The sequence below is a fragment of the Spermophilus citellus genome (assembly GCF_964194105.1).
Source record: "Spermophilus citellus genome assembly, chromosome: 13".
In the NCBI taxonomy this organism is placed as follows: domain Eukaryota; kingdom Metazoa; phylum Chordata; class Mammalia; order Rodentia; family Sciuridae; genus Spermophilus; species Spermophilus citellus.
In genome coordinates, this window is record NC_138193.1 from 53197556 (window position 1) to 53774271 (window position 576716).

Genomic DNA, 576716 nt, shown 5'->3' on the forward strand with positions numbered 1-576716 from the left:
GATGGGAGAGTGGAAGTTATTGATGAAAAAGTTCTGGAAACAGACAGTAGTGATGGTTATACAACACAGCAGAATGAAAGAATTGTTTTGTTTTTGATACTGAGGGTAGAACCCAGGCATGCTTTACTACTGAGCTGATCCCTGGATCTTTTTATTTTTTATTTTGCAATAAGCTCGCTAAATTGCTGAGATTGGTCTCAAATTTGTGATTCTACTATCTTAGACTCCTGAGTTTTTGGGATTACATGCATGCACCACCACACTGGGAAGTATAAAAGAGTTTTGCATTGTTTTTCATTCTAACAGATATTTGGTATTGTTCAACTTTTTAAATATTTGCCAATTTGAGAATGTGAGATTGAAGGTTAGATACATGAAGAGTCTGCTAAAGTAAATAAGTGCTGATGCCACATTCTAACCCTGGTTCATTTGATTCCAATCTAGTAGGCAGGATTTCACAGAAATGGAAAAATATAGGCTTTTTATAACAATGAGTAGTTATGAAAAATGTGATTTTTTTATGTTAAAATAATTTTATGTTAGCACTTCCTTTTGGAAAGTATTTCTGAAAATGTGATTTTAGATTAACTGGCTCAGAATCATCTGGTACTAGTGAGAAGGGTGTTACTTATTAGAAGTCAGCAGATTCCTGCCTGGATTCATCTCTAGTTGTACTATAGGAGTGGGATCTAAGTATGCTTACATTTTTAACCAGTTCTCCTGGTTTGGTTTTTGCTTTATAATAAACCCTGAAATTTAAAAACCTCTACTTAAATGGTTCAGCTAATTGTGTTCACAATTTAGATTTTATTACCTATTGTTTCAAAAACTTTGATTTATCAAATAATTAGAACATTTTTAATCATAAACCCTCAATTCAGCAGAAAAAAATTTTATATAACTGTTGTCCAAAAAAAAATGAAATTGACAGAATGTTAATTATCAAATACCTAGATTTTTATAGGAACCATTAATAGTTTTTTTTGAATTTTTTTTAATATTTATTTTTCAGTTTTCGGTGGTCACAACATCTTTATTTTTATGTAGTGCTGAGGATCGAACCCAGCGCCCCGCGCATGCCAGGCGAGCGCGTTACCGCTTGAGCCACATCCCCAGCCCATTAATAGTTTTCAAAATCATGCTTATTTCCAAGTTAACTTAATTTTTATAGTTTGATTATTTTGTTGCAACATTAAATGATTACATTAAGGGATCAAAGTCATACTTTGTAAAAGAGATTTAACAAAAACTGAAAATGATACATGACAGTTTGTATGTCATGCTTTCAAAACTGGGGCTTTAAATCCTCTATTATATGTAGAAGTTTTAGCTATTCCAAAGTACAATAAGAGATTATTGTTCATATCAATGTAATAAATTGATACTCCCTGATTGTACTTTTTCATTTTGCACATTGTCAGAACCTTGGACCTTAATCTTATTCTTTGATTGACAGTAGCGACCAGGGAAAGAACACTTGTATTGTTTGGGATAGTCACATCTGTTCAACTTGATTCAGTTGAGGGTATTTGCATATTCTTAAGTATTTTTTCTGAGAGGGCTTGAATCCTTCTCAAGTGCTTGATGCATATTTGAAATTCATTCATAGGGTATCTACATGCACTAATAGTTCTGTATAATATTGCTGTGCATAATCTGACAGATAAGACCACATTTTAAAACAAGGTGTTCTTTAGGGATGTTATATTGCATTTTTACTTATTCTGCTGGGCAGAAATGTCATATTTTTGAGGTCTGTTTTAATGTTTTGATTAAACTAGTATATCCTTATTTTAGGCAGATTTGTCAATCATAGGACAAATAAAGATTTATTAAATAAAATTTCAAAGATATTAATGGAAGTTCTTCTTGCCTTGGTTGGAACATTTTATAGAAAATAATTGCAGGACTTCAATGGATTTGTTTAGCTCCTCTTTATTTTTCAGGGAAGGTCACTGAGATTATGTCTTTAATCATTAATGTAGGGATGAAGACATGCAAAGTTTGGCTAGTTTGATGAGTATGAAGCAAGCTGACATTGGCAATTTGGATGACTTTGAAGAAGATAATGAAGATGATGATGAGAACCGAGTGAACCAAGAAGAAAAGGCAGCAAAAATTACAGGTTAGTTTTATTATCATTAAACTAAAAGTTTTCTCTTGTTTTGAAGAGTTGAAACATTATTTACCAGAAAAAAAAATTCCACTAAGATTTTTTTCCTTAAACCTTTTAGTTCTCTGAAAGCTTTTTATGCTTATTACAATTGAACAGATTTTTAGCAGTTTAAGATCAAGTCCAAAGATAATCAAAGAAACATAAAATTCTTTGCTGTAATTTCAGAATTATAGTATAAAGCAACTTAAATATGCTCATATTTCTTTGTCAATGTATGAATGAAACCTCTGACATAAAGATATGCCTTAAAGGGATGATAAAACAAAACAAGAAGATAAACAAGAAGCTTCTCCTAGCTCATGTTCATATAGTTACATGAATTATATGGATATTCTGTTTCAGATTTGCATATATTTATGATATATGCCATGAAGCTATCGCTTCTAGTTGGTTTGATCAAACTACTAAGATGTTAAGTAGTTAGAACCTCCTTTTTAATCATTGGTTAATAGTTATCGCTAATCTGGTTATTACACAGAGGAACTGATTTTTACTTTATTGGTGTGAAAATCAAGTACTGTTTATATATTTCTTTTAGTTAACTGCTCTAAATTTCTGGATTGATGTCCCTTCACTACTATGTGATCAATTCTTGTTTTTTTTCCAAATGAATTGATACTTTGGTATTTTTCTCTTGGCTTTGCCTCAATTCCTGCTACCACATGGGGATCAATCACATTGATCACCGTGTAAATCCTTAGCCAAAATGTTCCTAGACTTTGTTCCAGTGACTTTCACTTCTGCTCCACATCTAGAAATCTACCATGGGAAACAAATCAGACTTGTATGTAACAGTACATGTTTTGTCATGTGCAGATTTTATAAATTATTATTTTCTAAATTGTGATTGAAATTTTGATTTTTTTTTGATCCAAGATTGTTCAGGAGTGTTTATTTTGAGTTTGTTTATTTCTAGTTTATTAATTCAATAAGATTCAAAAGTTCTTTGGATTTCAAGTTTTAAAAAACATTTTATTGATGTTTTTTCTTGGTCTAGTTATGTCATGTATTTTTGTAAATTTTTCGTAAATATCTTTTTTATGTGCACATTCTTATAACTTCATTCTCATTTGTATGCTTGCCCCATTTAATGCCTCATGCCTTGAAATTTTACTTTATATTGATATTTTTAACATACTTAATTTGGGGGACATATTTATCCCTTTATTCTGAATATTTATATTTCTCTTATAAATAGCATATGGCTAATTTAACCTTATAATATTTGGCCTTTAATATTATATGTCTTGATAACTGACATACTTAATTTCATTTATATTATTTCTTTTTGTACTTTTATTTTGTGTCTTTTCTTAGTAATTTTCTCACCTGTTCCCCAAATTTTGCCTCTCTTAAGAATTTTTAATCAAATATTTTAATAGAATAATTTGGAAAATATATATTCTATTTTTATATTAGAGTAGTAGTTTATTAAAAAGCTAGATAGTTAAATGAATAAACCCATCCATCAATACTAACATAAAAAGTAAAATAGAATCTATTGACTCTTTTAAAAATTTGTTTATTCTTTTTAGATATACATGACAATAAAGTATACTTTGACATATTATACCTGGAGTATAATTTCCCATTCTTGTGGTTGTACACAATGTTGAGTTACACTGGTCTTGTATTTATATATAAACACAGGAAACTTATGTCTGATTCATTCTACTGTCTTTCCTATTTGCATCTCCCTTCCTTTCCCTTCATTCCTATTTGTCTAATCCTATGAACTTCTATTCTTTTCTTCCCCTTACCCTGTCTTATTGTGTGTTAGCATCACATATCAGAGAGAATGTTTGGCTTTTGGTTTTGGTGGGATTAGCTTATTTCACTTAGCATGATAATCTCCAGTTCATTTACCAGCAAATGCCATAATTTTATTCTTCTTTATGGCTGAGTAATATTCTATTGTGTATATAACATTTTCTTTATCCATTCTTCTATTGATGGGGCCTAGGTTTTTTTAAAAAAAATGCTGATTTTTTAAAAAAATTAGTTGTAGATAGACATAATGTATTTATTTTGTTATTTATGTTTTATGTGGTGCTGAGGATCAAACTCAGTGCCTAATACATGCAAGGCAAGCACTCTTCCACTGAGCTACAACCCTAGCCCCAGTAGTATGCTGATTTTAAGTTTTTGGGGTACATACCAAGGAGTGGGATAACTGGGTCAAATATGGTTCCATTCCAGGTTTTCTGAGGAATCTCCATACTGCTTTCCAGAGTGGCTACACCAATTTACAGTCCCACCAGCAATGTATGAGTGTACCTTTTCTCCCACATCATTGCCATCATTTATTATTACTTGTGTTCTTGATAATTGCCATTCTGACTAGAGTGAGAATCTCAGTATAGTTTTGATTTGCATTTCTCTAATTGCTAGAGATGTTGAACATTTTTTATGTTTGTTAATTGATTGTATTTCTTCTTTTGTGAAGTGTTCGTTCAGTTCCTTTCCCATTTATTGATTGAGTTGTTATTATTATTATTATTAGTGTTAAGTTTTTTGAGTTCTTTATACATTCTGGAGATTAACGCTCTATCTGAGGTACATGTGGCAAAGATTTTCTTCCATTCTGTAGGCTCTTTCTTCACATTCTTCATTATTTTCTTTGCTGTGAAGAAACTTTTTTAGTTTTATACCATCCCATTTATTAATTCTTGATTTTACTTCTTGTGCTTTAGGAGTCTTGTTGAGAAATTTGGTTCCAGAGCCAACATCATGGATTATTTGGGCATATTTTTTCTTCTAGTAAGCATAGGGTAATGCCCAGGTCCTTGGTCTACTTTTGAGTTGAGTTTTGTGCAAGGTGAGAGATAGGGGTATAAATACATTTTGCTGTATGTGGATTTCCAGTCTCCCCAGCACCATTTGCTGAAGAGAGGCTTTCCTTTCTCCAATGTATGTTTATGGCACCTTTGTCTAGTATGACATAACAGTATTTATGTGGGTTTATCTCTGTGTCTTCTATTCTGTACTATTGGTCTTCATGTCTGTTTTGGTGCAAATACCATTCAATTTTGTTGTTGTTTGTTTGTTTTTTACCAAGTTCATTTTTGTTTCTCTCTGTAGTATAATTTCATGTCTGGTATTGTGATGCCTCCATTTCATTTTTCTCACTAGGGATTGCTTTGGGTATTCTGGGCCTCTTATTTTTCTGAATGAATTTTATGACTGCCTTTTCTATTTCTATGAAGAATGTCATTGGAATATTAATAGGAATTGCATTAAATATGTACACCACTTTTGTTAGTATGGTCATTTTGACAATATTAATTCTGCCTATCCAGGAATATGGATTCATCTTCAAAGTTCTTCGATTTCTTACTTTAATGTTCTGTAGTTTTCATTTTAGAAGTCTTTGACATCTTTTTTTAGATTGAGTCTCAATTTTTTTTCCCAAGGCTATTGTGAATGGGATAGTTTTTCTAATTTCTCTTTCTATTGATTCCTCACTGTTGTATAGGAATGCAGTTGATTTGTGGGTGTTAATTTTATATCCTGCTACTTTGCTGAATTCATTTATGAGTTCTAGAAGTTTTCTGGTGGAGTTTTTTGGGTCTTCTAAATATAGAATCATGTCATCAGAAAATAAGGATAGTTTTGAGTTCTCCTTTTCAATTAGTATTTCTTTAATTTCTTCTGGCTAGAGTTTCAAGGACTAAGTTGAATAGAAGTGGTGAAAAAGGGCATGTTTCAGTTTTTAGAGAGAATGTTCTCAATTTTTCTCAATTTAGAATTATGTTAGCCTTGGGTGTATCATATACAGTTTTTACAATGTTGAGGTATATTCCTACTATCCTTAGTTTTTCTAGTGTTTTGAACATGAATGGATGCTGTATTTTCTCAAATGCTTTTTTCTGTATTTATTGAGATAATCTAGTCTTTAAATCTATTGATGGGATGAATTATGTTTATTGATTTCCATATGTTGAACCAACCTTGAATTTCTGGGATGAAGCCTACTTGGTCATGGTGCATTTTTTTTTAATATGTTTTTGTATGTAATTTGCCAGTATTTTATTAAGAATTTTTGCATCTATGATCATCAGGGATATTGTTCTGAAGTTTTGTTTTCCTTCTTTGGTGTGTCTTTGTCTGGTTTTGGTATCGGGGTGATACTGGGTTCATAGAATGAGTTTGGAAGGGTTCCCTCCTCTTCTCATTCATGGAATAATTTGAGAAAGATTGATGTTTGTTCTTCTTTGAATGTCCAGTAGAACTCAGCTGAGAATCCATCTGGTCTTGGACTTTTCTTTGTTAGTAAGCTTTTTATTTTATTTTTATTTATTTACTTTTTGTGTGTGTGGTTGTAGATGGACAGCATGCCTTTATTTATTTTTATGTGGTGCTAAGGATTGAACCCAGTACCTCACACATGCTAGGCAAGCGCTTTGCCACTGAGCTACAACCCCATCCGCATGTTTGTAGGCTTTTATTTATTTATTTTTATTTCTTAGGTTTTTTTAGGTAGACACAATACCTTTATTTTGGTATTTTTTTTTGTTTTTTTGGTTTTTGTTTTTTTATGTGGTGCCGAGAATCAAATCCAGTGCCTCACGCATGCTAGGCGAGTGCGCTATCACTTGAGCCATATCCCCAGCCCGTTAGTAGGCTTTTGTTGGTGTCTTCCATTTCATTGCTTGAAATTGATCTGTTTATGTCTTCTTTGATATAAGGAGAGCAACTAAGAACAGAGCAGGGAGGAAGAGCATGAGAAAAGACTAACATTAAACAGAGACGAGTGGTGGGAGGGAAAGGGAGAGAGAAGGGAAACCGTATGGAAATGGAAGGAGACCCTCATTGTTACACAGAATTACATATAAGAGATGGTGAGGGGAAAGGGGGAAAAAAAACAAGGGAGAGAATTGAACAACAGCTGATGGGGGGGGGTAGAGAGGGAAGATGGGAGGGAAGGGGAGGGGGGGTAGTAGGGGATAGGAAAGGTAGCAGAATACAACAGTCACTAATATGGCATTATGTAAAAATGTGGATGTGTAACCGATGTGATTCTGCAACTTGTATTTGGGCTAAAAATGGGAGTTCATAACCCACTTGAATCAAATGTATGAAAGATGATATGTCATGAGCTATGTAATGTTTTGAACAACCAATAAATTTTCTGTCCTCCTGTTTCAATTTGGGCAGGTTATACATCTCTAGAAATTTGTCAATGTCTTCAAGGTTTTCTATTTTATTATAGTATAAATTTCAAAATAGTTTCTGATTATCGTATTTCAGTAGTGTCCATTGTGATATTTCCTTTTCATCACAAATTTTAGCGATTTGAGGATTCCACCCCTTCCCCCCGTTAGCTTAGCTAAGGATTTATCAATTTTATTTATTTTTCCAAAGAACCAACTTTTTGTTTCATCGACTTTTTTGAGTTATTATTTTTTGTTTCAATTTTATTGATTTCAGCTCTGATTTTAAATATTTTCTGTCTTCTGCTTTAGGTATTGATTTGTTATTTTTTAGGGCTCTGAGTTATAATGTTAGGGTATTTATTTGGTGACTTTCTGTTCTTTTAAGGAGTGCACTCAATGCAAGGAACTTTACTCTTAGAACTGCCTTCTCTGTGGTTCAGAGATTTTGATATGTTGTATCGCTATTCTCATTTACCTCTAAGTATTATTTTATTTCATCCCTGATTTCTTCTGCTATCCATTGGTTTCAGTAGCATGTTACTTAGTCTCCAGGTGTTAGACTAGTTTCTATATTTTATTTTGTTGTTGATTTCTAATATCATTCCATTATGATCTAATAGAATGCAAGGTATTATCTCTACTTTTTTGTATTTGCTAAGAGTTGCTTTGTGGTCTAAGATATGGTCTATTTTAGAGAAGGATCCATGTGTTGCTGTGAAGAAATTGTATTCAGTCATAGAGGGATGAAATATTCTGTATATGTCTGTTAAGCCTAAGTTATTATATTTTTAGTTCTGTAGCTTCTCTATTTAATTTTTGTTTTGAGAATGTATCCAGTGGTGAGAGAGGTGTGTTAAAGTCACCCAGTATTAGTGTGTTGTGGTCTTTTTGATTCTTGAAATTGAGAAGGGTTTGTTTGAGGTATGTAGATGCTCCATTGTATGTGGGGTATAAATATTTACAATTGTTATGACTTGTTGATGTATGATTCTCTTAGGAAGTATGAGATGTTCTTCTTTTTGACTATCCTCCTAAATAATGAAAGTTGCGATATGATTCCCTTCTTTCTGTGAAAACTTTTGGCTACTATTATATTTATTTCAGTAATATTTTATTGTTTTTCCCAAAAATAAATGCTAACAGTTGCATTGTATTTTATAATGATCTCAGCAATTTTTAAATGCCATTTCCCATATTTGAGCTGTTTTTTTAAAAATCTTTTAAAGAGTTTTGATTTGTTTGAATATTTTCAGAAGGATAAATGAGTGTCCTTCCCCTGTCACCACCAATGACCTTTCACCTACCTTGTCTTAGTCCATTTACGGATTTCACACTAGGTAATTTACAAACAACAGAAACTTGTTGATGACAGTTATGGAGGGAGGCTAGGAATTTCAAGATCAAGGAGTTAGTAGATTTAATATCTAATGAGGGATCAGTTTCTAATAGATGGCATGCCAGGAGAGCAAATAATAAGAGATTCAAACTTATTCCCTCAAGTCCCTTTATCCCAATTTTTAGAAAAGTTTTTAGTTTGTTTTTTTATTGTAGTCTGTTTGCATAATGTAATTTTTTGTAAATTTTCCATAAATATCTATTTTACATGTATGTTCTATTTGTTGGATTTAGCATTAGATTAGACTTTTCATATGATCTAATCTCCTTCCAAAGGCCACATCTCTTAATACCCATCACCCTGGTGATTAAGTTCCAACATATGAATTTGGGGGTATTCAAAGCATAACATACCTATCTTTCAAAGTTTAATTCTGTTGCTGTATAACTTGGAGATGCTTTTCATACCCATTTCCTGATAATCTTGACTATTCCATCTTTATAATACTACTCTATATTTGCAAATACAGGCTTTTTCCTATAGCATGAGTTTTTATCACTCTGATAGAATATTAATATGATCATGTTTGGAGCAGGGTGTGCTCTTTTGATAACAGCAATAGAAGAAAATATAATAATATTTTATAAGTTCTATACTAGTATTGAAAGGAAAATAAAGGGTTTTTTAAGCTATATATAGATTCAGTGAAAGCATTAGTAATATTTTGCTTTTATGGTTAAACCCTCATTGCTTAAGTATGGGACATATGCCTTAAATTTTCTAAAATTCACTGGACATGGTAGTTCATGCCTGTAATCCCAGTGATTCAAGAGACTGAGACTTAACTTTTTTTAGACTGTTTAAAATTCTCTTACCCTAATTGAAGAAATTATTTTAATTCAACTTGTGATTATTCAAGATTCTTTTAGAATGCTACTGATTTGTGTTACTATTATTTTCATTTTTCCCCTGTGTCTTATAAAATAGAAACTCTCAAGGTAGAGTTTCTAATTATTTTTTCATTTCTAACTTCTAGCGCATTTTCTGGAACATATTAAAAATTGAATATGTGTTAACTAAAAGGCCATAGCAAATCATTAGGTCCTCCCTTCTCCTATTGTAGACCATTTTTGACCACTCTGGCTTATAATCCTGTTCCATTGACCTGTAAACATATACTGCCTTTTACAAGGTAAGGTTTCTATTTTATGGAAGAAACATGTTCTGGACAATACACATAATTAAAAGCTAAATAATTTAAGACTAGTTTTCCAAAAATAATAAATGTAAAATGTGAATGGAAGGGGTAGATAGGGACCATGGGTGACTAGATACATGTTCTAAGTCAGTATGTCCACATCGTACCATATTTTTTTGCTTTGATATTACATTTTCTTCTCAGCATTTTATGTTACATTTGCAGGGAATAGTGACTTAAATAACTGGCTTCTTTAGTTGCATTTTTTTAGCACATATAATTTTATTTCACCAGCCTCTTCACTTTTTAAATGTTTGAGTAAGGTAGATTTAGGATAATAAAAAAAGGACACTAAAATTTAACTATAGTACTATTCATATTCAAGAGTAAACAAAATGTATTTCATAAAAACAGTACAAGTAAAGTATGGTGGGTATTTATACTTAACAGCTAAAATCGGAAAACTTAAACACAGCTTATATTCACTCTTTTTACTAGCTTTGAAATAGTTATCAACATAATTTTTATGGATGAAGGGATGAGTATGCTAGATTTTTCCCTATTATACCTTAAGAAATATAAATGTATAAAATATTATTGCATTATATTGATAAAAATTATACTGGCTGTATTATTTCCCCAACTGAACATGAAACCTCCTCTTTAAAAAAAAATTTTTTTTTTTAGTTGTAGGTGGACACGATACCTTTATTTGTTTATTTTCTTGTGGTGCTGAGGATCAAACTTGGTACCTCACAGATGCTACGCAAACGCTCTCTGAGCCACAACTCCAGCCCCGAAACCTCTTCTTGAAGGAATAGATTGCTAGCAATTATTTTCTGTATATCTTAGATTTACACATAGAGGCTATTCATTTATCTAGTAATTTCTTATGGAAAGTTGCTATTAAATCGGCAATAATTAATAAAATAATGTCTAAAATTACAGTCTTTGCTGGAAGGTGAAAGTAAATCCAAAGTATCTATATTTGGACTGATCAAAAGTCCCTTCCCTGTTCTGTCTGAAACAGACTTTCTTAACTAGAAACATATTTTGAGACTACTTATCAGGAATCTTTTATTGATGTTACATATATTGATACATTCTATAGAGATGTAACATCAGTGAATGGGCAGGAGAATTTTTAGTTACAGTTGAATTGGAAAAATCCTTGAAATGTAGCAAGAGAAATAGACCTTGGACTTAGAAAAAACAAAGCCTTTTAATGGAAAGTTTGCTGCAGCCAAGAGTAGAAATTATATATGATTGCACATAATAAGCTTCCATGTATATGGCATCTTAGTATGCTTGAATTAATATTTGGCAGTATGCCCATCTTTGGAATTATTCTTGTATTTCTTTTTTGACATTTGTTTTTCACTTTGTTTTTTTTATTTGTTTTGTTGTGTTTTTGTGCTCTGGGGATCAAACCTATTCCCTCCTGCATTCTAGGCAAGTGATTTACCACTGAGCAACATCCCCAGTCCCTATGTTGAATTTCTGAATACACACCAACAGAGGTAAAAAAGACTCCTGCATAAATGGCAAGGTCCTCTTTAATATACCTCAAAAAAATCAGGTTCAATGGAAACAGTTTATAGCAAGCATTATTGGGGACACTCAGAAATTAGGAGACACCAGAAAGAACACTGGTATTTTTTGCTTATTGCAAAGGTCACCATGAGTGCCTAATCAAATTCAATCAGATATTCACACTTACATGACCCATGCAGGCTAAACTTAGTTAGTATTAGATTTACTTCAAAGAAAATTGCGTAAGACACAGGATATACTTTTTTTTTTTTAATTAACCAGAGTGAGTCCTTAACAGTCTAGGTGCTATTCTTTGTACTATACTACCAAATGACAATTTGGGTATATAGAGACAAGATCCACATAGTTAAGAGCAAGGATTGCCTTAGTTTGAAATCCCATGCTGCACAAGAGCTGATATCTTTTGTTATAGTTTCCTAGATATAATTTCCAAAGTCCATGGAAAGGACATGCCCAGTTAGATGAGTCTCCACATTCAGAGAAGCTCAAAGCTATGGCCTTCCACCAGATATGTAGTCCATTCAGAGTCCTATTATCCAATTATAATGCAATTTGCCAGTCAGTATTCATTTTTACTATAACACAAGGTTGCTTGGTGTTTCCTAATCCTTTCCCATAGTTGATAAAGTTAATTTGGGAGAAGGAAGGGAGAGTGACATATTGGCTACTTTCAGGGAACAAAATCTAACAGCACAGATGTGAGTAGAAAAGATACCAGTTACATATCTAAAGAACTAGAGTTGATGATGGTATGACTCAGGCATCTTAGATTAAATGTCTTGTTTCCGAGTGCTATGAATGGGGATAAGTGAGTCTCCTAATTTTGATTAGAAGATTCCTTAGAATAAACATGAAGCTGTGGTCAGTGAATACATCCAGTACTTGGGTATCTACCCTCCAGTATCCAGGACACTCATAAACAAAACTATACAATTTCTGTGAACTCGATAATTTTCTTTTAATGAGCACCTATCTAGGAGGTCTACATAGATAATAGGAATTTTTAGAAAATTGCATATTATTTAGACATTAACATTGAGAAGTAAGGAAAGAAACAGAGAGGTGGTGGGGAAGTTCTGATCCCTTGAGCTAAGAAGTTAAACAGCTACCTTTTTTAAAAGGATATTGAAACCTCAGGATGAGAGACCAAAGATAGCAGGAATATTTCTTCACAGTGTTTAGAATTCAAATGTGCCACGAATAATAAAAGTAGCAGAAATCACAGATTAGAAATTTGTCCTACTTTATGTGTTAATCTTAAACCCTAATGCCATTTTATTTAAATACTAACAAATAACAACTGTACATTATCTAACTTCCTCCCACCTCCAATTCTCTGGGAGAATTTTGCTGATATTGAGAACCTAACAGGGCTAGAATGGAAGTTAGAGCTCTAAAGAAGTTAGAACTGAACACATTTCCCCTAAAAACTGGAAACAAGACAAGAATGTTTACTCTCATTACTTCTATTCAACATTATATTAGAAATCCTAGCAAAAGAGCATGATGAACAATCAGTGTAGAAAAATCTACTGTATTTCTACATATGAACAACAAATATTTGGAAAATGAAATTAATAAAATAATTCCATTTACAGTAGCAGTTTAAAAAAAGACTACTTAGAAATAGATTAACAAAGGATATGAAAAACCTCTAACAGAAAAGTGTAATATATTACTGAATAATTAAAGATCTTAATAAATGCAGAGATATTCCATATTCATAGATTAGAAGACTCTTAATATGTCACTTCTCACCAAATCTGTATATAAATTTAACATGATGCCAATTGTAATCCTAGCAGAGTTTTTGTTGTTGTTGTTGTTTTGTTTTGTTTTGTTTGTGTTTGTGTATACACTGAAAAGCTGATTCTAAAATATACTTAGGGATACAAAGGATCTGAATAACCAAAAATGAAAACAAAACAAAAAAACACACAAGCCTGGGGTAAAAAAACAACAACCCGAATTATACATTAAGATTTACTATAAATCTACAGTCAAGATGCCATAGTATTGGCATAGAACAGATAAATAATTAGCACTATTTGCCGATGACATGATCCTATACCTAGCAGACCCAAAAAATTCAACCAAGAAACTTCTAGAACTAGTAAATGAATTCAGCAAAGTGGCAGGATATAAATTCAATACCAATAAATCAAAGGCATTCCTGTATATCAGTGACAAATTCTCTGAAATGGAAATGAGGACAACTACTCCGTTCAAAATATCCTCAAAAAAAAAAAAAAAAAAAAAACAAAAAACCTGGGAATCAACTGAACAAAAGAGGTGAAAGAGCTATACAATGAAAACTATAGAACCCTGAAGAAAGAAATAGAAGAAGACCTTAGAAGATGGAAGGATTTACCTTGCTCATGGATTGGTAGAATTAATATTATTAAGATGGCCATACTACCAAAAGCACTTTACAGATTCAATGCAATTCCCATCAAAATCCCAATGACATTCCTTGCAGAAATAGAAAAGGCAATCATGAAATTCATCTGGAAAAACAAGAGACCCAGAATAACTAAAGTAATTCTAAGCAGGAAGAGTGAAATTGGTGGTATCGCGATTCCAGATTTTAAACTGTACTATAGAGCAATAGTAACAAAAACAGCATGGTACTGGCACCAAAACAGGCTGGTAGACCAATGGTACAAAATAGAGGACACAGAGACAAATCCACAAAATTACAACTACCTTATATTAGACAAAGATGCTAAAACCATGCAATGGAGAAAGGATAGCATCTTCAACAAATGGTACTGGGAGAACTGGAAATCCATATGCAACAAAATGAAATTGAATCCCTTTCTCTCACCATGCACAAAAGTCAACTCAAAATGGATCAAGGAGCTAGGAATCAGACCAGAGACTCTGCGTCTAATAGAAGATAAAGTTGGTCCTAATCTTCATCACGTGGGGGCAGGCCCCAAATTTCTTAATAAGACACCTAAGAGTTAAAACGAAGAATCAACAAATGGGACGAATTCAAACTAAAAAGTTTTTTCTCAGCAAGAGAAATAATATTCGAGGTGAATAGGGAGCCTACATCCTGGGGACAAATTTTTACCCCTCGAACAACAGATAGAGCTCTAATCTCTAGAGTATACAAAGAACTCAAAAAGTTAAACAACAAAAAAGCAAATAACCCAATCAACAAATGAGCCAAGGACTTGAACAGAAACTTCTCAGAAGAGGATATACAATCAATTAACAAATACATGAAAAAATGCTCACCATCTCTAGCAATCAGAGAAATGCAAATTAAAACTAAGATACCATCTCACTCCAATAAGAATGGCAGCCATTATGAAGTCAAACAACAATAAGTGCTGGCGAGGATGCAGGAAAAAGGTACACTTGTTCATTGCTGGTGGGACTGCAAATTGGTGCAGCCAATTTGGAAAGCAGTATGGAGATTCCTTGGAAAGCTGGGACTGGAACCACCATTTGACCCAGCTATTCCCCTTCTCAGACTATACCCAAAAGACCTAAGAAGAGCATACTACAAGGACACAGCCACATCAATGTTTATAGCAGCACAATTTACAATAGCTAGAATGTGGAACCAACCTAGATGCCCTTCAATAGGTGAATGGATTAAAAATGTGTCATTTATACACAATGGAATATTACTCAGCACTAAAAAATAATAAAATCATGGCATTTGCAGGCAAATGGATGGCATTAGAGCAGATTATGCTAAGTGAAGTTAGCCAATCCCTAAAAAACAAATGCCGAATGTCTTCTCTGATATAAGGGGGGTGATTCAAAATGGGATAGGGAGGAAGAGCATGAGAAGAAGACTAACACTAAATAAGGAAGAGAGGTGGGAGGGAAAAAGAGGGAGAAGGGGAGTTGCACAGAAGATGGGAGGAGAACCTCATTGTTATATAGAATACATATATGATGTTGTGATGAGAAAAAGAAAAAAAAGTGTGTCACATTAGATTGCATAGAGAGAAAGAATGGGAGAGGAGGGGAGGAGTAGGAAGGATAGGAAGGACAGCAGAACAGAATAGACAAGAGGCAACATAAAGGTTTTATCATTTCTATTATCTTCTCTCTACGTGTCCCTTCATTGAAATAAGGAAATTTTCCATCCAGATTTTGTGTGTGGTCTCTCACTGAGGCAGAATACGAGAGTGCACAACTTTGTTAGAAATATTTGGGTGTGGAGTTGAAGATTCTGAGTCTTAACCATATGATAACACGTTAACATTAGGCTTGAAGAAAGAACACCAGGCATTTATTCCCTTATAAATATATATTCATACATTCTGGAGTTTCATGCTGAGACCATCTGAAAGTGTTAAAGATGGTGGTGGTCCCCAACTGTTAGTATCATTAAAGCTTTTTTAGAAATTATGGGGGCTGGGATTGTAGCTCAGTGGCAGAGCACTTGCCTAGCATATGTGAGGCACTGGGTCCAATCCTTAGCACCACATAAAAATAAACAAATAAAGGCATTCTGTCCACCTGCAACTATAAATTTTTTTAAAATTATGGACTAGAAAAGTTTAACATATAACATTTTGCCTTTGTTCATTTGGGTCTGTTTACATATGAACGGACTTGCTTCAAAAACATGTATTATTACTAACCACTTGGCAGAGTAGGCAGGGTTATATTACTTAAAAAATGGGGAAGATTTTCTCTTTTATTTCGAGATTCTTTCTCTGTATTTTATCTAGTTTTGTCTCTCAGGATTTGAGAAATTATAGTAAAGTGTATTGATGAACTTAATAATAAATGATGGCAGTTTATATTTATATTTATATGTTTTACTGTCACACAAGCTACACTTTAAAATATCTTCTTGGAAAATATATTTCTGTACTAGATTATTTTATATAATGAAAATATGTGGTAAGGTGATGTTTGCAGCTATTTGAGTTTATATGGTAAGTAGCTAAATGATTTCATTAAAAGGAAGTATTCAATTTTTCTTCTTATTGAAAAGCTTATTTTAAGGCCAACAACACAGCGTTTTTCGAAAAGATTTCTTTCCCTTATTAAGCCATAGAAATAAGTGGCTTTTTCTTGAATTGCTTGAAACTAATTGAGAGAGGCCCATCTCTTTTTTAACTTGAATATATAAGCCTGTGTGGCTAAGTGTTCCCATATTTTAGTCGTGGTGAGCTGTGAGCATATTAAGAATAATTGTCTTTACCTCATAAATCTTTCTTTAATTTTAATTTAGTTTTTTAAATCTTCTTATTAATGTCTTCTCGGTTGGGTCAGATATATATATATATATACATATATATATATATATATATATATATGCCTATAGGTGGCAATAAATTATAGTTTTGAACATATACTATATGTTTAGTATAGAGAAAAAGACCAGTACAAGGGATGTTGTTAAGGATCATATTAGGGCTTTAGTTCATAATCAGTATCCGTTCAAAAACCAAACCTTTGTACTTTTCTGTTTATTAGAACCAGGAGCTTATTTTTTGTTTATTGGAATTAGGAACTTATTTTTTTAAGTTGAATAGTTTAGTTTCATTTGACATATTTGGAGAATTAAAAGAATTGGAGAGGCCATTCTGTAAAGAAATAACCACAAAATCTAATAGTAATAATAGGGTTAGAGTACATTCTCTGAGTTACTTTATACTTCTGAAGGTAGAAGTGATAAGTAATATGAACATTCACCACTTAGTTCAGAAAAAAAAAATATGGCAGTGTAATACCAAGAATCCAGATTGTTATAATTATTAGGATGTTTAGAAAATATGGTAATAATACACATAACATAGCTTCAAAATTGGAAACTCACGTGATAAATTAAGTATTTTTAAAACATTGAAGGAATGTTCATCAGGTGTTTACAATAGCATTTTTGAATCAATGTTCCACAGTGTGTTTTGCGTTGAGTTTGGGGTGGTGACCTTTGTCTGAATAAAGCCAAGTAGGATTAAGGCAGAAATTTTCTTTCTTTTTTTCTTTTCCCTTGATGCTAGGTCTTCAACCCAGGGGCCCTTTATCACTGTGCTATGTCCTCAGCTCTTTTTATTCTTTATTTTGAGGCAGGCTCTCACTAAATGTTGAGGGTTCCCGTATGTTACTGAGGGTAGCTTAAAACTTACACTACTTGCCTCAGCCTCCCAGGTTGCTAGGATTATAGGTGTGTGCTACCACAGCCAGGCTAAGGCAAAAATTTTCAACAATGAAAAAGAGCAGTAAATGTAGCCTACTCTGAACCTGGGAGTACTGTTGACACACTGTTGACTAAAGAGAGTGTCTGAGGTGAGGGAGGGGAAGAAAAGGAAAAGAAAAGCTTCCAAAATATAAAAAAATGTGGATAGGGAGGAGTAAAATCAGTGAGAATGACCATTTTTATAGTTGTGATGAAATTATCTTTGGTTTTAAAGTCATGGTTCTTTGGGGAAAATGATTTCTTTTTTACTTTTATATTACAAAGATGTAATTTTAAAAAATACATATACTTTCAAAACTGTTGGTGATAAAGTGGATATTGTTTTTAAAAGAAGTGCTACTTAATGATATTTGTGAAAGCTACTTTTCCCCATTTATCTTATTTATTCCATTTGGGGCTTAATTGGTTAAAACTATGACATATAAAAATTTTTCTTTTAGGATCTGAATAATAAATAACAAGCAATAAGACTCCAAAATAATCATATCAGACTATACTTATACCAGTCAGAAGACTGGTGTATCTGAAACATTTTAAAACAGTTATTGCATAAAAATTACATTCTTTCATTATATTTTTCTTTGTTTCATGTAAAAATGGAGCTGATTTACATTTTAAAAAATATTAGTTTATCATGTAGATTTACTTTTTTGTTGTTATAGATGGACATAATACCTTTATTTTATTTATTAATTTTTATATGGTGCTAAGGATCAAACCTAGTGCCTCATACATGCTAGGCAAGCACTCTACCTCTGAGCCAAAACCCCAGCCCTAGATTCACTTTTTAGATGATTTAATTTAAAACCAAATCTGATCCTTGGTGTGTCTCATATGTTAAGTGTATATCCTGAAACAACGGGCTGGTTTGGCATTGATGTGTTCTGGTTCCTGATCATGTGAGTCCCCTAAGTGAGCTATTTTAGTTTGTGGTAATGAGTAATCTTTGAGCTGTAAAATGAACCAGAATGCATAAAGAAGCATTTAAAACAAAGGGACAATTTTATGCTTCAACTATTAAAACTGAGAGCCCTTTAGATGGTTTTGGTGGGAAGGTTTATGAGAAAAATAAAGAATTTAAGAATGAAATTATTCTATTTGGTTTACTAAAATTACATGCTAAATATTAGAAGGACATAATTAATATAAAAATATTTAAACTACTTAATGTAGCATTCTTATAGCAAATTCCTGTCAATATGAATCTATAATAATTAATTGCCATAATACCTATTGTTCTAGTTTAAAAATGTGTGAAGGAATGAATGTATATACATTTTGAACAAGCAAAATATTATAAGCATTCTCTCATATGAACCCTGTGCAATGCTCTTTCTCAAGCATTTATAGTTACTTTACATGTCTTCTATTCCATTTATGTATGGATTGCACTTTCTTCCTTGAGTACCCGTCATCACCACTAAGGTTTCCAGTTGACCTACCCATAAGCATCCTTTAAGATCTAACTCAAGGGCTGGGGCTGGGGCTGGGGCTGGGGCTCAGTGGCAGAGCACTTGCCTAGTATGTGTGAGGCATTGGTTTTGATCCTTAGCACTTCATTAAAAAAAAAAAAAAGATCTAACTTAAGTGTCTCCTTCTGTAGATCCCTCCTAGACTGCCAAAGCAGAGACCATCACTTCATCCTTTGTGCTGCTCATTCATTTTGCATACCTCACTTATTGCATTTCTTTTCTGTTTCTCTTCCCTGAAAAATTGAGCTACTGAATTCATACTATAGGTTCCTGAAGTTCTACTATATGCCAGGAAATGTGGATAGAGTAGTGATTAAGATCCTAATCTTGGGGAGTTTACATTCTAGACATAGATTACAAATATGTAAGCAAGTAATTAAAGATTGTAGTTTCATATTTGATGAGAAAATGAAGCCAGGTAAGAGGTAAAAGTATAACAGAAGGATGGTATTTTTACGTAAGTAGTCATCAGAGTTCTTTCTTCAAAGAAAGATTTTAAATGAGTAAATTCCTAGTTAGTATCAAAGAGTGAGCCATATAAAGATATGGGGGAAGATCTTCCCTGGCAGAAGAAATAAGTGAAGGTCTTGAGGTATAAATTTAGTTTGGGAGATCATAGAAAGCCACTCTATGAAAGTAACATTAATTCTGAGACCTGTAAATGAGTATGGATTAGCTAGTCAGATGATCTATAGATTCAATGGACACTATGGACAGTTTAACAAAATTAAGTGAATACAGAATGTCTTTTCTGTTATTTTTGTCTTCATTTAATTATTTTTTAACAGTGTTTTGTCATTTGCATGGGTACAAGTTTTTCATTTCCTTCATTAAGTTTATTCCTAAGTATTTTGTGCTGTTATAGATGAAATTGTTTTTTTAACTCCTATTTCCGATTGTTCATTGTTAATGTGTAGAAGGACAATTGATTTTTTGATTGTTGGTTTTGTATCCTGAAATTTTGCTGAATTTATTTATTAGTTGAACAACTATAAATATTAGATCTTCAGGATTTTATTCAAATGTGACATTGTATCTGTTAACAGAGATCATTTTACTTCTTTCCCTATTTGGATGCCTTTAATTATTTATTTGTATTTGACTACTCTGGCTAGTCCTTCCAGTGCTGTTTTGAAACAAATGGTGAGTGTAAGCATCTTTGTCTTGTTTCTGGTCTTAGATGGAAGGTTTTTAGTTTTTTGCCATTATAATAGCTGTGGCTTTTTCATGCTTTATAGCTTTTGTAGTTATTGCTGTATTACATTATGTATACATAACTTACCACAATTTATTGATATTTCCATTTTTAATCAATGAAGCATAGAAACCATATCTCCTTTATATCTTTTTGTACTCTCCCATTTATAATAGAATTCTGTTACATGCATTTAGAATTACCTGTTATAATTTTTTCTTCAAAAATCAGGTATAATTAATTTAGAAAACGCAAGAAGTAAATAAAGCCTATTATAAATGTTCATCATTTTGCTGGTTTTTTCCCAAGAATTATTCTTCTACTCTTGCTTTCAGTTTTTAAAACTTCCTGTAGTTTTTTTGTTTTGTTTTGTTTTGTTTTAACTTCTGTGTCATTATTCTGCTGGCAGTAAATTATCTGAGTCTTCTTTCATCTGAAGTCCTCTTGTCTTCCCTTTCATTCATGAAGGTGTTTTTGCTGGGTATCAAATTCCAGGTTGACTATTTTTTTTTAAGTCCTTAGACAATGTTGTTCCACTTCCTTGTTATCCTTTTGGCCATATAGTTTTTGATACAATATCTACTGCATTTGAACTTTTTTTCTTAATCAATGCACATATCTTTCTAGAAACTTTCAAGAATTTTTCTTCATCTTTAATTTTTAGAATTTTAACTGATGTCTCAGCATAGATTTCTTTATATTTATCTTCCTTAACAGTCACACAGCTTCTTATAGGTTTATCTCTCATCAAATGTGAGGAGTTTTTAATCATTATTTCTCCAAGTACTTTTGCGATCTTGTTGCCCTCTGTTTCATCTCCTTCCATTACTCTAGGAACACAAAGTTCAGTTCTTGTAGTCTCACAGAATCCTTAGAATCTGTTTTTGTTGTTGTTGTCTGTCTTGTTCCCCTCCCCCATGTATTTTTCTCTCTGTTCAGATTGAGCAATTTTTATTGTTCTGTCTTCGATCTCATTAATGCTTTCCATGCACCTTTTTTTTATGAGAACATTTTTTCGCTTTGTTTCAAGCATATTTACCAATGTTCACTGAAGCATTTTTATCATGGCAGATTTAATCTCTTTGTCAGATAATTCTTACATGTGTTTCTTGTTAATTTGGCATCTGTTGATTGTCTTTTCCCTTTCATTTAAGATTTTACTGGTTCTTGTTATGATGATATATTTTCTGTAGACACTTGGGCAATTTTGTATTGTTTTGAGACTCTGGATATTACCTAAACATTTAGTTCTCGGTATTTTGATTTTGTCTTTTAGATATAACTCTGTTAGGCAGATTTGAAGTACTGCCTCATTACTGCCAGGTAGACATATAAGTCCAGGTTTCTTATTTGGTTTTCATTGATTTCCAGAATGGGGAGGGGGAGGTGTTTTTTCATTATTTTTGTGCAGGTGAAGGAGTTCCTGCTCCCTTTTAGGCTACCTCTGATAGCTTCTTATCTGGCAGCTATGGGAATCCTAAGTATTACTTCCTTTATGATCTCTACTGATACTGTGGGGGATGTTTTGGTCTTATCACCACTAGGTGGTAGTGAAAGTCCTGAATTTATTTTTCTTGTAACACCACCCTAGCAGGAAGGAGAAGGGATTGCCTCATTACTGCCAGGTGAAGATGGATGTCAAAGCTTGCCAGATAATTTCTACTGACACTTTAGTGGATTTTATTACCATCTAGCAAGGGTAGAAGTTTAGGCTCCACACTGTGCCTTTCCTTGTGGGAATAAGGCCAAAATTTTTTCTGTAGTGCTTGATTGACTTCATGGTTTTGTCTATAGTTCTCTCTCTCTAGGCTACTCTTTTCCTGGTTCTGTTGTTGGAGGTTTTTTTATCTACACTTATATACATTTCTGATTTGCTGGCTTCTTTAGCTCCTACCTTCTCTCTGCTTTTTATGGTGTCCTCATGCTTTATAAATGTCCAGAGTTATTATTTTGTTGTATATAGAGGGAAGAATAGTGAAACACAATTTATTCCATCTTCCTAAAGAGGAAATAATTAATTTTTTTTAATTTCCAAATATTTGTTGGGATCATGTAGGTAATACACTGGCTTTCTGTTCGTTTTGCGGTGCTAGGAATAAATCCAGTGCCTTGCACATCCTGTAGGCAAGCATTCTGTCACTGTGTTATTCCCCAGCCCTGCAATCATATTTCTATGTGATATTTTATTCTACAAACTTACTAAACTCATTTATTGGTTCTAGTAGCATTATTGTAAATTCCATAGGATTTTATACAAGTCAGAAAAATAAAGATCATTTAACTTCTTCATCCCTGAGTGATGTTTATTTCATTTTCTTGCCTTATAGCACTGACAGGAAACAACTGTATAATGTGTAAGGGAAGTGAGATCCAACTTCCTTGTCTTGTTCCTGTTTTAATGGAAAAAAATGTGGATCTTTTGCCATTTAACATTAGGTTTTCAATAAATGTCCTTATCAGGTTGAGGAACTTTCCTTCTGTTCCTAGTTTGCTAATAATTTTTATGAAGAATGAATGTTAGAATTTGTCAGATGTTTTTTTCTACACTATTAATACATACTTTTTTTCTTTTTTAGCCTCTTTTTTTTTTTTTTTTTTTTTTTTTTTTTGAGATGAGGTCTTGCTATGTTGCCCAGGCTGTTCTCCAACCAGTGGGCTCAAGTGATCCTCCCACCTTAGCCTTACACACATGTGCCACAGCTCTTGACTCCTCTTTTTTAATCTTTAAAAACCATTAATTTCATTGATTGGTTTTCAATTGTTAAAAGATTTTAAAAGAATTTTTTTAATTTGTGGTGCTCAGAGTTAATATTTAACTTAAACCCATAGCCTTGGTCCATGTTAGACAAGCACCCTACTACTGAACTGTACTCCCAGTCCTGATATCCATAATTTGTATCTTTTCTCTATATATTGTTTTTTCCTGATATAATCTGGCAGGAGGTTTGTCATTTTTATTGATCTCAACATCCAGCAGTTAGTTTCATTTATTTTTTTCTCTATTCTTTATCTATATTCTATTTCATTGCTGATATTCATTACTTTGTCTTAATTTTTTAAGGTAGAGGCTGAGATAAATTATTTTAGACCTTTATTATTTTTCTATATAGGTATTGAGTGCTATATATATCCTGGTAGGTCTTGTTTTAACTGTATAAATTTTGACATGTTGTTTTCATTTTCATTAAGGTCCAAATACTTTTTAATTTTTTTTTGAGCTATGGATTATTTAAAATTGTTATTAAGCTCCAAATATTTGGGAGTTTTCAAAATATATTTCTCTCCTTAGTTCTAACTTAGTTTTATTGTGGTTAGAGTATTCATTTTATTTTTTTAAACTTGCTGAAAATTTTTTCCAGCCTTGAATATCATTATCTACTTGATAAATTTCATGTGCACTTGAGAAGTATGTGTTTTTTCCCCAAACAGGAATTTGCTTTTGTTCACCTGATACATCACTGATACATCTTAAGTGCCTGGAAAAGTGCCTTAAACATAGCAGTGCCATGATATATTTTTGGGGTGTGTGTGTGTGTGTGTGTGTGTGTGTGTGTGTGTACACTATATTAATTATTTAACATAAAAGCGTTGAACTTAGTGCTGTGGATCTATATTAGAGGAAATGATCTTTCAACAAATTCTTATGAATAAAGTCTTTATGAAAAAAGCTAAGAAGAATTTGTTGAAAGACTTAGGGCTACTACTGAGCAGAAATTTTGTGCCAAAGTAGAATTGCTTCTCCGGGTACTGAAAGGAAAATATATTTGGAGTCAGAAAGTGGAAATATAAACTGGCAAAAATAAACTCTGAACCACTTGCCCAACTATTTAGAACTGTTTTAACAGTCTTGTTTGTAACTTCAACTATCATATTTTTAAAGTAAAACCTAACCACTTATTAAGTTCTTAACTGATGGCAAGTGTTATAAACTCCATGTTTTGCTCACCATTAGTTTACTAATCCTCCTGTGTACTGAGTGTTCAGTTCATTTTTTTGTTCAATGAAGAAAAATATACTGACATTGATACTTGTTGTGTCTTTGGTAAAATTAAAATAGCTGAGGAGGTTTGCCAATTCCTTAAATTTCCTTATGGGACAACTCACTAAATTTCTTTGGCTTCTTTCATCCTTAAAAAGCCTACCAGGTTTTAAAGTACAAGCTAAAATAATCACAGATTCCTCTATAGGATATTAACAGGGAATATAGACTTTGGATGAGTTAAGACAATTTCTCAGCAATGCATATTGCCTTGTATTTAATAGGTGCTCCGGGCATTTTAATTGAATAAATGAATCTTAATCCAGCTCCTTTTTTTGTTGTTTTGGGGTTCTTTTTTTGGTTTTGCTTTTTAACAAATGATAAAACCAAGACCCAGAGCTGGGGCTGGAGCTCAATAGTAAAATACCTGGCTAGCATGCATGAGACCCTGGTTTTAATCCCTAGCAGCCCTATACTTCAAATAAAAATAAAACTTAGAGAGTCAGACTATACCTTTTAATAACTAGAGCAAGTTATTTAACCTCTCTGTCCATTAGAGCATTCATCTGTAAATATGGATACTAGTGGTGCCAAACTGTTTGAGAATTAAACACATTAATATATGTATTCAGAAAAGTTTTGGAAGTACTAAATGTTGCTGCTATTGATACTATTGTTGTTGTTATTGTTATTGTTATTAATGTTCTAGATTCTAGATTCTGACCAAAAGAGGCATCAGAGCATTTTCCTGGTTATGGAATTTTTTCTTTTTCTTTTCTTTCATCTTTTATTTATTTATTTTTTTAAATTTTTTCTCCCTTCCTTAGCAATTTTCAAATCCTTGGGGCATGGTATATAGGGTTAGCTATCAATAGAATTGTCTGGTTCCAGAGTACTCTTGAGTGTCTAATATGTACACATATTGGGGAAGAGAGGTGATATTTTCTTCAAACTTCTTTAAGACTTTTTCAAAATGAGAGTATGACGGGGTCCTGGTTTATAATAATTAAACTTAATGATGTTTTGATTTAGCAGAAACTACCAAGTAAAATTTTGAATTTTGATCTTTTCTTAGGCTAGTAATGTGAGGTACTGAATGAGCTATATATAGTCTCCAGTCAGCTCCATGATCATAAGGGTAAAAACCTAATAACCGTGGAGTATACCGTATTGCTCATCTGTGAAGTTTGATGGGTTAGGTGTCTTAAATGCATTTACAACTTATGATATTTTCAACTTTAAAATTTATCAGAAGGTAACCCTGTTATAAGTCAAGGATCATCTCTGCTTTTTTAAAAACAACTTCCTTAAAATTTTATCATACACATATATATAAATGTGTCTCTTGGAGGAAGGTATACGAATTTTAAAAACAGTTTTATTCTATATGACACCTAGTAATGTATGTAGTGAAATAGAAACTGCAAATTGTTGAAAACCACTAGACATACTATACATATTAAAGAAGTTGGAGAACCCCAAAACCATCTCTGTTGTAAGAATTATTTGATGTTAGATTAACTTTTACAAATACGTAGTCTTCAGAGAGTTCCATTAAATTCTGTTTTTACTTTTTCTCCTTGTCTGAGCAGAGCAGTTATTTTATCTATTGATAGGAATCTCACTGTAAATTATAAACAAATGAAGTAATTACAATTAAAAAGAGTATTTATTCTCTCCAACCATCATCTATCACATTACTTTGAAGAAATTGCTAGGTAGAAATAGAATCCTCTTCCCCACTATAGGTGGAGAACACATTCCATAATACTCCAAGCCTGCTGCTTACTGACTTGTAAACAATAAAGTGGGAAATGAGCCAGAAATGCAAATCAATTTTCTGTACTATTCAACAGCTGTTTATTGGGTAAACATTATCTACTTGCTGTACTCTCCAACTACCTAATTCATTGCAGTTTTTCAATATTTAACTTCAATCGTAAAATTAAAATCTTAGGTATAGAGTAAAAAGCTGTAAAAAGTAATTGGTAGGTATTAAATTGAAATTCATTTCTAGTAGAATTTATGATTCCATAGTGTAAAACCACAACTATCCAGATAGCTAGTTTAGATATGTATAAAATATGAATTATGGAGACTTTCTACTCTTCCCATCTATTAATTTTAGTCCTCTTCCTTTCTACTAGAAGGCCAAGACTGTTATACCACCAAATGATCCTAGTATCTAGCCCAGGGCTTAGTATCCTAAACAAAGGAAAGATATGACAGGGAGTATATGAATCTGCCCTAATGCTGGTATCTTTGCCAGCTGTTTTCAAAGCATGATCTGTGGAGGTCCACAAGACAGTTTGATGGGTTTTTTAAATAAAGATCATTTTAATAATACTAAGACATTATTTGCTTTTTTCCCTTCTTTTTCACTGAGTTAATATTTGCATAGATTGGGCAAAAGCCATCATAAATACTGAATTAGGGCAGTGGCAATAAACTGTTAGTAGTTATGTTCTTCGTGGTCATGCATTCTCTCAGTTTAGAAAAGAAGTCATTTTCACTTATGAATGTTTTAATAAAGCAGTAAAAATTGTCAACTTTAAAAAATTTTATCTTTGGAGGTACATATCCCTTTAACATTCTATGTGACAAAATATGAAGTATACATTCTTCTGTACATTGAAGCACTGCTATTATCTTGAGGCAAAGCACTTGTGTGATTGAGTTTCGAGCTCAACTTGGTGCCTTTTTCAGGGATGATCATTTTTACTTGAAATAATGACTTGACACACTATGATTATTCAGACTTGGTCATTTGGCAGATATTCTTCTTGAAATGGAACAAAATGAGCCCATCACTTCAAGGGAAACACCTGACAATATTTATTGCCAATGATAAAGTTTGAGCTTTTGAGCAGAAATCAGAATTTTGAAATTTTTCTGTCTGGTACTTTGGTCTTTATGTTTTCTCAATACTTTGACTTTTTTGAAGAGATTGCTGATGATTAAGGAAATGTGGGTTTTTTTTAAATTTATACGATTAAATGTGTCATCACTTGAAGGATCTGTATAATTCAAGGGATCATTATTTTTCAAATGACCAATTTTATGTATTATCAAAATTGTGAATAAATTATGAAAACCCTTCTATAGTATAGATAGATTTGTGGATTTTAATCTAACAGTTTGAAAAGTTCTTCAGTGTGGTTTCAAATTCCACATTGCAACAAAACTTTAAGAAACCACCACTTGTTGGACTGGGGATATAGCTCAGTTGGTAGAGTGCTTGCATTGCATGCACAAGGTCCTGGGTTAGATCCCCAACCTTGGGGGGGAAAAAAAAAGACCACTTATGAGTTTTAGTATAGTATCAACGAATGTCCACCATTGTTTAAAAAGGCTTTGAAAAGTTACTTTTTTCAACTATATTTCCATATTTCTGTGTGCTAGATTTTATTCATTTATTTCAACCAAAATAATTTATCACAGCAGATTGAAAACAGGAACACTTATGAAAATCCAGCTGTCTTCTATTAGGCCAGCCCATAAAGAGATTTGTAAGAAAGTAAAACTCTCACTCTTCATATTTCCTTTGCAAAATATGGCTGTTTTCATAGAAATGTGTTATTTATGTAACATGTTATTTGTTTTAAAATGAATTGATAACTTTTTCCAGTTATCTAAGTTTCCTTTTCAAATATAGTAAATATATTCATATAACATGTAAAGTTTATTATTATCTTAAGATGAATTAATTTCTTAATTTTATAAGTTTTAATATCTAATATAGTAAATATCAATAAGCAAACAAAAGCTCTTTGTTTTTTTTTTAAGAGTGTAAAGGTCTTGAAGCCAAAAACTTCTAGAACTTGTGTTCTCTGCCATCTATTTTTATCCTTAGACACTGATTCTAATCCCAGACCTGATACTTTTAGGAGCTTAGACTTATTTGTTTATGGTACCTTGGAAATATTCAGATTAAGCCAGACATCCATTTGTAGATGCAAAGTTTAGGGTTTTATTATGTATATATGCGTGGATTTGGAGATGACTAGGTGATCCTTTAAATGACATTTGGAAGAAGGCATTTGTTGACATCATTTTCTACTCTGTAATCCTGGAGTTCTGTGTAGGAACCTACTTTATCACCTTTATCACTTGTATCACAGTAGTTGTTTATGAATTCTTCAGTGCCAAGGACCATTTTCTTATTTACCTTTGCATATTTGATACCATTTCATAGGAAAAATATAATGAGTTTATAAAGATGTGTAGGTGACCCATTAACTAACAATTTAAGGTCGTGTTAAGAGATGGTTTTGTTCATTTAAAAAAAAATATTATAGGAATTAAAGTGACTTTTTCTAAGGTCACTGTATATTAAGTTCATTATAGTGAAGCACAGCATATAAGCATGGAGCATTATTAATCCATGAAAATTCACATATAAAGTTTTGAAGGGCTGGGGATGTGGCTCAAGCGGTAGCACGCTCGCCTGGCATGCGTGCGGCCTGGGTTCGATCCTCAGCACCACATACCAACAAAGATGTTGTGTCCGCCGAGAACTAAAAAATAAATATTAAAAATTCTCTCTCTCTCTCTCTCTCTCTCTCTCTCTCTCTCTCTCTCTCTCTCTCTCTCCTCTCTCTCCTCTCTCACTCTCTCTTTAAAAAAAAAAGTTTTGAATATTGTTTCTTTAAGCAATTAGCACAGTATAGTTTAAATATGTGTGTATGTATGTATTTAATACACATTGACAAATAGAATAAAAACACTTTTTTAAGTTATAGACATATTTTTAAGTTATTTTTATGTGGTGCTGAGGATCAAACCCAGTGCCTCACAGGTATGAGGTGAGCACACTACCACTGAGCCACAGTCCCAGTCTTAAAAACACTTTTATTCTGTAAAAATATACCCCACTTGAAACTTTATAGTGATTATAAAAATCACCTATAATCATCTTTCAGACATTGTTTATTGTCTCTAAAATACAGATAATAGTAAATCACATGATTGTCCTAAGTATTTTTATTAGACATATCTATCCCTTTGTATTATTTAAAATGGAGCCAAAGTAGAATATCTGACCCTGAAGGAGTGCTAAGGAGAATAAATTTGAAGTAGAAAGAATATAGGATTCAAACTTATATATGCATATTTTACTCTAAAATTAAGAAATAAATTAATCTTTACTAATATTTTATATGCAGTTTAACATGAGCACTTTCATTCATACTATCTGGAGGGATTTGTCAAGTAGAGAATGGAAAGTATCCTGTTAAAAAGAGGGAGGTGCTGATTTATTTGACCTTTTTAAAAAACCTTGCCCTTATATAACACCACTATTAAAGGGTAAGTGAAGACAGGAGGCTTCATAAGATCAAAATTATGTCATTTGCAGGAAAATGGATAGAACTAGATAACATCATGCTAAGTGAAATAAGCAACTCAGAAAGTCAAGGGTTGTACATAGAGCTAGAGAGGTAAAAGGAAAAGAATAGGATCTCCTGAAGATAGAAGAAGTCCAGTAGAGTAGAGTATAGAAAGCAGGAGGTATGGTGGAATGAAATAGACCAGATTATGCTATGTGTAAGTATAAATATATCACAATGAAGTCTACTATTATATATAATTATAATACAATAAAAATATTTTTAAATTTAAAAATAAAGAAGAGGAGGTCTTCACATTTATCTTTATCAGACAGTTGTCAATATTCTCCTTTGATATTAAACTCACAAGTAGTGGTATCTTTTTTAATTTATTTTTTATTCTAATTTGTTATATGTGACAGCAGAATGCATTACAATTCATATTACACATATAGAGCACAATTTTTCATATCTCTGGATGCATATAAAGTATATTCACACCATTTGTGTCTTCATAATATACTTAGGGTAATGATATTTGTCTCATTCCACCATCTTTTTACCCCCATACCCCCTCCCTTCCCCTCCCACTTCTTTGCCCTATCTAGAGTTCATCTAATCCTCCCCTTCCCAATCCCAATATGAATCAGCCTCCTTATATCAGAGAAAAACATTTGGCATTTGGTTTTTTGGGATTGTCTAACTTCACTTAACATTATAGTCTCCAACTCCATCTTAAATGTTTTGTTGCAATGTGGAATCTGAAAACATTAATAAAATTTCAAGCTCGGTTGCATTAAACATAAGCTTAAAACACAGCATCCATTTATTTGACTTTTCTAATTTGCATGAACTTCTACCCACCCTGGCTAGAACTATAGCATAAAGCTTTGCTACGCATGCTTGCCTATGAGTTAAGTCAGGAAAAGTGAATGCAGTACCTACTTCCTTAGAAGAAGCAGGCATGAAAATAAATGTTGGATTGTCTAACACATAGCATTTGCTACAGAAATATTTCCATTGTAGTATTTTCTTGCAAAAAAGTCTGTCACCTATAAGAACTCTATATCTACACACTTTAAGAACCTGAAAACAGAATCTTCTAGCCTAATTTAAAATACAAATAAAAATTATTAGTAGGTTTTTAACTCCAACGAATTGACATGGTGGAATAGAAATTTACTAGCTGAAATGTCAACAAAAATCTTCTCTGTCCTCAAACTGATAGTAAGACTAATAGATGTATGTGTTACCTAGTGAAAGTATTATTTACCTGTGCTTGTGGTTGGTAGTAATTAACCCACTTTTCTATTGGTCAATCACAAAGCCTCAAGCTGTACACTTTCTGGTGAGGAGGGGAAACGTGGCTGGATGCTGTCCTACTTCAAATGGCAAACGATGTCTGTATTTCTCTCCTCTGGAAACTCACCAGCTGTACTTCCATATTGACACTTTACCCTAATCACACCTTCCCATTTATTTTTGGCTGCATCTATTGTGATAAGGATAACAGAAAACATTTATATCTTAAGATCATTTATATCTTAAGATCAGCTATGTTTTCAAAGACAAATAACCAAAATATCCATATTCACGCATAATGGTAAGAGATTAGTCAGAGATGATCTTTTAAAGGCCCTTTCTGCTAGTGAATCTATGAAAATGATAAAATATTATATTTCATTGATGTTTTGATTTTTTTTAAAACTGAAGACTTTAAAATCTTTGGAGTTATTCAGGAATTATAAATGTATAAATTAGAGACCACCAAAAAGTGACTGCTGCTTATGTTTTGCATACCCCAAAATGTGGCTAACGCCCACCCAGGGCATGTTTAGACTTGGTTGGTAATTACAATTGAGCTGTAAAATATTTTGACAGTTTCCAACTGTTGTGTACTTGTTAGTCATTTGGTGGCAAATGCAATTTGGTGAGGTTTTTTTGGTGGGGCATATTTAATTAAGACTTTCAATTAAGTAGTATGTCACAGTAAGCATTAATACAAAATTTTGTAGCTATGAACTATTTTTATATTTTACCCAAGGCAGGAAAATGTTTTTCTTTAAAAAACATTGCAGTATAAGTGAGACTAGCCATGCTTTTATGCTTCTATTTTTCATTACAAGCTTTTACTTGTTGTGTAGTAAAGCATAACCACCCAACACTTAATTTGTAACCTGAACATTACATATGACTTTCCTAAGTAAATTATTTCAATAGCAAATAAATCAAAATTGCTCATGAGAATTACAGGACTGAAAAAAAAGAAGTGAAATAGATTTTTGTGACATGTTTTTACCCTCTTTTTACATGAAAAAAGATAATAATAATCTAATTTGGGCTATATGACAATTCCTAAAAAGAGAGTGTCAGCCCTTTTTAATCAAGATAGTTTGTTGGTATAGATAGAAGAGTGTAGCTGAAGCATTTTTAAATCTCTATTAAATAGACAGCTATTGTGTAAATTATTATTTCTGAATTATACAGTCAGTGGGAAAATATTATGCTCTTATCAATTATCTAAAGGCAAAACAATAGAAATCTCAAAATCAATTCACTTGAAAAAGTTATTATTTAAATGGTACAATTACTACAGTTGTCTCAACATTTTTAGACATTTCAATTTTTCTGAAAAACATGAAACTAAAATATTAATATATTCAAGCACAGTGGTAAGAGATTAGTCAGAGATGATCTTTCAAAGGCCCTTTCTGCCTAGTGAATCTATGAAAATGATAAATTATTACATTTCATTGATATTTTGGTTTGTAAGGGGGTATTCTTAGGGGATAAACAGGAAATATGTGAAACTAGCTTATTAGTTATTTAATTTTTCTCATTTTTTTCTTCAAAATATTGAATGTGATCCATAAAGATAAACCAAATGTTAAACTGAATTAACTTGCACTATATCAACTCAGGCTTTATTTTTAAATCTATTATCTCCTCAAAGGATCAATATTGGGAAATTCATTAGACAAATCATGTTCATTGACTATTATAATCTAAATTCATCAGCAAAAGGACTAAAATGGGGTCAGGGAAAAGGTGGAAATAAGGAGCTAATTACTAGTTCAAATTAGAGAAGTGAAGTAATTAAAATATAGTTGGTTTCATGATTGTATGTATTTGAACAATTTATTAAATTATACATATTAATTGGGTGAATAAATTATATTCTGATAAATAATCTCTTTAAAATTTAAGAACAGAATTTAACTTGAAAAGGTTACATCAGCTTCCTAATGCCATATCACCTATGATACATTGCTAACTTAGACTAGAATACATCCATAATTGAATTTGATTCAGCCTTGTCCAACAAAGGCCAAAATTTGCAGAAAAGCTGAATAAAATTGTCCCAAGTATTATCTTAGATATTATCTTAATATGTGATTTATCATATTCTATTGATAGTACCTACATCAAATATTCTCTCAGAAATATCTAAAAATATGCTTTCCCCTATGATTAACATTTCTGGTTCAGTATTTCTCTTTCATTAATATTTTTATATGGCCCATGCATGTATGGATCTTCTTAAAATCACATTGTTATTATATAAAAAGGTCATCTTGCCAGGCATGAGGGTGCAGACCTGTAATTCCAGCAGCTTGGGAGGCTGATGCAGGAGGATTACAAGTTCAAAGCTGGCCTCAGCAAAAGCAAGGCTCTAAGCAACTCAATGAGATCTTGTCTCTAAATAAAATATACAAAATAGGGCTGGGGATGTGGCTCAGTGATTAAGTGCCTCTGAGTTGAATCCCTGGTACCCTGTCCCCAAACAACAGGTCTTCTTTTTTATAAGACATCCTTTTGCTATAGTGGTTCTTTATTTTATAAACCACTTTTGATGTATACTTTTTAAAATTAATATCTGAACTCCAGTTTTATTTTATACATGCACCAGAATAGCAATCCCATGATAAAGTTGTTTTGTAAAAATGAATATCTCCATTTAATTTTACCAATTTATAAACTAGTAGCATAGGCAACACACTAAAATGCATTTAATAAATAGTATATAGAGTTATAGGTAAAACAGGTGTTAATAAAATGCATGTCATTTTACATAGATTTTGGTTTTCTCCATTTTAATTTTTACTTAACTCTAATACTTGCTTCTTTTTAAAAGAATATATTGAATAAGCACACTACCTGAGTTGTTCTTGGCATTTTATCTATATCATTTTATTTCAACAAAATTACTAAATATTGAGAAAGTCCCCATCTTCCCTACTTTACAGATTTTATGTAATTAAAAGCAGAATGCAAACAGGAATTTTGGGGGGATGGTATCAAAATGATTCAGTATTTTTTTAAAAAATAAATGTTTAGGAATAATTTTTTTTAAAATATTAAAAAAAAAGAAGATGATTAGGTTTGCTCAGCCCTACAAGCTGCTAAAATACCAGATTATAAAATAGCACTATGCTGGTAAAAAATGGTAGGTCACTGAAGAAGAATATCTAGCTCAGAAATAAGCATGATCTAAATCAGTCACATTTACACAGTTTCATAATAATTTAATGTACAAGAGAAGAATCACCACAAAACAATGAAATTCTATTCAGGAAATGATGTTGGGGTAATAATTTAGAATTTTAATTCACAACATTTCATTCACCAAAATATATTTTAGGTAGGTGAAGGCATTAAAGTATTAAATTAAAAATGAAATTAATTTTTAAAGGAAAAGAAGAGAGCTGGGCACAGTGGCACATGCATGAATCCCAGTGATTTGGAAGGCTGGGGCAGAAAGATTGCAAATTTGAGGGTAGCCTCAGCTTAGCAAGACCCTGTCTCAAAACCAGAACAAAACCAAAAAGGACTATCACTGCAGTTCAGTGGTACAGCATCCCTGGATTCAATCCCCAGTACTCCCTCCCTTCAAAAAAGGGGAAAAAAAGAAAGCATAAATTAATATTTACTAGATCTCTAGGGAGAAAATAACTTTCTAAACCAATAGAAGCAAAAGATACTACCAAAGAAAAGATGGACAAAATGAACTATAAAAGTTAAAATGACTAAAAGTTAAAAAGAAAAAATAAGAAAGATATATTTCCAGTAAATAGAAGAGTAATAGCTACTATTTGCATGAATAAAAGTAAATTAAGGTTCTAAATAATTCTGTCATTTCCCAAGTATTATTTTATTATTTTGTGATGCTTCCTATATTGCATATTAAATTATTATTCTAATTTTTAAAGGAAAACTAAGTAGCAGAGCTAGGAATAAAACTCAGATCCAATGATTCAGAGTCCACGTATGCTTTTTGGCTCAAAGCTATGTGCTTTTCTTATGCTATATTTCCACATGAACATAACTTCTCCTTCATGGCAATCTAACTGTGGCTTAGTTATACTAAATTTATAGGACAAAAATTATTTTTTATAGGAGAATTAATTTGTTTTTATTTGATTGTAACAAAGCAGCCACAAAAAGATTAGTGCATTGGCCTGCCTTGCTTCTTTCTGTAAATAGGTTGGATATTGATGAAAAAAAGTGTTGTAGAGTTTTTGAGTAAACAAATGAAGTATTGTAGAGTTTTTGAGTAAAACAAATTATCTATAAATAGAAAACCCAAATTTAGATTATGAGCTTTCTATGACTTAAAATTCATTCTCTTGAATTTTGACTTTTATGGGTTTTTGTTGTTGTTGTTGTTGTTTTGGGTTTTTTTCCTTACTGTAGTCTCAAACTTCTGGCATAACCATCTATAATTAATTAATAATTAAGTGCTTGAGATTTTGTTTATAGTAATTCTGTATTTTTCCACATACTCTTAGAAATTCACTGACAATGATTTTACAATTTATTGTAAAATCTGAAATTTATTTGTCATGGCTCACAGTCTTATTTAACTCTTAAGTAAGAAAATCCACTAAAGAATTATTTTCACAAATTAAAAACAGTCAGATTTTTCATAATTGTTTCACTCCTGTGACATGTTGACAGTATGTGATTATTTTGAATTAAATCTGTATTGGTAAGATTAACACATGGCTTTAGCATGCCATTAAACAAACTTAATCTTAAATGTGTGAATAATGACACAATGCTTTCAGATAGACATAGTGAATAAATATATCTGGTGTAGGATTTTATCCTATTTGGAAGGTAATCAGTCTATTACTATTTGATGGGTAATGGAAGACCCTTGTAATGGTCAGTTTGAATTGTCAGCTTGATTGGATTGAGAAGTTGATGATTAAGGGGCTTATGGGTGTTGAGGGCGTGTCTAGGAATGTTTGGCATGTGAGATAGCCAGTTGAAATGGAGACCCTCCTAAGCATGGGCAGCACTGTCCATCAGGATGATAGCGTAGATGGAATAAAAGTTGGAAGAACAAGGAAGCCGCAGCAGATGCAAGCTCCATTCTTCTTGAACTGGTTCTTGATGGCTACTGTAATTACTGAGGTTATCAGACTCTTGCTCTTTCTTCTTTACTCTTCGAAATCTCAGTCTTGGACTAGGATAGCACTGTTGATCCCTTGTTCTGGGGCTTCAGCCTCTTGGACTGTGCAGCTGCTGGTTCTTCTAGCTCTCCAGCCTACATATAGCCATTGTGGACTATCCAGCTCCTGGTCGTGTAAGCCAACCTAGTAAAACCCCCTTTTATAATTATACTTCCTGTTGATTCTGTTCCTTTAGAGAACCCTGACTGATACAGCCCTCTATTTCTGGAATCCCTCCCCCTCTAGCTTAAGTAATTTCCAGGAGGTTTAAAGGGCAAATATCTTTTGTTTTTCCCTTCATTTATCTTCTTTTCTTCTTTTGGGAGCCAGATATTGAAGATTAGAACATTTAAAAGAACGTACATACATAGGGAAAAATAGGCACTGCAAATGTCCAGAGGAAAGCACAAGCACAGAAAAGACCTGAGAAGATTTTACATTTACACTTCAGGATAATCCTCCACACAGATACTGTGTACAACCATTAAAACAGAACAAAACAAAACCCCAAAGAACAGAAAAATATCTGGTTGAAGGGGTAAACTCTGATTTCCAGAGGGGGGAGGGGACAATCTGATTTCCAGAATTATGATGAATTATTATATTTAATTTTTAGTTTCAGATATCCAGTTTCCAACAAAAGAAATCACAAAGCATAGAAAGAAACAGGAAAGAGTGACCCATTCAAAATAAAAAGTAAACCAAAGGAATTGTCCCTGAGAAGAATCTGATGGTGGATCAACTAGACTAAGACTTTAAAATAGCAATCTTAAATATTCACAAAGGACTAAATGAAGTATCAAGAAAATGATGTATGGGGCTAGGGCTGTAGCTCAGTGGTAGAGCACTTGCCTCGAAGGTGTGAGACCCTGATTTCGATCCTCAGCACCACATATACATACATACATACATACATACATACATACATACATACATAAATGGATTGTGTCCATCTATAACTTAAAAAAAAATTTTAATATAAAATTATATATTAACAAAGTGGAAATGTCAACAAAGAAATAGAAAACCTAAAAAGAAACTAAAGAGAAATTCTGAAACTGAAAAGGAAAATAACTGAAATTTTAAACATTACTAGAGAAAGTCAAAGGCAGATTTGAATAGACACAAGAGAGAATGAGCAAATTTGAACATAAGAAAATGAAAATTGTTGAGTTTGAGGAACAGGAAGAAAAAAGATTGGAGAAAAGTGAACAGGGATGGAAATATAGCTCAGTGTTAAAGTGCTTGCTTAGCTTGCATGAGACCCTGGGGTTAAGTCCCTAGTACCACCAAAAATAAATAAAGACAAAGGGAACCTAAGGGAATTGTGCGATACCATCAAGCTGACCAAGTACACATTGTTGAGAGGAGTCCTATAAGGAGGGGGAAAAAAAAAGAATAGAAAGAATATTTGGAGAAATAATGACCAAATCTTCTCCAATTTGATGAAAGATACAAGTATGAACATCTAATATTGAGGAACTCCAAAATGAAATCAAAGATCTGTACCAAGACTCATTACAATCAAACTTTGAAAGAAAAACACACAAAAAAATTTGAAAGCAGCAAGAGAGAAGTGGCTCTTTATAAAACTATTATCAAACAATCCTATATCCAGCAAAATTATTCTTCAAATATTAGGGAATTTGTTTCCCCTAGAATTACTTTGCAAGAAATGCTAAAGGAAATCCTAAATTTTAAAATGAATGTTACTAGATAATAACTCAAAAATGTATGAAGTAATGAAGATCTCAGAGAAGGAATAAACATGGGCAATTATAAATCTATGATTTGTAACTCTACTTTTTGTTTTCTACATAAATTAAGAGATGTTTTAATTTAAAAGATTAAGCCATATTCTAGTTAATAAAATTCTGTATAACATGTCATTAATATTATGCTGATTTGTTTGTATTTTGGATATACAATGTGTAAAGATGTATTTTTGTAACATTAATAAATGATCATAAAGCTGTTAAAGGAGGAGGATAACTTCTTTAAGTTTGGCTACTTTCAGAATGTGGAGGATAGGAAACATTCATGGGATCATTTAAGAAAGATCAAATTGTAAAGGAAAAAAACTTAATGTCAGAAGCAGATTGTGCAGCTGGTAGATTCTCAATAAAAAGCATTTTCCAATGGGAACAAAAAAATTAAAATAAAAAAACAAAAAATATCTCAAATCAGCAACCTAATTTTGTAACTTGAAGAATTAGAAAAGAAAGAGCCAATTAAACCCAGAACTTAAAAAAAAAAAAAAGATTACCAAGAGTAATCAAAATCATAGCAACAAAAGCAGGGGTTGTGAGTATATATCAATAAGTATGGTGCTTGCCTAGCATTTGCAAAGCCCTGAGTTTGATCCCCAGTGCTGCAAATAATATAATATTTTAATAATAAATAAAAAAAATTTTAAAAAAGGAGTAGGTCAGCAAACATAGTATGTTAGCATTATGGTATTAGGTACACAGGGCCATAAGTGAGTGACAAGTCCAGGTGGGTCAGTGTGCGCCACTCTGGCTTAGGAAAAAAGTGAACAGGGATGGATCAGTGAACAGGATCTAATAATACCTTGTACACATAACTATCAGATCTCCCAAGGGATGTACTTATAGTACGCCCAAGAGTTATAGTGTAAGGAATCTATAAGCTTTGTTTTTCAATAGACATTTATATTTTACTCGTAGGCCTCCAAGTCTGCATGAAGTTTACCAACCATGTGTCATTTTTATAATAAATATTGTAGACTTGTAACATAGACAACATTTTATATTTATATTAATGCAGTATATTTTTATGGAAATGATGTTGGGAGATGGTAAACTTAAGGACTTTTTAAAAAATATTTTGTAGTTGTCAGTGGACCTTTATTTTATTTATTTATTTTTATGTGGTGCTGAGAATCTAACCCAGTGCCTCACACATGCTAGGCAAGCACTCTACCACTGAGCCACAACCCCAGCCCCAAACTTGAGGGGTTTTTTTGTGTGTATGAAGAAAAGATTTAGGCCTGCTGGTAAATCTTTTCTTCCTGGGGGGAAAAATCATATCCTTATAAAATTGAGTCCATGAATATAGTATATCTCCCCATTTCTTTAGGTTTCCTTGGATTTTATAGCAGTCATGTGCTTTATTTGTAGATTTATTCCTAAGCACAGTCATGTACCACATAACATTGTTTCAGTTAACAGTGGAATCACATATACAATGGTAGTCCCATAAAATTAAAACAGAACTGAAAATTTCCTATTGGCTAGTGATATCCTAGGCATTATAATCTTATAGCCCAAATTCATGTATTTATGGTGATGCTGTTGTAAATGTGTCTGTGCTACCATTTGTATAAAATTGTAGCACATATAATTATGCACAATATATATTTGATAAACAACTGTGTTACTAGTTTGTGTATTTTCTATACTATACTTTTAATCATTATTTTAGAGTGTTTTCAATTTATTTAAAAAAAAAAGTTCCCTGTAAAATGGTATGTCTGTTATACCAGCAGTAGCCTCATACATCTTGTGGACACCACTTGTGGATACCACTTCTCTTGATTATACCATTTTCTTTTGTTCTTGATTTAATATTGTATTGCTTTCTTCATTATGGCCCCCATAAGCATACAAAATCCTCTGGTAATGTTGCCAGTAAGAGTCCCCATCAAGGGATTTTCCCGGAAACAAAATTTAAAATCATTAAGGACTGTGCAATTGGAAAATCAGTGATGGTATTTGCTCACTAATCAGGTATTGCCTGTGTCCCACGAAGGTGATAGAAATGGGGTTCCCCTTGGTGGAATGGGCTGGCTGCAAAATAAAAGCTAAGAAAAACAGAACAACAAAAAAATCATAGGACACAGAAAATATTTTCAGAAAGTGGGGGCTGGATGGGCTAGCCAATCTTATGGATCCAGCTCTGTACTAAAAAGGCAAAATGGAGCCCATACTTGCCTTATTTATATGCTTGTTTATTTATATCTGGGAACATCAGAGGCCTTCCATAGAATGTTCTTCACCAAAATAGGTTATAGGTGGGCTGTCCAGTTCCAAATGAATTACGCCCCATCTCCAGAGCTACTATGAGGGATCTTCCTAATAGAGTGTAGATAAAGGTCATGTACCTTGGGCAATCTATTGCATGGGAGAACCACAGATAGTTCCCAAGGTTAAACCTAAATTCTCCCTGGCTACCATACCAAGAGAAGACCCTCAAGTAATTCATGAGTGGCTTCCTGCAATCAGATATGTCCCATTCAACCATAACCACAATCCTGAAGAAAAAGAACAAAGTGACAAAATTATATAAGGATTTGAAACAAAACTAACAAAAATCAAGAAGGGCACAGATCATATGTACAAAAACTTCAAATGACATGGATCAAAGAGCAGATACTTTATTTTGTTTTCAGGATGACAAGATCACCTTAAAGGACTTTAGGTCAGCATACTATAGTGACACAGCCACATCAGTGTTTATAGCAGCTCAGTTCACAATACCTAAGCTATGGAACCTACTTAGGTGCCCTTCAACAGAAGAATGGATGAAGAAAATGTCGTACATATACACAATGGACTATAACTCATCCATAAAGAATAAAATGATGGCATTTGTAAACTGATGAAAATGGAAACTATAAGTGAAATAATCCAATTCCAAAAAACAAAAGACCAAATATTCTCTCTGATATGCAGATGTTAACACAAAATTAGGAAGGAGTAGGGAATAATAGAAGTTTATTGGATTAGACAAAGGGAATGAAGGGGAAAGGTGGGGAGGATGGGAGTAGGAAAGATAGTAGAATGAATCAGACATAAGTTTCCTATTCATATATGAATACATGATCATTGAACCACCACATTAAAAAAACACAAGAATGGGAAGTTACACTCCATTTATGTATAATATGTCATACACTCTACTCTCATGTATATCTAAAAAGAACAAATAAAATAAATGAAAGAAAATATCACCTTACAATGCATGATCACACTTGATTTTATTTGTATGCCTCTATGAATTGTTTTAATTAAAATTTTTTTGATATATAGGAATTTAGTTTTGTACATTGGCACCTTTACTAAATTTAATTAATTTTAATAAATTATATATATAATTTTTTGGGTTTGGGGTTTTCCTCATACTCAATTATTTACTATAAATAGAAGTATTTATTACTAATATATCTTTTTTTTTCTGACCTTAATGTACCAACTGGAATCTGAATAGAATGCTAAATAAAAGTGGTGATAGATTCCTAATCTCAAAAAGGGAAACCTTTTAATATTGAATATTTTACCATTGTGATATTTACTAGGCCTTTGCAAATTAGGGAAACTGTGCTGGCTTGCTGAGATTATTTTTAGAATATAAATGGACATTAAGTTTTGTAAATTTTTTGCATCTATTTAGATAATTTTGTTATGTTTTCCTTATAATTTGCTAATTTGTTAAATTACTTCCATAGATTTGCTAAGCCAGGTGTATATTCCTAGGGTTTCAGCAGGTATAGACTCACTATCTTAAGTCTATCTAAGTTCTTCAGTTTTTCTAAGTTTTGCAGTTTACATTACATCATGGACATAATGCTTACAGTCTTTATCTAACACACACACTAATTAATATACTCCACAGTCAATAATCCTATAACATTTTCTGGTACTTATATCTGATGTCTTGCCCCTTTTATAGATTCTAGGTGTCCTTTCTTCTAATGTCCACTCTTATCTTGCCTACAAAACCAAAAGCCTGCCCAGAGGGTACCTCTCCCTATTTTCCACCTCTGCCCAGAAAGGCTGGAAGGAAGCCACCCAGGGGGCATTCATTATCAACTCCTGGTGGTAGAACAATTAATTCCCTGGAGGCAGTTGCCAACTGGTTAGGAGGAGGGGGAAGTATTTTGAGATATTAGCATTTTATTTCTTTTTTCAATTGCCCCCCCCCACCCCAACTGTTCTTTATCTAAACTGACTACCTAACCTTTTGCCCTGGTCTCAATCCCCTCTCTGATTAAGGATACCCTTACTACTGTAAGGGAAAATGGACGATGACCACTCTGGCTTTAGCTGTGCTTTAAGTAGACTCTATAATATGATGGTAGGTCCTGAGAGGGAGAATTTAGAAGAAGGAAACCTTGTTAGGAAGATTTTCACTATTATTTAGTCAAAAGGAGATAGATTACAAAAATATAACCATAGCATCCAACCTGTCCATGTATTAACCAGTAAAAGATGACAGGTGAAAGAAAAATTCAAAGGTGATTCAAAGAATAAAAGTCTAGGCAATTGGGACAATAGCAATTTCATTTGCAAACACAATGAAAATGAGCAGGTTGCAAGGAAAGATTAAAAATATGATTTTTAACATACTGAGTTTGAATTTTATATGGCAGGAAGGACAGCCAGCTGGAAATGTCAACTTGAGATGGTTTGAACTATAAATGTACATTTGGGAATCATCTGCATGTGATAGTTGGAATCCTGAAAGTGAATCAGCTCAAAGTATGGAAAGAAAAAACTATTCAGAGAAATACCTAGAGGAATGGATAGCTGTTTAGTGGAAGACGGGGAGATAACAAAAGAGAAACTATAAAGGGGATATAGCAGAAAAGAATGGAATTGAAATTTCTCATAGCTTTTGAAATTTAGGAAATTTTTTCAGCAAGTTATTTGACTGGGTTTTCTGAAACAGATACTATTGCCATTGTTGGAAAGAATATTTTGGTGCCCTTCTTATTAACATGTAATCTGCTGTGTTAACATAAATAACATATTAAAATTAACTATATTTCAGAGTTCAGTTCTGACCCTTATGAACAGATTTTGCTGTTTTTCTTTCTATGGAAAGAAATGTATTGCAGTCATTCAGAGCTTCTTTCACCAAACACATAGGAATAGATACATTACCAACCATTACAGATGCCCTATTTTACACATAGAATATCAAGGTGCTGACATTATTTTCTAGTTAAAGCTTTGTCTGCAGAGTAAAACCTTCATTATGTTAAATTTGTGGCCTTTGATGTTCCAAAAGAGGCCCCCAAAATAGAAGTTCAGTGCTGATAATGCTTTGGTGTTAATCATAATTGTAGTTAGATTGATTAACATGAACTGAATGATCTTGCCATATATAGTGTTACTTTTTTAAATGCATTTATTTATTTAACAATGTTTACTGAGTGTCTGCTGTCGTTGGGTACTTGGGATAGGTTCATAAATAAAGCAAACAGGTTATTGACCTCATATATCTTTTATTTAGTGATGACAGGTATAATAACCAATAAAGTAAAAGATAAAGTATATGAACTGTAAAAATATGGTAAATAGTATGGCAAAAATACAGCAATATAAGGTCTATCAGGAATGCTAGTTTGGGGTTGGGTGATTGAGATAGGCTGCATTATTAAATAGCATATTTATAAATGGTGAAGGTTGCACTGGAGTTAAGCGTGCAGATCCTTAAAAGGAGAACACCAGGAAAATGGAACAATCCTTGCAAAGGTCCTAAGGTTAGACCATTTCTGGGGTATATAAGGAACAACAAAAATTCAGTGTGCTTCAAAGTGATCGAGGGAAAGAGTGTAGAGAAGATCAGAGAGAGGAAGTAGGATAGAGGAGAAAGAAAGATCTTGTTACTACAACGCTCTGAAATAGTTAACCATCATCATACTCATTCTACAGATGAAACAGACATAAAGAAGACAAGTAATCTGCTATAACATTATAACAAGAAGCAAATTATTTGATTCAATTATATACTGAAACTTTCACAGTGATTTGATTATTAATTCCTTTATGACCCTCTGCAAAATATTAGATGAAAGATCAGAAGTTCTGGAGTAGTTGTTCATTTAATACTGCCTCTAATTTCCTTTCTCTGCAAACCAATATGACCATTTATAGGGCCTGTAATTTCATTACTTTCTTCAATTTCATATGATTTCCTGTAGTCAGAAAGGTAGTCAGTGTCCTTAATATGAGGCTTTTGATGAAACAAATCTAAATTTTGGTTTAGTTTTCTAGTCTTTTTATATTGAGTTTTCTTAGAGATTTTAATAATCATATATATATATATATAAATAATATGCCATCATATATATTCTTTATTTTTACATATAGAAATTCATCCTAAATTGTAACAGTGATAATGACATTTATACATTACCTCTGTACATGTGACTGACAATTTGAATGAATCAGTACAATGATTATAGGATTATTTGGCCCATGTTCATACTAACCATGCTTGAAGTGACTCACTGCCTTAATATAATTTCTTATAGAAAAACATTATAATAAAGATAATCTTATAGCTAGTAGACAAATAAGTAAGTAATAGAAAAGTTTGAAAAAAAGTGAGTATGTGCCTAGTTTAGTGATCGCCTAGCTCATTCATAGACCACTCTCTACTTTTAGGTTAAGTGACTAGAGAGATTTAAAAGTCACAGTGGACAATTAAGTGAAAAGATAATTTAATGGTTCATTTTTATAACATTAGATTAATAGTTAAAAGAGCCATTATTTATTCTAAAGTAAATTTACTATATTGGGAATTTTATATTTACCCACTGCTTTGTATTAAATGGAACTGATTCAAATTTGTTGAATTTTTATGATCCATTTTTTTTAACATTGACTTAATGTAGGTGATCTTTGAAAGAACAGTGCTTTGCTAGATTCATGATTGTTTATATAATGATTTGTTAATCTGACAGTTAATAAAAATGAGAAATTATATCCTCGGTGTTTCTTGGTGGTCTTCCCACAGAAGTAGTAAATACATAAATCAAAATCCTGTGTGGTTGATGATTTTAATCATTTGGCACTGACATGCTTTTGTCAAGTGGGGGCATCATTGGTCTTTCTTAAATAAGCAGTATGTTAAGAATGGCTTGCTTGTTAAACGACATTAAGGGTAAATAATTGTTCTCCTTTCACCTTTCTTTAGAATGCCTCTCTTTTATGTCTGCCTTATTATCATAGCAAGCACTTTTAATTAATAGCAAGATTAAAATCCAGAAATACTTAATCAATTTCTTTATTTTTCCATTGTATCAGCCTCCAAGTTACTGTCACAAAATGTAGTTGTTCTTCAGTAAAATAAAATGACATAATTTTAAGAACAACAAAAATTTAGAATAAAAATCTTATGATGTAGTCTTAATTTTATTCCCATCATTGTAGTCTTAAATATATGAACAAGGGGGAAAGAAATGATAAAGATTTTAAAGACATGTATAACTAACTCAGCTAATATTTAAAAAAATAGCTCTCAGTGATAATTAAAATGTATTTTGAGTATATCCAAAATGAATACTATTGTGTACTGTTGCTGCCAGTAACTAGTTATTGCTAAAAACTCTAAAACTATTTTGCTGTTATTAAATTTATATGCTTGAATATGATAATCATTGTTATTTTTTAAATGCATACATATGATTACTGTATTTTAAAAACTTGCTATGATTTTGATCTCTCCTCTACTAACAATTTAGACTTTAAAATGCATTATTTTTAATCCAGTCGAAAAGGAACCATGTTTATATGTGATTGCAATTGGGGGGAATTTTTAGTGTGTGAAAATTGCGTAGGTATTTAGCATTAAGTATTTAAATACTTTAACATGATGTTTCCATCAATAAAACTCTTTGCTTATTCTTATTTATAAGTTTAAAATCTCACCTATCTACATCCTTGTCAGGCAAATGCCATGGGCTAAAACTGAAGATAATAATTTAAGATTTATGTCTCCCTCTTGGATGTTATAGTTGTCATGAATTGACAGCTTTGAAGGACCTAAACTGACATCAAAGGGTTCAAATGATCTAGTTAGGTCAATTAATGTTAATTTTCATCTTTCATTAAATTCTTTTAATGTTTTCCTCTTCTCCTTTCTTCTAGCCAAGTCCTATACCAAGTCCTATTTTGGGACGAAAGCCAAATGCTAGTCAGTCATTGCTTGTATGGTGCAAAGAAGTTACGAAAAACTACCGAGGAGTGAATATCACCAATTTTACTACATCATGGAGAAATGGTTTATCTTTTTGTGCTATATTACACCACTTTAGACCAGACTTAATGTAAGTAGAAACAGTTTCCATTCCCTATTACATTGCATAAATAATAGAATTTCTTTTCTTTTTCTTTTGGCAGAACTTGGGATTAAACCCAAGGATGCTCTTCCACTGAGCTACCTCCCCAATCCATTTTATTTTATGACACAATCTCACTAAGTTGCCCAGGCTGACCTCAAAGTTGCGATCCTCTTGCCTTATAGCAAGTAGTTGATACTACAGGCATTATGCTACTATTCCCCAGTATTTACACAGTTTTTAAAAGAACCCAAAATCATTTCATAGAACATGTCCTGAACTACTTGACTTTATATTTCTTTTTTGCTAGCCACACCTTTTGCTTTTTTGAGAGAAGTATATGCCAGGAAAACTGCTTCCTTCTCAATACCTAAAAAACATATTTTCCCTTTTAAAAAAATGATTTTTTTCTCCTTAATCTTGAACAAAAAAAACTGACTTCAAATTATTATGAAAATTGTGTTAATGTTAAAATGAGATGAGATAAAGAAGCCTGTAGCTCTTTCTACATTGACAACAGGGATTACCTCATGGTAAATTTGGTTGTCATGGCTAGTCTCTGGTCCCCTGCCTTAACTTCTCTTTTAGATGGAAAGCTTCAGGCAGTGAAACATGTAATCACTGTTTGTATTTATTTATTTATTTATTTCCTTAATTTTCCACACTATTAGTTTTGTTGATTGAATTTCTGTGAAATTGCTGGTTACTCTGGTATTATTGAATGTCAAATTTTTAGATTCAGTTTGTTTTAAAAACAGCTGTTTTTATCAAATACTTCATGTACCTACTGTGCCATTTTCTCCCTCAGTGACTACAAGTCTCTGAATCCTCAAGATATTAAAGAGAACAACAAAAAGGTAAGACATGCCAAGGGGAAAAAATACATAGCTTCAATTTTGGCTTCTCTGCAGGTTTTTTATTAATTTGGGGGAAGTGAAGGGAGTTTTGGTGAGGTCATAATTGCAGCTCTTAGAAGGTAATTTGCATTCCAAAGTTCAAAAATAAGATACTTGGTTTACTTTGGTTTATCAGGACTTTAAAAATCCAAGAGCCAGTCCGGGATCAGATTACAATATATGTATGGTCTTCATTAACTGTTAAATGTTTGTTAAAAAAAATAATGTTTTAATTCTAAGATTTAGCTTTTAAAAGTACACCCAAAACTATTGTACCATAACTTTTACATAACATGTTCTAACACATTAGAAAAATGTGTTAGAAGGAAATGAGAGCAGGAACCTGATAGGTAAACAAGACTTTTTACCTAGGTGACTAGGTTTGTAGAAGCAAAAAGATATAAACATTGGTTCTTTTCACTTTCTAGTAAACTATATATGTGTTTCCACATAACTAATTAAAATATACTGAGATCAGAGCTTCCTTGCTGGTATTTGGAGATATTGATCCTTTCAGCCTTCAGGGCAACTGCATAGGGCTGAGTTGCAAGAGCCCCAAGGGCCAGCTGACTGTGGCTAGAGGCTGATGTATCTGTTTACCCCAGTGCACAGTACAGGATTATAATTTTCTGTGTGCAAGGAAGGAAGTGCCTAACTCTGCACACATTAGATACACAAATGTTTGTACTGAATTGAATTCTTCATTTGAAAAATGAATGAAATGTTTTTTCTTGGAGTTTTTGTTGTTGTTGTAGTTCTTTATTTTACAATACTGGGATTGAACCCAGGGGAGCTTTATCACTCAACTGTATCCCCAGTCCTTTTTCTTTCTTTCTTTTTTTTTAGTTTGTTCTAATTAGTTGTATAAGACAGTAGAATGCATTTTGACACATTGTAAACAAATGGAGCATAACTTCTCCTTCCTCTGGCTGCACATGATGCAGAGTCACACCATTAGTGTAATCATACATGTTTATAGAGTAATAATGTCTATCTCATTCCACCATCCTTTCCATTCCCACATCCCATCCCATCCCCTCCCCACCCTCTGCACAATCCAAAGTTTCTTCATTCTTCCCTAATACCTCCCACGCCTGCATTATGGATCAGTGTCCACTTACCAGAGAAAATATTCAGTCTTTGTTTTGGGGGGGTTGGCTTATTTCACTTAGCATGATATTCTCCATCTCAATCCGTTTACCTGCAAGTGCCATAATAATTTCTTCTTTAAGGATGAGTAATAGTCCATTGTGTATATGTACCACATTTTCTTTATTTATACATCTGTTGAAGGGCATCTAGGTTGGATCTATACAGTTGTTTTTATTTTTTGAGACAGGGTCTCACTAAGTTGCTGAGGCTGATCTCAAACTTGAGATCCTCTTGCCTCAGCTTTTTGAGTTGTTTGGATTATAGATATGTACCACCATGCCCACCAGAAAAGGAGTTTATAACTTGTGATCTCTGGATATAATTAAAGAGGTCTTTGAAGATGTAGAGAAAAATACATTTTATTTTCAATTCTTTAAACATTAGTATTTTCTTCTATTGTAAATTTTGATTTTAAAAAATCATGGTAGTAGTAGGCATACCTTAGACTGTTACTTCAGAAATTATAGATTTATCCTATCTTACTACAGTTGTTGCAAATTTCTACAAATACCTTTTAAGTTTATCAAAATCGGTTATAAAAATGTTCTCATAAAAAGCATATACTTTATTGGTTCCCAAATTGTTTTGCAGTATTTGCTTAGTTGTATTTTCCAGTGTAATTGGTTCTTTTGATTCTTATCTATTCTATAATTGTATAACATTATTCTGAGAAGTGTCTGTGGCTAAAGGGGTTCATAGGACAAAGTGGTTAGAGGACCACTAGAGAGAAAGGTTTTTTTGTTTGTTTGTTTGGGGAATCATGGATTGAACCCAGGGGAGCTTAACCACTAAGCACATCCCCAGCCCCTTTTGTTTTTTGTTTTTGTTTTTGTTTTTTTGAGACAGGCAGGATCTTGGTAAATTTCTTAGAGTGTCACTAAGTTGCTGAGACTGGCTTTGAACTTGTGATCCTCCTGTCTCAGCCTCCTGAGCCACTGGGATTACAGGCATGTGCCACAGCACTCTGCATAGACAGTTTTTAATTTATTTTAAATTAGATCATTAAAACCACTGGTGATAAAAGTGTTGGACTAGGCATGGTGACATATGCCTATTATCCCAGCAACTTGGGAGGCTGAGGCAGGAAAATCACAAGGCTAGCTTCTACAATTTAGTAAGACCCTGTCTCAAAATCAAATAAAAAGGGCTGAGGGTGTGGTTCAGTGGTAGAGGGTCTCTGGGTTCAACTTCAGTATCACCAAAAAGAAAAAGAAAGTCTTAAAATTTTATGAAAGTTCAATTAAAAAATAAGAATTTAAAGCTGGGGACATAGCTCAGTAGTAGAGCACTTTCCTAAGTTGCACAAGGGATTGGGTTCAATCCCCATGAAGAAAAAAAAAATTATTTCCAACAAAACAAGTTTAATACTTACGTTGTTCTCTAAAACCAAAAATTTATATGCCATTGAAAAATTCTTATTTCTCTGAAAATTATTACCAGTAATAATACATTTTGAAACTGCCATTTTTAAAAATTGATATATGCCACCAAAAAGAGGCAATCCTTAAAAATTAGTATAATTTTCTCATAGAAATTAACTGTCTTGTAGGCATGCTATAAAAAGTAGATCATTCTCATGAATTATTTCCTGTGTGATTTTGTAATACTTATTTCTATTAAAGTGAAATGCCTTTTTAATTAAGTAAATTATGTTCTTATATGTGTGCATTTTTTACATATTAATAAAATGCTAAGCTAAATTAAATACAGAGATAAGCATTATAAAATAAGCCATTAATAGCTGATAGATAGCAGTGGTGCAAGCCCATAGTCTGAACTGCTCAGAAGGCTGAAGGCTGAGATTGGAGGGTGGCCATTAGCCCAGGAGTTCAAGACCAGTCTGGTAAACTAGCAACATCTCATCACGAAAATAAGTAAGTAAACAAATAAAGTTACAAGAACCAAATGGAGCTACACACACACACATATATATATATATATATATATATATATATATATACACACACACACACACACACACACACACATATTATATATATATCCTTAGCACCATATATATATATATATATGGTGCTAAGGATTGAACCCAGTGCCTTACACATGCTAGGCAAGCACTCAGCCACTGAGCTACTGCCCCAGCCCTAAAGTGGAGCTTTTAACTAACTATTCAAATCTTTGAAAAGGAAACTATTGAGTTTCCTAACATTTTTAAATAATATAGGGAATCTCATTAAGGCTTAAGTCATATTTTATATTATTTTTTAGGAACTTAATAATCATTTACATATTACTAATAGAGAAAAGTATCTCATTTAATTTTTTTCTCATACCTGAGGGTATTGTTCAGTGGTTAGAGCAAGTGCTTAATTTGTTGAGAACCTGGTTCAATCCCCAAATCTCAATTAGATTTTCTAGGACAGTTAATCGTGGCTTTTGGAAAGACTTTTAACTTTGAGGATTCTACTTATTGCACTATTCATTAAATAATTGTTAGTCTTTCCATTTCATCATTTGAAACATCTTATATCTACATTGAGTATCTCAGTTGCTACCTGAACCATTATTTCCACCTTTGTGTAGATCTTCCAATCACCCTGAGTACCTTTGAATGAATTTAAAGCAGCACAAGAGACAATGCCCATGTCTTAAGTTCCATGAAGATCTGTAATGTAACTGGCAATGACTCCTTAAGGATTTAATTATACTTAGGAATGAATAAGATAATTTCCTTTTGAAAAATCTTTTTTATTAATACACAAACAGCTAAAAAGATAGTAGGTGACCAACCAGAGCAAAAGAATTTAACCTATATGAAAAAATTTTTTATGAAGTCTTGAGCTTGCATAAAAGAAACTTGATTTGTTTCAAAATAGTGATTTTAGTATAATTAGTCTACATAAAATGAATTGCTGCATGAAGCAGAACAACAAGGTCTGCAAAAAGTGCTGAATAAAAATAATGCATTTACCTGTGGCATCTGATCTTACCCAGTATGTCAGTGTTTTAGATAATTAGGAAATGTTGAGACTACTGCCTGTGGTGCTTTTCCTGATGGCTTACAATTGATGTCTGTCAATCAAGTAGTCAAGACACACAAGGAAGAAAATGACTTTAATTTTCCTAAAACATGTAAAATATAAACAAGTCTATACACGCACACCAACTGAGTTATTCTCTCTAGTAAATATTTTGAGGTGCCTATATTATGAAGCATAGTGCTGTGAAAATTGAAGAGGTTTTAATATCACAATTTATTTTTCATTTTCTTTCTTACTTACTCCACAACATTTATTAAACTACAGGAAGAATATGAGACAAGGATTAAATTCAAAGGTAGAAATGTACTTTAACATGTAAGTGCAAAAAGACTGATTCCTTTTCAATTGTTAATAATGTCCTAATAGTTCTTTTAAAGAAGAACTTTGAATTATGCTTCTAAATCTAGGTTTTTAGAAAAATAGACATTTTAACATCCCAAAGCAAGAATATATCTAGAGAATCCTTATCTTCTCTCTGAGAGTGTGTCTAAATCTTAGCCATATTTTTAATGCTTCCTAGCAACACAGTTCTGTTTTCAAAGGTTAGTTCAGGATGGTAATAGTTGAGAAACAGCTTTGGTTCTTCAAAACTAGAAAAACCTGATATGCCACAGTCATTTAAAGGCTAACAAAGTAATACAATGCAGCTTTACATTCTCAACTAGGTTGTAGTACTCAAAACATTTAATTCTCTCCAAAATGCATAAAATAAAAATGAAGTCATTCCTCTCATTATGAAAATTAGTCTTAATTGGGTATTTTTAAATGTTTATATGTTGGCTGGGCATGGTAGCATACATCTGTAAGCTCACTAGCTCAGGAGGCTGAGGCAGGAGGATTGCCAGTTCAAAGCCAGCCTCAGTAACTTAGCAAGATCCTGTCTCAAAATAAAAATAAAAAGGGCTGGGAATGTGGATCAGTGATTAAGCACCCCTGGTTCAATCCCTGGTACCAAAAAAAAAAAAAAGTTTATGTTTCTAAGCTTAAATAGCATTTATTTGCATTTTATATCAGGTAGTCAGATAGTTCATCCTTTCAACTTATGCATCTCTGCTTTTTCTTCACAAATCACTGCAGTTACATTACTGTGGAAAAGAGGTTGATAGTAATGATAGCACTTCAGATGGATTTAGTCTAATATTTCTTTATATATCTTGGTTCCTTATCTTAAAGAATGATTCTGAGATATTTTTTTCAGTCTCATTTTTGCTTTTTATTTTTTCTGGAAAAGAATATCTCAATTGTTGGGTAGTTAACTTTTTTTTTCCTTGATTCTTCACCACTTTTAAACATTTCTGCCTTTTGGAATATCATTTATGTGACATAGTGTCAGTAATGTTTATGTATCCTATACAATAACAAAAATATTAAAATGTTGCTGTTTGAAAAAGGTATGGATTGTCTGAGTTATTCACTTTGTCTTGTGTTTTTCCTTTCTTTGAAGGCTTATGATGGATTTGCCAGCATAGGAATTTCCCGGTTATTGGAACCTTCTGATATGGTTTTATTAGCAATTCCTGACAAACTGACTGTTATGACTTATCTTTATCAAATAAGGGCACATTTTAGTGGCCAAGAATTAAATGTTGTTCAGATAGAGGAAAATAGCAGTAAAAGCACATATAAAGTTGGAAACTATGAAACAGATACAAACAGTTCTATTGATCAAGAAAAATTCTATGCAGAGCTGAGTGATCTGAAGCGGGAGCCTGATCTTCGACAGCCTACTAGTGGAGCAGTAGACTTCTTATCACAGGATGACTCTGTATTTGTAAATGATAGTGGGGTTGGAGAATCAGAAAGTGAGCATCAGACTCCTGATGATCATCTCAGTCCAAGCACAGTCTCCCCTTACTGTCGCCGAACTAAAAGTGACACAGAACCCCAAAAGTCCCAGCAGAGCTCTGGAAGGACTTCAGGATCTGATGACCCTGGAATATGTTCCAATACAGATCCAACCCAAGCACAGGTTTTGTTAGGCAAGAAGAGACTATTAAAAGCTGAGACTTTAGAATTAACTGACTTATATGTTGGTGATAAAAAGGATGTGACTCCACCCTTTATTTGTGATGAGATAGACCAGCAAAAACTTCAGACTCAAGACATCAGTAGTAACATGGAGCAAGAAAAATTAGAGAATTCTAAAAACTTAGAATGCAGAACAGATGCTGAATCACCTATCAAAAAGCCAAGTTTATCTCCTACTTCCAAACTTGGATACTCATACAATAGAGATGCAGACCTTGCAAAGAAAAAACGTACTTCCATGAGGCAGACAGAGTCTGATCCAGATGTTGATAGAACCACATTAAATCATGCAGATCATTCTGCTAAAACAGTCCAGGTAAGTGAATTAGTAGAATGAATGAGTACTTACATTTAGTAAATAGCTATTCTGTCTTTTTATTTCATTTTATGCTCATAGAACACCTCAAGATGTTATAAATAATTAACAGTGAAGTATAATTTGTCACTGTAAAAAATCTAAAATGTACCTGCTATGTATTTAAAGTTTATATTATTTCAAGATTACAAATCTCAAATTTAAGATTAAAGGATAAAGAATGTTAACTTTTCAAATCAAAATATTATCAATTATAAAAACAATATTTTATCACAATAATAAGTCAAAGATATTTTAGTTTTTTTATTTAAATAAGAATATCATTCTAGGTGCTGGGGTTGTGGCTTAACAGTAGAGCACTTGCCTCGCACGTGCGAGGCCCTGGGTTCAATCCTCATCACCACATAAAAATAAATAAATAAAACAAAGGTATTGTGTTCAACTACAATTAAAAAATAAATATTAAAAAAAAAGTATCATTCTAGGGGCTGGGGCTATAGCTCAGTGGTGGAGAGCTTGCCTTCCTTGTGTGAGGCACAGGGTTCCATCATCAGCATCACATAAAAATAAATAAATAAAGGTGTTTAAAAAAAAAGAATATCATTCTAAAATGAAATACCCAGTTAAGTATTTCCCATTTAAAGCATTTTTATTCAATACTTCACTTGCATTTTAATTGGTATTTTTAGTTCCATTATTGTTTGTGGTTTAAAATCCAGTAGCATCTATATTTCTCCCCTAAGGGAAATATAGTGCAGTTTTGGCCCCTTCCTTACTAATATTTACTGTATCGAATCTCTGGTCCCATCATCAATTATAAGATATAATATTATTTTATTTACAACAAAAAAATGCCAATAAAATTATGATAGTTTTATCGCTTAGAATTTTTATTTTATAACTATAGAAAGAACTCTTTTAGATTTAGGACACATTTTCATATCACATAAAACACTTATTTACTCAAAGACATTTTAAACAATATGAACGGATTAAGTTACTTCTAGAAGCTTTTCACATTTAGAATCCAGCTCTTCTGAATCACTTTTTGACTTAGAGTTATTGGTAGTCCTATTTTTCCACACAGTATTGTCCTCTGTGCCACCAAAATATGGTGCTATAGCAAAAATTTTCAAAGTTTGGTCTTTTCACATCTGAGGCTGTCTCAGACCCTTTCAGAGAGCCCTCAAAGATAAAACCTTCTATCATAATGCTAGAACATTATTCACTTTTATCACTCATTCTCTCAGAAATGTATGGAAGTATTTTCTGGAGATTCCATGATTCCTGGTATTCAACAGATTTAATACAAATATGGGAGAATCCAAGCTGATTTTTTTCTTATATTAAAGAGACTTACAAAAAAATGTAAAATAATGTCATTCTTACTTGGTTTTTGTTTCTTTTCAAGTAGTAAATTTAAAACATTAACATCTAATTTGTTTATGATTAAATGTGTATTTATATAACTAAATATATTTCTAAATGAAAAATTAACATTTACATTGTACTAGGTATTGTAAGTAATCTAGAGATGATTTAAAGCATACAAAAGGACATGCCTAAGTTATGCATAGTATGCCATGTTATCTAAGTGACCAGAGCATCTGCAGAAAATCCACAGGGGGTCCTGGAACTAATCTGTGGGAAGAGTATATTCAAGTGGTTTCTGACAGAAATGTCAAGGGATTGCTGTTGTGCCACCAGAAGTATCAAGCAATAAGTAGATAGACAACTATGTCTTGACTGTGAACTGAAAGACTGTGATTGTAAGGTGCCAGAAGTATTAGGAAAGAATATAGAGGCTGGGGAAATAGCTCAGAGGTAGAACATTTGCCTAACATGTGTGAGTTCCTGGGTTCAATCCCCACCACTATGGAAAGAGAGAGAGAGGAAGAGTGGGAGGGAAGAAGGAACAGAGGCAAAGAATACTTCTTAGAATCAAAGAAATATAGTAGCTATCAAAGCAAGCCTCTCTTTTCCTAATCAAAAATCTTAAAGGTCTTAAGTAGTTAAACCCGTCTGAAAGTTTTCATGATCACATAGTGTTCATAAGTAGTGGATAATACACAGCTAGTAATTGACAACTCCAGAATCTGATGAGCCTTAGATGTAATATCCAATAAATAGTTTTCATATAAGCCAGATTTTTAAGGCAAATGTTTTACTTAAAGCTAGAAACTGATTAATGGTTAAAAATTAGAAATATGCAGGACTAAGAATCAGTAAACCTAGTTTCTCATTTTGATTCTGCCAGTAATTAGCAATGTAACATTAACTGTTCATTTAAACTCTCATAATCTTATTTTCCACGTATGTTAAATGAAGTAATCTCTAAAAGCCCTTTTAGCTCTAAAATTTTTTTATGTTGTGATTCTATTCATATGATTAAAGGATGCACCATTTATTTATAGCTTCATGTTTGTTCATTGGCCATTCGTTTATGGGTTGAATTTTGCTTAAGGTGAATTAAAGGTTTGCTTGGCACTTGGTTGGCAAGAATAATGTCTTGACACCAAAAATTGTAATATGGATGCTGACATTTGGTAGGTTTTTAAGAGATTACATATGTTAACTGATAATATTCTGTTTCTCTTTTTGTGCCCTATATTTTATTAATTCTCAGATATATATCTTTCTATATTTTAACTTTTCTGAAATCAAGATATTACTTATAATAGATAGTATATTGGAATTTAATTGGTAGTGTTTTTTCTTAGTAATAGATAAAATTGTGACTTATAATTAAGCATTAAATTATAGGAAATTTTGTAGCTTATATGTTTTTATAGACTTAACAAAATTATAATGCTACTCATGTAAGTGCTTAGTACATGAATGGCAATTATTTATTTATCTTATACTTATCTTTCTTAAACTTTACAACTAATGAAGTAAGTGGTTGAGTAATACTTTATATGTGAGAAATCTGGTGTTTACAGAGTAGTCTAAGGTCATATAATATATTTTAAAGTTTGAATTCGAAACCAGCCCTGTCTGACTCCAAAGTCTTTGTGCCTAAAGTTCACAATATCTCTTTATTTTTTATCATTTAAGCATTAAATAATAATCATAGCCCAGTTGTAAAGAAGTCAGCATTACTGATAGGCAATTTTATAATGTGCATCAAGTCCTTAAAAATGTTTATATCAGCCACACATGATGGCTGTGTGTGTCAGCTACTTGGGACATTGAGATGAGAAGATCCACGATTGCAAGTCCAGCCTGGGCAGCTACTTGGCAAGGCCTCATTTCAAAACAACAAAATGTTTATCTTATTAGATCCTATTTCCAGGGATTTTTCCTAAGGAGATGATCAGAATCATATACAAAAATTTACATGTAGGAGTATTCACAAAGATATTATTTATAGGGCTGAGTATGTAGCTCAGTGTCAGAGAACTTGCATGAGCTCTGTGTTTTCTTCTCAGCAGGGCAAATAAAAACATTATTTATGATAGTGAAAAATTTTCAAACAACCAATATATCCAATAAAATAAGTTAACTAATGTCTAATGAATACATCTATATAATAGAATGTTGGGTAATCTATTAAAATCATATTTTCAAGAAGCATATATAAGGACATGAGAAAAAGCTCATGATAAAGTATTTATGGTACAGCACTTGTCTTAACATGTGTGAGGCCCTGGGTTCAATACCCACCACTGCAAAAAAAAAATAAAATGATAAAGTATTAAGTGAAAAAACTGTGATTCTACAGTGTTGATCTCTGGATACCATGATTACTAATGATTTTTTTCTTCTTTTTACTAATCTCTATAATTAGTAAAATACAATTTTGTAATTTTATATTTTATAATATAATTAGTAATTTTCTGATCAGAAAATAAAATTTGTGTCTGTGTTTTCTTAAGACCAAAGCACAGTTTTTCACAGTCTATGTGGTTGGGTTGAATTACTAAAGGACTATAGAATTTAGAGCTAATGGAGTCTTAAAGATGATCTACTCTCATTCCCCACATTTCAAAGATAAGGAAATTGAGGGATTAAGAAATAATAATAGTCGATATTTATTCAGTGCTTATCATGTGCAAGTGCTCATTGTGTTACTCTATTACTTAATCTTTACACTATCCTTATGAAAGTTGGTCTGTTTTTCTCTGAATTTTATAAATGAGAAAATGGAGGCTTAGAAAGATTGAGTAACTTGCCTACAATTAAGTGATGGAAGTGGCATTTGAACCCAAATGTCTGACTCCAAAATTCCTAATCATCATATAATGGAAGGCAGTGTAGTTTTTAAGTGACCTGCTCATGTTGCGTTGCTTATTATTAATGACAGAGGGATTGATTCAAGCCTGATATCGTGACTAAAAATTCAATGTTCATTAAACTTTTTTTCTATTTCGAGAAAGTATTGATATTATAACCAGTAGAAATGCAATGACTAATTCTGTTATATCCTAGCAACATTAACTTAGAATCTATCATTACCACTTATATATTTCATTTGTATCTATTAAGAATTTTTGTTTAATCCTTTTAAAATCTTGAGTGATGAAAAAGTTCCAGAATTAGTGGCAATAATTCATAACCTTGTGAATATACCAAAAATAATTTCTTGTACATTTTAAGGAAAATCTTAAGATTATAGAAAAAAGGTTTAAAAATAGTTACAGGTTTTTTTTTATTTTTTAATTTTTTTTTCCCCTTTGGTACTAAGGATTGAACCAGGGATGCTTAGCCACTAAGCCACATCCCCAGCCTTTTTATAATATATTATTTAGAGACAGGTCTTGCTGATTTCCTAAGGGAGCACTCAACCACTGATCTATAATGAGCTACATCCCAGATCCTTTTTTTTCCAGTTGTCAATAAACCTTTATTTTCTTTATTTATGTGCAGTGCTGAGAATTGAACCCAGTGCCTCACACATAATAGGCCAGAACTCTATCACTGACCTATGACCCCAGCCCCCAGATCTTTTAAAAGTTTTTATTTCGAGACAGGGTCTCTCTCTAAGTTGCTGATGATGACCTCAAACTTGGGATCCTCCTTCCTCAGCCTTCTAAGTTGGTGGAATTACAGGTATGTGTCATCACATCCAGCCTAGTTATAGTTGAATATATCAATCACAAAAAGGCCCCCAAAATGGTATATTAATTTTTTAAAAGAGAAAGCTTCATATAATAGTAAAGTAATAAGTTTGTTCTCTAATTTCTTTTCCTTGACCATAAAAACTATACAGTGAAAAGGATGTCAAATTAATTAAGCATCAGAGTAAAGATAATAGCCATCTTAAGCCAGAAGTTGGTTACTTCCATAGAAAAAAAGGAGTATGGTGCTAGCATAGTGGCACCTGCCTATAATCTCAGCTACTAGATAGGAGATAAATTCAAAGCCAGCCTGGACAACACATAAGAACCTCTCTCAAAATAAAATAAAAAGGATCTGGGATACATCTCAGTTATAGAACACTTGCCTAACGTGTGCGAAGCCTCATGTTCAATCCCCTGTACCATACACAAAAAAGGAATATTATGTTTTTGGATAATGCCACCATTTAAGAACTGATTTTCATTGACAGCCAATATCTGTTGTTCTCCAAAAATACATTGTAAAATTACAAATTGGAGAATATTTCTCCAATTCTGATATGATAAATTATTTTCTTATAAAGAATGTAAATAGTGGAGAAAAACAGTTTTACATATTTATTTTTTTAAAATATAGTAGCTTTGCATTTTTCTATAAATATTAATGTCAGGAATTTAAAAGATGGTTGCCACAGGTATTTAATGTCTATCTAGTACAAATTTAGAAGACACATTGTTGTTGTCACTTCTATAAGAACATAAAAAGTCTATAAGAACTTTAAAAAAATGTTTTTGGCTGACAGATTTACTATGTTTATGAGCACATATGAGGAATATGTAATTTACACACACCACTTATAAGACTATGTTCTAATGAAAGTATACTTAAATTCAATCCAATTTTATTTTTTTTATTTTTTTTATTGTTGGTCGTTCAAAACATTACATAGTTCTTAATATATCATATTTCACAGTTTGATTCAAGTGGGTTATGAACTCCCATTTTTACCCCGTATACAGATTGCTGTATCACATCAGTTACACTTCCATTGATTTACATATTGCCATTCTAGTGTCTGATGTATTCTGCTGTCTATCCTATTCTCTACTATCCCCCCTCCCCTCCCCTCCCCTCCCCTCCCCTCCCCTTTTCTCTCTCTACCCCCTCTACTGTAAATCATTTCTTCCACTTGTATTATTCTTCTCTTACCCCTCATTTCCTCTTATATGTAATTTTGTAAAACCCTGAGGATCACCTTCCATTTCCATGCGATTTCCCTTCTCTCACTCCCTTTCCCTCCCACCTCTCATCCCTGTTTAATGTTAATCTTCTTCTCAAGCTCTTCGTCCCTACCCTGTCCTTGGTTACTCCCCTTATATCAAAGCAGTCATTTGGCATTTGTTTTTTAAGGATTGGCTAGCTTCACTTAGCATAATCTGCTCTAATGCCATCCATTTCCCTCCAAATTCTATGATTTTGTCATTTTTTTAAATTTATTGTTGGTCGTTCAAAACATTAAAAAGTTCTTAATATATCATATTTCATAATTTGATTCAAGTGGGTTATGAACTCCCAATTTTTACCCCGTATACCGATTGCTGTATCCCACCAGTTACACTTCCATTGATTTACATATTGCCATTCTAATGACTGATGTATTCTGCTGTTTATCCTATTCTCTACTATCCCCCTTCCCCTTCCCTCCCCTCCCCTCCCCTTTTCTCTCTCTACCCCCTCTACTGTAAATCATTTCTTCACTTGTATTATTTTTCTCTTACCCCTCCTTTCCTCTTATATGTAATTGTGTATGACCCTGAGGCTCACCTTCCAATTCCATGCGATTTCCCTTCTCTCTCCCTTTTCCTCCCACCTATCATCCCTGTTTAATGTTAATCTTCTTCTCAAGCTCTTCATCCCTACCCTGTCCTTGGTTACTCCCCTTATATCAAAGAAGTCATTTGGCATTTGTTTTTTAAGGATTGGCTAGCTTCACTTAGCATAATCTGCTCTAATGCCATCCATTTCCCTCCAAATTCTATGATTTTGTCATTTCTTAATGCAGAGTAATACCCCATTGTGTATAAATGCCACATTTTTTTTATCCATTCATCTATTGAAGGGCATCTAGGTTGGTTCCACAATCTTGCTATCGTGAATTGTGCTGCTATGAACATCGATGTAGCAGTGTCCCTGTAGCATGCTCTTTTTAGGTCTTTAGGGAATAGACCGAGAAGGGGAATAGCTGGGTCAAATGGTGGTTCCATTCCCAGCTTTCCAAGAAATCTCCATACTGCTTTCCAAATTGGCTGCACCAATTTGCAGTCCCACCAACAATGAACAAGTGTATCCTTTTCCCCACATCCTCTCCAGCACTTGTTGTTGTTTGACTTCCTAATGGCTGCCAATCTTACTGGAGCGAGATGGTAACTTAGGGTGGTTTTGATTTGCATTTCTCTGACTGCTAGCGATGGTGAGCATTTTTTCATGTACTTATTGATTGATTGTATGTCCTCCTCTGAGAAGTGTCTGTTCAGGTCCTTGGCCCATTTGTTGATTGGGTTATTTGTTATCTTATTGTCTAATTTTTTGAGTTCTTTGTATACTCTGGATATTAGGGCTCTATCTGAAGTGTGTGGAGTAAAGATTTGTTCCCAGGATGTAGGCTCCCTGTTTACCTCTCTTATTGTTTCTTTTGCTGAGAGAAAACTTTTTAGTTTGAGTAAGTCCCATTTGTTGATTCTAGTTGTTAACTCTTGCGCTATGGGTGTCCTATTGAGGAATTTGGAGCCCGACCCCACAGTATGTAGATCATAGCCAACTTTTTCTTCTATCAGACGCCGTGTCTCTGATTTAATATCAAGCTCCTTGATCCATTTTGAGTTAACTTTTGTGCATGGCGAGAGAAAGGGATTCAGTTTCATTTTGATGCAAATGGATTTCCAGTTTTCCCAGCACCATTTGTTGAAGATGCTATCCTTCCTCCATTGCATGCTTTTAGCCCCTTTATCAAATATAAGATAGTTGTAGTTTTGTGGATTGGTTACTGTGTCCTCTATTCTGTACCATTGGTACACCCGCCTGTTTTGGTACCAGTACCATGCTGTTTTTGTTACTATTGCTCTGTAGTATAGTTTGAAGTCTGGTATCGCTATACCGCCTGATTCATACTTCCTGCTTAGCATTGTTTTTGCTATTCTGGGTCTTTTATTATTCCATATGAATTTCATGATTGTGTTATCTATTTCTACAAGAAATGCTGTTGGGATTTTGATTGGCATTGCATTGAACTTATAGAGAACTTTTGGTAATATCGCCATTTTGATGATGTTAGTTCTGCCTATCCATGAACAGGGTATATTTTTCCATCTTCTAAGGTCTTCTTCTATATCTCTCTTTAGGGTTCTGTAGTTTTCATTGTATAAGTCTTTCACCTCTTTTGTTAGGTTGATTCCCAAGTATTTTATTTTTTGGGGGGATATTGTGAATGGAGTAGTTGTCCTCATTTCCGTTTCAGAGGATTTGTCGCTGATATACAGGAATGCATTTGATTTATGCGTGTTGATTTTATATCCTGCCACTTTGCTGAATTCATTTATTAGCTCTAATAGTTTCTTTGTAGACCCTTTTGGGTCTGCTAGGTATAGAATCATGTCATCTGCAAATAGTGATAATTTAAGTTCTTCTTTTCCTATTTTTATGCCTTTAATTTCTTTCGTCTGTCTAATTGCTCTGGCCAGTGTTTCAAGGACTATGTTGAACAGAAGTGGTGAGAGAGGGCATCCCTGTCTTGTACCAGATCTTAGAGGGAATGCCTTCAATTTTTCTCCATTCAGAATGATGCTGGCCTGTGGCTTATCATAGTCAATCCAATTTTAGACAGTAAAGATATTTCCTTTATGTCAAGATTTATGTATTCATTCTAAATGTTTAGTCAACATTAATATTTTGTATAGGTAATATTAGTAAGAAAGCTAAAACCTTACTCCTGACCTTTTATTTCAACAGATTGTCTAACTTTTAATTCGTTTATAAATGTAGATTATTTGTTGGAAAATGGATTTGTTTATTTCTTTAAATTTGGCGTCTAATTCTGTTTCTTTGCTTTTTAAGCATCGAATGTTATCCAGACAAGAAGAACTTAAAGAAAGAGCAAGAGTTCTTCTTGAACAAGCAAGAAGAGATGCAGCTTTAAAGGCAGGGAATAAGCAGAATTACAGCACAGCCACACCACTCTGCAACAGGCAGCTAAATGATGTGAGAAATACTGGTTGATAAAACCATAAGTTGTTCATTATAATCATAATCAAAATCCTAATGGGTGAGAAGAGTAATTTGTTAATATTTTCGACTTTGTTCATTATGAATACCTGGTACACTTATTGAACTGAGAAATCCATGCCTATCAGACCATATTGTCATCATTTTTACATAGCAATGTTAACAACTATCAGAAAAGTAAGATCCTAGAGTACAAATTCCATGTATACATTAATAATCTGTTTTTCGTTGAATTGCATTTTGTAAGGCAAAATGCTCAGTGGTAGAGCACTTGTCTGGGTTTGTTTCCCAGTACCACCATCAAAAAAAAAATTATGATTCTACTCTTGTTTAAACTGTATTTTGTTCATGGAAGTTAATTTTGTTGCAAATAATAGTGTAACAATGATGCCTGTAATTTATTGAATGCCTACCATACATTTCAGGAACCATAATTATTATATTTAATTCCATGAATATATTCAAACTACTTATCAGATAGGAAAACTAAAGCCAATAGACAAAGTAACTTGTATAAGGTTCCAGAGTCAGTATTTAAACCTGAGCCTTATTAGATTTTCAGAAATAGTGTTTTCTCCTATTGCCATCCTTGGATTAAACCACATTTTTATACATGTTTTTATGTAGTGTTTCACAGACAATATAATGAACATATGATAATTTAAAGTCATTAAATATTAGAAAACATAAACCTCTTCATGAATTTGAAAACTGTGACAACCCTGCCTACCACATGTACATAAAACTATAGTCTTTTTTAAGGCTTTGCAGATACTAGTTTAAATATCGCTGACTTAGTTCATTGTTTTTCAAACTTCAACTCTTTTTTTTTACACAATAACTCTATTTTCTTTATTTATTTTTATGATGTGCTAAGGATTGAACCCAGCGCCTCACACATGCTAGGCAAGCACGCTACTGCTGAGCCACCCCAGCCCCAAACTTCAACTCTTTTATACATCTTGGAATATAGATAAGTTTAGTGAACTACCATAACTTATTTTTAATGTATAGGAATAGAATAGAATAGAAAATATCAAAATTCGTCACACTTTATTAGTGTAGTATTTTGTGTGTGTGTGTGTGTGTGTGCACGCGCGCGTGTGTGTGTATGTTTGTGTTTGTGTGAAATTTTTGTTTCAGTTACATGGATATGTATTTTTACTAGATCTTGAAATAAACTGTATTCTTAACTGGGGCCAGGATCAAAAAAGTTTGAGAAACACTAATCTAGAGGACCATTCCTTCTAAGGAAGAACCTGTAGCTTTAATGTTGGGTTTTTCAGTAGCTAACCATCTTTATATAATCAATTTGTTGATTCATTCACTTGCAAGATACATATTTTCTTTAAAAAGATATTTATTGGTTATATAAATCAAGTCAATTCACAGTGACTGAAAAACATTAAGCTTTTTTCCTTCATAGAGTTTACATTCTGGTGGGAAAAGGAGAGATAGTAACAAGTAAATAAACAAAATAATTATAGAGTATGAAAATTGTATGTATAGTAGAGGATAATTTGAAGGTAGAGGCTTAAATGACCTGAGGAAGATATATTTGAACTGAGATTTGGATAAGAAGAATGTAGTCAAGTGAACAACCAAAAAAAGAATATTCATTTTAAAAAGAACAATTTGTGAAATTAATATTTACATAAATCATTTAAACATCATAGTAAGTAGATAAATATTATCATCCCCATTTTATAGTTGAAAAAACTGACAGACAGCAAATCATTTAATTGCCCATGATTACACAACTAATAAGTAACAGATCTAGGAATTGTTCCTAAACACTCTGACTTGAGATATTATATTCTTAATGTACTGTGTCATAATTCTTTTTTTTTAAATATTTATTCTTAAGTTTTTTAGGTGGACACAACATCTTTATTTTACGTTTAATGTGGTGCTTATGATCGAACCCAGTGTCTTGTGCATACTAGGCGAGCATTCCACCACTGAGCCACAACCCCAGGCCCCTCATAATTCTTTCTTGTTTATTTTTCTGACATCTTTGTGAAGGAAGAGTAGATATTAAAGTAGTAATTAGCTATCTGAGTTTGGAAAAGGTGTTTAAATTTTCCTAGAGTAACAAATAATGCAAATTAAGCCTAGAATTCAAGTATATTGACTCTTAAGGCTATTTATTCTTTCGTTCAGTTTATTCATTTGTTAATTCAACCTTTTAACAAATATTTCTCAGCCATCTCTTCTGTATAAGACACCAATAATCTTACTTATACGTTTTATTTCCCAAATGAAACTTAAACTTTTAACTAAGTTAAAAGTGTGAATTCAATACTAAAAAATAATGACAGCTGGGCATGATGGTGCACCCTTGTAATATAAGCAATTCAGGTTGCTGATAAAGGAGGATTGCAAGTTCAAAGCCAGTCTTGGCAACTTAGCAAGACTCTACCTCAAAATAAAAAATACAGAGAGCTGGGAATGTAGCTTGATTGGTAGAGCACCCCTGGGTTCAAGCCCTAGCACTGAAATATAAAATTACTAAATCATCTTTTATTCCATGTCTGACATCTTACTGAATATATTTATAATTTGGATTTTTAAGAAACTATGCAGATCAGCATTTATGAAATTAGATACTCTTTTACATTGTTGGAAGCATGGAAATTGCTGTACCTTTCTGAAAAGCAGCTAGATTTCATCAAGAAATGCTTATTCTGATCATGCTAAATGAAATAAGCCAAACCAAAATATGAAAGGTTTTTTCTGATAAGTGGATGCTGATTCATAATGAGGGGGGGATAAAGGGACTTTGGATTATGTAGAGGGGAGTGAGGGGAGGGGAGGGGATTTGGGGATGAGAAGGATGGTAGAATGAGATGGACATTATTATACTATATATATGTATGATTACACTACCAGTGTGACTCTGCACAATGTTCAGCCAGAAGAAGGAATAGTTGTGCTCCATTTGTGTACAGTGTGTCAAAATGCATTATGTATAACTAATTAGAACAAATTTTAAAAGTAAAGGTTAAAAAAATGCTCATTCTAGGACTGGAGGTGGTAGAGAACTTGCCTCACATATATAAGATCCTCCTGGGTTTGATCCCTTGCACCACAAAAAATAAAAAGAAAGAAAGAAATGCTCATTCCTTTTCATAGTAATTCCACCAATAAAAATAGATTTGCAAATTTTCTTCACAATATTATCTATAGTAGCAAAAATTTCAAAGTGGCCTTATATGCTCAAATATAGGGGAATGATTAAATAAATTAATACAAATACATATATTTGTTATGTACTCATTAAAAATGATCTTCACTAATGTTTTGAAATAATATTTTAAAGACATAAGTAAATGCTCACAATGTCATTTTGTACAAAAAGATATGAAATAGTGTATTTTATATATTCTCCATTTTGAAATAATATAGGCTCTTTTATATTTACACTGAAAAATCATCAGAATGTTAACAGTGTTTATCCCTAAAGGGTAGAACATGTTTATGAGTTGTTGTTTTTTTTCCTTAGTTCTTTCTGTATTAAAAAATAAAAAAGGCATATTAATTTAGGGCTGGGGATGTAGCTCAGTTGGTAGAGTGCTTGCTTTTCATGCACAAGGCCCTGAGTTCATTCCCCAGCACCACAAAAAAGCCACATCCCACAATAAAGTTATACTACTTTAAAATAAATAAATAAAGCACTCTCTCCCCTTCTCTCCCACCCCATTCCCTTCTTTAAAAAGAAAGAATTTAAATCAATTTTTTGATACTAAAAGAAGATGTTTTAAGCAAATTGTTATCGTAGCATACCCAAACTTGACTAAAGCAGTTTTACTTAAACTGGGGTTATATTTCAGTATCTGTAAAGTGTATATATATACTTAAAGTGAGAGATATTTGGGGGCTGGGACTGTAGCTCAATGGTAGAGGGGGAAAAAGAGAGAAACAGAGCTCTTTACAGTTGATGATTTAAGTGCATGCCTAGGTATGGAACTAAGTATGGACTGAATGATTCAATAATAGATAGACTATTGTGAAATTGACAAACAACAATCATGGTATCCCACAAGATACCTCATTATTGGTTTGGTAATTTCTTGGGTCAGCTCTATTGTATTCATGTATTGGTTGTTTTTTCCCCCATCCATTTTCATAGCTGGCTAGGTACATGGCAGTTTGATCTGTTTGTTACATTCATTTCACACTTACCCAAAGGTGTGCCCTATGCTTGTGAAACTGTTTTTTGTTGTTGTCGGGGTTTTGTTTGTTTGTTTTGTTTTGTTTTTAAGTTTTAGGTGGACACATTTTACATTTATGTGGTGCTGAGGATCGAACCCAGTTCCCTGGGGGAGATATATACCCCTTTCCAATTCCCTCTTTTTGTTTTAATAAGTACATTTTAATAGTTTAATGAGCTCCTTCAACTATGCCTTGTCCCTGTGGATTGTATGGGATTCCTGTTATATGAGTAATGCCAAATGATCAGCAAAATTGTTTAAAAGAGGTAGAAGTATAACCAGGAGCATTATCTGTTTTAAACTGTTTTGGAACGCCCACAGTGGCAAAATTTTGTAACTAATGAGCTATAATATCTTTAGTTTTTTCTCCGGCATGAAGGGAGCCCATCAAAAATCCGGAAGAAGTATCAACTGTAACATGGAAATATTTTAATTTTCCAAATTCTGGCAAGTGTGTGACATCCATCTGCCAAATATGGTTAGGTATTAATCCTCTAGGATTGACTCCAAGATTAACTTGTGCTAGAAAGGTCACACAATTTTGACATTGTTTTATTATTCGTTTAGCTTGTTCCTTAGTTATTTTAAAATGCTTTTGTAAAGTATTAGCATTGACATGGAACCTTTTATGAAAATTTGTAGCTTCTTCTAGTGTAGAAAAAAATAGGTATGTCATGTGTAGTTTTATCTACTAAATCATTGCCCAAACTAAGGGCTCCAGGCAATCCTGTATGTGCCCTGATATGTCCTATAAAGAATGGATCTTTTCTGTCCCAGATTAGACTTTGTATAGTGGAAAACAAAGAGAAAAAAGTAGAGGAAGGGGAGATCCTACCAGCATCTTCAAGGGATACTATAGCATTAACTATATGCTGACTATCAGAAAATAAATTAAATACAGAATCTTTAAACATCACAAAAGCTTGTAGTACTGCATTAAACTCTACCTTTTGAGCTGATTGTTTGGGTACTAAAAATGTAAAAGTTTGATCAGGGGTAACTTCTGCTGCTGTACCATTATTTGACCCATCAGTGAATATATTTGGAGTATTCATGATAGGTGTTTTTCTTGTCATTTTTGGAAAAACTACAGGATGTGAAGACCAAAAAGACAATAAAGGATTAGATCGTAAGTGGTTATCAAATGAAACATTAGATTTACACATGATTATTGCCCAAGTATTTAACTCATTAGCTAACTCATCAATTTGATTCATAGTATATAGAATAATAATTTTATTGGGAGAAATTCCAAACACTCCCTTTGCTGCTTTTATTCCTTTGAGTATTAATTGTCCTACAGCCTCAGGATACCTAGTAAGAATAGTGTTAGGAGAATAAGATAAATGTATCCACAATAATGGACCTTCTTGCCAAAATACTCCTGTAGGAATATTTTTTGTTGGTAGTACAATAAATAATAAAGGTAAACATATCAATTCTATCCAAATGCATATTTTCCATATATGTTTTAATGATTTTTAATGCCTTTCTTTCTTCAGGCGTTAACATTTGGGGTGAATTTGGATCTGATAGATCTTTTAGGATATCAAATAAAGGTCCTAACTCTCCTGTTGATATGCCTAGATGAGGCCTTATCCAATTTATGTCTCCTAATAACTTTTGAAAGTTGTTAAGTGATTTGAGTTGATCTACTCATATTTGAATTTTTGGTGGACGGACCATGGTTGAGGATAATAGAACTCCTAAATAATTAATTGGAAAATTTAATTGTACTTTATCTATTGCTATCTCTAGATTATAATTTTTTAATATGTTTGTAAGTGTGGCATAACATTCTAGTAATTTGTTTTTATCTTTGTGTGCTAATAATACATCGTCCATATAGTGAAATATTTGTAGTTCAGGATTTTGATTTCTAAGTTGCTGGATTGCTCTGTTAACATAAATTTGACACATAGTTGGGCTGTTAGCCATCCCTTGAGGGAGTACCTTCCATTCATATCTCTAATCAGGACCTTCATGATTCAGAGCAGGGATAGTAAATGCAAAACGTGGACTATCCTCAGGATGAATTGGAATTGAGAAAAAACAATCTTTAATATCTATAGCTAAAACATACCAGGTTTTTGGCAAAGCAGACAATTGGGGAATCCCCAATTGAGCAGATCCCATAATAACCATCTCATTATTAATGGCTCTTAAATCTTGCAATAATCTCCATTTACCAGATTTCTTTTTAATGGCAAAAATGGGAGTATTATGGGAAGATATGGAAGGTTGTATATGTCCCTCCGCTAATTGTTGTTTGACCAGGTCATGGGCAACTTGTATCTTTTCTTTAGTCAGTGGCCACTGAGGAACTCATACTGGTCTTTCTGATTTCCAAGTAATTTTTATTGTCTCAGTGACCCCTTCTGAAAACCCAATCCATGTCTATCTGTTCCTTGATCTATTTGTATTGGTGCCACTATACTTTGTCCTTTTTCTCCTAATCTTTTTCCTTTCCTAAAACCTTGTCTAGCCATAATAGTGGGTGCATTTGAATTGATGTTATATGTTAATGTCAAACCTAATTGATCTAGGACATCTCGTCCCCATAAATTTATAGGAAGATGATCCAATACATATGGTCGTATAGTTCCTTCACATCCTTCAGGATCCTTCCAATCTAATACCATTGCACTTCTATGGGGATTAGTCGCCACTCCTAGGCCTCAAAGCGTTTGAGTGGCTTGTTGTAATGGCCAATGTTTTGGCCATTCTTGACTAGATATAATGCTAAGGTCTGCACCTGTATCCAGTAGCCCATTAAATTTATGTCCTTGAATATTTAGTTTCAGCATGGGGTGAGAATCTAAATTTAAAGAAAGCGTTGCCCAATCTACACCTGTGAAGCCTAATTCCCCCGGAACCTCTTTCTATAGTACGGCTGGAAAATTTATCATGCAGGCTGGGTATTATTAATAACTGTGCTATTATATCTTCTGGTGAAATTACTGATATACCCCTTAGAGAACTGGCTATAATTTTTATTTCACCTTCATAATCGGGATCAATTACCCCAGGACTTATCATAAGTCCTTTTAGAGTAGAAGAACTCTGTCCCAATAATAAGCCTACTGTTACTTGGGGAAGAGGTCCTTTTACCCCTGTGGGAATGATTTGAACTCCCGTCTCTGGAGTTAGTACTGATCTGGCGGAGGCACAGATGTCGAACCCTGCGCTCCCTCTGGTTTGTCTGATGAGGGATCTGATGGACAATGTGTCCTGGGCACTACCCTGATGGGGTTGCTGGGTTCTTCCAGTGCTCCGTATATTTGTGGTTTTGGGCCCCGGAGCATTGGGCCCCCCTGTCCATTTTTTGGCAATGGATGCCTTTCTCCATGATATCGTGGATAAACACCTGGTCCTTGTTCGTTTTTTGATAATGGAGTACCCTCTATGGTGGTTTGAGAACGGCACTCATTAGCCCAATGTCTCCCTCTACAGCATCATGGGCAAATACCCGGTATTCTACTCCTTTGATACCTAGTTTTGTTAAACCCTCCTTCTATGAGGCAATTCCTTTTAAAATGTCCTGTTTGTTCACAATTGTAGCATGTTTTTGGCCTGGCATCTAAAGCCTGTTTTACTGCAGCTGCCACAATTTGCCCTTGTTCATTAATGTCTCTGGCATTTAAGCCTTTTTACTGCAGCTGCCACAATTTGCCCTTGTTCATTAATGTCTCTGGCATCTAAAGCCTTTTTACTGCAGCTGCCACGACTTGCTCTTGTTCATTAATGTCTCTACATAATTTAATATATGTGTTTAAATCTTCATGTTTATATGGTCTAATGATATCTCTGCACCAACGATTCGCTTGGTCACAAGCCACTTGTTTTATTAATGGCATTGCTTGTTCTGTATTCCCCAAAACTCTGGTAGCTGTTTGAATAAGCCTATTTACAAATTCAGCGTAAGGTTCATTAGCTCCTTGTATTACCTTAGATAATTGACCTTGTAAACCTTCATGTCCTTGTAAAGTCTTCCATGCCCTAATCGCCTCTACAGCAATTTGTGAGTATACGCCAGGATCATATTCAATTTGTTGCTGCTGATCCTCATAAGGTCGCTTTCCTAACAACACATCTAAATTTCTCTGAGGATAACCAGCTGCTGCATTTTGCCTAGCCGTCTGCTTGCAAAATTCCTCATTGGCAACCTTCCATAACAGGTACTGACCTCCATTTAGCACAGCTTTACACATATTAGCCCAATCTGCTGGCATCATGTTCAAGTTGTTAATGGATTCGACCAAGCTTACAGTGAAGGGTTCTTGAGGACCATAGGTTGTTACAGCCTCTTTTAGCTGCTTCACTGTTTTGAAGTTTAAAGCATGGTAAATTCACTGCCTTCCTACCTCAAATACAGGGCATGTTAATACTTGAGATCCTGTCTCAGGATCCCAACTATCAACTGCGGGGGTTGGGAGCCTCCCAGCATATGGAGATGGTGCTGTTGATTGGACACTTATGCCCTCTGGTGATAGAATGGTGTTAGTAGCAGTCTCCTGTAGAGGTGGTGCTGTTGGTTGGACACTTACGCCCTCTGATAGAAAGGTGTTAGTAGCAGTCTCCTATTGTAACATTTCCCCTAATGGCTTTTTCTGCTCTAAACTTCCTTCCTCTGTCTGACTAGCTTGAAAGACCTACTCTTTTACTTGAATCTTTTCCTCTTTCTGACTAACTTGAGAGACCTTCTCTTTTACTTGAATCAATATGTCTTCTCCTTCCTCTACCTTTGTCTGAATTGAAGGCTTTGGACTAAGCAAACCAGATACGAACGTCCACAATGGCAATGTGCCAACTGGCAGAGTCCCTGGGTTGTTCTTTTCTATTCTTTTTAAATCATTAAATCTATTCATTTTAAATCATTAGATCATTAGTGAAGTGTCAGAGTGATACTGGCCTTGTGTGTGAATGTTAATCGAAGAGGTGCCTCTCTGTTGCCCTGGTGCATGACTGTTGGGTAAATGATGATTTATTCCAGGCCATGATCTGAGTGGGCCTCATACTGCTGTAGTTCACTTGGCCAAGTCTCAGGTTATCAGCTGCCCTCAGGATACCTGTGAACCCTTGCAACACCTCTGGTAGATTCCCCATGTTTTCTATTCACCTTTCCCAGCTGGGATCTTCAGTGACTCAAATATGCTGGAATATGCCATGAATCTCATTTTGTAAAATGCCTCTCAGGTAGGTCATAAGACCTAGGCCATTCTCCATGAGAGCTTTTGCTTTGATTTTTGAATTTTTTCTGGTCAACATGAACCCATCTTCTGACATCTTCGAGTTGCTTCACTTTTTATGCTTTTAAACCTACCCTCAAACTTTGTGTTTTACTACCACCATTATGCCTATTCCTGATTCTTCCAGTAAGCTCATAAATCTCTCTCTTTGTTGGATCATATTCCTTCCTCTTTCATCAATTCCTAGCCTTTACCCATGTTATCCTAGCCAAGTTTTAGTTCCTTTCTTCTCATGCAGACTGTGATCCCCACTTCTACCAAACAATACGAGAATTAGTGGCAATTCAAACTCAGAAGTCGTCTTTGTTACTTATCTATTAATCAATTCCATTACATTTCTTTATTCAATTTTATTGTTTTAAACGTATACCGGTGTAAGTTTTCATACCTCTATGTGGAAAAATATCTGATAGCTAAGTGGTAACAGAAGGCCTCTTTATTATCTGTTAACCAATTCTGTTACAATTCTTTATTCAAATTTGAATATTTATTGGAATAAATAAATTTATACCTACATAACTACATATTTAAAAATATTTTTGTCTATGCAAAACTATGCTCAAGTGGTGCCAGAAAGCCTCTTTTTTACTTACCTCTCAATTCTATTACATTTCTTCATTTAACTATATTAAGTCTTAAAAATGTATAAGTGAATAATCTTGTATCTATGTACCCTCCCCCTCTATATATATATGGAAAACTATTTTGTATTCAAATGATACCATAAGGCCTCTTTATTACTTACCTATTAATCAATCCTATAGCATTTCTTAACTTTATTACATTTTGAACTGATTCTTAATGAATGAAGTTCTATCTATCTATCTATGTATGTATGTATGTATGTGCAACACTATTTGGTACCCATTTAGTACCCAAAAGCCTCTTTAATTTTATGAATTCTCAGTGGTACCAGAAGGCCTCTTTATTATGTATTAATGAGTTATATTACATTTTAAATTTAATTTTATTAAACACTGTATGTGTATCTCTCTATCTACATACATGTGGAAAACTATTTGGTCCTTAAGTGGCACCATGGATCTTAGCAGCTCTTACATTGTGTAGCCATTGTAGCGAGAAATCTCCATGTCTCTTTCCCTCTCAATGAAGCACTGCACTCTCCCGAAAGCAGTGTACTTGGCAGCATTCTCACACTCTTGTTGAGCCTTCTTCTTCATGGCTTCCCGCTCTGGCCTCTGCTGATTGGTAATGGGAGTTGATATTACTTGCCCAGTAACATTGGGTTTTCTCCATGGAATTGGTTGTAAGGCAAAGTCTTGGAGTAGAGATTGGTTTTGAGACTTGGGCAAATGTGACTTGGGCTTGGTTTCAACAGTGGGAACAGGTTGCCACTGGAGAGAGGTGCAAGATGATGTTTTGTAGGGTGCAGGCCTAGAAGGAGCAGACTAAGGGACAGTAGGCTGGGTAGAAGCAGTCAAAACAGACTGATTGGCATGGGTCAAAACGGGCTGAGCTTGTTTGGCAGGACACATCCAAGATGGGTTGGCAGTAGCTGGTTGGGATTGGTTGACTGCTATAGGTTGAGCTAAGCTAGCAGGGCCATCCTGGGCAGGGTAAAACCCAGTGGGTCTCCCTGAGGCCAGAGACTGTGGCCTCCGTTTGATTACTTGTCAAGGTGGAGGTTTCTCCAGGGTCAGAAAAGGCAAAGGTACCAATTTTACCTTCCCAGGTGGTGGAGGCTCATAAATGGATGGAGAGGGACCCTCTCCTTCAGAACTGATATCTGGGTTTTGGGCTTTAACTTTGTGTTTTCTCAGGACCGTTAACCGTCAGCCATGGGTGGGGGTCTTGGGTACTGCCTGAGTTTCCCGGGGCCTGGGAGGAAGAGAGCCCAGTTTTCTTATCGTTCTGCTTCCCCAGTGCTTGGAAAAACTGCACCGACTCCAGCATGTGCATGCCGAGACAGCTCCGAGGCTTTTTAAAGGTCTCTTGGCAAAGCTCAGGTTGGTTCCACTTCCACTTCATCTTGGGCACGGTTGGCTTCTCTTCTGCCTTGACCTTATTGCCTGGCTTCTTCCTCTCCTTGGCTTTCCTGGGGTTGTTTACTCTGGTCCTCTTGGTCTTTTCCTGCCCATGGACCTTAGCCTTGCTGTTCCTGCTTGATGCAGCTTTCTGAGGTTTGCTGATAGAGTGCTTAGGCTGTGTGCACAAGGGCCCCTGCTACTGTCTGCATCCCTGTGAGCAACTTCTCCTTCTTATGAGCACTGTTGGTTCCTTGGCTGCATTTTGGCCTGAGGAGTTCCATGAAGACACTCTGAGGCTTTATGTTTGTTGTTCCTCACTGGATCACTAGGACTTTTTATGACACTTGTGAATTCCTGCCCCTGATTCACCATGATGTCTCTGGTGTCATTGGATTTTGTTGTTGTGGGACTTTCAAGTTGGTCAAAGTCTTTCAAGGAACTGAAAAGCTCAGGAAGGTAAATATCCCCCAGCAGTGCAGTGAGGTCTGCAAAACCACTGCTAGATTCAATCCCATTTTCAAGTGTGCCTTGGTCCTCAAGACTCAGGCTCTTCTTTCCCAGATGGATAATTTCAGAATGTGGCTTCTCCTCTTGGTCCAGAGGACCAATGGAGGCCAGAAGCTGGTGGATTTCAGGGATGTCTAAAGGGAGTAGTGGAGGATCCTGGTTCTCTGTGGCAATCTGGTAGGCATCCAGTGACTCTGAGAGCATAGTTTACTCTCACACAAATTCTTAATCTCTGTTTGTTTTTGGCTTTGATTTGGAGGCAATGCCAAGAAATCAGAACAACTCTGGACTAGAGTTATTATGGAAATGTCCCCAAGTTCAGTTTGTGAGTTTTTCTCAACTATTTGGCTTTTTCTGTTTTTGCAGGTGTACAAGAATTCCAGAGGCTGTGGCAGACAAAATGTCTGACTTGGAGATTGCAATCCCAAGGAAGCCTCCGTCTCTAGGGAAGTTTCCATCACTGCAAAGAAAGGAATCAAGGATGATGGTAAGTAAGATGCTCCTCTTGCCCAGCAATGCACTAATCAGGGAATCTGTGGACTGTGGATAAGGCATTTCTATTAGCTTTTTTTAAGGACTGCAGACTAGTCTCTGTTAGGAGGTGCCTGTTAGTTACAGGTGATCACTTGATGACACAGTTTTGTGCTTACACATCATCATGGCAGCATGGCTCACTGGTAGAGCATTGTCTGCTCTGTGTGGAAATGCACAAAAACAGTTTTATGAAGTCTCTTTCTCATATAGGGGTCTCTTAATTCTCTCTACTCTCCCCGGAGTATAAGAACACTTAGCACCATGAACTAGGAGAGCGTGGAGCTCTTGCTCATGAAATATATGTGAAAGGACAGATTTTTTGACCCCTGCTTTGGAGAGCATCACTGCATACAAAGTTTAAGTCCTGAAGCAAATTAAGGAAAAATTATATTGTCACACCCTTGTATGTTTTGCAGTATCTTTCTAAGAGATCAAATAAAATCAGGGAAATAAATTTATAATGTTGTGGTGTAGGGGGACTGATCCGCAAAAATTGTGACATGATCCGCAAAAATTGTGACAAGTAGCCTCCTTCAGTGTCCTGGAGGTCTCTTAAGTGCATCCTGGGTGGCCATTATGGTGTCCTGCATTCTTCTCTTACAGAGTCTGAAAATATGGAGTGCTAAACAAGGATGGTGGTTAAAGTTTCAGGACTTAAATACTACAGGTCTGTGGACCCACAGCTACCAGTTGCAATCTGGACCCTCAATTGAGTGCTAATCTGACCCTTCCCCTTCTTGCTGATTGTACTCACCTTGAAAAATATTTTCTGTAATAGGTTGAGCGAATACCGAGCAGTAGATCCCAGGGTTAGAGACTGATCGTAGAGCATTTGTGGGCTGAACCTTCTGCAGCACTGTCACCCTTTCTGGTTGAGGGGCAGTGGCACTACTTCCTGCATATGGCACAGAGCCATAGGATTGCAGACAGGGACCGTGTTCTCCAGAGAGCAGATTCCCCAGAGTGTTTTGATCATAGTAGTAGACCTGGCTTCCTTCTTCGTAGGAAAGTGAGAGGGTATGTCCCTGATTTGGAATCTGAGATGGTGTCTTCTGAACAAGCCTGGCATATAGTCATGGACACACAGAAACCATGACATTGGTTTCAGAAGTTTTTTCATATTGGGATGCCATAGTCATGGAGGAACCTGCTATGTCCTGGTCAGTGAGAATCAGATTAAAGTCCCTGAGTGAAGAGGAGCTCTTTTCAGCACATCCTGGGGTATACCACTCAGAAACACTTGGATAGGAGGCCGGTGCCGTGGTGATCTGTTTCTGGCTAGTAATCCCAGACACCTTGGCTGTACTAGAATGTTGATAAAGGTAGGCACTGCCCGTGAGTGGCTGGAAGGAGGTGCCACAGGTTGAGGGCAGTAACCATGCTGAAGTGGCAGCTGGAGCAGAGGCTCTGGAGAGGTTGCAGACACTTCGTATCAGGGAAGCTGCATTGGTCATCACAGGAAGAGAGAGCTGCAGAGAATGTGCAGTTCCATGTAAAGAAGAATTTTGGAAATTTTCTGTAGGAAGAAAGAGAGTGGTGAAAATGTGATGAGACTGAGAGATTCTTATGATATCTCTGGACGAATATCATCCTAAGGTTGTGGCAGTCAGGAAGCCTCCAATACCAGAAATCATTGAGATACCCCAAATCAAACCATTTAATATGGCTGCAAGTGTGGGAGCAGTTTGGTACTCTTGTGATCAGGTGTCTTTTCTGTCCAATTGGGCACAGTAGACCCAAGTGATCTGCTTCACTCATTGTTCCCTAAAAGCATCCTTCTCTCTGCCCTCTCTTTCCTTTGAGTGGGCCATAGTATTAACTTATGAACATGCCCTAAAGCTGAAGCATTTTAGGACTTTGAGTACACTTAACATTAAAAGTTTGTAAGTGAGGAAAACGGAGGCTCAGATAAGTAAGATTGATTTGTTCAGTATCAGTACCAGGTCATAGAAAATTACTCCCTTGTCTGGACTCTGTGCTCTAGACAAAGAGCACAAGACAGGGAAATAGAATTTTATTTTTCCCTCTTCATAGAAAACAGTCCTGGTATCACCACTGTTATCTTTCGCGTCTCATTTTGCTTGTGCAGCTCATCTGCCATTTTCTAGAGTTTACTTGTACCATTCAGATGGTATATTTAATGGGTCTTTCTTTACCCTGTTTAAGCCTGGCTTTTGATCCTACTTCAAAATGACTACCTGAGAGTAAGTTTCTCAAAAAATGCTTTCTGGGAGAAAAATGTTATTTAAACTCTATGAGCTTCAGGTTACTTATCTGGAGGGTGATTACAATAACACTAAGAGTGATAATTCATCCATGAATCAAAATCTTATATTACTTAAGTTTCATATAAAGGAATATGTAGCATGTTCTGGAAAGACAGAAAGGCAAAAATGAAAAACATCATATAACTAAAAATAACGCATAGATACTGATGAAAACTTGGAAATGTAGCAAATTTACTAGCAAATGAGGACCTGTTATCATGCATAAAATATTATGAAAGTGAATGTTTCTAGTCTATTTTCCTGAATACTCTTAACCAAAACACTGCCCACCGTTGAAGATGATTTTAAATGAATTTCTATGCAGTACATATAGGCAGAGAAACTCTATCAGCCAATATAAGCAGCAAAATTAAGTAAAAGTGAACATATAGGTAGCCACAATGTATGTAGCTACCTATTTCAAAAACAGTGTTATGAAGCCAGCTGCAGTGGCACATACCTGTAATCTCAGCTACTCAGGAGCCTGAGGCAGGAGGATTGCAAGTTTGAAGAAGGCCTTGGCCATTTATTGAGACACTGTATCAAAATAAAATTTTAGAAGGGCTGGGGCTGCAGCTCTGTGGTAGAGCTCTTGTCTCCTACATGTGATGCACTGGGTTCAATCCTCAGTACTACATAAAAATGAATAAATAATTATATTGTGTCAATAAAAAAGGGGGAGTGCTGGGGATGTAGCTCAGTAGTAAAGTGTCCCTAGATTCATTCCCTGGTACCGCAAAAAAGCAAAATTCAAACCATTCTCTTTCCCATCACATGCAATAAAGCAAAAACTAAAGCAAAAGCCCACTATGAATGGTGGGGTGGGCCTGTGGTCCCAGCATTCAGGAGGCTGAGGCTGCGGGGTTGTTGGAGCCCAGGAATTCAAAACCACCATGGGCAATATAGCAAGATCTTATATGAGGACCTCAACAAAATGTGCTGGGGATGTAGATTGTGGTAGCATGCCTGCCTAGCATGAATGAGACCCTGCATTTCAATTTCTGCATTCATTTCCCAGCACTGGAAAGAAGAAAGAAAGGAATGAGAGAAAGATAGGAAGGAAAGAAGGAAGGAAGGAAGGAAGGAAGGAAGGAAGGAAGGAAGGAAGGAAGGAAGGAAGGAAGGAAGGGTATTTTGGCCAAGTAGAGAATGAAATAAGAAGTGTAAATTAATTTCATCACTGTGCTTTTTCATATTCCTCTAAATATTACCCACACTAAGTTAATGATATGAATTTTACTTGAAGATATTTCAATTAATATAAAAAACATTTTTTTGATAAACATTTCAGTTAAAAAAAACAGGAAAAATGCTTGAATATGGTCATGAAATTTACATTTGTCCTCAAAATCTAGTTTATAATCATGTTTAACAGGAATATGTTGACTCTAAAGTCTGAAAAAGACACATCACCACTAGAATATCATAATACATTTAAATCTAATTTTTTTATGGTTACTGGTGCTGGGAAGTGAACCCAGGGCTTCCCACATGCTAAGCATGCACTCCGCCACTGATCTACATCCTCAGCCCATATAGAACAACCAATTAGAGGGGCTGGGGCTGGGGCTCAGTGTTAGAGAGCTCGCCTAGCACATGTGAGGCACTGGGTTCATGCCTCAGCTCCACATATAGATAAAGGAATTGTGTCCAACTGCAACTAAAAATACATATTTTAAGAGAAAGAAAACCCAAAAAGACTTCATAAAATTATTTTAGATAAATGTGGAATTCGAGATGTGGAAGTTGAATTTTTGTCCCTCTTTTGGTTTTTAGGTTTAAAAACCATTATTGTCTCTTTATAGGTATTCTTTTAGAGAGTGAACTCTTGGAAAACTACCTGTCATACAAAGGAATTCGTCCTTCTGATGCATGTTAGGGAACATCAGTTTTTCAAAATCCATGTAGCCCAGAAATCAGAGTAAAGTAGGACATGGAGAATGCAGTTGCCCCAGCCCTGTCTATACCCACTTTTATGACATGTTTGTATGAATAATCATTTCTAAAACATACTTCTAAAATGTTCATTTTCAAACTGTCAACATGATCGGTATTCAAAAAGGTCATAGAAAAACTGTAACAGCCAAGTGTGACTTTTCTGATAAACTGCTTATCCCAGTGATACCCTAATTCAAGTCTTAGTTTCCTTGCTAGTCCATTTTTTTTTTTATTACTCAGCTTTATTTTTTTATTTTTTTTTAAAGAGAGAGTGAGAGAGGAGGGAGAGAGAGAGAGAGAGAGAGAGAATTTTTAATATTTATTTTTCAGTTCTCGGCGGACACAACATCTTTGTTGGTATGTGGTGCTGAGGATCTAACCCGGGCCGCACGCATGCCAGGCGAGCGCGCTACCGCTTGAGCCACATCCCCAGCCCCTTGCTAGTCCATTAATCTAAACATTCTCTAAACCAGCCTCTATGAAGATTCACTCTATGCTGTCTGTTGGTTTAAATAAATCTTTGCTTTTCTTCCACATCCATCCCAACCAACTTCCTTTATCTTGAGAACATCATGCTCTTCGTCTCTTTTATTCTGACATTTTCTTCTCCCTTATTTTTATATTTTCTTCCTCCACCGAGTTCCTGTTGCCTTGTGCTTAAACAATCACAAACTTGCTTCCCCAAGAACATCTGCCTCCTTACATCCCTGTCCTCCTGCTCCCCTCTCCATATTTCTCTTTTCACCTAGTGTAAACAGAAAACTTTCAAATATGTGAATGTCCCTTTTATGAACAGCACTAAATTTGAAATACTGAAGTGGAAATCTTGGTGGAGGGAGACTTTTTCAGGAAACCTCTTGGTTTCCACCCTGCCTAGGATTTGTCTCTTTCAGTTGAAACAAACACAACCATGAAAGCTCACTTCATTCTCTATAAACATGTCCCTCAAGAGTCAATATTAGGAAACAAAGGGATGAGAGCATGGGTAGTCTATTATCCTTCTGTAGAAGAAAACAGATGTTGTGAGAGATTTAAAGATGGTCCAGTCCCATACCTAGTACATGTCAAAGTCAAAAGTGAAATTAGGTGTCCAGATTTCTAGTTCCATTCTTTCTTCTATTATTCTAAGTTCTTTTCACTCCGTTACTAAATTTAGGCAGGTAAAAGTGTAATGAAATGCTTTAAAAAGATTCTTTCCTTACATGTCAAGGTCAGAGAAGCGGTCACATCAATTGCAATACAAAGGATGAGGAGACCACCCCAGAGGTTGTGAGGGTGGCTGAGGCTAGAGAATGTATGTTTTCCAATACGGAGTTCACTGGACACTGTTTACTGGCCACTGGCTATTCTGATGATTGGTTACTGGTCATTGGTCACTTGCGATGATCCAAATTTGTTTACAACTAATTGTATGGCCAGCCTAAGCTTCTAGCAGATGGTAGTAGGTTTGGTGAGAGAATGATGTCACAAAACTGTCAGTTTAAAAGTATGAGGTAGCCAATAGGGCTGTCAGATTCCCACACTTAACAGCCATTCAAACTCAAAATTCCTGTTTATTTTCTATTATTAAGTTTTAAAAGTATATTGGAATGAGTACATATTCATAGGTCTATGAGGACAAATGTTTGATAGCCAAGTGCTAACACAAGGCCTCTTTATTATCTATTAACCAATTCTATGGAATTTCTTCATTCAATTTGACTAAACTTTAAAAATATATTAGAATGAATTCATTTGTATCTTTGTATCTACATATTTATAAAATTTGTATCTACACTTGTGGAAAACTATGTGATGCCCAGGCAATACCAGAAAGCATCTTTATTACTGATCTCTCAAACAATACTTTTACATTTCTTTATTCAACTGTATTAAGTCTTAAAAATATATAAGTGAACACGTTTGTATCTATGTACCTCTCTGTATATAAATGTGCAAAACTATTTGGTATTCAAATGGCAATATAAAGCCTCTTTATTACTTACCCTCTAATCAATACTATAGCATTTCTTTATTAAACTATATTACCTTTTCAAATATGAATAAATTTTCATCTATCTATCTATGTGTATATGAGAACACTATTTGGAACCCATGTGGTCCCCAAAGGCCTCTTTATTATATATTAGTGAATTATATTACATTTCTCTATGTAATTTTATTAAACTTTGAAAGCATCTGAGAATAAATAAATGTGTATCACTCTATCTATATACATGTGGAAAACTATTTGGTCCCTAAGTTGCACCACTGATCTTTGCAGCTCTTACATTATGTAGCCATAGTAGCGAGAGATCTCCATCTCTCTTTCCCTCTCAATGAAACACTGCACTCTCCCCATTGCAGTGTACTTGGCAGCATTCTCACGCTCTTGTTGAGCCTTCTTCTTCATGGCTTCCCGCTCTGGCCTCTGCTGTTTGGTGATGGGAGTTGATAGTACTTGCCCAGGAACATTGGGTTTCCTCCATGGAATTGGTTGTAAGGCAAAGTCTTGGAGGAGATATTGGTTTTGAGGCTTGGGTGGTTGTGACTGGGGCTTGGTCCCAACCCTGGGAACGGGTTGCCAATGAAGAGAAGTACAAGATGATGTTTTGTAGGGTGCAGGCCCAGAAGCAGCAGAGCAAGGGACAGTAGGCTGTTTAGAAGCGCTCACACCTGACTGAATGGCATGAGTCGAAACGGGCTGAGCTGGCTTGGCAGGACGCATCCAAGATGGGTTGGCAGTAGGTGTTTGGGATGTGTTGACTGCCATGGGTTGAGCTGAGCTAGCAGGGCCAGGCTGGGCAGGGTAAGCCCCAGTAGGTCTCTGTGAGGCCAGAGACTGTGGCCTCCTATTGATTACTGGTCGAGGTGGAGGTTTCTCCTGCGTCAGAAAAGGCAAAGGTACCAATTTAACCTTCCCAGGTGGTGGAGGCTCATAAATTAATGGAGGGGGACCCTCTCCTTCAGCACTGATATCTGGATTCTGGGCTTTGACTTGTGATTTCTCAGGACCCTTAACCACCAGCCATGGTTTCATAGCTGGGCATGGACGGGGGTCTTGGGTACTGCCTGAGTTTCCCGGGGCCCGGAAGGAAGAGAGCCCAGTTTTCTTATCATTCTTCTTCCCCAGTGCGTGGAAAACCTGCACCGACTCCAACATGTGCATGCTGAGAGAGCTCCGAGGTTTTTTAAAGGACTCTTGGCAAAGCTCAGGTTGGTTCCTCTTCCGCTTTAGTTTGGGCACAGTTGGCTTCTCTTGTGCCTTGACTTTGTTGCCTGGCTGCTTCCTCTCCTCGGCTTTCTTGGAGTTGTTTTCTCTGGTTCTCTTGGTCTTTTCCTGCCCATGGCCCTTAGCCTTGCTGTTCCTGCTGGCTGCAGCTTCCTGAGCTCTGCTGTTAGGGTGCTTGGCTGTGTGCACATTGGCCCTACTGCTGTCTGCATCCCTGGGAGCAGCTTCTCCTCCTAATGCACATTCCAGGTCCCTTAGCTGCATTTTGGCCTGAGGAGTTCCATGAGGAGACTCTGAGGCTTTATGTTTTTTGTTCCTTTCTAGAAGGATATTTTCAGAATGTGGCTTCTCCTCTTGGTCCAGAGGACCAATGGAGGCCAGAAGCTGGTGGATTTCAGGGATGTCTAAAGGGAGTAGTGGAGGATCCTGTTTCTCCATGGCAATTTGGTAGGCATCCAGTGGCTCTGAGAGCATGGTGTTAATCTCACACAAATTCTTAATCTCTGTTTGCTCCTGGCTTTGATTTGGAGGCAATGCCAAGAAATCAGTAGATCTTTGGACTGGAGTTATTGTGGAAATGTCCCCAAGTTCAGTTTGTGAGTTTTTCTCAAGTATTTGGCTTTTTCTGTTTTTGCAGATGTATGAGAATTCTGGAGGCTGTGGCAGACAAAATGTCTGACTTGGAGGTTGCAGTCCCAAGGAAGCCTCCATCCCTAGGGAAGTTTCCATCCCTGCAAAGGAATCAAGGACGATGGTAAGTAGGATGCTCCCCTTCCCAGCGACACACTATTCAGGGAAACCACCTACTTTGGAGAAAGCATTTCCATTAGCTCTTTTTAAGGACCACTGACAGATATCTGTTAAGAGTTGCGTATTAGTTACAGGTGATCCCTTGAAGTCTTACTTTTGGGCTGGTTCATCACCATGGCAGCATGGGTTTCCGGTAGAGCACTTGTCTCCTCTGTGGGAAACACAGAAAAACTCTTTCATGAAGTCTCTCGTTCTCATATAGGGGCCCCTCAATTCTCTCCACTCTCCCCAGAATGTAAGAACACTTAACACCATGAACTAGGAGAAGGTGGAGCTGTTGCTCATGAAATCAATGTGAATGGTCGGGGGTTTTGGACTCCTGCTTTGGACAGCAACTCTACATACAGAGGTTAAATCCTGCAGTCAATTAAGGAACAATTAAAGTGTCACCCCCTGATATGTGTTGATGTATTTTTCTAAACCAAAGTAAAATTAGGGAAATATATTTATAGTGTGGATGTGTAGCTGGACTGAGTGCAAAAATAGTGAACAGCCGCTTCCTTCCATGTGCTCCTAGAGGTCTCTTAAATGCATTGGTGGCCATTATGCTGTGCTGCATGCTTCTCTTACAGAGTCTGAAAATGGGGACTGCTGAACAAGATTGTGGTTAAAATCTCAGCACTTGAATTCTAGGGATGTGTGGACCCACAGTTACCAGCTGAAAACTGGACCCTCCTTTCGAATGGTAATCTTATTCCTTCCCCTTTTTGCTGTTTGTACTCACCTTGAAAATTTGTTCCTTCTCTACTTGGAGTGGACACAGAGTAGTAGGTCACAGGTGTAGGGACTGATGGTAGGACATTTGTGGGCTGAACTTCCTTCAGCACTGTCACCATTTCTGGTTGAGGGGCAGCGGCACTACTTCCTGCATATGGCACAGAGCCATAGGATTGCAGGCAGGACCAATGTTCTCCAGAGAGCAGAGTCCCCAGAGAGTTATGATCACAGTAGTAGACCTGGCTTCCTTCTTGGTGGGGTAGTGAGAGGCAATGTCCTTGATTTGGAATCTGAGATAGTGTCACCTGGACGAGCCTACCAGATAGTAGTGGATACCCAGGGATCATGACATTGGCTTCGGAAGTTTTGTCATACTGGGATGTCATAGATAGGGAAGAATCTGCTGTATTCTGGTCAGTGACAGTCAGATTAAAGTCCCTGAGTGAAGATGAGCTCTTTTCAGCACTTCCTGGGCTATACCACTCAGAAATACTTGGATAGGGGGCAGGTGCCATGGGCATCTGGTTCTGGCCAGTAACCCCAGATATCATGGCTGTGCTAGCGTGTTGATAAAGGTAGGCACTGCCCATGAGTGTCTGGAAGGAGGTGCCACAGGTTGAGGGCAGTAACCATGCTGAAGTGGCAGCTGGAGCAGAGGCTCTGGAGAGGTTGCAGACACTTCCTGTCAGGGAAGCTGCATTGGTCACCACAGGAAGAGAGAGCTGCAGAGAATGTGCAGTTCTGTGTAAAGAAGAATTTTGGAAATTTTCTGTAGGAAGAAGAGGGTGGTGAAAATATCGATGAGACAGGCAGATTCTTACAATATTCGAGGAACAATGACATCTTATTGTTGTACTAATCAGGAGGGCCCTGATTCCAATAATCATTGAGAGACCCCAAATCATTCCATTTAGGATGGCTGCAAGTACTCTTCTGATTACCTGCCTTTTCTCTCAAATTGGGCACAGAAGTCCCAAGTGGTCTGCTTCACACAGTGTTCCCTATAAGCATCCTTCTACCTGTCCTACCTTTCCTTTGAGCCTGCACTAGTGTTGACTCCTGAATTCGCCCTAGAACTGAAGTATTTTCGAACTCAGAGAAAACCCCAACATTACCAGTTAGCAAATGAGTACACCAAGGGTCAGGGAAGTGAGATTGACTAGTTCAAAATCAGCAACAGATTATGGAAACTTTCTCCCTGGCAGGACTCTTGTTCCAAAGACCAGAAATCTGGAGATACAGAAATTTGTTTTTCCCTGTTCATCAAAAATTGTACTGATATCACCATAGTGATCTTTAGTATCTCCTTTTGTTTGTCCAGGTCACATGATATTTCCTGGAGTTCAGTTTTACCATCCAAATGATAATTTAAGGGTCATTCTTTGCCCTCTTTCAGCCTAACTGCTGATCCTACATGAAAATGACTACCTGAAATTCAGTTTCTCAAGAAATGCTTCTTGAACGAAATTGAAACTTTCTGAGCTTCAGGTTACTCATCTTTAGTGTGGTTATAACAATAACAATAGTGATAATTCATCAATAAATAAAAGTGTCATATTTCATAAGATTCATGTGAGGGCTGAGGTTATGGCTCAGTGTTAGGGCGCTTGCGTAGCACATGCGAGGCCCTGGGTTCAATCCTCAGCACCACGTAAAAATAAATAAAATAAAAGGATTGTCTTTAACTACAACTGATAAATAGATATTACAAAAAGTTTCATTTGGAGGGAGTTACAGTATGTTCTGGAAAGATAGAAGCAAAAGTCAAAAACAGCTCAGAACTAAAAGAAATAACTAGATAGTAACGAACATATGGATATGAGCAAAAGTGAGTGTATATCAAATTTGCTAAGAAATGAGTTCTGTTATCATGCATACAATATTATGAAAGTGAATGTTTCTCTTTGATTTTAGTGAATACTGTTAATCAAAACAAAGCTCATAATTGAAGGTGAGTTTGAATGCATTCTCAAGCAGTACATATAGACAGAGAAGCTATACTAAAAATGTGTGTAATTTGAAGTAAAGTGAACACAAATTTGAAGTAAAGTGAACACAAATTTAAGTAAAGTGAACAGATGGGTAGCCATGTGAAGAAGCGAAAACTAAAGCCAAAACCCAGGATGAATCTGGGCATGGTGTGGTGGGCCTCTGGTCCCTGCACTCGGGAGCCTGAGGCAGTGGGATTGCAGGAAACCAGGAATTCAAAGCCACTCTGGGCAATTGAGCAAGATCCTATCTGAGAAAAGAAATAAAATATCCTGGAGATATAGCTTGTGTAACATGCTTGCCTAGCATGCATGAGACCCTGTGTTCAATCCTCAGAACTGGAAAGAAGAGAAGGAAAGAAGAAAGAAAGAATGAATGAGAGGAAGGAAGGAAGGCATAAAAGGAGCAAGGCAGGGAGGGAAGGAGAGAGAAATGGAGGGAGTGAGGGAACGAAGAAGGGAAGTAGGACAGAAGGAAGAACGAAAGAAATTTTGTACGTACTAGAGAAAAAAACAATAAGTGTAAAGTCATTATTGTTCTTGTTTCTCTTCCTCTAAGGATTACCAACAACAAATGAAAGATATTAATTCCACTAGGTAGATATTTCAATTGATATAAACACATTTTCTGATAATCCTTTTGGTTATTAAAAAAAAACAGAAAAAATGCTTTAACAAAATCATAGAAGCCTAGTTTATTGTCACATTTAGAGAAAAGTCTTGTCCCTAAAGTCTGAGAAAACAATCACAGTATAATAAAATAACAAATTTAAAACAATTTTTGTCTTTTTTTCTGACATTTTTTTCTCCCTTTTATATTAATACAAAAATGTTTGAGCTACCCTACACCCCAGCCCCAAAAAATCATTTGAAATGTAGACAAAACAAAAAATCTTCACATAACTATTTAAATAAACTCGGAATTAGAGATGTGAGCTTGAATTTTTATTCTTATATAGTTCTTTCTTTAGGTTCTTAGATTTAGAAATCATCAATGACTATTTGTATATTGTCTTTTTTAGAAAAAAAAACTGTTGTAAATATGGAAAACAGCTTCACCTTGACAGCTTATATCACACAAAGGATTGTGTCCTTCTGATGCAGGTTTGGACAAAACATTTTTTAGAAATCCCTGTAGTTTAAAAACCAGAACAAAATAGGACATGGTTTGCCATTTCCCCAGCTCTGTCTAGAACCACTTTCTTTGGCTTGTTTGGAGGAAGAATCATTTCTAAAACATATTTCTAACATGTTCATGTTCAAACTGTCAACATCATCTGTGTTGAAAGAGATCATAGGAAAACTGTAACAGCCAAGTGTGACTTTTCTGATAACCTGCTTACCCCAGTGATACCCTAATTCAAGTCTTAGTTTACTTGCTGGTCTGTTAATCTAAACATTCTCTAAACCAGCCTCTGGGAAGAGTCACTCTATGCTGTCTGTTGGTTTCAATAAAATCTTTGCTTTTCTCTCACATCCATCCCAACCAACCTCTTTTTTTCTCAAGAACATCATTCTCTTCATCTCTATTATTCTAACATTTTCTTCTCCTTTATTTTTATATTTTCTTCGTCCACCGAGTTCCTGTTGCCTTGTGCTTAAACAGTCACAAACTTGCTTCCCCAAGAACATCTGCCTCCTTACAGCCCTGTCCTCCTGCTCCTCTCTCCCTATTTCTCTTTTCACCTAGTTTAAATAGAAAACTCTCAAATATGTGAATGTCCCTTTTATGAACAGCACTAAATTTGAAATACTGAAGTAGAAATCTTTGTGAAGGGAAAGTGTTACAGAGGAAACCTCTTGGTTTCCACCCTGCCTAGGTTTTGTCTCTTTCAGTTGAAACAACACCACCATGAAATCTGATTTCATTCTCTAAAACATGCCCCTCAAGATGCAAGAAAAGTAAGGGACCAGAACATGGGCAATCTGTTATCCTCATGTAGCAAATCAGGAAACAGATTTTGTGAGAGTAAACTAGTCCAGTTCTATACCTAGTACATGTCAAATTCCCAATGAAGTTAGGTGTCCAGATTTCTAGTTCCATCCTTTCCCCTATTATTCTAAGCTCTTTTGACTCCATTAGTAAATTGAGGCAGGTAAAAGTCTAATGAAAAACTTTCAAAAGTTTCTTTACTCACCTGACATGGTCAGAGAAGAGGTCACATCAATTGTAGATACAAAGGATGAGGAGACCACCCCAGAGGATGTGTGGGTGGCTGAGGCTAGTGAATGCATGTTTCCCAGTATGGAGTTCACTGGTCACTGTTTACTGGCCACTCTAATGACTGGTTACTGGTCACTGGTCACTTGCGATGATTCAAATTTATTTACAACTACATGGCAAGCCTAAGATTCCTGCAGGTGGCAGTAGGTTTGGTGGGAGAATGATGTCACAAACCTGGCCGTTTAAAGGTATGAAGTAGCCAATAGAGTGGTCAGACTCGGAAGGAGAAGGTGGGATTGGGTGGGGAAAATGACAAGAGAGTTGATTGGGTGGAGAAAGTGACAGGAAAGTTATAATAGAAACTAAATGGCTCAGTTCTGGTAGGTGAGCCCTGCAGGAGGGACATAATGGGCTCACCCCATGGCTCCCCTCCCCCAGGCTCTTCTGTTAGGGATATCATCTCTGTGTTCCTCTTAAATGTTCATTAATATATTATGAATATGTTATAAATTATGTTTCACAGTATAAGAGGTAATAGTGATACATTATTCTGTTAACATATTCAGTTAATATCCCTGGAGATGGAAGAAAGAGACATCTAGGTTGAGCAAGTATAGTGGTTCTGGAACCACAGAAGTTGATTTGATTAGTGAAGTTACTGCAGTATTCAAGCATTCAGAAAGGGGTTAAAAACTTTTTTTTTTTCCTAGTTGTAGATGGACCCAATACTTTTATTTTATTCATGGGTCAAGCCCAGTGTCTCACGTGTGCTAGGCTAACTTTCTACCACTTAGCCACAATCCCAGCCCTAGGGGGAAGTTCCTTGAGTGCACTCTCTGGGGAATGATGTGGCCCAAGATTCTCTTTAGTTTCTCCTTGATCCCTGCTTTCTTTGGCCTGGGCTGGGCCAGGTTCGACTGGTAACTCTCTTCTGCTCTCCTTCCCCCACCCCTCTTCATTGTAGACATTTTTTCATGGACAAGCCTTGAGTCTGCATTCTTGTACACATTGATATTACTTTATTTTAACTTGCAGAAGCAGGGGTCTTTATTTCTGTGAGTTGATTCTTTGAAAAATGAACTCTGAACAATAGCAGAAACTCTAGAGAGGTGGAAGACTCAGTTGACTGTAAAATTTCCCTCTCTGGATTTTTGTTGTACTCCTTTAACTTATAATTTCCTGAGGACAGCTCCTTGGTCATGTAGACTTTCTGCCATCAGCCTCTTTCATATGTGAGAGGCACTGAGGATCCTTTCTCTCTTCTTATGTAAGAGGATCCAGTGTGGCAGTTACTGTGACTTCCTCCCCCATGCAAACAGCCACTATAGAATCTTGGGCTTCTCACATTCTTTGTCTTGCATGTTTGGGTGGAAGGCCAGGAGAAAAGTTAGAACATTAAGAGAACATAAAGAAGTATGGATAACATAAAGAAAAGAGAGGTTAACATGGACTTTTAAATTTTAACTTTTTGTTAGAAACAAGTCAACTCATTGAGGTCTCATTTTGTGTTAATAAAAGGGGCAATTGATTTTTTTTTTTTTTTGCTGGGGGGTTGGGTCCTTGGAATTTAAACCAGGGACACTTTCCCATTACCTCACATCCCCAGCCCTTTTTATTTTTTTTAGAGACAGGGTCTCACTATGTTGCTTAGGGCCTGATGGATTTGTGTAGACATGCAAAGAGAGGCTTGTGGAAAAAGCATTGTGGTTATGCTGTGCACCCAAGGAAGGGGTGTGTCTGTTCAGCCCAACTTCATCTAAATTGCTTTTGCTTTTGATCCCCTGGAGAGTGTTAGTTTCACCACTTTCTCTTGTAATGGCGATAAAGTCAGTCAGGACTGAATTGGTAATAATATATATATGAGTACTGAGCTGGTTTGGGGGAGTACAACTATGGGATTTAATCATTTTCCTTGGTGGTAAGGTTTTTTTTTTTTTTTTTTTTTGGTGGTGGGGGTTTACCAGGGATTGAACTCTACCACTGAGCCACATCACCAGCCCTATTTTATGTTTTATTAGAGACATGGTCGCACTGAGTTGCTTAGCACCTTGCCATTGCTGATGTATGCTTTGAACTTGCGATCTTCCTGCCTCAGTCTCCCAAGCTGCTGGGATTATAGACGTGTGTCACCCCACCAGAAATGTGGTAAGTTGTTTTTTAAAAAAATTTTCTGTTAGTTGTCAGTGGACCTTTATTTAATTTTTGGACTTCTTTAGAGACATGTGTAGATAGTGTGATTCACGATGTCAAGAACCCACAGGAAGACAAGCGCATATATAGAAAAAATTGCTCATAAATAAAGATAAATAGTACATTTACAGGCCTATTTTCCCATCTCTTACACTGCTAATTATGGAATATAATTTTTTTTTGATGGTTGTGTGGGATAATTCCTAGCTAAGAGGGATTGTGAAATGTTTGGTGGTATAAAGATATGGCTTGGAGTATGTCAACTTTTTCAGGGTATATTTTTTTTTCTTTTTATCTCAGTTGCACACCTCAGATAGCTTACTTCTATAATACTGGCATGTAATGTGAGACTAAGAACATACAGTGAGTATCTGTAAGCCAGATCATTCCTTATGTTCTCTTAGAAATCAAAGGTATCCACAGCTACTATAGCTTAAGGAGATGGAGATGATGGAGACGGGTGCAGTCCTCATGAATTCAGCAAAGCCTTTATTCAGCTGTGGAGTCAGGCATCAGATGGGCAGACTTTTTGGTTAGAAATGGCTGCTGATCTGGGTTTATATAGGTTATAAACTGGGAGGTAACTTACCCATTGAAGACTTTAACAGGACGTGGGCATTCAGGAAAAAGGTTGCAAAAACTAGAAATTTGTCATAATGAATAGAGGCAATGATTTCAGGTCTGGTTGCTTCTTGCTGGGAAAGGGTGAAGTAGGAGGACCCCTTGTCTCAGAGTTCTGGAAAAGAACATGGGTTCTCTGGTGGTTGAGGCTGAAGAAGAGTATATGTGGGAGTAGACTCGGGGCTCAAGCACAGTCTTCCTTTTGTGGTTTCAGAAATTTGGACTGTATTCTGGAGAGGGCTTGAGCCAGACAGGTCACCTCATTAAGAAAATGTTTTTTGTACACAGTTAAGAGTAGGGAGAAGAAAGGCTATTATGATAAAGGTGAAGATTAACAGATTTGTTAGTTCTAGGAAAACAATTTTAGCAGGTCCTATCCTTGGGGAGCCTATTTCCCTTAATCAAGGCCATTGTATCCCTTTCAAACTCAGGGTGCACTTTCCATGATCTCAGAAGTTCGGGTCCTTTGGAGCATTGCAAGCATGATTAACTTTGCAACCGTATTTTCCTGATGGTCTAATCATTTCCAACCTGTTTGAAAGACTGTGCAGAACTAGAATAGAAATTAACTGTGTAGTTATAGCTAGTAGCCCAGGTATATGTGTAGAAAAGTATTTCAAAGAGTTGAGGGAGGAAATCCCCTTAGCTAAACTGCCCCAAATTTCTTATCAAAAGTAGATGTTTTTGCATTTTCTATGGCAGAACCTGAGATTGTAATTTTAATTCAAACAAGTATTGATATGAAAAAGATCAAGTCCCATTAGGTGATTACATACATTTTGCCATTGTGTCTCAGTGTCATCAAATGGATCTCTAGTGACACAAAATTGGGTGATATTACAATGACCCTGAAGTTTCTGAGCCTATTGTAAATGTTGTACTTATTCTCCTAGTCAAATAATAGAATCTTTTAGTTGTTGAATTTTGTTTGAATTATCCGGATCCATATGTTCTTGAGTTTGCCAGGTCTCAGTGACATTCTTATGGAATTGTTGAAGGTAATGGACCTGCTGATGCAGTGTCTCCGCTGCAGTCAAAACAACAGTCCCAGCTCTCAGCCACCAGATGAGCCATTTAGCGTGGTGTTTCAGGTGCCTCAGTAGTTCCTACGTGGATGGTACTTAATGGGCCTCCTGCCATGGTACTTTTAATTTTACAAGGAGCCCTTTGAGAGTCATTATAGTTTGTGCTGAACTTTGCCATAGAGTTCAAATGTTGTTGTAGCATACACTTTACACATTTAACATAATATAGATTTTTGTGAGGCATCACAAAATTTGAATGGGTATTTGAATGGGTCTGGACCCTAAAACATAGGGATTTAATACACATACTGTGAAGGTACAATTCCTTATGAAAGAAATGTTACGATAGATAACATTTTTCAACTTATTATATTGAGAATTACCCTTCCAGATCTCCAAAGTCTCCTCAGTCAGACCTATTTTCCATATTGTGTCCTGAATTGGCAGAAAATCCATTCTCATGGCAGGTGATAATTCTCACTTAGACCAGTATCTAGTGATGTTAGAATGGAAAACAGCTCTATAAGCCAGATGTTCTAAATTGTCTCTATAAGGTAATTTTCATCCCAAAGCTCTAGATTCAGCATCAGTCAGTTCCCCAGGAGAACCCCAATCTATAACTTGTCACAACTCATGCATCCATATGGTCCACAGTGCCACAAAGCCAGAACTGGGTGTTTGGGAGGAGAGCATTCGTATTCAGGCAACCTGAACTTCATTGCTTATGTGCCTAGCCACTATAATAGATCACATTCCTGGAGCAGAAAAAAAATAGGCCTTTTTATCTCCTACTTCTTATCTCTCAGAGCCATGCCATGGAAGGATTATTCTATACAGTGCTATTATTTATGAAATTATAGCTATTTGGGTTGAATTTGAAGAATTCCCACATGTTGTCCAGGATACACAGCTTTTGCAACTTCCTATGCGGTGCCATAGCTGCTTGGTGTCTTGTCTGCTTATGCCTGTGACCCTGTGTGCCAGTGCTTCATACACCACTGTATTTAGAAGCATGGCTGGCTGTAGCCAGACTGGAAACATGGAGTAGGTTCTTCCATAATGTCTTTCCTTTGAATGCATGTCCTATGGAATTCAGCCAAATTACTTATTTTCACAATGACATTAAGAAACATCTTCCATTGTTTTCTGCAGTTTTTTTTAAAATTTATTCATTCTAATTTGTTATACATGACAACAGAATGCATTTCAAGTCATAGTACACATATAGAGCACAATTTTTCATGTCTCTGGTTGTACACAAAGTAGAATCACACCATTCATGTTTTCATATATGTACTTAGGATAATGATGTCCATCTCATTCCACCATCTTTCCCAACCCCTGTGCCTTACCTCTCCCTCCCTCCCTTTGCCCTATCTAAACTTCCTCCATTCCTCTCATGCTACCTCCCAACAACCCCATTATGGATCAGCATCCACATATCAGAGAAAACATTTGGCCTTTGGTTTTAGGGTATTGGCTTACTTCACTTAGATGGTATTCTTCAACTCCATCCGTTTACATGCAAATGCCATGATTGTATTCTCTTTTAATGCAGAGTAATATTCCATTGTGTATATTACTCTGCATTAAGAAGCCACCATTTCTTTATGCATTCGTCTATTGAGCGATACCTCGGTTGGTTCCATAGTGTAGCTATTGGGAATGGAGCTGCTGTAAACATTGATGTGGCTGCGTCACAAGAGTACACTGATTTTAAGTCCTTTGGGTATAAACAAAGAGTGGGATAGCTGAGTGAAATGGTGCTTCCATTCCCAATTTTCTAAGGAATCTCTATACTGTTTTCCATAGTGGTTGCACCAATTTGCAGTTCCACCAGCATTATATGAGTGTACCTTTTTTCACCACATTTTCTCCAACACTTTTTGTTGCCTGTATTCTTGATGATTGACATTCTGATGGGAGTGAGATGAAATCAATGACAGCAGAATGCATTCCAATTCTTATTACACATACACAGCACAAGTTTTCATATCTCTGGTTGTATATAAAGTATGTTAACACCAGTACGTGTCTTCATACATCTACTTTGGATAATGATGAATTCATCTATTTCTCCCATGCTCCCACCCCTCCCAACCCCACTGTGAGTCAGCCTCCTGATATCAGAGAAAACATTGGCCATTTGTTTTTTTGGGATTGGCTGACTTCACTTAGCATTATCTTCTGTTCAGTTCCTTAGGCCACTTATTGATTGGGCTATTTGGTTTATGTATTTATTTATTTGGTGTCTAGTTTTTTGAGTTCTTTATATTTCCTAGAGATTAATCCTTTATCTGAGGTGCATGTGGTAAAGATTTTCTCCCAATCTGAACACACTTTAGGAGTCTTGGATTTTTTTTTTTTTTTTTGGTGTTAAGCTTTTGAGTTCTTTAGATATCCTAGAGATTAATGCTCTGATTTGCATGTGATAAAAATCTGCTCCCATTCTGTAGGCTCTCTTTTCACCTCACTGATTGTTTCTTTTGCTGAAAAGAAACTTTTCAGTTTGAATCCATCCCATTTATTGATTCTTGATTTCACTTCTTGTGCTTTAGGAGTCTTGGATTTGTTTTTGTGGTGTTAAGTTTTTTGAGTTCTTTAGATATCCTAGAGATCCGTGCTCTGATTTACGTGTGATAAAAATTTGCTCCCATTCTGAAGGTTTTCTCTTCACGTCATTGGTTGTTTCTTTTGCTGAGAAAAGCTTTTCAGTTTTCATCCATCTCATTTATTGACTCTTGATTTTCATTTCTTGTGCTATAGGAGTCTGGGTAAAGGAGGTCAGGGCCTATTCCTACATGATAAAGATTTGGTCTTACTTTCTATTAGGCACAGGGACTTTGATTTCATTTCTAGGTCCTTGATCCACTTTGAGTGGAGTTTTGTGCATGGTGTGCATGATGAGAGAGATAGTGACTTAATTTCATTTTATTGCATATGGATTTCCAGTTTTTCTAGCACCATTTGTTGAAGAGGCTATCTTTTCTCCAGTATATGTTTTTGGCGCCTTTGTCTCATATGGGTTTGTCTCTGTGTCCTCTATTGTGTATCTCTGGTCTACAAGTCTGTTTTGGTGCCAATACCTTGCCATGTTTGTTACTATTGCTCTGTAGTATAGTTTAAGGTCTAGTAAAGTGATGCTACCTGCTTCAGTCTTCTTGCTAAGGATTTCTTTGCCTATTTTGGCTCTCTTATTTCTTTTTGATCTATACCCAAAGGACTTAAAAACAGCATACTCCAGGGACTCAGCCAGATCAATGTTTATAGCAGCATAATTCACAATAGCTAAAATGTGGAACCAAACTAGATGCCCTTCAGTAGATGAGTGGATAAAAAACTGTGGCATTTATACACAATACAATGTTATTCAGCAATAAAAAAGAATAAAATCATGGCATTTGCAGGTAAATGGATGGATTAGAGAAGATAATGCTAAGTGAAGTTAGCCAATCCTAAAAAACCAAATGCCAAATGTTTTCTCTGTTATAAGAAGGCTGATTCATAGTGGTGTAGAGATGGGGAGCATGAGAGAAATAGAAGAACTCTAGATAGGGCAGAGGGTTGGGAGGGGAATGGAGGAGGCATGGGATTAGAAATATGAGTGTGATGGATGGACATCATTATCCTAAAGTTCTTGTATGAAGACATGAATTGGTGTGAATATAGTTTGTATTCAACCAGAGATAGGAAAAATTGTTCTCTGTGTGTAATAAGAATTGTAATGCATTCTGCTGCCATATATAAATTTAAAAAACGTTCAAAAAATAAAATTAATTAATTTTAAAAAAGATTTCTTATACAACATGATGAGTACATAGTTCTGGTTTGGTTTTTTTTCATCTTTATTTTGAGGAATTGAATTTTTATTTGATTTGAAATATTTTAATTGATACATAATTGAAGATATTCATGGTATACAGGGTGATATTTCAATATATATGTTTACACACTATGTATAACAATAGGGTAAGTGGCCTATATATACATCTTAAGTATATATCTGTGTTAGAGAACATTCAAAAACTTTATAAGGAGTCATTTTAAAGTATGCAGTTCATTGTTGTCAAACTCAGTTTCCCTACCCTATAAAACATTACTTTTTTTTCCCCCAAGAGCACTCTTACACCTATAAACCATCCTGTCTCCAAACTGCACTCCCCAACTCTTTCCAGCCTCTGCTAATCAATGTTTGTCTCTCTCTTAGGAGATCAACTCTTTGAGCTTCTAGATACACATGAGAACATGTAGAAGTATTTCCGCCTGTGTGAAACCCTTTGGTTACCTTGCTACAGCATACCAATCTCCTGATTGTTTCATCTAGTTCAGTGGTAAGTTTTTTGTTTTTTATTTGTATTCTTTACTTCTTAATGTTGGAATTCCCCAGGGGTCAGACCTTTGCCATTTTCTCTTTTTCAGCTGCATTAAGTGATTTTTATCTAATGCCATGGTTATTCTCTAATGACTCCCAGATTAATTTTCAAGCCCTAAATTACACTGTGAGGTTTAATTTTCTATTCAACCTCTTGAACCCAACATGAACAAAATAGAACTCGAGTCCATGCTTCTCCAAATCTTCCTCCAGTTTGCCACATCTCTATCTCAGAATTCACCTAGTTGTTCAGGAAAAAAAAATGTAGGAGTCATGTGTTACTCTTCTCTTTTCTTCCTCCTAATATACAAGCCATCAAAAAATCCTAATTTAGGGCTGGGGATGTGGCTCAAGCGGTAGCGCACTCGCCTGGCATGCGTGCGGCCCGGGTTCGAACCTCAGCACCACGTACAAACAAAGATGTTGTGTCCGCCGAACACTAAAAAATAAATATTAAAAAAAAAATCCTAATTTCTCTATCTTCAAAACAGACTGAATCCAAAATGTAACCACTTGTCCGTCATCTGTGAGACTAGCCTAAGACTCTTGCCTGGAATATAGTAATAACCTAATGGGTCTCTCTGCTTTTCCCTCAGTCCTCTTCCTTCCTGCCTTCCCATTATAGCTTCGTATTTCATACAGGTAAGACAAATTGTCCCACTCTTCTTCTCAACCTCACTGGTGGCCTCATTTACATATCTGTACCAGGCTAAATGGACCTTTTATAAAATAGTCTCTGCCTTTCTTTCCGAGTTCTTATGACTCTTTTTTCTTAATCAGTATGCTGCATCCTCACCAGCCTCTGCTATTCCGTAACATGCCACATAAGTTAACATTCAGGGCCTTTTCACTGCCTTAACCTCTCTGCAGAATGTTCTTTCCTAGTGGCATGGCTTATATGCTTATGAGATTCTCTGCCTATATTGCCTCTATAGACAGACCTTCCCTAACCACCTTATGTATAATAGCAACCACCTCCACATTCTGTCCCCAATCCCTGCTTTTTCTTCTTAGCACCTGATGGTATATATTGCTTCTAATGTTATGGTCAGTCTTCTTCTCTGGGATGTAAACTCTGTAAAAGCAGGTATATTATATGAGATACAACTGTATAACCAGCACATGGAAGAATACCTGGCACATGGTAAGGAGTGCAATACATATTAATTCAGTTTATGAATGGATGAATGGGATTTCTTTTATCCAATAACATAGTTTTTGTTTGAATGAATAGGAAATTAAAGAAAGTTAAGGATGTGCCCATAAAGACAATGATAAATAAATTCATGTTCATTCCTCAAATGATACGAATTCTTTTTTTTAAGACTGGGAGAGTTATTCAGTAGTAGTAAAGAAAAAATTTATTTTTTTAAATACTATTTCAGTTGATGGTGGGCTTTATTTGTTTACTTATTTTTATTCATTTACAGTGCTGCGAATCAAACCTAGTTCCTCCCCATATGCTAGGCAAGCTCTCTGTCACGAGGTGCAACCCCAGCCCCTCAAAATTTATATTTTCAACAAGACAGTTTACTTCATATGAAATTCATAAAGTGCCTCAGTATTACTTTTGAATGGAAAGTTGCAGTTAGTGTATTTAGGCCTGAACATTTAAAAAGCAGATATATACATATTCATATACACTCGCATACAATAGTTTCATGAAAGCCTATCTGTATAAACAGAAGCATCTTCTTTCCTCAACAAATTCCTACCAGGAGGCCATCAGCTACTCAGTACTCTTAGAGTCGTATGTGGTGTATCCTATGAATTTGGTACTGTTGCTCCTGTTTAAGAAAACGGGGTAATATCTACATTGGTTTCACAGAGGCATCAAAGTATTCTGCATGATTATGTTTGTGGATTGTCTACTACTATGCAGCTCCTAGTTTACAAAAATGTGGAAAATCCCACCACAAAGCAGATGTCTCTCTTCATGTATAATTTGGTGGAAGGCAGAGCATGGTGAGGAGGTCAGTTTTTGCTAGTGAGCTGAAAATCTAAATCATGAAATATAGTTAGCCACACCAAGGCCCTCCTGAGCCATGGACAGAAGGCCATTCTGAGTATTCCTTGAAGATGGCAGTCTGTTAGCGAAATGAATAGGGAAGCACAAGTTGAGCCACTGGGCCTCTCTAGAATTCAGGAAGGATTTTAATCTGGCATGTTCAGTTTGTATGTCAACATTCATTTAACTTTTATCATGTGGTTGTGTTCTTTGATAAGGGGACAGCTGTGATCATGGGATAGAAGAATGATGGACCTTACTTCCTATAAAGACTTTGAAGCCAAGGAACCCCTCTGAGAATAAGTGCTCCCAATACCAGTTCCATTTCTTTTCCTGAAGACAGCTCATGTTTATTGTCCTTTCTTCTGTACTTTCCTGCACCAGAAAAGGAAGCAGCAAAGCTTAATAGAGAAGGGCAATAGACTAAATTTAAACTATCGTAGTACTGTACTACTAGAGGTTTTTCTAGGATTTCGAGGTCAATATATGTTCCTTTCTCAAAGGGTTTGTATGTGCACAGGCAGCCAACCATGGTTGTCAAGTAATGATAAAATTGTTCATAGATAGATCTTGCTGCTAAAAAAGGAGTCTGATTTTGCCATTTGAACCAACTCAGTTTTCTTTGCAGCAAACTTTCACGATATCTGTGCATAATTTATCAGAGCTGGTTCAGTATACTGGTATCCATGCTGAGGAGTGCAGAGTCGAAGATCCCAGGAGGAAATAGTACCACTAAAGGGCGGTCATAATTTACATATGTGTTCACATACCTTCTCATAGAAATCCCAAATGAAGGGCAACAAGAAAGTACTGCTACTCTCCAATGACATTGCAGTAGTGGACAGCCATCCTACATAGTGAATCAGTTTAGACATAGAGTTCATGAATCTACCAGGTTGTCTCTAGAGGACTGCTTATCATTGGTTTCATGCGAATGACCACAGAAAGCCACAACAGCCAATTTTGCAATGGCTCTTTCAGACTGTGAAGAACACTGCACTTGAAAGAAATGTTGATGTAAAGAAGAAGCTTCATGTCTGAGAAACTACTAAAAGGAATCCAGCTCAGGAGCTGAAGGAATTGTGACCAACAAAAGAGGCCATCCCAGAGAGGAAGGATCTTAAACAGGAACAAAGCCCTTCCTATAGGAAGCAGTGTGCCCTGATCATAGTGTCCAGGAAGTTGGTAAAGTCTTATCTCCGTGTTCATAATTTTTAATTTTATACCAAATACATTCTTCTTGTAATGTATCTTAACCAAAGATAGAGCCCCAGTAAGATCAACTCATCTCTGACACAGTTGCTATAGTGAAGTAGCACAGAGTTGTTCACACTGACCCACATCCCTAGCCCCTGAAGCTGTTCTAATGGGAGGAATCTACTGTGACTGAGACAATCAGAAAGACTCATCTCTTTTTTTCCACGTTCTTCAGCATAGCTACCAGAATGTAGCCCTGGTAAAACTGAGAATTCCATTTTTTTTTTTTTTTTTTTTTTTAAGGATGGACATTAGCTGGACCTAACAGCAGTTTTAGAGGTTCTGGAAAAGGTTGCCGATTTCTTAGTAGAAGCAGTCAGATATAGAAGAACTGTATCCAAAGGAGAGAAAAAGAATAAATTGAGTAGATATAATCCGTTCAAAGAAAGAAACAAGCAGTGTTTATAACACAAAGATAGAAGAAGTGAGGAACCCTTAGAGAGCCCAGATTTGCTTCCATGAATCCAGCCCAGTGTGGTGAGACTCTGCTGATTCTATATGAGGAAAAGTTCTTTGTTCTCCATGTTGCAGTAATCAGACCCAGCACTTTGCTTGGTTATGACAATGCGGGTAATGGTTAAATTTATTCCTTGTCTGCCAAAGGAGAAAACAGCTTGTCACAATTCTGGGGCACTCATTCAACTCCAGGCAGTGGAAAGTCAAACATCTGCACAAGTAAATGCCCTTCCCACCACAGCATGGTCTCTTTTGTGTTCCCTGAATCCCTCACAACTGTGCCTGCTACTGTGCATTTCTGGGCGGGGGGGTCTGTGAAGCAGAGAAGCTGAGACCAACCACAAGGCCCCTGTGATGCACAGCATGGGTAACTGCCACAGCCCTGTTGCAGTGCAACAGGTGGAGCACCATTCTCTTCCTTTGCTCATGCCTAAAGCAGTTTCCCTCCACTGTTAAGTCCTTCTCATTAAGATTCAGGTTAAATCTGTTGCTTTTCCTTCATGGATTTATTAGCACTTAGTAATGTATTCTTTTAAGTGCCTCCATTCTTTTATCTGTGCTTCCTCAAAATTCCTAGTGCTTGTATGGTACATCGTATCAGAATGCTATTTATCTTTTTTTGTGTGTCTTCCATCTCTCCACAGTGATTGGACACTTTTTGTGGACATATACTCTGTTCCTTACATATATTTTATATTCCTAGGGCTTACCAAGTAGGTTCTCAGAACTTGATGGTATAGGTAGTGGCTAGATCCTTCTACTAAATTTAGAGTTTGGTATTTTCTAACTCTAATATTAATCAGTTCAAGTCAAGGGACTCTGAAAGTAACTAAATACAGATTCAACAGATCCAGAGTAACTACACTATATAGTCCTTGGTTCCTTCTGTGAAGGATTTGGTACAAAGAAAAACTGATCCTGATTATTTTCTCTGAGAGTCCTGGGAGGTCAAGGAAAAAGAAACAGTCTCAGTCCAGGAAAGAGTGAGTGTGTTTGTTTATTGTTTTTTATTTATTTATTTACCAGTTTTCCACAGAGAATTCCACATGTTTCTACTCCCCAAGCAGTGTTGGCACTGGCTGACTGGAGAAACTGTGGACACAGCTTCCTGGGCACCTGTACATGGCACAATCCATGGATTGTAGGAACTGGACTGGAGAGGGGAGAGTCTGAGACCATGAGGCTGAATCATTCCAAGCAGACCTCACAGCTGCTAACACTGGGAGAGCAATGCTAAGTCACTGGAATCCCTGCAACTTCAGACATTGAGTTGGGCATTGGGCATCTTACTCTAATGGCATCAAAAACGTGTTGTAAAGTGTCTTCTGCAGCCTGTAGCCAGAGCTCATTAGGAGATGTGATTGTTAATTTTAGGTATCAGCTTTACTGCATTTAGGAATAGGAACATGGTTAGGAATTACTTCTGGGTGAGAATTTCAGGGGTGTTCTGAAGGAAATTGACATGTGGTTGTACAGAATGAGTGAGGAATATCTACCGTCAATATGGGTGGACACAATGCAGTCAGCTTCGGGTCCACATAGAAATACAAGAAAGACAGAGGTAAGTCACTCATCTTTTTCTGCCCCTGGGAAATAAAATCTGTTCATTTTAGAGGATGGATTCCAAGACTGGCACCAAGTGACTCCTGGATTCTCAGGTCTTTGGACTTGGACTGAGAATTATGCCATTAGCTTCCTTGGTTCTGAGGGTTTTGGATGTCGACTGAGCCACATGAGCAGCATTCCAGGGTCTCCATCTTGGAAAAAGGCTTCTGTGAGATTTCTCATCTTCTGTAATTATATGAGCCATGTGGTCTCTACCTAGATTTCACAGTATGTTGCAGAAAACCTAAGAGCATAGATGGAGGCATGACACAGGATCAGAGCCACCAAAGAGACTTCCCTTTGGGGCTATGACTTGGCATTGTAGGAGTAGGGCACCCCTCAAGACCCTAGAACCAAAGAGCCATCAGCCAACAATTCCAGTCTGGACAAGATGAGGGCAAACTCCTAACTTCTGAGAGCTGCTGGGTAAAGTGAGCCCAGCAAAAATATAGCAATGGGCTGTCTGAGGCCTTGGGGGATCCAACCCTTGTCTTAGTGTGCACCTGTGCAGGACATGGAACCAAAAGAGATTGTTCTCCAACTTTACGACTTAATGTTTTCCCTTTTTTGTCTGGCCTTGAACTTGGGAATCCTCCCACCTCAGCCTTTCCAGTAGTGGGATCACAGGCATGCGCTACCATGCCTGCTCCGGTCACTCCATTCTTCATTTGTTCCTCCCTTTTGGAATGGGGGACAGACCGTCGTATACCTGTTCCACCATTGTATTTTGGAAGCATGTAACTTATTCATTTCACAGGCTCACAGCTGGTGAAGGATGAATTGTGTCTTGAGTCTTACCCACATCTGATTTATCGGAACCTTTGGACTTTTGAGTTCAATACTCTTGATGCTTTAAGAAAAGGGTAGGCTTTAGTTGGTCAAGGTAAGACAAGTGTAAACTACTACTTTCCAGAGCATTTCTAAGAAACTTAGGGATTCTCTGTCAGAATCTAATCTAGGATGAAAAACTAACGTTCCCATTCAACTGAACATTTTATTTTTCTTTTCTCTTTGAACTCATAAGAATATCATGATATGAATTTCTAAGAGTCCTCAATAAGGTAGTCTTGATAATGGAAAATGACTTCAGTAGTTATTTACTTCTAAGTTGAGTCTTTAGAAGAAAGTTTAGGTGCCAAACCCTGCCCCTCTCAAAAAAAACCAGTCTGGTCCCTCTAAAAAGGCATGAACAAGTGGGTCATAAAGTACTTCAGGATACCAAGAATGGATTCAGTTTGTGAGTCCAATGGAGAAACCCCATGAGAAAGCCAGCAAGCTAAGGTTAGGGAGCAAGTTTCACAGCCATATTTTCATATTAAGAAAAAAAGTTAGAAAGTATCTTAAATTTCTGCGCATTCAACAGCAACGTCCGAACTGTTGGACAATGACAATGTTTGATTAGGAGGTGCACAGTCATTCGGCAGTCTGATGATGCCATCTAGCCATGATGAATTAAAGTTTGGCCGAATCTTTTCCTTTCAATTCAATAAATCCACTTATTCAATGTATACAAGTAGACACTGTGCTCAGCCTACACAGGGAACACAAATGTGAAGGAGACTCAAGACTCAGGTCCTACCTTGTGGGAAGTGAAAATAGTTATTGACAGATAACTCCATGATTGGGTAAATGATCTAAGTTGTGTTCCAGATGAAAAGAGCTCTGAGAGTTTTACAGAGAACAGAATCAATCTACTTGATGAGAGGAACTGGAAATCCTTCTAGAAAAGCAGGGAAGGCAGAAAGAGTAGTTAGAAGGCAAATGATAACATACCTCTTTGGGCAAGATAATGCCCTGAGAACATGAGAGTTCAATTTGCCTGAAATTAGAATGTGTACAAGGGAACAACTAATGGGAGCAAAGCTTGTCCAGGAAATGGGGTGGATGTCAAAAGGTCAGGCCTGAGAGCCCAGCCCTCCTTCCCTTCTTCCATTGTACTTGTAAATGGATTTTCAGCAAATTGACTTCTTTAAATGACTACTTGAAAGTCAGTTCCTGTCTTCCACAAATTCCTCTAATAATCAAGATATACTCACCATATTTCCCCATTATTTTCTTGATTGCAGTCATCAATGACAGGAGGAAAGATGGCCAATAGTTTTTATGGTTGAACTGAATTATCACCCACTATACATAATGTTTTTCTTGACTAAATTGCTTAAGAATCAAGAATGCATTCAGGGCAAGCACAATTCAGCAGCCTTTTTTCCCCTCAGTTGTATAGTTTCAACAAAGGCCTCTTTTACAAGATAGCCAGTGTAACAGAACAGAGTATGGCAGTCCTTATCCAAGGGGGTTCTGTTATCAAAGCCTGGTAAGTGGGATCACAGAGGCACTCCTGGGATGAATCCCCAGAATGACCCTGGCAGCAAAAAAATGGAAGAGGATAACAGCAAATGGACTCATTACTTTTAGAGTTGCTTAGTGCTCAAGGGTTCATGGACCTGTCCACCACTGGTGGCTTAGTTTGCTTTGCATTTGTGGTGTATTCTGCAGGGTGTGTGGATGATCCAGGTGAGGTGGGGAAGTATCAACGGGGTGAAATGTTTTCATTCACCTCCAGGGTACTCCCCAAATGGGACAGAGCCCTCCCCTGGCCTTCATGTGGAAGGAGCCTCCATGGTCAGATGTCAGGACCAAGAATTTCTGAGACACAAAAGAGAAAACAGATGGCATTAGAAAGAAGACCAACATCATCCCAGCCCATTCTAGTACAAAGTGTGTTTACCTCACCAAATTCTACTTGAAAATATTTAAAGAAAAAAATATGTTGTGGTTCTTATCAAATAAATTCTGTTTCCTACAAGAAGGTGGACCGCATCAAGGAAGCTCAAATCATGATGAGAGTATTGGCATATTCAAAAACCTACACTCCTTGTAGCACAATTAGATTAGTACAATGAATATAACGAGAACAGGCCAAGAGGGGTTCAGTTCTACCCTCAAGTAGTCATTCGCTATCATTAAGTTGCTCTGCCTAGAGCATCATAAAAGTAGGTACAGTACCTTGTATTTCTTCCATCGTTTTTCCTCTCGGCTACCTATTTGCATTTATCCCAGTACCTGTAAGAGCACATTCTGTTAACTTACAGGAGGATTGTTAAGTGACTTTATGTGTGGTTATTTTAATTTAATCTGAGTAACTGACATTTTCTGTGCTATACTTTTTCATATTTGTGTCCAAACTTGGTTAGGGAAACTTGTCTGGGAATGAATGTTCATAATTATTACTGCTCACTAAACCACTATTTCTTTCAGTCTAAAACATTGTGCCTCATTTTCATGGCAAGGTTATTTAATTTTTTATTCAGTAAGGATTGAACCCAGGTATGTTTTCCTACCGAGCTACATTTCAAGCCCATTTTATGTTTTATTTTTGAGATAGAATCTCTCTAAGTTTCTCAGGGCCTTGCTCAGTTGTTGAGGTTGGCCTTAAACTTGTGATTCTTTTGAGTCTCCTGGGACTTTGAGATGACAGGCACCAGGCCCAGCTGAATTTTACTTTATTTTTTTAAACCAGTTTGAGAAACATTATCTTTAGTTCTAGTTATAAGTGAAACCCATTCATATTTCTTATGCCACTGATTGATATGACCACATATCCCAGTCATCAAATGCTTTTGCCAGGTGTGGGTTGGGGGGTGGGTGGCTGGGATTTCAGGAAGGTACCACCATATCAGCTTGGAATTTAGATCTTAAAATAACAATTTATTTATATTCAAAAACTAAGCACTCATTTAATAACAGGGGCACAAAGTAGTTTTGAATGTGGGGAAGAGGCATGGTTCCCAGTCTGGAAGTTTTCTTTCCATGTGTCCTAAACTCCAGTAATTTTACAATCTTTCCAGTTAGACTGTTAGACTCCAGATTTTCTTGAGAGTTTCATTAGTTTCCATACTCTTCAAAAGAAAAGTGGGTATTTGACATGCATTAAAATGTAGTATTCCCTAGCCAGCACTCTCTAGGTTGTACCAGCTATATAATTCATCTTATAATTCAGAGCCCAAAGTCAACTGTCTCTTTCTTGTCTTTTCCATAATTCCATCTTATCTCCTCCTCCACATATTTTTTTTCTTTAGTCGGGATTACAGTGCCCCTGGGAATCCGCACCTTTTTCTTCATTTATCTAGCCACTGTTTCTGTGTTTTCTACTCCATCCCTTTCCTGGAGTTTGTCATCTCTATGCCAGTTCTCTGACGTGGTTTCCTCAATATTCAAGTCACATTTCCTTCATAGAACTTTCCCTCTAAACCCCCCTCATGGTCATGAAAAGCTGGGGAACTGCTAGAGATGCAGAGGCACTGCATCTCCCACAAAGCCTCTTGCGAATCTAAAATGTCCCCAAGTTGCCTCATTGATAAAATGTATTGTGGAGGCAGTGAAAGGAAGCGACAGGAATGAGCAGAGGGGGTGTTTACAGTAGAGAGGGATGCATCTACAAGTGCTTTGAGTGCCCTTCTTGAAGGCACTCAAGCCCAAACTGTCATTCCTGGGAAAAATCACCTAAGGTTGTAGGTCTTTCATATGAAGTAGCCAGGATAGAGCTGGACCTTGCTGGTCAGGTGACAACCCAAGGAGACCAGAGCCTTTAATGGCCTTAAATGCACAGTGGGTGGTGTAGAGGACACACAGCAGCTGCTCCTTTCAGAGTCCCATGTTCAAAATTCCTGCACACTACATCTAAGACCCTTTATCTCCTTTCCTCCAGGATGATGCCTGGTGGCACGCCCACTAACACCAATCTGTCATTTTACCAATCTGTCAATTATGCTCCCAAGGATTTATGACCAGGGGTGAGAAGCTGGTGAGTGGGGCTAGAATCAACTCCTGCAAAATCTGACCAGTGGAGGAAGCTCTACAATGCCTAGCTTTTAAAGGAAAATAGATCTGGAAGAAAGTGAACCCCAGTAGTTAAAAGAAACCAGTGATCCTGCTGACTCTGTTTTTTAAAATCATTTTGCTTTTGGGTAGGTGTTTCCCAAGAGATCTCCCCTCTGTTACACTCACATAAACCTCATATTCAAAGAGGATTTGCTGATTCAAGTAAAACAGCCGACTTCCTATACGAATCAGGGATTGAAACCCAGGACATTGAATTTGTTTTCAGCTTGTGTAATTTTCTACCCAAAATTTGTAGCCTGAGGTATTATTGATGGAGTGACTTATTACTTAGAAGAGAATGTAAGACTATAATAATACCTATAAGATGTGTTGCAAGTGTTATGTTGAATTAAGACAGAAGAGGCCGGACACCTAAGCAATTTTCAGGAAGCAGATTTATTAATTGCAGGGTTCAGAGGTGGCTCATGCCTAAGAATTCTTCCTCTGAACAAAGATGATAGAAATTCCCTTAATTTTCTACCCATGGGAGTCCAGTGGGGTCGGTAGGAGGTTCATATACCAATGGAGTTTCATTCTATCTTCTAGACAGTCACAGGTTTCACCAAGAAAACATAAAAATCTTTTTTTTTTTAAATAAGAAGCTTTCAGACTACTCTGTCACTTTTGTGTGCAAACCTGGCATTTTAAAAAAAGAGGAAAGTACCAACCTCAGTATCGTCTGCAGACATCCTGCTGATCTGACAAAGAGAAGCTTAATTATGGCAAGAGTCTTCTGGGTGGGGATCACTGACGTGCTTCAATAGTGCAAAAGCAATGGGTTCACAAAGACACCTGCATGATGAAGTTCCAGCCCCTGAAACCAGGAAAAGGTGTTTATATACCCAAGTGCAAATAGAGTGCCATGTTCTACTTGTAGGTATGCATGTGATTGAATTTGTACTCACCTTTTTTTCCAGTAAGGTGCAGCAGGCCTGCTACCCATTATGTCATAGGAGATTTTGTATGTCACCACCTTGAAAGTTTATTCTTTGGTTTTAAAGCTTATCTCTGAGGACACTTTCTGAAAAATTTATTTGGTAGCTCCCTGGAAGGTTGTTCTTTGGTAACCTATTTGTGAAAGTATAACTTAAAGATCCAGCTCAGGTATACCAGCTCCAGTGCCTTTTTTCTGCCAAACATAATTGTGTATATATCTCTTGGGGTTTCCTAAAGTGACTGTGTGGTCATTGGCTTTAAGATGACTGAAAGCACATTGTAGGTCATCCTCCCATCCCCAATAAACACTAACATGTATGCCAATGCAAGGCTTCACTATTTAACTCATGGATCCCTTGCAGAAGTATCTGGGAAGACAGTTTTACACAGCACATAGTAGATCACACCTAAGGTAAACAGTACCCCATCTACTTCTCTGTTGACTCTTTCCCTTCAGGATATGAGTGTAGTAGATTATGCCTAAAGAAATGGAGGCATTGCAGATACTGGTCAAACAGAGGGCATAGAGTATTGGTCAGGTCCTGGCAGAAGCCAATACAGGATAAAATCCAGTCAATTCAACATTTTGATAAATACTGATTGAATAGCTGGTTCTAGGTGTTAGGGATATAACAGTGAATGAGTCCAGCAGGTGGATGCTGTTATTGGGTAAGTGCTATTCTTGTGGATGTAGAGCTCCTAAGGTAGGAATCAGGCTCATCTGCTCCCATTGAGCATAATCCCCCAAGTAACTCATTTTTCCTAATGTTTTTAAAACATTTTTTTAGTTGTAGATGGACACAATGTCTTCATTTTATTTGTATGTGGTGCTGAGGACAGAACCAAGTGCCTCACATATGCTAAGCAAGCCTTCTACCACTGAGGTAAAACTCGGCCCCTCCTGAGGCTTTTTAAAGGTCTCTTGGCAAAGCTCAGGTTGGTTTCTCTTCTGCTTCATCTTGGGCACGGTTGGCTTCTCTTCTGCTTTGACTTATTTGACTGGCTGCTTATTCTCCTGGGCTTTCCTGGAGTTGTTTTCTCTGGTCTTCTTGGTCTTCTCCTGCCCATGGTCCTTAGCCTTGCCATTCCTGCTGGATGCAGCTTTCTTAGGTTTGCTGTTAGAGTGCTTGGCTGTGTGCACATGGGCCCTACTACTGTCTGCATTCCTGTGAACAACTTCTTCTAATGCACACTCTAGGTTTCTGGTTACCTTTTGGCCTGAGGAGTTCCATCAGGACACTCTTAGGCTTTATGTTTGTTGTTCCTCACTGGAGGACTAGGACCCTTTATGACACTTGAGTTTTCTTGCCCCTGATTCATCATGATGGCTCTGGTGTCATTGGATTTTGTTTTTGTGGGACTTTCAGTTTGGTCAAAGTCTTTCAAGGAACTGAAAAGCTCAGGATGGTGAATATCCTCTACCAGGGCAGTGAGATCTGCGAAACCACTCCTAGATTCAATCCCATTTTCAAGTGTGCCTTGGTCCTCAAGACTCAGGCTGTTGTTTCCCAGATGGATATTTTCAGAATGTGGCTTCTCCCCTTGGTCCAGAAGACAAATGGAGGCCAGCAGCTGGTGGATTTAAGTAATGTCTAAAGGGAATAGTGGAGGATCCTGGTTTTTCGTGGTAAACTTGTAGGCATCCAGAGGCTTTGAAAGCATGGTTTTAATCTCATTTAGTTTCTTACAATTTGTTCCTGGCTTTGAGTTGGAGGCAATGTCCAGAAAGTAGTAGAACTCTGGACTGGAGTTATTACTGAAATGTCCCCATGTTTAGTTTGTGAGTTCCTCTCAAGTATTTGGCTTTTTATATTACTGTAGTATTTGGGAATTCTGGAGGTTGTAGCAGACAAAATGGGAGGTTGCAATCCCAAGGAAGCCTCCATCCCTAGGAAAGTTTCCATCACTGCAAAGGAAGGAATGAAGAAAGATTGTAAGTTGGATGCTCCCTCTATGCAGAAACACTCTAATTAGGGAACCTTCCAACTGTGGTGAAGGCATTTCTAGTAGCAGTTTTTATGGACCATGGACGGGCTTCTGTTAGGAGGTGCCTGTTAGTTACAGATGATCACTTGATGTCTTACTTTTGGGCTGGCACATCATAATGGCACCATGGCTCAAAGGTAGAGCATTTGCCTACTCTGTGGGAAATACAGAAAAACTGTTTCATGAAGTCTCTCCTGCTCATATAGGGGCCTCTCAAATCTCGCCCCTCTCCGCAGAGTGTGAGAACACTTAACACCATGAACTAGGAGAGGGTGGAACTGTTGCTCATGAACTATATGTGAAAGGACAGAGTTTTGGACAGAATCTCTGAATACAAAGTTTAAGTCCTGCAGTAAATTAAGGAACAGTTAAACTCTTAGTACCATGGTACATTTTGAAGTATTTTCCTAGGAGACCAAAGAAAAACAAGGGAAATAAATTATAATGTGGTGATGTAGGTGGACCAATCTGCCAATGCAGTGAAAAGTAGCTTCCATCAATGTACTCCTGGAGGTCTCCTAAATGTATGGTGGGTGGCTATTATGGTGTCCTGCATTCTCATAGAGACTGAGATTGGGAGTGCTGAAGAAGGGGATAGTGGTTAAAATCTCAGGACATAATTCTAAGGATCTCTGGACCCTCAGCGACCAGCTGGAAACTGGACCCTCATTTCGAATGCTGTACTTATTTCTTCCCCGTCCTGGTGTTTGTACTCCCTTGAAAATTTGTTTCTATGATAGGTTGAACAGACAGAGAGTAGTAGATCCCATGGTAGACATTTGTGGGCTGAACCTTCTTCAGCACTGTCACCATTTCTGGTTGAGGGGCAGTGGCCCAATTTCCTGCATATGGCACAGAGCCATAGGATTGCAGGCAGGGGCCATGTTCTCCAGAGAGCAGAGTCCCCAGAGAGTTTTGATCATAGTAGTAGACCTGGCTTCCTTCTTGGTAGGGAGGTGCAAGGCTATGTCCCTGACTTGGAATCTGCGATGGTGTCACCTGGACAAACCTGGCAGACAGTGATGTATACACAGAGACCATGACATTGGTATTGGAAGTTTTGTCATATTGGACTGTGATAGAAGTGGAAGAACCTGCTGTGTCCTGTTCAGTGAGAGTCAGATTAAAATCCTCAAGTGAAGATGAGCTCTTTTCAGCACTTCTTGGGATATACCACTCAGAAATATTGGATAGGAGGCAGATGGCATGGGCATCTGGTTCTGGCCAGTAACCCCAGACACCATGTCTGTGCTAGAATGTTTATAAAGGTAGGCACTGCCCACGAGTGGCTGGAAGGAGGTGCCACAGGTTGAGGGCAGTAACCATACTGAAGTGGCAGCTGGAGCAGAGGCTCTGGAGAAGTTGCAGACACTTCCTGTAATGGAAGCTGCATTGGTTGCCACAGGAATAGAGAATTGCAGAGAATGTGCAGTTCCATGTAAAGAAAAATTTTGGAAATTTTCTGTAGGAAGCAAGAGGGAGGTGAAAATATTGACAGGAAGATTCTTACGATATTTGAGGATGAATATCATCCTGAGGTTGTGGCAGTCAGAATGCTTCCAATATTAGAAATCATTGAGATACCCCAAATGAAACCATTTAGGTTGGCTGCAAGTGTTGGAGAAGTTTGGTACTCTTCTGATCAACTTTCTTTTCTGTCCAATTGGGCACCATGGACCCAAGTGGTTTGCTTCACTCATTTGTTCACTAACAGCATCCTTCTCTCCCCCCTATCTTTCCTTTGAGTGGACAATAGTATTGACTTATGAATATACCCTAGAACTGAAGCATTTTAGAACTTTGAGAACACTTAACACTAACAGTTTGTAAGTGACAAAATAGGGTCAGAGAAATAAGATTGACTTGTTCAATATCAGTAAGGGGTCATAGAAAATTTCTCCCTTGCTGGGACTCTGTGCTCTAGACAAAGAGCACAAGTCAGGAGAAAAGAATTTTGTTTTCCCTTGTTCAGATAAAACAGTTCTGGTATCACCACTACTATTTTTAGTGTCTCAGTTTGCTTGTGCAAATCACATACCATTTTCTAGGGTTCAGTTTTACTATCCAGATGGTACATTTAATGGGTCTTTCTTTACCCTCTTTGAGCCTGGCTTCTAATTCTACATCAAAATGAATACCTGAGAGTAACTTTCTCAAGAAATGCCTCCTGGAAGAAAAAATTATTTAAACTTTCTGAGTTTTAGGTGTCCAATCTGGAAAGTGGTTACAATAATGGTAGGAGTGATAATTCATCTGTGAACCAAAGTGATATATTAGTGAAGGTTCGCATGGGGGAATACATAGTAAGTTATGGAAAGATAGAAAGGCAAAAAGTGAAAAACAGCACAGAACTACAAAGAATACAGAGGTACTAGTGAAATTTTAGATATGTAGCAAACATCAAAGCATAGCAAATTTTCTAATAAACAATGATCTATTATCATGCATACAGTATTAGGAAAGTGAATGTTTCTAGTTTATTTTCCTGAATGCTGTTAACCAAAACACTGCCCACCATTGAAGGTGGTTTTCAATAAATTTCTATGAAGTACATATAGACAGAGAAACTCCTATCAGCCAACATAAGCAGCAAAATTAAGAGAAGTGAACACATAGGGAGCCAGAATGTATTTCAATAAAAAGCATATTTCAATAAAAAGGATTATGAAACCAGCTGCAGTATCACACACCTGTAACCTCAGCTACTCAGGAGCCTGAGGTAGGAGGATTGCAAGTTTGAGGACGGTCTTGGCTATTTAGTGAGACACTATCAAAATAAAATTTTAAAAGGGCTGGGGCTGCAGCTCCATGGTAGAGAACTTGTCTTAAACATGTGAGGCACTGAGTTTGATCCACAGCACCACACAAAAATGAATAAAGATATTGTGTCCATAAAAATGGAAGGGGTGCAGGGGATGTAGCTCAGTGTTAAAATGACCCTAGGTTCATTCCCTAGAACTGTAGAAAAGCAAAATCCAAACCAACTTCTTTCCCACCACATGCAAAAGCAAAAACTGAGCAAAACTCCATTATGAATGGTGGGGTGGGCCTGTAGTCCCAGCATTTAAGGGCTGAAGCTATGGGATTGTTGGAGCCCAGGAATTCAAAACCACCATGGATAATTTAGCAAGATCCTGTCTCAGAAGCTCAACAAAATGTGATGGGGATATAGATTGTGGTAGCATTCCTGGTTAGTTTCAATCCCTGCATTCATTACCCAGGACTGGAAAGAAGAAGAAACAAAGGAAGAAAGAAATGGAAGGAAAGAACGAAGGAAAAAAGTGAATTTTTTTTTTACAAAATAGAGAACAAAACAAGAAGTGTAAAGTAATTTTATCAACTGTTCTTGTTCATCTTCCTCTATTACCCCTAAAAAGTAAAAGATATGAATTACAGTAGGTAGATATTTCAATTAATATAATGTTTTCTGATAAACATTTCAGTTATAAATAGGCAAAGAAAATTCTTCAAAATGATCATGTAATTTATATTTGTCCTGAAATTCTACTTTATAATTATTTTTAACAAGAAAATGTTATCCCTAAAGTCTGAAAAAACCACCACCAATAGAATATAATAATAAATTTAAATTTATTTTTTTTTGATGGTTACTGGTGCTGGGAAGTGGAACCAGGACTTCAGGATGTTAAGCATGACCCTCACCACGGACCTACTCCCCCAGCCTAAAATAATTCTTTGATATACAGAAAAACCAAAAAGACTTCATAATATTAGACAAATATGGAAATTAGAGATGTGGAATTGACTTTTGATTCTTCCATAGGTCTCTCTTTTGGTTCTTAGGCTTAAAAACCATTAATGACTCTTTGTATGTATTCTATTTTAGAAAGAAAACTCTTGGAAAGATGAAAAATAGGTTCTGCACCAAAACTACCTGTCACACAAAGGAATTTGTCCTTCTGATACAGGTTAGGGCACATTAGTTTTTCAAAATCCATGTAGTTCAAAAATCAAAGTAAAATAGGACATGGAGAATGCTGTTGCCCCAGCCCTGTCTACAATCACTTTCTTTATATATTTATAGAAAGAATCATTTCTAAAACATACTTTAAAAATTTTTTTCATTTGAAACTGTCAACATCATGTGTGTTCAAAGAGGTCATAGAAAAACTAACAGCCAAGTGTGACTTTTCTGATAAAGTGCTTACCCCAGTAATGCCCTAATTCAAGTCTTAGTTTCCTTGCAAGTTGGTTATTCTAAACATTCTCTAAACCAGCCTCATGTTTTGCAGATCACTCTGTGCTGTCTGTTGATTTAAAATCTTTGGTTCTCTTCCACATTCCATCCCAACCAACCTTGTTTTTCTTGAGAACATGTCCATGCTGAGGTGGCTGAGGCTGTTTCCCAGTATGGATTTCACAGGTCACTGTTCACTGGCCACCAGCCACTATGATGACTGGTTACTGGTCACTGGTCACTTGCATGCTCCAAATTTGTTTACAACTGCATGGCAAGCCTAAGATTCTAGCAGGTGGCATTAGGTTTGGTTGGAGAATGATGTCACAAAACTCGATGTTTAGTGGTATAAGGTAGCCAATATGGCGGTCAAATTCCCAACAAGAAGGTGGGATTGGGTAGAGAAAATGACAAGAGAGTTGATTGGGTGGATAAAGTGACAGGAGAGTTATAATAGAAACTAAATGGCTCAGTTCTGGAAAGGTGAAACTCTACAACAGGGACATAATGGGCTCACCCCAGGCTCATCCCTCCCCCAGGCTCTTGTGTTTGGGATATTATCTCAGTGTTCCTTCTAAATGTTCATTAAAATATTATGAATATGTTATAAATTATATTTCACAGTATAAGAGGTAATAGTGTATACATTTCTGTATTAACAGATACTGTTAATATCCCTGGAGATGGAAGAAAGAGACAACTAGGTTGAGCAAGTATAGTTATTGTGGAACCATAGAAGTTGATTTGATTTGTGAAGTTACTGCAGTTTTCAAGGATTAAGAAAGGGGTTAGTCAAAAAGTTGTTTTTTTTTGTTGTTGTTTTATTTTTTTAGTTTTAGAAGACAGAATACTTTTCTTTCATTGGTTTATTTTTATGTAATCTGTTGAGCCTATTGCCTCACAGATGCTAGGCTGATGTTCTACCATCGAGCCACAATCTCAGCCCTAGGGTGAAGTTCCTTGAGTGCGTTCTCTGGGGAATGATGTGGTCCAAGATTTCTCCTTGACTCCTACTTTCTTTGGGCTTAGCTAGGCCAGGTGGGACTGGTAACTCTCTTCTGCTCTCCTTCCCGCACCCCTCTTCATTGTAGACATTGTTTCATGGACAATCCTTGATTCTGCCTTCATATACTCATCAATATTACTTTCTTTTGAATTCAGGAGCAGGGGTCTTCTTTTCTGTGAGCTGATTCTTACAAAAATGAACTCTGAATAATAGAAGCATAATCTAGAATAGTGGAAGATCCAGCTGACTGTAAAATTTTCCTCTTCTGGAGTTTGTTGTACTGCTTTAACTTATAATTTGTTGCAGACAGCTCCCTTTGATCATGTAGACATCCTGCCATCAGCCTCTTTCATATGTGAGAGGCACTGAAGATCCTTTCTCTCTTCTTATTTAAGTAGATCCAGTGTGGCTGTTATTGTGACTTCCTCCCCCATGCAAACAGCCACTATAGAATCTTGGACTTCTCACATTCTTTGTGTTGCATGCTTGGAAGACCAGGAGAATAGTTAGAACATTAGGAAAACATAAAGAGAGGGTAAATAAAGAATGGTTAACATGGATTTTTAAAAAAATTTTATTTTTTTCAGAAACAATTCAACACATTTAGGTCTCATTCTGTGTTTATAAAAGGGGCAATTAAATTTTGAGGGGAGGTGCATTTTCTGGGAATTTAAACCAGGGAAACTTTCCCATTGCATTACATCCCCATCCCTTTTTGTTTTTCTTTTGAGAAAGGGTCTCAGTATATTGCTTAGGGGCTTTCTAAGTTGCTGAGGTTGGTCTTGAACTTGAGATCCTCCATCCTCAGCCTTTGAGTTTCTGGGATTACAGCCATGTTCCACTGAACCTAGCTTGTGCACCCTCTCTCTCTCTCTCTCTCTCTCTCTCTCTCTCTCTCTATATATATATATATATATATATGAATATCAATTTATATATATGAATATCAATTTATATACATAATTATCATATATATATATATATTTGCTTATTTTATATTAGCTAGGTAGAAAGTCCAGAATCTGTCATGAATTCTTTTTTTTTAAAGAGAGAGAGAGAGACAGAGAGAGAGAGAGAATTTTTAATATTTATTTTTTAGTTTTCAGCAGACACAACATCTTTGTTTTTGTATGTGGTGCTGAGGATCGAACCCGGGCCGCACGCATGCCAGGCGAGTGCGTTACCAGTTGAGCCACATCCCCAGCCCCATCTGTCATGAATTCTATAAGATAAAGATCTTAATTCTTATTTTGTTTTATGTCATATAACCTGATTTTGTCACCCATTAATATGTTCAAAGTGTATAGATGGCTCTTTTCGGCTCTGGGTTTTCAGCTCACTGTTTTGGGTCATAGTTTAAAGAAATCCAACATTGTTAGACATATTGCATGTTTTTCCATTGATGATTGTTTATGGTAAAGTTTTGTGAATTAACTTAACCTGATGGATTTTTGGAGAAAAGTAAAGAAAGACATTTGGAAAAATTCTTGTGGTGAGTTATGCTGTGCACCCAAGGAAGAGGTGTGTCTCTGTTCAGCCCAACTTCACCTAAAAAACTCCTTTGCTTTTGAACTTGTGGAGAGTGTTTTTTTTCACTGACTTCTCTTATGAGTGTTATAAAGTAAGTCAGGACTGAGTTGGCAAATACACACACACACACACACACTCAGCTGGTCAGCTGGTTTTGGGGAGTAAAACTATGGATTTAATCATTTTCCTTTATGGTAAGCTTTTTTTTGGTGGGGAAAGGTACTAGGGATGAACTCCACCACTGAGCCACATTCCCAACCTTACCTTTATATATTATTTAGGAGCAGGGTCTCATGAGTGGCTTAGTACCTTGCTGTTTCTGATGTTTACTTTGAACTCGGGATCCTCCTGCCTCAGCCTCCCAAGCTGCTGGAATTACACAGTAGTGCCACCATGCCCTGTTAAACCACAATGGAAAGAAAAGACTGCAATGGAAAGAAAAGAGTACAATGGAAAGAAAAGACCACGACTCCAATTATGAATCAATTAAAGTGTACATAGGAGTTGTCCAGGACTCTGTGTCCCTAAACTGCAGACTAGACCCCATCTCTCTAGCAACACAGTTTTAGAATAAAAAGTTGCAAATGGGGGTGTCTTGAGAACTTACAGATAACAGGATTTTGACAAGGAAAATACAAAGGCAGATAGTAGGTTAATGATGTACATGGCTTAACATTTCAATGTAGGGAATAAATTCAAATTCCAACATCAGAATTTATGAGACACCACTGAGGTTTCATAATAGGTTATCTGATCGGGGGGAGCCAGGAATTATGAGGAGCCACTAAGGTTTTAGAGAGGGTTGTTATCTGGCCACAGAAAGCCAGGCATGGGTGAGGTCAAGGCATGGGCAGAAATTCCAAACAAGGTTAGAAATTGTAGTAATTTATGGTAAAACAGAAATTAACTTTTCATGACTTTGTGATCTGATGGCTTCCAATCTTAAAATGAAATTAGGCTGGGTTCATCATTCCCCCCTTCTCTTTTATGTCTCTTTGAAATCTTTGGTAGGGTAGAGGAAGAGCTCTGAAGGAATTTTAATCCCTTAGGTGACAGTCCCCAACTTCCAAGACTCACCCAAAACTGGCCTCCTTGATCCAACCTGACTGGATTTACCTATCTATATTGACTGTCTATTTCTGGCTTCATTGTTGTAAGAAAAAAGGAGTGACAACTGTTGTGGCTTCTTTGGAGCTAAGAGGGGGCGTGATGTGGGATGGGGCAAACAGCTTTGGAGTTCTAGTCAGATTGAAGTCTGGTTGCGGAAGAACAGGTTGTAAAGTCTTCTGGGAATGGGTGGTTCTATGAAGGAGAAACCAAAAACATGAGTACTGAACAAATATTGCAGTCTCTGGAACATGTCAATGAATATGAAGACAACAGAAGTTAATATTTCTCACTACGAGGTGTGAAGACTTGAGAAGATGTCCCCATGATAAGGCCAGAGTAGACAAGGCCTTTATATAGGAATGTAAATCTTCAACATCTGTAGAGTTATCAGGAATGTAAACACAACATTTAACTTTTAATGTTGCAGATGTCCATCCCCATGAGATGTAGTTATGCTACTCAGTTTCATCTGATCTTGTAAAATTTTTACTGGTACAGCCTTCATGTCTCGTAGAGAACCCTTTATTTCTGGTACTTAGGGCTGGATAATCATACTAGCAAACATCTAGCCTACCTGTATAGGTTAGGAATATCTGTTGGCCTTAAATTAACTAAAAACTTCTGACTCTGGCAGTTCCTCTTGATAGTTTGTTTTGATAATTATCAAGCATTCCTGCTTAAGAATCTCTCTTTGTATCCTCCAGTCTTAGTTAGTGCATATATAGAAAAAAATTGCTCATATATAAAAATACATATTGCAGTTATAAACCTATTTTCCCCATCTCTTTCAGTGCTAATTATGGAATATAATTTTTTTGTGTGCCTGAGTGGGGTAATGCTTAGCTGAGAAGGAATTGTGGAATGTTTGGCAGTATAAAGATATGGCTTGGGCTATGTAAACTTTTTTAAAGATTTTTTTTTCTTTTTTAGCTCAGTTACATACCTCAGATAGCTTACTTATTTAATACTTGTGTGTAATATGAGACTAAGAACATACAGTGAGTATCTGCAAGCCAGATCATTCCATAAGTTCTCTGGGACATCACAGCTACTATAGGTTAAGGGTATAAGCACAAAATGGTGGAGACAGGTGCAGACCTTATGAATTCATCAAAACCTTTATTCAGCTGTGTAGTCAGGTATCAGATGGGCAAACTTTCTGGTTAGAAAATGGCCACCCATTACAGGAGCAGTCTGGGTAACACCCTGGGAGGTGACTTAGCCTTTGAAGACTTTAACAAGATGTGGGCATTCAGGAAAAAGGTTGCAAAATTTTTTTTACTAAGCAGTGGTTTTACAGGACAATAATGGAGGGTCTAATGTACTGCCACTGAGAAAGGATATATTGGGAAAGGATCAATGCTTGCCCTTTTCCGGGTTTGTCTTGTCATTGAGTGATGTTTGTTTCCTTTCCAGGGATTGTCTTGTCTCTGGGAAAGGATGTATTGGGGAATGATCATTGTTATTAAGGTGGTGCCTTCTTCCCCCCACCCCCGCCATCTTCTTCAAAGGCCACACTGTTTTTGAGCTTTGTCATTTTCATGTCCTTCAAAGGCAGTAGGTATAAGACCAGGAGGAATGTGGAGTATTGTCAGCTTTTTGTTACTGTAACAAACACCTGAGATATTCACCTTTAAAGAGAAAAGGTTTGTTTTGTTTCACAGCTTTGGAGGTTTCAGTCCTTAGTCAGATGGCAAAGCAGCACATGATGGAAGGGTGCGTATGGTGGAAGAAGCTGCTTACCTCATGACCTGGATGAATGAGCGAGAGAAAGGGAGGGAAGTGGAGGTATTGGGCCCCATTGTCCACTTCAAGCCCATGCACTCAGTGACCAGAAGTTATCCCACTAGGCACCCTCTTTATTTCCCAGTACTGGGGTTTGAACCCTGGATCATTACCAGCACTTTGAAAATTTTATTTTGAGACAGAATCTTGCTCTAGTGCTCAGGGGGCCTGGAACTTGAGATCATTCTGCTTCAGCCTCCCAGGTAGCTAGGATTATGGACATAAAACATTGTGCCGGGTTTAGGCCCCACCTCTTAAAAGTTCCACCTTTTCCCTATAGTACCATGGTGAAAACTAAGTCATGAACATGTGTGCCTTTAGGGAAATTCAAGGTCAAACTTTATAGCAGGCAGTAAGATGATTTTTGATAGCAATATAATTTGTACATAGTAAAATATTCAGATCCAACATTCAGTTATAATCAGGCAAATGCTGTTTCCCTCTCCTATTCTCAGGATTCCTAGCAATATTTTTTTTCATAATTCCATCCATTGAATTGTAGCTTGCAGTCTCAGCATCATCGTACATGCTAAAACTAGTCTAAAATGTGGTCAGAAGGACCCAGAGAGCCTTGATCCAAAACTCTGGAACGTAGCATCAAGTCCTCCCCTGACCGAAACCCTCAGTTTTTGTACTGAGAATATCATCCAAAGGACAACTCCATCCCTATATTTTGTACTGAGCAGAATAACTAGGACTCATCTTGGTTCAGTGTACTATACTATCTGTCACTGAGTTCCTTCCATATTCTCTTCTTGGTTTTATTAAAGATAGGAAACCCTCAATCCTCCATACACTACATTGGTTCTACCAAAAATTGTCACATTTTATTAGTGTCAGCTACTTCACAGTTGCTGCAAATAGCCCTTACTCCTGTCTCTGTTTTCTTCTTCATGTATTAGGTATCTGGAAAAGATACCTAAAATCCTCCAATGACCTCCCATGAGGCTTGGGATTAGGATTCATACTCTTTACCTAGATTCAACCACTGTCGCCTCTCTGACCTCATCTCCCACTTTCCTTGTTCCTTGCTACTCTCCAGCCACACCCTCAGGACATCTGCAGTTCCATTCCAGACCTTTGCCCAGCTGATTACTCTCATGAAGTTCTTTTGTAGTGCTCTTAACTTGGCTGGTTCCATCTTATCATTCATGTCACCTCCTCAGAGAGAACTTCCCTGTCCATCCATTCTAAGGAGCTACCCAGTTACTCTGTATCAGTTGGTCTTGTTTCAGTTTTCTTGATAGTCCTTACCTCTCTCTGAGATGGTTTGGTTGGTGTATTGTCTTTCATTGTCCACTAGAATATGATGTCCAGAAAGACAGGAGATTTTCTGACTTGCTTACAGCTCCCTTCTCAGCACCTACATTCTTTTGGGACTCCAGTGGATATTCAATACATCTTCCTGGTCATTCAAGTATATCTGATATAAATGTTGTCTCACTGTGCCCAAAATCAGTTATATGGATGGGCTAGCCAAGTATGGTGATAACCAAGATATACAATGAGAAACCAACTGGTAGGTTCTTGGGGCCAAGTCTTCTGCACAAAGCAGTCAGAGGTAGAAGCATAAAGCCTCAAGGCTAGATGCCTTAATTAGCTATCATGGTCATGAATCCATGTTAGCCAATGGATCTACAATGAAAAAGTACAGTTCCTGTTGTTTTATGGCTTTAATCAATGAGGGCTTAGAGCCCTCAGAAGGACAAATAACTTTAAAGTTGAGGAAATTCCTCCCGAGGATGCTAGGTGAGTTGCATGCATTGCAATGCTACAGCAGCCTATGTGGAACATTACTAGGGAATGGGGGTGCTCTGAAAGCAGAAATGGAATGAAATTGTTCACAAATTGTTCACCCTGGTAAAATGTTTGCTGCGAACCTATTGGGAATACAAAATGATAGAAGTTGAAAAGTAAATACATGGGAGGAAAAAGTTGGGATGAGCTACTTTATAGGGAAGTGTCTCAAACGCATTGGATTTTAAAGCTGTACATTATTATAGAATGCAAATTATGTCTTTTTACTTGAAGGTGGAATTACCTGATGAAGTTGTCCCTTAAGAAGTAGGCATGTGACTGCATGATCAATTTGATTCTATAACATGTACACTCAGAAAAATGAGAAATTATATCTCATCTCTGTATGATATATCAAAGTGCATCAATGCATTCTACTGTCATGTATAACTAAATAAAACTTAAAAAAAAAGAAAAAGCTACAGTGAAACCATAACATGGAGATTAATCTATGCTTTGGAGCACCACCTATAGTTTCTTTAAAGTCTGTATCTCATCAAGAAAAATGACAAGTTTGGAAAACATATTCTTATGCATGCTTGGAAAGATATTTAATATGTGTGTCTGTTAATATTAATGATTAAATGTGTACATGAGAAATATGTTGTATTTTAGACATATTTTGTTCCTTTGTTTCTGGCTAGTTAGCTATGAGTTATACAATTTATTTCCTAAAAATTCAAGATCTTTGTTTTAGGTAAAGTTCCATTCTCAAGGTTGAGAATGTCAAAAGTATTTAAATGACATAAGAAAATTTAGGGTCCTTTGGTGCACTTCAGGTTAGGGATTTACGATTTTATATTTAGTTTACACATTTATTTTATAAACTTGCTTAAATGCAGACACTATAACTTTTTTGTATTTCTAATTACTTTTTTAAAAAAAACTTTATTTCTTCTTTTTATTTATATATTATAATAGAATATAATTTTTTGGAGCTGGGTACAAGAAATTGAAGTCAGGGGCACTTGACCACTGAGCCATATCCTCATCCCATTTTTGTATTTTATTTAGAGACAGGGTCTCACTGAGTTGCTGAGTGCAGTTCCATGTAAAGAAGAATTTTGGAAATTTTCTGTAGGAAGAAAGAGGGTGGTGAAAATGTGATGAGACTGAGAGATTCTTATGATATCTCTGGACGAATATCATCCTAAGGTTGTGGCAGTCAGGAAGCCTCCAATACCGGAAATCATTGAGATACCCCAAATCAAACCATTTAAGATGGCTGCAAGTGTGGGAGCAGTTTGGTACTCTTGTGATCAGGTGTCTTTTCTGTCCAATTGGGCACAGTAGACCCAAGTGATCTGCTTCACTCATTGTTCCCTAAAAGCATCCTTCTCTCTGCCCTCTCTTTCCTTTGAGTGGGCCATAGTATTAACTTATGAACATGCCCTAAAGCTGAAGCATTTTAGGACTTTGAGTACACTTAACATTAAAAGTTTGTAAGTGAGGAAAACGGAGGCTCAGATAAGTAAAATTGATTTGTTCAGTATCAGTACCAGGTCATAGAAAATTACTCCCTTGTCTGGACTCTGTGCTCTAGACAAAGAGCACAAGACAGGGAAATAGAATTTTATTTTTCCCTCTTCATAGAAAACAGTCCTGGTATCACCACTGTTATCTTTCGCGTCTCATTTTGCTTGTGCAGCTCATCTGCCATTTTCTAGAGTTTACTTGTACCATTCAGATAATGGGTCTTTCTTTACCCTGTTTAAGCCTGGCTTTTGATCCTACTTCAAAATGACTACCTGAGAGTAAGTTTCTCAAAAAATGCTTTCTGGAAGAAAAATGTTATTTAAACTCTATGAGCTTCAGGTTACTTATCTGGAGGGTGATTACAATAACACTAAGAGTGATAATTCATCCATGAATCAAAATCTTATATTACTTAAGTTTCATATAAAGGAATATGTAGCATGTTCTGGAAAGACAGAAAGGCAAAAATGAAAAACATCATATAACTAAAAATAACGCATAGATACTGATGAAAACTTGGAAATGTAGCAAATTCACTAGCAAATGAAGATCTGTTATCATGCATAAAATATTATGAAAGTGAATGTTTCTAGTCTATTTTCCTGAATACTGTTAACCAAAACACTGCCCACCGTTGAAGATGATTTTAAATGAATTTCTATGCAGTACGTATAGGCAGAGAAACTCTATCAGCCAATATAAGCAGCAAAATTAAGTAAAAGTGAACATATAGGTAGCCACAATGTATGTAGCTACCTATTTCAAAAACAGTGTTATGAAGCCAGCTGCAGTGGCACATACCTGTAATCTCAGCTACTCAGGAGCCTGAGGCAGGAGGATTGCAAGTTTGAAGAAGGCCTTGGCCATTTATTGAGACACTGTATCAAAATAAAATTTTAGAAGGGCTGGGGCTGCAGCTCTGTGGTAGAGCTCTTGTCTCCTACATGTGATGCACTGGGTTCAATCCTCAGTACTACATAAAAATGAATAAATAATTATATTGTGTCAATAAAAAAGGGGGAGTGCTGGGGATGTAGCTCAGTAGTAAAGTGTCCCTAGATTCATTCCCTGGTACCGCAAAAAAGCAAAATTCAAACCATTCTCTTTCCCATCACATGCAATAAAGCAAAAACCAAAGCAAAAGCCCACTATGAATGGTGGGGTGTGCCTGTGGTCCCAGCATTCAGGAGGCTGAGGCTGCGGGGTTGTTGGAGCCCAGGAATTCAAAACCACCATGGGCAATATAGCAAGATCTTATATGAGGACCTCAACAAAATGTGCTGGGGATGTAGATTGTGGTAGCATGCCTGCCTAGCATGAATGAGACCCTGCATTTCAATTTCTGCATTCATTTCCCAGCACTGGAAAGAAGAAAGAAAGGAATGAGAGAAAGAAAGGAAGGAAAGAAGGAAGGAAGGAAGGAAGGAAGGAAGGAAGGAAGGAAGGGTATTTTGGCCAAGTAGAGAATGAAATAAGAAGTGTAAATTAATTTCATCACTGTGCTTTTTCATATTCCTCTAAATATTACCCACACTAAGTTAATGATATGAATTTCACTTGAAGATATTTCAATTAATATATAAAACATTTTTTTGATAAACATTTCAGTTAAAAAAAACAGGAAAAATGCTTGAATATGGTCATGAAATTTACATTTGTCCTCAAAATCTAGTTTATAATCATGTTTAACAGGAATATGTTGACTCTAAAGTCTGAAAAAGACACATCACCACTAGAATATCATAATACATTTAAATCTAATTTTTTTAGGGTTACTGGTGCTGGGAAGTGAACCCAGGGCTTCCCACATGCTAAGCATGCACTCCGCCACTGATCTTCACCCTCAGCCCATATAGAACAACCAATTAGAGGGGCTGGGGCTGGGGCTCAGTGTTAGAGAGCTCGCCTAGCACATGTGAGGCACTGGGTTCATGCCTCAGCTCCACATATAGATAAAGGAATTGTGTCCAACTGCAACTAAAAATACATATTTTAAGAGAAAGAAAACCCAAAAAGACTTCATAAAATTATTTTAGATAAATGTGGAATTCGAGATGTGGAAGTTGAATTTTTGTCCCTCTGTAGGTCTCTCTTTTGGTTTTTAGGTTTAAAAACCATTATTGTCTCTGTATAGGTATTCTATTTTAGAGAGTGAACTCTTTGAAAACTACCTGTCATACAAAGGAATTCGTCCTTCTGATGCATGTTAGGGAACATCAGTTTTTCAAAATCCATGTAGCCCAGAAATCAGAGTAAAGTAGGACATGGAGAATGCAGTTGCCCCAGCCCTGTCTATACCCACTTTTATGACATGTTTGTATGAATAATCATTTCTAAAACATACTTCTAAAATGTTCATTTTCAAACTGTCAACATCATCGGTATTCAAAAAGGTCATAGAAAAACTGTAACAGCCAAGTGTGACTTTTCTGATAAACTGCTTATCCCAGTGATACCCTAATTCAAGTCTTAGTTTCCTTGCTAGTCCATTTTTTTTTTATTACTCAGCTTTATTTTTTTATTTTTTTTTAAAGAGAGAGTGAGAGAGGAGGGAGAGAGAGAGAGAGAGAGAGAGAAAGAGAATTTTTAATATTTATTTTTTAGTTCTTGGCAGACACAACATCTTTGTTGGTATGTGGTGCTGAGGATCGAACCCGGGCCGCACGCATGCCAGGCGAGCGCGCTACCGCTTGAGCCACATCCCCAGCCCCTTGCTAGTCTATTAATCTAAACATTCTCTAAACCAGCCTCTATGAAGATTCACTCTATGCTGTCTGTTGGTTTAAATAAATCTTTGCTTTTCTTCCACATCCATCCCAACCAACTTCCTTTATCTTGAGAACATCATGCTCTTCGTCTCTTTTATTCTGACATTTTCTTCTCCCTTATTTTTATATTTTCTTCCTCCACAGAGTTCCTGTTGCCTTGTGCTTAAACAATCACAAACTTGCTTCCCCAAGAACATCTGCCTCCTTACAGCCCTGTCCTCCTGCTCCCCTCTCCATATTTCTCTTTTCACCTAGTGTAAACAGAAAACTCTCAAATATGTGAATGTCCCTTTTATGAACAGCACTAAATTTGAAATACTGAAGTGGAAATATTGGTGGAGGGAGACTTTTTCAGGAAACCTCTTGGTTTCCACCCTGCCTAGGATTTGTCTCTTTCAGTTGAAACAAACACAACCATGAAAGCTCACTTCATTCTCTATAAACATGTCCCTCAAGAGTCAATATTAGGAAACAAAGGGATGAGAGCATGGGTAGTCTATTATCCTTCTGTAGAAGGAAACAGATGTTGTGAGAGATTTAAAGATGGTCCAGTCCCATACCTAGTACATGTCAAAGTCAAAAGTGAAATTAGGTGTCCAGATTTCTAGTTCCATTCTTTCTTCTATTATTCTAAGTTCTTTTCACTCCGTTACTAAATTTAGGCAGGTAAAAGTGTAATGAAATGCTTTAAAAAGATTCTTTCCTTACATGTCAAGGTCAGAGAAGAGGTCACATCAATTGCAATACAAAGGATGAGGAGACCACCCCAGAGGATGTGAGGGTGGCTGAGGCTAGAGAATGCATGTTTTCCAGTACGGAGTTCACTGGACACTGTTTACTGGCCACTGGCTATTCTGATGATTGGTTACTGGTCATTGGTCACTTGCGATGATCCAAATTTGTTTACAACTAATTGTATGGCCAGCCTAAGCTTCTAGCAGATGGTAGTAGGTTTGGTGAGAGAATGATGTCACAAAACTGTCAGTTTAAAAGTATGAGGTAGCCAATAGGGCTGTCAGATTCCCACACTTAACAGCCATTCAAACTCAAAATTCCTGTTTATTTTCTATTAATCAATTCCATTACATTTCTTTATTCAATTTTATTAAGTTTTAAAAGTATATTGGAATGAGTACATATTCATAGGTCTATGAGGACAAATGTTTGATAGCCAAGTGGTAACACAAGGCCTCTTTATTATCTATTAACCAATTCTATGGAATTTCTTCATTCAATTTGACTAAACTTTAAAAATATATTAGAATGAATACATTTGTATCTTTGTATCTACATAGTTATAAAATTTGTATCTACACTTGTGGAAAACTATGTGACGCCCAGGCAATACCAGAAAGCATCTTTATTACTTATCTCTCAAACAATACTATTACATTTCTTTATTCAACTGTATTAAGTCTTGAAAATATATAAGTGAACACTTTTGTATCTATGTACCTGTCTGTATATATATGTGCAAAACTATTTGGTATTCAAATGGCAATATAAAGCCTCTTTATTACTTACCCTCTAATCAATACTATAGCATTTCTTTATTAAACTATATTACCTTTTCAAATATGAATAAATTCTCATCTATCTATCTATGTGTATATGAGAACACTATTTGGTACCCATGTAGTACCCAAAGGCCTCTTTATTTTCTAACAATTCTCAGTGGTACCAGAAGGCCTCTTTATTATATATTAGTGAATTATATTACATTTCTCTATGTAATTTTATTAAACTTTGAAAGCATCTGAGAATAAATAAATGTGTATCACTCTACCTATATACATGTGGAAAACTATTTGGTCCCTAAGTGGCACCACTGATCTTTGCAGCTCTTACATTATGTAGCCATAGTAGCGAGAGATCTCCATCTCTCTTTCCCTCTCAATGAAACACTGCACTCTCCCCATTGCAGTGTACTTGGCAGCATTCTCACGCTCTTGTTGAGCCTTCTTCTTCATGGCTTCCCGCTCTGGCCTCTGCTGTTTGGTGATGGGAGTTGATAGTACTTGCCCAGGAACATTGGGTTTCCTCCATGGAATTGGTTGTAAGGCAAAGTCTTGGAGGAGATATTGGTTTTGAGGCTTGGGTGGTTGTGACTGGGGCTTGGTCCCAACCCTGGGAACGGGTTGCCAATGAAGAGAAGTACAAGATGATGTTTTGTAGGGTGCAGGCCCAGAAGCAGCAGAGCAAGGGACAGTAGGCTGTTTAGAAGCGCTCACACCTGACTGAATGGCATGAGTCGAAACGGGCTGAGCTGGCTTGGCAGGACGCATCCAAGATGGGTTGGCAGTAGGTGTTTGGGATGTGTTGACTGCCATGGGTTGAGCTGAGCTAGCAGGGCCAGGCTGGGCAGGGTAAGCCCCAGTAGGTCTCTGTGAGGCCAGAGACTGTGGCCTCCTATTGATTACTGGTCGAGGTGGAGGTTTCTCCTGCGTCAGAAAAGGCAAAGGTACCAATTTAACCTTCCCAGGTGGTGGAGGCTCATAAATTAATGGAGGGGGACCCTCTCCTTCAGCACTGATATCTGGATTCTGGGCTTTGACTTGTGATTTCTCAGGACCCTTAACCACCAGCCATGGTTTCATAGCTGGGCATGGACGGGGGTCTTGGGTACTGCCTGAGTTTCCCGGGGCCCGGAAGGAAGAGAGCCCAGTTTTCTTATCATTCTTCTTCCCCAGTGCGTGGAAAACCTGCACCGACTCCAACATGTGCATGCTGAGAGAGCTCCGAGGTTTTTTAAAGGACTCTTGGCAAAGCTCAGGTTGGTTCCTCTTCCGCTTTAGTTTGGGCACAGTTGGCTTCTCTTGTGCCTTGACTTTGTTGCCTGGCTGCTTCCTCTCCTCGGCTTTCTTGGAGTTGTTTTCTCTGGTTCTCTTGGTCTTTTCCTGCCCATGGCCCTTAGCCTTGCTGTTCCTGCTGGCTGCAGCTTCCTGAGCTCTGCTGTTAGGGTGCTTGGCTGTGTGCACATTGGCCCTACTGCTGTCTGCATCCCTGGGAGCAGCTTCTCCTCCTAATGCACATTCCAGGTCCCTTAGCTGCATTTTGGCCTGAGGAGTTCCATGAGGAGACTCTGAGGCTTTATGTTTTTTGTTCCTTTCTAGAAGGATATTTTCAGAATGTGGCTTCTCCTCTTTGTCCAGAGGACCAATGGAGGCCAGAAGCTGGTGGATTTCAGGGATGTCTAAAGGGAGTAGTGGAGGATCCTGTTTCTCCATGGCAATTTGGTAGGCATCCAGTGGCTCTGAGAGCATGGTGTTAATCTCACACAAATTCTTAATCTCTGTTTGCTCCTGGCTTTGATTTGGAGGCAATGCCAAGAAATCAGTAGATGTTTGGACTGGAGTTATTGTGGAAATGTCCCCAAGTTCAGTTTGTGAGTTTTTCTCAAGTATTTGGCTTTTTCTGTTTTTGCAGATGTATGAGAATTCTGGAGGCTGTGGCAGACAAAATGTCTGACTTGGAGGTTGCAGTCCCAAGGAAGCCTCCATCCCTAGGGAAGTTTCCATCCCTGCAAAGGAATCAAGGACGATGGTAAGTAGGATGCTCCCCTTCCCAGCGACACACTATTCAGGGAAACCACCTACTTTGGAGAAAGCATTTCCATTAGCTCTTTTTAAGGACCACTGACAGATATCTGTTAAGAGTTGCGTATTAGTTACAGGTGATCCCTTGAAGTCTTACTTTTGGGCTGGTTCATCACCATGGCAGCATGGGTTTCCGGTAGAGCACTTGTCTCCTCTGTGGGAAACACAGAAAAACTCTTTCATGAAGTCTCTCGTTCTCATATAGGGGCCCCTCAATTCTCTCCACTCTCCCCAGAATGTAAGAACACTTAACACCATGAACTAGGAGAAGGTGGAGCTGTTGCTCATGAAATCAATGTGAATGGTAGGGGGTTTTGGACTCCTGCTTTGGACAGCAACTCTACATACAGAGGTTAAATCCTGCAGTCAATTAAGGAACAATTAAAGTGTCACCCCCTGATATGTGTTGATGTATTTTTCTAAACCAAAGTAAAATTAGGGAAATATATTTATAGTGTGGATGTGTAGCTGGACTGAGTGCAAAAATACTGAACAGCCGCTTCCTTCCATGTGCTCCTAGAGGTCTCTTAAATGCATGGGTGGCCATTATGCTGTGCTGCATGCTTCTCTTACAGAGTCTGAAAATGGGGACTGCTGAACAAGATTGTGGTTAAAATCTCAGCACTTGAATTCTAGGGATGTGTGGACCCACAGTTACCAGCTGAAAACTGGACCCTCCTTTCGAATGGTAATCTTATTCCTTCCCCTTTTTGCTGTTTGTACTCACCTTGAAAATTTGTTCCTTCTCTACTTGGAGTGGACACAGAGTAGTAGGTCACAGGTGTAGGGACTGATGGTAGGACATTTGTGGGCTGAACTTCCTTCAGCACTGTCACCATTTCTGGTTGAGGGGCAGCGGCACTACTTCCTGCATATGGCACAGAGCCATAGGATTGCAGGCAGGACCAATGTTCTCCAGAGAGCAGAGTCCCCAGAGAGTTATGATCACAGTAGTAGACCTGGCTTCCTTCTTGGTGGGGTAGTGAGAGGCAATGTCCTTGATTTGGAATCTGAGATAGTGTCACCTGGACGAGCCTACCAGATAGTAGTGGATACCCAGGGATCATGACATTGGCTTCGGAAGTTTTGTCATACTGGGATGTCATAGATAGGGAAGAATCTGCTGTATTCTGGTCAGTGACAGTCAGATTAAAGTCCCTGAGTGAAGATGAGCTCTTTTCAGCACTTCCTGGGCTATACCACTCAGAAATACTTGGATAGGGGGCAGGTGCCATGGGCATCTGGTTCTGGCCAGTAACCCCAGACACCATGGCTGTGCTAGCATGTTGATAAAGGTAGGCACTGCCCATGAGTGTCTGGAAGGAGGTGCCACAGGTTGAGGGCAGTAACCATGCTGAAGTGGCAGCTGGAGCAGAGGCTCTGGAGAGGTTGCAGACACTTCCTGTCAGGGAAGCTGCATTGGTCACCACAGGAAGAGAGAGCTGCAGAGAATGTGCAGTTCCGTGTAAAGAAGAATTTTGGAAATTTTCTGTAGGAAGAAGAGGATGGTGAAAATATCGATGAGACAGGCAGATTCTTACAATATTCGAGGAACAATGACATCTTATTGTTGTACTAATCAGGAGGGCCCTGATTCCGATAATCATTGAGAGACCCCAAATCATTCCATTTAGGATGGCTGCAAGTACTCTTCTGATTACCTGCCTTTTCTCTCAAATTGGGCACAGAAGTCCCAAGTGGTCTGCTTCACACATTGCTCCCTATAAGCATCCTTCTACCTGTCCTACCTTTCCTTTGAGCCTGCACTAGTGTTGACTCCTGAATTCGCCCTAGAACTGAAGTATTTTCGAACTCAGAGAAAACCCCAACATTACCAGTTAGCAAATGAGTACACCAAGGGTCAGGGAAGTGAGATTGACTAGTTCAAAATCAGCAACAGATTATGGAAACTTTCTCCCTGGCAGGACTCTTGTTCCAAAGACCAGAAATCTGGAGATACAGAAATTTGTTTTTCCCTGTTCATCAAAAATTGTACTGATATCACCATAGTGATCTTTTTTTTTTTTTTTTTTTTTTTTTTTTTTTTTTTTTTTAAAGAGAGAGTGAGAGAGGAGAGAGAGAGAGAGAGAGAGAATTTTTAATATTTATTTTTTTAGTTCTCGGCGGACACAACATCTTTGTTGGTATGTGGTGCTGAGGATCGAACCCGGGCCGCACGCATGCCAGGCGAGCGCGCTACCGCTTGAGCCACATCCCCAGCCCACCATAGTGATCTTTAGTATCTCCTTTTGTTTGTCCAGGTCACATGATATTTCCTGGAGTTCAGTTTTACCATCCAAATGATAATTTAAGGGTCATTCTTTGCCCTCTTTCAGCCTAACTGCTGATCCTACATGAAAATGACTACCTGAAATTCAGTTTCTCAAGAAATGCTTCTTGAAAGAAATTGAAACTTTCTGAGCTTCAGGTTACTCACCTTTAGTGTGGTTATAACAATAACAATAGTGATAATTCATCCATCAGTAAAAGTGTCATATTTCATAAGATTCATGTGAGGGCTGAGGTTATGGCTCAGTGTTAGGGCGCTTGCGTAGCACATGCGAGGCCCTGGGTTCAATCCTCAGCACCATGTAAAAATAAATAAAATAAAAGTATTGTCTTTAACTACAACTGATAAATAGATATTACAAAAAGTTTCATTTGGAGGGAGTTACAGTATGTTCTGGAAAGATAGAAGCAAAAGTCAAAAACAGGTCAGAACTAAAAGAAATGACTAGATAGTAATGAACATATGGATATGAGCAAAAGTGAGTGTATATCAAATTTGCTAAGAAATGAGTTCTGTTATCATGCATACAATATTATGAAAGTGAATGTTTCTCTTTGATTTTAGTGAATACTGTTAATCAAAACAAAGCTCATAATTGAAGGTGAGTTTGAATGCATTCTCAAGCAGTACCTATAGACAGAGAAGCTATACTAAAAATGTGTGTAATTTGAAGTAAAGTGAACACAAATTTGAAGTAAAGTGAACACAAATTTAAGTAAAGTGAACAGTTGGGTAGCCATGTGGAGAAGCGAAAACTAAAGCCAAAACCCAGGATGAATCTGGGCATGGTGTGGTGGGCCTCTGGTCCCAGCACTCGGGAGCCTGAGGCAGTGGGATTGCAGGAAACCAGGAATTCAAAGCCACTCTGGGCAATTGAGCAAGATCCTATCTGAGAAAAGAAATAAAATATCCTGGAGATATAGCTTGTGTAACATGCTTGCCTAGCATGCATGAGACCCTGTGTTCAATCCTCAGAACTGGAAAGAAGAGAAGAAAAGAAGAAAGAAAGAATGAATGAGAGGAAGGAAGGAAGGCATAAGGAGCAAGGCAGGGAGGGAAGGAGAGAGAAATGGAGGGAGTGAGGGAAAGAAGAAGGGAAGTAGGACAGAAGGAAGGACAGAAGAAATTTTGTACGTACTAGAGAAAAAAACAATAAGTGTAAAGTCATTATTGTTCTTGTTTCTCTTCCTCTAAGGATTACCAACAACAAATGAAAGACATTAATTCCACTAGTTAGATATTTCAATTGATATAAACACATTTTCTGATAATCCTTTTGGTTATTAAAAAAAACAGAAAAAATGCTTTAACAAAATCATAGAAGCCTAGTTTATTGTCACATTTAGAGAAAAGTCTTGTCCCTAAAGTCTGAGAAAACAATCACAGTATAATAAAATAACAAATTTAAAACAATTTTTGTCTTTTTTTCTGACATTTTTTCTCCCTTTTATATTAATACAAAAATGTTTGAGCTACCCTACACCCCAGCCCCAAACAATCATTTGAAATGTAGACAAAACAAAAAGTCTTCACATAATTATTTAAATAAACTCGGAATTAGAGATGTGAGCTTGAATTTTTATTCTTATATAGTTCTTTCGTTAGGTTCTTAGATTTAGAAATCATCAATGACTGTTTTTATATTGTCTTTTTTAGAAAAAAAAAACTGTTGTAAATATGGAAAACAGCTTCACCTTGACAGCTTATATCACACAAAGGATTGTGTCCTTCTGATGCAGGTTTGGACAAAACATTTTTTAGAAATCCCTGTAGTTTAAAAACCAGAACAAAATAGGACATGGAAAATGCCATTTCCCCAGCTCTGTCTAGAACCACTTTCTTTGGCTTGTTTGGAGGAAGAATCATTTCTAAAACATACTTCTAACATATTCATGTTCAAACTGTCAACATCATCTGTGTTGAAAGAGATCATAGGAAAACTGTAACAGCCAAGTGTGGCTTTTCTGATAACCTGCTTACCCCAGTGATACCCTACTTCAAGTCTTAGTTTACTTGCTGGTCTGTTAATCTAAACATTCTCTAAACCAGCCTCTGGGAAGAGTCACTCTGTGCTGTCTGTTGGTTTCAATAAAATCTTTGCTTTTCTTTCACATCCATCCCAACCAACCTCTTTTTTTCTCGAGAACATCATTCTCTTCATCTCTATTATTCTAACATTTTCTTCTCCTTTATTTTTATATTTTCTTCGTCCACCGAGTTCCTGTTGCCTTGTGCTTAAACAGTCACAAACTTGCTTCCCCAAGAACATCTGCCTCCTTACAGCCCTGCCTCCTGCTCCTCTCTCCCTATTTCTCTTTTCACCTAGTTTAAATAGAAAACTCTCAAATATGTGAATGTCCCTTTTATGAACAGCACTAAATTTGAAATACTGAAGTAGAAATCTTTGTGAAGGGAAACTGTTACAGAGGAAACCTCTTGGTTTCCACCCTGCCTAGGTTTTGTCTCTTTCAGTTGAAACAACACCACCATGAAATCTGATTTCATTCTCTAAACCATGCCCCTCAAGATGCAAGAAAAGTAAGGGACCAGAACATGGGCAATCTGTTATCCTCATGTAGCAAATCAGGAAACAGATTTTGTGAGAGTAAACTAGTCCAGTTCTATACCTAGTACATGTCAAATTCCCAATGAAGTTAGGTGTCCAGATTTCTAGTTCCATCCTTTCCCCTATTATTCTAAGCTCTTTTGACTCCATTAGTAAATTGAGGCAGGTAAAAGTCTAATGAAAAACTTTCAAAAGTTTCTTTACTCACCTGACATGGTCAGAGAAGAGGTCACATCAATTGTAGATACAAAGGATGAGGAGACCACCCCAGAGGATGTGTGGGTGGCTGAGGCTAGTGAATGCATGTTTCCCAGTATGGAGTTCACTGGTCACTGTTTACTGGCCACTCTAATGACTGGTTACTGGTCACTGGTCACTTGCGATGATTCAAATTTGTTTACAACTACATGGCAAGCCTAAGATTCCTGCAGGTGGCAGTAGGTTTGGTGGGAGAATGATGTCACAAACCTGGCCGTTTAAAGGTATGAAGTAGCCAATAGAGTGGTCAGACTCCCAAGGAGAAGGTGGGATTGGGTGGGGAAAATGACAAGAGAGTTGATTGGGTGGAGAAAGTGACAGGAAAGTTATAATAGAAACTAAATGGCTCAGTTCTGGTAGGTGAGCCCTGCAGGAGGGACATAATGGGCTCACCCCATGGCTCCCCTCCCCCAGGCTCTTGTGTTAGGGATATCATCTCTGTGTTCCTCTTAAATGTTCATTAATATATTATGAATATGTTATAAATTATGTTTCACAGTATAAGAGGTAATAGTGATACATTATTCTATTAACATATTCAGTTAACATCCCTGGAGATGGAAGAAAGAGACATCTAGGTTGAGCAAGTATAGTGGTTCTGGAACCACAGAAGTTGATTTGATTAGTGAAGTTACTGCAGTATTCAAGCATTCAGAAAGGGGTTAAAAACTTTTTTTTTTCCTAGTTGTAGATGGACCCAATACTTTTATTTTATTCATGGGTCAAGCCCAGTGTCTCACGTGTGCTAGGCTAACTTTCTACCACTGAGCCACAATCCCAGCCCTAGGGGGAAGTTCCTTGAGTGCATTCTCTGGGGAATGATGTGGCCCAAGATTCTCTTTAGTTTCTCCTTGATCCCTGCTTTCTTTGGCCTGGGCTGGGCCAGGTTCGACTGGTAACTCTCTTCTGCTCTCCTTCCCCCACCCCTCTTCATTGTAGACATTTTTTCATGGACAAGCCTTGAGTCTGCATTCTTGTACACATTGATATTACTTTATTTTAACTTGCAGAAGCAGGGGTCTTTTTTTCTGTGAGTTGATTCTTTGAAAAATGAACTCTGAACAATAGCAGAAACTCTAGAGAGGTGGAAGACTTAGTTGACTGTAAAATTTCCCTCTCTGGATTTTTGTTGTACTCCTTTAACTTATAATTTCCTGAGGACAGCTCCTTGGTCATGTAGACTTTCTGCCATCAGCCTCTTTCATATGTGAGAGGCACTGAGGATCCTTTCTCTCTTCTTATGTAAGAGGATCCAGTGTGGCAGTTACTGTGACTTCCTCCCCCATGCAAACAGCCACTATAGAATCTTGGGCTTCTCACATTCTTTGTCTTGCATGTTTGGGTGGAAGGCCAGGAGAAAAGTTAGAACATTAAGAGAACATAAAGAAGTATGGATAACATAAAGAAAAGAGAGGTTAACGTGGACTTTTAAATTTTAACTTTTTGTTAGAAACAAGTCAACTCATTGAGGTCTCATTTTGTGTTAATAAAAGGGGGAATTGATTTTTTTTTTTTTTTTTTTTTTTTTTTTTTTGCTGGGGGGTCGGGTCCTTGGAATTTAAACCAGGGACACTTTCCCATTACCTCACATCCCCAGCCTTTTTTATTTTTTTTAGAGACAGGGTCTCACTATGTTGCTTAGGGCCTGATGGATTTGTGTAGACATGCAAAGAGAGGCTTGTGGAAAAAGCATTGTGGTTATGCTGTGCACCCAAGGAAGGGGTGTGTCTGTTCAGCCCAACTTCATCTAAATTGCTTTTGCTTTTGATCCCCTGGAGAGTGTTAGTTTCACCACTTTCTCTTGTAATGCGATAAAGTCAGTCAGGACTGAATTGGTAATAATATATATATGAGTACTGAGCTGGTTGTGGGGGAATACAACTATGGGATTTAATCATTTTCCTTGGTGGTAAGGTTTTTTTTTTTTTTTTTTTTTTTTTTTTTGTGGTGGTGGGGGTTTACCAGGGATTGAACTCTACCACTGAGCCACATCACCAGCCCTATTTTATGTTTTATTAGAGACATGGTCGCACTGAGTTGCTTAGCACCTTGCCATTGCTGATGTATGCTTTGAACTTGCGATCTTCCTGCCTCAGTCTCCCAAGCTGCTGGGATTATAGACGTGTGTCACCCCACCAGAAATGTGGTAAGTTGTTTTTTTAAAAAATTTTCTGTTAGTTGTCAGTGGACCTTTATTTAATTTTTGGACTTCTTCAGAGACATGTGTAGATAGTGTGATTCACGATGTCAAGAACCCACAGGAAGACAAGCGCATATATAGAAAAAATTGCTCATAAATAAAGATAAATAGTACATTTACAGGCCTATTTTCCCATCTCTTACACTGCTAATTATGGAATATAATTTATTTTTTGCTGGTTGTGTGTGGGATAATTCTTAGCTAGGAGGGATTGTGAAATGTTTGGTGGTATAAAGATATGGCTTGGAGTATGTCACCTTTTTCAGGGTATATTTTTTTTTTCTTTTTATCTCAGTCGCATACCTCAGATAGCTTACTTCTATAATACTGGCATGTAATGTAAGACTAAGAACATACAGTGAGTATCTGTAAGCCAGATCATTCCTTGTGTTCTCTTAGAAATCAAGGGTATCCCCAGCTACTATAGGTTAAGGAGATGGAGATGATGGAGACGGGTGCAGACCTCATGAATTCAGCAAAGCCTTTATTCAGCTATGGAGTCAGGCATCAGATGGGCAGACTTTTTGTTTAGAAATGGCTGCTGATCTGGGTTTATATAGGTTACAAACTGGGAGGTAACTTACCCATTGAAGACTTTAACAGGACGTGGGCATTCAGGAAAAAGGTTGCAAAAACTAGAAATTTGTTTTTATTGGCAGTGTTTTCATAGGGCAGAAATGGAGGGTGCATTGTCCTATCCCTGAGAATGGATATATTGGGAAAGGACCAATTCTTGCCCTTTTCCAGGGATGTTTTGTCACTGAGTGATGTTTGCTTCCTTCCCAGGGATTTTTATGTCACTGGGAAAGGAAGTATTGGGAAAGGATCAATGTTATCAATGTTCTGCTTTTCCCTCCCTCCCTCTTCCTAGGCCACACTGTTTTTGGGTTGTCATTTGCATATCTTTTATTTCAGACTCTGAGAAGTCATAATGAATAGTGGCAATGATTTCAGATCTGGTTGCTTCTTGGTGAGAAACGGTGAAGTAGGAGGACCCCTGATCTCAGAGTTCTGGAAAAGAACATGGGTTCTCTGGTGGTTGAGGCTGAAGAAGAGTATATGTGGGAGTAGACTTGGGGCTCAGGCACAGTCTTCCTTTTGTGGTTTCAGAAATTTGGACTGTATTCTGGAGAGGGCTTGAGCCAGACAGGTCACCTCATTAAGAAAATGTTTTTTGTACACAGTTAAGAATAGGGAGAAGAAAGGCTATTATGATAAAGGTGAAGATTAACAGATTTGTTAGTTCTCGGAAAACAATTTTAGCAGGTCCTATCCTTGGGGAGCCTATTTCCCTTAATCAAGGCCATTGTATCTCTTTCAAACTCAGGGTTCACTTTCCATGATCTCAGGAGTTCGGGTCCTTTGGAGCATTGCAAGCATGATTAACTTTGGAACCATATTTTCCTGATGGTCTAATCATTTCCAACCTGTTTGAAAGACTGTGCAGAACTAGAATAGAAATTAACTGTGTAGTTATAGCTAGTAGCCTAGGTATATGTGTAGAAAAGTATTTCAAAGAGTTGAGGGAGGAAATCCCCTTAGCTAAACTGCCCCAAATTTCTTATCAAAAGTAGATGTTTTTGCATTTTCTATGGCAGAACCTGAGATTGTAATTTTAATTCAAACAAGTATTGATATGAAAAAGATCAAGTCCCATTAGGTGATTACATACATTTTGCCATTGTGTCTCAGTGTCATCATATGGATCTCTAGTGACACAAAATTGGGTGATATTACAATGACCCTGAAGTTTCTGAGCCCATTGTAAATGTGGTACTTATTCTCCTAGTCAAATAATAGAATCTTTTAGTTGTTGAATTTTGTTTGAATTATCCGGATCCATATGTTCTTGAGTTTGCCAGGTCTCAGTAACATTCTTATGGAATTGTTGAAGGTAATGGACCTGCTGATGCAATGTCTCCGCTGCAGTCAAAACAACAGTCCCAGCTCTCAGCCACCAGATGAGCCATTTAGTGTGGTGTTTCAGGTGCCTCAGTAGTTCCTACGTGGATGGTACTTAATGGGCCTCCTGCCATGGTACTTTTAATTTTACAAGGATCCCTTTGAGAGTCATTATAGTTTGTGCTGAACTTTGCCATAGAGTTCAAATGTTGTTGTAGCATACACTTTACACATTTAACATAATATAGATTTTTGTGAGGCATCACAAAATTTGAATGGGTATTTGAATGGGTCTGGACCCTAAAACATAGGGATTTAATACACATACTGTGAAGGTACAATTCCTTATGAAAGGAAATGTTACGATAGATAACATTTTTCAACTTATTATATTGAGAATTACCCTTCCAGATCCCCAAAGTCTCCTCAGTCAGACCTATTTTCCATATTGTGTCCTGAATTGGCAGAAAATCCATTCTCATGGCAGGTGATAATTCTCACTTAGACCAGTATCTAGTGATGTTAGAATGGAAAACAGCTCTATAAGCCAGATGTTCTAAATTGTCTCTATGAGGTAATTTTCATCCCAGAGTTCTAGATTCAGCATCAAGTCAGTTCCCCAGGAGAACCCCAATCTATAACTTGTTTTCCTACAACAGAAAGATTCGATGATAGGGTTATCACCTTCAGACCATTGTAAAACTTTTGGTGAATGATTTCTGTGCGAATGGTAAGAGCATATGGGTCTGCTTAATGAGTAATTAACATTAACTTCCTGGCATGCAGGTGAGCCTCTGCCAGTGAGGAAAATAAGCCTGGCCTCTTGATCCTGTTATTTTGGGACATATGTAAGCCGAGTTTCGAGGCCCAGTGTGGTAACAATATGAGTTTCTGAGAGAAACACAAAGAGCGGATCAGGAGGACAGTCCTGAATAATTGAACAAGATTGTTGGGAGGACCTGGTTGTCAAGAAAGGACCAGGCAAGAAGGCCTTGGAATTAAGATAGATTGAAGGGGGAGGATCAAACCATGTTACTGGGTGAGCAGAGACAGGCTGTAGAATGTGGGCCCTATAAGCCTCTGTGTCTCTAGCCATGCTGGCAGTTGTGCATATTATGAAGACCAGCATGAGGAACATGCTAATAGGAATAATGAACTGACCTGTTTTCCTCCATTGCCCCCAGTTATCTCTCTTAACCTATCCCCATGGCGTGGGGTTTGTCTTCCAGGCTCAAGACATTAACATTTTTGCCTGTAGAGAGAGGATTCTCACTGAATACATCAGCCACTTCTTGTCTCTGCTGTTTCTGGTCTGGTGTGGCAGTTTGTGAAGTTAAAGATGATATGTGGAAAACACAAAGAGAGGAAATTAATTTGGGTGGGGTCAGGACAATGAATGTTCCTTGAAGGCAGGAACATTCTCCTCTTCTAATGTTTGAAGAGTTGAAAGATGAAGGGGGAGTAAATATGATGAATTTAATTTCACTCTTGAGTGCTATTAAGAAAAGGAAGTAGAGGCTGGGGTCGTGGGTCCACAGTAGAGCACTCGCCTAGTACATGTGAGGCACTAGGTTCGGTCCTCAGCACCCCATATAAATAAACAAATAAAATACAGGTATTGTGCCCAATATAACTAAAAAAATATTTTAAAAGGTAGAAGGATATCTGAGACAGAAACCCTAAGAGTTCTAGGAATGAGGGTCAGCGGTTTCCTCAGGAATGGCTGGGAGGTAGGTCATGTGTAGTCCAGTGAGGCCTGTGAGAACAGAATGATTAGTGGCATTAGCAGGAACGGATTTGAAATTGCTTAAATGTATCTGGGATGGGTGGCCTTGAATTTTAGCTGTGGTGGGTGTGGTCAGAATCACCTCAAAAAGGCCTTTTTTGAGATTCTGTAAATCTGAAGAGGACAGGTTTAGTGAATTCTTCAGGCATCATTGGAGGGAGTGCATATCAGGGTAAGATAATAGGACTTTAGTTTCATGAGGGAGAAACTGGAGATTTGTGGACATAGAGGCTTGTGAAGATGAGGGTGATCGTGAGAGAGAGCAGCCTGCTTCTCTAGCCAGTCTCCTGTATTATTTCCTAAGGAAATGTATCCCTTGCCAGCCTGATGTCCTTTACAGTGCAATGCTCCCATCTTGTGGAATAACGGAGCAGCTTCAAGCAGATTTCTTATGTAATTAGCATTAAAAATTCCTGCCTGAGGAACAAAACCTCTTTCCCTGCAGATTAGGATGTTAGAATGAATTATGTTATAAGTATATTTGGAATCAGTAAAAATATTGACTGATTTGTTCAATCAAATCTTTAGTGAGATCAGCAACTTCAGCCTGTTGAGATGTGGTGCCTGAGGGGAGGGGAGCAGCCTGAATTAAATGGCTGAGGACAAAAGAAGAATCTGCTGTAATCTTTCCTTGAAGTATATAGCATAGCCTCCAAAGATTGGGGACTGTTAGCACAAAAGGACCAGGCTGGATACAAACTTCATGGATCAGCACAGCTTTTAATGAAGAACAGAGTGCTGCCTCTGATGGACCCACTTCTCAGAAGGTGGAAAATGAGCCATGGGCCCAACGGGGAATCAATGCTTATATAGGTTGCAGAGAGGTGACTTAATAATGAGTACTCGGGAAATAGGTTTGGGAGAATTTGAAAATTTGTTTTTACTGTACAGTGTTTTTACTTGGAGAAGAATGGAGGGTCTGGGGTCAGCATTCAGTGTTTAACTCTTTCCCTTCAGGGTTCCATTGTAGTGTTACTGGGAAAAGATTTATTTGGGAAAGGATCAATGCTCTGGCTTCCTTTCTAGGGGTTTTCCTGTCACTGGGAAAGAATGCAGTAGGAAATGTTCAATGCCATCAACATGCTGCTTTCTTCTTTACCCCCTCTTGCCAAGCCACAGTATTTTGGAGTTTGTCAGTTTCCATATCCAACATGGACTCTTTGTGGGAGCTTCCAATTATGAACCAGTCTGGGCAGTCAGGGAGTGGCTGATCAGCTATATGTAAAAAGGGGTTCTTTAAGAAATCAAGGGTGGGGCTGGGATTGTGGCTCAGAGGTAGAGTGCTCACCTCACAAGGGCAGGGCCCTGGGTTTGATCCTCAGCATCAAATAAAAATAATGAAATAGAGGTATTGTGTCCAACTACGAATAAGAAATAAATATTTTTAAAAATGGAGGGTGTCAGGACTCGAGTGAGAAATCACATGGGCAGATTTTTTTTTTTTTTTTTTTTTTTTTTTGGCAAAGAGTGGCAGGGTTTAATAGGGAGTCTTGCTGCTAGGTAGTTAGGGGATCCAGGAGTTGTGCGTGCAGTCATTGGACTCTGTTTGGGGGAAGGTTGAGGGAATGGAGAGAAATGACCACCAACTGAGAAGTTTTGAAAGGGAGTGTGTGGTAAGAATAGTAAAAGTTTGACATAATCCAAATTTTCTGGCCTCCAGGATCAATAGTGCTGCAGTCTCTCATTGGGGCCAGCCTTGATAAACTAAGTCTAATTGTTTGGATAACAATGCAGTGGGGTGGGGGATTTTCCCTGACTTGGGGTAAAGAAGTCCCAAGGACTCCTTTGTCTTCTTTGCCAGAGTGGAGTGACAGGAAGAAAGGCTTATTAGGGATAGGTCAATAAAGAGTTAAGGATTCCAGAAGAGAATTCTGGAGAGTAGAAAAGGTGGAAGAAAAGGAATGGGGAGATGGAAGATCTAAAAGATTCCCTTTTGAGGCTTCATAAAAGGGTTTGGCAATGAGAGAGAATTTGGGTATCCCGATGTGAAAATAATGAAAAAGGCCTAAGAGGGAAAGCCTATCTCTTTTAGTGGAAGGTAGGGGGATGTTCTTTAAGGCCTGGTGTCATTCTGGCGTATTGTATACCTAACTATTGCACCTGAGCTAGCAGAGCAGGGTCTTTGATTGAGAGACCTGGTACCTTAGGAGGCCAGTGCATTAAGTAGTTTGGTGGTGATGTTTGGAGAATTTGGGGGATGGGCTACCGAGCAGGAGATCATCTACATGTTGCATGAGATGGCTGGGGGATAAATTTAATGTGGCCAGGTCTTTTTGGAGAGCCTGGCCAAAGTAGTATGGGCTATTGCAGATTCCCTGTGGGAGAAGAGCCCAGGTGAGCTGCTGAGAAAAATTAGTGCCTGGGTCAGTCCCGGTAAACACATAAGTGAACACAAGGCAGGATGAAGGGGAATAGTGAACAAGGTAGATTTCAGGTGAAGCACTGAGAAACGTGTGGTGGAGGCTAGGATATGAGATAAGGGTATAGGGATTCGTTACTGCAGGATATGTGGGAACACTTGCCGCATCGATTTTTCTGACCTTCTGTACTAGCCAGAATTGGCCATTGGGTTTCTTTACTCTGAGTATGGGGAAGGTGTGAGGAAATTTGGTATGAGGAGATGGAACTGCAATAAATGGGAGATGATTGATGTGCTTTAAACTTCTGAGAGTCAGGGAGTTAATGGTTATTGGGGAAGGGAATATAGTGAGTGGTATCTTTTAGTGGGATATGAACAGGGGAGTGGTGTTTAGCTATTTTAGGTTGAGAAGTATCCCAGAATGTAGGGTTGATTCCAATGGGCAAAGAACAATCAGGACGCTTAGGGGGCTCAGGGACTAATCTGGGCCAGAATGTATTAAGAAGATGGTTGTGGAGTTTAAAGGGGGGATGATGATTGAGGCTTTTACTTTGTGGAGAGGATACTGTCCCAGTAGGGAGCAGGGCAACTTTGCATAACTATAAAAGAATGGATAATGAGAGGGATCGAATTGTGCAAAAAATAGGAGTGTCTATAGTGGATATATAGGGGTTCCTTAGACTCCCATAATAGGGATGTCTGCCTTAAAAAGTGGGTCCATGGCATTGGGTGAAAAGTGAAAGGCTTGTCCCTGTGTCAATCAAAAATGAAACTACATGGCTGTTCACTCACCCTGTAAACTGGGGCTCCTCACATGTAGAAGCTGAGGTGGTAGGGGCAGTGGAGCCCGAGCCCCCTCATTCTAGACACTCAGTGAATGGGACATGGGAAGCAGGTAGCATCACCAAGGGCAATGGTGTCCTTGTCTGGGGACATTTCACTTTCCACTGTCCCCGTTGCCCACAGTTGGGACAGGGCTTGGCTGGAGGCCTTGGGTTAAGGCAAGATTTTCCCAATGTCCAGTCCACCCACATCGGAATTAGGGTTCCGGAGGTGTATTAGGTGGGACCACGAGTGGCAGGGATACTTTTTTTTTCTTTCTTTTTTTTTTTCTTTGTGTTGGGGATTCAACCCAGGGCTTGGTGCATGTGAGGCAGGCACTCTACCAACTGAGCTATATCCCCAGCCTGGCAGGGGCATTGTTAGGGCTCTGGATGTCTGAGGCCAGGAGCTGATGGCTCTGGATATCTGAGGCCAGGAGCTGATATTTAGTTTAAAGAAATTTATCTCTCTTATTTTTGGCTTTGTCTTTCCTATTGTTAAAAAACCGTGGAAATATTATGTAGAAGACGCTGTAGTAGAGTCTCGGGACCATTTTCTAACTAAGTGCTTTATGGATATCAGGTGAAGACCCCCTAATAAAGTTAAAATGGAGAAAGAGAGTGCCACCAGGAGTATCCAGATCTAGGTTGGTATATTTGGCAACAGCCTCAGTAAGCCAGGCTAAAAAGAGGGTGGGGTTTTATCAGGTCCCTGGATAATTTCCTTTACCTTGTTCCAATTAACCCGGGTATGAGAATTTTTGTCATGCCTTAAAGGAAGCAAGTAATCATGTGCTGGAGTCTGATGACCCCAGTGTCTTGAGGCTGATATGTCCAATCAGGTTCAACTGTAGGGATGGCAGTCTCTGCTGCAGGATGGATAAGGGGACTTTGGGCATGGAGGAGATTGGCATGGATTATCCACCTGTAAACTGTAAGCATGTTCATCAGGAGTCAGGGTGGAAGGTTGGATGTGATAAACATCTGCCCAAGTAAGGTGGTAAGCCTGAGTCAGATGCATGAACTCCTTCCTGTACTTAGTAGAGAAAATGAGCCTACTCTGCCTCTGTTTGTGACAAAGCTGTCATAGAGAAGGTGACATGAACTTGGACCATCCCTTCAGCCCCTGCCACCTCTCTGAGAGGGAACACATGTTCCACTCTAAGGACTTTGGATCATGTAGAGGAGGTGGTGGCAGGGGGGAAGGTAGAGTATGAGTGTGGGGTTTGAGGTGTGGGGTTAGACTGGGAGTAGTGGGACTTTGAGGAGAGGAGTCTGATATGGGGCCATGAGACCCCAGAATCTGTAAGGATTGGGTTCCTCTGCTATTTCTTGATCAGTGAATGAGGAGGAGAAGCGTGAGTCTGTGTGGATTCATTGTAAAGCAGAGCAGGGCTGACTTAAAGGGGGCTTTGAGCTGAGGAAAAACAAAGCTTAGAGATAAGCTATTTTAGGCCCTTTGCCATTCCTCTATTGTTGGAGGTAACTTGTGAAATCCTGGAGAGTTTCTTTATCAAAGGTCCTGTTACTTGGGCCATTCATGCAAATTTAAAGTAATTTAAATTAGGGCTATATTTGAGTGCAGAGACTAATGAGACATTCGATATTACGGTCAGTTTGGGAGTAAACATTCTTAAAATTACTAATAATACTCCCTGATGGGGAGTTCTGAGGAATAACTGCATAGTTCACATATTGGAGAGGTTTGGTTGAGGTGATGGTTTGAGATGAGGGAATCCCCTGAAATCTCATGTCACTGGACTGGACTGTTACACTGGAGAAGAGGAGAATGTCCTCACTCCAGTCTCAATGGTGGGGAACTCCAGGGTCCTGGCTAGTCAAAAGGTGGTGTCCCTAGGCAGGGTATCTCTCTGCTGGGGACCGGACGGGGCCTTTCCTCTCTGTAGTACGAGAAAGCCAGTGTTGGCTCTGGGAACCAAATGGCAAAGAGGTCTCTGATCCAGAGGGCTGTAGGGTGTTGGGGAGGGGAGGGGTTGGGAAGAGGATGGCAAGGGTGAGGGGAGGAGTTCAGAAAGAAGATGCCTTCAAAGCCAATAGACAATCTGATGCAGATCCTTGCACTGGTGACATAAGGCCACAAGAACCTAGCCCAGGGCTGGGGTTGTTTTGGGGTCACATGCTGTCATTGAGAGTCAAAGTGGAGTTAGGGGGCCTCAAGAGTCTCTTTTTGTAGGGTGTGGAGGGAGGTAGGGTTGCAGTCATTTTAAAGATTCAGCAGTAGCTGTGTGAGCTGTGGCTGGGGGTTCCCCTGTTCTCAAAGGGCCAAAGGAGTGACAGGTGTTCAATGATCACTTCCCAGCTTGTATGGTTCATTTCATGTGACTGAGAAAAGGAGCAAGTTGGGCGGGGATGGGGAGAAGTGCAGATCTCATGAATTCAGCAGCTTTTATTCAGCTGAGGAGTCAGGCATCAAGTGGACACACTTTCTGGTTAGAAAATGGCCACCCATAACAGGAGCAGTCTGGATTTATGTAGGTTACACCCTGGCAGGTGACTTGAGTTTGAAGACTGTAATAGGACATGGACATTCAGGGAAAAGGTTGGAAAATTAGAATTTTTTTTAACTAAGCAGTGTTTTTACAGGGCAATAGTGGAGGGTCTATTGCACTGCCACAGGGAAGGATATATTGGGAAAGGATCAATGCTTGCCCTTTCCAGGGATTGTCCTATCATTGGGTGATGTTTGCTTTCTTCCCAGGGATTGTCTTGTCACTAGGAAAGAGGATGTATTGGGACAGATCAGTGTTATTAATATTCTTCCTTCTTCCCCCTGATCTTCTTCAAAGGCCGCCCTGTTTTGGAGGTTTGTCATATCCACATCATTCAAAAGCAGTAAGTGTAAAACCAGGAGGAATGTGGTGTATTGTTAGCTTTCTGTTACTGTAACAAACACCTGAGATAATCACCCTATAAAAGAGAAAGGATTTCTTTTGTTTCACAGCTTTGGATGATTCAGTCCATAGTCAGTTGGCAAGGCAGCAGCACATGATGAAAGGGATTTCATGGTGGAACAAGCTTCTTACCTCACGACCTGGATGGAAAAGAGAGAGAAGGGTGGTGAAGAGGAGGTATTGGGCCCTATTGTCCCCTTCAATACTGGAAACCCTCAAACCTCAATGACCAGAAGATATCCTACTAGGCACCCCCCACCCTTTTTTCCAGTACTAGGGATTATGAGCTATCACCAGCTCCTCTTTTAAATAAATCTTATTATGAGACAGGGTCTTGCTCAGGTGCTCAGACCAGCCTGGAACCTGAGATCATTCTGCTCAGCCTCCCAGGAAGCTGGGATTATAGACATACAACATTGTGCTTGGTTTAAGACCCACCTCTTAAAGGTTCCACCTTTCCCACTAGTGCCAAGCTGGAGGCTAAATGTTTATGGGACATTCCAGATCCACCTTTATAGCATGTGGTAAGATCATCTATTGAGAGCAATATAATTTGTACATACTGAAATATACAGGTTCAACTGCTGTTTGCCTCTCGTGTTCCCAGACTTCATAACAATTTGTTTTCATAATTCCTTCCACTTAATTCTATCTTGCAGTCTCAGCATCATCATACACTCTAAAACTAGTCTAAAATGTGGTCTGAAGAACCAAAAGAGCCTTGGTATAACATAGCATCAAGTCATCCCCGCCCTAAACCATCTGTTTTAATACTGAGATTATTGTCCTAAGGGACAACCCCATCCCTACATTTTGTAATGATCAGGATGACTGAGACCTATCTTGGTTCACCATACCATACTATCTATCACTGAGGTCCTTCCATATTCTCTTCTCAGTTTGATTAAAGATTGTAAACCCTCAAGCATCCATATGGTACATAGGTCCTACAAAAAACTGTCACATTTTATTAGTGTCAACTACTTCATAGTTGCTCCAGATAGCTTTTACTTCTGTTTCTATTTTCCTCTCCATGTATTAGGTATCTGGAAAAAATACTAAAATCCTCCAATGACCTCTCATGAGGCTTGGGATTAGGATTCATACTCTTTACCTAGATTGCAGAGTGATTCAGCCACTGTGGCCTCTCTGACCTCATCTCCCACTTTCCTTTTTCCTTGCTACTCTCCAGCCACAGCCTCAGAACTTCTGCAGTTCCATTCCAGACCTTTGCCCAGCTGATTACTCTCATGAGGTGCTTTTGTAGTTCTCTTCACTTGGCTGGTTCCATCTTATCATTCCTGTCACTTCCTCAGAGAGAACTTCCTTGTCCATCCATTCTAAGGAGCTACCCAGTTACCCTATCAGTTGGTCTTGTTTCAGTTTTCTTGATAGTCCTTACCTCTCTCTGATATGGTTTGGTTGGTGCATTGTCTTTCGTTGCCCACTAGAATATGATGTCCAGAAAGACAGGAGATTTTCTGACTTGCTTACAGCTCCCTTTTCAATGCCGACATTGTTTTGGGACCCCAGTAATATCCAATATATATTCCCGGTTGCTCACATATTACTGAGGTCAATGTTGTCTCCTTGTGCCCAAAATCAGTTCCATGGATGGTCTAGCCAATTATGGTGATAACCCCGATGTGCAAAGCTAAACCAACCATTATGTACCTGGGACCAAGAATTCTTCAAAAGGCAGTCCTTGGTAGAAGCATAAAGCCTCAAGGTTTGATGCCTTCATTAGCTATCATGTTTGGGAATCTATACTTGCCAATGGATCTACAATGAAAACAAACACATTCTGTTTTGATAGATTTCATAGATGTTGGCTTAGAGCCATCAGAAGGACAAATAATTTTAAAAGATGAGCATGGGGGCTGAGGTTGTGGCTCAGTGGTAGAGTGCTCACTAGCATGCATGAGGCACTGGGTTTGATCCTCAGAACCACACAAAAATAAAATAAAGTTACTGTGTCCACTTAGGCTCAAATATAAATATTTTTTAAAAATTCAGCGAGATCTTTTGGAGGATTTAGGTGGGTTGCATGCATTGAAACACTACAGCAGCCTATGTGGAACATTGCTAGGGAACGGAGGTTATCAGAAAGCAGAAATGGAATGTGTATTAAAGAAAATTGTTCACACTGGTAAGATGTTTGCTGTGAACCCATTGGGAATATAAAAAGAATTTGAAAAGTAGATACTTGGGAAGACAAAGATGGGATGAACTGGTTCAAATATAGGTAAATACACAAATGCATTGCAATTTTTAAAATTGTACATTATTATTGTAGGTAAATTATCTTGTTTTTCACATGGAATTGGGATTACCTGATGATGTTGTCCCTTAAGAAGGGAGGTGATTTATCCTTTGAAGAGGTGGGCATTAAGCCCACAAAATGTGGGCATTCCAGAAAAAGGTGGCAGTAAAACCATACATGTAAAACCATAACATGAAGAGTAATCTGTGGTTTGGAGCACCACGTATAGTTTCTTTAAAGACTGGTATCTCCTGTCAGCAAGGAAATGACAGATTTGGAAAACATGTTTTTCCTCATGCATGGAAAGATCTTTAATATGTGTGTCTGTTAAAATTAATGATTAAATGTGTACCTGATGGATTGGTTGTATTTTATAAATACTCTGTTCCTTTTTTATGGCTAGTTAGCTATGTGCTATATAATTTATATTAAGTAATTCAAAATCTTTGTTTCAGCTAAAAGTTTCATCTCAAGGTTGAGAATTTCTAAAAGAGTTAAATGCCATAAGACACTTTAGGGTTCTTTGGTGTACTTCAGGTCAGGGATTTTATCATTTTCTATTTGGTTTACACATTTACTTTATAAAGTGGGTAGTAAGCAGACACTGTAACTGTTTTGTATGTATAATTTTAAGTTTTTTAAATTTATTTGTTCTTTTTGTTTATACATGATATTAGAGTGTATTTTGACATATTAGTCTTACATGGAGTACGACTTTCCATTCTTTTGTGTTTGTTTGGTTTGGGGGAGGAGTTTAGAGGAACATCCTTTAATGGTGTATACCTCAGCACATTCCCACACTCAGATTGGAGTGGAGGCAAAGAAGCAGGGATGAGTGGGTGACCCCACAGAGCCTCACATGGCAAAGAGGAAGAGGAAGGTGACCATCAAACAGAAGAGCCGATGGCCTTCAAAGGCATAGGAGAAGAGCTGTTGCTTGAGAGATGGGTTCCTACCAGGGACAGAGATCAATGCCAACCCAGGGAGAGGAGAAAATGAGAGTGGGGGAGGGTGGAGGGCACAGGAAGGTGAGGGGAAGGTGACTGTGAGGGTCTAAGCTACACATACCCTGGAGATCTGATAGATAACAATTTGGCAAGGTGAAGTGAACCTGGCCAGACACATATTTAGATTCTGGTTTAGATGTCACTGGCATACCAGTGGTCAAGCTGGCTTTATAAAGTGGCTAATAAGCAACCACTGTAACATTTTTGTATTTCTAATTTTAAAAGTTTTTTTTTAAAATTATTGATCATTTTGTTTATACATGATAGTAGAGTGTATTTTGACATATTAGGCATACATGGAGTATAACTTTCCATTCTTTTGTGTTTGTTTGGATTTTGGGGAGGAGTTTAGAGAAACATCATTTCTCTAAACACAGTTCCAAACCAGTCTCTGATCTCATCACACCAACAGTGGCAGCCCTGCCACCAATGAACTTGTCTGCTGAGTCAGTGTCTCAGGAGACAGTTTTGTTCTGGAACTTCTGTCTGGCCACCTGGAGAGGAGCTGGTGTAGGAAGGCTGTTTAGATGAGTCCTGTGGTCTACTCAGGAGGGAGACAGAGGCCTGATTAGACCCCTGGTACAACAGCGGGTCAGAGCTAGAGAAATAAGCAGTGCCTGGGAGGTCTGCATTTTTTCAGTCTCTCACCTTTAGCCCTTGGTCCCAGTGTTCGGCTGCCCAACCCACATATCCCTAACTTCCCATTCTTGTGGTTGTTTGTGGGGTGAAGTTAACTGGTCTTGTATTCACACATGAACACAGAAAACCTACGACCAATTCATTCTGCTGCCTTTCCTATTCCCACCTTCTTCCATTTCTACATTCCTCTTTCTCTAATCCAATGAACTTCTTCTCTTCCCTCCCCCATTCCCCAACATTCTGTGTTAGCATCTATGCATATCACAGAAAATTCAGCCTTTGGCTTTTGGGGGATTGGCCTATTTCTCTTAGCATGACAGTCTCCAGTTCCATCCATCGACTGGCAAATGCCATGATTTCATTCTTCTTTATCACTGAGTAATGTTCCATTGTATATAGATACCACATTTTCTTTATCCATTCATCTGTTAAAGGGCTCTGTTGGTCCCATCGTTTAGCTATTATGAATTGAGCTGCTGTAAACATGAATGTGTCAGGATTAGTATAGTATGCTGATTTTAAGCCCTTTGGGTATATGCCATTCAACAAACCTGTACTGATCAGCTCTTATTTTTGAGACACTGTTTAAGACATGGGACACATGGAAATGAACAACATATGAGACAATTTTGTGCCCTCAAGGGTCTTACATTTTAGGAATTGACGGGCAAGGGAGTGATGGAAAGTCTAAACCATAAAGACAACAAAGAATTAACTTACAAAATGTATTGAAAGGTTCACAACACTGCAGGAGATGTGGTCCCTGGTGAAGGGAATCAGATGGAAGGAAGGGAGAACCCTGAGAGGTGATTGCAGTTTCAAAGAGTGTAGTCAGACAAAGCCTCATTGAAAGGTACAATTTGAGAAGAGGCTTGAAGGAGGTGAGGAGTGTTTTCTAGCCTTGGAACAGCAAGTGGGCTCAGCTGGTCTGGGGTGGAGTGATTGAAAGGGAGCATAGCAGTGGATCAGGCAGAGCCAGAGTCTGTGAAGCAGTACAGCCTGTTTTTGTGAATAAAGTTTTATTAAAGCAGAGCTAATGTCCATGTGTTCTCCTATTTTGCATGGCCACGTTCATTCTACAAGTGCAGAGTGGAGCTGTGGAGACAGAGACAATCTGGCTCACAAACAGTTATGTATTTACCATCTATGGGTCTTTTTATGGAAAATGTGTATGTCCCCTATCATGGATAGAGAAAGGCAGTAAATGGTTAGGGATTATTATGTTAGAGCAGAAATGGGGGAATGGAGTTAGAAGTGGGTAGGTTCTAGATGTGATGTGAAGAGAGGGCAGATGAAATTTACTAAAATTCCAAGTGTGTAATTGGGAGAGAGAGAAAGGAGTCAAAGAATGTCAAAGGTTTCTGGCCTGGACAACTGGAAAGATGACCCTAAGGAAGACAAAGAAACTGTGTATAGACCCGACACCCCACCCCCACCCACAGGGGAAGGAGAGCAAATAGGAGATTCCTTCTCCAATGTGTTCAGAAAGAAGATACAAAGAAAAGAAAAAGACAACATTTGGACTAGAGGCCATGTCCCCATTCTCCACCTGTCCCGCAGACTACTCCCTCTTCCTGTGGCCAGATGTCCCTCCCCCATGAACCTTGAGATTGCTTCTCACTGAAACACCAACATAGCACGCAAAGACACCAGGTGCCATGGTCGTTACAGGGGACTCACAGTCTGCCTCAGTTTGGGGGAAATGAAGCTCTGCTTCAGGGAACTGAAACCTGCAACGTTCTCAATTTAAAATAATTGTGTTATCCATCAAGATTTCAGAAAGATGCAGGCAGCAGTGCAGTTTGGAGTCTCCCAAAACAAAGAGAAGAAAAAGACACGTTTGGCCTAGAGGCCATGGAAATAGATGAAAGAATGCCAAACCCTGGAGTAGCATTTACCACACAAGTAGAGAACACAGTGTTCCCTAGGAACCTCAGAACAAGAGGATAGGGCAAACCACCAGCAGGAGGCACCAGACCTGCCTGGCAGCAGCACTTGCAGCAGAGGAAATGGGAGACAGGAGGCTTTCAAAGCTCCAGCAGGCATTCCTGCAAAGCACTGTGGGCCAGCAGGAGAAGAGCAGCTGAAACTGAGAAGGGTTCTGGCCAACCCCAAAGTGAGTGCAGTAGGTCTCTTACAATATGTACTATATGTTGTGTAATCAATATGGTACAACAGCCATTTACATAGCACTTACATTGTAGTTATGATAAGTAATTAGAGATGATTTAGATAATTTGAATGTGTGGAGTCTCTCTTCAACTCTGTGGAATTTGGTGTCTTTGCGGGGTCCTTGGTGGAATTCTCTGTGGAAACTGAGGAGCAGCTGTAAGTACAAATGTCCCACATTCAAATCGGAAGGGCTGATGCTGTCCAGCCCCTAAACTCTCTTGAAAAAATGAACAGCCAATGCTCCTTTTCAGGACAAGGCCTCACCCAGAGGAGAAATCGCTGGGAGGAACGATAGACACAAAGGATGAACCTCCCTGTGGAAACAGCCAGAAAATTTTAGAAAATAAGTCGACATGTTTTTAATACTTCAAGAAGGAAGAGGAGGAGGAGGAGGAGGAGAGCAAAGGGAGAATGGAGAGGGACAGAACTGGAGGGAAGAAGAGGTGGAGGAAGGAGAGGTGGAAGTTTCCGTTCCATCACATAAGAAACTCTATCCTCAACCATACTTTTACAAGGAAAACGAATTTTGCATAAAAGTGCATAGCAAGAAAAGAAGGAAACCAAATCCCAAATAAAGGTATTCTAAGAAAAAGGAGAATCCATCCTCTCAGACGACGAAAACAAGTCAGAAAAGAACCCCCCAAGCACATCAGATGGTAGCCCACTCTATCAAAACTAGCTAAAAAACAGAAGGCCAAACAATGCAAAATAGGACAGAACCTGAGAGGGGAAAGGAAAATTATATCATGGATATAGCTTTCTGTTTGGGATGGTGAAAAGTTTTGGATTTGGATAGTGAATAATGCTTGAACAACATGGTGCATCTACTTAATGCTATAGAGTTATCCACATAAAAATGGTTGAAATGTTGAGTTTTATGTTTCATAATAAAAAAGAACAACATAAATGGAAATTAGATGAGATATGGTAGAAATCAACATAACTAATCTAAAAGGGAAAACACGAATGAACATAATAGATAATGTCTAAAAAGAAAGAATAATGAATTAAAAAAAATGAAACACATGATAAAAAATATCCCAGAGAGCTGGTAAACAGGAAAAGCAAGAAAGCCAGGCAAATTCTACAAAGGAGAATGCAAATACACATAGGAATTTAATATGTCATAAAGGTTACATTTCAAATCTGTAGGTCATATAATTTAACAAATTGTGATACATACATTTTGGGGTGAAATATCTCTGGAAGTTTCCAAAATGTGGGAAAAGGTGATGTCTCCTGTGGGAAGAGTGGTGAAGATGGTGACTGGCAATTTTGAGGGAATGGGTAAAAGTTGTTGGGGCTGCTGGATCCTGCAGATGTTGGCAGGTTGCTCCTTGCGCATGCGCACTCTGCTTGCGTTGGGTGGAGATGGAAGCCAAGGAGTGATGTTTTTCTTGTGAGCTTCGTTTCAGGGCAATGGTCCCTGAAGACAGCGCTTGCCAGAACCAATGGAAGAGGACCTGACAGGCTTCTCAGTTCAGTATTTAACCCCCTTTCAAGTGTGATCTCTGTCCTTCACCCTCTACCCCAACGTCTCTCTGCTGTGCTCTGAAAGCCAGGTTGTCTGCCTGCAGGGGCCCTTGCCAACACTGAGGACTTGAGGACACAAGCCTCAGATGGAGGCCTTGCTTCTCGAGAATTAGTAAAGTGTCAGAGTGATACTGGCCTTGTGTGTGCAGGTTAATTCAAGTAGTGCCTCTCTGCTGCCCTGGTGCATGGGTGTTGAGTCAGTGGTGATTTATTCCAGGCCATGTTCTGGGTGGGCCTCATGCTGCTGAGTTCACTTGGCCAAGTCCCAGGTTATCAGCTTCCCTCAGGGTAACTGTGAACCCTCTAACACCCCTGGTAGATTCCCCGTGTTTTGTATTCACCTTTCCCATCTAGGATCTTAAGTGACCCAAATATGGTGGAGATGTGCCCTGAATCTTCTTTTGTAAAATGCCTTTCAGGTAGACGAAAAACTAGGCCATTCTCCATGAGAGTTTTTTGTTTGATTTTTTTATTTCTTCTGGTCAACCTGAACCCGTCTCCTATCATTTTGAACTTGCTTGACATTTTATCATTTTAACCCTAGTTTCAAACATTGTGTTATCGGTCAGCCATTTTGCCAATTCCTGATTCTTCCAGTAAAACCATACATCTCTCTTCTTTTTGCCTTCCTAGTGCTGGATTACATGCCTTCCTCTTTCCCCCATTCCTAGCCTTTACTTCTATTATCCTGGCCAAATTTGAGTTCCTTTCTTCTCATGCAGGCTGTGATCCCCATCGCTACCAAACTAAACCACACTTAACAGCCATTCAAACTCAAAATTCCTGTTTATTTTCTGTTAATCAATTCCATTACATTTCTTTATTCAATTTTATTAAGTTTTAAAAGTATATTGGCATGAGTACATATTCATAGGTCTATGAGGACAAATGTTTGATAGCCAAGTGCTAACACAAGGCCTCTTTATTATCTATTAACCAATTCTATGGAATTTCTTCATTCAATTTGACTAAACTTTAAAAATATATTAGAATGAATTCATTTGTATCTTTGTATCTACATATTTATAAAATTTGTATCTACACTTGTGGAAAACTATGTGACGCCCAGGCAATACCAGAAAGCATCTTTATTACTTATCTCTCAAACAATACTATTACATTTCTTTATTCAACTATATTAAGTCTTGAAAATATATATATATATAAGTGAACACTTTTGTATCTATGTACCTGTCTGTATATATATGTGGAAAACTATTTGGTATTCAAATGGCAATATAAAGCCTCTTTATTACTTACCCTCTAATCAATACTATAGCATTTCTTTATTAAACTATATTACCTTTTCAAATATGAATAAATTTTCATCTATCTATCTATGTGTATATGAGAACACTATTTGGAACCCATGTGGTACCCAAAGGCCTCTTTATTTTCTAACAATTCTCAGTGGTACCAGAAGGCCTCTTTATTATATATTAGTGAATTATATTACATTTCTCTATGTAATTTTATTAAACTTTGAAAGCATCTGAGAATAAATAAATGTGTATCACTCTATCTATATACATGTGGAAAACTATTTGGTCCCTAAGTGGCACCACTGATCTTTGCAGCTCTTACATTATGTAGCCATAGTAGCGAGAAATCTCCATCTCTCTTTCCCTCTCAATGAAACACTGCACTCTCCCCATTGCAGTGTACTTGGCAGCATTCTCACGCTCTTGTTGAGCCTTCTTCTTCATGGCTTCCCGCTCTGGCCTCTGCTGTTTGGTGATGGGAGTTGATAGTACTTGCCCAGGAACATTGGGTTTCCTCCATGGAATTGGCTGTGAGGCAAAGTCTTGGAGGAGATATTGGTTTTGAGGCTTGGGTGGTTGTGACTGGGGCTTGGTCCCAACCCTGGGAACGGGTTGCCAATGAAGAGAAGTACAAGATGATGTTTTGTAGGGTGCAGGCCCAGAAGCAGCAGAGCAAGGGACACTAGGCTGTTTAGAAGCGCTCACACCTGACTGAATGGCATGAGTCAAAACGGGCTGAGCTGGCTTGGCAGGACGCATCCAAGATGGGTTGGCAGAAGGTGTTTGGGATGTGTTGACTGCCATGGGTTGAGCTGAGCTAGCAGGGCCAGGCTGGGCAGGGTAAGCCCCAGTAGGTCTCTGTGAGGCCAGAGACTGTGGCCTCCTATTGATTACTGGTCGAGGTGGAGGTTTCTCCTGCGTCAGAAAAGGCAAAGGTACCAATTTAACCTTCCCAGGTGGTGGAGGCTCATAAATTAATGGAGGGGGACCCTCTCCTTCAGCACTGATATCTGGATTCTGGGCTTTGACTTGTGATTTCTCAGGACCCTTAACCACCTGCCATGGTTTCATAGCTGGGCATGGACGGGGGTCTTGGGTACTGCCTGAGTTTCCCGGGGCCCGGAAGGAAGAGAGCCCAGTTTTCTTATCATTCTTCTTCCCCAGTGCGTGGAAAACCTGCACCGACTCCAACATGTGCATGCTGAGACAGCTCCGAGGTTTTTTAAAGGACTCTTGGCAAAGCTCAGGTTGGTTCCTCTTCCGCTTTAGTTTGGGCACAGTTGGCTTCTCTTGTGCCTTGACTTTGTTGCCTGGCTGCTTCCTCTCCTCGGCTTTCTTGGAGTTGTTTTCTCTGGTTCTCTTGGTCTTTTCCTGCCCATGGCCCTTAGCCTTGCTGTTCCTGCTGGATGCAGCTTCCTGAGCTCTGCTGTTAGGGTGCTTGGCTGTGTGCACATTGGCCCTACTGCTGCCTGCATCCCTGTGAGCAACTTCTCCTCCTAATGCACATTCCAGGTCCCTTAGCTGCATTTTGGCCTGAGGAGTTCCATGAGGAGACTCTGAGGCTTTATGTTTTTTGTTCCTTTCTAGAAGGATATTTTCAGAATGTGGCTTCTCCTCTTGGTCCAGAGGACCAATGGAGGCCAGAAGCTGGTGGATTTCAGGGATGTCTAAAGGGAGTAGTGGAGGATCCTGTTTCTCCATGGCAATTTGGTAGGCATCCAGTGGCTCTGAGAGCATGGTGTTAATCTCACACAAATTCTTAATCTCTGTTTGTTCCTGGCTTTGATTTGGAGGCAATGCCAAGAAATCAGTAGATCTTTGGCCTGGAGTTATGGTGGAAACGTCCCCAAGTTCAGTTTGTGAGCTTTTCTCAAGTATTTGGCTTTTTCTGTTATTGCAGATGTATGAGAATTCTGGAGGCTGTGGCAGACAAAATGTCTGACTTGGAGGTTGCAATCCCAAGGAAGCCTCCGTCCCTAGGGAAGTTTCCATCCCTGCAAAGGAATCAAGGACGATGGTAAGTAGGATGCTCCCCTTCCCAGCGACACACTATTCAGGGAAACCACCTACTTTGGAGAAAGCATTTCCATTAGCTCTTTTTAAGGACCACTGACAGATATCTGTTAAGAGTTGCATATTAGTTACAGGTGATCCCTTGAAGTCTTACTTTTGGGCTGGTTCATCACCATGGCAGCATGGGTTTCCGGTAGAGCACTTGTCTCCTCAGTGGGAAACACAGAAAAACTCTTTCATGAAGTCTCTCGTTCTCATATAGGGGCCCCTCAATTCTCTCCACTCTCCCCAGAATGTAAGAACACTTAACACCATGAACTAGGAGAAGGTGGAGCTGTTGCTCATGAAATCAATGTGAATGGTCGGGGGTTTTGGACTCCTGCTTTGGACAGCATCTCTACATACAGAGGTTAAATCCTGCAGTCAATTAAGGAACAATTAAAGTGTCACACCCTGATATGTGTTGATGTATTTTTCTAAACCAAAGTAAAATTAGGGAAATATATTTATAGTGTGGATGTGTAGCTGGACTGAGTGCAAAAATAGTGAACAGCCGCTTCCTTCCATGTGCTCCTAGAGGTCTCTTAAATGCATGGGTGGCCATTATGCTGTGCTGCATGCTTCTCTTACAGAGTCTGAAAATGGGGACTGCTGAACAAGATTGTGGTTAAAATCTCAGCACTTGAATTCTAGGGATGTGTGGACCCACAGTTACCAGCTGAAAACTGGACCCTCCTTTCGAATGGTAATCTTATTCCTTCCCCTTTTTGCTGTTTGTACTCACCTTGAAAATTTGTTCCTTCTCTACTTGGAGTGGACACAGAGTAGTAGGTCACAGGTGTAGGGACTGATGGTAGGACATTTGTGGGCTGAACTTCCTTCAGCACTGTCACCATTTCTGGTTGAGGGGCAGCGGCACTACTTCCTGCATATGGCACAGAGCCATAGGATTGCAGGCAGGACCAATGTTCTCCAGAGAGCAGAGTCCCCAGAGAGTTATGATCACAGTAGTAGACCTGGCTTCCTTCTTGGTGGGGTAGTGAGAGGCAACGTCCTTGCTTTGGAATCTGAGATAGTGTCACCTGGACGAGCCTACCAGATAGTAGTGGATACCCAGGGATCATGACATTGGCTTCGGAAGTTTTGTCATACTGGGATGTCATAGATAGGGAAGAATCTGCTGTATTCTGGTCAGTGACAGTCAGATTAAAGTCCCTGAGTGAAGATGAGCTCTTTTCAGCACTTCCTGGGATATACCACTCCGAAAAACTTGGATAGGAGGCAGGTGCCATGGGAGTCTGGTTCTGGCCAGTAACCCCAGACACCATGGCTGTGCTAGCATGTTGATAAAGGTAGGCACTGCCCGTGAGTGTCTGGAAGGAGGTGCCACAGGTTGAGGGCAGTAACCATGCTGAAGTGGCAGCTGGAGCAGAGACTCTGGAGAGGTTGCACACACTTCCTGTCAGGGACGTTGCATTGGTCACCACAGGAAGAGAGAGCTGCAGAGAATGTGCATTTCCGTGTAAAGAAGAATTTTGGAAATTTTCTGTAGGAAGAAGAGGGTGGTGAAAATATTGATGAGACAGGCAGATTCTTAACAATATTCGAGGAACAATGACATCTTAATGTTGTACTAATCAGGAGGGCCCTGATTCCAATAATCATTGAGAGACCCCAAATCACTCCATTTAGGATGGCTGCAAGTACTCTTCTGATTACCTGCCTTTTCTCTCAAATTGGGCACAGAAGTCCCAAGTGGTCTGCTTCACACATTGTTCCCTATAAGCATCCTTCTACCTGTCCTACCTTTCCTTTGAGCCTGCACTAGTGTTGACTCCTGAATTCGCCCTAGAACTGAAGCCTTTACGAACTCAGAGAAAACACCAACATTACCAGTTAGCAAATGAGTACACCAAGGGTCAGGGAAGTGAGATTGACTAGTTCAAAATCAGCAACAGATTATGGAAACTTTCTCCCTGGCAGGACTCTTGTTCCAAAGACCAGAAATCTGGAGATACAGAAATTTGTTTTTCCCTGTTCATCGAAAATTGTACTGATATCACCATAGTGATCTTTAGTATCTCTTTTTTGTTTGCCCAGGTCACATGATATTTCCTGGAGATCAGTTTTACCATCCAAATGATAATTTAAGGGTCATTCTTTGCCCTGTTTCAGCCTAACTGCTGATCCTACATGAAAATGACTACCTGAAATTCAGTTTCTCAAGAAATGCTTCTTGAAAGAAATTGAAACTTTCTGAGCTTCAGGTTACTCATCTTTAGTGTGGTTATAACAATAACAATAGTGATAATTCATCCATAAATAAAAGTGTCATATTTCATAAGATTCATGTGAGGGCTGAGGTTATGGCTCAGTGTTAGGGCGCTTGCGTAGCACATGCGAGGCCCTGGGTTCAATCCTCAGCACCACGTAAAAATAAATAAAATAAAAGGATTGTCTTTAACTACAACTGATAAATAGATATTACAAAAAGTTTCATTTGGAGGGAGTTACAGTATGTTCTGGAAAGATAGAAGCAAAAGTCAAAAACAGCTCAGAACTAAAAGAAATGACTAGATAGTAACGAACATATGGATATGAGCAAAAGTGAGTGTATATCAAATTTGCTAAGAAATGAGTTCTGTTATCATGCATACAATATTATGAAAGTGAATGTTTCTCTTTGATTTTAGTGAATACTGTTAATCAAAACAAAGCTCATAATTGAAGGTGAGTTTGAATGCATTCTCAAGCAGTACATATAGACAGAGAAGCTATACTAAAAATGTGTGTAATTTGAAGTAAAGTGAACACAAATTTGAAGTAAAGTGAACACAAATTTAAGTAAAGTGAACAGATGGGTAGCCATGTGAAGAAGCGAAAACTAAAGCCAAAACCCAGGATGAATCTGGGCATGGTGTGGTGGGCCTCTGGTCCCAGCACTCGGGAGCCTGAGGCAGTGGGATTGCAGGAAACCAGGAATTCAAAGCCACTCTGGGCAATTGAGCAAGATCCTATCTGAGAAAAGAAATAAAATATCCTGGAGATATAGCTCGTGTAACATGCTTGCCTAGCATGCATGAGACCCTGTGTTCAATCCTCAGAACTGGAAAGAAGAGAAGAAGAAAGAAAGAATGAATGAGAGGAAGGAAGGAAGGCATAAGGAGCAAGGCAGGGAGGGAAGGAGAGAGAAATGGAGGGAGTGAGGGAAAGAAGAAGGGAAGTAGGACAGAAGGAAGGACGAAAGAAATTTTGTACGTACTAGAGAAAAAAACAATAAGTGTAAAGTCATTATTGTTCTTGTTTCTCTTCCTCTAAGGATTACCAGCAACAAAAGAAAGACATTAATTCCACTAGGTAGATATTTCAATTGATATAAACACATTTTCTGATAATCCTTTTGGTTATTTAAAAAAAAAAACAGAAAAAATGCTTTAACAAAATCATAGAAGCCTAGTTTATTATCACATTTAGAGAAAAGTCTTGTCCCTAAAGTCTGAGAAAACAATCACAGTATAATAAAATAACAAATTTAAAACAATTTTTGTCTTTTTTTCTGACATTTTTTTCTCCCTTTTATATTAATACAAAAATGTTTGAGCTACCCTACACCCCAGCCCCAAACAATTATTTGAAATGTAGACAAAACAAAAAGTCTTCACATAATTATTTAAATAAACTCGGAATTAGAGATGTGAGCTTGAATTTTTATTCTTATATAGTTCTTTCTTTAGGTTCTTAGATTTGGAAATCATCAATGACTATTTGTATATTGTCTTTTTTAGAAAAAAAAACTGTTGTAAATATGGAAAACAGCTTCACCTTGACAGCTTATATCACACAAAGGAATGTGTCCTTCTGATGCAGGTTTGGACAAAACATTTTTTAGAAATCCCTGTAGTTTAAAAATCAGAACAAAATAGGACATGGTTTGCCATTTCCCCAGCTCTGTCTAGAACCACTTTCTTTGGCTTGTTTGGAGGAAGAATCATTTCTAAAACATACTTCTAACATGTTCATGTTCAAACTGTCAACATCATCTGTGTTGAAAGAGATCATAGGAAAACTGTAACAGCCAAGTGTGGCTTTTCTGATAACCTGCTTACCCCAGTGATACCCTAATTCAAGTCTTAGTTTACTTGCTGGTCTGTTAATCTAAACATTCTCTAAACCAGCCTCTGGGAAGAGTCACTCTATGCTGTCTGTTGGTTTCAATAAAATCTTTGCTTTTCTTTCACATCCATCCCAACCAACCTCTTTTTTTCTGGAGAACATCATTCTCTTCATCTCTATTATTCTAACATTTTCTTCTCCTTTATTTTTATATTTTCTTCGTCCACCGAGTTCCTGTTGCCTTGTGCTTAAACAGTCACAAACTTTCTTCCCCAAGAACATCTGCCTCCTTACAGCCCTGTCCTCCTGCTCCTCTCTCCCTATTTCTCTTTTCACCTAGTTTAAATAGAAAACTCTCAAGTATGTGAATGTCCCTTTTATGAACAGCACTAAATTTGAAATACTGAAGTAGAAATCTTTGTGAAGGGAAACTGTTACAGAGGAAACCTCTTGGTTTCCACCCTGCCTAGGTTTTGTCTCTTTCAGTTGAAACAACACCACCATGAAATCTGATTTCATTCTCTAAAACATGCCCCTCAAGATGCAAGAAAAGTAAGGGACCAAAACATGGGCAATCTGTTATCCTCAAGTAGCAAATCAGGAAACAGATTTTGTGAGAGTAAACTAGTCCAGTTCTATACCTAGTACATGTCAAATTCCCAATGAAATTAGGTGTCCAGATTTCTAGTTCCATCCTTTCCCCTATTATTCTAAGCTCTTTTGACTCCATTAGTAAATTGAGGCAGGTAAAAGTCTAATGAAAAACTTTCAAAAGTTTCTTTACTCACCTGACATGGTCAGAGAAGAGGTCACATCAATTGTAGATACAAAGGATGAGGAGATCACCCCAGAGGATGTGTGGGTGGCTGAGGCTAGTGAATGCATGTTTCCCAGTATGGAGTTCACTGGTCACTGTTTACTGGCCACTCTAATGACTGGTTACTGGTCACTGGTCACTTGCGATGATTCAAATTTGTTTACAACTACATGGCAAGCCTAAGATTCCTGCAGGTGGCAGTAGGTTTGGTGGGAGAATGATGTCACAAACCTGGCCGTTTAAAGGTATGAAGTAGCCAATAGAGTGGTCAGACTCCCAAGGAGAAGGTGGGATTGGGTGGGGAAAATGACAAGAGAGTTGATTGGGTGGAGAAAGTGACAGGAAAGTTATAATAGAAACTAAATGGCTCAGTTCTGGTAGGTGAGCCCTGCAGGAGGGACATAATGGGCTCACCCCATGGCTCCCCTCCCCCAGGCTCTTGTGTTAGGGATATCATCTCTGTGATCCTCTTAAATGTTCATTAATATATTATGAATATGTTATAAATTATGTTTCACAGTATAAGAAGTAATAGTGATACATTATTCTATTAACATATTCAGTTAACATCCCTGGAGATGGAAGAAAGAGACATCTAGGTTGAGCAAGTATAGTGGTTCTGGGACCACAGAAGTGGATTTGATTAGTGAAGTTACTGCAGTATTCAAGCATTCAGAAAGGGGTTAAAAACTTTTTTTTTTTCCTAGTTGTAGATGGACCCAATACTTTTATTTTATTCATGGGTCAAGCCCAGTGTCTCACGTGTGCTAGGCTAACGTTCTACCACTGAGCCACAATCCCAGCCCTAGGGGGAAGTTCCTTGAGTGCATTCTCTGGGGAATGATGTGGCCCAAGATTCTCTTTAGTTTCTCCTTGATCCCTGCTTTCTTTGGCCTGGGCTGGGCCAGGTTCGACTGGTAACTCTCTTCTGCTCTCCTTCCCCCACCCCTCTTCATTGTAGACATTTTTTCATGGACAAGCCTTGAGTCTGCATTCTTGTACACATTGATATTACTTTATTTTAACTTGCAGAAGCAGGGGTCTTTTTTTCTGTGAGTTGATTCTTTGAAAAATGAACTCTGAACAATAGCAGAAACTCTAGAGAGGTGGAAGACTTAGTTGACTGTAAAATTTCCCTCTCTGGATTTTTGTTGTACTCCTTTAACTTATAATTTCCTGAGGACAGCTCCTTGGTCATGTAGACTTTCTGCCATCAGCCTCTTTCATATGTGAGAGGCACTGAGGATCCTTTCTCTCTTCTTATGTAAGAGGATCCAGTGTGGCAGTTACTGTGACTTCCTCCCCCATGCAAACAGCCACTATAGAATCTTGGGCTTCTCACATTCTTTGTCTTGCATGTTTGGGTGGAAGGCCAGGAGAAAAGTTAGAACATTAAGAGAACATAAAGAAGTATGGATAACATAAAGAAAAGAGAGGTTAACGTGGACTTTTAAATTTTAACTTTTTGTTAGAAACAAGTCAACTCATTGAGGTCTCATTTTGTGTTAACAAAAGGGGCAATTGATTTTTTTTTTTTTTTTTTTTTTTTTTTTTTTTTTTTTTGCTGGGGGGTCGGGTCCTTGGAATTTAAACCAGGGACACTTTCCCATTACCTCACATCCCCAGCCCTTTTTATTTTTTTTAGAGACAGGGTCTCACTATGTTGCTTAGGGCCTGATGGATTTGTGTAGACATGCAAAGAGAGGCTTGTGGAAAAAGCATTGTGGTTATGCTGTGCACCCAAGGAAGGGGTGTGTCTGTTCAGCCCAACTTCATCTAAATTGCTTTTGCTTTTGATCCCCTGGAGAGTGTTAGTTTCACCACTTTCTCTTGTAATGCGATAAAGTCAGTCAGGACTGAATTGGTAATAATATATATATGAGTACTGAGCTGGTTGTGGGGGAATACAACTATGGGATTTAATCATTTTCCTTGGTGGTAAGGTTTTTTTTTTTTTTTTTTTTTTTTTTGGGGTGGTGGGGGTTTACCAGGGATTGAACTCTACCACTGAGCCACATCACCAGCCCTATTTTATGTTTTATTAGAGACATGGTCGCACTGAGTTGCTTAGCACCTTGCCATTGCTGATGTATCCTTTGAACTTGCAATCTTCCTGCCTCAGTCTCCCAAGCTGCTGGGATTAGAGTCATGTGTCACCCACCCAGAAATGTGGTAAGTTGTTTTTTAAAAAAATATTCTGTTAGTTGTCAATGGACCTTTATTTAATTTTTGGACTTCTTTAGAGAAGAAGTGAATAGATAGTGTGATTCACAATGTCAAGAACCCACAGGAAGTTAAGCGCATATATAGAGAAAATTGCTCATAAATAAAGATAAATATTGCATTTACAGGCCTATTTTCCCATCTCTTACACTGCTAATTATGGAATATAATTTATTTTTTGCTGGTTGTGTGTGGGATAATTCTTAGCTAGGAGGGATTGTGAAATGTTTGGTGGTATAAAGATATGGCTTGGAGTATGTCAACTTTTTCAGGGTATATTTTTTTTTTCTTTTTATCTCAGTCGCATACCTCAGATAGCTTACTTCTATAATACTGGCATGTAATGTAAGACTAAGAACATACAGTGAGTATCTGTAAGCCAGATCATTCCTTGTGTTCTCTTAGAAATCAAGGGTATCCCCAGCTACTATAGGTTAAGGAGATGGAGATGATGGAGACGGGTGCAGACCTCATGAATTCAGCAAAGCCTTTATTCAGCTATGGAGTCAGGCATCAGATGGGCAGACTTTTTGTTTAGAAATGGCTGCTGATCTGGGTTTATATAGGTTACAAACTGGGAGGTAACTTACCCATTGAAGACTTTAACAGGACGTGGGCATTCAGGAAAAAGGTTGCAAAAACTAGAAATTTGTTTTTATTGGCAGTGTTTTCATAGGGCAGAAATGGAGGGTGCATTGTCCTATCCCTGAGAATGGATATATTGGGAAAGGACCAATTCTTGCCCTTTTCCAGGGATGTTTTGTCACTGAGTGATGTTTGCTTCCTTCCCAGGGATTTTTATGTCACTGGGAAAGGAAGTATTGGGAAAGGATCAATGTTATCAATGTTCTGCTTTTCCCTCCCTCCCTCTTCCTAGGCCACACTGTTTTTGGGTTGTCATTTGCATATCTTTTATTTCAGACTCTGAGAAGTCATAATGAATAGTGGCAATGATTTCAGATCTGGTTGCTTCTTGGTGAGAAACGGTGAAGTAGGAGGACCCCTGATCTCAGAGTTCTGGAAAAGAACATGGGTTCTCTGGTGGTTGAGGCTGAAGAAGAGTATATGTGGGAGTAGACTTGGGGCTCAGGCACAGTCTTCCTTTTGTGGTTTCAGAAATTTGGACTGTATTCTGGAGAGGGCTTGAGCCAGACAGGTCACCTCATTAAGAAAATGTTTTTTGTACACAGTTAAGAATAGGGAGAAGAAAGGCTATTATGATAAAGGTGAAGATTAACAGATTTGTTAGTTCTCGGAAAACAATTTTAGCAGGTCCTATCCTTGGGGAGCCTATTTCCCTTAATCAAGGCCATTGTATCCCTTTCAAACTCAGGGTGCACTTTCCATGATCTCAGGAGTTCGGGTCCTTTGGAGCATTGCAAGCATGATTAACTTTGGAACCATATTTTCCTGATGGTCTAATCATTTCCAACCTGTTTGAAAGACTGTGCAGAACTAGAATAGAAATTAACTGTGTAGTTATAGCTAGTAGCCCAGGTATATGTGTAGAAAAGTATTTCAGAGAGTTGAGGGAGGAAATCCCCTTAGCTAAACTGCCCCAAATTTCTTATCAAAAGTAGATGTTTTTGCATTTTCTATGGCAGAACCTGAGATTGTAATTTTAATTCAAACAAGTATTGATATGAAAAAGATCAAGTCCCATTAGGTGATTACATACATTTTGCCATTGTGTCTCAGTGTCATCATATGGATCTCTAGTGACACAAAATTGGGTGATATTACAATGACCCTGAAGTTTCTGAGCCCATTGTCAATGTGGTACTTATTCTCCTAGTCAAATAATCCTTTAGTTGTTGAATTTTGTTTGAATTATCCGGATCCATATGTTCTTGAGTTTGCCAGGTCTCAGTAACATTCTTATGGAATTGTTGAAGGTAATGGACCTGCTGATGCAGTGTCTCCGCTGCAGTCAAAACAACAGTCCCAGCTCTCAGCCACCAGATGAGCCATTTAGTGTGGTGTTTCAGGTGCCTCAGTAGTTCCTACGTGGATGGTACTTAATGGGCCTCCTGCCATGGTACTTTTAATTTTACAAGGATCCCTTTGAGAGTCATTATAGTTTGTGCTGAACTTTGCCATAGAGTTCAAATGTTGTTGTAGCATACACTTTACACATTTAACATAATATAGATTTTTGTGAGGCATCACAAAATTTGAATGGGTATTTGAATGGGTCTGGACCCTAAAACATAGGGATTTAATACACATACTGTGAAGGTACAATTCCTTATGAAAGGAAATGTTACGATAGATAACATTTTTCAACTTATTATATTGAGAATTACCCTTTTAGATCTCCAAAGTCTCCTCAGTCAGACCTATTTTCCATATTGTGTCCTGAATTGGCAGAAAATCCATTCTCATGGCAGGTGATAATTCTCACTTAGACCAGTATCTAGTGATGTTAGAATGGAAAACAGCTCTATAAGCCAGATGTTCTAAATTGTCTCTATGAGGTAATTTTCATCCCAAAGCTCTAGATTCAGCATCAGTCAGTTCCCCAGGAGAACCCCAATGTATAACTTGTCACAACTCATGCATCCATATGGTCCACAGTGCCACAAAGCCAGAACTGGGTGTTTGGGAGGAGAGCATTCGTATTCAGGCAACCTGAACTTCATTGCTTATGTGCCTAGCCACTATAATAGATCACATTCCTGGAGCAGAAAAAAAATAGGCCTTTTTATCTCCTACTTCTTATCTCTCAGAGCCATGCCATGGAAGGATTATTCTATACAGTGCTATTATTTATGAAATGATAGCTATTTGGGTTGAATTTGAAGAATTCCCACATGTTGTCCAGGATACACAGCTTTTGCAACTTCCTATGCGGTGCCATAGCTTCTTGGTGTCTTGTCTGCTTATGCCTGTGACCCTGTGTGCCAGTTCTTCATACACCACTGTATTTAGAAGCATGGCTGGCTGTAGCCAGACTGGAAACATGGAGTAGGTTCTTCCATAATGTCTTTCCTTTGAATGCATGTCCTATGGAATTCAGCCAAATTACTTATTTTCACAATGACATTAAGAAACATCTTCCGGGCTGGGGATGTGGCTCAAGCGGTAGCGCGCTCGCCTGGCATGCGTGCGGCCCGGGTTCGATCCTCAGCACCACATACCAACAAAGATGTTGTGTCTGCCGAGAACTAAAAAAAATAAATATTAAAAATTCTCTCTCTCTCTCTCTCCCTCCTCTCTCACTCTCTCTTTAAAAAAAAAAAAAAAAAAGAAACATCTTCCATTGTTTTCTGCAGTTTTTTTTAAAATTTATTCATTCTAATTTGTTATACATGACAACAGAATGCATTTCAAGTCATAGTACACATATAGAGCACAATTTTTCATGTCTCTGGTTGTACACAAAGTAGAATCACACCATTCATGTTTTCATATATGTACTTAGGATAATGATGTCCATCTCATTCCACCATCTTTCCCAACCCCTGTGCCTTACCTCTCCCTCCCTCCCTTTGCCCTATCTAAACTTCCTCCATTCCTCTCATGCTACCTCCCAACAACCCCATTATGGATCAGCATCCACATATCAGAGAAAACATTTGGCCTTTGGTTTTAGGGTATTGGCTTACTTCACTTATATGGTATTCTTCAACTCCATCCGTTTACATGCAAATGCCATGATTGTATTCTCTTTTAATGCAGAGTAATATTCCATTGTGTATATTACTCTGCATTAAGAAGCCACCATTTCTTTATGCATTCGTCTATTGAGCGATACCTCGGTTGGTTCCATAGTGTAGCTATTGGGAATGGAGCTGCTGTAAACATTGATGTGGCTGCGTCACAAGAGTACACTGATTTTAAGTCCTTTGGGTATAAACAAAGAGTGGGATAGCTGAGTGAAATGGTGCTTCCATTCCCAATTTTCTAAGGAATCTCTATACTGTTTTCCATAGTGGTTGCACCAATTTGCAGTTCCACCAGCATTATATGAGTGTACCTTTTTTCACCACATTTTCTCCAACACTTTTTGTTGCCTGTATTCTTGATGATTGACATTCTGATGGGAGTGAGATGAAATCAATGACAGCAGAATGCATTACAATTCTTATTACACATACACAGCACAAGTTTTCATATCTCTGGTTGTATATAAAGTATGTTAACACCAATACGTGTCTTCATACATCTACTTTGGATAATGATGAATTCATCTATTTCTCCCATGCTCCCACCCCTCCCAACCCCACTGTGAGTCAGCCTCCTGATATCAGAGAAAACATTGGCCATTTGTTTTTTGGGGATTGGCTGACTTCACTTAGCATTATCTTCTGTTCAGTTCCTTAGGCCACTTATTGATTGGGCTATTTGGTTTATGTATTTATTTATTTGGTGTCTAGTTTTTTGAGTTCTTTATATTTCCTAGAGATTAATCCTTTATCTGAGGTGCATGTGGTAAAGATTTTCTCCCAATCTGAACACACTTTAGGAGTCTTGGATTTTTTTTTTTTTTTTTTTTTTGGTGTTAAGCTTTTGAGTTCTTTAGATATCCTAGAGATTAATGCTCTGATTTGCATGTGATAAAAATCTGCTCCCATTCTGTAGGCTCTCTTTTCACCTCACTGATTGTTTCTTTTGCTGAAAAGAAACTTTTCAGTTTGAATCCATCCCATTTATTGATTCTTGATTTCACTTCTTGTGCTTTAGGAGTCTTGGATTTGTTTTTGTGGTGTTAAGTTTTTTGAGTTCTTTAGATATCCTAGAGATCCGTGCTCTGATTTACGTGTGATAAAAATTTGCTCCCATTCTGAAGGTTTTCTCTTCACGTCATTGGTTGTTTCTTTTGCTGAGAAAAGCTTTTCAGTTTTCATCCATCTCATTTATTGACTCTTGATTTTCATTTCTTGTGCTATAGGAGTCTGGGTAAAGGAGGTCAGGGCCTATTCCTACATGATAAAGATTTGGTCTTACTTTCTATTAGGCACAGGGACTTTGATTTCATTTCTAGGTCCTTGATCCACTTTGAGTGGAGTTTTGTGCATGGTGTGCATGATGAGAGAGATAGGGACTTAATTTCATTTTATTGCATATGGATTTCCAGTTTTTCTAGCACCATTTGTTGAAGAGGCTATCTTTTCTCCAGTATATGTTTTTGGCACCTTTGTCTCATATGGGTTTGTCTCTGTGTCCTCTATTGTGTATCTCTGGTCTACAAGTCTGTTTTGGTGCCAATACCTTGCCATGTTTGTTACTATTGCTCTGTAGTATAGTTTAAGGTCTAGTAAAGTGATGCTACCTGCTTCAGTCTTCTTGCTAAGGATTTCTTTGCCTATTTTGGCTCTCTTATTTCTTTTTGATCTATACCCAAAGGACTTAAAAACAGCATACTCCAGGGACTCAGCCAGATCAATGTTTATAGCAGCATAATTCACAATAGCTAAAATGTGGAACCAAACTAGATGCCCTTCAGTAGATGAGTGGATAAAAAACTGTGGCATTTATACACAATACAATGTTATTCAGCAATAAAAAAGAATAAAATCATGGCATTTGCAGGTAAATGGATGGATTAGAGAAGATAATGCTAAGTGAAGTTAGCCAAACCTAAAAAACCAAATGCCAAATGTTTTCTCTGTTATAAGAAGGCTGATTCATAGTGGTGTAGAGATGGGGAGCATGAGAGAAATAGAAGAACTCTAGATAGGGCAGAGGGTTGGGAGGGGAATGGAGGAGGCATGGGATTAGAAATATGAGTGTGATGGATGGACATCATTATCCTAAAGTTCTTGTATGAAGACATGAATTGGTGTGAATATAGTTTGTATTCAACCAGAGATAGGAAAAATTGTTCTCTGTGTGTAATAAGAATTGTAATGCATTCTGCTGCCATATATAAATTTAAAAAACGTTCAAAAAATAAAATTAATTAATTTTAAAAAAGATTTCTTATACAACATGATGAGTACATAGTTCTGGTTTGGTTTTTTTTCATCTTTATTTTGAGGAATTGAATTTTTATTTGATTTGAAATATTTTAATTGATACATAATTGAAGATATTCATGGTATACAAGGTGATATTTCAATATATATGTTTACACACTATGTATAACAATAGGGTAAGTGGCCTATATATACATCTTAAGTATATATCTGTGTTAGAGAACATTCAAAAACTTTATAAGGAGTCATTTTAAAGTATGCAGTTCATTGTTGTCAAACTCAGTTTCCCTACCCTATAAAACATTACTTTTTTTTCCCCCAAGAGCACTCTTACACCTATAAACCATCCTGTCTCCAAACTGCACTCCCCAACTCTTTCCAGCCTCTGCTAATCAATGTTTGTCTCTCTCTTAGGAGATCAACTCTTTGAGCTTCTAGATACACATGAGAACATGTAGAAGTATTTCCGCCTGTGTGAAACCCTTTGGTTACCTTGCTACAGCATACCAATCTCCTGATTGTTTCATCTAGTTCAGTGGTAAGTTTTTTGTTTTTTATTTGTATTCTTTACTTCTTAATGTTGGAATTCCCCAGGGGTCAGACCTTTGCCATTTTCTCTTTTTCAGCTGCATTAAGTGATTTTTATCTAATGCCATGGTTATTCTCTAATGACTCCCAGATTAATTTTCAAGCCCTAAATTACACTGTGAGGTTTAATTTTCTATTCAACCTCTTGAACCCAACATGAACAAAATAGAACTCGAGTCCATGCTTCTCCAAATCTTCCTCCAGTTTGCCACATCTCTATCTCAGAATTCACCTAGTTGTTCAGGAAAAAAAAATGTAGGAGTCATGTGTTACTCTTCTCTTTTCTTCCTCCTAATATACAAGCCATCAAAAAATCCTAATTTAGGGCTGGGGATGTGGCTCAAGCGGTAGCGCACTCGCCTGGCATGCGTGCGGCCCGGGTTCGAACCTCAGCACCACGTACAAACAAAGATGTTGTGTCCGCCGAACACTAAAAAATAAATATTAAAAAAAAAATCCTAATTTCTCTATCTTCAAAACAGACTGAATCCAAAATGTAACCACTTGTCCGTCATCTGTGAGACTAGCCTAAGACTCTTGCCTGGAATATAGTAATAACCTAATGGGTCTCTCTGCTTTTCCCTCAGTCCTCTTCATTCCTGCCTTCCCATTATAGCTTCGTATTTCATACAGGTAAGACAAATTGTCCCACTCTTCTTCTCAACCTCACTGGTGGCCTCATTTACATATCTGTACCAGGCTAAATGGACCTTTTATAAAATAGTCTCTGCCTTTCTTTCCGAGTTCTTATGACTCTTTTTTCTTAATCAGTATGCTGCATCCTCACCAGCCTCTGCTATTCCGTAACATGCCACATAAGTTAACATTCAGGGCCTTTTCACTGCCTTAACCTCTCTGCAGAATGTTCTTTCCTAGTGGCATGGCTTATATGCTTATGAGATTCTCTGCCTATATTGCCTCTATAGACAGACCTTCCCTAACCACCTTATGTATAATAGCAACCACCTCCACATTCTGTCCCCAATCCCTGCTTTTTCTTCTTAGCACCTGATGGTATATATTGCTTCTAATGTTATGGTCAGTCTTCTTCTCTGGGATGTAAACTCTGTAAAAGCAGGTATATTATATGAGATACAACTGTATAACCAGCACATGGAAGAATACCTGGCACATGGTAAGGAGTGCAATACATATTAATTCAGTTTATGAATGGATGAATGGGATTTCTTTTATCCAATAACATAGTTTTTGTTTGAATGAATAGGAAATTAAAGAAAGTTAAGGATGTGCCCATAAAGACAATGATAAATAAATTCATGTTCATTCCTCAAATGATACGAATTCTTTTTTTTAAGACTGGGAGAGTTATTCAGTAGTAGTAAAGAAAAAATTTATTTTTTTAAATACTATTTCAGTTGATGGTGGGCTTTATTTGTTTACTTATTTTTATTCATTTACACTGCTGCAAATCAAACCTAGTTCCTCCCCATATGCTAGGCAAGCTCTCTGTCACGAGGTACAACCCCAGCCCCTCAAAATTTATATTTTCAACAAGACAGTTTACTTCATATGAAATTCATAAAGTGCCTCAGTATTACTTTTGAATGGAAAGTTGCAGTTAGTGTATTTAGGCCTGAACATTTAAAAAGCAGATATATACATATTCATATACACTCGCATACAATAGTTTCATGAAAGCCTATCTGTATAAACAGAAGCATCTTCTTTCCTCAACAAATTCCTACCAGGAGGCCATCAGCTACTCAGTACTCTTAGAGTCGTATGTGGTGTATCCTATGAATTTGGTACTGTTGCTCCTGTTTAAGAAAACGGGGTAATATCTACATTGGTTTCACAGAGGCATCAAAGTATTCTGCATGATTATGTTTGTGGATTGTCTACTACTATGCAGCTCCTAGTTTACAAAAATGTGGAAAATCCCACCACAAAGCAGATGTCTCTCTTCATGTATAATTTGGTGGAAGGCAGAGCATGGTGAGGAGGTCAGTTTTTACTAGTGAGCTGAAAATCTAAATCATGAAATATAGTTAGCCACACCAAGGCCCTCCTGAGCCATGGACAGAAGGCCATTCTGAGTATTCCTTGAAGATGGCAGTCTGTTAGCGAAATGAATAGGGAAGCACAAGTTGAGCCACTGGGCCTCTCTAGAATTCAGGAAGGATTTTAATCTGGCATGTTCAGTTTGTATGTCAACATTCATTTAACTTTTATCATGTGGTTGTGTTCTTTGATAAGGGGACAGCTGTGATCATGGGATAGAAGAATGATGGACCTTACTTCCTATAAAGACTTTGAAGCCAAGGAACCCCTCTGAGAATAAGTGCTCCCAATACCAGTTCCATTTCTTTTCCTGAAGACAGCTCATGTTTATTGTCCTTTCTTCTGTACTTTCCTGCACCAGAAAAGGAAGCAGCAAAGCTTAATAGAGAAGGGCAATAGACTAAATTTAAACTATCGTAGTAATGTACTACTAGAGGTTTTTCTAGGATTTCGAGGTCAATATATGTTCCTTTCTCAAAGGGTTTGTATGTGCACAGGCAGCCAACCATGGTTGTCAAGTAATGATAAAATTGTTCATAGATAGATCTTGCTGCTAAAAAAGGAGTCTGATTTTGCCATTTGAACCAACTCAGTTTTCTTTGCAGCAAACTTTCACGATATCTGTGCATAATTTATCAGAGCTGGTTCAGTATACTGGTATCCATGCTGAGGAGTGCAGAGTCGAAGATCCCAGGAGGAAATAGTACCACTAAAGGGCGGTCATAATTTACATATGTGTTCACATACCTTCTCATAGAAATCCCAAATGAAGAGCAACAAGAAAGTACTGCTACTCTCCAATGACATTGCAGTAGTGGACAGCCATCCTACATAGTGAATCAGTTTAGACATAGAGTTCATGAATCTACCAGGTTGTCTCTAGAGGACTGCTCATCATTGGTTTCATGCGAATGACCACAGAAAGCCACAACAGCCAATTTTGCAATGGCTCTTTCAGACTGTGAAGAACACTGCACTTGAAAGAAATGTTGATGTAAAGAAGAAGCTTCATGTCTGAGAAACTACTAAAAGGAATCCAGCTCAGGAGCTGAAGGAATTGTGACCAACAAAAGAGGCCATCCCAGAGAGGAAGGATCTTAAACAGGAACAAAACCCTTCCTATAGGAAGCAGTGTGCCCTGATCATAGTGTCCAGGAAGTTGGTAAAGTCTTATCTCCGTGTTCATAATTTTTAATTTTATACCAAATACATTCTTCTTGTAATGTATCTTAACCAAAGATAGAGCCCCAGTAAGATCAACTCATCTCTGACACAGTTGCTATAGTGAAGTAGCACAGAGTTGTTCACACTGACCCACATCCCTAGCCCCTGAAGCTGTTCTAATGGGAGGAATCTACTGTGACTGAGACAATCAGAAAGACTCATCTCTTTTTTTCCACGTTCTTCAGCATAGCTACCAGAATGTAGCCCTGGTAAAACTGAGAATTCCATTTTTTTTTTTTTTTTTTAAGGATGGACATTAGCTGGACCTAACAGCAGTTTTAGAGGTTCTGGAAAAGGTTGCCGATTTCTTAGTAGAAGCAGTCAGATATAGAAGAACTGTATCCAAAGGAGAGAAAAAGAATAAATTGAGTAGATATAATCCATTCAAAGAAAGAAACAAGCAGTGTTTATAACACAAAGATAGAAGAAGTGAGGAACCCGTAGAGAGCCCAGATTTGCTTCCATGAATCCAGCCCAGTGTGGTGAGACTCTGCTGATTCTATATGAGGAAAAGTTCTTTGTTCTCCATGTTGCAGTAATCAGACCCAGCACTTTGCTTGGTTATGACAATGCGGGTAATGGTTAAATTTATTCCTTGTCTGCCAAAGGAGAAAACAGCTTGTCACAATTCTGGGGCACTCATTCAACTCCAGGCAGTGGAAAGTCAAACATCTGCACAAGTAAATGCCCTTCCCACCACAGCATGGTCTCTTTTGTGTTCCCTGAATCCCTCACAACTGTGCCTGCTACTGTGCATTTCTGGGGGGGGGGGGGTCTGTGAAGCAGAGATGCTGAGACCAACCACAAGGCCCCTGTGATGCACAGCATGGGTAACTGCCACAGCCCTGTTGCAGTGCAACAGGTGGAGCACCATTCTCTTCCTTTGCTCATGCCTAAAGCAGTTTCCCTCCACTGTTAAGTCCTTCTCATTAAGATTCAGGTTAAATCTGTTGCTTTTCCTTCATGGATTTATTAGCACTTAGTAATGTATTCTTTTAAGTGCCTCCATTCTTTTATCTGTGCTTCCTCAAAATTCCTAGTGCTTGTATGGTACATCGTATCAGAATGCTATTTATCTTTTTTTGTGTGTCTTCCATCTCTCCACAGTGATTGGACACTTTTTGTGGACATATACTCTGTTCCTTACATATATTTTATATTCCTAGGGCTTACCAAAGTAGGTTCTCAGAACTTGATGGTATAGGTAGTGGCTAGATCCTTCTACTAAATTTAGAGTTTGGTATTTTCTAACTCTAATATTAATCAGTTCAAGTCAAGGGACTCTGAAAGTAACTAAATACAGATTCAACAGATCCAGAGTAACTACACTATATAGTCCTTGGTTCCTTCTGTGAAGGATTTGGTACAAAGAAAAACTGATCCTGATTATTTTCTCTGAGAGTCCTGGGAGGTCAAGGAAAAAGAAACAGTCTCAGTCCAGGAAAGAGTGAGTGTGTTTGTTTATTGTTTTTTATTTATTTATTTACCAGTTTTCCACAGAGAATTCCACGTGTTTCTACTCCCCAAGCAGTGTTGGCACTGGCTGACTGGAGAAACTGTGGACACAGCTTCCTGGGCACCTGCACATGGCACAATCCATGGATTGTAGGAACTGGACTGGAGAGGGGAGAGTCTGAGACCATGAGGCTGAATCATTCCAAGCAGACCTCACAGCTGCTAACACTGGGAGAGCAATGCTAAGTCACTGGAATGCCTGCAACTTCAGACATTGAGTTGGGCATTGGGCATCTCACTCTAATGGCATCAAAAACGTGTTGTAAAGTGTCTTCTGCAGCCTGTAGCCAGAGCTCATTAGGAGATGTGATTGTTAATTTTAGGTATCAGCTTTACTGCATTTAGGAATAGGAACATGGTTAGGAATTACTTCTGGGTGAGAATTTCAGGGGTGTTCTGAAGGAAATTGACATGTGGTTGTACAGAATGAGTGGGGAATATCTACCGTCAATATGGGTGGACACAATGCAGTCAGCTTCGGGTCCACATAGAAATACAAGAAAGACAGAGGTAAGTCACTCATCTTTTTCTGCCCCTGGGAAATAAAATCTGTTCATTTTAGAGGATGGATTCCAAGACTGGCACCAAGTGACTCCTGGATTCTCAGGTCTTTGGACTTGGACTGAGAATTATGCCATTAGCTTCCTTGGTTCTGAGGGTTTTGGATGTCGACTGAGCCACATGAGCAGCATTCCAGGGTCTCCATCTTGGAAAAAGGCTTCTGTGAGATTTCTCATCTTCTGTAATTATATGAGCCATGTGGTCTCTACCTAGATTTCACAGTATGTTGCAGAAAACCTAAGAGCATAGATGGAGGCATGACACAGGATCAGAGCCACCAAAGAGACTTCCCTTTGGGGCAATGACTTGGCATTGTAGGAGTAGGGCACCCCTCAAGACCCTAGAACCAAAGAGCCATCAGCCAACAATTCCAGTCTGGACAAGATGAGGGAAACTCCTAACTTCTGAGAGCTGCTGGGTAAAGTGAGCCCCTCAAAAATATAGCAATGGGCTGTCTGAGGCCTTGGGGGATCCAACCCTTGTCTTAGTGTGCACCTGTGCAGGACATGGAACCAAAAGAGATTGTTCTCCAACTTTACGACTTAATGTTTTCCCTTTTTTGTCTGGCCTTGAACTTGGGAATCCTCCCACCTCAGCCTTTCCAGTAGTGGGATCACAGGCATGCGCTACCATGCCTGCTCCGGTCACTCCATTCTTCATTTGTTCCTCCCTTTTGGAATGGGGGACAGACCGTCGTATACCTGTTCCACCATTGTATTTTGGAAGCATGTAACTTATTCATTTCACAGGCTCACAGCTGGTGAAGGATGAATTGTGTCTTGAGTCTTACCCACATCTGATTTATCGGAACCTTTGGACTTTTGAGTTCAATACTCTTGATGCTTTAAGAAAAGGGTAGGCTTTAGTTGGTCAAGGTAAGACAAGTGTAAACTACTACTTTCCAGAGCATTTCTAAGAAATTTAGGGATTCTCTGTCAGAATCTAAGAAGAAGGATGAAAAACTAACCTTCCCATTCAACTGAACATTTTATTTTTCTTTTCTCTTTGAACTCATAAGAATATCATGATATGAATTTCTAAGAGTCCTCAATAAGGTAGTCTTGATAATGGAAAATGACTTCAGTAGTTATTTACTTCTAAATTGAGTCTTTAGAAGAAAGTTTAGGTGCCAAACCCTGCCCCTCTCAAAAAAAACCAGTCTGGTCCCTCTAAAAAGGCATGAACAAGTGGGTCATAAAGTACTTCAGGATACCAAGAATGGATTCAGTTTGTGAGTCCAATGGAGAAACCCCATGAGAAAGCCAGCAAGCTAAGGTTAGGGAGCAAGTTTCACAGCCATATTTTCATATTAAGAAAAAAAGTTAGAAAGTATATTAAATTTCTGCGCATTCAACAGCAACGTCCGAACTGTTGGACAATGACAATGTTTGATTAGGAGGTGCACAGTCATTCGGCAGTCTGATGATGCCATCTAGCCATGATGAATTAAAGTTTGGCCGAATCTTTTCCTTTCAATTCAATAAATCCACTTATTCAATGTATACAAGTAGACACTGTGCTCAGCCTACACAGGGAACACAAATGTGAAGGAGACTCAAGACTCAGGTCCTACCTTGTGGGAAGTGAAAATAGTTATTGACAGATAACTCCATGATTGGGTAAATGATCTAAGTTGTGTTCCAGATGAAAAGAGCTCTGAGAGTTTTACAGAGAACAGAATCGATCTACTTGAAGAGAGGAACTGGAAATCCTTCTAGAAAAGCAGGGAAGGCAGAAAGAGTAGTTAGAAGGCAAATGATAACATACCTCTTTGGGCAAGATAATGCCCTGAGAACATGAGAGTTCAATTTGCCTGAAATTAGAATGTGTACAAGGGAACAACTAATGGGAGCAAAGCTTGTCCAGGAAATGGGGTGGATGTCAAAAGGTCAGGCCTGAGAGCCCAGCCCTCCTTCCCTTCTTCTATTGTACTTGTAAATGGATTTTCAGCAAATTGACTTCTTTAAATGACTACTTGAAAGTCAGTTCCTGTCTTCCACAAATTTCTCTAATAATCAAGATATACTCACCATATTTCCCCATTATTTTCTTGATTGCAGTCATCAATGACAGGAGGAAAGATGGCCAATAGTTTTTATGGTTGAACTGAATTATCACCCACTATACATAATGTTTTTCTTGACTAAATTGCTTAAGAATCAAGAATGCATTCAGGGCAAGCACAATTCAGCAGCCTTTTTTTTTTCCTCAGTTGTAGTTTCAACAAAGGCCTCTTTTACAAGATAGCCAGTGTAACAGAACAGAGTATGGCAGTCCTTATCCAAGGGGGTTCTGTTATCAAAGCCTGGTAAGTGGGATCACAGAGGCACTCCTGGGATGAATCCCCAGAATGACCCTGGCAGCAAAAAAATGGAAGAGGATAACAGCAAATGGACTCATTACTTTTAGAGTTGCTTAGTGCTCAAGGGTTCATGGACCTGTCCACCACTGGTGGCTTAGTTTGCTTCGCATTTGTGGTGTATTCTGCAGGGTGTGTGGATGATCCAGGTGAGGTGGGGAAGTATCAACGGGGTGAAATGTTTTCATTCACCTCCAGGGTACTCCCCAAATGGGACAGAGCCCTCCCCTGGCCTTCATGTGGAAGGAGCCTCCATGGTCAGATGTCAGGACCAAGAATTTCTGAGACACAAAAGAGAAAACAGATGGCATTAGAAAGAAGACCAACATCATCCCAGCCCATTCTAGTACAAAGTGTGTTTACCTCACCAAATTCTACTTGAAAATATTTAAAGAAAAAAATATGTTGTGGTTCTTATCAAATAAATTCTGTTTCCTACAAGAAGGTGGACCGCATCAAGGAAGCTCAAATCATGATGAGAGTATTGGCATATTCAAAAACCTACACTCCTTGTAGCACAATTAGATTAGTACAATGAATATAACGAGAACAGGCCAAGAGGGGTTCAGTTCTACCCTCAAGTAGTCATTCGCTATCATTAAGTTGCTCTGCCTAGAGCATCATAAAAGTAGGTACAGTACCTTGTATTTCTTCCATCGTTTTTCCTCTCGGCTACCTATTTGCATTTATCCCAGTACCTGTAAGAGCACATTCTGTTAACTTACAGGAGGATTGTTAAGTGACTTTATGTGTGGTTATTTTAATTTAATCTGAGTAACTGACATTTTCTGTGCTATACTTTTTCATATTTGTGTCCAAACTTGGTTAGGGAAACTTGTCTGGGAATGAATGTTCATAATTATTACTGCTCACTAAACCACTATTTCTTTCAGTCTAAAACATTGTGCCTCATTTTCATGGCAAGGTTATTTAATTTTTTATTCAGTAAGGATTGAACCCAGGTATGTTTTCCTACCGAGCTACATTTCAAGCCCATTTTATGTTTTATTTTTGAGATAGAATCTCTCTAAGTTTCTCAGGGCCTTGCTCAGTTGTTGAGGTCGGCCTTAAACTTGTGATTCTTCTGAGTCTCCTGGGACTTTGAGATGACAGGCACCAGGCCCAGCTGAATTTTACTTTATTTTTTTAAACCAGTTTGAGAAACATTATCTTTAGTTCTAGTTATAAGTGAAACCCATTCATATTTCTTATGCCACTGATTGATATGACCACATATCCCAGTCATCAAATGCTTTTGCCAGGTGTGGGTTGGGGGGTGGGTGGCTGGGATTTCAGGAAGGTACCACCATATCAGCTTGGAATTTAGATCTTAAAATAACAATTTATTTATATTCAAAAACTAAGCACTCATTTAATAACAGGGGCACAAAGTAGTTTTGAATGTGGGGAAGAGGCATGGTTCCCAGTCTGGAAGTTTTCTTTCCATGTGTCCTAAACTCCAGTAATTTTACAATCTTTCCAGTTAGACTGTTAGACTCCAGATTTTCTTGAGAGTTTCATTAGTTTCCATAATCTTCAAAAGAAAAGTGGGTATTTGACATGCATTAAAATGTAGTATTCCCTAGCCAGCACTCTCTAGGTTGTACCAGCTATATAATTCATCTTATAATTCAGAGCCCAAAGTCAACTGTCTCTTTCTTGTCTTTTCCATAATTCCATCTTATCTCCTCCTCCACATATTTTTTTCTTTAGTCGGGATTACAGTGCCCCTGGGAATCCGCACCTTTTTCTTCATTTATCTAGCCACTGTTTCTGTGTTTTCTACTCCATCCCTTTCCTAGAGTTTGTCATCTCTATGCCAGTTCTCTGACGTGGTTTCCTCAATATTCAAGTCACATTTCCTTCATAGAACTTTCCCTCTAAACCCCCCTCATGGTCATGAAAAGCTGGGGAACTGCTAGAGATGCAGAGGCACTGCATCTCCCACAAAGCCTCTTGCGAATCTAAAATGTCCCCAAGTTGCCTCATTGATAAAATGTATTGTGGAGGCAGTGAAAGGAAGCGACAGGAATGAGCAGAGGGGGCGTTTACAGTAGAGAGGGATGCATCTACAAGTGCTTGGAGTGCCCTTCTTGAAGGCACTCAAGCCCAAACTGTCATTCCTGGGAAAAATCACCTAAGGTTGTAGGTCTTTCATATGAAGTAGCCAGGATAGAGCTGGACCTTGCTGGTCAGGTGACAACCCAAGGAGACCAGAGCCTTAAATGGCCTCATGCACAGTGGGTGGTGTAGAGGACACACAGCAGCTGCTCCTTTCAGAGTCCCATGTTCAAAATTCCTGCACACTACATCTAAGACCCTTTATCTCCTTTCTTCCAGGATGATGCCTGGTGGCACGCCCACTAACACCAATCTGTCATTTTACCAATCTGTCAATTATGCTCCCAAGGATTTATGACCAGGGGTGAGAAGCTGGTGAGTGGGGCTAGAATCAACTCCTGCAAAATCTGACCAGTGGAGGAAGCTCTACAATGCCTAGCTTTTAAAGGAAAATAGATCTGGAAGAAAGTGAACCCCAGTAGTTAAAAGAAACCAGTGATCCTGCTGACTCTGTTTTTTAAAATCATTTTGCTTTTGGGTAGGTGTTTCCCAAGAGATCTCCCCTCTGTTACACTCACATAAACCTCATATTCAAAGAGGATTTGCTGATTCAAGTAAAACAGCCGACTTCCTATACGAATCAGGGATTGAAACCCAGGACATTGCATTTGTTTTCAGCTTGTGTAATTTTCTACCCCAAATTTGTAGCCTGAGGTATTATTGATGGAGTGACTTATTACTTAGAAGAGAATGTAAGACTATAATAATACTTATAAGATGTGTTGAAAGTGTTATGTTGAATTAAGACAGAAGAGGCCGGACACCTAAGCAATTTTCAGGAAGCAGATTTATTAATTGCAGGGTTCAGAAGTGGCTCATGCCTAAGAATTCTTCCTCTGAACACAGATGATAGAAATTCCCTTAATTTTCTACCCATTGGAGTCCAGTGGGGTCGGTAGGAGGTTCATATACCAATGGAGTTTCATTCTATCTTCTAGACAGTCACAGGTTTCACAGTTTTTACCAAGAAAACATAAAAATCTTTTTTTTTTAAATAAGAAGCTTTCAGACTACTCTGTCACACCTTTTGTGTGCAAACCTGGCATTTTAAAAAAAAGAGGAAAGTACCAACCTCAGTATCCTCTGCAGACATCCTGCTGATCTGACAAAGAGAAGCTTAATTATGGCAGGAGTCTTCTGGGTGGGGATCACTGACGTGCTTCAATAGTGCAAAAGCAATGGGTTCACAAAGACACCTGCATGATGAAGTTCCAGCCCCTGAAACCAGGAAAAGGTGTTTATATACCCAAGTGCAAATAGAGTGCCATGTTCTACTTGTAGGTATGCATGTGATTGAATTTGTACTCACCTTTTTTTCCAGTAAGGTGCAGCAGGCCTGCTACCCATTATGTCATAGGAGATTTTGTATGTCACCACCTTGAAAGTTTATTCTTTGGTTTTAAAGCTTATCTCTGAGGACACTTTCTGAAAAATTTATTTGGTAGCTCCCTGGAAGGTTGTTCTATGGTAACCTATTTGTGAAAGTATAACTTAAAGATCCAGCTCAGGTGTACCAGCTCCAGTGCCTTTTTCCTGCCAAACATAATTGTGTATATATCTCTTGGGGTTTCCTAAAGTGACTGTGTGGTCATTGGCTTTAAGATGACTGAAAGCACATTGTAGGTCACCCTCCCATCCCCAATAAACACTAACATGTATGCCAATGCAAGGCTTCACTATTTAACTCATGGATCCCTTGCAGAAGTATCTGGGAAGACAGTTTTACACAGCACATAGTAGATCACACCTAAGGTAAACAGTACCCCATCTACTTCTCTGTTGACTCTTTCCCTTCAGGATATGAGTGTGGTAGATTATGCCTAAAGAAATGGAGGCATTGCAGATACTGGTCAAACAGAGGGCATAGAGTATTGGTCAGGTCCTGGCAGGAGCCAATACAGGACAAAATCCAGTCAATTCAACATTTTGATAAATACTGATTGAACAGCTGGTTCTAGGTGTTAGGGATATAACAGTGAATGAGTCCAGCAGGTGGATGCTGTTATTGGGTAAGTGCTATTCTTGTGGATGTAGAGCTCCTAAGGTAGGAATCAGGCTCATCTGCTCCCATTGAGCATAATCCCCCAAGTAACTCATTTTTCCTAATGTTTTTAAAACATTTTTTTAGTTGTAGATGGACACAATGTCTTCATTTTATTTGTATGTGGTGCTGAGGACAGAACCAAGTGCCTCACATATGCTAAGCAAGCCTTCTACCACTGAGGTAAAACTCGGCCCCTCCTGAGGCTTTTTAAAGGTCTCTTGGCAAAGCTCAGGTTGGTTTCTCTTCTGCTTCATCTTGGGCACGGTTGGCTTCTCTTCTGCTTTGACTTATTTGACTGGCTGCTTATTCTCCTGGGCTTTCCTGGAGTTGTTTTCTCTGGTCTTCTTGGTCTTCTCCTGCCCATGGTCCTTAGCCTTGCCATTCCTGCTGGATGCAGCTTTCTTAGGTTTGCTGTTAGAGTGCTTGGCTGTGTGCACATGGGCCCTACTACTGTCTGCATTCCTGTGAACAACTTCTTCTAATGCACACTCTAGGTTTCTGGTTACCTTTTGGCCTGAGGAGTTCCATCAGGACACTCTTAGGCTTTATGTTTGTTGTTCCTCACTGGAGGACTAGGACCCTTTATGACACTTGAATTTTCTTGCCCCTGATTCACCATGATGGCTCTGGTGTCATTGGATTTTTTTTTTGTGGGACTTTCAGTTTGGTCAAAGTCTTTCAAGGAACTGAAAAGCTCAGGATGGTGAATATCCTCTACCAGGGCAGTGAGATCTGCGAAACCACTGCTAGATTCAATCCCATTTTCAAGTGTGCCTTGGTCCTCAAGACTCAGGCTGTTGTTTCCCAGATGGATATTTTCAGAATGTGGCTTCTCCCCTTGGTCCAGAAGACAAATGGAGGCCAGCAGCTGGTGGATTTAAGTAATGTCTAAAGGGAATAGTGGAGGATCCTGGTTTTTCGTGGTAAACTTGTAGGCATCCAGAGGCTTTGAAAGCATGGTTTTAATCTCATTTAGTTTCTTACAATTTGTTCCTGGCTTTGAGTTGGAGGCAATGTCCAGAAAGTAGTAGAACTCTGGACTGGAGTTATTACTGAAATGTCCCCATGTTTAGTTTGTGAGTTCCTCTCAAGTATTTGGCTTTTTATATTACTGTAGGATTTGGGAATTCTGGAGGTTGTAGCAGACAAAATGTCTGGGAGGTTGCAATCCCAAGGAAGCCTCCATCCCTAGGAAAGTTTCCATCACTGCAAAGGAAGGAATGAAGAAAGATTGTAAGTTGGATGCTCCCTCTATGCAGAAACACTCTAATTAGGGAACCTTCCAACTGTGGTGAAGGCATTTCTAGTAGCAGTTTTTATGGACCATGGACGGGCTTCTGTTAGGAGGTGCCTGTTAGTTACAGATGATCACTTGATGTCTTACTTTTGGGCTGGCACATCATAATGGCACCATGGCTCAAAGGTAGAGCATTTGCCTACTCTGTGGGAAATACAGAAAAACTGTTTCATGAAGTCTCTCCTGCTCATATAGGGGCCTCTCAAATCTCGCCCCTCTCCGCAGAGTGTGAGAACACTTAACACCATGAACTAGGAGAGGGTGGAACTGTTGCTCATGAACTATATGTGAAAGGACAGAGTTTTGGACAGAATCTCTGAATACAAAGTTTAAGTCCTGCAGTAAATTAAGGAACAGTTAAACTCTTAGTACCATGGTACATTTTGAAGTATTTTCCTAGGAGACCAAAGAAAAACAAGGGAAATAAATTATAATGTGGTGATGTAGGTGGACCAATCTGCCAATGCAGTGAAAAGTAGCTTCCATCAATGTACTCCTGGAGGTCTCCTAAATGTATGGTAGGTGGCTATTATGGTGTCCTGCATTCTCATAGAGACTGAGATTGGGAGTGCTGAAGAAGGGGATAGTGGTTAAAATCTCAGGACATAATTCTAAGGATCTCTGGACCCTCAGCGACCAGCTGGAAACTGGACCCTCATTTCGAATGCTGTACTTATTTCTTCCCCGTCCTGGTGTTTGTACTCCCTTGAAAATTTGTTTCTATGATAGGTTGAACAGAGAGAGAGTAGTAGATCCCATGGTAGACATTTGTGGGCTGAACCTTCTTCAGCACTGTCACCATTTCTGGTTGAGGGGCAGTGGCCCAATTTCCTGCATATGGCACAGAGCCATAGGATTGCAGGCAGGGGCCATGTTCTCCAGAGAGCAGAGTCCCCAGAGAGTTTTGATCATAGTAGTAGACCTGGCTTCCTTCTTGGTAGGGAGGTGCAAGGCTATGTCCCTGACTTGGAATCTGCGATGGTGTCACCTGGACAAACCTGGCAGACAGTGATGTATACACAGAGACCATGACATTGGTATTGGAAGTTTTGTCATATTGGACTGTGATAGAAGTGGAAGAACCTGCTGTGTCCTGTTCAGTGAGAGTCAGATTAAAATCCTCAAGTGAAGATGAGCTCTTTTCAGCACTTCTTGGGATATACCACTCAGAAATATTGGATAGGAGGCAGATGGCATGGGCATCTGGTTCTGGCCAGTAACCCCAGACACCATGTCTGTGCTAGAATGTTTATAAAGGTAGGCACTGCCCACGAGTGGCTGGAAGGAGGTGCCACAGGTTGAGGGCAGTAACCATACTGAAGTGGCAGCTGGAGCAGAGGCTCTGGAGAAGTTGCAGACACTTCCTGTAATGGAAGCTGCATTGGTTGCCACAGGAATAGAGAATTGCAGAGAATGTGCAGTTCCATGTAAAGAAAAATTTTGGAAATTTTCTGTAGGAAGCAAGAGGGAGGTGAAAATATTGACAGGAAGATTCTTACGATATTTGAGGATGAATATCATCCTGAGGTTGTGGCAGTCAGAATGCTTCCAATATTAGAAATCATTGAGATACCCCAAATGAAACCATTTAGGTTGGCTGCAAGTGTTGGAGAAGTTTGGTACTCTTCTGATCAACTTTCTTTTCTGTCCAATTGGGCACCATGGACCCAAGTGGTTTGCTTCACTCATTTGTTCACTAACAGCATCCTTCTCTCCCCCCTATCTTTCCTTTGAGTGGACAATAGTATTGACTTATGAATATACCCTAGAACTGAAGCATTTTAGAACTTTGAGAACACTTAACACTAACAGTTTGTAAGTGACAAAATAGGGTCAGAGAAATAAGATTGACTTGTTCAATATCAGTAAGGGGTCATAGAAAATTTCTCCCTTGCTGGGACTCTGTGCTCTAGACAAAGAGCACAAGTCAGGAGAAAAGAATTTTGTTTTCCCCTGTTCAGATAAAACAGTTCTGGTATCACCACTACTATTTTTAGTGTCTCAGTTTGCTTGTGCAAATCACATACCATTTTCTAGGGTTCAGTTTTACTATCCAGATGGTACATTTAATGGGTCTTTCTTTACCCTCTTTGAGCCTGGCTTCTAATTCTACATCAAAATGAATACCTGAGAGTAACTTTCTCAAGAAATGCCTCCTGGAAGAAAAAATTATTTAAACTTTCTGAGTTTTAGGTGTCCAATCTGGAAAGTGGTTACAATAATGGTAGGAGTGATAATTCATCTGTGAACCAAAGTGATATATTAGTGAAGGTTCGCATGGGGGAATACATAGTAAGTTATGGAAAGATAGAAAGGCAAAAAGTGAAAAACAGCACAGAACTACAAAGAATACAGAGGTACTAGTGAAATTTTAGATATGTAGCAAACATCAAAGCATAGCAGATTTTCTAATAAACAATGATCTATTATCATGCATACAGTATTAGGAAAGTGAATGTTTCTAGTTTATTTTCCTGAATGCTGTTAACCAAAACACTGCCCACCATTGAAGGTGGTTTTCAATAAATTTCTATGAAGTACATATAGACAGAGAAACTCCTATCAGCCAACATAAGCAGCAAAATTAAGAGAAGTGAACACATAGGGAGCCAGAATGTATTTCAATAAAAAGCATATTTCAATAAAAAGGATTATGAAACCAGCTGCAGTATCACACACCTGTAACCTCAGCTACTCAGGAGCCTGAGGTAGGAGGATTGCAAGTTTGAGGACGGTCTTGGCTATTTAGTGAGACACTATCAAAATAAAATTTTAAAAGGGCTGGGGCTGCAGCTCCATGGTAGAGAACTTGTCTTACACATGTGAGGCACTGGGTTTGATCCACAGCACCACACAAAAATGAATAAAGATATTGTGTCCATAAAAATGGAAGGGGTGCAGGGGATGTAGCTCAGTATTAAAATGACTCTAGGTTCATTCCCTAGAACTGTAGAAAAGCAAAATCCAAACCAACTTCTTTCCCACCACATGCAAAAGCAAAAACTGAAGCAAAACTCCATTATGAATGGTGGGGTGGGCCTGTAGTCCCAGCATTCAAGGGCTGAAGCTATGGGATTGTTGGAACCCAGGAATTCAAAACCACCATGGGTAATTTAGCAAGATCCTGTCTCAGAAGCTCAACAAAATGTGATGGGGATATAGATTGTGGTAGCATTTCTGGTTAGTTTCAATCCCTGCATTCATTACCCAGGACTGGAAAGAAGAAGAAACAAAGGAAGAAAGAAACGGAAGGAAAGAACGAAGGAAAAAAGTGAATTTTTTTTTTACAAAATAGAGAACAAAACAAGAAGTGTAAAGTAATTTTATCAACTGTTCTTGTTCATCTTCCTCTATTACCCCTAAAAAGTAAAAGATATGAATGCCAGTAGGTAGATATTTCAATTAATATAATGTTTTCTGATAAACATTTCAGTTATAAATAGGCAAAGAAAATTCTTCAAAATGATCATGTAATTTATATTTGTCCTGAAATTCTACTTTATAATTATTTTTAACAAGAAAATGTTATCCCTAAAGTCTGAAAAAACCACCACCAATAGAATATAATAATAAATTTAAATTTATTTTTTTTTGATGGTTACTGGTGCTGGGAAGTGGAACCAGGACTTTAGGATGTTAAGCATGACCCTCACCACGGACCTACTCCCCCAGCCTAAAATAATTCTTTGATATACAGAAAAACCAAAAAGACTTCATAATATTAGACAAATATGGAAATTAGAGATGTGGAATTGACTTTTGATTCTTCCATAGTTCTCTCTTTTGGTTCTTAGGTTTAAAAACCATTAATGACTCTTTGTATGTATTCTATTTTAGAAAGAAAACTCTTGGAAAGATGAAAAATAGGTTCTGCTCGAAAACTACCTGTCACACAAAGGAATTTGTCCTTCTGATACAGGTTAGGGCACATTAGTTTTTCAAAATCCATGTAGTTCAAAAATCAAAGTAAAATAGGACATGGAGAATGCTGTTGCCCCAGCCCTGTCTACAATCACTTTCTTTATATATTTATAGAAAGAATCATTTCTAAAACATACTTTAAAAATTTTTTTCATTTGAAACTGTCAACATCATGTGTGTTCAAAGAGGTCATAGAAAAACTAACAGCCAAGTGTGACTTTTCTGATAAAGTGCTTACCCCAGTAATGCCCTAATTCAAGTCTTAGTTTCCTTGCAAGTTGGTTATTCTAAACATTCTCTAAACCAGCCTCATGTTTTGCAGATCACTCTGTGCTGTCTGTTGATTTAAAATCTTTGGTTCTCTTCCACATTCCATCCCAACCAACCTTGTTTTTCTTGAGAACATGTCCATGCTGAGGTGGCTGAGGCTGTTTCCCAGTATGGATTTCACAGGTCACTGTTCACTGGCCACCAGCCACTATGATGACTGGTTACTGGTCACTGGTCACTTGCATGCTCCAAATTTGTTTACAACTGCATGGCAAACCTAAGATTCTAGCAGGTGGCATTAGGTTTGGTTGGAGAATGATGTCACAAAACTCGATGTTTAGTGGTATAAGGTAGCCAATATGGCGGTCAAATTCCCAACAAGAAGGTGGGATTGGGTAGAGAAAATGACAAGAGAGTTGATTGGGTGGATAAAGTGACAGGAGAGTAGTAATAGAAACTAAATGGCTCAGTTCTGGAAAGGTGAAACTCTACAACAGGGACATAATGGGCTCACCCCAGGCTCATCCCTCCCCCAGGCTCTTGTGTTTGGGATATTATCTCAGTGTTCCTTCTAAATGTTCATTAAAATATTATGAATATGTTATAAATTATATTTCACAGTATAAGAGGTAATAGTGTATACATTTCTGTATTAACAGATACTGTTAATATCCCTGGAGATGGAAGAAAGAGACAACTAGGTTGAGCAAGTATAGTTATTGTGGAACCATAGAAGTTGATTTGATTTGTGAAGTTACTGCAGTTTTCAAGGATTAAGAAAGGGGTTAGTCAAAAAGTTGGTTTTTTTTGTTGTTGTTTTATTTTTTTAGTTTTAGAAGACAGAATACTTTTCTTTCATTGGTTTATTTTTATGTAATCTGTTGAGCCTATTGCCTCACAGATGCTAGGCTGATGTTCTACCATCGAGCCACAATCTCAGCCCTAGGGTGAAGTTCCTTGAGTGCGTTCTCTGGGGAATGATGTGGTCCAAGATTTCTCCTTGACTCCTACTTTCTTTGGGCTTAGCTAGGCCAGGTGGGACTGGTAACTCTCTTCTGCTCTCCTTCCCGCACCCCTCTTCATTGTAGACATTGTTTCATGGACAATCCTTGATTCTGCCTTCATATACTCATCAATATTACTTTCTTTTGAATTCAGGAGCAGGGGTCTTCTTTTCTGTGAGCTGATTCTTACAAAAATGAACTCTGAATAATAGAAGCATAATCTAGAATAGTGGAAGATCCAGCTGACTGTAAAGTTTTCCTCTTCTGGAGTTTGTTGTACTGCTTTAACTTATAATTTGTTGCAGACAGCTCCCTTTGATCATGTAGACATCCTGCCATCAGCCTCTTTCATATGTGAGAGGCACTGAAGATCCTTTCTCTCTTCTTATTTAAGTAGATCCAGTGTGGCTGTTATTGTGACTTCCTCCCCCATGCAAACAGCCACTATAGAATCTTGGGCTTCTCACATTCTTTGTGTTGCATGCTTGGAAGACCAGGAGAATAGTTAGAACATTAGGAAAACATAAAGAGAGGGTAAATAAAGAATGGTTAACATGAGCTATGTAATGCTTTAAATAATCAATAAAAAAATTAAAAAAAAAAGAATGGTTAACATGGATTTTTAAAAAAATTTTATTTTTTTCAGAAACAATTCAACACATTTAGGTCTCATTCTGTGTTTATAAAAGGGGCAATTAAATTTTGAGGGGAGGTGCATTTTCTGGGAATTTAAACCAGGGAAACTTTCCCATTGCATTACATCCCCATCCCTTTTTGTTTTTCTTTTGAGAAAGGGTCTCAGTATATTGCTTAGGGGCTTTCTAAGTTGCTGAGGTTGGTCTTGAACTTGAGATCCTCCATCCTCAGCCTTTGAGTTTCTGGGATTACAGCCATGTTCCACTGAACCTAGCTTGTGCACCCTCTCTCTCTCTCTCTCTCTCTCTCTCTCTCTCTCTCTATATATATATATATATATATATATATGTATATGTATATATATGAATATCAATTTATATACATAATTATCATATATATATATATATATATATATATATATATATATTGCTTATTTTATATTAGCTAGGTAGAAAGTCCAGAATCTGTCATGAATTCTTTTTTTTTAAAGAGAGAGAGAGAGAGAGAGAGAGAGAGAGAATTTTTAATATTTATTTTTTAGTTTTCAGCAGACACAACATCTTTGTTTTTGTATGTGGTGCTGAGGATCGAACCCGGGCCGCACGCATGCCAAGCGAGTGCGTTACCAGTTGAGCCACATCCCCAGCCCCATCTGTCATGAATTCTATAAGATAAAGATCTTAATTCTGATTTTGTTTTATGTCATATAACCTGATTTTGTCACCCATTAATATGTTCAAAGTGTATAGATGGCTCTTTTCGGCTCTGGGTTTTCAGCTCACTGTTTTGGGTCATAGTTTAAAGAAATCCAACATTGTTAGACATATTGCATGTTTTTCCATTGATGATTGTTTATGGTAAAGTTTTGTGAATTAACTTAACCTGATGGATTTTTGGAGAAAAGTAAAGAAAGGCATTTGGAAAAATTCTTGTGGTGAGTTATGCTGTGCACCCAAGGAAGAGGTGTGTCTCTGTTCAGCTCAACTTCACCTAAAAAACTCCTTTGCTTTTGAACTTGTGGAGAGTGTTTTTTTTCACTGACTTCTCTTATGAGTGTTATAAAGTAAGTCAGGACTGAGTTGGCAAATACACACACACACACACTCAGCTGGTCAGCTGGTTTTGGGGAGTAAAACTATGGATTTAATCATTTTCCTTTATGGTAAGCTTTTTTTTGGTGGGGAAAGGTACTAGGGATGAACTCCACCACTGAGCCACATTCCCAACCTTACCTTTATATATTATTTAGGAGCAGGGTCTCATGAGTGGCTTAGCACCTTGCTGTTTCTGATGTTTACTTTGAACTCGGGATCCTCCTGCCTCAGCCTCCCAAGCTGCTGGAATTACACAGTAGTGCCACCATGCCCTGTTAAACCACAATGGAAAGAAAAGACTGCAATGGAAAGAAAAGAGTACAATGGAAAGAAAAGACCACGACTCCAATTATGAATCAATTAAAGTGTACATAGGAGTTGTCCAGGACTCTATGTCCCTAAACTGCAGACTAGACCCCATCTCTCTAGCAACACAGTTTTAGAATAAAAAGTTGCAAATGGGGGTGTCTTGAGAACTTACAGATAACAGGATTTTGACAAGGAAAATACAAAGGCAGATAGTAGGTTAATGATGTACATGGCTTAACATTTCAATGTAGGGAATAAATTCAAATTCCAACATCAGAATTTATGAGACACCACTGAGGTTTCATAATAGGTTATCTGATCGGGGGGAGCCAGGAATTATGAGGAGCCACTAAGGTTTTAGAGAGGGTTGTTATCTGGCCACAGAAAGCCAGGCATGGGTGAGGTCAAGGCATGGGCAGAAATTCCAAACAAGGTTAGAAATTGTAGTAATTTATGGTAAAACAGAAATTAACTTTTCATGACTTTGTGATCTGATGGCTTCCAATCTTAAAATGAAATTAGGCTGGGTTCATCATTCCCCCCTTCTCTTTTATGTCTCTTTGAAATCTTTGGTAGGGTAGAGGAAGAGCTCTGAAGGAATTTTAATCCCTTAGGTGACAGTCCCCAACTTCCAAGACTCACCCAAAACTGGCCTCCTTGATCCAACCTGACTGGATTTACCTATCTATATTGACTGTCTATTTCTGGCTTCATTGTTGTAAGAAAAAAGGAGTGACAACTGTTGTGGCTTCTTTGGAGCTAAGAGGGGGCGTGATGTGGGATGGGGCAAACAGCTTTGGAGTTCTAGTCAGATTGAAGTCTGGTTGCGGAAGAACAGGTTGTAAAGTCTTCTGGGAATGGGTGGTTCTATGAAGGAGAAACCAAAAACATGAGTACTGAACAAATATTGCAGTCTCTGGAACATGTCAATGAATATGAAGACAACAGAAGTTAATATTTCTCACTACGAGGTGTGAAGACTTGAGAAGATGTCCCCATGATAAGGCCAGAGTAGACAAGGCCTTTATATAGGAATGTAAATCTTCAACATCTGTAGAGTTATCAGGAATGTAAACACAACATTTAACTTTTAATGTTGCAGATGTCCATCCCCATGAGATGTAGTTATGCTACTCAGTTTCATCTGATCTTGTAAAATTTTTACTGGTACAGCCTTCATGTCTCGTAGAGAACCCTTTATTTCTGGTACTTAGGGCTGGATAATCATACTAGCAAACATCTAGCCTACCTGTATAGGTTAGGAATATCTGTTGGCCTTAAATTAACTAAAAACTTCTGACTCTGGCAGTTCCTCTTGATAGTTTGTTTTGATAATTATCAAGCATTCCTGCTTAAGAATCTCTCTTTGTATCCTCCAGTCTTAGTTAGTGCATATATAGAAAAAAATTGCTCATATATAAAAATACATATTGCAGTTATAAACCTATTTTCCCCATCTCTTTCAGTGCTAATTATGGAATATAATTTTTTTGTGTGCCTGAGTGGGGTAATGCTTAGCTGAGAAGGAATTGTGGAATGTTTGGCAGTATAAAGATATGGCTTGGGCTATGTAAACTTTTTTAAAGATTTTTTTTTCTTTTTTAGCTCAGTTACATACCTCAGATAGCTTACTTATTTAATACTTGTGTGTAATATGAGACTAAGAACATACAGTGAGTATCTGCAAGCCAGATCATTCCATAAGTTCTCTGGGACATCACAGCTACTATAGGTTAAGGGTATAAGCACAAAATGGTGGAGACAGGTGCAGACCTTATGAATTCATCAAAACCTTTATTCAGCTGTGTAGTCAGGTATCAGATGGGCAAACTTTCTGGTTAGAAAATGGCCACCCATTACAGGAGCAGTCTGGGTAACACCCTGGGAGGTGACTTAGCCTTTGAAGACTTTAACAAGATGTGGGCATTCAGGAAAAAGGTTGCAAAATTTTTTTTACTAAGCAGTGGTTTTACAGGACAATAATGGAGGGTCTAATGTACTGCCACTGAGAAAGGATATATTGGGAAAGGATCAATGCTTGCCCTTTTCCGGGTTTGTCTTGTCATTGAGTGATGTTTGTTTCCTTTCCAGGGATTGTCTTGTCTCTGGGAAAGGATGTATTGGGGAATGATCATTGTTATTAAGGTGGTGCCTTCTTCCCCCCACCCCCGCCATCTTCTTCAAAGGCCTCACTGTTTTTGAGCTTTGTCATTTTCATGTCCTTCAAAGGCAGTAGGTATAAGACCAGGAGGAATGTGGAGTATTGTCAGCTTTTTGTTACTGTAACAAACACCTGAGATATTCACCTTTAAAGAGAAAAGGTTTGTTTTGTTTCACAGCTTTGGAGGTTTCAGTCCTTAGTCAGATGGCAAAGCAGCACATGATGGAAGGGTGCGTATGGTGGAAGAAGCTGCTTACCTCATGACCTGGATGAATGAGCGAGAGAAAGGGAGGGAAGTGGAGGTATTGGGCCCCATTGTCCACTTCAAGCCCATGCACTCAGTGACCAGAAGTTATCCCACTAGGCACCCTCTTTATTTCCCAGTACTGGGGTTTGAACCCTGGATCATTACCAGCACTTTGAAAATTTTATTTTGAGACAGAATCTTGCTCTAGTGCTCAGGGGGCCTGGAACTTGAGATCATTCTGCTTCAGCCTCCCAGGTAGCTAGGATTATGGACATAAAACATTGTGCCGGGTTTAGGCCCCACCTCTTAAAAGTTCCACCTTTTCCCTATAGTACCATGGTGAAAACTAAGTCATGAACATGTGTGCCTTTAGGGAAATTCAAGGTCAAACTTTATAGCAGGCAGTAAGATGATTTTTGATAGCAATATAATTTGTACATAGTAAAATATTCAGATCCAACATTCAGTTATAATCAGGCAAATGCTGTTTCCCTCTCCTATTCTCAGGATTCCTAGCAATATTTTTTTTCATAATTCCATCCATTGAATTGTAGCTTGCAGTGTCAGCATCATCGTACATGCTAAAACTAGTCTAAAATGTGGTCAGAAGGACCCAGAGAGCCTTGATCCAAAACTCTGGAACGTAGCATCAAGTCCTCCCCTGACCGAAACCCTCAGTTTTTGTACTGAGAATATCATCCAAAGGACAACTCCATCCCTATATTTTGTACTGAGCAGAATAACTAGGACTCATCTTGGTTCAGTGTACTATACTATCTGTCACTGAGTTCCTTCCATATTCTCTTCTTGGTTTTATTAAAGATAGGAAACCCTCAATCCTCCATACACTACATTGGTTCTACCAAAAATTGTCACATTTTATTAGTGTCAGCTACTTCACAGTTGCTGCAAATAGCCCTTACTCCTGTCTCTGTTTTCTTCTTCATGTATTAGGTATCTGGAAAAGATACCTAAAATCCTCCAATGACCTCCCATGAGGCTTGGGATTAGGATTCATACTCTTTACCTAGATTCAACCACTGTCGCCTCTCTGACCTCATCTCCCACTTTCCTTGTTCCTTGCTACTCTCCAGCCACACCCTCAGGACATCTGCAGTTCCATTCCAGACCTTTGCCCAGCTGATTACTCTCATGAAGTTCTTTTGTAGTGCTCTTAACTTGGCTGGTTCCATCTTATCATTCATGTCACCTCCTCAGAGAGAACTTCCCTGTCCATCCATTCTAAGGAGCTACCCAGTTACTCTGTATCAGTTGGTCTTGTTTCAGTTTTCTTGATAGTCCTTACCTCTCTCTGATATGGTTTGGTTGGTGTATTGTCTTTCATTGTCCACTAGAATATGATGTCCAGAAAGACAGGAGATTTTCTGACTTGCTTACAGCTCCCTTCTCAGCACCTACATTCTTTTGGGACTCCAGTGGATATTCAATACATCTTCCTGGTCATTCAAGTATATCTGATATAAATGTTGTCTCACTGTGCCCAAAATCAGTTATATGGATGGGCTAGCCAAGTATGGTGATAACCAAGATATACAATGAGAAACCAACTGGTAGGTTCTTGGGGCCAAGTCTTCTGCACAAAGCAGTCAGAGGTGGAAGCATAAAGCCTCAAGGCTAGATGCCTTAATTAGCTATCATGGTCATGAATCCATGTTAGCCAATGGATCTGCAATGAAAAAGTACAGTTCCTGTTGTTTTATGGCTTTAATCAATGAGGGCTTAGAGCCCTCAGAAGGACAAATAACTTTAACGTTGAGGAAATTCCTCCAGAGGATGCTAGGTGAGTTGCATGCATTGCAATGCTACAGCAGCCTATGTGGAACATTACTAGGGAATGGGGGTGCTCTGAAAGGAGAAATGGAATGAAATTGTTCACAAATTGTTCACCCTGGTAAAACGTTTGCTGCAAACCTATTGGGAATACAAAATGATAGAAGTTGAAAAGTAAATACATGGGAAGAAAAAGTTGGGATGAGCTACTTTATAGGGAAGTGTCTCAAACGCATTGGATTTTAAAGCTGTACATTATTATAGAATGCAAATTATGTCTTTTTACTTGGAGGTGGAATTACCTGATGAAGTTGTCCCTTAAGAAGTAGGCATGTGACTGCATGATCAATTTGATTCTATAACATGTACACTCAGAAAAATGAGAAATTATATCTCATCTCTGTATGATATATCAAAGTGCATCAATGCATTCTACTGTCATGTATAACTAAATAAAACTTAAAAAAAAGAAAAAGCTACAGTGAAACCATAACATGGAGATTAATCTATGCTTTGGAGCACCACCTATAGTTTCTTTAAAGTCTGTATCTCATCAAGAAAAATGACAAGTTTGGAAAACATATTCTTATGCATGCTTGGAAAGATATTTAATATGTGTGTCTGTTAATATTAATGATTAAATGTGTACATGAGAAATATGTTGTATTTTAGACATATTTTGTTCCTTTGTTTCTGGCTAGTTAGCTATGAGTTATACAATTTATTTCTTAAAAATTCAAGATCTTTGTTTTAGGTAAAAGTTCCATTCTCAAGGTTGAGAATGTCAAAAGTAGTTAAATGACATAAGAAAATTTAGGGTCCTTTGGTGCACTTCAGGTTAGGGATTTATGATTTTATATTTAGTTTACACATTTATTTTATAAACTTGCTTAAATGCAGACACTATAACTTTTTTGTATTTCTAATTACTTTTTTAAAAAAAACTTTATTTCTTTTTATTTCTATATTATAGTAGAATATAATTTTTTTGGAGCTGGGTACAAGAAATTGAAGTCAGGGGCACTTGACCACTGAGCCATATCCTCATCCCATTTTTGTATTTTATTTAGAGACAGGGTCTCACTGAGTTGCTTAGCATCTCGCCATTTCTGGGTCTGGCTTTGAACTCTTGCTCCTCTTGTCTCAGCCTCTTGAGTCACTGGGATTACAGGTGTGTGCCACTGTGTTCAGCATAGTAGAATGTATTTTGACATATATACATGGAGCATAACTTCTTATTCTTGTGGTTGTACATGGAGTTACACTGGTTTTGTATTCACATATGAAAATAGAAAATTTATTGGATACAAAAACACATCAAAAAAATTGTGCACCATGATCAAGTAGGATTCATCCCTGGGATGCAATGATGGTTCAATATACGGAAATCAATGTTATTCACCACATGATAAGAACCATATGATCATCTCGATAGATGCAGAAAAAGCATTCGACAAAGTACAGCATCCCTTTATGTTCAAAACATTAGAAAAACTAGGGATAACAGGAACTTACCTCAACATTGTAAAAGCTATCTATGCTAAGCCTCAGGCTAGCATCATTCTGAATGGAGAAAAATTGAAGGCATTCCCTCTAAAATCTGGAACAAGACAGGGATGCCTTCTATCACCACTTCTATTCAATATAGTTCTTGAAACACTGGCCAGGGCAATTAGACGAAAGAAATTAAAGGCATAAAAATAGGAAAAGAAGAACTTAAATTATCACTATTTGCGGACTACATGATTCTATACCTAGAAGACCCAAAAGGGTCTACAAAGAAACTACTAGAACTAATAAATGAATTCAGCAAAGTGGCAGGATATAAAATCAGCACGCATAAATCAAAGGCATTTCTGTATATCAGCGAGAAAACTTCTGAAACGGAAATGAGGAAAAACACCCCATTCACTATATCCTCAAAAAAAAAAAAAATACTTGGGAATCAACCTAACAAAAGACGTGAAAGATTTATACAATGAAAACTACAGAACCCTAAAGAGAGAAATAGAAGAAGATCTTAGAAGATGGAAAAATATACCCTGTTCATGGATAGGCAGAACTAACATCATCAAAATGGCGATATTACTAAAAGTTCTCTATACGTTTAATGCAATGCCAATCAAAATCCCAATGGCATTTCTTGTAGAAATAGATAAAGCAATCATGAAATTCATATGGAAAAATAAAAGACCTAGAATAGCAAAAGCAACTCTAAGCAGGAAGTGTGAATCAGGCAGCATAGCGATAGCAGATTTCAAACTATACTACAGAGCAATAGTAACAAAAACAGCATTGTACTGGTACCAAAACAGGCGGGTGGACCAATGGTACAGAATAGGGGACACAGAGACTAATCCACAAAGTTACAACTATCTTATATTTGATAAAGGGGCTAAAAGCATGCAATGGAGGAAGGATAGCATCTTCAACAAATGGTGCTGGGAAAACTGGAAATCCATATGCAACAAAATGAAACTGAATCCCTTTCTCTCGCTATGCACAAAAGTTAACTCAAAATGGATCAAGGAGCTTGATATCAAATCAAGAAAAAGTTGGTTCTGATCTACATATTGTGGGGTCAGGCTCCAAATTTTTTAATAGGACACCCATAGCACAAGAGTTAATAACAAGAATCAACAAATGGGACTTACTTAAACTAAAAAGTTTTTTCTCAGCAAGAGAAACAATAAGAGAGGTAAATAGGGAGCCTACATCCTGGGAACAAATTTTTACTCCTCACACTTCAGATAGAGCCCTAATATCAAGAGTATACAAAGAACTCAAAAAATTAAACAATAAGAAAATAAATAACCCATTCAACAAATGGGCCAAGGATCTGAACAGACACTTCTCAGAGGAGGACATACAATCAATCAACAAGTACATGAAAAAATGCTCACCATCTCTAGCAGTCAGAGAAATGCAAATCAAAACCACCCTAAGATACCATCTCACTCCAGTAAGATTGGCAGCCATTATGAAGTCAAACAACAACAAGTGCTGGCGAGGATGTGGGGAAAAGGGTACTCTTGTCCATTGCTGGTGGGACTGCAAATTGGTGCGGCCAATTTGGAAAGCAGTTTGGAGATTCCTGGGAAAGCTGGGAATGGAACCACCATTTGACCCAGCTATTACCCTTCTCGGACTATTGCCTGAAGACCTTAAAAGAGCGTACTACAGGGATACTGCCACATTGATGTTCATAGCAGCACCATTCACAATAGCTAGACTTTGGAACCAACCCAGATGCCCTTCAATAGATGAATGGATAAAAAAATGTGGCATTTATACACCATGGAGTATTACTCAGCACTAAAAAATGACAAAATCATGGAATTTGCAGGGAAATGGATGGCATTAGAGCAGATTATGCTAAGTGAAGCTAGCCAATCCCTAAAAAACCAATGCCAAATGTCTTCTTTGATATAATGAGAGCAACTAAGAACAGAGCAGGGGGAAAAGATTAACATTAAACCAGAGACATGAGGTGGGAGGGAAAGGGAGAGAAAAGGGAAATTGCATGGAAATGGAAGGAGACCCTCATTGTTATGCAAAATTACATATAAGAGATTGTGAGGGGAATGGGAAAAAAACAAGGAGAGAAATGAATTACTGTAGATGGGGTAGAGAGAGAAGATGGGAGGGGAGGGGAGGGGGGATGGTAGAGGATAGGAAAGGTAGGAGAATATAACAGTTACTAATATGGCATTATGTAAAAATGTGGATGTGTAACCGAAGTGATTCTGCAATCTGTATTTGGGTTAAAAATGGGAGTTCATAACCCACTTGAATCTAATGTGTGAAATATGATATGTCAAGAGCTTTGTAATGTTTTGAACAACCAATAAAAAAAGAAAAAAGAAAATAGAAAATTTATGTCTGATTCATTCTACTGCCTTTCCTATTCCCACCTTCTCCCTTTCCTTAATCCCCTTTGTCTAATCCATATAAACTTCTTTTCTTCCCTCTCCTACCCGACATTGTGTTTTGGGATCTGCATATCAGAGAGAACATTGGACTTTGGTTTGGGGAGATTGGCTTACTTCACTTAGCATGATAGTCTCCAGTTCCATCCAATTACTGGCATATGCCATAATTTCATTCTTCTCCATGGCTGAGTTATATGCCATTGTGAGTAATATGCCATAATATACCACACTTTCTTTACCCAGTCATTTGTTGAAGGGCACCTAGGTTGGTTACATAACTTGGTTATTGTGAATTGAACTGCTATAAATATTGATGTAGCCATGACACTATAGTGTGCTGATATTACATCCTTTGGATATATGCCAAGGAGTGGGATAAAACTATAACTTTCAGTGAGACAGAAGGAATTGCATGCCACTCTATTTATACTCTTTTAAAAATTCTTTTATTCAGTCATTCAACAAACTTATCTTGATTACCTCTATGTTCTAGACACCGTTTAAGTCAAGGGGCGCATTGAAGTGAACAACACAGACAAGAAAATTTCTTGCCTTTGAGTATGTTACATTTTAGTGATGGGCAAGGGAGTGATGGAGAGTATAAGCTATAAAGATAACAAAGAAGTAAATTACATAGTGTATTTAAAGTTTAGAGCACTATAGGAGAAGTGGGCTCTAGGGAATCAGACACAAGTCATGGAGAAAAAGTATGAGGTGATTGCAGTTTCAAATAGAATAGTCAGAGAAATCCTCATTGAAAAGATTCCATTTGAGAAAAGTCTTAAAGGATGAGAAGAGCGATCCAGCCATGGAACAGTAAGTGGGCTCAGTAGGTCTAGAGTGCAGTGAGTGAAGGGATCATAGCAGTCGATCAGGCAGAGCCAGAGTCAGTGAAGCAGTGCAACCTGTTTTTGTGAATAAAGTTTTATTAGAACACAACTAATGTCCATGTGATTACCTATTTTGCATGGCCACATTCATTCTACAAGTGCAAAGTGGAGTTGTAGAGACAGAGAAAATCTGGCTCACAAACACTGACATCTACCCAGCATTTTATACAAAATGGTTGTGACCCCTAACATGGGTAGAGACAGGCAGGAAATTGTTAGGGGTTATGCGAGAGTAGAAATGAAGGGATGTACTCAGAAATAGATAGGTTCTAGATGCAATTTGAAGAGAGGGCAGATGGTATTTGGAATTTGCTAATATTCTGAGTGTGCAGTTGGGAGAGAAAGATAGGAGTCAAATGATGTCAAAGGATTCTGGCCTGGGCAACTGGAAAGATGACATTAACTAAAGGAAATTTTGCATAGACCAGATCACCCTCCCTGACTCCCCTCCACCAGTGGAAGGAGAACATATTGGAGATTGCTTTCATACATGTTTAGAAAGTAGATACAAAGAAAAGAAAAACACACATTTGGACTAGAGGACATGTCTCCATTCTCCACCTGTCCAGCAGACTACTCCCTCTTCCTGTGGCCAGATGTCCCTCCCCGTGAACCCTGAGATTGTTGTTGTAACTTCTCATTCAAAACATGAACGGAAAGCACAAACATGAGGTGCCATGTTAGAAGGGACTCACAGTCTGCCTCAGAGTCTTAACTAGTTTGGGGGAAATGGAGCTTTTCTTTAGGGAACTGAAAACTACAGTGTACTAAATTTAACATATTTAAAATATGTTAAAAGATTATTCAGTATTTCAGAAAGATGCAGGCAGCAGTGCAGTTTTGAGTGTCCCCAAACAAAGAAAAGAGAAAGACACATTTGGCCTAGAGGCCATGGAAATAGGTGAAAGGAAGCCAAACCCTGGAATAGCATTTACCACAAAAGTAGAGAACCCAGTTTTCCCTAGGAACCTCAGAACAAGAGGATAGGGCAAACCACCAGCAGGAGGCACTAGACCTGCCTGGCAGCAGCACTTGCAGCAGAGGAAATGGGAGACAGGAGTCTTTCAAAGCTCCAGCAGGCATTCCTGCAAAGCACTGTGGGCCAGCAGGAGAAGAGCAGCTGTAACTGAGAGGGGTTCGCCAACCTGGACGTTAGTACATTTGATCTCATATATCCATAGGTTCTGCATCTGTGAATTTAAGCAACTTCAGGTCAACAATTTGCAAAAGAAAAATCGAATCTGTACTAACTATGTACAGATTGTTTCTTGTTATTATTCCCTAATCAATATAGTACAACAAATATTTACAAATCATTGACATTTTACTAAGTATGATAAATAAAGAAGAAAGACTGTTTTAGAAAGATGATAAAAAATATTGTAGAGACAATGGTAAATATAAAAGGAAAAAAGCCAGGCAAGTTCTACGAAGAAAAATGCAAACACACATAGGAATTTAGTATGCCATAAAGGTGACATTTCAAATCAGTAGGACAGATTATTCAAAAAATTGTGATACGTATATTTTGGGGTTAAATAAATATCTCTGGAAGGATCCAAAAAGTGGGAAAAGGCAATGTCTCCTGTGGGAAGTGTGGTGAAGATGGGGGCTGGAAAATTGGAGGGAATGGGTGGATTTCCAATGAGTACTCTTTTGTATCTTTTTAAGTGCTCTCTTGTGTGAATATATTACTTCCAAATATTGAATGCCAGAGTTCAAATCCCACATTCCCAGTTAAATGGTAGTTCTTAATCTTGAGCAAATTATTGACATTATCTCTTAAATATCAAGAGAGTGAGCATAACTTTCAGCCCCAAATTCTCAATGAATGAAATTACTAGTGAAAACAACCCAATGCCCACAGGGGATGTGTGGATAAACAAAGATGGTGTATCCACACAATATGGTATCAGGCAGTCTTAACTGGGGAGGAAAGACTCACACTTTACAGCATGGATGATGATCCTTGAAAACAGTCTTGTAAGTGGGAGCAGCCATATATAAAAGGTCACATATTGTATGATTCCTCTTATATGCAATGTCCAGAAAAGGCAATACCAGAGGGATTAATGGTTGCCTGGGGCCTCGGGGTGGTGGGCGTGGGAGTGACCCCTAACAGGCACGCACAGTGTTTCTTTCTGGGATTATGAAAATATTATGAATTAGAGAGTGGCTATGGTTACACAAACTTGTGAAAGTCCTTAATGCCCCTGAACTGCACGTTTTTAATGAAGAATTTTATTTTAAGAAATAATTTAAAAATATAAGGTACAAATCTTTCAATGGTGATGGTCTCCTGCCTCCATCATCCTCTTGCCCCACTCCATTTCTTCCCTTTTCTCCCGCCAGCTCCCTCACTGGGCATCTGCGCCCCAGGACTCTTGCCTTGCAGAGAGCCTGCGCAACTAACTCAACCCTTGGGCTGCTGGGACCTGCAGCTGTTGGCGGGCGGGTTCCTGCGCATGCGCCCTTTACTCCTGTTGGCTGGAGATGATTTTTTTCTTGTGAGGTTCGGTTGATGGCAATGGTCTCTGAAGGGGCACGTGCCGGAATCAGTGGAGGAGGACCTGACAGCCAAATAGTTCAGTATTTATCCCCCTTTTGAAGTGTGATCTCTCTACTGGTGACCTCTGGAAGCTGTGCTCTGAAAGCCAGATTGGCTGCCTGCTGAGCACTTGCCAACCCTGAGGACTTGAGGCCACAGGCCTCAGGTTGAGGCCTTGCTTCTCTGCATACAATTTGATCCTAGAGCAGTAGATCATTAGTGAAGTGTCAGAGTGATACTGGCCTTGTGTGTGAATGTTAATCGAAGAGGTGCCTCTCTGTTGCCCTGGTGTATGAGTGTTGGGTAAATGATGATTTATTGCAGGCCATGTTCTGGGTGGGCCTCATACTGCTGTAGTTCACTTGGCCAAGTCTCAGGTTATCAGCTGCCCTCAGGATACCTGTGAACCCTTGGGACACCCCTGGTAGATTCCCCATGTTTTCTATTCACCTTTCCCAGCTGGGATCTTCAGTGACTCAAATATGCTGGAATATGCCATGAATCTTATTTTGTAAAATGCCTCTCAGGTAGGTCATAAGACCTAGGCCATTCTCCATGAGAGCTTGTGCTTTGATTTTTGAATTTTTTCTGGTCAACATGAACCCATCTTCTGACATCTTCAAGTTGCTTCACTTTTTATGCTTTTAAACCTACCCTCAAACTTTGTGTTTTACTACCACCATTATGCCTATTCCTGATTCTTCCAGTAAGCTCATAAATCTCTCTCTTTGTTGGATCATATTCCTTCCTCTTTCATCAATTCCTAGCCTTTACCCATGTTATCCTAGCCAAGTTTTAGTTCCTTTCTTCTCATGCAGAGTGTGATCCCCACTTCTACCAAACAATACTAGAATTAGTGGCAATTCAAACTCAAAAGTCGTCTTTGTTACTTATCTATTAATCAATTCCATTACATTTCTTTATTCAATTTTATTGTTTTAAACGTATACCGGTGTAAGTTTTCATACCTCTATGTGGAAAAATATCTGATAGCTAAGTGGTAACAGAAGGCCTCTTTATTATCTGTTAACCAATTCTGTTACAATTCTTTATTCAAATTTGAATATTTATTGAAATAAATAAATTTATACCTACATAACTACATATTTAAAAATACTTTTGTCTATGCAAAACTATGTATTGCTCAAGTGGTGCCAGAAAGCCTCGTTTTTACTTACCTCTCAATTCTATTACATTTTTTCATTTAACTATATTAAGTCTTAAAAATGTATAAGTGAATAATCTTGTATCTATGTACCCCCCCCTATATATATATATGGAAAACTATTTTGTATTCAAATGATACCATAAGGCCTCTTTATTACTTACCTATTAATCAATCCTATAGCATTTCTTAACTTTATTACATTTTGAACTGTGTCTTAATGAATGAAGTTCTATGTATGTATGTATGTATGTATGTATATATGTGCAACACTATTTGGTACCCATTTAGTACCCAAAAGCCTCTTTAATTTTATGAATTCTCAGTGGTACCAGAAGGCCTCTTTATTATGTATTAATGAATTATATTACATTTTAAATTTAATTTTATTAAACATTGTATGTGTATCTCTCTATCTACATACATGTGGAAAACTATTTGGTCCTTAAGTGGCACCATGGATCTTAGCAGCTCTTACATTGTGTAGCCATTGTAGCGAGAAATCTCCATGTCTCTTTCCCTCTCAATGAAGCACTGCACTCTCCCGAAAGCAGTGTACTTGGCAGCATTCTCACACTCTTGTTGAGCCTTCTTCTTCATGGCTTCCCGCTCTGGCCTCTACTGATTGGTAATGGGAGTTGATATTACTTGCCCAGTAACATTGGGTTTTCTCCATGGAATTGGTTGTAAGGCAAAGTCTTGGAGTAGAGATTGGTTTTGAGACTTGGGCAAATGTGACTTGGGCTTGGTTTCAACAGTGGGAACAGGTTGCCACTGGAGAGAGGTGCAAGATGATGTTTTGTAGGGTGCAGGCCTAGAAGCAGCAGACCAAGGGACAGTAGGCTGGGTAGAAGCAGTCAAAACAGACTGATTGGCATGGGTCAAAATGGGCTGAGCTTGTTTGGCAGGACACATCCAAGATGGGTTGGCAGTAGCTGGTTGGGATTGGTTGACTGCTATAGGCTGAGCTAAGCTAGCAGGGCCATCCTGGGCAGGGTAAAACCCAGTGGGTCTCCCTGAGGCCAGAGACTGTGGCCTCCGTTTGATTACTTGTCAAGGTGGAGGTTTCTCCAGGGTCAGAAAAGGCAAAGGTACCAATTTTACCTTCCCAGGTGGTGGAGGCTCATAAATGGATGGAGAGGGACCCTCTCCTTCAGAACTGATATCTGGGTTTTGGGCTTTAACTTTGTGTTTTCTCAGGACCGTTAACCGTCAGCCATGGGTGGGGATCTTGGGTACTGCCTGAGTTTCCCGGGGTCTGGGAGGAAGAGAGCCCAGTTTTCTTATCGTTCTGCTTCCCAAGTGCTTGGAAAAACTGCACCGACTCCAGCATGTGCATGCCGAGACAGCTCCGAGGCTTTTTAAAGGTCTCTTGGCAAAGCTCAGGTTGGTTCCACTTCCACTTCATCTTGGGCACGGTTGGCTTCTCTTCTGCCTTGACCTTATTGCCTGGCTGCTTCCTCTCCTTGGCTTTCCTGGAGTTGTTTACTCTGGTCCTCTTGGTCTTTTCCTGCCCATGGACCTTAGCCTTGCTGTTCCTGCTGGATGCAGCTTTCTGAGGTTTGCTGATAGAGTGCTTAGGCTGTGTGCACAAGGGCCCCTGCTACTGTCTGCATCCCTGTGAGCAACTTCTCCTTCTTATGAGCACTGTTGGTTCCTTGGCTGCATTTTGGCCTGAGGAGTTCCATGAAGACACTCTGAGGCTTTATGTTTGTTGTTCCTCACGGGATCACTAGGACTCTTTATGACACTTGTGAATTCCTGCCCCTGATTCATTATGATGGCTCTGGTGTTATTGGATTTTCTTGTGTGGGACTTTCAAGTTGGTCAAAGTCTTTCAAGGAACTGAAAAGCTCAGGAAGGTAAATATCCCCCAGCAGTGCAGTGAGGTCTGCAAAACCACTGCTAGATTCAATCCCATTTTCAAGTGTGCCTTGGTCCTCAAGACTCAGGCTATTCTTTCCCAGATGGATAATTTCAGAATGTGGCTTCTCCTCTTGGTCCAGAGGACCAATGGAGGCCAGAAGGTAGTGGATTTCAGGTATGTAAAGGGAGTAGTGGAGGATCCTGGTTCTCTGTGGCAATCTGGTAGGCATCCAGTGACTCTGAGAGCATAGTTTACTCTCACACAAATTCTTAATCTCTGTTTGCTTTTGGCTTTGATTTGGAGGCAATGCCAAGAAATCAGAACAACTCTGGAATAGAGTTATTATGGAAATGTCCCCAAGTTCAGTTTGTGAGGTTTTCTCAACTATTTGGCTTTTTCTGTTTTTGCAGGTGTACAAGAATTCCAGAGGCTGTGGCAGACAAAATGTCTGACTTGGAGATTGCAATCCCAAGGAAGCCTCCGTCTCTAGGGAAGTTTCCATCACTGCAAAGAAAGGAATCAAGGATGATGGTAAGTAGGATGCTCCTCTTGCCCAGCAATGCACTAATCAGGGAATCTGTGGACTGTGGATAAGGCATTTCTATTAGCTTTTTTTAAGGACTGCAGACTAGTCTCTGTTAGGAGGTGCCTGTTAGTTACAGGTGATCACTTGATGACACAGTTTTGTGCTTACACATCATCATGGCAGCATGGCTCACTGGTAGAGCATTGTCTGCTCTGTGTGGAAATGCACAAAAACAGTTTTATGAAGTCTCTTTCTCATATAGGGGTCTCTTAATTCTCTCTACTCTCCCCGGAGTATAAGAACACTTAGCACCATGAACTAGGAGAGCGTGGAGCTCTTGCTCATGAAATCTATGTGAAAGGACAGATTTTTAGACCCCTGCTTTGGAGAGCATCACTGCATACAAAGTTTAAGTCCTGAAGCAAATTAAGGAAAAATTATATTGTCACACCCTTGTATGTTTTGCAGTATCTTTCTAAGAGATCAAATAAAATCAGGGAAATAAATTTATAATGTTGTGGTGTAGGGGGACTGATCCGCAAAAATTGTGACATGATCTGCAAAAATTGTGACAAGTAGCCTCCTTCAGTGTCCTGGAGGTCTCTTAAGTGCATCCTGGGTGGCCATTATGGTGTCCTGCATTCTTCTCTTATAGAGTCTGAAAATATGTAGTGCTAAACAAGGATGGTGGTTAAAGTTTCAGGACTTAAATACTACAGGTCTGTGGACCCACAGCTACCAGTTGCAATCTGGACCCTCAATTGAGTGCTAATCTTATCCTTCCCCTTCTTGCTGATTGTACTCACCTTGAAAAATATTTTCTGTAATAGGTTGAGCGAATACCGAGCAGTAGATCCCAGGGTTAGAGACTGATCGTAGAGCATTTGTGGGCTGAACCTTCTGCAGCACTGTCACCCTTTCTGGTTGAGGGGCAGCGGCACTACTTCCTGCATATGGCACACAGTCATAGGATTGCAGACAGGGACCGTGTTCTCCAGAGAGCAGATTCCCCAGAGTGTTTTGATCATAGTAGTAGACCTGGCTTCCTTCTTCGTAGGAAAGTGAGAGGGTATGTCCCTGATTTGGAATCTGAGATGGTGTCTTCTGAACAAGCCTGGCATATAGTCATGGACACACAGAAACCATGACATTGGTTTCAGAAGTTTTTTCATATTGGGATGCCATAGTCATGGAGGAACCTGCTATGTCCTGGTCAGTGAGAATCAGATTAAAGTCCCTGAGTGAAGAGGAGCTCTTTTCAGCACATCCTGGGGTATACCACTCAGAAACACTTGGATAGGAGGCCGGTGCCGTGGTGATCTGTTTCTGGCTAGTAATCCCAGACACCTTGGCTGTACTAGGATGTTGATAAAGGTAGGCACTGCCCGTGAGTGGCTGGAAGGAGGTGCCACAGTTGAGGGCAGTAACCATGCTGAAGTGGCAGCTGGAGCAGAGGCTCTGGAGAGGTTGCACACACTTCCTGTCAGGGAAGCTGCATTGGTCATCACAGGAAGAGAGAGCTGCAGAGAATGTGCAGTTCCATGTAAAGAAGAATTTTGGAAATTTTCTGTAGGAAGAAAGAGAGTGGTGAAAATGTGATGAGACTGAGAGATTCTTATGATATCTCTGGACGAATATCATCCTAAGGTTGTGGCAGTCAGGAAGCCTCCAATACCAGAAATCATTGAGATACCCCAAATCAAACCATTTAATATGGCTGCAAGTGTGGGAGCAGTTTGGTACTCTTGTGATCAGGTGTCTTTTCTGTCCAATTGGGCACAGTAGACCCAAGTGATCTGCTTTACTCATTGTTCCCTAAAAGCATCCTTCTCTCTGCCCTCTCTTTCCTTTGAGTGGGCCATAGTATTAACTTATGAACATGCCCTAAAGCTGAAGCATTTTAGGACTTTGAGTACACTTAACATTAAAAGTTTGTAAGTGAGGAAAACGGAGGCTCAGATAAGTAAAATTGATTTGTTCAGTATCAGTACCAGGTCATAGAAAATTACTCCCTTGTCTGGACTCTGTGCTCTAGACAAAGAGCACAAGACAGGGAAATAGAATTTTATTTTTCCCTCTTCATAGAAAACAGTCCTGGTATCACCACTGTTATCTTTCGCGTCTCATTTTGCTTGTGCAGCTCATCTGCCATTTTCTAGAGTTTACTTGTACCATTCAGATGGTATATTTAATGGGTCTTTCTTTACCCTGTTTAAGCCTGGCTTTTGATCCTACTTCAAAATGACTACCTGAGAGTAAGTTTCTCAAAAAATGCTTTCTGGAAGAAAAATGTTATTTAAACTCTATGAGCTTCAGGTTACTTATCTGGAGGGTGATTACAATAACACTAAGAGTGATAATTCATCCATGAATCAAAATCTTATTCTACTTAAGTTTCATATAAAGGAATATGTAGCATGTTCTGGAAAGACAGAAAGGCAAAAATGAAAAACATCATATAACTAAAAATAACGCATAGATACTGATGAAAACTTGGAAATGTAGCAAATTTACTAGCAAATGAAGATCTGTTATCATGCATAAAATATTATGAAAGTGAATGTTTCTAGTCTATTTTCCTGAATACTGTTAACCAAAACACTGCCCACCGTTGAAGATGATTTTAAATTAATTTCTATGCAGTACATATAGGCAGAGAAACTGTATCAGCCAATATAAGAAGCAAAATTAAGTAAAAGTGAACATATAGGTAGCCACAATGTATGTAGCTACCTATTTCAAAAACAGTGTTATGAAGCCAGCTGCAGTGGCACATACCTGTAATCTCAGCTACTCAGGAGCCTGAGGCAGGAGGATTGCAAGTTTGAAGAAGGCCTTGGCCATTTATTGAGACACTGTATCAAAATAAAATTTTAGAAGGGCTGGGGCTGCAGCTCTGTGGTAGAGCTCTTGTCTCCTACATGTGATGCACTGGGTTCAATCCTCAGTACTACATAAAAATGAATAAATAATTATATTGTGTCAATAAAAAAGGGGGAGTGCTGGGGATGTAACTCAGTAGTAAAGTGTCCCTAGATTCATTCCCTGGTACTGCAAAAAAGCAAAATTCAAACCATTCTCTTTCCCATCACATGCAATAAAGCAAAAACCAAAGCAAAAGCCCACTATGAATGGTGGGGTGTGCCTGTGGTCCCAGCATTCAGGAGGCTGAGGCTGCGGGGTTGTTGGAGCCCAGGAATTGAAAACCACCATGGGCAATATAGCAAGATCTTATATGAGGACCTCAACAAAATGTGCTGGGGATGTAGATTGTGGTAGCATGCCTGCCTAGCATGAATGAGACCCTGCATTTCAATTTCTGCATTCATTTCCCAGCACTGGAAAGAAGAAAGAAAGGAATGAGAAAAAGAAAGGAAGGAAAGAAGGAAGGAAGGAAGGAAGGATATTTTGGCCAAGTAGAGAATGAAATAAGAAGTGTAAATTAATTTCATCACTGTGCTTTTTCATATTCCTCTAAATATTACCCACACTAAGTTAATGATATGAATTTTACTTGAAGATATTTCAATTAATATAAAAACATTTTTTTGATAAACATTTCAGTTAAAAAAACCAGGAAAAATGCTTGAATATGGTCATGAAATTTACATTTGTCCTCAAAATCTAGTTTATAATCATGTTTAACAGGAATATGTTGACTCTAAAGTTTGAAAAAGACACATCACCACTAGAATATCATAATACATTTAAATCTAATTTTTTTTGATGGATACTGGTGCTGGGAAGTGAACCCAGGGCTTCCCACATGCTAAGCATGCACTCCGCCACTGATCTACACCCTCAGCCCATATAGGACAACCAAATAGAGGGGCTGGGGCTGGGGCTCAGTGTTAGAGAGCTCACCTAGCACATGTGAGGCACTGGGTTCATACCTCAGCACCACATATAGATAAAGGTATTGTGTCCAACTACAACTAAAAATACACATTTTAAGAGAAAGAAAACCCAAAAAGACTTCATAAAATTATTTTAGATAAATGTGGAATTCGAGATGTGGAAGTTGAATTTTTGTTCCTCTGTAGGTCTCTCTTTGGTTTTTAGGTTTAAAAACCATTATTGTCTCTTTATAGGTATTCTGTTTTAGAGAGTGAACTCTTTGAAAACTACCTGTCATACAAAGGAATTCGTCCTTCTGATGCATGTTAGGGAACATCAGTTTTTCAAAATCCATGTAGCCCAGAAATTTCTCACTTAAAAATTTCTCACTTAAAAACTTCCAGTGACTTTTTATTTGGTGCAAAGTACAAACCTATATCTTTGTAATGGCTTACGAGGGGTTTATGTGATTGGGCCCTCCATTTCTTTTCTGGCCTCATCTCCTGCTTCTCTCCTCTTGACCACTCTGCTCCAACCACATTGTCCTTGTTTTTTATTAAGTGCCTCAGTGCTAGTTGCTTTTTTTTTCCCCCTAGAAAACTCTTCTCACGTCCAGTTTCTTACCGGCTTACCTCAAGTGTTACCATCTCAGTGAAACCGGCTACTGCTGTTGAAGTATTACGTCTCTTCCTCTCCTCTATCCTTCTTTGCTACTGTGTTTTCTCCTTACCACTTAACTTCCACCTAATATACTGTATATTTTACTTGTCCATCTCTTCCCATTTATACCATAAACTCCACCAAGGCAGATGCTTTTTCACTACACCTGTGCCTAGAACAGTGCTTGGCAAATAGTATCAATTGGCAAATAGTATCAAGTGAATGAATGAATCAATAGTAGCTATCTCATAGCCACTATTAATTTAATTATGTTAAACTCATTGTCAGAACATGCACTAAAACATAGAAAGTATTCTGTGTTACCCTTTATTACCTTCATAATATACTCATGGATGGTCCTGCAGCCCATAGAGATGAAGACTTGGTTGAGATATCTTGGCTTGCCATCTTCTATCAGCTCACCTTTACCACAAAGGAAGAACTATGGTGATGAACTCACCTGAAAGTTTGGGGGGTTGGAGGTTCCTTAGGATACCTTGGTAATCAAGACTTATAAGGGGGAAAATAATCCCCTAAATTTTAAGTATTAGAATATTAGAAATATTGCCTGGAAAAATCGCTGTTTTCCTTTACTTGCCCCAATGGAGAAACATTGTAGTTTAGTGGAAAATGAACTTAAATACAAAGCACACAGCTATGTTTTTCCATTTTTCTTTTTCTTTCAATACAGATTCTCACTGTGTTGCCCACACTGGTATTGAACTTTTGGGCTCAAGTAATCCTCCACCTCAGCCCTGCTGAGTAGTTGGGACTATCAGTATGCACCACTACACCTGATTAGTATTTGTTCTTTCAAAGAATGTCTTAAAGTTCTTAGTCAAAAAATATTTTTCCTAATAAAAGTTCTATCTAATTAGAAATGATAGCTTTTGAATATATGAGAGCTGGGTGCTGTGGCACATGCCTGTAATCCCAGCTACTAAGGAGGCTGAGGCAGGAAAATTGTATGTTTGAGGCCTGCCTCAGCAATTTAGTGAGACCCTGTTTCAAAATAATAAAATAAAATAAAATAAAATAAAATAAAATAAAATAAAATAAGGCCTGGAAGTGTTGCTCAGTGGTAAAGTTCTCCTGGGTTTAATCCCCAGTATGAAGGATTTTTACATCTTTGTTTTTTCAGTGTGTGTGTATATGGGGATGAAGTTTTCTTTATAGATAGTAATCTATAACTCTCATGTGATATGACTTGTTCTGGCCCAGCTTTATGCTTGAAAGTTTTTATTTTACTAATCATGTTTACTAATCATATTTCAGAGAGACTACAGATCTAATGGATAACTAAATAAAGTCAATAAACTCATGTAAATTATTAACATTGTATTTTCTGTACCTCATATTGATAGGCTCATAGCTGGCAACCTGGAATAAAGAATCCATACCGTGGTGTTGTTGTATGGCCTGTTCCTGAAAACATTGAAATCACTGTAACACTTTTTAAGGTAAGTTCTATTATTATAAGTTATAAAATGTATTAAATACCCATGGTTCTAAATGAGAGAACATTTCATTATTTATTGTTTTATACATTTATATCCAATCTGGTATCTAATGTACACTATTTTTAGGAGTATAGGAATTTACTATGATGTAAAGCATCACAGTATTTTACAGTCTATGAAGTCTGAATAATTCAGGGATAATTTTGAAGTTACTGTTAATATTAGCTGAGATACTTCTTTTACCACTTCCTACATTCAATCCACAGGAATCTTTAAAGCACTTTTCCTGTGAAAAGCTAAAGTTTATAGAATACTTAGATTTGTCCCTTATTTCATTAGTCTCTTTTAAAAAAATATTTATTTTTCAGTTGTAGTTGGACACAATACCTTTATTTTATTTTATGTGGTGTTGAGGATCGAACCCAGGGCCTCTCAAGTGCTAGGGAAGCACTCTACCACTGAACCCCAGCCCCAGCCCTTGTTAGTCTTTTTTAATAATGAGTTGTTTAAAATTAGTTTTCAGTAAGTATTTTACTAATGTCAATGTAATAAGACATGTTTATAATCAATATTTGGCAAATGTTAATTGATATTAATATTTATGAGTGTAATACCAGCAAATTCTGGTTATATATTCAGATCACATATTAAAAAATGTAACTGTTCATGTACATTTCTTCTTGTTTTGTATGTATTTTTTCTTGAAAATCTTCCATATTTTTTGAAACTTTATAATTCTCTTCACACATATGTTAATCAAGCACTGAAGTATTTACTTTTCTAACCAGCTCTTTACCAGCTCCTAAAAAATGGTGGGACAAGTATGTTCAAATTTTAGCTTTTTTGGAGGATGGTGGAATTAGAAAATAAAAGCTTTATTTCCTCTCTGAATGATTCAGATTAGGAAGTTACTTTTCCAGAAGGACAAGAGAGAAGAGGGCATCTCATTAAGTGTAATTTAGTATTATGAAGTTTGTGAAAATCCATTAAGTATTTTAGGACATGAAATTAAAGTAAAGCAAAGTGAAATTAGAACTGAGTGTGAAATCACTGTGTTTTAAAAAGTGCTTTTGTTTTTGTGATCCAAAATATTAATTCACTTCAGTATTCAGAAAGTACTGTTGAGATCAATAGGAAAAAATCCAGTAAGATGAATGTTAATGCATTGGTCCATAGATGAAGTATTATTTTTTAAAAAACATTTTTATTTGCAGATGGACCTAACAACTTTATTTTATTTATTTATTTTTTTATGTGGTGTTGAGGATTGAACCCAGTGTTGAACTTGCTAGGTAGGCACTCTACCACGAGCCACAAACCAAGCCCTAAAGTATTATTTTTAAATGCTCTGTATTTCATACTGTTTTATAAAAGATTCTTTACATATGTATTTTTTAATTTTGATGTTACTATTACTGACATCGAAACGTTAGTTGATTGTACTTGTCATCTCTCTCTTTCACAAACACGCGCGTGCGCACTCACTTAACACACCTTCTCTCTGATTTGCTCAGGCATAAATAAGGAATGAAACACAGTAGCAGCTCTTCTTTTCCAGGATGGTCAGTCTACCCTATTGCCCTTTTACCAGATACCCTATAAGCCTGTTTATTAAACCCTCTTCTGCATAATTCTTCTATGGGAATTAATGTGCTAAGCTGGTTGGTTAAGAGCAGTACGTTCAGAGTTTCTACATGTATTATTTAATTCTCAAAGCAACCCTAAGATTTTATCATTATTACCATTTTAATGATAAGGAAACAGACTAGAAAGGAAGGTAACTTGCTCAAATATCCCATTAGTCCTATTCTTTCCTCTTTGCTTACTTTTTTTCACAAGTTATGAATATTGACTAGACAGCAAGATGTGACATTCTTAAAGAAGACTTTTGAGTACCTTCTTAAATATGTTAATTTAGTCTTTTTTTCATATTGGTAAGGCAAATGAGTGGACTTAGTTTTATAACTTTTAAAAAGTGGTGATAAAAGAACAAGGGGTTAGAATGGAGCTGGTAAATAGCTGACGGCCATATGTTTGGGATAAAAATATACACTGACTGATTTTGAGCTGAAAATGACTGTTGAAATGGCTGTTGCTTGGAGTATTGGGAGTTAGTGTAGTTTTTGAGTAGTGATGAGAATGTTCCCTATGTCCTTGAGATCACTAAACTGAAGCCTTTGGTGTTAGAATATAGGAGGAAAAACAAAACATCTCTTCCTTTCCAGTTTGCTGTATTCAGCATTTCTTGTCACTTGTACTAATGGAGCAACCTTGTGACCGTTTTCAATATTTAAATGAATTTTCAACTGAATTTTTATCTTCCTGACTCTCCCATGGCCTCAGAAATTCTAATAGAAAAGTGAAAAGTACAGAGCAAAATGAAACAACTTCAATCTTTCATGGCAACTTTTGGATCTTGTTTTTGAGCAGTATTTAAAAATAATTCAAGTGAAAAAAATTCTTTATATTTTTTCCTTTCTTATACTAAATAATGTAGTTTATTCAGTCTTGAAATTTGCAATTAGCTTCAGTCCATATATTTCATTTTTTGGTGACTTATCCCCCTTTTTTTTTTTTTTTTGCTGCTGGGTTTTGAACCCAGGACCTCATGCATGATAGACGAGTGCTTTATCAACCCAATAACTTTTCTGATTTAACTAGAAGTTAATTTCTTTAGACTAGTACCTGTTTTTGAAATTTGAATTAAGTTGAAAATAGCTGTTTCTAGTAAATTTTTAAAAAATGCCTTTTAGGATTTTAAGAAGGAAAATGGCAACTCTTCAAGTCATTTCAGTTTTTCTCTTTAGAGTACTAGGAAACAATAGAGAAAGAATAGGATATAAATCTTCATTGATTCAAACCAGAAGTCATTCTCATTTATGTTTTTGTCTGGTCAGTAATACAAAGAGTTAATTATATAAAAATGCCATTTTTAAGTCCCTTAAAAATGAACATTATTGTTCTTTCTTTCACATCTTTTTACTAACTACCCTATCAGATGTTTCTTGGTCTATTGAAATTATTCCTTAGTAAAAATTCTTTTAGAGGCAATACATCATCTGTGTTTTAGAAACAATGTTTATCCACTTTAAGAAGTTAAGTATTCCTTAGAATATATAGGGTACTGTTAAATCTTTGTTAAATTTTGAGACATACATCTATTAATTCATATATCAAGTATTCTTGAGAGCCTGCTGTGTGCCAGATAACTTTCTTGGTCCTGGGGACACAGTGGTTAAACTGAAAGTAGATTAAAGTCAGACAGACTTGGTATTGCATCATAATGCTTCAGTGTTTACTTGTGTACTATGAGAAATTTTCTCTTAGATTTCAGTTTTCTATTCTGTTAAGTGGGAGTGAAAATAGTATGTATGTCAAAACTTACTGTGATGAGTAAGGCACTTAACACAATGACTAGAATATGGTGAGCACTCAATACATATTTTGTATTACTATTATTTTGATACTAATTATGCTGGAGCTATGCTGTTTTCCTTAAAAAAATAAGACAGGTTGGGAGGATAATAGGCTGTTCTCTAAATTAGCATTATTTATGTCTTAAATCCATTATGAAAAACTCCTTCAATCTTTATTTATAGTCATTGTTCTCCATAAACCTAGTTCATGGGCAGAAGCAGCTAGGGAAACCAGTATCAATTGTTCAGTTTCCTTTCTCTTCTACACTGTCCTGATCTTCCCTTGTCTAGCACCACCAAAGAAATTTCTTGTGTCAGGTTTTTAACCTACCTGGGTGGATTTATTTCATTCATCATATATAAGTATTTAGATTAAAGTTATTGTGTTTGTGTTTGGAAGCAAGAACAATTATGTTTAAACCCATGTAACACCTTTACAAACTCTTAGGTAATAAGTACTTAATAAATGTTTGTCAAATAAATGCCTGCAAAAGTGTGCTGTATTAAAAAAAAAAAGATTGCATTTCTCATGTTTCTGTGGCATTTCCAGGGTTAATGGGGAGAAATGGTAGGAGGGTATCAATATCCCATGCTGATTCACCATTTTGTCTGGATTATGAATTGCGTGTAATGCTTAGGAGTTCTAGATATGTATAAAACCTCTACACTGAAGAACACCTTGTTTGGAGTGGTACTTTGATTTAAAGTACTTTATGGATAAAACTGAGGGCAGAGGTTTGTATGAGCATTTAATAACCCTAATGAATTATCTGTCTCCAATCAGGTTTCTTTTTGTCTTGCCATAGATGAAATGATGGAAAATAGTGATATGTATCAATAAAAGTAAAATATAGAATTTCATAATATAAAACAGTGGACTTAAACTTAGAGTAATTATGAAAGTATCATAAGGGTAAGAGGCTATATTTTGCTTCTTCCTTTTTAAAATTTTTTTTTTTTTAGTTATGGACACAGTATCTTTATTTTGTTTATTTATTTTTATGTGGTGCTGAGGATTGAACCCAGTGCCTCACATGTACGAGGCAAGTGCTCTGCCACTGAGCCACAATCCCAACCCTTTACTTCTCCCTTTTAGTAAAAGTTAAAAACAAAGTTGTATGTAATTTCTTAATTGAATTGATTTGACTAAAGACATGTATTTCAATTTCATATTTTGCCTTTATTACAGGATCCTCATGCAGAGGAATTTGAAGACAAAGAGTGGACATTTGTCATAGAAAATGTAAGCTAATAGCAAATTCCTTCACCTTTCATGGTTTTTACTTTATATATACATTATTCAGGTCCATGAATGTTTTGACAGTAGGAGAAATGTTTCCTTATGAAAATTAACTAGCAATTTTTGGACTTTAGAAGTTTTTAATGAAATGATAATAGCAGAATTATTTGAAAGAAATGCTTTTGTTAAAGCTTAAATTATGTGTGTAATATTTTATGTATTTTGTTTGAGACTTGATGGCAAAACTATGTCTCAGTTATTTATCTTTTTGTCTGTTTAACATTATAGCAGGTACTCAATATAAACATTTATTGAATGAAATCATCAATTACCTTTGAAATATTTCAAGGAAGTGTGTATCCAGTATGATAGTGCACACATGTAATCTCATTGATTTGGGATACCGAGGTAGGAGGATTGCAAATTCAAGGCCAGGGCCTCAGCAACTTACTGAGACCCTGTCTCAAAATAAAAAATAAAAAGGACCGGCGTTATAGCTCAGTGATAAAGCACCCCAGGTTTAATTCCCAATAACAACTCCCCTCCAAAAAAAGTACATGCTTTAACTCTTGGGATTGAAAAACTCAAATAAATCAGTACTTTAATAATCATCTGAAATTAATTTACATATTCCAGAGTCCCAAGTAGGTATAGTAAGTATTCAATAAATGCTTATTGACTAAGATTAAAGACAGGTAATGAAAATACAGTGTTTAAGAATAAAGGCTCTGAAGTCAGGGAGACATGATTTCAAATTTTAGTTCTTCCAGTGACAAACTCTGTGATAATGGGCAAGTTTTCTCAACCAGAAAATAATAGGGTTTTTATGAGAATTAAATAATTCTCCACAAATATTAGTTTTTACCATTGTTGTCACCATCATCTAAAATATATTTATAATAAACTTATAACATGCTTTGCATTATATTCTTCCTGTTTTTATCTAATTTTGTTTTTTATTTCAGTGGTAAAGGAATCTTGTACTTTTGGAACAGTGCCTGTGCCATTTTTAAGCCTAAAGAGCAGGGAAGATTAGGGGCCCAATAGGTCCAAATACACTAGGGGAGTTCTGATGACTGTATTCCAAGCCACTGTCAATCATGTTAAGGTTTCACATCTTAACAATTTTGACTTTTTTTCTAAAAAAAATATTTTTAGTTGCAGGTGGACCCAAGAAATCTAGTTATTTATTTATTTTTATGTGGTTCTGAGGATTGAACCCAGTGCCTCATGTGTGCTAGGCAAGTGCTCTACCACTGAGCCACTACCCCAGCCCAATTTGGTCTTTTTCATACTGATAGATTTGAGCATCATACTTGAAGTATTTTTGTTAATTCTATGTATTAAAGGAAGTCTTAAAAGGGCTTGGGATGTAGCTGGGTTGTAACGCATAGTAGTAGAGAGCTTGTGTGAGGTCCTGCGTTCAGTCCTCAGTACCACCACTACCACAATAACAAAAATTAGCAGTTAAATTTGACTTGTAATTAATGACAAAGATATTAAAAAACTAATTTTGTATTTGTTTAGAATGGTGTTCTTATTACACAATTAATCACATTAAAGACACAGTTGTTCCAAATTTTTGAATAACAGGTTGTAATTAGTTAATGTACAAAAGATATAAAAAAAGTTCTTTGATATATATTAGATTTGACTGCAAAAGAAATTCAAGTCTGGAATTTTGGGAAAATAACCTTCATAAATTCTGTATTATGCATTTTATAAAGGTATGTTAAAGATCAATATGGACATATTAAGCTTAAAGTAAAATGGTGAAATTTAAATGGGTTTAAGATAAAGAAGTATATTTTGGATTATCCTTTCCATATTGGAGTTATGTGGTTTGGAAGTAAAAGAGCAATGAAAAGTCAGAAACTTATTTTGCACATTTGCCTACTTATTACTCAAATGGTTGAAGTTGCTAGGATCAGACATTGGGTAAGGAAATAAACATAGGAGGAAAACGAAAAAGAAAATGTTAGAATTCCTTCTCTATAAATATTTGTTAATACATTGATTCACAAAAATATAATAATATAAATGGCTTTTAACTATATAGTTCACTTTATAAAACCAATGTTTTAATTGAGATATTACAAGAAATTAAGTTTTACTGCATAATGAGATAACTATGAAAACTTTACTGGGAATGATGTGGTTGAGAGAACACTGTGTTTCTAGTTTCCCAGCTGTCATTCTGCTTTTCAATATTTCTGCTTCCTTGTTTTCTTTTTGCTTTCACATATTCTTGTTTTTTTTTCTTTTTGCAGGGGTGGGGGTAGGGAGCATTTTTTCTTTTTCTCATTTCGTAGTTTAGTGAAAGAAGGAGCTTTGAATTGGTTTAGAATTTAGTATAGACCCTGATTGTTGTATCCTCAAAACTGGTGACCTTGAGTATGTTATTCTTTAGAATTTAATTTCTTCATCTATAAAACTAAGGATTTCTACTAGATAATCTTAGATGGCTTTTCTAGATCTATGACTTTGTTTTAATTGATAGAAATATTTTTATAAACTATTTGAAAATTAAATTTTGGAGGTCAAAATTTTGATGTTCAAGTTTATGGAGAATGAAATATCTAGGATAGCATTTTTGAACCAATTAATAACTTCCTAATTTTAATCTTTAAATAGTCCATATCAGCATTTATTTTTTCTATGTATTTTTATTTCTGAAGTAGATTTGAGTATTGCTGAAAACTTCTTCTTTTGAATTCTTTGACATAACAATTATTTTTCTATACCTTGTTTCTGTAATAGTTATTTCCTGTGCCAGATTGGAAAAGAAGAAAAAAGAAAATTGAATTTTGATTTAAATTAGTTTTTCATTTAAAGGAAGTTATTAGACTTTGTAGTAGAAACTTTATTTCTCAATTATGAGTATCAAAGAAAATAATATCTATCTTTTAAGATCTTCTTGTGATCCAAACCCATGGGAATTTAAATACATAATGAGAAACTATTAACTATAAGGTACTATGATAAAACAATGATGATGATGATGATGACTTTATTAAAAAGTAAAATTAATGAATATGGGTGGGGCAGGTGATTCCTCAGCCTTTTAATAATGATGACAACACCAGTGTTTAGTAGGAGCCTCATATAAGAAGATAGTTTTATTAGGTAGCTTTCTTATAATTTTATTTTTTTTTTGGTTATACTTATTTTTAAGCAGGGTAAATATACAGCAGGTTTTTTAAAATTTTGCTTTAATTCTTTAAACATTATAGGATTTGACTATTTTATCAACAGAACAAGCTTGTTTTTTTCCAATGTTAAATAGAAAAAGGTGAGAGTAGTAAGTGCATCCATTATTCGATTTACTTTCATTATGTAAAGTTACCAGAATTTAGAAGTACTATGAAATTACTGAACTCTCTATATATGAGAAAAAGCATGAATGTACATGTGTCTGAAGTATTTTAAATATATTAACTCAAGAGAATACACTAATTTACATGCCCTAAATTAGAATTACTGTCATAATTGTGAACACTCTAATGTCAAAGGATGAATTTGTGTAACTGAACTAAAACAAAACAAAATAAGGGAAGTGTACTGTATTCTTACCTGGAAGATAGGCTAGAATTAGGCAAATCTCTTCCTTTCGTTTTCAGGAGGACCTTAATTTCTTTGTGCTGGGACCAACTCCTCTACAGCGAGAAGCATATGTGGATTTTGAGAATTTATGTTTTTCTTTACCTATCAAAGTGTCTTTAAATCAAAATCTAGGTCATTTTCTGAGATGCTGATAGGACTCCTGCCTGGATAAGTAAACCTAGCATTGGAAAAGTTTTACCATTTGTCTCTGTATCATCATTATCATCACCATCATCATCATCATTGTTTTATCATAGTACCTTATAGTTAATAGTTTCTCATTATGTATTTGTTGGAGTAAGGAAATGAATGATTTATAGTTAAACCTTTTGAGTTAGAAGTCCTGTAAGTATTCTTCTGTTTAAGAATTAAAATAGTAGCATCTATAAGCTATATTGAAGAAAATTTGAAAAGTAGACCCTAGAGACAGTGAGGTATATATATATAGCATGTAAGGGATCCATATGCCAGTATAGTCAAAGTTCTTCTGATGTACTGCTGGTTAATTTACATGGGGGTTTCGTACTTGACATTCTGCCGAAAACATATGGTTTTAAGCCCACATGTGTCAATGTTGTTAGTAGGCTACTCTCTGACACATTGGTATACAATTCTGTCTTCATAAGTAGGTTGTAAGTTGGATTTGACCACTTAGAACCTCACCATGCTATTGATCAGTTATTGTAATTATTATAATTTAAGTAGATTTTCATAGAGCAATGAAACAATCGGTTTGAAGGAATATTTCATGAACTGTTAAATGCTTTAGAAAGAGTTGATAAAAGTGAGTTTTTAAAAACTGCTGCCAGAAGAAGGGGTGGGGGGCTGTCTCATAAAAATCAGAGATCAGTAGAGGAGAGGAAAGGGACCAGGGGGTTCGAGGTAGAGAGGGAGGTGGGAAAGTGCTGGGGAGTGATATTGGTCGAATTACATGTCTGCATGTACAAGTATGTAACAAATCCTATCATTTTGTACAACTGTATTGCACCAATATAAAATGTGAAAAGAGAACAAGAATAGAGCTAAAATTTAAATGGGAAAAAAAAACTGCTGTGAAATCTGGTATGGATAAAAACCTATAAAAGAATATGAACTTTTATAAAAACCTGGAAAGATTTGGCATTCCTGTTGTATCTTTGTTGCCTTTAAATATTTATTTCATTTAAAAGAAATTAAAGTTCTCAAAGGTATATTTATGATTCTTGATTATGTGAGAAAATTACAAATCAACAAAATTATCCTCAAAGAAGAGGACATAAAATTGTTGAATGATGGGGCTGGGGTTGTGGCTCAGAGGTAGAGCACTTGCCTAGCACATGTGAGGCACTGGTTCGATCCTCAGCACCACATAAAAATAAATAAGTAAAATAAAGGTATAAAAAAAACCTGTTGAATGAAATACACTAATAGGTATTGAAGCAAATTTAAATTTTTTGGCATCAATATTTATTTCTTCCCTGAATTACCCAGCTCTTTCCCCAAAATCAGATTATTTAAAAGGGGTTTCTACTATAAATAAATATATATATATATATATATATATATATATATATATATATATATATATATTAACTAAGTCAGTTTCTTCAGGTCTGTCTTTATAACCACCAATGGGGTTGAAAAATTACTGTTAGACATTTCCTTTTAAACAAAAATTTGTTATAAGTAGACAATTTCTTTTTCAGTATATTCAGACATTCCATCTTCATTATCAGGTAAAAGCAGTTTGCTTTCCTTTGTATCATCTAATGAGGTATTTTTACAAATATTTTCAAACAGATGAACCAATATTCATTTATTCATTCATTCATTACTAAGCATTCACTGAGTATCCTGGGCATTGAGAATATAAAACAGAGAACAAATCCTCAAGAAGTTTATATTCCTGTATATATGTGTGTGTGTGTGTGTGTGTGTGTGTGTGTGTGTGAGAGAGAGAGAGAGAGAGAGAGAGAGATAGGGGGGAGAAATAGAAATTAATGTATGAAATATATAATATGTTAGATAAAATAAACATGATAAAAACATAGTGCAAATAGTGCATTAGGTGTTATGGAGAAAAATAAAGGAGGGTAAAAATCCTCTGGCTTTACTCTTATGTAGACATAATTAGCCACCTTATTTCTTACAAGGTCTCCAAAAGAGAATTGGGGTATGCTGGTCAAATTAATTTAAAGAATATTTTAGTAAGAGAGCTGAATATTATAAGATTGTATGTAGGGAAATTTAACCTTGGGATGCCTATGTAAACCTTTTCCTTGGTTACAGCTCCCCTCAGTGGTGAATGGTGGAATCGACTCTTGCCTGGTGAAGGTGCTATTCCTGTAGATTATCATGTAGCAATAACATGTTACAATGTAATTTTCTTCCTTACATTTCAAATGTGCTTCCGTATTTCATACAGAAGAGTCGGCAATTTTGAAGGGCCATAGTCCATTTCTTGCTCTTGTAAAATCTTGATTTTGTTTGAAAGTTTGATTGTTTTGGCATGGAAAAAAGGCATGCTCTTTGAATGAAATTTTAATGCCTTTCTTTCAATCAAGAAATTCTGAGTCTTTATGTCGAATATCTCACAGTAGTAATAGTAATAAAGAGTAAAGTTTCGTTTACCATTAAATATTCCATTAAACAAAGAAGTCTCCAAAATATGTCACTTTTACAAATTTATTGGGCCCTTTCTCTCTGTACCAGGTGCTATGTGGAATGCTTTATACATATATATTAGGACATTTGTTGATTGCAACAACTACGCATCAGATACATAACCCTATTTCACAGATAAAATGAGGCTTAGAGAGTTTCAGCAACTTACTCAAGGTTATATAGCTAAAAAGTATGGATTTTATCCAATCTTGTTTTTCTCCAGGACTTTTGCCTTTAACTCCTAATGCAACAATTGCCTCCTTAATGACAAAGATGCAAAGAAATAATTTGAAATTGTAGAACCATAAAGAAGTTTTAAATTAATGTTAAACCTTGAGGAAAATATGTGTTAGATTAGTAGTCTTTAATTATTATTTATATTCAGTCTAAAAGTTATTTTGTATTAATTACTTGGCTTCTCTTAGACATTATAAAATGGAATTTTAGAATTTTAGTCACCAAAATTATGAATATTTTTTTTCTCGAGACAACTTTTTTTTTGTCTTTTTGTGTAAAATGCAATAATTTTTGTTTCTGGTCACAAAGAATTTTGTCTGATCAGAGGATATAGTGCAGTGGTAGAGTGCTTATTTAAGATGCCCAAGGCTCTGACCTTTCTTCTTTGAAATGTAAAACTGTTTATATATAAGTTGAAATTTTGGTGGTGATTCCACCACTTACAAGCTGTGTGATCTTAGACAAGTTAGTCAATCTTTTATAGTCTCTGTATATTCAGGTATAAAATGGTGATATTAATATCTACTCCATAGATTACTGAAGATTATAGATAATATATGGAAAGCATCTAGCCTGCTAAAGAGTGCTTATTTTTTTATAACATTCCCTTCTAGAGGACATAGAAAAATATAAAGGAAAAGAAGCTAGATTTCTAAATTTATTGTTTCAGGATTTTAATTTTTTTCTTTTTGTACTCCTTTATAATTCTTATACCTCTGAATAGTTTCTAGATTTAACCTTTAAAATATGACAAGAGGGCTAGGGTTGAGGCTCAGCGGCAGAGCACTTGCCTCGCACATTTCAGGCACTGGGTCCGATCCTCAGCACCATATAAAAATAAACAAACAAAATAAAGATATTGTGGCCATATATAATTTAAAATTTTTTAAAATGACAAGACAGCTTGTAAATACTTACTCATAGAGGAGAAAAGCATTTGCATATTTTTTTCTCTGAAAGAAAAAGTAGAGGTAATTTATCTGACTATAATTTTGTAAAACCAATAGATTGACTTTGGAAGAGGATTTAAACTTAAAATTAATAAGATTGAAAATTTTGTTACTTTTATGTTTATATTATTTGAGCTACTATACCATCTCTAAGAATAAGGTGAGGTGATTAGGCTCACAAACCAACTTGATCCAACAAAAGAAACAGAACAGAGGATTTGTAGTACTGCCTTAGACTTAACATAATTAGTATCACATCCCATCCATCTAAAAGGCTCAGATAATATCAAATAAACATCACCAAGAAAGCACTGAGGATCCAAATTGCTCATTTCACTAGTTACAGTTAGAAATAGTGGGACACTAACCCTGAGAAGACACATTTTGATACCCAACTGGTTTCCTCCAAAGAAGACATAGAAACTCAGGTTAATCACATGTTGATCATTACATTCTTCGGATCAATAGTTTAAAAAAAGAAAAGTAGCTGTTTGTTGATTTTTAATGGGGAAGTGTGTGTGTGTGTGTGTGTGTGTGTGTGTATGTGTGTGTGTTTTAATATTTTTCTTCTCACTCTTATTTATCTTTTATTCCTCTTAACTCACCATTGTCTTTCTTGCCTTTATCTTTTGTTCTTTCTTGACATTTCCTTCTTCTTCTTAGAATGCCTTTTTTTTCTTCTTCTAACTTTTCTTTTATCTTGAAAGCTAAATTTTGTAGCCACTCCCAGGAACTCTTCTCTGACTCTGCTTTACTCTCCTCTAGTACATCATTTCAGACAAAGGGCCTCACTCTGATGTCTGAGGAAAGCCTGGATATCTTTGTCAATAATTGTAAGTTTCTTCCATGTTAGCAGGTAGGTGTAGCTTCTTTAGTGCCTTTCATGAATACTACTTTCGTGAAGGTATAAAGGGTGAATAGTACCACTACCCACCTCACAAAAACTAGAAGCATCCCTTACCCACTATTTAAGCAGTACAATTTATAATCTTAGTACCAATCAGAAATACCCATCCTTTTTAGAGTAGGGCAACATTTACTTTAGTGTAGTACTGTTTATAGCCTTCCTATTAATGTTCTACCTCCATAGAAATGTGGTCCATTTGATTTACTTGAACCTGATGAAAATTCTAATGAGCAGCATACTCAACCTTTATTCTTCTGTTAATCCAGTAACCAAAGTGTAGTTTACTCAGTAATGTCATATATCTGTATTTGTTGGTATTGTATACTATATATATGTATAATTTATTCAACTTTGCATGTGGGAAACCAGTCCTTTTTCTATGCCTTTCATGGCAGTTGGTCAAGAAGGAGGTAGATTCTATCTTGCTGAATGGCAAGAAAATTCATGTGCTTAACCATAGTGGCTGCTTATTGAGAGTGTGAAACATTGTCTATACAGCACTCAACATAATATATTTGAAGAATGACAAATTGAAAATACCTGTATTGGTATGTCTCTCTTAAACTGTTCTGGTCTCAACTTCTGAGCCATGTTCTTTTCTTATAGAGTCCTAGGTCCTTTTGGATTTCTAAATATTTCAGAAATTTGAAACCAGTGAATAGAAGACCTCTGCAGCTTTTAATGTGGCTATGTATACCCCTAGAGTTATGTGGCAATTTCTGTCTTTCTGGAGTGTAAATTTTCTACTCTGATAATATGTAATTTAAGGTATTTTATAATAAAATTCACAGAATCTTTTCAGAATTAGAGGCAAAAGAAAGAGTAAGAAAATTTAAAAGTAAGAATTTTAAAGATGAAACATTAATTCAATGAAATGACATGTTTTGATTGAGCTATTATCCTCCTTATACTTATACTTCCCATGTCTTCAGAGGTATGTGTATGCCTCGTCTGTTGTTAAGAGTAATTGAGAAGCATTGGATACCGGGAAAGCAAGACTTTGGGGGTTCAGACCTTCATTTGAATCATACTAGAGTGTAAACTAGATTTTATACTTATTTATCCTCTTGGAACCTCTTTTTTCTCATCTATAAAACAAAATGATAGCTGGAATTAAAAATATTAAAGGTACAAAAATCATCTAGCAAAATACTTGGTATATAGTAAGAATCCAATACAGGATAATAATAAGTGGCTGAGAGAGACTTTACAAATGAAGGAAAAATTATAAACTTAGAAAGAAAACTTTGAAGAGGGAATAGGGAATTACTATTATAAAGTTGGAAAGAAAACTTTGAAGAGGGAATGGGTAATTACTAAATTATTAGGTTAAAAAATGTGACTAGGTCATGGAAATTGTTAGATATAAGATTTGGAATTGAATACCTTTGACCAAAGTAGAGGTCTTTATAAGCACAGGTTTCAGAAAGGATACATATTGGAGTCATTTACCCAATCATTTAGCTCTGTGAAATCATCCTTCACTCCAGGCAATAACCTGTACTGGTGCACTGATGCTATAGCCAGCTTGCTTTCATAACAGCATCAGTTGTGAACACCTAGCCTTGAATCTTGGGACCATTAAGGGTTCCATGCATGGATGGACTTCAGAGTATTGAATCTTTTTTAAACATGAGTAAAAGTTTGTGTATGAAGGTACTTCTTTAAATTCACAATGAAATCTTTGCCTAAAACACTTTAAGAACCACTGAGTATGGGCTGGGGTCATGGATTAGTGGTAGAGCGCTCACCTAGCCTTGTATGAGGCATTGGGTTCGATTCTCAGCACCACATTATAAATAAATTAAATAAAGGTCCAATGACAACTAAAAAAATATATTTAAAAAAGAACCACTGAGTACTGATGTAATTTTTGTAAAGTAGGTAAGTGACATGACAAGAAGGCCACTTCTCATATGACTAACCTAGACAGCAAATGGAAGGTACTAGCATCTAACTCAAGTAATGTTTTTGAGTACTATTTAAAAGTATAAATTGTTTGAGGTTTAAATTAACATATACTTTCATCAAAAAAGACCTTTACCCCAACACTACAAAAAACCAAAATCAATAATAATTAAAAAAAATTTTTTTTAAAGTAGAACAGGAGCACAGTATTTACTTCCGTTATATTAGACATTTTAAAATTGATGATAAAGTAGAAAATAATTTAGTGGATGTTTAGTGCATCTCCTTAAAGATCAAAATAAAACAGACTTCAGGGAGTTAAGGAAAGTACTAAAGCCTTAGGCATTGTAGTTTCTAGCAACTAAATAATAGCCAAAACTTTTAGCATTTACACTGAAATGAATTTGATGGCTTATAATTTGTGTGGCCATTATTGAATCACCATTGTTAAACCATTAGTTTATTCTTCTTACTTTCTGCTAGCTATTTTCAAATGTCTTTCACACAGTGAGTGGAAAGAGAAAACCAAAGTGCTTTCAATTCTGTTTTTTACCAACTGGAGGGAGAAAGCTGATAAACAAGACAGTCAGCTCTCAAAACAAACCTTTTTAATACTACCTTAGATATGTTTTAAATTTGAAATACATTTGAGCAATTTTTAACATTTATTTATAGAAATTCAGCAGTAAAAGATAACTAGATGTTATAAATCTGCATGCAGCCTCTTTCTTCCCCTGATGAAAGGCATTAGAACCGAGACTTGGTTATTGTTTTATAGTAGGGTTCTAATAACACACCATACTTTTAATAGAAAAACATTTGTTTTAAGATTTTTTTCAATTTGTTTCTTTCATTTGTCCCTTTTTTGTATTTTCTCAGTAATAATGTAAATAAAACTTCCATAGCCTTATAACTTATAGATTTGTTTTTAAATAAAATATTTTTGGAGGAACTCTGAGCAAAACATATAGTATATTTTTAAATGTTTTGATGAGTCTAGTTTATTTGGCTGAAAATACCACAAGATAATTCAAATAACCAGAATCTGAAAGATAATAACTCCAGAAAGAATGTTATTCAGTAAAATAATGAGAAACTACCCCTCCCCTGTATGACCACAGTATCAAAGTGACTTTTAATTAGATCATTAGAATACAGAGGACTGAAATACTTTATATTAAACCTCTCCAACCACTATATTTAGCAACAAATATCTTCCTACTCTTGATAGTTTTCAAATTACATTTTTTTTTTACTGTGGACTTTCTTCTTAAAAAAAAGGGTAGAATTAAACTATTCATAAAAGAGACCATTGTGTTCTAGTTAATTAAAGTCACAAAATGACTCTTTTGGTTTTTATTTTACTGGGTACCATGAGATTGATTATGATTTACTTGCTAGACATTGGAGAATCTGTAAATAAGACAAAATTTTGGTCTTCAAGTAGTTTTGTCTAGTCAAGGGGGCTAGATCCATAAGCCAATTATGGGAATACAGTGATGATGTTAGAAAAGAGGCAGGTGGAATTCCATTGAGACTGACAAGGATTGTTCATCTTTATCAGAGGCAAAGGGGAAAGCTTTAGAGAGACTGTGGCTCCAAAGACTTTTTAAATAGTTCACCCACCAGATAGAGAATTGTATGAGGAGTGTGCAGTCGAGGTAAGAACAGAGGGAACAGCCTTGTTAAAGGAGCAGAGATAAAATGGCTGTAGCTTTATACATTTTGAAGGAATTAGGATGAGCAGGGGACAAATGTTAGATGGGCTGTATATTATACTAAGGAATTTGAATTTTACTTGAGAGGCCTGTAGGTCGCAAACTCCTGGCTACCTATCAGAATTATCTATGAAGACAGTTTTGCCTGGGCCTTTTGTGATTCTTACTCATGATTTCAGTAAGCTTATAACGAGTCATGGAAAAGTTTGAATAGAGAGATAATGATCAGACTTGTATTTTGAAAGATGAAGTTTTAGCTTTCTGCCTGTTTTGACTGTGGCAGTCAGAAATACATTTTTACCTTATGATTTTGTATACACACATATTTATATCCAATTAAAACAAGTTTCATAAAATACATCTTACTCTAACTAGTTTTGTGGGATGTACTCTGTATTTCTTGTTCTGTCAATTGCAAGCCAATAAATTGACTTCATAATCCACTAATGGGGCATAGCACACAATTTGAAAAATTCTATCGAGAAATGAATTGGGGTATACAAACTGAGGGGCTGGAAATCAGATAGGTAATTAATTTAGTTATCTGGGTAATAGATGATGTGGACTGGAACAAGGACAGTGGCCCGAGGAGGTACAGACAGAGAAGGGAGAGAGATTCAAAGATATTTAGAATGTGGTGGAGTCACTTCTTAATGACTAATTAGATTGAGGGTTAAGAGAGAGGTCAGGTGGTCTAGGATAGTTTCCAAAATTAACAATTTGCATGTTTGGATGCTTATGTCTATAAGCAATAGAAAACACCAGGGGAGAATTGGTGGGAGTGGTTGTGGAGTGGGGTGGGAATATATCCAAGAGGCAGTTGGATATATGTACGTCAATAATTTTTTTCCAAGTCAAATTCCTTGTTAAAGAAATTTTATTTCCCTCTCTTTCTTATTAGAATACATATCTCAAAGCTGTGTCATCTTTTACATTTCTGAAGCAACCTACTTTCTCTGGCATTGATTTCTAGTATTTGTATGTGGACTGCCTGATAAGTTCCTTCTTTTCTCAGACATATGGCTCTTTGCCAAAATAAAACATAAGAATTAAAGGTCCCCCCCCCCGCTTTTTTTTAAAACAAATCACACTATCCTTTCCTCATTCGTAAGAGACGGCTGACTCCTCTGCTTGTTGTTATCATTCTCTATTCCACAGATTATTAGGTTGTTTGTGTCTGTTGTTACATTCCCCTGTATAACCAAGTGGTATTATAAGCAGTGTAGCAGTGCAATTTGAAGTTTGCAATCAGTGGAACTTGATAATTTTCTACCACCTGTGACTTGGTGTGATAGATCAGGTTGTATTCCCAGAGCAAGTTATTCAGTTTCTTGGGTCAGGTATTTGAAAGTAGCTTGGCTGGGCAGTTCTACCTTGGAATCTCTTTTATGGTTGTAATCTGAGGTGGTTAGGATAGAACAAGAGGTCTTAAGACCTTTCCATTTCATCTCTCTGGGTGGGTTAGTTTGGAATTTTTAAATTTTTTTTTCTCGGTAGTTTGACTGCTTTTGTGGCAGCTGAAAACTTCAAGAGTGACTATTCCAAGTCTCCCAGTGGAAATTGTAGTACTTTTTGAAATCTGATCTCACCATGGTATTACTTCCCCACTTTCTGTTAGCTACAAGATAGTCAAAACTGCCCAGATTCAAGGGGGAGGGAAATTACACTTCATCTCTTGATGGCAGAGTGTCAAGGCCACTAGAAGAAAATATGGAATAAAAAATGTTTTGAGCCAGGTGTAGTGACTCATACCTATAATCCCAGAGACTCAGGAGGTTGAGGCAGGAGGATAGCAAGTTTTAGACCAGACCAGCCTCTGCCACTTAGTGAGATCCTGTCTCAAAAAAAAAAAAAAAAAAAAAAAAAAAGGCTTCAATCCCTGGTACCAAAACCTAAACCCAAACAAACAAAAGAAACGTTTTTGTAGACAATCTGCCGCAGCTAATTAGAAAAAAAATAATCTCATCCTATAGACTTTTAGTTTTCCAGAAATTTATTACCATGTTGGCCCTGTTCCCTAAATCTTCTAAAGATCAAATTAGCTTTTAGCTTTTATGATTTAGTTTTCATTTCCTATATTTTATTTGATCTCTAAACTTGGGTAGTTTGATTTCTCTGCAGCAGAATTAAGTGTATAGTTATGATATGCTTTAAACTTATGTGTTAGATTTTCTTGGTGCAAGACAGTTCCAGGCAGTAGCAGTTTAGCCAGTTGTGCAGAATGGTTCATTTTGAATTGCATGGTATCTTCTGTGTGTGTGTGTATGTGTGTGTGTGTGTGTGTGTGTGTGTGTTAAGAGCAGTTCTAGATTTCTATCTTCAAAACTTTAAATGATCCTTATAGCTTGTTGAATAAACTGTTGAAAGTTTTCTAAGTATGTGAAAAAAATATAGTCTCACTTTTCCTGCTAGCTTCTTTGTTATACCTTAGGCACAACTGCATGGAATGGATCAAATAATGCTGGCTCTATTTCATAGCCTTGTAATTTTTCATTAGAAATAGGAAATGAGTCTGACAAACATTGTCTTTAAGAATGTGCAATATTACTTATTTAAAAAAAATAAGCTCCTATCAACCTAGTCTTGAATTTTTTATTGATAAGCTTGTTTAGTTCTCAAATGATAAATTTGGTTCTGCCATGCTTGGATTGTGCCTAATATCATTTGATAATCTGCTGACATAAATATTAATCCTAACATGACTCTAAAATTGTACTTTATAAATGTAAGATGCAGAAAAGCAATCTCTGAAGGATAGAAAATAAAGAGCAAAAATTATACGGATAGCTCCCCCCATCCCTCACCCCCATTAATGTGTTCTTTCATTGCAGAGTGGCACAGTTTGTATTGAAGAAAGTCTATCTGAAATAGTCATTTAGTGTAATGCTGTTTAGAGTATTATAACCACTTGATGGCACCCTTTGATTTGGTACAAACCTCATTAGCCATAGCACAGAGCAGGACAGTATTTGTAATGAAATAACACGAAAGAACTAAAGAGACTGCAAGGTATCTAGTTAATGTAGAGGTGAAATGAATGCAACAGCAAGGCTAAGCTTGCCTGACCCTTCATGAGAGAATAGATGAAAAAAGGAAGAATAGGCTATTGTGCCAAAGGGAGACGATGAAATTCAAGATCCACACACATAATCTCTGGCTCAGCCTCTGAAATGTTAATCCCTGGATAGAATTATTTGAGCTATAGATTGCAATTTATTTTCAAAATGGCACTTTGTCAAACAATACTTTTTATACATTTGATGTTTAGAACTATCCAATTTTAGTATAAAATGGTTCACAGAGCACTAGCTAATATTTAAGTAGCAACTCTTTAAGGTTGTGATTGGGAGGATGGAGTGGGGTTGTTTCTTCACATTAAAATACTAATTGTATTTTAGATGGAGAACTTTTGCTTTCCTTTTAGTGACAGTTTAGTTTTGGTACCAGGAATAAAGATTTTTAAAGAATGCTTTCTGTTAAAATAAGTGGTTTAGAACAGTTTTCTTTCATGTGCTAAGAATATTTTTCATAGTTATAGAACAGTTCTATCATAGTCTTCTGATATTGCTTAAAAATACTCTAGTCAGTGAAATTGTATATTTTGGGCTGGGGATGTAGCTCATTGGTAGAGCACTTGCCCAGCAGGCACAAGGCCCTGGGTTTAACACTCAGTGACATTAAAAAAATTGATAAATTGTATTTCTCTTTTAGAATTTATGAACTTTTCTATTCTAATAATATGTTAAGTATTTGTATATTTCCCCTTATTTAAATTACCCTACTTCTGCCCACTAGGAAATGTTTTCATAGTTAGTTTGTGATGTTTTCTTCTTTAAAACTTAATTCCCACATTTTAGAAAACCAAATTTTATTAGTGTAGGTGGAAGGAGGAAGGTGTTGCATATGTCTGTTGATTTCTGTCATTCAGTAATGATCACATTATAGACTTTTCCATACCATAAAAAAAGTAACTTTTTAAATCAGGAAGCTTATAAGAATTGTTTCTAGTTTCTAGAAACTTGAAATTCCAGTTTAACTATATACTGTTCCTTTCAACTTTTTCATGCTTATTTGTCAGAGGCTTCATTTTTCCCCTTTTCTTTAATTAAGAAAAGCAATTGTCCTCTATTTTATTATTAAGTAATTATTTTACTTTGTTTTTAGATTTTTTTGTACCTATCAAATCTGAAGGCCTACCAACAGGTTTGATCTGTAACAAAAACCTGTATTTGATCTCCAGCTAATCATACCATTTCAATTCCAAATTGCAAATGTTGAAGGCATGCTTTGATCCTGTTAAAAGTATTAGATAATATAGCACAGATCTGTGAAACAACATTTACCTGTTCATTTATAAGTCAGTCTTACCATATGTTAGATTTGGTAGGAAAAATATTTGTGTAGTGATAGAGAAAGTGGCCTTTGTGAAAAGCATGTCCTATGAAAATGGCTTGCGTTTGGCAACTGTTATCTGTAAGTGAAACTGAAGAGTTAAGATTGAGAGCCAGGGACACACCTTTAGAGACTAGAAGTTACCTATGTTTTAGGCACCTCCCATCCTTTATAACATCAGGTTGTCAGGAACAGATGGTATAAAGTAGTTCTTTGCTGCTGCTAATAAAAATTCTCTGAGAACCGAGTAGCCATTCCAAATTACTTTTGGAGACAAAGGGTTCAGAAAATACATTGGAAAGATAGCAACATATAGATAGTAGACAAAGACCTGGAGGCTCTAATATTCATGCTTAAGTATTACAAAGTCGCTTCATCATTTCCGTAATTACATTTACTGATATTTTAATTTAAATGCCACCATGAAAGTGGATAGAGTTTCAAGTCAGAGTTTTAAAATGCAACTTTCTCAACTATATAATCTCTTCCCACCCAAAGGACTACTCTGTGCTTTCTGTTTCTCAGAACTTAATGTTATAAAAGACAGGCACCACTTCTGGTATTCCTAGCTGTGACTCTGGATCTCACTCTTAACTTTTTATGATTATTTAAGAAGATAGCTGCCAAAGTCAAGCCTGCTGTAACCTTTTAAGTGCCAGTGCATAGATCTGTGACTTCCATACAGTGCCAGTGCATAGATCTTCCAACCCACTGCACTGGCAATCTCATACCCAATACCAAATATAGTGTTCCAGCTTGGTGTCTTTCAGCATACACAAACTGGTCAATGTCCAGCTTTATCCAACCACCCACACTAAATCTGAAACCTTATGATACTGTCAGAAATGCCTGCAGGGTAGCACTGTAAATTTGAAAACTATTAGATTGTTAAAGCTACTAGGAAAAGACCCTATCTAAAGCTTATTTGTTTTCTTCATGCTGTCTTGCATTTTCTTTATGATATTAGTGAACATAGTTGGGTGGGAAAAAGGCATTTTATACTTACTTGTCTTATCATGTTCTCCTACTTGTATAGGTTATAGATTTCAGTGGACCAGTCTTTGAAAGTCCCAGTTGAACATTTATATTTCCATGGCAGCAATAGCATGCATTATTGATGTTGACCTTTACCCCGACATAGTGTAGTCTTGGGACATGAAAGGAAATAAATGAAGAAACTGCTCCTTGGCTTGATTTGTATTGGCAGAAGAAAGCAAACAGAGTGGTTTGTCAGGTTGTTAAAAATGTCAAAATACGATTCTGGGACAATTCATAGCACAAAGGTTTGGGTTTTGTTTTGTTTTAAAAATAATAGAGGGTGGTTGAATGTTTCTTTGAAAAAGTACATCTTTAAAAGAGAATTGAATTTCAGTAATACCTATGATAGATTGATAATAAGAAATATGTTTTTCCTCTTTAAGTTGCATGTTATTAGTCATCTACTTGTTTGCATGTTTGAATTTTAAGATTTAGAATTTTACAAGAAAATGATGTTAATTCATATGAATATTATGTGTCTGGTAAGGTGTTATTAAAAGAAATAAGGCTTTATCCCTATACACTTTGATAATGTTGCTGTGTTAGTAATCATATACTTTAAAAACTTGTCATTTCTACATTTAAGTTATGCAGGATACAACAGAACTCTATTTCAAAGTAAGGTCTGAAATATTTTGGTATAATTCTCTTTTTACTTCGGTATAGTGTTTGGCTTTGCAGGTAAAGCAACTATTTTTAAAAGATATAAATAAAGCATCCTATTGCATAGAAGTTAGTGTTCATACCATGATTGAGCATAGCTATGTGCTGGCTCCTATGTTTTGTCTTGAACACATAGCTTTCAGACAGCTAATATATTTCAAATTAATGCTTTGATATTTCTGTTGTTTTTGTTAAGTTATAACTCACTGTTATACTGTAACCTTATACCTAGTTTCCTTATGCAGTTATGGGTTTCTTGATTAGGACTATCAAATGAGAAATTTAGGACCTTTTTTAAAGGGGGCTTCGAAATTATCAAATTCTACTTACTCTTTTTACAGATAATGAAAGAAGGATGTTATGATGTAAAAACTTACTCACCATCGTATGCTAATCAGTGGCAAACTACTTACTTTCTTTTATTTCTTTACTTCAAGTCCAAGGTTTCTACCAATTTTTAAGTATTCACATGTATGTGATAACACGATATTAAATGTTTGCATTTGTATCTCTTCAAATAGAAAACAATTCAACTGATTTAGAAAAATAGAATTTGATTTTAGGGAGAAAAGAAATTTTAGTCAAAGTCTTTTTAGATAAAAGCTCAATTTTACTAAGGTGGCTTATTTGATAATATTTAAACAAAACAGTACTGTAATACCCAGTAACTATGCCTTGATTATCCATTTGGATTTCCTGCACAAGATCACCTGCTTCGGTTCATGTGGATATAGAAGTTACATTCTAAAATTTAAAAACCTGGTTAATTGTGAGCTTTGCTAATATTATTTAAAAAATAGACTTATTGAATAATGTAAGCTATGAATGCTTTAGTTTTATTTTAAAGATGGTTTTTATACAATTCTTAATTTTATAATCTTGTGGGAATATGAGTGTAAATGTTTAAAAAATAACTATGTTTGTTAGATAAAAAGTTGTTTTAATTAAACTATCAAATAGATTAATTGAAAAAAATTTTAGTTGTATATGATCACAATGCCTTCATTTTATTTTATTTATTTTATGTAGTGTTGAGGATCAAACCCAGTGCCTCACATGTGCTAGGTGAGTGCTCTACCACTGAGCTACAACCCCAGCCTGAGATGAATTTTTTAATGAAGTTTTTTGTATGTACACATGACCATTTTAAGGTTTCATGATTGCAATATATAGATTTATATTAGCAAATATTAAAATAAGGAAGTATAGAAATATTATTTGGTCAAGAATAGTGAAAAAAAGTCAAAAAGAATAGTGATCAAATATTCTTAGTTCTAGTAGTTTTTTTTTTTGTAGACCCTTTTGGGTCTTCTAGGTATAGAATCATGTCATCCGCAAATAGTGATAATTTAAGTTCTTCTTTTCCTATTTTTATGCCTTTAATTTCTTTCGTCTAATTGCTCTGGCCAGTGTTTCGAGAACTATATTGAATAGAAGTGGTGATAGGGGGCATCCCTGTCTTGTTCCAGATTTTAGAGGGAATGCCTTCAATTTTTCTCCATTCAGAATGATGCTAGCCTGAGGCTTAGCATAGATAGCTTTTACAATGTCGAGGTAAGTTCCTGTTATCCCTCGTTTTTCTAATGTTTTGAACATAAAGGGATGCTGTACTTTGTCAAATGCTTTTTCTGAGTCTATCGAGATGATCATATGGTTCTTATCTTTAAGTCTATTGATGTGGTGAATAACATTTATTGATTTCCATATATTGAACCATCCTTGCATCCCAGGGATGAATCCTACTTGATCATGGTGCACAATTTTTTTGATGTGCCTTTGTATCCGATTCGCCAGAATTTTATTGAGGATTTTTGCATCTAGGTTCATCAGAGATATTGGTCTGTAGTTTTCTTTCTTTGAGGTGTCTTTGTCTGGTTTCGGAATCAGGGTGATGTTGGCCTCATAGAATGAATTTGGCAGAGCTCCCTCTTTTTCTATTTCCTGAAATAACTTGAAAAGTATTGGTATTAATTCTTCTTTAAAGGTTTTGTAAAACTCCGCTGTATACCCATCCGGTCCTGGGCTTTTCTTGGTTGGAAATCTTTTGATTGCTTCTTCTATTTCATCTATTGATATTGGTCTGTTTAAGTTGTGAGTATCCTCCTGACTCAGTCTGGGCAAATCATATGACTTAAGGAATTTATCGATGTCTTCACTATCTTCTATTTTATTGGAATATAGGTTTTCAAAATAATTTCTAATTGTCTTCTGTATTTCTGAAGCGTCTGTTGTAATATTGCCTTTTTCATCCCGTATGTTAGTAATTTGAGTTCTCTCTCTTCTTCTCTTCGTTAGTATGGCTAGGGGTCTGTCGATCTTATTTATTTTTTCAAAGAACCAACTTTTTGTTTTGTTAATTTTTTCAATAGTTTCTTTTGTTTCAGTTTTATTGATTTTGCTCTGATTTTAATTAATTCTTGCCTTCTGCTACATTTGCTGTTGTTTTGCTCTTCTTTTTCTAGGGCTTTGAGATGAAGTGTGAGCTCATTTATTTGTTGGTTTTTCCTTTTTTTGAGGAATGACCTCCAGGCCATGAATTTCCCTCTTAAAACTGCTTTCATTGTGTCCCATAGATTCCGATATGTTGTGTCTGTATTTTCATTTATCTCTAAGAATTTTTTGATTTTCTCCTTTATGTCTTCTGTAACCCATTGATCATTCAGTAACGTGTTGTTCATTGTCCATGTGATGTAGGATTTTTCCTTCCTTCTTTTATCATTGATCTCCAGTTTCATTCCATTATGATCTGATAAAGTGCATGGTATTATCTCTACCCCTTTATATTTACTGAGGGTTGCCCTATGGCATAATATAGGATCTATTTTTGAGAAGGATCCATGTGCTGCTGAGAAAAAAGTATATCCACTTGATGATGGTTGATATATTCTATATATGTCAGTTAAGTCTAGGCTACTGATTGTGATATTGAGGTCAATAGTTTCTTTATTCAACTTTTGTTTGGAGGATCTGTCCAATGGTGAGAGAGGTGTGTTGAAGTCACCCATGATTATTGTGTTGTGGTCTATTTGATTCTTGAACTTGAGGAGAGTTTGTTTTATGAATGTCGCAGGGCCATTATTTGGTGCATAAATATTGATAATTGTTATGTCTTGTTGGTGAATGGTTCCTTTTAACAGTATATAATGTCCTTCCTTATAGAATTGTTTTTGCTATTCTGGGTCTTTTATTTTTCCATATGAATTTCACGATTGCTTTATCTATTTTTACAAGAAATGCCATTGGGATTTTGATTGGCATTGCATCAAACCTATAGAGAACTTTTGGTAATATCGCCATTTTGATGATGTTAGTTCTGCCTATCCATGAACAAGGTATATTTTTCCATCTTCTAAGATCCTCTTCTATTTCTCTCTTTAGGGTTCTGTAGTTTTCATTGTATAGGTCTTTCACCTCTTTTGTTAGGTTGATTCCCAAGTATTTTATTTTATTTTTTTGAGGATATTGTGAATGGAGTGTTTTTCCTCATTTCCGTTTCAGAAGTTTTCTCGCTGATATACAGAAATGCCTTTGATTTATGTGTGTTGATTTTATATCCTGCCACTTTGCTGAATTCATTTATTAGTTCTAGTAGTTTTTTTGTAGACCCTTTTGGGTCTTCTAGGTATAGAATCATGTCATCCGCAAATAGTGATAATTTAAGTTCTTCTTTTCCTGTTTTTATGCCTTTAATTTCTTTCGTCTGTCTAATTGCTCTGGCCAGTGTTTCAATTATTCTTTAATAATGTTTTGATGGTACTTTAGTCTGTAGTCTAAACTGGAGATTACTTTAAAATAGGGTTGTTTTGAATGCTAATTTGTAAATTTGTGTCCTGCCATTAAAAAAAATAACACTCAGTAACAATGCTTATTCTCTGCACATTGTTAAAAAATTATAACTTTGCTGGTAAAGCATTTTTGTTTCATTATTTCTGAAGGTGGTATTATACTCAACCATCTCTTTGCACTCTAACTATAACATTGGATACTTTGTTATATATAGGTTAAACTTGAATTAGTATTTCAAGCATTACTTATGGCACATTATTTCATATCTCTGCATCTACTATTTTTTTTTTAAGAATAGCATTCTTCTTTTTTAAAACTTTCTTTTATTTATTTATTTTTATGTGGTGCTGAGGATCGAACCCAGTGCCTCACACATGCTAGGCAAGCACTCTACCACTGAGCCACAACATCATCTACATTTAAGATATGTCAATTACTATAGTTAATTAAAGTATTGCATAGGCTGCTCTCTAAGCCAATTTACAGAGTAGGGCATGTATTTCCAGTTCTATGAGCTACAGAATGATTGTACCTAAACATGAGATCTGCCCCTGTAAGCCAGTAATGTCCTCAAGTCCAGCAATAGTAATGATTCATATTCCTTTCTCCTTTCCAAAATATCTCATATTTTTGCTGCTTTTTGGAGTGACAGAATTTAATCAAGCATAATTAATTTGTGCACTTAGAATAAAGCTTTGCAAATAATAGACCCTCAATGAGTGTTTGAAAAATGAATTTGTCATTTATTCATGTACTAAACTTGTGGATTTTCTTTTAATTTGATTTTATCCAGTTTTTTAATTTTTCATGTGGTAGTCTTGTATTTCCCTGCTAATTTTAAGCAGTTAAGAATTGGAAATTTTTTTTAGACCAAAAAAAAAAAGCCCAACAAAATTCTATGAATTTATAAATGTCCAGTAAGTGGGTGAGTTGAGTATACAATAGACTTTATTCTCAGTAAACTTAGAATGAGATATTTAAGTTCTGCTGCTTACAGTATTCTTACTTTCATGCCTGAAGAAGTCATCTGCTGTTATAGATTCTGTGAATCAGATATGCCCTAGGAATAGTGTGGAAATAAAATTTATAGGTATAATTTTTTCTTTTTTAGATTTTGTTAGCACGTGGTGTATCTTTAAACATTTTAGTGTTTATTACACAACCAACATAATGAGTAATATTGGAAATATTAAAAAGAAAAATTATTATTAATTTTATATTAATAAATTGGCTGGTTTTAATTTAGCATTTTTTTGTTTTGCATGTGGTACAATTTTTAAGTTGCTATTCTTTGCATTTAGACTAGATTAAATTTATAATAAGCATTACTGCATTCCTTATTTTAAAATATGCGTTATGCCTATGTCATTTTCAGACTTTTATTTAAGTGTTTATAAAACTAATGTTTTTGCATTAGTATAAAAAGCCAGTGTGTTTATTAGCTTAAATTTTCCACAGTGATTGAATTCTCAGCCACTCTTAGAACTGCTTCACAGGTGAGAGCTAGAAGGGGACTTCCATTTCCGCTGCAGTGACTCTAATTTTGGAATTTACTATAGTAACAGCTTGACCAGTGAAAATCTATAGGGCATCAGATTATTATACAAAACCCATCATTCACTTAGGCTTTTGGAATGGTCTTGTTTATCCAGGGACAGTTTTTGTGAGTAGGTTCAGAGTTGAGTTGAAAAGTAGATTTCAATGCATACATGTCAACAAGTGGATCATATAAAATGAAAGCAATGACTGGGATTGTGTGTGGCAAAAATGAAATAAAATTAGCAGGAACCATCTGAGATTGCTCGATTTAATTTGGTAGAAAGGTCTTATTACGTTTCAGGAGACTGAAAGAGTAGATCAAAATTGACAGTGATACTTATTTTATAAATAATGGCTTTATGCTGCATATGATCTACTAAAGAAAGAAAGAAAACATAGAAAAGATTTAAGTTTCTTTATTCTCCAGTGGGGGAAAAAAGTAGAAGATGAGTATAATTTAGCCTGGCTTGAAAGAAATAGTAGTTGTCAAACATGTGAAAAAAGCAGGAAATATGAGAGGAAAAGGAATCTGTATATGTCAGAGGAACTGTCTTGTGAGGTTACATCCTGAATTTGGAATCTTGCTTACTATAAATTTTTACACAAGTTCTAGAATGTCCAAATCATTTGCCATGAGCATTTCTTATCCTTGCTGCACTGTTAATTTCCATTCCAAGTATAATTCTTTCTTTATAAGTTGCTGTTATTAGCAATTTAGGAATAAAATGGAGATCAGAGAACTGACTTCAAATCTAGATTCTCTTCCTTGTTCTTTAGTTGCTGTTTTCTAAATAATCCACCACATTTTTTTCCCCTACATTTAATTTTCTTTACTCCACCCTATGTAGGGGGACCTGATTAATGAAAATCTGCTCGTCAGTCAGTCACAATATGGCTTAGATCATATTACTGGTTTTGACTACCTTCGCTCTAAACAGGTAGTACAAGAAATTATATTGCTGCAAGTAGCATTTCTTGTTAGCTGGATAAAGTAGTTTTATTTAGAAAATGATTTTACAAAAATTCTGAAGGGATAGTTAGTATCTTACATTTCTCACTCTTCCCATGGTGTTCATATATTAAGAAACTTTTCTTCCAAGTGAATATTGTTTTTTTAAACACTGTGCATGTGAAAAATAAGACATTTTAAGTGATTATCAGGCTAAATTTGGGTACTTGTTTTCCGATACCCTAATCTCGGGGAACTTCTTTTGTAATATAGTTAGTTTTGTTTTACCCTGTTAACATTTTATTTTTTAAAAGTCTCTGCATATATAAAATTTTAAAAATCATGATTGGTTTTGTCATATTTAGTATTAAATCTTCCTTAGTAACCTTTTTATTATCCCAATGAAATTAAATGCTAAGCAGATAAGTTCACAAGTCTGTTTTAGATTAAGACATAAAAAAGTACATAGCATTTTCCTAGTTTCTTATTTGGACAAACTCTGCACTTCCACCTACTTAAATATTTTTATTGTTTGTGAGCCTAAAACAAGTATAAACTCTTCCTTTTACCATATGTGTATTTAAATAAGCAACACTTCACGTCTTCTCCATATAAAGTGAAGTATTTCCTTAACACTAACGCAAGTCATTTCTCAGCCAAAGCAAATGAAACAATGAATGGTTTATTAATCATCCATAACTAATGTGGGTATACACAGAAAAAAAATCAAATCTGTTTTTGACAAGAACCTTTTGATGGAATTAGCAAAAGGAAAAAAAAGGGACTTTTAGCACAGGTTAGGCCTCTTCTAATTTATTAGCTTCAAAGTTGATTTTATTTTTAAGCAATGCAGGCACATGGTAACAAGTCAAACAGTGGAAGAACTTTTAATGAAAATCTTCATTTTCCTACTTCTCCCTTCCTACCTTCTTCTCACTCCACAGAGGTGGCCTCTTTTAACTGCTTCTTTTCCAGTTCTTCTAGTGGTTTTCTTTATGATTCTAGTTTTATGGAATACTTTTACACTATTTCATGATTTATCAAGTTTAGACAATATTTATTGGAATCTCCAGTTCAGATTGCACATGCTTGCTTGGAAGCATTTCAAAAATAAAAATTGGTATTCCCTGTAGATTTTTTTTAGTTCCCCTCCTTTCTTCATAAGTTTCCTCAAGAAATCAGTATAGTTCCACCACTGTGTTCATCATTGATCCTACTTCTCCTACTCTCTTATTTCTTTCTATTTATTTTCCTTATTAAAATGTATTTTTGCCTCTTTGATATTAAAATATGAAGAAATTATAGATTCAGATTTGGGAAGCTTTACATTTTTCCTTTTTAAAAAATACACAAAATATATTTCAAAAGTATCTCCATATAGGCCCAAGTACTAGCTTCTGTTTTGTCTTGATTTTTCCCCTTTGGGTCAATGGGACTTTGATAAAATGTAGGCTTCTTCCCCTTCCTTAATAGATAGTAGCTTGATATAAGAATTTTGACTTTAAAAAGCTGAAAGAGAATATAAACTTGATCTGATTTTATGGACTTATATTTTTAAGTTGCTCTCAAAGGACATTTAAAAGTAATATAACAAATTCTATAATGTCAGTCTTTTCTACCCTTCTTCCTAGCTCAGCCAATCCTTTCTACTTTTTTCAACAAACCTCTTGGACATAGTTCATCTCTACCCTCCATCTTTTCTTGGGAGATAATTCTAATTTAAAATGGTTATCAGGATAAAAATGGAGTTCAATATTTAATTTTAGGACTTAACTTTTACTAGAACATATGAATTACTTCTAGAGATTCCTTTACTGACTTTCGTCCATTTTAAACATCTTGTTTGGGACTCTGCCTGGCAGTATGCTTGAAACTGTGTCTCTGCCTAAATCTTCTTTCCAGCATTTTATGAATTACCTTTGCCTACCTTCTGTTACCCTACAAAATCAATCGTATATCTATTGTTAAGTCAGAGCTCCTGCCTTCAAAATGGAATTATTAGGTCAAGATTTACCAGGTTATCATTGAAAACAATTATTTTTGATTGTTATAAGATTAGTAAATGAAAGGCTTTTCAGAATGTGAAAGGCTTTGCCCTTCAAGGTAGTCTATCCATGCTTTGAGGATCTGACATCTTCCTTCCTTGAAGGGTAAATCAGTAGAGTCAAAAATAAACATGCTATATATTTATTTCCCCATTCAGTCCCTATACTTGCTTTTCCTTTTTTACAGAATGTATGATACAATGTATTGATTATTTCCTTTTTTATTTTCACTTTATCAAGTAATATTCATAAAATATATTTTTCATGTATTTTATTTTCCAAAAGAATTGATATTATTCCTGATTTTCAGTGAAGAAATAAAAATTTTATTTTCTATTTTTCTCAATTTTTAGGCTATCATTAAATTATTAACATTTAAACAATAAAACTGATACCTAATAAGAATATTGAGTTTTTGCTGTTGAAATGTCATGACCATACCATGTTTTCTTTTTCTGTGTTTTTCAGATATAGGGATTTTTCATTTTCCTTTTAAGATAAGATGAATGAGCCACTTCTAAAACAGCAAAATAAGAATTATTTCTAGAAATTTTAAAGCCTACATTTAACTTTGTCTCAGAAACTTGGAGTTGTTTTAAAAAAACCCAGAAGGCAGTATATTTATGCAAATGAATATAAAAATTGAATTATAATACTAAAGCTACTGCCATTACTATGAACTAAAAAAACATATACCCAGGACTAAGAGAAGGATGATAAGGTTCAGGGAAACTAACTAACTAAATAAATAAATAGATAGCTAGATGTTAAGTTTCTATCTTATTTTTTTAAGTATTGTTCTTAGATAATAAATTATCTTTTAAAATATTTTATAAAGACTGAATTTTTCTTAAAATTATTTCTTAAATTTCATTAAGCTTTTTGTAGTAAAACAAGAAAATGAAAAATTTCCCCATTTTATAATTTCATTATTAATTTTAAAAACTGTTTTATAATTGAAAAAGTAACAGGTGGCAAGTTTTACTTTAAAGAACTAATACAAAAAAGTAAAAGTAGTTCTATTTCTCTATTTGTCCGTTTTCCTCAGGGAACTTACTATTAGGTTTCCTATGTCTTGCTCCAGAAATACACAGTACACTTTTAATACACAGTAAGAGTAGAATAATAATGTTTTGTACCCTGCTTTTTTCACTTAACAATATACATTGATAGTTTTTTTAAAAAAATATTTTTTAGTTGTAGATGGGACACAATACCTTTATTTTATTTATTTTTACGTGGTGCTGAGGATCGAACCTAGGGCTTCCCGTGTGCTAAGCAAGCGCTCTACTGCTGAGCCATAACCCCAGCCCTGAGCCATAACTCCAGTCGATTGATAGTTGTAAGTATAAAAGAAGCACTATAAAAGTTTCACTGTCTTATTTTCCCCAATATAAAACTTATAATTTTTATTGTTACAGTTTTTTTTAATTGTAGATGGACACAATACCGTCATTTTATTTATTTAGTTTTATGTAATGCTAAGGATTGAACCCAGTGCCTCACAGGTGCTAAGCAAGTGCTTTACCACTGAGCTACAAGCCAGGCCCCCATTGTTATAGTTTTTAAGATGAAGCTTTAATTATGAACAAATCTTGGTTTATTTAGAGTTCCAATGCAGTTTAATACTTTGACTTCTATAGTATATACCATATACAAAACACTTTTGTGTATTTTTTTTAACTGAATCCTCCAAAAGCTCTAAAAATAAAACCTAAGGATATCATATTGTTATGGGTTTAGTGAAGTTTAAATTTATATCTTTCTTCAACACCTCCATCCTTGACTTGAACCTTTTTTTTTTTTTTACATTTTAAAGAACAGGCAGAGGCAGATCTTTTTATCTTCTAAGTTCTCCCTTCTCTGGAAATACACACACTTAAAAACAAAAAACAAAAAGAAAAAACCTAACAAATAGAGGTACACTGGTTTTATATTCCCTTGTTCCTTCAACATTTGGGAGCCTGTGAAGGGATCCTGTTCTCTCTTTTAAAAAAGACAAGCGCGTATGTAGGAAAACCTTACTAAATAATCATTAATTTTTTTTGTCTTGTGCTTGTGAACTTATTCTGACTGCTAAAATATGAGCACATAAACAGCAAATACAAATTTGTTTGTTTTTAAAGGAAGTACTCAAATACTGCTTATACTTCTTTTGACTCAGCTATGCATGGTTCTTGTGTCATATAACTTTGCGTGCAGTAATCTTGTAGTAATTGTTGTTGCTTGAATTATAATTTGAACACTGACAGTGTCCTGGGTGCCACACTAGGCACATCCCAACCCCACAGGCACAATTTGGAAGAAAGATTTTGCCATAGAATGATACTAGTTGCATAAAAGCAAAACAACAAAATGGAAAATTTTATCTATGGTTAGTTTGAAATAACTCTGTGTAGATAATGTTCCTCTGGTAAAAGTCTATTTAAGGCTTTAGTTTTCAAAAATACTATCTTTTAGGATACTTACCTTTGCTACTATGTTAATAAAATAAATGGATATATGCCTGCCAATTATGCTTTGCTGCTTTAGTATTGAAAAGGCTAAATTATTTTTTTTAAGAAAAAGTAAAAAAGAAGGTTTATTGTTTTGCTGGCAAAGGAAAAACACGGGACTGCTGTCCCAAAGGCTGTGATTCTTCCATCAGCAGGAACAAGGGGCTTTTAAAGAGGTGACTCAGTCTCCAAGTGTTTTCTGTTTGTAGTTGTAATTCACTTGTTAATTTGGGAGATGGTAATTTCTGAGATCTTTTGGTACCATCCCCCAAATCTGGATTATTTCATTCTTGTTGTGGGTGTGTACTCAGGGACAGATAACTGCCTCCAATGGGGAAGAAAGGTAATCCTATTTCCCCTGATATTAGAGAGGGAGAGAAATTAGGGAGGAGCAGAGAAAGAGGAAGAGAAAGAAACATGTCCATTTTAAAAATAAGCTGTAGTGGCAGAACAGTAAGGGTTATATCCGAAGCATAAAGTAGACCATGGTTACATTTCCTCACTGTCAGTTTCTACATTCCATTTCTATGGAAAAATGGGCAATGACATTTTCAAACTGCTTCCTGCTGAAAGGAGGCAAAGTTGGGGGAAGTAATAAGTACTTGTTCTCTATCAGGTGGGACAAGGACAATTAAGGGCATTCAGCATCAGAGCAGTCCAGATGTCCATAGTGGCAGCGCAGGTGACTGGTCAAGGCATACATAGGGCAGGGATCTTGCTGACAACAATAAATACAGGAAAGCATTACTTTTTTTGTGAGTAATTAGCACAAAAACAATTTCAGCCAGTCTCTGAAAATCATGAGGACAGTAACTCATAATCTTATCAGTGAAAAACAGACCAAGTTCATCCACGTAGGAGGTTAGGAAGATTTGTAGGTCTCTGAAATCAGACTCAAATTAACTCAGGACAAAATTGCAACTCTTGTGATCATTATTATTGGGCTTTCTCACACAAAAACACTTCTTTTATAGCTTTCAGCTTTACTTACTTTTTGGTAGAGCTGACACAGTATATATCTGAAGTTACATTTTTTAAAAAAGATTGTTTTCCTTTTAAATGTCCATGTAGGACTGTGCTTTTAGACTATACTCTACTGCCAGGTGTTTAAGACCAAGTTGATCAAAACTGATGTTGTTCCTATCTACTCTTAAAAGTCAGCTGAGATTTCTCAGAGATCACTCTTGGGGACATGTGCAAAACCTCCTGGCTCCTTTAGCTTTCCTCTTCCAGTGGTGCTACTTGCCAGGGTAAGTCAGGGTTTGGCTGACCATATGTGGCTTCTCTTGGAAGCATCAGGGACATTTCCATCTCCAGTGACCCTCCTCTTTGCAGACTGTGCGCTGCTTGGCTTCCTGCTCATTTCACTTATTTCAACATAACTCCTTTGCCTGTCAATAAAAATGGAGAACGTCTAGACATGAATTTTCTTTTTGTATAATTAAAAAATAAACTGGGCTGGGGATGTGGCTCAAGCGGTAGTGCTCTCGTCTGGCATGCGCGGGGTGCTGGGTTCCATTCTCAGCACCACGTAAAAATAAAATAAAGATGTTGTGTCCACCGAAAACTAAAAAATAAATATTAAAAAATTCTCTCTCTCTCTCTGTCTCTCTTTCTCTATTTCTATCTCTATCTATATCTCTCTCTTTCTCTTTAAAAAATAAAATAAAATAAACAGCCAGGCATGGTAGTATATACCCATAATACTAGCAGCTCAGGAGGCTGAGACAGAAGGATCACAAATTCAAAGCCAGCAACTTAGTGAGGTGCTAAGCAACTTCTTGCTAAGCAACCTCCATACCCTGTCTAAAAATATAAAGAGTAGGGGAATGTGGCTCAGTGGTTAAGTGCCCCTTGGTTTAATGCCTGGTACAAACAAACAAACCAGAAAAGTGTCAGTGGAACTGATAATAAGATTTAACCTCTTATAGACACACCTTGATAAACTTAGAACAAATTTAAAATTTATGGGCCTAAGTTTCCTTCTTTATCTGGAAATTGGGGTGATAGTACTGGCCTTACCTATTTAACAATTGTTAATGCAGATCAAGTTAATAATTAGAGTAGGTACCAAATGATTAAAATGGCCATAAATTTTCTAAGTGTGATCAAATGATGGGAAAACAGGTTTTGTTTTGTTTTTCCAGAAAGGTGTCAGAATATCTGGAAATAGGGAAAGAGATGTTAAGTGGAATTGAAAGGTAATTTTTGTTTTATAGAAAACAATATCTCTTAAAAATATCAACTCTTCTTTCTGTGCAGATTACCAGGTAAAATCCATGGTCTGCCTCTTCAGAGATACTTTAGTATAGTGGTTGTATAAGAGTATGGGCCCTGGATACATCCTAGCTGTGATCCTGGGAAAGTCATTGAACTTCTCTATACCTTAGTTTACTTATCTTAAAATGAGAATAACATGCCTATTTCATAGTAATATTGTGCATTAACATATGCACTTAGGACGATGCTTATAATTGATAATTATAGTTGGTTGTATTGTTTTTTAATCTGTCTTAAGTAGCAATTAAAGTTATAGAAATCTGTGGTAATAAGAAATGTTACCATTATTGACATTACTGGAAAAAGTGCAAAGAGGTATGTTGTCATATGGTCTCTTTCGTCTCTTTAATAGGAAAGTATTCTATGTATGATTAGGATAAGTAAGATTATACAACTCTCCTCCCTACCTTAGGTGCTGGGGAATGAACCCAGGGTCTTACCACATGCTAAGCATGTACTCTACCACTGAGCTATACTCCCAGCCAGATTACACAACTCTTATACAGGGAGCTGTGCAATAGACAGACAAACTGTATTACCTGTATTGCTTATTGGAAAAGTTTCCAATAACCAGTTAAATTACTTTTTGAAACTGTAGTAATTTGAAGTGTTGAATCTTTAATTTTAACCTTATTTTTGCTGATTTTTAGTTGCTCTTTATATTACCCCATTTTTTTGTGCAAAACATAGTTCAATTTTAAATTTTAGTGGTTAATTATGCCTTTTCAACTTGAGAAAGTTTAAGATATTTTTATCACCCTGGAGCTGAAAAATACTTTTAAGAAATCACCTGCCTTTCTTCTTGCTCTCAGGCAAGACTGTACCTAAAACATCACAGAAAGCTGATAATTATATGATTTTTTAAAAATCTAAAGCAAGAAGATTCTACAAATTGCCCCGAAGCAAGCTCAATACTATAAAAAATATTTATTTAAGTATTTAATTACACTAGAAGCTACGAAGTTGGGGCATTAGTATGAAGACCTGGATACCTCCTTCTCACCTTTCATACTCTTTGTATATAAGGAAAACAACTTTTTAAAGAACCACTTATTTCAAAAGCGAGTAAATGTTTGTGAAAACTGTGTTTGTGGCACCAGAATATAGAAGTTCACTAAAGGAAGTATGCATCCTAAAAACAGTACTTTACCTATACTTTTCAGGTAGATTTGGACTTGACCCTCCAAATGGCTAAAACAGCTACCTATGGGAGGAGATGAAGCTTCTTTAAAAACACCCACCTTCAAATTCAAGCATTGTATTCTCCCATCAAGAGTGTGTGGTATTAAGAGTGTGTGACTGCAAAGGTGCTGTTTCATTACACTAAGGTGTAACTGGGCTACTGTAACTTAGAAAAACTCAGATAGTCTATAGATTTATTGTGCAGTCATGTTCAGCCCACAGTTGACCTTTTCATCTATTCTCTGTTTCTTTGCAAAAATCGTCCCTTGTGCTTTTCGTAGTGATGGCAGTGTGATGATGCTTGGATTTTGTATTATGTGTAACGTTCTAATTCTAGATTGTCCTCTTGTATTCTGGCATCTGAAAAATTTTATCTACCTGAGGATTTTAACTGATACAGTATGTTTTTACTGTAGATAACCTTTTTTCTCTTTCTTTAATATTATTTATGATGCCAAAACTATTGTGAATGTTTAAGAAAACATTTCTATTTTGGGTGAGAATGGGTTTTTTTGTTGTTGTTGTTTTAGCTGCATAGGATGTAAACATTTATAACCGTATCCTAAGATTTGTTGGTTAAGAAATTTTACAGACTATTGGAATAAGTTCTGTCCTTGGCAGTTGCCCAAAGACTGTGTAAACTATTATCACTGGAGGAAAAATATGGATGTAGTTATTGTGTGTGAAATGTCCTAAACCAATTGGATCATTTATAAATGTTAGGGATTTTTTTGTTTTGTTTTTGGCAAACAATGATTTTCACCAAAATATTTAAAGATATTCCTCTGTAGCAATACTATGAGATTATGAAGAAATTACCATAAATATAGATATTTTTAAAGGAATCATCATTAGCACACAGACACAAAGCAATTTATTACAACCTATTTATAAGGTCTAGGAAGGAAACTTTGAGCTTTCTTTCATTTAGCCCTTCCAACCATCACCTTGCATTAAAGTTTCAATTGAACTAGATTACATAACAGCATTCACAAGGCAAGATTTAGTTATCATTTTAATCAACACCAGGCAACCAGAAATGCCCCCAAATGACTAGGTACAGAACTGTCAGGGTATCAACCCTGAGCACACCATCTCTAAAAGTAAAAGTTGTAAGACCTTGTTGGATTTTTATATCCTGTTTATTGAAAGGTACAATAGAGAATAACTATAAAATATTTTATTTAGTTCACAATTCTTTGATATTTTAATTTTAGAAGCAAAAGCTCATTTCTGACATTCATCTTATTAACCAATAAGCTATTTATTTTACAGTGAGCTCCATTTGATATTCACTGTGCTAATTACTAATGCCTCAAGTGTTGATCGTGACATGAATATAAGAAGTACTTTAGTTACTGCCTCTGGAACATACACTACTCTCTCCAACTAGCTCTTCAGATAGGACTCTGATAGCCCCTGGGGTTGAAGTTTAACTAACACATTCATATCAATCACACCATCCATACACAAATGTTTAAAGTATATGGTATTACAGACATCATAACAGGATTGTTGTTAATCTTTTGAAATGTGCAAATATATTACCTACCATCTTTCAGGTGGCTGTATAGTCAAATTTTTTTCCAAAATATATGATCAATTAACTCATTTCCTGATGCGTTTTTCTTATCAGAGAATTGAGGGACTAGATCTGATTTTTCATTTTTTATACAACTCATAAAAATTTTGTTACTAGTACTTAGAATCATTTTTTTCATGTCTGTTATTAAGTAGCATAAATACTCAAGCTAAATTTTACATATAGCCCTTTCTGTCTCATAGAATTCATATATTTGAATTTCTCAAGCAAACTGGTTAGTTGTATTTCTGTTAATTGGAGATCAGTTTCACTTACCTTTATACAACCATTCAACAATTCTTAAGCACTTACTATGTGCTGGGAAGTACTAAAAGACAAAGAAATGTATAAATAAAAAATGAACATTCTCTACCATATGCACAGTTCTTTTAACTTTTGTATATGAAATTACACACATATTTAAGGTTGTTAGGGTTCTGTTTTTTTCTTAAATCAGATCATACATTACATGTTGTTTTCTTACATTATAATGTAAATTACTGCACAGTTTTCCATAGTACAGATGGATGCACCATAATGATTTAACCATTCTTCTGCTAATAGATGTTAAGACTGCTAGATTCCTAGAAATGGAACTGTTCATTCAAAAGGGACATTTATTTTGATAGTTTTAATGCTAAAAGAATATCCATGTAATAACCTGTAACTGTTTATATTTCTACCAACAGTAATTGAAAGGCCTATTTTCCACATTCTTACCAATGCTGATTACTAGGCTGATTATTGTCACTCTGATGGATGAAAATGCTATCTCATTATTATTACCATTTGCATTTCCCTGAACTAGTGCATCTTATTGTTGTTCTTCTATAGGTAATGTGACTAGGTGTCTTTTCCTCCTTCTAGCTTCTTTCAGGATTTATTTAATTTTTGATTTGTTTTTCTTGATACTGAGCATTGAACCAGGGTCTTGTGCATGTTAAGCACTCACTTTGCTTCTGAGATATACCCCCAGCCCCCTACCTTTAATTTTCAGGAGTTTGAAAATAATAGGCCCAGGTATAGATTTTTTGGCTTTTATCTTGCTAAGTATTCTGGGCTTTTGAATCTACGGTTTAGTATCTGACATATTGTTTCAATTATTTCTTCTTTTCCTGGATTTGTTTGTTTGTTTCTTCTGGTATTTCTTGAGCCCATAGTGCTGGACTATTCTATTATGGTTTTTCATTTTTAACTTTATTCTCTTTGTTTCCAGTTTTGGTTTTTATTGTGATATCCTCAAGCCCAGAGGTTTTCTCCTCAGCTGTGATCAGTCTACTAAGAGGCCTATCAAAGGCATTCATTTGTTACAGCAATGTTCTTATTACATTAGTAATGAGACCCTAACATTTCTCATTGGCTCTTAGAATTACTATTTCACTGCTTATAATGTTCTTTCTGTGTTGTATACTCTATCTGTTGGAACCCTCAGCATGTTAATTGTAGTTTGTTTTTTTTAAAATTCTAGTCTGAGAATTCTAACATCCCTCCTTATCTGAGTCTTATTCTGATGCTTGCTGTATCTCTTCAGTTTGTGGTTTTGCCTTTTAGTTTGCCTTGTAACTTTTACTTCAGAGTGGGACATGATGTACAGGGTAAAAGGAAACGCTATAAGTAAATCTTGAGTAATATGGTAGAAAGGTGTGGGCAAATATAGATGAAACATTCTATATTCCTGTGATTAGGTCACAGTCTCGTAGAGAACCTGTTCCTCTGAATTGTGAACGTAAGTATTTCTCATTTTTTTCCCTTCCTTTCTTAGGTGGGACAGGATTGCTAGAGTAGACTGGGGTGGATATTTCTTTTTCTTGAGGCCAATTAGGCTCATATAAAATCTTAGCATGTTAGACTTCAGTTAAACAATTTCTTTTGAAAACAGACCTTGATAAGAAGAGCAGAGTACTACAATGATGCATTTCACAATACTTTCTTTTCCCCTTCTGCTGCTGGAAGCACAGGTCATTTTTCTTTGGTAGTTATTTTGAGAACCTGATCAAGCACCTCGGAGTAAAACTAAAAACCACAGGAGACCCCTTTGACCAGGTTCCCTTAAGTTTTAATTCTCAGATTGGTCCATACCTAGCCTCCAGCAATTTCTTAGTTATAGTGTAGACTTTCCTACCTCAGCACTGGTTTTTATGGAGTCTTCTGCTCTAGCCTGTTATACTTCTCTTTATTTGCCTGACTCCCCATCAGTTTGCTCAGTGACTTCACTGTGTTAACTTTTGTCTCTGTGACTAAAACATCTGATAAAAACAACTTAGAGAAGATTTATTTGGAGCTCACATTTCAGAGGTTCAGTTCATGGTTGGCCAGCTCCACTGCTTTGGGCCTGAGGTAAGGTGGAACATCATGCAGTGTAGCAAAGCTACTCAGTTCATTGCAGCCAGAAAGCAGAGAGAGAAAAAGAGAGGAACCAGGCACAAGATATAGCCCCCAAAGGTCCCCAGTGACCTATCTTCCTCCAGCCATGCCCCACCTCCCTATAGTTACCAGCCAGTAATCCATTCAAATTATAAATTCATCAAATGGATTAATCCACCGATGAGGTTATAGCTCTCATAATCCAATCTTTTCACCCCTGAACATTGCTATGTTGCGTAACACATGAGCCCTTTGAGCGACTTTTTTATCTTTGTTTTATTGATTTATTTTGGTACTGAAGATCGAACCCAGGAGGCACTTGCCACTGAGCCATATCCCCTGTCTTCCCTCCTCCCCCTCCAAGACAAGGGTCTTCCTAAATTGCTGAGGCTGACTGACCTCAAATTTATGATCCTCCTGCCTCAACCTCCTGAATCCCTGGGATTACAGGCATGTGCTGCTGTGTCTGGCTTTGGGGAACATTTTAAAATCCAAACCATAATACTCATTTTTCTTACAGATTTTAGAATAGTTGTTTATTTTCAATTTGTTCAGTTTTTTACCTGTTTTTAGGGCAGAGCACTGACTTTAAAGCTCCTTAAATGTGCAACCAGAAACTGAAACTTCCATTACTTGTATCATAAGAAAAATAAAAATAGTTTTAGAAATCATGAAAGTAAAGGACAAAGCAGGAAAATGTTAAATATATTTGCAACAAAAGTGGCAGACAGAGAAAGCTTAATATTTTTCTTAGAGTTCTAGAAGAGTTTTTTTTTTTTTAAAGAGAAATTAGGATTCAATTAGATAAATGAACAAAGGGTATGATCTATTTTATAAAAAAGAAAGAGGGTGATAAGCATGAAAATATATTCAAAGGTCATAAAATAAATGCAAAGTAAATCAATGAGACTTGGTTTTCTTAAAACTTTGCAAAGCTTTAAAAATATATAGTAGTGCTATTGTGGGTGTGGTGGATGAGAATAGCATTGCTAGTACACTTATAAGTTGTAAGTTGATATGTTTGGAAAAGCAATCTGTCAATATCTATAAAATCTTAAAAATGTTCAAATACTTTACTAGAAATCCTTCCTAAGAAAGAGAAATGCCAAAAATACTTTGAACAAAAAATATGTTTACTGCAGCATCATTTCTAAGAATAGCAAATTTGAAAGTGACTTACACATACAATAATAGGAAATAGTTCTATAAATTTTTGGTGTCATCATAGTATAGAATGACTTGGAATTTCTAAAATTGAGGTTTATAAATTTATAATGCTAAGTTTAAAAAATATAAGATTTTATAAATAGCATTAACTATTTTCAAAGATTAGAGAAAATATATCAAAATTTTAACCATGATTTTAGCTATCTGATGAAGGTTTGAGTGCTTCTCTATGTATTTGTACTTTTCTGTTGTGAATTTGTTCATACCATTGGGAAAAAAATACAGCATTTATAAAACATGATAACCTTCATACAATCAACCCTAGAATATGAAATCTAGCTGCATATGAAACTAGAGAAAGGGAAATTATTCAGAGGCTTTAGCAGTCATCTGCTCATAGATAAGGGTTGAATTTAGGAGGAAGTGGCCATCAATTTGGAAAGAAGAATCCTGATTCTGGAAAGATTTAGCAGTTAGAGACAATTTAGTTTGGTGCGTCTTGTGATTAAGAGGCTTGACATATGCTGGTATAATTAAATGAGATGAGCATGAGAGGAATAGATGAACTGTAAATAGGGCAGAGAGGTTGGAAGGGAAGGGAGGGTTAGAAATAATGGTGGAATGTGATAGTCATTATTATCCAAAGTACATGTATGAAGACATGAATTGGTGTGAATATACTAATTGTAAAGCATCCCACTGTCATATATAAATTAAAAAATTAATTTAAAAAACTAAGGGAAGAAACACTTAAGGGGTAGAGATGAGTTCAGTTTGGCTATGTTTCTGTTGAACCCCGACACAAAGAAAAGACCACTGACTCTAATTTTAAATCAAATTAAAGCAAGCTTCTATTTGTGTATACCGGAGCTGGCCAGGACTTACTCTCCCCAAAACCCTGGGCTAGAGATCAGTACCCCAGGGGGGTGTCTTGAGAACTTAAAGATAACGGGATTTTGACAAGCATGATACAAAGGCAGATATCTGCATAGCATGATATTTCAAGGTAGGGAGTAAATTCAGATCCCAACATCAGAATTTATAAGGCACCACTGAGGTTTTAGAGAGGGTTGTTATCTGGGCAGGGAAAGCCAGGCATGGGTGAGTTCAAGGCACAGGCAGGAATTCCATACAACTTTAGAAATTGCAGTAATTTATAGTAAAACAGAAATAAACTTTTCATGACTTTGTGACGAGATGGCTCCCAGTCTTAAGATTGAATTAGGCTGGGTTCATCAGTTGCATTATAATGCAATGAGAATCAATGATGGGAACTTGAGTGTTTAGATCTGGACCACAAGAATAAGTCTATTTATAAAATTGGGAGTTATTTTTAGTGGACATTTGAGTCTTGGACATGAAAGACAAGTCCTTGGGTGCCAGTTCCTTTGTAAACAAATATGATTATATTTCTCTTAGTACATCTAATGGAAACTAATTTTAAAAACTGCTAATTTAGTTTCTCATTTAAGATTACATGACTGCAAAAAAAAAGTAAACTTTTTCTTGTGTTCTTTAGAGTTACAGGAGAAAGGGTTGATATAAACTGCCAGTTTTGTACTGGAATTGACATCAGATTTACTCCCTGCTTACCCGACCCTGAGCTTGGACAACCTACACCCTATTCAAATTTTTGAACCTATTTAGACTTGTGTTTTTATGTATACCTGGAGTTTCCCTCTGAGAAGGCTGAAGGTTTTTATTTGGATATTTTTTAAAACAGGAAAGTTAGATTTTTATTCTTAATGAGTAAATATCTAAACAGATTTTTAAATGTTGATTCTTTCTGTTTACATTTGTGCTACCAAACTCCTCCATCCCAACTATCTAAGTTGGTTATTTTAGCTGCTATGTTTTCCAATGAAGTCTTTGTGGTTGAGAGAGTTTCCTGTGACCTGTCTACTTTTGCATTTAATTGCTCCATGAATCCCAAATTAAGTTCTGTAAGTATTTCATTTTGGTCTGCTGATGAAGCAAAGATCTTTTCAGCACGACTCAAGAAATGTTGCACTTATGACAATTCAAAGGACCAGCATCACAATTTTGAAAAAGTTAGAACTGTTTGACTTCCAGTTTGGTTTTTATCACTTGGAAATAAAATTTAAAATGCTATCAAAGAGCTAAATGAGAGAATGCCAAGGCCCATAATACGTGTCATAAATATTTGTTGAATACATAAAGCAAAATTGTTGGTCTTCATATTATAGTGTACAAAATTATTTGTTTCAGAAAGAGCAAAGTCTTGGGAGATTTTAGATAGAATTTGAATGAAAAGTACCAAGAAACAACCCTCTACTAAATATTCTTACATTGGAATAATAGGTTGAATTAAGAAACTTCTAAGGTGTTTTCAAACTCCACATTATCTCAGGTGATGATTTAGTTTCTTCGGTCAGTAAATGGGTGTTGACACAGATATTGGGGTTAGTTCTTTACACTGTGAAATAATTTGTGTAACCATGAGACAGAGGATAAAGATTGAATAACTTTTAAGGCCAACATTAATCTAGTCACATTTTCTTAGGATGCTCTCAGAAATCTAGTTGCCTGTGACTTTTTTTTCCTTGCTGTAATAGTCAGAACAAGTCAGAGTTCATAAACAAGATCAGGCATTACAGTATAAGAGTATGAGACTATAGAAAGGGGTAAGCCACAAACATCAGGTACTTGCTGCTTATGGTGATTATAAGGCGTGGCATCTAAACAGACAAAAACAACAAAATCATGACAGGATTGTATTGCTTCACTGGTCCACATCTACTGAATTCCAATAAAGTAAATCTCAACTCTGACAAGTCTTAAGAATTACTAATTGAAGAACTTATTGTAAGATAGGAAAACTTAATTGTGATGGTTGTTTATCAAGATACTCGGTTCTGTTTTTGTAAAATTCAAATGAAGTATACTGCTTCTGGCAATGAGACAGATAGCATGAGTAACCCCTATCAGAAAATAGCTAAAAACATAGGTAAAATATGACACATAAAAAAAGTTTTTTTTAAATGACACTTGATAGAATCTAAAAGATAAAACAGTAATGGTAATAATTGAAAGCAGGTAGTCTTGATCACAGCTTTCCCACGGAGGGTTTCTATTGAACCCATGATTTACTACTTTTATCTCTGCATGGAGATTCAGGGAAAGTCTAGTACTTCCCATTCTCTCAAGGTAGAAAGTATAATAAAATTCCTTTATTGCATGAGGTTAAGACTCCAGAATTGTATCATCAATGTAAGGATTAAATTCAACCCTTGAGTACTAGTTTTTTGAATATATTCTTTGACAAAATGGAAAGTTTGTATAAAGCACTAATGTTGCATTACAAAGGACAAAGTTTTTCAAGAAAAAGCACTTGGGCTATCATTTGAGTTGTAAATTAAAGTAAACTTGTTTCCTGGAACTCTACTTTTACTTGAAAAAAATGACTAACAGACTGCAGTTATTCAGCATTGAGTATTTGGCAAATTATTTCTGAAACTGAGCAGTAGAGTGAACATATCATGTACAAGTAAGCAAATGAAATTATGTGTTGTCTCTGATACAATTCAAGCTTTCAATGGGAAATTCAGATTTGGAAAAACTGTGCTCACCACCTTTAGCTTGATAGTTTCCCAATGCTTAAATATTTTTCTGATGGAATGTAATTTTTTTGGTATTGAATAATGTAATGTGTCAACATCTGCATAATTCAGATAATTGTTATTTTAAAATGATCAAGGTATAATGTTAGAAAATTATGCATGTGTAAAAGATTCATTCAGTTGCATGCTAGGTTAATGTATGTTAATTTAACAGTTTAAAAGCTCATTGATAAAGTTTCATATTCTTCATTACCATTAACCTTTCAGAAATTACTACTTGTAGAGTTTGGTATAATATATTAGATACAAAGATCCAAAATTACCTGAAAAGGTTATTAAAATATTTCTGTCTTTTTCAGTTACATGCTTTTGTGAGACCTGATTTTCTTGATGTTGTATGAATACTTCAACCAAAACAATATATGATACAGATATGAGAGTAGAATCATCTGTTAAAGCAGACATTAAGGGATGGGGGATATGGCTCAGTGATATAGCATTTGCTTATCATACATTAGACCCTGAGCTCAATCCCCAGTACTGCCAAATATTGATTAATTAATTAATTAATTAATCTTAAAAAGCCAAACAACAGCAGCAAAACTCAGATATTAAGGAGATATTAGAGATATGGAAGAAATATAAAACAGAAATGTTTCTCATTAAGCTGTTTTGTATAGAAAGTGTATGTATTCTTCATGAAAATATATTAACATTAGTTTTTAAATTATTTCATTTCTTATTTTTAATTTTTAATAGAATAAATGTTGATATATATATAAGCAAAAGCTCATTGGAAGTCTCAATGAAAACATGTAAAAGAGCCAATCTCCAAAAACAAAAGGCCAAATGTTTTCTCTGATAAGTGGATGCTGATCCATAATGCTGGGGGAGAGCATGGGAGCAATGGAGGAACTTTGGACAGGGAAAAGGGAACGGAGGGGAAGGGAGTGGGTAGAGGGGAGGGGTAGGAAAGATGACGGAATGAGGAGACATCATTACCCTAGGTACATGTATGAAGACATGAATGAGGTGACTCTACTTTGTGTACAACCAGAGAAATGAAAAATTGTGCTCAGTTTGTGTGCTATGAATTGAAGTGCATTCTGCTTTTATATGTACAAATTAAACATTAATTAATTAACTTTAAAAAATGAAAAGAATAAAAAAAACATGTGAAAGGATCTTGAGACAAAAACACTTGAGAACTGTTGGCTTAAACTGTCCAGGCAAAAGTCAGTGATTATCAGACTACTGGGTTAACAAGTTTTTCTGGCAATATGCTATTTATTCATAGAGACAGTCCTAAAAGAAGAGCAAGTTAAATGTCAGAAGGAGAAAGAGGAGCCTGTAAAGAAGTCTGTGGCTTCTGGTTGGTGAGCAGTCTGCATGGAGTTTAGTCATGGATCTTTCTACTTTCAGACAGGACCTATTTGCTCCTAACTCTCACAGTGCTTGTGGAATAAGTTTCCCAGGATGTACTGATATTGCTTACCACTTTCACTTCCCTTCCCATCATATAAACCACATGAAGGAATTCCTAATCTGCCCCATTCCTCTTTACATCTAGGGTCTCCTTTACCTGTTAGTGCCCTGTTTGGCTTGGAGACACCTCTACCCAGCTCAACAAATGGAAATAGACTATATAGTTCTTGTCACTAAATTACAAGTCATTCCACTCCACTGAAAGCTCACATCACTATTTCTCCTGTTTATGAGAGGGATAGGAAAAAAATCTTGAACAGAAGAAACTAATGATGTAAAGGTAATTCAAAGTGTTTTGATAATAAGTCATACAATTATGATTTATTCATTTACTGAATAAATATTTACTGAACAATGGTTTCTTGAAGTGGGGCACAGTAGTGAACAAAATAGACAAAATTTTCTGCCTTCCTTGAACTTACAATAGGGAAGAGACAAATTAATGCATAACTTGCATATTTGATAGTATGAGATAAGGAAGAGGGGCAGCATAAAGAATGAGGAGATGAAATACATATATTGGGAAAATGGTTGAAATTTCAGGTAGAGTGGTCAGAGAAAGCCTGTTTGGTAAAGTCAGGTGGGTCTGATCTCCCTCCCTCTCTCCCTCTTTTCCTTCTGATTGAACCCAGAGGTACATAACCACCAAGCTATGTCCTCAGCCCTTTTTGTTTTTTGAGACAGGGTTTCACTAAGTTGCTTCGGGCCCCATTTAGTTGTTGAGACTGGCTTCGAACTCATAATCCTCCTGCCTCAGCTTCCTGAGTTGCTAGGATTTTGGGCATGTGCCACCGTGCCCAGCAGGTAAAGTATATTTTAAGAAAAGATTTGAAGGAATTGGAGAGCTGGCCGTATAATGCCTATGAGAAGAACATTCCTAGTAAGAGAAATAACAAGGCAGGACTGTAAGGAATATGCTTACCTGGTGTATGGGTAGGCAGAAACAGTGAGTGCCTTCAATCAAACATTTGGAACAGATAATTCCAAGTCTTTCTGGAAAAGGAAAATGGCTCAGTTTATCAGGTTGAGATAAATAATCAAGCAGCATGCTCAAAAATAAAATCATAGACCTATCTTCCCCATGAAAAATTTTCTTGCAAAATATTAGGCATCAATTTTAGTCCATTTTGTGTTGCTTAACAAAAATCTGAGGCTGGGTCATATATAGATATGTAAAAAGAAAAGAGGTTTATTTGGCTCACAATTCTAGTCGATGAAAACTCCAAACTGTTTCATGCAGTATCTGGTGAGGGTCCCCTGGCTATATCACAACATGGCTGGGAAGGGGAAAGGGAAACACTCAAATACAGAAAAGACATGAGTGTGACAAAAGAAGGCAGAGAGCAGGGAGGGCTCATGATGCCTCTTTTATTACAATGCTCTCTGGCAGGAACTAATCCACATCTACAGAATGATGAAATAGCATTAATCCATTCATGACGGTGGAGCCTTTGTGACCTAATTTCCTTCCCCAAGGCCTCATCCCTTAATGGTTCTACCACCTTCACACCACCACCCTGGGGACTAAGCTTCCAGGACATGAACCTTTAAGAGACAAATTGCATCCAAACCATCGCAGCATCCAAAGCCATAAATATATTTTAATATACAAAAGACAGTACATACTACAGCATGACTTCATTGGGTGTATCCCAGGAATGTGGGGTTTCCATAACTTTAGAAAATTATTAATTTGCCACCTATTAAGAATAAAAAGTAAGAAAACTTTACATTCTCCAGAAATATAGAGGAAAAAACATTTGATAAACATTTATATAAATTTAATTAGAAATAAAATTAAAACTTCAAAACAAACAGTAATAAAAGGTTGCTTCCTTAATTATATAAAGGAAAATGTAATTTTAAAGAGGTAAAAACTCTAGTAAACAACTAACTTAACAATAAAAAATCAAAAGCATTTCCTTGCAAGGTCAAGAATAAATAAAGAATGGCCCCTTCACTATACCTGGTCAACATCATACTGAAAAATCCAGCCATTAGTGTACCATCAAAAACAAAAAACACGCACACACACACACACACAAAAAAGAAAAAGAATAAAGATTGGAAACATGGAGTGAATAGCTGGCTTTGTGGGTGATATAATAAAAATAGAAACCCAAAAGGAATGTAGTAAAATTAATATAGGAATATATCGTAAATTAATATGTAGGACTATGTAGTCAAATTAATACAAGAATATTAGAAAGATTGCTTAGATGCAAATTCTCCTCTCATATTCAATTGCTTTTCTATATGCCAGAAATAATTCAACAATATAATTTAAAAGACAATATTATTTGTTACAAGAACAACATGCTGAGGAATAAATCCAGGAAAAAATGTACAAGATCTGTGGAGGGGGGAATGATAAAACTTTAAGAGACATTAATGTTCTAAATAGGTAGAGAGAAATACCCTATTTTATAATAATGAAGTTCAGTTGCGAAGATGTCCAGGGACCCATATTGATCTGCATATTGAATTCAGTTCCAATCAAAATCCTAATTGGATTTTTTTTATAGAATTAAAACATTATGCTAAGTGAAATAAGCCAAACACAAAAGGACACATACTGTGTGATTCCACTTATTTAAGAAACAGGTAGATTTATGGAGATAGAAAAAATAGAAGTTACCAGGTGCTGGGATGGGAGAGTGGAAGTTATTGATGAAAAAGTTCTGGAAACAGACAGTAGTGATGGTTATACAACACAGCAGAATGAAAGAATTGTTTTGTTTTTGATACTGAGGGTAGAACCCAGGCATGCTTTACTACTGAGCTGAGCTACATCCCTGGATCTTTTTATTTTTTATTTTGCAATAAGCTCGCTAAATCGCTGAGATTGGTCTCAAATTTGTGATTCTACTATCTTAGACTCCTGAGTTTTTGGGATTACATGCATGCACCACCACACTGGGAAGTATAAAAGAGTTTTGCATTGTTTTTCATTCTAACAGATATTTGGTATTGTTCAACTTTTTAAATATTTGCCAATTTGAGAATGTGAGATTGAAGGTTAGATACATGAAGAGTCTGCTAAAGTAAATAAGTGCTGATGCCACATTCTAACCCTGGTTCATTTGATTCCAATCTAGTAGGCAGGATTTCACAGAAATGGAAAAATATAGGCTTTTTATAACAATGAGTAGTTATGAAAAATGTGATTTTTTATGTTAAAATAATTTTATGTTAGCACTTCCTTTTGGAAAGTATTTCTGAAAATGTGATTTTAGATTAACTGGCTCAGAATCATCTGGTACTAGTGAGAAGGGTGTTACTTATTAGAAGTCAGCAGATTCCTGCCTGGATTCATCTCTAGTTGTACTATAGGAGTGGGATCTAAGTATGCTTACATTTTTAACCAGTTCTCCTGGTTTGGTTTTTGCTTTTTAATAAACCCTGAAATTTAAAAACCTCTACTTAAATGGTTCAGCTAATTGTGTTCACAATTTAGATTTTATTACCTATTGTTTCAAAAACTTTGATTTATCAAATAATTAGAACATTTTTAATCATAAAACCTGAATTCAGCAGAAAAAAATTTTATATAATTGTTGTCCAAAAAAAAATGAAATTGACAGAATGTTAATTATCAAATACCTAGATTTTTATAGGAACCATTAATAGTTTTTTTTGAATTTTTTTTAATATTTATTTTTCAGTTTTCGGTGGTCACAACATCTTTATTTTTATGTAATGCTGAGGATCGAACCCAGCGCCCCGCGCATGCCAGGCGAGCGCGTTACCGCTTGAGCCACATCCCCAGCCCATTAATAGTTTTCAAAATCATGTTTATTTCCAAGTTAACTTAATTTTTATAGTTTGATTATTTTGTTGCAACATTAAATGATTACATTAAGGGATCAAAGTCATACTTTGTAAAAGAGATTTAACAAAAACTGAAAATGATACGTGACAGTTTGTATGTCATGCTTTCAAAACTGGGGCTTTAAATCCTCTATTATATGTAGAAGTTTTAGCTATTCCAAAGTACAATAAGAGATTATTGTTCATATCAATGTAATAAATTGATACTCCCTGATTGTGCATTTTCATTTTGCACATTGTCAGAACCTTGGACCTTAATCTTATTCTTTGATTGACAGTAGCGACCAGGGAAAGAACACTTGTATTGTTTGGGATAGTCACATCTGTTCAACTTGATTCAGTTGAGGGTATTTGCATATTCTTAAGTATTTTTTCTGAGAGGGCTTGAATCCTTCTCAAGTGCTTGATGCATATTTGAAATTCATTCATAGGGTATCTACATGCACTAATAGTTCTGTATAATATTGCTGTGCATAATCTGACAGATAAGACCACATTTTAAAACAAGGTGTTCTTTAGGGATGTTATATTGCATTTTTACTTATTCTGCTGGGCAGAAATGTCATATTTTTGAGGTCTGTTTTAATGTTTTGATTAAACTAGTATATCCTTATTTTAGGCAGATTTGTCAATCATAGGACAAATAAAGATTTATTAAATAAAATTTCAAAGATATTAATGGAAGTTCTTCTTGCCTTGGTTGGAACATTTTATAGAAAATAATTGCAGGACTTCAATGGATTTGTTTAGCTCCTCTTTATTTTTCAGGGAAGGTCACTGAGATTCAAGTGTCCTGACTTGTTCAAGGTCACCCAACTTAGACATTCAGCCTTAAATGTTGCTCTCAACTGCCAGATCAGTAAATGTTAAGAAATAATAGTGTGTATATATATATATATAACCTCTGATTGATGTCATTAAAAAATTATCCATAAAATGTTTTCCTTTCCATTAGAAACACACTCAAGAATTATGTGTTATTCATCATCATATCCCTTCAGAATTTACAGTGCTTTACATGTAATTAATGCCTAGTCATTATTTTGCTGTTTTGTTTCAATTAGGAAATATGATGGCTTAAACACCTTCAGTAGCAGACAGGTTTCATTTTGTGTTTCATTTCTGATGAATTGGCAATAGCAATGTCGAGAAGAATTTTGAAATTTGCTGGGGTTAGTTAGCAGTGCTGCCATGAACCTGAGATCAGAGACCTGTTTCTTCCTTTAAATGTGTGATCTTATGGAAGTGAGAGAGAATTACAAACTGGAATGATCAGAAAAGTTCTTTGGAAAGAAATAAGGATCAAATGACATTATAGATAGAATTTAGATAATATAGGCAAAAAAGAGGAAGAATGCCACCTAGGGTAGAAGTTCTTTTTTTTTTAATTGTTGGTCGTTCAAAACATTACCTAGTTCTTAATATATCATATTTCACAGTTTGATTCAAGTGGGTTATGAACTCCCATTTTTACCCCGTATACAGATTGCTGTATCACATCAGTTACACTTCCATTGATTTACATATTGCCATTCTAGTGTCTGATGTATTCTGCTGTCTATCCTATTCTCTACTATCGCCCCTCCCCTCTCCTCCCCTCCCCTCCCCTTTTCTCTCTCTACTAGGGTAGAAGTTCTGTAAAAAATTTTGAGTGTTAGAAAGGAGAAATACTAGTAGGTTACCTTGTATCATTAAGTACAGTGAAAGGAAGGAAAACCATTATTGACTACTTGTTGGTGCCTAGCCCAGTGTTAGAGCCTTTTTTCACAGTAAATCTGGAGACACTTTGTCCTTGTTTTTATTCCTTGTTTTTCCTTTCCCAAGATATTTAGAGTTTTCTAGTCTTTCCTTTTTTCCACCTGTACTTTCTTTCTAATTTCTTATCTGCCTTACTCAGATATAAAAGCTATAGTGAAACCTCATCATGATTTTATTTATTACTATGTTATAGGAGTTAATTGGAGAAGGAAGTTCTCAGCTGTTATTAACTTTTATTATTTGGGGGCTGGGGTTTTGGCTCAGTGGTAGAGCGCTTGCCGAGCATGCATGAGGCACTGGGTTCGATCCTCAGCACCACATGAAAAGGAAATTTGTGTGTCCACTTAAAAGTAAAAAATAAATTTTTATTTAAATTTATTGTTTGGCTATCAAATAATTTCAAAATATATAATCTTTAAACATGTATTTATTTATTCATTTGTTTGTTTGTTTATTTATTTATGTGTGTGTGTGTGTTTGTGTCTTCTAGGAATCCCCTTCTGGTCGAAGGAAAGCTCTTGCTACTAGCAGCATCAATATGAAACAGTATGCAAGCCCTATGCCAACTCAGACAGATGTCAAGTTAAAATTTAAGCCATTGTCTAAAAAAGTTGTATCTGCCACTCTCCAGTTTTCATTATCTTGCATTTTCCTTCGGGAAGGAAAAGCCACGTAAGTTTCTTTTGTCAAATAAGCTGCTTCATTCACAGTGTGTTTCAAGACACCACAAGAAAAGAACTTTTGGCTCAGCAGACTAGTATTAGTTGAACATCATATAACATAGCCATCATTCTTTATTTCATAGACTGAGTTAAATAAACTCCTTGTTATTTATAAATAGCCTCTTTTGATTCCAAAAAATGAAGTATAGTATAAAACTATATATAATAACTGATTTCAAATTTTGAATTGGATATTATAGGGTATCATAAGTGTTTATCTTCATTGTAGCAGCCTGTAGTCTAAAGTGCAAACAGATAAATTTGTAGAGCTACTTGATGCAACTAAGAAGTGAGAGGAACCCTAAATAAAAAGTTTAGGATAAAAGGGATGAAAGAATTAAGGAAACTTTTTGCCAATTCATGTTTCTTGGCTCAACCTTCCAAAAATTGCTTAGAAAAGTATATGCAGATAAACAATTTACCATGATTATTATCCTTTTCAAAAATCACTTCTGTGTAAAGCAGTGGTGTGCACCTGTATCCCCATTACTGAGGATGCTGAGGTGGGAGGATTGCTTAGCCTAGGATTTCAAGACCAACCCAGGCAACAAAAGCAAGACCTTGTCTCAAAAAATAAAAACCAAAAATTACTTTTTAAACACTGATTAAGCATTGCACAGATTTCTAGACTTGAGTCTAGTCTCTTAAAAGAGTAAAATTCTGATTAGATTAAAACAGAACAGGAGGGAAAAAGTATTAGTTCACTCTGGTTATTGCATACAGTTAGAGTAAATGCATGCTATTGGTTTAATGAAAGAGTTTGTACCTCCTTGAAGTAAAAGATGAAGGAATGAGATAAATGGAAAAGCTATTCTTAGAATTTCCTATTAAAGGTGAGGGGAAAAGGTAGCTATGAACGTTTCAATCCAATCCAAATCACAGTTCTGAACATATCTGACCTAGTGGAATGTGGTTTAGTAACCACAATTATAGTTAATTGGCCATGTCTACTTGAATGATAAGAATGGATTCTGTTTACTGCTCAAAATGAGATGATTGACACTTGTCTACATGGTAGCAAATAACTTGGCAGATAACAACAATAAGCCTCCTCTCAGAGAAGTTAGGTTCTAAGTGAGTGTGGTTAGTCCAGAATGAAAATATCTTAGTCTTTCATCTCAGGACCTTAAACTGTAGTCGAAAATACAGAGATTAAAAATATCTTATCCTGAAGTTTAAGCCAAAAAGAAAGGAAAGGAAACATAGAAAGAAGAGAGAAACAAATTCAGAGCAGATCCTTTGAGGGTGGTCTTCCTTCCATTGGAAGGAATCAAACCCATTCACAGTAATCTGAGTGAGAAGAAATTCAGCTATATCAAATGTCTCAATTTGAATTGAATGGAGACTCTCAGAAATCCCTGAATTTCTTCTCTACCTACTTCTTTTTTTTAAAGATTATTTCCATTAAATTTAATGACTATGTTTTATGATTCAGATTATAAAGATCTTAATCATTCCAATAATATTTGTAATAATATACAATGTAACTTATTTTCTCTTCCCAATTTCATTTATCACCCTTATATTTCTAATGACTGCATGCCCTTTAATATCTAAAGGATTCTTTTTTTTTAGAAATTTATTGGTTGCTCAAAACATTACATTGATCTTGACACATCATATATCGTATATTTATTTCAAATGGGGTATGAATTCTTATTATTCCCCCGTGTACAGATTGCAGAATCACGTTGATTATACAACCACGTTTATACTGCCAAACAAGTGTCTGTTGTATTCTGCTGCCCTTCTTATCCCCTTCTTATCCGCTCCCCTCCCCTTCCCTCCCCTCTCCTCCCCTCCCTCTACCCCAACTACCATAACTCACTTCTCTCACTCTCTCTTATTTTTATATTTTTTTTCCTCCCCTTCGCCTCACATCCTCTTATATGTATTTTTGTATAACAATGCGGGTCTCCTTCCCTCTTCCGTGAAATTCCCCCTCTCTCTCCCATTCCCTCCCACCTCTTGTCCCTGTTTGATGGTAATAATCTTTCTATCTACTTCTTCCAAACTTACTTACCTTCCCCAACGAAAAATGTTCAGGGTTAAAATATAAGTAAATTAAAGTGAAAATATTAAGCAAATTAACATTTTAGGAATGATATCTTTTGAAATTAAAAATTTTTAATATTTTTGAGTCTATATGTCATGTGATATGCAGCTATACTATTGATTGATTGGTTGATTTTTGATGCTGGAGATTGAACTCAGGGGTTCTTTACCACTGATCTATATCCCAGTCCCTTCAATTTTTTATTTTGAGACAGGGTTTTAAGTTGCTGAATGCCTCACTAAATTGCTGAGGCTGCTCTGAAACTTGCAATCTTCCTGTCTCAGCCTCCCAAATTGCTGGGATTATAGTTGTGCACCACTGCACCTGGCTTATCCTATTGCTTTATGAATAGCATACAGATTTAAATTAACTCCTAATTGGTTAGTTTTTAATTTTCCTCTCTTTTTACTTATTAAACATGCTATTTAAAAATTAATGAATAGGACTACTTAGATTATTCAATTTTCTTATACAACTGTTTAAAAAGACTTATTTGCAGATTTACAGAAATAAAGAATATATTACTATTATAGATTGATATCCCTTATCCAAAATGCTTAGGACCAGAAGTGTTTCAGATTTCAGATTTTTTTAGATATTGGAATATTTACATGTACACAATGAGGCATCTTGGGGATGGGACCAAGTCTAAACACTAAATTTGTTTGTTTCATAGACACCTTATACACCTTATATGCCTGAAGGTAATTTTATACAGTTTTTTAGTGCACCTGAAGTTTCACTACAACCTATCATGTGAACTTGGGTATGCAATTTTTCTCTTGTGTCGTTATTTCAGTGGCTTAAAAAGTTTGGGACTTGGAAACATTTAGATTTTCAACTTTCAGATAAAGGATACTCAGCCTGTATGTCTTAAGAAATAATACTTTTTCAAGCAATGTCATTTAAATTAACTATTATAATTTGATTATGTCTTTTTTTTGATGACCAAAATTAATTTGTGACATGTGTTTTTATTTGCTAAATCTGGGAAAACCCACTGGGTTTCCCCGTCTCTGTTGCCATTGATTATGTCTTTAATCATTAATGTAGGGATGAAGACATGCAAAGTTTGGCTAGTTTGATGAGTATGAAGCAAGCTGACATTGGCAATTTGGATGACTTTGAAGAAGATAATGAAGATGATGATGAGAACCGAGTGAACCAAGAAGAAAAGGCAGCAAAAATTACAGGTTAGTTTTATTATCATTAAACTAAAAGTTTTCTCTTGTTTTGAAGAGTTGAAACATTATTTACCAGAAAAAAAAATTCCACTAAGATTTTTTTCCTTAAACCTTTTAGTTCTCTGAAAGCTTTTTATGCTTATTACAATTGAACAGATTTTTAGCAGTTTAAGATCAAGTCCAAAGATAATCAAAGAAACATAAAATTCTTTGCTGTAATTTCAGAATTATAGTATAAAGCAACTTAAATATGCTCATATTTCTTTGTCAATGTATGAATGAAACCTCTGACATAAAGATATGCCTTAAAGGGATGATAAAACAAAACAAGAAGATAAACAAGAAGCTTCTCCTAGCTCATGTTCATATAGTTACATGAATTATATGGATATTCTGTTTCAGATTTGCATATATTTATGATATATGCCATGAAGCTATCGCTTCTAGTTGGTTTGATCAAACTACTAAGATGTTAAGTAGTTAGAACCTCCTTTTTAATCGTTGGTTAATAGTTATCGCTAATCTGGTTATTACACAGAGGAACTGATTTTTACTTTATTGGTGTGAAAATCAAGTACTGTTTATATATTTCTTTTAGTTAACTGCTCTAAATTTCTGGATTGATGTCCCTTCACTACTATGTGATCAATTCTTGTTTTTTTTCCAAATGAATTGATACTTTGGTATTTTTCTCTTGGCTTTGCCTCAATTCCTGCTACCACATGGGGATCAATCACATTGATCACCGTGTAAATCCTTAGCCAAAATGTTCCTAGACTTTGTTCCAGTGACTTTCACTTCTGCTCCACATCTAGAAATCTACCATGGGAAACAAATCAGACTTGTATGTAACAGTACATGTTTTGTCATGTGCAGATTTTATAAATTATTATTTTCTAATTTGTGATTGAAATTTTGATTTTTTTTTGATCCAAGATTGTTCAGGAGTGTTTATTTTGAGTTTGTTTATTTCTAGTTTATTAATTCAATAAGATTCAAAAGTTCTTTGGATTTCAAGTTTTAAAAAACATTTTATTGATGTTTTTTCTTGGTCTAGTTATGTCATGTATTTTTGTAAATTTTTCGTAAATATCTTTTTTATATGCACATTCTTATAACTTCATTCTCATTTGTATGCTTGCCCCACTTAATGCCTCATGCCTTGAAATTTTACTTTATATTGATATTTTTAACATACTTAATTTGGGGGACATATTTATCCCTTTATTCTGAATATTTATATTTCTCTTATAAATAGCATATGGCTAATCTAACCTTATAATATTTGGCCTTTAATATTATATGTCTTGATAACTGACATACTTAATTTCATTTATAGTATTTCTTTTTGTACTTTTATTTTGTGTCTTTTCTTAGTAATTTTCTCACCTGTTCCCCAAATTTTGCCTCTCTTAAGAATTTTTAATCAAATATTTTAATAGAATAATTTGGAAAATATATATTCTATTTTTATATTAGAGTAGTAGTTTATTAAAAAGCTAGATAGTTAAATGAATAAAGCCATCCATCAATACTAACATAAAAAGTAAAATAGAATCTATTGACTCTTTTAAAAATTTGTTTATTCTTTTTAGATATACATGACAATAAAGTATATTTTGACATATTATACCTGGAGTATAATTTCCCATTCTTGTGGTTGTACACAATGTTGAGTTACACTGGTCTTGTATTTATATATAAACACAGGAAACTTATGTCTGATTCATTCTACTGTCTTTCCTATTTGCATCTCCCTTCCTTTCCCTTCATTCCCATTTGTCTAATCCTATGAACTTCTATTCTTTTCTTCCCCTTACCCTGTCTTATTGTGTGTTAGCATCACATATCAGAGAGAATGTTTGGCTTTTGGTTTTGGTGGGATTGGCTTATTTCACTTAGCATGATAATCTCCAGTTCATTTACCAGCAAATGCCATAATTTTATTCTTCTTTATGGCTGAGTAATATTCTATTGTGTATATAAAAATTTCTTTATCCATTCATCTATTGATGGGGCCTAGGTTTTTTTAAAAAATGCTGATTTTTTTAAAAAAATTAGTTGTAGATAGACATAATGTATTTATTTTGTTATTTATGTTTTATGTGGTGCTGAGGATCAAACTCGGTGCCTAATACATGCAAGGCAAGCACTCTTCCACTGAGCTACAACCCTAGCCCCAGTAGTATGCTGATTTTAAGTTTTTGGGGTACATATCAAGGAGTGGGATAACTGGGTCAAATATGGTTCCATTCCAGGTTTTCTGAGGAATCTCCATACTGCTTTCCAGAGTGGTTACACCAATTTACAGTCCCACCAGCAATGTATGAGTGTACCTTTTCTCCCACATCATTGCCATCATTTATTATTACTTGTGTTCTTGATAATTGCCATTCTGACTAGAGTGAGAATCTCAGTATAGTTTTGATTTGCATTTCTCTAATTGCTAGAGATGTTGAACATTTTTTATGTTTGTTAATTGATTGTATTTCTTCTTTTGTGAAGTGTTCGTTCAGTTCTTTTCCCATTTATTGAGTTGTTATTATTATTATTATTATTAGTGTTAAGTTTTTTGAGTTCTTTATATATTCTGGAGATTAACGCTCTATCTGAGGTACATGTGGCAAAGATTTTCTTTTATTCTGTAGGCTCTTTCTTCACATTCTTCATTATTTTCTTTGCTGTGAAGAAACTTTTTAGTTTTATACCATCCCATTTATTAATTCTTGATTTTACTTCTTGTGCTTTAGGAGTCTTGTTGAGAAATTTGGTTCCAGAGCCAACATCATGGATTATTTGGGCATATTTTTTCTTCTAGTAAGCATAGGGTAATGCCCAGGTCCTTGGTCTACTTTTGAGTTGAGTTTTGTGCAAGGTGAGAGATAGGGGTATAAATACATTTTGCTGCATGTGGATTTCTAGTCTCCCCAGCACCATTTGCTGAAGAGAGGCTTTCCTTTCTCCAATGTATGTTTATGGCACCTTTGTCTAGTATGACATAACAGTATTTATGTGGGTTTATCTCTGTGTCTTCTATTCTGTACTATTGGTCTTCATGTCTGTTTTGGTGCAAATACCATTCAATTTTGTTGTTTGTTTGTTTTTTACCAAGTTGTTCATTTTTGTTTCTCTCTGTAGTATAATTTCATGTCTGGTATTGTGATGCCTCCATTTCATTTTTCTCACTAGGGATTGCTTTGGGTATTCTGGGCCTCTTATTTTTCTAAATGAATTTTATGACTGTCTTTTCTATTTCTATGAAGAATGTCATTGGAATATTAATAGGAATTGCATTAAATATGTACACCACTTTTGTTAGTATGGTCATTTTGACAATATTAATTCTGCCTATCCAGGAATATGGATTCATCTTCAAAGTTCTTCGATTTCTTACTTTAATGTTCTGTAGTTTTCATTTTAGAAGTCTTTACATCTTTTTTTAGATTGAGTCTCAATTTTTTTTCCCAAGGCTATTGTGAATGGGATAGTTTTTTTAATTTCTCTTTCTATTGATTCCTCACTGTTGTATAGGAATGCAGTTGATTTGTGGGTGTTAATTTTATATCCTGCTACTTTACTGAATTCATTTATGAGTTCTAGAAGTTTTCTGGTGGAGTTTTTTGGGTCTTCTAAATATAGAATCATGTCATCAGAAAATAAGGATAGTTTTGAGTTCTCCTTTTCAATTAGTATTTCTTTAATTTCTTCTGGCTAGAGTTTCAAGGACTAAGTTGAATAGAAGTGGTGAAAAAGGGCATGTTTCAGTTTTTAGAGAGAATGTTCTCAATTTTTCTCAATTTAGAATTATGTTAGCCTTGGGTTTAGCATATACAGTTTTTACAATGTTGAGGTATATTCCTACTATCCTTAGTTTTTCTGGTGTTTTGAACATGAATGGATGCTGTATTTTCTCAAATGCTTTTTTCTGTATTTATTGAGATAATCTAGTCTTTAAATCTATTGATGGGATGAATTATGTTTATTGATTTCCATATGTTGAACCAACCTTGAATTTCTGGGATGAAGCCTACTTGGTCATGGTGCACTATTTTTTAATATGTTTTTGTATGTAATTTGCCAGTATTTTATTAAGAATTTTTGCATCTATGATCATCAGGGATATTGTTCTGAAGTTTTGTTTTCCTTCTTTGGTGTGTCTTTGTCTGGTTTTGGTATCGGGGTGATACTGAGTTCATAGAATGAGTTTGGAAGGGTTCCCTCCTCTTCTCATTCATGGAATAATTTGAGAAAGATTGATGTTTGTTCTTCCTTGAATGTCCAGTAGAACTCAGCTGAGAATCCATCTGGTCTTGGACTTTTCTTTGTTAGTAAGCTTTTTATTTTATTTTTATTTATTTACTTTTTGTGTGTGTGGTTGTAGATGGACAGCATGCCTTTATTTATTTTTATGTGGTGCTAAGGATTGAACCCAGTACCTCACACATGCTAGACAAGCGCTTTGCCACTGAGCTACCACCCCATCCGCATGTTTGTAGGCTTTTATTTATTTATTTTTATTTCTTAGGTTTTTTTAGGTAGACACAATACCTTTATTTTGGTATTTTTTTTTTGTTTTTTTGGTTTTTGTTTTTTTATGTGGTGCCCAGAATCAAATCCAGTGCCTCACGCATGCTAGGCGAGTGCGCTACCACTTGAGCCATATCCCCAGCCCGTTAGTAGGCTTTTGTTGGTGTCTTCCATTTCATTGCTTGAAATTGATCTGTTTATGTCTTCTTTGATATAAGGAGAGCAACTAAGAACAGAGCAGGGAGGAAGAGCATGAGGAAAAGACTAACATTAAACAGAGACGAGTGGTGGGAGGGAAAGGGAGAGAGAAGGGAAACCGTATGAAAATGGAAGGAGACCCTCATTGTTACACAGAATTACATATAAGAGATGGTGAGGGGAAAGGGGGAAAAAAAACAAGGGAGAGAATTGAACAACAGCTGATGGGGAGGTAGAGAGGGAAGATGGGAGGGAAGAGGAGTGGGGGATAGTAGGGGATAGGAAAGGTAGCAGAATACAACAGTCACTAATATGGCATTATGTAAAAATGTGGGTGTGTAACCGATGTGATTCTGCAACTTGTATTTGGGCTAAAAATGGGAGTTCATAACCCACTTGAATCAAATGTATGAAAGATGATATGTCATGAGCTATGTAATGTTTTGAACAACCAATAAATTTTCTGTCCTCCTGTTTCAATTTGGGCAGGTTATACATCTCTAGAAATTTGTCAATGTCTTCAAGGTTTTCTATTTTATTATAGTATAAATTTCAAAATAGTTTCTGATTATCGTATTTCAGTAGTGTCCATTGTGATATTTCCTTTTCATCACAAATTTTAGCAATTTGAGGATTCCACCCCTTCCCCCCGTTAGCTTAGCTAAGGATTTATCAATTTTATTTATTTTTCCAAAGAACCAACTTTTTGTTTCATCGACTTTTTTTTTATAATATTTTATTGTTGGTTGTTCAAAACATTACATAGTTCTTAATATACCATATTTCACAGATTGATTCAAGTGACTTTTTTGAGTTATTATTTTTTGTTTCAATTTTATTGATTTCAGCTCTGATTTTAAATATTTTCTGTCTTCTGCTTTAAGTATTGATTTGTTATTTTTCTAGGGCTCTGAGATATAATGTTAGGGTATTTATTTGGTGACTTTCTGTTCTTTTAAGGAGTGCACTCAATGCAAGGAACTTTACTCTTAGAACTGCCTTCTCTGTGTTTCAGAGATTTTGATATGTTGTATCGCTATTCTCATTTACCTCTAAGTATTATTTTGTTTCATCCCTGATTTCTTCTGCTATCCATTGGTTTCAGTAGCATGTTACTTAGTCTCCAGGTGTTAGACTAGTTTCTATATTTTATTTTATTGTTGATTTCTAATATCATTCCATTATGATCTAATAGAATGCAAGGTATTATCTCTACTTTTTTGTATTTGCTAAGAGTTGCTTTGTGGTCTAAGATATGGTCTATTTTAGAGAAGGATCCATGTGTTGCTGTGAAGAAATTGTATTCAGTCATAGAGGGATGAAATATTCTGTATATGTCTGTTAAGCCTAAGTTATTATATTTTTAGTTCTGTAGCTTCTCTATTTAATTTTTGTTTTGAGAATGTATCCAGTGGTGAGAGAGGTGTGTTAAAGTCACCCAGTATTAGTGTGTTGTGGTCTTTTTGATTCTTGAAATTGAGAAGGGTTTGTTTGAGGTATGTAGATGCTCCATTGTATGTGGGGTATAAATATTTACAATTGTTATGACTTGTTGATGTATGATTCTCTTAGGAAGTATGAGATGTTCTTCTTTTTGACTATCCTCCTAAATGATGAAAGTTGCGATATGATTCCCTTCTTTCTGTGAAAACTTTTGGCTACTATTATATTTATTTCAGTAATATTGTATTGTTTTTCCCAAAAATAAATGCTAACAGTTGCATTGTATTTTATAATGATCTCAGCAATTTTTAAATGCCATTTCCCATATTTGAGCTGTTTGTTTAAAATCTTTTAAAGAGTTTTGATTTGTTTGAATATTTTCAGAAGGATAAATGAGTGTCCTTCCCCTGTCACCACCAATGACCTTTCACCTACCTTGTCTTAGTCCATTTACGGATTTCACACTAGGTAATTTACAAACAACAGAAACTTGTTGATGACAGTTATGGAGGGAGGCTAGGAATTTCAAGATCAAGGAGTTAGTAGATTTAATATCTAATGAGGGATCAGTTTCTAATAGATGGCATGCCAGGAGAGCAAATAATAAGAGATTCAAACTTATTCCCTCAAGTCCCTTTATCCCAATTTTTAGAACAGTTTTCAGTTTGTTTTTTTATTGTAGTCTGTTTGCATAATGTAATTTTTTGTAAATTTTCCATAAATATCTATTTTACATGTATGTTCTATTTGTTGGATTTAGCATTAGATTAGACTTTTCATATGATCTAATCTCCTTCCAAAGGCCACATCTCTTAATACCCATCACCCTGGTGATTAAGTTCCAACATATGAATTTGGGGGTATTCAAAGCATAACATACCTATCTTTCAAAGTTTAATTCTGTTGCTGTATAACTTGGAGATGCTTTTCATACCCATTTCCTGATAATCTTGACTATTCCATCTTTATAATACTACTCTATATTTGCAAATACAGGCCTTTTCCTATAGCATGAGTTTTTATCACTCTGATAGAATATTAATATGATCATGTTTGGAGCAGGGTATGCTCTTTTGATAACAGCAATAGAAGAAAATATAATAATATTTTATAAGTTCTATACTAGTATTGAAAGGAAAATAAAGGGTTTTTTAAGCTATATATAGATTCAGTGAAAGCATTAGTAATATTTTGCTTTTATGGTTAAACCCTCATTGCTTAAGTATGGGACATATGCCTTAAATTTTCTAAAATTCACTGGACATGGTAGTTCATGCCTGTAATCCCAGTGATTCAAGAGACTGAGACTTAACTTTTTTTAGACTGTTTAAAATTCTCTTACCCTAATTGAAGAAATTATTTTAATTCAACTTGTGATTATTCAAGATTCCTTTAGAATGCTACTGATTTGTGTTACTATTATTTTCATTTTTCCCCTGTGTCTTATAAAATAGAAACTCTCAAGGTAGAGTTTCTAATTATTTTTTCATTTCTAACTTCTAGCGCATTTTCTGGAACATATTAAAAATTGAATATGTGTTAACTAAAAGACCATAGCAAATCATTAGGTCCTCCCTTCTCCTATTGTAGACCATTTTTGACCACTCTGGCTTATAATCCTGTTCCATTGACCTGTAAACATATACTGCCTTTTACAAGGTAAGGTTTCTATTTTATGGAAGAAACATGTTCTGGACAATACACATAATTAAAAGCTAAATAATTTAAGACTAGTTTTCCAAAAGTAATAAATGTAAAATGTGAATGGAAGGGGTAGATAGGGACCATGGGTGACTAGATACATGTTCTAAGTCAGTATGTCCACATCGTACCATATTTTTTTGCTTTGATATTACATTTTCTTCTCAGCATTTTACGTTACATTTGCAGGGAATAGTGACTTAAATAACTGGCTTCTTTAGTTGCATTTTTTTTAGCACATATAATTTTATTTCACCAGCCTCTTCACTTTTTAAATGTTTGAGTAAGGTAGATTTAGGATAATAAAAAAAAGGACACTAAAATTTAACTATAGTACTATTCATATTCAAGAGTAAACAAAATGTATTTCATAAAAACAGTACAAGTAAAGTATGGTGGGTATTTATACTTAACAGCTAAAATCGGAAAACTTAAACACAGCTTATATTCACTCTTTTTACTAGCTTTGAAATAGTTATCAACATAATTTTTATGGATGAAGGGATGAGTATGCTAGATTTTTCCCTATTATACCTTAAGAAATATAAATGTATAAAATATTATTGCATTATATTGATAAAAATTATACTGGCTGTATTATTTCTCCAACTGAACATGAAATCTCCTCTTTAAAAAAAATTTTTTTTTTAGTTGTAGGTGGACACGATACCTTTATTTGTTTATTTTCTTGTGGTGCTGAGATCAAACTTGGTACCTCACAGATGCTACGCAAACGCTCTCTGAGCCACAACTCCAGCCCCGAAACCTCTTCTTGAAGGAATAGATTGCTAGCAATTATTTTCTGTATATCTTAGATTTACACATAGAGGCTATTCATTTATCTAGTAATTTCTTATGTAAAGTTGCTATTAAATCGGCAATAATTAATAAAATAATGTCTAAAATTACAGTCTTTGCTGGAAGGTGAAAGTAAATCCAAAGTATCTATATTTGGACTGATCAAAAGTCCCTTCCCTGTTCTGTCTGAAACAGACTTTCTTAACTAGAAACATATTTTGAGACTACTTCTCAGGAATTTTTTATTGATGTTACATATATTGATACATTCTATAGAGATGTAACACCAGTGAATGGGCAGGAGAATTTTTAGTTACAGTTGAATTGGAAAAATCCTTGAAATGTACCAAGAGAAATAGACCTTGGACTTAGAAAAAACAAAGCCTTTTAATGGAAAGTTTGCTGCAGCCAAGAGTAGAAATTATATATGATTGCACATAATAAGCTTCCATCTATATGGCATCTTAGTATGCTTGAATTAATATTTGGCAGTATGCCCATCTTTGGAATTATTCTTGTATTTCTTTTTTGACATTTGTTTTTCACTTTGGTTTTTTTATTTGTTTTGTTGTGTTTTTGTGCTCTGGGGATCAAACCTATTCCCTCCTGCATTCTAGGCAAGTGATTTACCACTGAGCAACATCCCCAGTCCCTATGTTGAATTTCTGAATACACACCAACAGAGGTAAAAAAGACTCCTGCATAAATGGCAAGGTCCTCTTTAATATACCTCAAAAAAATCAGGTTCAATGGAAACAGTTTATAGCAAGCATTATTGGGGACACTCAGAAATTAGGAGACACCAGAAAGAACACTGGTATTTTTTGCTTATTGCAAAGGTCACCATGAGTGCCTAATCAAATTCAATCAGATATTCACACTTACATGACCCATGCAGGCTAAACTTAGTTAGTATTAGATTTACTTCAAAGAATATTGCGTAAGACACAGGATATACTTTTTTTTTTTAATTAACCAGAGTGAGTCCTTAACAGTCTAGGTGCTATTCTTTGTACTATACTACCAAATGAGAATTTGGGTATAGAGAGACAAGATCCACATAGTTAAGAGCAAGGATTGCCTTAGTTTGAAATCCCATGCTGCACAAGAGCTGATGTCTTTTGTTATAGTTTCCTAGATATAATTTCCAAAGTCCATGGAAAGGACATGCCCAGTTAGATGAGTCTCCACATTCAGAGAAGCTCAAAGCTATGGCCTTCCACCAGATATGTAGTCCATTCAGAGTCCTATTATCCAATTATAATGCAATTTGCCAGTCAGTATTCATTTTTACTATAACACAAGGTTGCTTGGTGTTTCCTAATCCTTTCCCATAGTTGATAAAGTTAATTTGGGAGAAGGAAGGGAGAGTGACATATTGGCTACTTTCAGGGAACAAAATCTAACAGCACAGATGTGAGTAGAAAAGATACCAGTTACATATCTGAAGAACTAGAGTTGATGATGGTATGACTCAGGCATCTTAGATTAAATGTCTTGTTTCCGAGTGCTATGAATGGGGATAAGTGAGTCTCCTAATTTTGATTAGAAGATTCCTTAGAATAAACATGAAGCTGTGGTCAGTGAATACATCCATTACTTGGGTATCTACCCTCCAGTATCCAGGACACTCATAAACAAAACTATACAATTTCTGTGAACTCGATAATTTTCTTTTAATGAGCACCTATCTAGGAGGTCTACATAGATAATAGGAATTTTTAGAAAATTGCATATTATTTAGACATTAACATTGAGAAGTAAGGAAAGAAACAGAGAGGTGGTGGGGAAGTTCTGATCCCTTGAGCTAAGAAGTTTAACAGCTACCTTTTTTAAAAGGATATTGAAACCTCAGGATGAGAGACCAAAGATAGCAGGAATATTTCTTCACAGTGTTTAGAATTCAAATGTGCCACGAATAATAAAAGTAGCAGAAATCACAGATTAGAAATTTATCCTACTTTATGTGTTAATCTTAAACTCTAATGCTATTTTATTTAAATACTAACAAATAACAACTGTACATTATCTAACTTCCTCCCACCTCCAATTCTCTGGGAGAATTTTGCTGATATTGAGAACCTAACAGGGCTAGAATGGAAGTTAGAGCTCTAAAGAAGTTAGAACTGAACACATTTCCCCTAAAAACTGGGAACAAGACAAGAATGTTTACTCTCATTACTTCTGTTCAACATTATATTAGAAATCCTAGCAAAAGAGCATGATGAACAATCAGTGTAGAAAAATCTACTGTATTTCTACATATGAACAACAAATATTTGGAAAATGAAATTAATAAAATAATTCCATTTACAGTAGCAGTTTAAAAAAAGACTACTTAGAAATAGATTAACAAAGGATATGAAAAACCTCTAACAGAAAAGTGTAATATATTACTGAATAATTAAAGAAGATCTTAATAAATGCAGAGATATTCCATATTCATAGATTAGAAGACTCTTAATATGTCACTTCTCACCAAATCTGTATATAAATTTAACTTGATGCCAATTGTAATCCTAGCAGAGTTTTTGTTGTTGTTGTTGTTTTGTTTTGTTTTGTTTGTGTTTGTGTATACACTGAAAAGCTGATTCTAAAATATACTTAGGGATACAAAGGATCTGAATAACCAAAAATCAAAACAAAATAAAACAAAACAAAAACACACACACACAAGCCTGGGGTAAAAAAACAACAACCCAAATTATACATTAAGATTTACTATAAATCTACAATCAAGATACCATAGTATTGGCATAGAACAGATAAATAAATGAACAGATCAGGCACTCAATAAGCCAACTACTGAGAGTTGTAGTTTCCAGTTAGCTATGTTATCTTGAGGGAAAATAGCTGATAATCTACAATAGTGTGTTGCTTAACTATGGTATTTGGTAAGTTAGATGTGTTAAAATTATTTTCAATTTACAATGGTTTATGGGGATACATCCGTAATAAGTATGAGATTAAAATTTGGCAAATTAGACTTCATCAAAATTTAAAACTTACACTCATCAAAATAGAACATTAAGAAAATATATGAGTAAAGCACAGACTAGAAAACAAAAATAGTAACAAAGTATATATATGACACAGGTCTTATTTCTGAGAATAGATTTTTAAAAAAATTTTTTAGTTGTAGATGGACACAATGCCTTAATTTTATTTACTTTTATGTGGTGCTGAGGATCACACACAGTGCAAGGCAAGTGCTCTACCACTGAGCCATAACCCCAGCCTGAATAGATTTTTTTAAACCCCTAGAACTCAATAATAAAAATACAAAAAAAGACTATTCTTTTTTAAATGGGCAAAGATTTGAACATATGGTTCATGAACAAAAATATACCACTAGCCAATAAACACATGAAAAAGTTCTCAGCATCACTTGTCATTAGGGAAACAAATGAAAATCACAATGAGATACAACTTCACACCCACAAGAATAGTTAAAATTTATGAGACCAACAATACTAAATGTTAGCAAGGATATAGACCAACTGAAATTCTCATTCATTATTCATTAAGTATAATAGTACAATCACTTTGGAATTTATTTCAACACTAGCTATATACTTCCCTCTTGATCCATCAATTCTACTCTTTGATATTTATCCAAATGAAATGAAAACTGTATCCACACTAAGATTTGCAAAAAGGCATTTATAGCAATTTTATTCATAGTATCCCAAATAGGAACATCAGGTATACATCAACAGGAGAATGGCTAAACAAGCTAAAGTTTATTCATGTGTGGAATATTCTACAATTAAAAAAAAACTATATGGACAACCTTCAGCCTTTGGTTAACACAGAAAGGGAGGGAAGGGAAGTATAGAAGTTTAGTGTATTATACAAAGGGGAATGAAAGAAAGGGGTAGGGATGGGAATAGGAAAGACAGTAGAATGAATCAGACATAACTTTCCTTTGTTCATATATGAATACATGACTAGTGAAACTCATGTACGACCACAAGAATGGGATCCTAATTAGAATAATGTATACTATGTTCAAATACATTCTACTGTCATGTGTTTCTAAAAAAAAACTATATTGATATGCTCAACAACATAGTGTTTCTCAAAACAATTATGCTAAGTGAAAGAGGACTTACATAAAAGAATATATAGTGTATACTATATAATTCCATTTATACCATGTTCGAGAAAAGGCAAAAGTAATGATATCTGAAAAAGATAGAACAATGATAGCCTTTGGGGCTGAGGATTGACACCCATCCCCCCCAAAAAAAGGCATGAGAAAATATTGGGAGATGAGTAAATGTTCTGAATCTTGGGTCACATTTGTCAAAAATTCATTGAATTGTACATTTTGGTTTATACCTTTTCCATGTATGTATAAGTAAAATACTAGAGGATAACATGTAAAAATTATAGTATATAGATTAGTAAAAAAATGATATCCAACTTTCTGTTTTATTGATCTACTGTTTAGTATAGCTAGTCTCCAAAGATTATCTACTAATGAACCATTCCTCCCAATATTCATGCTCCTTTGTAGTCTCCTCCCTTGTCTCTGAGCTAGCCCTGTAAATCTATGAATAGAATATTGTAAAAATGACTTTGTATGACTTCTAAAGCTAGGTTATAGATGCCTTATAGCTTCTGCCTGGGCCTCTTATAATACATACTCTAGGAGAAACTAGCTGCCATGTAAAAAACCTACCTACCCTGAGACAAATGTGCTAAAAAGACCCCCAAACTAGTCATGTGGACATTTAACTTAGAAAAGAATGCCTACACCTGTTTTTCTAGTCTTCCCAACTGAAATACCAAACATGTAAGTGAAGATATAATTTTAGATCTTTAGCCCTGTCAAGCTTTACAGCCACCACCTAACTTCAATGAACTACCCATCTAAGTCCAGGCAACTCATAGAACTGTCAAAGACAAAAATTTATTTTAAACCACCATATTTGGGAGTGATGGCTTAAACCATAACATTTCTAGAGTTAAATAAAATATTATAAATAGATACATATACACATATGTAGGCGCAGAGATAAATACATAAATAAAAACATCTGTTACTATAAATAAATAAATATCTTCTGTCTTTCTGCCCTCAAAACCATGATGTTAAGTATTGTAACTCAGTTTATTCACGTATTCATTTACAACATACATTAAGTACTAGATATATGATAAAAACTACTAGTTTTTAGAAATACAAGGTGAAATTGTGCTCTATATGTATAATAAGAATTTTAATGAATTCCTTTGTTGTCATGTATTTAAAATAATAATAATAATAATAATAATAGGGAAAAAAAGAATTGGCCCAAAGAGAAATTAGTTAAAAGAGAAATGTACAATCAGAGAAATGAAAAGTTGTGCTGCAATTGTGTACAATGAATCAAAATGCATTCTGCTGTCATATATACCTAATTAAATTAATTAATTATTTTTTAAAAAGATATGCAATGTGAACATTACATAGATACATAGTTACTGAATTTTTTAATGTTCAGTATATAAAGGGATTGTCTAGGATTGTTATGTGAAGATGCCCATGAGGAAGTAGAAATTCAAGCCTAGTATTTAGACCTATATAAGAATTATCTCTACTTTTGTGTGGGGTTAAAGCAAGAGAATAGATTGATCCTTCCAATAAGAAAAGATTGAGGGGGGAAAAAAGGATGAAACCTATCATGAGATGATCCTGGGAAATAACAATACCTAAGAGGCAAAGAGAAGAGTATTTATTATAAAAGAGGCCAAGATAGAAGAAGGAGATACTAATGTCCTGGGTGGGGCAGAGGAATTTCAAGGAGGGAATGGTTAATTATTTTTATTCACTCAGAAACAAAATATGATAAGAACTAAAAATTATCTAGAATTATTGCCATTTAGAATAGACATTGTTGACCTTCTAAAAGTACTCTTCCCCCCGCCCCATACTGGGGATTGAATGCTCAGGCACTTTACCACTGAACCACATCCCTAACTCTATTTTATTTTTTATTTTGAGACAGGGTCTTGCTAAGTTGCTTAGGATTCACTAAGTTGCTGAGGCTGTTGTGAACTTGTGATACTCCTGCCTCAGCCTCCCAAGTTGCTGGTAGTATGGGCACATTCCACAACTCTTAAAAGTACTCTTTTAGAACTGCTTCAGTTAGGAGAATAGTAAAGTTGGGGATAAAAGCAGATTTCAGTGCTGGGCACAGTGGCACATGCCTATAATCCCAGTGGCTCTGAAGGCTAAAATAGGAGGATTGCAAGTTCAAAGCCAGCAAAAAGTGAGGAGCTAAACAACTCAGTGAGACCCTGTCTCTAAATAAAAACTACAAAATGGGGCTGGGAATGTGTCTCGGTGGCCAAGTGCTCCTGAGTTTAATCCCCAGTACCAAAAACAACAACAAAAAAAAAACCCCACCATCAACAAAAAAGCAGATTGCAGTGAGCTGAAAGATTAATGGTAGGTGAGAAATTATAGACTACTATGTTTTTAAGATGCTTTCTTATATAAGCTTAAGAGAGATTGGTCAAACAGAGGAAAAAGATTGAGGGACTTTGGTGGGTAGTTACCAACTTGATCATATTAATAAGCCCTTGGGAAGGAACAATTGGAGAGGTTGAAGATGGAGGGAGAGAGAACACTTGGTGTCCACTTGCCTATCTGAAGCAGCCCCTCTCTTCTCCTTTATGATTTGCTATGAGATGGAAACCTGTTAGCTGTATACACAAATCAAATATTTATGGGCTTAAGCCTGTAAGGAAAGTGACATGTACTGACCTTGATCCTTGCCAGTAAATTGAAATGTTACTAGTTTAGACTGTCTTAAAATGAGATTTTACCTCTACTAAATTTAGTTACATTTTAGAGAAGAATGAGGATGTGGCAAGATTTGCAGGTATGTTCTAGCTCTAAACAGTTTAACTTTTAACTTTTACTCAACCTACCCACTTTCTTAAAAGGAAAAAAGCTACCTACTCTTCATTCCACCTCCCACCCCCATCCCCTTTTTGTTCAATGTGATAATCTCTGTTGGTCAATTTCTATCTTCCTTTGCTTTTCTAACAGTAAAAAGAGTCTCAAATTACTTGACCCAGTGCTTCGATTGCCTGCCCCTAATTTGGTTTCCTTTTTTATTCTCACCAATGGGAAGCAAGTACAGACTGACACACTGTTACAATAAATGTTCTGCTCTGTGGGTTCATTGCTCCACTTGAGCAGTAGTGAAATAGAAATTTGTTTGTGCTATTTATTTTATAGCATTATTAGCATTTTCCAAGTGTGTAAATTTTTAGTGAAGCAAGGCTTTAATAAGTAACAAAGTATTACATATAAATATGGTTAGGGAGTATGTTTATGGGAAGGTTTCCCGTTTTTAAAAAATTCCAGTAATAAATTTTTGTTATAAATTTTCTTTTTTGAGTTTTTAATATTTTCTAATTATAAAAGTAAAACATACTAACTGTAGGAAATTTGAAATACACAGAAAAGCACTTTTTTAAAAGGAGAAGTACATAACAAAATTATATAGTTTAAGACCCACGTAGCAACTGCCAGTTGAAGTATTTTCATACAAAATTTCACAGGTTGTCCCCGACTGAGTAGAACACATCACTGTGCTAAAACTACTTTCTACATAGTCATCCAACCTGACACTTATCCTAAATTCCTTTCTTCATCCTCCATATCATGTTAACCATTAAATCTTCTTAATTTATTCTTGAACAAATACTTATTGAATGCCTTATCATGGAGAAGTGATGCTTTGTATTGCTTCCTGTCCTATTATTTTTCAAATGTTGTTGCCATGTTCCTGCTGAAATGATGCTTCTAAAATATACATTTGATATTTCAATATATTCCCAAAGCTTTCAGAGTAAAGTTCACATTTTTTAGTTCCATCCTAATAACCTTTATGAGAGGACACTTGCCCACCTCATCTCATTGCATTCCCTATCCCTGGCATCTTAAGCCCAAACAACTGCAGTTCTTCAAATATGTTATATTCTCTTTGTTTCCCTTTTGTCCTTATGGAATGCTTTCCATTTTCTCTTATTATTTCAGTAATAAGAATATTGTATATTTTGTCTTGTGTTAGCTCAAGTGCAGCCAAAAATCACACAGCCTTTAATGCTATCTCCATCATAATATTTTGTCATATACTTCATGTTGTTTTGTCTGTCCCACTGAACTGTAAAGCCATGAAAGCAGGAACTAGCTCAGGCATATAATAGGTATTTGATAAATGTTTACTAAATAGATAGATGGTATTTCTTTGGAGGTTGTGTTTTTATTATTTGGATTAGCATTTATTTGCATATCATATATAGGGAATTGATGTAACTAATCAAAATTACCTTTTTTTATTTTGTTAATATGAACAAAAGTTCTAGAAGCAAAAGTTCTAGTAATGAAGTGAAGATTTACCTAAGCTAAGGACAAATCTATAAGGATAGAAAGAATAATATGTCACAAGTGAAGAGAATAGAAACTATTATTTGGGATTCTTAATGAGGAAGTGGTCATCCTTGGTTTAGATATCACTAAAAGCATGATGAGAAGGGGCAAATATTGAAAACATTCAGAAAAATTACAGTGTAAATAATTTAGCCATGTGATTGGCCCATTTTGATAATATTTGTTTGTTCTTTTTAGATATTCATGACAGTGTATTTTGAAATGTAATATATACATGAAGTATAACTTCCCATTCTTGTGGTTATTATATGATGTGAAATTACACTGGTCATGTATTTATATATATGAACTCATTTTGATAATATTTAAATGAATGCTGACATTGTACCTAAGCCTGCATGAAACAATATCGATATTCTGAAAAGAAGGTCTAATATTTTCACAAGGCATATCATATAATATTTTTAATAAAAACCTCTTAATTTATTTGATTTTAATAATTATCTCTTAGGCTATTTGTAAGAATTAACAACTGCAAACTCATTTCTACTTTTAAAACTCCTTTCTAGCTGCTATTGTTAATATTTTGTTTGTTTTCAAAGTTAAAAATAAATCATTTGCAAATTTAAAAAATAACCAATAATGAATAAAAAATCTGTCATGAGACTAGTAATCACTTAATCTTAGTCCTCTACTCTGTTATATTTTTCTAAAAATTATGTCATTACAATGATTAATAGTAGAAAGTAGAAGATCTATTTTATGAGTGAATTCTGCCTACTGAGAAATTTGCTAAGGTTAGCTTGAATCAAAGTGGAGTTTAAGAAATATTGGCAGAATAAAATGGAAGAAGACACTTTTATTCATAACAAAAGTCTGACAGGCCTTAGCTGATTTTACTACTCTTCAAATGATAGAGTTTATTTGGGTTTAATTATTTTCCATGCTTTACTATGACTATCTGAAGCATTTTTACTAATGCAAAATACATTTTCTCATTCAGACAGGAAAAATTAATAAATTTATCAACCTTTTATATATATTTTTGCTTAAATATCTAGAACATATTTCTGACAGTCTAATAGTCTTGGAGTCATTTACTAAAGTCTGTTTCAATATTGTCTCTTTATAGAATGTAAATTCTTTGAGGATAATAGCATGTTTGGTTTTTTTTTTTTTTTCATCCTTATGTTCCAAGCAGAAAGCTTGGCACAAACTGATAAATAAATATTTGTTCAACAAGTGAATACATGAAGGCAGTATATTACAAACGTATATTCTTTGATTTGGTTCAAATAAAGTTTAACATGTGTACTTAGATCTACAATGTTAGAGAACCGTAGTGTTAATGTCAAATTTACAAGTGTTTTCTATTTCTAATCGTTTTCTTTCTTTCCCACTGAATGATCTGGATCTGTTTGGTTTATCCTCATATCTAAGTTACTTCTATACTAGTAGTTAACTTTGGAAGCATCAAGGATTAACTAATGTATTCTAAGTATGCTATCTAGAATACTAAGGCATTTATTCTTTTGTTTACAAGTTATCTAATTTTTACCCAGTGAATGATAGTTTCACATAGTCAGAGTTATTCAAAATATATATGACTCATTTAAAACATTTTTATACACAAAATGAATTGTTTTATTTAAATTTGTTCTCTATCTTTGTCTTTTTGTTCTCTTATTGACTAAATTATAAAATTCTTAAATCAGATACTTAGAATTGACTTAAAAGAACAAATTCTCTACAAAACAGGAGTAGAAACAGTAACTATTGCTTGCTTTTATTGTTTTAGTGCTGATTTTTCAATTCTAGAGCAAGAATGATTGCATATTATATACATGACTCATGTATATATATATTCTTTAAACCTTTAAGTTTAAATTTAGAATATCTGAAGCAAATGGTGAATATCAGGATGTTTAAAATTTTTTGTTTCTGATGTATATGTTTAGAGCAGAATGTTTTTACAAATACAAAAATATGATTGCTGAAAGTCAATGTCAACTCTTGGGTTATTTATTTTTGTGTCTGTTAACATAGTTAATATATTACTAATACAAATTTTAACAATAAAATGCTTTGTATTTTAAAATGTGAGTACAATGTAACATTCAATTGATTATATCTGTTATAGTTCATCAAAATAACATCTCTGAATGTATTCTATTGATTAACCAAACATCTCCTCTGTCTTTTTGAGTAACAGCATGCTTCTACTGCTGTTTAATTAAATGACCTTACCTTACATTTGTCTTGACTGGCTTCTGTTTACAGAAATTGTAAACCAGTTGAATGCTCTGAGCAGCTTAGATGAAGATCAAGATGACTGCATAAAGCAAGCAAATATGCCTTCAGCTAAATCAGCCAGTTCCTCTGAAGGTCTAAGAGCTTTCCTCCTTTCTTTCTGCTTCTGATTGCCTATATTTACTGTGACTTGCTACATCTTGACTTCTGTCTGAACTTAGCTGTCAGTTTTGTCTTTTTGCTTTTTTTTTTTTAATGTTTTCTTTGGTAATTTGTAGTGTATCAACAGCCAACAAGATAACAAAATTTATCATCTTTAGCAAAGAATTATATCAGAATGCTTAATAATGCAATGCAAGCAATGCAAAATAGGACAGAACCTGAGAGGGGAAAGGAAAATTATATCATGGATATAGCTTTCTGTTTGGGATGGTGACAAGTTTGGGATTTGGATAGTGGATAATGCATGAACAACATCTTGCATCTACTTAATGCTATAGAGTTATCCACATAAAAATGGTTGAAATGTTGAGTTTTATGTTTCATAATAAAAAAGAACAACATAAATGGAAATTAGATGAGATATGGTAGAAATCAACATAACTAATCTAAAAGGGAAAACACGAATGAACATAATAGATAATGTCTAAAAAGAAAGAATAATGAATTAAAAAAAATGAAACACATGATAAAAAATATCCCAGAGAGCTGGTAAACAGGAAAAGCAAGAAAGCCAGGCAAATTCTACAAAGGAGAATGCAAATACACATAGGAATTTAATATGTCATAAAGGTTACATTTCAAATCTGTAGGTCATATAATTTAACAAATTGTGATACATACATTTTGGGGTGAAATATCTCTGGAAGTTTCCAAAATGTGGGAAAAGGTGATGTCTCCTGTGGGAAGAGTGGTGAAGATGGTGACTGGCAATTTTGAGGGAATGGGTAAAAGTTGTTGGGGCTGCTGGATCCTGCAGATGTTGGCAGGTTGCTCCTTGCGCATGCGCACTCTGCTTGCGTTGGGTGGAGATGGAAGCCAAGGAGTGATGTTTTTCTTGTGAGCTTCGTTTCAGGGCAATGGTCCCTGAAGACAGCGCTTGCCAGAACCAATGGAAGAGGACCTGACAGGCTTCTCAGTTCAGTATTTAACCCCCTTTCAAGTGTGATCTCTGTCCTTCACCCTCTACCCCAACGTCTCTCTGCTGTGCTCTGAAAGCCAGGTTGGCTGCCTGCAGGGGCCCTTGCCAACACTGAGGACTTGAGGACACAAGCCTCAGATGGAGGCCTTGCTTCTCGAGAATTAGTAAAGTGTCAGAGTGATACTGGCCTTGTGTGTGCAGGTTAATTCAAGTAGTGCCTCTCTGCTGCCCTGGTGCATGGGTGTTGAGTCAGTGGTGATTTATTCCAGGCCATGTTCTGGGTGGGCCTCATGCTGCTGAGTTCACTTGGCCAAGTCCCAGGTTATCAGCTTCCCTCAGGGTAACTGTGAACCCTCTAACACCCCTGGTAGATTCCCCGTGTTTTGTATTCACCTTTCCCATCTAGGATCTTAAGTGACCCAAATATGGTGGAGATGTGCCCTGAATCTTCTTTTGTAAAATGCCTTTCAGGTAGACGAAAAACTAGGCCATTCTCCATGAGAGTTTTTTGTTTGATTTTTGTATTTCTTCTGGTCAACCTGAACCCGTCTCCTATCATTTTCAACTTGCTTGACATTTTATCATTTTAACCCTAGTTTCAAACATTGTGTTATCGGTCAGCCATTTTGCCAATTCCTGATTCTTCCAGTAAAACCATACATCTCTCTTCTTTTTGCCTTCCTAGTGCTGGATTACATGCCTTCCTCTTTCCCCCATTCCTAGCCTTTACTTCTATTATCCTGGCCAAATTTGAGTTCCTTTCTTCTCATGCAGGCTGTGATCCCCATCGCTACCAAACTAAACCACACTTAACAGCCATTCAAACTCAAAATTCCTGTTTATTTTCTGTTAATCAATTCCATTACATTTCTTTATTCAATTTTATTAAGTTTTAAAAGTATATTGGCATGAGTACATATTCATAGGTCTATGAGGACAAATGTTTGATAGCCAAGTGCTAACACAAGGCCTCTTTATTATCTATTAACCAATTCTATGGAATTTCTTCATTCAATTTGACTAAACTTTAAAAATATATTAGAATGAATTCATTTGTATCTTTGTATCTACATATTTATAAAATTTGTATCTACACTTGTGGAAAACTATGTGACGCCCAGGCAATACCAGAAAGCATCTTTATTACTTATCTCTCAAACAATACTATTACATTTCTTTATTCAACTATATTAAGTCTTGAAAATATATATATATATAAGTGAACACTTTTGTATCTATGTACCTGTCTGTATATATATGTGGAAAACTATTTGGTATTCAAATGGCAATATAAAGCCTCTTTATTACTTACCCTCTAATCAATACTATAGCATTTCTTTATTAAACTATATTACCTTTTCAAATATGAATAAATTTTCATCTATCTATCTATGTGTATATGAGAACACTATTTGGAACCCATGTGGTACCCAAAGGCCTCTTTATTTTCTAACAATTCTCAGTGGTACCAGAAGGCCTCTTTATTATATATTAGTGAATTATATTACATTTCTCTATGTAATTTTATTAAACTTTGAAAGCATCTGAGAATAAATAAATGTGTATCACTCTATCTATATACATGTGGAAAACTATTTGGTCCCTAAGTGGCACCACTGATCTTTGCAGCTCTTACATTATGTAGCCATAGTAGCGAGAGATCTCCATCTCTCTTTCCCTCTCAATGAAACACTGCACTCTCCCCATTGCAGTGTACTTGGCAGCATTCTCACGCTCTTGTTGAGCCTTCTTCTTCATGGCTTCCCGCTCTGGCCTCTGCTGTTTGGTGATGGGAGTTGATAGTACTTGCCCAGGAACATTGGGTTTCCTCCATGGAATTGGCTGTGAGGCAAAGTCTTGGAGGAGATATTGGTTTTGAGGCTTGGGTGGTTGTGACTGGGGCTTGGTCCCAACCCTGGGAACGGGTTGCCAATGAAGAGAAGTACAAGATGATGTTTTGTAGGGTGCAGGCCCAGAAGCAGCAGAGCAAGGGACACTAGGCTGTTTAGAAGCGCTCACACCTGACTGAATGGCATGAGTCAAAACGGGCTGAGCTGGCTTGGCAGGACGCATCCAAGATGGGTTGGCAGAAGGTGTTTGGGATGTGTTGACTGCCATGGGTTGAGCTGAGCTAGCAGGGCCAGGCTGGGCAGGGTAAGCCCCAGTAGGTCTCTGTGAGGCCAGAGACTGTGGCCTCCTATTGATTACTGGTCGAGGTGGAGGTTTCTCCTGCGTCAGAAAAGGCAAAGGTACCAATTTAACCTTCCCAGGTGGTGGAGGCTCATAAATTAATGGAGGGGGACCCTCTCCTTCAGCACTGATATCTGGATTCTGGGCTTTGACTTGTGATTTCTCAGGACCCTTAACCACCTGCCATGGTTTCATAGCTGGGCATGGACGGGGGTCTTGGGTACTGCCTGAGTTTCCCGGGGCCCGGAAGGAAGAGAGCCCAGTTTTCTTATCATTCTTCTTCCCCAGTGCGTGGAAAACCTGCACCGACTCCAACATGTGCATGCTGAGACAGCTCCGAGGTTTTTTAAAGGACTCTTGGCAAAGCTCAGGTTGGTTCCTCTTCCGCTTTAGTTTGGGCACAGTTGGCTTCTCTTGTGCCTTGACTTTGTTGCCTGGCTGCTTCCTCTCCTCGGCTTTCTTGGAGTTGTTTTCTCTGGTTCTCTTGGTCTTTTCCTGCCCATGGCCCTTAGCCTTGCTGTTCCTGCTGGATGCAGCTTCCTGAGCTCTGCTGTTAGGGTGCTTGGCTGTGTGCACATTGGCCCTACTGCTGCCTGCATCCCTGTGAGCAACTTCTCCTCCTAATGCACATTCCAGGTCCCTTAGCTGCATTTTGGCCTGAGGAGTTCCATGAGGAGACTCTGAGGCTTTATGTTTTTTGTTCCTTTCTAGAAGGATATTTTCAGAATGTGGCTTCTCCTCTTGGTCCAGAGGACCAATGGAGGCCAGAAGCTGGTGGATTTCAGGGATGTCTAAAGGGAGTAGTGGAGGATCCTGTTTCTCCATGGCAATTTGGTAGGCATCCAGTGGCTCTGAGAGCATGGTGTTAATCTCACACAAATTCTTAATCTCTGTTTGTTCCTGGCTTTGATTTGGAGGCAATGCCAAGAAATCAGTAGATCTTTGGCCTGGAGTTATGGTGGAAACGTCCCCAAGTTCAGTTTGTGAGCTTTTCTCAAGTATTTGGCTTTTTCTGTTATTGCAGATGTATGAGAATTCTGGAGGCTGTGGCAGACAAAATGTCTGACTTGGAGGTTGCAATCCCAAGGAAGCCTCCGTCCCTAGGGAAGTTTCCATCCCTGCAAAGGAATCAAGGACGATGGTAAGTAGGATGCTCCCCTTCCCAGCGACACACTATTCAGGGAAACCACCTACTTTGGAGAAAGCATTTCCATTAGCTCTTTTTAAGGACCACTGACAGATATCTGTTAAGAGTTGCATATTAGTTACAGGTGATCCCTTGAAGTCTTACTTTTGGGCTGGTTCATCACCATGGCAGCATGGGTTTCCGGTAGAGCACTTGTCTCCTCAGTGGGAAACACAGAAAAACTCTTTCATGAAGTCTCTCGTTCTCATATAGGGGCCCCTCAATTCTCTCCACTCTCCCCAGAATGTAAGAACACTTAACACCATGAACTAGGAGAAGGTGGAGCTGTTGCTCATGAAATCAATGTGAATGGTCGGGGGTTTTGGACTCCTGCTTTGGACAGCATCTCTACATACAGAGGTTAAATCCTGCAGTCAATTAAGGAACAATTAAAGTGTCACACCCTGATATGTGTTGATGTATTTTTCTAAACCAAAGTAAAATTAGGGAAATATATTTATAGTGTGGATGTGTAGCTGGACTGAGTGCAAAAATAGTGAACAGCCGCTTCCTTCCATGTGCTCCTAGAGGTCTCTTAAATGCATGGGTGGCCATTATGCTGTGCTGCATGCTTCTCTTACAGAGTCTGAAAATGGGGACTGCTGAACAAGATTGTGGTTAAAATCTCAGCACTTGAATTCTAGGGATGTGTGGACCCACAGTTACCAGCTGAAAACTGGACCCTCCTTTCGAATGGTAATCTTATTCCTTCCCCTTTTTGCTGTTTGTACTCACCTTGAAAATTTGTTCCTTCTCTACTTGGAGTGGACACAGAGTAGTAGGTCACAGGTGTAGGGACTGATGGTAGGACATTTGTGGGCTGAACTTCCTTCAGCACTGTCACCATTTCTGGTTGAGGGGCAGCGGCACTACTTCTTGCATATGGCACAGAGCCATAGGATTGCAGGCAGGACCAATGTTCTCCAGAGAGCAGAGTCCCCAGAGAGTTATGATCACAGTAGTAGACCTGGCTTCCTTCTTGGTGGGGTAGTGAGAGGCAACGTCCTTGATTTGGAATCTGAGATAGTGTCACCTGGACGAGCCTACCAGATAGTAGTGGATACCCAGGGATCATGACATTGGCTTCGGAAGTTTTGTCATACTGGGATGTCATAGATAGGGAAGAATCTGCTGTATTCTGGTCAGTGACAGTCAGATTAAAGTCCCTGAGTGAAGATGAGCTCTTTTCAGCACTTCCTGGGATATACCACTCCGAAAAACTTGGATAGGAGGCAGGTGCCATGGGAGTCTGGTTCTGGCCAGTAACCCCAGACACCATGGCTGTGCTAGCATGTTGATAAAGGTAGGCACTGCCCGTGAGTGTCTGGAAGGAGGTGCCACAGGTTGAGGGCAGTAACCATGCTGAAGTGGCAGCTGGAGCAGAGACTCTGGAGAGGTTGCACACACTTCCTGTCAGGGACGTTGCATTGGTCACCACAGGAAGAGAGAGCTGCAGAGAATGTGCATTTCCATGTAAAGAAGAATTTTGGAAATTTTCTGTAGGAAGAAGAGGGTGGTGAAAATATTGATGAGACAGGCAGATTCTTAACAATATTCGAGGAACAATGACATCTTAATGTTGTACTAATCAGGAGGGCCCTGATTCCAATAATCATTGAGAGACCCCAAATCACTCCATTTAGGATGGCTGCAAGTACTCTTCTGATTACCTGCCTTTTCTCTCAAATTGGGCACAGAAGTCCCAAGTGGTCTGCTTCACACATTGTTCCCTATAAGCATCCTTCTACCTGTCCTACCTTTCCTTTGAGCCTGCACTAGTGTTGACTCCTGAATTCGCCCTAGAACTGAAGCCTTTTCGAACTCAGAGAAAACCCCAACATTACCAGTTAGCAAATGAGTACACCAAGGGTCAGGGAAGTGAGATTGACTAGTTCAAAATCAGCAACAGATTATGGAAACTTTCTCCCTGGCAGGACTCTTGTTCCAAAGACCAGAAATCTGGAGATACAGAAATTTGTTTTTCCCTGTTCATCGAAAATTGTACTGATATCACCATAGTGATCTTTAGTATCTCTTTTTTGTTTGTCCAGGTCACATGATATTTCCTGGAGTTCAGTTTTACCATCCAAATGATAATTTAAGGGTCATTCTTTGCCCTGTTTCAGCCTAACTGCTGATCCTACATGAAAATGACTACCTGAAATTCAGTTTCTCAAGAAATGCTTCTTGAAAGAAATTGAAACTTTCTGAGCTTCAGGTTACTCATCTTTAGTGTGGTTATAACAATAACAATAGTGATAATTCATCCATAAATAAAAGTGTCATATTTCATAAGATTCATGTGAGGGCTGAGGTTATGGCTCAGTGTTAGGGCGCTTGCGTAGCACATGCGAGGCCCTGGGTTCAATCCTCAGCACCACGTAAAAATAAATAAAATAAAAGGATTGTCTTTAACTACAACTGATAAATAGATATTACAAAAAGTTTCATTTGGAGGGAGTTACAGTATGTTCTGGAAAGATAGAAGCAAAAGTCAAAAACAGCTCAGAACTAAAAGAAATGACTAGATAGTAACGAACATATGGATATGAGCAAAAGTGAGTGTATATCAAATTTGCTAAGAAATGAGTTCTGTTATCATGCATACAATATTATGAAAGTGAATGTTTCTCTTTGATTTTAGTGAATACTGTTAATCAAAACAAAGCTCATAATTGAAGGTGAGTTTGAATGCATTCTCAAGCAGTACATATAGACAGAGAAGCTATACTAAAAATGTGTGTAATTTGAAGTAAAGTGAACACAAATTTGAAGTAAAGTGAACACAAATTTAAGTAAAGTGAACAGATGGGTAGCCATGTGAAGAAGCGAAAACTAAAGCCAAAACCCAGGATGAATCTGGGCATGGTGTGGTGGGCCTCTGGTCCCAGCACTCGGGAGCCTGAGGCAGTGGGATTGCAGGAAACCAGGAATTCAAAGCCACTCTGGGCAATTGAGCAAGATCCTATCTGAGAAAAGAAATAAAATATCCTGGAGATATAGCTTGTGTAACATGCTTGCCTAGCATGCATGAGACCCTGTGTTCAATCCTCAGAACTGGAAAGAAGAGAAGAAAGAAAGAAAGAATGAATGAGAGGAAGGAAGGAAGGCATAAGGAGCAAGGCAGGGAGGGAAGGAGAGAGAAATGGAGGGAGTGAGGGAAAGAAGAAGGGAAGTAGGACAGAAGGAAGGACGAAAGAAATTTTGTACGTACTAGAGAAAAAAACAATAAGTGTAAAGTCATTATTGTTCTTGTTTCTCTTCCTCTAAGGATTACCAGCAACAAAAGAAAGACATTAATTCCACTAGGTAGATATTTCAATTGATATAAACACATTTTCTGATAATCCTTTTGGTTATTTAAAAAAAAAACAGAAAAAATGCTTTAACAAAATCATAGAAGCCTAGTTTATTATCACATTTAGAGAAAAGTCTTGTCCCTAAAGTCTGAGAAAACAATCACAGTATAATAAAATAACAAATTTAAAACAATTTTTGTCTTTTTTTCTGACATTTTTTTCTCCCTTTTATATTAATACAAAAATGTTTGAGCTACCCTACACCCCAGCCCCAAACAATTATTTGAAATGTAGACAAAACAAAAAGTCTTCACATAATTATTTAAATAAACTCGGAATTAGAGATGTGAGCTTGAATTTTTATTCTTATATAGTTCTTTCTTTAGGTTCTTAGATTTGGAAATCATCAATGACTATTTGTATATTGTCTTTTTTAGAAAAAAAAACTGTTGTAAATATGGAAAACAGCTTCACCTTGACAGCTTATATCACACAAAGGAATGTGTCCTTCTGATGCAGGTTTGGACAAAACATTTTTTAGAAATCCCTGTAGTTTAAAAATCAGAACAAAATAGGACATGGTTTGCCATTTCCCCAGCTCTGTCTAGAACCACTTTCTTTGGCTTGTTTGGAGGAAGAATCATTTCTAAAACATACTTCTAACATGTTCATGTTCAAACTGTCAACATCATCTGTGTTGAAAGAGATCATAGGAAAACTGTAACAGCCAAGTGTGGCTTTTCTGATAACCTGCTTACCCCAGTGATACCCTAATTCAAGTCTTAGTTTACTTGCTGGTCTGTTAATCTAAACATTCTCTAAACCAGCCTCTGGGAAGAGTCACTCTATGCTGTCTGTTGGTTTCAATAAAATCTTTGCTTTTCTTTCACATCCATCCCAACCAACCTCTTTTTTTCTGGAGAACATCATTCTCTTCATCTCTATTATTCTAACATTTTCTTCTCCTTTATTTTTATATTTTCTTCGTCCACCGAGTTCCTGTTGCCTTGTGCTTAAACAGTCACAAACTTTCTTCCCCAAGAACATCTGCCTCCTTACAGCCCTGTCCTCCTGCTCCTCTCTCCCTATTTCTCTTTTCACCTAGTTTAAATAGAAAACTCTCAAGTATGTGAATGTCCCTTTTATGAACAGCACTAAATTTGAAATACTGAAGTAGAAATCTTTGTGAAGGGAAACTGTTACAGAGGAAACCTCTTGGTTTCCACCCTGCCTAGGTTTTGTCTCTTTCAGTTGAAACAACACCACCATGAAATCTGATTTCATTCTCTAAAACATGCCCCTCAAGATGCAAGAAAAGTAAGGGACCAAAACATGGGCAATCTGTTATCCTCAAGTAGCAAATCAGGAAACAGATTTTGTGAGAGTAAACTAGTCCAGTTCTATACCTAGTACATGTCAAATTCCCAATGAAATTAGGTGTCCAGATTTCTAGTTCCATCCTTTCCCCTATTATTCTAAGCTCTTTTGACTCCATTAGTAAATTGAGGCAGGTAAAAGTCTAATGAAAAACTTTCAAAAGTTTCTTTACTCACCTGACATGGTCAGAGAAGAGGTCACATCAATTGTAGATACAAAGGATGAGGAGATCACCCCAGAGGATGTGTGGGTGGCTGAGGCTAGTGAATGCATGTTTCCCAGTATGGAGTTCACTGGTCACTGTTTACTGGCCACTCTAATGACTGGTTACTGGTCACTGGTCACTTGCGATGATTCAAATTTGTTTACAACTACATGGCAAGCCTAAGATTCCTGCAGGTGGCAGTAGGTTTGGTGGGAGAATGATGTCACAAACCTGGCCGTTTAAAGGTATGAAGTAGCCAATAGAGTGGTCAGACTCCCAAGGAGAAGGTGGGATTGGGTGGGGAAAATGACAAGAGAGTTGATTGGGTGGAGAAAGTGACAGGAAAGTTATAATAGAAACTAAATGGCTCAGTTCTGGTAGGTGAGCCCTGCAGGAGGGACATAATGGGCTCACCCCATGGCTCCCCTCCCCCAGGCTCTTGTGTTAGGGATATCATCTCTGTGATCCTCTTAAATGTTCATTAATATATTATGAATATGTTATAAATTATGTTTCACAGTATAAGAAGTAATAGTGATACATTATTCTATTAACATATTCAGTTAACATCCCTGGAGATGGAAGAAAGAGACATCTAGGTTGAGCAAGTATAGTGGTTCTGGGACCACAGAAGTGGATTTGATTAGTGAAGTTACTGCAGTATTCAAGCATTCAGAAAGGGGTTAAAAACTTTTTTTTTTTCCTAGTTGTAGATGGACCCAATACTTTTATTTTATTCATGGGTCAAGCCCAGTGTCTCACGTGTGCTAGGCTAACGTTCTACCACTGAGCCACAATCCCAGCCCTAGGGGGAAGTTCCTTGAGTGCATTCTCTGGGGAATGATGTGGCCCAAGATTCTCTTTAGTTTCTCCTTGATCCCTGCTTTCTTTGGCCTGGGCTGGGCCAGGTTCGACTGGTAACTCTCTTCTGCTCTCCTTCCCCCACCCCTCTTCATTGTAGACATTTTTTCATGGACAAGCCTTGAGTCTGCATTCTTGTACACATTGATATTACTTTATTTTAACTTGCAGAAGCAGGGGTCTTTTTTTCTGTGAGTTGATTCTTTGAAAAATGAACTCTGAACAATAGCAGAAACTCTAGAGAGGTGGAAGACCTAGCTGACTGTAAAATTTCCCTCTCTGGATTTTTGTTGTAGTTCTGTAAGTTATAATTTCCTGAGGACAGCTCCTTGGTCATGTAGACTTTCTGCCATCAGCCTCTTTCATATGTGAGAGGCACTGAGGATCCTTTCTCTCTTCTTATGTAAGAGGATCCAGTGTGGCAGTTACTGTGACTTCCTCCCCCAGGCAAACAGCCACTATAGAATCTTGGGCTTCTCACATTCTTTGTCTTGCATGTTTGGGTGGAAGGCCAGGAGAAAAGTTAGAACATTAAGAGAACATAAAGAAGTATGGATAACATAAAGAAAAGAGAGGTTAACATGGACTTTTAAATTTTAACTTTTTGTTAGAAACAAGTCAACTCATTGAGGTCTCATTTTGTGTTAATAAAAGGGGCAATTGATTTTTTTTTTTTTTTTTTTTTTTTTTTTTTTTTTTTTTTTGCTGGGGGGTCGGGTCCTTGGAATTTAAACCAGGGACACTTTCCCATTACCTCACATCCCCAGCCCTTTTTATTTTTTTTAGAGACAGGGTCTCACTATGTTGCTTAGGGCCTGATGGATTTGTGTAGACATGCAAAGAGAGGCTTGTGGAGAAAGCATTGTGGTTATGCTGTGCACCCAAGGAGGGGGTGTGTCTGTTCAGCCCAACTTCATCTAAATTGCTTTTGCTTTTGATCCCCTGGAGAGTGTTAGTTTCTCCACTTTCTCTTGTAATGGCGATAAAGTCAGTCAGGACTGAATTGGTAATAATATATATATGAGTACTGAGCTGGTTTGGGGGAGTACAACTATGGGATTTAATCATTTTCCTTGGTGGTAAGGTTTTTTTTTTTTTTTTTTTTTTTTTGTTTTTTTTTTGTTTTTTGTTTTTGGTGGTGGGGGTTTACCAGGGATTGAACTCTACCACTGAGCCACATCACCAGCCCTATTTTATGTTTTATTAGAGACATGGTCGCACTGAGTTGCTTAGCACCTTGCCATTGCTGATGTATGCTTTGAACTTGCGATCTTCCTGCCTCAGTCTCCCAAGCTGCTGGGATTATAGACGTGTGTCACCCCACCAGAAATGTGGTAAGTTGTTTTTTTAAAAAATTTTCTGTTAGTTGTCAGTGGACCTTTATTTAATTTTTGGACTTCTTTAGAGACATGTGTAGATAGTGTGATTCACGATGTCAAGAACCCACAGGAAGACAAGCGCATATATAGAAAAAATTGCTCATAAATAAAGATAAATAGTACATTTACAGGCCTATTTTCCCATCTCTTACACTGCTAATTATGGAATATAATTTTTTTTTTGCTGGTTGTGTGTGGGATAATTCTTAGCTAAGAGGGATTGTGAAATGTTTGGTGGTATAAAGATATGGCTTGGAGTATGTCAACTTTTTCAGGGTATATTTTTTTTTCTTTTTATCTCAGTTGCACACCTCAGATAGCTTACTTCTATAATACTGGCATGTAATGTGAGACTAAGAACATACAGTGAGTATCTGTAAGCCAGATCATTCCTTATGTTCTCTTAGAAATCAAAGGTATCCACAGCTACTATAGGTTAAGGAGATAGAGATGATGGAGATGGGTGCAGTCCTCATGAATTCAGCAAAGCCTTTATTCAGCTGTGGAGTCAGGCATCAGATGGGCAGACTTTTTGGTTAGAAATGGCTGCTGATCTGGGTTTATATAGGTTACAAACTGGGAGGTAACTTACCCATTGAAGACTTTAACAGGACGTGGGCATTCAGGAAAAAGGTTGCAAAAAGTAGAAATTTGTCATAATGAATAGAGGCAATGATTTCAGGTCTGGTTGCTTCTTGCTGGGAAAGGGTGAAGTAGGAGGACCCCTTGTCTCAGAGTTCTGGAAAAGAACATGGGTTCTCTGGTGGTTGAGGCTGAAGAAGAGTATATGTGGGAGTAGACTCGGGGCTCAGGCACAGTCTTCCTTTTGTGGTTTCAGAAATTTGGACTGTATTCTGGAGAGGGCTTGAGCCAGACAGGTCACCTCATTAAGAAAATGTTTTTTGTACACAGTTAAGAGTAGGGAGAAGAAAGGCTGTTATGATAAAGGTGAAGATTAACAGATTTGTTAGTTCTCGGAAAACAATTTTAGCAGGTCCTATCCTTGGGGAGCCTATTTCCCTTAATCAAGGCCATTGTATCCCTTTCAAACTCAGGGTGCACTTTCCATGATCTCATGATCTCAGGAGTTCGGGTCCTTTGGAGCATTGCAAGCATGATTAACTTTGGAACCGTATTTTCCTGATGGTCTAATCATTTCCAACCTGTTTGAAAGACTGTGCAGAACTAGAATAGAAATTAACTGTGTAGTTATAGCTAGTAGCCCAGGTATATGTGTAGAAAAGTATTTCAAAGAGTTGAGGGAGGAAATCCCCTTAGCTAAACTGCCCCAAATTTCTTATCAAAAGTAGATGTTTTTGCATTTTCTATGGCAGAACCTGAGATTGTAATTTTAATTCAAACAAGTATTGATATGAAAAAGATCAAGTCCCATTAGGTGATTACATACATTTTGCCATTGTGTCTCAGTGTCATCAAATGGATCTCTAGTGACACAAAATTGGGTGATATTACAATGACCCTGAAGTTTCTGAGCCCATTGTAAATGTTGTACTTATTCTCCTAGTCAAATAATAGAATCTTTTAGTTGTTGAATTTTGTTTGAATTATCCGGATCCATATGTTCTTGAGTTTGCCAGGTCTCAGTGACATTCTTATGGAATTGTTGAAGGTAATGGACCTGCTGATGCAGTGTCTCCGCTGCAGTCAAAACAACAGTCCCAGCTCTCAGCCACCAGATGAGCCATTTAGCGTGGTGTTTCAGGTGCCTCAGTAGTTCCTACGTGGATGGTACTTAATGGGCCTCCTGCCATGGTACTTTTAATTTTACAAGGATCCCTTTGAGAGTCATTATAGTTTGTGCTGAACTTTGCCATAGAGTTCAAATGTTGTTGTAGCATACACTTTACACATTTAACATAATATAGATTTTTGTGAGGCATCACAAAATTTGAATGGGTATTTGAATGGGTCTGGACCCTAAAACATAGGGATTTAATACACATACTGTGAAAGTACAATCCCTTATGAAAGGAAATGTTACGATAGATAACGTTTTTCAACTTATTATATTGAGAATTATCCTTCCAGATCCCCAAAGTCTCCTCAGTCAGACCTATTTTCCATATTGTGTCCTGAATTGGCAGAAAATCCATTCTCATGGCAGGTGATAATTCTCACTTAGACCAGTATCTAGTGATGTTAGAATGGAAAACAGCTCTATGAGCCAGATGTTCTAAATTGTCTCTATGAGGTAATTTTCATCCCAGAGTTCTAGATTCAGCATCAAGTCAGTTCCCCAGGAGAACCCCAATCTATAACTTGTTTTCCTACAACAGAAAGATTCGATGATAGGGTTATCACCTTCAGACCATTGTAAAACTTTTGGTGAATGATCTCTGTGCGAATGGTAAGAGCATATGGGTCTGCTTAATGAGTAATTAACATTAACTTCCTGGCATGCAGGTGAGCCTCTGCCAGTGAGGAAAATAAGCCTGGCCTCTTGATCCTGTTATTTTGGGACATATGTAAGCCGAGTTTCGAGGCCCAGTGTGGTAACAATATGAGTTTCTGAGAGAAACACAAAGAGCGGATCAGGAGGACAGTCCTGCATAATTGAACAAGATTGTTGGGAGGACCTGGTTGTCAAGAAAGGACCAGGCAAGAAGGCCTTGGAATTAAGATAGATTGAAGGGGGAGGATCAAACCATGTTACTGGGTGAACAGTGAAGACCCACTAATAAAGTTAAAATGGAGAAAGAGAGTGCCACCAGGAGTATCCAGATCTAGGTTGGTATATTTGGCAACAGCCTCAGTAAGCCAGGCCAAAAAGAGGGTGGGGTTTTATCAGGTCCCTGGATAATTTCCTTTACCTTGTTCCAATTAACCCGGGTATGAGAATTTTTGTCATGCCTTAAAGGAAGCAAGTAATCATGTGCTGGAGTCTGATGACCCCAGTGTCTTGAGGCTGATATGTCCAATCAGGTTCAACTGTAGGGATGGCAGTCTCTGCTGCAGGATGGATAAGGGGACTTTGGGCATGGAGGAGATTGGCATGGATTATCCACCTGTAAACTGTAAGCATGTTCATCAGGAGTCAGGGTGGAAGGTTGGATGTGATAAACATCTGCCCAAGTAAGGTGGTAAGCCTGAGTCAGATGCATGAACTCCTTCCTGTACTTAGTAGAGAAAATGGGCCTACTCTGCCTCTGTTTGTGACAAAGCTGTCATAGAGAAGGTGACATGAACTTGGACCATCCCTTCAGCCCCTGCCACCTCTCTGAGAGGGAACACATGTTCCACTCTAAGGACTTTGGATCATGTAGAGGAGGTGATGGCAGGGGGGAAGGTAGAGTATGAGTGTGGGGTTTGAGGTGTGGGGTTAGACTGGGAGTAGTGGGACTTTGAGGAGAGGAGTCTGATATGGGGCCATGAGACCCCAGAATCTGTAAGGATTGGGTTTATCTGCTATTTATGGGTCAGTGAATGAGGAGGAGAGGCGTGAGTCTGTGTGGATTCACTGTAAAGCAGAGCAGGGCTGACTTAAAGGGGGCTTTGAGCTGAGGAAAAACAAAGCTTAGAGATAAGCTATTTTAGGCCCTTTGCCATTCCTCTATTGTTGGAGGTAACTTGTGAAATCCTGGAGAATGTCTTTATCAAAGGTCCTGTTACTTGGGCCATTCATGCAAATTTAAAGTAATTTAAATTAGGGCTATATTTGAGTGCAGAGACTAATGAGACATTCGATATTACGGTCAGTTTGGGAGTAAACATTCTTGAAATTACTAATAAGACTCCCTGATGGGGAGTTCTGAGGAATAACTGCATAGTTCACATATTGGAGAGGTTTGGTTGAGGTGATGGTTTGAGATGAGGGAATCCCCTGAAATCTCATGTCACTGGACTGGACTGTTACACTGGAGAAGAGGAGAATGTCCTCACTCCAGTCTCAATGGTGGGGAACTCCAGGGTCCTGGCTAGTCAAAAGGTGGTGTCCCTAGGCAGGGTATCTCTCTGCTGGGGACCGGACGGGGCCTTTCCTCTCTGTAGTACGAGAAAGCCAGTGTTGGCTCTGGGAACCAAATGGCAAAGAGGTCTCTGATCCAGAGGGCTGTAGGGTGTTGGGGAGGGGAGGGATTGGGAAGAGGATGGCAAGGGTGAGGGGAGGAGTTCAGAAAGAAGATGCCTTCAAAGCCAGTAGACAATCTGATGCAGATCCTTGCACTGGTGACATAAGGCCACAAGAACCTAGCCCAGGGCTGGGGTTGTTTTGGGGTCACATGCTGTCATTGAGAGTCAAAGTGGAGTTAGGGGGCCTCAAGAGTCTCTTTTTGTAGGGTGTGGAGGGAGGTAGGGTTGCAGTCATTTTAAAGATTCAGCAGTAGCTGTGTGAGCTGTGGCTGGGGGTTCCCCTGTCCTCAAAGGGCCAAAGGAGTGACAGGTGTTCAATGATCACTTCCCAGCTTGTATGGTTCATTTCATGTGACTGAGAAAAGGAGCAAGTTGGGCGGGGATGGGGAGAAGTGCAGATCTCATGAATTCAGCAGCTTTTATTCAGCTGAGGAGTCAGGCATCAAGTGGACACACTTTCTGGTTAGAAAATGGCCACCCATAACAGGAGCAGTCTGGATTTATGTAGGTTACACCCTGGGAGGTGACTTGAGTTTGAAGACTGTAATAGGACACGGACATTCAGGGAAAAGGTTGGAAAATTAGAATTTTTTTTAACTAAGCAGTGTTTTTACAGGGCAATAGTGGAGGGTCTATTGCACTGCCACAGGGAAGGATATATTGGGAAAGGATCAATGCTTGCCCTTTCCAGGGATTGTCCTATCATTGGGTGATGTTTGCTTTCTTCCCAGGGATTGTCTTGTCACTAGGAAAGAGGATGTATTGGGACAGATCAGTGTTATTAATATTCTTCCTTCTTCCCCCTGATCTTCTTCAAAGGCCGCCCTGTTTTGGAGGTTTGTCATATCCACATCATTCAAAAGCAGTAAGTGTAAAACCAGGAGGAATGTGGTGTATTGTTAGCTTTCTGTTACTGTAACAAACACCTGAGATAATCACCCTATAAAAGAGAAAGGATTTCTTTTGTTTCACAGCTTTGGATGATTCAGTCCATAGTCAGTTGGCAAGGCAGCAGCACATGATGAAAGGGATTTCATGGTGGAACAAGCTTCTTACCTCACGACCTGGATGGAAAAGAGAGAGAAGGGTGGTGAAGAGGAGGTATTGGGCCCTATTGTCCCCTTCAATACTGGAAACCCTCAAACCTCAATGACCAGAAGATATCCTACTAGGCACCCCCACCCTTTTTTCCAGTACTAGGGATTATGAGCTATCACCAGCTCCTCTTTTAAATAAATCTTATTATGAGACAGGCTCTTGCTCAGGTGCTCAGACCAGCCTGGAACCTGAGATCATTCTGCTCAGCCTCCCAGGAAGCTGGGATTATAGACATACAACATTATGCTTGGTTTAAGACCCACCTCTTAAAGGTTCCACCTTTCCCACTAGTGCCAAGCTGGAGGCTAAATGTTTATGGGACATTCCAGATCCACCTTTATAGCATGTGGTAAGATCATCTATTGAGAGCAATATAATTTGTACATACTGAAATATACAGGTTCAACTGCTGTTTGCCTCTCGTGTTCCCAGACTTCATAACAATTTGTTTTCATAATTCCTTCCACTTAATTCTATCTTGCAGTCTCAGCATCATCATACACTCTAAAACTAGTCTAAAATGTGGTCTGAAGAACCAAAAGAGCCTTGGTATAACGTAGCATCAAGTCATCCCCGCCCTAAACCATCTGTTTTAATACTGAGGTTATTGTCCTAAGGGACAACCCCATCCCTACATTTTGTAATGATCAGGATGACTGAGACTCATCTTGGTTCACCATACCATAGGATCTATCACTGAGGTCCTTCCATATTCTCTTCTCAGTTTGATTAAAGATTGTAAACCCTCAAGCATCCATATGGTACATAGGTCCTACAAAAAACTGTCACATTTTATTAGTGTCAGCTACTTCATAGTTGCTCCAAATAGCTTTTACTCCTGTTTCTATTTTCCTCTCCATGTATTAGGTATCTGGAAAAAATACTAAAATCCTCCAATGACCTCTCATGAGGCTTGGGATTAGGATTCATACTCTTTACCTAGATTGCAGAGTGATTCAGCCACTGTCACCTCTCTGACCTCATCTCCCACTTTCCTTTTTCCTTGCTACTCTCCAGCCACACCCTCAGACCTTCTGCAGTTCCATTCCAGACCTTTGCCCAGCTGATTACTCTCATGAGGTGCTTTTGTAGTTCTCTTCACTTGGCTGGTTCCATCTTATCATTCATGTCACTCCCTCAGAGAGAACTTCCCTGTCCATCCATTCTAAGGAGCTACCCAGTTACCCTGTATCAGTTGGTCTTGTTTCAGTTTTCTTAATAGTCCTTACCTCTCTCTGATATGGTTTGGTTGGTGTATTGTCTTTCGTTGCCCACTAGAATATGATGTCCAGAAAGACGGGAGATTTTCTGACTTGCTTACAGCTCCCTTTTCAATGCCGACATTGTTTTGGGACCCCAGTAATAGTCAATATATATTCCCGGTTGCTCACATATTACTGAGGTCAATGTTGTCTCCTTGTGCCCAAAATCAGTTCCATGGATGGTCTAGCCATTTATGGTGATAACCCCGATGTGCAAAGCTAAACCAACCATTATGTACCTGGGACCAAGAATTCTTCAAAAGGCAGTCCTTGGTAGAAGCATAAAGCCTCAAGGGTAGATGCCTTCATTAGCTATCATGTTTGGGAATCTATACTTGCCAGTGGATCTACAATGAAAACGAACACATTCTGTTTTGATAGATTTCATAGATGTTGGCTTAGAGCCATCAGAAGGACAAATAATTTTAAAAGATGAGCATGGGGGCTGAGGTTGTGGCTCAGTGGTAGAGTGCTCACTAGCATGCATGAGGCACTGGGTTTGATCCTCAGAACCACACAAAAATAAAATAAAGATACTGTGTCCACTTAGGCTCAAATATAAATATTTTTTTAAAAATTCAGCGAGATCTTTTGGAGGATTTAGGTGGGTTGCATGCATTGAAACACTACAGCAGCCTATGTGGAACATTGCTAGGGAACGGAGGTTATCAGAAAGCAGAAATGGAGTGTGTATTAAAGAAAATTGTTCACACTGGTAAGATGTTTGCTGTGAACCCATTGGGAATATAAAAAGAATTTGAAAAGTAGATACTTGGGAAGACAAAGATGGGATGAACTGGTTCAAATATAGGTAAATACACAAATGCATTGCAATTTTTAAAATTGTACATTATTATTGTAGGTAAATTATCTTCTTTTTCACATGGAATTGGGATTACCTGATGATGTTGTCCCTTAAAGCAGGGAGGTGATTTATCCTTTGAAGAGGTGGGCATTAAGCCCACAAAATGTGGGCATTCCAGAAAAAGGTGGCAGTAAAACCATACATGTAAAACCATAACATGAAGAGTAATCTGTGGTTTGGAGCACCACGTATAGTTTCTTTAAAGACTGGTATCTCCTGTCAGCAAGGAAATGACAGATTTGGAAAACATTGTTTTTCCTCATGCATGGAAAGATCTTTAATATGTGTGTCTGTTAAAATTAATGATTAAATGTGTACCTGATGGATTGGTTGTATTTTATAAATACTCTGTTCCTTTTTTATGGCTAGTTAGCTATGTGCTATATAATTTATATTAAGTAATTCAAAATCTTTGTTTCAGTTAAAAGTTTCATGTCAAGGTTGAGAATTTCTAAAAGAGTTAAATGCCATAAGACACTTTAGGGTTCTTTGGTGTACTTCAGGTCAGGGATTTTATCATTTTCTATTTGGTTTACACATTTACTTTATAAAGTGGGTAGTAAGCAGACACTGTAACTGTTTTGTATGTATAATTTTAAGTTTTTTAAATTTATTTGTTCTTTTTGTTTATACATGATATTAGAGTGTATTTTGACATATTAGTCTTACATGGAGTACGACTTTCCATTCTTTTGTGTTTGTTTGGTTTGGGGGGAGGAGTTTAGAGGAACATCCTTTAATGGTGTATACCTCAGCACATTCCCACACTCAGATTGGAGTGGAGGCAAAGAAGCAGGGATGAGTGGGTGACCCCACAGAGCCTCACATGGCAAAGAGGAAGAGGAAGGTGACCATCAAACAGAAGAGCCGATGGCCTTCAAAGGCATAGGAGAAGAGCTGTTGCTTGAGAGATGGGTTCCTACCAGGGACAGAGATCAATGCCCACCCAGGGAGAGGAGAAAATGAGAGTGGGGGAGGGTGGAGGGCACAGGAAGGTGAGGGGAAGGTGACTGTGAGGGTCTAAGCTACACATACCCTGGAGATCTGATAGATAACAATTTGGCAAGGTGAAGTGAACCTGGCCAGACACATATTTAGATTCTGGTTTAGATGTCACTGGCATACCAGTGGTCAAGCTGGCTTTATAAAGTGGCTAATAAGCAACCACTGTAACATTTTTGTATTTCTAATTTTAAAAGTTTTTTTTTTAATTATTGATCATTTTGTTTATACATGATAGTAGAGTGTATTTTGACATATTAGGCATACATGGAGTATAACTTTCCATTCTTTTGTGTTTGTTTGGATTTTGGGGAGGAGTTTAGAGAAACATCATTTCTCTAAACACAGTTCCAAACCAGTCTCTGATCTCATCACACCAACAGTGGCAGCCCTGCCACCAATGAACTTGTCTGCTGAGTCAGTGTCTCAGGAGACAGTTTTGTTCTGGAACTTCTGTCTGGCCACCTGGAGAGGAGCTGGTGTAGGAAGGCTGTTTAGATGAGTCCTGTGGTCTACTCAGGAGGGAGACAGAGGCCTGATTAGACCCCTGGTACAACAGCGGGTCAGAGCTAGAGAAATAAGCGGTGCCTGGGAGGTCTGCATTTTTTCAGTCTCTCACCTTTAGCCCTTGGTCCCAGTGTTCGGCTGCCCAACCCACATATCCCTAACTTCCCATTCTTGTGGTTGTTTGTGGGGTGAAGTTAACTGGTCTTGTATTCACACATGAACACAGAAAACCTACGACCAATTCATTCTGCTGCCTTTCCTATTCCCACCTTCTTCCATTTCTACATTCCTCTTTCTCTAATCCAATGAACTTCTTCTCTTCCCTCCCCCATTCCCCAACATTCTGTGTTAGCATCTATGCATATCACAGAAAATTCAGCCTTTGGCTTTTGGGGGATTGGCCTATTTCTCTTAGCATGACAGTCTCCAGTTCCATCCATCGACTGGCAAATGCCATGATTTCATTCTTCTTTATCACTGAGTAATGTTCCATTGTATATAGATACCACATTTTCTTTATCCATTCATCTGTTAAAGGGCTCTGTTGGTCCCATCGTTTAGCTATTATGAATTGAGCTGCTGTAAACATGAATGTGTCAGGATTAGTATAGTATGCTGATTTTAAGCCCTTTGGGTATATGCCATTCAACAAACCTGTACTGATCAGCTCTTATTTTTGAGACACTGTTTAAGACATGGGACACATGGAAATGAACAACATATGAGACAATTTTGTGCCCTCAAGGGTCTTACATTTTAGGAATTGACGGGCAAGGGAGTGATGGAAAGTCTAAACCATAAAGACAACAAAGAATTAACTTACAAAATGTATTGAAAGGTTCACAACACTGCAGGAGATGTGGTCCCTGGTGAAGGGAATCAGATGGAAGGAAGGGAGAACCCTGAGAGGTGATTGCAGTTTCAAAGAGTGTAGTCAGACAAAGCCTCATTGAAAGGTACAATTTGAGAAGAGGCTTGAAGGAGGTGAGGAGTGTTTTTTAGGCTTGGAACAGCAAGTGGGCTCAGTCGGTCTGGGGTGGAGTGATTGAAAGGGAGCATAGCAGTGGATCAGGCAGAGCCAGAGTCTGTGAAGCAGTACAGCCTGTTTTTGTGAATAAAGTTTTATTAAAGCAGAGCTAATGTCCATGTGTTCTCCTATTTTGCATGGCCACGTTCATTCTACAAGTGCAGAGTGGAGCTGTGGAGACAGAGACAATCTGGCTCACAAACAGTTATGTATTTACCATCTATGGGTCTTTTTATGGAAAATGTGTATGTCCCCTATCATGGATAGAGAAAGGCAGTAAATGGTTAGGGATTATTATGTTAGAGCAGAAATGGGGGAATGGAGTTAGAAGTGGGTAGGTTCTAGATGTGATGTGAAGAGAGGGCAGATGAAATTTACTAAAATTCCAAGTGTGTAATTGGGAGAGAGAGAAAGGAGTCAAAGAATGTCAAAGGTTTCTGGCCTGGACAACTGGAAAGATGACCCTAAGGAAGACAAAGAAACTGTGTATAGACCCGACACCCCACCCCCACCCACAGGGGAAGGAGAGCAAATAGGAGATTCCTTCTCCAATGTGTTCAGAAAGAAGATACAAAGAAAAGAAAAAGACAACATTTGGACTAGAGGCCATGTCCCCATTCTCCACCTGTCCCGCAGACTACTCCCTCTTCCTGTGGCCAGATGTCCCTCCCCCATGAACCTTGAGATTGCTTCTCACTGAAACACCAACATAGCAAGCAAAGACACCAGGTGCCATGGTCGTTACAGGGGACTCACAGTCTGCCTCAGTTTGGGGGAAATGAAGCTCTGCTTCAGGGAACTGAAACCTGCAACGTTCTCAATTTAAAATAATTGTGTTATCCATCAAGATTTCAGAAAGATGCAGGCAGCAGTGCAGTTTGGAGTCTCCCAAAACAAAGAGAAGAAAAAGACACGTTTGGCCTAGAGGCCATGGAAATAGATGAAAGAATGCCAAACCCTGGAGTAGCATTTACCACACAAGTAGAGAACACAGTGTTCCCTAGGAACCTCAGAACAAGAGGATAGGGCAAACCACCAGCAGGAGGCACCAGACCTGCCTGGCAGCAGCACTTGCAGCAGAGGAAATGGGAGACAGGAGGCTTTCAAAGCTCCAGCAGGCATTCCTGCAAAGCACTGTGGGCCAGCAGGAGAAGAGCAGCTGAAACTGAGAAGGGTTCTGGCCAACCCCAAAGTGAGTGCAGTAGGTCTCTTACAATATGTACTATATGTTGTGTAATCAATATGGTACAACAGCCATTTACATAGCACTTACATTGTAGTTATGATAAGTAATTAGAGATGATTTAGATAATTTGAATGTGTGGAGTCTCTCTTCAACTCTGTGGAATTTGGTGTCTTTGCGGGGTCCTTGGTGGAATTCTCTGTGGAAACTGAGGAGCAGCTGTAAGTACAAATGTCCCACATTCAAATCGGAAGGGCTGATGCTGTCCAGCCCCTAAACTCTCTTGAAAAAATGAACAGCCAATGCTCCTTTTCAGGACAAGGCCTCACCCAGAGGAGAAATCGCTGGGAGGAACGATAGACACAAAGGATGAACCTCCCTGTGGAAACAGCCAGAAAATTTTAGAAAATAAGTCGACATGTTTTTAATACTTCAAGAAGGAAGAGGAGGAGGAGGAGGAGGAGAGCAAAGGGAGAATGGAGAGGGACAGAACTGGAGGGAAGAAGAGGTGGAGGAAGGAGAGGTGGAAGTTTCCGTTCCATCACATAAGAAACTCTATCCTCAACCATACTTTTACAAGGAAAACGAATTTTGCATAAAAGTGCATAGCAAGAAAAGAAGGAAACCAAATCCCAAATAAAGGTATTCTAAGAAAAAGGAGAATCCATCCTCTCAGACGACGAAAACAAGTCAGAAAAGAACCCCCCAAGCACATCAGATGGTAGCCCACTCTATCAAAACTAGCTAAAAAACAGAAGGCCAAACAATGCAAAATAGGACAGAACCTGAGAGGGGAAAGGAAAATTATATCATGGATATAGCTTTCTGTTTGGGATGGTGAAAAGTTTTGGATTTGGATAGTGAATAATGCTTGAACAACATGGTGCATCTACTTAATGCTATAGAGTTATCCACATAAAAATGGTTGAAATGTTGAGTTTTATGTTTCATAATAAAAAAGAACAACATAAATGGAAATTAGATGAGATATGGTAGAAATCAACATAACTAATCTAAAAGGGAAAACACGAATGAACATAATAGATAATGTCTAAAAAGAAAGAATAATGAATTAAAAAAAATGAAACACATGATAAAAAATATCCCAGAGAGCTGGTAAACAGGAAAAGCAAGAAAGCCAGGCAAATTCTACAAAGGAGAATGCAAATACACATAGGAATTTAATATGTCATAAAGGTTACATTTCAAATCTGTAGGTCATATAATTTAACAAATTGTGATACATACATTTTGGGGTGAAATATCTCTGGAAGTTTCCAAAATGTGGGAAAAGGTGATGTCTCCTGTGGGAAGAGTGGTGAAGATGGTGACTGGCAATTTTGAGGGAATGGGTAAAAGTTGTTGGGGCTGCTGGATCCTGCAGATGTTGGCAGGTTGCTCCTTGCGCATGCGCACTCTGCTTGCGTTGGGTGGAGATGGAAGCCAAGGAGTGATGTTTTTCTTGTGAGCTTCGTTTCAGGGCAATGGTCCCTGAAGACAGCGCTTGCCAGAACCAATGGAAGAGGACCTGACAGGCTTCTCAGTTCAGTATTTAACCCCCTTTCAAGTGTGATCTCTGTCCTTCACCCTCTACCCCAACGTCTCTCTGCTGTGCTCTGAAAGCCAGGTTGGCTGCCTGCAGGGGCCCTTGCCAACACTGAGGACTTGAGGACACAAGCCTCAGATGGAGGCCTTGCTTCTCGAGAATTAGTAAAGTGTCAGAGTGATACTGGCCTTGTGTGTGCAGGTTAATTCAAGTAGTGCCTCTCTGCTGCCCTGGTGCATGGGTGTTGAGTCAGTGGTGATTTATTCCAGGCCATGTTCTGGGTGGGCCTCATGCTGCTGAGTTCACTTGGCCAAGTCCCAGGTTATCAGCTTCCCTCAGGGTAACTGTGAACCCTCTAACACCCCTGGTAGATTCCCCGTGTTTTGTATTCACCTTTCCCATCTAGGATCTTAAGTGACCCAAATATGGTGGAGATGTGCCCTGAATCTTCTTTTGTAAAATGCCTTTCAGGTAGACGAAAAACTAGGCCATTCTCCATGAGAGTTTTTTGTTTGATTTTTGTATTTCTTCTGGTCAACCTGAACCCGTCTCCTATCATTTTCAACTTGCTTGACATTTTATCATTTTAACCCTAGTTTCAAACATTGTGTTATCGGTCAGCCATTTTGCCAATTCCTGATTCTTCCAGTAAAACCATACATCTCTCTTCTTTTTGCCTTCCTAGTGCTGGATTACATGCCTTCCTCTTTCCCCCATTCCTAGCCTTTACTTCTATTATCCTGGCCAAATTTGAGTTCCTTTCTTCTCATGCAGGCTGTGATCCCCATCGCTACCAAACTAAACCACACTTAACAGCCATTCAAACTCAAAATTCCTGTTTATTTTCTGTTAATCAATTCCATTACATTTCTTTATTCAATTTTATTAAGTTTTAAAAGTATATTGGCATGAGTACATATTCATAGGTCTATGAGGACAAATGTTTGATAGCCAAGTGCTAACACAAGGCCTCTTTATTATCTATTAACCAATTCTATGGAATTTCTTCATTCAATTTGACTAAACTTTAAAAATATATTAGAATGAATTCATTTGTATCTTTGTATCTACATATTTATAAAATTTGTATCTACACTTGTGGAAAACTATGTGACGCCCAGGCAATACCAGAAAGCATCTTTATTACTTATCTCTCAAACAATACTATTACATTTCTTTATTCAACTATATTAAGTCTTGAAAATATATATATATATAAGTGAACACTTTTGTATCTATGTACCTGTCTGTATATATATGTGGAAAACTATTTGGTATTCAAATGGCAATATAAAGCCTCTTTATTACTTACCCTCTAATCAATACTATAGCATTTCTTTATTAAACTATATTACCTTTTCAAATATGAATAAATTTTCATCTATCTATCTATGTGTATATGAGAACACTATTTGGAACCCATGTGGTACCCAAAGGCCTCTTTATTTTCTAACAATTCTCAGTGGTACCAGAAGGCCTCTTTATTATATATTAGTGAATTATATTACATTTCTCTATGTAATTTTATTAAACTTTGAAAGCATCTGAGAATAAATAAATGTGTATCACTCTATCTATATACATGTGGAAAACTATTTGGTCCCTAAGTGGCACCACTGATCTTTGCAGCTCTTACATTATGTAGCCATAGTAGCGAGAGATCTCCATCTCTCTTTCCCTCTCAATGAAACACTGCACTCTCCCCATTGCAGTGTACTTGGCAGCATTCTCACGCTCTTGTTGAGCCTTCTTCTTCATGGCTTCCCGCTCTGGCCTCTGCTGTTTGGTGATGGGAGTTGATAGTACTTGCCCAGGAACATTGGGTTTCCTCCATGGAATTGGCTGTGAGGCAAAGTCTTGGAGGAGATATTGGTTTTGAGGCTTGGGTGGTTGTGACTGGGGCTTGGTCCCAACCCTGGGAACGGGTTGCCAATGAAGAGAAGTACAAGATGATGTTTTGTAGGGTGCAGGCCCAGAAGCAGCAGAGCAAGGGACACTAGGCTGTTTAGAAGCGCTCACACCTGACTGAATGGCATGAGTCAAAACGGGCTGAGCTGGCTTGGCAGGACGCATCCAAGATGGGTTGGCAGAAGGTGTTTGGGATGTGTTGACTGCCATGGGTTGAGCTGAGCTAGCAGGGCCAGGCTGGGCAGGGTAAGCCCCAGTAGGTCTCTGTGAGGCCAGAGACTGTGGCCTCCTATTGATTACTGGTCGAGGTGGAGGTTTCTCCTGCGTCAGAAAAGGCAAAGGTACCAATTTAACCTTCCCAGGTGGTGGAGGCTCATAAATTAATGGAGGGGGACCCTCTCCTTCAGCACTGATATCTGGATTCTGGGCTTTGACTTGTGATTTCTCAGGACCCTTAACCACCTGCCATGGTTTCATAGCTGGGCATGGACGGGGGTCTTGGGTACTGCCTGAGTTTCCCGGGGCCCGGAAGGAAGAGAGCCCAGTTTTCTTATCATTCTTCTTCCCCAGTGCGTGGAAAACCTGCACCGACTCCAACATGTGCATGCTGAGACAGCTCCGAGGTTTTTTAAAGGACTCTTGGCAAAGCTCAGGATGGTTCCTCTTCCGCTTTAGTTTGGGCACAGTTGGCTTCTCTTGTGCCTTGACTTTGTTGCCTGGCTGCTTCCTCTCCTCGGCTTTCTTGGAGTTGTTTTCTCTGGTTCTCTTGTTCTTTTCCTGCCCATGGCCCTTAGCCTTGCTGTTCCTGCTGGATGCAGCTTCCTGAGCTCTGCTGTTAGGGTGCTTGGCTGTGTGCACATTGGCCCTACTGCTGCCTGCATCCCTGTGAGCAACTTCTCCTCCTAATGCACATTCCAGGTCCCTTAGCTGCATTTTGGCCTGAGGAGTTCCATGAGGAGACTCTGAGGCTTTATGTTTTTTGTTCCTTTCTAGAAGGATATTTTCAGAATGTGGCTTCTCCTCTTGGTCCAGAGGACCAATGGAGGCCAGAAGCTGGTGGATTTCAGGGATGTCTAAAGGGAGTAGTGGAGGATCCTGTTTCTCCATGGCAATTTGGTAGGCATCCAGTGGCTCTGAGAGCATGGTGTTAATCTCACACAAATTCTTAATCTCTGTTTGTTCCTGGCTTTGATTTGGAGGCAATGCCAAGAAATCAGTAGATCTTTGGCCTGGAGTTATGGTGGAAACGTCCCCAAGTTCAGTTTGTGAGCTTTTCTCAAGTATTTGGCTTTTTCTGTTATTGCAGATGTATGAGAATTCTGGAGGCTGTGGCAGACAAAATGTCTGACTTGGAGGTTGCAATCCCAAGGAAGCCTCCGTCCCTAGGGAAGTTTCCATCCCTGCAAAGGAAACAAGGACGATGGTAAGTAGGATGCTCCCCTTCCCAGCGACACACTATTCAGGGAAACCACCTACTTTGGAGAAAGCATTTCCATTAGCTCTTTTTAAGGACCACTGACAGATATCTGTTAAGAGTTGCATATTAGTTACAGGTGATCCCTTGAAGTCTTACTTTTGGGCTGGTTCATCACCATGGCAGCATGGGTTTCCGGTAGAGCACTTGTCTCCTCAGTGGGAAACACAGAAAAACTCTTTCATGAAGTCTCTCGTTCTCATATAGGGGCCCCTCAATTCTCTCCACTCTCCCCAGAATGTAAGAACACTTAACACCATGAACTAGGAGAAGGTGGAGCTGTTGCTCATGAAATCAATGTGAATGGTCGGGGGTTTTGGACTCCTGCTTTGGACAGCATCTCTACATACAGAGGTTAAATCCTGCAGTCAATTAAGGAACAATTAAAGTGTCACACCCTGATATGTGTTGATGTATTTTTCTAAACCAAAGTAAAATTAGGGAAATATATTTATAGTGTGGATGTGTAGCTGGACTGAGTGCAAAAATAGTGAACAGCCGCTTCCTTCCATGTGCTCCTAGAGGTCTCTTAAATGCATGGGTGGCCATTATGCTGTGCTGCATGCTTCTCTTACAGAGTCTGAAAATGGGGACTGCTGAACAAGATTGTGGTTAAAATCTCAGCACTTGAATTCTAGGGATGTGTGGACCCACAGTTACCAGCTGAAAACTGGACCCTCCTTTCGAATGGTAATCTTATTCCTTCCCCTTTTTTGTTGTTTGTACTCACCTTGAAAATTTGTTCCTTCTCTACTTGGAGTGGACACAGAGTAGTAGGTCACAGGTGTAGGGACTGATGGTAGGACATTTGTGGGCTGAACTTCCTTCAGCACTGTCACCATTTCTGGTTGAGGGGCAGCGGCACTACTTCCTGCATATGGCACAGAGCCATAGGATTGCAGGCAGGACCAATGTTCTCCAGAGAGCAGAGTCCCCAGAGAGTTATGATCACAGTAGTAGACCTGGCTTCCTTCTTGGTGGGGTAGTGAGAGGCAACGTCCTTGATTTGGAATCTGAGATAGTGTCACCTGGACGAGCCTACCAGATAGTAGTGGATACCCAGGGATCATGACATTGGCTTCGGAAGTTTTGTCATACTGGGATGTCATAGATAGGGAAGAATCTGCTGTATTCTGGTCAGTGACAGTCAGATTAAAGTCCCTGAGTGAAGATGAGCTCTTTTCAGCACTTCCTGGGATATACCACTCCGAAAAACTTGGATAGGAGGCAGGTGCCATGGGAGTCTGGTTCTGGCCAGTAACCCCAGACACCATGGCTGTGCTAGCATGTTGATAAAGGTAGGCACTGCCCGTGAGTGTCTGGAAGGAGGTGCCACAGGTTGAGGGCAGTAACCATGCTGAAGTGGCAGCTGGAGCAGAGACTCTGGAGAGGTTGCACACACTTCCTGTCAGGGACGTTGCATTGGTCACCACAGGAAGAGAGAGCTGCAGAGAATGTGCATTTCCATGTAAAGAAGAATTTTGGAAATTTTCTGTAGGAAGAAGAGGGTGGTGAAAATATTGATGAGACAGGCAGATTCTTAACAATATTCGAGGAACAATGACATCTTAATGTTGTACTAATCAGGAGGGCCCTGATTCCAATAATCATTGAGAGACCCCAAATCACTCCATTTAGGATGGCTGCAAGTACTCTTCTGATTACCTGCCTTTTCTCTCAAATTGGGCACAGAAGTCCCAAGTGGTCTGCTTCACACATTGTTCCCTATAAGCATCCTTCTACCTGTCCTACCTTTCCTTTGAGCCTGCACTAGTGTTGACTCCTGAATTCGCCCTAGAACTGAAGCCTTTTCGAACTCAGAGAAAACCCCAACATTACCAGTTAGCAAATGAGTACACCAAGGGTCAGGGAAGTGAGATTGACTAGTTCAAAATCAGCAACAGATTATGGAAACTTTCTCCCTGGCAGGACTCTTGTTCCAAAGACCAGAAATCTGGAGATACAGAAATTTGTTTTTCCCTGTTCATCGAAAATTGTACTGATATCACCATAGTGATCTTTAGTATCTCTTTTTTGTTTGTCCAGGTCACATGATATTTCCTGGAGTTCAGTTTTACCATCCAAATGATAATTTAAGGGTCATTCTTTGCCCTGTTTCAGCCTAACTGCTGATCCTACATGAAAATGACTACCTGAAATTCAGTTTCTCAAGAAATGCTTCTTGAAAGAAATTGAAACTTTCTGAGCTTCAGGTTACTCATCTTTAGTGTGGTTATAACAATAACAATAGTGATAATTCATCCATAAATAAAAGTGTCATATTTCATAAGATTCATGTGAGGGCTGAGGTTATGGCTCAGTGTTAGGGCGCTTGCGTAGCACATGCGAGGCCCTGGGTTCAATCCTCAGCACCACGTAAAAATAAATAAAATAAAAGGATTGTCTTTAACTACAACTGATAAATAGATATTACAAAAAGTTTCATTTGGAGGGAGTTACAGTATGTTCTGGAAAGATAGAAGCAAAAGTCAAAAACAGCTCAGAACTAAAAGAAATGACTAGATAGTAACGAACATATGGATATGAGCAAAAGTGAGTGTATATCAAATTTGCTAAGAAATGAGTTCTGTTATCATGCATACAATATTATGAAAGTGAATGTTTCTCTTTGATTTTAGTGAATACTGTTAATCAAAACAAAGCTCATAATTGAAGGTGAGTTTGAATGCATTCTCAAGCAGTACATATAGACAGAGAAGCTATACTAAAAATGTGTGTAATTTGAAGTAAAGTGAACACAAATTTGAAGTAAAGTGAACACAAATTTAAGTAAAGTGAACAGATGGGTAGCCATGTGAAGAAGCGAAAACTAAAGCCAAAACCCAGGATGAATCTGGGCATGGTGTGGTGGGCCTCTGGTCCCAGCACTCGGGAGCCTGAGGCAGTGGGATTGCAGGAAACCAGGAATTCAAAGCCACTCTGGGCAATTGAGCAAGATCCTATCTGAGAAAAGAAATAAAATATCCTGGAGATATAGCTTGTGTAACATGCTTGCCTAGCATGCATGAGACCCTGTGTTCAATCCTCAGAACTGGAAAGAAGAGAAGAAAGAAAGAAAGAATGAATGAGAGGAAGGAAGGAAGGCATAAGGAGCAAGGCAGGGAGGGAAGGAGAGAGAAATGGAGGGAGTGAGGGAAAGAAGAAGGGAAGTAGGACAGAAGGAAGGACGAAAGAAATTTTGTACGTACTAGAGAAAAAAACAATAAGTGTAAAGTCATTATTGTTCTTGTTTCTCTTCCTCTAAGGATTACCAGCAACAAAAGAAAGACATTAATTCCACTAGGTAGATATTTCAATTGATATAAACACATTTTCTGATAATCCTTTTGGTTATTTAAAAAAAAAACAGAAAAAATGCTTTAACAAAATCATAGAAGCCTAGTTTATTATCACATTTAGAGAAAAGTCTTGTCCCTAAAGTCTGAGAAAACAATCACAGTATAATAAAATAACAAATTTAAAACAATTTTTGTCTTTTTTTCTGACATTTTTTTCTCCCTTTTATATTAATACAAAAATGTTTGAGCTACCCTACACCCCAGCCCCAAACAATTATTTGAAATGTAGACAAAACAAAAAGTCTTCACATAATTATTTAAATAAACTCGGAATTAGAGATGTGAGCTTGAATTTTTATTCTTATATAGTTCTTTCTTTAGGTTCTTAGATTTGGAAATCATCAATGACTATTTGTATATTGTCTTTTTTAGAAAAAAAAACTGTTGTAAATATGGAAAACAGCTTCACCTTGACAGCTTATATCACACAAAGGAATGTGTCCTTCTGATGCAGGTTTGGACAAAACATTTTTTAGAAATCCCTGTAGTTTAAAAATCAGAACAAAATAGGACATGGTTTGCCATTTCCCCAGCTCTGTCTAGAACCACTTTCTTTGGCTTGTTTGGAGGAAGAATCATTTCTAAAACATACTTCTAACATGTTCATGTTCAAACTGTCAACATCATCTGTGTTGAAAGAGATCATAGGAAAACTGTAACAGCCAAGTGTGGCTTTTCTGATAACCTGCTTACCCCAGTGATACCCTAATTCAAGTCTTAGTTTACTTGCTGGTCTGTTAATCTAAACATTCTCTAAACCAGCCTCTGGGAAGAGTCACTCTATGCTGTCTGTTGGTTTCAATAAAATCTTTGCTTTTCTTTCACATCCATCCCAACCAACCTCTTTTTTTCTGGAGAACATCATTCTCTTCATCTCTATTATTCTAACATTTTCTTCTCCTTTATTTTTATATTTTCTTCGTCCACCGAGTTCCTGTTGCCTTGTGCTTAAACAGTCACAAACTTTCTTCCCCAAGAACATCTGCCTCCTTACAGCCCTGTCCTCCTGCTCCTCTCTCCCTATTTCTCTTTTCACCTAGTTTAAATAGAAAACTCTCAAGTATGTGAATGTCCCTTTTATGAACAGCACTAAATTTGAAATACTGAAGTAGAAATCTTTGTGAAGGGAAACTGTTACAGAGGAAACCTCTTGGTTTCCACCCTGCCTAGGTTTTGTCTCTTTCAGTTGAAACAACACCACCATGAAATCTGATTTCATTCTCTAAAACATGCCCCTCAAGATGCAAGAAAAGTAAGGGACCAAAACATGGGCAATCTGTTATCCTCAAGTAGCAAATCAGGAAACAGATTTTGTGAGAGTAAACTAGTCCAGTTCTATACCTAGTACATGTCAAATTCCCAATGAAATTAGGTGTCCAGATTTCTAGTTCCATCCTTTCCCCTATTATTCTAAGCTCTTTTGACTCCATTAGTAAATTGAGGCAGGTAAAAGTCTAATGAAAAACTTTCAAAAGTTTCTTTACTCACCTGACATGGTCAGAGAAGAGGTCACATCAATTGTAGATACAAAGGATGAGGAGATCACCCCAGAGGATGTGTGGGTGGCTGAGGCTAGTGAATGCATGTTTCCCAGTATGGAGTTCACTGGTCACTGTTTACTGGCCACTCTAATGACTGGTTACTGGTCACTGGTCACTTGCGATGATTCAAATTTGTTTACAACTACATGGCAAGCCTAAGATTCCTGCAGGTGGCAGTAGGTTTGGTGGGAGAATGATGTCACAAACCTGGCCGTTTAAAGGTATGAAGTAGCCAATAGAGTGGTCAGACTCCCAAGGAGAAGGTGGGATTGGGTGGGGAAAATGACAAGAGAGTTGATTGGGTGGAGAAAGTGACAGGAAAGTTATAATAGAAACTAAATGGCTCAGTTCTGGTAGGTGAGCCCTGCAGGAGGGACATAATGGGCTCACCCCATGGCTCCCCTCCCCCAGGCTCTTGTGTTAGGGATATCATCTCTGTGATCCTCTTAAATGTTCATTAATATATTATGAATATGTTATAAATTATGTTTCACAGTATAAGAGGTAATAGTGATACATTATTCTATTAACATATTCAGTTAACATCCCTGGAGATGGAAGAAAGAGACATCTAGGTTGAGCAAGTATAGTGGTTCTGGGACCACAGAAGTGGATTTGATTAGTGAAGTTACTGCAGTATTCAAGCATTCAGAAAGGGGTTAAAAACTTTTTTTTTTCCTAGTTGTAGATGGACCCAATACTTTTATTTTATTCATGGGTCAAGCCCAGTGTCTCACGTGTGCTAGGCTAACGTTCTACCACTGAGCCACAATCCCAGCCCTAGGGGGAAGTTCCTTGAGTGCATTCTCTGGGGAATGATGTGGCCCAAGATTCTCTTTAGTTTCTCCTTGATCCCTGCTTTCTTTGGCCTGGGCTGGGCCAGGTTCGACTGGTAACTCTCTTCTGCTCTCCTTCCCCCACCCCTCTTCATTGTAGACATTTTTTCATGGACAAGCCTTGAGTCTGCATTCTTGTACACATTGATATTACTTTATTTTAACTTGCAGAAGCAGGGGTCTTTTTTTCTGTGAGTTGATTCTTTGAAAAATGAACTCTGAACAATAGCAGAAACTCTAGAGAGGTGGAAGACCTAGCTGACTGTAAAATTTCCCTCTCTGGATTTTTGTTGTAGTTCTGTAAGTTATAATTTCCTGAGGACAGCTCCTTGGTCATGTAGACTTTCTGCCATCAGCCTCTTTCATATGTGAGAGGCACTGAGGATCCTTTCTCTCTTCTTATGTAAGAGGATCCAGTGTGGCAGTTACTGTGACTTCCTCCCCCAGGCAAACAGCCACTATAGAATCTTGGGCTTCTCACATTCTTTGTCTTGCATGTTTGGGTGGAAGGCCAGGAGAAAAGTTAGAACATTAAGAGAACATAAAGAAGTATGGATAACATAAAGAAAAGAGAGGTTAACATGGACTTTTAAATTTTAACTTTTTGTTAGAAACAAGTCAACTCATTGAGGTCTCATTTTGTGTTAATAAAAGGGGCAATTGATTTTTTTTTTTTTTTTTTTTTTTTTTTTTGCTGGGGGGTCGGGTCCTTGGAATTTAAACCAGGGACACTTTCCCATTACCTCACATCCCCAGCCCTTTTTATTTTTTTTAGAGACAGGGTCTCACTATGTTGCTTAGGGCCTGATGGATTTGTGTAGACATGCAAAGAGAGGCTTGTGGAGAAAGCATTGTGGTTATGCTGTGCACCCAAGGAGGGGGTGTGTCTGTTCAGCCCAACTTCATCTAAATTGCTTTTGCTTTTGATCCCCTGGAGAGTGTTAGTTTCTCCACTTTCTCTTGTAATGGCGATAAAGTCAGTCAGGACTGAATTGGTAATAATATATATATGAGTACTGAGCTGGTTTGGGGGAGTACAACTATGGGATTTAATCATTTTCCTTGGTGGTAAGGTTTTTTTTTTTTTTTTTTTTTTTTTTGTTTTTTTTTTGTTTTTTGTTTTTGGTGGTGGGGGTTTACCAGGGATTGAACTCTACCACTGAGCCACATCACCAGCCCTATTTTATGTTTTATTAGAGACATGGTCGCACTGAGTTGCTTAGCACCTTGCCATTGCTGATGTATGCTTTGAACTTGCGATCTTCCTGCCTCAGTCTCCCAAGCTGCTGGGATTATAGACGTGTGTCACCCCACCAGAAATGTGGTAAGTTGTTTTTTTAAAAAATTTTCTGTTAGTTGTCAGTGGACCTTTATTTAATTTTTGGACTTCTTTAGAGACATGTGTAGATAGTGTGATTCACGATGTCAAGAACCCACAGGAAGACAAGCGCATATATAGAAAAAATTGCTCATAAATAAAGATAAATAGTACATTTACAGGCCTATTTTCCCATCTCTTACACTGCTAATTATGGAATATAATTTTTTTTTGATGGTTGTGTGGGATAATTCCTAGCTAAGAGGGATTGTGAAATGTTTGGTGGTATAAAGATATGGCTTGGAGTATGTCAACTTTTTCAGGGTATATTTTTTTTTCTTTTTATCTCAGTTGCACACCTCAGATAGCTTACTTCTATAATACTGGCATGTAATGTGAGACTAAGAACATACAGTGAGTATCTGTAAGCCAGATCATTCCTTATGTTCTCTTAGAAATCAAAGGTATCCACAGCTACTATAGGTTAAGGAGATAGAGATGATGGAGATGGGTGCAGTCCTCATGAATTCAGCAAAGCCTTTATTCAGCTGTGGAGTCAGGCATCAGATGGGCAGACTTTTTGGTTAGAAATGGCTGCTGATCTGGGTTTATATAGGTTATAAACTGGGAGGTAACTTACCCATTGAAGACTTTAACAGGACGTGGGCATTCAGGAAAAAGGTTGCAAAAAGTAGAAATTTGTCATAATGAATAGAGGCAATGATTTCAGGTCTGGTTGCTTCTTGCTGGGAAAGGGTGAAGTAGGAGGACCCCTTGTCTCAGAGTTCTGGAAAAGAACATGGGTTCTCTGGTGGTTGAGGCTGAAGAAGAGTATATGTGGGAGTAGACTCGGGGCTCAGGCACAGTCTTCCTTTTGTGGTTTCAGAAATTTGGACTGTATTCTGGAGAGGGCTTGAGCCAGACAGGTCACCTCATTAAGAAAATGTTTTTTGTACACAGTTAAGAGTAGGGAGAAGAAAGGCTGTTATGATAAAGGTGAAGATTAACAGATTTGTTAGTTCTAGGAAAACAATTTTAGCAGGTCCTATCCTTGGGGAGCCTATTTCCCTTAATCAAGGCCATTGTATCCCTTTCAAACTCAGGGTTCACTTTCCGTGATCTCAGGAGTTCGGGTCCTTTGGAGCATTGCAAGCATGATTAACTTTGGAACCGTATTTTCCTGATGGTCTAATCATTTCCAACCTGTTTGAAAGACTGTGCAGAACTAGAATAGAAATTAACTGTGTAGTTATAGCTAGTAGCCCAGGTATATGTGTAGAAAAGTATTTCAAAGAGTTGAGGGAGGAAATCCCCTTAGCTAAACTGCCCCAAATTTCTTATCAAAAGTAGATGTTTTTGCATTTTCTATGGCAGAACCTGAGATTGTAATTTTAATTCAAACAAGTATTGATATGAAAAAGATCAAGTCCCATTAGGTGATTACATACATTTTGCCATTGTGTCTCAGTGTCATCAAATGGATCTCTAGTGACACAAAATTGGGTGATATTACAATGACCCTGAAGTTTCTGAGCCCATTGTAAATGTTGTACTTATTCTCCTAGTCAAATAATAGAATCTTTTAGTTGTTGAATTTTGTTTGAATTATCCGGATCCATATGTTCTTGAGTTTGCCAGGTCTCAGTGACATTCTTATGGAATTGTTGAAGGTAATGGACCTGCTGATGCAGTGTCTCCGCTGCAGTCAAAACAACAGTCCCAGCTCTCAGCCACCAGATGAGCCATTTAGCGTGGTGTTTCAGGTGCCTCAGTAGTTCCTACGTGGATGGTACTTAATGGGCCTCCTGCCATGGTACTTTTAATTTTACAAGGATCCCTTTGAGAGTCATTATAGTTTGTGCTGAACTTTGCCATAGAGTTCAAATGTTGTTGTAGCATACACTTTACACATTTAACATAATATAGATTTTTGTGAGGCATCACAAAATTTGAATGGGTATTTGAATGGGTCTGGACCCTAAAACATAGGGATTTAATACACATACTGTGAAAGTACAATCCCTTATGAAAGGAAATGTTACGATAGATAACGTTTTTCAACTTATTATATTGAGAATTATCCTTCCAGATCCCCAAAGTCTCCTCAGTCAGACCTATTTTCCATATTGTGTCCTGAATTGGCAGAAAATCCATTCTCATGGCAGGTGATAATTCTCACTTAGACCAGTATCTAGTGATGTTAGAATGGAAAACAGCTCTATGAGCCAGATGTTCTAAATTGTCTCTATGAGGTAATTTTCATCCCAGAGTTCTAGATTCAGCATCAAGTCAGTTCCCCAGGAGAACCCCAATCTATAACTTGTTTTCCTACAACAGAAAGATTCGATGATAGGGTTATCACCTTCAGACCATTGTAAAACTTTTGGTGAATGATCTCTGTGCGAATGGTAAGAGCATATGGGTCTGCTTAATGAGTAATTAACATTAACTTCCTGGCATGCAGGTGAGCCTCTGCCAGTGAGGAAAATAAGCCTGGCCTCTTGATCCTGTTATTTTGGGACATATGTAAGCCGAGTTTCGAGGCCCAGTGTGGTAACAATATGAGTTTCTGAGAGAAACACAAAGAGCGGATCAGGAGGACAGTCCTGCATAATTGAACAAGATTGTTGGGAGGACCTGGTTGTCAAGAAAGGACCAGGCAAGAAGGCCTTGGAATTAAGATAGATTGAAGGGGGAGGATCAAACCATGTTACTGGGTGAACAGTGAAGACCCACTAATAAAGTTAAAATGGAGAAAGAGAGTGCCACCAGGAGTATCCAGATCTAGGTTGGTATATTTGGCAACAGCCTCAGTAAGCCAGGCCAAAAAGAGGGTGGGGTTTTATCAGGTCCCTGGATAATTTCCTTTACCTTGTTCCAATTAACCCGGGTATGAGAATTTTTGTCATGCCTTAAAGGAAGCAAGTAATCATGTGCTGGAGTCTGATGACCCCAGTGTCTTGAGGCTGATATGTCCAATCAGGTTCAACTGTAGGGATGGCAGTCTCTGCTGCAGGATGGATAAGGGGACTTTGGGCATGGAGGAGATTGGCATGGATTATCCACCTGTAAACTGTAAGCATGTTCATCAGGAGTCAGGGTGGAAGGTTGGATGTGATAAACATCTGCCCAAGTAAGGTGGTAAGCCTGAGTCAGATGCATGAACTCCTTCCTGTACTTAGTAGAGAAAATGGGCCTACTCTGCCTCTGTTTGTGACAAAGCTGTCATAGAGAAGGTGACATGAACTTGGACCATCCCTTCAGCCCCTGCCACCTCTCTGAGAGGGAACACATGTTCCACTCTAAGGACTTTGGATCATGTAGAGGAGGTGATGGCAGGGGGGAAGGTAGAGTATGAGTGTGGGGTTTGAGGTGTGGGGTTAGACTGGGAGTAGTGGGACTTTGAGGAGAGGAGTCTGATATGGGGCCATGAGACCCCAGAATCTGTAAGGATTGGGTTTATCTGCTATTTATGGGTCAGTGAATGAGGAGGAGAGGCGTGAGTCTGTGTGGATTCACTGTAAAGCAGAGCAGGGCTGACTTAAAGGGGGCTTTGAGCTGAGGAAAAACAAAGCTTAGAGATAAGCTATTTTAGGCCCTTTGCCATTCCTCTATTGTTGGAGGTAACTTGTGAAATCCTGGAGAATGTCTTTATCAAAGGTCCTGTTACTTGGGCCATTCATGCAAATTTAAAGTAATTTAAATTAGGGCTATATTTGAGTGCAGAGACTAATGAGACATTCGATATTACGGTCAGTTTGGGAGTAAACATTCTTGAAATTACTAATAAGACTCCCTGATGGGGAGTTCTGAGGAATAACTGCATAGTTCACATATTGGAGAGGTTTGGTTGAGGTGATGGTTTGAGATGAGGGAATCCCCTGAAATCTCATGTCACTGGACTGGACTGTTACACTGGAGAAGAGGAGAATGTCCTCACTCCAGTCTCAATGGTGGGGAACTCCAGGGTCCTGGCTAGTCAAAAGGTGGTGTCCCTAGGCAGGGTATCTCTCTGCTGGGGACCGGACGGGGCCTTTCCTCTCTGTAGTACGAGAAAGCCAGTGTTGGCTCTGGGAACCAAATGGCAAAGAGGTCTCTGATCCAGAGGGCTGTAGGGTGTTGGGGAGGGGAGGGATTGGGAAGAGGATGGCAAGGGTGAGGGGAGGAGTTCAGAAAGAAGATGCCTTCAAAGCCAGTAGACAATCTGATGCAGATCCTTGCACTGGTGACATAAGGCCACAAGAACCTAGCCCAGGGCTGGGGTTGTTTTGGGGTCACATGCTGTCATTGAGAGTCAAAGTGGAGTTAGGGGGCCTCAAGAGTCTCTTTTTGTAGGGTGTGGAGGGAGGTAGGGTTGCAGTCATTTTAAAGATTCAGCAGTAGCTGTGTGAGCTGTGGCTGGGGGTTCCCCTGTCCTCAAAGGGCCAAAGGAGTGACAGGTGTTCAATGATCACTTCCCAGCTTGTATGGTTCATTTCATGTGACTGAGAAAAGGAGCAAGTTGGGCGGGGATGGGGAGAAGTGCAGATCTCATGAATTCAGCAGCTTTTATTCAGCTGAGGAGTCAGGCATCAAGTGGACACACTTTCTGGTTAGAAAATGGCCACCCATAACAGGAGCAGTCTGGATTTATGTAGGTTACACCCTGGGAGGTGACTTGAGTTTGAAGACTGTAATAGGACACGGACATTCAGGGAAAAGGTTGGAAAATTAGAATTTTTTTTAACTAAGCAGTGTTTTTACAGGGCAATAGTGGAGGGTCTATTGCACTGCCACAGGGAAGGATATATTGGGAAAGGATCAATTCTTGCCCTTTCCAGGGATTGTCCTATCATTGGGTGATGTTTGCTTTCTTCCCAGGGATTGTCTTGTCACTAGGAAAGAGGATGTATTGGGACAGATCAGTGTTATTAATATTCTTCCTTCTTCCCCCTGATCTTCTTCAAAGGCCGCCCTGTTTTGGAGGTTTGTCATATCCACATCATTCAAAAGCAGTAAGTGTAAAACCAGGAGGAATGTGGTGTATTGTTAGCTTTCTGTTACTGTAACAAACACCTGAGATAATCACCCTATAAAAGAGAAAGGATTTCTTTTGTTTCACAGCTTTGGATGATTCAGTCCATAGTCAGTTGGCAAGGCAGCAGCACATGATGAAAGGGATTTCATGGTGGAACAAGCTTCTTACCTCACGACCTGGATGGAAAAGAGAGAGAAGGGTGGTGAAGAGGAGGTATTGGGCCCTATTGTCCCCTTCAATACTGGAAACCCTCAAACCTCAATGACCAGAAGATATCCTACTAGGCACCCCCACCCTTTTTTCCAGTACTAGGGATTATGAGCTATCACCAGCTCCTCTTTTAAATAAATCTTATTATGAGACAGGCTCTTGCTCAGGTGCTCAGACCAGCCTGGAACCTGAGATCATTCTGCTCAGCCTCCCAGGAAGCTGGGATTATAGACATACAACATTATGCTTGGTTTAAGACCCACCTCTTAAAGGTTCCACCTTTCCCACTAGTGCCAAGCTGGAGGCTAAATGTTTATGGGACATTCCAGATCCACCTTTATAGCATGTGGTAAGATCATCTATTGAGAGCAATATAATTTGTACATACTGAAATATACAGGTTCAACTGCTGTTTGCCTCTCGTGTTCCCAGACTTCATAACAATTTGTTTTCATAATTCCTTCCACTTAATTCTATCTTGCAGTCTCAGCATCATCATACACTCTAAAACTAGTCTAAAATGTGGTCTGAAGAACCAAAAGAGCCTTGGTATAACGTAGCATCAAGTCATCCCCGCCCTAAACCATCTGTTTTAATACTGAGGTTATTGTCCTAAGGGACAACCCCATCCCTACATTTTGTAATGATCAGGATGACTGAGACTCATCTTGGTTCACCATACCATAGGATCTATCACTGAGGTCCTTCCATATTCTCTTCTCAGTTTGATTAAAGATTGTAAACCCTCAAGCATCCATATGGTACATAGGTCCTACAAAAAACTGTCACATTTTATTAGTGTCAGCTACTTCATAGTTGCTCCAAATAGCTTTTACTCCTGTTTCTATTTTCCTCTCCATGTATTAGGTATCTGGAAAAAATACTAAAATCCTCCAATGACCTCTCATGAGGCTTGGGATTAGGATTCATACTCTTTACCTAGATTGCAGAGTGATTCAGCCACTGTCACCTCTCTGACCTCATCTCCCACTTTCCTTTTTCCTTGCTACTCTCCAGCCACACCCTCAGACCTTCTGCAGTTCCATTCCAGACCTTTGCCCAGCTGATTACTCTCATGAGGTGCTTTTGTAGTTCTCTTCACTTGGCTGGTTCCATCTTATCATTCATGTCACTCCCTCAGAGAGAACTTCCCTGTCCATCCATTCTAAGGAGCTACCCAGTTACCCTGTATCAGTTGGTCTTGTTTCAGTTTTCTTAATAGTCCTTACCTCTCTCTGATATGGTTTGGTTGGTGTATTGTCTTTCGTTGCCCACTAGAATATGATGTCCAGAAAGACGGGAGATTTTCTGACTTGCTTACAGCTCCCTTTTCAATGCCGACATTGTTTTGGGACCCCAGTAATAGTCAATATATATTCCCGGTTGCTCACATATTACTGAGGTCAATGTTGTCTCCTTGTGCCCAAAATCAGTTCCATGGATGGTCTAGCCATTTATGGTGATAACCCCGATGTGCAAAGCTAAACCAACCATTATGTACCTGGGACCAAGAATTCTTCAAAAGGCAGTCCTTGGTAGAAGCATAAAGCCTCAAGGGTAGATGCCTTCATTAGCTATCATGTTTGGGAATCTATACTTGCCAGTGGATCTACAATGAAAACGAACACATTCTGTTTTGATAGATTTCATAGATGTTGGCTTAGAGCCATCAGAAGGACAAATAATTTTAAAAGATGAGCATGGGGGCTGAGGTTGTGGCTCAGTGGTAGAGTGCTCACTAGCATGCATGAGGCACTGGGTTTGATCCTCAGAACCACACAAAAATAAAATAAAGATACTGTGTCCACTTAGGCTCAAATATAAATATTTTTTTAAAAATTCAGCGAGATCTTTTGGAGGATTTAGGTGGGTTGCATGCATTGAAACACTACAGCAGCCTATGTGGAACATTGCTAGGGAACGGAGGTTATCAGAAAGCAGAAATGGAGTGTGTATTAAAGAAAATTGTTCACACTGGTAAGATGTTTGCTGTGAACCCATTGGGAATATAAAAAGAATTTGAAAAGTAGATACTTGGGAAGACAAAGATGGGATGAACTGGTTCAAATATAGGTAAATACACAAATGCATTGCAATTTTTAAAATTGTACATTATTATTGTAGGTAAATTATCTTCTTTTTCACATGGAATTGGGATTACCTGATGATGTTGTCCCTTAAAGCAGGGAGGTGATTTATCCTTTGAAGAGGTGGGCATTAAGCCCACAAAATGTGGGCATTCCAGAAAAAGGTGGCAGTAAAACCATACATGTAAAACCATAACATGAAGAGTAATCTGTGGTTTGGAGCACCACGTATAGTTTCTTTAAAGACTGGTATCTCCTGTCAGCAAGGAAATGACAGATTTGGAAAACATTGTTTTTCCTCATGCATGGAAAGATCTTTAATATGTGTGTCTGTTAAAATTAATGATTAAATGTGTACCTGATGGATTGGTTGTATTTTATAAATACTCTGTTCCTTTTTTATGGCTAGTTAGCTATGTGCTATATAATTTATATTAAGTAATTCAAAATCTTTGTTTCAGTTAAAAGTTTCATGTCAAGGTTGAGAATTTCTAAAAGAGTTAAATGCCATAAGACACTTTAGGGTTCTTTGGTGTACTTCAGGTCAGGGATTTTATCATTTTCTATTTGGTTTACACATTTACTTTATAAAGTGGGTAGTAAGCAGACACTGTAACTGTTTTGTATGTATAATTTTAAGTTTTTTAAATTTATTTGTTCTTTTTGTTTATACATGATATTAGAGTGTATTTTGACATATTAGTCTTACATGGAGTACGACTTTCCATTCTTTTGTGTTTGTTTGGTTTGGGGGGAGGAGTTTAGAGGAACATCCTTTAATGGTGTATACCTCAGCACATTCCCACACTCAGATTGGAGTGGAGGCAAAGAAGCAGGGATGAGTGGGTGACCCCACAGAGCCTCACATGGCAAAGAGGAAGAGGAAGGTGACCATCAAACAGAAGAGCCGATGGCCTTCAAAGGCATAGGAGAAGAGCTGTTGCTTGAGAGATGGGTTCCTACCAGGGACAGAGATCAATGCCCACCCAGGGAGAGGAGAAAATGAGAGTGGGGGAGGGTGGAGGGCACAGGAAGGTGAGGGGAAGGTGACTGTGAGGGTCTAAGCTACACATACCCTGGAGATCTGATAGATAACAATTTGGCAAGGTGAAGTGAACCTGGCCAGACACATATTTAGATTCTGGTTTAGATGTCACTGGCATACCAGTGGTCAAGCTGGCTTTATAAAGTGGCTAATAAGCAACCACTGTAACATTTTTGTATTTCTAATTTTAAAAGTTTTTTTTTAATTATTGATCATTTTGTTTATACATGATAGTAGAGTGTATTTTGACATATTAGGCATACATGGAGTATAACTTTCCATTCTTTTGTGTTTGTTTGGATTTTGGGGAGGAGTTTAGAGAAACATCATTTCTCTAAACACAGTTCCAAACCAGTCTCTGATCTCATCACACCAACAGTGGCAGCCCTGCCACCAATGAACTTGTCTGCTGAGTCAGTGTCTCAGGAGACAGTTTTGTTCTGGAACTTCTGTCTGGCCACCTGGAGAGGAGCTGGTGTAGGAAGGCTGTTTAGATGAGTCCTGTGGTCTACTCAGGAGGGAGACAGAGGCCTGATTAGACCCCTGGTACAACAGCGGGTCAGAGCTAGAGAAATAAGCGGTGCCTGGGAGGTCTGCATTTTTTCAGTCTCTCACCTTTAGCCCTTGGTCCCAGTGTTCGGCTGCCCAACCCACATATCCCTAACTTCCCATTCTTGTGGTTGTTTGTGGGGTGAAGTTAACTGGTCATGTATTCACACATGAACACAGAAAACCTACGACCAATTCATTCTGCTGCCTTTCCTATTCCCACCTTCTTCCATTTCTACGTTCCTCTTTCTCTAATCCAATGAACTTCTTCTCTTCCCTCCCCCATTCCCCAACATTCTGTGTTAGCATCTATGCATATCACAGAAAATTCAGCCTTTGGCTTTTGGGGGATTGGCCTATTTCTCTTAGCATGACAGTCTCCAGTTCCATCCATCGACTGGCAAATGCCATGATTTCATTCTTCTTTATCACTGAGTAATGTTCCATTGTATATAGATACCACATTTTCTTTATCCATTCATCTGTTAAAGGGCTCTGTTGGTCCCATCGTTTAGCTATTATGAATTGAGCTGCTGTAAACATGAATGTGTCAGGATTAGTATAGTATGCTGATTTTAAGCCCTTTGGGTATATGCCATTCAACAAACCTGTACTGATCAGCTCTTATTTTTGAGACACTGTTTAAGACATGGGACACATGGAAATGAACAACATATGAGACAATTTTGTGCCCTCAAGGGTCTTACATTTTAGGAATTGACGGGCAAGGGAGTGATGGAAAGTCTAAACCATAAAGACAACAAAGAATTAACTTACAAAATGTATTGAAAGGTTCACAACACTGCAGGAGATGTGGTCCCTGGTGAAGGGAATCAGATGGAAGGAAGGGAGAACCCTGAGAGGTGATTGCAGTTTCAAAGAGTGTAGTCAGACAAAGCCTCATTGAAAGGTACAATTTGAGAAGAGGCTTGAAGGAGGTGAGGAGTGTTTTCTAGCCTTGGAACAGCAAGTGGGCTCAGCTGGTCTGGGGTGGAGTGATTGAAAGGGAGCATAGCAGTGGATCAGGCAGAGCCAGAGTCTGTGAAGCAGTACAGCCTGTTTTTGTGAATAAAGTTTTATTAAAGCAGAGCTAATGTCCATGTGTTCTCCTATTTTGCATGGCCACGTTCATTCTACAAGTGCAGAGTGGAGCTGTGGAGACAGAGACAATCTGGCTCACAAACAGTTATGTATTTACCATCTATGGGTCTTTTTATGGAAAATGTGTATGTCCCCTATCATGGATAGAGAAAGGCAGTAAATGGTTAGGGATTATTATGTTAGAGCAGAAATGGGGGAATGGAGTTAGAAGTGGGTAGGTTCTAGATGTGATGTGAAGAGAGGGCAGATGAAATTTACTAAAATTCCAAGTGTGTAATTGGGAGAGAGAGAAAGGAGTCAAAGAATGTCAAAGGTTTCTGGCCTGGACAACTGGAAAGATGACCCTAAGGAAGACAAAGAAACTGTGTATAGACCCGACACCCCACCCCCACCCACAGGGGAAGGAGAGCAAATAGGAGATTCCTTCTCCAATGTGTTCAGAAAGAAGATACAAAGAAAAGAAAAAGACAACATTTGGACTAGAGGCCATGTCCCCATTCTCCACCTGTCCCGCAGACTACTCCCTCTTCCTGTGGCCAGATGTCCCTCCCCCATGAACCTTGAGATTGCTTCTCACTGAAACACCAACATAGCAAGCAAAGACACCAGGTGCCATGGTCGTTACAGGGGACTCACAGTCTGCCTCAGTTTGGGGGAAATGAAGCTCTGCTTCAGGGAACTGAAACCTGCAACGTTCTCAATTTAAAATAATTGTGTTATCCATCAAGATTTCAGAAAGATGCAGGCAGCAGTGCAGTTTGGAGTCTCCCAAAACAAAGAGAAGAAAAAGACACGTTTGGCCTAGAGGCCATGGAAATAGATGAAAGAAAGCCAAACCCTGGAGTAGCATTTACCACACAAGTAGAGAACACAGTGTTCCCTAGGAACCTCAGAACAAGAGGATAGGGCAAACCACCAGCAGGAGGCACCAGACCTGCCTGGCAGCAGCACTTGCAGCAGAGGAAATGGGAGACAGGAGGCTTTCAAAGCTCCAGCAGGCATTCCTGCAAAGCACTGTGGGCCAGCAGGAGAAGAGCAGCTGAAACTGAGAAGGGTTCTGGCCAACCCCAAAGTGAGTGCAGTAGGTCTCTTACAATATGTACTATATGTTGTGTAATCAATATGGTACAACAGCCATTTACATAGCACTTACATTGTAGTTATGATAAGTAATTAGAGATGATTTAGATAATTTGAATGTGTGGAGTCTCTCTTCAACTCTGTGGAATTTGGTGTCTTTGCGGGGTCCTTGGTGGAATTCTCTGTGGAAACTGAGGAGCAGCTGTAAGTACAAATGTCCCACATTCAAATCGGAAGGGCTGATGCTGTCCAGCCCCTAAACTCTCTTGAAAAAATGAACAGCCAATGCTCCTTTTCAGGACAAGGCCTCACCCAGAGGAGAAATCGCTGGGAGGAACGATAGACACAAAGGATGAACCTCCCTGTGGAAACAGCCAGAAAATTTTAGAAAATAAGTCGACATGTTTTTAATACTTCAAGAAGGAAGAGGAGGAGGAGGAGGAGGAGAGCAAAGGGAGAATGGAGAGGGACAGAACTGGAGGGAAGAAGAGGTGGAGGAAGGAGAGGTGGAAGTTTCCGTTCCATCACATAAGAAACTCTATCCTCAACCATACTTTTACAAGGAAAACGAATTTTGCATAAAAGTGCATAGCAAGAAAAGAAGGAAACCAAATCCCAAATAAAGGTATTCTAAGAAAAAGGAGAATCCATCCTCTCAGACGACGAAAACAAGTCAGAAAAGAACCCCCCAAGCACATCAGATGGTAGCCCACTCTATCAAAACTAGCTAAAAAACAGAAGGCCAAACAATGCAAAATAGGACAGAACCTGAGAGGGGAAAGGAAAATTATATCATGGATATAGCTTTCTGTTTGGGATGGTGAAAAGTTTTGGATTTGGATAGTGAATAATGCTTGAACAACATGGTGCATCTACTTAATGCTATAGAGTTATCCACATAAAAATGGTTGAAATGTTGAGTTTTATGTTTCATAATAAAAAAGAACAACATAAATGGAAATTAGATGAGATATGGTAGAAATCAACATAACTAATCTAAAAGGGAAAACACGAATGAACATAATAGATAATGTCTAAAAAGAAAGAATAATGAATTAAAAAAAATGAAACACATGATAAAAAATATCCCAGAGAGCTGGTAAACAGGAAAAGCAAGAAAGCCAGGCAAATTCTACAAAGGAGAATGCAAATACACATAGGAATTTAATATGTCATAAAGGTTACATTTCAAATCTGTAGGTCATATAATTTAACAAATTGTGATACATACATTTTGGGGTGAAATATCTCTGGAAGTTTCCAAAATGTGGGAAAAGGTGATGTCTCCTGTGGGAAGAGTGGTGAAGATGGTGACTGGCAATTTTGAGGGAATGGGTAAAAGTTGTTGGGGCTGCTGGATCCTGCAGATGTTGGCAGGTTGCTCCTTGCGCATGCGCACTCTGCTTGCGTTGGGTGGAGATGGAAACCAAGGAGTGATGTTTTTCTTGTGAGCTTCGTTTCAGGGCAATGGTCCCTGAAGACAGCGCTTGCCAGAACCAATGGAAGAGGACCTGACAGGCTTCTCAGTTCAGTATTTAACCCCCTTTCAAGTGTGATCTCTGTCCTTCACCCTCTACCCCAACGTCTCTCTGCTGTGCTCTGAAAGCCAGGTTGGCTGCCTGCAGGGGCCCTTGCCAACACTGAGGACTTGAGGACACAAGCCTCAGATGGAGGCCTTGCTTCTCGAGAATTAGTAAAGTGTCAGAGTGATACTGGCCTTGTGTGTGCAGGTTAATTCAAGTAGTGCCTCTCTGCTGCCCTGGTGCATGGGTGTTGAGTCAGTGGTGATTTATTCCAGGCCATGTTCTGGGTGGGCCTCATGCTGCTGAGTTCACTTGGCCAAGTCCCAGGTTATCAGCTTCCCTCAGGGTAACTGTGAACCCTCTAACACCCCTGGTAGATTCCCCGTGTTTTGTATTCACCTTTCCCATCTAGGATCTTAAGTGACCCAAATATGGTGGAGATGTGCCCTGAATCTTCTTTTGTAAAATGCCTTTCAGGTAGACGAAAAACTAGGCCATTCTCCATGAGAGTTTTTTGTTTGATTTTTGTATTTCTTCTGGTCAACCTGAACCCGTCTCCTATCATTTTGAACTTGCTTGACATTTTATCATTTTAACCCTAGTTTCAAACATTGTGTTATCGGTCAGCCATTTTGCCAATTCCTGATTCTTCCAGTAAAACCATACATCTCTCTTCTTTTTGCCTTCCTAGTGCTGGATTACATGCCTTCCTCTTTCCCCCATTCCTAGCCTTTACTTCTATTATCCTGGCCAAATTTGAGTTCCTTTCTTCTCATGCAGGCTGTGATCCCCATCGCTACCAAACTAAACCACACTTAACAGCCATTCAAACTCAAAATTCCTGTTTATTTTCTGTTAATCAATTCCATTACATTTCTTTATTCAATTTTATTAAGTTTTAAAAGTATATTGGCATGAGTACATATTCATAGGTCTATGAGGACAAATGTTTGATAGCCAAGTGCTAACACAAGGCCTCTTTATTATCTATTAACCGATTCTATGGAATTTCTTCATTCAATTTGACTAAACTTTAAAAATATATTAGAATGAATTCATTTGTATCTTTGTATCTACATATTTATAAAATTTGTATCTACACTTGTGGAAAACTATGTGACGCCCAGGCAATACCAGAAAGCATCTTTATTACTTATCTCTCAAACAATACTATTACATTTCTTTATTCAACTATATTAAGTCTTGAAAATATATATATATATAAGTGAACACTTTTGTATCTATGTACCTGTCTGTATATATATGTGGAAAACTATTTGGTATTCAAATGGCAATATAAAGCCTCTTTATTACTTACCCTCTAATCAATACTATAGCATTTCTTTATTAAACTATATTACCTTTTCAAATATGAATAAATTTTCATCTATCTATCTATGTGTATATGAGAACACTATTTGGAACCCATGTGGTACCCAAAGGCCTCTTTATTTTCTAACAATTCTCAGTGGTACCAGAAGGCCTCTTTATTATATATTAGTGAATTATATTACATTTCTCTATGTAATTTTATTAAACTTTGAAAGCATCTGAGAATAAATAAATGTGTATCACTCTATCTATATACATGTGGAAAACTATTTGGTCCCTAAGTGGCACCACTGATCTTTGCAGCTCTTACATTATGTAGCCATAGTAGCGAGAGATCTCCATCTCTCTTTCCCTCTCAATGAAACACTGCACTCTCCCCATTGCAGTGTACTTGGCAGCATTCTCACGCTCTTGTTGAGCCTTCTTCTTCATGGCTTCCCGCTCTGGCCTCTGCTGTTTGGTGATGGGAGTTGATAGTACTTGCCCAGGAACATTGGGTTTCCTCCATGGAATTGGCTGTGAGGCAAAGTCTTGGAGGAGATATTGGTTTTGAGGCTTGGGTGGTTGTGACTGGGGCTTGGTCCCAACCCTGGGAACGGGTTGCCAATGAAGAGAAGTACAAGATGATGTTTTGTAGGGTGCAGGCCCAGAAGCAGCAGAGCAAGGGACACTAGGCTGTTTAGAAGCGCTCACACCTGACTGAATGGCATGAGTCAAAACGGGCTGAGCTGGCTTGGCAGGACGCATCCAAGATGGGTTGGCAGAAGGTGTTTGGGATGTGTTGACTGCCATGGGTTGAGCTGAGCTAGCAGGGCCAGGCTGGGCAGGGTAAGCCCCAGTAGGTCTCTGTGAGGCCAGAGACTGTGGCCTCCTATTGATTACTGGTCGAGGTGGAGGTTTCTCCTGCGTCAGAAAAGGCAAAGGTACCAATTTAACCTTCCCAGGTGGTGGAGGCTCATAAATTAATGGAGGGGGACCCTCTCCTTCAGCACTGATATCTGGATTCTGGGCTTTGACTTGTGATTTCTCAGGACCCTTAACCACCTGCCATGGTTTCATAGCTGGGCATGGACGGGGGTCTTGGGTACTGCCTGAGTTTCCCGGGGCCCGGAAGGAAGAGAGCCCAGTTTTCTTATCATTCTTCTTCCCCAGTGCGTGGAAAACCTGCACCGACTCCAACATGTGCATGCTGAGACAGCTCCGAGGTTTTTTAAAGGACTCTTGGCAAAGCTCAGGTTGGTTCCTCTTCCGCTTTAGTTTGGGCACAGTTGGCTTCTCTTGTGCCTTGACTTTGTTGCCTGGCTGCTTCCTCTCCTCGGCTTTCTTGGAGTTGTTTTCTCTGGTTCTCTTGGTCTTTTCCTGCCCATGGCCCTTAGCCTTGCTGTTCCTGCTGGATGCAGCTTCCTGAGCTCTGCTGTTAGGGTGCTTGGCTGTGTGCACATTGGCCCTACTGCTGCCTGCATCCCTGTGAGCAACTTCTCCTCCTAATGCACATTCCAGGTCCCTTAGCTGCATTTTGGCCTGAGGAGTTCCATGAGGAGACTCTGAGGCTTTATGTTTTTTGTTCCTTTCTAGAAGGATATTTTCAGAATGTGGCTTCTCCTCTTGGTCCAGAGGACCAATGGAGGCCAGAAGCTGGTGGATTTCAGGGATGTCTAAAGGGAGTAGTGGAGGATCCTGTTTCTCCATGGCAATTTGGTAGGCATCCAGTGGCTCTGAGAGCATGGTGTTAATCTCACACAAATTCTTAATCTCTGTTTGTTCCTGGCTTTGATTTGGAGGCAATGCCAAGAAATCAGTAGATCTTTGGCCTGGAGTTATGGTGGAAACGTCCCCAAGTTCAGTTTGTGAGCTTTTCTCAAGTATTTGGCTTTTTCTGTTATTGCAGATGTATGAGAATTCTGGAGGCTGTGGCAGACAAAATGTCTGACTTGGAGGTTGCAATCCCAAGGAAGCCTCCGTCCCTAGGGAAGTTTCCATCCCTGCAAAGGAATCAAGGACGATGGTAAGTAGGATGCTCCCCTTCCCAGCGACACACTATTCAGGGAAACCACCTACTTTGGAGAAAGCATTTCCATTAGCTCTTTTTAAGGACCACTGACAGATATCTGTTAAGAGTTGCATATTAGTTACAGGTGATCCCTTGAAGTCTTACTTTTGGGCTGGTTCATCACCATGGCAGCATGGGTTTCCGGTAGAGCACTTGTCTCCTCAGTGGGAAACACAGAAAAACTCTTTCATGAAGTCTCTCGTTCTCATATAGGGGCCCCTCAATTCTCTCCACTCTCCCCAGAATGTAAGAACACTTAACACCATGAACTAGGAGAAGGTGGAGCTGTTGCTCATGAAATCAATGTGAATGGTCGGGGGTTTTGGACTCCTGCTTTGGACAGCATCTCTACATACAGAGGTTAAATCCTGCAGTCAATTAAGGAACAATTAAAGTGTCACACCCTGATATGTGTTGATGTATTTTTCTAAACCAAAGTAAAATTAGGGAAATATATTTATAGTGTGGATGTGTAGCTGGACTGAGTGCAAAAATAGTGAACAGCCGCTTCCTTCCATGTGCTCCTAGAGGTCTCTTAAATGCATGGGTGGCCATTATGCTGTGCTGCATGCTTCTCTTACAGAGTCTGAAAATGGGGACTGCTGAACAAGATTGTGGTTAAAATCTCAGCACTTGAATTCTAGGGATGTGTGGACCCACAGTTACCAGCTGAAAACTGGACCCTCCTTTCGAATGGTAATCTTATTCCTTCCCCTTTTTGCTGTTTGTACTCACCTTGAAAATTTGTTCCTTCTCTACTTGGAGTGGACACAGAGTAGTAGGTCACAGGTGTAGGGACTGATGGTAGGACATTTGTGGGCTGAACTTCCTTCAGCACTGTCACCATTTCTGGTTGAGGGGCAGCGGCACTACTTCCTGCATATGGCACAGAGCCATAGGATTGCAGGCAGGACCAATGTTCTCCAGAGAGCAGAGTCCCCAGAGAGTTATGATCACAGTAGTAGACCTGGCTTCCTTCTTGGTGGGGTAGTGAGAGGCAACGTCCTTGATTTGGAATCTGAGATAGTGTCACCTGGACGAGCCTACCAGATAGTAGTGGATACCCAGGGATCATGACATTGGCTTCGGAAGTTTTGTCATACTGGGATGTCATAGATAGGGAAGAATCTGCTGTATTCTGGTCAGTGACAGTCAGATTAAAGTCCCTGAGTGAAGATGAGCTCTTTTCAGCACTTCCTGGGATATACCACTCCGAAAAACTTGGATAGGAGGCAGGTGCCATGGGAGTCTGGTTCTGGCCAGTAACCCCAGACACCATGGCTGTGCTAGCATGTTGATAAAGGTAGGCACTGCCCGTGAGTGTCTGGAAGGAGGTGCCACAGGTTGAGGGCAGTAACCATGCTGAAGTGGCAGCTGGAGCAGAGACTCTGGAGAGGTTGCACACACTTCCTGTCAGGGACGTTGCATTGGTCACCACAGGAAGAGAGAGCTGCAGAGAATGTGCATTTCCATGTAAAGAAGAATTTTGGAAATTTTCTGTAGGAAGAAGAGGGTGGTGAAAATATTGATGAGACAGGCAGATTCTTAACAATATTCGAGGAACAATGACATCTTAATGTTGTACTAATCAGGAGGGCCCTGATTCCAATAATCATTGAGAGACCCCAAATCACTCCATTTAGGATGGCTGCAAGTACTCTTCTGATTACCTGCCTTTTCTCTCAAATTGGGCACAGAAGTCCCAAGTGGTCTGCTTCACACATTGTTCCCTATAAGCATCCTTCTACCTGTCCTACCTTTCCTTTGAGCCTGCACTAGTGTTGACTCCTGAATTCGCCCTAGAACTGAAGCCTTTTCGAACTCAGAGAAAACCCCAACATTACCAGTTAGCAAATGAGTACACCAAGGGTCAGGGAAGTGAGATTGACTAGTTCAAAATCAGCAACAGATTATGGAAACTTTCTCCCTGGCAGGACTCTTGTTCCAAAGACCAGAAATCTGGAGATACAGAAATTTGTTTTTCCCTGTTCATCGAAAATTGTACTGATATCACCATAGTGATCTTTAGTATCTCTTTTTTGTTTGTCCAGGTCACATGATATTTCCTGGAGTTCAGTTTTACCATCCAAATGATAATTTAAGGGTCATTCTTTGCCCTGTTTCAGCCTAACTGCTGATCCTACATGAAAATGACTACCTGAAATTCAGTTTCTCAAGAAATGCTTCTTGAAAGAAATTGAAACTTTCTGAGCTTCAGGTTACTCATCTTTAGTGTGGTTATAACAATAACAATAGTGATAATTCATCCATAAATAAAAGTGTCATATTTCATAAGATTCATGTGAGGGCTGAGGTTATGGCTCAGTGTTAGGGCGCTTGCGTAGCACATGCGAGGCCCTGGGTTCAATCCTCAGCACCACGTAAAAATAAATAAAATAAAAGGATTGTCTTTAACTACAACTGATAAATAGATATTACAAAAAGTTTCATTTGGAGGGAGTTACAGTATGTTCTGGAAAGATAGAAGCAAAAGTCAAAAACAGCTCAGAACTAAAAGAAATGACTAGATAGTAACGAACATATGGATATGAGCAAAAGTGAGTGTATATCAAATTTGCTAAGAAATGAGTTCTGTTATCATGCATACAATATTATGAAAGTGAATGTTTCTCTTTGATTTTAGTGAATACTGTTAATCAAAACAAAGCTCATAATTGAAGGTGAGTTTGAATGCATTCTCAAGCAGTACATATAGACAGAGAAGCTATACTAAAAATGTGTGTAATTTGAAGTAAAGTGAACACAAATTTGAAGTAAAGTGAACACAAATTTAAGTAAAGTGAACAGATGGGTAGCCATGTGAAGAAGCGAAAACTAAAGCCAAAACCCAGGATGAATCTGGGCATGGTGTGGTGGGCCTCTGGTCCCAGCACTCGGGAGCCTGAGGCAGTGGGATTGCAGGAAACCAGGAATTCAAAGCCACTCTGGGCAATTGAGCAAGATCCTATCTGAGAAAAGAAATAAAATATCCTGGAGATATAGCTTGTGTAACATGCTTGCCTAGCATGCATGAGACCCTGTGTTCAATCCTCAGAACTGGAAAGAAGAGAAGAAAGAAAGAAAGAATGAATGAGAGGAAGGAAGGAAGGCATAAGGAGCAAGGCAGGGAGGGAAGGAGAGAGAAATGGAGGGAGTGAGGGAAAGAAGAAGGGAAGTAGGACAGAAGGAAGGACGAAAGAAATTTTGTACGTACTAGAGAAAAAAACAATAAGTGTAAAGTCATTATTGTTCTTGTTTCTCTTCCTCTAAGGATTACCAGCAACAAAAGAAAGACATTAATTCCACTAGGTAGATATTTCAATTGATATAAACACATTTTCTGATAATCCTTTTGGTTATTTAAAAAAAAAACAGAAAAAATGCTTTAACAAAATCATAGAAGCCTAGTTTATTATCACATTTAGAGAAAAGTCTTGTCCCTAAAGTCTGAGAAAACAATCACAGTATAATAAAATAACAAATTTAAAACAATTTTTGTCTTTTTTTCTGACATTTTTTTCTCCCTTTTATATTAATACAAAAATGTTTGAGCTACCCTACACCCCAGCCCCAAACAATTATTTGAAATGTAGACAAAACAAAAAGTCTTCACATAATTATTTAAATAAACTCGGAATTAGAGATGTGAGCTTGAATTTTTATTCTTATATAGTTCTTTCTTTAGGTTCTTAGATTTGGAAATCATCAATGACTATTTGTATATTGTCTTTTTTAGAAAAAAAAACTGTTGTAAATATGGAAAACAGCTTCACCTTGACAGCTTATATCACACAAAGGAATGTGTCCTTCTGATGCAGGTTTGGACAAAACATTTTTTAGAAATCCCTGTAGTTTAAAAATCAGAACAAAATAGGACATGGTTTGCCATTTCCCCAGCTCTGTCTAGAACCACTTTCTTTGGCTTGTTTGGAGGAAGAATCATTTCTAAAACATACTTCTAACATGTTCATGTTCAAACTGTCAACATCATCTGTGTTGAAAGAGATCATAGGAAAACTGTAACAGCCAAGTGTGGCTTTTCTGATAACCTGCTTACCCCAGTGATACCCTAATTCAAGTCTTAGTTTACTTGCTGGTCTGTTAATCTAAACATTCTCTAAACCAGCCTCTGGGAAGAGTCACTCTATGCTGTCTGTTGGTTTCAATAAAATCTTTGCTTTTCTTTCACATCCATCCCAACCAACCTCTTTTTTTCTGGAGAACATCATTCTCTTCATCTCTATTATTCTAACATTTTCTTCTCCTTTATTTTTATATTTTCTTCGTCCACCGAGTTCCTGTTGCCTTGTGCTTAAACAGTCACAAACTTTCTTCCCCAAGAACATCTGCCTCCTTACAGCCCTGTCCTCCTGCTCCTCTCTCCCTATTTCTCTTTTCACCTAGTTTAAATAGAAAACTCTCAAGTATGTGAATGTCCCTTTTATGAACAGCACTAAATTTGAAATACTGAAGTAGAAATCTTTGTGAAGGGAAACTGTTACAGAGGAAACCTCTTGGTTTCCACCCTGCCTAGGTTTTGTCTCTTTCAGTTGAAACAACACCACCATGAAATCTGATTTCATTCTCTAAAACATGCCCCTCAAGATGCAAGAAAAGTAAGGGACCAAAACATGGGCAATCTGTTATCCTCAAGTAGCAAATCAGGAAACAGATTTTGTGAGAGTAAACTAGTCCAGTTCTATACCTAGTACATGTCAAATTCCCAATGAAATTAGGTGTCCAGATTTCTAGTTCCATCCTTTCCCCTATTATTCTAAGCTCTTTTGACTCCATTAGTAAATTGAGGCAGGTAAAAGTCTAATGAAAAACTTTCAAAAGTTTCTTTACTCACCTGACATGGTCAGAGAAGAGGTCACATCAATTGTAGATACAAAGGATGAGGAGATCACCCCAGAGGATGTGTGGGTGGCTGAGGCTAGTGAATGCATGTTTCCCAGTATGGAGTTCACTGGTCACTGTTTACTGGCCACTCTAATGACTGGTTACTGGTCACTGGTCACTTGCGATGATTCAAATTTGTTTACAACTACATGGCAAGCCTAAGATTCCTGCAGGTGGCAGTAGGTTTGGTGGGAGAATGATGTCACAAACCTGGCCGTTTAAAGGTATGAAGTAGCCAATAGAGTGGTCAGACTCCCAAGGAGAAGGTGGGATTGGGTGGGGAAAATGACAAGAGAGTTGATTGGGTGGAGAAAGTGACAGGAAAGTTATAATAGAAACTAAATGGCTCAGTTCTGGTAGGTGAGCCCTGCAGGAGGGACATAATGGGCTCACCCCATGGCTCCCCTCCCCCAGGCTCTTGTGTTAGGGATATCATCTCTGTGATCCTCTTAAATGTTCATTAATATATTATGAATATGTTATAAATTATGTTTCACAGTATAAGAGGTAATAGTGATACATTATTCTATTAACATATTCAGTTAACATCCCTGGAGATGGAAGAAAGAGACATCTAGGTTGAGCAAGTATAGTGGTTCTGGGACCACAGAAGTGGATTTGATTAGTGAAGTTACTGCAGTATTCAAGCATTCAGAAAGGGGTTAAAAACTTTTTTTTTTCCTAGTTGTAGATGGACCCAATACTTTTATTTTATTCATGGGTCAAGCCCAGTGTCTCACGTGTGCTAGGCTAACGTTCTACCACTGAGCCACAATCCCAGCCCTAGGGGGAAGTTCCTTGAGTGCATTCTCTGGGGAATGATGTGGCCCAAGATTCTCTTTAGTTTCTCCTTGATCCCTGCTTTCTTTGGCCTGGGCTGGGCCAGGTTCGACTGGTAACTCTCTTCTGCTCTCCTTCCCCCACCCCTCTTCATTGTAGACATTTTTTCATGGACAAGCCTTGAGTCTGCATTCTTGTACACATTGATATTACTTTATTTTAACTTGCAGAAGCAGGGGTCTTTTTTTCTGTGAGTTGATTCTTTGAAAAATGAACTCTGAACAATAGCAGAAACTCTAGAGAGGTGGAAGACCTAGCTGACTGTAAAATTTCCCTCTCTGGATTTTTGTTGTAGTTCTGTAAGTTATAATTTCCTGAGGACAGCTCCTTGGTCATGTAGACTTTCTGCCATCAGCCTCTTTCATATGTGAGAGGCACTGAGGATCCTTTCTCTCTTCTTATGTAAGAGGATCCAGTGTGGCAGTTACTGTGACTTCCTCCCCCAGGCAAACAGCCACTATAGAATCTTGGGCTTCTCACATTCTTTGTCTTGCATGTTTGGGTGGAAGGCCAGGAGAAAAGTTAGAACATTAAGAGAACATAAAGAAGTATGGATAACATAAAGAAAAGAGAGGTTAACATGGACTTTTAAATTTTAACTTTTTGTTAGAAACAAGTCAACTCATTGAGGTCTCATTTTGTGTTAATAAAAGGGGCAATTGATTTTTTTTTTTTTTTTTTTTTTTTTTTTTGCTGGGGGGTCGGGTCCTTGGAATTTAAACCAGGGACACTTTCCCATTACCTCACATCCCCAGCCCTTTTTATTTTTTTTAGAGACAGGGTCTCACTATGTTGCTTAGGGCCTGATGGATTTGTGTAGACATGCAAAGAGAGGCTTGTGGAGAAAGCATTGTGGTTATGCTGTGCACCCAAGGAGGGGGTGTGTCTGTTCAGCCCAACTTCATCTAAATTGCTTTTGCTTTTGATCCCCTGGAGAGTGTTAGTTTCTCCACTTTCTCTTGTAATGGCGATAAAGTCAGTCAGGACTGAATTGGTAATAATATATATATGAGTACTGAGCTGGTTTGGGGGAGTACAACTATGGGATTTAATCATTTTCCTTGGTGGTAAGGTTTTTTTTTTTTTTTTTTTTTTTTTTGTTTTTTTTTTGTTTTTTGTTTTTGGTGGTGGGGGTTTACCAGGGATTGAACTCTACCACTGAGCCACATCACCAGCCCTATTTTATGTTTTATTAGAGACATGGTCGCACTGAGTTGCTTAGCACCTTGCCATTGCTGATGTATGCTTTGAACTTGCGATCTTCCTGCCTCAGTCTCCCAAGCTGCTGGGATTATAGACGTGTGTCACCCCACCAGAAATGTGGTAAGTTGTTTTTTTAAAAAATTTTCTGTTAGTTGTCAGTGGACCTTTATTTAATTTTTGGACTTCTTTAGAGACATGTGTAGATAGTGTGATTCACGATGTCAAGAACCCACAGGAAGACAAGCGCATATATAGAAAAAATTGCTCATAAATAAAGATAAATAGTACATTTACAGGCCTATTTTCCCATCTCTTACACTGCTAATTATGGAATATAATTTTTTTTTGATGGTTGTGTGGGATAATTCCTAGCTAAGAGGGATTGTGAAATGTTTGGTGGTATAAAGATATGGCTTGGAGTATGTCAACTTTTTCAGGGTATATTTTTTTTTCTTTTTATCTCAGTTGCACACCTCAGATAGCTTACTTCTATAATACTGGCATGTAATGTGAGACTAAGAACATACAGTGAGTATCTGTAAGCCAGATCATTCCTTATGTTCTCTTAGAAATCAAAGGTATCCACAGCTACTATAGGTTAAGGAGATAGAGATGATGGAGATGGGTGCAGTCCTCATGAATTCAGCAAAGCCTTTATTCAGCTGTGGAGTCAGGCATCAGATGGGCAGACTTTTTGGTTAGAAATGGCTGCTGATCTGGGTTTATATAGGTTATAAACTGGGAGGTAACTTACCCATTGAAGACTTTAACAGGACGTGGGCATTCAGGAAAAAGGTTGCAAAAAGTAGAAATTTGTCATAATGAATAGAGGCAATGATTTCAGGTCTGGTTGCTTCTTGCTGGGAAAGGGTGAAGTAGGAGGACCCCTTGTCTCAGAGTTCTGGAAAAGAACATGGGTTCTCTGGTGGTTGAGGCTGAAGAAGAGTATATGTGGGAGTAGACTCGGGGCTCAGGCACAGTCTTCCTTTTGTGGTTTCAGAAATTTGGACTGTATTCTGGAGAGGGCTTGAGCCAGACAGGTCACCTCATTAAGAAAATGTTTTTTGTACACAGTTAAGAGTAGGGAGAAGAAAGGCTGTTATGATAAAGGTGAAGATTAACAGATTTGTTAGTTCTAGGAAAACAATTTTAGCAGGTCCTATCCTTGGGGAGCCTATTTCCCTTAATCAAGGCCATTGTATCCCTTTCAAACTCAGGGTTCACTTTCCGTGATCTCAGGAGTTCGGGTCCTTTGGAGCATTGCAAGCATGATTAACTTTGGAACCGTATTTTCCTGATGGTCTAATCATTTCCAACCTGTTTGAAAGACTGTGCAGAACTAGAATAGAAATTAACTGTGTAGTTATAGCTAGTAGCCCAGGTATATGTGTAGAAAAGTATTTCAAAGAGTTGAGGGAGGAAATCCCCTTAGCTAAACTGCCCCAAATTTCTTATCAAAAGTAGATGTTTTTGCATTTTCTATGGCAGAACCTGAGATTGTAATTTTAATTCAAACAAGTATTGATATGAAAAAGATCAAGTCCCATTAGGTGATTACATACATTTTGCCATTGTGTCTCAGTGTCATCAAATGGATCTCTAGTGACACAAAATTGGGTGATATTACAATGACCCTGAAGTTTCTGAGCCCATTGTAAATGTTGTACTTATTCTCCTAGTCAAATAATAGAATCTTTTAGTTGTTGAATTTTGTTTGAATTATCCGGATCCATATGTTCTTGAGTTTGCCAGGTCTCAGTGACATTCTTATGGAATTGTTGAAGGTAATGGACCTGCTGATGCAGTGTCTCCGCTGCAGTCAAAACAACAGTCCCAGCTCTCAGCCACCAGATGAGCCATTTAGCGTGGTGTTTCAGGTGCCTCAGTAGTTCCTACGTGGATGGTACTTAATGGGCCTCCTGCCATGGTACTTTTAATTTTACAAGGATCCCTTTGAGAGTCATTATAGTTTGTGCTGAACTTTGCCATAGAGTTCAAATGTTGTTGTAGCATACACTTTACACATTTAACATAATATAGATTTTTGTGAGGCATCACAAAATTTGAATGGGTATTTGAATGGGTCTGGACCCTAAAACATAGGGATTTAATACACATACTGTGAAAGTACAATCCCTTATGAAAGGAAATGTTACGATAGATAACGTTTTTCAACTTATTATATTGAGAATTATCCTTCCAGATCCCCAAAGTCTCCTCAGTCAGACCTATTTTCCATATTGTGTCCTGAATTGGCAGAAAATCCATTCTCATGGCAGGTGATAATTCTCACTTAGACCAGTATCTAGTGATGTTAGAATGGAAAACAGCTCTATGAGCCAGATGTTCTAAATTGTCTCTATGAGGTAATTTTCATCCCAGAGTTCTAGATTCAGCATCAAGTCAGTTCCCCAGGAGAACCCCAATCTATAACTTGTTTTCCTACAACAGAAAGATTCGATGATAGGGTTATCACCTTCAGACCATTGTAAAACTTTTGGTGAATGATCTCTGTGCGAATGGTAAGAGCATATGGGTCTGCTTAATGAGTAATTAACATTAACTTCCTGGCATGCAGGTGAGCCTCTGCCAGTGAGGAAAATAAGCCTGGCCTCTTGATCCTGTTATTTTGGGACATATGTAAGCCGAGTTTCGAGGCCCAGTGTGGTAACAATATGAGTTTCTGAGAGAAACACAAAGAGCGGATCAGGAGGACAGTCCTGCATAATTGAACAAGATTGTTGGGAGGACCTGGTTGTCAAGAAAGGACCAGGCAAGAAGGCCTTGGAATTAAGATAGATTGAAGGGGGAGGATCAAACCATGTTACTGGGTGAACAGTGAAGACCCACTAATAAAGTTAAAATGGAGAAAGAGAGTGCCACCAGGAGTATCCAGATCTAGGTTGGTATATTTGGCAACAGCCTCAGTAAGCCAGGCCAAAAAGAGGGTGGGGTTTTATCAGGTCCCTGGATAATTTCCTTTACCTTGTTCCAATTAACCCGGGTATGAGAATTTTTGTCATGCCTTAAAGGAAGCAAGTAATCATGTGCTGGAGTCTGATGACCCCAGTGTCTTGAGGCTGATATGTCCAATCAGGTTCAACTGTAGGGATGGCAGTCTCTGCTGCAGGATGGATAAGGGGACTTTGGGCATGGAGGAGATTGGCATGGATTATCCACCTGTAAACTGTAAGCATGTTCATCAGGAGTCAGGGTGGAAGGTTGGATGTGATAAACATCTGCCCAAGTAAGGTGGTAAGCCTGAGTCAGATGCATGAACTCCTTCCTGTACTTAGTAGAGAAAATGGGCCTACTCTGCCTCTGTTTGTGACAAAGCTGTCATAGAGAAGGTGACATGAACTTGGACCATCCCTTCAGCCCCTGCCACCTCTCTGAGAGGGAACACATGTTCCACTCTAAGGACTTTGGATCATGTAGAGGAGGTGATGGCAGGGGGGAAGGTAGAGTATGAGTGTGGGGTTTGAGGTGTGGGGTTAGACTGGGAGTAGTGGGACTTTGAGGAGAGGAGTCTGATATGGGGCCATGAGACCCCAGAATCTGTAAGGATTGGGTTTATCTGCTATTTATGGGTCAGTGAATGAGGAGGAGAGGCGTGAGTCTGTGTGGATTCACTGTAAAGCAGAGCAGGGCTGACTTAAAGGGGGCTTTGAGCTGAGGAAAAACAAAGCTTAGAGATAAGCTATTTTAGGCCCTTTGCCATTCCTCTATTGTTGGAGGTAACTTGTGAAATCCTGGAGAATGTCTTTATCAAAGGTCCTGTTACTTGGGCCATTCATGCAAATTTAAAGTAATTTAAATTAGGGCTATATTTGAGTGCAGAGACTAATGAGACATTCGATATTACGGTCAGTTTGGGAGTAAACATTCTTGAAATTACTAATAAGACTCCCTGATGGGGAGTTCTGAGGAATAACTGCATAGTTCACATATTGGAGAGGTTTGGTTGAGGTGATGGTTTGAGATGAGGGAATCCCCTGAAATCTCATGTCACTGGACTGGACTGTTACACTGGAGAAGAGGAGAATGTCCTCACTCCAGTCTCAATGGTGGGGAACTCCAGGGTCCTGGCTAGTCAAAAGGTGGTGTCCCTAGGCAGGGTATCTCTCTGCTGGGGACCGGACGGGGCCTTTCCTCTCTGTAGTACGAGAAAGCCAGTGTTGGCTCTGGGAACCAAATGGCAAAGAGGTCTCTGATCCAGAGGGCTGTAGGGTGTTGGGGAGGGGAGGGATTGGGAAGAGGATGGCAAGGGTGAGGGGAGGAGTTCAGAAAGAAGATGCCTTCAAAGCCAGTAGACAATCTGATGCAGATCCTTGCACTGGTGACATAAGGCCACAAGAACCTAGCCCAGGGCTGGGGTTGTTTTGGGGTCACATGCTGTCATTGAGAGTCAAAGTGGAGTTAGGGGGCCTCAAGAGTCTCTTTTTGTAGGGTGTGGAGGGAGGTAGGGTTGCAGTCATTTTAAAGATTCAGCAGTAGCTGTGTGAGCTGTGGCTGGGGGTTCCCCTGTCCTCAAAGGGCCAAAGGAGTGACAGGTGTTCAATGATCACTTCCCAGCTTGTATGGTTCATTTCATGTGACTGAGAAAAGGAGCAAGTTGGGCGGGGATGGGGAGAAGTGCAGATCTCATGAATTCAGCAGCTTTTATTCAGCTGAGGAGTCAGGCATCAAGTGGACACACTTTCTGGTTAGAAAATGGCCACCCATAACAGGAGCAGTCTGGATTTATGTAGGTTACACCCTGGGAGGTGACTTGAGTTTGAAGACTGTAATAGGACACGGACATTCAGGGAAAAGGTTGGAAAATTAGAATTTTTTTTAACTAAGCAGTGTTTTTACAGGGCAATAGTGGAGGGTCTATTGCACTGCCACAGGGAAGGATATATTGGGAAAGGATCAATGCTTGCCCTTTCCAGGGATTGTCCTATCATTGGGTGATGTTTGCTTTCTTCCCAGGGATTGTCTTGTCACTAGGAAAGAGGATGTATTGGGACAGATCAGTGTTATTAATATTCTTCCTTCTTCCCCCTGATCTTCTTCAAAGGCCGCCCTGTTTTGGAGGTTTGTCATATCCACATCATTCAAAAGCAGTAAGTGTAAAACCAGGAGGAATGTGGTGTATTGTTAGCTTTCTGTTACTGTAACAAACACCTGAGATAATCACCCTATAAAAGAGAAAGGATTTCTTTTGTTTCACAGCTTTGGATGATTCAGTCCATAGTCAGTTGGCAAGGCAGCAGCACATGATGAAAGGGATTTCATGGTGGAACAAGCTTCTTACCTCACGACCTGGATGGAAAAGAGAGAGAAGGGTGGTGAAGAGGAGGTATTGGGCCCTATTGTCCCCTTCAATACTGGAAACCCTCAAACCTCAATGACCAGAAGATATCCTACTAGGCACCCCCACCCTTTTTTCCAGTACTAGGGATTATGAGCTATCACCAGCTCCTCTTTTAAATAAATCTTATTATGAGACAGGCTCTTGCTCAGGTGCTCAGACCAGCCTGGAACCTGAGATCATTCTGCTCAGCCTCCCAGGAAGCTGGGATTATAGACATACAACATTATGCTTGGTTTAAGACCCACCTCTTAAAGGTTCCACCTTTCCCACTAGTGCCAAGCTGGAGGCTAAATGTTTATGGGACATTCCAGATCCACCTTTATAGCATGTGGTAAGATCATCTATTGAGAGCAATATAATTTGTACATACTGAAATATACAGGTTCAACTGCTGTTTGCCTCTCGTGTTCCCAGACTTCATAACAATTTGTTTTCATAATTCCTTCCACTTAATTCTATCTTGCAGTCTCAGCATCATCATACACTCTAAAACTAGTCTAAAATGTGGTCTGAAGAACCAAAAGAGCCTTGGTATAACGTAGCATCAAGTCATCCCCGCCCTAAACCATCTGTTTTAATACTGAGGTTATTGTCCTAAGGGACAACCCCATCCCTACATTTTGTAATGATCAGGATGACTGAGACTCATCTTGGTTCACCATACCATAGGATCTATCACTGAGGTCCTTCCATATTCTCTTCTCAGTTTGATTAAAGATTGTAAACCCTCAAGCATCCATATGGTACATAGGTCCTACAAAAAACTGTCACATTTTATTAGTGTCAGCTACTTCATAGTTGCTCCAAATAGCTTTTACTCCTGTTTCTATTTTCCTCTCCATGTATTAGGTATCTGGAAAAAATACTAAAATCCTCCAATGACCTCTCATGAGGCTTGGGATTAGGATTCATACTCTTTACCTAGATTGCAGAGTGATTCAGCCACTGTCACCTCTCTGACCTCATCTCCCACTTTCCTTTTTCCTTGCTACTCTCCAGCCACACCCTCAGACCTTCTGCAGTTCCATTCCAGACCTTTGCCCAGCTGATTACTCTCATGAGGTGCTTTTGTAGTTCTCTTCACTTGGCTGGTTCCATCTTATCATTCATGTCACTCCCTCAGAGAGAACTTCCCTGTCCATCCATTCTAAGGAGCTACCCAGTTACCCTGTATCAGTTGGTCTTGTTTCAGTTTTCTTAATAGTCCTTACCTCTCTCTGATATGGTTTGGTTGGTGTATTGTCTTTCGTTGCCCACTAGAATATGATGTCCAGAAAGACGGGAGATTTTCTGACTTGCTTACAGCTCCCTTTTCAATGCCGACATTGTTTTGGGACCCCAGTAATAGTCAATATATATTCCCGGTTGCTCACATATTACTGAGGTCAATGTTGTCTCCTTGTGCCCAAAATCAGTTCCATGGATGGTCTAGCCATTTATGGTGATAACCCCGATGTGCAAAGCTAAACCAACCATTATGTACCTGGGACCAAGAATTCTTCAAAAGGCAGTCCTTGGTAGAAGCATAAAGCCTCAAGGGTAGATGCCTTCATTAGCTATCATGTTTGGGAATCTATACTTGCCAGTGGATCTACAATGAAAACGAACACATTCTGTTTTGATAGATTTCATAGATGTTGGCTTAGAGCCATCAGAAGGACAAATAATTTTAAAAGATGAGCATGGGGGCTGAGGTTGTGGCTCAGTGGTAGAGTGCTCACTAGCATGCATGAGGCACTGGGTTTGATCCTCAGAACCACACAAAAATAAAATAAAGATACTGTGTCCACTTAGGCTCAAATATAAATATTTTTTTAAAAATTCAGCGAGATCTTTTGGAGGATTTAGGTGGGTTGCATGCATTGAAACACTACAGCAGCCTATGTGGAACATTGCTAGGGAACGGAGGTTATCAGAAAGCAGAAATGGAGTGTGTATTAAAGAAAATTGTTCACACTGGTAAGATGTTTGCTGTGAACCCATTGGGAATATAAAAAGAATTTGAAAAGTAGATACTTGGGAAGACAAAGATGGGATGAACTGGTTCAAATATAGGTAAATACACAAATGCATTGCAATTTTTAAAATTGTACATTATTATTGTAGGTAAATTATCTTCTTTTTCACATGGAATTGGGATTACCTGATGATGTTGTCCCTTAAAGCAGGGAGGTGATTTATCCTTTGAAGAGGTGGGCATTAAGCCCACAAAATGTGGGCATTCCAGAAAAAGGTGGCAGTAAAACCATACATGTAAAACCATAACATGAAGAGTAATCTGTGGTTTGGAGCACCACGTATAGTTTCTTTAAAGACTGGTATCTCCTGTCAGCAAGGAAATGACAGATTTGGAAAACATTGTTTTTCCTCATGCATGGAAAGATCTTTAATATGTGTGTCTGTTAAAATTAATGATTAAATGTGTACCTGATGGATTGGTTGTATTTTATAAATACTCTGTTCCTTTTTTATGGCTAGTTAGCTATGTGCTATATAATTTATATTAAGTAATTCAAAATCTTTGTTTCAGTTAAAAGTTTCATGTCAAGGTTGAGAATTTCTAAAAGAGTTAAATGCCATAAGACACTTTAGGGTTCTTTGGTGTACTTCAGGTCAGGGATTTTATCATTTTCTATTTGGTTTACACATTTACTTTATAAAGTGGGTAGTAAGCAGACACTGTAACTGTTTTGTATGTATAATTTTAAGTTTTTTAAATTTATTTGTTCTTTTTGTTTATACATGATATTAGAGTGTATTTTGACATATTAGTCTTACATGGAGTACGACTTTCCATTCTTTTGTGTTTGTTTGGTTTGGGGGGAGGAGTTTAGAGGAACATCCTTTAATGGTGTATACCTCAGCACATTCCCACACTCAGATTGGAGTGGAGGCAAAGAAGCAGGGATGAGTGGGTGACCCCACAGAGCCTCACATGGCAAAGAGGAAGAGGAAGGTGACCATCAAACAGAAGAGCCGATGGCCTTCAAAGGCATAGGAGAAGAGCTGTTGCTTGAGAGATGGGTTCCTACCAGGGACAGAGATCAATGCCCACCCAGGGAGAGGAGAAAATGAGAGTGGGGGAGGGTGGAGGGCACAGGAAGGTGAGGGGAAGGTGACTGTGAGGGTCTAAGCTACACATACCCTGGAGATCTGATAGATAACAATTTGGCAAGGTGAAGTGAACCTGGCCAGACACATATTTAGATTCTGGTTTAGATGTCACTGGCATACCAGTGGTCAAGCTGGCTTTATAAAGTGGCTAATAAGCAACCACTGTAACATTTTTGTATTTCTAATTTTAAAAGTTTTTTTTTTTAATTATTGATCATTTTGTTTATACATGATAGTAGAGTGTATTTTGACATATTAGGCATACATGGAGTATAACTTTCCATTCTTTTGTGTTTGTTTGGATTTTGGGGAGGAGTTTAGAGAAACATCATTTCTCTAAACACAGTTCCAAACCAGTCTCTGATCTCTGTATAGTAGCAACCACCTCCACATTCTTTCCCTAATCCCTGCTTTTTCTTCTTAGCACCTGATGGTATATATTGCTTATAATGTTATGGTCAGTCTTCTTCTCTGGGATGTAAACTCCATAAAAGCAGGTACATTATATGGGATACAGCTGTATAACCAGCACACTGAAGAATACCTGGCACATGGTAAGGAATGCAATACATATTAATTCAGTCTATGAATGGATGAATGAGATTACTGTTATCCAATAACTTAGTTTTTGTTTGAATGAATAGGAAATGAAAGCAAGTTAAGGATGTGCACATAAAGACAAATATGAATTCAGATTCATTCCTCTCAAATGATGGGAATTTTTTAAGACTAGGAGAGTTATTCAGTAGTAGTAAAGAAAAAATTTATTTTTTAAAATACTATTTTAGTTGTTGGTGTGCTTTATTTGTTTATTTATTTTTTATTCATTTACTGTGCTGAGAACGAATTTAATGCCTCATATATGCAAGGCCAGCTCTCTGCCACTGAGGTACAACCCCAGCCCCTCAAAATTTATATTTTCAACAAGACAGTTTACTTCATATGAAATTCATAAAAAGCCTCAGTATTACTTTTGAATGGAAGGTTGTACTTGGTGTATTTAGGCCTGAACATTTAAACATACACATATACACACAAATACAATAGTTTCATGTAACCCTTCAGTATAAACAGAAGCATCTTGACTATCCCCCTATCCTTTCTCCTTTCTTCCCCAAACAAATTTTTACCAGGAGGCTATCAGCTACTCAGGGCTCTTAGAATCCTATGAGTTGTATCCTGTGAATTTGGTACACCTGCTCCTGTTCATAAGAAAACATGGCAATATCTACATTGGTTTCACAGAGGCAGCAAAGTGTTCTGCATGAGTATGTCTGTGGGTTTTCTACCACTATGCAGCTGATAGTTTACAAAAATATGGAAAATCCCACCATGAAACAGGTGTGTCTCTTCATATATAATTTGGTGGAAGGCAGAGAATGTTGAAGAGGTCAGTTTTCACTAGTAAGCTGAAAATCTAAATCATGAAATATAGTTAGCCACACCAAGGCCCTCCCGAGCCATGGACAGAAGGCTATTCTGAATACTCCTGGAAGATGGCAGTCTGCTAGTGAAATGAATAGGGAAACACAAGTTGAGCCACTTGGCTTCTCTGGAATTGAGGAAGGATTTTAAGCCAGCATGTTCCATTTGTATGTCAACATTCATTTAACTTTTATCATGGTGGTTATGCTTTCTGATAAGGGGACAGAAGAATCATGAATATTATTTCCTATGAAGATTTTCAAGCCAAGTAACCCTTCTGAGAATAAATGCTCTCAATACCAGTTCCATTTCTTCCCCTGAAGAGAGCTCATGTTTATTGTCCTTTCTTCTGAACTTTCCTGCACCAGAAAAGGAAGCAGCAAAGCTTAATAGAGAAGGGCAATAGACTAAATTTAAAATACGCAGTACTGTACTACTAGAGGTTTTTCTAGGATTTGGAGGTCAATATATGTTGCTTTCTCAAATGGTTTGTATGTGCACAGGCAGCCAACCATGATTGTCAAGTAATGATAAAATTGTTTATAGCTAGATCTTGCTGCTGAAAAAGGAGTCCGATTTTGCCTTTTGTACCAACTCAGTTTTTGTACCAACTTTTTTTGCAGCAGTCAAACTTTAATGATACCTGTGCATAATATATTAGAGCTGGTTTAGTATACTGGTATCCAGGCTAAGGAGTGCAGAGTTGAAGATCCCAGGAGGAAATAGTACCACTAAAGGGCAGTCATAATTTACATAGTGTCACATACCTTCTCATAGAAATCTCAAATGAAGTGCAACAAGAAAGTACTGCTACTCTCTAATGATATTGCAGTAGTGGACAGCCATCCTACATAGTGAATCAGTTTAGACACAGAGTTCATGAATCTACCCAAGGTTGTCTCTAGAGGACTGCTTGTCACAGGTTTCATGCGAATGTCCACAGAAAGCCACAGCAGCCAGTTTTACAGGGGCTCTTTCAGACTGTGAAGAACACTGCACTTGAATGAAATGGCTGATGTAAAGAAGAGCTGTGCTAGATGGTCCAAAAGAAGAGTCTTTACGTCTGAGAAACTAATAAAAGGGATCCAGCTCAGGAGCTGAAGGAATTGTGACCGACAACAGAGGCCATTCCACAGAGGAAGGCTCTTAGGAACAAAACCCTTCCTGTAGGAAGCAGTGGGCCCTGATGATAGTGTCCAGGAAGTTGGGAAAGTCTTATCTCCATGTTTATAAATTTTCATTTTATACTAAATACATTCTTGTTGTAATATTTGCTCAACCAGTGATAGAGCCCCAGTAAGATCAACTCATCTTTGACACAGTTACTTTAGAGAAGTAGCAGAGAGTTGTTCAAAATGAGCCCATATGAGCAGTGGAAAGTCAAACATCTTCACAAGCAAAGGCCCTTCCCACCACAGCATGAGTCTCTTTTGTGTTCCCTGAATCTTTCACAACTGTGCCTGCTACTGTGCATTTATCGGGGGCTCTGTGAAGCCAGAGATGCTGAGACCAACCTCAGGGCCCCCTCTGATGCACAGCATGGGTAGCCGCCACAGCCCTGATGTAGTGCACTTGTGGTTTTTGAAAAGCTCCAGGCAGAGTACCATTCTCTTTCTTTGCTCATGTCTAAAGCAGTTTCTGTCTACTGTTAAGTCCTTCTCTTTAAGACTCAGGTTAAATCTCTTCCACTTCCTTCATGGATTTATTGAGCACTTAGAATGGATTCTTTTAAAAGAGTGCCTCCCTTCAGTGATCTCTGTTTCCTCAAAATTCCTAGTGCTTGTATGGTACATAGTATGAGAATGCTATTTATTTTTTATTGTATGTCTTCCATCTCTCCAGAGTGATTGGACACTTTTTGTGGACATGTACTCTGTGCCTTATGTATATTTTATATTCCTAGGGTCTACCAAAAGTAGGTTCTCTAAATTGATGGTATAGGTAGTGGCTAGATCTTTCTACTAAATTTAGAGTTTGGTATTTCTAACCCTAATATTAATCAGTTCAAGTCAAGGGACTCTGAAAACTAACCAAATACAGATTCAACAGATCCAAAGTAACTACACTATATAGTCACAGTTCCTTCTGTGAAGGATTTGGTACAAAGAAAAACTGATCCTGATTATTTTCTCTGAGAGTCCTTGGAGGTCAAGGAAAAAGAAAAAGTATCAGTTCAGGAAAAGAGTGAGTTTGTTTGTTTATTTGTTATTTATTTGTTTATTTATTTATTTATTTACCAGTTTTCCACAGAGAACTCCACGTGTTTCTACTCACCGACCAGTATTGGCACTGACTGACTGGAGAAACTATGGACACAGCTTCCTGGGCACCTGCACATGGCACAATCCAAGGATTATAGGAACTGGACTGGAGAGGGGAGAGTCTGAGACCATGAGGCTGAATCATTCCAAGCAGACCTCACAGCTGCTAGCACTGGGAGAGCAATGCTAAGTCACTGGACTCCCTGCAACTTCAGACACTGAGTGGAAATCTCACTCTAATGGCATCAAAAACATGTTGTAAAGTCTCTTCTGCAGCCTGTAGCCAGAGCTCATTAGGAGATGTGATGGTTAATTTTAGGTATCAGCTTTACTGCATTAAGGAATAGGAACATGGTTAGGAATTACTTCTGGTTGATACTTTCAGGGGTGTTCTGAAGGAAATTGATGTGTGGTTGAACAGAATGAGTGGGGAATATCTGTCCTCAATATGGGTGGGCACCATGCAGTCAGCTTTGGGCCCAGATAGAAACCCAAGAAAGGCAGAGGTAAGTCACTCATCTTTTATGGCCCCTGGGAAATAAAAAGTGTTTTCTTAGACACTGTATTCCAAGACTGGCACTAAGTAACTCCTGGATTCTCACATCTTTGGACTTGGACTGAGAATTATTATGCCATTAGCTTCCATGGTTGTAAGGCTTTTCGATGTCGATGGAGCCACATGACCAGCATTGCAGGGTCTCCATCTTGGAAAAAGGCTTCTGTGATATTTCTCATCTTCTGTAATTATATGAGCCATGCGGTCTCTGCCTAGATTTCAGAGTATGTTGCAGAATGCCTGAGAGCATGGACAGAGGCATGACACAGGATCAGAGCCACCAAAGAGAGTTCCCTTTGGGGCAATGACTTGGCATTGTAGGAGTAAGGCAGCCCCTCAAGACCCTAGAACCAAAGAGCTATCAGCCAACAATTCCAGTCTGAACAAGATGAGGGCAAACTCCTAACTTCTGAGAGCTGCTGGGTGAAGTGAGCCCAGCAAAAATATAGCAATGGGCCCTCTGAGGCCCTGGGGGATCCAACCCTTGTCTTAGTGTGCACGTGTGCAGGACATGGAATCAAAAGAGATTGTTCTTCAACTTTATGAATTAATGTTTTCCTTTTTTTGTCTTGCCTTGAACCTGAGAATCCTCCCACCTCAGCCTCCCCAGTAGTGGGATTACAGGCATGTGCTACCATGCCTGCTCCAGTCACTCCATTCTTCATTTGTTCCTCCCTTTTGTAATGGGGGACTGACTGTACAATACCTGTTCCACCATTGTATTTTGGAAGCATGTAACTTATTCATTTCACAGACTCACAGCTGGTGAAGGATGAATTGTGCCTTGAGTCTCACCCACATCTGATTTATTGGAACCATTGGACTTTTGAGTTCATACTCCTGATGCTTTAAGAAAAGGGTAGGCTTTAATTAGTCAAAGTAAGACAAGTGTAAAGTACTACCTTCCAGAGCATTTCTAAGAAATTTAGGGATTCTCTGTCAGAATCTAAGAAGGATGAAACTGAACATAATATTTTTCTTTTTTCTTTGAACTCATAAGAATATCATAGTATAAATTTCTAGAGTCCTACAATAAGGTAATCTTGATAATGGAAAATTACTTTGGTAGTTAATTACTTCTAAATTGAGTCTTCAGAAGAAAATTTAGATGCCAAACCTCACCCCTCTCAAAATACAAAAAACAGTCTGGTCCCTCTAAAAAGGCATGAACAAGTGGGTCATAAAACTGCTTCAGGATACCAAGAATGGACTCAGTTTGGGAGCACCATGGAGAAACTCCGTGAGAAAGCCAGCAAGGTAAGGATAGGGAGCAACTTTCACAGCTATATTTTCATATTAAGAAAAAAAGTTAAAAAGCATATTCAATTTCTGCACATTCAATAGGAAGGTCTCAACTGTTGGAGAGTGACAATGTCTGATCAGGAGGTGCACAGTCATTTGGCAGTCTGATGATGCCATCTAGGGATGATGAATTAAAGTCTGGCAGAATCCTTTCCTTTCAATTTAATAAATCCGCTTAGTCAATGTATTCAAGTAGACACTGTGCTCAGCCTACACAGGGAACACAAATGTGAATGAGACTCAAGACTTGGGTCCTACCTTGTGGGAAGTAAAAATAGTTGTTGACAGATAACCCCATGATTGGGAAAATGATCTAGGTTGTGTTGCAGATGAAAAGAGCTCTTGAGAGTTTTACATAGAACAGAGTCAATCTACTTGAAGGGAGAGGACCTGGAAATCCTTTAAGAAAAGCAGGGAAGGCAGAAAGAGTAGGTAAAAAACAAATGATAACAAACCTCTTTGAGTAAGGTAATGCACTGAGAACATGGGAGTTCAATTTCCCTGGAAATTAGAATGTGTACAAAGGAACACAGGTGGAAGCAAAGCCTGCCAGGTACATGGGGTGGAGGTCAAAAGGTCAGGCCTCCTTCTCTTCTTCCATTATACTTGTAAATGGATTTTCAGCAAAGCTGACTTCTTTAAATGACTACTTGAAAGTCAGTTCCTGTCTTCCACCAATTCCTCTAGTAATCAAGATATACTCACCATTTTCCCCCATTATTATTTTCTTGATTGCAATTATCAATGACAGGAGAAAAATGGCCAGTAGTTTTTATGGTTGATCTGGATTAATACTCACTATACGCAATTTTTTTTTTTTGACTAAACTGTTAAGAATCAAGAATGCTTTCAGGGCAAGCACAATTCAGTAGCCCTTTGTATTTTCTTATTTTTTAAAGTCAGTCATTGAATTGTACCATGCTATTGTAGGTTTGAAGATTGTTTTTACAAAAAGCCAATGCTTATCTCTAATTCGCTGACCATTTTAAATCTCTGAATAACCTTAAAAGCTGAGGATTTGATTTTCTTTTTTTAACCTTTATTTTATTTATTTATTTTTATGTGGTCCTGAGGATTGAACACAGGGCCTCACCCGTGCTAAGTGAGTGCTCTACCACTGAGCCACAACCCCAGCCCTGAGGATTTGATTTTCAAGGATAGCACCAGCTTTTCAGAAAATTCACTTGGCTTCAGCTCAATTGTATGATTTCAACAAAGGCCTCTTTTACAAGATAGCCAGTGTAACAGAACAGAGTATGGCAGTCCTTATCGAAGGGGGTTCTGTTATCAAAGCCTGGTAAGTGGGATCACAGAGGCACTCCTGGGATGAATACCCAGAATGACACTTGCAGCAAAAAATGGAAAAGGATAACAGCAAATAAACTCATTACTTTTAGAGTTGCTCAGTGCTCAGAGGTTCATGGACCTGTCTTAGCTGGCTTTGCACTTTTGGTGCACTGTAAAGGGTGTGTGGATGACCCAGATGAGGTGGGGAAGTTTTGACAGGGTAGAATGTCTTAAACACCTCCTGGGTATTCCCCAACTCATACAGAGTCTTCCCTGGCCTTCATGTGGGAAGCTCACATCTCCATGGTCAGATGTCAGGACCAAGAATTTCTGAGACACAAAAGAGAAAACAGATGGCATTAGAAAGAAGACCAACATCATCCCAGCCCATTCTAGTACAAAGTGTGTTTACCTCACGAACTTCTACTTGAAAAAATTTAAAGACAAAAATATGTTGTGGTGTTTATCAAATCAGGTCTGTCTCCTACAAGAAGGTGGAGAACATCAAGAAAGCTCAAATCATGATGAGAGTATTGGCATACTCAAAAACCTACAATCCTTGTAGCACAATTAGGTTAATGAATATCAAGAGAACAGGCCAAGGTGGATTCAGTTCTACCCTTCAAGTCAGTCATTCGCTGTCATTAAGTTGCTCTGCCTAGAGCATCATAAAAGTAGTTATAGTACCTTGTATTTCTTCCATCATCTCTCTTTCCAGCTACCTACTTTCATTTATCCCAGTACCTGAAAGAGCATATTCGGTGAACTGACAGGAGGATTGTTAATTGACTTCATGGGTGGTCATTTTAATTTAATCTGAGTAACTGACATTTTCTGTGCTTTACCTTTTTATATTAATGTCCAAACTTGGTTAGGGAAACTTGTCTAGTAATGAATGTTTATAATTACTACTGCTCACTAAACCACTATTCCTTTCAGTCTAAAACATTGTGCCTCATTTTCATGGCAAGGTATTTAATTTTTTTTTCAGTAAGGATTAAACCCAGGTGTTTTACTACTGAGCTACATTCCAAGCCCATTTTATGTTTTTATTTTTGAGACAGAATCTCACTAAGTTTCTCAGGGCCTTGCTCAGTTGTTGAGGTTGGCCTTAAACTTGTGATTCCCCTGAGTCTCCTAGGACTTTTAAATGACAGGCACCAGGGCCAGCTGAATTTTACTTTATTTTTTTAAACCAGTTTAAGAAACATTATTTTTAGTTCTAGTTATAAGTGAAAACTATCCATATTTCTTGTGCCTCTGATTGTTTGACCACATATCCCAATCATCAAATGCTTTTCCAGGGGTGCAGTTTGGGGGGGGTGGGTGGCTGGGATTTCAGGAAGGTACCACCATATCAGCTTGGAATTTAGATCTTAAAATAACTATTTATTTATATTCAAAAACTAAGCACTCATTTAATAACAAAAGGGCACAGAGTAGTTTTGAATATGGGGGAGAGGCATGGTACCCAGTCTGGAAGTTTTCTTTCCCTGTGTCTTAAACGCCAGTAATTTTACAATCTTTCCAATTATTCTTGCTGTTAGACTCCAGATTTTCTTGAGAGTTTCATTATTTTCCATAACCTCCAAAAGAAAAGTAGGTATTTGACATGCATTGAATCTGTAATATTCCCTAGCCAGCACTCTCTAGAATGTACAAGCTATATAATTTATCTTGTAATTTAGAGCCAAAGTCAACTGTCTCTTTCTTGTCTTTTCCATAATTTCATGTTACTCCTTCTCAACATTTTTTTTTTTGGTGTGTGTGTGGGTGGGGGGGTCAGTCAGGATTACAGTGCTCCCGGGAATCCGCCCATTTTCCTTCATTTATTTAGCCACTGTTTCTGTGTTTTCTACTCCAATCCTTCCCTAGAGTTAGTCATCTCTAGGCCAATTCTCTCACATGGTTTCCTCAATATTCAGGTCACATTTCCTTCATAAAACTTTCCCTCTAAACCCCCCTCATGGTCATAAAAAGCTGGGGAACTGATAGAGATGCAGAGGCACTGCATCTCCCACAAAGCCTCTTGCGAATCTAAAATGTCCCCAAGTTGCCTCATTGGTAAACTGTATTGTGGAGGTGGTGAAAGGAAGCAGCAGGAATGAGCAGAGGGGGCGTTTACAGTAGAGAGCGATGCACCCACAAGTGCTTGGAGTGCCCTTCTTAAAAGCATTCAAGCCCAAACTGCCATTCCCAGGCAAAATCACCTAAGGTTGTAGGTCTTTCATATGAAATAGCCAGGATAGTGCTGGACCTTGCTGGTCAGGCAACAACCCAAGGAGACTAGAGCCTTAAATAGCCTCGTGCCCAGTGGGTGGTGTAGAGGACACACAGCAGCTGCTCCTATCAGAGTTCCATGCTCAAAATTCCAAAATCCACCACATCCAAGACCCTTTACCTCCTTTCCTCCAGGATGATGCCTGGCGGCACGCCCACTAACACCAATCTGCCAATTATACTCCCAAGGATTTATGACCAGGGGTGAGAAGCTGGTGAGCAAGGCTAGAATCAACTCCTGCAAAATCTGGCCAAAGATGAGCAAGCTCTGCAGCACCCTAGCTTTTAAAGGAAAATAGACCCAGAAGAAAGTGGACTCCAGTAGTTAAATGAAGCTTTGACCAAGCTGAATTTTTTTTTTTTTTGCTTTTGAGTAGATGTTTCCCAAGACATATCCCCTCCATTACACTCACATAAACTCATATTCCAAGAGGGATTGCTGATTCAAGTAAAATAGCCGACTTAAACGAATCAGGAATTGAAACCCAGGACATTGTATTTCTTTTCAGCTTGTTTAATTTTCTACACAAAATTTCTATGCTGAGGTATTACGGAGGGAATAACTTATTGTTAAGAAGAGAATGTAAAACTGTAAGAATACCTATAAGATGTTTTGAAAGTGTTATGGTGAATTAAGACAGAAGAGGCCAGATACCTAAGGAATTCTCAGGAAGCAGATTTATTAATTGCAGGGTTCAGAGGTAGCTCGTGCCTAAGTATTCTTCCTCTGAAAAAAAGATGATAGAAATTCCTTCAATTTTCTACCCAGTGGGAATAGGGTGGGGTGGGGTAGGAGGTTCAAATATCAATGGAGTTTCATTCTATCCTCTAGACAGATACAGGTTTCACAAGTTTTTACCAAGAAAACATAAAAATCATTTTTTAATAAAAAGCTTTCAGACTACTCTGTCACAACTTTTGTTTTCAAACCTGGAATTTTCAAAAAAAAAAAAAAAGAGGAAAGTACCAACCTCAATATCCTCTGCAGATATCCTGCTGATCTGACAAAGAGAAGCTTAATTATGGCAAGGGTCTTCTGGGTAGGAGTCACTGACCTGCTAAAATAGTGCAAAAGCAATGGATTCACAAAGACTTGTAAGAAAGTTCCTGCCCCTGAAACCAGGAAAAGGTGTTTATATACTCAAGTGCAAATAGAGTGCCATATTCTACTTGTAGGTATGCATATGTTTGAATATGTACACACCTTTTTTCCAGTAAGGTTCAGCAGGCCTGCCACAGAAGACTTTGTATGTCACCACCTTGAAAATTTATGCTTTGTTTTAAAGCTTAACTCTGAGGACACTTTCTCAAAATTTATTTGAGAGCTCCTTGGGAGGTTGTTCTATGGTAAATTATTTGTCAAAGTATAACTTAAAGATCCAGCTCAGGTGTTACCAGATCCAGTGCCTTTTTTCTGCCAAACATAATTGTGTATATATATCTTGGGGTTATATTTCCACCCCCATCCAGAAGACCCTTGCTTCACTAAAGTGACTGTGTGGTCATTGGCTTTTAAGATGAGTGATAGCACATTGTAGGTCACCTTCCCATCCTCAATAAACACATGCCTACCAATGCAAGGCTTCACTGTTTAACTTATGGATCCCTTGCAGAAGAATTTGGGAAGACAGTTGTACATAGCACATAGTAGACCATACCTAAAGTAAACAGTACCCTATCTACTTCGCTGTTGACTCTTTCCCTTCAGAATATGAATGTAGTGGTTTTGCCTAAAGAAATGGAGGCATTGGAGATACTGGTCAAAAGAGGGCATAGAGTATGGGTCAGGTCCTGGCAGGAGCCAATACAGGACAAAATCTAGTCAATTCAACATTTTGATAGATACTGACTGAAGAGCTGTTTCTAGGTGTTAGGGATGTAACAGTGAGTGAGTCCAGCAGGTGGATACTGTTATTCTGCAAGTGCTATTCTTGTGGAAGTAGAGCTCCTAGGGTAGGAACCAGGCTCATCTGCTTCCATTGAGCATAATCCCCAAAGTAACTCATTTTTCCTAATGTTTTTTAAACATTTTTTAGTTGTAGATGGACACAATATCTTCATTTTATTGTGTATGTGGTGCTGAGGAAAGAACCCAGTGCCTCACATGTGCTAAGCGAGCGTTCCACCACTGAGGTACAACTCAGCCCCTCCTCAGGCTTTTTAAATGTCTCTTGGCAAAGCTCAGGTTGGTTCCTCTTCCGCTTTAGTTTGGGCACAGTTGGCTTCTCTTCTGCCTTGACTTTGTTGCCTGGCTGCTTCCTCTCCTCGACTTTCTTGGAGTTGTTTTCTCTGGTTCTCTTGGTCTTTTCCTGCCCATGGCCCTTAGCCTTGCTGTTCCTGCTGGCTGCAGCTTCCTGAGCTCTGCTGTTAGGGTGCTTGGCTGTGTGCACATTGGCCCTACTGCTATCTGCATCCCTGTGAGCAACTTCTCCTAATGCACATTCCAGGTCCCTTGGCTGCATTTTGGCCTGAGGAGTTCCATCAGGACACTTTGAGGGTTTATGTTTGTTGTTCCTCACTGGATCACTAGGATCCTCTTTGAAACTTGAGTTTTCTTGCCCCTGATTCACCATGATGGCTCTGGTGTCATTGGATTTTGTTATTGTGGGACTTTCCATTTGGTCAAAGTCTTTCAAGGAACTGAAAAGCTCAGGAAGGTGAATATTCCCCACCGGTGTAGTGAGGTCTACAAAACCACTGCTAGATTTAATCCCATTTTGAAGTGTGCCTTGGTCCTCAAGACTCAGGCTGTTCTTTCCCAGATGGATAACTTCAGAGTATGGCTTCTTTCAGAGTATTGGTCCTTCTTCTCCGAGAACCAATAGAGGGCAGAAGCTGATGGATTTCAGGGATTTTAAAGGAAATAGTGGAGGATATTGGTTTTTCATGGTAAACTGGTAGGCATCCAGAGGCTTTGAAAGCATGGTTTTAATCTCATTATTTTCTTACTCTCTATTTGTTTCTGGCTTTGAGTTGGGGGCAATGCCCAGAAAGTAGTAGAACTCTGGACTGGAGTTGTTACTGAAATTTCTCCATGTTCAGTTTGTGAGTTCCTCTGGAGTATTTGGCTTTTTCTGTTACTGTAGCAGTTAGGGAATTCTGGAGGTCTTGGCAGACAAAATGTCTGACTGGGAGGTTGCAATCCTAAGGAAGCCTTTATCCCTAAGGAAGTTTCCATCACTGCAAAGGAAGGAATGAAGAGAGATCATAAGTAGAATGCTCTCTCTATGCAGAAACACACTAATCAAGGAACCTTCCAACTGTGGAGAAGGCATTACTAGAAGCAGTTTTTAAGGACCCTGGACAGGCTTCTGTTGGAAGGGAGGGAGGGAGGGAGGGAAGGAAGGAAGGAAGGAAGGAAGGAAGGAAGGAAGGAAGGAAGGAAGGAAGGAAGGAAGGAAGGAAAAAGTAAATTTTTTACAAAATAGAGAACAAAACAAGAAGTGTAATGTAATTTTATAACTGTGCTTGTTCATATTCCTCTAAATATTACCCATAACAAGTAAAGGATATGAATGCCAGTAGGTAGATATTTCAATTAATATAAAATTTTTTTCTGATAAACATTTCAGTTATAAAGAGGCAGAGAAAATGCTTCAAAATGGTCATGTAATTTATATTTGTCCTAAAATTCTAGTTTATAATCATTTATGACAGGAAAATGCTGTCCCTAAGTCTGAAATAACCATCACCAATAGAATATAATAATAAATTTAAATTAATTGTTTTGATAGTTACTGGTGCTGGGAAGTGGAACCAAGACTTCATATATATTAAGCATGCCATTCACCATGGACCTCCTCCTCCAACCTACAATAGTTTTTTGATATACAGAAAAACCAAAAAGACTTCACAAAATTATTTTAGATAAATATGGAATTAGAGATGTGGAACTTGACTTTTTATTCTTCTGTAGGTCTCTCTTTTGCTTCTTAGGCTTAAATACCATTAATGACTCTTTGTATTCTATTTTAGAAAGAAAACTCTTGGAAAGATGAAAAATAGCTTCTGCTCCAAAACTGCCTGTCACACAAAGGAATTTGTCCTCTGATACAGGTTAGGGCACATCAGTTTTTTAAAATCCATGTAGTTCAAAAATCATAGTAAAGTAGGACATGGAGAATTCTGATGCCCCTGCCCTGTCTATAACTACTTTCATGACATGTTTATATGAAGAATCATTTCTAAAACATACTTCTAAAATGCTCAAACTGTCAAAATCATCTGTGTTCCAAGAGGCCATAGAGAAACCATATCAGCCAAATGTGACATCCCAGATAAACTGCTTACCCCAGTAATACCCTAATTCAATTCTTAGTTCCCTTGCAAGTTGGTTATTCTAAACATTCTCTAAACCAGCCTCATTTTGTGCAGATCTGGGAAGATTTCATTCTGTACTATCTATTGATTTAAAATCTTTGCTTCTATTCCATATTCTATCCCAACTAACCTCATTTTTTTTTGAGAACATATCCATGCTGATGTGGCTGAGGTTGTTTCTCAGTACGGAGATCACTGGTGACTGTTCACTGGCCACCAGCCACTCTGATGACTGGTTACTGGTCACTGGTCACTTGTGATAATCCAAATTTGATTACAACTGCATGGTAATCCTAAGAGTCTAGCAGGTGGCAATAAGTTTGGTAGGAGAATGAAGTCACAAAATTGGTCGTTGAAAGTTATGACATAGCCAATAGTGCAGTCAGCCTCCCAAGGAGATGGTGGGATTGGGTGTGGAAAATGACAAGAGAGTTGATTGGGTGAAGAAGGTGATAGGAGAGGTATAATAGAAACTAATGGCTTAGTTCTGGACAGGTGAAACCCTGCAAGAGGGACATAATGGGCTCACCTTATGGCTCCCCTACCCCAGGCTCTTGTGTTAGGGATACCATCTCAGTGTTCCTTCTAAATGTTCATTAAAATCTAATGAAAATTTTATAAATTACGTTTCACAGCATAAGAGGTAATAGTGTATACATTGCTATATTAACAAGTACAGATAATATCTCTGGAGATGGAAGAAAGACATCTAGTTTGAGCAAGTATAGTGGTTCTGGAACCATACAAATTCATCTGATCAGTGAAGTTCCTGCAGTTTTCAAGGATTAAGAAAGGGGTTAGTTAAAAAGGTTTTTTTTTTTTTTTTTTAGTTTTAGTAGACAGAATACCTTTATGTTATTCATTTAATTTTATGTGGTCCTGAGGGTCAAGCCTATTGCCCACAGATGCTAGTTCTACCACCGATCCACAACTGCAGCCCTAGGGTGAAGGTGAAGTTCCTTGAGTGCATTCTCTGGGGAATGATGTTGTCCAAGAGTCTCTGTAGTTTCTTCTTGACTTCTACTTTCTTTGGCCTTGCCTGGGCCAGGTAGGACTGGTAATTTTCTTCTGCTCTCCTTCCCCAACACCTCTTCATTGTAAACAATGTTTCATGGACAAGCCTTGACTCTGCATTCATATACTCATCAATATTACCTTCTTTTGACTCCAGGAGCAAGGGTCTTCTTTTCTGTGAGCTGATTTTTGGAAAAATGAACTCTGAACAATAGAAGCATACTCTAGAGAGGTGGAAGACCCAGCTGACTATAAAATTTTCCTCTTCTGGACTTCGGTTGTACTGCTTTAACTTATAGTTTGCTGCAGACAGCACCTTTGGTCATGTAGACATCCTGCTATCAGGCTCTTTCACATGAGAGGCTCTGAGGATCTTTTGTCTCTTCTTATGTAAGTGGATCCAGTGTGGCAGTTACTGTCACTTCCTCCCCCTTGCCAACAGCCACTATAGAATCTTGGGCTTCTCACATTCTTTGTCTTGCATGCTTGGATTGATAGCTACAACATTAGGAGAACATTAAGAGAGGGTAAATAAAGAAAACAGTGGTTAACATGGATTTTTTTAAAAATTTTTATTTTTGCCAGAAGCAATTCAACACATTTAGGTCTCATTCTGTGTTAATAAAAGACGCAATAAAAAAAAATTGGGGGGGGGGTGCAGTTTCTGGGAATTTAAACCAGGGAAGCTTTTCGATTACATCACATCCCTAGCCCTTTTTGTTTGTCCTTTGAGACAGGGTCACACTATGTTTCTTAGGGCTTTTCTAAGTTGCTGAGACTCGTCTTGAACTTGTGATTTTCCATCCTCAGGCTTTGACTTTCTGGGATTACTGGCATATTCCACTGAACCTAGCTTGTTCATCCCTCCCATATATATTAATATAAGTTTATATATATAATTATATATGTATGTATGTATGTATTTATTTATTTTATATTAGCTAGGTAGATAGTCCAGAATCTGTCATGATTTCAATAAGATAAAGATAGAGATCTTAGGTCTTATTTTGTTTTCTGTCATATAATCTCAGTTTTTTAACCGATTAATGTATTTATAGTGTATGGATGGCTCTTCTAGGCTCTGAGTTTTTAGTTCACTGTTTTGGGTCATATTTTAAAGAAATCCAACATTGATTGACATACGGCATATTTTTCCATTGATGATTTTTTATGGTGAAGTTTTGTGAATTAACTTAACCTGATGGATTTGTGGAGAAAAGTAAAGAAAGGCATGTGGACAAAGCCTTGTGGTGAGTTAATGCTGTGCACCCAAGGAAGAGGTGTGTCTGTTCAGCCTAACTTCACCAGAATGCCTTTGCTTTTTATCCCTTGGAGAGTGCTATTTTCACTGACTTGTCTCATAAGTGTGATAAAGTAGGTCAGGACTGAGTTGGCATATATATATATATGTGTTTGTATGTATATATATATATACACACACACACACACACACACACACACACACACTGACTCAGCTGGTTTTGGGGAGTAAAACTATGGATTTAATCATTTTCCTTGGTGGTAAGCTTTTTTTTTTGGGGGGGGGGAAGGGTATCAGGGATGAACTCCATGACTGGGCCACATCCCCAGTTTTATTTTATATTTTATTTAGAAACAGGGTGTCATGAGTGGCTTAGTACCTTGCCGTTGCTGACGTTTGCTTTGAACTCGTTATCCTTCTGCCTCAGACTCCCAAGCTGCTGAGATTACACACTAGGGCCCCCATGCCCTGTTAAACCACAATGGAAAGAAAAGACCACCGACTCCAATTTTGAATCAAATTAAAGTAAACTTATATTTGTGTACACAGGAGTTGTCCAGGACTGTGTGTCCCAAAACTCCAGACTAGAGATCAGTACCCCTTCTCTCTAGAACACAGTTTCAGCATAAATTTGCAAATGAGGGTGTCTTGAGAACTTACAGATAACAGAATTTTGACAAACATAATACAAAGGCAGACAGTATATTAATGATGTACATGGCTTAACATTTCAAGGTAGGGAATAAATTCGAATCCCCACCTCAGAATTTATGCGGTGCCACTGAGGTTTCATAGAGGGTTGTTATCTGACTGGGGGGAGCCATGATTTATGAGGAGCCACTAAGGTTTTATAAAGAGTTGTTATCCGGTCAGGCAAAGCCAGGCTTGGGTGAGATCAAGACATGGGCAGAAATTCCAAACAAGTTTAGAAATCGCAGTAATTTATAATAAAACAGAAAATAACTTTTCATGACTTTGTGACTAGATGGCTCCCAAACATAAGATGGAATTAGGCTGAGTTCATCATTCCCCCCTTCTCTTATGTGTCTTTTTCAAATCTTTGATAGGGGAAAGGAAGAGCTGTGAAGGAATTTTAATCTCTCAGGTGACAGTCCCAAACTTTCCAGATTTACCCAAAACTGGCCTCCAAGTCTGACCTGACTCGATTTCCCTAACTATATTGACTGTCTATCTATTTCTGGCTTCATTGTTGTAAGAAAAAGGAGCGACGACTGTTCTGACTCCTTTAGAGCTAAGAGGGGGCGATAGGGGATGGGACAAACAGCTTTGGAGTTCAGGTCAGATTGAAGTCTGGTTGGGGAAGAACAGGTTGTAATGTCCTCTGGGGATGGGTGCTACTATGAAGGAGAAACAAAAAAACATGAGTACTGAACAAATATTGCAGTCTCTGGAACATGTCAATGAATATCATGAAGATGGCAGAAGTTAATATTTTCTCACCAGGAAGTGTGAAGACTGAGAAGCTGCCCACATTATAAGGCCAGACTAGTCAAGGCCTTTATATTGGAATGCAAATCTTCAACATCTTTAGAGTTATCAGGAACGTAAACACAACGTTTAACTTTTAATGTTGCAGATGTTCATCCCCAGGAGATGTAGTTAAGCTACTCAATGTCATCTGATCTTGTAAAATTTTTACTGGTACGACCTTCGTGTCTAGTTGACAACCTTTATTTCTGTTACTTATTTCTGTTACTGGGCTGGATAATCATACTAGCATATATTCAAGCCTACCTGTGTAAGTTAGGAATATCTGTTGGCCTTAAATTAACTAAAAATTTCTGACTCTGGCAATTCCTCTTGATAGTTTGTTTTGATAGTCATCAGGCATTCCTTTCTAAGAATCCTTCTAAGTTTGGAGGGCTAACATAAGTGTATATCTTAAGTTATATTTAAGTATTATTATTTATCTTTTAAATGCCCAGGAATGACTATGTTTTGGTTTGAACTGTTTTTGTTAAGTGTTTAAGATGAAGCAAATCAAACTTACTGTTGTGTCTAGCTATTGTTAAGAGTCAGCTGAGTTTCCATGGCAGGCAGTCTCTTTGTGGGGAACTTGAGATCAATTTCTAAGTTGTGCTAGTGCCATTTGTGCTAGGATGGTCCAGGTCTTGCTGTCCATGTGGCTTCCCTTGGAAGCATTAGGGATGTCTCCCTTCTCCAATAACCTTCCTCTTCATCACAGGTATGTCAATTGGCATTCTGTTCTTTAGTGGTCTCATTATCTCCCTGATGGTGAGGTTATGTGGCGCAGAGTTGCAAAGCTCTTAGAGAAGTTCCCTCTTCCCTGGGTTTAGACTGACGCTGAGAGCAAGAGCCAAATATTGGTTGTGGGTCCTTTTAATTTAACTTTGACTTTTAAGTCTTGGTCTAAAACATCTAGCAAGTTAGTCTCACCAGTCTTAAATTAAGAATACTGGGCTTTAATTTTAATATCTATAACCTTATAGTCATTTACCCCTTTTTATTATTTAGCATCTGTACTCTTATCTGTCCTTTAGGTGATGGCTTATTATTATAAATTAACCCAGGTTGTGTGTTCTTGAAGCAATACCTCTGTTAAACATGAACAGGCAAAATTTAGACAGCTTATAAGGAAAATAAAAATAAAATTAACAAGAGTAAAAACGAATTTAGTTCGTGTAATAGCTACCTTGAATTTTAACTGATTTATATATTATAACCCCTGTTTGAGATCCTAGTAATCTTAACAACAAGAATGTGAATCTTTTGAACACAACTTGAAATGAGCTGGTGTCTGGCCTGTTATGGAGTCATTTTGACATGTAGTAAGATGGGAGGGAGAGCCTTATCTCAGGTAAAGCAGGGCTCTTTATAAATCTTTATAAACCTTAAGCAAAGTGGTCTAGTTCTAAAGCTGACCTTTGTTTCTTAAATATCATTTTACAAAGCTTACATATATTGTTGCTCGAGGTCACATAAATATTAGCTAACACAATATGATATTACATTTTAGAAAAATATTTTTAGTGGCCAATGGATTTTTCACTTTATTTATTATTTTGTATGTGGTGCTGAGGATTGAACCCATGGCCTGATACATGCCAGGCAAGTGCTCTACCACCATGCCACAACACCAGTCCCATGATATTACATTTGAAACATGAATTACAGAAAGGCTGAGAGCTTTTAAACTTTTGTGGAAAAGTAGCAAAATGGTTGTGTTTTACAATATTATCCTTTAGAATAGACTCACATTAACTAAAAAATACATTTAAATTGTACCCTAGTGAAAAAGTAACATGAAACTTTATGTCTTATTGGTAACAGGTCCAGTTATAGAACATTAAATGATGTAAGTAAATCTCCAATAAAGTTTTTTATCCTTAGAAACACAAAATTACCATACAACTTTACTTTGGAGAACACCAGTTTGATATAATGTACTCTTTAAGCTTTTACCTTAAAGACTTATATACCTGGAAGACATGAACATACTTAATACACAAATAATAGTAAGGGTACCATAATTACATTGCCTTTTTTATTAATAAGTTCAGGTCTTAAGGAAACAACATATTAAAATATTTCAAAATAACAGTTGTTGTTTAACCATAGTTGTATAATCCTTTTAAATTTCTGAATTTAGACAAGTTATTTTATTTTAATAAAAAAAGAAATACTTTATTTTATATAGATTACTCTTAATTGGAAAAGTTGAAACTTTTGGGCCTTTGTATGTAGAAATCTTCTATAAATCATTGTATATAGAATCACATCTTTTAACATTTCATGGAAACACAAATGTTTAAGTATATAGAAATATACTGTTAAACCATAATGCAAAGCAAAGACCACTGACTTCAATTTTGAATCAAATTAAAGCAAGCCTATATTTGTGTACACAGGAGCTGGCCAGGACTGTCTGTCCCAAAATCTGCGCTAGATATCAGAACCCCCACCTCTCTAGGACCACAGTTTTATATCACAAACAGTTGCCAAGGGGCGAGGGGTGTCCTGAGAACATACAGATAAAAGGAGTTTGACAAGCATAATAGAAAGGCAGATAATAGGTTAATGATCTATATGGCTTAGCACTTCAAGTTTAGAGAATAAATATAGATCCCAACATCAGAATTTAAAAGGTGCCACCAAGGTTTCATTGAGGGTATTTATCTGGTCAGAGGGAACCAGGCATGGTGAGTTCAAGGCTCAGGCAGGGATTCCAAACAAGTTTAGAAATCACAGAAATTAACTATTCATGACTTTGGGACGAGATGGCTCCCCATCCTAAGGTGGAATTAGGCTGGGTTTATCAGCTCACCATTGTAGTAATTTTTATAAAAAAAAATTCTTAGTTGTTTGTAGACCTTAATTTAATTTATTTATTTACATTTCATGCTAAGAAGTGAACTCAGTACTTCACACATGGTAGTCAAGTGCTCTACCATTGAACCCTAACTCCAGCCCAGTGGTAAGGTTTTGAGAGCACCTAGATTGATCTATTTGTGGACTTCTTTAGAGAGAGTGAGTAGACAGTGTGTGACCCACAATGTCAAGAACCCACAGGAAGCTCTGTCAGTTGTGAGCCAGCGAACAGATGACTGTCGAATGCAGAAGTGGAGCAATGCCTAAATCAAAGTTACTTGTTTCTTCAAGCTCATTGGGAAGTGTTTCTGACAGTGAGGTTGAGAAAAAGTTAAAGAGGAAAAAGCAAGTTGCTCCAGAATAACCTGTAAAGAAGCAAAAGACTGTTGAAACTTCGAGAGCTCTGTCATCTTGTAAGCAGAGCAGCAGCAGCAGCAGAAATGATAATATGTTTCAGACTGGGAAAATAAGGTACCTCAGTGTTTGGGATTTTAAAGGGAAAGTTCTAATTGATATTAGAGAATATTGGATGGATCCAGAAGGTGAAATGAAACCAGGAAAAAGGTATTTCTTTAAATCCTGAGAAGTAGAACCAGCTGAAGGAACAGATTTCTGACATTGATGGTACAGGAAGAAAACTCTAAAATCTGAGCCATATAAATCCTGTAGTGTTCTGGTTGTTTTAATCTGTCTTTTTACATTGACTTTTGTTTCCTAAACATTGTTTTCCAAGCTATTGTATATATGGATTGCAGAACAATTTGTAAGATGAATACTTTTTAAAATGTGCATTATCAAAAATGTTCTGGGGCTGGGATTGTGGCTCAGCAATAGAGCACTCGGCTTGCATGGGCAGGACCCGGGTTCGATCCTCAGCACCAAATAAAATTAAAGGCATTGTGTTGTGTCCATCTATACCTAAAAAATAAATATTTTTTAAAAATTGTCAAATTTATTAAGGAGGATTGCATTGTGCCCAACAAAATCAAGTAATTACAATCTTAACTGCTGTGGCCTTTTTTGATCAAAAGACTAGATACTCTTTAAGGCCAAAATTAACAGTTTTATACATCTATTAGTTTCAACTCAGTGTTTACATGAAAAAGATTTGCATTGCATTGAGTTTTTTAACATTAGATTTGTGAAATCCATAATCTCTTTCAGCCAAATGATAAAATTTGTCCCAGTCACTTTTTTTAAATTCATTTTCACTTAATAACAATCTCTTTATTTTTACTTCACTTTTTTCATTGAATATATTATACTAATTTGAAAAGTTTGTGAAACTTGTCAAAATGTTAGTTCAATAAAGTACTCATAATTAAAATAAAGGAACTACAGTCACTAAATCTGTAGTAATTATTAGATCAGGTACAGTTTGGTAATGTGGCTTGTGTGAAAACTTCAAGCAAGGTATGTCATTACCTCATAGAGTTCTGTGTAGTTATCTTACTGCTTAGTGTACAGAAAATAATGATTAGATGTCTGATTAGTTTTCTCTTAGTAAACATGTTTACCATGGGATGATGTCTGGAAAATCAGAAATTGTTAAATTAGACTAGGATTTAATAGAAATGGTGAAAGCTTTTTTTAAAAAAAAAAAAAAAAAAAAAGAACCCACAGGAAGACAAGCGCATATAAAGAAAAAAATTGCTCATATATAAAAATACATATTGCAGTTATAGAACTATTCTTCCCATCTCTTCCAATGCTAATTATGGAATATAATTTTTTGATGCCTGTGTGGGGGTAATGTTTAGCTGAGAAGGAATTGTGGAATGTTTGGCAGTGTAAAGATATGACTTGGACTATGTAAACTTTTTTAAGATTTTTTTTCCTTTTTAACTCAATTGCATACCTCAGATACCTTACTTCTATAACACTGGTATGTAATATGAGACTAAGAACATACAGTGAGTATCTGCAAGCCAGATCATTCCATAAGTTCTCTGGGAAATCAAGGGTATCCACAGCTACTGTAGGTTAAGGGTATAAGGAAATGTGTGCAGACCTCATGAATGCAGCAAAGCCTTTATTCAGCTGTGGAGTCAGGTATCAGATGGGCAGACGTTCTGGTTAAAAATGGCCACCCATTTCTAGGACTTCTGCTTGATTTTTTTTTATATAACCTCTATCTCCCTGTAGAGTTGTTCTTTTGCTTCTTGGATTTGTTTATGTAATTCATTGTCGAAGTGATCTTTCATTGTTTGCATTTGCTGTCTAATGTGGCTGTATAACCAATGTGATCCTGCAATCTGTACACGTGGAAAAATGAGAATTCATACCCCATTTGAATCAAATGTATGATATGTCAAGATCATTGTATTGTCATGAGCTGAGCAACTAATTAAAAAAAAAGAAAACAAAAGAAAATGGCCACCCATTACAGGAGCAGTCTGGATTATACCCTGGGAGGTGACTTAGCCTTTGAAGACTTTAACAAGATGTGCGAATTCAGGAAAAAGGTTGCAAAACTTAATGTGTTTTTTTTTTTTTACTAAGCAGTGTTTTTACAGCACAATAATAGAGGGTCAATAGTACAATATACTGCCACTGAGAAAGGATATACTGGGAAAGGATCAATGCTTTCCCTTTTCCAGGGTGTGTCTTTTCATTGGGTAATGTTTGCTTCCTGACCAGGGATTGTCTTCTCACTGGGAAAGGATGTATTGGGAAAGATCATTGTTATTAATGTGGTGCCTTCTTCCCCCAATCTTCTTCAAAGGCCACATTGTTTTGGAGGTTTGTCATTTCCATGTCCTTCAAAAGCAGTAGGAGTAAGACCAGGAGGAATGTGGAGTATTGTTAGCTTTCTGTTACTGTAAGGAACACCTGAGATAATCACCTTATAAAGAGAAAAGGTTTATTTTGTTTCATAGCTTTGGAGGTTTCAGTCCTTAGTCAGATGGCAAAGCAGCCCATGATGGAAGGGTGTGTATGGTCGAACAAGCTGCTTACCTCATGACCTGGATGAATGAGAGAAAGTGAGGTAAGTGGGAGAGTTGGGCCCCATTGTCCACTTCAAGCCCATGCACTCAATGACCAGAAGTTATCCTACTAGGCACCCCCTTTATTTCCCAGTACTGGGGATTGAACCCTGGATCATTACCAGCTCTTTGAAAATTTTATTTTGAGATAGAATCTCGCTCTAGTGCTCGGGGGCCTGGAACTTGAGATCATTCTGCCTCAGCCTCCCAGGTAGCAGGGATTATGGACATAAAACATTGTGCCTGATTTATGCCCCACCTCTTAAATGTTCCACATTTTCCCTATAGTGCCATGGTAAAGACTAAGTCTTGAACATGTGTGCCTTTAGGGACATTCAAGGTTAAACTTTATAGCATGTGGAAAGATAATTTTTGATAGCAAAATAATTTGTACATTCTAAAATATTCAGATCCAACATTCAGTTATAATCAGGCAAATGCTGTTTGCCTCTCCTGTTCTCAGGCTTCCTTACAATTTTTCCTTCTTCTTGCTACTCTCCAGCCACACTATCAGAACATCTGCAGTTGTACTCCAGACCTTAGTCCAGCTGATTACTCTCATGAGGTGCTTTTGTAGTGCTCTTCACTTGGCTGGTTCCATCTTATCATTCATATCACCTCCTCAGAGAGGACTTCCCTGTCTAAGGTGCTTCCCAGTTACCCTGTATCAGTTGGTCTTGTTTCAGTTTTCTTGATAGTCGTTACCTCTCTCTGACATGGTTTGGTTGGTTTATTGTCTTTCATTGCCCATTAGAATATGATGTCCAGAAAGAGGAGATTTTCTGACTTGCTTACACCTCCTTTCTCAGTGCTGACATTGTTTTGTGACCCCAGTGGATATTCAATACATATTCCCAGTTGTTCACATATTGCTGAGATCAATGTTGTCTCACTGTGCCCAAAACAATTCCATGGATGGTACAGCCAATTTTGGTGATAACCAAGATATACAAAGAGAAACCAACCATTGACCAAGTCTTCTTTACAAGTCAGTCCGAGGTAGAAGCATAAAGCCTCAAGGCTAGATACTTTCATTAGCTATTATGGTCGTGAATCTATGATACCAATTAGAGAAATGCAAATTAAACCACTCTAATATTTCATCTCACTCCAGTCAGAATGGCAACCATTATGCATACAAAGAACAACAAGTGTTGGTTAGGATATGGGTAAAAAGTTACACTCATACATTGCTGGTGGGACTGCAAATTTGTGCAGCCAATATGGAAAGCAGTATGCAGATTTCTTGGAAAAATAGGAATGGAACCACCATATGACCCAGCTGTCCCTCTCCTCGGTCTATACCCAAAGGACTTAAAAACAGCATACTACAGGGACACAGCCACATCAATGTTTATAGCAGCAAAATCACAACAGCTAAACTATGGAGCCAACATAGATGCCCTTTAATAATTAAATGGATAAAAAAGGTGGCATATATACACAATGGATTATTACTCAGCAATAAAAGAGAATAAAATCATGGCATTTGCAGGTAAATGGATGGAGTTAGAGAAGATAATGCTATGGGAATTTATCTAATTCCCCCCCCCTGCAGGAAAAAATGCCAAATGTTTTCTTTGATATAAGGAGGCTGATTCATAGTGGGATAGAAATGGGAACATGGGAGGCATAGACAAACTAGATAGGGTAGTGGTGTTGGAGGGGAAGGGAGGGGACATGAGGTAATTAATGATGGTGGAATGTGGTGATTATTAATATCCAAAGTACATGTATGAAGACATGAATTGCTATGAATATACTATATATGTAACCAGAGATATGAAAAATTGTGCTCTATATATGCAGTAAGAATTGTAATGCATTCTGGAGTCATATACAAATAATTAAAATTTACATAAAAAAGAGAAACAAACCATTGTTTCTGGGACCAAGTCTTTTCCACTAGGCAGTCAGAGGTAAAGCATGAAAGTTCAAGGCTAGATGGTACAACAGGAGTTCAGAACTGGAGAAATAAGCAGTGCCCTGGTGGTCTGTATTTTTTTTCAGTCTCTCAGCTTTAGCTCTTGTTCCCAGTGCTAAGCTGCCCAATCCACGTATCCCTAACTTCCTATTCTTGTGATTGTATGTGAGGTTCAGTTACATTGATCATGTATTCTAACATGAACACAGAAAATTTACTTCTGGTTCATTCTACTGCCTTTCCTATTCCCAACTTCTTCCATCACTTCATTCCTCTTTCTCTAAACTAATGAACTTCTATTCTTCCCTCTCCCGACCCCCAACATTCTGGGTTAGCATCTGCATTTCAGAGAGAGGATTCAACCTTTGGCTTTTTGGGGGGATTGGCTTATTTCTCTGAGTATGACAGCCTCTCTAGTTCCATACATTTACTGACAAATGCCATAATTTCATTCTTTTCTATGATGGAGTAATAGTCCATTATATATAGATACAACATTTTCTTTATCCATTCATCTGTTGAAGGGCTCCGAGGTTGGTTCCATAGCTTAGATTTTGTGAATTGAGCTGTTATAAAATATGGATATGACAACATTAGTATAGTATGATGGTTTTAAGCCCTTTGGGTATATGCCATTCAACAAACATGTATTGATTACCTCTTATGTTCAATACACTGTTTAAGACATGGGACACATGGAAGTGAACAGCACAGATGAGAAAATTTTGTGTCCTCAAGGGTCTTACATTTCAGGAATTGACTGGAAAGGGAGTGATGAAAAGTCTAAATCATAAAAACAACAAAGAAGTAAATTATATAGTGTATTGAAAGGTTCACAACACTATAGGAGAAGTGGTCCCTGTTGAAAGGAATCAGATGGAAGGAAGGGAGAAACCCTGAGAGGTGATTGCAGTTTCAAAGACTGTAGTCCGACAAACACTCTTGGAAAGGTACAATTTGAGAAGAGGCTTGAAGGATGTGAGAAGAGTTTTTTAGGCTTGGAACACAAGTTGGCTCAGGAGGTCTGGGGAGCATAGCAGTAGATCAGGCAGAGCCAGAGTCTGTGATGCAGTACAGCCTGTTTTTGTGAATAAAGTTTTATTAAAACAGAGCTAATGTCCATGTGTTCTCCTGTTTTCCATGGCCATGTCCATGCTACAAGTGCAGAGTGGAGCTGTGGAGACAGAGACAATCTTGCTCACAGTTATGTATTTACTACATATCTGTCTTTTTATAGAAAATGTGTGTGTCCCCTATCATGGGTAGAGAAAGGTAGTAAATGGTTAGGGATTATGCTAGAGCAGAAATGGAGGAATGGAGTTAGAAGTGGATAGGTTCTAGATGCGATGTGAAGAGAGGGCAGATGAAATATACTAAAATTCCAAGTGTGCGATTGAGAGAGAGAGAAAGGAGTCATAGGATGTCAAAGGATTGTGGTTTGGGCAACTGGAAAGATGACATTAATTAAAGGAAATTTTGCACAGATCAGATCACCTTCCCTGATTTCACTCCACCAGTTGAAGGAGAACAAATTGGAGATTCCTTTTCATACATGTTTAGAAAGTAGATACAAAGAAAAGAAAAACACACATCGGAGTAGAGGCCATGTCCCCATTCTCCACCTGTCCCGCAGACTACTCCCTTTTCCTGTGGCCAGATGTCCCTCCCCCATGAACCCTGAGATTGTTGTTGTAACTTCTCATTCGAAACATTATGCAAAGACACCAGGTGCCATGGTAGTTAAAGGGGACTCACAGTGTGCCCTAGAGTCTTAACTAGTTTGGGGAAAACAGAGCTCTGCTTAAGGGGAACTGAAACCTGCAATTTCCTCAATTAAAAATAATTGTTATCCATCGAGATGTCAGAAAGATGCAAGCAGCAGTGCAGTTTGGAGTCTCCCAAAACAAAGAAATGAAAAAGAGACACATTTGGCCTAGAGGCCATGGAAATAGATGAAAGAATGCCAAACCCTGGAGTAGCATTTACCACAAAAATAGAGAACACAGTTTTCTCTAGAAACCTCAGAACAAGAGGAGAGGGCAAACCACCAGCAGGAGGCACCAGACCTGCCTGGCAGCAGCACTTGCACCAGAGGAAATGGGAGACAGGAGGCTTTCAAAGCTCCAGCAGGCATTCCTGCAAAGCACTCTGGGCCAGCAGGAGAAGAGCAGATGAAACTGAAAGGGGTTCTGGCCAACCCCAAAGTGAGTGCAGTAGATCTCCTACAATAGGTTCTATAGGATGTATAATCAATATGGTGCAACAGCTATTTACAAAGCATTTACATTGTGTTAGGAAATTTCTGGGAGGAACAATAAACAAAGATAAACCTCCATGTGAGTAACAACTATAAAACTTAGAAACCAAGCCACCAGTTTTTAATACTTCAAGGAGGAGGAGAAGGAGAACAGAGGGAGAATGGGGAGGGCAGAAGTAGAGGGGAGAAGAAGAGGTGGAGGAAGGAGAGGTGGAAGTTGCTGTTCCATCACATAAGAAACTATCCTCAACCGTACTTTTACAAGGAAAATGAATTTTGCATAAAATGCATAGCAAGAAAAAAAGGAAACCAAATGCCATATAAAGTAATTCTAACAAAAAGGAGAATAGCATTCTCTCAGACAACGAAAACAAGTCAGAAAAGAACCCACCGAGCATATCAGAGGGTAGCCCACTCTCAAAACCAGCTAAGAGACAGTATGCCATGAGAGGGGAATGGGGAATTATATCATGGATACAGCTTTCTTTTTGAGATGGTTTAAAGTTTTGGATTTGGATAGTGGATAATCCTTGAACAACATTGTGCATCTACTTAATGCTATGGAGTTATCCACTTGAACTTTATGTTCCACAACAGAAAAAAACAACAACATAAATGGAAATTAGATGATATGGTAGAAAACAAATGAAGACTGAACTAAAAGGGAACACAGTGAATGAACATAATAGATAATGTCTAAAAAGAAAAGAATTTTTTAAAAAAATCAAACAGATAATTAAAAGTATCCCAGAGACCTAGTAAATATGAAAAGCAAGAAATCCAAGCAAATTCCAGAAAGAAGAATGCAAATAAATACACATAGGAAATTAATATGTCATAAATATGACATTTCAAATCAGTAGGACAAATTATTCAAGTAATTGTGATATATACATTTTGGGGTTAAATAATATCTCTGGACGGCTCCAAAAATTGGAAAAAGGTGATGTCTCCTTTGGGAAGAGTGGTGAGGATGGTGGCTAGAAAATTGGAGCAAATGGGTGGATTTCCGCTGAGTACTCTTTTTGCATCTTTGTAACTGTTCTGTCAGGTGAATATATTACTTTCAAATTTTGAATGCCAGAGTTCAAATCCCACATGTGCAGTTAAATGGTAGTTCTTACCCTTGAGAAAATTATTGACATTATTTATGAAATGTCACGGGGGGCGGGAGGGCAGAATAACTTTGAGCCAAAAATTCTCAATCAATGTAAATTACAAGTAAAGACAATGCAATGCCCACCAGGGATGTATGGATAAACAAATGTAGTATATCCATACAATATGATAATAGGCAGTCTTAACTGGGGAGGAAGGACTCACAGTTTACAACATGGATGATCCTTGAAAACAGTCTTCCAAGCGAAAGAAGCCCAATATAAGAGGTCACATATTGTATGATTCCTTTCATATGCAATGTCCAGAAAGGGCAAAACCAGAGGGATTAATGGTTGCTGGGGCCAGGGGGTGTTGAAAATGTGAATAACCTCTAACAGGGACAAAGTTTTCTTTTGGGGATTATGAAAATGTTATGAATTAGAGAGTGGAGATGGTTACAAACCTCGTGAAAGTACTTAATGCCCCTAAAATGAACTTTGTTAATGATGAATTTTATGTGCATTTTATTTTAAGAAATAATTTAAAATATAAAAGTACTAATCTTTCGATGGTCATGGTGTGCTGCCTCCATCATCTTCTTGCCCCACTCCTTTTCTTTCCTATCCTCCCACTGGATACCTCACCCTCTCTCGAGTCAGCTGTGCCCCAGGATTGTCACCTCGCACAGAGCCTGCACACCTCAGCCAACCCTTGGGCTTCTGGGTCCTGCAGCTATTGGCAGGCTGCTCCCTGCGCATGCGCACTCTGCTTGCATTGGGCTGAGATGGACGCCAAGAACTGATTTATTTTCTCCTGAACTTCCGTTGATGGCAATAGTCCCTGAAGGCAGCACGCGCCAGAATCAATGGAGGAGAGCTTGGCAGGACTCTCAGTTCAGTATGTATCCCCCTTTCAGTTGTGATCTCTCTCCTCTACCCTCTACCCCACCTCTCTAGGCGGTGCTCTGAAAGCCAGGTTGGCTGCCTGTGGGACAGGCCAGGTTGGCTTACCAACACTGAGGACTCCAGGACACAGGCCTCAGATTGAGGCTTTGCTTCTCTGCATACAATTTGATCCTAGAGCAGTAGATCATTAGTAAAGTGTCAGAGTGATACTGGCCTTGTGTGTGAAGGTTAATTCAAGTAGTGCCTCTCTGCTGCCCTGGTGCATGAGTGTTGAGTCAATGGTGATTTATTCCAGGCCATGTTCTGGGTGGGCCTCATGCTGCTGCAGTGCACTAGGCCAAGTCCCAGATTATCAGCTTTTCTCAGGATAACTGTGAACCCTTGCGGCTCCCCTGGTAGAGTCCCCGTGTTTTGTATCCACCTTTCCCAGCTAGGATCTTCAGGGACTCAAACATGGTGGAGATGTGTCCTGAATCTTATTTTGTAAAATGCCTTCAGGTAGGTCAATAGACCTATGCCTTTCTGCATGAGAGTTTTTTGAGAGATTTTTGCATTTCTTCTGGTCTGCCTGAACCCATCTCCTACCATTTTCAACATGATTCACCTTTTATCATTTTAACCCAAGTTTCAAACATTGTGTTATTGGTCTGCCATTTTTCCAATTCCTGATTCTTCCAGTAAGCCCATACATCTCTCTTCTTTTTGCCTTCCTAGTGCTGTATCATATGCCTTCCTCTTTTCCCCATTCCTAGCCTTTACCCCTGTTCTCCTGGCCAACTTTCTTCTCATGCAGGCTGTGATCCCCACCTCTACCAAACAAAACCACACATAACAGCCATTCTAACGCAAAAGTCCTGTTTATTATCTATTAATCAATTCCACTACATGTCTTTATTCGACATTATTGTCTTAAAAGTATATTGGAATGAGTACATATTTATACCTCTATGAGGAAAAATGTTTATAGCCAAGTGGTAACACATGGACTCTATTTTACCAATTAACTAATTCTATTAAAGTACTTCATTCAATTTTATTAAATTGTATTAAATTTATTTGAATGAATAAATTTGTGCCTACATATCTACATATTATAAAAATTTATATCTACATATGTGTAGAAATGCTGAGGGCCATTACCAAGTAGGAAATTTCCTTGCCAGCGTACCCTATGTTAATGATTTCGCTGTTGACATTGCATGTTAGGTGACCCTGCCCAAGGACGAGGGTGGATCCAGGATTAGGGTGTATCCTGCAGTTTGAGGAAGTATCCTGGTCCTTGGATTAAGGGCGTTCCCAGTTTAAGACCTTGGATTTTAGGGAAGTTCGATGTTGAGGATTATTGCTGCTGGAATTAGGGCGTTCCTGCTGCCTGAGCTCTCATTGAGTTCTCGTGAGATTCAGAGAGCATTTTGGGAAAAAAGCCTCGTGGAGGAGGTGAATTGGGTGGCAGCAGAACTGGGATTGCCCCAGAACGTGTGTGGAGGCCGGTGTGAGTTCGGGAATAAAGAATTGCTGTTTGAATCTACAAAGCTGTGTGGTGGCTCGTGATTCTGTGCCCAGCCAAGACTGCTGCATTTGGTGGCCCGTACGCGGGATGTCTGAAGCTTGGGGGTAAGTGAATTTGCTCGCTCCTGAAGGAGAGCAAAAAAATGGGTGACTATTTCGAAAAACAATGTGTTCTTGTTTTGATTTATTTTGTTTTTGTTTCAAGTTGCCTGTTCCTAGAACTTTCTCAGGCAAACTGGGGAAAATGGTTGACTCGAGGTTTGAAGTTGTTCGCCTCCGAGGAAGAGAAATTGTTAGAGAAAGGAGGCACCCCAGTGAGACCAAGAACAGTTAGGGCATATGTTGATACAATACAAAAATGTAGCCCATGGCTTTTTAAAGACGAGTTATTAAGTCTATCAATGGGCCCATCATGGTATCCTGTAGAAGGATTTTTCTTCAACAAGAAAGAGATGCTAGTTCTGTTTACTATACTTGTCTAAGATCTTGGTTTTTACAGACATCTGATTAATTTACAAAGCTAAAGTGTTAAAATATCAACCACTAAATATAAAATCAAGTGCTCTTTACTTATTAAGTTCCATAAAGTAATATATTTAAACATTATGTGTGTTTTCATAAATTGGTAAATGGAAAAAAGTTTAATATTGCTTTGGTCTGTGTCTTTGCTGAAACAAGGTTACTAAGTCTTAAGATTCTATCGTGTAGTTTATATACAAAGAGTATAAGAAGTTTCAGTTGGGTTTCAATTACAATATTATAGTACCTTAAAAAACATGAAAGTATTTCATCTTATTAAAGTGGAGTAATTTGTCTAAATTCAAAAATTTTATAAGGGTTGTTTCAGAATGTGAATTTATAAAAAGGGTTAATGGTTGAAAAAGATATAAAAGGATTCAAGATGTGGAAATATATTTTAATATAAAAGGTTAAAGGAAAAAGAAATGTTTTTAGATGAGATAATCTCTGTGTGGTAAAGTAAAAAGTTGTAAAATGCCATTTTAAAAGATTTTGAGGAAACTAGACTTAATTTAAAAGCTTGAGAAAGGAAGAAAGAAGAAAAAGGTATTTGTACATGGCAGATTGAGACAAAGCTTCTTAATGGAGAAAAAAATAGCCTTTGGTTGAAGGGCAGCCATGTAAACTAACATTAAGCGATTTAAACAGAATCTAAGCCTCGTTTAAAAGAGTAAAGCTGTAGGTGGTGAAAAGGTACATTTAAAAGTACAGTATAGATGATAATTGAAGGCTTTAAAAGATTAAATTGAAGGTGGTCGAGATACCTTCATGGCGGAAAAAAGATTGCTTTACTCATCAAACTATTACTTATTTAACCAAAAAGAGGGAGATGAGATAATCTTTGTGGTAAAGTAAAAAGTTGTAAAATGTCTAAATAAGTTGCAAAAGGCTTTAAAAGGTTAAATTGAAGGTGGTTAAGATGCCTTCATTATGGGAAAAAAAAACCATGAAAATGGGAAGATAATAAGATAAAAGATATTTAGATAAGAAGATTAAAAATTTGAAGTGAAAAACTTTAAAAACAGAAGTACAGAAAGGTAAAAAAAAAAGAGAAGATGTAGAAAGATAAAAGATATAGGAAGATAAAAAGATGTAGAAAGACAAGAATTTTAAACCCACAAAATAGGAAACAAAAGAAAATTAGGAGAGAAAAAAGCAACTAAGGGTAAATATAAAAACCTTAGAAGAAAACTAGAAGATAGAAATAAGATTGAAAATGTCAAGTAAAGGTATTTCAGATAGAAAATGCAAGAGGCTAAGACAACTATGGTTTAAAACCACATCAAAAAATTAAAAGGACTAAAGTAATTCTAAAAACTAAGGCAGAATGCTTTTGAATGACTTAAATTTAAAAGGATCTTATAGGGGTATATATCCCCCAAAGATAAACTTAAAATAACCCTTTTTACTCTAAACTTTTAAATTTGGATTCATCAGGACTTAGTGCTGCGGAAAGACGTATGTATCCGAAAAATGTACATAAGCCTAAGGTACTTTGGAAAGATATTCTAACAGGACAATGGAAAGGTCCGGATCCAGTTATTGTCTGGAGTCGGGGTTCCGTTTTTGTTTGTTTCCACAGGGAGAACAGCAGCCGATTTGGACACTAACTAAAGCAATTTCTACAGACCAAAAAGAAGATGATTTGACTCAAATCCATAACAGCTGATATCCAGAGTTCCAGCTTGGCTATTCTTACATCTGCGACAGTGATTAACCACGGTGCTTTTTTCAATATCTATTTTATTATTGCATTTTTCCCACATCGTAAAGTTCTATTTTATTTTTTGAGCTCATACAAACCTAGGTTAATGTTTTTCTGATCAGTTTTATTTTTTGACTGTGTTTTATTTTTTGACTGTGGAGTTTTTAAACATTGCAATAGAGATTTCACCTAGGTAAAACTACAAGGCCTTTATTGTCTTATGTGTTGTATGTTATGTGTGTTGTATGTGTTGTATGTGTGTATGTCCATATTTCATATATGAGGAGCGCTCATGAAAAAATGGATCCGAATTTTTTTTTTATTCACGTGATTTAAATGCTTTAATTTTAATTAGGTAAACAGCTGTTAAGGATTGTTTTTAAAGGTGGTTAACAGATCTGTTTGCTTACTAATTTAAATTAGGTAAACAGCTGTTAAGGATTGTTTTTTAAGGAGGTTAACAGATCTGTTAGTTTACTTTCACCTTTCCTTTTCATTATATTTAATAATTCTGTTCAGGATAATGTCTCTTTAGCATCATTGCCAGAATTCCCATCTCCATCCCAGTGCCGGTGAAGACTAAGATAAAACCAAACTACAGCTTCTATGATAGCCATCACAGTAACTGTATAAACTGATGCATCAATGAATATAACTCAACAAGTAATGCTCAATCAAGGACTTGATTTACTTTGGGAGGAAATGGACATATTGATAGACTTCTCCGATTTGAACTGCCTGCAGAACTTGCCTGGACTATATATCAGTTGCATGCATTGTGAAATATCGTCTGGTGCAGCGAATTATGGTACTGCTGGCATATCTTTGCTGATGGTGTCACCAGTGATGCAATTTCCTTGCCAGCGCACCCCATGTTAATTGTGGTAATGCTGGCATATCTTTGCTGATGGTGTCACCAGTGACGCAATTTTTCCAAAAGAGCCATCAATTGGCTTGGTGTCGTGGCATTTCTGTATCCTCCTCCCTTCTACTAGTGATGGTCTAAAATTTGGGGGCCAACAGAGGTGAGGCAAAGAACCTCACCCCCCCACTGGCACCAAGGCTAAATTTGGGGGCCAACAGAGGTGAGGCAAGAACCTCACCCCCCCACTGGTGCATAGGCCTATCCATAAGCATGGCTGAATGCTGGACCGGTAGTCAGTGACGGGTTGATCTGATTGCAGTGGATTCAACCTAAGACAGGAGGCTGACGCCTAAAGGTCAGTTTTCCCATGACGGGTAAGAACCATATGTTGAATTGGACAACCTACCAGGCACGGTCCTTAAGCCACATTGCTTGTTGTTTAATTAATCAGAAGGGGGGAGATGCTGAGGGCCATTACCAAGTAGGAAATTTCCTTGCCAGCGTACCCTATGTTAATGATTTCGCTGTTGACATTGCATGTTAGGTGACCCTGCCCAAGGACGAGGGTGGATCCAGGATTAGGGTGTATCCTGCAGTTTGAGGAAGTATCCTGGTCCTTGGATTAAGGGCGTTCCCAGTTTAAGACCTTGGATTTTAGGGAAGTTCGATGTTGAGGATTATTGCTGCTGGAATTAGGGCGTTCCTGCTGCCTGAGCTCTCATTGAGTTCTCGTGAGATTCAGAGAGCATTTTGGGAAAAAAGCCTCGTGGAGGAGGTGAATTGGGTGGCAGCAGAACTGGGATTGCCCCAGAACGTGTGTGGAGGCCGGTGTGAGTTCGGGAATAAAGAATTGCTGTTTGAATCTACAAAGCTGTGTGGTGGCTCGTGATTCTGTGCCCAGCCAAGACTGCGGCATAGAAAACTATGTAATCCCCAAGCATATCAAAAAGTCTATTACTTATCTCTCAAACTATTCTATTACATATCTTTATTCAACTATCTTAACACTTAAAAATGTATCAGTGTATAACTTTGTATCTATGTAACTCTATATATGTAGAAACCTATTTGGTATTCAAATGATACCATAAAGCCTCTCTATTATTTACATATTAATCAATCTTATAGCATTTCTGTATTCAACTATATTACATTTTGAACTGTGTCTAAATGAATAATTTTGTATCCATCTATCTATGTATATATGTGCAGCACTATTTGGTACCCATGTAGTACCCAAAGGCCTCTTTATTTTCTATCAATTCTCAGTGGTACCAGAAGGCCTTTTTATTATGTGTTAGGGAATTATATTACATTTTTATTAAACTTTGAAAGCATCTGAGAATAAATAAATGTGTATCTCTCTATCTATATACATGTGGAAAACGATTTGTTCCCTAAGTGGCACCACTGATCTCAGCAGCTCTTACATTATGTAGCCATAGTAGCGAGAAATCTCCATCTCTCTTTCCCTCTCAATGAAACACTGCACTCTCCCCAAAGCAGTGTACTTGGCAGCATTCTCACGCTCTTGTTGAGCCTTCTTCTTCATGGCTTCCCGCTCTGGCCTCTGCTGTTTGGTGATGGGAGTTGATAGTACTTGCCCAGGAACATTGGGTTTCCTCCATGGAATTGGTTGTAAGGCAAAGTCTTTGAGGAGATATTGGTTTTGAGGCTTGGGAGGTAGTGACTGGGGCTTGGTCCCAACAGTGGGAAGGGATTGCCGCTGGAGAGATGTGCAAGATGATGTTTTGTAGGGTGCAGGCCCAGAAGCAGCAGACCGAGGGGCACTAGGCTGGGTAGAAGTGGTCACACCTGACTGAATGGCATGGGGCAAAATGGGCTGAGCTGGCTTGGCAGGATGCATCCTAGGTGGGTTGGCAGTAGCTGGTTGGGATTGGTTGACTGCCATGGGTTGAGCTGAGCTAGCGGGACTAGGCTGGGCAGGATAAGCCACAGTAGGTCTCCGTGAGGCCAGAGACTGTGGCCTCCGGTTGATTACTGGTCGAGGTAGAGGTTTCTCCTGGGTCAAAAAAGGCAAAGGTACCAATTTAACCTTCCCAGGTGGTGGAGGCTCATAAATTGCTGAAGAGGGACTCTCTTTCAGCGCTGATATCTGGATTCTGGGCTTTGACTTGTGATTTCTCAGGACCCTTAACCACCTGCCATGGTTTCATAGCTGGGCATGGACGGGGGTCTTGGGTACTGCCTGAGTTTCCCGGGGCCCGGAAGGAAGAGAGCCCAGTTTTCTTATCATTCTTCTTCCCCAGTGCGTGGAAAACCTGCACCGACTCCAGCATGTGCATGCCAAGACAGCTCCGAGGCTTTTTAAAGGTCTCTTGGCAAAGCTCAGGTTGGTTCCTCTTCCGCTTTAGTTTGGGCACAGTTGGCTTCTCTTCTGCCTTGACTTCGTTATCTGGCTTCTTCCTCTCCTCGGCTTTCCTGGAGTTGGTTTCTCTGGTCCTCTTAGCCTTGCTGTTCCTGCAGGATGCAGCTTTCTGAGTTTTGCTGTTAGAGTGCTTGGCTGTGTGCACAGGGGCCCTACTACTGTCTGCATCCCTGTGAGCAACTTCTCCTAATTCACACTCTAGGACCCTTGGCTGCATTTTGGCCTGAGGAGTTCCTTCAGGACACTCTGAGGTTTTATGTTTGTTGTTCCTCACTGGATCACTAGGACCCTTTATGGCACTTGTGATTTCCTGCCCCTGATTCACCATGATGGCTCTGGTATCATTGGATTTTGTTATTGTGGGACTTTCTGGTTGGTCAAAGTCTTTCAAGGAACTGAAAAGCTCAGGAAGGTGAATATCTCCCAGAAGTGCAGTGAGGTCTGCAAAACCACTGCTAAATTCAATCTCATTTTCAAGTGTGCCTTGGTCCTCAAGACTCAGGCCTTTCCTTTCTAGATGGATATTTTCAGAATGTGGCTTCTCCTCTTGGTCCAGAGGACCAATGGAGGCCAGAAGCTGGTGGATTTCAGGGATGTCTAAAGGGAGTAGTGGAGGATCCTGGTTCTCCATGGCAATCTGGTAGGCATCCAGCGGCTCTGAGAGCATAGTGTTAATCTCACACAAATTCTTAATCTCTGTTTGTTCCTGGCTTTGATTTGGGGGCAATGCCAAGAAATCAGTAGAACTCTGGACTGGAGTTTTTATGGAAATGTCCCCAAGTTCAGATTGTGAGTTTCTCTCAATTATTTGGCTTTTTCTGTTTTTGCAGCCATATGGGATTTCTGGCGGTGGTGGCGGACAAAATGTCTGTTTGGGAAGTTGCAATCCCAAGGAAGCCTCCATCCCTAGGGAAGTTTCCATCCCTGCAAAGGAATCAAGGACGATGGTAAGTAGGATGCTCCCCTTCCCAGCTACACACTATTCAGGGAAACCACCTACTTTGGAGAAAGCATTTCCATTAGCTCTTTTTAAGGACCACTGACAGGTATCTGTTAAGAGTTCCACGTTAGTTACAGGTGATCCCTTGTAGCCTTACTTTTGGTCTGGTCCATCACCATGGCAGCATGTGTTTCTGCTACAGCACTTGTCTCCTCTGTGGGAAATACAGAAAAACTGTTTTATGAAGTCTTTCGATCTCATATAGGGGCCCCTCAATTCTCTCCACTCTCCCCAGAATGTAAGAACACTTAACACCATGAACTAGGAGAAGGTGGAGCTGTTGCTCATGAAATCAATGTGAATGGTAGGGGGTTTTGGACTCCTGCTTTGGACAGCATCTCTACATATAGAGGTTAAATCCTGCAGTCAATTAAGGAACAATTAAAGTGTCACCCCCTGATATGTGTTGATGTATTTTTCTAAACCAAAGTAAAATTAGGGAAATATATTTATAGTGTGGATGTGTAGCTGGACTGAGTGCAAAAATAGTGAACAGCGGCTTCCTTCTGTGTGCTCCTAGAGGTGTCTTAATAGCATGGAAGGCCATTAATGCTTTCCTGCATGCTTATCTTACAAGTCTGAAAATGAGGACTGCTGAACAAGTTTTTTTGTTAAAATCTCAAGACTAAAATTCTGGGGATCTTGGGATCACAGCGGAAAACTGGACCATCCTTTCGAATGGTAATCTTATTCCTTCCCCTTCTTGCTGTTTGTACTCACCTTGAAAATGTGTTCCTTCTATACTTTGAGTGGACACAGAGTAGTAGGTCACAGGTGTAGGGACTGATGGTAGGACATTTGTGGGCTGAACTTCCTTCAGCACTGTCACCATTTCTGGTTGAGGGGCAGCGGCACTACTTCCTGCATATGGCACAGAGCCATAGGACTGCAGGCAGGGGCCATGTTCTCCAGAGAGCAGAGTCCCCAGAGTGTTTTGATCATAGTAGTAGATCTGGCTTCCTTCTTGGTGGGGTAATGAGAGGCTATGTCCCTGATTTGGAATCTGAGTTAGTGTCACCTGGACAAGCCTAGCAGATAGTTGTGGATACCCAGGGATCATGATATTGGATTCAGAAGTTTTGTCATACTGGGATATCATAGACGGGGAAGAATCTGCTGTGTTCTGGTCAGTGACAGATTAAAGTCCCCGAGTGTAGATGAGCTCTTTTCAGCACTTCCTGGCATATACCACTCAGAAATACTTGGGTAGGAGGCAGGTGCCATGGGAATCTGGTTCTGGCCAGTAACCCCAGACACCATGGATGTGCTTGCATGTTGATAAATGTAGGCAATGCCCATGAGTGGCTGGAAGGAGGTGCCACAGGTTGAGGGCAGTAACCATGCTGAAGTGGCAGCTGGAGCAGAGGCTGTGGAGAAGTTGCAGACACTTCCTGTCAGGGAAGCTGCGTTGGTCACACAGGAAGAGAGAGCTGCAGAGAATGTGCAGTTCCATGTAAAAAAAGAATTTTGGAAATTTTCTGTAGGAAGAAGAGGGTGGTGAAATATTGATGAGGCAGGCAGATTCTTATGATATTCGAGGAACAATGTCATCTTAATATTGTAGTAGTCAGGAAGGCCCTCATACCAATAATCATTGAGAGACCCCAAATAACTCCATTCAGGATAGCTGAAAGTACTCTTCTGATTTCCTGCTTTTTCTCTCAAATTGTGCACAGAAATCCCAAGTGGTCTGCTTCACACATTGTTCCCTAAAAGCATCCTTCTACCTGTCCAACCTTTCCTTTGAGCCTGCACTAGTGTTGACTCATGAATTTTCCCTAGAACTGAAGCATTTTCGAACTCAGAGAAAACCCCAACATTACCAGTTAGCAAATGAGTACACCAAGGGTCAGGGAAGTGAGATCGACTTGTTCAAAATCAGCAACAGGTTATGGAAACCTACTCCCTGGCCAGGACTCTTGTTCCAAAGACCAAAGTCTGGAGAAACAGAAGTTTGTTTTTTCCCTGTTCATACTAAAGTGCACTTTGCTTGTGCACTTTGCTTGTGTAGGTCACATGAGATTTCCTAGAGCTCAGTTTTACCATCCAAATGATAATTTAAGCATCATTCTTTTCCCTCTTCAAGCCTATGTGCTGATGCTACATGAAAATGACTACCTGATTGGGCTGGGGATGTGGCTCAAGCGGTAGCGCGCTCGCCTGGCATGCGTGCGGCCCAGGTTCGATCCTCAGCACCACATACCAACAAAGATGTTGTGTCCGCGAGAACTAAAAAATAAATATTAAAAATTCTCTCTCTCTCTCTCTCTCTCTCTCTCTCTCTCTCTCTCCCCCCTCTCTCACTCTCTCTTTAAAAGAAAAAAGAAAAAAAGAAAATGACTACCTGAAAGTAAGTTTCTCAAGAAATGATTCTTGAAAAAAATTGAAACTTTCTGAGTTTCAGGTTACTCATCTTTAGTGTCGTTATAACAACACCAACAGTGATAATTCATGGATGAATAAAAGTGACATATTACATAAGATTCATATGGGTGTTGGGTTTGTGGCTCAGTGTTAGACCACTTGCATAGCACATGCAAGGCCCTGGGTTCAATCCTCAGCACCACGTAAAAATAAATGAAATAAAGGTATTGGGTAGAATTACAACTAATAAATAAATATTACAAAAAAGTTTCATATTGGGAGAGATACTGTATGATCTGGAAAGATAGAAGCAAAAATAGAAAATAGCACAGAACTAAAAGGAATGACTAGATAGTAATGAACTTGTGGATATGTAGAAAAAGGGAGTGCATAGCAAATTTGCTAAGAAATGAAGGTCTGTTATCATGCATACAATATTAGGAAAGTGAATATGTCTCTTGGATTTTAGTGAATACAGTTAATCAAAACACAGGCCACTATTGGACGTGATTTTGAGTGAATTTTCCACCAGTACATATAGACAGAGAATCTATATCCAAAATGTTTATAATAAGCCTCAAAATTAGGTAAAAGTTTACAGATGGGTAGCCATGTGGAAAAGCGAAAACCGAAGCCAAAACCCACTTGAATCTGGACATGGTGTGGTGGGCCTCTGGTCCCAGCACTTGGGAGCCTGAGGCAGTGGGATTCCAGGAAACCAGGAATTCAGAGTCACTCTGGGCAATTCATCAAGATCCTATCTGAGAAACCAAATAAATTGTGCTGGAGATATAGCTTGTGGTGGCATGCTTTCCTATAATGCATGAGACCCTGTGTTAAATCCTCAGAACTGGAAAGAAGAGAAGAAAGGAAGAAAGAAAGATTGAATGAGAGGAAGGAACCAAGGAACAAGGAGCAAGGCAGGGAGGGAAAGAGAGAGAGAAATGGAGGGAGTGAGGGAAAGAAGAAGGGAAGGAGGACAGAACTAAGGAAGCAAGAAATTTTGTACATACTAGAGAAAAAAACAGTAAGTGTAAAGTAATTTCATTACTGTGCTTGTTTACCTTCCTCTAACGATTACCCACACCAAATAAAAGACATTAATTCCACTAGGTAGATATTTCAATTAATATAAACACATTCTCTGATAGTCATTTCAGTTATAAAATAACAGAAAAAATGCTTTAACAAAATCATGGAAGCCTAGTGTATAAGCATATTTAAAGGTAAATCTTGTCCTTGTAGTCTGAGAAAACCATCACCACTATAATAAAAAAAGAAAATTAAAACAAATTTTGTCTTTTATTCTGACATTTTCTTCTCCCTTTATATTAATACAAAATTAAAACAAAAATGTTTGAGCTACCCTACTCCCCAGCCCCAAACAATTATTTGAAATGTAGACAAAACAAAAAGTCTTTACATAATTACTTAAATAAACTTGGAATTAGGGTGTGAGCTTGAATTTTTATTATTATATAGTTGTTTCTTTTGATTATTAGATTTAGAAATCATCAATGACTATCTGTATATAGTCTGTTTTAGAAAGAAAACGCTTGTAAAGATGAAAAACAGCTCCGACTTGACAGATTATATCACACAAAGGAATGTGTCCTTCTGATGCAGGTTTGGACAAAACAGTTTTTAGAAATCCCTGTAGTTTAAAAATCAGAACAAAATAGAACATGGAAAATGCTTATCCCCAGCTCTGTCTAGAACCACTTTCCTTAGCATGTTTGGAGGAAGAGTCATTTTTTTGTATATTATTTTTTTGTATATATATATTTTTTGTATAATATTATTATTATTTGCTAACAATTCATTCAACAAGTATGTATTGAATAACAGTCATTTTAGCATAGATATGTTTTAAAAGAACTCTTCAAGGAAGACTCATTTTTAAAACATACTTCTTAAATGTTCATGTTCAAAGAGTCAAAGTCATCTGTGTTCAAAGGGGCCACAAAAAAAAACAAACACCAAACATCCAAATGTGACTTTCCTAATAAACTGCTTTCCCCAGTGGTACCCTAATTCTAACCTTAGTTTCCTTGCTAGTCCATGAACCTCAACATTCTCTAAAACAGCCTCACTTAAGATTTCACTCTATACTCTCTGCGTTGATTTAAAATCTTTGCTTCTCTTTCACATCCATCCCAACCAACCTCTTTTTTCTTGAGAACATCATGCTCTTCATCTCTGTTCTTCTGACATTTTCTTCTCCCTCTTATATTTTCTTCTCCAGAGAGTTCCTGTTGCTTGGTCCCTAATAGTCACAAAATTGCTTCCCGAGAACATCTGCCTTCTTACAGCCCTGTCCTCCTGCTCCCCTCTGCCTATTTCTCTTTTCACCTAGTTTAAATAGAAAACTCCCAAATATGTGAATGTCCCTTTTCTTAATAGCACAGTCAAAATTTGAAATACTGAATTGGAATTCTTGGTAGAGTGATACTGTTACAGAGCAAACCTCTTGGATTCTACCCCACCTAGGATTTCTCTCTTTCAGTTGAAACAAACACACCCCCAAAATCTGATTTCCCTCTGTAAAAACATGCCCCTCAAGACTCAATATTAGAGAAGAAAGGGACCAGTGTGTTATCCTCCTGTAGCAGATGAGGAAACAGATTTTGTGAGAGAGTACAAGATGGTTCACAGTTCCATACCTAGAATATGTCAAAGTCAAAAGTGAAATTAGGTGTCCAGATTTCTAGTTCCATCTGTTCCCCTATTATTCTAAGCTCTTCAGACTCTATTAGTAAATTTAGGCAAAGTCTAATGAAATACTTTAAAAAGTTTCTTTACTCACCTGACATGGTCAGAGAAGAGGTCATATCAATTGCAGATACAAAGGATGAGGAGACCACCCCAGAGGATGTGTGGGCGGCTGAGGCTAGAGAATGCGTGTTTCCCAGTATGGAGTTCACTGGTCACTGTTTACTGGCCACTGGCCACTGGCCACTCTGATGACTGGTTACTGGTCACTGATCACTTGCGATGATCCAAATTTGTTTACAACTGCATGGCAAGCCTAAGATTCTAGCAGGTGGCAGTATGTTTGGTGGAAGAATGATGTCACAAAACTGGCCGTTTAAAGGTATGAAGTAGCCAATAGGGTGGTCAGACTCCCAAGGAGAAGGTGGGATTGGGTGGGGAAAATGACAAGAGAGTTGATTGGGTGGAGAAGGTGACAGGAGAGGTATAATAGAAGCTAAATGGCTCTCTGAACTGGTGAAACCCTGCAAGAGGCACACGGTAGACCCATTTTCACTATACTTTTGTTTTCTGGGAATTATTTCATTGTTCTATCTTTTTTTAATATTTATTTTTTAGTTGGACACAATAGTTTTGTAATTTTTATGTGGTTCTGAGTATCATATGTAGGGGCTCGAATGTTCTAGGCAAGTGGTCTACCGCTGCGCCACAACACAAGCTCTCATTGTTCTTTCTTAATGTTGATTAAAAATTATTCATATGCTATATATTATGTTTCACATCATAGTAGGTCTTAGTATGTATTTAGTAGTGTGAACATAATAGTATGTATATAATAATTTTATATTACCTGTACAGTTAATATCCGTGGATATGGAAGAAAGAGACATGTAGGGTAAGCAAGTAAGTGTAGTTGTTCTGGAACCATAGAAGTTGATCTGAGTAGTAAACTTACTGCTACTTTTAAGGATGAAAGAAAGAGATTCAAAAGCTTTTATTGGGCTGGGGTGGTGGCTCAGTAGTACAACACTTGCCTAGCATATGTGAGACACTGGATTTAATTCTCAGGATCACATATAAATAAATAAATGTCCATCAACAACTAAAAAATTTTTTTTAAAAAAAGAGCTTTTTTTTTTAGTCTTAGATACATGCAAAACTTTTATTTTATTCTTTTATTTTTATGTGGTACTGAGGATCAAACCCTGTGCCTCACACATGCTAGGTGATCCCACTACCACTGAGTCACAACCTCAGCACTAAAGAGCCCTTTCGTAGCTAAAGAGTATGGTAACGTTCTTCGAGTACATCCTGTAGTGAGTAATGTGGTCAAGGTTCTCTTTTAGTTTCTCCTTGAATCCTACTGTCTTTGGGCTGGGATGGGCCAGGTGGGACTTGTAACTCTTCTGCTCTCCTTCGCCCACCCCTCTTCATTGTAGACATTCTTTCATGGACAAGCTTTGATTTTTGCATTCATATACTCATCAATATTACCTTCTTCCAACTTACAGAAGAGGGCTCTTCTTTTCTGTGACCTAATTCTTTGAAAAATATACTCTGAACAATGGAAGCAAACACTCAAGAGGGGGAAGACCCAGCTCTCCATAAAATTTCCCTGTTCTATAATTTGGTTGTAATTCTTTCAGCCATAATTTCCTGTGCACAGCTCCCTGGATCATGTGGACATCCTGCCATCAGGCTCTTTCATTTGTAAGAGGCACTGAGGATCCTTTCTGTCTTTTTATGTAAAGTGAATCCAGTGTGGCAGTTACTGTGACTTCCTCTCCCTTGCAAACAGCCACTGTAGAATCTTGGGCTACTCACATTCTTTGTCTGGCATGCTTGGGTGGAAGGCCAGGAGAATCCTTAGAAGACAACATTAGGAGAATAGAAGGAAAGTGAGGGTAAATAAAAAAGAGGTTAACATTAATTTTTTTGTAAGAAACACGTCAGCACTCTTTGGTCTCATTTTGTGCTAGTTAAGTAGACGATGTAAGTTTTTATGGGAGGGATCCTGGGACTTTAAACCAGGGGCAATTTACTATTGTTTCACATCCTCAGCCCTTTTCAGTTTTCATTTTGAGACAGAGTCTCGCTAAGTTGATTAAGGCCTTGCTATGTTGCTCTGGCTGCTCTTGAACTTGCGAGCCTCGTGACTTTCTGGTATTACAGGTTGTGCCGCAGTGCCTATAATATAAATTTAAAAATATGTAATAGACAATATATATATATATGTAGCTAGGTACAAGGTCCAGAAACTGCCATGAATTCTATATAATGAACATAAAAATTTTAAATATTATTTTGTTTTATGTCATATCATCTCATTTTTTCACTCATTAGTGTGTAAACTATAGAGAGCTTTTAAAGGCTCTGGATTTTCAACTCACTTGGAATCCAATATTGGAAGATATATTGCATGTTTTTCTTATGTTTGAAGCATCATATATTAATGTGACCTGATGTATTTGTGGAGGAAATTAAAGAAATGCATGTGGAAATAGCATTTCTGTAAGCTATACTATACACTCAGGATTAAATGTGCTGGTATTCAGCCCAACTTGACCTAGATTACTTTTGCTTTTGACCCCTGTAAAGTGCTTATTTTACTAACTTCTCCTGTAAGTGGAATGAAGTATGTCAGGCCTATGTTGCTAATGATTTATATTTATATATGGACTGAGCTGGTTTGGCGGAGTAAATCAATCTATGGATTTAATGATTTTCCTTGGTGGTAATCTTTTATGGAAGCCTGGATGGATCTCTCTGGGTACTCCTCTAGATCCAGTGAGTAGATAGTGTGCAACTCAAGATATCAGAGCCCAGAGGAAGACAATTTCATATAAAGGATAAATACTCATATATAAAACTCATAATAAAGATAAAATATTGCATTAATAGGTGTATTTTCCCATCTCTTCCACTGCTTATTATGAAATATGATTTTTTGATGGTTGTATGTGGGATAATTCTTACTTTAGAAGGAATTGTGGAAGGTTTTCAATGTAAATATATAGCTGGAACTATGTAAAGTTTTTCAAGGTTCTTTTTATTGTATTTAGCTCAGGTTCATACTTTAGATAACTTACTTTTGTAAAACTGGTATGTAAGATGAGACTAAGAACATATAATAAGTATCTGCAAGCCTGACCATGCCCTGTGTTCTTATAGAATTCAGGGAATCCTTAGGTACTACAGGTTAAGGTGGTAGGTGTGAGACTGGTTGTTATGTGGTATATTACTTAGCTTTCTGTTACTAAAAAAAAAAAAAAAAAACACCTGACATAATCACCTTATAAAGAGAAAGGATTTATTTGGGTTCACAGCTTTGGAGGTTTCAGTTCATAGTCAGTTGGCTGTGTTGCGTTTGGGCTTGTGGCAAAGCAGCACATCATGGAAGGGAGTGCATGGTGGAACAAGCTGCTTACCTCATGATCGGGATGGAAGGGAGAGAGAAGGGTGGGGAAGATGAGGTATTGTGCCCCATTGTCCCCTTGAAGCCTAGGTCCTCGATGACCAAAAGATCTCCTACTAGACACCCCCCTTTTTTCCAGTGCTGGGGGTGAATCCAGGATCACTCTGCGCTATCACCAGCTACTCTTTTAAAATCTTATTTTGAGACAGGGTCTTGCTCAGGTGCTCATGCTGGGCTGGAATCTGAGATCATTCTTCTCATCCTCACAGTTAGCTGAGATTATAGACATATAATATTGTGCCTGGTTTAGGCCCCACCTCTTAAATGTTCCACCATTTCCCACTAGTGGCAAGCTGGAGACTAAGCTTTTAGGGACATTCCAGATCAAACTTTATAGCATATGGTAAGATGATTTCTGAGAGCAATAGAATTTGTACATCCTAAAATATTCAGGTCCAATATACACTTATAGTTAGGCAAATGCTGTTTTCCTCTCCTGGTCTCCAGGCCTGATAAATATTTTCTCTTCATAATTCAATTGCAGCTTGTAGTCTCAGCATCATCATAGACTCTAAAACAAGGCTAAAATGTGGTCAGAAGTACTAAAGAGCTTTAGTCCAACACTCTGGAACTTAGCATCAAGTCCTCCCCTGACCTAAACCCTCAGTTTTTATATTGAGGGTATTGTCCCAGGGACAATCCCATCCCTGCATTTTGTGCTGATCACAATAGCTGAGATTCATCTTGGGCACATACCTTCTATACCTGATGCCCTTCCATGTTTTCTCCATATTCTCTTTTTGGTATTCTTAAAGACTTGAAATGTTTTAGCCTCTATATGGTACGTAGGAGCTACCAGATACTGTCTCATTTTTTTAGTGTCAGCTACTTACCTGTAGCTGCAAATATCCCTTCCTCCTGTCTCTATTTTCCATTATAGTGTACTAGGTATTCGTGAATACATTCTTTTACCCTTGTTGGAACCACCCTTCTCCAAGGCCTACTCTTTGCCAGTTCCCATACTTCCTGGAGACTCTATCTTGCCTAGGTCTGGATTTTGTTGTGTCAACTATAATTGAGTTTGTTGTTGCCCTACTTCTGTCTTTTTGAAAACTTAAAGTGTAAGACCAACATTCCTACCCTAATTTCTGAGAAAATTGTGCCATATTTTATCCTTTTTATAACAGTTGTACCATGTATTTGTTCTAGCCTACTGATATGGACCCAGTTTTAATTATGGGTGGAATTTCAGAATTGTAAATGCTTGTAAGTTGAAAATTGGTTGGAATATGACAGTTCCCCAAATATGAAATCTAATGTGGTCTTTTTGCCCACTCCTTCACTCATTCAATCATTTAATAACTGACTTTTCTGACCATCAGTTTATCCAACTCAGAAATTGTGAAGATTAATAACAGTCCACGTAAGGTGCTTAAAAACATTAGAAAGAAAAAAGTAAAATTTACTTTTAAATACTATAACTATCATGATTATCTATGGTTTAATCTGGAATTTAGTCCTTTTTTCTGTCTTGAAACACACTGTTCTTTGCTCTTCTACTTGTAGTTGAATTCAGAGTTTTCCTAAAATGTTGAGTCCTGATGCCTGATAAGTATGTGCAGATATTGCACTGAGCTGCATTCTTAAGTCTCTCAGTTTTGGTTTGTTTTTGGTATTTGCTAAAACATAAGAGTTACCTACTTTAGCATGTTATGAAATAGTAACCCAGTAAAAGTCTGTCTAAGAATAGGAGTGTAGGTTGACACAATTTTGGTAGATCAATTAAGCAGTATCCTTCTAAATTTTAAGTTGTGTATCCTTAATTTTAGAATTTTTTCTAGGTATTTCTATTTCTAGATATAGTTGTACATATGTGTAAGGATATTGCATTGCATGGTCTGTAACAGAAGACCAAAACCTAAAACAAAAGTTTGTAATAACTAGAGGTCCTTCAACATGGGACCGGTGAAATAAACGCTGTTACTTTCAGTTATGTTACTTATAGTCCATTGCAATGCTCTATGGTCATTAAAAAACTTGGATACACGTATAAATGGAGAAAAATCAATATTTTAGGCACATGGTAGAGAACGTATCCTAAGCTGTTCTAATGTAAGTAGAGGATACACAGATATGTGAAAGTAGATATTTCTATAAGATACACAAAATGTAAATGTAAACACTGGGTCACATCTCAAAGAATACAGTAGGAACTGGGTGCAGAGGGACCTAATTTTTTATTGCAGGTCCTGTGCCATTTGAACTCAGTGCTCACAGAAACTCACAAACCTGTGCTACAGGCCTCCGGCCATAGATGGCGTTGTCGCCGCCAAAGTCCTGTTTGTCAATCTAGCGACTCAGCAAACCAGCCTGTGGTTCCATCACGAGGGGCGGTGGCGCAGGCGCAGTGGCAACACGCCTGGCACTGTGTGGGTAGGTGCCAGGGAGGCTCTTCCTACCCGGTATCTTGTTCTGGCACCCAGGAGCTGCCTGAAGTCTTTGGCCCTTTGACCCGCTGGCATTGGGTGGACGGCATGTCAGCAACCACCTTAATCAATGGCGTCATGGCCGCAGTGGCTGGGGCCGGGCACCGACTTTTCTGGACGTCTCTCAGCAAAGAGGAAAGATGGAACCCGCATCACGAAAAGGTAATATGCCCTGGGTGCTGGGGATGGCCCTTCTGGCTCTTAGCTTCTGGGAGTGGGCTCCATGTCTTGTATCTTAGCCTCTCACTGTCGCTGCCAAGAGCTTGGCACACAGGCCAAGCTGGGATTAGAGACTTTGACCCTGCTGCGCCACTCACAGAAGCTGAAAGAAGCTGTAGAGGTCTGTGAATTCGCCCACCCTTTTACAAGGGGAAGGCTCTATCCATTGCTCCTTGGGTCTACTAGTACTTTGAGGCGGGACTTGGTGTTGGGGATGCTCCTTGATCATCCAAATGGAACCCCCTCCTCAATTGAACCACAGAATATATGAGTAAAAAGATTTCAATTTGAGCCTGACTCGGTGGAGCACGCCTGTAATCCCAGTGGCTCTGGAGGCTGAGAGAAGAGAATGTGGAGAGGTGCCAAGGAACTCAGTGAGAGTTCAAAATAAGGCTTGGGATATGGCAGAGGGCCCCTCAGTTCAATCCCTGTACCAAATAAATAAATAAAATAAGAAAATAAATTTGAATGAATTTCTCAGTATCTGGAGTGAGACCAGTCTTGAAAAGTTCTTTTCCATTATTTTCAGGAATCACCAAAGGCAAACTGGAGCTTCCTAACAAGTGTCACCTGAGAGATCTTCCTGTAATCCAGATGGTTAGTGTTGAGACTGTTCATATTTGCAGTGAACCGGTTTACACCTTGAAAGCTTCCTTCCTCCTTGCCAAGCTTACATTGAGTCCCTTTCATTTGATCTCCTGAATATCTTTTGAATCAGCCAGCTTTTGAATCTCCTTCAACATCATAATGCAGGTCTTGCCTGACCTATGGCATTGGAGTCCAGTGGTGTCCATAGATCTATTCTTTCCATTCTTCCAGTATGTTTTTTGCAGAAATCTTTTAAATAGGTCATTACAAAAAATTGAAATTGAAATGGAACTGGAAGAAGTTCATAGTTCTCATAGACATCAGAGTAAAGCATTATTTTGAGAGTAAAAGGAATCTCCTTACATGGTCTATTGGGTCCTGTATGGTCTGGGATCCTCTCTGCCTCCCCAGCCCCATTTCTTGCTTCTCTTGACTTTCTGTGCTTCAGATATATTGAATTAACTATAGTTAATTTTAACTTGTACTATAGAAGTGAGCGCAAATATTACTTTTCAGGGTTGACTCCTAGTATTTTCAAGAGAAGTTCACAGTCCCTTTTCTTTGGAAGAGTTTTCAAACATAAAGTTTAAATTCTCTACCAACTGAATTTGATACTATTAAATGTACGAAGATGAAAACATCATGTTTAGTGAAAGAATTGAATTTAAACTATTGTCCTGTATTTGTTTTAATTACACCTCAGTATTTGATGCTGATGTTAGCTTTTGTCAGGGATGCAGAAGTTCTGACCATCTGATTTTAGATATTGCTTATTTCTGGAAAGCTTTGTTCTGTTGCCTTGGATCTGTTTTCCAGATGGGCAGATGGGAAGAAGGGTTACTATCAGGCAGGAATGAATAAGTTAAGTGGCAGAATGAGAAGCAGAGAATAGGGACATGCTCTGTGGGCTATGACTGTGGTATTCCAGAAGCCTTTATTCTGTGCAGGGAGACAAGGCTAACATACAGTTTGACTAACCAAAAACATATCTACAAGAGGATAGGGCAAACCACCAGCAGGAGGCACTAGACCTGCCTGGCAGCAGCACTTGCAGCAGAGGAAATGGGAGACAGGAGGCTTTCAAAGCTCCAGCAGGCATTCCTGCAAAGCACTGTGGGCCAGCAGGAGAAGAGCAGCTGTAACTGAGAGGGGTTCGCCAACCTGGACGTTAGTACATTTGATCTCATATATCCATAGGTTCTGCATCTGTGAATTTAAGCAACTTCAGGTCAACAATATGCAAAAGAAAAATCGAATCTGTACTAACTATGTACAGATTGTTTCTTGTTATTATTCCCTAATCAATATAGTACAACAAATATTTACAAATCATTGACATTTTACTAAGTATGATAAATAAAGAAGAAAGACTTTTTTAGAAAGATGATAAAAAATATTGTAGAAACAATGGTAAATATAAAAGGAAAAAAGCCAGTCAAGTTCTACGAAGAAAAATGCAAACACACATAGGAATTTAGTATGCCATAAAGGTGACATTTCAAATCAGTAGGACAGATTATTCAAAAAATTGTGATACGTATATTTTGGGGTTAAATAAATATCTCTGGAAGGATCCAAAAAGTGGGAAAAGGCAATGTCTCCTGTGGGAAGTGTGGTGAAGATGGGGGCTGGAAAATTGGAGGGAATGGGTGGATTTCCAATGAGTACTCTTTTGTATCTTTTTAAGTGCTCTATTGTGTGAATATATTACTTCCAAATATTGAATGCCAGAGTTCAAATCCCACATTCCCAGTTAAATGGTAGTTCTTAATCTTGAGCAAATTATTGACATTATCTCTTAAATATCAAGAGAGTGAGCATAACTTTCAGCCCCAAATTCTCAATGAATGAAATTACTAGTGAAAACAACCCAATGCCCACAGGGGATGTGTGGATAAACAAAGATGGTGTATCCACACAATATGGTATCAGGCAGTCTTAACTGGGGAGGAAAGACTCACACTTTACAGCATGGATGATGATCCTTGAAAACAGTCTTGTAAGTGGGAGCAGCCATATATAAAAGGTCACATATTGTATGATTCCTCTTATATGCAATGTCCAGAAAAGGCAATACCAGAGGGATTAATGGTGGCCTGGGGCCTCGGGGTGGTGGGTGTGGGAGTGACCCCTAACAGGCACGCACAGTGTTTCTTTCTGGGATTATGAAAATGTTATGAATTAGAGAGTGGCTATGGTTACACAAACTTGTGAAAGTCCTTAATGCCCCTGAACTGCACGTTTTTAATGAAGAATTTTATTTTAAGAAATAATTTAAAAATATAGGGTACAAATCTTTCAATGGTGATGGTCTCCTTCCTCCATCATCCTCTTGCCCCACTCCATTTCTTCCCTTTTCTCCCGCCAGCTCCCTCACTGGGCATCTGCGCCCCAGGACTCTTGCCTTGCAGAGAGCCTGCGCAACTAACTCAACCCTTGGGCTGCTGGGACCTGCAGCTGTTGGCGGGCGGCTTCCTGCGCATGCGCCCTTTACTCCTGTTGGCTGGAGATGATTTTTTTTCTTGTGAGGTTCGGTTGATGGCAATGGTCTCTGAAGGGGCACGTGCCGGAATCAGTGGAGGAGGACCTGACAGCCAAATAGTTCAGTATTTATCCCCCTTTTGAAGTGTGATCTCTCTACTGGTGACCTCTGGAAGCAGTGCTCTGAAAGCCAGATTGACTGCCTGCTGAGCACTTGCCAACCCTGAGGACTTGAGGCCACAGGCCTCAGGTTGAGGCCTTGCTTCTCTGCATACAATTTGATCCTAGAGCAGTAGATCATTAGTGAAGTGTCAGAGTGATACTGGCCTTGTGTGTGAATGTTAATCGAAGAGGTGCCTCTCTGTTGCCCTGGTGCATGAGTGTTGGGTAAATGATGATTTATTCCAGGCCATGTTCTGGGTGGGCCTCATACTGCTGTAGTTCACTTGGCCAAGTCTCAGGTTATCAGCTGCCCTCAGGATACCTGTGAACCCTTGCAACACCTCTGGTAGATTCCCCATGTTTTCTATTCACCTTTCCCAGCTGGGATCTTCAGTGACTCAAATATGCTGGAATATGCCATGAATCTTATTTTGTAAAATGCCTCTCAGGTAGGTCATAAGACCTAGGCCATTCTCCATGAGAGCTTGTGCTTTGATTTTTGAATTTTTTCTGGTCAACATGAACCCATCTTCTGACATCTTCAAGTTGCTTCACTTTTTATGCTTTTAAACCTACCCTCAAACTTTGTGTTTTACTACCACCATTATGCCTATTCCTGATTCTTCCAGTAAGCTCATAAATCTCTCTCTTTGTTGGATCATATTCCTTCCTCTTTCATCAATTCCTAGCCTTTACCCATGTTATCCTAGCCAAGTTTTAGTTCCTTTCTTCTCATGCAGACTGTGATCCCCACTTCTACCAAACAATACTAGAATTAGTGGCAATTCAAACTCAAAAGTCGTCTTTGTTACTTATCTATTAATCAATTCCATTACATTTCTTTATTCAATTTTATTGTTTTAAACGTATACCGGTGTAAGTTTTCATACCTCTATGTGGAAAAATATCTGATAGCTAAGTGGTAACAGAAGGCCTCTTTATTATCTGTTAACCAATTCTGTTACAATTCTTTATTCAAATTTGAATATTTATTGGAATAAATAAATTTATACCTACATAACTACATATTTAAAAATACTTTTGTCTATGCAAAACTATGTATTGCTCAAGTGGTGCCAGAAAGCCTCTTTTTTACTTACCTCTCAATTCTATTACATTTTTTCATTTAACTATATTATGTCTTAAAAATGTATAAGTGAATAATCTTGTATCTATGTACCCCCCCCCATATATATGGAAAACTATTTTGTATTCAAATGATACCATAAGGCCTCTTTATTACTTACCTATTAATCAATCCTATAGCATTTCTTAACTTTATTACATTTTGAACAGTGTCTTAATGAATGAAGTTCTATCTATCTATCTATGTATATATGTGCAACACTATTTGGTACCCATTTAGTACCCAAAAGCCTCTTTAATTTTATGAATTCTCAGTGGTACCAGAAGGCCTCTTTATTATGTATTAATGAATTATATTACATTTTAAATTTAATTTTATTAAACATTGTATGTGTATCTCTCTATCTACATACATGTGGAAAACTATTTGGTCCTTAAGTGGCACCATGGATCTTAGCAGCTCTTACATTGTGTAGCCATTGTAGCGAGAAATCTCCATGTCTCTTTCCCTCTCAATGAAGCACTGCACTCTCCCGAAAGCAGTGTACTTGGCAGCATTCTCACACTCTTGTTGAGCCTTCTTCTTCATGGCTTCCCGCTCTGGCCTCTACTGATTGGTAATGGGAGTTGATATTACTTGCCCAGTAACATTGGGTTTTCTCCATGGAATTGGTTGTAAGGCAAAGTCTTGGAGTAGAGATTGGTTTTGAGACTTGGGCAAATGTGACTTGGGCTTGGTTTCAACAGTGGGAACAGGTTGCCACTGGAGAGAGGTGCAAGATGATGTTTTGTAGGGTGCAGGCCTAGAAGCAGCAGACCAAGGGACAGTAGGCTGGGTAGAAGCAGTCAAAACAGACTGATTGGCATGGGTCAAAATGGGCTGAGCTTGTTTGGCAGGACACATCCAAGATGGGTTGGCAGTAGCTGGTTGGGATTGGTTGACTGCTATAGGCTGAGCTAAGCTAGCAGGGCCATCCTGGGCAGGGTAAAACCCAGTGGGTCTCCCTGAGGCCAGAGACTGTGGCCTCCGTTTGATTACTTGTCAAGGTGGAGGTTTCTCCAGGGTCAGAAAAGGCAAAGGTACCAATTTTACCTTCCCAGGTGGTGGAGGCTCATAAATGGATGGAGAGGGACCCTCTCCTTCAGAACTGATATCTGGGTTTTGGGCTTTAACTTTGTGTTTTCTCAGGACCGTTAACCGTCAGCCATGGGTGGGGATCTTGGGTACTGCCTGAGTTTCCCGGGGTCTGGGAGGAAGAGAGCCCAGTTTTCTTATCGTTCTGCTTCCCAAGTGCTTGGAAAAACTGCACCGACTCCAGCATGTGCATGCCGAGACAGCTCCGAGGCTTTTTAAAGGTCTCTTGGCAAAGCTCAGGTTGGTTCCACTTCCACTTCATCTTGGGCACGGTTGGCTTCTCTTCTGCCTTGACCTTATTGCCTGGCTGCTTCCTCTCCTTGGCTTTCCTGGAGTTGTTTACTCTGGTCCTCTTGGTCTTTTCCTGCCCATGGACCTTAGCCTTGCTGTTCCTGCTGGATGCAGCTTTCTGAGGTTTGCTGATAGAGTGCTTAGGCTGTGTGCACAAGGGCCCCTGCTACTGTCTGCATCCCTGTGAGCAACTTCTCCTTCTTATGAGCACTGTTGGTTCCTTGGCTGCATTTTGGCCTGAGGAGTTCCATGAAGACACTCTGAGGCTTTATGTTTGTTGTTCCTCACGGGATCACTAGGACTCTTTATGACACTTGTGAATTCCTGCCCCTGATTCATTATGATGGCTCTGGTGTTATTGGATTTTCTTGTGTGGGACTTTCAAGTTGGTCAAAGTCTTTCAAGGAACTGAAAAGCTCAGGAAGGTAAATATCCCCCAGCAGTGCAGTGAGGTCTGCAAAACCACTGCTAGATTCAATCCCATTTTCAAGTGTGCCTTGGTCCTCAAGACTCAGGCTATTCTTTCCCAGATGGATAATTTCAGAATGTGGCTTCTCCTCTTGGTCCAGAGGACCAATGGAGGCCAGAAGGTAGTGGATTTCAGGTATGTAAAGGGAGTAGTGGAGGATCCTGGTTCTCTGTGGCAATCTGGTAGGCATCCAGTGACTCTGAGAGCATAGTTTACTCTCACACAAATTCTTAATCTCTGTTTGCTTTTGGCTTTGATTTGGAGGCAATGCCAAGAAATCAGAACAACTCTGGAATAGAGTTATTATGGAAATGTCCCCAAGTTCAGTTTGTGAGGTTTTCTCAACTATTTGGCTTTTTCTGTTTTTGCAGGTGTACAAGAATTCCAGAGGCTGTGGCAGACAAAATGTCTGACTTGGAGATTGCAATCCCAAGGAAGCCTCCGTCTCTAGGGAAGTTTCCATCACTGCAAAGAAAGGAATCAAGGATGATGGTAAGTAGGATGCTCCTCTTGCCCAGCAATGCACTAATCAGGGAATCTGTGGACTGTGGATAAGGCATTTCTATTAGCTTTTTTTAAGGACTGCAGACTAGTCTCTGTTAGGAGGTGCCTGTTAGTTACAGGTGATCACTTGATGACACAGTTTTGTGCTTACACATCATCATGGCAGCATGGCTCACTGGTAGAGCATTGTCTGCTCTGTGTGGAAATGCACAAAAACAGTTTTATGAAGTCTCTTTCTCATATAGGGGTCTCTTAATTCTCTCTACTCCCCCCGGAGTATAAGAACACTTAGCACCATGAACTAGGAGAGTGTGGAGCTCTTGCTCATGAAATATATGTGAAAGGACAGATTTTTAGACCCCTGCTTTGGACAGCATCACTGCATACAAAGTTTAAGTCCTGAAGCAAATTAAGGAAAAATTATATTGTCACACCCTTGTATGTTTTGCAGTATCTTTCTAAGAGATCAAATAAAATCAGGGAAATAAATTTATAATGTTGTGGTGTAGGGGGACTGATCCGCAAAAATTGTGACATGATCTGCAAAAATTGTGACAAGTAGCCTCCTTCAGTGTCCTGGAGGTCTCTTAAGTGCATCCTGGGTGGCCATTATGGTGTCCTGCATTCTTCTCTTACAGAGTCTGAAAATATGGAGTGCTAAACAAGGATGGTGGTTAAAGTTTCAGGACTTAAATACTACAGGTCTGTGGACCCACAGCTACCAGTTGCAATCTGGACCCTCAATTGAGTGCTAATCTGACCCTTCCCCTTCTTGCTGATTGTACTCACCTTGAAAAATATTTTCTGTAATAGGTTGAGCGAATACCGAGCAGTAGATCCCAGGGTTAGAGACTGATCGTAGAGCATTTGTGGGCTGAACCTTCTGCAGCACTGTCACCCTTTCTGGTTGAGGGGCAGCGGCACTACTTCCTGCATATGGCACAGAGCCATAGGATTGCAGACAGGGACCGTGTTCTCCAGAGAGCAGATTCCCCAGAGTGTTTTGATCATAGTAGTAGACCTGGCTTCCTTCTTCGTAGGAAAGTGAGAGGGTATGTCCCTGATTTGGAATCTGAGATGGTGTCTTCTGAACAAGCCTGGCATATAGTCATGGACACAGAGAAACCATGACATTGGTTTCAGAAGTTTTTTCATATTGGGATGCCATAGTCATGGAGGAACCTGCTATGTCCTGGTCAGTGAGAATCAGATTAAAGTCCCTGAGTGAAGAGGAGCTCTTTTCAGCACATCCTGGGGTATACCACTCAGAAACACTTGGATAGGAGGCCGGTGCCGTGGTGATCTGTTTCTGGCTAGTAATCCCAGACACCTTGGCTGTACTAGCATGTTGATAAAGGTAGGCACTGCCCGTGAGTGGCTGGAAGGAGGTGCCACAGGTTGAGGGCAGTAACCATGCTGAAGTGGCAGCTGGAGCAGAGGCTCTGGAGAGGTTGCACACACTTCCTGTCAGGGAAGCTGCATTGGTCATCACAGGAAGAGAGAGCTGCAGAGAATGTGCAGTTCCATGTAAAGAAGAATTTTGGAAATTTTCTGTAGGAAGAAAGAGGGTGGTGAAAATGTGATGAGACTGAGAGATTCTTATGATATCTCTGGACGAATATCATCCTAAGGTTGTGGCAGTCAGGAAGCCTCCAATACCAGAAATCATTGAGATACCCCAAATCAAACCATTTAATATGGCTGCAAGTGTGGGTGCAGTTTGGTACTCTTGTGATCAGGTGTCTTTTCTGTCCAATTGGGCACAGTAGACCCAAGTGATCTGCTTCACTCATTGTTCCCTAAAAGCATCCTTCTCTCTGCCCTCTCTTTCCTTTGAGTGGGCCATAGTATTAACTTATGAACATGCCCTAAAGCTGAAGCATTTTAGGACTTTGAGTACACTTAACATTAAAAGTTTGTGTAAGTGAGGAAAACGGAGGCTCAGATAAGTAAAATTGATTTGTTCAGTATCAGTACCAGGTCATAGAAAATTACTCCCTTGTCTGGACTCTGTGCTCTAGACAAAGAGCACAAGACAGGGAAATAGAATTTTATTTTTCCCTCTTCATAGAAAACAGTCCTGGTATCACCACTGTTATCTTTCGCGTCTCATTTTGCTTGTGCAGCTCATCTGCCATTTTCTAGAGTTTACTTGTACCATTCAGATGGTATATTTAATGGGTCTTTCTTTACCCTGTTTAAGCCTGGCTTTTGATCCTACTTCAAAATGACTACCTGAGAGTAAGTTTCTCAAAAAATGCTTTCTGGAAGAAAAATGTTATTTAAACTCTATGAGCTTCAGGTTACTTATCTGGAGGGTGATTACAATAACACTAAGAGTGATAATTCATCCATGAATCAAAATCTTATATTACTTAAGTTTCATATAAAGGAATATGTAGCATGTTCTGGAAAGACAGAAAGGCAAAAATGAAAAACATCATATAACTAAAAATAACGCATAGATACTGATGAAAACTTGGAAATGCAGCAAATTTACTAGCAAATGAAGATCTGTTATCATGCATAAAATATTATGAAAGTGAATGTTTCTAGTCTATTTTCCTGAATACTCTTAACCAAAACACTGCCCACCGTTGAAGATGATTTTAAATGAATTTCTATGCAGTACATATAGGCAGAGAAACTCTATCAGCCAATATAAGCAGCAAAATTAAGTAAAAGTGAACATATAGGTAGCCACAATGTATGTAGCTACCTATTTCAAAAACAGTGTTATGAAGCCAGCTGCAGTGGCACATACCTGTAATCTCAGCTACTCAGGAGCCTGAGGCAGGAGGATTGCAAGTTTGAAGAAGGCCTTGGCCATTTATTGAGACACTGTATCAAAATAAAATTTTAGAAGGGCTGGGGCTGCAGCTCTGTGGTAGAGCTCTTGTCTCCTACATGTGATGCACTGGGTTCAATCCTCAGTACTACATAAAAATGAATAAATAATTATATTGTGTCAATAAAAAAGGGGGAGTGCTGGGGATGTAGCTCAGTAGTAAAGTGTCCCTAGATTCATTCCCTGGTACCGCAAAAAAGCAAAATTCAAACCATTCTCTTTCCCATCACATGCAATAAAGCAAAAACCAAAGCAAAAGCCCACTATGAATGGTGGGGTGGGCCTGTGGTCCCAGCATTCAGGAGGCTGAGGCTGCGGGGTTGTTGGAGCCCAGGAATTCAAAACCACCATGGGCAATATAGCAAGATCTTATATGAGGACCTCAACAAAATGTGCTGGGGATGTAGATTGTGGTAGCATGCCTGCCTAGCATGAATGAGACCCTGCATTTCAATTTCTGCATTCATTTCCCAGCACTGGAAAGAAGAAAGAAAGGAATGAGAGAAAGATAGGAAGGAAAGAAGGAAGGAAGGAAGGAAGGAAGGAAGGAAGGAAGGAAGGAAGGAAGGAAGGAAGGAAGGGTATTTTGGCCAAGTAGAGAATGAAATAAGAAGTGTAAATTAATTTCATCACTGTGCTTTTTCATATTCCTCTAAATATTACCCACACTAAGTTAATGATATGAATTTTACTTGAAGATATTTCAATTAATATAAAAAACATTTTTTTGATAAACATTTCAGTTAAAAAAACCAGGAAAAATGCTTGAATATGGTCATGAAATTTACATTTGTCCTCAAAATCTAGTTTATAATCATGTTTAACAGGAATATGTTGACTCTAAAGTCTGAAAAAGACACATCACCACTAGAATATCATAATACATTTAAATCTAATTTTTTTATGGTTACTGGTGCTGGGAAGTGAACCCAGGGCTTCCCACATGCTAAGCATGCACTCCGCCACTGATCTACATCCTCAGCCCATATAGAACAACCAATTAGAGGGGCTGGGGCTGGGGCTCAGTGTTAGAGAGCTCGCCTAGCACATGTGAGGCACTGGGTTCATGCCTCAGCTCCACATATAGATAAAGGAATTGTGTCCAACTGCAACTAAAAATACATATTTTAAGAGAAAGAAAACCCAAAAAGACTTCATAAAATTATTTTAGATAAATGTGGAATTCGAGATGTGGAAGTTGAATTTTTGTCCCTCTTTTGGTTTTTAGGTTTAAAAACCATTATTGTCTCTTTATAGGTATTCTTTTAGAGAGTGAACTCTTGGAAAACTACCTGTCATACAAAGGAATTCGTCCTTCTGATGCATGTTAGGGAACATCAGTTTTTCAAAATCCATGTAGCCCAGAAATCAGAGTAAAGTAGGACATGGAGAATGCAGTTGCCCCAGCCCTGTCTATACCCACTTTTATGACATGTTTGTATGAATAATCATTTCTAAAACATACTTCTAAAATGTTCATTTTCAAACTGTCAACATGATCGGTATTCAAAAAGGTCATAGAAAAACTGTAACAGCCAAGTGTGACTTTTCTGATAAACTGCTTATCCCAGTGATACCCTAATTCAAGTCTTAGTTTCCTTGCTAGTCCATTTTTTTTTTTATTACTCAGCTTTATTTTTTTATTTTTTTTTAAAGAGAGAGTGAGAGAGGAGGGAGAGAGAGAGAGAGAGAGAGAGAATTTTTAATATTTATTTTTCAGTTCTCGGCGGACACAACATCTTTGTTGGTATGTGGTGCTGAGGATCTAACCCGGGCCGCACGCATGCCAGGCGAGCGCGCTACCGCTTGAGCCACATCCCCAGCCCCTTGCTAGTCCATTAATCTAAACATTCTCTAAACCAGCCTCTATGAAGATTCACTCTATGCTGTCTGTTGGTTTAAATAAATCTTTGCTTTTCTTCCACATCCATCCCAACCAACTTCCTTTATCTTGAGAACATCATGCTCTTCGTCTCTTTTATTCTGACATTTTCTTCTCCCTTATTTTTATATTTTCTTCCTCCACCGAGTTCCTGTTGCCTTGTGCTTAAACAATCACAAACTTGCTTCCCCAAGAACATCTGCCTCCTTACATCCCTGTCCTCCTGCTCCCCTCTCCATATTTCTCTTTTCACCTAGTGTAAACAGAAAACTTTCAAATATGTGAATGTCCCTTTTATGAACAGCACTAAATTTGAAATACTGAAGTGGAAATCTTGGTGGAGGGAGACTTTTTCAGGAAACCTCTTGGTTTCCACCCTGCCTAGGATTTGTCTCTTTCAGTTGAAACAAACACAACCATGAAAGCTCACTTCATTCTCTATAAACATGTCCCTCAAGAGTCAATATTAGGAAACAAAGGGATGAGAGCATGGGTAGTCTATTATCCTTCTGTAGAAGGAAACAGATGTTGTGAGAGATTTAAAGATGGTCCAGTCCCATACCTAGTACATGTCAAAGTCAAAAGTGAAATTAGGTGTCCAGATTTCTAGTTCCATTCTTTCTTCTATTATTCTAAGTTCTTTTCACTCCGTTACTAAATTTAGGCAGGTAAAAGTGTAATGAAATGCTTTAAAAAGATTCTTTCCTTACATGTCAAGGTCAGAGAAGCGGTCACATCAATTGCAATACAAAGGATGAGGAGACCACCCCAGAGGATGTGAGGGTGGCTGAGGCTAGAGAATGTATGTTTTCCAGTACGGAGTTCACTGGACACTGTTTACTGGCCACTGGCTATTCTGATGATTGGTTACTGGTCATTGGTCACTTGCGATGATCCAAATTTGTTTACAACTAATTGTATGGCCAGCCTAAGCTTCTAGCAGATGGTAGTAGGTTTGGTGAGAGAATGATGTCACAAAACTGTCAGTTTAAAAGTATGAGGTAGCCAATAGGGCTGTCAGATTCCCACACTTAACAGCCATTCAAACTCAAAATTCCTGTTTATTTTCTATTATTAAGTTTTAAAAGTATATTGGAATGAGTACATATTCATAGGTCTATGAGGACAAATGTTTGATAGCCAAGTGCTAACACAAGGCCTCTTTATTATCTATTAACCAATACTATGGAATTTCTTCATTCAATTTGACTAAACTTTAAAAATATATTAGAATGAATTCATTTGTATCTTTGTATCTACATATTTATAAAATTTGTATCTACACTTGTGGAAAACTATGTGATGCCCAGGCAATACCAGAAAGCATCTTTATTACTGATCTCTCAAACAATACTTTTACATTTCTTTATTCAACTGTATTAAGTCTTAAAAATATATAAGTGAACACGTTTGTATCTATGTACCTCTCTGTATATAAATGTGCAAAACTATTTGGTATTCAAATGGCAATATAAAGCCTCTTTATTACTTACCCTCTAATCAATACTATAGCATTTCTTTATTAAACTATATTACCTTTTCAAATATGAATAAATTTTCATCTATCTATCTATGTGTATATGAGAACACTATTTGGAACCCATGTGGTACCCAAAGGCCTCTTTATTATATATTAGTGAATTATATTACATTTCTCTATGTAATTTTATTAAACTTTGAAAGCATCTGAGAATAAATAAATGTGTATCACTCTATCTATATACATGTGGAAAACTATTTGGTCCCTAAGTGGCACCACTGATCTTTGCAGCTCTTACATTATGTAGCCATAGTAGCGAGAGATCTCCATCTCTCTTTCCCTCTCAATGAAACACTGCACTCTCCCCATTGCAGTGTACTTGGCAGCATTCTCACGCTCTTGTTGAGCCTTCTTCTTCATGGCTTCCCGCTCTGGCCTCTGCTGTTTGGTGATGGGAGTTGATAGTACTTGCCCAGGAACATTGGGTTTCCTCCATGGAATTGGTTGTAAGGCAAAGTCTTGGAGGAGATATTGGTTTTGAGGCTTGGGTGGTTGTGACTGGGGCTTGGTCCCAACCCTGGGAACGGGTTGCCAATGAAGAGAAGTACAAGATGATGTTTTGTAGGGTGCAGGCCCAGAAGCAGCAGAGCAAGGGACAGTAGGCTGTTTAGAAGCGCTCACACCTGACTGAATGGCATGAGTCGAAACGGGCTGAGCTGGCTTGGCAGGACGCATCCAAGATGGGTTGGCAGTAGGTGTTTGGGATGTGTTGACTGCCATGGGTTGAGCTGAGCTAGCAGGGCCAGGCTGGGCAGGGTAAGCCCCAGTAGGTCTCTGTGAGGCCAGAGACTGTGGCCTCCTATTGATTACTGGTCGAGGTGGAGGTTTCTCCTGCGTCAGAAAAGGCAAAGGTACCAATTTAACCTTCCCAGGTGGTGGAGGCTCATAAATTAATGGAGGGGGACCCTCTCCTTCAGCACTGATATCTGGATTCTGGGCTTTGACTTGTGATTTCTCAGGACCCTTAACCACCAGCCATGGTTTCATAGCTGGGCATGGACGGGGGTCTTGGGTACTGCCTGAGTTTCCCGGGGCCCGGAAGGAAGAGAGCCCAGTTTTCTTATCATTCTTCTTCCCCAGTGCGTGGAAAACCTGCACCGACTCCAACATGTGCATGCTGAGACAGCTCCGAGGTTTTTTAAAGGACTCTTGGCAAAGCTCAGGTTGGTTCCTCTTCCGCTTTAGTTTGGGCACAGTTGTCTTCTCTTGTGCCTTGACTTTGTTGCCTGGCTGCTTCCTCTCCTCGGCTTTCTTGGAGTTGTTTTCTCTGGTTCTCTTGGTCTTTTCCTGCCCATGGCCCTTAGCCTTGCTGTTCCTGCTGGCTGCAGCTTCCTGAGCTCTGCTGTTAGGGTGCTTGGCTGTGTGCACATTGGCCCTACTGCTGTCTGCATCCCTGGGAGCAGCTTCTCCTCCTAATGCACATTCCAGGTCCCTTAGCTGCATTTTGGCCTGAGGAGTTCCATGAGGAGACTCTGAGGCTTTATGTTTTTTGTTCCTTTCTAGAAGGATATTTTCAGAATGTGGCTTCTCCTCTTGGTCCAGAGGACCAATGGAGGCCAGAAGCTGGTGGATTTCAGGGATGTCTAAAGGGAGTAGTGGAGGATCCTGTTTCTCCATGGCAATTTGGTAGGCATCCAGTGGCTCTGAGAGCATGGTGTTAATCTCACACAAATTCTTAATCTCTGTTTGCTCCTGGCTTTGATTTGGAGGCAATGCCAAGAAATCAGTAGATCTTTGGACTGGAGTTATTGTGGAAATGTCCCCAAGTTCAGTTTGTGAGTTTTTCTCAAGTATTTGGCTTTTTCTGTTTTTGCAGATGTATGAGAATTCTGGAGGCTGTGGCAGACAAAATGTCTGACTTGGAGGTTGCAGTCCCAAGGAAGCCTCCATCCCTAGGGAAGTTTCCATCCCTGCAAAGGAATCAAGGACGATGGTAAGTAGGATGCTCCCCTTCCCAGCGACACACTATTCAGGGAAACCACCTACTTTGGAGAAAGCATTTCCATTAGCTCTTTTTAAGGACCACTGACAGATATCTGTTAAGAGTTGCGTATTAGTTACAGGTGATCCCTTGAAGTCTTACTTTTGGGCTGGTTCATCACCATGGCAGCATGGGTTTCCGGTAGAGCACTTGTCTCCTCTGTGGGAAACACAGAAAAACTCTTTCATGAAGTCTCTCGTTCTCATATAGGGGCCCCTCAATTCTCTCCACTCTCCCCAGAATGTAAGAACACTTAACACCATGAACTAGGAGAAGGTGGAGCTGTTGCTCATGAAATCAATGTGAATGGTAGGGGGTTTTGGACTCCTGCTTTGGACAGCAACTCTACATACAGAGGTTAAATCCTGCAGTCAATTAAGGAACAATTAAAGTGTCACCCCCTGATATGTGTTGATGTATTTTTCTAAACCAAAGTAAAATTAGGGAAATATATTTATAGTGTGGATGTGTAGCTGGACTGAGTGCAAAAATAGTGAACAGCCGCTTCCTTCCATGTGCTCCTAGAGGTCTCTTAAATGCATTGGTGGCCATTATGCTGTGCTGCATGCTTCTCTTACAGAGTCTGAAAATGGGGACTGCTGAACAAGATTGTGGTTAAAATCTCAGCACTTGAATTCTAGGGATGTGTGGACCCACAGTTACCAGCTGAAAACTGGACCCTCCTTTCGAATGGTAATCTTATTCCTTCCCCTTTTTGCTGTTTGTACTCACCTTGAAAATTTGTTCCTTCTCTACTTTGAGTGGACACAGAGTAGTAGGTCACAGGTGTCGGGACTGATGGTAGGACATTTGTGGGCTGAACTTCCTTCAGCACTGTCACCATTTCTGGTTGAGGGGCAGCGGCACTACTTCCTGCATATGGCACAGAGCCATAGGATTGCAGGCAGGACCAATGTTCTCCAGAGAGCAGAGTCCCCAGAGAGTTATGATCACAGTAGTAGACCTGGCTTCCTTCTTGGTGGGGTAGTGAGAGGCAATGTCCTTGATTTGGAATCTGAGATAGTGTCACCTGGACGAGCCTACCAGATAGTAGTGGATACCCAGGGATCATGACATTGGCTTCGGAAGTTTTGTCATACTGGGATGTCATAGATAGGGAAGAATCTGCTGTATTCTGGTCAGTGACAGTCAGATTAAAGTCCCTGAGTGAAGATGAGCTCTTTTCAGCACTTCCTGGGCTATACCACTCAGAAATACTTGGATAGGGGGCAGGTGCCATGGGCATCCGGTTCTGGCCAGTAACCCCAGATATCATGGCTGTGCTAGCATGTTGATAAAGGTAGGCACTGCCCATGAGTGTCTGGAAGGAGGTGCCACAGGTTGAGGGCAGTAACCATGCTGAAGTGGCAGCTGGAGCAGAGGCTCTGGAGAGGTTGCAGACACTTCCTGTCAGGGAAGCTGCATTGGTCACCACAGGAAGAGAGAGCTGCAGAGAATGTGCAGTTCCGTGTAAAGAAGAATTTTGGAAATTTTCTGTAGGAAGAAGAGGGTGGTGAAAATATCGATGAGACAGGCAGATTCTTACAATATTCGAGGAACAATGACATCTTATTGTTGTACTAATCAGGAGGGCCCTGATTCCAATAATCATTGAGAGACCCCAAATCATTCCATTTAGGATGGCTGCAAGTAGTCTTCTGATTACCTGCCTTTTCTCTCAAATTGGGCACAGAAGTCCCAAGTGGTCTGCTTCACACAGTGTTCCCTATAAGCATCCTTCTACCTGTCCTACCTTTCCTTTGAGCCTGCACTAGTGTTGACTCCTGAATTCGCCCTAGAACTGAAGCCTTTTCGAACTCAGAGAAAACCCCAACATTACCAGTTAGCAAATGAGTACACCAAGGGTCAGGGAAGTGAGATTGACTTGTTCAAAATCAGCAACAGATTATGGAAACTTTCTCCCTGGCAGGACTCTTGTTCCAAAGACCAGAAATCTGGAGATACAGAAATTTGTTTTTCCCTGTTCATCAAAAATTGTACTGATATCACCATAGTGATCTTTAGTATCTCCTTTTGTTTGTCCAGGTCACATGATATTTCCTGGAGTTCAGTTTTACCATCCAAATGATAATTTAAGGGTCATTCTTTGCCCTGTTTCAGCCTAACTGCTGATCCTACATGAAAATGACTACCTGAAATTCAGTTTCTCAAGAAATGCTTCTTGAAAGAAATTGAAACTTTCTGAGCTTCAGGTTACTCATCTTTAGTGTGGTTATAACAATAACAATAGTGATAATTCATCCATAAATAAAAGTGTCATATTTCATAAGATTCATGTGAGGGCTGAGGTTATGGCTCAGTGTTAGGGCGCTTGCGTAGCACATGCGAGGCCCTGGGTTCAATCCTCAGCACCACGTAAAAATAAATAAAATAAAAGTATTGTCTTTAACTACAACTGATAAATAGATATTACAAAAAGTTTCATTTGGAGGGAGTTACAGTATGTTCTGGAAAGATAGAAGCAAAAGTCAAAAACAGGTCAGAACTAAAAGAAATGACTAGATAGTAATGAACATATGGATATGAGCAAAAGTGAGTGTATATCAAATTTGCTAAGAAATGAGTTCTGTTATCATGCATACAATATTATGAAAGTGAATGTTTCTCTTTGATTTTAGTGAATACTGTTAATCAAAACAAAGCTCATAATTGAAGGTGAGTTTGAATGCATTCTCAAGCAGTACCTATAGACAGAGAAGCTATACTAAAAATGTGTGTAATTTGAAGTAAAGTGAACACAAATTTGAAGTAAAGTGAACACAAATTTAAGTAAAGTGAACAGTTGGGTAGCCATGTGGAGAAGCGAAAACTAAAGCCAAAACCCAGGATGAATCTGGGCATGGTGTGGTGGGCCTCTGGTCCCAGCACTCGGGAGCCTGAGGCAGTGGGATTGCAGGAAACCAGGAATTCAAAGCCACTCTGGGCAATTGAGCAAGATCCTATCTGAGAAAAGAAATAAAATATCCTGGAGATATAGCTTGTGTAACATGTTTGCCTAGCATGCATGAGACCCTGTGTTCAATCCTCAGAACTGGAAAGAAGAGAAGAAAAGAAGAAAGAAAGAATGAATGAGAGGAAGGAAGAAAGGCATAAGGAGCAAGGCAGGGAGGGAAGGAGAGAGAAATGGAGGGAGTGAGGGAAAGAAGAAGGGAAGTAGGACAGAAGGAAGGACAGAAGAAATTTTGTACGTACTAGAGAAAAAAACAATAAGTGTAAAGTCATTATTGTTCTTGTTTCTCTTCCTCTAAGGATTACCAACAACAAATGAAAGACATTAATTCCACTAGTTAGATATTTCAATTGATATAAACACATTTTCTGATAATCCTTTTGGTTATTAAAAAAAACAGAAAAAATGCTTTAACAAAATCATAGAAGCCTAGTTTATTGTCACATTTAGAGAAAAGTCTTGTCCCTAAAGTCTGAGAAAACAATCACAGTATAATAAAATAACAAATTTAAAACAATTTTTGTCTTTTTTTCTGACATTTTTTTCTCCCTTTTATATTAATACAAAAATGTTTGAGCTACTCTACACCCCAGCCCCAAACAATCATTTGAAATGTAGACAAAACAAAAAGTCTTCACATAATTATTTAAATAAACTCGGAATTAGAGATGTGAGCTTGAATTTTTATTCTTATATAGTTCTTTCTTTAGGTTCTTAGATTTAGAAATCATCAATGACTGTTTTTATATTGTCTTTTTTAGAAAAAAAAACTGTTGTAAATATGGAAAACAGCTTCACCTTGACAGCTTATATCACACAAAGGATTGTGTCCTTCTGATGCAGGTTTGGACAAAACATTTTTTAGAAATCCCTGTAGTTTAAAAACCAGAACAAAATAGGACATGGAAAATGCCATTTCCCCAGCTCTGTCTAGAACCACTTTCTTTGGCTTGTTTGGAGGAAGAATCATTTCTAAAACATACTTCTAACATGTTCATGTTCAAACTGTCAACATCATCTGTGTTGAAAGAGATCATAGGAAAACTGTAACAGCCAAGTGTGGCTTTTCTGATAACCTGCTTACCCCAGTGATACCCTACTTCAAGTCTTAGTTTACTTGCTGGTCTGTTAATCTAAACATTCTCTAAACCAGCCTCTGGGAAGAGTCACTCTGTGCTGTCTGTTGGTTTCAATAAAATCTTTGCTTTTCTTTCACATCCATCCCAACCAACCTCTTTTTTTCTGGAGAACATCATTCTCTTCATCTCTATTATTCTAACATTTTCTTCTCCTTTATTTTTATATTTTCTTCGTCCACCGAGTTCCTGTTGCCTTGTGCTTAAACAGTCACAAACTTGCTTCCCCAAGAACATCTGCCTCCTTACAGCCCTGTCCTCCTGCTCCTCTCTCCCTATTTCTCTTTTCACCTAGTTTAAATAGAAAACTCTCAAATATGTGAATGTCCCTTTTATGAACAGCACTAAATTTGAAATACTGAAGTAGAAATCTTCGTGAAGGGAAACTGTTACAGAGGAAACCTCTTGGTTTCCACCCTGCCTAGGTTTTGTCTCTTTCAGTTGAAACAACACCACCATGAAATCTGATTTCATTCTCTAAAACATGCCCCTCAAGATGCAAGAAAAGTAAGGGACCAGAACATGGGCAATCTGTTATCCTCATGTAGCAAATCAGGAAACAGATTTTGTGAGAGTAAACTAGTCCAGTTCTATACCTAGTACATGTCAAATTCCCAATGAAGTTAGGTGTCCAGATTTCTAGTTCCATCCTTTCCCCTATTATTCTAAGCTCTTTTGACTCCATTAGTAAATTGAGGCAGGTAAAAGTCTAATGAAAAACTTTCAAAAGTTTCTTTACTCACCTGACATGGTCAGAGAAGAGGTCACATCAATTGTAGATACAAAGGATGAGGAGACCACCCCAGAGGATGTGTGGGTGGCTGAGGCTAGTGAATGCATGTTTCCCAGTATGGAGTTCACTGGTCACTGTTTACTGGCCACTCCAATGACTGGTTACTGGTCACTGGTCACTTGCGATGATTCAAATTTGTTTACAACTACATGGCAAGCCTAAGATTCCTGCAGGTGGCAGTAGGTTTGGTGGGAGAATGATGTCACAAACCTGGCCGTTTAAAGGTATGAAGTAGCCAATAGAGTGGTCAGACTCGGAAGGAGAAGGTGGGATTGGGTGGGGAAAATGACAACAGAGTTGATTGGGTGGAGAAAGTGACAGGAAAGTTATAATAGAAACTAAATGGCTCAGTTCTGGTAGGTGAGCCCTGCAGGAGGGACATAATGGGCTCACCCCATGGCTCCCCTCCCCCAGGCTCTTGTGTTAGGGATATCATCTCTGTGTTCCTCTTAAATGTTCATTAATATATTATGAATATGTTATAAATTATGTTTCACAGTATAAGAGGTAATAGTGATACATTATTCTGTTAACATATTCAGTTAATATCCCTGGAGATGGAAGAAAGAGACATCTAGGTTGAGCAAGTATAGTGGTTCTGGAACCACAGAAGTTGATTTGATTAGTGAAGTTACTGCAGTATTCAAGCATTCAGAAAGGGGTTAAAAACTTTTTTTTTTCCTAGTTGTAGATGGACCCAATACTTTTATTTTATTCATGGGTCAAGCCCAGTGTCTCACGTGTGCTAGGCTAACTTTCTACCACTGAGCCACAATCCCAGCCCTAGGGGGAAGTTCCTTGAGTGCACTCTCTGGGGAATGATGTGGCCCAAGATTCTCTTTAGTTTCTCCTTGATCCCTGCTTTCTTTGGCCTGGGCTGGGCCAGGTTCGACTGGTAACTCTCTTCTGCTCTCCTTCCCCCACCCCTCTTCATTGTAGACATTTTTTCATGGACAAGCCTTGAGTCTGCATTCTTGTACACATTGATATTAGTTTATTTTAACTTGCAGAAGCAGGGGTCTTTATTTCTGTGAGTTGATTCTTTGAAAAATGAACTCTGAACAATAGCAGAAACTCTAGAGAGGTGGAAGACTTAGTTGACTGTAAAATTTCCCTCTCTGGATTTTTGTTGTACTCCTTTAACTTATAATTTCCTGAGGACAGCTCCTTGGTCATGTAGACTTTCTGCCATCAGCCTCTTTCATATGTGAGAGGCACTGAGGATCCTTTCTCTCTTCTTATGTAAGAGGATCCAGTGTGGCAGTTACTGTGACTTCCTCCCCCATGCAAACAGCCACTATAGAATCTTGGGCTTCTCACATTCTTTGTCTTGCATGTTTGGGTGGAAGGCCAGGAGAAAAGTTAGAACATTAAGAGAACATAAAGAAGTATGGATAACATAAAGAAAAGAGAGGTTAACGTGGACTTTTAAATTTTAACTTTTTGTTAGAAACAAGTCAACTCATTGAGGTCTCATTTTGTGTTAATAAAAGGGGCAATTGATTTTTTTTTTTTTTTTGCTGGGGGGTCGGGTCCTTGGAATTTAAACCAGGGACACTTTCCCATTACCTCACATCCCCAGCCCTTTTTATTTTTTTTAGAGACAGGGTCTCACTATGTTGCTTAGGGCCTGATGGATTTGTGTAGACATGCAAAGAGAGGCTTGTGGAAAAAGCATTGTGGTTATGCTGTGCACCCAAGGAAGGGGTGTGTCTGTTCAGCCCAACTTCATCTAAATTGCTTTTGCTTTTGATCCCCTGGAGAGTGTTAGTTTCACCACTTTCTCTTGTAATGCGATAAAGTCAGTCAGGACTGAATTGGTAATAATATATATATGAGTACTGAGCTGGTTGTGGGGAAATACAACTATGGGATTTAATCATTTTCCTTGGTGGTAAGGTTTTTTGTTTTTTGTTTTTTTTTTTTTGTGGTGGTGGGGGTTTACCAGGGATTGAACTCTACCACTGAGCCACATCACCAGCCCTATTTTATGTTTTATTAGAGACATGGTCGCACTGAGTTGCTTAGCACCTTGCCATTGCTGATGTATGCTTTGAACTTGCGATCTTCCTGCCTCAGTCTCCCAAGCTGCTGGGATTATAGACGTGTGTCACCCCACCAGAAATGTGGTAAGTTGTTTTTTTAAAAAATTTTCTGTTAGTTGTCAGTGGACCTTTATTTAATTTTTGGACTTCTTTAGAGACATGTGTAGATAGTGTGATTCACGATGTCAAGAACCCACAGGAAGACAAGCGCATATATAGAAAAAATTGCTCATAAATAAAGATAAATAGTACATTTACAGGCCTATTTTCCCATCTCTTACACTGCTAATTATGGAATATAATTTTTTTTTTTTTGCTGGTTGTGTGTGGGATAATTCTTAGCTAAGAGGGATTGTGAAATGTTTGGTGGTATAAAGATATGGCTTGGAGTATGTCAACTTTTTCAGGGTATATTTTTTTTTCTTTTTATCTCAGTTGCACACCTCAGATAGCTTACTTCTATAATACTGGCATGTAATGTGAGACTAAGAACATACAGTGAGTATCTGTAAGCCAGATCATTCCTTATGTTCTCTTAGAAATCAAAGGTATCCACAGCTACTATAGCTTAAGGAGATAGAGATGATGGAGATGGGTGCAGTCCTCATGAATTCAGCAAAGCCTTTATTCAGCTGTGGAGTCAGGCATCAGATGGGCAGACTTTTTGGTTAGAAATGGCTGCTGATCTGGGTTTATATAGGTTACAAACTGGGAGGTAACTTACCCATTGAAGACTTTAACAGGACGTGGGCATTCAGGAAAAAGGTTGCAAAAAGTAGAAATTTGTCATAATGAATAGAGGCAATGATTTCAGGTCTGGTTGCTTCTTGCTGGGAAAGGGTGAAGTAGGAGGACCCCTTGTCTCAGAGTTCTGGAAAAGAACATGGGTTCTCTGGTGGTTGAGGCTGAAGAAGAGTATATGTGGGAGTAGACTCGGGGCTCAGGCACAGTCTTCCTTTTGTGGTTTCAGAAATTTGGACTGTATTCTGGAGAGGGCTTGAGCCAGACAGGTCACCTCATTAAGAAAATGTTTTTTGTACACAGTTAAGAGTAGGGAGAAGAAAGGCTGTTATGATAAAGGTGAAGATTAACAGATTTGTTAGTTCTAGGAAAACAATTTTAGCAGGTCCTATCCTTGGGGAGCCTATTTCCCTTAATCAAGGCCATTGTATCCCTTTCAAACTCAGGGTTCACTTTCCATGATCTCAGGAGTTCGGGTCCTTTGGAGCATTGCAAGCATGATTAACTTTGGAACCGTATTTTCCTGATGGTCTAATCATTTCCAACCTGTTTGAAAGACTGTGCAGAACTAGAATAGAAATTAACTGTGTAGTTATAGCTAGTAGCCCAGGTATATGTGTAGAAAAGTATTTCAAAGAGTTGAGGGAGGAAATCCCCTTAGCTAAACTGCCCCAAATTTCTTATCAAAAGTAGATGTTTTTGCATTTTCTATGGCAGAACCTGAGATTGTAATTTTAATTCAAACAAGTATTGATATGAAAAAGATCAAGTCCCATTAGGTGATTACATACATTTTGCCATTGTGTCTCAGTGTCATCAAATGGATCTCTAGTGACACAAAATTGGGTGATATTACAATGACCCTGAAGTTTCTGAGCCCATTGTAAATGTTGTACTTATTCTCCTAGTCAAATAATAGAATCTTTTAGTTGTTGAATTTTGTTTGAATTATCCGGATCCATATGTTCTTGAGTTTGCCAGGTCTCAGTGACATTCTTATGGAATTGTTGAAGGTAATGGACCTGCTGATGCAGTGTCTCCGCTGCAGTCAAAACAACAGTCCCAGCTCTCAGCCACCAGATGAGCCATTTAGCGTGGTGTTTCAGGTGCCTCAGTAGTTCCTACGTGGATGGTACTTAATGGGCCTCCTGCCATGGTACTTTTAATTTTACAAGGATCCCTTTGAGAGTCATTATAGTTTGTGCTGAACTTTGCCATAGAGTTCAAATGTTGTTGTAGCATACACTTTACACATTTAACATAATATAGATTTTTGTGAGGCATCACAAAATTTGAATGGGTATTTGAATGGGTCTGGACCCTAAAACATAGGGATTTAATACACATACTGTGAAAGTACAATCCCTTATGAAAGGAAATGTTACGATAGATAACGTTTTTCAACTTATTATATTGAGAATTATCCTTCCAGATCCCCAAAGTCTCCTCAGTCAGACCTATTTTCCATATTGTGTCCTGAATTGGCAGAAAATCCATTCTCATGGCAGGTGATAATTCTCACTTAGACCAGTATCTAGTGATGTTAGAATGGAAAACAGCTCTATGAGCCAGATGTTCTAAATTGTCTCTATGAGGTAATTTTCATCCCAGAGTTCTAGATTCAGCATCAAGTCAGTTCCCCAGGAGAACCCCAATCTATAACTTGTTTTCCTACAACAGAAAGATTCGATGATAGGGTTATCACCTTCAGACCATTGTAAAACTTTTGGTGAATGATCTCTGTGCGAATGGTAAGAGCATATGGGTCTGCTTAATGAGTAATTAACATTAACTTCCTGGCATGCAGGTGAGCCTCTGCCAGTGAGGAAAATAAGCCTGGCCTCTTGATCCTGTTATTTTGGGACATATGTAAGCCGAGTTTCGAGGCCCAGTGTGGTAACAATATGAGTTTCTGAGAGAAACACAAAGAGCGGATCAGGAGGACAGTCCTGCATAATTGAACAAGATTGTTGGGAGGACCTGGTTGTCAAGAAAGGACCAGGCAAGAAGGCCTTGGAATTAAGATAGATTGAAGGGGGAGGATCAAACCATGTTACTGGGTGAACAGTGAAGACCCACTAATAAAGTTAAAATGGAGAAAGAGAGTGCCACCAGGAGTATCCAGATCTAGGTTGGTATATTTGGCAACAGCCTCAGTAAGCCAGGCCAAAAAGAGGGTGGGGTTTTATCAGGTCCCTGGATAATTTCCTTTACCTTGTTCCAATTAACCCGGGTATGAGAATTTTTGTCATGCCTTAAAGGAAGCAAGTAATCATGTGCTGGAGTCTGATGACCCCAGTGTCTTGAGGCTGATATGTCCAATCAGGTTCAACTGTAGGGATGGCAGTCTCTGCTGCAGGATGGATAAGGGGACTTTGGGCATGGAGGAGATTGGCATGGATTATCCACCTGTAAACTGTAAGCATGTTCATCAGGAGTCAGGGTGGAAGGTTGGATGTGATAAACATCTGCCCAAGTAAGGTGGTAAGCCTGAGTCAGATGCATGAACTCCTTCCTGTACTTAGTAGAGAAAATGGGCCTACTCTGCCTCTGTTTGTGACAAAGCTGTCATAGAGAAGGTGACATGAACTTGGACCATCCCTTCAGCCCCTGCCACCTCTCTGAGAGGGAACACATGTTCCACTCTAAGGACTTTGGATCATGTAGAGGAGGTGATGGCAGGGGGGAAGGTAGAGTATGAGTGTGGGGTTTGAGGTGTGGGGTTAGACTGGGAGTAGTGGGACTTTGAGGAGAGGAGTCTGATATGGGGCCATGAGACCCCAGAATCTGTAAGGATTGGGTTTATCTGCTATTTATGGGTCAGTGAATGAGGAGGAGAGGCGTGAGTCTGTGTGGATTCACTGTAAAGCAGAGCAGGGCTGACTTAAAGGGGGCTTTGAGCTGAGGAAAAACAAAGCTTAGAGATAAGCTATTTTAGGCCCTTTGCCATTCCTCTATTGTTGGAGGTAACTTGTGAAATCCTGGAGAATGTCTTTATCAAAGGTCCTGTTACTTGGGCCATTCATGCAAATTTAAAGTAATTTAAATTAGGGCTATATTTGAGTGCAGAGACTAATGAGACATTCGATATTACGGTCAGTTTGGGAGTAAACATTCTTGAAATTACTAATAAGACTCCCTGATGGGGAGTTCTGAGGAATAACTGCATAGTTCACATATTGGAGAGGTTTGGTTGAGGTGATGGTTTGAGATGAGGGAATCCCCTGAAATCTCATGTCACTGGACTGGACTGTTACACTGGAGAAGAGGAGAATGTCCTCACTCCAGTCTCAATGGTGGGGAACTCCAGGGTCCTGGCTAGTCAAAAGGTGGTGTCCCTAGGCAGGGTATCTCTCTGCTGGGGACCGGACGGGGCCTTTCCTCTCTGTAGTACGAGAAAGCCAGTGTTGGCTCTGGGAACCAAATGGCAAAGAGGTCTCTGATCCAGAGGGCTGTAGGGTGTTGGGGAGGGGAGGGATTGGGAAGAGGATGGCAAGGGTGAGGGGAGGAGTTCAGAAAGAAGATGCCTTCAAAGCCAGTAGACAATCTGATGCAGATCCTTGCACTGGTGACATAAGGCCACAAGAACCTAGCCCAGGGCTGGGGTTGTTTTGGGGTCACATGCTGTCATTGAGAGTCAAAGTGGAGTTAGGGGGCCTCAAGAGTCTCTTTTTGTAGGGTGTGGAGGGAGGTAGGGTTGCAGTCATTTTAAAGATTCAGCAGTAGCTGTGTGAGCTGTGGCTGGGGGTTCCCCTGTCCTCAAAGGGCCAAAGGAGTGACAGGTGTTCAATGATCACTTCCCAGCTTGTATGGTTCATTTCATGTGACTGAGAAAAGGAGCAAGTTGGGCGGGGATGGGGAGAAGTGCAGATCTCATGAATTCAGCAGCTTTTATTCAGCTGAGGAGTCAGGCATCAAGTGGACACACTTTCTGGTTAGAAAATGGCCACCCATAACAGGAGCAGTCTGGATTTATGTAGGTTACACCCTGGGAGGTGACTTGAGTTTGAAGACTGTAATAGGACACGGACATTCAGGGAAAAGGTTGGAAAATTAGAATTTTTTTTAACTAAGCAGTGTTTTTACAGGGCAATAGTGGAGGGTCTATTGCACTGCCACAGGGAAGGATATATTGGGAAAGGATCAATTCTTGCCCTTTCCAGGGATTGTCCTATCATTGGGTGATGTTTGCTTTCTTCCCAGGGATTGTCTTGTCACTAGGAAAGAGGATGTATTGGGACAGATCAGTGTTATTAATATTCTTCCTTCTTCCCCCTGATCTTCTTCAAAGGCCGCCCTGTTTTGGAGGTTTGTCATATCCACATCATTCAAAAGCAGTAAGTGTAAAACCAGGAGGAATGTGGTGTATTGTTAGCTTTCTGTTACTGTAACAAACACCTGAGATAATCACCCTATAAAAGAGAAAGGATTTCTTTTGTTTCACAGCTTTGGATGATTCAGTCCATAGTCAGTTGGCAAGGCAGCAGCACATGATGAAAGGGATTTCATGGTGGAACAAGCTTCTTACCTCACGACCTGGATGGAAAAGAGAGAGAAGGGTGGTGAAGAGGAGGTATTGGGCCCTATTGTCCCCTTCAATACTGGAAACCCTCAAACCTCAATGACCAGAAGATATCCTACTAGGCACCCCCACCCTTTTTTCCAGTACTAGGGATTATGAGCTATCACCAGCTCCTCTTTTAAATAAATCTTATTATGAGACAGGCTCTTGCTCAGGTGCTCAGACCAGCCTGGAACCTGAGATCATTCTGCTCAGCCTCCCAGGAAGCTGGGATTATAGACATACAACATTATGCTTGGTTTAAGACCCACCTCTTAAAGGTTCCACCTTTCCCACTAGTGCCAAGCTGGAGGCTAAATGTTTATGGGACATTCCAGATCCACCTTTATAGCATGTGGTAAGATCATCTATTGAGAGCAATATAATTTGTACATACTGAAATATACAGGTTCAACTGCTGTTTGCCTCTCGTGTTCCCAGACTTCATAACAATTTGTTTTCATAATTCCTTCCACTTAATTCTATCTTGCAGTCTCAGCATCATCATACACTCTAAAACTAGTCTAAAATGTGGTCTGAAGAACCAAAAGAGCCTTGGTATAACGTAGCATCAAGTCATCCCCGCCCTAAACCATCTGTTTTAATACTGAGGTTATTGTCCTAAGGGACAACCCCATCCCTACATTTTGTAATGATCAGGATGACTGAGACTCATCTTGGTTCACCATACCATAGGATCTATCACTGAGGTCCTTCCATATTCTCTTCTCAGTTTGATTAAAGATTGTAAACCCTCAAGCATCCATATGGTACATAGGTCCTACAAAAAACTGTCACATTTTATTAGTGTCAGCTACTTCATAGTTGCTCCAAATAGCTTTTACTCCTGTTTCTATTTTCCTCTCCATGTATTAGGTATCTGGAAAAAATACTAAAATCCTCCAATGACCTCTCATGAGGCTTGGGATTAGGATTCATACTCTTTACCTAGATTGCAGAGTGATTCAGCCACTGTCACCTCTCTGACCTCATCTCCCACTTTCCTTTTTCCTTGCTACTCTCCAGCCACACCCTCAGACCTTCTGCAGTTCCATTCCAGACCTTTGCCCAGCTGATTACTCTCATGAGGTGCTTTTGTAGTTCTCTTCACTTGGCTGGTTCCATCTTATCATTCATGTCACTCCCTCAGAGAGAACTTCCCTGTCCATCCATTCTAAGGAGCTACCCAGTTACCCTGTATCAGTTGGTCTTGTTTCAGTTTTCTTAATAGTCCTTACCTCTCTCTGATATGGTTTGGTTGGTGTATTGTCTTTCGTTGCCCACTAGAATATGATGTCCAGAAAGACGGGAGATTTTCTGACTTGCTTACAGCTCCCTTTTCAATGCCGACATTGTTTTGGGACCCCAGTAATAGTCAATATATATTCCCGGTTGCTCACATATTACTGAGGTCAATGTTGTCTCCTTGTGCCCAAAATCAGTTCCATGGATGGTCTAGCCATTTATGGTGATAACCCCGATGTGCAAAGCTAAACCAACCATTATGTACCTGGGACCAAGAATTCTTCAAAAGGCAGTCCTTGGTAGAAGCATAAAGCCTCAAGGGTAGATGCCTTCATTAGCTATCATGTTTGGGAATCTATACTTGCCAGTGGATCTACAATGAAAACGAACACATTCTGTTTTGATAGATTTCATAGATGTTGGCTTAGAGCCATCAGAAGGACAAATAATTTTAAAAGATGAGCATGGGGGCTGAGGTTGTGGCTCAGTGGTAGAGTGCTCACTAGCATGCATGAGGCACTGGGTTTGATCCTCAGAACCACACAAAAATAAAATAAAGATACTGTGTCCACTTAGGCTCAAATATAAATATTTTTTTAAAAATTCAGCGAGATCTTTTGGAGGATTTAGGTGGGTTGCATGCATTGAAACACTACAGCAGCCTATGTGGAACATTGCTAGGGAACGGAGGTTATCAGAAAGCAGAAATGGAGTGTGTATTAAAGAAAATTGTTCACACTGGTAAGATGTTTGCTGTGAACCCATTGGGAATATAAAAAGAATTTGAAAAGTAGATACTTGGGAAGACAAAGATGGGATGAACTGGTTCAAATATAGGTAAATACACAAATGCATTGCAATTTTTAAAATTGTACATTATTATTGTAGGTAAATTATCTTCTTTTTCACATGGAATTGGGATTACCTGATGATGTTGTCCCTTAAAGCAGGGAGGTGATTTATCCTTTGAAGAGGTGGGCATTAAGCCCACAAAATGTGGGCATTCCAGAAAAAGGTGGCAGTAAAACCATACATGTAAAACCATAACATGAAGAGTAATCTGTGGTTTGGAGCACCACGTATAGTTTCTTTAAAGACTGGTATCTCCTGTCAGCAAGGAAATGACAGATTTGGAAAACATTGTTTTTCCTCATGCATGGAAAGATCTTTAATATGTGTGTCTGTTAAAATTAATGATTAAATGTGTACCTGATGGATTGGTTGTATTTTATAAATACTCTGTTCCTTTTTTATGGCTAGTTAGCTATGTGCTATATAATTTATATTAAGTAATTCAAAATCTTTGTTTCAGTTAAAAGTTTCATGTCAAGGTTGAGAATTTCTAAAAGAGTTAAATGCCATAAGACACTTTAGGGTTCTTTGGTGTACTTCAGGTCAGGGATTTTATCATTTTCTATTTGGTTTACACATTTACTTTATAAAGTGGGTAGTAAGCAGACACTGTAACTGTTTTGTATGTATAATTTTAAGTTTTTTAAATTTATTTGTTCTTTTTGTTTATACATGATATTAGAGTGTATTTTGACATATTAGTCTTACATGGAGTACGACTTTCCATTCTTTTGTGTTTGTTTGGTTTGGGGGGAGGAGTTTAGAGGAACATCCTTTAATGGTGTATACCTCAGCACATTCCCACACTCAGATTGGAGTGGAGGCAAAGAAGCAGGGATGAGTGGGTGACCCCACAGAGCCTCACATGGCAAAGAGGAAGAGGAAGGTGACCATCAAACAGAAGAGCCGATGGCCTTCAAAGGCATAGGAGAAGAGCTGTTGCTTGAGAGATGGGTTCCTACCAGGGACAGAGATCAATGCCCACCCAGGGAGAGGAGAAAATGAGAGTGGGGGAGGGTGGAGGGCACAGGAAGGTGAGGGGAAGGTGACTGTGAGGGTCTAAGCTACACATACCCTGGAGATCTGATAGATAACAATTTGGCAAGGTGAAGTGAACCTGGCCAGACACATATTTAGATTCTGGTTTAGATGTCACTGGCATACCAGTGGTCAAGCTGGCTTTATAAAGTGGCTAATAAGCAACCACTGTAACATTTTTGTATTTCTAATTTTAAAAGTTTTTTTTTTAATTATTGATCATTTTGTTTATACATGATAGTAGAGTGTATTTTGACATATTAGGCATACATGGAGTATAACTTTCCATTCTTTTGTGTTTGTTTGGATTTTGGGGAGGAGTTTAGAGAAACATCATTTCTCTAAACACAGTTCCAAACCAGTCTCTGATCTCATCACACCAACAGTGGCAGCCCTGCCACCAATGAACTTGTCTGCTGAGTCAGTGTCTCAGGAGACAGTTTTGTTCTGGAACTTCTGTCTGGCCACCTGGAGAGGAGCTGGTGTAGGAAGGCTGTTTAGATGAGTCCTGTGGTCTACTCAGGAGGGAGACAGAGGCCTGATTAGACCCCTGGTACAACAGCGGGTCAGAGCTAGAGAAATAAGCAGTGCCTGGGAGGTCTGCATTTTTTCAGTCTCTCACCTTTAGCCCTTGGTCCCAGTGTTCGGCTGCCCAACCCACGTATCCCTAACTTCCCATTCTTGTGGTTGTTTGTGGGGTGAAGTTAACTGGTCATGTATTCACACATGAACACAGAAAACCTACGACCAATTCATTCTGCTGCCTTTCCTATTCCCACCTTCTTCCATTTCTACGTTCCTCTTTCTCTAATCCAATGAACTTCTTCTCTTCCCTCCCCCATTCCCCAACATTCTGTGTTAGCATCTATGCATATCACAGAAAATTCAGCCTTTGGCTTTTGGGGGATTGGCCTATTTCTCTTAGCATGACAGTCTCCAGTTCCATCCATCGACTGGCAAATGCCATGATTTCATTCTTCTTTATCACTGAGTAATGTTCCATTGTATATAGATACCACATTTTCTTTATCCATTCATCTGTTAAAGGGCTCTGTTGGTCCCATCGTTTAGCTATTATGAATTGAGCTGCTGTAAACATGAATGTGTCAGGATTAGTATAGTATGCTGATTTTAAGCCCTTTGGGTATATGCCATTCAACAAACCTGTACTGATCAGCTCTTATTTTTGAGACACTGTTTAAGACATGGGACACATGGAAATGAACAACATATGAGACAATTTTGTGCCCTCAAGGGTCTTACATTTTAGGAATTGACGGGCAAGGGAGTGATGGAAAGTCTAAACCATAAAGACAACAAAGAATTAACTTACAAAATGTATTGAAAGGTTCACAACACTGCAGGAGATGTGGTCCCTGGTGAAGGGAATCAGATGGAAGGAAGGGAGAACCCTGAGAGGTGATTGCAGTTTCAAAGAGTGTAGTCAGACAAAGCCTCATTGAAAGGTACAATTTGAGAAGAGGCTTGAAGGAGGTGAGGAGTGTTTTTTAGGCTTGGAACAGCAAGTGGGCTCAGTCGGTCTGGGGTGGAGTGATTGAAAGGGAGCATAGCAGTGGATCAGGCAGAGCCAGAGTCTGTGAAGCAGTACAGCCTGTTTTTGTGAATAAAGTTTTATTAAAGCAGAGCTAATGTCCATGTGTTCTCCTATTTTGCATGGCCACGTTCATTCTACAAGTGCAGAGTGGAGCTGTGGAGACAGAGACAATCTGGCTCACAAACAGTTATGTATTTACCATCTATGGGTCTTTTTATGGAAAATGTGTATGTCCCCTATCATGGATAGAGAAAGGCAGTAAATGGTTAGGGATTATTATGTTAGAGCAGAAATGGGGGAATGGAGTTAGAAGTGGGTAGGTTCTAGATGTGATGTGAAGAGAGGGCAGATGAAATTTACTAAAATTCCAAGTGTGTAATTGGGAGAGAGAGAAAGGAGTCAAAGAATGTCAAAGGTTTCTGGCCTGGACAACTGGAAAGATGACCCTAAGGAAGACAAAGAAACTGTGTATAGACCCGACACCCCACCCCCACCCACAGGGGAAGGAGAGCAAATAGGAGATTCCTTCTCCAATGTGTTCAGAAAGAAGATACAAAGAAAAGAAAAAGACAACATTTGGACTAGAGGCCATGTCCCCATTCTCCACCTGTCCCGCAGACTACTCCCTCTTCCTGTGGCCAGATGTCCCTCCCCCATGAACCTTGAGATTGCTTCTCACTGAAACACCAACATAGCAAGCAAAGACACCAGGTGCCATGGTCGTTACAGGGGACTCACAGTCTGCCTCAGTTTGGGGGAAATGAAGCTCTGCTTCAGGGAACTGAAACCTGCAACGTTCTCAATTTAAAATAATTGTGTTATCCATCAAGATTTCAGAAAGATGCAGGCAGCAGTGCAGTTTGGAGTCTCCCAAAACAAAGAGAAGAAAAAGACACGTTTGGCCTAGAGGCCATGGAAATAGATGAAAGAAAGCCAAACCCTGGAGTAGCATTTACCACACAAGTAGAGAACACAGTGTTCCCTAGGAACCTCAGAACAAGAGGATAGGGCAAACCACCAGCAGGAGGCACCAGACCTGCCTGGCAGCAGCACTTGCAGCAGAGGAAATGGGAGACAGGAGGCTTTCAAAGCTCCAGCAGGCATTCCTGCAAAGCACTGTGGGCCAGCAGGAGAAGAGCAGCTGAAACTGAGAAGGGTTCTGGCCAACCCCAAAGTGAGTGCAGTAGGTCTCTTACAATATGTACTATATGTTGTGTAATCAATATGGTACAACAGCCATTTACATAGCACTTACATTGTAGTTATGATAAGTAATTAGAGATGATTTAGATAATTTGAATGTGTGGAGTCTCTCTTCAACTCTGTGGAATTTGGTGTCTTTGCGGGGTCCTTGGTGGAATTCTCTGTGGAAACTGAGGAGCAGCTGTAAGTACAAATGTCCCACATTCAAATCGGAAGGGCTGATGCTGTCCAGCCCCTAAACTCTCTTGAAAAAATGAACAGCCAATGCTCCTTTTCAGGACAAGGCCTCACCCAGAGGAGAAATCGCTGGGAGGAACGATAGACACAAAGGATGAACCTCCCTGTGGAAACAGCCAGAAAATTTTAGAAAATAAGTCGACATGTTTTTAATACTTCAAGAAGGAAGAGGAGGAGGAGGAGGAGGAGAGCAAAGGGAGAATGGAGAGGGACAGAACTGGAGGGAAGAAGAGGTGGAGGAAGGAGAGGTGGAAGTTTCCGTTCCATCACATAAGAAACTCTATCCTCAACCATACTTTTACAAGGAAAACGAATTTTGCATAAAAGTGCATAGCAAGAAAAGAAGGAAACCAAATCCCAAATAAAGGTATTCTAAGAAAAAGGAGAATCCATCCTCTCAGACGACGAAAACAAGTCAGAAAAGAACCCCCCAAGCACATCAGATGGTAGCCCACTCTATCAAAACTAGCTAAAAAACAGAAGGCCAAACAATGCAAAATAGGACAGAACCTGAGAGGGGAAAGGAAAATTATATCATGGATATAGCTTTCTGTTTGGGATGGTGAAAAGTTTTGGATTTGGATAGTGAATAATGCTTGAACAACATGGTGCATCTACTTAATGCTATAGAGTTATCCACATAAAAATGGTTGAAATGTTGAGTTTTATGTTTCATAATAAAAAAGAACAACATAAATGGAAATTAGATGAGATATGGTAGAAATCAACATAACTAATCTAAAAGGGAAAACACGAATGAACATAATAGATAATGTCTAAAAAGAAAGAATAATGAATTAAAAAAAATGAAACACATGATAAAAAATATCCCAGAGAGCTGGTAAACAGGAAAAGCAAGAAAGCCAGGCAAATTCTACAAAGGAGAATGCAAATACACATAGGAATTTAATATGTCATAAAGGTTACATTTCAAATCTGTAGGTCATATAATTTAACAAATTGTGATACATACATTTTGGGGTGAAATATCTCTGGAAGTTTCCAAAATGTGGGAAAAGGTGATGTCTCCTGTGGGAAGAGTGGTGAAGATGGTGACTGGCAATTTTGAGGGAATGGGTAAAAGCTGTTGGGGCTGCTGGGTCCTGCAGCTGTTGGCAGGTTGCTCTTTGCACATGAGCACTCTGCTTGCGTTGGGTGGAGATGGAAGCCAAGGAGTGATGTTTTTCTTGTGAGCTTCGGTTCATGGCAATGGTCCCTGAAGACAGTGTCTGCCAGAATCAATGGAAGAGGACCTGACAGGCTTCTCAGTTCAGTATTTAACCCCCTTTCAAGTGTGATCTCTGTCCTTCACCCTCTACCCCAACGTCTCTCTGCTGTGCTCTGAAAGCCAGGTGGGCTGCCTGCAGGGGCCCTTGCCAACACTGAGGACTTGAGGACACAAGCCTCAGATTGAGGCCTTGCTTCTCGAGAATTAGTAAAGTGTCAGAGTGATACTGGCCTTGTGTGTGAAGGTTAATTCAAGTAGTGCCTCTCTGCTGCCCTGGTGCATGGGTGTTGAGTCAGTGGTGATTTATTCCAGGCCATGTTCTGGGTGGGCCTCATGCTGCTGAGTTCAGTTGGCCAAGTTCCAGGTTATCAGCTTCCCTCAGGGTAACTGTGAACACTCTGACACCCCTGGTAACCCCTGTTTTGTATTCACCTTTCCCAGCTAGGATCTTAAGTGACCCAAACACGGTGGAGATGTGCCCTGAATCTTCTTTTGTAAAATGCCTTTCAGGTAGACGAAAAACTAGGCCATTCTCCATGAGAGTTTTTTGTTTGATTTTTGCATTTCTTCTGGTCAACCTGAACCCGTCTCCTATCATTTTCAACTTGCTTGACATTTTATCATTTTAACCCTAGTTTCAAACATTGTGTTATTGGTCAGCCATTTTGCCAATTCCTGATTCTTCCAGTAAAACCATACATCTCTCTTCTTTTTGCCTTCCTAGTGCTGGATTACATGCCTTCCTCTTTCCCCCATTCCTAGCCTTTACTTCTATTATCCTGGCCAAATTTGAGTTCCTTTCTTCTCATGCAGGCTGTGATCCCCATCGCTACCAAACTAAACCACACTTAACAGCCATTCAAACTCAAAATTCCTGTTTATTTTCTATTAATCAATTCCATTACATTTCTTTATTCAATTTTATTAAGTTTTAAAAGTATATTGGAATGAGTACATATTCATAGGTCTATGAGGACAAATGTTTGATAGCCAAGTGGTAACACAAGGCCTCTTTACTATCTATTCACCAATTCTATGGAATTTCTTCATTCAATTTGACTAAACTTTAAAAATATATTAGAATGAATACATTTGTATCTTTGTATCTATATATTTATAAAATTTGTATCTATACATGTGGAAAACTATGTGATGCCCAGGCAATACCAGGAAGCATCTTTATTACTTATCTCTCAAACAATACTATTACATTTCTTTATTCAACTGTATTAAGTCTTAAAAATATATAAGTGAACACTTTTGTATCTATGTACCTCTCTGTATATAAATGTGCAAACCTATTTGGTATTCAAATGGCAATATAAAGCCTCTTTATTACTTACCCTCTAATCAATACTATAGCATTTCTTTATTAAACTATATTACCTTTTCAAATATGAATAAATTCTCATCTATCTATCTATGTGTATATGAGAACACTATTTGGTACCCATGTAGTACCCAAAGGCCTCTTTATTTTCTAACAATTCTCAGTGGTACCAGAAGGCCTCTTTATTATATATTAGTGAATTATATTACATTTCTCTATGTAATTTTATTAAACTTTGAAAGCATCTGAGAATAAATAAATGTGTATCACTCTACCTATATACATGTGGAAAACTATTTGGTCCCTAAGTGGCACCACTGATCTTTGCAGCTCTTACATTATGTAGCCATAGTAGCGAGAGATCTCCATCTCTCTTTCCCTCTCAATGAAACACTGCACTCTCCCCATTGCAGTGTACTTGGCAGCATTCTCACGCTCTTGTTGAGCCTTCTTCTTCATGGCTTCCCGCTCTGGCCTCTGCTGTTTGGTGATGGGAGTTGATAGTACTTGCCCAGGAACATTGGGTTTCCTCCATGGAATTGGTTGTAAGGCAAAGTCTTGGAGGAGATATTGGTTTTGAGGCTTGGGTGGTTGTGACTGGGGCTTGGTCCCAACCCTGGGAACGGGTTGCCAATGAAGAGAAGTACAAGATGATGTTTTGTAGGGTGCAGGCCCAGAAGCAGCAGAGCAAGGGACACTAGGCTGTTTAGAAGCGCTCACACCTGACTGAATGGCATGAGTCGAAACGGGCTGAGCTGGCTTGGCAGGACGCATCCAAGATGGGTTGGCAGTAGGTGTTTGGGATGTGTTGACTGCCATGGGTTGAGCTGAGCTAGCAGGGCCAGGCTGGGCAGGGTAAGCCCCAGTAGGTCTCTGTGAGGCCAGAGACTGTGGCCTCCTATTGATTACTGGTCGAGGTGGAGGTTTCTCCTGCGTCAGAAAAGGCAAAGGTACCAATTTAACCTTCCCAGGTGGTGGAGGCTCATAAATTAATGGAGGGGGACCCTCTCCTTCAGCACTGATATCTGGATTCTGGGCTTTGACTTGTGATTTCTCAGGACCCTTAACCACCTGCCATGGTTTCATAGCTGGGCATGGACGGGGGTCTTGGGTACTGCCTGAGTTTCCCGGGGCCCGGAAGGAAGAGAGCCCAGTTTTCTTATCATTCTTCTTCCCCAGTGCATGGAAAACCTGCACCGACTCCAACATGTGCATGCTGAGACCGCTCCGAGGTTTTTTAAAGGACTCTTGGCAAAGCTCAGGTTGGTTCCTCTTCCGCTTTAGTTTGGGCACAGTTGGCTTCTCTTGTGCCTTGACTTTGTTGCCTGGCTGCTTCCTCTCCTCGGCTTTCTTGGAGTTGTTTTCTCTGGTTCTCTTGGTCTTTTCCTGCCCATGGCCCTTAGCCTTGCTGTTCCTGCTGGCTGCAGCTTCCTGAGCTCTGCTGTTAGGGTGCTTGGCTGTGTGCACATTGGCCCTACTGCTGTCTGCATTCTTGGGAGCAGCTTCTCCTCCTAATGCACATTCCAGGTCCCTTAGCTGCATTTTGGCCTGAGGAGTTCCATGAGGAGACTCTGAGGCTTTATGTTTTTTGTTCCTTTCTAGAAGGATATTTTCAGAATGTGGCTTCTCCTCTTGGTCCAGAGGACCAATGGAGGCCAGAAGCTGGTGGATTTCAGGGATGTCTAAAGGGAGTAGTGGAGGATCCTGTTTCTCCATGGCAATTTGGTAGGCATCCAGTGGCTCTGAGAGCATGGTGTTAATCTCACACAAATTCTTAATCTCTGTTTGCTCCTGGCTTTGATTTGGAGGCAATGCCAAGAAATCAGTAGATGTTTGGACTGGAGTTATTGTGGAAATGTCCCCAAGTTCAGTTTGTGAGTTTTTCTCAAGTATTTGGCTTTTTCTGTTTTTGCAGATGTATGAGAATTCTGGAGGCTGTGGCAGACAAAATGTCTGACTTGGAGGTTGCAGTCCCAAGGAAGCCTCCATCCCTAGGGAAGTTTCCATCCCTGCAAAGGAATCAAGGACGATGGTAAGTAGGATGCTCCCCTTCCCAGCGACACACTATTCAGGGAAACCACCTACTTTGGAGAAAGCATTTCCATTAGCTCTTTTTAAGGACCACTGACAGATATCTGTTAAGAGTTGCGTATTAGTTACAGGTGATCCCTTGAAGTCTTACTTTTGGGCTGGTTCATCACCATGGCAGCATGGGTTTCCGGTAGAGCACTTGTCTCCTCTGTGGGAAACACAGAAAAACTCTTTCATGAAGTCTCTCGTTCTCATATAGGGGCCCCTCAATTCTCTCCACTCTCCCCAGAATCTAAGAACACTTAACACCATGAACTAGGAGAAGGTGGAGCTGTTGCTCATGAAATCAATGTGAATGGTAGGGGGTTTTGGACTCCTGCTTTGGACAGCAACTCTACATACAGAGGTTAAATCCTGCAGTCAATTAAGGAACAATTAAAGTGTCACACCCTGATATGTGTTGATGTATTTTTCTAAACCAAAGTAAAATTAGGGAAATATATTTATAGTGTGGATGTGTAGCTGGACTGAGTGCAAAAATACTGAACAGCCGCTTCCTTCCATGTGCTCCTAGAGGTCTCTTAAATGCATGGGTGGCCATTATGCTGTGCTGCATGCTTCTCTTACAGAGTCTGAAAATGGGGACTGCTGAACAAGATTGTGGTTAAAATCTCAGCACTTGAATTCTAGGGATGTGTGGACCCACAGTTACCAGCTGAAAACTGGACCCTCCTTTCGAATGGTAATCTTATTCCTTCCCCTTTTTGCTGTTTGTACTCACCTTGAAAATTTGTTCCTTCTCTACTTGGAGTGGACACAGAGTAGTAGGTCACAGGTGTAGGGACTGATGGTAGGACATTTGTGGGCTGAACTTCCTTCAGCACTGTCACCATTTCTGGTTGAGGGGCAGCGGCACTACTTCCTGCATATGGCACAGAGCCATAGGATTGCAGGCAGGACCAATGTTCTCCAGAGAGCAGAGTCCCCAGAGAGTTATGATCACAGTAGTAGACCTGGCTTCCTTCTTGGTGGGGTAGTGAGAGGCAATGTCCTTGATTTGGAATCTGAGATAGTGTCACCTGGACGAGCCTACCAGATAGTAGTGGATACCCAGGGATCATGACATTGGCTTCGGAAGTTTTGTCATACTGGGATGTCATAGATAGGGAAGAATCTGCTGTATTCTGGTCAGTGACAGTCAGATTAAAGTCCCTGAGTGAAGATGAGCTCTTTTCAGCACTTCCTGGGCTATACCACTCAGAAATACTTGGATAGGGGGCAGGTGCCATGGGCATCTGGTTCTGGCCAGTAACCCCAGACACCATGGCTGTGCTAGCATGTTGATAAAGGTAGGCACTGCCCATGAGTGTCTTGAAGGAGGTGCCACAGGTTGAGGGCAGTAACCATGCTGAAGTGGCAGCTGGAGCAGAGGCTCTGGAGAGGTTGCAGACACTTCCTGTCAGGGAAGCTGCATTGGTCACCACAGGAAGAGAGAGCTGCAGAGAATGTGCAGTTCCGTGTAAAGAAGAATTTTGGAAATTTTCTGTAGGAAGAAGAGGGTGGTGAAAATATCGATGAGACAGGCAGATTCTTACAATATTCGAGGAACAATGACATCTTATTGTTGTACTAATCAGGAGGGCCCTGATTCCAATAATCATTGAGAGACCCCAAATCATTCCATTTAGGATGGCTGCAAGTAGTCTTCTGATTACCTGCCTTTTCTCTCAAATTGGGCACAGAAGTCCCAAGTGGTCTGCTTCACACATTGCTCCCTATAAGCATCCTTCTACCTGTCCTACCTTTCCTTTGAGCCTGCACTAGTGTTGACTCCTGAATTCGCCCTAGAACTGAAGTATTTTCGAACTCAGAGAAAACCCCAACATTACCAGTTAGCAAATGAGTACACCAAGGGTCAGGGAAGTGAGATTGACTAGTTCAAAATCAGCAACAGATTATGGAAACTTTCTCCCTGGCAGGACTCTTGTTCCAAAGACCAGAAATCTGGAGATACAGAAATTTGTTTTTCCCTGTTCATCAAAAATTGTACTGATATCACCATAGTGATCTTTAGTATCTCCTTTTGTTTGTCCAGGTCACATGATATTTCCTGGAGTTCAGTTTTACCATCCAAATGATAATTTAAGGGTCATTCTTTGCCCTCTTTCAGCCTAACTGCTGATCCTACATGAAAATGACTACCTGAAATTCAGTTTCTCAAGAAATGCTTCTTGAAAGAAATTGAAACTTTCTGAGCTTCAGGTTACTCATCTTTAGTGTGGTTATAACAATAACAATAGTGATAATTCATCCATAAGTAAAAGTGTCATATTTCATAAGATTCATGTGAGGGCTGAGGTTATGGCTCAGTGTTAGGGCGCTTGCGTAGCACATGCGAGGCCCTGGGTTCAATCCTCAGCACCATGTAAAAATAAATAAAATAAAAGTATTGTCTTTAACTACAACTGATAAATAGATATTACAAAAAGTTTCATTTGGAGGGAGTTACAGTATGTTCTGGAAAGATAGAAGCAAAAGTCAAAAACAGGTCAGAACTAAAAGAAATGACTAGATAGTAATGAACATATGGATATGAGCAAAAGTGAGTGTATATCAAATTTGCTAAGAAATGAGTTCTGTTATCATGCATACAATATTATGAAAGTGAATGTTTCTCTTTGATTTTAGTGAATACTGTTAATCAAAACAAAGCTCATAATTGAAGGTGAGTTTGAATGCATTCTCAAGCAGTACCTATAGACAGAGAAGCTATACTAAAAATGTGTGTAATTTGAAGTAAAGTGAACACAAATTTGAAGTAAAGTGAACACAAATTTAAGTAAAGTGAACAGTTGGGTAGCCATGTGGAGAAGCGAAAACTAAAGCCAAAACCCAGGATGAATCTGGGCATGGTGTGGTGGGCCTCTGGTCCCAGCACTCGGGAGCCTGAGGCAGTGGGATTGCAGGAAACCAGGAATTCAAAGCCACTCTGGGCAATTGAGCAAGATCCTATCTGAGAAAAGAAATAAAATATCCTGGAGATATAGCTTGTGTAACATGCTTGCCTAGCATGCATGAGACCCTGTGTTCAATCCTCAGAACTGGAAAGAAGAGAAGAAAAGAAGAAAGAAAGAATGAATGAGAGGAAGGAAGGAAGGCATAAGGAGCAAGGCAGGGAGGGAAGGAGAGAGAAATGGAGGGAGTGAGGGAAAGAAGAAGGGAAGTAGGACAGAAGGAAGGACAGAAGAAATTTTGTACGTACTAGAGAAAAAAACAATAAGTGTAAAGTCATTATTGTTCTTGTTTCTCTTCCTCTAAGGATTACCAACAACAAATGAAAGACATTAATTCCACTAGTTAGATATTTCAATTGATATAAACACATTTTCTGATAATCCTTTTGGTTATTAAAAAAAACAGAAAAAATGCTTTAACAAAATCATAGAAGCCTAGTTTATTGTCACATTTAGAGAAAAGTCTTGTCCCTAAAGTCTGAGAAAACAATCACAGTATAATAAAATAACAAATTTAAAACAATTTTTGTCTTTTTTTCTGACATTTTTTCTCCCTTTTATATTAATACAAAAATGTTTGAGCTACCCTACACCCCAGCCCCAAACAATCATTTGAAATGTAGACAAAACAAAAAGTCTTCACATAATTATTTAAATAAACTCGGAATTAGAGATGTGAGCTTGAATTTTTATTCTTATATAGTTCTTTCGTTAGGTTCTTAGATTTAGAAATCATCAATGACTGTTTTTATATTGTCTTTTTTAGAAAAAAAAAACTGTTGTAAATATGGAAAACAGCTTCACCTTGACAGCTTATATCACACAAAGGATTGTGTCCTTCTGATGCAGGTTTGGACAAAACATTTTTTAGAAATCCCTGTAGTTTAAAAACCAGAACAAAATAGGACATGGAAAATGCCATTTCCCCAGCTCTGTCTAGAACCACTTTCTTTGGCTTGTTTGGAGGAAGAATCATTTCTAAAACATACTTCTAACATATTCATGTTCAAACTGTCAACATCATCTGTGTTGAAAGAGATCATAGGAAAACTGTAACAGCCAAGTGTGGCTTTTCTGATAACCTGCTTACCCCAGTGATACCCTACTTCAAGTCTTAGTTTACTTGCTGGTCTGTTAATCTAAACATTCTCTAAACCAGCCTCTGGGAAGAGTCACTCTGTGCTGTCTGTTGGTTTCAATAAAATCTTTGCTTTTCTTTCACATCCATCCCAACCAACCTCTTTTTTTCTCAAGAACATCATTCTCTTCATCTCTATTATTCTAACATTTTCTTCTCCTTTATTTTTATATTTTCTTCGTCCACCGAGTTCCTGTTGCCTTGTGCTTAAACAGTCACAAACTTGCTTCCCCAAGAACATCTGCCTCCTTACAGCCCTGCCTCCTGCTCCTCTCTCCCTATTTCTCTTTTCACCTAGTTTAAATAGAAAACTCTCAAATATGTGAATGTCCCTTTTATGAACAGCACTAAATTTGAAATACTGAAGTAGAAATCTTTGTGAAGGGAAACTGTTACAGAGGAAACCTCTTGGTTTCCACCCTGCCTAGGTTTTGTCTCTTTCAGTTGAAACAACACCACCATGAAATCTGATTTCATTCTCTAAAACATGCCCCTCAAGATGCAAGAAAAGTAAGGGACCAGAACATGGGCAATCTGTTATCCTCATGTAGCAAATCAGGAAACAGATTTTGTGAGAGTAAACTAGTCCAGTTCTATACCTAGTACATGTCAAATTCCCAATGAAGTTAGGTGTCCAGATTTCTAGTTCCATCCTTTCCCCTATTATTCTAAGCTCTTTTGACTCCATTAGTAAATTGAGGCAGGTAAAAGTCTAATGAAAAACTTTCAAAAGTTTCTTTACTCACCTGACATGGTCAGAGAAGAGGTCACATCAATTGTAGATACAAAGGATGAGGAGACCACCCCAGAGGATGTGTGGGTGGCTGAGGCTAGTGAATGCATGTTTCCCAGTATGGAGTTCACTGGTCACTGTTTACTGGCCACTCTAATGACTGGTTACTGGTCACTGGTCACTTGCGATGATTCAAATTTGTTTACAACTACATGGCAAGCCTAAGATTCCTGCAGGTGGCAGTAGGTTTGGTGGGAGAATGATGTCACAAACCTGGCCGTTTAAAGGTATGAAGTAGCCAATAGAGTGGTCAGACTCGGATTGAGAAGGTGGGATTGGGTGGGGAAAATGACAAGAGAGTTGATTGGGTGGAGAAAGTGACAGGAAAGTTATAATAGAAACTAAATGGCTCAGTTCTGGTAGGTGAGCCCTGCAGGAGGGACATAATGGGCTCACCCCATGGCTCCCCTCCCCCAGGCTCTTGTGTTAGGGATATCATCTCTGTGTTCCTCTTAAATGTTCATTAATATATTATGAATATGTTATAAATTATGTTTCACAGTATAAGAGGTAATAGTGATACATTATTCTATTAACATATTCAGTTAACATCCCTGGAGATGGAAGAAAGAGACATCTAGGTTGAGCAAGTATAGTGGTTCTAGAACCACAGAAGTTGATTTGATTAGTGAAGTTACTGTAGTATTCAAGCATTCAGAAAGGGGTTAAAAACTTTTTTTTTTCCTAGTTGTAGATGGACCCAATACTTTTATTTTATTCATGGGTCAAGCCCAGTGTCTCAGGCGTAGTAGGCTAACGTTCTACCACTGAGCCACAATCCCAGCCCTAGGGGGAAGTTCCTTGAGTGCATTCTCTGGGGAATGATGTGGCCCAAGATTCTCTTTAGTTTCTCCTTGATCCCTGCTTTCTTTGGCCTGGGCTGGGCCAGGTTCGACTGGTAACTCTCTTCTGCTCTCCTTCCCCCACCCCTCTTCATTGTAGACATTTTTTCATGGACAAGCCTTGAGTCTGCATTCTTGTACACATTGATATTACTTTATTTTAACTTGCAGAAGCAGGGGTCTTTTTTTCTGTGAGTTGATTCTTTGAAAAATGAACTCTGAACAATAGCAGAAACTCTAGAGAGGTGGAAGACTTAGTTGACTGTAAAATTTCCCTCTCTGGATTTTTGTTGTACTCCTTTAACTTATAATTTCCTGAGGACAGCTCCTTGGTCATGTAGACTTTCTGCCATCAGCCTCTTTCATATGTGAGAGGCACTGAGGATCCTTTCTCTCTTCTTATGTAAGAGGATCCAGTGTGGCAGTTACTGTGACTTCCTCCCCCATGCAAACAGCCACTATAGAATCTTGGGCTTCTCACATTCTTTGTCTTGCATGTTTGGGTGGAAGGCCAGGAGAAAAGTTAGAACATTAAGAGAACATAAAGAAGTATGGATAACATAAAGAAAAGAGAGGTTAACGTGGACTTTTAAATTTTAACTTTTTGTTAGAAACAAGTCAACTCATTGAGGTCTCATTTTGTGTTAACAAAAGGGGCAATTGATTTTTTTTTTTTTTTTTTTTTTTTTGCTGGGGGGTCGGGTCCTTGAATTTAAACCAGGGACACTTTCCCATTACCTCACATCCCCAGCCCTTTTTATTTTTTTTAGAGACAGGGTCTCACTATGTTGCTTAGGGCCTGATGGATTTATGTAGACATGCAAAGAGAGGCTTGTGGAAAAAGCATTGTGGTTATGCTGTGCACCCAAGGAAGGGGTGTGTCTGTTCAGCCCAACTTCATCTAAATTGCTTTTGCTTTTGATCCCCTGGAGAGTGTTAGTTTCACCACTTTCTCTTGTAATGCGATAAAGTCAGTCAGGACTGAATTGGTAATAATATATATATGAGTACTGAGCTGGTTATGGGGGAATACAACTATGGGATTTAATCATTTTCCTTGGTGGTAAGGTTTTTTGTTTTTTTTTTTTTTTTTTTTTTTTTTGTGGTGGTGGGGGTTTACCAGGGATTGAACTCTACCACTGAGCCACATCACCAGCCCTATTTTATGTTTTATTAGAGACATGGTCGCACTGAGTTGCTTAGCACCTTGCCATTGCTGATGTATCCTTTGAACTTGCAATCTTCCTGCCTCAGTCTCCCAAGCTGCTGGGATTAGAGTCATGTGTCACCCACCCAGAAATGTGGTAAGTTGTTTTTTAAAAAAATATTCTGTTAGTTGTCAATGGACCTTTATTTAATTTTTGGACTTCTTTAGAGAAGAAGTGAATAGATAGTGTGATTCACAATGTCAAGAACCCACAGGAAGTTAAGCGCATATATAGAGAAAATTGCTCATAAATAAAGATAAATATTGCATTTACAGGCCTATTTTCCCATCTCTTACACTGCTAATTATGGAATATAATTTATTTTTTGCTGGTTGTGTGTGGGATAATTCTTAGCTAGGAGGGATTGTGAAATGTTTGGTGGTATAAAGATATGGCTTGGAGTATGTCAACTTTTTCAGGGTATATTTTTTTTTTCTTTTTATCTCAGTCGCATACCTCAGATAGCTTACTTCTATAATACTGGCATGTAATGTAAGACTAAGAACATACAGTGAGTATCTGTAAGCCAGATCATTCCTTGTGTTCTCTTAGAAATCAAGGGTATCCCCAGCTACTATAGGTTAAGGAGATGGAGATGATGGAGACGGGTGCAGACCTCATGAATTCAGCAAAGCCTTTATTCAGCTATGGAGTCAGGCATCAGATGGGCAGACTTTTTGTTTAGAAATGGCTGCTGATCTGGGTTTATATAGGTTACAAACTGGGAGGTAACTTACCCATTGAAGACTTTAACAGGACGTGGGCATTCAGGAAAAAGGTTGCAAAAACTAGAAATTTGTTTTTATTGGCAGTGTTTTCATAGGGCAAAAATGGAGGGTGCATTGTCCTATCCCTGAGAATGGATATATTGGGAAAGGACCAATTCTTGCCCTTTTCCAGGGATGTTTTGTCACTGAGTGATGTTTGCTTCCTTCCCAGGGATTTTTATGTCACTGGGAAAGGAAGTATTGGGAAAGGATCAATGTTATCAATGTTCTGCTTTTCCCTCCCTCCCTCTTCCTAGGCCACACTGTTTTTGGGTTGTCATTTGCATATCTTTTATTTCAGACTCTGAGAAGTCATAATGAATAGTGGCAATGATTTCAGATCTGGTTGCTTCTTGGTGAGAAACGGTGAAGTAGGAGGACCCCTGATCTCAGAGTTCTGGAAAAGAACATGGGTTCTCTGGTGGTTGAGGCTGAAGAAGAGTATATGTGGGAGTAGACTTGGGGCTCAGGCACAGTCTTCCTTTTGTGGTTTCAGAAATTTGGACTGTATTCTGGAGAGGGCTTGAGCCAGACAGGTCACCTCATTAAGAAAATGTTTTTTTGTACACAGTTAAGAATAGGGAGAAGAAAGGCTATTATGATAAAGGTGAAGATTAACAGATTTGTTAGTTCTCGGAAAACAATTTTAGCAGGTCCTATCCTTGGGGAGCCTATTTCCCTTAATCAAGGCCATTGTATCCCTTTCAAACTCAGGGTGCACTTTCCATGATCTCAGGAGTTCGGGTCCTTTGGAGCATTGCAAGCATGATTAACTTTGGAACCATATTTTCCTGATGGTCTAATCATTTCCAACCTGTTTGAAAGACTGTGCAGAACTAGAATAGAAATTAACTGTGTAGTTATAGCTAGTAGCCCAGGTATATGTGTAGAAAAGTATTTCAGAGAGTTGAGGGAGGAAATCCCCTTAGCTAAACTGCCCCAAATTTCTTATCAAAAGTAGATGTTTTTGCATTTTCTATGGCAGAACCTGAGATTGTAATTTTAATTCAAACAAGTATTGATATGAAAAAGATCAAGTCCCATTAGGTGATTACATACATTTTGCCATTGTGTCTCAGTGTCATCATATGGATCTCTAGTGACACAAAATTGGGTGATATTACAATGACCCTGAAGTTTCTGAGCCCATTGTCAATGTGGTACTTATTCTCCTAGTCAAATAATCCTTTAGTTGTTGAATTTTGTTTGAATTATCCGGATCCATATGTTCTTGAGTTTGCCAGGTCTCAGTAACATTCTTATGGAATTGTTGAAGGTAATGGACCTGCTGATGCAGTGTCTCCGCTGCAGTCAAAACAACAGTCCCAGCTCTCAGCCACCAGATGAGCCATTTAGTGTGGTGTTTCAGGTGCCTCAGTAGTTCCTACGTGGATGGTACTTAATGGGCCTCCTGCCATGGTACTTTTAATTTTACAAGGATCCCTTTGAGAGTCATTATAGTTTGTGCTGAACTTTGCCATAGAGTTCAAATGTTGTTGTAGCATACACTTTACACATTTAACATAATATAGATTTTTGTGAGGCATCACAAAATTTGAATGGGTATTTGAATGGGTCTGGACCCTAAAACATAGGGATTTAATACACATACTGTGAAGGTACAATTCCTTATGAAAGGAAATGTTACGATAGATAACATTTTTCAACTTATTATATTGAGAATTACCCTTTTAGATCTCCAAAGTCTCCTCAGTCAGACCTATTTTCCATATTGTGTCCTGAATTGGCAGAAAATCCATTCTCATGGCAGGTGATAATTCTCACTTAGACCAGTATCTAGTGATGTTAGAATGGAAAACAGCTCTATAAGCCAGATGTTCTAAATTGTCTCTATGAGGTAATTTTCATCCCAAAGCTCTAGATTCAGCATCAGTCAGTTCCCCAGGAGAACCCCAATGTATAACTTGTCACAACTCATGCATCCATATGGTCCACAGTGCCACAAAGCCAGAACTGGGTGTTTGGGAGGAGAGCATTCGTATTCAGGCAACCTGAACTTCATTGCTTATGTGCCTAGCCACTATAATAGATCACATTCCTGGAGCAGAAAAAAAATAGGCCTTTTTATCTCCTACTTCTTATCTCTCAGAGCCATGCCATGGAAGGATTATTCTATACAGTGCTATTATTTATGAAATGATAGCTATTTGGGTTGAATTTGAAGAATTCCCACATGTTGTCCAGGATACACAGCTTTTGCAACTTCCTATGCGGTGCCATAGCTTCTTGGTGTCTTGTCTGCTTATGCCTGTGACCCTGTGTGCCAGTTCTTCATACACCACTGTATTTAGAAGCATGGCTGGCTGTAGCCAGACTGGAAACATGGAGTAGGTTCTTCCATAATGTCTTTCCTTTGAATGCATGTCCTATGGAATTCAGCCAAATTACTTATTTTCACAATGACATTAAGAAACATCTTCCGGGCTGGGGATGTGGCTCAAGCGGTAGCGCGCTCGCCTGGCATGCGTGCGGCCCGGGTTCGATCCTCAGCACCACATACCAACAAAGATGTTGTGTCTGCCGAGAACTAAAAAAAATAAATATTAAAAATTCTCTCTCTCTCTCTCTCCCTCCTCTCTCACTCTCTCTTTAAAAAAAAAAAAAAAAAGAAACATCTTCCATTGTTTTCTGCAGTTTTTTTTAAAATTTATTCATTCTAATTTGTTATACATGACAACAGAATGCATTTCAAGTCATAGTACACATATAGAGCACAATTTTTCATGTCTCTGGTTGTACACAAAGTAGAATCACACCATTCATGTTTTCATATATGTACTTAGGATAATGATGTCCATCTCATTCCACCATCTTTCCCAACCCCTGTGCCTTACCTCTCCCTCCCTCCCTTTGCCCTATCTAAACTTCCTCCATTCCTCTCATGCTACCTCCCAACAACCCCATTATGGATCAGCATCCACATATCAGAGAAAACATTTGGCCTTTGGTTTTAGGGTATTGGCTTACTTCACTTATATGGTATTCTTCAACTCCATCCGTTTACATGCAAATGCCATGATTGTATTCTCTTTTAATGCAGAGTAATATTCCATTGTGTATATTACTCTGCATTAAGAAGCCACCATTTCTTTATGCATTCGTCTATTGAGCGATACCTCGGTTGGTTCCATAGTGTAGCTATTGGGAATGGAGCTGCTGTAAACATTGATGTGGCTGCGTCACAAGAGTACACTGATTTTAAGTCCTTTGGGTATAAACAAAGAGTGGGATAGCTGAGTGAAATGGTGCTTCCATTCCCAATTTTCTAAGGAATCTCTATACTGTTTTCCATAGTGGTTGCACCAATTTGCAGTTCCACCAGCATTATATGAGTGTACCTTTTTTCACCACATTTTCTCCAACACTTTTTGTTGCCTGTATTCTTGATGATTGACATTCTGATGGGAGTGAGATGAAATCAATGACAGCAGAATGCATTACAATTCTTATTACACATACACAGCACAAGTTTTCATATCTCTGGTTGTATATAAAGTATGTTAACACCAATACGTGTCTTCATACATCTACTTTGGATAATGATGAATTCATCTATTTCTCCCATGCTCCCACCCCTCCCAACCCCACTGTGAGTCAGCCTCCTGATATCAGAGAAAACATTGGCCATTTGTTTTTTGGGGATTGGCTGACTTCACTTAGCATTATCTTCTGTTCAGTTCCTTAGGCCACTTATTGATTGGGCTATTTGGTTTATGTATTTATTTATTTGGTGTCTAGTTTTTTGAGTTCTTTATATTTCCTAGAGATTAATCCTTTATCTGAGGTGCATGTGGTAAAGATTTTCTCCCAATCTGAACACACTTTAGGAGTCTTGGATTTTTTTTTTTTTTTTTTTTTTGGTGTTAAGCTTTTGAGTTCTTTAGATATCCTAGAGATTAATGCTCTGATTTGCATGTGATAAAAATCTGCTCCCATTCTGTAGGCTCTCTTTTCACCTCACTGATTGTTTCTTTTGCTGAAAAGAAACTTTTCAGTTTGAATCCATCCCATTTATTGATTCTTGATTTCACTTCTTGTGCTTTAGGAGTCTTGGATTTGTTTTTGTGGTGTTAAGTTTTTTGAGTTCTTTAGATATCCTAGAGATCCGTGCTCTGATTTACGTGTGATAAAAATTTGCTCCCATTCTGAAGGTTTTCTCTTCACGTCATTGGTTGTTTCTTTTGCTGAGAAAAGCTTTTCAGTTTTCATCCATCTCATTTATTGACTCTTGATTTTCATTTCTTGTGCTATAGGAGTCTGGGTAAAGGAGGTCAGGGCCTATTCCTACATGATAAAGATTTGGTCTTACTTTCTATTAGGCACAGGGACTTTGATTTCATTTCTAGGTCCTTGATCCACTTTGAGTGGAGTTTTGTGCATGGTGTGCATGATGAGAGAGATAGGGACTTAATTTCATTTTATTGCATATGGATTTCCAGTTTTTCTAGCACCATTTGTTGAAGAGGCTATCTTTTCTCCAGTATATGTTTTTGGCACCTTTGTCTCATATGGGTTTGTCTCTGTGTCCTCTATTGTGTATCTCTGGTCTACAAGTCTGTTTTGGTGCCAATACCTTGCCATGTTTGTTACTATTGCTCTGTAGTATAGTTTAAGGTCTAGTAAAGTGATGCTACCTGCTTCAGTCTTCTTGCTAAGGATTTCTTTGCCTATTTTGGCTCTCTTATTTCTTTTTGATCTATACCCAAAGGACTTAAAAACAGCATACTCCAGGGACTCAGCCAGATCAATGTTTATAGCAGCATAATTCACAATAGCTAAAATGTGGAACCAAACTAGATGCCCTTCAGTAGATGAGTGGATAAAAAACTGTGGCATTTATACACAATACAATGTTATTCAGCAATAAAAAAGAATAAAATCATGGCATTTGCAGGTAAATGGATGGATTAGAGAAGATAATGCTAAGTGAAGTTAGCCAAACCTAAAAAACCAAATGCCAAATGTTTTCTCTGTTATAAGAAGGCTGATTCATAGTGGTGTAGAGATGGGGAGCATGAGAGAAATAGAAGAACTCTAGATAGGGCAGAGGGTTGGGAGGGGAATGGAGGAGGCATGGGATTAGAAATATGAGTGTGATGGATGGACATCATTATCCTAAAGTTCTTGTATGAAGACATGAATTGGTGTGAATATAGTTTGTATTCAACCAGAGATAGGAAAAATTGTTCTCTGTGTGTAATAAGAATTGTAATGCATTCTGCTGCCATATATAAATTTAAAAAACGTTCAAAAAATAAAATTAATTAATTTTAAAAAAGATTTCTTATACAACATGATGAGTACATAGTTCTGGTTTGGTTTTTTTTCATCTTTATTTTGAGGAATTGAATTTTTATTTGATTTGAAATATTTTAATTGATACATAATTGAAGATATTCATGGTATACAGGGTGATATTTCAATATATATGTTTACACACTATGTATAACAATAGGGTAAGTGGCCTATATATACATCTTAAGTATATATCTGTGTTAGAGAACATTCAAAAACTTTATAAGGAGTCATTTTAAAGTATGCAGTTCATTGTTGTCAAACTCAGTTTCCCTACCCTATAAAACATTACTTTTTTTTCCCCCAAGAGCACTCTTACACCTATAAACCATCCTGTCTCCAAACTGCACTCCCCAACTCTTTCCAGCCTCTGCTAATCAATGTTTGTCTCTCTCTTAGGAGATCAACTCTTTGAGCTTCTAGATACACATGAGAACATGTAGAAGTATTTCCGCCTGTGTGAAACCCTTTGGTTACCTTGCTACAGCATACCAATCTCCTGATTGTTTCATCTAGTTCAGTGGTAAGTTTTTTGTTTTTTATTTGTATTCTTTACTTCTTAATGTTGGAATTCCCCAGGGGTCAGACCTTTGCCATTTTCTCTTTTTCAGCTGCATTAAGTGATTTTTATCTAATGCCATGGTTATTCTCTAATGACTCCCAGATTAATTTTCAAGCCCTAAATTACACTGTGAGGTTTAATTTTCTATTCAACCTCTTGAACCCAACATGAACAAAATAGAACTCGAGTCCATGCTTCTCCAAATCTTCCTCCAGTTTGCCACATCTCTATCTCAGAATTCACCTAGTTGTTCAGGAAAAAAAAATGTAGGAGTCATGTGTTACTCTTCTCTTTTCTTCCTCCTAATATACAAGCCATCAAAAAATCCTAATTTAGGGCTGGGGATGTGGCTCAAGCGGTAGCGCACTCGCCTGGCATGCGTGCGGCCCGGGTTCGAACCTCAGCACCACGTACAAACAAAGATGTTGTGTCCGCCGAACACTAAAAAATAAATATTAAAAAAAAAATCCTAATTTCTCTATCTTCAAAACAGACTGAATCCAAAATGTAACCACTTGTCCGTCATCTGTGAGACTAGCCTAAGACTCTTGCCTGGAATATAGTAATAACCTAATGGGTCTCTCTGCTTTTCCCTCAGTCCTCTTCATTCCTGCCTTCCCATTATAGCTTCGTATTTCATACAGGTAAGACAAATTGTCCCACTCTTCTTCTCAACCTCACTGGTGGCCTCATTTACATATCTGTACCAGGCTAAATGGACCTTTTATAAAATAGTCTCTGCCTTTCTTTCCGAGTTCTTATGACTCTTTTTTCTTAATCAGTATGCTGCATCCTCACCAGCCTCTGCTATTCCGTAACATGCCACATAAGTTAACATTCAGGGCCTTTTCACTGCCTTAACCTCTCTGCAGAATGTTCTTTCCTAGTGGCATGGCTTATATGCTTATGAGATTCTCTGCCTATATTGCCTCTATAGACAGACCTTCCCTAACCACCTTATGTATAATAGCAACCACCTCCACATTCTGTCCCCAATCCCTGCTTTTTCTTCTTAGCACCTGATGGTATATATTGCTTCTAATGTTATGGTCAGTCTTCTTCTCTGGGATGTAAACTCTGTAAAAGCAGGTATATTATATGAGATACAACTGTATAACCAGCACATGGAAGAATACCTGGCACATGGTAAGGAGTGCAATACATATTAATTCAGTTTATGAATGGATGAATGGGATTTCTTTTATCCAATAACATAGTTTTTGTTTGAATGAATAGGAAATTAAAGAAAGTTAAGGATGTGCCCATAAAGACAATGATAAATAAATTCATGTTCATTCCTCAAATGATACGAATTCTTTTTTTTAAGACTGGGAGAGTTATTCAGTAGTAGTAAAGAAAAAATTTATTTTTTTAAATACTATTTCAGTTGATGGTGGGCTTTATTTGTTTACTTATTTTTATTCATTTACACTGCTGCAAATCAAACCTAGTTCCTCCCCATATGCTAGGCAAGCTCTCTGTCACGAGGTACAACCCCAGCCCCTCAAAATTTATATTTTCAACAAGACAGTTTACTTCATATGAAATTCATAAAGTGCCTCAGTATTACTTTTGAATGGAAAGTTGCAGTTAGTGTATTTAGGCCTGAACATTTAAAAAGCAGATATATACATATTCATATACACTCGCATACAATAGTTTCATGAAAGCCTATCTGTATAAACAGAAGCATCTTCTTTCCTCAACAAATTCCTACCAGGAGGCCATCAGCTACTCAGTACTCTTAGAGTCGTATGTGGTGTATCCTATGAATTTGGTACTGTTGCTCCTGTTTAAGAAAACGGGGTAATATCTACATTGGTTTCACAGAGGCATCAAAGTATTCTGCATGATTATGTTTGTGGATTGTCTACTAATATGCAGCTCCTAGTTTACAAACATGTGGAAAATCCCACCACAAAGCAGATGTCTCTCTTCATGTATAATTTGGTGGAAGGCAGAGCATGGTGAGGAGGTCAGTTTTTACTAGTGAGCTGAAAATCTAAATCATGAAATATAGTTAGCCACACCAAGGCCCTCCTGAGCCATGGACAGAAGGCCATTCTGAGTATTCCTTGAAGATGGCAGTCTGTTAGCGAAATGAATAGGGAAGCACAAGTTGAGCCACTGGGCCTCTCTAGAATTCAGGAAGGATTTTAATCTGGCATGTTCAGTTTGTATGTCAACATTCATTTAACTTTTATCATGTGGTTGTGTTCTTTGATAAGGGGACAGCTGTGATCATGGGATAGAAGAATGATGGACCTTACTTCCTATAAAGACTTTGAAGCCAAGGAACCCCTCTGAGAATAAGTGCTCCCAATACCAGTTCCATTTCTTTTCCTGAAGACAGCTCATGTTTATTGTCCTTTCTTCTGTACTTTCCTGCACCAGAAAAGGAAGCAGCAAAGCTTAATAGAGAAGGGCAATAGACTAAATTTAAACTATCGTAGTAATGTACTACTAGAGGTTTTTCTAGGATTTCGAGGTCAATATATGTTCCTTTCTCAAAGGGTTTGTATGTGCACAGGCAGCCAACCATGGTTGTCAAGTAATGATAAAATTGTTCATAGATAGATCTTGCTGCTAAAAAAGGAGTCTGATTTTGCCATTTGAACCAACTCAGTTTTCTTTGCAGCAAACTTTCACGATATCTGTGCATAATTTATCAGAGCTGGTTCAGTATACTGGTATCCATGCTGAGGAGTGCAGAGTCGAAGATCCCAGGAGGAAATAGTACCACTAAAGGGCGGTCATAATTTACATATGTGTTCACATACCTTCTCATAGAAATCCCAAATGAAGAGCAACAAGAAAGTACTGCTACTCTCCAATGACATTGCAGTAGTGGACAGCCATCCTACATAGTGAATCAGTTTAGACATAGAGTTCATGAATCTACCAGGTTGTCTCTAGAGGACTGCTCATCATTGGTTTCATGCGAATGACCACAGAAAGCCACAACAGCCAATTTTGCAATGGCTCTTTCAGACTGTGAAGAACACTGCACTTGAAAGAAATGTTGATGTAAAGAAGAAGCTTCATGTCTGAGAAACTACTAAAAGGAATCCAGCTCAGGAGCTGAAGGAATTGTGACCAACAAAAGAGGCCATCCCAGAGAGGAAGGATCTTAAACAGGAACAAAACCCTTCCTATAGGAAGCAGTGTGCCCTGATCATAGTGTCCAGGAAGTTGGTAAAGTCTTATCTCCGTGTTCATAATTTTTAATTTTATACCAAATACATTCTTCTTGTAATGTATCTTAACCAAAGATAGAGCCCCAGTAAGATCAACTCATCTCTGACACAGTTGCTATAGTGAAGTAGCACAGAGTTGTTCACACTGACCCACATCCCTAGCCCCTGAAGCTGTTCTAATGGGAGGAATCTACTGTGACTGAGACAATCAGAAAGACTCATCTCTTTTTTTCCACGTTCTTCAGCATAGCTACCAGAATGTAGCCCTGGTAAAACTGAGAATTCCATTTTTTTTTTTTTTTTTTTTTAAGGATGGACATTAGCTGGACCTAACAGCAGTTTTAGAGGTTCTGGAAAAGGTTGCCGATTTCTTAGTAGAAGCAGTCAGATATAGAAGAACTGTATCCAAAGGAGAGAAAAAGAATAAATTGAGTAGATATAATCCATTCAAAGAAAGAAACAAGCAGTGTTTATAACACAAAGATAGAAGAAGTGAGGAACCCGTAGAGAGCCCAGATTTGCTTCCATGAATCCAGCCCAGTGTGGTGAGACTCTGCTGATTCTATATGAGGAAAAGTTCTTTGTTCTCCATGTTGCAGTAATCAGACCCAGCACTTTGCTTGGTTATGACAATGCGGGTAATGGTTAAATTTATTCCTTGTCTGCCAAAGGAGAAAACAGCTTGTCACAATTCTGGGGCACTCATTCAACTCCAGGCAGTGGAAAGTCAAACATCTGCACAAGTAAATGCCCTTCCCACCACAGCATGGTCTCTTTTGTGTTCCCTGAATCCCTCACAACTGTGCCTGCTACTGTGCATTTCTGGGGGGGGGGGGTCTGTGAAGCAGAGATGCTGAGACCAACCACAAGGCCCCTGTGATGCACAGCATGGGTAACTGCCACAGCCCTGTTGCAGTGCAACAGGTGGAGCACCATTCTCTTCCTTTGCTCATGCCTAAAGCAGTTTCCCTCCACTGTTAAGTCCTTCTCATTAAGATTCAGGTTAAATCTGTTGCTTTTCCTTCATGGATTTATTAGCACTTAGTAATGTATTCTTTTAAGTGCCTCCATTCTTTTATCTGTGCTTCCTCAAAATTCCTAGTGCTTGTATGGTACATCGTATCAGAATGCTATTTATCTTTTTTTGTGTGTCTTCCATCTCTCCACAGTGATTGGACACTTTTTGTGGACATATACTCTGTTCCTTACATATATTTTATATTCCTAGGGCTTACCAAAGTAGGTTCTCAGAACTTGATGGTATAGGTAGTGGCTAGATCCTTCTACTAAATTTAGAGTTTGGTATTTTCTAACTCTAATATTAATCAGTTCAAGTCAAGGGACTCTGAAAGTAACTAAATACAGATTCAACAGATCCAGAGTAACTACACTATATAGTCCTTGGTTCCTTCTGTGAAGGATTTGGTACAAAGAAAAACTGATCCTGATTATTTTCTCTGAGAGTCCTGGGAGGTCAAGGAAAAAGAAACAGTCTCAGTCCAGGAAAGAGTGAGTGTGTTTGTTTATTGTTTTTTATTTATTTATTTACCAGTTTTCCACAGAGAATTCCACGTGTTTCTACTCCCCAAGCAGTGTTGGCACTGGCTGACTGGAGAAACTGTGGACACAGCTTCCTGGGCACCTGCACATGGCACAATCCATGGATTGTAGGAACTGGACTGGAGAGGGGAGAGTCTGAGACCATGAGGCTGAATCATTCCAAGCAGACCTCACAGCTGCTAACACTGGGAGAGCAATGCTAAGTCACTGGAATGCCTGCAACTTCAGACATTGAGTTGGGCATTGGGCATCTCACTCTAATGGCATCAAAAACGTGTTGTAAAGTGTCTTCTGCAGCCTGTAGCCAGAGCTCATTAGGAGATGTGATTGTTAATTTTAGGTATCAGCTTTACTGCATTTAGGAATAGGAACATGGTTAGGAATTACTTCTGGGTGAGAATTTCAGGGGTGTTCTGAAGGAAATTGACATGTGGTTGTACAGAATGAGTGGGGAATATCTACCGTCAATATGGGTGGACACAATGCAGTCAGCTTCGGGTCCACATAGAAATACAAGAAAGACAGAGGTAAGTCACTCATCTTTTTCTGCCCCTGGGAAATAAAATCTGTTCATTTTAGAGGATGGATTCCAAGACTGGCACCAAGTGACTCCTGGATTCTCAGGTCTTTGGACTTGGACTGAGAATTATGCCATTAGCTTCCTTGGTTCTGAGGGTTTTGGATGTCGACTGAGCCACATGAGCAGCATTCCAGGGTCTCCATCTTGGAAAAAGGCTTCTGTGAGATTTCTCATCTTCTGTAATTATATGAGCCATGTGGTCTCTACCTAGATTTCACAGTATGTTGCAGAAAACCTAAGAGCATAGATGGAGGCATGACACAGGATCAGAGCCACCAAAGAGACTTCCCTTTGGGGCTATGACTTGGCATTGTAGGAGTAGGGCACCCCTCAAGACCCTAGAACCAAAGAGCCATCAGCCAACAATTCCAGTCTGGACAAGATGAGGGCAAACTCCTAACTTCTGAGAGCTGCTGGGTAAAGTGAGCCCAGCAAAAATATAGCAATGGGCTGTCTGAGGCCTTGGGGGATCCAACCCTTGTCTTAGTGTGCACCTGTGCAGGACATGGAACCAAAAGAGATTGTTCTCCAACTTTACGACTTAATGTTTTCCCTTTTTTGTCTGGCCTTGAACTTGGGAATCCTCCCACCTCAGCCTTTCCAGTAGTGGGATCACAGGCATGCGCTACCATGCCTGCTCCGGTCACTCCATTCTTCATTTGTTCCTCCCTTTTGGAATGGGGGACAGACCGTCGTATACCTGTTCCACCATTGTATTTTGGAAGCATGTAACTTATTCATTTCACAGGCTCACAGCTGGTGAAGGATGAATTGTGTCTTGAGTCTTACCCACATCTGATTTATCGGAACCTTTGGACTTTTGAGTTCAATACTCTTGATGCTTTAAGAAAAGGGTAGGCTTTAGTTGGTCAAGGTAAGACAAGTGTAAACTACTACTTTCCAGAGCATTTCTAAGAAATTTAGGGATTCTCTGTCAGAATCTAAGAAGAAGGATGAAAAACTAACCTTCCCATTCAACTGAACATTTTATTTTTCTTTTCTCTTTGAACTCATAAGAATATCATGATATGAATTTCTAAGAGTCCTCAATAAGGTAGTCTTGATAATGGAAAATGACTTCAGTAGTTATTTACTTCTAAGTTGAGTCTTTAGAAGAAAGTTTAGGTGCCAAACCCTGCCCCTCTCAAAAAAAACCAGTCTGGTCCCTCTAAAAAGGCATGAACAAGTGGGTCATAAAGTACTTCAGGATACCAAGAATGGATTCAGTTTGTGAGTCCAATGGAGAAACCCCATGAGAAAGCCAGCAAGCTAAGGTTAGGGAGCAAGTTTCACAGCCATATTTTCATATTAAGAAAAAAAGTTAGAAAGTATATTAAATTTCTGCGCATTCAACAGCAACGTCTGAACTGTTGGACAATGACAATGTTTGATTAGGAGGTGCACAGTCATTCGGCAGTCTGATGATGCCATCTAGCCATGATGAATTAAAGTTTGGCCGAATCTTTTCCTTTCAATTCAATAAATCCACTTATTCAATGTATACAAGTAGACACTGTGCTCAGCCTACACAGGGAACACAAATGTGAAGGAGACTCAAGACTCAGGTCCTACCTTGTGGGAAGTGAAAATAGTTATTGACAGATAACTCCATGATTGGGTAAATGATCTAAGTTGTGTTCCAGATGAAAAGAGCTCTGAGAGTTTTACAGAGAACAGAATCGATCTACTTGAAGAGAGGAACTGGAAATCCTTCTAGAAAAGCAGGGAAGGCAGAAAGAGTAGTTAGAAGGCAAATGATAACATACCTCTTTGGGCAAGATAATGCCCTGAGAACATGAGAGTTCAATTTGCCTGAAATTAGAATGTGTACAAGGGAACAACTAATGGGAGCAAAGCTTGTCCAGGAAATGGGGTGGATGTCAAAAGGTCAGGCCTGAGAGCCCAGCCCTCCTTCCCTTCTTCCATTGTACTTGTAAATGGATTTTCAGCAAATTGACTTCTTTAAATGACTACTTGAAAGTCAGTTCCTGTCTTCCACAAATTCCTCTAATAATCAAGATATACTCACCATATTTCCCCATTATTTTCTTGATTGCAGTCATCAATGACAGGAGGAAAGATGGCCAATAGTTTTTATGGTTGAACTGAATTATCACCCACTATACATAATGTTTTTCTTGACTAAATTGCTTAAGAATCAAGAATGCATTCAGGGCAAGCACAATTCAGCAGCCTTTTTTTTTTCCTCAGTTGTAGTTTCAACAAAGGCCTCTTTTACAAGATAGCCAGTGTAACAGAACAGAGTATGGCAGTCCTTATCCAAGGGGGTTCTGTTATCAAAGCCTGGTAAGTGGGATCACAGAGGCACTCCTGGGATGAATCCCCAGAATGACCCTGGCAGCAAAAAAATGGAAGAGGATAACAGCAAATGGACTCATTACTTTTAGAGTTGCTTAGTGCTCAAGGGTTCATGGACCTGTCCACCACTGGTGGCTTAGTTTGCTTTGCATTTGTGGTGTATTCTGCAGGGTGTGTGGATGATCCAGGTGAGGTGGGGAAGTATCAACGGGGTGAAATGTTTTCATTCACCTCCAGGGTACTCCCCAAATGGGACAGAGCCCTCCCCTGGCCTTCATGTGGAAGGAGCCTCCATGGTCAGATGTCAGGACCAAGAATTTCTGAGACACAAAAGAGAAAACAGATGGCATTAGAAAGAAGACCAACATCATCCCAGCCCATTCTAGTACAAAGTGTGTTTACCTCACCAAATTCTACTTGAAAATATTTAAAGAAAAAAATATGTTGTGGTTCTTATCAAATAAATTCTGTTTCCTACAAGAAGGTGGACCGCATCAAGGAAGCTCAAATCATGATGAGAGTATTGGCATATTCAAAAACCTACACTCCTTGTAGCACAATTAGATTAGTACAATGAATATAACGAGAACAGGCCAAGAGGGGTTCAGTTCTACCCTCAAGTAGTCATTCGCTATCATTAAGTTGCTCTGCCTAGAGCATCATAAAAGTAGGTACAGTACCTTGTATTTCTTCCATCGTTTTTCCTCTCGGCTACCTATTTGCATTTATCCCAGTACCTGTAAGAGCACATTCTGTTAACTTACAGGAGGATTGTTAAGTGACTTTATGTGTGGTTATTTTAATTTAATCTGAGTAACTGACATTTTCTGTGCTATACTTTTTCATATTTGTGTCCAAACTTGGTTAGGGAAACTTGTCTGGGAATGAATGTTCATAATTATTACTGCTCACTAAACCACTATTTCTTTCAGTCTAAAACATTGTGCCTCATTTTCATGGCAAGGTTATTTAATTTTTTATTCAGTAAGGATTGAACCCAGGTATGTTTTCCTACCGAGCTACATTTCAAGCCCATTTTATGTTTTATTTTTGAGATAGAATCTCTCTAAGTTTCTCAGGGCCTTGCTCAGTTGTTGAGGTTGGCCTTAAACTTGTGATTCTTTTGAGTCTCCTGGGACTTTGAGATGACAGGCACCAGGCCCAGCTGAATTTTACTTTATTTTTTTAAACCAGTTTGAGAAACATTATCTTTAGTTCTAGTTATAAGTGAAACCCATTCATATTTCTTATGCCACTGATTGATATGACCACATATCCCAGTCATCAAATGCTTTTGCCAGGTGTGGGTTGGGGGGTGGGTGGCTGGGATTTCAGGAAGGTACCACCATATCAGCTTGGAATTTAGATCTTAAAATAACAATTTATTTATATTCAAAAACTAAGCACTCATTTAATAACAGGGGCACAAAGTAGTTTTGAATGTGGGGAAGAGGCATGGTTCCCAGTCTGGAAGTTTTCTTTCCATGTGTCCTAAACTCCAGTAATTTTACAATCTTTCCAGTTAGACTGTTAGACTCCAGATTTTCTTGAGAGTTTCATTAGTTTCCATACTCTTCAAAAGAAAAGTGGGTATTTGACATGCATTAAAATGTAGTATTCCCTAGCCAGCACTCTCTAGGTTGTACCAGCTATATAATTCATCTTATAATTCAGAGCCCAAAGTCAACTGTCTCTTTCTTGTCTTTTCCATAATTCCATCTTATCTCCTCCTCCACATATTTTTTTTCTTTAGTCGGGATTACAGTGCCCCTGGGAATCCGCACCTTTTTCTTCATTTATCTAGCCACTGTTTCTGTGTTTTCTACTCCATCCCTTTCCTGGAGTTTGTCATCTCTATGCCAGTTCTCTGACGTGGTTTCCTCAATATTCAAGTCACATTTCCTTCATAGAACTTTCCCTCTAAACCCCCCTCATGGTCATGAAAAGCTGGGGAACTGCTAGAGATGCAGAGGCACTGCATCTCCCACAAAGCCTCTTGCGAATCTAAAATGTCCCCAAGTTGCCTCATTGATAAAATGTATTGTGGAGGCAGTGAAAGGAAGCGACAGGAATGAGCAGAGGGGGTGTTTACAGTAGAGAGGGATGCATCTACAAGTGCTTTGAGTGCCCTTCTTGAAGGCACTCAAGCCCAAACTGTCATTCCTGGGAAAAATCACCTAAGGTTGTAGGTCTTTCATATGAAGTAGCCAGGATAGAGCTGGACCTTGCTGGTCAGGTGACAACCCAAGGAGACCAGAGCCTTTAATGGCCTTAAATGCACAGTGGGTGGTGTAGAGGACACACAGCAGCTGCTCCTTTCAGAGTCCCATGTTCAAAATTCCTGCACACTACATCTAAGACCCTTTATCTCCTTTCCTCCAGGATGATGCCTGGTGGCACGCCCACTAACACCAATCTGTCATTTTACCAATCTGTCAATTATGCTCCCAAGGATTTATGACCAGGGGTGAGAAGCTGGTGAGTGGGGCTAGAATCAACTCCTGCAAAATCTGACCAGTGGAGGAAGCTCTACAATGCCTAGCTTTTAAAGGAAAATAGATCTGGAAGAAAGTGAACCCCAGTAGTTAAAAGAAACCAGTGATCCTGCTGACTCTGTTTTTTAAAATCATTTTGCTTTTGGGTAGGTGTTTCCCAAGAGATCTCCCCTCTGTTACACTCACATAAACCTCATATTCAAAGAGGATTTGCTGATTCAAGTAAAACAGCCGACTTCCTATACGAATCAGGGATTGAAACCCAGGACATTGAATTTGTTTTCAGCTTGTGTAATTTTCTACCCAAAATTTGTAGCCTGAGGTATTATTGATGGAGTGACTTATTACTTAGAAGAGAATGTAAGACTATAATAATACCTATAAGATGTGTTGCAAGTGTTATGTTGAATTAAGACAGAAGAGGCCGGACACCTAAGCAATTTTCAGGAAGCAGATTTATTAATTGCAGGGTTCAGAGGTGGCTCATGCCTAAGAATTCTTCCTCTGAACAAAGATGATAGAAATTCCCTTAATTTTCTACCCATGGGAGTCCAGTGGGGTCGGTAGGAGGTTCATATACCAATGGAGTTTCATTCTATCTTCTAGACAGTCACAGGTTTCACCAAGAAAACATAAAAATCTTTTTTTTTTTTAAATAAGAAGCTTTCAGACTACTCTGTCACTTTTGTGTGCAAACCTGGCATTTTAAAAAAAGAGGAAAGTACCAACCTCAGTATCGTCTGCAGACATCCTGCTGATCTGACAAAGAGAAGCTTAATTATGGCAAGAGTCTTCTGGGTGGGGATCACTGACGTGCTTCAATAGTGCAAAAGCAATGGGTTCACAAAGACACCTGCATGATGAAGTTCCAGCCCCTGAAACCAGGAAAAGGTGTTTATATACCCAAGTGCAAATAGAGTGCCATGTTCTACTTGTAGGTATGCATGTGATTGAATTTGTACTCACCTTTTTTTCCAGTAAGGTGCAGCAGGCCTGCTACCCATTATGTCATAGGAGATTTTGTATGTCACCACCTTGAAAGTTTATTCTTTGGTTTTAAAGCTTATCTCTGAGGACACTTTCTGAAAAATTTATTTGGTAGCTCCCTGGAAGGTTGTTCTTTGGTAACCTATTTGTGAAAGTATAACTTAAAGATCCAGCTCAGGTATACCAGCTCCAGTGCCTTTTTTCTGCCAAACATAATTGTGTATATATCTCTTGGGGTTTCCTAAAGTGACTGTGTGGTCATTGGCTTTAAGATGACTGAAAGCACATTGTAGGTCATCCTCCCATCCCCAATAAACACTAACATGTATGCCAATGCAAGGCTTCACTATTTAACTCATGGATCCCTTGCAGAAGTATCTGGGAAGACAGTTTTACACAGCACATAGTAGATCACACCTAAGGTAAACAGTACCCCATCTACTTCTCTGTTGACTCTTTCCCTTCAGGATATGAGTGTAGTAGATTATGCCTAAAGAAATGGAGGCATTGCAGATACTGGTCAAACAGAGGGCATAGAGTATTGGTCAGGTCCTGGCAGAAGCCAATACAGGATAAAATCCAGTCAATTCAACATTTTGATAAATACTGATTGAATAGCTGGTTCTAGGTGTTAGGGATATAACAGTGAATGAGTCCAGCAGGTGGATGCTGTTATTGGGTAAGTGCTATTCTTGTGGATGTAGAGCTCCTAAGGTAGGAATCAGGCTCATCTGCTCCCATTGAGCATAATCCCCCAAGTAACTCATTTTTCCTAATGTTTTTAAAACATTTTTTTAGTTGTAGATGGACACAATGTCTTCATTTTATTTGTATGTGGTGCTGAGGACAGAACCAAGTGCCTCACATATGCTAAGCAAGCCTTCTACCACTGAGGTAAAACTCGGCCCCTCCTGAGGCTTTTTAAAGGTCTCTTGGCAAAGCTCAGGTTGGTTTCTCTTCTGCTTCATCTTGGGCATGGTTGGCTTCTCTTCTGCTTTGACTTATTTGACTGGCTGCTTATTCTCCTGGGCTTTCCTGGAGTTGTTTTCTCTGGTCTTCTTGGTCTTCTCCTGCCCATGGTCCTTAGCCTTGCCATTCCTGCTGGATGCAGCTTTCTTAGGTTTGCTGTTAGAGTGCTTGGCTGTGTGCACATGGGCCCTACTACTGTCTGCATTCCTGTGAACAACTTCTTCTAATGCACACTCTAGGTTTCTGGTTACCTTTTGGCCTGAGGAGTTCCATCAGGACACTCTTAGGCTTTATGTTTGTTGTTCCTCACTGGAGGACTAGGACCCTTTATGACACTTGAATTTTCTTGCCCCTGATTCACCATGATGGCTCTGGTGTCATTGGATTTTGTTTTTGTGGGACTTTCAGTTTGGTCAAAGTCTTTCAAGGAACTGAAAAGCTCAGGATGGTGAATATCCTCTACCAGGGCAGTGAGATCTGCGAAACCACTGCTAGATTCAATCCCATTTTCAAGTGTGCCTTGGTCCTCAAGACTCAGGCTGTTGTTTCCCAGATGGATATTTTCAGAATGTGGCTTCTCCCCTTGGTCCAGAAGACAAATGGAGGCCAGCAGCTGGTGGATTTAAGTAATGTCTAAAGGGAATAGTGGAGGATCCTGGTTTTTCGTGGTAAACTTGTAGGCATCCAGAGGCTTTGAAAGCATGGTTTTAATCTCATTTAGTTTCTTACAATTTGTTCCTGGCTTTGAGTTGGAGGCAATGTCCAGAAAGTAGTAGAACTCTGGACTGGAGTTATTACTGAAATGTCCCCATGTTTAGTTTGTGAGTTCCTCTCAAGTATTTGGCTTTTTATATTACTGTAGGATTTGGGAATTCTGGAGGTTGTAGCAGACAAAATGTCTGGGAGGTTGCAATCCCAAGGAAGCCTCCATCCCTAGGAAAGTTTCCATCACTGCAAAGGAAGGAATGAAGAAAGATTGTAAGTTGGATGCTCCCTCTATGCAGAAACACTCTAATTAGGGAACCTTCCAACTGTGGTGAAGGCATTTCTAGTAGCAGTTTTTATGGACCATGGACGGGCTTCTGTTAGGAGGTGCCTGTTAGTTACAGATGATCACTTGATGTCTTACTTTTGGGCTGGCACATCATAATGGCACCATGGCTCAAAGGTAGAGCATTTGCCTACTCTGTGGGAAATACAGAAAAACTGTTTCATGAAGTCTCTCCTGCTCATATAGGGGCCTCTCAAATCTCGCCCCTCTCCGCAGAGTGTGAGAACACTTAACACCATGAACTAGGAGAGGGTGGAACTGTTGCTCATGAACTATATGTGAAAGGACAGAGTTTTGGACAGAATCTCTGAATACAAAGTTTAAGTCCTGCAGTAAATTAAGGAACAGTTAAACTCTTAGTACCATGGTACATTTTGAAGTATTTTCCTAGGAGACCAAAGAAAAACAAGGGAAATAAATTATAATGTGGTGATGTAGGTGGACCAATCTGCCAATGCAGTGAAAAGTAGCTTCCATCAATGTACTCCTGGAGGTCTCCTAAATGTATGGTGGGTGGCTATTATGGTGTCCTGCATTCTCATAGAGACTGAGATTGGGAGTGCTGAAGAAGGGGATAGTGGTTAAAATCTCAGGACATAATTCTAAGGATCTCTGGACCCTCAGCGACCAGCTGGAAACTGGACCCTCATTTCGAATGCTGTACTTATTTCTTCCCCGTCCTGGTGTTTGTACTCCCTTGAAAATTTGTTTCTATGATAGGTTGAACAGAGAGAGAGTAGTAGATCCCATGGTAGACATTTGTGGGCTGAACCTTCTTCAGCACTGTCACCATTTCTGGTTGAGGGGCAGTGGCCCAATTTCCTGCATATGGCACAGAGCCATAGGATTGCAGGCAGGGGCCATGTTCTCCAGAGAGCAGAGTCCCCAGAGAGTTTTGATCATAGTAGTAGACCTGGCTTCCTTCTTGGTAGGGAGGTGCAAGGCTATGTCCCTGACTTGGAATCTGCGATGGTGTCACCTGGACAAACCTGGCAGACAGTGATGTATACACAGAGACCATGACATTGGTATTGGAAGTTTTGTCATATTGGACTGTGATAGAAGTGGAAGAACCTGCTGTGTCCTGTTCAGTGAGAGTCAGATTAAAATCCTCAAGTGAAGATGAGCTCTTTTCAGCACTTCTTGGGATATACCACTCAGAAATATTGGATAGGAGGCAGATGGCATGGGCATCTGGTTCTGGCCAGTAACCCCAGACACCATGTCTGTGCTAGAATGTTTATAAAGGTAGGCACTGCCCACGAGTGGCTGGAAGGAGGTGCCACAGGTTGAGGGCAGTAACCATACTGAAGTGGCAGCTGGAGCAGAGGCTCTGGAGAAGTTGCAGACACTTCCTGTAATGGAAGCTGCATTGGTTGCCACAGGAATAGAGAATTGCAGAGAATGTGCAGTTCCATGTAAAGAAAAATTTTGGAAATTTTCTGTAGGAAGCAAGAGGGAGGTGAAAATATTGACAGGAAGATTCTTACGATATTTGAGGATGAATATCATCCTGAGGTTGTGGCAGTCAGAATGCTTCCAATATTAGAAATCATTGAGATACCCCAAATGAAACCATTTAGGTTGGCTGCAAGTGTTGGAGAAGTTTGGTACTCTTCTGATCAACTTTCTTTTCTGTCCAATTGGGCACCATGGACCCAAGTGGTTTGCTTCACTCATTTGTTCACTAACAGCATCCTTCTCTCCCCCCTATCTTTCCTTTGAGTGGACAATAGTATTGACTTATGAATATACCCTAGAACTGAAGCATTTTAGAACTTTGAGAACACTTAACACTAACAGTTTGTAAGTGACAAAATAGGGTCAGAGAAATAAGATTGACTTGTTCAATATCAGTAAGGGGTCATAGAAAATTTCTCCCTTGCTGGGACTCTGTGCTCTAGACAAAGAGCACAAGTCAGGAGAAAAGAATTTTGTTTTCCCCTGTTCAGATAAAACAGTTCTGGTATCACCACTACTATTTTTAGTGTCTCAGTTTGCTTGTGCAAATCACATACCATTTTCTAGGGTTCAGTTTTACTATCCAGATGGTACATTTAATGGGTCTTTCTTTACCCTCTTTGAGCCTGGCTTCTAATTCTACATCAAAATGAATACCTGAGAGTAACTTTCTCAAGAAATGCCTCCTGGAAGAAAAAATTATTTAAACTTTCTGAGTTTTAGGTGTCCAATCTGGAAAGTGGTTACAATAATGGTAGGAGTGATAATTCATCTGTGAACCAAAGTGATATATTAGTGAAGGTTCGCATGGGGGAATACATAGTAAGTTATGGAAAGATAGAAAGGCAAAAAGTGAAAAACAGCACAGAACTACAAAGAATACAGAGGTACTAGTGAAATTTTAGATATGTAGCAAACATCAAAGCATAGCAGATTTTCTAATAAACAATGATCTATTATCATGCATACAGTATTAGGAAAGTGAATGTTTCTAGTTTATTTTCCTGAATGCTGTTAACCAAAACACTGCCCACCATTGAAGGTGGTTTTCAATAAATTTCTATGAAGTACATATAGACAGAGAAACTCCTATCAGCCAACATAAGCAGCAAAATTAAGAGAAGTGAACACATAGGGAGCCAGAATGTATTTCAATAAAAAGCATATTTCAATAAAAAGGATTATGAAACCAGCTGCAGTATCACACACCTGTAACCTCAGCTACTCAGGAGCCTGAGGTAGGAGGATTGCAAGTTTGAGGACGGTCTTGGCTATTTAGTGAGACACTATCAAAATAAAATTTTAAAAGGGCTGGGGCTGCAGCTCCATGGTAGAGAACTTGTCTTACACATGTGAGGCACTGGGTTTGATCCACAGCACCACACAAAAATGAATAAAGATATTGTGTCCATAAAAATGGAAGGGGTGCAGGGGATGTAGCTCAGTATTAAAATGACTCTAGGTTCATTCCCTAGAACTGTAGAAAAGCAAAATCCAAACCAACTTCTTTCCCACCACATGCAAAAGCAAAAACTGAAGCAAAACTCCATTATGAATGGTGGGGTGGGCCTGTAGTCCCAGCATTCAAGGGCTGAAGCTATGGGATTGTTGGAACCCAGGAATTCAAAACCACCATGGGTAATTTAGCAAGATCCTGTCTCAGAAGCTCAACAAAATGTGATGGGGATATAGATTGTGGTAGCATTTCTGGTTAGTTTCAATCCCTGCATTCATTACCCAGGACTGGAAAGAAGAAGAAACAAAGGAAGAAAGAAACGGAAGGAAAGAACGAAGGAAAAAAGTGAATTTTTTTTTACAAAATAGAGAACAAAACAAGAAGTGTAAAGTAATTTTATCAACTGTTCTTGTTCATCTTCCTCTATTACCCCTAAAAAGTAAAAGATATGAATGCCAGTAGGTAGATATTTCAATTAATATAATGTTTTCTGATAAACATTTCAGTTATAAATAGGCAAAGAAAATTCTTCAAAATGATCATGTAATTTATATTTGTCCTGAAATTCTACTTTATAATTATTTTTAACAAGAAAATGTTATCCCTAAAGTCTGAAAAAACCACCACCAATAGAATATAATAATAAATTTAAATTTATTTTTTTTTGATGGTTACTGGTGCTGGGAAGTGGAACCAGGACTTTAGGATGTTAAGCATGACCCTCACCACGGACCTACTCCCCCAGCCTAAAATAATTCTTTGATATACAGAAAAACCAAAAAGACTTCATAATATTAGACAAATATGGAAATTAGAGATGTGGAATTGACTTTTGATTCTTCCATAGTTCTCTCTTTTGGTTCTTAGGTTTAAAAACCATTAATGACTCTTTGTATGTATTCTATTTTAGAAAGAAAACTCTTGGAAAGATGAAAAATAGGTTCTGCTCGAAAACTACCTGTCACACAAAGGAATTTGTCCTTCTGATACAGGTTAGGGCACATTAGTTTTTCAAAATCCATGTAGTTCAAAAATCAAAGTAAAATAGGACATGGAGAATGCTGTTGCCCCAGCCCTGTCTACAATCACTTTCTTTATATATTTATAGAAAGAATCATTTCTAAAACATACTTTAAAAATTTTTTTCATTTGAAACTGTCAACATCATGTGTGTTCAAAGAGGTCATAGAAAAACTAACAGCCAAGTGTGACTTTTCTGATAAAGTGCTTACCCCAGTAATGCCCTAATTCAAGTCTTAGTTTCCTTGCAAGTTGGTTATTCTAAACATTCTCTAAACCAGCCTCATGTTTTGCAGATCACTCTGTGCTGTCTGTTGATTTAAAATCTTTGGTTCTCTTCCACATTCCATCCCAACCAACCTTGTTTTTCTTGAGAACATGTCCATGCTGAGGTGGCTGAGGCTGTTTCCCAGTATGGATTTCACAGGTCACTGTTCACTGGCCACCAGCCACTATGATGACTGGTTACTGGTCACTGGTCACTTGCATGCTCCAAATTTGTTTACAACTGCATGGCAAACCTAAGATTCTAGCAGGTGGCATTAGGTTTGGTTGGAGAATGATGTCACAAAACTCGATGTTTAGTGGTATAAGGTAGCCAATATGGCGGTCAAATTCCCAACAAGAAGGTGGGATTGGGTAGAGAAAATGACAAGAGAGTTGATTGGGTGGATAAAGTGACAGGAGAGTAGTAATAGAAACTAAATGGCTCAGTTCTGGAAAGGTGAAACTCTACAACAGGGACATAATGGGCTCACCCCAGGCTCATCCCTCCCCCAGGCTCTTGTGTTTGGGATATTATCTCAGTGTTCCTTCTAAATGTTCATTAAAATATTATGAATATGTTATAAATTATATTTCACAGTATAAGAGGTAATAGTGTATACATTTCTGTATTAACAGATACTGTTAATATCCCTGGAGATGGAAGAAAGAGACAACTAGGTTGAGCAAGTATAGTTATTGTGGAACCATAGAAGTTGATTTGATTTGTGAAGTTACTGCAGTTTTCAAGGATTAAGAAAGGGGTTAGTCAAAAAGTTGGTTTTTTTTGTTGTTGTTTTATTTTTTTAGTTTTAGAAGACAGAATACTTTTCTTTCATTGGTTTATTTTTATGTAATCTGTTGAGCCTATTGCCTCACAGATGCTAGGCTGATGTTCTACCATCGAGCCACAATCTCAGCCCTAGGGTGAAGTTCCTTGAGTGCGTTCTCTGGGGAATGATGTGGTCCAAGATTTCTCCTTGACTCCTACTTTCTTTGGGCTTAGCTAGGCCAGGTGGGACTGGTAACTCTCTTCTGCTCTCCTTCCCGCACCCCTCTTCATTGTAGACATTGTTTCATGGACAATCCTTGATTCTGCCTTCATATACTCATCAATATTACTTTCTTTTGAATTCAGGAGCAGGGGTCTTCTTTTCTGTGAGCTGATTCTTACAAAAATGAACTCTGAATAATAGAAGCATAATCTAGAATAGTGGAAGATCCAGCTGACTGTAAAGTTTTCCTCTTCTGGAGTTTGTTGTACTGCTTTAACTTATAATTTGTTGCAGACAGCTCCCTTTGATCATGTAGACATCCTGCCATCAGCCTCTTTCATATGTGAGAGGCACTGAAGATCCTTTCTCTCTTCTTATTTAAGTAGATCCAGTGTGGCTGTTATTGTGACTTCCTCCCCCATGCAAACAGCCACTATAGAATCTTGGGCTTCTCACATTCTTTGTGTTGCATGCTTGGAAGACCAGGAGAATAGTTAGAACATTAGGAAAACATAAAGAGAGGGTAAATAAAGAATGGTTAACATGAGCTATGTAATGCTTTAAATAATCAATAAAAAAATTAAAAAAAAAAGAATGGTTAACATGGATTTTTAAAAAAATTTTATTTTTTTCAGAAACAATTCAACACATTTAGGTCTCATTCTGTGTTTATAAAAGGGGCAATTAAATTTTGAGGGGAGGTGCATTTTCTGGGAATTTAAACCAGGGAAACTTTCCCATTGCATTACATCCCCATCCCTTTTTGTTTTTCTTTTGAGAAAGGGTCTCAGTATATTGCTTAGGGGCTTTCTAAGTTGCTGAGGTTGGTCTTGAACTTGAGATCCTCCATCCTCAGCCTTTGAGTTTCTGGGATTACAGCCATGTTCCACTGAACCTAGCTTGTGCACCTCTCTCTCTCTCTCTCTCTCTCTCTCTCTATATATATATATATATATATATATATATATATATATGTATATGTATATATATGAATATCAATTTATATACATAATTATCATATATATATATATATATATATATATATATATATATATTTGCTTATTTTATATTAGCTAGGTAGAAAGTCCAGAATCTGTCATGAATTCTTTTTTTTTAAAGAGAGAGAGAGAGAGAGAGAGAGAGAGAATTTTTAATATTTATTTTTTAGTTTTCAGCAGACACAACATCTTTGTTTTTGTATGTGGTGCTGAGGATCGAACCCGGGCCGCACGCATGCCAAGCGAGTGCGTTACCAGTTGAGCCACATCCCCAGCCCCATCTGTCATGAATTCTATAAGATAAAGATCTTAATTCTGATTTTGTTTTATGTCATATAACCTGATTTTGTCACCCATTAATATGTTCAAAGTGTATAGATGGCTCTTTTCGGCTCTGGGTTTTCAGCTCACTGTTTTGGGTCATAGTTTAAAGAAATCCAACATTGTTAGACATATTGCATGTTTTTCCATTGATGATTGTTTATGGTAAAGTTTTGTGAATTAACTTAACCTGATGGATTTTTGGAGAAAAGTAAAGAAAGGCATTTGGAAAAATTCTTGTGGTGAGTTATGCTGTGCACCCAAGGAAGAGGTGTGTCTCTGTTCAGCTCAACTTCACCTAAAAAACTCCTTTGCTTTTGAACTTGTGGAGAGTGTTTTTTTTCACTGACTTCTCTTATGAGTGTTATAAAGTAAGTCAGGACTGAGTTGGCAAATACACACACACACACACTCAGCTGGTCAGCTGGTTTTGGGGAGTAAAACTATGGATTTAATCATTTTCCTTTATGGTAAGCTTTTTTTTGGTGGGGAAAGGTACTAGGGATGAACTCCACCACTGAGCCACATTCCCAACCTTACCTTTATATATTATTTAGGAGCAGGGTCTCATGAGTGGCTTAGCACCTTGCTGTTTCTGATGTTTACTTTGAACTCGGGATCCTCCTGCCTCAGCCTCCCAAGCTGCTGGAATTACACAGTAGTGCCACCATGCCCTGTTAAACCACAATGGAAAGAAAAGACTGCAATGGAAAGAAAAGAGTACAATGGAAAGAAAAGACCACGACTCCAATTATGAATCAATTAAAGTGTACATAGGAGTTGTCCAGGACTCTATGTCCCTAAACTGCAGACTAGACCCCATCTCTCTAGCAACACAGTTTTAGAATAAAAAGTTGCAAATGGGGGTGTCTTGAGAACTTACAGATAACAGGATTTTGACAAGGAAAATACAAAGGCAGATAGTAGGTTAATGATGTACATGGCTTAACATTTCAATGTAGGGAATAAATTCAAATTCCAACATCAGAATTTATGAGACACCACTGAGGTTTCATAATAGGTTATCTGATCGGGGGGAGCCAGGAATTATGAGGAGCCACTAAGGTTTTAGAGAGGGTTGTTATCTGGCCACAGAAAGCCAGGCATGGGTGAGGTCAAGGCATGGGCAGAAATTCCAAACAAGGTTAGAAATTGTAGTAATTTATGGTAAAACAGAAATTAACTTTTCATGACTTTGTGATCTGATGGCTTCCAATCTTAAAATGAAATTAGGCTGGGTTCATCATTCCCCCCTTCTCTTTTATGTCTCTTTGAAATCTTTGGTAGGGTAGAGGAAGAGCTCTGAAGGAATTTTAATCCCTTAGGTGACAGTCCCCAACTTCCAAGACTCACCCAAAACTGGCCTCCTTGATCCAACCTGACTGGATTTACCTATCTATATTGACTGTCTATTTCTGGCTTCATTGTTGTAAGAAAAAAGGAGTGACAACTGTTGTGGCTTCTTTGGAGCTAAGAGGGGGCGTGATGTGGGATGGGGCAAACAGCTTTGGAGTTCTAGTCAGATTGAAGTCTGGTTGCGGAAGAACAGGTTGTAAAGTCTTCTGGGAATGGGTGGTTCTATGAAGGAGAAACCAAAAACATGAGTACTGAACAAATATTGCAGTCTCTGGAACATGTCAATGAATATGAAGACAACAGAAGTTAATATTTCTCACTACGAGGTGTGAAGACTTGAGAAGATGTCCCCATGATAAGGCCAGAGTAGACAAGGCCTTTATATAGGAATGTAAATCTTCAACATCTGTAGAGTTATCAGGAATGTAAACACAACATTTAACTTTTAATGTTGCAGATGTCCATCCCCATGAGATGTAGTTATGCTACTCAGTTTCATCTGATCTTGTAAAATTTTTACTGGTACAGCCTTCATGTCTCGTAGAGAACCCTTTATTTCTGGTACTTAGGGCTGGATAATCATACTAGCAAACATCTAGCCTACCTGTATAGGTTAGGAATATCTGTTGGCCTTAAATTAACTAAAAACTTCTGACTCTGGCAGTTCCTCTTGATAGTTTGTTTTGATAATTATCAAGCATTCCTGCTTAAGAATCTCTCTTTGTATCCTCCAGTCTTAGTTAGTGCATATATAGAAAAAAATTGCTCATATATAAAAATACATATTGCAGTTATAAACCTATTTTCCCCATCTCTTTCAGTGCTAATTATGGAATATAATTTTTTTGTGTGCCTGAGTGGGGTAATGCTTAGCTAAGAAGGAATTGTGGAATGTTTGGCAGTATAAAGATATGGCTTGGGCTATGTAAACTTTTTTAAAGATTTTTTTTTCTTTTTTAGCTCAGTTACATACCTCAGATAGCTTACTTATTTAATACTTGTGTGTAATATGAGACTAAGAACATACAGTGAGTATCTGCAAGCCAGATCATTCCATAAGTTCTCTGGGACATCACAGCTACTATAGGTTAAGGGTATAAGCACAAAATGGTGGAGACAGGTGCAGACCTTATGAATTCATCAAAACCTTTATTCAGCTGTGTAGTCAGGTATCAGATGGGCAAACTTTCTGGTTAGAAAATGGCCACCCATTACAGGAGCAGTCTGGGTAACACCCTGGGAGGTGACTTAGCCTTTGAAGACTTTAACAAGATGTGGGCATTCAGGAAAAAGGTTGCAAAATTTTTTTTACTAAGCAGTGGTTTTACAGGACAATAATGGAGGGTCTAATGTACTGCCACTGAGAAAGGATATATTGGGAAAGGATCAATGCTTGCCCTTTTCCGGGTTTGTCTTGTCATTGAGTGATGTTTGTTTCCTTTCCAGGGATTGTCTTGTCTCTGGGAAAGGATGTATTGGGGAATGATCATTGTTATTAAGGTGGTGCCTTCTTCCCCCCACCCCCGCCATCTTCTTCAAAGGCCTCACTGTTTTTGAGCTTTGTCATTTTCATGTCCTTCAAAGGCAGTAGGTATAAGACCAGGAGGAATGTGGAGTATTGTCAGCTTTTTGTTACTGTAACAAACACCTGAGATATTCACCTTTAAAGAGAAAAGGTTTGTTTTGTTTCACAGCTTTGGAGGTTTCAGTCCTTAGTCAGATGGCAAAGCAGCACATGATGGAAGGGTGCGTATGGTGGAAGAAGCTGCTTACCTCATGACCTGGATGAATGAGCGAGAGAAAGGGAGGGAAGTGGAGGTATTGGGCCCCATTGTCCACTTCAAGCCCATGCACTCAGTGACCAGAAGTTATCCCACTAGGCACCCTCTTTATTTCCCAGTACTGGGGTTTGAACCCTGGATCATTACCAGCACTTTGAAAATTTTATTTTGAGACAGAATCTTGCTCTAGTGCTCAGGGGGCCTGGAACTTGAGATCATTCTGCTTCAGCCTCCCAGGTAGCTAGGATTATGGACATAAAACATTGTGCCGGGTTTAGGCCCCACCTCTTAAAAGTTCCACCTTTTCCCTATAGTACCATGGTGAAAACTAAGTCATGAACATGTGTGCCTTTAGGGAAATTCAAGGTCAAACTTTATAGCAGGCAGTAAGATGATTTTTGATAGCAATATAATTTGTACATAGTAAAATATTCAGATCCAACATTCAGTTATAATCAGGCAAATGCTGTTTCCCTCTCCTATTCTCAGGATTCCTAGCAATATTTTTTTTCATAATTCCATCCATTGAATTGTAGCTTGCAGTGTCAGCATCATCGTACATGCTAAAACTAGTCTAAAATGTGGTCAGAAGGACCCAGAGAGCCTTGATCCAAAACTCTGGAACGTAGCATCAAGTCCTCCCCTGACCGAAACCCTCAGTTTTTGTACTGAGAATATCATCCAAAGGACAACTCCATCCCTATATTTTGTACTGAGCAGAATAACTAGGACTCATCTTGGTTCAGTGTACTATACTATCTGTCACTGAGTTCCTTCCATATTCTCTTCTTGGTTTTATTAAAGATAGGAAACCCTCAATCCTCCATACACTACATTGGTTCTACCAAAAATTGTCACATTTTATTAGTGTCAGCTACTTCACAGTTGCTGCAAATAGCCCTTACTCCTGTCTCTGTTTTCTTCTTCATGTATTAGGTATCTGGAAAAGATACCTAAAATCCTCCAATGACCTCCCATGAGGCTTGGGATTAGGATTCATACTCTTTACCTAGATTCAACCACTGTCGCCTCTCTGACCTCATCTCCCACTTTCCTTGTTCCTTGCTACTCTCCAGCCACACCCTCAGGACATCTGCAGTTCCATTCCAGACCTTTGCCCAGCTGATTACTCTCATGAAGTTCTTTTGTAGTGCTCTTAACTTGGCTGGTTCCATCTTATCATTCATGTCACCTCCTCAGAGAGAACTTCCCTGTCCATCCATTCTAAGGAGCTACCCAGTTACTCTGTATCAGTTGGTCTTGTTTCAGTTTTCTTGATAGTCCTTACCTCTCTCTGATATGGTTTGGTTGGTGTATTGTCTTTCATTGTCCACTAGAATATGATGTCCAGAAAGACAGGAGATTTTCTGACTTGCTTACAGCTCCCTTCTCAGCACCTACATTCTTTTGGGACTCCAGTGGATATTCAATACATCTTCCTGGTCATTCAAGTATATCTGATATAAATGTTGTCTCACTGTGCCCAAAATCAGTTATATGGATGGGCTAGCCAAGTATGGTGATAACCAAGATATACAATGAGAAACCAACTGGTAGGTTCTTGGGGCCAAGTCTTCTGCACAAAGCAGTCAGAGGTGGAAGCATAAAGCCTCAAGGCTAGATGCCTTAATTAGCTATCATGGTCATGAATCCATGTTAGCCAATGGATCTGCAATGAAAAAGTACAGTTCCTGTTGTTTTATGGCTTTAATCAATGAGGGCTTAGAGCCCTCAGAAGGACAAATATCTTTAACGTTGAGGAAATTCCTCCAGAGGATGCTAGGTGAGTTGCATGCATTGCAATGCTACAGCAGCCTATGTGGAACATTACTAGGGAATGGGGGTGCTCTGAAAGGAGAAATGGAATGAAATTGTTCACAAATTGTTCACCCTGGTAAAACGTTTGCTGCAAACCTATTGGGAATACAAAATGATAGAAGTTGAAAAGTAAATACATGGGAAGAAAAAGTTGGGATGAGCTACTTTATAGGGAAGTGTCTCAAACGCATTGGATTTTAAAGCTGTACATTATTATAGAATGCAAATTATGTCTTTTTACTTGGAGGTGGAATTACCTGATGAAGTTGTCCCTTAAGAAGTAGGCATGTGACTGCATGATCAATTTGATTCTATAACATGTACACTCAGAAAAATGAGAAATTATATCTCATCTCTGTATGATATATCAAAGTGCATCAATGCATTCTACTGTCATGTATAACTAAATAAAACTTAAAAAAAAGAAAAAGCTACAGTGAAACCATAACATGGAGATTAATCTATGCTTTGGAGCACCACCTATAGTTTCTTTAAAGTCTGTATCTCATCAAGAAAAATGACAAGTTTGGAAAACATATTCTTATGCATGCTTGGAAAGATATTTAATATGTGTGTCTGTTAATATTAATGATTAAATGTGTACATGAGAAATATGTTGTATTTTAGACATATTTTGTTCCTTTGTTTCTGGCTAGTTAGCTATGAGTTATACAATTTATTTCTTAAAAATTCAAGATCTTTGTTTTAGGTAAAAGTTCCATTCTCAAGGTTGAGAATGTCAAAAGTAGTTAAATGACATAAGAAAATTTAGGGTCCTTTGGTGCACTTCAGGTTAGGGATTTATGATTTTATATTTAGTTTACACATTTATTTTATAAACTTGCTTAAATGCAGACACTATAACTTTTTTGTATTTCTAATTACTTTTTTTAAAAAAACTTTATTTCTTTTTATTTCTATATTATAGTAGAATATAATTTTTTTGGAGCTGGGTACAAGAAATTGAAGTCAGGGGCACTTGACCACTGAGCCATATCCTCATCCCATTTTTGTATTTTATTTAGAGACAGGGTCTCACTGAGTTGCTTAGCATCTCGCCATTTCTGGGTCTGGCTTTGAACTCTTGCTCCTCTTGTCTCAGCCTCTTGAGTCACTGGGATTACAGGTGTGTGCCACTGTGTTCAGCATAGTAGAATGTATTTTGACATATATACATGGAGCATAACTTCTTATTCTTGTGGTTGTACATGGAGTTACACTGGTTTTGTATTCACATATGAAAATAGAAAATTTATTGGATACAAAAACACATCAAAAAAATTGTGCACCATGATCAAGTAGGATTCATCCCTGGGATGCAATGATGGTTCAATATACGGAAATCAATGTTATTCACCACATGATAAGAACCATATGATCATCTCGATAGATGCAGAAAAAGCATTCGACAAAGTACAGCATCCCTTTATGTTCAAAACATTAGAAAAACTAGGGATAACAGGAACTTACCTCAACATTGTAAAAGCTATCTATGCTAAGCCTCAGGCTAGCATCATTCTGAATGGAGAAAAATTGAAGGCATTCCCTCTAAAATCTGGAACAAGACAGGGATGCCTTCTATCACCACTTCTATTCAATATAGTTCTTGAAACACTGGCCAGGGCAATTAGACGAAAGAAATTAAAGGCATAAAAATAGGAAAAGAAGAACTTAAATTATCACTATTTGCGGACTACATGATTCTATACCTAGAAGACCCAAAAGGGTCTACAAAGAAACTACTAGAACTAATAAATGAATTCAGCAAAGTGGCAGGATATAAAATCAGCACGCATAAATCAAAGGCATTTCTGTATATCAGCGAGAAAACTTCTGAAACGGAAATGAGGAAAAACACCCCATTCACTATATCCTCAAAAAAAAAAAATACTTGGGAATCAACCTAACAAAAGACGTGAAAGATTTATACAATGAAAACTACAGAACCCTAAAGAGAGAAATAGAAGAAGATCTTAGAAGATGGAAAAATATACCCTGTTCATGGATAGGCAGAACTAACATCATCAAAATGGCGATATTACTAAAAGTTCTCTATACGTTTAATGCAATGCCAATCAAAATCCCAATGGCATTTCTTGTAGAAATAGATAAAGCAATCATGAAATTCATATGGAAAAATAAAAGACCTAGAATAGCAAAAGCAACTCTAAGCAGGAAGTGTGAATCAGGCAGCATAGCGATAGCAGATTTCAAACTATACTACAGAGCAATAGTAACAAAAACAGCATTGTACTGGTACCAAAACAGGCGGGTGGACCAATGGTACAGAATAGGGGACACAGAGACTAATCCACAAAGTTACAACTATCTTATATTTGATAAAGGGGCTAAAAGCATGCAATGGAGGAAGGATAGCATCTTCAACAAATGGTGCTGGGAAAACTGGAAATCCATATGCAACAAAATGAAACTGAATCCCTTTCTCTCGCTATGCACAAAAGTTAACTCAAAATGGATCAAGGAGCTTGATATCAAATCAAGAAAAAGTTGGTTCTGATCTACATATTGTGGGGTCAGGCTCCAAATTTTTTAATAGGACACCCATAGCACAAGAGTTAATAACAAGAATCAACAAATGGGACTTACTTAAACTAAAAAGTTTTTTCTCAGCAAGAGAAACAATAAGAGAGGTAAATAGGGAGCCTACATCCTGGGAACAAATTTTTACTCCTCACACTTCAGATAGAGCCCTAATATCAAGAGTATACAAAGAACTCAAAAAATTAAACAATAAGAAAATAAATAACCCATTCAACAAATGGGCCAAGGATCTGAACAGACACTTCTCAGAGGAGGACATACAATCAATCAACAAGTACATGAAAAAATGCTCACCATCTCTAGCAGTCAGAGAAATGCAAATCAAAACCACCCTAAGATACCATCTCACTCCAGTAAGATTGGCAGCCATTATGAAGTCAAACAACAACAAGTGCTGGCGAGGATGTGGGGAAAAGGGTACTCTTGTCCATTGCTGGTGGGACTGCAAATTGGTGCGGCCAATTTGGAAAGCAGTATGGAGATTCCTGGGAAAGCTGGGAATGGAACCACCATTTGACCCAGCTATTACCCTTCTCGGACTATTGCCTGAAGACCTTAAAAGAGCGTACTACAGGGATACTGCCACATTGATGTTCATAGCAGCACCATTCACAATAGCTAGACTTTGGAACCAACCCAGATGCCCTTCAATAGATGAATGGATAAAAAAATGTGGCATTTATACACCATGGAGTATTACTCAGCACTAAAAAATGACAAAATCATGGAATTTGCAGGGAAATGGATGGCATTAGAGCAGATTATGCTAAGTGAAGCTAGCCAATCCCTAAAAAACCAATGCCAAATGTCTTCTTTGATATAATGAGAGCAACTAAGAACAGAGCAGGGGGAAAAGATTAACATTAAACCAGAGACATGAGGTGGGAGGGAAAGGGAGAGAAAAGGGAAATTGCATGGAAATGGAAGGAGACCCTCATTGTTATGCAAAATTACATATAAGAGATTGTGAGGGGAATGGGAAAAAAACAAGGAGAGAAATGAATTACTGTAGATGGGGTAGAGAGAGAAGATGGGAGGGGAGGGGAGGGGGGATGGTAGAGGATAGGAAAGGTAGGAGAATATAACAGTTACTAATATGGCATTATGTAAAAATGTGGATGTGTAACCGAAGTGATTCTGCAATCTGTATTTGGGTTAAAAATGGGAGTTCATAACCCACTTGAATCTAATGTGTGAAATATGATATGTCAAGAGCTTTGTAATGTTTTGAACAACCAATAAAAAAAGAAAAAAGAAAATAGAAAATTTATGTCTGATTCATTCTACTGCCTTTCCTATTCCCACCTTCTCCCTTTCCTTAATCCCCTTTGTCTAATCCATATAAACTTCTTTTCTTCCCTCTCCTACCCGACATTGTGTTTTGGGATCTGCATATCAGAGAGAACATTGGACTTTGGTTTGGGGAGATTGGCTTACTTCACTTAGCATGATAGTCTCCAGTTCCATCCAATTACTGGCATATGCCATAATTTCATTCTTCTCCATGGCTGAGTTATATGCCATTGTGAGTAATATGCCATAATATACCACACTTTCTTTACCCAGTCATTTGTTGAAGGGCACCTAGGTTGGTTACATAACTTGGTTATTGTGAATTGAACTGCTATAAATATTGATGTAGCCATGACACTATAGTGTGCTGATATTACATCCTTTGGATATATGCCAAGGAGTGGGATAAAACTATAACTTTCAGTGAGACAGAAGGAATTGCATGCCACTCTATTTATACTCTTTTAAAAATTCTTTTATTCAGTCATTCAACAAACTTATCTTGATTACCTCTATGTTCTAGACACCGTTTAAGTCAAGGGGCGCATTGAAGTGAACAACACAGACAAGAAAATTTCTTGCCTTTGAGTATGTTACATTTTAGTGATGGGCAAGGGAGTGATGGAGAGTATAAGCTATAAAGATAACAAAGAAGTAAATTACATAGTGTATTTAAAGTTTAGAGCACTATAGGAGAAGTGGGCTCTAGGGAATCAGACACAAGTCATGGAGAAAAAATATGAGGTGATTGCAGTTTCAAATAGAATAGTCAGAGAAATCCTCATTGAAAAGATTCCATTTGAGAAAAGTCTTAAAGGATGAGAAGAGCGATCCAGCCATGGAACAGTAAGTGGGCTCAGTAGGTCTAGAGTGCAGTGAGTGAAGGGATCATAGCAGTCGATCAGGCAGAGCCAGAGTCAGTGAAGCAGTGCAACCTGTTTTTGTGAATAAAGTTTTATTAGAACACAACTAATGTCCATGTGATTACCTATTTTGCATGGCCACATTCATTCTACAAGTGCAAAGTGGAGTTGTAGAGACAGAGAAAATCTGGCTCACAAACACTGACATCTACCCAGCATTTTATACAAAATGGTTGTGACCCCTAACATGGGTAGAGACAGGCAGGAAATTGTTAGGCGTTATGCGAGAGTAGAAATGAAGGGATGTACTCAGAAATAGATAGGTTCTAGATGCAATTTGAAGAGAGGGCAGATGGTATTTGGAATTTGCTAATATTCTGAGTGTGCAGTTGGGAGAGAAAGATAGGAGTCAAATGATGTCAAAGGATTCTGGCCTGGGCAACTGGAAAGATGACATTAACTAAAGGAAATTTTGCATAGACCAGATCACCCTCCCTGACTCCCCTCCACCAGTGGAAGGAGAACATATTGGAGATTGCTTTCATACATGTTTAGAAAGTAGATACAAAGAAAAGAAAAACACACATTTGGACTAGAGGACATGTCTCCATTCTCCACCTGTCCAGCAGACTACTCCCTCTTCCTGTGGCCAGATGTCCCTCCCCGTGAACCCTGAGATTGTTGTTGTAACTTCTCATTCAAAACATGAACGGAAAGCACAAACATGAGGTGCCATGTTAGAAGGGACTCACAGTCTGCCTCAGAGTCTTAACTAGTTTGGGGGAAATGGAGCTTTTCTTTAGGGAACTGAAAACTACAGTGTACTAAATTTAACATATTTAAAATATGTTAAAAGATTATTCAGTATTTCAGAAAGATGCAGGCAGCAGTGCAGTTTTGAGTGTCCCCAAACAAAGAAAAGAGAAAGACACATTTGGCCTAGAGGCCATGGAAATAGGTGAAAGGAAGCCAAACCCTGGAATAGCATTTACCACAAAAGTAGAGAACCCAGTTTTCCCTAGGAACCTCAGAACAAGAGGATAGGGCAAACCACCAGCAGGAGGCACTAGACCTGCCTGGCAGCAGCACTTGCAGCAGAGGAAATGGGAGACAGGAGTCTTTCAAAGCTCCAGCAGGCATTCCTGCAAAGCACTGTGGGCCAGCAGGAGAAGAGCAGCTGTAACTGAGAGGGGTTCGCCAACCTGGACGTTAGTACATTTGATCTCATATATCCATAGGTTCTGCATCTGTGAATTTAAGCAACTTCAGGTCAACAATTTGCAAAAGAAAAATCGAATCTGTACTAACTATGTACAGATTGTTTCTTGTTATTATTCCCTAATCAATATAGTACAACAAATATTTACAAATCATTGACATTTTACTAAGTATGATAAATAAAGAAGAAAGACTGTTTTAGAAAGATGATAAAAAATATTGTAGAGACAATGGTAAATATAAAAGGAAAAAAGCCAGGCAAGTTCTACGAAGAAAAATGCAAACACACATAGGAATTTAGTATGCCATAAAGGTGACATTTCAAATCAGTAGGACAGATTATTCAAAAAATTGTGATACGTATATTTTGGGGTTAAATAAATATCTCTGGAAGGATCCAAAAAGTGGGAAAAGGCAATGTCTCCTGTGGGAAGTGTGGTGAAGATGGGGGCTGGAAAATTGGAGGGAATGGGTGGATTTCCAATGAGTACTCTTTTGTATCTTTTTAAGTGCTCTCTTGTGTGAATATATTACTTCCAAATATTGAATGCCAGAGTTCAAATCCCACATTCCCAGTTAAATGGTAGTTCTTAATCTTGAGCAAATTATTGACATTATCTCTTAAATATCAAGAGAGTGAGCATAACTTTCAGCCCCAAATTCTCAATGAATGAAATTACTAGTGAAAACAACCCAATGCCCACAGGGGATGTGTGGATAAACAAAGATGGTGTATCCACACAATATGGTATCAGGCAGTCTTAACTGGGGAGGAAAGACTCACACTTTACAGCATGGATGATGATCCTTGAAAACAGTCTTGTAAGTGGGAGCAGCCATATATAAAAGGTCACATATTGTATGATTCCTCTTATATGCAATGTCCAGAAAAGGCAATACCAGAGGGATTAATGGTTGCCTGGGGCCTCGGGGTGGTGGGCGTGGGAGTGACCCCTAACAGGCACGCACAGTGTTTCTTTCTGGGATTATGAAAATATTATGAATTAGAGAGTGGCTATGGTTACACAAACTTGTGAAAGTCCTTAATGCCCCTGAACTGCACGTTTTTAATGAAGAATTTTATTTTAAGAAATAATTTAAAAATATAAGGTACAAATCTTTCAATGGTGATGGTCTCCTGCCTCCATCATCCTCTTGCCCCACTCCATTTCTTCCCTTTTCTCCCACCAGCTCCCTCACTGGGCATCTGCGCCCCAGGACTCTTGCCTTGCAGAGAGCCTGCGCAACTAACTCAACCCTTGGGCTGCTGGGACCTGCAGCTGTTGGCGGGCGGGTTCCTGCGCATGCGCCCTTTACTCCTGTTGGCTGGAGATGATTTTTTTCTTGTGAGGTTCGGTTGATGGCAATGGTCTCTGAAGGGGCACGTGCCGGAATCAGTGGAGGAGGACCTGACAGCCAAATAGTTCAGTATTTATCCCCCTTTTGAAGTGTGATCTCTCTACTGGTGACCTCTGGAAGCTGTGCTCTGAAAGCCAGATTGGCTGCCTGCTGAGCACTTGCCAACCCTGAGGACTTGAGGCCACAGGCCTCAGGTTGAGGCCTTGCTTCTCTGCATACAATTTGATCCTAGAGCAGTAGATCATTAGTGAAGTGTCAGAGTGATACTGGCCTTGTGTGTGAATGTTAATCGAAGAGGTGCCTCTCTGTTGCCCTGGTGTATGAGTGTTGGGTAAATGATGATTTATTGCAGGCCATGTTCTGGGTGGGCCTCATACTGCTGTAGTTCACTTGGCCAAGTCTCAGGTTATCAGCTGCCCTCAGGATACCTGTGAACCCTTGGGACACCCCTGGTAGATTCCCCATGTTTTCTATTCACCTTTCCCAGCTGGGATCTTCAGTGACTCAAATATGCTGGAATATGCCATGAATCTTATTTTGTAAAATGCCTCTCAGGTAGGTCATAAGACCTAGGCCATTCTCCATGAGAGCTTGTGCTTTGATTTTTGAATTTTTTCTGGTCAACATGAACCCATCTTCTGACATCTTCAAGTTGCTTCACTTTTTATGCTTTTAAACCTACCCTCAAACTTTGTGTTTTACTACCACCATTATGCCTATTCCTGATTCTTCCAGTAAGCTCATAAATCTCTCTCTTTGTTGGATCATATTCCTTCCTCTTTCATCAATTCCTAGCCTTTACCCATGTTATCCTAGCCAAGTTTTAGTTCCTTTCTTCTCATGCAGAGTGTGATCCCCACTTCTACCAAACAATACTAGAATTAGTGGCAATTCAAACTCAAAAGTCGTCTTTGTTACTTATCTATTAATCAATTCCATTACATTTCTTTATTCAATTTTATTGTTTTAAACGTATACCGGTGTAAGTTTTCATACCTCTATGTGGAAAAATATCTGATAGCTAAGTGGTAACAGAAGGCCTCTTTATTATCTGTTAACCAATTCTGTTACAATTCTTTATTCAAATTTGAATATTTATTGAAATAAATAAATTTATACCTACATAACTACATATTTAAAAATACTTTTGTCTATGCAAAACTATGTATTGCTCAAGTGGTGCCAGAAAGCCTCGTTTTTACTTACCTCTCAATTCTATTACATTTTTTCATTTAACTATATTAAGTCTTAAAAATGTATAAGTGAATAATCTTGTATCTATGTACCCCCCCCTATATATATATATGGAAAACTATTTTGTATTCAAATGATACCATAAGGCCTCTTTATTACTTACCTATTAATCAATCCTATAGCATTTCTTAACTTTATTACATTTTGAACTGTGTCTTAATGAATGAAGTTCTATGTATGTATGTATGTATGTATGTATATATGTGCAACACTATTTGGTACCCATTTAGTACCCAAAAGCCTCTTTAATTTTATGAATTCTCAGTGGTACCAGAAGGCCTCTTTATTATGTATTAATGAATTATATTACATTTTAAATTTAATTTTATTAAACATTGTATGTGTATCTCTCTATCTACATACATGTGGAAAACTATTTGGTCCTTAAGTGGCACCATGGATCTTAGCAGCTCTTACATTGTGTAGCCATTGTAGCGAGAAATCTCCATGTCTCTTTCCCTCTCAATGAAGCACTGCACTCTCCCGAAAGCAGTGTACTTGGCAGCATTCTCACACTCTTGTTGAGCCTTCTTCTTCATGGCTTCCCGCTCTGGCCTCTACTGATTGGTAATGGGAGTTGATATTACTTGCCCAGTAACATTGGGTTTTCTCCATGGAATTGGTTGTAAGGCAAAGTCTTGGAGTAGAGATTGGTTTTGAGACTTGGGCAAATGTGACTTGGGCTTGGTTTCAACAGTGGGAACAGGTTGCCACTGGAGAGAGGTGCAAGATGATGTTTTGTAGGGTGCAGGCCTAGAAGCAGCAGACCAAGGGACAGTAGGCTGGGTAGAAGCAGTCAAAACAGACTGATTGGCATGGGTCAAAATGGGCTGAGCTTGTTTGGCAGGACACATCCAAGATGGGTTGGCAGTAGCTGGTTGGGATTGGTTGACTGCTATAGGCTGAGCTAAGCTAGCAGGGCCATCCTGGGCAGGGTAAAACCCAGTGGGTCTCCCTGAGGCCAGAGACTGTGGCCTCCGTTTGATTACTTGTCAAGGTGGAGGTTTCTCCAGGGTCAGAAAAGGCAAAGGTACCAATTTTACCTTCCCAGGTGGTGGAGGCTCATAAATGGATGGAGAGGGACCCTCTCCTTCAGAACTGATATCTGGGTTTTGGGCTTTAACTTTGTGTTTTCTCAGGACCGTTAACCGTCAGCCATGGGTGGGGATCTTGGGTACTGCCTGAGTTTCCCGGGGTCTGGGAGGAAGAGAGCCCAGTTTTCTTATCGTTCTGCTTCCCAAGTGCTTGGAAAAACTGCACCGACTCCAGCATGTGCATGCCGAGACAGCTCCGAGGCTTTTTAAAGGTCTCTTGGCAAAGCTCAGGTTGGTTCCACTTCCACTTCATCTTGGGCACGGTTGGCTTCTCTTCTGCCTTGACCTTATTGCCTGGCTGCTTCCTCTCCTTGGCTTTCCTGGAGTTGTTTACTCTGGTCCTCTTGGTCTTTTCCTGCCCATGGACCTTAGCCTTGCTGTTCCTGCTGGATGCAGCTTTCTGAGGTTTGCTGATAGAGTGCTTAGGCTGTGTGCACAAGGGCCCCTGCTACTGTCTGCATCCCTGTGAGCAACTTCTCCTTCTTATGAGCACTGTTGGTTCCTTGGCTGCATTTTGGCCTGAGGAGTTCCATGAAGACACTCTGAGGCTTTATGTTTGTTGTTCCTCACGGGATCACTAGGACTCTTTATGACACTTGTGAATTCCTGCCCCTGATTCATTATGATGGCTCTGGTGTTATTGGATTTTCTTGTGTGGGACTTTCAAGTTGGTCAAAGTCTTTCAAGGAACTGAAAAGCTCAGGAAGGTAAATATCCCCCAGCAGTGCAGTGAGGTCTGCAAAACCACTGCTAGATTCAATCCCATTTTCAAGTGTGCCTTGGTCCTCAAGACTCAGGCTCTTCTTTCCCAGATGGATAATTTCAGAATGTGGCTTCTCCTCTTGGTCCAGAGGACCAATGGAGGCCAGAAGGTAGTGGATTTCAGGTATGTAAAGGGAGTAGTGGAGGATCCTGGTTCTCTGTGGCAATCTGGTAGGCATCCAGTGACTCTGAGAGCATAGTTTACTCTCACACAAATTCTTAATCTCTGTTTGCTTTTGGCTTTGATTTGGAGGCAATGCCAAGAAATCAGAACAACTCTGGAATAGAGTTATTATGGAAATGTCCCCAAGTTCAGTTTGTGAGGTTTTCTCAACTATTTGGCTTTTTCTGTTTTTGCAGGTGTACAAGAATTCCAGAGGCTGTGGCAGACAAAATGTCTGACTTGGAGATTGCAATCCCAAGGAAGCCTCCGTCTCTAGGGAAGTTTCCATCACTGCAAAGAAAGGAATCAAGGATGATGGTAAGTAGGATGCTCCTCTTGCCCAGCAATGCACTAATCAGGGAATCTGTGGACTGTGGATAAGGCATTTCTATTAGCTTTTTTTAAGGACTGCAGACTAGTCTCTGTTAGGAGGTGCCTGTTAGTTACAGGTGATCACTTGATGACACAGTTTTGTGCTTACACATCATCATGGCAGCATGGCTCACTGGTAGAGCATTGTCTGCTCTGTGTGGAAATGCACAAAAACAGTTTTATGAAGTCTCTTTCTCATATAGGGGTCTCTTAATTCTCTCTACTCTCCCCGGAGTATAAGAACACTTAGCACCATGAACTAGGAGAGCGTGGAGCTCTTGCTCATGAAATCTATGTGAAAGGACAGATTTTTAGACCCCTGCTTTGGAGAGCATCACTGCATACAAAGTTTAAGTCCTGAAGCAAATTAAGGAAAAATTATATTGTCACACCCTTGTATGTTTTGCAGTATCTTTCTAAGAGATCAAATAAAATCAGGGAAATAAATTTATAATGTTGTGGTGTAGGGGGACTGATCCGCAAAAATTGTGACATGATCTGCAAAAATTGTGACAAGTAGCCTCCTTCAGTGTCCTGGAGGTCTCTTAAGTGCATCCTGGGTGGCCATTATGGTGTCCTGCATTCTTCTCTTATAGAGTCTGAAAATATGTAGTGCTAAACAAGGATGGTGGTTAAAGTTTCAGGACTTAAATACTACAGGTCTGTGGACCCACAGCTACCAGTTGCAATCTGGACCCTCAATTGAGTGCTAATCTTATCCTTCCCCTTCTTGCTGATTGTACTCACCTTGAAAAATATTTTCTGTAATAGGTTGAGCGAATACCGAGCAGTAGATCCCAGGGTTAGAGACTGATCGTAGAGCATTTGTGGGCTGAACCTTCTGCAGCACTGTCACCCTTTCTGGTTGAGGGGCAGCGGCACTACTTCCTGCATATGGCACACAGTCATAGGATTGCAGACAGGGACCGTGTTCTCCAGAGAGCAGATTCCCCAGAGTGTTTTGATCATAGTAGTAGACCTGGCTTCCTTCTTCGTAGGAAAGTGAGAGGGTATGTCCCTGATTTGGAATCTGAGATGGTGTCTTCTGAACAAGCCTGGCATATAGTCATGGACACACAGAAACCATGACATTGGTTTCAGAAGTTTTTTCATATTGGGATGCCATAGTCATGGAGGAACCTGCTATGTCCTGGTCAGTGAGAATCAGATTAAAGTCCCTGAGTGAAGAGGAGCTCTTTTCAGCACATCCTGGGGTATACCACTCAGAAACACTTGGATAGGAGGCCGGTGCCGTGGTGATCTGTTTCTGGCTAGTAATCCCAGACACCTTGGCTGTACTAGGATGTTGATAAAGGTAGGCACTGCCCGTGAGTGGCTGGAAGGAGGTGCCACAGTTGAGGGCAGTAACCATGCTGAAGTGGCAGCTGGAGCAGAGGCTCTGGAGAGGTTGCAGACACTTCGTATCAGGGAAGCTGCATTGGTCATCACAGGAAGAGAGAGCTGCAGAGAATGTGCAGTTCCATGTAAAGAAGAATTTTGGAAATTTTCTGTAGGAAGAAAGAGAGTGGTGAAAATGTGATGAGACTGAGAGATTCTTATGATATCTCTGGACGAATATCGTCCTAAGGTTGTGGCAGTCAGGAAGCCTCCAATACCAGAAATCATTGAGATACCCCAAATCAAACCATTTAATATGGCTGCAAGTGTGGGAGCAGTTTGGTACTCTTGTGATCAGGTGTCTTTTCTGTCCAATTGGGCACAGTAGACCCAAGTGATCTGCTTCACTCATTGTTCCCTAAAAGCATCCTTCTCTCTGCCCTCTCTTTCCTTTGAGTGGGCCATAGTATTAACTTATGAACATGCCCTAAAGCTGAAGCATTTTAGGACTTTGAGTACACTTAACATTAAAAGTTTGTAAGTGAGGAAAACGGAGGCTCAGATAAGTAAAATTGATTTGTTCAGTATCAGTACCAGGTCATAGAAAATTACTCCCTTGTCTGGACTCTGTGCTCTAGACAAAGAGCACAAGACAGGGAAATAGAATTTTATTTTTCCCTCTTCATAGAAAACAGTCCTGGTATCACCACTGTTATCTTTCGCGTCTCATTTTGCTTGTGCAGCTCATCTGCCATTTTCTAGAGTTTACTTGTACCATTCAGATGGTATATTTAATGGGTCTTTCTTTACCCTGTTTAAGCCTGGCTTTTGATCCTACTTCAAAATGACTACCTGAGAGTAAGTTTCTCAAAAAATGCTTTCTGGAAGAAAAATGTTATTTAAACTCTATGAGCTTCAGGTTACTTATCTGGAGGGTGATTACAATAACACTAAGAGTGATAATTCATCCATGAATCAAAATCTTATACTACTTAAGTTTCATATAAAGGAATATGTAGCATGTTCTGGAAAGACAGAAAGGCAAAAATGAAAAACATCATATAACTAAAAATAACGCATAGATACTGATGAAAACTTGGAAATGTAGCAAATTTACTAGCAAATGAAGATCTGTTATCATGCATAAAATATTATGAAAGTGAATGTTTCTAGTCTATTTTCCTGAATACTGTTAACCAAAACACTGCCCACCGTTGAAGATGATTTTAAATGAATTTCTATGCAGTACATATAGGCAGAGAAACTGTATCAGCCAATATAAGAAGCAAAATTAAGTAAAAGTGAACATATAGGTAGCCACAATGTATGTAGCTACCTATTTCAAAAACAGTGTTATGAAGCCAGCTGCAGTGGCACATACCTGTAATCTCAGCTACTCAGGAGCCTGAGGCAGGAGGATTGCAAGTTTGAAGAAGGCCTTGGCCATTTATTGAGACACTGTATCAAAATAAAATTTTAGAAGGGCTGGGGCTGCAGCTCTGTGGTAGAGCTCTTGTCTCCTACATGTGATGCACTGGGTTCAATCCTCAGTACTACATAAAAATGAATAAATAATTATATTGTGTCAATAAAAAAGGGGGAGTGCTGGGGATGTAACTCAGTAGTAAAGTGTCCCTAGATTCATTCCCTGGTACTGCAAAAAAGCAAAATTCAAACCATTCTCTTTCCCATCACATGCAATAAAGCAAAAACCAAAGCAAAAGCCCACTATGAATGGTGGGGTGTGCCTGTGGTCCCAGCATTCAGGAGGCTGAGGCTGCGGGGTTGTTGGAGCCCAGGAATTGAAAACCACCATGGGCAATATAGCAAGATCTTATATGAGGACCTCAACAAAATGTGCTGGGGATGTAGATTGTGGTAGCATGCCTGCCTAGCATGAATGAGACCCTGCATTTCAATTTCTGCATTCATTTCCCAGCACTGGAAAGAAGAAAGAAAGGAATGAGAAAAAGAAAGGAAGGAAAGAAGGAAGGAAGGAAGGAAGGATATTTTGGCCAAGTAGAGAATGAAATAAGAAGTGTAAATTAATTTCATCACTGTGCTTTTTCATATTCCTCTAAATATTACCCACACTAAGTTAATGATATGAATTTTACTTGAAGATATTTCAATTAATATAAAAACATTTTTTTGATAAACATTTCAGTTAAAAAAACCAGGAAAAATGCTTGAATATGGTCATGAAATTTACATTTGTCCTCAAAATCTAGTTTATAATCATGTTTAACAGGAATATGTTGACTCTAAAGTTTGAAAAAGACACATCACCACTAGAATATCATAATACATTTAAATCTAATTTTTTTTGATGGATACTGGTGCTGGGAAGTGAACCCAGGGCTTCCCACATGCTAAGCATGCACTCCGCCACTGATCTACACCCTCAGCCCATATAGAACAACCAAATAGAGGGGCTGGGGCTGGGGCTCAGTGTTAGAGAGCTCACCTAGCACATGTGAGGCACTGGGTTCATACCTCAGCACCACATATAGATAAAGGTATTGTGTCCAACTACAACTAAAAATACACATTTTAAGAGAAAGAAAACCCAAAAAGACTTCATAAAATTATTTTAGATAAATGTGGAATTCGAGATGTGGAAGTTGAATTTTTGTTCCTCTGTAGGTCTCTCTTTGGTTTTTAGGTTTAAAAACCATTATTGTCTCTTTATAGGTATTCTGTTTTAGAGAGTGAACTCTTTGAAAACTACCTGTCATACAAAGGAATTCGTCCTTCTGATGCATGTTAGGGAACATCAGTTTTTCAAAATCCATGTAGCCCAGAAATTTCTCACTTAAAAATTTCTCACTTAAAAACTTCCAGTGACTTTTTATTTGGTGCAAAGTACAAACCTATATCTTTGTAATGGCTTACGAGGGGTTTATGTGATTGGGCCCTCCATTTCTTTTCTGGCCTCATCTCCTGCTTCTCTCCTCTTGACCACTCTGCTCCAACCACATTGTCCTTGTTTTTTATTAAGTGCCTCAGTGCTAGTTGCTTTTTTTTTCCCCCTAGAAAACTCTTCTCACGTCCAGTTTCTTACCGGCTTACCTCAAGTGTTACCATCTCAGTGAAACCGGCTACTGCTGTTGAAGTATTACGTCTCTTCCTCTCCTCTATCCTTCTTTGCTACTGTGTTTTCTCCTTACCACTTAACTTCCACCTAATATACTGTATATTTTACTTGTCCATCTCTTCCCATTTATACCATAAACTCCACCAAGGCAGATGCTTTTTCACTACACCTGTGCCTAGAACAGTGCTTGGCAAATAGTATCAATTGGCAAATAGTATCAAGTGAATGAATGAATCAATAGTAGCTATCTCATAGCCACTATTAATTTAATTATGTTAAACTCATTGTCAGAACATGCACTAAAACATAGAAAGTACTCTGTGTTACCCTTTATTACCTTCATAATATACTCATGGATGGTCCTGCAGCCCATAGAGATGAAGACTTGGTTGAGATATCTTGGCTTGCCATCTTCTATCAGCTCACCTTTACCACAAAGGAAGAACTATGGTGATGAACTCACCTGAAAGTTTGGGGGGTTGGAGGTTCCTTAGGATACCTTGGTAATCAAGACTTATAAGGGGGAAAATAATCCCCTAAATTTTAAGTATTAGAATATTAGAAATATTGCCTGGAAAAATCGCTGTTTTCCTTTACTTGCCCCAATGGAGAAACATTGTAGTTTAGTGGAAAATGAACTTAAATACAAAGCACACAGCTATGTTTTTCCATTTTTCTTTTTCTTTCAATACAGATTCTCACTGTGTTGCCCACACTGGTATTGAACTTTTGGGCTCAAGTAATCCTCCACCTCAGCCCTGCTGAGTAGTTGGGACTATCAGTATGCACCACTACACCTGATTAGTATTTGTTCTTTCAAAGAATGTCTTAAAGTTCTTAGTCAAAAAATATTTTTCCTAATAAAAGTTCTATCTAATTAGAAATGATAGCTTTTGAATATATGAGAGCTGGGTGCTGTGGCACATGCCTGTAATCCCAGCTACTAAGGAGGCTGAGGCAGGAAAATTGTATGTTTGAGGCCTGCCTCAGCAATTTAGTGAGACCCTGTTTCAAAATAATAAAATAAAATAAAATAAAATAAAATAAAATAAGGCCTGGAAGTGTTGCTCAGTGGTAAAGTTCTCCTGGGTTTAATCCCCAGTATGAAGGATTTTTACATCTTTGTTTTTTCAGTGTGTGTGTATATGGGGATGAAGTTTTCTTTATAGATAGTAATCTATAACTCTCATGTGATATGACTTGTTCTGGCCCAGCTTTATGCTTGAAAGTTTTTATTTTACTAATCATGTTTACTAATCATATTTCAGAGAGACTACAGATCTAATGGATAACTAAATAAAGTCAATAAACTCATGTAAATTATTAACATTGTATTTTCTGTACCTCATATTGATAGGCTCATAGCTGGCAACCTGGAATAAAGAATCCATACCGTGGTGTTGTTGTATGGCCTGTTCCTGAAAACATTGAAATCACTGTAACACTTTTTAAGGTAAGTTCTATTATTATAAGTTATAAAATGTATTAAATACCCATGGTTCTAAATGAGAGAACATTTCATTATTTATTGTTTTATACATTTATATCCAATCTGGTATCTAATGTACACTATTTTTAGGAGTATAGGAATTTACTATGATGTAAAGCATCACAGTATTTTACAGTCTATGAAGTCTGAATAATTCAGGGATAATTTTGAAGTTACTGTTAATATTAGCTGAGATACTTCTTTTACCACTTCCTACATTCAATCCACAGGAATCTTTAAAGCACTTTTCCTGTGAAAAGCTAAAGTTTATAGAATACTTAGATTTGTCCCTTATTTCATTAGTCTCTTTTAAAAAAATATTTATTTTTCAGTTGTAGTTGGACACAATACCTTTATTTTATTTTATGTGGTGTTGAGGATCGAACCCAGGGCCTCTCAAGTGCTAGGGAAGCACTCTACCACTGAACCCCAGCCCCAGCCCTTGTTAGTCTTTTTTAATAATGAGTTGTTTAAAATTAGTTTTCAGTAAGTATTTTACTAATGTCAATGTAATAAGACATGTTTATAATCAATATTTGGCAAATGTTAATTGATATTAATATTTATGAGTGTAATACCAGCAAATTCTGGTTATATATTCAGATCACATATTAAAAAATGTAACTGTTCATGTACATTTCTTCTTGTTTTGTATGTATTTTTTCTTGAAAATCTTCCATATTTTTTGAAACTTTATAATTCTCTTCACACATATGTTAATCAAGCACTGAAGTATTTACTTTTCTAACCAGCTCTTTACCAGCTCCTAAAAAATGGTGGGACAAGTATGTTCAAATTTTAGCTTTTTTGGAGGATGGTGGAATTAGAAAATAAAAGCTTTATTTCCTCTCTGAATGATTCAGATTAGGAAGTTACTTTTCCAGAAGGACAAGAGAGAAGAGGGCATCTCATTAAGTGTAATTTAGTATTATGAAGTTTGTGAAAATCCATTAAGTATTTTAGGACATGAAATTAAAGTAAAGCAAAGTGAAATTAGAACTGAGTGTGAAATCACTGTGTTTTAAAAAGTGCTTTTGTTTTTGTGATCCAAAATATTAATTCACTTCAGTATTCAGAAAGTACTGTTGAGATCAATAGGAAAAAATCCAGTAAGATGAATGTTAATGCATTGGTCCATAGATGAAGTATTATTTTTTAAAAAACATTTTTATTTGCAGATGGACCTAACAACTTTATTTTATTTATTTATTTTTTTATGTGGTGTTGAGGATTGAACCCAGTGTTGAACTTGCTAGGTAGGCACTCTACCACGAGCCACAAACCAAGCCCTAAAGTATTATTTTTAAATGCTCTGTATTTCATACTGTTTTATAAAAGATTCTTTACATATGTATTTTTTAATTTTGATGTTACTATTACTGACATCGAAACGTTAGTTGATTGTACTTGTCATCTCTCTCTTTCACAAACACGCGCGTGCGCACTCACTTACACACCTTCTCTCTGATTTGCTCAGGCATAAATAAGGAATGAAACACAGTAGCAGCTCTTCTTTTCCAGGATGGTCAGTCTACCCTATTGCCCTTTTACCAGATACCCTATAAGCCTGTTTATTAAACCCTCTTCTGCATAATTCTTCTATGGGAATTAATGTGCTAAGCTGGTTGGTTAAGAGCAGTACGTTCAGAGTTTCTACATGTATTATTTAATTCTCAAAGCAACCCTAAGATTTTATCATTATTACCATTTTAATGATAAGGAAACAGACTAGAAAGGAAGGTAACTTGCTCAAATATCCCATTAGTCCTATTCTTTCCTCTTTGCTTACTTTTTTTCACAAGTTATGAATATTGACTAGACAGCAAGATGTGACATTCTTAAAGAAGACTTTTGAGTACCTTCTTAAATATGTTAATTTAGTCTTTTTTTCATATTGGTAAGGCAAATGAGTGGACTTAGTTTTATAACTTTTAAAAAGTGGTGATAAAAGAACAAGGGGTTAGAATGGAGCTGGTAAATAGCTGACGGCCATATGTTTGGGATAAAAATATACACTGACTGATTTTGAGCTGAAAATGACTGTTGAAATGGCTGTTGCTTGGAGTATTGGGAGTTAGTGTAGTTTTTGAGTAGTGATGAGAATGTTCCCTATGTCCTTGAGATCACTAAACTGAAGCCTTTGGTGTTAGAATATAGGAGGAAAAACAAAACATCTCTTCCTTTCCAGTTTGCTGTATTCAGCATTTCTTGTCACTTGTACTAATGGAGCAACCTTGTGACCGTTTTCAATATTTAAATGAATTTTCAACTGAATTTTTATCTTCCTGACTCTCCCATGGCCTCAGAAATTCTAATAGAAAAGTGAAAAGTACAGAGCAAAATGAAACAACTTCAATCTTTCATGGCAACTTTTGGATCTTGTTTTTGAGCAGTATTTAAAAATAATTCAAGTGAAAAAAATTCTTTATATTTTTTCCTTTCTTATACTAAATAATGTAGTTTATTCAGTCTTGAAATTTGCAATTAGCTTCAGTCCATATATTTCATTTTTTGGTGACTTATCCCCCTTTTTTTTTTTTTTTTGCTGCTGGGTTTTGAACCCAGGACCTCATGCATGATAGACGAGTGCTTTATCAACCCAATAACTTTTCTGATTTAACTAGAAGTTAATTTCTTTAGACTAGTACCTGTTTTTGAAATTTGAATTAAGTTGAAAATAGCTGTTTCTAGTAAATTTTTAAAAAATGCCTTTTAGGATTTTAAGAAGGAAAATGGCAACTCTTCAAGTCATTTCAGTTTTTCTCTTTAGAGTACTAGGAAACAATAGAGAAAGAATAGGATATAAATCTTCATTGATTCAAACCAGAAGTCATTCTCATTTATGTTTTTGTCTGGTCAGTAATACAAAGAGTTAATTATATAAAAATGCCATTTTTAAGTCCCTTAAAAATGAACATTATTGTTCTTTCTTTCACATCTTTTTACTAACTACCCTATCAGATGTTTCTTGGTCTATTGAAATTATTCCTTAGTAAAAATTCTTTTAGAGGCAATACATCATCTGTGTTTTAGAAACAATGTTTATCCACTTTAAGAAGTTAAGTATTCCTTAGAATATATAGGGTACTGTTAAATCTTTGTTAAATTTTGAGACATACATCTATTAATTCATATATCAAGTATTCTTGAGAGCCTGCTGTGTGCCAGATAACATTCTTGGTCCTGGGGACACAGTGGTTAAACTGAAAGTAGATTAAAGTCAGACAGACTTGGTATTGCATCATAATGCTTCAGTGTTTACTTGTGTACTATGAGAAATTTTCTCTTAGATTTCAGTTTTCTATTCTGTTAAGTGGGAGTGAAAATAGTATGTATGTCAAAACTTACTGTGATGAGTAAGGCACTTAACACAATGACTAGAATATGGTGAGCGCTCAATACATATTTTGTATTACTATTATTTTGATACTAATTATGCTGGAGCTATGCTGTTTTCCTTAAAAAAATATGACAGGTTGGGAGGATAATAGGCTGTTCTCTAAATTAGCATTATTTATGTCTTAAATCCATTATGAAAAACTCCTTCAATCTTTATTTATAGTCATTGTTCTCCATAAACCTAGTTCATGGGCAGAAGCAGCTAGGGAAACCAGTATCAATTGTTCAGTTTCCTTTCTCTTCTACACTGTCCTGATCTTCCCTTGTCTAGCACCACCAAAGAAATTTCTTGTGTCAGGTTTTTAACCTACCTGGGTGGATTTATTTCATTCATCATATATAAGTATTTAGATTAAAGTTATTGTGTTTGTGTTTGGAAGCAAGAACAATTATGTTTAAACCCATGTAACACCTTTACAAACTCTTAGGTAATAAGTACTTAATAAATGTTTGTCAAATAAATGCCTGCAAAAGTGTGCTGTATTAAAAAAAAAAGATTGCATTTCTCATGTTTCTGTGGCATTTCCAGGGTTAATGGGGAGAAATGGTAGGAGGGTATCAATATCCCATGCTGATTCACCATTTTGTCTGGATTATGAATTGCGTGTAATGCTTAGGAGTTCTAGATATGTATAAAACCTCTACACTGAAGAACACCTTGTTTGGAGTGGTACTTTGATTTAAAGTACTTTATGGATAAAACTGAGGGCAGAGGTTTGTATGAGCATTTAATAACCCTAATGAATTATCTGTCTCCAATCAGGTTTCTTTTTGTCTTGCCATAGATGAAATGATGGAAAATAGTGATATGTATCAATAAAAGTAAAATATAGAATTTCATAATATAAAACAGTGGACTTAAACTTAGAGTAATTATGAAAGTATCATAAGGGTAAGAGGCTATATTTTGCTTCTTCCTTTTTAAAAATTTTTTTTTTTTTAGTTATGGACACAGTATCTTTATTTTGTTTATTTATTTTTATGTGGTGCTGAGGATTGAACCCAGTGCCTCACATGTACGAGGCAAGTGCTCTGCCACTGAGCCACAATCCCAACCCTTTACTTCTCCCTTTTAGTAAAAGTTAAAAACAAAGTTGTATGTAATTTCTTAATTGAATTGATTTGACTAAAGACATGTATTTCAATTTCATATTTTGCCTTTATTACAGGATCCTCATGCAGAGGAATTTGAAGACAAAGAGTGGACATTTGTCATAGAAAATGTAAGCTAATAGCAAATTCCTTCACCTTTCATGGTTTTTACTTTATATATACATTATTCAGGTCCATGAATGTTTTGACAGTAGGAGAAATGTTTCCTTATGAAAATTAACTAGCAATTTTTGGACTTTAGAAGTTTTTAATGAAATGATAATAGCAGAATTATTTGAAAGAAATGCTTTTGTTAAAGCTTAAATTATGTGTGTAATATTTTATGTATTTTGTTTGAGACTTGATGGCAAAACTATGTCTCAGTTATTTATCTTTTTGTCTGTTTAACATTATAGCAGGTACTCAATATAAACATTTATTGAATGAAATCATCAATTACCTTTGAAATATTTCAAGGAAGTGTGTATCCAGTATGATAGTGCACACATGTAATCTCATTGATTTGGGATACCGAGGTAGGAGGATTGCAAGTTCAAGGCCAGGGCCTCAGCAACTTACTGAGACCCTGTCTCAAAATAAAAAATAAAAAGGACCGGCGTTATAGCTCAGTGATAAAGCACCCCAGGTTTAATTCCCAATAACACTCCCCTCCAAAAAAAGTACATGCTTTAACTCTTGGGATTGAAAAACTCAAATAAATCAGTACTTTAATAATCATCTGAAATTAATTTACATATTCCAGAGTCCCAAGTAGGTATAGTAAGTATTCAATAAATGCTTATTGACTAAGATTAAAGACAGGTAATGAAAATACAGTGTTTAAGAATAAAGGCTCTGAAGTCAGGGAGACATGATTTCAAATTTTAGTTCTTCCAGTGACAAACTCTGTGATAATGGGCAAGTTTTCTCAACCAGAAAATAATAGGGTTTTTATGAGAATTAAATAATTCTCCACAAATATTAGTTTTTACCATTGTTGTCACCATCATCTAAAATATATTTATAATAAACTTATAACATGCTTTGCATTATATTCTTCCTGTTTTTATCTAATTTTGTTTTGTATTTCAGTGGTAAAGGAATCTTGTACTTTTGGAACAGTGCCTGTGCCATTTTTAAGCCTAAAGAGCAGGGAAGATTAGGGGCCCAATAGGTCCAAATACACTAGGGGAGTTCTGATGACTGTATTCCAAGCCACTGTCAATCATGTTAAGGTTTCACATCTTAACAATTTTGACTTTTTTTCTAAAAAAAATATTTTTAGTTGCAGGTGGACCCAAGAAATCTAGTTATTTATTTATTTTTATGTGGTTCTGAGGATTGAACCCAGTGCCTCATGTGTGCTAGGCAAGTGCTCTACCACTGAGCCACTACCCCAGCCCAATTTGGTCTTTTTCATACTGATAGATTTGAGCATCATACTTGAAGTATTTTTGTTAATTCTATGTATTAAAGGAAGTCTTAAAAGGGCTTGGGATGTAGCTGGGTTGTAACGCATAGTAGTAGAGAGCTTGTGTGAGGTCCTGCGTTCAGTCCTCAGTACCACCACTACCACAATAACAAAAATTAGCAGTTAAATTTGACTTGTAATTAATGACAAAGATATTAAAAAACTAATTTTGTATTTGTTTAGAATGGTGTTCTTATTACACAATTAATCACATTAAAGACACAGTTGTTCCAAATTTTTGAATAACAGGTTGTAATTAGTTAATGTACAAAAGATATAAAAAAAGTTCTTTGATATATATTAGATTTGACTGCAAAAGAAATTCAAGTCTGGAATTTTGGGAAAATAACCTTCATAAATTCTGTATTATGCATTTTATAAAGGTATGTTAAAGATCAATATGGACATATTAAGCTTAAAGTAAAATGGTGAAATTTAAATGGGTTTAAGATAAAGAAGTATATTTTGGATTATCCTTTCCATATTGGAGTTATGTGGTTTGGAAGTAAAAGAGCAATGAAAAGTCAGAAACTTATTTTGCACATTTGCCTACTTATTACTCAAATGGTTGAAGTTGCTAGGATCAGACATTGGGTAAGGAAATAAACATAGGAGGAAAACGAAAAAGAAAATGTTAGAATTCCTTCTCTATAAATATTTATTAATACATTGATTCACAAAAATATAATAATATAAATGGCTTTTAACTATATAGTTCACTTTATAAAACCAATGTTTTAATTGAGATATTACAAGAAATTAAGTTTTACTGCATAATGAGATAACTATGAAAACTTTACTGGGAATGATGTGGTTGAGAGAACACTGTGTTTCTAGTTTCCCAGCTGTCATTCTGCTTTTCAATATTTCTGCTTCCTTGTTTTCTTTTTGCTTTCACATATTCTTGTTTTTTTTTCTTTTTGCAGGGGTGGGGGTAGGGAGCATTTTTTCTTTTTCTCATTTCGTAGTTTAGTGAAAGAAGGAGCTTTGAATTGGTTTAGAATTTAGTATAGACCCTGATTGTTGTATCCTCAAAACTGGTGACCTTGAGTATGTTATTCTTTAGAATTTAATTTCTTCATCTATAAAACTAAGGATTTCTACTAGATAATCTTAGATGGCTTTTCTAGATCTATGACTTTGTTTTAATTGATAGAAATATTTTTATAAACTATTTGAAAATTAAATTTTGGAGGTCAAAATTTTGATGTTCAAGTTTATGGAGAATGAAATATCTAGGATAGCATTTTTGAACCAATTAATAACTTCCTAATTTTAATCTTTAAATAGTCCATATCAGCATTTATTTTTTCTATGTATTTTTATTTCTGAAGTAGATTTGAGTATTGCTGAAAACTTCTTCTTTTGAATTCTTTGACATAACAATTATTTTTCTATACCTTGTTTCTGTAATAGTTATTTCCTGTGCCAGATTGGAAAAGAAGAAAAAAGAAAATTGAATTTTGATTTAAATTAGTTTTTCATTTAAAGGAAGTTATTAGACTTTGTAGTAGAAACTTTATTTCTCAATTATGAGTATCAAAGAAAATAATATCTATCTTTTAAGATCTTCTTGTGATCCAAACCCATGGGAATTTAAATACATAATGAGAAACTATTAACTATAAGGTACTATGATAAAACAATGATGATGATGATGATGACTTTATTAAAAAGTAAAATTAATGAATATGGGTGGGGCAGGTGATTCCTCAGCCTTTTAATAATGATGACAACACCAGTGTTTAGTAGGAGCCTCATATAAGAAGATAGTTTTATTAGGTAGCTTTCTTATAATTTTATTTTTTTTTGGTTATACTTATTTTTAAGCAGGGTAAATATACAGCAGGTTTTTTAAAATTTTGCTTTAATTCTTTAAACATTATAGGATTTGACTATTTTATCAACAGAACAAGCTTGTTTTTTTTCCAATGTTAAATAGAAAAAGGTGAGAGTAGTAAGTGCATCCATTATTCGATTTACTTTCATTATGTAAAGTTACCAGAATTTAGAAGTACTATGAAATTACTGAACTCTCTATATATGAGAAAAAGCATGAATGTACATGTGTCTGAAGTATTTTAAATATATTAACTCAAGAGAATACACTAATTTACATGCCCTAAATTAGAATTACTGTCATAATTGTGAACACTCTAATGTCAAAGGATGAATTTGTGTAACTGAACTAAAACAAAACAAAATAAGGGAAGTGTACTGTATTCTTACCTGGAAGATAGGCTAGAATTAGGCAAATCTCTTCCTTTCGTTTTCAGGAGGACCTTAATTTCTTTGTGCTGGGACCAACTCCTCTACAGCGAGAAGCATATGTGGATTTTGAGAATTTATGTTTTTCTTTACCTATCAAAGTGTCTTTAAATCAAAATCTAGGTCATTTTCTGAGATGCTGATAGGACTCCTGCCTGGATAAGTAAACCTAGCATTGGAAAAGTTTTACCATTTGTCTCTGTATCATCATTATCATCACCATCATCATCATCATTGTTTTATCATAGTACCTTATAGTTAATAGTTTCTCATTATGTATTTGTTGGAGTAAGGAAATGAATGATTTATAGTTAAACCTTTTGAGTTAGAAGTCCTGTAAGTATTCTTCTGTTTAAGAATTAAAATAGTAGCATCTATAAGCTATATTGAAGAAAATTTGAAAAGTAGACCCTAGAGACAGTGAGGTATATATATATAGCATGTAAGGGATCCATATGCCAGTATAGTCAAAGTTCTTCTGATGTACTGCTGGTTAATTTACATGGGGGTTTCGTACTTGACATTCTGCCGAAAACATATGTTTTTAAGCCCACATGTGTCAATGTTGTTAGTAGGCTACTCTCTGACACATTGGTATACAATTCTGTCTTCATAAGTAGGTTGTAAGTTGGATTTGACCACTTAGAACCTCACCATGCTATTGATCAGTTATTGTAATTATTATAATTTAAGTAGATTTTCATAGAGCAATGAAACAATCGGTTTGAAGGAATATTTCATGAACTGTTAAATGCTTTAGAAAGAGTTGATAAAAGTGAGTTTTTAAAAACTGCTGCCAGAAGAAGGGGTGGGGGGCTGTCTCATAAAAATCAGAGATCAGTAGAGGAGAGGAAAGGGACCAGGGGGTTCGAGGTAGAGAGGGAGGTGGGAAAGTGCTGGGGAGTGATATTGGTCGAATTACATGTCTGCATGTACAAGTATGTAACAAATCCTATCATTTTGTACAACTGTATTGCACCAATATAAAATGTGAAAAGAGAACAAGAATAGAGCTAAAATTTAAATGGGAAAAAAAAACTGCTGTGAAATCTGGTATGGATAAAAACCTATAAAAGAATATGAACTTTTATAAAAACCTGGAAAGATTTGGCATTCCTGTTGTATCTTTGTTGCCTTTAAATATTTATTTCATTTAAAAGAAATTAAAGTTCTCAAAGGTATATTTATGATTCTTGATTATGTGAGAAAATTACAAATCAACAAAATTATCCTCAAAGAAGAGGACATAAAATTGTTGAATGATGGGGCTGGGGTTGTGGCTCAGAGGTAGAGCACTTGCCTAGCACATGTGAGGCACTGGTTCGATCCTCAGCACCACATAAAAATAAATAAGTAAAATAAAGGTATAAAAAAAACCTGTTGAATGAAATACACTAATAGGTATTGAAGCAAATTTAAATTTTTTGGCATCAATATTTATTTCTTCCCTGAATTACCCAGCTCTTTCCCCAAAATCAGATTATTTAAAAGGGGTTTCTACTATAAATAAATAAATAAATATATATATATATATATATATATATATATATATATATATATATTAACTAAGTCAGTTTCTTCAGGTCTGTCTTTATAACCACCAATGGGGTTGAAAAATTACTGTTAGACATTTCCTTTTAAACAAAAATTTGTTATAAGTAGACAATTTCTTTTTCAGTATATTCAGACATTCCATCTTCATTATCAGGTAAAAGCAGTTTGCTTTCCTTTGTATCATCTAATGAGGTATTTTTACAAATATTTTCAAACAGATGAACCAATATTCATTTATTCATTCATTCATTACTAAGCATTCACTGAGTATCCTGGGCATTGAGAATATAAAACAGAGAACAAATCCTCAAGAAGTTTATATTCCTGTATATATGTGTGTGTGTGTGTGTGTGTGTGTGTGTGTGTGTGTGTGTGTGAGAGAGAGAGAGAGAGAGATAGGGGGGAGAAATAGAAATTAATGTATGAAATATATAATATGTTAGATAAAATAAACATGATAAAAACATAGTGCAAATAGTGCATTAGGTGTTATGGAGAAAAATAAAGGAGGGTAAAAATCCTCTGGCTTTACTCTTATGTAGACATAATTAGCCACCTTATTTCTTACAAGGTCTCCAAAAGAGAATTGGGGTATGCTGGTCAAATTAATTTAAAGAATATTTTAGTAAGAGAGCTGAATATTATAAGATTGTATGTAGGGAAATTTAACCTTGGGATGCCTATGTAAACCTTTTCCTTGGTTACAGCTCCCCTCAGTGGTGAATGGTGGAATCGACTCTTGCCTGGTGAAGGTGCTATTCCTGTAGATTATCATGTAGCAATAACATGTTACAATGTAATTTTCTTCCTTACATTTCAAATGTGCTTCCGTATTTCATACAGAAGAGTCGGCAATTTTGAAGGGCCATAGTCCATTTCTTGCTCTTGTAAAATCTTGATTTTGTTTGAAAGTTTGATTGTTTTGGCATGGAAAAAAGGCATGCTCTTTGAATGAAATTTTAATGCCTTTCTTTCAATCAAGAAATTCTGAGTCTTTATGTCGAATATCTCACAGTAGTAATAGTAATAAAGAGTAAAGTTTCGTTTACCATTAAATATTCCATTAAACAAAGAAGTCTCCAAAATATGTCACTTTTACAAATTTATTGGGCCCTTTCTCTCTGTACCAGGTGCTATGTGGAATGCTTTATACATATATATTAGGACATTTGTTGATTGCAACAACTACGCATCAGATACATAACCCTATTTCACAGATAAAATGAGGCTTAGAGAGTTTCAGCAACTTACTCAAGGTTATATAGCTAAAAAGTATGGATTTTATCCAATCTTGTTTTTCTCCAGGACTTTTGCCTTTAACTCCTAATGCAACAATTGCCTCCTTAATGACAAAGATGCAAAGAAATAATTTGAAATTGTAGAACCATAAAGAAGTTTTAAATTAATGTTAAACCTTGAGGAAAATATGTGTTAGATTAGTAGTCTTTAATTATTATTTATATTCAGTCTAAAAGTTATTTTGTATTAATTACTTGGCTTCTCTTAGACATTATAAAATGGAATTTTAGAATTTTAGTCACCAAAATTATGAATATTTTTTTTCTCGAGACAACTTTTTTTTTGTCTTTTTGTGTAAAATGCAATAATTTTTGTTTCTGGTCACAAAGAATTTTGTCTGATCAGAGGATATAGTGCAGTGGTAGAGTGCTTATTTAAGATGCCCAAGGCTCTGACCTTTCTTCTTTGAAATGTAAAACTGTTTATATATAAGTTGAAATTTTGGTGGTGATTCCACCACTTACAAGCTGTGTGATCTTAGACAAGTTAGTCAATCTTTTATAGTCTCTGTATATTCAGGTATAAAATGGTGATATTAATATCTACTCCATAGATTACTGAAGATTATAGATAATATATGGAAAGCATCTAGCCTGCTAAAGAGTGCTTATTTTTTTATAACATTCCCTTCTAGAGGACATAGAAAAATATAAAGGAAAAGAAGCTAGATTTCTAAATTTATTGTTTCAGGATTTTAATTTTTTTCTTTTTGTACTCCTTTATAATTCTTATACCTCTGAATAGTTTCTAGATTTAACCTTTAAAATATGACAAGAGGGCTAGGGTTGAGGCTCAGCGGCAGAGCACTTGCCTCGCACATTTCAGGCACTGGGTCCGATCCTCAGCACCATATAAAAATAAACAAACAAAATAAAGATATTGTGGCCATATATAATTTAAAATTTTTTAAAATGACAAGACAGCTTGTAAATACTTACTCATAGAGGAGAAAAGCATTTGCATATTTTTTTCTCTGAAAGAAAAAGTAGAGGTAATTTATCTGACTATAATTTTGTAAAACCAATAGATTGACTTTGGAAGAGGATTTAAACTTAAAATTAATAAGATTGAAAATTTTGTTACTTTTATGTTTATATTATTTGAGCTACTATACCATCTCTAAGAATAAGGTGAGGTGATTAGGCTCACAAACCAACTTGATCCAACAAAAGAAACAGAACAGAGGATTTGTAGTACTGCCTTAGACTTAACATAATTAGTATCACATCCCATCCATCTAAAAGGCTCAGATAATATCAAATAAACATCACCAAGAAAGCACTGAGGATCCAAATTGCTCATTTCACTAGTTACAGTTAGAAATAGTGGGACACTAACCCTGAGAAGACACATTTTGATACCCAACTGGTTTCCTCCAAAGAAGACATAGAAACTCAGGTTAATCACATGTTGATCATTACATTCTTCGGATCAATAGTTTAAAAAAAAGAAAAGTAGCTGTTTGTTGATTTTTAATGGGGAAGTGTGTGTGTGTGTGTGTGTGTGTGTGTGTGTGTGTGTATGTGTGTGTGTTTTAATATTTTTCTTCTCACTCTTATTTATCTTTTATTCCTCTTAACTCACCATTGTCTTTCTTGCCTTTATCTTTTGTTCTTTCTTGACATTTCCTTCTTCTTCTTAGAATGCCTTTTTTTTCTTCTTCTAACTTTTCTTTTATCTTGAAAGCTAAATTTTGTAGCCACTCCCAGGAACTCTTCTCTGACTCTGCTTTACTCTCCTCTAGTACATCATTTCAGACAAAGGGCCTCACTCTGATGTCTGAGGAAAGCCTGGATATCTTTGTCAATAATTGTAAGTTTCTTCCATGTTAGCAGGTAGGTGTAGCTTCTTTAGTGCCTTTCATGAATACTACTTTCGTGAAGGTATAAAGGGTGAATAGTACCACTACCCACCTCACAAAAACTAGAAGCATCCCTTACCCACTATTTAAGCAGTACAATTTATAATCTTAGTACCAATCAGAAATACCCATCCTTTTTAGAGTAGGGCAACATTTACTTTAGTGTAGTACTGTTTATAGCCTTCCTATTAATGTTCTACCTCCATAGAAATGTGGTCCATTTGATTTACTTGAACCTGATGAAAATTCTAATGAGCAGCATACTCAACCTTTATTCTTCTGTTAATCCAGTAACCAAAGTGTAGTTTACTCAGTAATGTCATATATCTGTATTTGTTGGTATTGTATACTATATATATGTATAATTTATTCAACTTTGCATGTGGGAAACCAGTCCTTTTTCTATGCCTTTCATGGCAGTTGGTCAAGAAGGAGGTAGATTCTATCTTGCTGAATGGCAAGAAAATTCATGTGCTTAACCATAGTGGCTGCTTATTGAGAGTGTGAAACATTGTCTATACAGCACTCAACATAATATATTTGAAGAATGACAAATTGAAAATACCTGTATTGGTATGTCTCTCTTAAACTGTTCTGGTCTCAACTTCTGAGCCATGTTCTTTTCTTATAGAGTCCTAGGTCCTTTTGGATTTCTAAATATTTCAGAAATTTGAAACCAGTGAATAGAAGACCTCTGCAGCTTTTAATGTGGCTATGTATACCCCTAGAGTTATGTGGCAATTTCTGTCTTTCTGGAGTGTAAATTTTCTACTCTGATAATATGTAATTTAAGGTATTTTATAATAAAATTCACAGAATCTTTTCAGAATTAGAGGCAAAAGAAAGAGTAAGAAAATTTAAAAGTAAGAATTTTAAAGATGAAACATTAATTCAATGAAATGACATGTTTTGATTGAGCTATTATCCTCCTTATACTTATACTTCCCATGTCTTCAGAGGTATGTGTATGCCTCGTCTGTTGTTAAGAGTAATTGAGAAGCATTGGATACCGGGAAAGCAAGACTTTGGGGGTTCAGACCTTCATTTGAATCATACTAGAGTGTAAACTAGATTTTATACTTATTTATCCTCTTGGAACCTCTTTTTTCTCATCTATAAAACAAAATGATAGCTGGAATTAAAAATATTAAAGGTACAAAAATCATCTAGCAAAATACTTGGTATATAGTAAGAATCCAATACAGGATAATAATAAGTGGCTGAGAGAGACTTTACAAATGAAGGAAAAATTATAAACTTAGAAAGAAAACTTTGAAGAGGGAATAGGGAATTACTATTATAAAGTTGGAAAGAAAACTTTGAAGAGGGAATGGGTAATTACTAAATTATTAGGTTAAAAAATGTGACTAGGTCATGGAAATTGTTAGATATAAGATTTGGAATTGAATACCTTTGACCAAAGTAGAGGTCTTTATAAGCACAGGTTTCAGAAAGGATACATATTGGAGTCATTTACCCAATCATTTAGCTCTGTGAAATCATCCTTCACTCCAGGCAATAACCTGTACTGGTGCACTGATGCTATAGCCAGCTTGCTTTCATAACAGCATCAGTTGTGAACACCTAGCCTTGAATCTTGGGACCATTAAGGGTTCCATGCATGGATGGACTTCAGAGTATTGAATCTTTTTTAAACATGAGTAAAAGTTTGTGTATGAAGGTACTTCTTTAAATTCACAATGAAATCTTTGCCTAAAACACTTTAAGAACCACTGAGTATGGGCTGGGGTCATGGATTAGTGGTAGAGCGCTCACCTAGCCTTGTATGAGGCATTGGGTTCGATTCTCAGCACCACATTATAAATAAATTAAATAAAGGTCCAATGACAACTAAAAAAATATATTTAAAAAAGAACCACTGAGTACTGATGTAATTTTTGTAAAGTAGGTAAGTGACATGACAAGAAGGCCACTTCTCATATGACTAACCTAGACAGCAAATGGAAGGTACTAGCATCTAACTCAAGTAATGTTTTTGAGTACTATTTAAAAGTATAAATTGTTTGAGGTTTAAATTAACATATACTTTCATCAAAAAAGACCTTTACCCCAACACTACAAAAAACCAAAATCAATAATAATTTAAAAAAATTTTTTTTAAAGTAGAACAGGAGCACAGTATTTACTTCCGTTATATTAGACATTTTAAAATTGATGATAAAGTAGAAAATAATTTAGTGGATGTTTAGTGCATCTCCTTAAAGATCAAAATAAAACAGACTTCAGGGAGTTAAGGAAAGTACTAAAGCCTTAGGCATTGTAGTTTCTAGCAACTAAATAATAGCCAAAACTTTTAGCATTTACACTGAAATGAATTTGATGGCTTATAATTTGTGTGGCCATTATTGAATCACCATTGTTAAACCATTAGTTTATTCTTCTTACTTTCTGCTAGCTATTTTCAAATGTCTTTCACACAGTGAGTGGAAAGAGAAAACCAAAGTGCTTTCAATTCTGTTTTTTACCAACTGGAGGGAGAAAGCTGATAAACAAGACAGTCAGCTCTCAAAACAAACCTTTTTAATACTACCTTAGATATGTTTTAAATTTGAAATACATTTGAGCAATTTTTAACATTTATTTATAGAAATTCAGCAGTAAAAGATAACTAGATGTTATAAATCTGCATGCAGCCTCTTTCTTCCCCTGATGAAAGGCATTAGAACCGAGACTTGGTTATTGTTTTATAGTAGGGTTCTAATAACACACCATACTTTTAATAGAAAAACATTTGTTTTAAGATTTTTTTCAATTTGTTTCTTTCATTTGTCCCTTTTTTGTATTTTCTCAGTAATAATGTAAATAAAACTTCCATAGCCTTATAACTTATAGATTTGTTTTTAAATAAAATATTTTTGGAGGAACTCTGAGCAAAACATATAGTATATTTTTAAATGTTTTGATGAGTCTAGTTTATTTGGCTGAAAATACCACAAGATAATTCAAATAACCAGAATCTGAAAGATAATAACTCCAAAAAGAATGTTATTCAGTAAAATAATGAGAAACTACCCCTCCCCTGTATAACCACAGTATCAAAGTGACTTTTAATTAGATCATTAGAATACAGAGGACTGAAATACTTTATATTAAACCTCTCCAACCACTATATTTAGCAACAAATATCTTCCTACTCTTGATAGTTTTCAAATTACATTTTTTTTTTTTACTGTGGACTTTCTTCTTTAAAAAAAAGGATAGAATTAAACTATTCATAAAAGAGACCATTGTGTTCTAGTTAATTAAAGTCACAAAATGACTCTTTTGGTTTTTATTTTACTGGGTACCATGAGATTGATTATGATTTACTTGCTAGACATTGGAGAATCTGTAAATAAGACAAAATTTTGGTCTTCAAGTAGTTTTGTCTAGTCAAGGGGGCTAGATCCATAAGCCAATTATGGGAATACAGTGATGATGTTAGAAAAGAGGCAGGTGGAATTCCATTGAGACTGACAAGGATTGTTCATCTTTATCAGAGGCAAAGGGGAAAGCTTTAGAGAGACTGTGGCTCCAAAGACTTTTTAAATAGTTCACCCACCAGATAGAGAATTGTATGAGGAGTGTGCAGTCGAGGTAAGAACAGAGGGAACAGCCTTGTTAAAGGAGCAGAGATAAAATGGCTGTAGCTTTATACATTTTGAAGGAATTAGGATGAGCAGGGGACAAATGTTAGATGGGCTGTATATTATACTAAGGAATTTGAATTTTACTTGAGAGGCCTGTAGGTCGCAAACTCCTGGCTACCTATCAGAATTATCTATGAAGACAGTTTTGCCTGGGCCTTTTGTGATTCTTACTCATGATTTCAGTAAGCTTATAACGAGTCATGGAAAAGTTTGAATAGAGAGATAATGATCAGACTTGTATTTTGAAAGATGAAGTTTTAGCTTTCTGCCTGTTTTGACTGTGGCAGTCAGAAATACATTTTTACCTTATGATTTTGTATACACACATATTTATATCCAATTAAAACAAGTTTCATAAAATACATCTTACTCTAACTAGTTTTGTGGGATGTACTCTGTATTTCTTGTTCTGTCAATTGCAAGCCAATAAATTGACTTCATAATCCACTAATGGGGCATAGCACACAATTTGAAAAATTCTATCGAGAAATGAATTGGGGTATACAAACTGAGGGGCTGGAAATCAGATAGGTAATTAATTTAGTTATCTGGGTAATAGATGATGTGGACTGGAACAAGGACAGTGGCCCGAGGAGGTACAGACAGAGAAGGGAGAGAGATTCAAAGATATTTAGAATGTGGTGGAGTCACTTCTTAATGACTAATTAGATTGAGGGTTAAGAGAGAGGTCAGGTGGTCTAGGATAGTTTCCAAAATTAACAATTTGCATGTTTGGATGCTTATGTCTATAAGCAATAGAAAACACCAGGGGAGAATTGGTGGGAGTGGTTGTGGAGTGGGGTGGGAATATATCCAAGAGGCAGTTGGATATATGTACGTCAATAATTTTTTTCCAAGTCAAATTCCTTGTTAAAGAAATTTTATTTCCCTCTCTTTCTTATTAGAATACATATCTCAAAGCTGTGTCATCTTTTACATTTCTGAAGCAACCTACTTTCTCTGGCATTGATTTCTAGTATTTGTATGTGGACTGCCTGATAAGTTCCTTCTTTTCTCAGACATATGGCTCTTTGCCAAAATAAAACATAAGAATTAAAGGTCCCCCCCCCGCTTTTTTTTAAAACAAATCACACTATCCTTTCCTCATTCGTAAGAGACGGCTGACTCCTCTGCTTGTTGTTATCATTCTCTATTCCACAGATTATTAGGTTGTTTGTGTCTGTTGTTACATTCCCCTGTATAACCAAGTGGTATTATAAGCAGTGTAGCAGTGCAATTTGAAGTTTGCAATCAGTGGAACTTGATAATTTTCTACCACCTGTGACTTGGTGTGATAGATCAGGTTGTATTCCCAGAGCAAGTTATTCAGTTTCTTGGGTCAGGTATTTGAAAGTAGCTTGGCTGGGCAGTTCTACCTTGGAATCTCTTTTATGGTTGTAATCTGAGGTGGTTAGGATAGAACAAGGTCTTAAGACCTTTCCATTTCATCTCTCTGGGTGGGTTAGTTTGGAATTTTTAAATTTTTTTTTCTCGGTAGTTTGACTGCTTTTGTGGCAGCTGAAAACTTCAAGAGTGACTATTCCAAGTCTCCCAGTGGAAATTGTAGTACTTTTTGAAATCTGATCTCACCATGGTATTACTTCCCCACTTTCTGTTAGCTACAAGATAGTCAAAACTGCCCAGATTCAAGGGGGAGGGAAATTACACTTCATCTCTTGATGGCAGAGTGTCAAGGCCACTAGAAGAAAATATGGAATAAAAAATGTTTTGAGCCAGGTGTAGTGACTCATACCTATAATCCCAGAGACTCAGGAGGTTGAGGCAGGAGGATAGCAAGTTTTAGACCAGACCAGCCTCTGCCACTTAGTGAGATCCTGTCTCAAAAAAAAAAAAAAAAGGCTTCAATCCCTGGTACCAAAACCTAAACCCAAACAAACAAAAGAAACGTTTTTGTAGACAATCTGCCGCAGCTAATTAGAAAAAAAATAATCTCATCCTATAGACTTTTAGTTTTCCAGAAATTTATTACCATGTTGGCCCTGTTCCCTAAATCTTCTAAAGATCAAATTAGCTTTTAGCTTTTATGATTTAGTTTTCATTTCCTATATTTTATTTGATCTCTAAACTTGGGTAGTTTGATTTCTCTGCAGCAGAATTAAGTGTATAGTTATGATATGCTTTAAACTTATGTGTTAGATTTTCTTGGTGCAAGACAGTTCCAGGCAGTAGCAGTTTAGCCAGTTGTGCAGAATGGTTCATTTTGAATTGCATGGTATCTTCTGTGTGTGTGTGTATGTGTGTGTGTGTGTGTGTGTGTGTGTGTTTAAGAGCAGTTCTAGATTTCTATCTTCAAAACTTTAAATGATCCTTATAGCTTGTTGAATAAACTGTTGAAAGTTTTCTAAGTATGTGAAAAAAAATATAGTCTCACTTTTCCTGCTAGCTTCTTTGTTATACCTTAGGCACAACTGCATGGAATGGATCAAATAATGCTGGCTCTATTTCATAGCCTTGTAATTTTTCATTAGAAATAGGAAATGAGTCTGACAAACATTGTCTTTAAGAATGTGCAATATTACTTATTTAAAAAAAATAAGCTCCTATCAACCTAGTCTTGAATTTTTTATTGATAAGCTTGTTTAGTTCTCAAATGATAAATTTGGTTCTGCCATGCTTGGATTGTGCCTAATATCATTTGATAATCTGCTGACATAAATATTAATCCTAACATGACTCTAAAATTGTACTTTATAAATGTAAGATGCAGAAAAGCAATCTCTGAAGGATAGAAAATAAAGAGCAAAAATTATACGGATAGCTCCCCCCATCCCTCACCCCCATTAATGTGTTCTTTCATTGCAGAGTGGCACAGTTTGTATTGAAGAAAGTCTATCTGAAATAGTCATTTAGTGTAATGCTGTTTAGAGTATTATAACCACTTGATGGCACCCTTTGATTTGGTACAAACCTCATTAGCCATAGCACAGAGCAGGACAGTATTTGTAATGAAATAACACGAAAGAACTAAAGAGACTGCAAGGTATCTAGTTAATGTAGAGATGAAATGAATGCAACAGCAAGGCTAAGCTTGCCTGACCCTTCATGAGAGAATAGATGAAAAAAGGAAGAATAGGCTATTGTGCCAAAGGGAGACGATGAAATTCAAGATCCACACACATAATCTCTGGCTCAGCCTCTGAAATGTTAATCCCTGGATAGAATTATTTGAGCTATAGATTGCAATTTATTTTCAAAATGGCACTTTGTCAAACAATACTTTTTATACATTTGATGTTTAGAACTATCCAATTTTAGTATAAAATGGTTCACAGAGCACTAGCTAATATTTAAGTAGCAACTCTTTAAGGTTGTGATTGGGAGGATGGAGTGGGGTTGTTTCTTCACATTAAAATACTAATTGTATTTTAGATGGAGAACTTTTGCTTTCCTTTTAGTGACAGTTTAGTTTTGGTACCAGGAATAAAGATTTTTAAAGAATGCTTTCTGTTAAAATAAGTGGTTTAGAACAGTTTTCTTTCATGTGCTAAGAATATTTTTCATAGTTATAGAACAGTTCTATCATAGTCTTCTGATATTGCTTAAAAATACTCTAGTCAGTGAAATTGTATATTTTGGGCTGGGGATGTAGCTCATTGGTAGAGCACTTGCCCAGCAGGCACAAGGCCCTGGGTTTAACACTCAGTGACATTAAAAAAATTGATAAATTGTATTTCTCTTTTAGAATTTATGAACTTTTCTATTCTAATAATATGTTAAGTATTTGTATATTTCCCCTTATTTAAATTACCCTACTTCTGCCCACTAGGAAATGTTTTCATAGTTAGTTTGTGATGTTTTCTTCTTTAAAACTTAATTCCCACATTTTAGAAAACCAAATTTCGCACTTCTCGGACTATTCCCTGAGGACCTTAAAAGAGCGCACTATAGGGATACGGCCACATCAATGATTATAGCGGCACAATTCACAATAGCTAGACTGTGGAACCAACCTAGATGCCCTTCAATTGATGAATGGATAAAAAAAATGTGGCATCTATACACAATGGAGTATTATGCAGCACTAAGAAATGACAAAATCATAGAATTTGCAGGGAAATGGATGGCATTAGAGCAGATTATGCTAAGCGAAGCTAGCCAAGCCCTAAAAAACAAATGCCAAATGTCTGCTTTGATATAAAGAGAAAAACTAAGAACAGAACATGAAGAAAGAGCATGAGGAAAAGACTACAGTAAACAAAGACGAATCGGGGGAGAGAAACGGAGAGAGAAGGGAAAGCATATGGAAATGGTAGGAGACCTTCAAGGATACATAAAATTATAAGAGGTTATGAGGGGCAAGGGGGAGGGAAAAAAAAAAAAGGGAGAGAATTGAACAACAGCAGGGGAGGTAGAGAGGGAAGATGGGAGGGGAGGGGAGGGGAGGGGGGATAGTAGGGGATAGGAAAGGTAGCAGAATACAACAGTCACTAATATGGCATTATGTAAAAATGCGAATATGTAACAGATGTGATTCTGCAATCTGTATTTGGGGTGAAAATGGGAGTTCAAAGCACAATTTGAGTCTAATGTATGAAAGATGATATATCATGAACTATGTAATGCGATAAATAATCAATAAAAAAAAATAAAAAAAAAATTAAAAAAAAATAAAAAAAAAATAAAATTCCACTTTATTGAAAAAAAAAAAAAAAGAAAACCAAATTTTATTAGTGTAGGTGGAAGGAGGAAGGTGTTGCATATGTCTGTTGATTTCTGTCATTCAGTAATGATCACATTATAGACTTTTCCATACCATAAAAAAAGTAACTTTTTAAATCAGGAAGCTTATAAGAATTGTTTCTAGTTTCTAGAAACTTGAAATTCCAGTTTAACTATATACTGTTCCTTTCAACTTTTTCATGCTTATTTGTCAGAGGCTTCATTTTTCCCCTTTTCTTTAATTAAGAAAAGCAATTGTCTTCTATTTTATTATTAAGATATTATTTTACTTTGTTTTTAGATTTTTTTGTACCTATCAAATCTGAAGGCCTACCAACAGGTTTGATCTGTAACAAAAACCTGTATTTGATCTCCAGCTAATCATACCATTTCAATTCCAAATTGCAAATGTTGAAGGCATGCTTTGATCCTGTTAAAAGTATTAGATAATATAGCACAGATCTGTGAAACAACATTTACCTGTTCATTTATAAGTCAGTCTTACCATATGTTAGATTTGGTAGGAAAAATATTTGTGTAGTGATAGAGAAAGTGGCCTTTGTGAAAAGCATGTCCTATGAAAATGGCTTGCGTTTGGCAACTGTTATCTGTAAGTGAAACTGAAGAGTTAAGATTGAGAGCCAGGGACACACCTTTAGAGACTAGAAGTTACCTATGTTTTAGGCACCTCCCATCCTTTATAACATCAGGTTGTCAGGAACAGATGGTATAAAGTAGTTCTTTGCTGCTGCTAATAAAAATTCTCTGAGAACCGAGTAGCCATTCCAAATTACTTTTGGAGACAAAGGGTTCAGAAAATACATTGGAAAGATAGCAACATATAGATAGTAGACAAAGACCTGGAGGCTCTAATATTCATGCTTAAGTATTACAAAGTCGCTTCATCATTTCCGTAATTACATTTACTGATATTTTAATTTAAATGCCACCATGAAAGTGGATAGAGTTTCAAGTCAGAGTTTTAAAATGCAACTTTCTCAACTATATAATCTCTTCCCACCCAAAGGACTACTCTGTGCTTTCTGTTTCTCAGAACTTAATGTTATAAAAGACAGGCACCACTTCTGGTATTCCTAGCTGTGACTCTGGATCTCACTCTTAACTTTTTATGATTATTTAAGAAGATAGCTGCCAAAGTCAAGCCTGCTGTAACCTTTTAAGTGCCAGTGCATAGATCTGTGACTTCCATACAGTGCCAGTGCATAGATCTTCCAACCCACTGCACTGGCAATCTCATACCCAATACCAAATATAGTGTTCCAGCTTGGTGTCTTTCAGCATACACAAACTGGTCAATGTCCAGCTTTATCCAACCACCCACACTAAATCTGAAACCTTATGATACTGTCAGAAATGCCTGCAGGGTAGCACTGTAAATTTGAAAACTATTAGATTGTTAAAGCTACTAGGAAAAGACCCTATCTAAAGCTTATTTGTTTTCTTCATGCTGTCTTGCATTTTCTTTATGATATTAGTGAACATAGTTGGGTGGGAAAAAGGCATTTTATACTTACTTGTCTTATCATGTTCTCCTACTTGTATAGGTTATAGATTTCAGTGGACCAGTCTTTGAAAGTCCCAGTTGAACATTTATATTTCCATGGCAGCAATAGCATGCATTATTGATGTTGACCTTTACCCCGACATAGTGTAGTCTTGGGACATGAAAGGAAATAAATGAAGAAACTGCTCCTTGGCTTGATTTGTATTGGCAGAAGAAAGCAAACAGAGTGGTTTGTCAGGTTGTTAAAAATGTCAAAATACGATTCTGGGACAATTCATAGCACAAAGGTTTGGGTTTTGTTTTGTTTTAAAAATAATAGAGGGTGGTTGAATGTTTCTTTGAAAAAGTACATCTTTAAAAGAGAATTGAATTTCAGTAATACCTATGATAGATTGATAATAAGAAATATGTTTTTCCTCTTTAAGTTGCATGTTATTAGTCATCTACTTGTTTGCATGTTTGAATTTTAAGATTTAGAATTTTACAAGAAAATGATGTTAATTCATATGAATATTATGTGTCTGGTAAGGTGTTATTAAAAGAAATAAGGCTTTATCCCTATACACTTTGATAATGTTGCTGTGTTAGTAATCATATACTTTAAAAACTTGTCATTTCTACATTTAAGTTATGCAGGATACAACAGAACTCTATTTCAAAGTAAGGTCTGAAATATTTTGGTATAATTCTCTTTTTACTTCGGTATAGTGTTTGGCTTTGCAGGTAAAGCAACTATTTTTAAAAGATATAAATAAAGCATCCTATTGCATAGAAGTTAGTGTTCATACCATGATTGAGCATAGCTATGTGCTGGCTCCTATGTTTTGTCTTGAACACATAGCTTTCAGACAGCTAATATATTTCAAATTAATGCTTTGATATTTCTGTTGTTTTTGTTAAGTTATAACTCACTGTTATACTGTAACCTTATACCTAGTTTCCTTATGCAGTTATGGGTTTCTTGATTAGGACTATCAAATGAGAAATTTAGGACCTTTTTTAAAGGGGGCTTCGAAATTATCAAATTCTACTTACTCTTTTTACAGATAATGAAAGAAGGATGTTATGATGTAAAAACTTACTCACCATCGTATGCTAATCAGTGGCAAACTACTTACTTTCTTTTATTTCTTTACTTCAAGTCCAAGGTTTCTACCAATTTTTAAGTATTCACATGTATGTGATAACACGATATTAAATGTTTGCATTTGTATCTCTTCAAATAGAAAACAATTCAACTGATTTAGAAAAATAGAATTTGATTTTAGGGAGAAAAGAAATTTTAGTCAAAGTCTTTTTAGATAAAAGCTCAATTTTACTAAGGTGGCTTATTTGATAATATTTAAACAAAACAGTACTGTAATACCCAGTAACTATGCCTTGATTATCCATTTGGATTTCCTGCACAAGATCACCTGCTTCGGTTCATGTGGATATAGAAGTTACATTCTAAAATTTAAAAACCTGGTTAATTGTGAGCTTTGCTAATATTATTTAAAAAATAGACTTATTGAATAATGTAAGCTATGAATGCTTTAGTTTTATTTTAAAGATGGTTTTTATACAATTCTTAATTTTATAATCTTGTGGGAATATGAGTGTAAATGTTTAAAAAATAACTATGTTTGTTAGATAAAAAGTTGTTTTAATTAAACTATCAAATAGATTAATTGAAAAAAATTTTAGTTGTATATGATCACAATGCCTTCATTTTATTTTATTTATTTTATGTAGTGTTGAGGATCAAACCCAGTGCCTCACATGTGCTAGGTGAGTGCTCTACCACTGAGCTACAACCCCAGCCTGAGATGAATTTTTTAATGAAGTTTTTTGTATGTACACATGACCATTTTAAGGTTTCATGATTGCAATATATAGATTTATATTAGCAAATATTAAAATAAGGAAGTATAGAAATATTATTTGGTCAAGAATAGTGAAAAAAAGTCAAAAAGAATAGTGATCAAATATTCTTAGTTCTAGTAGTTTTTTTTTTTTGTAGACCCTTTTGGGTCTTCTAGGTATAGAATCATGTCATCCGCAAATAGTGATAATTTAAGTTCTTCTTTTCCTATTTTTATGCCTTTAATTTCTTTCGTCTAATTGCTCTGGCCAGTGTTTCGAGAACTATATTGAATAGAAGTGGTGATAGGGGGCATCCCTGTCTTGTTCCAGATTTTAGAGGGAATGCCTTCAATTTTTCTCCATTCAGAATGATGCTAGCCTGAGGCTTAGCATAGATAGCTTTTACAATGTCGAGGTAAGTTCCTGTTATCCCTCGTTTTTCTAATGTTTTGAACATAAAGGGATGCTGTACTTTGTCAAATGCTTTTTCTGAGTCTATCGAGATGATCATATGGTTCTTATCTTTAAGTCTATTGATGTGGTGAATAACATTTATTGATTTCCATATATTGAACCATCCTTGCATCCCAGGGATGAATCCTACTTGATCATGGTGCACAATTTTTTTGATGTGCCTTTGTATCCGATTCGCCAGAATTTTATTGAGGATTTTTGCATCTAGGTTCATCAGAGATATTGGTCTGTAGTTTTCTTTCTTTGAGGTGTCTTTGTCTGGTTTCGGAATCAGGGTGATGTTGGCCTCATAGAATGAATTTGGCAGAGCTCCCTCTTTTTCTATTTCCTGAAATAACTTGAAAAGTATTGGTATTAATTCTTCTTTAAAGGTTTTGTAAAACTCCGCTGTATACCCATCCGGTCCTGGGCTTTTCTTGGTTGGAAATCTTTTGATTGCTTCTTCTATTTCATCTATTGATATTGGTCTGTTTAAGTTGTGAGTATCCTCCTGACTCAGTCTGGGCAAATCATATGACTTAAGGAATTTATCGATGTCTTCACTATCTTCTATTTTATTGGAATATAGGTTTTCAAAATAATTTCTAATTGTCTTCTGTATTTCTGAAGCGTCTGTTGTAATATTGCCTTTTTCATCCCGTATGTTAGTAATTTGAGTTCTCTCTCTTCTTCTCTTCGTTAGTATGGCTAGGGGTCTGTCGATCTTATTTATTTTTTCAAAGAACCAACTTTTTGTTTTGTTAATTTTTTCAATAGTTTCTTTTGTTTCAGTTTTATTGATTTTGCTCTGATTTTAATTAATTCTTGCCTTCTGCTACATTTGCTGTTGTTTTGCTCTTCTTTTTCTAGGGCTTTGAGATGAAGTGTGAGCTCATTTATTTGTTGGTTTTTCCTTTTTTTGAGGAATGACCTCCAGGCCATGAATTTCCCTCTTAAAACTGCTTTCATTGTGTCCCATAGATTCCGATATGTTGTGTCTGTATTTTCATTTATCTCTAAGAATTTTTTGATTTTCTCCTTTATGTCTTCTGTAACCCATTGATCATTCAGTAACGTGTTGTTCATTGTCCATGTGATGTAGGATTTTTCCTTCCTTCTTTTATCATTGATCTCCAGTTTCATTCCATTATGATCTGATAAAGTGCATGGTATTATCTCTACCCCTTTATATTTACTGAGGGTTGCCCTATGGCATAATATAGGATCTATTTTTGAGAAGGATCCATGTGCTGCTGAGAAAAAAGTATATCCACTTGATGATGGTTGATATATTCTATATATGTCAGTTAAGTCTAGGCTACTGATTGTGATATTGAGGTCAATAGTTTCTTTATTCAACTTTTGTTTGGAGGATCTGTCCAATGGTGAGAGAGGTGTGTTGAAGTCACCCATGATTATTGTGTTGTGGTCTATTTGATTCTTGAACTTGAGGAGAGTTTGTTTTATGAATGTCGCAGGGCCATTATTTGGTGCATAAATATTGATAATTGTTATGTCTTGTTGGTGAATGGTTCCTTTTAACAGTATATAATGTCCTTCCTTATAGAATTGTTTTTGCTATTCTGGGTCTTTTATTTTTCCATATGAATTTCACGATTGCTTTATCTATTTTTACAAGAAATGCCATTGGGATTTTGATTGGCATTGCATCAAACCTATAGAGAACTTTTGGTAATATCGCCATTTTGATGATGTTAGTTCTGCCTATCCATGAACAAGGTATATTTTTCCATCTTCTAAGATCCTCTTCTATTTCTCTCTTTAGGGTTCTGTAGTTTTCATTGTATAGGTCTTTCACCTCTTTTGTTAGGTTGATTCCCAAGTATTTTATTTTATTTTTTTGAGGATATTGTGAATGGAGTGTTTTTCCTCATTTCCGTTTCAGAAGTTTTCTCGCTGATATACAGAAATGCCTTTGATTTATGTGTGTTGATTTTATATCCTGCCACTTTGCTGAATTCATTTATTAGTTCTAGTAGTTTTTTTGTAGACCCTTTTGGGTCTTCTAGGTATAGAATCATGTCATCCGCAAATAGTGATAATTTAAGTTCTTCTTTTCCTGTTTTTATGCCTTTAATTTCTTTCGTCTGTCTAATTGCTCTGGCCAGTGTTTCAATTATTCTTTAATAATGTTTTGATGGTACTTTAGTCTGTAGTCTAAACTGGAGATTACTTTAAAATAGGGTTGTTTTGAATGCTAATTTGTAAATTTGTGTCCTGCCATTAAAAAAAATAACACTCAGTAACAATGCTTATTCTCTGCACATTGTTAAAAAATTATAACTTTGCTGGTAAAGCATTTTTGTTTCATTATTTCTGAAGGTGGTATTATACTCAACCATCTCTTTGCACTCTAACTATAACATTGGATACTTTGTTATATATAGGTTAAACTTGAATTAGTATTTCAAGCATTACTTATGGCACATTATTTCATATCTCTGCATCTACTATTTTTTTTTTAAGAATAGCATTCTTCTTTTTTAAAACTTTCTTTTATTTATTTATTTTTATGTGGTGCTGAGGATCGAACCCAGTGCCTCACACATGCTAGGCAAGCACTCTACCACTGAGCCACAACATCATCTACATTTAAGATATGTCAATTACTATAGTTAATTAAAGTATTGCATAGGCTGCTCTCTAAGCCAATTTACAGAGTAGGGCATGTATTTCCAGTTCTATGAGCTACAGAATGATTGTACCTAAACATGAGATCTGCCCCTGTAAGCCAGTAATGTCCTCAAGTCCAGCAATAGTAATGATTCATATTCCTTTCTCCTTTCCAAAATATCTCATATTTTTGCTGCTTTTTGGAGTGACAGAATTTAATCAAGCATAATTAATTTGTGCACTTAGAATAAAGCTTTGCAAATAATAGACCCTCAATGAGTGTTTGAAAAATGAATTTGTCATTTCTTCATGTACTAAACTTGTGGATTTTCTTTTAATTTGATTTTATCCAGTTTTTTAATTTTTCATGTGGTAGTCTTGTATTTCCCTGCTAATTTTAAGCAGTTAAGAATTGGAAATTTTTTTTAGACCAAAAAAAAAAAGCCCAACAAAATTCTATGAATTTATAAATGTCCAGTAAGTGGGTGAGTTGAGTATACAATAGACTTTATTCTCAGTAAACTTAGAATGAGATATTTAAGTTCTGCTGCTTACAGTATTCTTACTTTCATGCCTGAAGAAGTCATCTGCTGTTATAGATTCTGTGAATCAGATATGCCCTAGGAATAGTGTGGAAATAAAATTTATAGGTATAATTTTTTCTTTTTTAGATTTTGTTAGCACGTGGTGTATCTTTAAACATTTTAGTGTTTATTACACAACCAACATAATGAGTAATATTGGAAATATTAAAAAGAAAAATTATTATTAATTTTATATTAATAAATTGGCTGGTTTTAATTTAGCATTTTTTTGTTTTGCATGTGGTACAATTTTTAAGTTGCTATTCTTTGCATTTAGACTAGATTAAATTTATAATAAGCATTACTGCATTCCTTATTTTAAAATATGCGTTATGCCTATGTCATTTTCAGACTTTTATTTAAGTGTTTATAAAACTAATGTTTTTGCATTAGTATAAAAAGCCAGTGTGTTTATTAGCTTAAATTTTCCACAGTGATTGAATTCTCAGCCACTCTTAGAACTGCTTCACAGGTGAGAGCTAGAAGGGGACTTCCATTTCCGCTGCAGTGACTCTAATTTTGGAATTTACTATAGTAACAGCTTGACCAGTGAAAATCTATAGGGCATCAGATTATTATACAAAACCCATCATTCACTTAGGCTTTTGGAATGGTCTTGTTTATCCAGGGACAGTTTTTGTGAGTAGGTTCAGAGTTGAGTTGAAAAGTAGATTTCAATGCATACATGTCAACAAGTGGATCATATAAAATGAAAGCAATGACTGGGATTGTGTGTGGCAAAAATGAAATAAAATTAGCAGGAACCATCTGAGATTGCTCGATTTAATTTGGTAGAAAGGTCTTATTACGTTTCAGGAGACTGAAAGAGTAGATCAAAATTGACAGTGATACTTATTTTATAAATAATGGCTTTATGCTGCATATGATCTACTAAAGAAAGAAAGAAAACATAGAAAAGATTTAAGTTTCTTTATTCTCCAGTGGGGGAAAAAAGTAGAAGATGAGTATAATTTAGCCTGGCTTGAAAGAAATAGTAGTTGTCAAACATGTGAAAAAAGCAGGAAATATGAGAGGAAAAGGAATCTGTATATGTCAGAGGAACTGTCTTGTGAGGTTACATCCTGAATTTGGAATCTTGCTTACTATAAATTTTTACACAAGTTCTAGAATGTCCAAATCATTTGCCATGAGCATTTCTTATCCTTGCTGCACTGTTAATTTCCATTCCAAGTATAATTCTTTCTTTATAAGTTGCTGTTATTAGCAATTTAGGAATAAAATGGAGATCAGAGAACTGACTTCAAATCTAGATTCTCTTCCTTGTTCTTTAGTTGCTGTTTTCTAAATAATCCACCACATTTTTTTCCCCTACATTTAATTTTCTTTACTCCACCCTATGTAGGGGGACCTGATTAATGAAAATCTGCTCGTCAGTCAGTCACAATATGGCTTAGATCATATTACTGGTTTTGACTACCTTCGCTCTAAACAGGTAGTACAAGAAATTATATTGCTGCAAGTAGCATTTCTTGTTAGCTGGATAAAGTAGTTTTATTTAGAAAATGATTTTACAAAAATTCTGAAGGGATAGTTAGTATCTTACATTTCTCACTCTTCCCATGGTGTTCATATATTAAGAAACTTTTCTTCCAAGTGAATATTGTTTTTTTAAACACTGTGCATGTGAAAAATAAGACATTTTAAGTGATTATCAGGCTAAATTTGGGTACTTGTTTTCCGATACCCTAATCTCGGGGAACTTCTTTTGTAATATAGTTAGTTTTGTTTTACCCTGTTAACATTTTATTTTTTAAAAGTCTCTGCATATATAAAATTTTAAAAATCATGATTGGTTTTGTCATATTTAGTATTAAATCTTCCTTAGTAACCTTTTTATTATCCCAATGAAATTAAATGCTAAGCAGATAAGTTCACAAGTCTGTTTTAGATTAAGACATAAAAAAGTACATAGCATTTTCCTAGTTTCTTATTTGGACAAACTCTGCACTTCCACCTACTTAAATATTTTTATTGTTTGTGAGCCTAAAACAAGTATAAACTCTTCCTTTTACCATATGTGTATTTAAATAAGCAACACTTCACGTCTTCTCCATATAAAGTGAAGTATTTCCTTAACACTAACGCAAGTCATTTCTCAGCCAAAGCAAATGAAACAATGAATGGTTTATTAATCATCCATAACTAATGTGGGTATACACAGAAAAAAAATCAAATCTGTTTTTGACAAGAACCTTTTGATGGAATTAGCAAAAGGAAAAAAAAGGGACTTTTAGCACAGGTTAGGCCTCTTCTAATTTATTAGCTTCAAAGTTGATTTTATTTTTAAGCAATGCAGGCACATGGTAACAAGTCAAACAGTGGAAGAACTTTTAATGAAAATCTTCATTTTCCTACTTCTCCCTTCCTACCTTCTTCTCACTCCACAGAGGTGGCCTCTTTTAACTGCTTCTTTTCCAGTTCTTCTAGTGGTTTTCTTTATGATTCTAGTTTTATGGAATACTTTTACACTATTTCATGATTTATCAAGTTTAGACAATATTTATTGGAATCTCCAGTTCAGATTGCACATGCTTGCTTGGAAGCATTTCAAAAATAAAAATTGGTATTCCCTGTAGATTTTTTTTAGTTCCCCTCCTTTCTTCATAAGTTTCCTCAAGAAATCAGTATAGTTCCACCACTGTGTTCATCATTGATCCTACTTCTCCTACTCTCTTATTTCTTTCTATTTATTTTCCTTATTAAAATGTATTTTTGCCTCTTTGATATTAAAATATGAAGAAATTATAGATTCAGATTTGGGAAGCTTTACATTTTTCCTTTTTAAAAAATACACAAAATATATTTCAAAAGTATCTCCATATAGGCCCAAGTACTAGCTTCTGTTTTGTCTTGATTTTTCCCCTTTGGGTCAATGGGACTTTGATAAAATGTAGGCTTCTTCCCCTTCCTTAATAGATAGTAGCTTGATATAAGAATTTTGACTTTAAAAAGCTGAAAGAGAATATAAACTTGATCTGATTTTATGGACTTATATTTTTAAGTTGCTCTCAAAGGACATTTAAAAGTAATATAACAAATTCTATAATGTCAGTCTTTTCTACCCTTCTTCCTAGCTCAGCCAATCCTTTCTACTTTTTTCAACAAACCTCTTGGACATAGTTCATCTCTACCCTCCATCTTTTCTTGGGAGATAATTCTAATTTAAAATGGTTATCAGGATAAAAATGGAGTTCAATATTTAATTTTAGGACTTAACTTTTACTAGAACATATGAATTACTTCTAGAGATTCCTTTACTGACTTTCGTCCATTTTAAACATCTTGTTTGGGACTCTGCCTGGCAGTATGCTTGAAACTGTGTCTCTGCCTAAATCTTCTTTCCAGCATTTTATGAATTACCTTTGCCTACCTTCTGTTACCCTACAAAATCAATCGTATATCTATTGTTAAGTCAGAGCTCCTGCCTTCAAAATGGAATTATTAGGTCAAGATTTACCAGGTTATCATTGAAAACAATTATTTTTGATTGTTATAAGATTAGTAAATGAAAGGCTTTTCAGAATGTGAAAGGCTTTGCCCTTCAAGGTAGTCTATCCATGCTTTGAGGATCTGACATCTTCCTTCCTTGAAGGGTAAATCAGTAGAGTCAAAAATAAACATGCTATATATTTATTTCCCCATTCAGTCCCTATACTTGCTTTTCCTTTTTTACAGAATGTATGATACAATGTATTGATTATTTCCTTTTTTATTTTCACTTTATCAAGTAATATTCATAAAATATATTTTTCATGTATTTTATTTTCCAAAAGAATTGATATTATTCCTGATTTTCAGTGAAGAAATAAAAATTTTATTTTCTATTTTTCTCAATTTTTAGGCTATCATTAAATTATTAACATTTAAACAATAAAACTGATACCTAATAAGAATATTGAGTTTTTGCTGTTGAAATGTCATGACCATACCATGTTTTCTTTTTCTGTGTTTTTCAGATATAGGGATTTTTCATTTTCCTTTTAAGATAAGATGAATGAGCCACTTCTAAAACAGCAAAATAAGAATTATTTCTAGAAATTTTAAAGCCTACATTTAACTTTGTCTCAGAAACTTGGAGTTGTTTTAAAAAAACCCAGAAGGCAGTATATTTATGCAAATGAATATAAAAATTGAATTATAATACTAAAGCTACTGCCATTACTATGAACTAAAAAAACATATACCCAGGACTAAGAGAAGGATGATAAGGTTCAGGGAAACTAACTAACTAAATAAATAAATAGATAGCTAGATGTTAAGTTTCTATCTTATTTTTTTAAGTATTGTTCTTAGATAATAAATTATCTTTTAAAATATTTTATAAAGACTGAATTTTTCTTAAAATTATTTCTTAAATTTCATTAAGCTTTTTGTAGTAAAACAAGAAAATGAAAAATTTCCCCATTTTATAATTTCATTATTAATTTTAAAAACTGTTTTATAATTGAAAAAGTAACAGGTGGCAAGTTTTACTTTAAAGAACTAATACAAAAAAGTAAAAGTAGTTCTATTTCTCTATTTGTCCGTTTTCCTCAGGGAACTTACTATTAGGTTTCCTATGTCTTGCTCCAGAAATACACAGTACACTTTTAATACACAGTAAGAGTAGAATAATAATGTTTTGTACCCTGCTTTTTTCACTTAACAATATACATTGATAGTTTTTTTAAAAAAATATTTTTTAGTTGTAGATGGGACACAATACCTTTATTTTATTTATTTTTACGTGGTGCTGAGGATCGAACCTAGGGCTTCCCGTGTGCTAAGCAAGCGCTCTACTGCTGAGCCATAACCCCAGCCCTGAGCCATAACTCCAGTCGATTGATAGTTGTAAGTATAAAAGAAGCACTATAAAAGTTTCACTGTCTTATTTTCCCCAATATAAAACTTATAATTTTTATTGTTACAGTTTTTTTTAATTGTAGATGGACACAATACCGTCATTTTATTTATTTAGTTTTATGTAATGCTAAGGATTGAACCCAGTGCCTCACAGGTGCTAAGCAAGTGCTTTACCACTGAGCTACAAGCCAGGCCCCCATTGTTATAGTTTTTAAGATGAAGCTTTAATTATGAACAAATCTTGGTTTATTTAGAGTTCCAATGCAGTTTAATACTTTGACTTCTATAGTATATACCATATACAAAACACTTTTGTGTATTTTTTTTAACTGAATCCTCCAAAAGCTCTAAAAATAAAACCTAAGGATATCATATTGTTATGGGTTTAGTGAAGTTTAAATTTATATCTTTCTTCAACACCTCCATCCTTGACTTGAACCTTTTTTTTTTTTTTACATTTTAAAGAACAGGCAGAGGCAGATCTTTTTATCTTCTAAGTTCTCCCTTCTCTGGAAATACACACACTTAAAAACAAAAAACAAAAAGAAAAAACCTAACAAATAGAGGTACACTGGTTTTATATTCCCTTGTTCCTTCAACATTTGGGAGCCTGTGAAGGGATCCTGTTCTCTCTTTTAAAAAAGACAAGCGCGTATGTAGGAAAACCTTACTAAATAATCATTAATTTTTTTTGTCTTGTGCTTGTGAACTTATTCTGACTGCTAAAATATGAGCACATAAACAGCAAATACAAATTTGTTTGTTTTTAAAGGAAGTACTCAAATACTGCTTATACTTCTTTTGACTCAGCTATGCATGGTTCTTGTGTCATATAACTTTGCGTGCAGTAATCTTGTAGTAATTGTTGTTGCTTGAATTATAATTTGAACACTGACAGTGTCCTGGGTGCCACACTAGGCACATCCCAACCCCACAGGCACAATTTGGAAGAAAGATTTTGCCATAGAATGATACTAGTTGCATAAAAGCAAAACAACAAAATGGAAAATTTTATCTATGGTTAGTTTGAAATAACTCTGTGTAGATAATGTTCCTCTGGTAAAAGTCTATTTAAGGCTTTAGTTTTCAAAAATACTATCTTTTAGGATACTTACCTTTGCTACTATGTTAATAAAATAAATGGATATATGCCTGCCAATTATGCTTTGCTGCTTTAGTATTGAAAAGGCTAAATTATTTTTTTTAAGAAAAAGTAAAAAAGAAGGTTTATTGTTTTGCTGGCAAAGGAAAAACACGGGACTGCTGTCCCAAAGGCTGTGATTCTTCCATCAGCAGGAACAAGGGGCTTTTAAAGAGGTGACTCAGTCTCCAAGTGTTTTCTGTTTGTAGTTGTAATTCACTTGTTAATTTGGGAGATGGTAATTTCTGAGATCTTTTGGTACCATCCCCCAAATCTGGATTATTTCATTCTTGTTGTGGGTGTGTACTCAGGGACAGATAACTGCCTCCAATGGGGAAGAAAGGTAATCCTATTTCCCCTGATATTAGAGAGGGAGAGAAATTAGGGAGGAGCAGAGAAAGAGGAAGAGAAAGAAACATGTCCATTTTAAAAATAAGCTGTAGTGGCAGAACAGTAAGGGTTATATCCGAAGCATAAAGTAGACCATGGTTACATTTCCTCACTGTCAGTTTCTACATTCCATTTCTATGGAAAAATGGGCAATGACATTTTCAAACTGCTTCCTGCTGAAAGGAGGCAAAGTTGGGGGAAGTAATAAGTACTTGTTCTCTATCAGGTGGGACAAGGACAATTAAGGGCATTCAGCATCAGAGCAGTCCAGATGTCCATAGTGGCAGCGCAGGTGACTGGTCAAGGCATACATAGGGCAGGGATCTTGCTGACAACAATAAATACAGGAAAGCATTACTTTTTTTGTGAGTAATTAGCACAAAAACAATTTCAGCCAGTCTCTGAAAATCATGAGGACAGTAACTCATAATCTTATCAGTGAAAAACAGACCAAGTTCATCCACGTAGGAGGTTAGGAAGATTTGTAGGTCTCTGAAATCAGACTCAAATTAACTCAGGACAAAATTGCAACTCTTGTGATCATTATTATTGGGCTTTCTCACACAAAAACACTTCTTTTATAGCTTTCAGCTTTACTTACTTTTTGGTAGAGCTGACACAGTATATATCTTAAGTTACATTTTTTAAAAAAGATTGTTTTCCTTTTAAATGTCCATGTAGGACTGTGCTTTTAGACTATACTCTACTGCCAGGTGTTTAAGACCAAGTTGATCAAAACTGATGTTGTTCCTATCTACTCTTAAAAGTCAGCTGAGATTTCTCAGAGATCACTCTTGGGGACATGTGCAAAACCTCCTGGCTCCTTTAGCTTTCCTCTTCCAGTGGTGCTACTTGCCAGGGTAAGTCAGGGTTTGGCTGACCATATGTGGCTTCTCTTGGAAGCATCAGGGACATTTCCATCTCCAGTGACCCTCCTCTTTGCAGACTGTGCGCTGCTTGGCTTCCTGCTCATTTCACTTATTTCAACATAACTCCTTTGCCTGTCAATAAAAATGGAGAACGTCTAGACATGAATTTTCTTTTTGTATAATTAAAAAATAAACTGGGCTGGGGATGTGGCTCAAGCGGTAGTGCTCTCGTCTGGCATGCGCGGGGTGCTGGGTTCCATTCTCAGCACCACGTAAAAATAAAATAAAGATGTTGTGTCCACCGAAAACTAAAAAATAAATATTAAAAAATTCTCTCTCTCTCTCTGTCTCTCTTTCTCTATTTCTATCTCTATCTATATCTCTCTCTTTCTCTTTAAAAAATAAAATAAAATAAACAGCCAGGCATGGTAGTATATACCCATAATACTAGCAGCTCAGGAGGCTGAGACAGAAGGATCACAAATTCAAAGCCAGCAACTTAGTGAGGTGCTAAGCAACTTCTTGCTAAGCAACCTCCATACCCTGTCTAAAAATATAAAGAGTAGGGGAATGTGGCTCAGTGGTTAAGTGCCCCTTGGTTTAATGCCTGGTACAAACAAACAAACCAGAAAAGTGTCAGTGGAACTGATAATAAGATTTAACCTCTTATAGACACACCTTGATAAACTTAGAACAAATTTAAAATTTCTGGGCCTAAGTTTCCTTCTTTATCTGGAAATTGGGGTGATAGTACTGGCCTTACCTATTTAACAATTGTTAATGCAGATCAAGTTAATAATTAGAGTAGGTACCAAATGATTAAAATGGCCATAAATTTTCTAAGTGTGATCAAATGATGGGAAAACAGGTTTTGTTTTGTTTTTCCAGAAAGGTGTCAGAATATCTGGAAATAGGGAAAGAGATGTTAAGTGGAATTGAAAGGTAATTTTTGTTTTATAGAAAACAATATCTCTTAAAAATATCAACTCTTCTTTCTGTGCAGATTACCAGGTAAAATCCATGGTCTGCCTCTTCAGAGATACTTTAGTATAGTGGTTGTATAAGAGTATGGGCCCTGGATACATCCTAGCTGTGATCCTGGGAAAGTCATTGAACTTCTCTATACCTTAGTTTACTTATCTTAAAATGAGAATAACATGCCTATTTCATAGTAATATTGTGCATTAACATATGCACTTAGGACGATGCTTATAATTGATAATTATAGTTGGTTGTATTGTTTTTTAATCTGTCTTAAGTAGCAATTAAAGTTATAGAAATCTGTGGTAATAAGAAATGTTACCATTATTGACATTACTGGAAAAAGTGCAAAGAGGTATGTTGTCATATGGTCTCTTTCGTCTCTTTAATAGGAAAGTATTCTATGTATGATTAGGATAAGTAAGATTATACAACTCTCCTCCCTACCTTAGGTGCTGGGGAATGAACCCAGGGTCTTACCACATGCTAAGCATGTACTCTACCACTGAGCTATACTCCCAGCCAGATTACACAACTCTTATACAGGGAGCTGTGCAATAGACAGACAAACTGTATTACCTGTATTGCTTATTGGAAAAGTTTCCAATAACCAGTTAAATTACTTTTTGAAACTGTAGTAATTTGAAGTGTTGAATCTTTAATTTTAACCTTATTTTTGCTGATTTTTAGTTGCTCTTTATATTACCCCATTTTTTTGTGCAAAACATAGTTCAATTTTAAATTTTAGTGGTTAATTATGCCTTTTCAACTTGAGAAAGTTTAAGATATTTTTATCACCCTGGAGCTGAAAAATACTTTTAAGAAATCACCTGCCTTTCTTCTTGCTCTCAGGCAAGACTGTACCTAAAACATCACAGAAAGCTGATAATTATATGATTTTTTAAAAATCTAAAGCAAGAAGATTCTACAAATTGCCCCGAAGCAAGCTCAATACTATAAAAAATATTTATTTAAGTATTTAATTACACTAGAAGCTACGAAGTTGGGGCATTAGTATGAAGACCTGGATACCTCCTTCTCACCTTTCATACTCTTTGTATATAAGGAAAACAACTTTTTAAAGAACCACTTATTTCAAAAGCGAGTAAATGTTTGTGAAAACTGTGTTTGTGGCACCAGAATATAGAAGTTCACTAAAGGAAGTATGCATCCTAAAAACAGTACTTTACCTATACTTTTCAGGTAGATTTGGACTTGACCCTCCAAATGGCTAAAACAGCTACCTATGGGAGGAGATGAAGCTTCTTTAAAAACACCCACCTTCAAATTCAAGCATTGTATTCTCCCATCAAGAGTGTGTGGTATTAAGAGTGTGTGACTGCAAAGGTGCTGTTTCATTACACTAAGGTGTAACTGGGCTACTGTAACTTAGAAAAACTCAGATAGTCTATAGATTTATTGTGCAGTCATGTTCAGCCCACAGTTGACCTTTTCATCTATTCTCTGTTTCTTTGCAAAAATCGTCCCTTGTGCTTTTCGTAGTGATGGCAGTGTGATGATGCTTGGATTTTGTATTATGTGTAACGTTCTAATTCTAGATTGTCCTCTTGTATTCTGGCATCTGAAAAATTTTATCTACCTGAGGATTTTAACTGATACAGTATGTTTTTACTGTAGATAACCTTTTTTCTCTTTCTTTAATATTATTTATGATGCCAAAACTATTGTGAATGTTTAAGAAAACATTTCTATTTTGGGTGAGAATGGGTTTTTTTGTTGTTGTTGTTTTAGCTGCATAGGATGTAAACATTTATAACCGTATCCTAAGATTTGTTGGTTAAGAAATTTTACAGACTATTGGAATAAGTTCTGTCCTTGGCAGTTGCCCAAAGACTGTGTAAACTATTATCACTGGAGGAAAAATATGGATGTAGTTATTGTGTGTGAAATGTCCTAAACCAATTGGATCATTTATAAATGTTAGGGATTTTTTTGTTTTGTTTTTGGCAAACAATGATTTTCACCAAAATATTTAAAGATATTCCTCTGTAGCAATACTATGAGATTATGAAGAAATTACCATAAATATAGATATTTTTAAAGGAATCATCATTAGCACACAGACACAAAGCAATTTATTACAACCTATTTATAAGGTCTAGGAAGGAAACTTTGAGCTTTCTTTCATTTAGCCCTTCCAACCATCACCTTGCATTAAAGTTTCAATTGAACTAGATTACATAACAGCATTCACAAGGCAAGATTTAGTTATCATTTTAATCAACACCAGGCAACCAGAAATGCCCCCAAATGACTAGGTACAGAACTGTCAGGGTATCAACCCTGAGCACACCATCTCTAAAAGTAAAAGTTGTAAGACCTTGTTGGATTTTTATATCCTGTTTATTGAAAGGTACAATAGAGAATAACTATAAAATATTTTATTTAGTTCACAATTCTTTGATATTTTAATTTTAGAAGCAAAAGCTCATTTCTGACATTCATCTTATTAACCAATAAGCTATTTATTTTACAGTGAGCTCCATTTGATATTCACTGTGCTAATTACTAATGCCTCAAGTGTTGATCGTGACATGAATATAAGAAGTACTTTAGTTACTGCCTCTGGAACATACACTACTCTCTCCAACTAGCTCTTCAGATAGGACTCTGATAGCCCCTGGGGTTGAAGTTTAACTAACACATTCATATCAATCACACCATCCATACACAAATGTTTAAAGTATATGGTATTACAGACATCATAACAGGATTGTTGTTAATCTTTTGAAATGTGCAAATATATTACCTACCATCTTTCAGGTGGCTGTATAGTCAAATTTTTTTCCAAAATATATGATCAATTAACTCATTTCCTGATGCGTTTTTCTTATCAGAGAATTGAGGGACTAGATCTGATTTTTCATTTTTTATACAACTCATAAAAATTTTGTTACTAGTACTTAGAATCATTTTTTTCATGTCTGTTATTAAGTAGCATAAATACTCAAGCTAAATTTTACATATAGCCCTTTCTGTCTCATAGAATTCATATATTTGAATTTCTCAAGCAAACTGGTTAGTTGTATTTCTGTTAATTGGAGATCAGTTTCACTTACCTTTATACAACCATTCAACAATTCTTAAGCACTTACTATGTGCTGGGAAGTACTAAAAGACAAAGAAATGTATAAATAAAAAATGAACATTCTCTACCATATGCACAGTTCTTTTAACTTTTGTATATGAAATTACACACATATTTAAGGTTGTTAGGGTTCTGTTTTTTTCTTAAATCAGATCATACATTACATGTTGTTTTCTTACATTATAATGTAAATTACTGCACAGTTTTCCATAGTACAGATGGATGCACCATAATGATTTAACCATTCTTCTGCTAATAGATGTTAAGACTGCTAGATTCCTAGAAATGGAACTGTTCATTCAAAAGGGACATTTATTTTGATAGTTTTAATGCTAAAAGAATATCCATGTAATAACCTGTAACTGTTTATATTTCTACCAACAGTAATTGAAAGGCCTATTTTCCACATTCTTACCAATGCTGATTACTAGGCTGATTATTGTCACTCTGATGGATGAAAATGCTATCTCATTATTATTACCATTTGCATTTCCCTGAACTAGTGCATCTTATTGTTGTTCTTCTATAGGTAATGTGACTAGGTGTCTTTTCCTCCTTCTAGCTTCTTTCAGGATTTATTTAATTTTTGATTTGTTTTTCTTGATACTGAGCATTGAACCAGGGTCTTGTGCATGTTAAGCACTCACTTTGCTTCTGAGATATACCCCCAGCCCCCTACCTTTAATTTTCAGGAGTTTGAAAATAATAGGCCCAGGTATAGATTTTTTGGCTTTTATCTTGCTAAGTATTCTGGGCTTTTGAATCTACGGTTTAGTATCTGACATATTGTTTCAATTATTTCTTCTTTTCCTGGATTTGTTTGTTTGTTTCTTCTGGTATTTCTTGAGCCCATAGTGCTGGACTATTCTATTATGGTTTTTCATTTTTAACTTTATTCTCTTTGTTTCCAGTTTTGGTTTTTATTGTGATATCCTCAAGCCCAGAGGTTTTCTCCTCAGCTGTGATCAGTCTACTAAGAGGCCTATCAAAGGCATTCATTTGTTACAGCAATGTTCTTATTACATTAGTAATGAGACCCTAACATTTCTCATTGGCTCTTAGAATTACTATTTCACTGCTTATAATGTTCTTTCTGTGTTGTATACTCTATCTGTTGGAACCCTCAGCATGTTAATTGTAGTTTGTTTTTTTTAAAATTCTAGTCTGAGAATTCTAACATCCCTCCTTATCTGAGTCTTATTCTGATGCTTGCTGTATCTCTTCAGTTTGTGGTTTTGCCTTTTAGTTTGCCTTGTAACTTTTACTTCAGAGTGGGACATGATGTACAGGGTAAAAGGAAACGCTATAAGTAAATCTTGAGTAATATGGTAGAAAGGTGTGGGCAAATATAGATGAAACATTCTATATTCCTGTGATTAGGTCACAGTCTCGTAGAGAACCTGTTCCTCTGAATTGTGAACGTAAGTATTTCTCATTTTTTTCCCTTCCTTTCTTAGGTGGGACAGGATTGCTAGAGTAGACTGGGGTGGATATTTCTTTTTCTTGAGGCCAATTAGGCTCATATAAAATCTTAGCATGTTAGACTTCAGTTAAACAATTTCTTTTGAAAACAGACCTTGATAAGAAGAGCAGAGTACTACAATGATGCATTTCACAATACTTTCTTTTCCCCTTCTGCTGCTGGAAGCACAGGTCATTTTTCTTTGGTAGTTATTTTGAGAACCTGATCAAGCACCTCGGAGTAAAACTAAAAACCACAGGAGACCCCTTTGACCAGGTTCCCTTAAGTTTTAATTCTCAGATTGGTCCATACCTAGCCTCCAGCAATTTCTTAGTTATAGTGTAGACTTTCCTACCTCAGCACTGGTTTTTATGGAGTCTTCTGCTCTAGCCTGTTATACTTCTCTTTATTTGCCTGACTCCCCATCAGTTTGCTCAGTGACTTCACTGTGTTAACTTTTGTCTCTGTGACTAAAACATCTGATAAAAACAACTTAGAGAAGATTTATTTGGAGCTCACATTTCAGAGGTTCAGTTCATGGTTGGCCAGCTCCACTGCTTTGGGCCTGAGGTAAGGTGGAACATCATGCAGTGTAGCAAAGCTACTCAGTTCATTGCAGCCAGAAAGCAGAGAGAGAAAAAGAGAGGAACCAGGCACAAGATATAGCCCCCAAAGGTCCCCAGTGACCTATCTTCCTCCAGCCATGCCCCACCTCCCTATAGTTACCAGCCAGTAATCCATTCAAATTATAAATTCATCAAATGGATTAATCCACCGATGAGGTTATAGCTCTCATAATCCAATCTTTTCACCCCTGAACATTGCTATGTTGCGTAACACATGAGCCCTTTGAGCGACTTTTTTATCTTTGTTTTATTGATTTATTTTGGTACTGAAGATCGAACCCAGGAGGCACTTGCCACTGAGCCATATCCCCTGTCTTCCCTCCTCCCCCTCCAAGACAAGGGTCTTCCTAAATTGCTGAGGCTGACTGACCTCAAATTTATGATCCTCCTGCCTCAACCTCCTGAATCCCTGGGATTACAGGCATGTGCTGCTGTGTCTGGCTTTGGGGAACATTTTAAAATCCAAACCATAATACTCATTTTTCTTACAGATTTTAGAATAGTTGTTTATTTTCAATTTGTTCAGTTTTTTACCTGTTTTTAGGGCAGAGCACTGACTTTAAAGCTCCTTAAATGTGCAACCAGAAACTGAAACTTCCATTACTTGTATCATAAGAAAAATAAAAATAGTTTTAGAAATCATGAAAGTAAAGGACAAAGCAGGAAAATGTTAAATATATTTGCAACAAAAGTGGCAGACAGAGAAAGCTTAATATTTTTCTTAGAGTTCTAGAAGAGTTTTTTTTTTTTTAAAGAGAAATTAGGATTCAATTAGATAAATGAACAAAGGGTATGATCTATTTTATAAAAAAGAAAGAGGGTGATAAGCATGAAAATATATTCAAAGGTCATAAAATAAATGCAAAGTAAATCAATGAGACTTGGTTTTCTTAAAACTTTGCAAAGCTTTAAAAATATATAGTAGTGCTATTGTGGGTGTGGTGGATGAGAATAGCATTGCTAGTACACTTATAAGTTGTAAGTTGATATGTTTGGAAAAGCAATCTGTCAATATCTATAAAATCTTAAAAATGTTCAAATACTTTACTAGAAATCCTTCCTAAGAAAGAGAAATGCCAAAAATACTTTGAACAAAAAATATGTTTACTGCAGCATCATTTCTAAGAATAGCAAATTTGAAAGTGACTTACACATACAATAATAGGAAATAGTTCTATAAATTTTTGGTGTCATCATAGTATAGAATGACTTGGAATTTCTAAAATTGAGGTTTATAAATTTATAATGCTAAGTTTAAAAAATATAAGATTTTATAAATAGCATTAACTATTTTCAAAGATTAGAGAAAATATATCAAAATTTTAACCATGATTTTAGCTATCTGATGAAGGTTTGAGTGCTTCTCTATGTATTTGTACTTTTCTGTTGTGAATTTGTTCATACCATTGGGAAAAAAATACAGCATTTATAAAACATGATAACCTTCATACAATCAACCCTAGAATATGAAATCTAGCTGCATATGAAACTAGAGAAAGGGAAATTATTCAGAGGCTTTAGCAGTCATCTGCTCATAGATAAGGGTTGAATTTAGGAGGAAGTGGCCATCAATTTGGAAAGAAGAATCCTGATTCTGGAAAGATTTAGCAGTTAGAGACAATTTAGTTTGGTGCGTCTTGTGATTAAGAGGCTTGACATATGCTGGTATAATTAAATGAGATGAGCATGAGAGGAATAGATGAACTGTAAATAGGGCAGAGAGGTTGGAAGGGAAGGGAGGGTTAGAAATAATGGTGGAATGTGATAGTCATTATTATCCAAAGTACATGTATGAAGACATGAATTGGTGTGAATATACTAATTGTAAAGCATCCCACTGTCATATATAAATTAAAAAATTAATTTAAAAAACTAAGGGAAGAAACACTTAAGGGGTAGAGATGAGTTCAGTTTGGCTATGTTTCTGTTGAACCCCGACACAAAGAAAAGACCACTGACTCTAATTTTAAATCAAATTAAAGCAAGCTTCTATTTGTGTATACCGGAGCTGGCCAGGACTTACTCTCCCCAAAACCCTGGGCTAGAGATCAGTACCCCAGGGGGGTGTCTTGAGAACTTAAAGATAACGGGATTTTGACAAGCATGATACAAAGGCAGATATCTGCATAGCATGATATTTCAAGGTAGGGAGTAAATTCAGATCCCAACATCAGAATTTATAAGGCACCACTGAGGTTTTAGAGAGGGTTGTTATCTGGGCAGGGAAAGCCAGGCATGGGTGAGTTCAAGGCACAGGCAGGAATTCCATACAACTTTAGAAATTGCAGTAATTTATAGTAAAACAGAAATAAACTTTTCATGACTTTGTGACGAGATGGCTCCCAGTCTTAAGATTGAATTAGGCTGGGTTCATCAGTTGCATTATAATGCAATGAGAATCAATGATGGGAACTTGAGTGTTTAGATCTGGACCACAAGAATAAGTCTATTTATAAAATTGGGAGTTATTTTTAGTGGACATTTGAGTCTTGGACATGAAAGACAAGTCCTTGGGTGCCAGTTCCTTTGTAAACAAATATGATTATATTTCTCTTAGTACATCTAATGGAAACTAATTTTAAAAACTGCTAATTTAGTTTCTCATTTAAGATTACATGACTGCAAAAAAAAAGTAAACTTTTTCTTGTGTTCTTTAGAGTTACAGGAGAAAGGGTTGATATAAACTGCCAGTTTTGTACTGGAATTGACATCAGATTTACTCCCTGCTTACCCGACCCTGAGCTTGGACAACCTACACCCTATTCAAATTTTTGAACCTATTTAGACTTGTGTTTTTATGTATACCTGGAGTTTCCCTCTGAGAAGGCTGAAGGTTTTTATTTGGATATTTTTTAAAACAGGAAAGTTAGATTTTTATTCTTAATGAGTAAATATCTAAACAGATTTTTAAATGTTGATTCTTTCTGTTTACATTTGTGCTACCAAACTCCTCCATCCCAACTATCTAAGTTGGTTATTTTAGCTGCTATGTTTTCCAATGAAGTCTTTGTGGTTGAGAGAGTTTCCTGTGACCTGTCTACTTTTGCATTTAATTGCTCCATGAATCCCAAATTAAGTTCTGTAAGTATTTCATTTTGGTCTGCTGATGAAGCAAAGATCTTTTCAGCACGACTCAAGAAATGTTGCACTTATGACAATTCAAAGGACCAGCATCACAATTTTGAAAAAGTTAGAACTGTTTGACTTCCAGTTTGGTTTTTATCACTTGGAAATAAAATTTAAAATGCTATCAAAGAGCTAAATGAGAGAATGCCAAGGCCCATAATACGTGTCATAAATATTTGTTGAATACATAAAGCAAAATTGTTGGTCTTCATATTATAGTGTACAAAATTATTTGTTTCAGAAAGAGCAAAGTCTTGGGAGATTTTAGATAGAATTTGAATGAAAAGTACCAAGAAACAACCCTCTACTAAATATTCTTACATTGGAATAATAGGTTGAATTAAGAAACTTCTAAGGTGTTTTCAAACTCCACATTATCTCAGGTGATGATTTAGTTTCTTCGGTCAGTAAATGGGTGTTGACACAGATATTGGGGTTAGTTCTTTACACTGTGAAATAATTTGTGTAACCATGAGACAGAGGATAAAGATTGAATAACTTTTAAGGCCAACATTAATCTAGTCACATTTTCTTAGGATGCTCTCAGAAATCTAGTTGCCTGTGACTTTTTTTTCCTTGCTGTAATAGTCAGAACAAGTCAGAGTTCATAAACAAGATCAGGCATTACAGTATAAGAGTATGAGACTATAGAAAGGGGTAAGCCACAAACATCAGGTACTTGCTGCTTATGGTGATTATAAGGCGTGGCATCTAAACAGACAAAAACAACAAAATCATGACAGGATTGTATTGCTTCACTGGTCCACATCTACTGAATTCCAATAAAGTAAATCTCAACTCTGACAAGTCTTAAGAATTACTAATTGAAGAACTTATTGTAAGATAGGAAAACTTAATTGTGATGGTTGTTTATCAAGATACTCGGTTCTGTTTTTGTAAAATTCAAATGAAGTATACTGCTTCTGGCAATGAGACAGATAGCATGAGTAACCCCTATCAGAAAATAGCTAAAAACATAGGTAAAATATGACACATAAAAAAAGTTTTTTTTAAATGACACTTGATAGAATCTAAAAGATAAAACAGTAATGGTAATAATTGAAAGCAGGTAGTCTTGATCACAGCTTTCCCACGGAGGGTTTCTATTGAACCCATGATTTACTACTTTTATCTCTGCATGGAGATTCAGGGAAAGTCTAGTACTTCCCATTCTCTCAAGGTAGAAAGTATAATAAAATTCCTTTATTGCATGAGGTTAAGACTCCAGAATTGTATCATCAATGTAAGGATTAAATTCAACCCTTGAGTACTAGTTTTTTGAATATATTCTTTGACAAAATGGAAAGTTTGTATAAAGCACTAATGTTGCATTACAAAGGACAAAGTTTTTCAAGAAAAAGCACTTGGGCTATCATTTGAGTTGTAAATTAAAGTAAACTTGTTTCCTGGAACTCTACTTTTACTTGAAAAAAATGACTAACAGACTGCAGTTATTCAGCATTGAGTATTTGGCAAATTATTTCTGAAACTGAGCAGTAGAGTGAACATATCATGTACAAGTAAGCAAATGAAATTATGTGTTGTCTCTGATACAATTCAAGCTTTCAATGGGAAATTCAGATTTGGAAAAACTGTGCTCACCACCTTTAGCTTGATAGTTTCCCAATGCTTAAATATTTTTCTGATGGAATGTAATTTTTTTGGTATTGAATAATGTAATGTGTCAACATCTGCATAATTCAGATAATTGTTATTTTAAAATGATCAAGGTATAATGTTAGAAAATTATGCATGTGTAAAAGATTCATTCAGTTGCATGCTAGGTTAATGTATGTTAATTTAACAGTTTAAAAGCTCATTGATAAAGTTTCATATTCTTCATTACCATTAACCTTTCAGAAATTACTACTTGTAGAGTTTGGTATAATATATTAGATACAAAGATCCAAAATTACCTGAAAAGGTTATTAAAATATTTCTGTCTTTTTCAGTTACATGCTTTTGTGAGACCTGATTTTCTTGATGTTGTATGAATACTTCAACCAAAACAATATATGATACAGATATGAGAGTAGAATCATCTGTTAAAGCAGACATTAAGGGATGGGGGATATGGCTCAGTGATATAGCATTTGCTTATCATACATTAGACCCTGAGCTCAATCCCCAGTACTGCCAAATATTGATTAATTAATTAATTAATTAATCTTAAAAAGCCAAACAACAGCAGCAAAACTCAGATATTAAGGAGATATTAGAGATATGGAAGAAATATAAAACAGAAATGTTTCTCATTAAGCTGTTTTGTATAGAAAGTGTATGTATTCTTCATGAAAATATATTAACATTAGTTTTTAAATTATTTCATTTCTTATTTTTAATTTTTAATAGAATAAATGTTGATATATATATAAGCAAAAGCTCATTGGAAGTCTCAATGAAAACATGTAAAAGAGCCAATCTCCAAAAACAAAAGGCCAAATGTTTTCTCTGATAAGTGGATGCTGATCCATAATGCTGGGGGAGAGCATGGGAGCAATGGAGGAACTTTGGACAGGGAAAAGGGAACGGAGGGGAAGGGAGTGGGTAGAGGGGAGGGGTAGGAAAGATGACGGAATGAGGAGACATCATTACCCTAGGTACATGTATGAAGACATGAATGAGGTGACTCTACTTTGTGTACAACCAGAGAAATGAAAAATTGTGCTCAGTTTGTGTGCTATGAATTGAAGTGCATTCTGCTTTTATATGTACAAATTAAACATTAATTAATTAACTTTAAAAAATGAAAAGAATAAAAAAAACATGTGAAAGGATCTTGAGACAAAAACACTTGAGAACTGTTGGCTTAAACTGTCCAGGCAAAAGTCAGTGATTATCAGACTACTGGGTTAACAAGTTTTTCTGGCAATATGCTATTTATTCATAGAGACAGTCCTAAAAGAAGAGCAAGTTAAATGTCAGAAGGAGAAAGAGGAGCCTGTAAAGAAGTCTGTGGCTTCTGGTTGGTGAGCAGTCTGCATGGAGTTTAGTCATGGATCTTTCTACTTTCAGACAGGACCTATTTGCTCCTAACTCTCACAGTGCTTGTGGAATAAGTTTCCCAGGATGTACTGATATTGCTTACCACTTTCACTTCCCTTCCCATCATATAAACCACATGAAGGAATTCCTAATCTGCCCCATTCCTCTTTACATCTAGGGTCTCCTTTACCTGTTAGTGCCCTGTTTGGCTTGGAGACACCTCTACCCAGCTCAACAAATGGAAATAGACTATATAGTTCTTGTCACTAAATTACAAGTCATTCCACTCCACTGAAAGCTCACATCACTATTTCTCCTGTTTATGAGAGGGATAGGAAAAAAATCTTGAACAGAAGAAACTAATGATGTAAAGGTAATTCAAAGTGTTTTGATAATAAGTCATACAATTATGATTTATTCATTTACTGAATAAATATTTACTGAACAATGGTTTCTTGAAGTGGGGCACAGTAGTGAACAAAATAGACAAAATTTTCTGCCTTCCTTGAACTTACAATAGGGAAGAGACAAATTAATGCATAACTTGCATATTTGATAGTATGAGATAAGGAAGAGGGGCAGCATAAAGAATGAGGAGATGAAATACATATATTGGGAAAATGGTTGAAATTTCAGGTAGAGTGGTCAGAGAAAGCCTGTTTGGTAAAGTCAGGTGGGTCTGATCTCCCTCCCTCTCTCCCTCTTTTCCTTCTGATTGAACCCAGAGGTACATAACCACCAAGCTATGTCCTCAGCCCTTTTTGTTTTTTGAGACAGGGTTTCACTAAGTTGCTTCGGGCCCCATTTAGTTGTTGAGACTGGCTTCGAACTCATAATCCTCCTGCCTCAGCTTCCTGAGTTGCTAGGATTTTGGGCATGTGCCACCGTGCCCAGCAGGTAAAGTATATTTTAAGAAAAGATTTGAAGGAATTGGAGAGCTGGCCGTATAATGCCTATGAGAAGAACATTCCTAGTAAGAGAAATAACAAGGCAGGACTGTAAGGAATATGCTTACCTGGTGTATGGGTAGGCAGAAACAGTGAGTGCCTTCAATCAAACATTTGGAACAGATAATTCCAAGTCTTTCTGGAAAAGGAAAATGGCTCAGTTTATCAGGTTGAGATAAATAATCAAGCAGCATGCTCAAAAATAAAATCATAGACCTATCTTCCCCATGAAAAATTTTCTTGCAAAATATTAGGCATCAATTTTAGTCCATTTTGTGTTGCTTAACAAAAATCTGAGGCTGGGTCATATATAGATATGTAAAAAGAAAAGAGGTTTATTTGGCTCACAATTCTAGTCGATGAAAACTCCAAACTGTTTCATGCAGTATCTGGTGAGGGTCCCCTGGCTATATCACAACATGGCTGGGAAGGGGAAAGGGAAACACTCAAATACAGAAAAGACATGAGTGTGACAAAAGAAGGCAGAGAGCAGGGAGGGCTCATGATGCCTCTTTTATTACAATGCTCTCTGGCAGGAACTAATCCACATCTACAGAATGATGAAATAGCATTAATCCATTCATGACGGTGGAGCCTTTGTGACCTAATTTCCTTCCCCAAGGCCTCATCCCTTAATGGTTCTACCACCTTCACACCACCACCCTGGGGACTAAGCTTCCAGGACATGAACCTTTAAGAGACAAATTGCATCCAAACCATCGCAGCATCCAAAGCCATAAATATATTTTAATATACAAAAGACAGTACATACTACAGCATGACTTCATTGGGTGTATCCCAGGAATGTGGGGTTTCCATAACTTTAGAAAATTATTAATTTGCCACCTATTAAGAATAAAAAGTAAGAAAACTTTACATTCTCCAGAAATATAGAGGAAAAAACATTTGATAAACATTTATATAAATTTAATTAGAAATAAAATTAAAACTTCAAAACAAACAGTAATAAAAGGTTGCTTCCTTAATTATATAAAGGAAAATGTAATTTTAAAGAGGTAAAAACTCTAGTAAACAACTAACTTAACAATAAAAAATCAAAAGCATTTCCTTGCAAGGTCAAGAATAAATAAAGAATGGCCCCTTCACTATACCTGGTCAACATCATACTGAAAAATCCAGCCATTAGTGTACCATCAAAAACAAAAAACACGCACACACACACACACACACAAAAGAAAAAGAATAAAGATTGGAAACATGGAGTGAATAGCTGGCTTTGTGGGTGATATAATAAAAATAGAAACCCAAAAGGAATGTAGTAAAATTAATATAGGAATATATCGTAAATTAATATGTAGGACTATGTAGTCAAATTAATACAAGAATATTAGAAAGATTGCTTAGATGCAAATTCTCCTCTCATATTCAATTGCTTTTCTATATGCCAGAAATAATTCAACAATATAATTTAAAAGACAATATTATTTGTTACAAGAACAACATGCTGAGGAATAAATCCAGGAAAAAATGTACAAGATCTGTGGAGGGGGGAATGATAAAACTTTAAGAGACATTAATGTTCTAAATAGGTAGAGAGAAATACCCTATTTTATAATAATGAAGTTCAGTTGCGAAGATGTCCAGGGACCCATATTGATCTGCATATTGAATTCAGTTCCAATCAAAATCCTAATTGGATTTTTTTTATAGAATTAAAACATTATGCTAAGTGAAATAAGCCAAACACAAAAGGACACATACTGTGTGATTCCACTTATTTAAGAAACAGGTAGATTTATGGAGATAGAAAAAATAGAAGTTACCAGGTGCTGGGATGGGAGAGTGGAAGTTATTGATGAAAAAGTTCTGGAAACAGACAGTAGTGATGGTTATACAACACAGCAGAATGAAAGAATTGTTTTGTTTTTGATACTGAGGGTAGAACCCAGGCATGCTTTACTACTGAGCTGAGCTACATCCCTGGATCTTTTTATTTTTTATTTTGCAATAAGCTCGCTAAATCGCTGAGATTGGTCTCAAATTTGTGATTCTACTATCTTAGACTCCTGAGTTTTTGGGATTACATGCATGCACCACCACACTGGGAAGTATAAAAGAGTTTTGCATTGTTTTTCATTCTAACAGATATTTGGTATTGTTCAACTTTTTAAATATTTGCCAATTTGAGAATGTGAGATTGAAGGTTAGATACATGAAGAGTCTGCTAAAGTAAATAAGTGCTGATGCCACATTCTAACCCTGGTTCATTTGATTCCAATCTAGTAGGCAGGATTTCACAGAAATGGAAAAATATAGGCTTTTTATAACAATGAGTAGTTATGAAAAATGTGATTTTTTATGTTAAAATAATTTTATGTTAGCACTTCCTTTTGGAAAGTATTTCTGAAAATGTGATTTTAGATTAACTGGCTCAGAATCATCTGGTACTAGTGAGAAAGGTGTTACTTATTAGAAGTCAGCAGATTCCTGCCTGGATTCATCTCTAGTTGTACTATAGGAGTGGGATCTAAGTATGCTTACATTTTTAACCAGTTCTCCTGGTTTGGTTTTTGCTTTTTAATAAACCCTGAAATTTAAAAACCTCTACTTAAATGGTTCAGCTAATTGTGTTCACAATTTAGATTTTATTACCTATTGTTTCAAAAACTTTGATTTATCAAATAATTAGAACATTTTTAATCATAAAACCTGAATTCAGCAGAAAAAAATTTTATATAATTGTTGTCCAAAAAAAAATGAAATTGACAGAATGTTAATTATCAAATACCTAGATTTTTATAGGAACCATTAATAGTTTTTTTTGAATTTTTTTTAATATTTATTTTTCAGTTTTCGGTGGTCACAACATCTTTATTTTTATGTAATGCTGAGGATCGAACCCAGCGCCCCGCGCATGCCAGGCGAGCGCGTTACCGCTTGAGCCACATCCCCAGCCCATTAATAGTTTTCAAAATCATGTTTATTTCCAAGTTAACTTAATTTTTATAGTTTGATTATTTTGTTGCAACATTAAATGATTACATTAAGGGATCAAAGTCATACTTTGTAAAAGAGATTTAACAAAAACTGAAAATGATACGTGACAGTTTGTATGTCATGCTTTCAAAACTGGGGCTTTAAATCCTCTATTATATGTAGAAGTTTTAGCTATTCCAAAGTACAATAAGAGATTATTGTTCATATCAATGTAATAAATTGATACTCCCTGATTGTGCATTTTCATTTTGCACATTGTCAGAACCTTGGACCTTAATCTTATTCTTTGATTGACAGTAGCGACCAGGGAAAGAACACTTGTATTGTTTGGGATAGTCACATCTGTTCAACTTGATTCAGTTGAGGGTATTTGCATATTCTTAAGTATTTTTTCTGAGAGGGCTTGAATCCTTCTCAAGTGCTTGATGCATATTTGAAATTCATTCATAGGGTATCTACATGCACTAATAGTTCTGTATAATATTGCTGTGCATAATCTGACAGATAAGACCACATTTTAAAACAAGGTGTTCTTTAGGGATGTTATATTGCATTTTTACTTATTCTGCTGGGCAGAAATGTCATATTTTTGAGGTCTGTTTTAATGTTTTGATTAAACTAGTATATCCTTATTTTAGGCAGATTTGTCAATCATAGGACAAATAAAGATTTATTAAATAAAATTTCAAAGATATTAATGGAAGTTCTTCTTGCCTTGGTTGGAACATTTTATAGAAAATAATTGCAGGACTTCAATGGATTTGTTTAGCTCCTCTTTATTTTTCAGGGAAGGTCACTGAGATTCAAGTGTCCTGACTTGTTCAAGGTCACCCAACTTAGACATTCAGCCTTAAATGTTGCTCTCAACTGCCAGATCAGTAAATGTTAAGAAATAATAGTGTGTATATATATATATATAACCTCTGATTGATGTCATTAAAAAATTATCCATAAAATGTTTTCCTTTCCATTAGAAACACACTCAAGAATTATGTGTTATTCATCATCATATCCCTTCAGAATTTACAGTGCTTTACATGTAATTAATGCCTAGTCATTATTTTGCTGTTTTGTTTCAATTAGGAAATATGATGGCTTAAACACCTTCAGTAGCAGACAGGTTTCATTTTGTGTTTCATTTCTGATGAATTGGCAATAGCAATGTCGAGAAGAATTTTGAAATTTGCTGGGGTTAGTTAGCAGTGCTGCCATGAACCTGAGATCAGAGACCTGTTTCTTCCTTTAAATGTGTGATCTTATGGAAGTGAGAGAGAATTACAAACTGGAATGATCAGAAAAGTTCTTTGGAAAGAAATAAGGATCAAATGACATTATAGATAGAATTTAGATAATATAGGCAAAAAAGAGGAAGAATGCCACCTAGGGTAGAAGTTCTTTTTTTTTTAATTGTTGGTCGTTCAAAACATTACCTAGTTCTTAATATATCATATTTCACAGTTTGATTCAAGTGGGTTATGAACTCCCATTTTTACCCCGTATACAGATTGCTGTATCACATCAGTTACACTTCCATTGATTTACATATTGCCATTCTAGTGTCTGATGTATTCTGCTGTCTATCCTATTCTCTACTATCGCCCCTCCCCTCTCCTCCCCTCCCCTCCCCTTTTCTCTCTCTACTAGGGTAGAAGTTCTGTAAAAAATTTTGAGTGTTAGAAAGGAGAAATACTAGTAGGTTACCTTGTATCATTAAGTACAGTGAAAGGAAGGAAAACCATTATTGACTACTTGTTGGTGCCTAGCCCAGTGTTAGAGCCTTTTTTCACAGTAAATCTGGAGACACTTTGTCCTTGTTTTTATTCCTTGTTTTTCCTTTCCCAAGATATTTAGAGTTTTCTAGTCTTTCCTTTTTTCCACCTGTACTTTCTTTCTAATTTCTTATCTGCCTTACTCAGATATAAAAGCTATAGTGAAACCTCATCATGATTTTATTTATTACTATGTTATAGGAGTTAATTGGAGAAGGAAGTTCTCAGCTGTTATTAACTTTTATTATTTGGGGGCTGGGGTTTTGGCTCAGTGGTAGAGCGCTTGCCGAGCATGCATGAGGCACTGGGTTCGATCCTCAGCACCACATGAAAAGGAAATTTGTGTGTCCACTTAAAAGTAAAAAATAAATTTTTATTTAAATTTATTGTTTGGCTATCAAATAATTTCAAAATATATAATCTTTAAACATGTATTTATTTATTCATTTGTTTGTTTGTTTATTTATTTATGTGTGTGTGTGTGTTTGTGTCTTCTAGGAATCCCCTTCTGGTCGAAGGAAAGCTCTTGCTACTAGCAGCATCAATATGAAACAGTATGCAAGCCCTATGCCAACTCAGACAGATGTCAAGTTAAAATTTAAGCCATTGTCTAAAAAAGTTGTATCTGCCACTCTCCAGTTTTCATTATCTTGCATTTTCCTTCGGGAAGGAAAAGCCACGTAAGTTTCTTTTGTCAAATAAGCTGCTTCATTCACAGTGTGTTTCAAGACACCACAAGAAAAGAACTTTTGGCTCAGCAGACTAGTATTAGTTGAACATCATATAACATAGCCATCATTCTTTATTTCATAGACTGAGTTAAATAAACTCCTTGTTATTTATAAATAGCCTCTTTTGATTCCAAAAAATGAAGTATAGTATAAAACTATATATAATAACTGATTTCAAATTTTGAATTGGATATTATAGGGTATCATAAGTGTTTATCTTCATTGTAGCAGCCTGTAGTCTAAAGTGCAAACAGATAAATTTGTAGAGCTACTTGATGCAACTAAGAAGTGAGAGGAACCCTAAATAAAAAGTTTAGGATAAAAGGGATGAAAGAATTAAGGAAACTTTTTGCCAATTCATGTTTCTTGGCTCAACCTTCCAAAAATTGCTTAGAAAAGTATATGCAGATAAACAATTTACCATGATTATTATCCTTTTCAAAAATCACTTCTGTGTAAAGCAGTGGTGTGCACCTGTATCCCCATTACTGAGGATGCTGAGGTGGGAGGATTGCTTAGCCTAGGATTTCAAGACCAACCCAGGCAACAAAAGCAAGACCTTGTCTCAAAAAATAAAAACCAAAAATTACTTTTTAAACACTGATTAAGCATTGCACAGATTTCTAGACTTGAGTCTAGTCTCTTAAAAGAGTAAAATTCTGATTAGATTAAAACAGAACAGGAGGGAAAAAGTATTAGTTCACTCTGGTTATTGCATACAGTTAGAGTAAATGCATGCTATTGGTTTAATGAAAGAGTTTGTACCTCCTTGAAGTAAAAGATGAAGGAATGAGATAAATGGAAAAGCTATTCTTAGAATTTCCTATTAAAGGTGAGGGGAAAAGGTAGCTATGAACGTTTCAATCCAATCCAAATCACAGTTCTGAACATATCTGACCTAGTGGAATGTGGTTTAGTAACCACAATTATAGTTAATTGGCCATGTCTACTTGAATGATAAGAATGGATTCTGTTTACTGCTCAAAATGAGATGATTGACACTTGTCTACATGGTAGCAAATAACTTGGCAGATAACAACAATAAGCCTCCTCTCAGAGAAGTTAGGTTCTAAGTGAGTGTGGTTAGTCCAGAATGAAAATATCTTAGTCTTTCATCTCAGGACCTTAAACTGTAGTCGAAAATACAGAGATTAAAAATATCTTATCCTGAAGTTTAAGCCAAAAAGAAAGGAAAGGAAACATAGAAAGAAGAGAGAAACAAATTCAGAGCAGATCCTTTGAGGGTGGTCTTCCTTCCATTGGAAGGAATCAAACCCATTCACAGTAATCTGAGTGAGAAGAAATTCAGCTATATCAAATGTCTCAATTTGAATTGAATGGAGACTCTCAGAAATCCCTGAATTTCTTCTCTACCTACTTCTTTTTTTTAAAGATTATTTCCATTAAATTTAATGACTATGTTTTATGATTCAGATTATAAAGATCTTAATCATTCCAATAATATTTGTAATAATATACAATGTAACTTATTTTCTCTTCCCAATTTCATTTATCACCCTTATATTTCTAATGACTGCATGCCCTTTAATATCTAAAGGATTCTTTTTTTTTAGAAATTTATTGGTTGCTCAAAACATTACATTGATCTTGACACATCATATATCGTATATTTATTTCAAATGGGGTATGAATTCTTATTATTCCCCCGTGTACAGATTGCAGAATCACGTTGATTATACAACCACGTTTATACTGCCAAACAAGTGTCTGTTGTATTCTGCTGCCCTTCTTATCCCCTTCTTATCCGCTCCCCTCCCCTTCCCTCCCCTCTCCTCCCCTCCCTCTACCCCAACTACCATAACTCACTTCTCTCACTCTCTCTTATTTTTATATTTTTTTTCCTCCCCTTCGCCTCACATCCTCTTATATGTATTTTTGTATAACAATGCGGGTCTCCTTCCCTCTTCCGTGAAATTCCCCCTCTCTCTCCCATTCCCTCCCACCTCTTGTCCCTGTTTGATGGTAATAATCTTTCTATCTACTTCTTCCAAACTTACTTACCTTCCCCAACGAAAAATGTTCAGGGTTAAAATATAAGTAAATTAAAGTGAAAATATTAAGCAAATTAACATTTTAGGAATGATATCTTTTGAAATTAAAAATTTTTAATATTTTTGAGTCTATATGTCATGTGATATGCAGCTATACTATTGATTGATTGGTTGATTTTTGATGCTGGAGATTGAACTCAGGGGTTCTTTACCACTGATCTATATCCCAGTCCCTTCAATTTTTTATTTTGAGACAGGGTTTTAAGTTGCTGAATGCCTCACTAAATTGCTGAGGCTGCTCTGAAACTTGCAATCTTCCTGTCTCAGCCTCCCAAATTGCTGGGATTATAGTTGTGCACCACTGCACCTGGCTTATCCTATTGCTTTATGAATAGCATACAGATTTAAATTAACTCCTAATTGGTTAGTTTTTAATTTTCCTCTCTTTTTACTTATTAAACATGCTATTTAAAAATTAATGAATAGGACTACTTAGATTATTCAATTTTCTTATACAACTGTTTAAAAAGACTTATTTGCAGATTTACAGAAATAAAGAATATATTACTATTATAGATTGATATCCCTTATCCAAAATGCTTAGGACCAGAAGTGTTTCAGATTTCAGATTTTTTTAGATATTGGAATATTTACATGTACACAATGAGGCATCTTGGGGATGGGACCAAGTCTAAACACTAAATTTGTTTGTTTCATAGACACCTTATACACCTTATATGCCTGAAGGTAATTTTATACAGTTTTTTAGTGCACCTGAAGTTTCACTACAACCTATCATGTGAACTTGGGTATGCAATTTTTCTCTTGTGTCGTTATTTCAGTGGCTTAAAAAGTTTGGGACTTGGAAACATTTAGATTTTCAACTTTCAGATAAAGGATACTCAGCCTGTATGTCTTAAGAAATAATACTTTTTCAAGCAATGTCATTTAAATTAACTATTATAATTTGATTATGTCTTTTTTTTGATGACCAAAATTAATTTGTGACATGTGTTTTTATTTGCTAAATCTGGGAAAACCCACTGGGTTTCCCCGTCTCTGTTGCCATTGATTATGTCTTTAATCATTAATGTAGGGATGAAGACATGCAAAGTTTGGCTAGTTTGATGAGTATGAAGCAAGCTGACATTGGCAATTTGGATGACTTTGAAGAAGATAATGAAGATGATGATGAGAACCGAGTGAACCAAGAAGAAAAGGCAGCAAAAATTACAGGTTAGTTTTATTATCATTAAACTAAAAGTTTTCTCTTGTTTTGAAGAGTTGAAACATTATTTACCAGAAAAAAAAATTCCACTAAGATTTTTTTCCTTAAACCTTTTAGTTCTCTGAAAGCTTTTTATGCTTATTACAATTGAACAGATTTTTAGCAGTTTAAGATCAAGTCCAAAGATAATCAAAGAAACATAAAATTCTTTGCTGTAATTTCAGAATTATAGTATAAAGCAACTTAAATATGCTCATATTTCTTTGTCAATGTATGAATGAAACCTCTGACATAAAGATATGCCTTAAAGGGATGATAAAACAAAACAAGAAGATAAACAAGAAGCTTCTCCTAGCTCATGTTCATATAGTTACATGAATTATATGGATATTCTGTTTCAGATTTGCATATATTTATGATATATGCCATGAAGCTATCGCTTCTAGTTGGTTTGATCAAACTACTAAGATGTTAAGTAGTTAGAACCTCCTTTTTAATCGTTGGTTAATAGTTATCGCTAATCTGGTTATTACACAGAGGAACTGATTTTTACTTTATTGGTGTGAAAATCAAGTACTGTTTATATATTTCTTTTAGTTAACTGCTCTAAATTTCTGGATTGATGTCCCTTCACTACTATGTGATCAATTCTTGTTTTTTTTCCAAATGAATTGATACTTTGGTATTTTTCTCTTGGCTTTGCCTCAATTCCTGCTACCACATGGGGATCAATCACATTGATCACCGTGTAAATCCTTAGCCAAAATGTTCCTAGACTTTGTTCCAGTGACTTTCACTTCTGCTCCACATCTAGAAATCTACCATGGGAAACAAATCAGACTTGTATGTAACAGTACATGTTTTGTCATGTGCAGATTTTATAAATTATTATTTTCTAATTTGTGATTGAAATTTTGATTTTTTTTTGATCCAAGATTGTTCAGGAGTGTTTATTTTGAGTTTGTTTATTTCTAGTTTATTAATTCAATAAGATTCAAAAGTTCTTTGGATTTCAAGTTTTAAAAAACATTTTATTGATGTTTTTTCTTGGTCTAGTTATGTCATGTATTTTTGTAAATTTTTCGTAAATATCTTTTTTATATGCACATTCTTATAACTTCATTCTCATTTGTATGCTTGCCCCACTTAATGCCTCATGCCTTGAAATTTTACTTTATATTGATATTTTTAACATACTTAATTTGGGGGACATATTTATCCCTTTATTCTGAATATTTATATTTCTCTTATAAATAGCATATGGCTAATCTAACCTTATAATATTTGGCCTTTAATATTATATGTCTTGATAACTGACATACTTAATTTCATTTATAGTATTTCTTTTTGTACTTTTATTTTGTGTCTTTTCTTAGTAATTTTCTCACCTGTTCCCCAAATTTTGCCTCTCTTAAGAATTTTTAATCAAATATTTTAATAGAATAATTTGGAAAATATATATTCTATTTTTATATTAGAGTAGTAGTTTATTAAAAAGCTAGATAGTTAAATGAATAAAGCCATCCATCAATACTAACATAAAAAGTAAAATAGAATCTATTGACTCTTTTAAAAATTTGTTTATTCTTTTTAGATATACATGACAATAAAGTATATTTTGACATATTATACCTGGAGTATAATTTCCCATTCTTGTGGTTGTACACAATGTTGAGTTACACTGGTCTTGTATTTATATATAAACACAGGAAACTTATGTCTGATTCATTCTACTGTCTTTCCTATTTGCATCTCCCTTCCTTTCCCTTCATTCCCATTTGTCTAATCCTATGAACTTCTATTCTTTTCTTCCCCTTACCCTGTCTTATTGTGTGTTAGCATCACATATCAGAGAGAATGTTTGGCTTTTGGTTTTGGTGGGATTGGCTTATTTCACTTAGCATGATAATCTCCAGTTCATTTACCAGCAAATGCCATAATTTTATTCTTCTTTATGGCTGAGTAATATTCTATTGTGTATATAAAAATTTCTTTATCCATTCATCTATTGATGGGGCCTAGGTTTTTTTAAAAAATGCTGATTTTTTTAAAAAAATTAGTTGTAGATAGACATAATGTATTTATTTTGTTATTTATGTTTTATGTGGTGCTGAGGATCAAACTCGGTGCCTAATACATGCAAGGCAAGCACTCTTCCACTGAGCTACAACCCTAGCCCCAGTAGTATGCTGATTTTAAGTTTTTGGGGTACATATCAAGGAGTGGGATAACTGGGTCAAATATGGTTCCATTCCAGGTTTTCTGAGGAATCTCCATACTGCTTTCCAGAGTGGTTACACCAATTTACAGTCCCACCAGCAATGTATGAGTGTACCTTTTCTCCCACATCATTGCCATCATTTATTATTACTTGTGTTCTTGATAATTGCCATTCTGACTAGAGTGAGAATCTCAGTATAGTTTTGATTTGCATTTCTCTAATTGCTAGAGATGTTGAACATTTTTTATGTTTGTTAATTGATTGTATTTCTTCTTTTGTGAAGTGTTCGTTCAGTTCTTTTCCCATTTATTGAGTTGTTATTATTATTATTATTATTAGTGTTAAGTTTTTTGAGTTCTTTATATATTCTGGAGATTAACGCTCTATCTGAGGTACATGTGGCAAAGATTTTCTTTTATTCTGTAGGCTCTTTCTTCACATTCTTCATTATTTTCTTTGCTGTGAAGAAACTTTTTAGTTTTATACCATCCCATTTATTAATTCTTGATTTTACTTCTTGTGCTTTAGGAGTCTTGTTGAGAAATTTGGTTCCAGAGCCAACATCATGGATTATTTGGGCATATTTTTTCTTCTAGTAAGCATAGGGTAATGCCCAGGTCCTTGGTCTACTTTTGAGTTGAGTTTTGTGCAAGGTGAGAGATAGGGGTATAAATACATTTTGCTGCATGTGGATTTCTAGTCTCCCCAGCACCATTTGCTGAAGAGAGGCTTTCCTTTCTCCAATGTATGTTTATGGCACCTTTGTCTAGTATGACATAACAGTATTTATGTGGGTTTATCTCTGTGTCTTCTATTCTGTACTATTGGTCTTCATGTCTGTTTTGGTGCAAATACCATTCAATTTTGTTGTTTGTTTGTTTTTTACCAAGTTGTTCATTTTTGTTTCTCTCTGTAGTATAATTTCATGTCTGGTATTGTGATGCCTCCATTTCATTTTTCTCACTAGGGATTGCTTTGGGTATTCTGGGCCTCTTATTTTTCTAAATGAATTTTATGACTGTCTTTTCTATTTCTATGAAGAATGTCATTGGAATATTAATAGGAATTGCATTAAATATGTACACCACTTTTGTTAGTATGGTCATTTTGACAATATTAATTCTGCCTATCCAGGAATATGGATTCATCTTCAAAGTTCTTCGATTTCTTACTTTAATGTTCTGTAGTTTTCATTTTAGAAGTCTTTACATCTTTTTTTAGATTGAGTCTCAATTTTTTTTCCCAAGGCTATTGTGAATGGGATAGTTTTTTTAATTTCTCTTTCTATTGATTCCTCACTGTTGTATAGGAATGCAGTTGATTTGTGGGTGTTAATTTTATATCCTGCTACTTTACTGAATTCATTTATGAGTTCTAGAAGTTTTCTGGTGGAGTTTTTTGGGTCTTCTAAATATAGAATCATGTCATCAGAAAATAAGGATAGTTTTGAGTTCTCCTTTTCAATTAGTATTTCTTTAATTTCTTCTGGCTAGAGTTTCAAGGACTAAGTTGAATAGAAGTGGTGAAAAAGGGCATGTTTCAGTTTTTAGAGAGAATGTTCTCAATTTTTCTCAATTTAGAATTATGTTAGCCTTGGGTTTAGCATATACAGTTTTTACAATGTTGAGGTATATTCCTACTATCCTTAGTTTTTCTGGTGTTTTGAACATGAATGGATGCTGTATTTTCTCAAATGCTTTTTTCTGTATTTATTGAGATAATCTAGTCTTTAAATCTATTGATGGGATGAATTATGTTTATTGATTTCCATATGTTGAACCAACCTTGAATTTCTGGGATGAAGCCTACTTGGTCATGGTGCACTATTTTTTAATATGTTTTTGTATGTAATTTGCCAGTATTTTATTAAGAATTTTTGCATCTATGATCATCAGGGATATTGTTCTGAAGTTTTGTTTTCCTTCTTTGGTGTGTCTTTGTCTGGTTTTGGTATCGGGGTGATACTGAGTTCATAGAATGAGTTTGGAAGGGTTCCCTCCTCTTCTCATTCATGGAATAATTTGAGAAAGATTGATGTTTGTTCTTCCTTGAATGTCCAGTAGAACTCAGCTGAGAATCCATCTGGTCTTGGACTTTTCTTTGTTAGTAAGCTTTTTATTTTATTTTTATTTATTTACTTTTTGTGTGTGTGGTTGTAGATGGACAGCATGCCTTTATTTATTTTTATGTGGTGCTAAGGATTGAACCCAGTACCTCACACATGCTAGACAAGCGCTTTGCCACTGAGCTACCACCCCATCCGCATGTTTGTAGGCTTTTATTTATTTATTTTTATTTCTTAGGTTTTTTTAGGTAGACACAATACCTTTATTTTGGTATTTTTTTTTTGTTTTTTTGGTTTTTGTTTTTTTATGTGGTGCCCAGAATCAAATCCAGTGCCTCACGCATGCTAGGCGAGTGCGCTACCACTTGAGCCATATCCCCAGCCCGTTAGTAGGCTTTTGTTGGTGTCTTCCATTTCATTGCTTGAAATTGATCTGTTTATGTCTTCTTTGATATAAGGAGAGCAACTAAGAACAGAGCAGGGAGGAAGAGCATGAGGAAAAGACTAACATTAAACAGAGACGAGTGGTGGGAGGGAAAGGGAGAGAGAAGGGAAACCGTATGAAAATGGAAGGAGACCCTCATTGTTACACAGAATTACATATAAGAGATGGTGAGGGGAAAGGGGGAAAAAAAACAAGGGAGAGAATTGAACAACAGCTGATGGGGAGGTAGAGAGGGAAGATGGGAGGGAAGAGGAGTGGGGGATAGTAGGGGATAGGAAAGGTAGCAGAATACAACAGTCACTAATATGGCATTATGTAAAAATGTGGGTGTGTAACCGATGTGATTCTGCAACTTGTATTTGGGCTAAAAATGGGAGTTCATAACCCACTTGAATCAAATGTATGAAAGATGATATGTCATGAGCTATGTAATGTTTTGAACAACCAATAAATTTTCTGTCCTCCTGTTTCAATTTGGGCAGGTTATACATCTCTAGAAATTTGTCAATGTCTTCAAGGTTTTCTATTTTATTATAGTATAAATTTCAAAATAGTTTCTGATTATCGTATTTCAGTAGTGTCCATTGTGATATTTCCTTTTCATCACAAATTTTAGCAATTTGAGGATTCCACCCCTTCCCCCCGTTAGCTTAGCTAAGGATTTATCAATTTTATTTATTTTTCCAAAGAACCAACTTTTTGTTTCATCGACTTTTTTTTTATAATATTTTATTGTTGGTTGTTCAAAACATTACATAGTTCTTAATATACCATATTTCACAGATTGATTCAAGTGACTTTTTTGAGTTATTATTTTTTGTTTCAATTTTATTGATTTCAGCTCTGATTTTAAATATTTTCTGTCTTCTGCTTTAAGTATTGATTTGTTATTTTTCTAGGGCTCTGAGATATAATGTTAGGGTATTTATTTGGTGACTTTCTGTTCTTTTAAGGAGTGCACTCAATGCAAGGAACTTTACTCTTAGAACTGCCTTCTCTGTGTTTCAGAGATTTTGATATGTTGTATCGCTATTCTCATTTACCTCTAAGTATTATTTTGTTTCATCCCTGATTTCTTCTGCTATCCATTGGTTTCAGTAGCATGTTACTTAGTCTCCAGGTGTTAGACTAGTTTCTATATTTTATTTTATTGTTGATTTCTAATATCATTCCATTATGATCTAATAGAATGCAAGGTATTATCTCTACTTTTTTGTATTTGCTAAGAGTTGCTTTGTGGTCTAAGATATGGTCTATTTTAGAGAAGGATCCATGTGTTGCTGTGAAGAAATTGTATTCAGTCATAGAGGGATGAAATATTCTGTATATGTCTGTTAAGCCTAAGTTATTATATTTTTAGTTCTGTAGCTTCTCTATTTAATTTTTGTTTTGAGAATGTATCCAGTGGTGAGAGAGGTGTGTTAAAGTCACCCAGTATTAGTGTGTTGTGGTCTTTTTGATTCTTGAAATTGAGAAGGGTTTGTTTGAGGTATGTAGATGCTCCATTGTATGTGGGGTATAAATATTTACAATTGTTATGACTTGTTGATGTATGATTCTCTTAGGAAGTATGAGATGTTCTTCTTTTTGACTATCCTCCTAAATGATGAAAGTTGCGATATGATTCCCTTCTTTCTGTGAAAACTTTTGGCTACTATTATATTTATTTCAGTAATATTGTATTGTTTTTCCCAAAAATAAATGCTAACAGTTGCATTGTATTTTATAATGATCTCAGCAATTTTTAAATGCCATTTCCCATATTTGAGCTGTTTGTTTAAAATCTTTTAAAGAGTTTTGATTTGTTTGAATATTTTCAGAAGGATAAATGAGTGTCCTTCCCCTGTCACCACCAATGACCTTTCACCTACCTTGTCTTAGTCCATTTACGGATTTCACACTAGGTAATTTACAAACAACAGAAACTTGTTGATGACAGTTATGGAGGGAGGCTAGGAATTTCAAGATCAAGGAGTTAGTAGATTTAATATCTAATGAGGGATCAGTTTCTAATAGATGGCATGCCAGGAGAGCAAATAATAAGAGATTCAAACTTATTCCCTCAAGTCCCTTTATCCCAATTTTTAGAACAGTTTTCAGTTTGTTTTTTTATTGTAGTCTGTTTGCATAATGTAATTTTTTGTAAATTTTCCATAAATATCTATTTTACATGTATGTTCTATTTGTTGGATTTAGCATTAGATTAGACTTTTCATATGATCTAATCTCCTTCCAAAGGCCACATCTCTTAATACCCATCACCCTGGTGATTAAGTTCCAACATATGAATTTGGGGGTATTCAAAGCATAACATACCTATCTTTCAAAGTTTAATTCTGTTGCTGTATAACTTGGAGATGCTTTTCATACCCATTTCCTGATAATCTTGACTATTCCATCTTTATAATACTACTCTATATTTGCAAATACAGGCCTTTTCCTATAGCATGAGTTTTTATCACTCTGATAGAATATTAATATGATCATGTTTGGAGCAGGGTATGCTCTTTTGATAACAGCAATAGAAGAAAATATAATAATATTTTATAAGTTCTATACTAGTATTGAAAGGAAAATAAAGGGTTTTTTAAGCTATATATAGATTCAGTGAAAGCATTAGTAATATTTTGCTTTTATGGTTAAACCCTCATTGCTTAAGTATGGGACATATGCCTTAAATTTTCTAAAATTCACTGGACATGGTAGTTCATGCCTGTAATCCCAGTGATTCAAGAGACTGAGACTTAACTTTTTTTAGACTGTTTAAAATTCTCTTACCCTAATTGAAGAAATTATTTTAATTCAACTTGTGATTATTCAAGATTCCTTTAGAATGCTACTGATTTGTGTTACTATTATTTTCATTTTTCCCCTGTGTCTTATAAAATAGAAACTCTCAAGGTAGAGTTTCTAATTATTTTTTCATTTCTAACTTCTAGCGCATTTTCTGGAACATATTAAAAATTGAATATGTGTTAACTAAAAGACCATAGCAAATCATTAGGTCCTCCCTTCTCCTATTGTAGACCATTTTTGACCACTCTGGCTTATAATCCTGTTCCATTGACCTGTAAACATATACTGCCTTTTACAAGGTAAGGTTTCTATTTTATGGAAGAAACATGTTCTGGACAATACACATAATTAAAAGCTAAATAATTTAAGACTAGTTTTCCAAAAGTAATAAATGTAAAATGTGAATGGAAGGGGTAGATAGGGACCATGGGTGACTAGATACATGTTCTAAGTCAGTATGTCCACATCGTACCATATTTTTTTGCTTTGATATTACATTTTCTTCTCAGCATTTTACGTTACATTTGCAGGGAATAGTGACTTAAATAACTGGCTTCTTTAGTTGCATTTTTTTTAGCACATATAATTTTATTTCACCAGCCTCTTCACTTTTTAAATGTTTGAGTAAGGTAGATTTAGGATAATAAAAAAAAGGACACTAAAATTTAACTATAGTACTATTCATATTCAAGAGTAAACAAAATGTATTTCATAAAAACAGTACAAGTAAAGTATGGTGGGTATTTATACTTAACAGCTAAAATCGGAAAACTTAAACACAGCTTATATTCACTCTTTTTACTAGCTTTGAAATAGTTATCAACATAATTTTTATGGATGAAGGGATGAGTATGCTAGATTTTTCCCTATTATACCTTAAGAAATATAAATGTATAAAATATTATTGCATTATATTGATAAAAATTATACTGGCTGTATTATTTCTCCAACTGAACATGAAATCTCCTCTTTAAAAAAAATTTTTTTTTTAGTTGTAGGTGGACACGATACCTTTATTTGTTTATTTTCTTGTGGTGCTGAGATCAAACTTGGTACCTCACAGATGCTACGCAAACGCTCTCTGAGCCACAACTCCAGCCCCGAAACCTCTTCTTGAAGGAATAGATTGCTAGCAATTATTTTCTGTATATCTTAGATTTACACATAGAGGCTATTCATTTATCTAGTAATTTCTTATGTAAAGTTGCTATTAAATCGGCAATAATTAATAAAATAATGTCTAAAATTACAGTCTTTGCTGGAAGGTGAAAGTAAATCCAAAGTATCTATATTTGGACTGATCAAAAGTCCCTTCCCTGTTCTGTCTGAAACAGACTTTCTTAACTAGAAACATATTTTGAGACTACTTCTCAGGAATTTTTTATTGATGTTACATATATTGATACATTCTATAGAGATGTAACACCAGTGAATGGGCAGGAGAATTTTTAGTTACAGTTGAATTGGAAAAATCCTTGAAATGTACCAAGAGAAATAGACCTTGGACTTAGAAAAAACAAAGCCTTTTAATGGAAAGTTTGCTGCAGCCAAGAGTAGAAATTATATATGATTGCACATAATAAGCTTCCATCTATATGGCATCTTAGTATGCTTGAATTAATATTTGGCAGTATGCCCATCTTTGGAATTATTCTTGTATTTCTTTTTTGACATTTGTTTTTCACTTTGGTTTTTTTATTTGTTTTGTTGTGTTTTTGTGCTCTGGGGATCAAACCTATTCCCTCCTGCATTCTAGGCAAGTGATTTACCACTGAGCAACATCCCCAGTCCCTATGTTGAATTTCTGAATACACACCAACAGAGGTAAAAAAGACTCCTGCATAAATGGCAAGGTCCTCTTTAATATACCTCAAAAAAATCAGGTTCAATGGAAACAGTTTATAGCAAGCATTATTGGGGACACTCAGAAATTAGGAGACACCAGAAAGAACACTGGTATTTTTTGCTTATTGCAAAGGTCACCATGAGTGCCTAATCAAATTCAATCAGATATTCACACTTACATGACCCATGCAGGCTAAACTTAGTTAGTATTAGATTTACTTCAAAGAATATTGCGTAAGACACAGGATATACTTTTTTTTTTTAATTAACCAGAGTGAGTCCTTAACAGTCTAGGTGCTATTCTTTGTACTATACTACCAAATGAGAATTTGGGTATAGAGAGACAAGATCCACATAGTTAAGAGCAAGGATTGCCTTAGTTTGAAATCCCATGCTGCACAAGAGCTGATGTCTTTTGTTATAGTTTCCTAGATATAATTTCCAAAGTCCATGGAAAGGACATGCCCAGTTAGATGAGTCTCCACATTCAGAGAAGCTCAAAGCTATGGCCTTCCACCAGATATGTAGTCCATTCAGAGTCCTATTATCCAATTATAATGCAATTTGCCAGTCAGTATTCATTTTTACTATAACACAAGGTTGCTTGGTGTTTCCTAATCCTTTCCCATAGTTGATAAAGTTAATTTGGGAGAAGGAAGGGAGAGTGACATATTGGCTACTTTCAGGGAACAAAATCTAACAGCACAGATGTGAGTAGAAAAGATACCAGTTACATATCTGAAGAACTAGAGTTGATGATGGTATGACTCAGGCATCTTAGATTAAATGTCTTGTTTCCGAGTGCTATGAATGGGGATAAGTGAGTCTCCTAATTTTGATTAGAAGATTCCTTAGAATAAACATGAAGCTGTGGTCAGTGAATACATCCATTACTTGGGTATCTACCCTCCAGTATCCAGGACACTCATAAACAAAACTATACAATTTCTGTGAACTCGATAATTTTCTTTTAATGAGCACCTATCTAGGAGGTCTACATAGATAATAGGAATTTTTAGAAAATTGCATATTATTTAGACATTAACATTGAGAAGTAAGGAAAGAAACAGAGAGGTGGTGGGGAAGTTCTGATCCCTTGAGCTAAGAAGTTTAACAGCTACCTTTTTTAAAAGGATATTGAAACCTCAGGATGAGAGACCAAAGATAGCAGGAATATTTCTTCACAGTGTTTAGAATTCAAATGTGCCACGAATAATAAAAGTAGCAGAAATCACAGATTAGAAATTTATCCTACTTTATGTGTTAATCTTAAACTCTAATGCTATTTTATTTAAATACTAACAAATAACAACTGTACATTATCTAACTTCCTCCCACCTCCAATTCTCTGGGAGAATTTTGCTGATATTGAGAACCTAACAGGGCTAGAATGGAAGTTAGAGCTCTAAAGAAGTTAGAACTGAACACATTTCCCCTAAAAACTGGGAACAAGACAAGAATGTTTACTCTCATTACTTCTGTTCAACATTATATTAGAAATCCTAGCAAAAGAGCATGATGAACAATCAGTGTAGAAAAATCTACTGTATTTCTACATATGAACAACAAATATTTGGAAAATGAAATTAATAAAATAATTCCATTTACAGTAGCAGTTTAAAAAAAGACTACTTAGAAATAGATTAACAAAGGATATGAAAAACCTCTAACAGAAAAGTGTAATATATTACTGAATAATTAAAGAAGATCTTAATAAATGCAGAGATATTCCATATTCATAGATTAGAAGACTCTTAATATGTCACTTCTCACCAAATCTGTATATAAATTTAACTTGATGCCAATTGTAATCCTAGCAGAGTTTTTGTTGTTGTTGTTGTTTTGTTTTGTTTTGTTTGTGTTTGTGTATACACTGAAAAGCTGATTCTAAAATATACTTAGGGATACAAAGGATCTGAATAACCAAAAATCAAAACAAAATAAAACAAAACAAAAACACACACACACAAGCCTGGGGTAAAAAAACAACAACCCAAATTATACATTAAGATTTACTATAAATCTACAATCAAGATACCATAGTATTGGCATAGAACAGATAAATAAATGAACAGATCAGGCACTCAATAAGCCAACTACTGAGAGTTGTAGTTTCCAGTTAGCTATGTTATCTTGAGGGAAAATAGCTGATAATCTACAATAGTGTGTTGCTTAACTATGGTATTTGGTAAGTTAGATGTGTTAAAATTATTTTCAATTTACAATGGTTTATGGGGATACATCCGTAATAAGTATGAGATTAAAATTTGGCAAATTAGACTTCATCAAAATTTAAAACTTACACTCATCAAAATAGAACATTAAGAAAATATATGAGTAAAGCACAGACTAGAAAACAAAAATAGTAACAAAGTATATATATGACACAGGTCTTATTTCTGAGAATAGATTTTTAAAAAATTTTTTTAGTTGTAGATGGACACAATGCCTTAATTTTATTTACTTTTATGTGGTGCTGAGGATCACACACAGTGCAAGGCAAGTGCTCTACCACTGAGCCATAACCCCAGCCTGAATAGATTTTTTTAAACCCCTAGAACTCAATAATAAAAATACAAAAAAAGACTATTCTTTTTTAAATGGGCAAAGATTTGAACATATGGTTCATGAACAAAAATATACCACTAGCCAATAAACACATGAAAAAGTTCTCAGCATCACTTGTCATTAGGGAAACAAATGAAAATCACAATGAGATACAACTTCACACCCACAAGAATAGTTAAAATTTATGAGACCAACAATACTAAATGTTAGCAAGGATATAGACCAACTGAAATTCTCATTCATTATTCATTAAGTATAATAGTACAATCACTTTGGAATTTATTTCAACACTAGCTATATACTTCCCTCTTGATCCATCAATTCTACTCTTTGATATTTATCCAAATGAAATGAAAACTGTATCCACACTAAGATTTGCAAAAAGGCATTTATAGCAATTTTATTCATAGTATCCCAAATAGGAACATCAGGTATACATCAACAGGAGAATGGCTAAACAAGCTAAAGTTTATTCATGTGTGGAATATTCTACAATTAAAAAAAAACTATATGGACAACCTTCAGCCTTTGGTTAACACAGAAAGGGAGGGAAGGGAAGTATAGAAGTTTAGTGTATTATACAAAGGGGAATGAAAGAAAGGGGTAGGGATGGGAATAGGAAAGACAGTAGAATGAATCAGACATAACTTTCCTTTGTTCATATATGAATACATGACTAGTGAAACTCATGTACGACCACAAGAATGGGATCCTAATTAGAATAATGTATACTATGTTCAAATACATTCTACTGTCATGTGTTTCTAAAAAAAAACTATATTGATATGCTCAACAACATAGTGTTTCTCAAAACAATTATGCTAAGTGAAAGAGGACTTACATAAAAGAATATATAGTGTATACTATATAATTCCATTTATACCATGTTCGAGAAAAGGCAAAAGTAATGATATCTGAAAAAGATAGAACAATGATAGCCTTTGGGGCTGAGGATTGACACCCATCCCCCCCAAAAAAAGGCATGAGAAAATATTGGGAGATGAGTAAATGTTCTGAATCTTGGGTCACATTTGTCAAAAATTCATTGAATTGTACATTTTGGTTTATACCTTTTCCATGTATGTATAAGTAAAATACTAGAGGATAACATGTAAAAATTATAGTATATAGATTAGTAAAAAAATGATATCCAACTTTCTGTTTTATTGATCTACTGTTTAGTATAGCTAGTCTCCAAAGATTATCTACTAATGAACCATTCCTCCCAATATTCATGCTCCTTTGTAGTCTCCTCCCTTGTCTCTGAGCTAGCCCTGTAAATCTATGAATAGAATATTGTAAAAATGACTTTGTATGACTTCTAAAGCTAGGTTATAGATGCCTTATAGCTTCTGCCTGGGCCTCTTATAATACATACTCTAGGAGAAACTAGCTGCCATGTAAAAAACCTACCTACCCTGAGACAAATGTGCTAAAAAGACCCCCAAACTAGTCATGTGGACATTTAACTTAGAAAAGAATGCCTACACCTGTTTTTCTAGTCTTCCCAACTGAAATACCAAACATGTAAGTGAAGATATAATTTTAGATCTTTAGCCCTGTCAAGCTTTACAGCCACCACCTAACTTCAATGAACTACCCATCTAAGTCCAGGCAACTCATAGAACTGTCAAAGACAAAAATTTATTTTAAACCACCATATTTGGGAGTGATGGCTTAAACCATAACATTTCTAGAGTTAAATAAAATATTATAAATAGATACATATACACATATGTAGGCGCAGAGATAAATACATAAATAAAAACATCTGTTACTATAAATAAATAAATATCTTCTGTCTTTCTGCCCTCAAAACCATGATGTTAAGTATTGTAACTCAGTTTATTCACGTATTCATTTACAACATACATTAAGTACTAGATATATGATAAAAACTACTAGTTTTTAGAAATACAAGGTGAAATTGTGCTCTATATGTATAATAAGAATTTTAATGAATTCCTTTGTTGTCATGTATTTAAAATAATAATAATAATAATAATAATAGGGAAAAAAAGAATTGGCCCAAAGAGAAATTAGTTAAAAGAGAAATGTACAATCAGAGAAATGAAAAGTTGTGCTGCAATTGTGTACAATGAATCAAAATGCATTCTGCTGTCATATATACCTAATTAAATTAATTAATTATTTTTTAAAAAGATATGCAATGTGAACATTACATAGATACATAGTTACTGAATTTTTTAATGTTCAGTATATAAAGGGATTGTCTAGGATTGTTATGTGAAGATGCCCATGAGGAAGTAGAAATTCAAGCCTAGTATTTAGACCTATATAAGAATTATCTCTACTTTTGTGTGGGGTTAAAGCAAGAGAATAGATTGATCCTTCCAATAAGAAAAGATTGAGGGGGGAAAAAAGGATGAAACCTATCATGAGATGATCCTGGGAAATAACAATACCTAAGAGGCAAAGAGAAGAGTATTTATTATAAAAGAGGCCAAGATAGAAGAAGGAGATACTAATGTCCTGGGTGGGGCAGAGGAATTTCAAGGAGGGAATGGTTAATTATTTTTATTCACTCAGAAACAAAATATGATAAGAACTAAAAATTATCTAGAATTATTGCCATTTAGAATAGACATTGTTGACCTTCTAAAAGTACTCTTCCCCCCGCCCCATACTGGGGATTGAATGCTCAGGCACTTTACCACTGAACCACATCCCTAACTCTATTTTATTTTTTATTTTGAGACAGGGTCTTGCTAAGTTGCTTAGGATTCACTAAGTTGCTGAGGCTGTTGTGAACTTGTGATACTCCTGCCTCAGCCTCCCAAGTTGCTGGTAGTATGGGCACATTCCACAACTCTTAAAAGTACTCTTTTAGAACTGCTTCAGTTAGGAGAATAGTAAAGTTGGGGATAAAAGCAGATTTCAGTGCTGGGCACAGTGGCACATGCCTATAATCCCAGTGGCTCTGAAGGCTAAAATAGGAGGATTGCAAGTTCAAAGCCAGCAAAAAGTGAGGAGCTAAACAACTCAGTGAGACCCTGTCTCTAAATAAAAACTACAAAATGGGGCTGGGAATGTGTCTCGGTGGCCAAGTGCTCCTGAGTTTAATCCCCAGTACCAAAAACAACAACAAAAAAAAACCCCACCATCAACAAAAAAGCAGATTGCAGTGAGCTGAAAGATTAATGGTAGGTGAGAAATTATAGACTACTATGTTTTTAAGATGCTTTCTTATATAAGCTTAAGAGAGATTGGTCAAACAGAGGAAAAAGATTGAGGGACTTTGGTGGGTAGTTACCAACTTGATCATATTAATAAGCCCTTGGGAAGGAACAATTGGAGAGGTTGAAGATGGAGGGAGAGAGAACACTTGGTGTCCACTTGCCTATCTGAAGCAGCCCCTCTCTTCTCCTTTATGATTTGCTATGAGATGGAAACCTGTTAGCTGTATACACAAATCAAATATTTATGGGCTTAAGCCTGTAAGGAAAGTGACATGTACTGACCTTGATCCTTGCCAGTAAATTGAAATGTTACTAGTTTAGACTGTCTTAAAATGAGATTTTACCTCTACTAAATTTAGTTACATTTTAGAGAAGAATGAGGATGTGGCAAGATTTGCAGGTATGTTCTAGCTCTAAACAGTTTAACTTTTAACTTTTACTCAACCTACCCACTTTCTTAAAAGGAAAAAAGCTACCTACTCTTCATTCCACCTCCCACCCCCATCCCCTTTTTGTTCAATGTGATAATCTCTGTTGGTCAATTTCTATCTTCCTTTGCTTTTCTAACAGTAAAAAGAGTCTCAAATTACTTGACCCAGTGCTTCGATTGCCTGCCCCTAATTTGGTTTCCTTTTTTATTCTCACCAATGGGAAGCAAGTACAGACTGACACACTGTTACAATAAATGTTCTGCTCTGTGGGTTCATTGCTCCACTTGAGCAGTAGTGAAATAGAAATTTGTTTGTGCTATTTATTTTATAGCATTATTAGCATTTTCCAAGTGTGTAAATTTTTAGTGAAGCAAGGCTTTAATAAGTAACAAAGTATTACATATAAATATGGTTAGGGAGTATGTTTATGGGAAGGTTTCCCGTTTTTAAAAAATTCCAGTAATAAATTTTTGTTATAAATTTTCTTTTTTGAGTTTTTAATATTTTCTAATTATAAAAGTAAAACATACTAACTGTAGGAAATTTGAAATACACAGAAAAGCACTTTTTTAAAAGGAGAAGTACATAACAAAATTATATAGTTTAAGACCCACGTAGCAACTGCCAGTTGAAGTATTTTCATACAAAATTTCACAGGTTGTCCCCGACTGAGTAGAACACATCACTGTGCTAAAACTACTTTCTACATAGTCATCCAACCTGACACTTATCCTAAATTCCTTTCTTCATCCTCCATATCATGTTAACCATTAAATCTTCTTAATTTATTCTTGAACAAATACTTATTGAATGCCTTATCATGGAGAAGTGATGCTTTGTATTGCTTCCTGTCCTATTATTTTTCAAATGTTGTTGCCATGTTCCTGCTGAAATGATGCTTCTAAAATATACATTTGATATTTCAATATATTCCCAAAGCTTTCAGAGTAAAGTTCACATTTTTTAGTTCCATCCTAATAACCTTTATGAGAGGACACTTGCCCACCTCATCTCATTGCATTCCCTATCCCTGGCATCTTAAGCCCAAACAACTGCAGTTCTTCAAATATGTTATATTCTCTTTGTTTCCCTTTTGTCCTTATGGAATGCTTTCCATTTTCTCTTATTATTTCAGTAATAAGAATATTGTATATTTTGTCTTGTGTTAGCTCAAGTGCAGCCAAAAATCACACAGCCTTTAATGCTATCTCCATCATAATATTTTGTCATATACTTCATGTTGTTTTGTCTGTCCCACTGAACTGTAAAGCCATGAAAGCAGGAACTAGCTCAGGCATATAATAGGTATTTGATAAATGTTTACTAAATAGATAGATGGTATTTCTTTGGAGGTTGTGTTTTTATTATTTGGATTAGCATTTATTTGCATATCATATATAGGGAATTGATGTAACTAATCAAAATTACCTTTTTTTATTTTGTTAATATGAACAAAAGTTCTAGAAGCAAAAGTTCTAGTAATGAAGTGAAGATTTACCTAAGCTAAGGACAAATCTATAAGGATAGAAAGAATAATATGTCACAAGTGAAGAGAATAGAAACTATTATTTGGGATTCTTAATGAGGAAGTGGTCATCCTTGGTTTAGATATCACTAAAAGCATGATGAGAAGGGGCAAATATTGAAAACATTCAGAAAAATTACAGTGTAAATAATTTAGCCATGTGATTGGCCCATTTTGATAATATTTGTTTGTTCTTTTTAGATATTCATGACAGTGTATTTTGAAATGTAATATATACATGAAGTATAACTTCCCATTCTTGTGGTTATTATATGATGTGAAATTACACTGGTCATGTATTTATATATATGAACTCATTTTGATAATATTTAAATGAATGCTGACATTGTACCTAAGCCTGCATGAAACAATATCGATATTCTGAAAAGAAGGTCTAATATTTTCACAAGGCATATCATATAATATTTTTAATAAAAACCTCTTAATTTATTTGATTTTAATAATTATCTCTTAGGCTATTTGTAAGAATTAACAACTGCAAACTCATTTCTACTTTTAAAACTCCTTTCTAGCTGCTATTGTTAATATTTTGTTTGTTTTCAAAGTTAAAAATAAATCATTTGCAAATTTAAAAAATAACCAATAATGAATAAAAAATCTGTCATGAGACTAGTAATCACTTAATCTTAGTCCTCTACTCTGTTATATTTTTCTAAAAATTATGTCATTACAATGATTAATAGTAGAAAGTAGAAGATCTATTTTATGAGTGAATTCTGCCTACTGAGAAATTTGCTAAGGTTAGCTTGAATCAAAGTGGAGTTTAAGAAATATTGGCAGAATAAAATGGAAGAAGACACTTTTATTCATAACAAAAGTCTGACAGGCCTTAGCTGATTTTACTACTCTTCAAATGATAGAGTTTATTTGGGTTTAATTATTTTCCATGCTTTACTATGACTATCTGAAGCATTTTTACTAATGCAAAATACATTTTCTCATTCAGACAGGAAAAATTAATAAATTTATCAACCTTTTATATATATTTTTGCTTAAATATCTAGAACATATTTCTGACAGTCTAATAGTCTTGGAGTCATTTACTAAAGTCTGTTTCAATATTGTCTCTTTATAGAATGTAAATTCTTTGAGGATAATAGCATGTTTGGTTTTTTTTTTTTTTTCATCCTTATGTTCCAAGCAGAAAGCTTGGCACAAACTGATAAATAAATATTTGTTCAACAAGTGAATACATGAAGGCAGTATATTACAAACGTATATTCTTTGATTTGGTTCAAATAAAGTTTAACATGTGTACTTAGATCTACAATGTTAGAGAACCGTAGTGTTAATGTCAAATTTACAAGTGTTTTCTATTTCTAATCGTTTTCTTTCTTTCCCACTGAATGATCTGGATCTGTTTGGTTTATCCTCATATCTAAGTTACTTCTATACTAGTAGTTAACTTTGGAAGCATCAAGGATTAACTAATGTATTCTAAGTATGCTATCTAGAATACTAAGGCATTTATTCTTTTGTTTACAAGTTATCTAATTTTTACCCAGTGAATGATAGTTTCACATAGTCAGAGTTATTCAAAATATATATGACTCATTTAAAACATTTTTATACACAAAATGAATTGTTTTATTTAAATTTGTTCTCTATCTTTGTCTTTTTGTTCTCTTATTGACTAAATTATAAAATTCTTAAATCAGATACTTAGAATTGACTTAAAAGAACAAATTCTCTACAAAACAGGAGTAGAAACAGTAACTATTGCTTGCTTTTATTGTTTTAGTGCTGATTTTTCAATTCTAGAGCAAGAATGATTGCATATTATATACATGACTCATGTATATATATATTCTTTAAACCTTTAAGTTTAAATTTAGAATATCTGAAGCAAATGGTGAATATCAGGATGTTTAAAATTTTTTGTTTCTGATGTATATGTTTAGAGCAGAATGTTTTTACAAATACAAAAATATGATTGCTGAAAGTCAATGTCAACTCTTGGGTTATTTATTTTTGTGTCTGTTAACATAGTTAATATATTACTAATACAAATTTTAACAATAAAATGCTTTGTATTTTAAAATGTGAGTACAATGTAACATTCAATTGATTATATCTGTTATAGTTCATCAAAATAACATCTCTGAATGTATTCTATTGATTAACCAAACATCTCCTCTGTCTTTTTGAGTAACAGCATGCTTCTACTGCTGTTTAATTAAATGACCTTACCTTACATTTGTCTTGACTGGCTTCTGTTTACAGAAATTGTAAACCAGTTGAATGCTCTGAGCAGCTTAGATGAAGATCAAGATGACTGCATAAAGCAAGCAAATATGCCTTCAGCTAAATCAGCCAGTTCCTCTGAAGGTCTAAGAGCTTTCCTCCTTTCTTTCTGCTTCTGATTGCCTATATTTACTGTGACTTGCTACATCTTGACTTCTGTCTGAACTTAGCTGTCAGTTTTGTCTTTTTGCTTTTTTTTTTTTAATGTTTTCTTTGGTAATTTGTAGTGTATCAACAGCCAACAAGATAACAAAATTTATCATCTTTAGCAAAGAATTATATCAGAATGCTTAATAATGCAATGCAAGCAATGCAAAATAGGACAGAACCTGAGAGGGGAAAGGAAAATTATATCATGGATATAGCTTTCTGTTTGGGATGGTGACAAGTTTGGGATTTGGATAGTGGATAATGCATGAACAACATCTTGCATCTACTTAATGCTATAGAGTTATCCACATAAAAATGGTTGAAATGTTGAGTTTTATGTTTCATAATAAAAAAGAACAACATAAATGGAAATTAGATGAGATGGTAGAAATCAAAAGAAGACTAATCTAACAGGGAAAACACGAATGAACATAATAGATAATGTCTAAAAAGAAAGAATAATGAATTAAAAAAAATGAAACACATGATAAAAAATATCCCAGAGAGCTGGTAAACAGGAAAAGCAAGAAAGCCAGGCAAATTCTACAAAGGAGAATGCAAATACACATAGGAATTTAATATGTCATAAAGGTTACATTTCAAATCTGTAGGTCATATAATTTAACAAATTGTGATACATACATTTTGGGGTGAAATATCTCTGGAAGTTTCCAAAATGTGGGAAAAGGTGATGTCTCCTGTGGGAAGAGTGGTGAAGATGGTGACTGGCAATTTTGAGGGAATGGGTAAAAGTTGTTGGGGCTGCTGGATCCTGCAGATGTTGGCAGGTTGCTCCTTGCGCATGCGCACTCTGCTTGCGTTGGGTGGAGATGGAAGCCAAGGAGTGATGTTTTTCTTGTGAGCTTCGTTTCAGGGCAATGGTCCCTGAAGACAGCGCTTGCCAGAACCAATGGAAGAGGACCTGACAGGCTTCTCAGTTCAGTATTTAACCCCCTTTCAAGTGTGATCTCTGTCCTTCACCCTCTACCCCAACGTCTCTCTGCTGTGCTCTGAAAGCCAGGTTGGCTGCCTGCAGGGGCCCTTGCCAACACTGAGGACTTGAGGACACAAGCCTCAGATGGAGGCCTTGCTTCTCGAGAATTAGTAAAGTGTCAGAGTGATACTGGCCTTGTGTGTGCAGGTTAATTCAAGTAGTGCCTCTCTGCTGCCCTGGTGCATGGGTGTTGAGTCAGTGGTGATTTATTCCAGGCCATGTTCTGGGTGGGCCTCATGCTGCTGAGTTCACTTGGCCAAGTCCCAGGTTATCAGCTTCCCTCAGGGTAACTGTGAACCCTCTAACACCCCTGGTAGATTCCCCGTGTTTTGTATTCACCTTTCCCATCTAGGATCTTAAGTGACCCAAATATGGTGGAGATGTGCCCTGAATCTTCTTTTGTAAAATGCCTTTCAGGTAGACGAAAAACTAGGCCATTCTCCATGAGAGTTTTTTGTTTGATTTTTGTATTTCTTCTGGTCAACCTGAACCCGTCTCCTATCATTTTCAACTTGCTTGACATTTTATCATTTTAACCCTAGTTTCAAACATTGTGTTATCGGTCAGCCATTTTGCCAATTCCTGATTCTTCCAGTAAAACCATACATCTCTCTTCTTTTTGCCTTCCTAGTGCTGGATTACATGCCTTCCTCTTTCCCCCATTCCTAGCCTTTACTTCTATTATCCTGGCCAAATTTGAGTTCCTTTCTTCTCATGCAGGCTGTGATCCCCATCGCTACCAAACTAAACCACACTTAACAGCCATTCAAACTCAAAATTCCTGTTTATTTTCTGTTAATCAATTCCATTACATTTCTTTATTCAATTTTATTAAGTTTTAAAAGTATATTGGCATGAGTACATATTCATAGGTCTATGAGGACAAATGTTTGATAGCCAAGTGCTAACACAAGGCCTCTTTATTATCTATTAACCGATTCTATGGAATTTCTTCATTCAATTTGACTAAACTTTAAAAATATATTAGAATGAATTCATTTGTATCTTTGTATCTACATATTTATAAAATTTGTATCTACACTTGTGGAAAACTATGTGACGCCCAGGCAATACCAGAAAGCATCTTTATTACTTATCTCTCAAACAATACTATTACATTTCTTTATTCAACTATATTAAGTCTTGAAAATATATATATATATAAGTGAACACTTTTGTATCTATGTACCTGTCTGTATATATATGTGGAAAACTATTTGGTATTCAAATGGCAATATAAAGCCTCTTTATTACTTACCCTCTAATCAATACTATAGCATTTCTTTATTAAACTATATTACCTTTTCAAATATGAATAAATTTTCATCTATCTATCTATGTGTATATGAGAACACTATTTGGAACCCATGTGGTACCCAAAGGCCTCTTTATTTTCTAACAATTCTCAGTGGTACCAGAAGGCCTCTTTATTATATATTAGTGAATTATATTACATTTCTCTATGTAATTTTATTAAACTTTGAAAGCATCTGAGAATAAATAAATGTGTATCACTCTATCTATATACATGTGGAAAAGTATTTGGTCCCTAAGTGGCACCACTGATCTTTGCAGCTCTTACATTATGTAGCCATAGTAGCGAGAGATCTCCATCTCTCTTTCCCTCTCAATGAAACACTGCACTCTCCCCATTGCAGTGTACTTGGCAGCATTCTCACGCTCTTGTTGAGCCTTCTTCTTCATGGCTTCCCGCTCTGGCCTCTGCTGTTTGGTGATGGGAGTTGATAGTACTTGCCCAGGAACATTGGGTTTCCTCCATGGAATTGGCTGTGAGGCAAAGTCTTGGAGGAGATATTGGTTTTGAGGCTTGGGTGGTTGTGACTGGGGCTTGGTCCCAACCCTGGGAACGGGTTGCCAATGAAGAGAAGTACAAGATGATGTTTTGTAGGGTGCAGGCCCAGAAGCAGCAGAGCAAGGGACACTAGGCTGTTTAGAAGCGCTCACACCTGACTGAATGGCATGAGTCAAAACGGGCTGAGCTGGCTTGGCAGGACGCATCCAAGATGGGTTGGCAGAAGGTGTTTGGGATGTGTTGACTGCCATGGGTTGAGCTGAGCTAGCAGGGCCAGGCTGGGCAGGGTAAGCCCCAGTAGGTCTCTGTGAGGCCAGAGACTGTGGCCTCCTATTGATTACTGGTCGAGGTGGAGGTTTCTCCTGCGTCAGAAAAGGCAAAGGTACCAATTTAACCTTCCCAGGTGGTGGAGGCTCATAAATTAATGGAGGGGGACCCTCTCCTTCAGCACTGATATCTGGATTCTGGGCTTTGACTTGTGATTTCTCAGGACCCTTAACCACCTGCCATGGTTTCATAGCTGGGCATGGACGGGGGTCTTGGGTACTGCCTGAGTTTCCCGGGGCCCGGAAGGAAGAGAGCCCAGTTTTCTTATCATTCTTCTTCCCCAGTGCGTGGAAAACCTGCACCGACTCCAACATGTGCATGCTGAGACAGCTCCGAGGTTTTTTAAAGGACTCTTGGCAAAGCTCAGGTTGGTTCCTCTTCCGCTTTAGTTTGGGCACAGTTGGCTTCTCTTGTGCCTTGACTTTGTTGCCTGGCTGCTTCCTCTCCTCGGCTTTCTTGGAGTTGTTTTCTCTGGTTCTCTTGGTCTTTTCCTGCCCATGGCCCTTAGCCTTGCTGTTCCTGCTGGATGCAGCTTCCTGAGCTCTGCTGTTAGGGTGCTTGGCTGTGTGCACATTGGCCCTACTGCTGCCTGCATCCCTGTGAGCAACTTCTCCTCCTAATGCACATTCCAGGTCCCTTAGCTGCATTTTGGCCTGAGGAGTTCCATGAGGAGACTCTGAGGCTTTATGTTTTTTGTTCCTTTCTAGAAGGATATTTTCAGAATGTGGCTTCTCCTCTTGGTCCAGAGGACCAATGGAGGCCAGAAGCTGGTGGATTTCAGGGATGTCTAAAGGGAGTAGTGGAGGATCCTGTTTCTCCATGGCAATTTGGTAGGCAT

At 37.5% G+C, this 576716-nt stretch overlaps 10 protein-coding genes, 1 long non-coding RNA gene and 7 pseudogenes across 18 annotated transcripts in view; 5 read left to right on the forward strand and 13 right to left on the reverse strand.

Moving 5' to 3' along the window:
* Positions 1-2022: 2022 nt before the first annotated feature.
* LOC308632771 (EH domain-binding protein 1-like) lies at positions 2023-53304 on the forward strand (the record flags this gene model as incomplete). The annotated part of the gene is made up of 6 exons (XM_081265140.1): positions 2023-2125; positions 45604-45617; positions 45932-46110; positions 46931-46979; positions 52614-53216; positions 53248-53304. 6 exons carry the CDS (start codon positions 2023-2025, stop codon positions 53302-53304), a joined length of 1005 nt encoding a protein of 334 aa, XP_081121266.1.
* Positions 53305-73949: 20645 nt separating this feature from the next.
* Positions 73950-88420, reverse strand: LOC308632772 (uncharacterized protein C2orf78-like; annotated as a pseudogene). The gene is made up of 4 exons: positions 88414-88420; positions 84593-85056; positions 76099-76396; positions 73950-75270 (listed from the first exon to the last, which is right to left on the reverse strand). The product of its transcript is annotated as an uncharacterized protein C2orf78-like (transcript).
* Positions 88421-98886: 10466 nt separating this feature from the next.
* LOC308632773 (centromere protein I-like) lies at positions 98887-457714 on the reverse strand (annotated as a pseudogene). The gene is made up of 3 exons: positions 457366-457714; positions 356224-356854; positions 98887-99244 (listed from the first exon to the last, which is right to left on the reverse strand). The product of its transcript is annotated as a centromere protein I-like (transcript).
* On the reverse strand, positions 127291-134203 carry LOC308632398 (uncharacterized protein C2orf78-like; the record flags this gene model as incomplete). Its single annotated transcript, XM_081264482.1, has 4 exons — positions 127291-128966; positions 129140-129196; positions 129770-130531; positions 134107-134203. 4 exons carry the CDS (start codon positions 134201-134203, stop codon positions 127291-127293), a joined length of 2592 nt encoding a protein of 863 aa, XP_081120608.1.
* LOC308632399 (uncharacterized protein C2orf78-like) lies at positions 155331-186165 on the reverse strand (annotated as a pseudogene). The gene is made up of 4 exons: positions 184533-186165; positions 183150-183739; positions 182749-183039; positions 155331-156242 (listed from the first exon to the last, which is right to left on the reverse strand). The product of its transcript is annotated as an uncharacterized protein C2orf78-like (transcript).
* LOC308632634 lies at positions 170517-176383 on the forward strand. The gene is made up of 4 exons (XR_014018620.1): positions 170517-170637; positions 171275-171320; positions 173668-173871; positions 175424-176383. It is a non-coding gene; the product is annotated as an uncharacterized lncRNA (long non-coding RNA).
* LOC308632400 (uncharacterized protein C2orf78-like) lies at positions 204273-210383 on the reverse strand (annotated as a pseudogene). Its single transcript has 3 exons — positions 210320-210383; positions 206998-207758; positions 204273-206169 (listed from the first exon to the last, which is right to left on the reverse strand). The product of its transcript is annotated as an uncharacterized protein C2orf78-like (transcript).
* On the forward strand, positions 212057-288351 carry LOC308632401 (EH domain-binding protein 1-like; the record flags this gene model as incomplete). The annotated part of the gene is made up of 5 exons (XM_081264483.1): positions 212057-212148; positions 216754-216807; positions 265398-265579; positions 268739-268878; positions 288212-288351. The coding sequence occupies exons 3-5, from the start codon at positions 265446-265448 to the stop codon at positions 288349-288351; spliced, it is 414 nt and encodes a 137-aa protein (XP_081120609.1). The 5' UTR covers positions 212057-212148; positions 216754-216807; positions 265398-265445.
* LOC308632402 (uncharacterized protein C2orf78-like) lies at positions 290955-297647 on the reverse strand (the record flags this gene model as incomplete). The annotated part of the gene is made up of 3 exons (XM_081264484.1): positions 290955-292363; positions 293434-294195; positions 297551-297647. 3 exons carry the CDS (start codon positions 297645-297647, stop codon positions 290955-290957), a joined length of 2268 nt encoding a protein of 755 aa, XP_081120610.1.
* LOC308632403 (uncharacterized protein C2orf78-like) lies at positions 314031-320724 on the reverse strand (the record flags this gene model as incomplete). The annotated part of the gene is made up of 3 exons (XM_081264485.1): positions 314031-315706; positions 316511-317272; positions 320628-320724. 3 exons carry the CDS (start codon positions 320722-320724, stop codon positions 314031-314033), a joined length of 2535 nt encoding a protein of 844 aa, XP_081120611.1.
* LOC308632404 (uncharacterized protein C2orf78-like) lies at positions 337085-343777 on the reverse strand (the record flags this gene model as incomplete). Its single annotated transcript, XM_081264486.1, has 3 exons — positions 337085-338493; positions 339564-340325; positions 343681-343777. 3 exons carry the CDS (start codon positions 343775-343777, stop codon positions 337085-337087), a joined length of 2268 nt encoding a protein of 755 aa, XP_081120612.1.
* Positions 373422-375494, forward strand: LOC308632632 (activated RNA polymerase II transcriptional coactivator p15-like; annotated as a pseudogene). The gene has a single exon. The product of its transcript is annotated as an activated RNA polymerase II transcriptional coactivator p15-like (transcript).
* On the reverse strand, positions 389498-396637 carry LOC308632406 (uncharacterized protein C2orf78-like; the record flags this gene model as incomplete). Its single annotated transcript, XM_081264491.1, is given in 7 exon segments — positions 389498-390167; positions 390169-391384; positions 392181-392598; positions 392601-392878; positions 392881-392920; positions 392922-392938; positions 396631-396637. Coding segments are annotated over 7 exon segments (2646 nt in total).
* On the reverse strand, positions 407437-422570 carry LOC308632407 (uncharacterized protein C2orf78-like; annotated as a pseudogene). Its single transcript has 4 exons — positions 422474-422570; positions 418654-419117; positions 410162-410459; positions 407437-409333 (listed from the first exon to the last, which is right to left on the reverse strand). The product of its transcript is annotated as an uncharacterized protein C2orf78-like (transcript).
* LOC308632408 (uncharacterized protein C2orf78-like) lies at positions 438892-445584 on the reverse strand (the record flags this gene model as incomplete). The annotated part of the gene is made up of 4 exons (XM_081264492.1): positions 438892-440567; positions 440741-440797; positions 441371-442132; positions 445488-445584. The coding sequence occupies 4 exons, from the start codon at positions 445582-445584 to the stop codon at positions 438892-438894; spliced, it is 2592 nt and encodes an 863-aa protein (XP_081120618.1).
* A 30105-nt stretch (positions 457715-487819) lies between the features above and the next one.
* On the reverse strand, positions 487820-491423 carry LOC308632774 (uncharacterized protein C2orf78-like; annotated as a pseudogene). The gene is made up of 2 exons: positions 490545-491423; positions 487820-489716 (listed from the first exon to the last, which is right to left on the reverse strand). The product of its transcript is annotated as an uncharacterized protein C2orf78-like (transcript).
* Positions 491424-491451: 28 nt separating this feature from the next.
* LOC308632775 (EH domain-binding protein 1-like) lies at positions 491452-572713 on the forward strand (the record flags this gene model as incomplete). Its single annotated transcript, XM_081265141.1, has 7 exons — positions 491452-491477; positions 493830-493896; positions 495590-495685; positions 500290-500343; positions 549761-549942; positions 553102-553241; positions 572574-572713. The coding sequence occupies 7 exons, from the start codon at positions 491452-491454 to the stop codon at positions 572711-572713; spliced, it is 705 nt and encodes a 234-aa protein (XP_081121267.1).
* Positions 572714-575316: 2603 nt separating this feature from the next.
* Positions 575317-576716, reverse strand: part of LOC308632776 (uncharacterized protein C2orf78-like) — a gene marked incomplete at both ends in the record, with an annotated part of 6692 nt that continues 5292 nt past the window's right edge. Inside the window, one exon of the mRNA XM_081265142.1 lies at positions 575317-576716. This exon is cut by the window's right edge and continues 276 nt beyond it. Within this exon, the coding sequence (XP_081121268.1) occupies positions 575317-576716 (1400 nt within the window).